Raw genomic sequence first — 468,551 nt, 5'->3', positions numbered from 1 at the left:
AGTAGTACATACATACATATGTAAAATGCGTTCGGACAATACTACTTTGAGCCATCAGTCTAAATGGTGCTTTGTAGATGCATAATTGTATATTACTTTCTGTGATTTTTATAGTATTCCAAGCTGTGCTGAGCTGCTATTTAATTAAAATTGCCACTTGGGATCCAATTTCTTTAGGTTTTGCGTATGGAAATCTGAACCCCAATGTATATATTTTCATTAATATCATGCCTGCGGCACACGGAGCTGTCTTGCAGGTGTTCCTGACCCCGCACCCATCTTCTGCTTGCAAAGCTGGTGTTAGGATGCTGAGCAGGATCGGGGCCCTACCAAGGTCAAGAGATCAAAACAACATTCAATACAATTTGCTTTAGTAGAACCAGCAAAGGTTTTGCCCCAACAGTGTGAGGACACTTTAGTCTTGATTGAACAGCGTTTTTTTTTTTTTCTAACTGTGAATTTTCTGTTCTTAAATTGGTTCCAGTACATATGTTAAGCTATGGGTAAAAATTGTTCTGCCTCTTCAACTCCTTTAGGGTGGAAACAAGATATGTCTTCCTTAAAACTCTTTATTTTTACTTGCTTTTCCATTCTTCTTGTTACCAAGCGTGTACTGGTATTCAAATTTGTCACCTTGTAAAGATGTGGTTCTGCTGAGACCCTCTGGACCCCCGCCAGCAGCAGGACATGGAGGGATTTGAGCCAGGACCCCCGAGCAGCACCCAGCTCCTGGCTCTGATCCCACTCATTCCCACGCTGGACACAACTCGCTCAGCCCTACCTTTCCTCCAGGTAATACTTGATTTCCAAACCCTCTTGTTTCTGGCTGCTCGATCTCTTTCTCCAGTTTATTTTTACCCTATGAGGGGCTGTGCCCAGGGTGGGCGGCCGGTTCCTTCCCTGGGGGCTGTGGGGGGGCCGTTCCGGGCAGGACCCCCGGCTGCTCTGCTCCCGGCGAGCCCTCTGTGACACCCACTGAGGTGACAGGGACGGCTTTTCCAGCGGGGCTGGATGGGGACCACCAGTTTTGTTCTCCCGGGCGATGGCTGCTGGCTCCTCGAGCGCATTGTTCTGCGCTGGCAGGAACAAATTAGGGCCTTGTCTTTGCTCCAGGGAATTTCCTCTCCTCTCTGGATGGGGTACCCAGCTACAGAAAGTGCCCATCTGCTCCCGCAGCAGCGAATCTCGACACCCACACATGGGGCCAGTGTCCTGGGGTGGGGTGGTTTTTTGGGTTGACTTGGGAAGCTTGCCTGTACAAAATGAATGAATAAATAAGTAATTTGCAGCTGTCTGGAGAGCTGGAACACCTCCATGCTTTGGCCAGGGTTTTGAAAGTTGATGGGGAGAAGGGCTGTTGAGCTGTCTCCTCCTTCATCCCTGCTAAAACTCCCCCCGAACTTTGGCAACCTATGGGAATTCGGGAAAAGATGCTGGTGGAGACCTTGGGATGAGCCTGTGCTGGTGACTGCTCTGTGGCCTCCGAGCAGAACGTCTGTACCAGAGGCACCAGGCTCTCCCAGTAAGGATAGAGGGGGGTGCTGTGGCAGTGGGCACCAGATCTGGAGAGGAGAAGCTTTCCCTTCTTTGCATGTGTTTGCTGAGGGAGCCTGGAGGAGAAAAAGGAGGGAATCAAATAGCAAATCTGAGTGTTTGGTGGAGGAGGGAAAGCTGGACCCTGGAGTGAAGGCAGCCTGGAAAATCATGGGGTGTTTGTGAGCCTGAGGGGGCAGAGGGGGATGAGAAGGGCTGGGACAGTGCCCGGAGGATGGGAGGAGGCAGAGAGTGTGGAAAGCAGCTGGGAAGAAGCCTTCTTTGCAGGAAGCCAAGTTGTTATTATTAGTGCTCAGTTTCCTGGACAAAAGATTCTTGTCTATTTAAATACTTCTGCTTCACGGAGTCACAGTTCTCCAGACACAATAGGATTTGCCTTTTCTCCCCGACGTTTTCGTTTTTCCGTTTGTGGCAGGTGGTTTAAGGCTTCTGTGCGCTGTCGAGTAAGTCATTCGCAGGCTGCTGCGTGGACTCGCTTCACCTGGGGACCGGGGAAAGGCAACCCTGGGGACGAGGGGTTTGCTTCTTGTGTCCCACTGCATCTGCCGGGGAGATGCTGCTCCTCCACAGAAATGCAAATGCTGCTGGTAGAGAGAGTGAGATCTGTCAGATTTGAATAAAAAGGGGAAAAGCATAAAAATTCATAAAAAAAATGAAACATCTAGAGATAATCCCTTATCACCCATCTTATTAAACCTCCCTGGGCCATCCCCAGGCTTCCTTAGCCGAAGTGCTGACGATGGCAGGTTTTATGCTCCGGCAGCAAGGTGCAGAATCTCACTAATGCCTAATGATCTCAGCTAATGGCTCATTTGCATTATTCTTTCCATCCAGGGATGCACAAAGAATGCAAGGGGTTTGAAAACAAAAAGGTGGGAGGTGTCCCTGCCCATGGCAGAGGGGTTGGAACTAGATGATCCTTTAAGGTCCCTTCCAACCCAAACCATTCGATGATTGTATGAAATTGCTGCTGTGTGGGTAAGAGATCCAGGATTTGTGAAAGGTGATGTACACACATGTGCTAGAGCCATCCTTTTGGTGAGTTAAATGATGTTCTGGTCCTGCCATCCCCACTTGCTCTTCTCTGCCTGCTTCACCAGTTCAGCCAGATTGTTTTTCACAGAAATTCCAGATCGTTTTCTGTGACAGCAGTTAGAAATACTTTTTCTTTCTGTGTCGAAATGTGAAAATCTTCCCCCAAATCATATCTGACAGCAAGAGTATGAAATTTTCATGTAGAATCCTGATTATTTTTTTTTCCTAGATTCAGGTATCTTGAGTTTAGTATCAGATGTATCCCTCGAATAGAAATGGGACTCTTGTTCCACAAAAGGCAGGGAGACACTGCGCTCTGCTCACTTCCTGATTATAATTGTTGCGTGTTCCAAGCCCTTTGTCCTGAGTGTATGACGAATATAAATATATATTTATACTTAAGTTACCACAAAAGTGCAAATGTACTTAAAGCTGCGTAAGTGCGCTGCGGTGGGACTCATGCCTGTCACGCAGGACAGACAGGATGCACAGCTGCTGAACCACTAAAAGCACGTACCGAACGTCTCGGCATAGACAGTGGGAAGGGTTTCTCTGTTGGGATTCTGGAAAACTGAATAATCATTCACTCATGGCGAATGAATAAATAAAGCCAACCTACAATCAAGCCAGTTAGATTTTATTTTATTTTTTATCATACAGCACCCTAGTTTTGAACGGTAACAGCCATTCTTCCAATGATAGACACTTGGGGATGAGCTGTCAATGTTTTATAGGAGCGAATTTGGTATGGCAATTTTTTTCATGGTAGGTAAAGCCACAGCTGTATATGGCTTTACGCCACATCGATGTTATGTCAGCCCCAACAAGTGTAACTAATACTTTTATTTCATAGCTGTCTGTGGTGGTGTGCCCTGTGCTGGACTCGTGTTTCTGCAGTGGGCTCAGTCCGGTGTCCTCAGCATTGCCTACAGCCCTCGGAGCACGGCGGTGCTGGTCCCCTCGACGCGTGGTTCAGGTCCCAGCAAAGATGGAGCTCCTCTGTCCTTGGGATGAACTGGTCACTCCGCCTCCTGCTCCAGCAGCGGGATGCTTTGCCGGCAGGTAGCGGAGCAGTTTGACTACTGGAGTGTGTGAGCGCTGAGGTTAGCAGGGGAAGGCAATATCTGTTATTGGACCCGATGCCAGCGCTGGTGAAATGGAGGTGGTTTCAGTGGCCAGGCTTTCAGCGGGTCCCTGCGTTCGGTCTGGCTGGAAGCTCACAAGCACTCGTCTTCCCAGCCAAGGGACGCCGCCCCCGGGCCCTTATCTCTCAGGGAAGTGCAATAGTTGGATGGTTTTCTGTGCAGCTTTGTAATTTTTCTAGCGCTTGTCAGGCAGGGCTCTGGCACGCTTCAGTTTTCCTCGTGCCGCAGCTGAGCTCGCCCGGTGGGAGCGATGCAAATGTGCAGACGCTTCAGTGAGCTGTGCCTCTGCCCCCTCGCCCCGGGAGGTGACGGGCTGCCATGACTGCCTGTCCTGGGGCAAGGACAGGTGCCCAGGGACCCCTGCCAGCCCGTGGATAAAAACAAGTGACGCACTCGCTGTAACTGACAGCATTTCCAGCATCAGGAGAAGCAACTGTCTGAGTGATGTGATCCTGATCAGGATGTGATCCTGATCAGGATGGGGTGACTGATGAGGCTTTCTACAGACAACTGAAGGTAGCCTCGCAAGCGCAGGCCCTGGTTCTCATGGGGGACTTCAATCACCCCGATATCTGCTGGGAAGACCACACAGCCAGGCATGCACAGTCCAGGAGGCTCCTCCAGTGCATTGATGACAACTTTTTGACACAGGTGGTACAGGAGCCAACAAGGAGAGGAGCACTTCTAGACCTGGTACTGACAAACACAGAGGGATTGGTGGAGGACATTAAGGTTGGAGGCACCCTAGGTTGTAGTGATCATGAAATGATTGAGTTCAGGATCATGGGTACTATCCACAAAACAACAACAAGAAGTAAAATCACAACCTTGGATTTCAGGAGGGCTAACTTTGACCTCTTCAAGAAACTGCTTGGAGAGATCCCGTGGGCTAGGGCTCTGGAAGGCAAAGGGGCTCAAGAAAGCTGGTTGATATTCAAAGACCACTTCCTCCAAGCTCAGGATCGGTGCATCCCTAAGAGAAAGAAATCGGCCAAGGGACGCAGGAGACCTGCATGGTTGAGCAGGGAGCTTCAGAAAAAGCTCAAGTGGAAGAAGGAAGTTTATAATAAGTGGAAGAAGGGACTGACCCCTTGGGAGGATTACAAGAATGCCACCAGAGCGTGCAGGGATGAAACAAGGAAAGCCAAGGCCGCCTTGGAATTAGACCTGGCTAGGGACATCAAGCACAACAAAAAGAGCTTCTACAAGTATATTGGAAGCAAAAGGAAGACCAGAGAAGTTGTAGGCCCACTGCTGAATGAGGCAGGAGTCATGGTGACGGAGGATGTGGAGAAGGCAGAGTTACTGAATGCCTTCTTTGCTTCGGTCTTTTCTGCTCGGCCCAGCCCTCAGGAGTCCCAGGCATTGAATAAAGTAACAGGGAAAGAAGATGACTTCCCTTGGGTTGAGGAGGAGCGAGTGAGGGACCAATTAGATCATCTAGATATTCACAAGTCCATGGACCCTGATGGGATGCACCCGAGAGTGCTGAGGGAGCTGGCAGAAGTCATTGCTGGGCCGCTCTCCATCATCTTTGAAAAGTCCTGGAGAACAGGCGAGGTGCCTGGGGACTGGAGGAAAGCCAATGTCACTCCAGTCTTCAAGAAAGGCAAGAAGGAGGAGCCGGGGAACTACAGGCCGGTCAGCCTCACCTCCATCCCTGGAAAGATGATGGAACAGCTCGTTCTGGGTGTCATCTCAAGGCACGTGGAGGAAAGGAAAGCTATCAGAAGTACTCAGCATGGATTCACCAAGGGGAAATCATGTCTGACTAATCTGATAGCCTTCTACGATGGCATGACTAGATGGATAGATGAGGGGAGGGCGGTAGATGTGGTCTACCTTGACTTAAGCAAGGTGTTTGACACGGTCTCCCACAGCATCCTCATAGGGAAGCTTAGGAAGTGTGGGTTAGATGAATGGACAGTGGGGTGGATAGAAAACTGGTTGAAAGATAGAGCTCAGAGGGTTGTGATTAGGGGCACAGAGTCTAGTTGGAGACCAGTGACGAGTGGTGTTCCCCAGGGGTCAGTACTGGGTCCAGTCCTCTTCAATATATTCATCAATGACCTGGATGAGGGGATAGAGTGCACCCTCAGCAAGTTTGCTGATGACACCAAGCTGGGTGGGGTGGCTGACACACCGGAAGGCTGTGCCACCATACAGAGAGACCTGGACAGGTTGGAGATCTGGGCAGAGAGAAACCTTATGAAGTTCAACAAGGGCAAGTGTAGGGTGCTGCACCTGGGAAGGAACAACCCCATGCACCAGTACAGGTTGGGTGCTGACCTGCTGGAGAGCAGCTCTGTGGAAAGAGACCTGGGAGTCCTGGTGGACAACAGGATGACCATGAGTCAGCAATGTGCCCTTGTGGCCAAGAAGGCCAATGGCATCCTGGGGTGCATCAAGAAGAGCGTGGCCAGCAGGTCAAGGGAGGTCATCCTCCCCCTCTACTCTGCCTTGGTGAGGCCGCACCTGGAGTACTGTGTCCAGTTCTGGGCTCCCCGGTTCAAGAGGGACAGGGAACTGCTGGAAAGGGTGCAGCAGAGGGCTACAAAGATGATTGGGGGACTGGAACACCTCTCTTATGAGGAAAGGCTGAGGGATTTGGGTCTCTTCAGTCTGGAAAAAAGACAGCTGAGGGGGGATCTTATCAACACTTATAAATACTTAAAGGGTGGGTGTCAGGAGGATGGGGCCAGGCTCTTTTCAGTGGTGCCCGGGGACAGGACAAGAGGCAATGGGCACAAACTTGAACATAGGAAGTTCCGCCTAAACATGAGGAGGAACTTCTTTACTTTGAGGGTGGCAGAGCACTGGAACAGGCTGCCCAGGGAGGTGGTGGAGTCTCCAACTCTGGAGACATTCAAAACCCGCCTGGACATGTTCCTGTGTAACCTGCTCTAGGTGACCCTGCTCTGGCAGGGGGGTTGGACTAGATGATCTCCAGAGGTCCCTTCCAACCCTATGATTCTATGATTCTATGATTCTATGAGTGCAAGCACGTGGTTCTGAGGAAGAGCTGGGACAAGAGGGACCCCGGCTGTAACGTCCCGCCCATCCCCTGATGGGGTGAAGTGGCGTTAGAGAACTTGTGACTTGTAAATACAGCCGTCCCTTGGATGTACCATCCAGAGTATGGATGGGGAAGGGGCTTGGCAGTTTGCACCTGAGCATGCGTTTCATCTAGAAGTGGGGTTTTTACTAGCATGAGATCATTTCAGGTCCCTCACAAGTGTCGGTTTTGTTGCCTGTGTATTGTCAGTTGTTCTTGGTGGTACAAATGAGCACCACAAGCAGCAGTGTCGAGAGGCTCTGGGGAGCCGTGGGCAAGCTGGCATAATGGTATCCCGTGCCATGCTGAAGGCAGCAGGTACTGAGTGCAGGCGAATGCATTCGTGTGGAAGCCCATGTGCAGATCCACAGCGTTAAATCACCGTGGCTCCCTAGGCTGTCCCTGAAAGGTTTTAACTGTTCAGAAATAAGAAATCAAAGTAGCAGGTATTTTCTTACTTATCCACACAGCAGGCTTCGTTAGGGACTTCAATGGGCATTTTCTTACTTATCCATGCTCCAGGCGTCATTAGGGATTTCATTTTGCTTTGCATCTGGCTTTGTACAGAAGTTTCTGCAAAATGTAAAAGCCTCTAATAAAAGTAGCCTTAAGCATCTGCAAAATTTGGTAACAAATGAAAACTCCCCCATGCTCTCCTCTCCTTCCTTTTAACTTCCCTGTGCAATTCTAGGAGCATTTGAGTGTGTGTGTGGGGAGCCTGGGCAGAGGCAGGGCTGTGAGCCGCCCTCCCGCAGCTCCAGAGAATCATAGAATTGCCAAGGTTGGAAGGGACCTTTCAGATCGTCTAATCCAAGATCTAATCTACTCCAGCCTGGGTCATCCTGCCAGGAGTCGCTGGGCAGTCTGGTTTCCCCCTATGTGCCCACGGCAGGAGGACAATTCCTTTCATACCCCTCTTCCCAAATAAGCCTCTGGAGTACCGAGTCTTAAGAAAGGCCAAAATATTTCACTCTAAACTATGCCTCATCTTCCACCTAAACAGGGACATGCTAATAACACCCTGCTGTCTCCTGTGAAGTGCTCAGGGAAACAGGAATAAAAGCACCTGTAAGTGTAAAGTATCATTATTTGGCAGCTGCTGCCGTCCTCCTCCTCTGCCTGCGCCGTGTCAGCCGCTCCTTGGTATAAAGGCTGCAGGCAACATCCAGAGCTTCTCCGAGTGGAAATGAGAAATGCTTTGCTAGAAACGATAGCTCTGGGTGCGTTTTTTTCTGCTTTTGTGATATCCGCGTATGAGCCAAAGCCTGTGATTCGGCAGGAATTTTGCCTGGAGGGCTGCAGGACCCAATGTGGGGATGCTGAGGACGCGTTGCACAAACCCCATGTTTTCTGTTGCTGCACAAAGAGCCGGGAGCTGACGCTCTGGGCTTCCTGGCTGCACCCTGGCTTCGCACAGCATTTGCTCCGGTGTCTCCTTTGCCTTTTCCTTTAGCAGTTTGGCTGCTTGCTGTCCTCCTCGCCCCTGGCCCGGGGAGTGACAGCCGGGGACCTTTGCAGGGACAGAGCTCCCGGGGCCGGCGTGGGGACAGTCACCAGAGGGCAGTTGATGGTGTTTCCCCTTGCTTTTCTCCTAAGCCGTTTGTTGGGCTGTGTGGTTGACAGGCTTCCATGCGCATCAGGCAGACAAGCCAGACATCCTGTTCCTTTAGTTAGTTTTCTTTTCTCTTTTTTCCTTTTTTATTTTTCACTCTGAAATTTAGGATATATCTAAATATTCTTCCAGCTGCCCAGGTCAATCTCCAAACAGACTCCAGAAACCCTCATTTCCCTTCCACTTTATGCTTTTACGCCTGCTGAAGAAGCAGATGCCTGATTTGGGGGCAATTGCCCAACAAGTGAGAATGACTTGGCTTGCTTTTATTTTATTTTTGTTATTTGTAATAAGAAGTGGAGCCAAACCAATATCCGGCTGGACGATGCTCTCCTGCCTGGAGCCCCGGAGAGGTTTGGATGCGCAGCTCGCTGCGTGCTGAGACCCGTTTCAAACATGGGCCAGCTCAAAACTGCAGCTCTGTGTCTCCCCGTCGCAGTTTTGGCCTCTTCTCATGTCTTTGCTCTGCGCGAGGGATGAAGAGTGGCTGCTGCGTGGTGCAGGGACAGAAAAGGATGGGACTAACACTCAGAAGTGCGCTGTTTTCCCTGGTCTGTGACCCAAAACTTCCTGCAGTCTTGCTGGCTGAATACAGTGCCGTTTGCTGGCATAAAATTAGGATATAGAGTTACCTTTCTTTCCTTTTCTTTTTCCTTTCCTTTTCTTTTTCCTTTCCTTTTCTTTTTCCTTTCCTTTTCTTTTTCCTTTCCTTTTCTTTTTCCTTTCCTTTTCTTTTTCCTTTCCTTTTCTTTTTCCTTTCCTTTTCTTTTTCTCTTTCTCTATTTTTTCCTATTATTTTTTCCTATTATTTTTTCCTATTTTTCGCCCTTTCCCCCTTTCCCCCTTCTTTCCCTTTTCCCCTTTCTTTCCCTTTATTTCTCCTTCTTCCCCTTTCCTCTTTTTCCTTTCCTCTTTTTCCTCTTTTTCCTTTCCTCTTTTTTCTCTTTTTCCTTTCCTCTTTTTTCTCTTTTTCCTTTCCTCTCCTCTCCTCTCCTCTCCTTTTTTTTCTGGAAAGGCCATGCTTTTACCTTTCCCCACTTTCCATTTCCTGGGCATACCAAACTAGCTCATGCCAGAGCTTGCCCGTGGCAGTAGGAGCCCAAGGACTAAGGGACTTTGCACTTCAGACCAGCTCTGCCTCTCGCCACACCGCGGGAGCTGGTGGCTGTGGGGACAGTGGTGGCTCCTAGGTGACTGTGGAGTGCGTGTCAGCCCTGGTGATATACTGAACCACCCAAGCAAATCATCTTAAAATAGGCTTCATATGTGATGCAGAAGAACCCAAGCAAAACACACAATCCAGCCAAACCCAAATTTATGCTTGTGGTCACTGAAGCCTGTGAGATCAATTTTTTGTTTACTTAAAACTGATTTCAAAGAGGTTTCGGTTTGTTTGTTGTTTTTTTTTTTTTTTCCTTTTAATTCTCATTCTTGATCCTTGGGTTGGGAGATGGTCATGCCGGTGATGGTGGCTCAGCACCATTCCAGCTGGGGCCGAGCATCCTGCTGTCACCCCTAGGCAGCCAAAGGTCCAGAGGTGGGCAGGGGGGTGGGCAGGGGGGCAGGCACCGTCCCGGGCACTGTGCCTTCGCACCTGGGTAACTGTGGTCGCTGCCCACAGGAGCAGGCCGTGCCCCCCCAGGAGGTGGAAGGAGGGCAGGCAAAACCATGGGGTCCTTCTGGAAAAGCAGTGGTGCTTTGGAGTCGCTGCCCTTCCATGAGGTCACCAGCAAAGGAGCTTCTCATGAGACATAACCAGGGCATAGTTTGGAGCCAGGACTAAGTTTTTGGGGAAAAATAAAGGTCACCGGGGGACCTCTGCCCTGTGGAAGTATTTCAGTGCTGGTGTTTTGTCCGTATCCCCCCCCGTGAGAGGGAGAGGAAACATCTCCAGTTTACAATGTTGGAGTGTCTGTCCCATGGTTATGCTGAATCTCTGGGGTGGGCCATGGTCGGGTTTTGCTTCAAAGTCATGGACTAACGTCCCAGTGCCCACAAAGGCACTTCAGACACAGGCAAAAGCAGCTGGTGGGTAGAAAAATGCCTGTTTCGGGACTAAACTCTGTGTGTAAATGCTCTGTCCCAGAAGACACAGAATTTAGGTCCTGGGGAGGCTGGTGAGCACGGTTACACCCCGCAGAGCGGGACCTGTGGTCACTGCTCTGTTGGCACATCCCAGCAATCACCCCCAGCGATTCTCTTATTTCCATGAAAATGTGTAAAAATAGATCTGAGCATAGTTGTTTGGTTTTTGGGTTTTTTTTGTAATTATTTCTAACTTTTGAAAAGGCTGAAGCTAGCAAGTGTTAAAAGCACCAGTTCTGTTTAAAAAAAGAAAAGGAAATAAAGCCAACAAACAAAAAAAAATATCCCAAACCCCACAAAGCCTCTGCAGAGCTGGCAGAAGCAGGAGCACAATAATAGCAGCGATGGCTGATTTAGTCTTCTGTGTCAGCCCACATATGCTGGGTTTACCCCAGCAGGATGGGAAAGCCTAGAAAGTCGCACACGGACATATTTCAGGACAAACCGTATAGAAAATAAACGCAGGGGATAAATAAAGGGCGGGCAGGAAGCGATGGTTTCCCAGGACAGAAACCAGAGGTGATGGTGGTCGCAGCCCCCCGGCACCCCACCACCGGCAGCGCCACTCGGGACCCGGCCCGGCTGGGGCAGGGAAGTGCCCACCTATTTTATATTTTTCAGGAATCCCTGGCAGCGAGCTGTGTGGCCCCCATTTGAGCTGAGAGTTGCCTGCAGCCCTCGGCATTTCAACTGGCCGGGTCCCCGCGGGGCTGGAGCCAGCAGCTTTGTTGTTGGCCAGAACCCGTCGTCCCTCCGAGCAGTGATGTGGTGAGCGCACGCCGATGCCAAGCCCAGATGGAGTTGTACCCCGGTGCAGATTCCTTCCTCTGGGTCCCGCGCTTTCTTCTTTTCTTCTTCCTTTCGATACTTACTTATTTGCAGATTTGTCAGAGTTAAAGGGTTGCGTCCTGGTGGCGGTTTGTGTTGGCCCTGTAGATAAATGCCAGCTTTGCCTGGGACTGCTGGACGCGTGGAAATGGCACCGGCGAGACAGCGAGCGTTTCTAAACAGGCTTAATTAAATCTGAGTGACGGTCTTGTGCAGGCTGCTGGATCCCTCCTGTCCCTGAAAAGCGCTGCAGGAAAGCTGGGTTTTCTTGTCGCTGAGCTGGCCTCGTTGGAGCAGGGCCGCTTGGGGACCCCACGCCACGGGTGGCATGAGGACGGCAGGGGAACGGTGACAGGGGCAGCAGAAACCCCCGCTGTGTGAGGCGGAGGGAGCACAGGCTGGGGGTTCAGTGCTGGCGGCTTAGGGGAAAAAACATTGAATTTGTGCTTGTGAATGGAAATGGCTTTGGGTGAAAGTCCCGGAGAGGACAGGGGTGGACGGTGCTGCTGCTGTCGTGTTGTTTGTCCGTGCAGAACCTCACTGCCACTGACAAAGTCATTGTGCGCGGCCTAATTGCTTTTGGATGACGTTCAGGCACCAAAGTGGGGCAGAAGCAACTCTCCAGGCTGGCTTTTAACTCTTTTATGGGGCTGTAACTTTTGGGTTGGTTGCGGGGGGGTGAGCTGGGAGAGGTGGGCAGCAGCGGGGCTGGAGCCTGCGGCGGGCAGCACCGGAGCCCTGGGGACACGGGCAGCAGGGACGTTAGCCGTGAGGTGCAACCAGAAAAAGTATTTTACAGATCTAAAAGAAAAACAAGGGTTAAAACCTGCAAAGGCGAAGAGAAAGGTTGGGAGTGATGGGCCGGAGCAGCCCCTGGCTGGGGAACAGGCTGAGCCACGGAGCTGTGCTGACCGCGCTGGCGTCCATAGCATGTGCACTAAATAAATACATTAACATCTAACAGGCATGACGAGGGAAGAAGGTACTTTATAGAAACACAGCCCCAGAGCCTATAGCACTAATTGTCCGGGCAGGCCGGGGGAGCGGATGTGTTTAAGAGCTGCGGGGACCTTTCTCTGCTCTTTGGTGGAGACAGTGTTAATCGGACAGGCTTAGCAGCGTGCGGCGGATGTCAGGGAGGAACAGAAGGGCTGTTAAGCACGAGGAAATTGCTTGCTGTCTAGATGGGCTTAACACAATATAAACTACACGGTACGCACAGAAAGTTAAAGCCTGAAATGGGGAACGAGCGGGAGTTACCCAGCACAGCCGTGCGGACGGGAGCGGAGGGTGAGGTTTTCCTGCCCGGTGTCATTGGAGCCAGCGCTGAAGCACAGCGGCCACGCACCAGCCTCTGCCTTCGGGCAGAAAGGCATCGGCAGTGCTTCAGAGCCTGCGAGATGCTTGAGTTGCCTTTCCCTTCCTGCTACTTTGCCACCATCCCTTTTTTTCACAATAAGATTTCAGAATGGAAGGAACCCATCTAGAAAGGAGCCTGGGAGCAGAGGCGACCCAAGCCGGAGCGCGCAGGCTTTCTGCCGGCTGCCTTCGGGGTTGGCTCTGCCCATCGCGCTCGCTTTGCTCGGATGCATCGGGTGCATCCCTCTCTCCCTCCCTCCCTCCATCTTTACCTGGGCCACGCCGAGCACTGCCGCGGCCAACATCCCCCTGTATACAGGGAATGTTTCCCAGTTCCTGAACTGGGAGGCAGGACTGCAGCGTCTTTGCTCCTTGCTTGGCAGCCCCCAGCCTGGCTCAGCTGGGGGTTGTGAACTGTCCCCGTTCATGCCTTCCTGGCTGTGCCCTTTGTTTGTTTGTTCTCTGTGAAAGTCACCCTACAAAACCTTCCGTTCCTAAATTCCTCTCTTGCTCCTGCTGGATTACACCTGGTGTATGGAGGAACCTGGGTGGGGAAACCCGAGTTTTCCCATCTCCGGAGTGTTGATCCGGGCAGGTGTGATAAGGGCAGGCTCTGCCTGCCTTATGGATGCCCGTCTCAACTCTTGCTTAGAAAGGTTGTTTGGCTAGAAAAAAATATGGTTGTTTTGTATTGGGGAAATCGGAGAAAGCCCGTCCAGACTCTGAGGAAAATTGGTAAAACCGTATTTTAGTTGTAATTCATTACTGCAGTGTCTTGTTTTGGAATTGCACCGTTGGCTACTGTGCATCTCGCCAAAGATGCTGTGATACTGCCCCACAGCCTTCCTGCCGGTTTTCATTTGGTTTAGAAAAGCAATTAAAAGAGGGTAAAAAAAGAAGCAGGGGAGTTACTGACTCTCCTTACAAGAATAAAGGGTTTAGGCCAAACCTACTGCTATGAAACTAAACAGAATTTCAGTTTTTTATTGCAAGTTCTTCCCGTATATTGAATTTCCGTGCTCGGTGACAAGGACGGATCCGCCTGAGTGAGCAGCGATTGGATGCAGATGGCTTTGAGTTGCGATTGGTTTTGTGTTGTAAAGCTGGAACTGGCCTTGAAGGGGAGGGTTTGGACCTGAGCTTGAGGCCTTGTTCTCTAAAGAGCAAAAACCTTGCAGCCTGATTTATCTGAGTTGTTTGCTTTTCATGGCTGTGCCTAAATTTTTTCCTCCTTTTTAATTCCTGGGCTTAAGGTGTGTTTTTAATGCAACAAGCTGGCAATTGGAGTTGTCATTCCAAAGGCTTGACTTGTGTTGACCGGCATTTGCGTGCAGATCTGGACACGGGCTCTTGTCTAACAGGTGCGTTTTTTCCAGATATCTCCCTAATTCGCCCCAGAAACGCTTCCCGGGGCTGCTCTGCCTGCGCGGTGCCGGGGGAGCCCGTAACCCCTCGGACCGGTTGTGGCTCCGTGGGGATGCTGCTGCTCCTGGGCTGCGGCATGGCGTGGTCCCCTGCCCGGGGCGCCCAGGGGAGCCGGTCCCCACAGGGGGAACACAGCCCCCGCACTTAATGCTGCTCCCCCCGTTGTTCTCTCCCCCACTCCCCTGCGTTCCCCAGTTGCAGGTGGCCGCTCGCGTGGGAGCAGGCATGGCGAAGCCCACGGCAACCACCGCGTACAGAGCACGAGCCGTAAACTGAGACTCATTTGGCACCGAGTTCAGTCATAAAGGATAAATGTGCTTTATGGTCGCATTCAGGATGTAGCTGTAATGGCTAAATAAAACCATACCCCAAGTGATGGAAGATGTCAGTGATGGCCCTGGGGAACCGGGTTTTCGTGCAAGCAAATGGTGACTATTGCAAGTCACTGTTCAGAGAACAGGGAAAAGCACTGAATGAATGGCGGGAGAGCGCAGAGAAGGGGGGAGGTGGGTGTGCTGGTGAGGGACGTTCACGGTGAGTTGACATCAGCAGCGAGGAGCCCCTGCATTTGTCAGTAACGGTGTCATTCCCTCTGTGCCGCAGGTGACCGCGCAGGTGCATGGCCCAAGAGAGGAAGAGACGAGCCTCACGGTTGCTCCAGGTCCGGTAAAGCCGGCTGTGCACAGCCACGCTGCAGGATCAGGCCACACTGGTTCCTCGAGGCTGGAGCCTGGGTGCTCAGGAGACGCCAGAGCCCTGAGCAATGAGTGCATGGAGCAGGTAGGACGCAGGGGCTCGTCCCTTCTACCAGGGAACTGGTTTCTCACTAGCTTCGCCTCAAGAGGTATTTATCTCCTTTTTGCAGTGGGGAAACTGAGGCACAAAGGTGGTTGCTGAGACTGGGCACAGTTTTGGTTATGCCAGTAGATCTGAGAAGCATCCCCCCTCTCTGCTGGGGTCTCATGAGCTAAAATTTGTTAATACCTGATAAATCTTGGAGGTGCCCTGGGAAGAAGTGCTTGGGGAGAGCAAGCAATAGGCAGCACACAGAGAAGGTTTCCACCACTGGGTGCTCCCCTGCTCATCCCCACGTGAGTTTGCCACCGAAGTGGGTCTTTTCATGGCCCTTCTGTGTGGGGAGAGGGGATAGCGCAGGATGGTGCTGGGGCTGGGGCTGGGAGCGCGCCCTGGGCTGCTCAGCACCTCAGCAATGCAACCGCTGCTCTTCGTACGCTGGCGTTGCGGCTCCTCCCGCGAGTCGGCTCCTCAGCCCCAGGGGTCCGGGAGAGGGGAAGCGAGGAAGGAGCCTGCTTGCCAGCAGCCTCGGCAGACCCAAGATGTTTTTCTAATAACATCCAGATGGATCCACAGAAGTTGTTAGCATCCCAGAAGGAAAAAAGAAAGAACATCAGCTGCAGGATGAGTGGGGTTTGAATGGTTTAGGAAGGGCAGCCTGGAAAAGAAGCCCGTTGCTGGCTTCCCAGATGCCACGGGAGGATCTGAAATAGCAAATGCTTCCCCTGGAGCCCTGCACAGGCACGGCCGGGAGCAGCACCCTGCCCAGCAGTGCCGTAACAGAGCCTTTCCTTCCAGCATTAGGCCCCTGTTTGCTAATTTGTGTCTAGAAACTTCTTTTAATTGAGGCATGTGTCAGAGGTCAGCTCTTTGGGTACATGTGAGTGCAGGTGCCCACCTGCCCCCTTCCCAGCTCCTGTCCTGCAAAGAGGAAATTCATTTTGGGATAAGAGGGGGAGGCATTCTGCAGGGAAATAAATGGACTGGGGGGGCGGGGAGTGGGTTGAGCTTGTCCCAGACATACCCACTGCCCGGGACCCCCTGCTGTGAGGCTGCACGGGGCAGACGTGAGCCCTGGCAGTGGGGTGGGAGGTGTTTTGGGGGTCACTGTGTGCACCAGGGCTCCCCTGTGCGTTTGGTGGTGACAGCAGACAGTCCCAGGGGAAAAGCCTCGGGGGTGAGGGGGGGTGAAGATGCCCTGTGCCTCGGGTGATAAATGCATCATGGCCCAGCTCCGGAAACAGGGCAGGGGAGGATGTGAGCGACAGAGGATTCATATCCCGGAAACTCCGCAGTGTAACAGCTCGGGAATTCGGCATGATAAATGCATTTGCCTGTACTGTTGCAGACAAGCTGCTTAATGTGGGAAGCAGAGTTTCCTGCAGCACCGAGTTAGTATGGAAGGGAAAACCCTGGGAGCCAGGAATGTCCGGGGAGAATTAAGCAGGTAAACCCATTACCAGTGACCACCTCTTTGTGTGGGGATTACGCTGAGGTTTAAGCTGCAGCTTCCTGATGCTCAGTGTCTCGGGAGGAGCAAGGGCTGCAAGCGGGGGCCTCTCGCTCCCTCCCTCCCTATCCTTGAGGGGCTCGACCCGAGAGCTGGGATTAGCGACTGCCACAAGCCACCCGCACCAGCCAGAACTAATTGCTGCACGTGCTTAGAAACAGCTCAACCTGTGCAAACCATGGCGATGCTTCGAGGCAGAGGTTTGCCAGACCTTCCTCCATTCTTCCTATTGCGACTTTCACCATGGAAACTGCTCCTTTTTAAATAGCTGGTTTGTACTGTCCCAGCGCCCCGACCAGAGGTTTACCCCAACTCCCCCCGTAGCTCAGAGTGCTGCAGACGCTGGTTCTAAAACCAGAGTTGCGGCACACGTGGGAACAGACATGCTGTCCCAAGAGCTTATTTCAGTCAGCACACCATGAAAGGGTTTGGCACAACCCGCGGTCTGTGCTCAAGGAAGGATGAGGATGGTGGGGAGGGAGGTCTGGGGTGCAGCGGCGGGCTGCTGGGGATGGGCTGTGTGGAGGGTGGGGGCACGGACAGTGCTGCTGTGCCCCGGCGCCAGGCAGAGCTGCAGGGATGAGCATCGCCAAGAGCCAGGCTGAGGCGGTGGCTGCGGGGGTTCCCTCAGTCCTTGCTGGAGCCTCAGAGGGGCCGATGCTCCATGGCACGGTGGGGTCCTGCAGCCCTGGTCCTGGTCACCCACTGCTGTGCCATCCTGCAGCACTCGCAGCCTCACCCGCCCTGAGACGTGTGTGTCCTCCGGCAGCCTTTCCAAAATGCCAACCACAGGAAAGCAGTGGAAACCCAAGCTTTCCTTTTGCTTGGATTCCCATCATTTCCCAGAGCTTAATAATAGATTATTTCAGGCTTCCTTGCTTCAGTTGTTTTGGCTTTTCGGGCTGGGGCCGAGCGCTGTCTCATGGGCCAAGCAGCCCTCTGGCTTAGAGGAAGAGGAAGGAGCAGCTACTTTGTGGGATGAGGGTTTTGCCTGTGATCAAACCCTCCCTCCAGGCTTGCCAGGAGCGTAACCCCGCTCTACCCACCCCGCTCCCCAGGGGGGTCCCTCACCAGCGCTGGTCCCATGGGGGACTGCAGCGGGGGGCACCCGGGGTGGGAGCAGCACCCGGTGCCCGGGCTGGCCTCCCCCAAGGGGATGGGGGGCCGGGAGGCAGCGGGGGACCCGTCGCTTCCCGGGGCCCTTTAAGCTCCGTCTGGCTCCATTTGTCAGCCAGATGCCGATCCAGATGTTGGCGCTTCGCTGTCTGCCCGCTGGCAGCGGCACGGCGCGGGGGGGGGGAGGTGCCCCGGCCCCCCCCCCGCCTCTCCCCGGCCCCGCCGCGCCTCCGCACCGCCATCTCCTGGGCATCCCCGGCATGGGGACAGCCCAGCCGGGCGCTTTGGGGAGGGAAAGCGCGATTCCTGTGTGCCCGGCACCGGGCAAGCCGGGACTGGGCGGTTTTTTTATTTTCTTTGTTACTTGGTGAACTCCCCCGCCCCAGGAGCTCGTCCCTGCCTGCCCCTGGAATCTTGGAATTCTAGAATGGTTTGGGTTAGGAGGGATATTTAAAGGCCATCTAGTCCACCCCCTGCCCTGGGCAGGGACACCTCCCACCACACCAGGTTGCTCCAAGCCCCGTCCAACCTGGCCTTGAACCCCTCCAGGGATGGGGCAGCCACAGCTTCTCTGGGCAACCTGGGCCAGGGGCTCTCTGCCCTCACAGCAAACAATTTCTTCCTGATACTTAATCTAAATCTCCCCCCTTCCAGTGTAAAACCGTTCCCCCTCATCCCATGGCTCCCCTCCCTGCTCCAGAGTCCCTCCCCAGCTCTCCTGGAGCCCCTTGAGAGACTGGAAGGGGCTCCAAGGTCTCCCCGGAGCCTTCTCTTCTCCAGGCTGAACCCCCCCAGCTCTCTCAGCCTGTCCTCACAGCAGAGGGGCTCCAGCCCTCCCAGCATCTCCGGGGCCTCCTCTGGCCCCGCTCCAACAGCTCCGTGTCCTTCTGCTGTTGGTGCCCCAGAGCTGGAGGCAGCACTGCAGGGGGGTCTCCCCAGAGCGGAGCAGAGGGGCAGAATCCCCCCCTCGCCCTGCTGCCCACGCTGCTGGGGATGCAGCCCAGGCTGCGGGGGGTTTCTGGGCTGCCAGCACACATTGCCGGCTCATGTGGAGCTTCTCATCCATCAAGTCCTTCTGAGGGCTGCTCTCCATCCCTTCATCCCCCAGACTGTGCTGATACTGGGGGTTGCTTCAACGCAGGTGCTGTGTCCTGCTTGACAATTGAAGGCGAAACAGAAGCAGCCCTGCTGCTCGCCTTCGCGGCGCTTCCTTGGCTGAAGATGCTGAACCGTCCCTGATAACAGGCCGGTCATGCTCTCTCCTAAACCCACTGCTGGGTGCTGTAGCTGTTTCCAGGGTCTGTGCTGGGTTTCATGCTGCAGGCTGGGCACTCTGCAGCCTTTCTGCAGACCCTTGGTCCCCACAGTCTGACGCTGCAGCAGCCCTGGGCTGTGATGAGCTCAATGAGTGCCATGAAGACAGTGCTTTTGTTGCCAAAAAGTCTGGTGCTCACGGGAATAACGTCCCCAAAGACCCGGGGGCCGTGAGGGGCCATGAGCAGGCGGCAGTGGGCAGGACATCTGCCTTGCCTTTAAAGGGAGCTGGTGATGGACTGAAGGACCACTGGTCCATCTGTCCTGCAAAGCAGAGGTGTTACTACCTCGCAGCCCAGCCCGGCTCTGCCGCCCAGCCCTGCCCAGCTTTTACCTTTCTAGGGCATTTTCATGTCACACATGCAGAACATATGGGAGCCATTAGAGCCAGATTTACGTTCTTCCCTAACGAATGGCAGCATGTCACAGAGTTGTTTATTTAATGTGTGATATTTTTAAAAAACAGCTTCAGCTCTCCTAGTGCAATAGTTTGTGTAACTTTTCATGCCCTTCTTCCTGGTGCAGGGTAAACAGTTAGCAGGAACTGGCAGTCGGGTTTTAAATCTCCGCAGAGGACTCCCGAGCTGAACAGAAGGACGGAGTGGGCAAGATTCTGAGCCCTCTGCAGTTTGGTGAGCCCTGGCTGACGGCGCGGTGTCGAGGTTGCAGTCTGTTAAGATCTCTGCAGATTTTAGATCGAGCTGACGAACCCCTGTGCCGCGCAGCCCTTTGTTGCCCTTCCCCTGTCTGAGCCCTTCTGGATTGGGCAGGTGTGGAACAAAAGGGCTGATCAGGGATTCCCTCAACCCAAAAGGTTTGAGAGGTGCGGAGGCAAAAATACGACTTTGGAGAGCCCTGGTGAAGTTGTGTGTGCGGATGCCACAGACCTCAGCACTGGGAGAAGGGGTTTTGTGGGATCACATAGGACCCTACATTCCCTGCACCACCTCTTCCTCCCACTTCTTTAGGATGTGGAAGCCTGCAAGAGCCTGGCAAGATCCGCCAGGAAACAGCACTAGGTCGTAGCTGAAAAAGGCTGAAATCTACCCCATGGGATGCCCTTGGCTGCTGCTGGATTTGAATGCTGTAAATTTAACTGCACATCCCAACACCACCATCCCTTCCCTGCCCCGCTGTGCCTCCCCAGCTCACCCTCTCGAGCAGCAGCGCTTGCTTTTCCTTCCCTCCGACACGCTCCAGAAACCCTCTCGCAGCAGACTTGCTCTCACTACGCTCACTGGGAAAGAGCTTCAAGTCTAATGATTTTATTAAATCTTCTAAGTCCTTTTTTTTTTTCCCCCCTCACCTCTCACCCTAAGGACAAAACTCTCCAAAGCGAGCGTGGTTTCTCTGGGTAATGTCATCCTTGCTTGTTCGTCTGTCTGAAGCAATTACCGTGGCTTCCTTGGGGATTATTTTTCAGACAAAGTGTTGACATTTTTCCCCAGTTGGGCGTCAAGTGTGTACCTGCGGTGGTGATTTCTGAGCGGCAGAAGTCTGACGAGAGGAATGCCCTGCGGTTAATGAGGTGTCGGAACACAGCACGGCTAAATCCGGCATTACGCTTTCCAACTTTCCAGTTTAATTAGAAATCTGGATCTCCTGGTCATGCGTTATTTCATTTTTTGCCTTGAGTGACAGCCCAGCTTTTCAGAGGAAGGCGACTGCAGTGTTTAGGTAAGGTGGTGATGCTGTTGGCTGTCCACATCGCTCTGTCTTGCCCAGCTTTGTGTTTGCCATTGGAACATCGTCTGTAGCCTTTCCCAGGTGCCAGCCCCACCAGAGCAACGGTCCAGGGACAACAGCGGTGGCTGGGTCCTTCTCTCGTTCTTTCTCCTCCTGCAGCTCCTTGGCCTAAATCCAGGGTTTTGGCAGATATTCAGTCCTTACTGGACACTGCCAGGTACTGGTTTAAGTGTCAGACTTCTCAACTCTTATCCACTGAATTAAGCAATTACACGTTCGAAGCAGCACGGAAGGGGTTCAGCCTGCTGAGGGAACCGTGTCCCTGCAGGTGCAGGACATGGGCACAGGTGAGGACGATGATGATGCCCCCATGGGGCAGCCCTTGTCAGCTGAAGGGCTGCAGAGAGTCGTGCGTCTGCTCCTCTCCCACCACTGGCCTGAACCTTCACTGAGAACCGAGAGAGTGTGCTTTACCTCACCGCCCAGGTAATTAAAAGCGTGTGCATGGTTTGTGGTGGCAGCAGAGCTAACGAATCATTACTTGTTCACCTTTTATACTGGGAGTGGGATTGTATACGCTTGGCATGAGTTATGTTACACGTGCTTACATGTGTAAAATAAGGGAACATTGGAAAACAATCACAGGGGTTTGCCAAGTTAGGGATATCACGCTAGCTTACCTGTGATATGGGGATACTGAAAAAAACCCAGTTATCCTACTGCTGTGCTTTATTTTGGCTGGGGGGGGAGGCACCTGTGCGGAGTAGATTTTTTGCAAGCATTATTTTCTTCTTTCTTATAATTAAAATGTTTTAGTTGGTATAGGCAGTAAAAAAGTGCCTTTTTGGCTGTTGAGGGTTCTCAGTGAAAACTGGAAATGGATATTTCTGGTCCTTCAAGCATTCGGTGTGCACATAGTAAATACCTGCAAGACCATTCATCTGCCCCCGCCGTAGGCAGCTATAGGGAGGCTTGGCTCTGCGAAAGACAAGAGAAGCAGGTCACATCCCACTGCCCTCCAGGAGGAGCAGGAATCGCCTTTTGCCTTGATCTCCACGCGGTTCCTCCAGAGGAGAAACAGCATGGAAGGGCAGTGGCAGCAGAGAGGTGGCTGGAGGGTGCCGGGTGCTGGTGGCTGTGGCTGGTGGCCATGGGTGGGCGATGGTCCCTGTGCTGACAGGCTCCACAGCTGCGGTGCTGCCGAAGCTCCGTGCGCTCCTTCCCCGCCGATCCCGCACCGTCTGCCTGGGAGGGATTAACGTGATGCTATCAGCACTGGGGAAAAGATATCAGCGCCAGCAATTGCCAAAGTTCAGGAGTACAGTAATTAGCAGAGCAATTCTAAAGTGGTAATTAGTGGCTAATTACTGCAGCAGAAATACGCAAGGCACGGTGCCTTTTATTCCTCTCTCCTGTGTAGAGATGGCTTGTCTGGGGTTTGCCAGGAGCAGGGAGCGCTTATCCCATGTCCCTGTCCCCAGTAGCAGGAATGGAAAAAGTGGTGAGGGGACCCCGGATGGGATGACCTGGAGACCATGGCAGCCGTGAGGGTGACCTCAGTCTGTTCTCCAAAGCAAAGGCCCTGGGGCTGTGCCAAAACATGTACTTTGGACTCACACCAGCTGCCAGAGGCCGGGCTGTCACTGTCCCTCCGTCCCATGGGGCCAGGCAGGTCCCCCCAGCTCCCCAGGTTCCCCCCCAAGAGCTCAACGCAGTGGCCGGTGGGGGCTGCCGGCTCATTTATCACTTTCAAATCAGGATGGGATAATGGATCAACCTGCGCTGCTGGCTGTGGGGCAGGTGACCATCCTCGGCCACGTTTGCTCAGGAGCAGCGTGCGTCCTGCAGCCACGGCAGCGAGGTGCTGCCCGCCGGGGAAGGGAGCCGGCGGTACCTAAGCGGCAGGGAAAAATAGATTGTGGTATCTAATTAGCAGCTGCCGCAGGCCTTGTCTCCGTGTTCCCAGAAGGTACCGGGTGTGTGCACAGGAGGAGGCTGAGCGCAGCCAGCAGCGCCGGGGCTGTGGAAACAGGAAAGGTGTTGGTGTTCCCTCCCCAGCAAGTTTGGGACGGAAAGGTGAGCTCTGTTGTTGGGCTCTGAAATACCCTCGTGGCTCAGCTCGGAGGGGAAATGGTCACTGCGATGCTGGGGGGAGCAGCTGTAACGCTCCTGCCAAATACCCCTGCAGCGTCCAAGGGTCTATTATTCAAAAATCAAGGTAAAATGAATTAGATTACCCATCTTTTCCAAACTGAACAGGAGTGCTTTTCACCACTGACCCAGAATTATTATTTCAACAATGTAATGTTTAACTACCTTGAGTTACACTATGGACCTGAATGCCTTTTTTTTAACTCTTTACTGCTGAATAAGGAAAGTCAGGCCCAACAGGCGGGACCGTAGGAGGAGAGGCGTTAGGAAAAGTGTTTATGAGTTGTGAGGATCAGTGCCTGTCCCCAGCCCGGCTTGTGGCCCAGGGTAAAGGAGAGGATAAAGTTCACCTCACCCCTCAGCCAGGTGAAGTGCATCAACTCCTGGTTTTCCTTGGTATTTTTTTTCCCATTCACCAGAACTGCAAAATTGGGATTGTTACTGCAGAAACAATAGTGAGTGCACAGGCCGTGGCCATCCCTCCCTGCGGCGGGAGCGGCGTCTCCAGCGTCACACCAGGCTGCGTCACCCACCGCGGCACAGGGTCCCCCAGCTCCCTCTGCGGGCGTCCCCCATCCGGTGTCCCTGCTCGGGTGCTGCCACCGGAGAGACTGGCTCTTGTGTCTCATCACAGATCTCAGCCTTCTGGTGAAGAAGCACCATGCTCCGTTTTCACCTCCCTTCCTCTGAGAAATTTACTTTTTTACTCAAGCGCCCTTTAATTTAAGACCAAATATAACTTGCTGCAATATTTCCTTATCAAACTTTATTGTCCTGCCACCGTACCAGCATATTTCATTTACAGCTCAAAACCTCATCCCAAGCCCGGCAGAAGGACTGAGCCGAGCATGGGTTTTGGCAGTGATGTCAGGGTTGTGCCGTGCCGCAGCTCCGGCTGCGCACAAGTGCAGGATCCTGTGCTTTTCCTTCCTGGGCTGCCGAATCCGTCCCATCAACCGCAGCACCCCTGGCTATGGCTCAGCCACAGCCAGGCCGTGACAAGTCATGCAGGTGCAACGGAGTTGAACCTATTCCTGATTTACTTTTTAATGCGATATCACCAGAAAAGGTTAGTTAAAGGTTTTGGGCTACTGTACACATGAGGAAATTTGCCGTATGGGAAAATGCATTTGCTGCTCAGCACAAAGCGATTAGGGAAGCACTCGCTCAGCAGGGCTTTGCCCTGGGGGTGCCTGGGTTGACCTGTCCCCCCACGCAGCTCCTGCCTGGTCACCGTCTGTGGGTGCCCGGGGTGGACGGGGAAGGACGAGCCGGGGAAGAGTGTGGTGCTCTCGAGATGCTCTCGCCTGGCAGGAGCGGCTCTTGAGCTGCTCAGGGGATCTGCTTTGTGCTGCGAGGGGAGAAACTCAGCTTCACAGAGGGCTTGGGAGCCACCGAGGGGCCCCAGTGCCATTTTTAGAGCCCCATTTAGCCATACACTGGTGGTTCACCCCTGGGAACGGGGTGCGATGCATGGCCACCATCACACAGCTTGTCCCTGCTGTACCATCACACCCTCGACGTGGCTCACTCCCGCTCTGCCCCATCCTCACTGCGACAATGTCAAGGGGCTTACTTCATGAGTTACTTACGAACAGACTGTAGAAGAGACAGATTTACTCAATAAATAAATACAAATAACATATGGCAGGTACTAGCATGAAATATAACCATATTCACGTGGTAAGGGAGGCTAGGAGGTCTAGGGCTCGGAGCTTTTGGCTGATGCTAGTTTAGTTTCATACGCCAAGGATGCCGGCAAGCATTTAATGGACTGATAGTGCAATCTCAAATTGCTTGAAGGGCATATTAGAAGCTACATACTTAGATGGATAAATATGTTAATGCAGAGTATCCAGGGAGGTTTTGCGTTAGAATGGCTGGGGACGGTAGAATTGTGCGTTTCCCTGGTATCCGGGGTGTCCTGGGGGTGCCCTGGGCCCATTTCTGGGTGCCTGCCTGGGGCAGGTTTGTGGGTGTCCCTGGGGGCTGCAGCCTGGTGACGGCAGAGCGCAGGGGGCAGCGGGGGGACTGGAGACCCTGTGAGGGTGTCGGGGCTTTTCCCCTCCTCTGCAAAGCTTCACGTGGAGCCGGGGAGCTCTGCTTGGGCTATCTGTGGTAAAGCCTTTACCTAAAGCTCAGAGATCTAACGTTTGGCTCTGTTATGTTGGCCAAGAAGAGAGCGAGTGAGGGAAAAGAAGGCGGCGGTGAGTGGGTTTCGGGGCTTGGGTTGTCTCTGAGCTCCCCGGATGGGGTTTAGTCGTCCGAGACGGACAATGGGAGGAAGAGGATCGCCTTCTGGCCGTAGTGAGTCCGCGGCCCCAGCTTGCTGCTCCCGTTCTTCTTCAGGCCTACAAACCAGTTCTTATCCGCGTGCTTTTTGGAGATGTACGTGTTGTAATGGTTTTCTTCGATCCTTTCAAGGAACAGGCACTCCTCGCCCAGTAACTGCTGAAAGAGAGCCCGGGGTAACGACAGTGAGACGGGGCGATGCCCCAGGGAGGAGGATGATCCCAGCTCAAGCACTCCCTGGCTAGGATGCTGTCCAGACCCACCTCTGACATCTTCGTGCCCCAGTAAAGTTCATATTTAAGGCGTGGAGGTAAGTAGCCTTTATTTAGCCCCCTGGGCTACTCCTGCAGTAACTTGTCCATGACCTGGGTATTTTATTGGGCAGTAACCGAGCCCGGCCCTGCTCTGACAGCCCGTTCTACTCTGGCACTGAGCTGTGTGGTGGCGGCTGCGGGTTCAAGGCAGGAGCAGGGGGAACAAATCAGCCCCTTGGTGAGGCTAAGCTGCCTGCCACCAGGATTATGTGTCACACACTTTGCTATAAATGGAACTATTCCCAAAGACCCAGCATCTTAAGGGGGCCTACAAGAAAGCTGGTGAGGGACTTTTTAGGATGTCAGGTAATGGTAGGACTAGAGGGAATGGATTAAAACTAGAGATGGGTCGATTCAGACTGGGCGTTAGGAAGAAGTTCTTCACCATGAGGGTGGTGAGACACTGGAACAGGTTGCCCAGAGAGGTGGTGGAAGCCCCGTCCCTGGAATTTTTTAAGGCCAGGCTGGATGGGGCTCTGAGCAACCTGATCTAGTGGGAGGTGTCCCTGCCCATGGCAGGGGAGGTGGAACTAGATGATCTTTAAGGTCCCTTCCAACCCTAACGATTCTACGATTCTGTGATTATTTTCAGTGATGCCATGCCCTGCAGTTCCTGGGCAAAGGTGGGGAAAGCTCCTGCCTTGCACAATCCTGCTCACACCAGGATCTTGTGGATGCTGTCACTGCCTCCAGCAAGGGCTCGGTGCAACCGGGATGAGGAGGAAAATTGTGTGGAAGTCTTTGCTGAGTGGCTGTGGGCCATTGCCTGGGGCTGATCCTGCTGGCAGCCCTGCTCGCAGCCCTGCGCCACACGGCAGAGCTGGGGAGGGGCAGTGGGAGGCAGGCAGGGGTCTGGGCAAGGCAATGCTGGGGCCGGATGAGCTGGGATGGAGGTACCGGGGTCCCCCCGCAGGCCCCCTTGCAGGGCTGGCAGCTGCCGAGGGGATGAAAAGCAGCTGCCACTCCAGATATGAAATACAATCTTTGTCAAGTGTCAGATATCAAATACGATATTTGTCAAGAGACAGGGCAGTAAATGCTGTTATTTGATTATTTATTTATTCCCCCCCAAAATAAAGCCGGATGAAGAGCGGCCGCCCAGCTGCCAAAATAACAGACAGAGGCTAATTGTCGCTTGCGGTTGGCATTACTCAGAGCTATGAGATTTCTGCAAACCTCAGACCCGCTCTGTGTCTGGTCCCACATAAACCTCCTACTTACCGAGCCGTAGAGCAGCCCGTTGGTGTCCATCGCCAGGTACTGCCCAGACTGCGTGCTCTTTATATACACCTCTCCCACGCTTTCCGCGCTTAGCTGGAGTTGGACTGTAAGTAAAAATAAAACAACAATAACAACAAAAAAACCCCAAAGGAAAACAGGAAAAGGGGAGAAACAAACAAACAGATTGTCAGAGATAATGTCGTAGCTGCTAGGAAAGTTAGCAGGGTATTTTTGTTCTGAAGCCTGGCTTATAAAGAGTTTATAGGGAAGAGTACAACGTGTAATAGAAATATCTCCTTGTAGCCTCTCCTTCAAAGAAAGCCCACAGCCATGCTTTAGGAACCAAAGACCATTTTTTCCCCTATTTTACATCAAAGGAAGGGCAGCCTTTTGGTTAGGATGCTGGAATGGGACACAGGAGATTGGGGTTTTAATTCTGGCTCTAATTTACAAATTTCTCATGTGGTTTTGACAAGACACTTAAGGAGTGACACATGAAGAAGTATTTCGAGAGCTAAACCAGCAACGGGCAGACGTCAGATGCCGGCTTTGCAAAACCCTGATCCAAGGCATCCCATCCAGCAGTGTGCTGCGTCTGGCGCTATCTGGTGTGTCGTAGGCGGGTAGTGGAGAAATACAAAGGGCTGATCTTCATCCTAAAAAATACCTCCCAGAGGCAGCCGCGAGCCATGTCTCAGGTTGCCCCAGTTTGCGGTGCTAACGTGAATTGGGTCCTAAACGGAGACCAGAGCCTGGCAGGGGGCGATGGGTGCATGGTGATGCTGTGTTGCTTCATGCAGCCCATCAGACACCAGCTTTCCGTCCACGATGCTGGATCTCAACTAGAGACTCCGGGGCAAAAAAAGCTCCTTATTGGTCTTGTACTGTGGGAGGGGAGCAGGTCGGGTCTAGGCCAGGGTGTCTGGGCCACCTCCCTCCTCTGCTCAGCATCCTGCACCTAGCGCAGCAGATTTAACCTTTCTATTTTTCCAGTTACTTTTTTTTGCCCCTTGGGTTCCTTTTTTTCTTACTTTGGTAATTACAGGAGTCTTGGAAAATGATTAGAACTTGGCTCAAGTTCCTGTTTAACGTATTTATCAGGAAGAGGCAAGGGAAAAGGCTGTTTGATTGGAGAGAAGCTTTGGGCGGACAGCCCTGCGTGCTCAGAGAGGGTCCTGTGCTGCTCCCATGGGTGGGAGGAGAACCGAGGGCTGAGCAATTGGCGGCCCCACGAGCACGTGCAGAGGGCTGCTGTTATATCCAGAGTGTGACCTGCAAAATCCAGCTCTTCCAAATGAGCATTTCCATCTCCTAGTCAGCTTTTTCCCCGAGTTTAGACTATTGAGATTTGTAACAGAAATATTTAGGTTGGTTTGAGCGAACTACGAACAGATGCCTCAGCTCCAGCTCCTTCTTTTTTAATTTGTCCTTACTTGGACGAGGTAAAAGGTAATGTTACCTCTTGGCATGGCAGATACCCCCATCCCAGTGAAATCTTTGCTGTAATGGTTCACATTCTTCGTTTTTTGGCATTTCCTGCTCAGTAAATTAAGCTTAATGAGTAAATTGCATGGGTGCAGGTTTGCAGTGATGTGCGGTCCCCATCCCGTCTTGCACTCGCTGCAGGGCTGCAGCCAGGGAGGTGGCCAAGGAGAAGCCCAGCAAGAGACATGATCTCATTTAGTGGAGGGACCCTGCAGGTGCCGATGGGGACATTAAGGTCTCTGGCTGCAGAGGGAGGGAGAATGGCAAGTGTGGAGGAAGAAGCTCATGCACAAGTTCTTGCATTTTTTGCAGGTCTGTACAGATATTTCCTTCCATGCAGTAATGGGATGAAACAAAGGAAATAAGGCTGTTTGTGGAAACGAGCATAGGCTTCATCCTTGAAGGTCTGCAATGTCCTGGTAAGTTTTCTTTTCCCTTTACAGGGCAAGCTCGGGATGCCCACACACGACAGCAGAGGACACGGTGAGGGAATCCTTACATAGGGCTGGATGATGAGGGTTCAGAGTGAGCAACTTCTGTTCTTCTGAGAGGTCCTCCCTGATGCTGGGGATAGTGCCTGGCAAGGTGATTTAAGATAAAAAATACAAATCCTTTATATTTGTCTGGAAGAAAATGCACGTGGGCACGGGCAGTTTGCAGAGCCCGGCTGTGGGTTCATGCTGGCTCCCGGATGAGCCGCAGGCATTCCCATGCCTTGTCCCTCCCCAGGGTCTGCTCCCCCTGCTGTCACACCTAGGTTTCCTGTAAGGGTCTGGGTGTAAGCAGCTTCCCACGGCGCAGGTCACGGTGCGGGGAGTGGTGCTGAGCATCTCTGGTGTTTCCCCGGCGCGGGGACAGGACCTGCGGGCAGCCGTCGGTGCTCAGAGGCAGGGGACCTCGCCGTCAGGGCTGCTCCGCTGGCACGCAGCCCTGCCAGGAGTTTCCTCTGTAAATATTTGCACGTTCAGATATCCAAGTTTAAAAGATCGTTTACAGGAGGTTCCTTTCTGGCAGAGGTTTCCAAACAGGTGGCCCCAGGCCAGCAGCCGGCGAGGTGCGAGCGTGCCGGGGCGCGGATGCCATGTGCAGGAGTGCTGCCTGCGCTCGCTGCCTGCCTGCCTGCATGGTGTGGCTGTAGGGACCAGCGGCTGGAGGGGAAATACTCGCTCCAGGGTGACAGGCTCACTTTGCCAGGGAAAAAAGGCTGGGCTGTGTGGCAGCATCCGTATCGCGAGATGGTGGGCTCGAGGCTGGGGCGCAGGCGCTGGACACTCCTGTCCTCAGTGGCACCCTGTGTCCCAGGAGATGTCACCTTGCCACCGGCTCTGCAAACCTGTGCTGAGGTCCCCAGGGCACACGGGCATCTCTGCGTCCCCCTTCGGACTCCAGCACCATCTCAGCTCTGGCAAAGTGTGGCAGAGATGCTGGGTGAGCTCGTCCAACCTCTCCAGCTTGTGGGTCCTGGGAGTCCGGTCCTGTCTCCTGCAGGTGCTTTGGGTCGGCTCCTGCTCTGCCTCTCGAGGGGTTTGAAAAGGGTTTAGTGCCCGGTTCATTCCGGGCTGGAGGCTGCCTACCCCGCGCTGTGTTTGTCCGGCCTCGGTGAGCTCATCCTCGCCCGTGCCCCCGCGCTGCCGTGTGCGGCACGAGTGGTGGGGAGACGGCATTTGTAATTAAAACTCTGCTATAAACCGCCTTTCGTTAAAACAACAATAACAAGAAGAAAGGGTAAGTTTGGGGGAGAAAGCCACATGTACGCTTGTGGTTTAAAGAAAATAAAAGTGCTTTTCTTAGAATTTGCAAGGCGGACTTGGCTCCTCCCAGCCTGATTCTAACCAGCCTGGCTGGTCCCAGTTATATTCCAGTAAATGTTGAGGATATGGTGTACCCAGAGGCTTCTGCCGAGAACCGAGAGCTCCGGCATGCGGCCGTGGGGAAGAGCCCGGCCCCGCTGCCCGCAGAGCCGTGGGGAGCTTTTGCTCTCCTCGGGCACCGGTTTAAAAAATCCTCTAAGCGTTTTGGAAGTGCAAGAGCCCTGAAAGCTTAAAACTTCCCAACCAGTTCCTTGGATTTTGTGTCTTTGTCCTTGCACGCCCGTTTTCTCTTTAGTCTGAGTGGTTTGCCAGGGGTTTGCTCTGCACAGCCCCGCTGGTCCCCGCTGCCGGGGAGAGAGCTCCTGCTGCCTTTGGTGACGTGCACAACTACTGAATAGGACAAACATCCACCTTTCCTTACTGCACAGGATAATACTGCTAATTTTTGATATTAAGGTTTGCCCTATGTCAGATAGTCTGCAGCACTTTATAGCAGCATTTACAAAAATGGCACTTTTTGGCGAGCGAGCCCTGCCAGCTTCCTGGGGTAGACTTTGATACCAGTTTTGGAGAACGAACATGCTCCTAGAAAGGCAGTGGGATGGGCAAATGGTAGGACAAGTGTTGGCAGTTCATCCCAGCAGCAGGTCCCCATTGTCCTATGGACTGGAGCCACCAGCATCACCCGTGGCAGGGAACAGGGACAGGCAAGAGGGGACTCTGACCATGGATGGCCTGTTAAATCATACATAAAATGTATTGTAACTGTTTCAGCATACAATAGGCCATACTTGTTTTCAGAAAAAAAAGTGAATGGTAACACGAGTGCATTTCTAAAGCCGTAAGTCACAAAATAACCCCCTCTCACCTGATTCTTGCCTCTGCCGGGCTTTTGCAACCTGCAGGAATTTAATTTGCTGCATAAGGGGAGAGGGAAGTTCCCGAAGGCGAGGGGTCGCTGTATGCAGGGCATACAGATAATATCCTTCTGCAGGCGGAGGAGTCTGGGCCTGACCTGCCGCTCTGGCTGGCGATTTCATGCCCCAGGATGCCCAGTTTGCACAGCCCTGCTGTTGTGCTGACTCCTCCAGCCCAGAGGAAATGCAAAGATACCACAGAATTATGTGCCATGGCTGCATGTGTGGGGGACGTGAGGCTGCTCCTAAGCCTTTTTTCCCAGCTGCCATCTCAGCGCGCAAGCCAGCCACTCTGCAATTAGCGCTTCGGTCCTGCGTCGTCTGCCTGCCTGCGATTACGTTGATGACCGGTTTCATATTTAATACTTCTGCAGGTGTGAAATAGCATATGTACCGTGCCTCCCCGGGCTCTGCCTACTGGCTGCAGTGTGTCTGGTGCCTGTGCTGACTCCTGGAAGGTGTGTGCCCACCGGGAGGGACAGAGCCCCGGTACAGAGCACGTCTTCCCCAGCTCCCCCCTTCCTGGCCGATAAAATTGTAGGAGCGAGAAGAGCACCAAAAAGTCCCATTTGCTTACTGTGCTGGTCGCTTCGGTCCCTGGTCCCATCCACTTTGCCGTCTGGGAGGATGCGTAGGAAGTGGCCCCCGTTGCTGCAGTACAGGAGTTTGGGTTTCTTGTAGTTCCCCGGCGGGAGGTTGAACTTTTCGGTGAGGGCGGTGAAGGTGGTGATTTCCCCTTCGGCCATCTCTCAGCCTCTCCCGGCTGCTGGGCTGCAAGAGACGCGGCAGTGTATGGCAGGGGCAGTGGCACCAAGTGCTTGGCACAGGCTGCTGCCACCAGGCTATTAAAGGGAGGAGAGGGAGCCCGGTGGTCCCTGTCTGTCCCCGGGCTGGCCGCGGGGCAGGGGATTCACACCTTTGCGGCTGATGGCACAGCCCCAACGGTGATGCTCCTCCAGCGTGGGAGGTGGCGGGTGGGGGGGGTCGTCTCCTCACTGGGTGTAGCTGGGCGGCAGGGACTCTGTCCTTTTAATTTTATCGCAGTAAATTCTGTTTTCTTTCTACCTTCTATTGACGTACGTACTAAAATTATACGCTCAAAAAAATAGTTTGAAAAACGCCCAGTGTCTGATCGAAAGCCACAAGAGACAGGAAGGGAGCCCAGGTTAATAACTCTCTCCGCTATTATAACTTTCAAACACGATTATGACTAGGTATTGCAACACGTACTGCATGCCAGATAGCAAATATTACTTCATATCTTGGCACTCTGCATCTCACCTGGCCAAGGCACACACATGCTAAAGATCAGAACAAGCGTTAGGTATCGTGGGAGGTGGACGGGGGGCAGGAGGCTGTCCTGGGGAAGCATTTACCCGTGCGCTGATCGATAGGATACAGAAAAAAGGACTTTTGAGTCTAGATTATACCATGCTTGTGCACCCTTGCATCCCAGTAACAGTGGTTAAAAGGCAAAGCTCTGGGTGATTCAGGAGCGGGGCACGGCGCATTCCCAGCTGCACAGGAGCACCAAGCACCCTCTCCTGAGAGTGCTCCTTCCCGCGGGGCTCCTCTGTCTTCCCCCGCCCCGGGAGACTGGAGAAACGCACAGGGATCGCATCGAAACCCCATTTTGCACAACACCGTGCCGTCACGATCCACGTTTAAGCAGCCACTGTGCCAAAACCCGAAGGCATCATCAGCCCGATAAGAGAAAAATGCTGTGAATGCCGGAGGTGAGAACTGCCGCTGCAGCCGGGGGATCAGGAGGTGCCGGGTGTGGGTGGGGACCAGAGTCCCACACGTATTCCAGGTATGTTCAAATTAATCTGAATGTTTCTAGCCTACAAACTACATTTTAAATCTCCCATGAATATGCTGACTTTCATATACAACGTTCCGCAGCGCTTATAGAGAAGTGGATTTATGAACAGAAAAAGACAGGGCACAGTATAAATCTAGATACGGGAAATTACTTTAAATGTCTTGTGTTCCCATAGCTATATTATGGAAAATATTATATAGTCACTGTTTATATAAATTTATATATTTATAGATGGTAAAAATGTCTCTTTAGCACCGAGTTGTGCTACTGGTAGGTTAGGATGGAGCCAGTTTCACACTGTGTGGGTTTGCCGTGGTACTTAGAGTGACCTGGGAGATATTGACTGCAACTCTTTGCAGTACACACACACATATATGCATATAATATCTAAACACCTGGCTGTAAACTCTTAAGTATTTAAATTTGGAAACGCAGCTGCAAGGAGGGGAAACTACTCCTTCAAGTGGATCCCAAAAGCTTGCAGAAGACAAAAATGGCTGCAAGTTGGACTGCTAAAAGCTGAAACCTTGGCCATAAAGACTTCATCGCTATCGCTGAAAACACAGCCAGCCATTGCAACCAGCTTTGGTGAGCACAGAGACTTCATCCCTTACCCTCAGGCATGTCCCCCTGCGGTTTCTACCAGAACAGAGAGATTTCCTAGGACAGGAAAACAACCGTCAAGTAAAAAAACATTCCCTGCCATCCCAGGCCTCAGTTCCTTCTGGTGGTTGTTGGTTCATAACAGCTTCTCTTTCCTCCTGACTATCAGCCCAGGTTTTGCTGCAGATGGAGGTGTTAAATCCCTAATACAACAGCTGATCACAGAGCCAAAATGCAGGGACAAATTATTTTAAACTTTTCCCCACTGCCATTTCTCCAGAACCATTTGGATCTTGTTTCGTAAGTCACCTTTGCTGGACCAACGCTACCAAGTGTTACTTTATCAGCCCAGCGCTTCCTCAGCTGTACGCTGGTTTGCACTGAAGGCTGTTCTGGTTCTTACCTGGGTTTAAAAATCCGTATTGCACATCTCCCCAAAGCTCGCTTTTGCTCTGGAGCTATTTGCAAAGCCCAAAGTATCAACTTTTTCCCAGGGGGTCTGGCCAAGTTTCACAGCCGCCTGTGCGGATGCCCCTGCTCCTGAATCGCACAGAGCCGGGGCCGTCTCAGCGCCCGTGAGTTCAGGTTTTGTGTGTTTGGAAGTTGTGAAGTTTTGCAGATCCCCCATTCGACACAGACCGGGTTTTTGGGGAGTGGTTTCTGCAGGTGATAGCACAGGTTAGCCCCGCCGTCCTGCGGTGAGGTTGGTGAAGCAACCCACGAGAGCTCAGAAGCTTTATGGCTCCTGGTGCCTTTCCAAAGCAGGTGACGGACTAGCTAAGTAGAGCTTCAAAATCCTTCTTGAACACAGTTCTCAGGCAGGTGAAATTAGGTATTTCTCAGAGTGTCTGGTCCCCAAATTTATTTTTCTGTCAAGAGCTCATACTTGTCATGTGGTAGTTCAGTTTTTAATGCCAACTGTCTGCCAAGCTTTCTCTGAACCGAAGCCTTCAAGTCATTCAACGTGGTCCACAAGGCTTTAGTGCTTTACTGAGCATTAGTCAAGACCAGCGGCATTGCGTAATTTCCTGGAACCAAAGCTTTTCTTGAACCTTTATCTGAGAGCAAAAGGCACTCAGAAGCCTCCTGGGTTGATGATGGATGGAAGGGAGAAACAAATATCCCAAAGCCAAGAGCTCCGATCAGGATCTCGGCAAACTTACGCTGCAGCCAGCACGAGCGAGGAGCGGGCAGGATGCTCCCCGTGCTCACATGAAGGTCTGCGCATTCAAGGGCATCCAGGGATGGCTTTAACAGAGCAGCCCCACTGGCAATGGCTTCTTCATTTCCACATATATCCTTTAAGGTTTTTTTGCTATTTTTAGAATTAATTCAGTGCTCGCCAGCTGCCTTTGATTCCACAAGAGAAGCTGAATGAACACTATTTTCCACTCCCATTGTCTCTCCTTGCTAAATACTATTGCTGTTCTCATACTTTTATGACCGTGGGGTCGGCACTCTACACACCACCACTCATGGCCCTACTATTATACTTTTGGCAGGAACATGTTAGGTTTTTATGGGAATTAAAAAGCATGAGTGAGAGAGAGAACCTGAACCAAAGACAACATAAAGGGCCTTATTTCTTTGGGTAGAAGCCCAACAAAATTATTAAATCGCTCAAAGCAGAACAGAAAGCAGCTCTCTCCAAGATGCTAAGCTGAGAGACACCACGCTCCAGCGGTTACTTGGTGACCCATGGAGAAAGGAAAATATTCCAAGAGGAGGTTGCTGTAAAAGGGGGATGGCTGCTGTTGACACTGCTGGTTGCACTAGGACAGTAAGTTCGAGTCCCGGTTGGAGAGTGTTTGTCCAAGACCAGCTGTGTTCACGGCTTTTTCCTCCTGCCCCTGTGTAACATGCTCATCCTCTTCACTCCTGTAGCTTTCCTGTGCTCTATTGCCTAAGAGAAAACCACCACTGGTTGAGAATGAATGGCATCATCACCGGGAGCTGGACCCAGGGCATCTGCTCCAGGGTGGGCCCAGCTCCATCTTCAGGCATCAGAGCAGAAGGTCCCACCAGCAGCCTGGGGACACTTGGTTCTTCCTCCTGGGCTGTGGAAGGAGATGTCAGAACCCCAAAAGATCAGAAATAGCTTTCTGAAGAAAAAAAAAAAAAGGACTTAAAAAGTGAGTTAAACCTGAATGTTAACTTTAACTAGGTCCTACTGACCTTTGGTGGCTGGAGCACTGCAGGGTGCGTGCTCCTTCCAGCAGCGAGGGGAGATGAGCCCTGCGCGGGACCGGAATAGCTGTGAAATTCTGAGAAGTTTGGGTTTGGTTCCAAACTTTATCACCGACCGCTGCCGTGGCCAAACCAGTGGCTTTGATGTGAAATCCCAAACTCTGCAGGCATCTGAGTCTGAACACTGAGGGCCGGTTACGCTGCCAATAACAAGCAAACTCTGTGTGAGCTCCAAAATAGCAGTGCAAGCTGGGGGCCATGGAAAAGGAGCGATGTCCTTTTCCCTTCCCATTTTAAAATTATTGCAGACTTCACTCAATAGTACACTCAATAGTGTTCTTCCCTTTGCTTGCATTACAAAGGCGGCCTTGATGAGAATTTTGGCAACTTGGGGGATTGCTAATGGCCCAAAAGTTTTTTGCATGTCTGGATTGCCAGGTCACACTCAGACCGGGCTGTTTGTGGCTTCAAGGGTATTCTTGTGGCTCTCTTGTGGCTCCTGTGACACAAATTTAGTGGCCAGCTAAGACTAACCTCCCAGCAGTACAGTGAGTGCCCCACGTTTTCGGTAGCAGCCTCAGCAGAGGAGCCAAGTGGAGAAGAGCCACGCTGGGTCCCATGGGGCTCCCAGCAGAGCTGGGCACCCTCCGGGCATGTCCCTCTGCCTGGAGGACTGTCCCTGCCGTGGTCCCTGCTCCCCAGGGGAACTAATTCCACACCTTCTCTGGCCAGCCCTCTGTACACATGCAGTAGCTGCAGACCACAAGGATGGGAAGTTGTTGCTTCTCACCTGGGAGATGAGCATCTTCCACAACCATCCACAAACCTTCACCCACCAGTTAAACTTGTTAGTAGCTTAATGAGCCATCTCATCAGAGGCTACCTAGACCAAGAGCGGTGAGGAACTGGGGGGAGAAAAAGTCCCTTGCCCTGTTGCTAAAATTTTTCTGCCTGTTTTTCTCTCATGCCCATTTCTCCAACACGTCCTTTCTGCTCCTATTTCTTTTGACTCCTCCTGACTTGCTTGAACAGATCCGTTTTCCTGAGATGGATTGCAGGAATTTTGCATGTTCAGGTTGCACCAGAGGCTGGTGGAGCCCAGCACGGTGTCTGCAGCTGAGCACGCTGGATCGTCAGCACAGCCTCCTCCCAACTCTGACGCCCAGACGGTGCCTCTGTCCCACGGTTTGTCCCTGAGGCTGTTAGGTGATCAGTTAAGGTGAGCCTATATTTTTTCCTCAAGTATAAAATACCTGGCTACTACAAGGAGGAAACCAGAAGTATCTCACCTACCATGGGTTAAAAAAAGGTTGGAGACTGACTCATATACATTAAAATTGTCCTTGGCTTTGTATACAATCCTTTATATAGGACTGGAAAGAAATGCTGTGGATGGCCTCTGTTAAGCACTCCTTCAGAAGAAGTGTGGATGCGTTGATGAAAAGTGCAGTTAATCCCAGTTGTCATCTATCTGATCAGATAAAGATCATCCAGCAAACTCCAAGTGGGCGAGAAGCCAACTAAACCCAGGAGTCCTCTAAGGTTTTGTCAGACTTCAGTTAATGAGACCAGTGTCTCCTGAATCGGGCTCTGGTGAGTTCAGTGGAAACACTGCAGTTGGTTTCACTTTAGAAAGCGTCATTTTCTCCATTAAAGCAGAAATCATGTTTCTTCCAGGGCGTGTGACTCAGCTGTGACCAGTCCGTGTCGCCTCCTGATGGGCTCCTTTCCCATTCCCACCTTTGACTGCAGCCACCTGCAGAGAGCAGGCGCTTCCCAGGCAGTTCAGACACGACGGATGGGAACGGGAAGCACTTACAGCAGGTAGAATATTTTTTAGAAATTCAGGTTCTGGCTTTTCTCCGCCCATTGCCTGTCCTGAGGCATTCCTGAAGCACCCTGTGCTCAGTGCTGGGTGACAGGTTTGGCTTTGGGGCGATCCAAGAACTGCCTGAGCGTGCAAACATCTCGCGGATAAACAGGGATTGTATTCATCATGAGTTTTAGAGATCCTTCGCGTGGGATGGATTTCCTCACCCAGGAAAGGATTAGAGATCAGCGAGAGGTTTCCTTGAGCCCCGGTTGCTCCAGGAGCTACAGCACAGTGGGTCTGGGGTGATCACCAGCACCGCCAACCTGCAAAGGCTGCCCCCTCCCAAGGGCTGGCGGTGCGAGGCACGGCTTGAATTCCTTCGACTATGAATCCTCTAAGAAGCAGTTAATAAATGATTAGGCAAAGCCTAGATATATAATGGATCTTTTTGTGCATATCAGCGGAATGCATTGGCTCATTTCTAGTCAGTGTTTATGGCAAGATGATTTTATCTCTAGTAATATGATTAACTGCTTAATGAAATATTTATCAGTCAGGTTTTACCCTTTGTAAGTGGAATATGCGGTATAAAGTGTGGGCAAAACTCTAGAAATTAATTTAACTAAGGCCTGCTGTCATCATCTCCACCAGAAATCACAGTCATTCCAGTTGGGTCACACTGGATTTGTGTTGGGTAAAACAGACAGGAGTGTAAATGTGAAACTTTTGGCAATTTACTGAGTGGGTATCACTAATGGCAAGAGTGAGCGAGTTCTTTGCGGAAAAAAAAAGGCTGCTGATAAACACCAGGAGCATCACAGTAAAGACAGATTAAGAAAAGGCTGTGTCCTGCCCGGGGGGAAGGGACAGGGGGTGCTCAGTTACGAACTGCAGCAGAGAGTAACCCACCACCATCCCTCGGGGCAGCATTTAAAAATAAATGACTGTACTAGAGAAGGGCATCTGGCTCCTGGTGAGGAGAGAAAATCCTATACTATTCGGAATGCCCTGGGGGAACCCTATGCCACTGGGCCACTGCCAGCCCCTGAGAAACGCATGTTCAGGGGTCAGGTCCCCACGGCTGCCCTCCTCCAGCCCCCCCAGCCCCCTCGCACCTTGGCAGCCCCAGACGGACGCTGTGGCACTGCCCCGGCCCCGGAGAGGAGCCCTGCCCAACCCGAGGTGCCTCTGTACCGCGCCGGAGAGGCATGAGGCCAGTGAGGCTGTATTTAGCCATTTTATGCCATCCCAACGTTGTTTTAGCTCCTGTCTCATCTTTCTGCAGAGCAGAGAGGGCCGCGGGGATGCGTGTGTGTCCTGGGGGCAGAACCGCAGGGGTGAGGACCTCCCCGAGCCTGCCAACAGCCAGATGTCTTGCTTTAAAGTCATGCGTGACTTTGCGTGGCTTTGAGGCTGGGACACCCCAGCTTCTTCTTTAAGCTGGGACATCTACTGCAGCATCTCAGCAAACTGGTGGTATCCGTGGGGAGACAGGAAAACAAGGTGATGATCCGCTTTCTAATTATCTTCCAGCCTCTCCCACCTCCCCACCCACGCCCTTTTGCAATCTGGTGATTAATTTAATTACGGTTCCAGATCCAGGAGCTGATCCAGCCGGAGAGCAGGAGCTTTGCCAGGAGGGTCTTGCCCCATGTGTCCTGTCTGGGTTCAGACCAAGACCATGGACGTGTACGTGAGCAACGCTGGCTGCAGAAGCAAATCCCATTGCCTCATGTGAGGGATTGAAGCGCTAGCTCCTGGAGCAAGCCAGATGCGTGGGAACTGCTGCATGGAAAGAACACACTGGACAAGAAGTTGCAAAAGCTCAGTCTCTCCAGCAAAGGATGGGGTAGAAGATGTGTTACACCCAGAGCATCCAGCACCTCTGGGTGTTGCAGTGGGAGATAATGCAATTGCCTGGTTATTGGGAGGAGCCCGGGGGTGGCTGCTGCTCCCCTGCCCTGTCCCTGGCTCCCTCCTTCCCTCCCCAGGAGAGCTCGGCTTTATTTTAAGACACCGTTCAGGGGTGAGGCCGGTCCAGCGCAGGCGATGCTTTCATTGCAGCACGCTCTGCGCTGGAGCTGCGGCTCTTCCCTGGGGACCGGGGTTGGAGCAAGGACCGTGGGCCCAGGGTTGGGCTGCCAGGGCCGTGGCCGTCACCGCTGTGCCGGTGCTGGCTCGGGTGACAGCCGGGAGCAGCCTGTGACCCAGGGCACCCAGTGCTCACCCCCTCATCCCAGGGGATTTGTGGTGGGCACCTCTAGCTCTGCTGCCCCAGTAGCACTGCAACAGGCATCCTAATTACAAAAGGCAATTAGTGGAGTGACACCGAGGGCTTCCCCTTCCCTCCAGGAGGCAGCATGCACTCCCTGCCTTTTACAAGTGCCCTTTTCCCCCTCGCAGGCTCACGCTGAGACCAACATAAAGCATCATCCCTCCCCCTGTGCTTTGCTGCAGCGCTGCTTCCCGGCACCTTGCTCCTGCGGACCGAGATGCGCAAGCACGGAGCAGCCACTAACATGTGCCACGAGTTACTCAGTCCTCATGGTCTCATCTCTGGCACCCGAGGAGGATGGCTGTGGGCCACCGAGGCTGCTGAGGACTCAGAGATGATGATCCAGGTACAGGTACCTTCTTTTGGGCGTTTTCCACCAGGCAGCGGGTGGTTAAGTGCAGGGCTGTGCTCGCCTCTCCTCCCTGTCTCTGCCTGTGTTTGCGTCCCAGGGGAAAAGCTTCTGGAGGGAGTGGAAATCACAAGGGACACTGTAAAAACAAATTGCTTGTTGCAGGTTGAAATGTTTTGTGGTGACACAGGAAACCCTTCTGGGCAGGGGGCACTTGGCGTGCCCTGGTGTGGTGACGGAGGGGTGAAGTGGCATCTCTCCCCTCGGCTCCTGACCGCAGGCGTGGGGGGGTCCCTGCAGCAGGGACCCCATCCACACCCTGCTCAGGACCCACTTCCCGGCAGGCAGGGAGGTTGGGCGGGGAGGTTAAGCTGGGTGACACTTCGCTTGGCTTGTGAATGTCACCGGCCGCCCGCCCCCACTGTCGTTGCAGGACACTGGGCAAAATGTCAGACCACAAAGCGGGAGCGTCGGGGCTGTCTGAGCTGGGGCTGCAGGTGCGGCTGCGCCCACGGACAGATGGATGGACAGACGGCAGTGCCGGCCGTCGCCGCTCCTGGCCATGAGCAAGCTTCTCATGGCTTTGTTTTCCTGCTCTGGTTATGGGCGCTTTTCTCCAGCTCTCCTCCCTTCTCTCTGTCTCTGGGAGCATTTCAGTGCGGGAGACGCAAACGCCTGGCTGCTTGCAGTGGGGAGCTGCTCTGTTCGCCGGCCAGCTCTGCCCAGTAAAAAGAGCAGCTGACACCAAATGACAGGTTCTAGCCCTGAAATTTTGCTCTATTCAATGCTCTTATGCCAAGGGGCTGATCTGGTTCTCCTGTTGTATCATATTCTGTCTGAGCCCTGGTCCCACCCCAAGCAAAACCTGCTGCTGATGTCCCCATCTCAGGTACGTGCCTGGTCACTGCTACTCTTCCTCCCCCTCTATCAGCCTCGAGCCCTCGCCAATCTCTCAGTGCTCAGACGGGTCCGAAACCTCAGTGTGCTGCTGCTAATAAGGCATGAGGCTTGGATTAGGAGCAAAAAGCAGGAATTTTCACGTGGTGTCGGATGCAACGCTTCCTGCAGCTGGCCCTCTGAAGGGTGGCCAAGCTCCATCAAGCGCTGGCTCAGGCTTCAAAACTGGGATTTGAGTTTGGGTTCAGACTTTATACCACGTCCATCCCCAAAGAAGCAGAGGATGCTGGAATTGAGGGTTTCATCTCCAGGCCAAGTGAAACCCCACATCCATCCTGGTGGTTAACCATCAGTAGACATATCATCACTCAGAAATCAAACTTCCTCCGGCATAGTTTCAGTCTTGGTTGTTCCAAGGAAAATCACTTGGTTTCTGGGTTCACCATAAGCTCAGCAGTGATTTACCAGGCTGAAAACGCGCAGGCAGTTAATTATGTTCATTCTGAAATATTTGTATAGGGACTATATAGCTTGTCTTCTTAAGTTCTAAGAAAAACTGGCTGGAAGAATTCTGTTCTTAATTCTGCTGCTTGATATTGATCTTATTTTATATTTAGCACCTGGTAGCTGATGCCCAACTTTTTGCTCTGAGTTGCCTGAGTAAATAGCTTGGGCTGTGTTTTCCTGCGCACGCTGTTGCTCAATAACTTAACAATGCAACAAAAGCTTGAGATAATAATTGCTATTACCAGGAAAATCCTCCAATAAATAATAATTTTCTTATCTGCATGACTTTAGGGCTGGAGAAAACGCCTTACGGTGTGAAAGTGCAGTGCATGAGAGCATGCAAGGAGAGTTTCAAATGAAAGATCGGAGCAAGGCAAGATTCAAAGCTGAATCTTGTTAAGTGCAGATGAGATGATCAGCAAAAAACCCCAGAATAATTAGCCGTGGACAACTAGCCACTGGAGTAAACTCGTGAGAGAAGCTGTGCATCTCCACCTCTCGCTGTCTGTAGAGCCAGACAGGTCTCTGCTTTGACCCGTGATCTTTAGGCAAAAATGGGGGGTTCTCAGGTGAAGGCAGTGGGTGGCTCTGGAGGCCCATGACCACCAGGCTGTCCCTTTGCCATCCTCCTTTCCAGCCTAGAAAGGAGCATGAATCACACACCAGGACATGCCAGGTCTTGCTAGAAGATACAGCCCTAATTCTGGTCCTCCCTGTCCCAGACAGGGTTGTACGGAGGCACCTGCGTCCCTAAAGAGGTGGGCACCAATTTGGTCCTTGCTGTGCCGTCTGTGAAGAAGGCAGCGCGACCGTGGCTGGGTGTCACGGGCAGGAGCTGCCAAGCCCGTTTCAGACACTGCCGCCAGTTTGTTTCCATAACGGTACCCTCAGAGGCAAGGGGATATTTTTTTGAAGGCTCTTCTACCCTTTCTCATCTCTGTAAACAACAAACCACCATAAAAAGCACGTCGCAGGCGAGAGGTCTGCAATTTTAACTACCTGACGGAACTCAGCTGCTGTCCCGAGCGCTTTGCGGAGCTGTTGGCGGAGGGGACACCCACGCCGTTTATTTCCAGCTCCCCAGTGGGCAGCCTAGAGACACGGGGATGTTTGTCCTGCCCGGAGTTTCCACAGCCGGTTTAGGGGAAAGCCGTGGGGTCAGGCTGGCCCACAGGGATGCAGCCGGGGATCCTAGTGATGACGGGAGGCAGAGAGATGCCCTGGATCATCTAAGTAGAAAAAAACCCCCAACCTAAACCAAAAAACTTTTGGACAAAAAAGGCAGCCTTGTGGCTCCCATGGGATGTGAGCATTGCTGTCCCTGCCGCACCGTGACAGTGCCGGGGCATGGAATAACCGGAGTGCCGGGAGCAGGCTGCAGTGATCTGCTTGCAGGGACTTCACATGCTGATGTTAATGTTTTACATGTTTACAGAGTGTATCCATCCCAGTGCAATTCATAAGAGATTCATCCTAGCTCAGCTGAATTTTAAAAAATTACATAAATGCCCCCCAGAATAGGCAGTGTTCCCCTTTGAAACCTGGCTGGTCTTGGGGCACAAACGTGGTCCAAACCGTGCTGGCACACAATAACATCCCCCCAAACGCCGGATGCTGCCAGCTGCCCGCCCCAGTCGGCAGGAGCCAGTCACCGGGCCCCAAGGCACCTGCTCGCGGAAGCCCTGGGATGCAGCAGCCAGCCCGGAGAGGGGCCAGGGATGCAGCCAGGGGTACACACCATGACGCCGCCATGTGCCAGCTCCATGGGCCGGGGAACAGCGGCTGCCGTCCCTGCCTGCCTGGCCAGGGGTGCCACGGCTGGGACCCCAACGGGTTTTTGTCTTTTTCTTGCTCAGGAGCCACGTGCTCAGCCCCTGTGCTGGGGTGCAGGGTCCCCAAGGAGTAAATGAGCATCCCCCGACCGCCCGCACCATTCCCTGCGCTTTGGGTGGCATCCACAGAGGATCGCACCCGCAGCAGGTTTGGTGTAAGGTACAACCCCCCCCACTGGTAGTTTAGGAGTTAGTTAGGAAACTCTTCCCATCGGTCGGAAGCTTTTTAGAACACCCTGTAGCAAAGGGAGCATTAAGGAAGGGGAAGGGAGGGTGTTTTACTCGATGTTAAATGCCTGTATTTTATGTCCAAGATTTGACTTGCAATTGAAACTCAAGTATAAAGGGAGATGGAAATTCCAGTGGAAAATGTACCCAATTGAGTAGAATTCTTATGTGTAACATAAACATGCCCTGTGAGGATGTGCAGCTGTTAGAGAATTAATGAGTGACCTCTCTGGGGAAAAATATAATCAGAGTGGGTGAAAGGCAGGGCAGTTTTGGGGAGCTGCCAGGCCGCGGCTGTGGGAACGGCCCCGCACAAGGTCTGGGGGAGGTTTGGAAACGTGCGGAGGGGACAGGGTGGTCCTTCTCCTGCTTGGACGGTGCAGGGATGCAGAAGGTCGCTTGTGCCCATGGCCGCGTGTGTGCCACTGTCCCAGGCAGCGTGTGGCAGGGCAGATGTCGTCCGGCACTGAGCTCCAACCACCAGTATCGCTGTCAGGGGGCTGTATGGCGTGCAGAGAGTCCCTGTCAGAAGCAATAGCTTGGATCTGGAGTTCATCTGCTGCTGCACAGGCTGGATTTGTCACGGTAAAGATCTCCCCCTCCTGACCGCCCGGGCAGCACGGGACGAGAGCAAGCGTGTGAGAGAACTCGCTTGGGCTCCTGCTCGTGTTCTCTGTGAGCCAAACCCACATCAGACAGGCTCGGCGTGCAATTCGGGGGCCACCCTGAGCAAGTGAGGGTGACCGTGCCTGGACCCTCGGCTTGCAGGCTGGGCAAGCTGCCTGCCTACAGACTCTGGGCTGGGGATGCTCGGTGGGAGCCAAGCCCAGAACGTTGACTGTGCACCTTGCACGGGCCACCATCGGGGCTGGCCCCACCTCGGGGTGGTCGGTGCCTCTTGCAGGATCCAGGGAAGGGCCCTGATAGGGTAGAGGAGCACTGTCTGGCAGTGCCAGGGGGAGATTTTACCTGGCCCTGCCATCCTGTCCGTGCAGGGTGACAAGTGGAGGAGGCGGAGGAGGTGTGAGGTTGGCGAGGAAGGGCATGAGCAGCACTGGGCACCAGGAGGTTGTCCCCAAGCAGCGCTGGGGATGCCTGAGGACACTTTTGGAGGAGAAGCAGTCCAACCATGGTCTCTGCCAGTGGCTTGCACAGAGCAGCGGCAAGAGCTGCTCTGGGAGTTGCTGCTGGCCAGCTCGGGCCTTCTGCAGAAATAAGGTCCCTGCATGGGCGAGTGCTGGCAGGGCTCGTCTGGAGGTGGGACAGGCGGATTTACTAACTCCAGAGACGTGGGAAGAAAAGATCTGAGGTCACGGCTGACGCCCAGATTTTGGCTTTTGAAGGACAGATCTAAATTAAGGGCCAGAAGCAAGGGCAGACGCTTTGAGCACAAGAAAGTCGTGAGTCATTTATGAACTGTGTGTCTAGACCGTTGTGGGCAAAGGGCAAACCTCTGGGAGGACAACTCGGACAGGACACCACCACTCCAGAAATGAGTCCGAAGGGAACAAAAGGGTTTTGGATGTCACCCTGTGAATCAGTGGCACGGAGCCAGGGCTGGGGCTGGCACCTTGGGCACTGCAGCCAGCCCGGCTCCCGCACCCTGTGAAACGCTTTGTGCGGAAAACCCTTTTCTGCTTCTTTTCTAATCTTTGTCCTGAGTGTTGACTGTCAGGCTCGGATGCCTCAGGGCTGGAAATGCAGCCTACGAGATGTCTCCTTGGTCCATCCCCAGTCAGCCCGCTCGCTCCGTGTGCTCTCCCTGGGTGAGGGAGAGGGTTTGGGATGCAGGAGCAGCATGTAAGGGGGTACACACCCTGGGAAGGGGGCACACATGCAGCGTGAACCCCAGTAAGGGGGCACACACCTGATGGTAAGGGGGTAGACAGGCAGCATGAACCCCAGTAAGGGGGCACACAGGCAGCAGGCACCCCAGCAAGGGGCTCTGCAGCCGCAGGGGGGCTGTGGGAGGTCGCATATGGGAGCAGGGAGGGTTTGGTGGTCCCATACCGAAGCCACGGGCACCAGGGGGAGTGGTGGCAGGGAGCGGTGCTGTGTCCTGCTGCCGGGCAGAGCGTGGCACCTTCTGCACCTGGGCTTGAAGGAGGAAGATGGTAATTGCTCGCTGACCGTAATTACTGCCCTGTGCTTTAAAGCCCGGCACTGGGTGGTGGAGCGGTGACCCGCGGCCACAGGGAGCTCCAGGCTCTCTCACCCAGCGTGATGGATTCCCATCTATGCTCCTCAGGTTTCCAGCTTTCTGGAACAGCTGCCTTTTTCACATCAGTAAGCGACTCTGTGTGCAGTATTTCGGTCACCAGATCACTTTAATCACTGCTTTTCCCCTCTGCTCTCCTCTCATTTTTATCTTTCTTTCTCCGCTGGCACCACTCTGGAGGCTGCACTTTTCTGGGGTGATTTCATTCCTCTTAAAGTGCCTGTGTCTCATCCTGGGAAGGGTCAGACCCGGGGATTTGGGAAAGCACAAAGAGAAGGGGAAAGGGGGCTCTTCTGAATTCACTTTCGAGTTAGGTAAGACCCAGATGAGCGGGGTTTTTTACCTTATTAAAACAAAGGTTAAGCTTTAAGCTGGACCGTGGATGTGCATTAAGATGCTATGCTGGGGTTAACAGACTAATACTTAGCGCTGGCTGTGTATTAGCTATTCTTGAAAGGAATTTATAAATATTAGCCATGGCACTCTTGGAGGGCCTATGTTAGCCTTTTTCTGCCACGTTTAGCAGCTGGGAAAATGAAGCATTTTTGTTATGCTCTTTTCCTTAGTGAGCAAGCTTTAGGAAAGAAAAGAAGGGCTTGTGGTGGCCAGAGTTCTGTTGCCTTCAGCCGCGGGGTACCCAGCAGCCCTGCCTCTGCCGCCGACCCCGGCACCGCCAGCCCCGTCCCTCAGGAGGGCAGTGCCACCACCATGGTGAAGACCCCACGCATACAGCACTTAGAGTTTGTAAAATCTGCAAGTCACTGATGGCTTCTGCAAGGCCTCAGCGTCTGCTTCTGTTCTCCAACAGCATTAAAACAACAGACACTGGTGTTAGAAACAAACAAGGCAAAAAATAGTAACCACTATTACTGAGAAATACTGAGTCAGGCATCCTCTTTAACAAACAGGGAGAGAGGGAGGATTGCTGCATTCATAAAGGCCACACAACACGCCCGGGCAGAGATACCATGACAAAGCAATTGTCTCTCTCTCTCCCGCTGAACTGGTTTTCAACAAATTCTTCTGCAGAGAGATTTCCATTGTGAGCCGTTTGAAAGGCAAACCCAGCCAGGCCTGCAGCCCGGAGGATAATCACTCGCAGTTCTGCAGCGGCAGAAAATGTATACGGGATTTCTAGAAGTGTCCCCCACCAGGAGTCATTGCCCGCCGTGTTCCAGAGGGCGATGCATCCGCACCCGGGGCCAGCCGAGGCAGAGCAAGGGTCAGGGCTGGCTCCACCGGGCACCTCCCCGGAATATTCTCATTTAGGGAATGTTTACTGAAAGGGTTTGTAAGGTACAATGCAAGTGCCAACATGTAGCTCAAAGCCCTGGTGGTGGCCTCTCTCAGCTGCAAGGGCAAATACACCCCAGAATATATTGCTCTCCATGTTCTGGTGGCAGCCGGTTCACATGAAAAAGTTCAGGTTTGGGGCCATCTGGCAGAAAAGCCCTGAGCCCCCGCCCTGCAGCTCTGCTCGTGCCCAGGGTCCTGTCCCTGGCCCTCGCGCTGGCTTTCTGCTGGCACCCGGCTCGGGAAAGGTGGGAAATGCTTCCCTCGGGTCTGCTCCGACTGCAAATTCCTGGTGGCCATGACTTTCCCTGTGGGCTGAGCCTGCGCCCGCGCTGGATTAGAGGGATCGGGGTGATGGTCGGGCTTCGCCTTCTGGGAATTTATCTGTAGCTGGTGATAGGTTTGGTTTGACTTGTTGTTAATGCTCGTCTTTCTCCACTATTCATTGCAAGCTCATATTTCTGGATGCTAATTTAGAGAGAGCTACATCCATCTCATCTAAACACCTGCGATTTTGGGGGTTATGAAATTGAGGATGATCAAAGGGGTGTTGTTTAAGGCACTGGGCGAATGTGCTTGGCATCCCTGAGTCTGGCATTCCTGCGGTTCTGGGGAGGACGGTACTGCTTGAGAAGGCAGACCAAGGCAGCCCCAGCTGTCTTTTCAGAGGTCGCTGTGCAATTACCCCAAACTGGTGTTTAAACAACACAGGGCCAGGCTGACACCCCAACTCTGACAGGAGTTGCCCTGGGACCCCCAAGACTGCCAGGGGACGGGGCACCACCAGCCGCATTCCCTGCGCCTCCCTGCAGCTCTGCCCCGCTCCCACGGCCGCCCGTGATGGATCCCATCCTGAAACAGCACCAGGCTCCGAGAGGCGTCACCTCTCGCTTGATAATCTTTGTTTCCTGCTAAGCAGAAGCCAAAAGCTAACAGGAGTTTCTGTAATATGCGTGTGCTCCCATGTGTGTGTTTCCCTGGCCCTGCACCCTCCAGCCAGCAGCCTCCAGAGACGTGGCTGGAAGCAGCCGTGTCCGGCACCGCTCCACCGGGCCCTGCTCCCGCTGCTCCCAGAGGGGTAAGACGACCGTCCCCTCCCCGGGTACGGGCATGGGGCTCTGCCGTTGCTGGCACCCTGAGCGCAGCAGAGGTTTGCACTGGCTGTGGGTGGCCTTTGCGCCTGAAGGTGACACCAGCATTTGGGAACTGGCAAGCCCAGGGAGCCTGCAAGGGTCAGAGGCTCAAGGAATTTGGACTTAGAAAAGCATATCTGAATTGTGCGCAAGTCCGGTGTGCGCAAGTCCGCTGTTCTGTTAGGGGCAAAAAAACCCCCAAGCTTGGTTTATCTGGTTTATAAGGGGTGCTTGCAGTTAATTTTAAAGCTGTGGGTGGTGGAGAAGGTGCGTCTTCACCCCTCCTCCTCCACCCAAATCACTGTCAGACGTTGGCTGGGAGAGCTGGGAGTCATGGGCAGGGGCTCTGGCGGTCCCACCAGCGAGTGGGTCTGCTGGCTCAAGAGGGGTCTGGTACTCAACCGAGAACACGTCCAGATTGTCACCAGAGCCCAGCCATGGTCTCGGTTGGAGCCCGTGGGACATGGGATTTGGGACATGGGACATTACAGCTGCCCCCCAGCACGTATGTACTACCGGACACCCTCCTCAGGCACATACTGGTTTTCTAAGCCTTTGTGACGCACCTGAAAATGGATGGACTCTGCCCCAGCACCACGAGAGCCGCCCGAACCCAGCAGCCGGGTCTGGGTGGCACAGCGGGATCCCAGCCTGGCCACAGGCAGCCAACGCCGCTCCTCGCCCCAGCGAGACACACAGCGCGCAAACGGCAAACAAACACCAGAAAACTCTCTCTGTCCTGTGTGTAGGAAAACCACCCAGCGCCATCCAGCCCTGCAAGTCTGGCAAACTGAGGCAAATATTTGCAGACCAAAAAAAAAGACCCAAGGGGCAGAGCCAGGAGTGACCAGTGCCACACAAAGTAAGTAAGAAATGACCCCCCGTCCCCATGGATGTGTGGCACCGAGGGGAGGGGGGTGCAGCACGGGGGAGGGCGTTTACTACAGGGGATGCTGAGGGTGTGCGTGGCCGCCCCGGCGCCCTCATGAGTGTCACCTGCAGCAAACCTCATCTTAAGGGTGGCCGTGGGCACCCCGAGAGGGGACACAGCCCCGCAAAGCCAAAGCCTCCCACGGCCAACCCGGGATCCACAGGCAGCAGAATGGCACTGCCTCAGTCACCAGCTAGCCGTTCTTATACCATTAAAATAAAAATCAGCGATTGCCTCCTCATTGAAAAGTTACAACTTTCTTTCTCTAATTAGTACCCTAAAGCGAGGCTTATTTCCTGCTGAAATGTGTGTGCTTGTGGTTCGGGATTGCGATGGCTCTTAAAAACCCTTCTTTGTGCCTCCTCCCCCAGACTGCGGCTCGCGCAAACAAGAGCTGGCTGAGCGACGGGTGGAAGCATTTGCGGTTTGGTTGGGTTCCTGCGCTAATTAAGGGCCACATCCAGCTAGGAGCCACCTAGGAGCTGGTGAAAACTGCACCCAGCTGCAAGGAGGCTCGTTTCTGCAGGAAAAGGGCAGTAGTGCTTCCAAAACAACCCTGGGAATGTTCCTTGCGACAGGTAAACACAGTCCTGGAGGGGAGGAAGAGCCGGGAGCGCAGAGGGGTGGGAAAGCAGCTGTTATTTCTTTAATTTCTGACTTGGCACAAAAGGAGAAAACAAATTTAAGAAGGTGCTTGAAATTCTGGTTTTGGTTTCTTCTACGAGTGCGTCATTGGAAGCACATTGAAATAAGAGGAAAGAGACTGAAATAAACCCACCGCGGCTATTACCCTTATGGGCCTTGTGACTTAGCCCTGACTCCTCATTACAACCGTGCTCTGAGCTGCTCACTGCTACCTAAGCCAAACCAAAGATACCAAATATAAAGACAAATTGCTGCAAGCTCGAATTGCCGTGGCTGGGTGGGTGCAGGTGCTGTGCACGGCCGAGCCCCCGCACACCCCCACGGCTCCCCGGGGCCACACATCCTTATCGCTCCCCTTCCACCTCCCTCCGCATCTTGGCTTGTTCCTGCCATTCAGCCAAGGGGAAAACCCTGACAAAGCAGACATAGGGTGACACAGAGCTCACAGGTCACCGCTGTGCTGGGGGACAGGGGTCCTGGGCGCCATGGGGCTTCAGCTGGAGGAGCAGCAGGCAGGAACTGAGCCACACAGCTGACGGGGAATAAAGTGGAAGGAGCCGTAGCCAGCTGCATGATGAGCTGCCTCAGTTGGGAGGAAGATCAAGGTCTCAGGAGTGGGAGGAAGGCCAAAGTCATTTGGGGAGCTGGGGAGGGAAAGTCTATCCCCCGGGCTGGGGTGGAGCTGGGAAAGAAAGTTTATCCAAAGGGCTTGCAAAGCTCTGGGTCTGGCTGGAGACCTCAGTGGACCCAAACTCTGTCCAGCCCTAATCCAAAGTGCGTGCTCCTGCGCACCCTGAGTGCTCGGAGCGGCCGGAGGAAGCGGGGTTGACCCGGTGTTGCAGGGAGAACAATTGGACATTGTGCTGCCTTATCGCCACCGAGCCCGGTCCTGCCCTTAGGAACCAATTACACTTTAGACCCCTGTTTGTGCAGATCTTCCCGTACGTCTCAGGCGCTCTCCAAGGCGATGGCCGCAGGGCTTGAGAGGTGCCTGGGCTCCCCGTTACCATCGTTGGCAGCCCATCTGCCAGCCAGCGGGGATAGGGGTGATGCTGGGGTGCTCGCGCGCAGCTTCCCCCGGAGCAAACCCGGGAGCAGGGGGGTGGCGAGGTGATGCTCCCGCCAGGATGGCAGCCATCCAGAGGGTGGCTGAGGGGGCTGGTGGGGAGCGCAGGGAGATACTGGTACATCTGAGCGATAGGCAGGGCTGGGGTGGCAGCCCAGGCACCCACGAGACATTCGACATGCCCCCCGCACGGCAACGGCACCCTGGGCTGCGTGGGTCGCAGCCGGTGCTCAGCCTGCGGAGCCCCCGGGCAAGGCGAGGGGTGCGTGCCTGGCACGGGGTGCTGAGCAGCTTGAGGTGCGAACGGCACAGGTGCGGAGCGGGGTGTCACTGGGTGCCCCGCCAGGAAACCAGGCAAGTGGTACAAAATTCATTTAAGCCGCTTTGTTTCCATCTTATCTTGTTCAATCCCTGCTCTTACTCATTTTCTCCTTACCTGTCTCACCAGCATTTCCCAGGCTGGATCCTGACCCCTCCCAGCTGAAACCACCCGTCCCAAATGCTGCTGGGATGTGGGGACACCGGAAGAGCCAGGGGAGACACGGCTCCAGAGCCGAGGAGGAATCGATGCTCCGATGCTCCGACACTCAGCACTTACCCTTTGGGCAGGGAAAGGTGAGAGGGAGCAGAGCTTGGCTACACACAATTGCTTCTAGTAAGATCTGAACTTACAAAATATTATGCAAGTTAAAACATATTTTTCAGTAGGACTTGGCTGTCTGGCTACAGTAGCCCCAAGGACTTATTTTTTTTAAGGAAACATTATTTTTTTTTGCATCAAAAATGAACCATTTTATAATGCTGTGTCACTTCAAGAAAATTCCTATATTTTTTTAGTTGTGGGTTTTTTGGTTTGGGGTTTTTTTTTAGTTTTTTTTTTTAGTTTTTTTTTTTTTAATGGTCCAAATATTGTGTTTTGCAATTTAAAATGCTTTTTAAATTCCGATTCAAATTCTGATCCAGGCTTCTGCCCAAAGCTTTAGGTTAATTTGCAGTAATGTCGAGGTTGCAATTTGAAATGACGCTCCCGTTTTTGGAACCCTCCCTCTCTCCGGGGGGGCGGCGGTCTGGGGGGTTTTGGCTAAGTCAGGTGGGGAGCGGCACCCCTGAAATCCTGACTCTGTCCCTGGAGAAGGGACCTGGTTCCTCCCCCGCTCCTGCGCTCCCCCCCGTCCCCGTCCCCGTCCCCTCGCTGCCGCCCCGCGGGTGTCCGCGCAGAGCCCCCCCGGGCAGCCCGGGGGGGGTCAGACCCACCGCCCCCGCCCCCTGCATCGCGCCCCCCCCCCACCGCATCGCCCCCCGCCGGCACCTACCGCCGGCTCCGCGGTCCTGCCGGTGTCGAGCGAGGGAGGGAAAAGGGAGAAAATAAATTAAAAAAAAAAAAAGAAAGATGCTGCTGCTGAAACGCTGCCTCTGGGCGGCGGGAGGATGCCGGAGGGGTGTGGGGGGAAGGGGGCGGCGATGCCCCGTCGCACCCACCCTCCGGAGCGCCGGTCACCTGCGGGGGGGCTGCGGCGGGCGCTGCCTGCGCCGGCGGGTCGGCCCCGGGGCGGGGGGCTGCCGACGGGCCTCCCACCGCCGGGGACAGGGACAGGCGAACCCCGAGAGTGGAGGAAAAGCTCTTTCTCCCGCTCGCTTTTCCCCTTCCCATCCCTGCTGTCCATGGCATTTCTGGTTATTTCAGACGCCCCCTGCCCCCGGCCCCCATCAGCTCCCGAGGATCGCTGGGGCGGTGGGGACGGGGGTCTCTGCCCTCCCTGTGGGGCAACCGGGGAGAAGGGGCTCCGCCGGGCATGGCTGTGCCAACGCTGGCACCACGCTTGGGCTGGGAAGAGCTTGGCCTTAATGCTGGAGCGCTGTCGGGAGCACCGTCAGCCCGAGAAAATGTGGCTCCAGCTCCCCAAGGACGGGGATGCCTCGATGGAACTTGTGCATGGTGCCGACGCCGGCTCTGCGGCAGGGCTGCGCTCCAGGGCCTCCCTGGGAGCCCGCGGTGGGCTCGTGAGTGCTGGCGGTGGGATCATGGGTGCTGGTGGTGGGCTCGTGGGTGCCGGCAGTGGGCTCATGGGTGCCGGCAGTGGGCTCATGGGGTGCCAAGGGTGGGCTCATGGGGTGCTGGCAGTGAGGTCCTGGGGTGCAGGCTGCACAGCGTGTGGAGGCTGCGCGTTTGCTGGCTGCAGCGCTAAAGAAGCAAGTGCGATGACTTCACAGCTTGGCCTGCCTCCACGCCTGCTTTGATGTGGTGTTTGAGCTGCGTTATCTAAGGCTCGCTCAGAATAGGCTTTTAGCCCGTGTATTTGGCCAGGCAGTCCCCGCTGAAAGTACACTGAGCCCAGATGTTTTGATAAAAACCTTTGATTGCAGTTAGTTGACAGCAGTTAGTGGGGACGGGTCCCCTAATGCATCCAACAGCACAGGTGGACTCTGAGCTTTCCTAGCATGTTGATATTCCTTTTTTTTTTTAGTTTGAACAAGCCTGCACAAGATTCCCTCCTGCCATTTCAGCCACGTGTTGAAAATAGAAAGAAAAAATAAAAATGATGTAGCCAAACATTTCTGTATCTCAGAAAAAGACTGGTCCTGGCTTTGGCTCACGTTTCCTGGATGAAAGGCATTTGGGCTATTAGGATATGAAGAACATTAGGAAATGCAGCTCCGTTGTATCATGCAAGGGAACATCCCCCTTGTTTCAGAGCTGTGGGGTGACCATACCCGCTCCTTGTACCCCCAGCCCTCCCTGCTGCTCGCCTGGCCCTCCTCACCCCACTGTTGTGGCCAGAATCGGCAGCTCTGATGCTGTGCAGGGCCCGTGGCACCACTGATGGCATCCTGCCAAATTTAGCGTTGTGTCCTTTCTGCCCGTCCTGAAGGCAGCCGGCCTGGGACCGAGCCAACAGCGTGGAGCAGACACTCGCCGCTACCGCCGGGTCCTGCGCTGCTCACCAGAAAGATGAGCAGAAAGTCCCTGCCTTGGCCGAAGCCCAGATCCTCATGGTGCCGCGGCTGCCCCCGGGCCCTGCTGCTGTGCTGAGAGCTGTCGGGGATGGGGATGGCTGCCCCCCGGCCAGCTCTGCCTCCTCTTGCCCACCCAGCCTAGCCCTGCCCGGGGGGACCCCGTTGCAGCAGATGCCCGTGTTATTTCCCAGGCTTTTGGCACCTGGCTCCTGCTCCTGCCTGAGAATGTCTGCTGGCCTCCACGGCTATGAGTCCCATAAATAATATATACTTCTTGAGGTTGTTTGGAAGTGGAGTGAATAATTAACCATAGAGCCGCTTTCTGCCCCGAGGAAGCGGTAGGTGCTCCTCTCTGCCTGGCACCCGCTGCCCCAGCGGCTCCTCTCCCCCCGCGCCCCACTCACGCAGCAGAGACGATTTACACAAAACTTTCTCCAAGCCTGGTTTAAAATGAGACCCACGAGATCCCCCAGGTCCCAGGCTTTGCTTTCATCCTTTCCTTGGAGCTGGACTGCAGAAATGGCTCAGCAAGTGCTGCTCAGCCCAGTATGGGCTGGGAACAGCCCGGGAATGGAAAGTCCCCCCCTCCTGTCCCCCTGCCAGCTCCCTGCCTCCAAGCCCGGCGAGAGGAAAAGGAAACCCCAGTTATTCCCCCAGCGACACACACCCAGCCCAGCCTGCAAACTTGGCCAGGAGTTAACCAGGAACGTGCCGCAGACCATTCGGGAAGGGGTTGCAAAGGCCCCAGAGGGCTGATGCCGTGCCCAGGGTGGGGGACACACACCGGGGGATGCTGGCGGAGGCACTCACCTGCCAGGTTGGGGTGCAGGGGACGGGGTGGTGCTGCACCGTGGGGACAGCCAGGAGACGACGCTGCCAACCTGCACCAGGGTGGGCAGGAGCGGCCCGGGATCACCCTACCCCTCGCCCCGCTGCCCTGGGGGGGGGTAACGCACCCACACCCGCACGCCCTCGCACCACTCACGGGCAGCGTCCCTCAGACGGGTGCGGGCATCGGGGCTGTGACAGATCCCGGGCAAAAGTTGGCGTTGGCTGGTGGGCACCGTGGCGCACGGGGTCCGAAGCGGCACCGCGGCTGGCAGCACGGACCGCCGCTCTGCACCCACATGGGACAAGGAAGTATGGATAATCCTTCGCCTTGCTATTTTTTTCCTCTCATGTGATCTTGTTTTTGGACTGCTATTTTGGGGCTGGACTCCAGCCCAGGTGAAAGAGAAGGATTTAATCCAGCCTCCCCCACCATCCGCAGGCCTCCCAGGACCTCTGCCTGCCCGCCTGGAGGATGGGGTTAAACCCTGCTGCCAGCTCCGGTTCCGTGTGTGCTTCCCAGCCCTTTCCCTCTCTGCTGTGAAGCCAATGGACTGCTTCTGTAGCCGGAGCATGATGGAATGAGGCTGCGGTGTGCACCGTGCCTGGCTGCCCCTCTGCCCCGTGCCCCCAGGACTCGGCACAGCTGTGGAGTCAGAACCGTTTGCCCTCTTTCTGCCCATTTCCCCCCCAGAAAACAGCCTGTCAGGAAGTTGACGGGAGATAAATAGATAAATAAATAAATAAATGCTCGCAGTTCGCAGCAGCCTTGGCACAAACTGATGCGAGGCCTGATGCCACAAACCACTCATCGTCCCCCCCGTGCCGCCTGCGAGCGTCCCACCAGTGCTTGAAGGAGGTGGGTGTGCATGGAGACGGCGGAGGCGGGGAGCTGCTGGGGGTGCCCCCCCATCATGTGTGGGAGACCAGGGCCTGCGCTGCAGCGCGCACGTGTCCTGTCCATCCCTGACCCAGGATCTCCTCTGGGGACAGGTCCTTGGGGACAGGTCCTTGGGGACATCCTGGTGCCACCGGCCCCACACGCTCCGCACTGCCAGGGCTGACTGTTTTTCCCCTATTTATGTCTGTCAGCCCTCTGGATGAAAGCTGAGGGTGCCAGTGGGGCACTGGGGAAGGGCAGCTGGGTTCTGATGGCTCAGTGGGTGGCAGGAGATGCCCCTGGGTGGGCAGGAGTGGGGCAGAAAATGAATGCCTGGGATGAGACACTGCGGCTCGCCTGTCCCCATGTGCAGGAGTCTCATGCGGACACATCTGTGCCCTTTCACTCTGGGTGGCGGGAGGAGCAGATGCTGTCACGGCGCATTTAGTTGCCTAAATTGTGTCTTTGGATGAATAAAACTTGTTAAAGGTTCCTGTGCTGAAGGCCAGCAGTGCCTGTGTAACGGGGCTGATCCTGCTGGGGACTCTCCACCCTGGGACAGCTGGGCCAGGGCAGGGACAGGGGAGAGGGGGCTTGTGCTGCTGGGAGGGGGTGCGTGCGCACACACACACACACACCCCACACACCCCCTTTGCCCAGACAAGCCGGGGTCTCAGAGAAACCTAAATTCCCCTCTCCATAGGCAGCCTCCCCAGTTTTGCTATGGAAGCAGCCAGTTTCAGCAGCCGGCTCTGAGCTGCACAGCACCGCGGGCAGGCAGCACGGGGTGGGAGAAGGATGGGACCCGCGGTGTGAAACTGTCGTCAGAGGTAGGTATGACTTGGTTTAGAGAGAAATGGGTTATTCCAGAAGCGTGCTAGATAAGTGAAAATTCATGTCCAAGAATTAGAAACCACTCCCTTTTTGAGTCTATATCACAATATTTAGATAAAGTATAAAACTGTTTTCTTTTTCCTGCTTCACATTTAACCAATTTTATGTGAAATAAGGTGTTGCTCTCTGACACCTATTAAATGCTGCGTTGTCTTTGGGGGGGGGAGGATAGGAACTCTTACTGTATGACCACCACCAGGGTAACAGCTTTTCTTGTGCACTACCTGTAAATCCGAGTGTTTATGCGAACGAGATGTCACCAAAAGCTCCTGAGAAGCCACTTGTCCCCTTTGGACCAATTTCCGTGCCTGGGCTCGAGGAGAAAACAATTACTTTGTAAACGTAGCAGAGATTTTAGTGAAGGAGAGGATGAACGAGGTGCCGGAGCAGAGCAAACCGTGCAGAAGAGGGAGGCGGCGGGGCCGCCAGGGGGCGCCGCGGGGCCGCGTCGCGTGGGGCGCAGCTGGGCGCAGCTGGATGCGGGGGGGGGGCGGCCGGGCACAGCTGGATGCGGGGGCGGCACCGCTGGGGGATGCGGCGCAGCTGGGACACAGCAGGGGGCGGGCAAAGGCGGGGCTGTGGCACAGAAGAGAGGAGCGAGCACTGCTGGGGGAGCACAGCTGGAGCTGGGGCCGGGGCACAGCTGGGGTGGCTGGGGCACAGCTGGAGTGGCTGGGGCACAGCTGGCAGCCGCGGGATATCTGAGGCCCATGCAGGTGATGGTGGTCGCGGCTGCAGCATCCACAGCTGGAGCACATCTGGGTGGCAGCAGAGCTGGCAGCTACAGCCCAGGCGGCAGCATGCACAGCTGTCACGCTGCACATCTGGCGGCACAGCCACCTCTGGAGCCACAGGGCCCTGGTTACCTCCGCTGGCTCCCGAAAGCTGCTCCGGGCTGGGGTTTGCTTCCTCCGGGCCCCGCAGGTGGTGTCGGGCCTCCGCTCTTTCAGTTTGCAGCTGAGGTAATTAGGAAGGAATTGAAGATAGGCAGGAAGACTGTTTCTCATTAAGATCATCTCATTCACCCTGATGCCTGTCAAAACCAGTCAGCCTCCCAGCCAGACACGCAGGAAAGTAATTTTGTTTGTCTGTTCCGTGGTCTTGCACATTGCGCTCTGTCCTGGCTCGTTCGCCAGGAGCCCTTTGGTCTTTTCCAGTCACCGTTTCCCAGGAGGGAGCACCCCCTCCTGAAGAATGACTCCCATCCTTTGTTTCTTAATGGATGACCTTATATATTGAAACGAATGTTGTTTACTTGTGCTCAGCACTAGTTTAGAGTCAAGAGCTGATTCCCAAAGGTCTCTCCTGGATACACTAACCAAATGAGGAGTCTTCTCCTGTAATTACATTTCTGGGGCCACAGACATTTTCTGATTCATTTAATATGTGCCATGTTGCATTTGTTACAAATCAGATACGTAACAGAAGCCCTATTACCTTAAAAGTACTGCTGTTATCAAGTACTGACTTAATTACAGTTTTATCTAAAAATAGATCAAATTAGCTTGACAGAATCCATTTTTCCCACTCCTCTGCTGCCTGGCGTTGTTTCCCCACTTCAGTTCCTGCTCCATCAAGCCCAGCATCAATCCGCTGCCCCATGGGGATGGCCGGACATCGCTGCCGAGAGCCCACCGGCGCAGGCGCTTCTCACTCCTCCCATTCTTCCAAAACTTATCCAGCCTTAACACAAAAAGCCCGGGAGGCTCCTCCAGGCTCAGGTTACCCAGCTCTCCCCGCTTTTGACCCTTCTGACTCTGGGCGCTGCTGACACCCAGGGAATTCCTAGGGGCAGGGAAGCGGCTCATCGCCTGCCCCTTCTTACATCTGCACTTTTCAAAGTTGCTTTTGTTTACAAAACCCACCCAAGGTAAGGCCCATAGCTGATATCTGCTCGTTATCATCACTTTCCTCTTTCCTCTGATTGTTATGTGGTTCTCATGGCTTTCATAGCTGCCCCCCCTCTTCCTTGGAAGCCAAGCCAAGGCAGCTTTCTTCCAGCCTGGGAAACCACTTTGTTGGCCGGAGAGGTGTCCATCACCGGCAGTGGTGACTCTGAAAGAAAGGTGGAAGAGTCCTGTCTACGTACGGCCCCATCAGAGCCTGCGTTGCCAGACCTGTCCCGGGGGTGACCATGCCTCTGCTGGGCATGCTGGGGATGTCACAGTGCTGCAGCTCTGGGGCTGGAGGAAAATACCGCGCCGGGGAAGAACCACCTTCTCCAGACACGTCCCATGCAATTCCCCACCACCCACCAGCATCTCCCACCTGAACCCCTCCTGCCTTGGGAAGGGCCCACCACCCAGCAGCTGCTTCCAGAGCTGCCCGAAGACCTTCCCAGGGGTGCACCATGGGGCTCTGCTCTGTCGGCACCCTGGGCACCCAGCCCGGCCCCACGGGCTGCGCCAGGTGCCAGCCCAGCACCCAGAAGGACTGGGTGGCAAATGCCAGACAATGCAATTTTCTGCACCTGGAAAGCTGATGACCAGTCCCGACACATCCATATTCCACTGACTGGTTTCAATTTCATTTCCCACAGGTTTGACAACGGAAACTGGTTTCTCTCTCCTCATTTCGGCGTAGGCAGGCTGCAGCCTGGGGCCCTGTGGTGCTGGGGGGCTGCGGGTGCTGGGTGCAGGCACTGCCGGGGGCACGGACCCCCAGAGGTCACACAGATATATGGGCTTGAAGCAGCCCGGCTCTCCGTATGGGTGTCAGTGGTTCATCTTCCTGCTTTCGATTTGCTGCCAAAGAAGGTTTTTCCTCCCTCGCTGGATGTGCGGGAGGGGAGGGAGGGCAGCGGGGACCCCGATGCAGCAGCTCCTTCGGGGCACATCATCTCTAGTCATCGTGGCATTTGGATTTTCTGATTTGAACCCTGGGAGCAAAACAAAACTGGGGCTTCAGTGTCCGGGGGCTGCTCCAGGAGATACCTCACTGACCAAAATCTCCAAGAATTCCTGATTTTGTCTTTGTCAGCTCAGCCACTTGTGCAAATAGTGTCAGGCAGGGCTGGCTGCACAAAGCAAGGTCGGTTATAAGCCGTTCTCCTGGAACAGAGGCACTTGGAGCCGGCACAAAGAAATCTCTGTCTCCCCCCTTCGCTGGCATCCTGGCAATTAACCCAGAAAATCGCAGCTTGCCCTTGTCTTGGGTGCTGTGCAGTGCACGGGGGGCGGCCGTCCCGGCCGGGGGGGGCTGGCCGCGCCATGGCCCCCAGCCGCGCAGGAAAATGGAGCGGCCGGTGTCCGACTGGGAAGGATGAAATGAATGGGGAACTCTCCTTCTTCTAGAAGAAGTGAGGAAAACCATTTGGGTTTTGCGATGAGTCATTTTTTAAGAAATGTATGTCCAGAAAACAGTGAAAGTAGGAGTCACCGTGGATCAGAAACGGAGCCCCGGGCAGCGCTCGGCGGAGGAAGCCAGCCCTGCCCTGCCAGGCTCCTGCTGTAAATAACACGGGAAGCATTTGGTGAGCCAGATAGTCTGCAAGCAAAGGCTGTGGCAGTCCGCTGGAGTATGCCATGGTACTATTATTATAAAATACGATAATTACATGCCCAGACTGGGCTGATGTACTTGCACGGGGAAGTAGTCTTGAATAATTAAGAAATATTCTGTATTCCATTTGCCACTGTACTTCCTACAGATCAAATTAGTGAGAGATGAATTCCATTTCAAAGTCATTTTTTAAACCTTTGGGTTTCTTCTGAAGTTTTTTTTGTTTCATTTTTTACTATGTAAAGTCCCAGGAAAACCTGTCTGCAGCTAATAAAGACATAACGAGCAAGAAAACCAATGATACAAAAAGGAAAGGGAAAGAATGTAAGTCATGCTTAAACAGTATTGTAGAAAATACAGTTCGCCGGAGTCCAACCCACTAGGAAACAAATATTTAATTATACAGTAAATAACATATTTTTATTTGAAGAGAGGCCCATTTCAAACCATATCTCACAAGCCAAGTGAATATAAACAGGCGTCCGGCCCGGCTCGCACAGACCCCGCACCCCCCTGCACGGAGGGGAAAGCAAAGAAACCCCAACTGGAGAGGAACGAATAGGGCCAGCCCTGTGAACTGGGAATTGTTACTGGTTTCAGAGGGACAGATTTGCAGGGAAAGGGATGGGCGCGGGCTGAGCAGGCTACGATGTCCCTGGCACCTCCCGGGGCTGCCGCCGTGCCCCGCGTGCCCTTGCAGCAGGTAACCAGATGAGGAGCTCTCAGGTCACTTAATGTTTTTAATAGCAAATGAAATTGCTCCCAATCATCAGTATCTTATCTGTGTGCTCCAAGGGCACGTCCTCTGCAAACACTGCCGCAAAAGTAAACACGGTGCCGCGAAGGGGTTTTCTACAGCAAGGTGAAGCACGAGGAGGTGGATCTGCTTCCTGCTTACTGCCCCGCTGGCGGCGTTCGCTGGGACGCGGGACACACTGTGCCGCGGGTGGACACTCCGTAACCTTGAATGGGCAAAATACATCCCTGGAAAAATAATTGAGATGATGAGGATAATTTTGTCCTCCTGCTCCCACAGCTGCAAGCCTCACGTGCAGCTTCAGTCCCCATGTCCCCAGGAAGCCTGGTGAAGCCACCGAATCTGTGGGGACAGGCAGGTTTTCTGGCTGGGCGATACGTTTAGGTGCTGACACAGTGGAAGCAGGTGAAGAGAGGCGCCAGGATCCGGCCGTGCCTCCTCCGCCAGCATCACTGAGACGCACTGTTAGTCCTTCCTGTCTCCTTGGAGAGCTCTGGGGTACAAGGAAATGTAACACCAGAGCGGTGGGAGTTGGTCCTTTACTGGTCTTTACACTTCCCCACAATCAGTTTAACACAATCTGATATTCGCTGGGGCTATGTCCCACCCCACACTGCTCCTCGGGGGCTGCTCTCCCACACAGCCCTCTTGGTTTGCTGGCAAAACGCATCCACCAGGAGATGGTCTGCGTCCCCCCGGCTGCAGGGTGGCACCCGACTTGCTCCCAATGCCATGCTATGGCCCCCGCGCCTCACCCACCGCAAGCCCCCGGCCACGGGCACCTTGCGTGACACCGAGAAGGAATGCCGAGCTTCGGCCTCTGATCTTCTCGGCTCGAAAGAAGCCGCCTCCCTGGAACAGGACAAAACATCCTTGAATTGAAATCCGCGGTCCCTCTCTGGCTGCTGCCGGCTGGAGGGACAGGGGCTGGCACCCCTCCCCGCGGGGCAGCTCCTTGTCTGCCTTCTCATGTTCATTAAGTTAAAATGCAAATCCGTTTCCTGCTTCTTCTTCTCTTTTCTTGTAAGGCTGCCTGTTCCTCTCCCTTCCAGTTACCCTCGGCTGGCTGACTTGGGCTCTTCGGAGACCCCCAGGTCCCCCATCACACCCAGCCCCTTGGGCACCCCCCGGCTGACCAGGAGGAGTCACCTTCCTGCTCAGCTGCCCTTCCCTGTCTTCTGCTGAGCGAAGGAAAAGGGAATGTCAGCCCCTGAGACTGCAGAGAAGGGTCCAAACGAAGTGCAGAGCTAATGACAGCCAAAGGTGGCATGGGGATGGGGATGCCCGGGGGTCTGCAGCCTTCGCAGGGTTGGGCAGAAGGAGCCGCAGCGGCCAGCTCCTGCCTCCAAACCCCAGCCCCAGGAGCAAACCCCTTTGTCTGGGTTTCCAGGCAAAGTTGGGATATTAGTGGGGATTTCCACAGGATTTTGGAGATACCATTCATTGCTTTTGGAGGTATTTTTATCCAGGAAAGGCAGTGGCCTTGCTGTAATTATGAAAATTAAAACAATTTCCACTGCAGCCAACAGTGGTTGATGTAAAGCTGGCACCAGGGCAGAAGAAGCGTGTGTAAGGGGTGGTCACCGAGTGCCGGGGGAGAGGAAAATCTCCATCCAGTTTCTAGGAGCAGAGACAGAAAAATAGGGAACACCAAGGTCTGGGACCACTGAGCAGAACCGGGAGGAAATTAATATTTACACAGGGAGAGCCAGCGCTTACATCCATCTTACGGGTCGTACCAGGGCTAATACACAGCAGACATCTCTGGAAACCCTCCAAAAAGGAAACTGGAGTTTGGTTTGGGAACTTCTGGTTCTAATTCCTGGAAACACAGCTTCAGCTCAATTTCACAGTGGTTTGTGACTTTTTTCCAGTGGTTATACAAATTTTGGGGAAACATTCCTCTCCTTGGAATTGTCTTATGATAATATAACCCCACTTAAGTGGTTGGAGGTTTTGTATGGCTTTAAACCACCCCAGAAGGCGCCGGCAAGAAGGAGTCCCCATCTGCCTGGCGCGCCCCAGCAGCTCGCAGAGAGGCAGAGGGATCGTTAGGGGCTGTTTATCCACCGCGTGTCTGTACTTTTATTACAGCCTGCCACCATACTTTGACATGTGAAGAAAGCAGCCCCATGGCGTCTGTTGGACCAGGGTTGGAGCTAGCTGCGGCGTGCTCCCTCACAGCTGGAGCCCATCTCTGGTCCGTGTGAGCCACGCAAAGCTGGGAGCAGCACGGGACAGGCAGCAGCATGCAGGATCCAACGCCAAACTGGGAGAAAACTGACAGGTGAAGGCTCTTCTGGCGCTGGCCAAGGGAAAGGCTTGGTTTAAATGCAACATAAGGAAGAAATTTTATACAATGAGGGTGGTGAGCCCCTGGCCCAGGTTGCCCAGAGAAGCTGTGGCTGCCCCATCCCTGGAGGGGTTCAAGGCCAGGTTGGACAGGGCTTGGAGCAACCTGGTGTGGTGGGAGGTGTCCCTGCCCAGGGCAGGGGGTGGCACTGGGTGGCTTTAAAGTCCCTTCTGTGATTCTCTGACTGTGGGCTTCCAAGTGCTCTCCATGAAGGCCTCACCCTCCCTGGGATTCCACTGGGAGAGCTGGCTGGGAGAGGGACCAGCTGCAGGGAGTCAGTGCTGATGGGATACAGGAGGGAGCGGGGTTTAAGTGCTGCTGCTCCAGCTGGCTGTAGCTCTGGGGCTGTGCACCGCACCTGGCCTTAGTGCAGGAGGAAGTGCTGGAGTTCTTGCTGTTGCAGCGCTGGGACTTCTCTCCTGCTCCTGTGCAGCCGAAGGCAGGTAGGGGTGTATGGAATGGGGCAAATAGGTGTTTAGTGCAGGTGGTGGCTAAAAGCCTTCCTGCCCTGGGTTTGGGATCAATGTAGGGGATGTGGCTCTGCTACGAGAGCTCATCTGGGTGAATCCTGTTAGTATGTGCCCTTGCAAAAGCTGCTGCTGTGGGTGGAAAGGTTCTGATGGCTGGGTCTGTGGTGCTGTGCATGAAGAGCAAAGCCCTTCTGTGGGGCTGAGCCCTTGGAACACAAAAGGGAGCTGTGGGTATTGGCTGCTCTTGAAAATAGCACCCTGCTTGTCTGAGGCTGCTCCCCTGCCCTTTGCTGAAACTGAGAGGCCAAATCTTCACAGCCTTAGAAGTTTAGGTTTAAAAGAGACAATTTAAATTCAGCAATCTTAATTCTGAGCTGCTTCTCTCAGCTGTTGATTCACGGCCCGCCACGCGAAGTTCATGACATATTTCCAATGCCCTGGCTCCCATGGTTGGCAAGGAGTTTTCAGCAGCTGGTGGCCTGTGAGCTGGCAGTGGCTCTGCTGTACCCCAGCATCACCAGAGCCCAGCACCCTGCAGGGGCCCTGGCTCTGCTCCTGTCTTCAGCCTCAAGAAGCTGAAGCAGGCTCCTGCAAGGAGAACCTGCCAAGGAACACAGGACGGTGGGTCTCCTCCAAACTAGGCGGGCTTTGGAAGCTTTGCACAAACAGCAGATCCTGGGAATTGCTTTAGGGATTTCATGCGACACTCGTTTCCTTGCCCAGCTACGCAGCCTGCGGTTCTTCTGGCACAACTGGGCTCTTGAGGCTGCAACTCTGGCTGAATCCAGTGCCTGGCCTGGGAGAGGCTGTGATTTTCTCCCTTACCCTGACCAGTTCTAAGGGTGTCACTTACAAAGAGGAGCTAAGGAATGTACAAATTCCTTGGCATGAATCTGTGTGATGGTTTTCAAAGGGGATTCATGGCATGTGTGTGATGGAAAGCAATTCAATTCCAGCCTTTGGCAAGTGCTAGGTACAAAAAAGGTAGGTTACGTCTCCGGGGGCTGATGCTGCTAGTTCATCCCTGTGGTGCACGGCAGTAAGTCTGTCCAGGAAAGGATAGCCTGCTCCAACCTCCCCAGCTCATCGGGGTCCTGTGCGCCCTCTCTCCACCACAAAACCCTCCTTAATGACCTGGGGAAGTGTTTTTCCATGGAGCATTATGAGACCAAAGCTCCCATGTAGAACATGGATAGAGGCTAATGCTTTGTGTTTGCAGAGGAAATGAGTGGCAGCTGCTTGGCTGGGCCTTCGATGAGGTTTCTTATTTCCCCCCAAAAATGAGAGTAAGAATAGACAGACTGTTTGGCCTTTTCTAACAATGAAACTTTGTCATATCTATAATTAACCCTGTTATTTAAATACTTCTTCCATGAACATCTTTGAAGATTTCATAGCCCTTGGTTCACTTATTACTTTTCCATCTCAGCTTCCTGTGCTACAGTGATTCCCAGGGGCATGACTAATTTCACTTTTCCATTTAATTGAGAACTTGTTTCTGACTTTGCCTTTGTGTGTTTAGCCGTAGCTTGGGCAGCCTGCTTGATGCCTTGTCCCTGCCCAAAATGCACCTGTCAGTCCTTTTATTTTCCTCTAGGAAAAGCTTCCCAGGGAATTTAGAGAACATCCATGACCAACGTTTTTCTTTCTTTCAGAAACCTTTTCATCACAGTGATGCAGTCCTGTAGGAATTCCATTGTGACTGTCAGCTTAATCCTTAACTTCAGCCCTCAGCTGCAGGGCCAGTGGTGCTGGAGCCTTGCAAACCTCAGCACCATCCTGCAGTGTGCTGGGTGCTCCCAGCTGCCCTGATGGGGCTGTTGTGGAGGTGCTGGGGGTGCCCGTGGGGCTTGGTGCCACAGCAGGGCTTTCTGCAGACACTGGAAGGGGTTATGGCTGTGCTGGCTGGAGCCCATGGAAACCCGCTGCTCTGAGCCTTCCTTATTCTCAGAGGAGGTTATCTGAGCTGGCTTAGATGCAAGAAAAGTTGTAGGAGAGACTGGGGTGCTCTCAGCCCTCTGAGATCTGTGGGGTTGAATAGGGGACCAGGACAATCGCACTTAGCTCTCATGGTGGATTTTCCTTGTGGTGTGCGGCATGTCTCCTCTCAAGGCGTTCACCCAAAAAATCCCAAGCTTGAAATTCTTCTTACTTACATATCACTTGTCACTTTTGTGTCAGTAAGAACTTCCCTGCAGGGCCTGTAGTAATGTTTCATTTGCTACTTCGGTCAATTGCAGATTTTCTTTTTCCGCTTTCTAAATAACCACTGCTTTGCTCTACAGCATCCCTGTGCTGGTGAGGCCTGGGTGGGAAAGGAGCTCCTGAAGCTCTTGGGCAGCACGGTGAAAAACCAGGGATGAAGGGCAGAGCGAAGATGGACACCCACCCTTCTCTCAGGGGGAGATGTAAACTGGACCATGAGCAAGGAAACAATGATCTTCAGTGCAATTAACCCTGTCGTTGCTTGGAAGGTAATTATATATACAAACACACACATGTAAGCAGTGAAGTTCCTTTATGCGTGTTCTTCCTGCATCATGTTAATGTGCTAAATGCCTCTAGACATGCTAGTTCCCTGACCCATAACTTCTTGCCCTCATCTTTGTGCTTGAACGATTGTCACATCTCCAGAAGTTGTGACCACACAGTCACTGTCTTCATGATTTGTAACGCAGACTAAACCATGCCGCAGATAACAGCTAATAATGCAGCGCTTTGTTCTGGCTCTACATGTATGCACAGTGCCGTTAACATTTACAGTGTGAATGGTGCTCTAAAATGAGATAGAGAAGGGATCATTGTGGCTTGAATCAAACAGGGATTTGTGCTGCTGGGTAACTGAGCCTCTGCAATCTGCCAATTAAGGCATTACTCCTTAAAATAATGTTTCTGGTTTTTAAGTTATTTTATGTCCAACTCCTGGGCATGGCAAAGTGACCACAGAACTGAGCGTGACGATTCTAAAAGCTGTTCTTCTGTGGTACTTCAGCATAAGGATCTCATCGTGCTTTTGATCATCAGTCATCGATACCATCACCAAAGTAAGGGAAGACAAAGGAGACATTGAGTGTAGATGCCTGGCTCCAGCACCATGAGGATCATCATCCTGGAAACAAAAGTCAAAGCATAACATCAGGCTAGGAAAACCCAAAGGGATTCACGAGTATCCCTGTGCTCTGGGGAAGGTCCTGGTTTGGAATCCTGACAGTGGGCTGCTTTTGGGGTCACTAACTTGAATGGGAGAAGGGAGGTTAGCAGTCAGGGCAGGTATAAAACTTAATGAAGTAGTAAAAATTTAAGTAAGCTGCCACTGAAATTGGGGAGGGAGGAGGCAAGCAGCACTCTGGAGAATTGTGCCAAAAATCAACAGTGCTGGGAAGTGTGCCACCTCCCGCAGCAAGCCTTATGCCTTATTTCCAGTGCGAAAGGACTGGCCCAGTTAACAAAACTGAGGGGTCAGGTGAAGGGTCAAGGATATACATAGCTTCTCAGTCTTAGCTAGAGAGTACTGAAAAAGGTTTTCTTTTATTTTTAACAAGAAATTGAGGCAAACCAAACTCCTAAATTGGCTAAAAGCACAGCACCAGCAAACTCCCAAGCCCAAGGAGCGTTCCCGCTCCCATTTTGGACACGCTGTTGTGCTTGGAGCTGCATCTTGGTCTGTCCGCTCTGTTACCTGCGAGGAAGATGAGAGGAGATGGTGCTATTGTCTCCTGGAGACAGCTTCCCCTCAGATGCCATCCATGCCTGTGGGCTTTGTTCCTGTGATTCCCGCTCTCTTCTCGGTGCTCCCAGATCTCTCCACGGCACGCGCCAGGCGAGTGGCTTGGCAAAGACGGAGCTGTAAGTAGCTGGCATGTCCTGGGCACGTATGGACGGGTGTGACTGCTGCGGAGCAAAAGCAGGAGGAGAAGCCAATTAGCTCAAGACAGACGGCAGGCTTGCAGCAACTATAGTTACAGTAATACGCTCTCTGTGGGGGAGAATAACTGATTGCCCAAGGCACAAACAACAGATATAGGGACCTGGAAGGAAATAGATGTGGAGATTGTTTCTGCTGCAAGTAGGACACCACAGACTAATAGCATCGTGCACTGGTATTTCCATTCAAAAAGAAACCACCTTCCAAAAACAATTACCACATCTGTGGTGTCTGTGAAACCCAGGAAGACTCAGTAGCAAAAAAAAAAAAATTATTGGAGGTTAACTAATGTAAGCTGGGAGCTGAAGAGATTTTGTAGATTGGGAGCAGGGACCCCAGTCCTGCTTGCTTTTCATTTCAGGGAGATCTGACCCCCAGGCAGAGGCTCACTTATGTCACTGCTGCTCAGTGTAGAGACCTGGCTCCTGGGTTGTCTCGCCCACCCCTGCAGACCTGCTGGAAGCCGGGAGGAATGACTGCAAGGAGAAAAGAAGTTAGCTGAAGAAGGCAAAAGAGGAATTGAGGGGGTGGAAAATTGTGAGTGATTGCTAGAGGTGCAACTTGGGGAACAAAAGGTACTGTTCTGCTCTAAGATTGATATATATATCTCATGTTATCTATATGTAAAAGTCATGAATGCTCAGTGGAGGGAGCACTCTATCATGTTGAAGGTTTCTCTAAGGCTCTTTGCTGCAATCACATGGAAAAAATCTGTCTGATAAGAACATACCCAGAACATATTTCCAGGCTGACACAGCTGCACTGGAGAAGGGGAAGTTGTTGGTGTCTACTCTGGAATTGTACTCACAACTAACAAAAGGTCCAAGCTCAAGGATGTGATCTCTCAGGAGGCCGTCAGTACAATAGGTCAATACATGCCTTTTGGTTTACAACACAGAATTCATGCAGATTCATTGTAGTAGATTAATGTATTATCAGGATCACTTTTTTTTTTTTGGCCATATACAATGCTTCATCTGTGCCTAGCTCAATAAAAATCCTTCAGAGCAAGAAAGATGTTAGTGTGATATATAGTCACATAATAAAATAGACCTTGAACGTTGCTGCTCGAGGGCAATTCCAAGAAACCTCTCATGTCACTCGTGGTTTCTGACAGTCGAGATGCCCATTGTAGTCTCCTGGGGTTTAAAGAAATGCATTAGCGTGCCCAAGTGTCTGGTGCTTTGAGACCTGAGTTGTGGGTGGTTTTCCATCTTCCCTCCCCCTGTAATGCTGGTTTTTACTTTCACAAGCAGTGGGAGTACTGCTGGGACTGGGGGTCAGCTGTCAGAGGGGAGCCTCCAAAATCACCAATGCAAGGCACTTGCAGGTTAATTAGGCTTAATGTCCCCTGGCAGGTACCTCGGTCCCTGTGCATGGATGCCCATGCTTAGCACGCACCACAGCACTGGTCTTGCCGTGGGCAACTGTCAATCCGAGCCTGCGGAGACGGGGCTGTGAGATGCCATGAGCTGACATGGTGGCTCAGCGCTGATGTGTGGGGACAGGGCTGGTTCCCCACCTCCCGCTCCCGCTGTCACTCTGGCTCCTACTTTACCTGACTGGTCTCACTTAACTGGCAGAAAGCTTCCCCAGTGGAGAAGTGGCTCATTCCTGCCATGTTAGCAATGATTGCTTCACAGAGGTGCAGTAACCCCTGCAGCCACCACAAGGATGGGGGCAGGAAAATGGAGGTGGGGAGATGCTGTGCTCAGACAAATTAGGGAGCTGATCCAGCCAAAAACTAGCTCTAAAAAGAAAAAAGATTGTTAATTTTCACACAAACCTGCTTAATCCATCTGACTGTGACCCACTCAGAGGTAACACTGGTGCGAGGAAAAGCTGGGAAGAGCAGCTGGGGCTGATCTGAGCTGATGCTATTGCAGCTTCCCTCTTCCTCCTGCTTGGCTGTGGCTGGGATGGCCCCCACCCCTGCACCAGCACCGGTGGTTATTCAATCCCAGAGTGCGCTAAACTAGGTAGAAACTGCTCACTTTTTTTTTCCCCCCCCAAGCTGGATTAGTTTTCTGCTGACTTTGCTCCCTGAGCGAGTTAGCTGTGGGATGCAGGTTTGTGACTGAGCAAGGGAAAATGTGTTAATGTGTGGTCAGGGCTGGGCTCACTGGTGGGAGTGTGGGACTGTGGCGGCCGCAGCTTTCATCTGTGGGAAGTATGTGTAAACGCAGCCTTGGAGAGGCACGGAGGAGTGTGGGCTGGAGACCCGTGGGCTAAGCTCTGCACCCATGGGGATCAGCAGGCAGGTTTCTGTTGGTTTAAATGGCAGTATTACTGGACCCCTACACAGCTCCAATTGACTTGGTTCCCTCGGAGGTGAGACAACTGAGTTGCCTAAAAAAATAAATCAAAGCAGGCAGGCAAATACACTGTGATTGCAAAGGGATGCAGCCTATTATCTATGGGCAGGAGGATGTGGAAGTTGGGTTTTTTTGTTTGTTTGCTTGCTTATTTTCCCCTTCGGTGGTATTCTTTTACAGTTTGGATGCGCAATCCTAGCAAAACTGGGCTGGAAGATGTCCATGGCTGTTCCTCCTGCCCTGCTCTGCTCCCACACTCGGGGCTCAAACACAACGAGAGCATCCTGATGAATGCGACATAAGCCAGAAAAAGGGGAGACAAGTCCATGACCTGGTGCATTGATCGCTGCCTGCCCGAGGCCTCAGTTCCAGACCTGTGGTGTGTGTGGTATTTCATGTGTGACAGAGCTTTGTAATGGCTCGATTCTGTCCTCATCAGAAAATGACAGTCTGAGCATCGTTACTTTCTGTGGTTCTGGAAAGGCAGCGAAAGAAATTGCTTCCAGTCCCAAATATACTGATCCTCTAAGGCAGTGTCCTACAAATCTAGTTACAGGTTCTTCTGTATTAGCTGTAAGTGCTGGAACAGTTTTTAAATGTGAACAATGGCGATGTAGAAGGATAAAACCAAAATATGTGCTCCCGTGGCTTTGTACAGTGTAGAATTAAGAAGCATAATCTAAATAATACTAGTGCTTTTATAGGGCTCTATGCATATGGCGTAAATGACAGCTAATTAAACTTTATATCCTGCCTACAAGATAAGCATGTAATTAGCATTACATCCTTTTTTATAATTAGGAGACCTCATGCAAAAAAATGTGGCTCGCAAACCATATTTGAAGGCAGTGACTCAGCCTGAATTAGGCTGTGGTGTGAAGATTGAGAAAATCGTGCTTTAGACCTGCCAGCGAGTAAAAAAAGCAGAGACAAAAGGTTGAGCTGGCATCAGGTTGCTGTGCCTGGACCCATCCGCTCAAAAACATAGGTGGATTAACTTTTTAACATCGGGCCCGGGCTGGATCCCGTTCTGTCAGCCCTACGCGAAGCCCAAGCTTTGTGCAAGACCATCCATCTTCCCCAGTTTGCAAAAAAGCATAAAGCTGGCACCGGCCCCGCATCGTGTTTCATGGCTGACTTGACAGGAATGCTGCCCCGTCGCCGTGCTCGATCCGGAACGCGCTCGCTGTGCGGCACACAGGCTCGTGTTTGCCGAGCGGCAGCCGCCCCACATCCTCCTCGCCAGCCTGAATGGCTGAGCAGGGGAGAAAGGGGGAATTCCAGTCATCCGGGGATTATCCACAAATGTGTCTGTTTGTCACAGTCTGGGGTGAGAGGCCATCGCCAGCTCGTACGTGCGTGTCTCTGCCTGGGGGGTGGCTCGCCCTGGACTTGGTGCCATCGTTTATGGTAAGAATGGATTTTCTCAAATCCATGGGGCCGGTACTAACAGATTCTCCTGTTTTATTGATGATTAGCCACTGTCCACCTTATGGCAGGCAGAGCCAAAACCATGAGGAGGATTGATTGTTTCGTGGGCTGCACTTTGCTCCTGCAAACACCCGGCCGAGGGAAGGAGGTGACGAGGCAGCTGCTGTGCTCGGGCCAAATTCCTGGCGTGTTCCTGAAGGAAATGGGATGCAGGGAGACGTGGACGGGTTTGTGCACGGCTCTACAGCGCTGTCCTGCTGGTCTCCATCTCCAGTGCTGGGCTGGGGACGGGCTGGGGACAGGGACCCGCGGTCCCTCCGTGGTGCCAGGCTGCTGCCCGCTGCTGCTGCTGCCTCATGCCCAGCCGTTTCGAGGGATTAAGGGTTTATTTTCTCAACTCACGCCATTAAACCCGGAGGAATAATCTCCGACACAGATGTTTGATGGGAGGGAAAAAGCTGCAACACGGAGAGGCTCAATCAGCCGGGCACTGCCCAGGCGGTGGATGAGTCCCTCCTGCGGGCCGGGATGCGGGTTTCCACCGGGAAGGTCCACGGGGAGAGACGCGGGGGCCGCCCGGGCGAGGCCCTCGAGTGACCCCTCGAGTCTCCCGGTGAGGCCGGTGCGGGCGGGGCCGAGCGGGGCTTGGCCCGGGGCTCCTTCAGGCCGCACCGGGCGGGCTCCCACTCGGGCGCCGCTGGACCCGCCCCCCGTGCCCCGCCCCCGCGGGCGCGGCGCCTGATTGGCCGAGCGTGCGGCGTGGGCGTGTCCGGGGCGCGGCGGCGGCGCGGCGGGGCGGGCGCGCGCGGGCCCGGGGCGGGCGGCGGCTCCGCCCCCCCCCGCCGCCCTCAGCGCTCCGCCCGCCCGCCCCGCTCCGCCCGGCCCGGCCCGGCCCGGCCCCGCTCCGCTCCGCTCCGCACACACCGCCCGTCCCCGCAGCCGCGGGCCCGCGCCTCGGCTTAAAAACCCCCCACTTTTATTTTTTTTAAATTTTTTTTTTGGCGGGGGTTGGGGGGGGGGGGGTCGGTGCAGCATGGGGCTGCCGGCGCTGGAGTTCAGCGAGTGCTGCCTGGACAGCCCCCAGTTCCGGGAGCGGCTCCGCTCCCACGAGGCCGAGCTGGAGAAGACCAACAAGTTCATCAAGGAGCTCATCAAGGACGGGAAGTCGCTGGTCGCCGCCCTCAAGAGTAAGTGAGGGACCGGGGGGGGCCCGCCGGGCCCCGCCACCTCCGGCCGCCCCCCGGCCCGGCCCGCCGCGGTCCGCCTGCCCGCGGTCCCCTCTGGCCCGTCCTTGCCCTTCTTAGGTGCGTGGCCTCCTGGTCCTGCTCCATCATGGACCACCTGCTCCCACCCGTGTCCCCCAGCCCTTTGTGGTCTGGCTGGTCCATCAAGACGTGCCTGGTCCTGGTCCACCAGGGCGTGCATGGTCCACCAGGATATGCCTGGTCCTGGTCCCTCTGGATGTGCCTGGTCCTGGTCCACCAGGTCCCAGTCTGTGGCCCTCAGGGGTTGGGTGGTTTGGGGACGGTTTGGCAGGGGTGATGGGTTGGTGCCGTGTCCCCCGCAGTTGTCCTCTGTCCTCTCTCTGCTCAGGGTGGGGGATGCCCAGTGCCCCCTTCGTAGGAGCGACAGCTCCATTCCTGCTCTTCCCCCCACGGGGTCTTTTGGGTTCTTTTCTTTTTGTAAGTTTCTTTGGCCCCAACCACAGCTCGCTTCCCCGGCCAGTGGATTTCCCGTACCGAGCACGCCGGCAGTGTGAGCTGCTACCAAGCTCTCCCTGCCCTGCTCCAGTTGGGCACTGCGGAGTGGTGGGACGGGAGAGGGGCATGTCCCACACCTGTGCCGTGGAGCACCCCCGGCATTGCCTGTGATGTGCCGGCCTGGCTCGGGGATGTGGCGGGTTGTTTGGGGAGCTGAGGCTCTGGCCGAGCCACCACCCTGTCCCATCCCAGGGGGCTGATTCCTGCTCCCTGCCCAGCCGACCTCACACCCAGCCCCATGCACGCGGTTCCCCTGTGCCGGAGCAGCAGACTGTAACGTCTGGATTACAGGGACCCCCATTGTACCAATTCTTGGCATTTTGGGTTAGAAAACCCTCAAAACCGACAGCTGTCGGTGTGTGTATGGTTCTGCAGGTCTGAGCTGTCTGTCTGCGGTGCGTTTCCTTGTCTCGCTGAAGGCTGCCTGTGCCTGGCCCTGCCTGGAGCCTTCATTTTATCGCAGAACAAATCCTTCAGCCTCGTTCTTCACTGAAAATATATTTTAGGAATCAGCTGGCAGGTCCCAGGGGTGTTTGTCTCTGGGCTTGCTCAGCGGGCACCTTCAGCGGGTTGCTGGGCAGGTGCTGGCTGAGAAGGCTGTGCCCTCGCCCCGGTCACGCTGTATGGCAGGTATTTTTGGGTGTGCTGAGCCACTGCCTGCTGCTGGTGGGCTCCTCTCCCACCGGCCATGGCCAAGCTGCATGGGCCCTGCACTCCGGGCTGCCTGCGCCTGGGCAGGAAGAATGCTCGCCGGACTCCGGAGATAAGGATGTTTTTATGGCTGAATTGTTTTGTAGCCTCTATTGAATGCGTTCCTGGATTAGACCTTAATTCCTGTGCAGGACTGGGGGTGTGTGTTCTACTGATGCCCAGACTGCGGTCCGTAGGGGCATGAATAATGAGGATTTTGCCGGAGCGTTAATTAACGCTCGAGCACCGGTGCTGTCTGGCCTCGTGGCCATGTTGTGTCCATGTGCGGCCGCGGGCGCGGTGGCACGCTCCCCACCGAGGTGGTCTGCAGGCCCTTTGGGGAAGGTTTGGGGGTGCGTGGGGCAGGGCATTGCCTGGGGGGCTGGGTATGAGTGTCCCCTCCCTGGCTGGGATGCTCGGCTGCTCTGTGCATCCTTCTCCTGCATGTGGCCCCTTCTCCTGCTGTACAAGCAACTTCACTGGCCGTGTGGCCGCTGGCGAACCATGGTGCCTCTGACTTCTCCAGCAGAGACCGGGCACAGGACAGAATCTGGCCCAGCCCTTTCCACCTGCATTACCCTCGGTGCGCAACGGGTCTGAGGTCTGGCTGTGTTGTGTGGGCCATCGCAGACCCTCTGTCTGACCAGGTATGGAGGTGTTCCAGTGGTGCAGAGCTGCTGCACTGCCTCTTGCTGCGTGTTGTTCCCATTTCACTACCACGGGTGTTTGGGATGGCACCGCCATGCACCGGAGCCAGTGCGGGTGCTACCTGGTGGCCATTCCTGGTGATGACCAGGCGCTTGCTTCTCTTACCCGGTATTTCTTTTTCTGCAGTGTCTCCAAGTGGTTCATCTCCTTGTGGCTGGGCAGGATGGTGTTATCTCGCCGCTGACATCGCCTCCACGCGCGTCCCTTGGCCATTGTGGAGGGCGTAGGGATGCGGGGCTGGGCAGGTCCAAGGAGCAGCAAACCCCCAGCTCAGGGCATGCTCTTGGCAGAGCTAGGCGGCCTGAAACCGAAGTTACTTGAAGTCTTGGCAATATCCTCTCTCATTTTCCTTCCTCTTGCATTTTCTGCTGAATGTTTCACATCCTCTTTGTTTTAAGACAGGCGCGAGGGGAACGTAACTCTTTGTGTATCGGTGAGGAGGGAGGTGAAGGGGCAGCTTGGATGGGGTGCAGTTATGCAGTGGGGAGGAAGGTGCAGGAGGGAGGAAGGTGCAGGAGGGAGCAGCACCCCTCCACTGCTCTGGGCAGAAGTGGTCTCCTGTTCCCCACCACCCTGCTTGGCCCTGGCAGCCCTTTGCTGCCGACACCAGTGCAGGAGCAGCGTGCAAGGACGGTGAGGCTGGTGTGAAGGCACGGGAGACAGTCGCTCTCTGGATTTGGTGGAGGGGCTGTTCTGCAGCCACCCTGCTTTTGCCCTCCGTGAAGGAACGGAAAGAAATGGGAATGATTCACAGCACCTTCTTCATTTTGAAAAAGATAAATTTGGAAGGTTGAAAATACTCCTCATTTGCTGAAGGGCTGGTCTTGCTAAATGTCCTCTGATGCTGAGGGCATCTCTAGAGTGTGTGTGTGTATGTGTATATATATATATAAAAAAAATACTGTGGGTTTTTTCCCCCCAGTGAGTATCTGTGCCTATTTCTATTGTCTCCCTTTGCTGCTTGGCTGGTATTAGGAGTGACCTGGTTTTCAGCAAAAACGTGTCCCTCTTTCTCCCTTATACACCATACATAAATTATTCAGAAAGTTTTGCAAATGCAAAGACCTCAAGTGAGACATAAATAATGAACTCGAAGCTTGGGTGCCGTGAAACTTGTTCTCCAGCGAAGGAGCCATGGTGACCATCGGTACCAGGGATACAGAAGCTTTTTGCCCTGTGTCCCCTGTGGAGGGGGCAGGCAGGGACCTGCGTCCCAGCCGGTGCCTGGTCCTGCCTGCAGCGCCGGCATCGCCCCCAGCCTCTCCGTGTCGGTGGAAGGGGATATCAGTTGCCCAGATGGTGATGCAAAGATGCTTTGCAGCTTGCTTCGGAGCACGAGCAGCGCATGGAACGATGGGGGATGTGGGGGTGCGGGTGGCTGGCAGTCATCACCTCCCTCGCGCCGCTGCGGGGGGCTGGGGGAGGCACCCTCCTCCTCTTCCTCCTCATCCCTCTCCTCCTCCCGCAGACCCCAGGTCTCCCTGCGCTGGCAGGGGCTGTGTCCCTGTGGTGCTGGGGCTGCGGAGGGTGCGGGCTGCCACCTCCTTTGGGTGCCAGGGCTGCAGCCCGGTGCTCTGCCACGTTTCTGCTGTTGTTTTGTTTTGCTTCTTCCTCCCAACTCCCAAGCACTAATTTGAAGCCACTGAACTCGTCCACGCCCCGGCTGCTGCTGCGCTCGCACATCACAGGCTGCAATTTGTGTGGCGGGCCCTGGCCAGGGCCGGTGGGGGCTCTGCGAACCCCTTCCCCATGAGGGGTGCAGGAGCTGGACCCCCGCCGTGCTGTGCCGTTCCCTGGCCAGGCTGTGCCATGCCCCATGCTCCTGTGGGAAGGGCAGAGATGCCTGAGCTCCTGAAGGGCACAGTCAGGCTGGTTTGAGGTTTTGTATCTTTTTTGGCTCTTTTTCGTCTCTGTCACCGCAGAGCTGCCTCAGGTGGCAAGGAGGGACCGAAGGGGGATGCAGAGAAGGGGTGATGCTGGGGTGGACCTGGGTCCTGGGGTGGTGGGAGCTCGTCCGACCCACTGGCTTCTCAGGGTGCATGCTCCATCGTGGCCCGCGGGTCTCGCACCGGCTCTGCCTTCTGCCGGCGTGCCCTGTGCCGGCTGCGGCGATGGTTTCCAGGTGCGCAGCTAGTGTGTGTGGCTGTCGAAGGACACGCGGTCGCCCTTTGGTCTGTGCTGGCAGCACGTGATTTTAATGTGCTGCTGCGTGGGACGATCTGCGTTCACCTGCATAGCACTGGGGTGGTGGATGTGGCCTGTGCTGCCACTGTGGAAAGGACCAGGAGGGCTTTTGCTGCAGCTTTGGGGTTTTTCCTGGGACATGTCCTTCTCTGTGGCTCCCGTGCAGCTAAAAGAGCAAAGCGGGGTGGTTGTGTGGCTCCTGCTGGAGCCGTCTGCGTGCCAGGCTCTGCCTGCAGACTGGGCGCTCTGGGATGTGTGCATGCATGGGTTTGGCTCCACATCTCAGCAGCCTCTTGCCGAAACTGAGCTTCTATGAAGCGTGTGTGCCCTCAGCAGTGCCGTACCCGGTGCTGGCACCCACTCTGCAGCTCGCCTGGAAGCGAAAGTGAAACTTTTGTCCAGTGTTTAACCTGAGCAGTTAATTCCCTTTTGATACAAACAAGGCTTAGCCTGGCGATAAGGAAATGTTTCAGACTCCAGACAATCCTTCAGTTGCCTTCAGCCCCAGCTGGCTTTGCTACCATTGCTGCCCATCCCTGCCTGCTCTGTGTGTCCCCCAGTTTGGCATGTCCCCGAGAGAGGCGCCCTGACCCAAGCCAGACCCTGGCTGGAGTGGGCAGAGCTGCCCAGTTCAACGGGCACATAGGTAACATGGTGCCCTACACTGGAAATGTCCTTTTTTGCCTTTCCAGGGTGAAAGCCCTCAGGTGTGTTGGAGGAAAAGCCACGTCTTGGGCTGCTTCATAACCCAGTGCTGTAGGGGGTGACGGGTTCTTGAGCCCCAGTGCCGCAGGCACCCATCAATGCTGGGGAGGAGAAACCTGAAGCCCTCCTTGGATTATTTTCATCCTTTTGCCCTTCTGGTCCCTTAAGGAAGCGGTAACAGGCCAAACCTTCCATCGCCTGTGCACAGAGGAGAAGAGGGATTGAGATGCAGAGGTTTAGGTCTGGCCTTCCCAGGAATGGCCCTTATTTTTGCAGGTGCAGACATTAATGGTTAGGGATGTGCTCCTGGCTAGGAGGCAGCTGTACTTCTGCAGACTTGGGTTTGGGGGAAAAGGAGTGTTACGCTTTCTGGAGGGTGCAAAAATAAAAATAACCCCTCCCTGTTGGGTTGCTGTGGCTGCTTGCATTGAGTTCTGCTCTGGTTGTGCCATCAGACATGGTGTTTGGCTGCCACCATCGAGTGCTCGGTGCCGGCCGCCTCTGAGCCACGCTGGCGTGCGAGGGCTGCCAGGTGAGTCACGCCGTGCCGGTGGCACAGCTCCGCATCCTCCCACTGCTGAGGAAACTGCTGCCCCGTGGCAGGGAGGGTGTCCTGGGGCAGCACCGTGTCCCTGCAGGCAGAACCCCCCGTCCCTTCCTGGGCTGTGGGACCGAGCTGTGCCCAGGGAGCTTGCCCTGTGCCCCCAGGGGTGTGGGGGGGTCTCTGCTGGCGCCAAGCCCAGCAGTGGTGGGGCATGGCCAGGCCCCCCGTGCAGCTGCTGTGGGCTCTCCACCTTGGCTGGGCAAGCAAACCACAGGGCCAATATGGGAGGAAAGCACGTGGTTTTGGGGTTTGGTTGCTAAGATTAGTTGCCTCTGATTTTTCCTGCTTTGTTCTCCCAGCGAAGGTGTAATGTGGCTCCCCTGTGTCAGGGTGTATTTTTCCCCTCTCTTCCTTTTGGAGGGCCATAGGAAACGTTTGGTGTGGGGAATACTTTGTGCTATGGGAGGGGTACGTGTTTACAGCTCAGCCAGTCCTGCACCAGCAGGGCCGAAGGCAAAGAGGACTTCTTCCTCCTTTGCATGACCTGTGTGGCTTGTGCAGTCACATATTTAATAGCTTGTCTGGTATTTTATTCAAACGAGGGGTAGTACAAATGATAGTACTCTGCTTTATTTTCAGCACAACTTGAAAGTTCCTCCTCTTCCTCTCTGGTGGAAATTAGCAACAGGAATGTGTTCCTGCTCGGGAGATGCTCTGTGTTTCTGATGGTGAGCTGTGGAGGGATGGTTGTGGAGCCAGCGCTGGCTCCAGGGAACTGCACGCTTAGCCCGTGTGGCTCAGACTGTAAGAAGGAAAACTTGAGATGTGACAGACACTTGCCCTGCCGACGTGTTGCAGTGGTTCACCCCCCTCTGCTGCCTGTGGCCATGGTCTGTGCAGGAGGCTCTTGATGACATCCCCCGGCAACCATTGCCTATCACCCCAGGGGTCCCCTGGGGCTGCCTGCAGGTCCCCCCAGACACAGCCGTGACCCCTCAGAGCTGGTGTGTTTGGGGACTGATGGGGAGAGCCCAGCTCCTGAGCCGGGCGGTCTCCTCAAGTCCCACACCAGCCACGGAGCTGGTGCCATGGGCAGGCTGTGACCTCACGGCTGCCATCTCCAGTGTGACAGAGAGGGAAGCTGGTGAGCAGAAGGGCTTGGGTGTGCAGGAGAGTGTGCGCTCGTGATTACATCTTTTAAATTATGCCAGCAGAAGGTTCATTAACAGGCCTCAGAGATCTCTTTAATTGGGAGCATGCCACAGAGCACCTCTGGGCGCGTGTCCCGATACGCCGGTGGGGTGATGGTGTGTGGAGAAGCTGCTGGCCCTGCGCATGCTGCTGCCCGGCCATGGCACCAGCACCAACTGGGTGTTCAAACTTGGGTTAAACTCAACCCTTTTGGTTTAGTGGGGGATGAATTGGGGAATAGACAGCAGCTTTGCAAGGCAGGGGCTGGGACTGACTGTGCTGCTGAAGGTGGCGTAGCCTCAAGGTGCACACTGTGTCCAGGGAGAAAAACCTGAGCAGGGGGTGGATGGACCTGGAAAGGGGGATGTGGAGGGCCAGGGTGGGATGTCCTGGTGTTCCTCCAGTGCCAGGAGGTGGGTACCTGCTGGGTCCTGATCGTACTTCCAGCATGGAGCAGATTTGCCTGGTTTGGGTCAAGAGGTCATTTTTCCAAGGCTGCAGATGTGCCAGCACAGCCGCATCTCATGTCTCCATTTGTTCCTGCAGTGGTGTGTGTGGTGTGTGTGGTGTTACCTGCGTGCCCTGGTGGCAACTCACAATGACGTTTAAAATGCGTGCGAGGAAATGCCGTTCCCATGGTTGCTGGTTGCTGCCGGGAGGGTGGGAGGCAGCAGTGCTGGGGCCCTGCCGCGTGTCCCCATGCTTTCTGCAGGTTGGCTCTGGCGGCGATTCCCTGGCTGATCCCAGAGCCTGCAGCTGGGCTGGGCCAGGGCGAGCAGGGTCGGCCCTCGCGGTGCTGCCAGCCCCCTCCACGGCTGACAGAGGGGAACCATTGACCCCTCTGCTCTCACCCTTCCCTGCGGGTGCCCTGAAATCACCCCGTGCTTCTCCCTGACACCCAGGGAGAAATGCCACGGCCAGAGCAGTGCCCAGGTCCACAACCGGGCTCTGCACAGCACAGGGCAGGGATGCTCTGGGGGTTTGCATCCCTCCACCCAAGCCAGGGGCAGCACCGGCGGCAGGGCAAAGCAAACCCTGCCCGTGCTGCGGCGGTTCTGGTTCAGGGCATTTTGGGCAGCCCTTCCACAATGCCCAGCAGTGGGGCAGCTGGAGGACGGACTTTGCCGGGTATCTGTCGCTGTGCTTGGGATTTTTTTGATCTGTCAGTTTGAAGCAGAGCCAAAGGATCCGTGTTCAGATGCGGCGTGATGAGTAGCTGTAGCGTGACGGGGGTGGGCGGGGAGGGGAGGCAAAGCGAGGGGGAGCTTGGTACCGAAACCCGCACAGCTTGTTCGCTCCTTGCCGTGATTCATCCCTCCCCCGGGCACACAAGCGGCTGTCACCAAGTCCGTCCGAGACGAGGCTGTTTTCCCTGTTTTCCTGGCGTGCTCCCATCCGTCGTGGCGAAGGTGCTTCCACCTGCTCCTCTCCATTGCCCCGTTCAAGCTCCTGGTGGCCCTGGGCCTGCGGCTGCACTCTCCTGATGAGGTGTGCTCATTAGGGCATTGCCCTGCCTCTTAATAGCAAGGATGGTCTCAAGTGTGGCTTGGAGGAACTGGGAATTGCGCTTCTCTGCTGCTGCTCCTGCCTGCTGGCGGCAGCCTGGGGGTCATGGCATGTCTGGGATGCTGAATGTGTGCTGGGGAGAGTCGGTGGCCGCGGGATGCTCTGTGGAGCAGGAACCGTGGTGCGGAGGGGGAAGGGGATGTCTCTGCGGTGATGCCAAGCTGGTTTCTAGCTGTAGTTTGTGGGAAGTACACCAGCCTCCGGACCATCTGGCTCCTGCACGTGGAGTGGCGGGCGCAGCCGTGCTGTGTGGGGGCCAGGGCTGCCTGCGCCAGCACGGGGGCGAGGAGCTGGTGAAGGACCCGGGTGCCAGCCCAGCTAGGCGATTCTTTTTTTTATTCCCAAAAGGCAAAAATCATAGAAACATGGAATCCTAGAATGGTTTGGGTTGGAAGGGACCTTAAAGCCCACCCAGTGCCATCCCCCGCACTGGGCAGGGACACCTCCCACCACACCAGGTTGCTCCAAGTCCCGTCCAACCTGGCCTTGAACCCCTCCAGGGATGGGGCAGCCACAGCTTCTCTGGGCAACCTGGGCCAGGGGCTCACCACCCTCACAGCAAAAAATTTCCTCCTGAGATCTCAAGTAAATCTCCCCTCTTTCAGTTTAAAACCATTCCCCCTCCTCCTATGGCTCCCCTCCCTGATCCAGAGTCCCTCCCCAGCTTTCCTGGAGCCCCTTGAGGGACTGGAAGGGGCTCCAAGGTCTCCCCGGAGCCTTCTCTTCTCCAGGCTGAACCCCCCCAGCTCTCTCAGCCTGTCCTCACAGCAGAGGGGCTCCAGCCCTCCCAGCATCTCCGGGGCCTCCTCTGGCCCCGCTCCAACAGCTCCATGTCCTTCTGCTGTTGGTGCCCCAGAGCTGGAGGCAGCACTGCAGGGGGATCTCCCCAGAGCGGAGCAGAGGGGCAGAATCCCCCCCTCGCCCTGCTGCCCACGCTGCTGGGGATGCAGCCCAGGCTGCGGGGGGTTTCTGGGCTGCCAGCGCATGTTGCTGGCTCATGTTGAGCTGCTCATCCACCAACACCCCGAAGTCCTTCTCCTCAGGGCTGCTCTCCAGCCATTCTCCACCCAGCCTGGATTTGCGCTGGGCATTGCCCTGACCCACGTGCAGGGCCTTGCACTTGCCCGTGTTGAATTTCATGAGGTTCGCACAGGCCACCTCTCAAGCCTGCTCCTGGGCTACAGCATAAAAGAATCTATTTTAGAAAGATATGGACTGTTTATCTAGAGACAGGCCATAAGTAGCTCATAAAATAAGAAAAGAAGACTTTTCTTTTTCCCCAGGGTTTGCCCAGCCTCCCGGCAGGTTGCCATGCCATGCCGCCCGTCCTGCCGTACCAGCTCCAGGTCTGGCACCTGCAGCACTGCCTTGCAGGATTGACATTGTGTGTGGTGATGTGATTGTAACCTGCGTTTGGTTGCCATTACCCCGGTGCCCTCAATATGCTGCGTGTGGTGAGCACGTGTGTGCGTGTGTGCGCACCCACCTGCTTTTTTCTTCTCAGCAGCTTCTAATCCTGCATCAGTAGCTCGATGAGGGAGGTGTAAAGGGCTCTCTGCACGGGCCGAGTGACCTGTGAAATAAGCTGGCATGTGCCTTTTTAATAATACAGCCTGGTAAAACGTCCCTTTCCTGTTTTTTTTTTTAGTTTTTCTAGCTGAAACAGCATCTGTCCACAACGATGCCCTCGCCGAGTGCTGGTTGCTTAGCAATGTTTTACAAAAAAACCCCATTGCAGAGCAGAGTGGTTCGGTGGTTCTCCCTTGCTTTTCCCTGCATGGCTGGGGGCAGCAGCAGCTCTGCCTTCGCTTGCAGGGTTTGGGGGAGGCCCTGCCCCAGCTCTGTCCCTGGGGGAGTGGTGGGGTCCCCCGGGAGCCCTGGGCTCCACTCCTTCCACATGGGGAGGCTGGCGCTGCTGTGAGGAGCGGGGCTCTGCTCCGGGGCAGGAGTGAAGGTGGCCTGCAGGGAGCCGGGAAGCATTTCCCGGTATTGAATTCCCAGTCCTTTCAGTGTCGGTGGCTACGAAGGCTGGGAGAAGTGCAGGTTAAAGGCAGCGATGGGCTCTGGGCCATGCATCCCGTTTCTCACCCTGCGTGCCTCCCCAGGCTCTGCTGGAGATTTTAATTTATTATTTTTTTTTCCTGCCAAAGCAGGAAAAATTGACTCACTTGCCGGTGATGTTCCTGTGAGCACGGTGGGATTTTTCCTGTTCTTACAGCCGAGGTGGAGGAGACAAAAGGATTTCCGCAGCCTCCTTGGGAGGAGAAGGAAGCAGGCTGCTGCAAAACTGCTTGTCGAGGGTCTGGGAGATGACCCCGCTTTCCTGCCCCGGCTGCGGGCTCGCTGGCCCCTCGGGATGCCACCCTCACACGGGGGTGGTTGCCAAGCCAAGGAGCGGACAGACAAGGCTTTGCCCCACGCCATCGGCAGCATGCGCCATGGCCTGCCGATGATGTGCTGGAGAGGACTCCTGTCCTGCCCGCGGGGATGGGGTGCAGGTCCCCTCCCTACGTGAGACCCATCATCCCCCAGGGCGCCCCGGTGCTTTGGCGCCTGCCCCTTGAGAAATCAAGCCGGCTCCGTTCCGGGTTGGCTATTAACTAATTAGATGTAATAACAAGCTAATCCAAATGCGTGGCTAGTGCCTAAGGCAATCTGCTCCCGCCTTGGTGTGTGGTGTCTGGCCAGGGGCTCTGCCAATGTCCACCCCCCATGCTGGGACCCCCTGCCTGGAGGGGGTGAGACCCCTGCCCGGCCTTCTGCTCCCCTACTGGTCGTTGCCTCGGTCAGGAGCAAATTTCTTCTGGATTAGCGTCCTCTAAATCGATTAGCTGTCTCGGGTAGGGCACTTTATTCTAATGAAATGTGATTCCAGGCTCCAGTCGATGAGTTATTGTGGCAATGAGGGTAAAGTAATCTGCCACCTTTCTGTGGCTTGTTGCAGGTTTTGGAGAGGAGAGAAAAGGAAGAGACTCAGAGGAGAAATTATAATTATCAGGGCAGCGCATTACACTATCATGGACTTGCCTGCGCTCCCCAGTAAGGGAGCTGGGGGAAGAATGGGGAGCTGTGAGTAAAACATGGTATTTCCATCCTGCCTGGCATGATGGAGAGGCACTTTACTTGTAGGCGTAAGGCTGGATGTGTTCGCACGACCTGCCTGGAGCAGCGGCAGTGGGGCAAATGCATTATGTGAATTCCTTGTTGCCTGGAAGAAATTGGGAATATCTTTCATGGTTTCAGGCTTACAGCTAAGCGAATGCGGAGCAGCGGGACAGCGGCTCTCCGCAGGTGTGCAATCGCTCCGTGCGGCAGTGTGTTCCCAAATGCCTCGCCCTGGCTGGGATACGGGGATTTTCACTGCTGCTTCCTCACAACACTCTTTGCTCTGCAGTCGGCTGCCTTTGGCAATGCCAGCCAGGGCAGTAGTTTTCCATTTCACTACTGCATCCCTGAAGTTTTCCAGGCACTTAAGCCATTGCCCGCGTTTGCTGTTTTGACGCATCCCTCCTCTGTGTTTGAGTGTTGGATATTTACGTTTGATTTTATTCAGAGACCGTGTCTGCTCCCACCTGAGCTCCCTCCCCACAGGCTCTGCCGGCTCAGCCCTCGCTGGCCACTGCAGCGGGGATGGGCTGGGGGGTTCTGCCATGAAACAACACCAGGATGTGAACAAAAATAAACACGGGGAAAAGCGCCAGACATGGTAGTTGGGTGGGGAAGTGGAGAAATCTCGTTTTGTTTTGTTTTGCTGCTAAGCGCACGACACGCTCTGGTTGCTCGTGGCCGGTGAGGGAGAGTGGGGTTGGCACCCCAAGGATGCCGACTTTCCTGGTGCCACAGTGTGAGCTGCTGCCCCTTCCCCAGGTGCGAACCGTGGGCAGTGATACTCTGGGGGGCTGTGGGGGCACTGGGATCTTGCCATGTTGATGCAAAGCACCAGGAAGCCACCCAGGCGGTGTGTGCGGGGGGGGTCCGTGCCGTGCTGGTGGGTGGGAGGGAGGGCAGCCGTGGTGATCCAGCATCCCGATTCCCGACATGGTGACAGTCAGCCTGGAAGCCACCTGCCAGGGTGTCAGTACCCAGCTTTGGATTCATTATCTTCAAAGACCATCCCGGGAGTTTCGTGGTGGCTGTCAGCCGCTGCTGGGAGGGCTCTGCTCTGAGCCCCAGCGCTCCGTGCTGGGAGCAAGGACCCGCTTTAGGATGTGCCTTCCTGCAGCTGCCGACATTTGTCTTCTCAGTGTCTCCAAAACCAGGAAGCCTTTCCGGGGGTCATTTGCATCATTCATGGGTTTTATGTTCTCCTCCCTTGTCCAGACCACAGGTAGAGATGGCTTGCGGTGCTCTACCAACCCAGCACCTGCACGTTGCTCTCACTGCCTGCTCGTCAGTTTCTCGGGTTATTTTCTATCATTTTCCTTCCTCTTCACTTCTGAAAAATCCTGTTTGGTCAAGTAGGGAAAATAGTCCAAACTTTCTGTATAGGGCAGGACAGGACAGACGGGAGCCTCCCCACATCCTCCTTGCCCAGAGGGACGGAGAAGTTGTTGAGCCCATTCGGTTGTTCACATCCCCGGCACCGCAGTGAGGGTCCCTTTGGCAATGGTGAGGACTGCTTCGGTAACTGCTTCGTTAACCCAGCCCTGCTGCTTTGGCCAGGTACTCTCTTGCCAGCAGCACAGGGAAGAGGGGAACGGGCAGAGCTGTTCTGGGTTTCTGAAGCGCCTCAGCCACCGTGTGATAAAGATCTGAGTCACCAAAGTCACTGTTCGGGTTTCGCTGTGATAGGAAGTGATGGGCAAGCGCTAAGAAAAGCTGAACAGGAAGGATGGAGAGAGGTGGTGAGGCCCCTGCTCAGGGCGACTGCGGCAAAGCAGGCTCTGCACTGGGCTAAAATGTCCAGAAACTCAGACAGATCAGGGCTGGATCTGGGTCAGAGAAGTGAGGGCAGAAGGGCGAGGTTGCCCTTCAGCTTAACCATCAGCTTCCTCAAACCAGGAGGCAGCCGCAGGAAATAGAAGAGTGGCTGGAGCAGCGTGAGTCAAAGGAAGGAGCTCCTCTCCTCCCGCGCTGCTGGCGCCCCGCGCCCCGCTGTGGGATGTCACGCCGGGCTGAGCGGTGCCAGCGGGACACCCGGCAGCACGACTGCCAGCTGCCCCCACGGGCTGCCTTCGAGTTGCTTACCAAAACACGCATTTCAGGTGTGGACCATTTCTAGCACGGGTGATGGGAGGAGCAGGCAGGAGCCTGTGAAGCCTCATGCATCCGCGACCAGATGTTTCTGAGAGTCCCACACAGCTCTTATCTCCCTAAAGAAGTTTTTCCTGATTTTGAAGTTTTCTGTGAAGTGGCATATTGGCACCGGGGTGAGCCGGTGCCCAGGGCCGCAGCTGGGGAGGGGGGGCTGAGGGCAGGTTGCTGCCTTCCCTGCGAGGGGTCGCTGGGAGAAGAGGGTCTGCTTTTTCCCCGGCCTCTCCAAAGCAAGCAAGAGCCCCAGCCCACAAGCCAGGTAGGGGCTTTCTTCTTGCCTTCTCTTTATTTATTTAAAGCTGCTCTGTCCTTCCTTGGCACGACCTGCCTGGCGATACACAGGGCAAGTCCAGCACTGCCAGCAAACCCTCCTTTTCCCCGCAGCTGCGCTGCTCCCCTTCGCCTTCAACCGGGGCTGCTGTGGGTGTGGATCGCCTTGTGTCCCTGGGACGCAAAACCTCATCCATTTTCCTGGAAATCCAGACAGCCTTCCAGGAGACCCAGCGGTCCCTCCTGCTTTGTTTCCCATGGATCTTGAGTACCTTTCATCAGGCATCTCAGGAAGCTTTGCAAAAACATCCTGGCCTGGCAAGGCTCCCCGGGGAACTCCAAACTTTATTGATTTGGAGGTGGCAAGATGACGTGGCCAGGCAGGGCGCTGGGCTGGTGGGCAGTGGGGGGATAATTTTAGCCGTGCAACCGGGCAGTCCTTCCACAGGCTGAGTGTGTTTTTCACAAAGCACAGAACTTTTATCTCTTAAAATACCATGGAAATAATTCGTGTCTTTGCCATGTTACCCAAATCTGATCTGCTATTTGAGCCCAGTCAATGGTCCCATTCATCCTACAATGGGTTCTCTGTCCCTCTGGCAAACATTTTGCCGTATGAAGCCACGTTGAGTGTGTGAAGTGAGGCATACGGTGATGCCTTGGCTGGGCAGCAGTGCAGTGTGCTCCCTGGTCGCAGCAAAAGGCTGAGCAGAAGCTGTGGCACCTCCTGGGTCTTCAATCTTGGGGCCATCTCAGACAGATTGTTCTGTTTTTCTTGTGCTTTAGCACATCTGAGCAGTTTTGGGTTTTTCCCTTGAAGCGTGGTTCATAGGGTACATGTATTTGTAAAATTTCCGCAGTGAAATGAAGTTTTGGGATTTTGGGAGGCAGGATTTGGCCTCCCTGTACGTTCCAGTGAGAAGAGGCTTGGTGCTGTGTTTCGGCTGGAGGCCGCGCGTGTGGTAAAGGCACTGAAATGGGGTCTGAGGGTGCTGCAGGGCAACGGAAACGACGCTGTCCCCACATCAGGGCGAGTGCAGGGACTGCGCCCCTTGCACTGGTCCTTGGGGTCACCTCCCACTTGGTGTGGCACCTTCAAACCTCGATCTCCAGCATGTACCGAGCCAGAGCAGCCGTTCCCCGGGCTTTGGTGCACGAACACGATGGCAGAAGCTGCTGCCGGAGGTGGGGTTGTCTCCGCTCATCTGGTTTTATATATTTAGTCAAATGATGAATCAGAGGGGGAACCTGCCAGCAGCTGCAGTCCTGTCCTAAACCACTGATTAACTCCAACCGCCCGGTGGAGAAGTTATTTAATAAACAAGTCATTGCTAATTATGTATGAAAGCAGCTTGGGGATTGTGCTGGGTCCAGAGGACCGCGGTGTCTCGCAGGAGTGGGGCTTTTGCTGGCTTCCGCTGGGAAGCACAAAGAGAGAGGATTTAAACCTCTTGGAACAAATCAAGCATTTAATGATGCTGCCCCAGTGCTTCGTGCTGACCCCAGTGGTGCATGGGCTGGGTCCGTGTGGGGGCTAAAATTTGATGCTGGTGGCTGTGACTGCTTGTTGCTGGGTTCCTGTGTGTGCTGTGGGGCCGTAGTTTGGTCAGAGCATCCCACGCTCAGCGGCGAGGTGAGTGCTCATGTGCATCCATGGGCCAGATCCAGTTGGCCATTCCCAGCTCCAGCCTTAACCATCCGCCCATCCCTGGGCATTCCCAAGCACCGTGGGACGTTGCATGAGCCCATGGCGGCTTTGCTCCGGCGTTGTGCCCGAAGCCCCAGGTCACCAGGTTGTTGCCAGCACCGAGGGCTCGCCGCGGGGTCAGACACCATATTGCCGCTTTCTAAGCACCCTTGGCGGGCCGTAATCCGGCTGTTTTGGCTGCTGATTAGCGTGGCTGTTCCCAGGATTACCCGTCCCGCCTGGCCGCTGCCCGCCGCGGGGTGCTCCGTGCCGGCTGCCGTGTCCCGGGGAGGTGCAGGGCTGTGGAGGTGCCACCGGGGTGGCCGAGCGGGTTGTGCTGGGACCCGCAGTCCCTGCAGCCAGGGGGGGTCTCTGTGGGTGACCCCCCAGATCTGCCTTCTCTGGGCTCCTGCGTCTGGGCTCTTTCACAGGACATCCCTGCTGCGCATCCAGGGCACAGATGCTGTAAGGAGGGCTGGAGGCTTTTTCTTAAAAAATAGGCAGAAGATGGATCATGAAGTAGCTGCAGATCTTTTTTAAGAAGCTTTAAGAAACTTGTCAGACCCAGGAGCGGGGAGCTGGTGGCTTCTGTCCTCGTGGCTGTCAGTGGGAGGGCGGTCACCTCCCCAGCGAGGGGGCTGGGACCCCACCTGGAGTGGTGGGGCTGCGGGGAGGGGACAGGCAGTGCCACCGTTGGCAGCCGGGCAGGGAGGCCCTCGAGGAGGGCTCCTGCCCTGCCGGGGACCCCCCTGTCCCTCTCCGGGGGCTTGCGGGGGATGCGCAGCCTGAGCCTGCTGTTCCCTGCTGTTCCCTGCCGCGGGGGAAGGAAGGGGCAGGAGTCTCGGTTCCTGTTGTCCAATTGAGCATTAAATATAGGCTGTTAAGCAATATTCTTTGCAGGAAGTGTAGAAATACTGTTCTGTGTGAGCGCAGCCTCTGTCAGACACCGAGAGCCCTGGAACTTGCCTTGCAGCATGCAACTGGCCTCATCAGCATCCTTTGCTTTCCCCCTTTCAGCAGCATTAACCCTCCACTCCCAGGCTCGTCAGCAGGTTTGTCTTTAACGTGAGCCGCCCGCAGTGTCCTGCTGCTTCTGCCTCTGCCCCGTAGCACCGCTGAGCCAGCGCTAGTTTTGTTTTTTCCAGCTTAAATAGCAAGCTGGCTGCAAAGTCAGCTTTGGGGAGAGTCCCCACTTTCTGAGGCAGCAGTGTAACTTTTTCCCTGGCCGATCTTATCTTTCAAACACGTACTGCTGGGCCAGGGGACCGCGCTCCCGGCGGGCAGTGGGACTGGGCAGGAGGGGACGTCTGTCTTCTTGGTGTCTCCTTTTGATGTTGTATGGTTCCCCGCTGTGTCCTGTGGATGCGTTTCCCAGCTGTCCGTCCCAGCCAGGAAAAGCACGCAGGTGGAGGAGTTGCGGTATCTTCTCAGCCCCTTAGAAATTTTGATTTAAGGGAAAAGCTCCCTGGCTTTCAGGTTTCAGCGCACGTTACGTCTGTGGTCCCTTTGGGAAGGCCTGAAAATGTTTTCAACACTGAGCGCCAAGAGAGGGGGTGATAGGGGTGTTGCACAGAGGTGAGATGTCCAGCTGAAACATAAAACAGGGGAAAGAACTGGAAGCTGGTGATCAGGAGAGAGCGGCTTGTGCTAGGACTGTGGTGGCAGTGACTTCCCCAAAGTGGCCGAAGCTCTGCATGCTGAGTCACGCGGACACGTTAGATCTGGGGCCTGTGCCCCAGGGAGCAGGGCTGCCCTGTCCCACGGCGACGTGCCCCTGGAGGAGACCTGCACCCGGGGCTGCCCCTCCGCAGCACCAGCTGCTGACCTGGCTGGGACAGGGTCGTCCCTGTTGTGCTCGGTGTGCTGTACGCATTGAGGAGTGTTGTGAAATCACAACCTCTTCCTTCTATAAACGGCCTTTTTTCAATAGTTCCAGATTCCTTTGGAAGGGGACTTTTATGTAAAAAAACAACCACTTCAGTCTCATTGCAGTAACAGCAGCCACTTCCCAGAAAGAAGATTTGACTCTCAATAGCTGAGGAGGAGGAGGAGGGGTGCTGGGGTGATCCCGGAGGACAGGCAGCAGGAGTGTGACATTATCCCTTGGGGCAGGGCGGCCGCGGGATGGAGTAACGTGGGCTTCATCCGGGTTTGGAGGGACCCCGGTGCCTGGAGGTGTGAGGCTGGGCTGGGACCTCAGCCAGCAATTACCTGGCTCCCTGGCTGGTGGAGGGAGGAGGAGAGATGTGGGGTACCAGAGGAGAGGTGGGCTGACCCCTGAGCTGGGCACGAGGGAGGAGGGATGGGCAAAGGGGTTAACTGGGGCTGCTCCAGGTACAGGCACCTGCCTTCTGCCCTGCTGGGAGCCATCTCCCCTCCGCACTGCTCCTGTGGCGGGTGGTGAGGATGCGGCCGATGGTGAGGATCTGGTGGATGGTGAGGATGCCGAGTATGTCTCCGCTCCTGCAAGTGGCTGCCTCTGTGTTGCACGCCAGGGCAGGACGCTGGGTGCCGGCACGGCTCCGTGAGATGCTCTGTCCCCTGCCGTGGCGTGGGGGTTTGAGGCATGGCCAAAACTGAAAATTTCCGAAGGGGCTGTTCACAAATAAAGCAGAGCTATGGCTCAGTTGTTGTTGTGCAGGAACTGCTGAAGCTGCGGCAGGCAGGGAGCAGCCGCAGGCAGTTCCCCTGCCTGCGCCCTTTGCGATGCTCAGCTTTGCCATGCTGACGGACGAGTGATGCCGGACGCTTTGGGGATGATCAGGGCGGGTTGGTGGGCGTCTGTGATCACTGCTCTCCGACCTGCTGCTGGGAAAAACAGGATCAGACCTTGAAGTTCAGCTCCAACTCTGAAACTGTAAGAGGGGAGATTTTGGTTAGAGATTAGGAAGAAATTCTTTGCTGTGAGGGTGGTGAGCCCCTGGCCCAGGTTGCCCAGAGAAGCTGTGGCTGCCCCATCCCTGGAGGGGTTCAAGGCCAGGTTGGACGGGGCTTGGAGCAACCTGGTGTGGTGGGAGGTGTCCCTGCCCAGGGCAGGGGGTGGCACTGGATGGGCTTTAAGGTCCCTTCCAACCCAAACCATTCTTTGATTCTGTAATTGTATGAACTTCCTCCTTGCTAGGACAGGCTCCTGCAGGTACCTCTGTCCTCTGTGTGGTCATGTCTCCTTCCACATCACTTGTTCTGCAGTTTTCTCCCCTGTTGCACCCAATTCAGGTCATAAACCATCTTCCAGGAAGGTAAAGTGCTAGGGAAGGGGAATGCTGCTGGGCTGAGCGGGTCACCCTGTATCACAGTAACGAGCTGATACATCGTTTTTCAAAGGGCATTATATTTTGATTATTGGTTGCTGTAGCTACGCAGCTGGACCTCTGGCATGCAGTGCGTGTGCCTGTTTTCTGTCAAGTGGACTTTTCCGAAGGGATCGTCCTGTCCCCGGCAGCCGGGGGGTGTGAGTGGGGAGCGGTGGGAGGGGAGATGAGGAGGAGGCCTGCGACAGCAGCCCTGCTGCGGGACGGTCAGCTGCAGAGGGGCAAGGAACGAGTCGTGGTTGTGGGGGCTGTGGGGCAGGACAGTCCTGCGTTGGAGGGGAGGGGAGGGCACAGCGGGGCTTCGGATAGCAGCGCAGCTGTCACTTGAGCACAACGTGTGTTGACCGGAGACAGTAATTAAGGCAACTCACCACGTGCTGCGGTGTGCCGGGCAGAGGAGCCCGGGCTGCCTCAGCAGCTACGTGGGCATTCCCTTGCAGGTGGGATGGAGATCTGCTTTGCTCCTGCTCGGCCGGTGCCTCCTCCGTGTGGTTTTGTCTCGGATCCTGGGTGCGGGCAGATATGTGGCTCCACAGCGGCTGTGTCCTGGACCCTCCTGAGGTGGCTGCAGCCCTGGGGTGGCAGGGCCACTGCTTGCCCTCCCAGTGTTTCAGCAGCTTGTGCAGGGCTGTTTGCGCCTCCTAGGATGCCTCTGCCAGACACCGCGCTTTCCTTGCTGCCCCTGGAGATCTTCAGTGCTCTGTGCTGCAGCCACGAGGCGCGATGGGTGCAGGAAAGCTTCATCGGCCGCAGGCTGCACACCTGGGCTGGCCACCGCTGGGCTGGCCACCGCTGCACTGTCCCCGCAGGCACGCGGCAACCTTCTGCCAGCACCTGTGCATCCCTGGATCCATCCCAGCCAGCCCAGGACCACCATCCAGTGGTGCCCAGACCCAGAGCTGGTTGTGTGGCTCAGGCAGAAGGATTTTTCTGGTTTTGTGGTGGTTTTCCCTGATGTTGCGGTTGACTGATGAAGTGAGACGGAGAACTTGGAAGCAAAGCTTTCACAGCCCGGCAGTGACTCATATGCGGGGTCTGGGTGGTTTTACTCGTGCACGAGAGGAAGCAGAAGTTTCTGTTGAGCCTTTGTAGGATTTTGGGTTTGCTCGTCCACAGCCCTGGGAAAGAAGAAGCCTCAGGAGCTGAGCTGGCCCATGGAGGGGCCTTGCCTTCCCCATGCAGTACAGCCGTGAGCTTTGGCTGCTTCCACTGGAGGGGCTTTTCCCCAAAATGTAGATGAGAAGTTCAAGATTTTAGGAAAACGGGATGCTAGGAGTGTGGGTGGGTCTAATGGTGGCACAGGGAGGACGATGGGGCCCCTCCATGCCGCCTCCTTGCTTGTCCCCAGCGGTACGGCGCGGGTGCCCCTCTCTCCTCTTTTGGCCGAGCCTGCTGCTAATTTTAGCATCTGCTTCGCCCCTGCAGCCCGGCCATGCTGTTCAGCAAGCGGCTGCCAGCGATCCTCCTTTATCGCTGTCGCACAGGGAATTATCTCCTTCTCCCCCTGCCTCTCCCTTGCCTATTTATAAGCGCTGTGGGCCATTGCTGATGGATGCCACTGGCTCTGGAGGCTTCTTGGCTTCACTCTGGTTTGTGCATGGTCCATGCCGTGCATAACGTGGGCAGGATATCGGTGAGGCCACGGTGTGCAGCAGGGAGAGCCGGGGAGAGCGTGGCTGATGGTCAGCATGGAGCCGGGGCAGAGGAAATCGCTCCTTAAGTCATTAACGTCATCTGCGTTACTATTCCGGAGGAGGCAGGAGGCCAACCGGCTCTGGGGACTGGGTTAAAGTCCCCCTGCCCTCCGGCTGCCCCAGGGAGGGACGGGGGCTGCTCCGCTGCGGCCAGGGGCATGTGGAGGAGTGCGGGGTGAGCTGCACCCCTTGTGTGAAGGCAGCCGGGACTGAGCTGTGGCCAGGATTAGCCCCAGGGCTCTAAGCAGAGACGCTCTGAGAACGGCTTTAATGCGTGGAGAAAGCTTTAAATTCTCTTATCCTGTAGGGAAAGCAAAACACTTGGATTCTTTTGCGGTTATCTTCTGGCTGTTGGTGTCTGAGAGGAGGAAACGGCCTTTCTGTGCACACGCATGTTTTCCACCTGTGCTTGGAAAGTTAAAAAACCACTGAATTTTTGGACTTCGAGTGAAGAAATGCACAGGGGAATTAGCATTACGTCTTCCTAGCACTGCCTGCAGTCCCTTGCGTTGCTCAAGTACAAGTTCCCGTCCAAGCCAGTGGCCTCGCAGCACCTGGAGCGTGTGTGTCTGCGTTTGCAGGGTTATCGGGCTGGTTTGAAAAGCCAGTCCTGGATCCACTCAGGTCACTGCAAGTAAGATCTTAATAGGATTCAGATCTCGGAGGGAATCTGCAGCTTGGAAAGCAATAAACCTCTGCATTATCACCCGTACAGGGTGCCTTCCTTCAGCAGGACAGGGAGTGCAGAGGTGCCATCTCCTGGGGGGCAGTGCCGCCCTGCGTCACCGTTTGCCACTGCCTTGTGGCACTGGGCTTGAGCTCCTGCATGGTTCTCATGGTGTTTTCAGGTTGCATCTCCTGTAGTGTATTTTGGTGGGTGCTGGCAGGGACCCCACAGAGCCCTGTCCCTGGGGAGGGTGCAGGAGAAGGGCAGGGCTCTCAGGGCTTCCCTGGTGCCGGGGGCCCCGTTGGGTGGGTCCCTCCATGGGGACTTGCCGGCTGGGATTGCGCATCCACCTGCATCATGCTGTTGGTGGGCTTTTTCCTTTTCTGACATCTGCGTTTTCCCCTCTCCCATTCTCTTGGCAGACCTGTCGGCAGCCAAGCGCAAGTTTGCAGACTCCCTCAATGAGTTTAAATTCCGCTGCATCGGCGACGCTGAAACAGATGATGAGATCTGCATAGGTGAGTCCTGCGGCTGGTGCCGTGGGTAGCCCTGAAGGTCCAGACCCCCAGGCTGAGCAGGGCACGGGGGAGAAGCACACACGAGGATGCCAAGAGGCCTGGGATTTTATCCGGGTGCTTTCCTGCTCTCTGGAAATGGCATATTTCTCCTGGTTCAGCATCAGCAAAGCCTTCCCAAGGAAATAAATTGTTGTTTCTTGGCCTAAATCTAGCCCTGACAGAAAGGAAAAGAAGAAGACTGGTCGTATCTGAAACCATCCAGATCATCCGGCCCTTTCCCATTGGAGAGCAGGAATCTGGAGATGTGGTCGTGGCTAAATACACCCCAAGGGGCTGTGATCTGAAGGAGCGGGGCAGCAGCTTTGCTGCGGGAGCCTGGCAGCACTCCCCGATCTGAGCCCGGCTCCACCTTGGAGCTCCTCGTGGTGCAGGGCAGCAGCTTCAGCCCTTCACTCTGTGTCGTCCCACTTCTGCCCCAGCTGAACTTTTAGAGCTTATTGTGCACATCGTCTGGAGCCGGGAGAGCAAATGAGCTTTATCCCTGGTTTAACTTTGCTTATTTATTTGTGCCTGGTCTCTCAGCAAAAATAGCTTTCCCATCCAAGTCCCCTTGCTGGAACACACATGCTGGTGAGCCGCGGTCCAGCGCCGAGCATGGCTGGGGCCTGCGCTGAGCCGTGGGGCTGATCAGCAGCCAGGCGTTGGGTAGGGCAGGGTCGAGATGGAGGTGGGAACGCGGTGCTGGGGATGCTCTGCTACCAGTTGCTTTTGTAGGCAGCTGGAAGCCTTCCTGGGGAGACAGCAAAGATGATAAACGCCTCAAACAAACAACCCCCCAAGCTCCCCAAAACACAAACAAGCAAAAAAAAGCCCGTTCAGTCTCTCTCTAAATTTAAAAAGGACATGAAATGCTGTTAACCCATTTTAAACCCCTGTGGGTGTGTCCTTTCCAGCCAAGTCTCTGCAGGAGTTCGCCACGGTGCTGCGGAACCTGGAGGACGAGCGAATGCGCATGGTATGGCCCTGTCTGCAGGGAGTGGGGTGGGTGGTGGCACCGCTGCTGCCGCCAGCAGCTCTGCCCACGGTGGGTGGTGTGGCACCCATGGCTACAAGCCCCACTGCCTCTTCCCTTGCCCATGGCAGAGCTGCAGGGGAGAGCAGAGGGAGGGGAGGGTGAACTTGGTGGGGGGCACTCATGAGAAGCGTCAGTGATGGTGTTTTGCTGTTGGAAAATGGCCAGTGCTGGTGCTGGTGGGGCTCACTGGGTGAGGAGCAGGTTTGGTACAAGCCCCTCAGCCTGCCCCACGTCCGCAGCCAGCGCAGAGCCGGGGGGTGAAGCGTGCGGGTTTCCGTGGGCTGCAGGAGGATTTCTGCGTGAAAGACTGTTGGGCATCACGGGTGTCTGGGGCTGAGCTGGGCAAAAGGTGATGGGTGATTTGTGCCTGTCTTCGCCCCTAGATCGAGAACGCCAGTGAGGTGCTGATCACGCCGCTGGAGAAGTTTCGCAAGGAGCAGATCGGGGCTGCTAAGGTAAGCTGCTGCTGCTGCGCCCAGCCGCTGTCTCCTCTGGGAGCCTCTGCTCGGGCTCGGGAGCAGAGCCCAGAGCCGCCTGGCAGCGGCTGTGGTGGTGGCCGGGACCTGGAGCGCTGCAGGGATGGGTCCTGCTGGGCATGGGCATGGGAGGAGGTGGTGTGGTGTGCTACTGCGGGATGGACATGGGGGACGATCCAGCTCCTGGCAAAGTGTCTCAGTGTTCTGAGTTCACCCACAATCAAGTAACATTCCAAGGGACAAAAATCACGTGCCAGTTGAAACGAGTTTTTTTGTCTTACTCCAAGCAAGAATTAGCATTATCTGAGAGGATTTCGCCGTTGCCTGAGCCCCCAGCTCTGTGCTCCCCAGCCCAAGTGTGTTGCTGGGCGGCTGTGTGGGAATTCGGACATTGCAAGCCCAGGGAAGCACCGGTGTGGTTGAGGGCGGCTGTGAGACAGCCTGGCCCCCCCTTTCTTTCCTGCCTTTGTTCTGAAATCAAAAGAGAGTCTGTAGCTCTCCTGTTGTTATAACAACCTGCTGCTGCCTGCAAGAAGCTCATGCCAGCCCGGAGGAGCATGTGTGTGCGTGGCAGCGGTGTGCCCGCTCCCTGCTGCCATGGAAGCCGCAGTGGCACCGCGGTGCAGCCCAGCCTGGCCAGGCTGTCCGGGCTCCTGCAGCTCAAAAAAAAAAGTCAAAAAGGGGCCCTTCAGAAAGGAGCTGGTTATTAGTGGGTGTCGGTGGATTTCCTACTGGGGTGTCAGGGTGGCGAGGCTGGGACGAGAGGTGCGAAAGAAGAGTTGACATCCTGCTTTAACACTTCTGCCACAAACAGCCAAATTACTGTGTCATCATCCTGAGTGGTGGCAGGGGATGGGATGTGAAGTCGTGACGATGCGCTGCTTAGCTGGTTAGCAAACACTTTCCTCACTGCATTGTCTCTGGACCTGGATTTTTTGCCAAGCCTTGAGCTCTGGGAATAGAGGTGAGGCTCCCCAAAGTCTTGGATTGTGCAGCCCAAGCCCCTTTCCTGGAGCTGCCCGATGATCACCCGCTTCCAGTTTATGACCCGTGGCCTTGGTCCCGTCTTGTGCTGTGCAGAAGGGGGTTGGCTCCCACCTGGTGCTTGCAGTCCTGCACCGTGCTGTAGGGATGCCGTGCATCCTCACGGCCATTGTGTTCAGCATCACACTTTTGGTTCTGTTTTGTAGGATGCCAAAAAGAAATATGACAAGGAGACGGAGAAGTATTGTGGTGTCCTAGAAAAGCACTTAAACTTGTCTTCGAAGAAGAAAGAGTCCCAGCTTCAGGAGGTGAGAGCAACCTCTGGTTTTCTGTGTCTAGCAGTAACTGTGGTGAGCTTTTTGAATGCGTTAAGCAGTTCATAGCATTGGTTCTTCTGGCTGTAAACTCATTTTTTTTTTCCCTCACTCTGACTGCGAGTAGTGGGTTTTCCCCTCTTCCTGTAATCAAAGGGGACGGAGCTGTTTTGGTGAGTAAATCAGAGATCCCAAAATGGACAGCAATCAAAAAGGAGAGACAGTTTATAATTAAAGAGTGTAACAGAAAGGAACTGGTTCTGCTGCAGGCTGCCCTTGTGCCAGCACAAATCATGGATGTCTTTAGTTCCCTCTCTGAAAGTGGCTGCACTGGCTTTGGGCTTCATGGGAGGAGCGATCAGGCTTAGTGCTTTTAAACTGCTTTAGGGGCCTGTTGCTGACACGGGACATAGTTTGCTGCTGGGCCAAATGCTCTTACTGTATGAGTACACTGAGTTTTCAATCACTTCTTCCACGTTTGGAATTCCTTGCACTGGCCCGGAGCTGGGCTGGTCCTTGCAGGGTGCACGTCCTTGCTTGTGGGCATGATGCTGATGTGTTGCTGAGCTGTTTCTGGGGGAACTGGTGGGCAGAGGTGGTATTTCCTCCACTGGCATAGCTCAGGTGGGGGTACGGTGCCCAGCGGAGCTGGGGACTCAAGAGAGCAGATACGTCTGTGGCACAAATAATCATCTTCCACCAAATTAGGGTTGAAAAAGGGAAGAATCAGGGTTGACATGCCTGCAAGCCAGCTTTGTCCTTGCATAGATGTTCCGAGTTTGTAAATCCCTTACCATGTGGAAGCACCCATACGTCCCAGAAGACAGAGAGTCCCATTCTCATGGCTTTTAAATAACCCTTTAAAGCTCTGTTGTAGTTTGTGTTTGGAATACTATTGTGAGACACAGGAGTGGAAGGATTTCTTTCCAGGGAGGGGAGGAGCCACTCGTGGCTCTTGGGTTGTAGCAGTGACTTTCAGAGGTGTGATCCCATGCCCTGGCCAGAGTACAGCCCTGCGGGGCTACCTGGGAGCCCGGGGCAGCAGGGTGCTGCGATGCGGTGCAGGATGCAGGCAGTGGCTGTGTGCGGGGTGCGGTGTGGGATGCAGTGCGGGATGCAGGTAGTGGCTGCGCGCAGGATGCGGTTGCTGGTGCACGTTGAGCAGCGCTGGCTGCTGGTGCCATCTGCTGGCATCTTCCACCTAAATGTTGACTTCGGCATTCGCTGCGAAGGCAGGAGGAGGCTGGAGCCAGCAGCGCCTGCTCCCAAGTTCAGGTGTAGGGGCCTTTTCCCCTGGGGTACTAGGAAGCATACATTATTTTTGGTGGCTCAGGCTCCATGGAGGAGGGGGTGCCTTTGAAAGAGCAGTCCAGTGTGTAGGTTGTGAAATGTGGATGTGGTCCATGGGAGTGCTTGGCCTGTCTGGCACCTCCCCTGGGGCTGTCCACCGTGGTCCCTGCCCGCCGTGGTCCCTGCCTGCCAAGGGTTCTCTGGGCAGGGGGCTGCAGCCACGGCAGGTGTGTGTGGGAAAGGTATGGGAGCATTTTAGGAAAGTGAACACCACCCGTTTATGAGCAGTCTGAAGCTTCAGTAGATGCCCTGATGGCTTGAGAGACAAGGGTTTGTAGCTGGGAGATTTGGTGCTTTGTATTTCCTAACCTCCTCTTGCTGTCTGCATCTGGAGGGTGATACCAGGCACAAGGGCAACTGCTGCGGTGAGGCGGGGAGAGGAGGAAGCCATGGGAATTTTCTGCTGCTTTGGCTGCTGACCAATTAAATAACACACAGAGTCTAATCTGCCATTTAACTCCCGCCAAAGTTATTTGATTGCGTCATATTTTCTGCTTTTCAGAACTCAGTTTGCTAAATACCTCAGCCTGCGCACCACGGGCACGCAGCACAAATGCTGGTGGCAGGTCATGGGGAAAACAGGCTATTTCACGCCTGTGTCACGCAGAAAATCAGGAGTAAGCCACTGTTCGAATGCAAGTGGGTATTTGCCAACTGGGTTTTGCAGGGCGCGGGAGCAGCCGTGAGTCCAGCCCTGACGGGGTGCACGGCACGGCGTATCCTCCTCCTCCCCGGAGGTCCGGGTCTGCCTGGGCACAGTGCGGGTCACGCTGGCGAGGACTCCCTGCTGGCCTCGGCCGGGACAGAAGAATTTGCCTCCTGTTGAGCAATGGCTTGATGGCGTTTTGTGCTGGGGGTGAGGCTCTTCGACCAGCTGAGTTTAGTGACGCTGAGATCAGAGGGATGATGGGTCACTCAGACCGACATCCCTGTGGGCACCACCGCCATCTGTGATGCCCTGGGTCGCTCTATGCAAAGTGTCACTCGCAAAAGTGGCAGCAACATGTGTTGGGGATGGCAGCCTGGGGATACCCATGTCCCTCACCCCACTTCTAGTGCAGCTGCTCTGTGCGTGATGAAGTTACTGTTACGCACTGGCATTCAGCGCGTATCCCTATTTTTGTTCACTTTAGCTTCAAAGCAGAGGGGAATTGCTGTCTGCTGAGCCACCGAAGTGACACGCTCGCTGGAGGGGGTGGTGGGGTGCGTGCACTGCCCAGTTTGGCCCCAGGATGCTCCAGGCAATCTCCGGCTGTGGTGCTTTCCAGAAAGCAGAGAATTGCCTTTTATTGTCAAGTATGCAGTGACTTCTCGTTTTTCTTGCTTCTAATGCATGCTTTTCTACACAGCTGTCAGGGAGGTGAGAACATGAGTCATTTTTCAGCTGAAGAAAGGGCCTGTTCATGTGAATCAGGTTTATATTTAATCGCTGTGCCATCTGTCCAGCCCTGGACTGGGGTCTGAAGCTGAATTAGTTCTGCACGGACGCGTTCCCATTAGACCCAGATGTCCTCTGGTCACGAGGCCAAGCGCTGCCGGTCAGTAGTAACTTCATATTTCCTCTTTAATCTCCCCGGCGCTTGCAGGCAGACAGCCAGGTGGACCTGGTTCGGCAGCATTTCTACGAAGTCTCCCTGGAGTATGTCTTCAAGGTGCAAGAGGTCCAGGAGAGGAAGATGTTCGAGTTTGTGGAACCTGTAAGTGAGGGCTCAAGCTGCCTCAGCCTGCAAGAAGTGTGGGATTGCATAGAGACGCGGGGACTCGTGGGGAGTGGGGCTGCGGGGTGGGGCATCCCTGCGGAGGGGTGGCTGGGGGGGGTCCAGCCTTACCCCACAGCCCCTCTCTGGGGGAGATCTGGGGGGAGAAAGCACCCATGTGAGCCATTAGCTCGGTGGCCATGTGCACGCTGGAATATTTCATTTTTTATTGTGCAGACATCTCTGTCGTGGTGGGCTGGACTGAGGGGCCTGCTGGTAATTAAAAGAAAAATAGGCTTGATTGGGAAAAAAAAATAGAACTGTAACGTTCCCAAGGGAGGAAGAGTGCAGGAGTGACAGAAATCGGGGAGAGAAAAAAAAAAAAAAAAAAGGTTTCTAAGACCTACCTTTGCTCAGGTGCTAAGTAGTTTAACGCTCCTCTGGGAAGTGCCAAACCTCCGCAGCTCTTTGCAAAGACAATTCCTGCTGAGCCAAGAGTAACTTGGGGTTGGGAGAGGCGCAACTCTGGGAACGGCAGCGTGCTGTCTCCTCTTCCTCCTGGCGCCTTCCCGCACCTCCTGTCTCTTCTCCCAGTGACCCTGGGGCTTCGGGGATGCAGGGAGGAGGGGGGACAGAGGGGACGAGAGGTCCTGGGGCAGGGACTTGCCTTGGCTTTGGGGGAAGGAAGCGCAGACTCGGCTTTGGGGTCAGTTCAGGAGGTTTTGAAAGCGAAATGAGGAACAGAGCATCTTCCCAGGGACTGCCGGCAAGGCCCTCCGCCCCGGGGTGTTGCAGTGGCTCTGAAGGCGGCTGTGGGTCTCTACTGACTGTCCGATTCATTTTACCCCAACACAGCTGCTGGCCTTTCTGCAGGGGCTTTTCACCTTCTACCACCACGGCTACGAGCTTGCAAAGGACTTCAGTGATTTTAAGACAGAGCTGACAATCAGCATCCAGAACGTAAGTGTGCCACGTGCCTGTGCCACTGTGCCATGTGCCCGTCACCGTGACTGGCCTGCAGAGCTAGCTAACAATTTGATATATTTTAATAAAGGTTTTATTCTCCTTTTTTCTGTGTGCCGTTAAGCAAAGGCTTTGACTGTGTTGTCAAAAGTAAATTCTTTTTTGTAAATAGCACGGCATGGTATATACAGCCTACATGGCGGTTCATTCCCAGCTTCCCCAGGAGCCAGCTAGCGGGCAGACCTCGTTGCCTGTTTCAAATCATTTTGCAAGTGTTTTGAAGCGCTGTTTGTTCTGGGAAGTGCAGCACTCTCTGCTGCGCCAGTCTCCGGGTTGTGGAGCGCAGCCCTTCTGCCGGCTGCGGCTGCGCCCAGGGCGCGGTTGGTGCCTGCACGTCAGACGTGTGTTCAGGGCTTTGGCATGTTGGCATTGCAGTTTTGCTTTCCTCTCTTATTATAAAATTACTCTTTTTCTACCAAAGATTCAGACTTGTTTCCTTCTTTTGAAACAACTTTTTCACAAAACTCATAATACAAACAACTTGCGAATTGTCATAACATTTTTCTTTTAGCTTAAACCCAGGCCCAGGAAGAAAACCTGTCCTGTGGCTGACAGGGGGCTCCCCTGCTCCCACTTCCCACGCGGGCTGTGGTGACCCAGCTCTGGGCTCCCATCCCATCCCATCCCCTCTCAGCCTGGTGCCTCCTCGCTGCAGAGGGGGCCACGTTGGGTCCATGCATTGGAGAGGCATTCCTGTTTTAATTCGAAGGCATTCCTGTTTTAATTCTCAGACAAGAAATCGTTTTGAAGGAACGAGGTCAGAGGTCGAATCTTTGATGAAGAAGATGAAGGAGAATCCTCACGAGCACAAAAACATCAGCCCGTACACGATGGAGGGTTATCTCTACGTGCAGGAGAAACGTAGGTGCCGGGGCGGCGGAGCTGCCTGCCAGGGCAATGCGTCTGGGGAAGGTGGTTTATCACGGCGTTGGGCATGAAGGCTAATTCAGCAGGCTACAAAATCCGTGAAAGAGAGGGATTGGCCCAACGGGCGGGATATTAAGGTGGGAATGTGGAAGGCAGGTTCTCCCTGGGAGGGAGAATCCCTGCCAGTGCCTGATAAAAGTCTTTCCCCTGAACAGAAGGGGGGTAATAATGCTTAATCCACCTGCAAATTCCAACAAGAACCGTAGGTACAGAAATCTGTCATGTTAAGTGATTGCTAAACGTGCAGGTTATTAATGGGAGGGCACTGAAACTGTGCTAGTTCAGCGGATAAAAACTGCATTTGCTTTGCAGGTCACTTTGGGACTTCCTGGGTGAAGCATTACTGCACATACCAGAGGGAATCAAAGCGGATAACGATGGTGCCGTTTGACCAGAAATCTGGAGGAAAAGGGGTGAGTGCTGGTTGGCAGCAGGATGGCGTCCCGGGGTCTCTGCCGAGGAGTGCTGCGGAGCTGGCAGCTGCACGCTCTCCCGGTGCTCAGACGGATCCTTTCTTAGCAAGGTGACACAAATGCCAGTGAAGTGGGTCAGATTCATTCCAGGCTGAGCGGATGCCACATGGGGAATTAACTCTGCACCTTGTTTAAAAAAACCAAAAAAAATACAAGAAAACCCCCAAAGCCCACAGATCTGTGGAAACTGTCAGCTGTGCCAAGAGCAGAGCTGGTTTTTCAAGTGGATACAACCCCTTGGACATCGCTCTCGTTTCATGCCCCAGCTCCATATTCCAGGCTGATGTCTGCACACAGCTGTTTGTAAGGACAAGTCTGCAGCAGCTGCCTCTGGGCTGAGACTGGGCCTTTTACCTCTCACTTTTAGTCTGTTCTTTATTTACTTATTTCTGGTTTGTGGAAGGAGAGACCTTTAAAAGCTGAAGTGTGCACAGTTGCATCTTCAGTTCCATGCTGGCTGTCCCTGGCATTGCTGGGCACGCCGTGGGTTGTGTGCCTGCCCCGTGCCCTGCGAGGCTGCGGCTGTTCTGCAGGTGGAGGGGGTGGTCGGGGCCGGGAGTGGAGTGGGGTCATGCCACGCACACCCACCGCACCCCAGCTCTGCGTGCGCCTGCGCCCTGGTCCCCAGGCCCTGCTCCAAGACCTGGAGAAGAGAACCTGGTTGTTATTTTGCTCCATCCTCAATGCCTGTGACTTGGCGTGAAGCTGGTTTGTTTTAGACAGAGCCACAGCAGAGCCTGGAGCTGCCCTCGGCCCCGAGGGGGTGCGGGGGAGCGGCAGGAGCAGTGGATGTGGGGCGTGGGGGGTCAGTGCATGCCATCTGCCCCACTGCTCCCGGGGCAGCGGGAGCCCGACTGTAGCCGGCTTTGCTCCTCTCTACAGCAGGAACAATAGACCCCTCCGGAGTGTTCCCGGCTGGGGTGGTTTGCAGACATTATCCCCTTGCAGGGGAGTGCCGGGGGCAGCTGGACAGGCTGCCGCATGGCTCCCTGCTGGCAAAGGGAGTCGGCTGCGAGGAGGACAACTTTTAAAATTAATTTCCTCTTGCCTCGGAGCATCTTCATTATAATTCAGCATTAAAATATCCCAGCCCTGTAATCATCAGCTGCTGCACTGTGTTTCATGTGGTCTCTTCGCATTTTGTGGCTTCCCTGGCACCCCAGGGTGTGGGCGCTGCCGGCACGACCACGAGCCCTTCTCGTGCAGGGCAGGAGCCCTGCTCCGGCATGCCGTGCCAGCCACCGCGCTGGGGGGCTGCTCACTCAGGGTCTCCTGGCTTGCGGGATCCTGGCATGAAACGCCGCCTAAGCTGGGACAGCTCTGTCGGAGCCGCAGAGTCTGTCAGCGATGACCGGCATGGGCATCAGAACGTGGAGCAGCCTGGGGGCTCATGGCCGCGCTGCCGGGCATTTCGGGGTCTGGCTGGAGCAGGCGCCAAGTGACAGGCGATGTCGGTGCTGCCGGAGGAGACCCAACGCTCCTGGGTCACAAAAGACACTGCGTGGTATCAGCCCCTTGTGAATGCCCCTCGGGCTGCAGCTGGAGCCGGATATTAGTGGGTTTGAAGCCGGGACATTCCCTGAATACCGGACAGGGAGTTAGGTAGCTTGGGAGCAGCTTCGTGCCAGCAGTGGGTGCAGGTAGCTCTGCTGATCCCCATGGAGAAGGCCTGCAGGGACCTCTCTCAGGTCTGTCTTCCCGGGTCTGTTCTGGATCCTGAGATGTGTTTCCTGGAAAAATGGTGATGTCAGGGAACAGGGTGGTCAGCCAAGGTGTCATCAAAAACAGCACGGAGAGCACAGAAAAGTGGCCGTCTCCAGGAACTTGTTCAGAATGCATTTTCTATTGAGTCATCAGTGGATTTTACAAATTGGAGAAGGGGAAATGTCTGTGCTGGCAGGGACTGAGCAGGGAATTCCTCCAGCAGAGGACAGCAGTGCACGCGGATCCTGCCGGATCCTGCTCGGCGTGTGGAAATCCAGTACAACTTGGCTGCAGACGCCTGGATGGGAGCACGGGTTTGTCATTGCTTTGTTATATAATAAACATTTTAAGACATGTTTGCTCCCGTTAAAAGAGTTCTCATGTGCAGAAGGCTGCCAAAAACGCAGCCTGGAGTGAAAATTGACAGCCAGGTCTATGATGCATTGTTCAGCAATGGAAAATAAAGTTGACTTTGCCCAAAAGTTGTGGTTCAACACTCCCTGCCTCTCTGAAGCATGGGTTGTGTGATGCTTAGTGCACAAATTGAATCGTGTGCGTTCAGAAAGGAAGGCTTCTCGTGAAAGATTTTGGGCTAAACACGTTTGCAAGGGTGAAAAGACAAGTCCTCATGTCAGATATATAAAAATACATATTTTTAGCAGGCTGATATTGGCAAATCCCCCCAGCTTTGAACATGTTCGTTGAAAGCGTGGTGGGTGCTGGAGACAAGCACACGGTTGGTTGGTTGTTCTCAGCCTTATCTGCGATTTTGCCTCTTCTTAGGGAGAAGACGAAGCTGTTACCCTCAAATCCTGCACACGGCGGAAAACTGACTCCATCGAGAAGAGATTTTGCTTTGACGTGGAAGCTGTCGATCGGTGAGTGCCAAGGGGTGTCGCAGCCTCGGCGTACCTGCAGGGTGCATGCGGGGGTGTTAAGCTAGCTGTGCGCGGGGAAAGGTGACACTCATCCGTACTTGGCTTTCCTGGGTAGTTCTTGTGCAGTTTCCGTGTTTCTCATCTCCTTTAGTCATACCCTCCATGAATGGAAAGCATTAGTCCATGGAAACGCGTTCTCCCTGGTGCTTCTAGCCAAGTGCTCTCAGTATATTGAGTTAGTGCTTTGGTTTACAAGGTGCCGAGTTTACTCAAGTCTCTGCGACTTTAATGGTGTTTTAGCACTTCTGCAGTCCCTGGCCACGTAAGGTAAATGGTCACAAGTATGGAAAAGATGCTCTGTGGGTGTTTTGGCAGGGATATGATGGCTCTTTCCAGCATTGGGTATGTGTTGGAATAACTTCAGCTTTTGTGCTGGAGAGTGGCTGTTGCTGGTCCGCTATGGATGGGCGGTAATGGCAGTCCGGCTTGCACCTCGGGGCACTTCTCATTCATTGCTTTTTCCTGAAGGAGTAAAATGCTTTCTGATGTCATTTATCACGTAGCAGCTGAACCAGATGTATGTGTGGATTCAATCTATAGCGCCTAGGAATGAAAGCCTGTTATCATATCTAATTAGCATCACGCATGGCTTACATATATAAACAGGAAAACCAGGCTGGGGTTGCTGTTCCAAGCGGGATTAGTCACTGCCTCATATCTTCCTCGCTGCAGGAAGTTTACATGGTTTACAAAAGCTCTCTCCAAAGTCACTGCATGTCTGTGCCCTCCTAGTTGTGTGCCTGTTCATGTTCCAGCTGTCCTCCCCTGTGCTGGCCACTGTGGGAATGCCCAGGAGGTCTCGGAAAACCCGAGTTCATGAAAACCCGCGGTGTTGAATAACGCTGGAATAGCCCACGGTACCTCTCCCTGCCCAGCCTGAGCTTCCGCAGCATTTTGCTGCCAGCCCCAGGCTGGCAGGGGTTGGGGTGATGGAGCTCTGCCTGCCTTGGCTGAGGGATAAGATAACCCCGGGGCTGCAGCCCGCTCTCTCTAGCTGCGCTTTCCTCCAGAAAGCTGCAGTGTTTCTGCTGACATGGGGATTTTTTTTTTTTCCTATGCCCCGAGGATGTATTTTTTTTTAAAATGTGAAAATCAAAATAAAACTGGGAGGAGGAGAAGCCAGCCACCACAATAGTTTTCTTCTGCAGCGTGTTCAGAGGCAGCTGAACCTTCCCTTGATGTTTGGAGCCTGCTAGGCATGGGATCAAGAGCTACTCCAGAAATATGCCTGCTAAATGTAAATAATGGCAGGGGAGCGGCAAAGGCGGGGAAACCCGAGAAATTGCTCATTTCTTGTACGCGTTCCTGCTGCAAGAGTTTGCCTCTGCCTGAGAAGACAGTGAGAGCAGAAAACATGAAATAAAAGGCTGGTTCTCACCCCAATATACAGGCAACTCTGCATATTTTTGGTATCAGGATTTGTCATTAGTTGTCTAAAATAATGGTTATTTCCAAAATAGTTAAGCTAAGAGGAAGAGGAGGCAACAGGTTTTGCATGGCCCAAAGAGAGTGTGCTGTGCCCAGCCTGTCTCCCCCTCCCTGGGTTGGTCGTGCTGAGTGTCGGGAGATATGGGCACCATCAGGGCTTTGGGTGACACTGTCAATGGCCAGTGTTTGCTGGAGATCACCTTCACCTTTCCCGGCACCCCTGATTTGGCCTGTTCTACAAAGCGGTGTGTATCGAGGAATGGTTTCCTTGCCAGCCCGGGATTATCGGGGATTGACAGCACGTGGGTGCCACCCTGCAGCTGTCCTGCCGGAGCCTGGCCCGGCTTCGCCGTGTGGCCCTGGGAACGCAGGTGATCTGGTGATGTTGTGCAGAGGTGCCCAGTCGCAGCCGGAGGTGCTGGGGCTCATCTGGGCACCATCGGGAGGGAGAACCGTGCCGCTGCTCGGGGGGTCAGCCAGGCTGGGGGAATGGGAAGATAATGCTTTCGGAGGCATCGCTTTCCGTTTCGTGCTGGAAGAGAGCAGCTCTGGCGTAAGGACCCGAGCACAGGCAAAAACTTCAGCCCATACTCTCCACCCAAGTCCGCTGACCACAAATGATAGGATATCTTTGACCAAAGGCTAGCTGGAGCGGTGCCTGTGTCTCTTTTCGCAGAACGGAGAAGGCCGACTTGTGTAGTAGGCTTTTTGCCTTGCACTGTTTTTTTTTTTTTCGTTTTTTTTTTTTCTTTTTGTTTTGTGTTTGTTTTTATTGTTTCTACTAATAGAGAAGTTAGAAACTTGATGTCTTCTTCCCATGCAGGAAGTCTGGATATGATTAAGGCAAACATCCCCAAGATGCTTCTCTGTCTCACATATGTACTGTGTTTTGACTTACAGTAATTTTCCCCTTTCTTTTCCGTATGCAACTTCTAAATGAAAGTTAGACTTGTAAGCAACGTCCAGCAAGAGTCAAGTATCTTGTAACTGATAGGTGCATACAGGCACCAGTCATTAAGCCAGCCCAGGACACGGTGACACTGAGAAAACCACGTGCATTTGTGGTGTTCAGAGGTAAGGGTGATAATGGCACTGGAGTGTGCTTCTGCTGAAGGTTGAAACTGCCTTTCAAAAGGTGAGCTTGGATACAGGTGGATTAAGAGAGTGGGAAGATTTTTCCGTACATATCGCTCGCTTCCTACAATTAAATTGGATTGTCCCTTAAAAAAGTATGTGTGGGGAGAGAATATGCTGGGCTACCTGTTTGCTTCCTCGGCAAGGGGCATTGCTGCACTGCTGGGGGTGGCGGCAGATGGCAGTTTGTGCACAGAATCATAGAATCACAGAATGGTTGGGGCTGGAAAGTTTAGGTTGTTAAAGCTCATCCAGTGCCACCCCCTGCCCTGGGCAGGGACGCCTCCCACCAGACCAGGTTGCTCCAAGCCCTGCCCAGCCTGGTCCATCACCTCTGTATCTCTCCAGAGACACATCCCGTGGTGTTCGGTCGGCTGTTCTGGGCTCTCTGCTGCGGGCCCCTCCGGAGCAGCGTCACGCTCGAAGGATCCACAGGCTCTGGGTTGAAACCTGTGACTGTGCAATGTGCCAAGGCCACTGGTATGTCCAGCAGTGCTGGACAGGTGATGCGTTGCTGCCACCCACCATTTGGGTCCAAAACATCCCTTATTGCTGCAGCAGATTACACTTAAATAACCTTGCAAAGGCATCTGCAAGCCAATGTCCCACGTGGGCTCTGCGGCCGGGACAGGTAGCCCGTGCTCATGCCTTTTTGAGTTACCTGCGTGCCTTGGTGCCATGGGGATAGCGTGAGATCTACTTCCTTCCCAGGCTCTCCTGAAGCGTATTCAGTAATTTGTTAAGTTTTCTGTGCACAGACTGGCTTATTTACCAGTTTGGTTTATTATGGCCTGACAAGTTGTGTCCATGTTACTTAACTGGGGTAGGAGGATGAAGCAGCGCCGGTGGGGCTCGGGGACAGGGCTATCCCTCTGTCTCCTGCTGGAGCTGGTGGTATAAAACCTCTAGTAATTATGATTTGCTCATGTGTCAAATCCTGTGCTAACAGCCACACGCATATAAGTACGTATGAGGGAATTTCATTTTCTATTCAAGTATTTTTATCTCCTATCACCATAAAATTCGCGTAGCTCTTCAAGCTCTGTCCATAGCAGCTTGCCGGGTGCTGTAGGATGCGGTAGAACCCCGGGGTTTGGGGGTGACAGGGACACAGGAGCGAGAGGACCACGCTCGAGCTCCCGCATTGCCGTACAGCCTAGAGGTGGCAGCCTCGGCTGGCTCTTCCCCGCTTATGTTCATCAGCACAGAAACGGGCTCGTTGTCAGCGTTGCATTTTGGGAAACTGGTACACACGCGACATGGGGTGCAGGCGTGGAGATTTTTAAATAACACCCGGAGAAGCTGCTGCTTGCTAGGGGGGAAAAAAGTAATGTTTTTTTCTCCTTTAAAGATGATTCAGCACTACTGAGCTGAAAATCTTGAGCCTGATCTGTCGTTACATTTCTTCCTTTTCCTATTGTCTGATAAGGAGATGCCGAAGTTCTTAATGCTGACTGAGAAGCTGTGGTACAGGTGTTCGCGAGAGGTCTAAGAAATCTCAAACACTGCATTTGCAAATAGTTCTGATTTTCTCTCTGGGAAGTTGGGAGTATTTTATTGCTTTGTTACAGCAAACTTAGCCCCAGAATGGTGTTCAAGTGTCTGGCTGAAATACATTGCCAGTGTGATGGATAGTGTGTTTTACTGTCACTGCTCTTTTTTTTTAAACTAAACTTATTTGGAGTCTCTGTGCATTAAATCAGTTTTGTAAACAAGGTAAAGGGGGATGACAGCCTGTGTCTTACAAAATGAGCCTTAGGAGGAGGAGTATCTCATCTGGCTGGTGACAAAGGCTGTGTAATTCAGGATAATGTAGGTCATTGCTCTGGGCCAGAAGCGAAGTGCTTCTCATACCAATTGGCTTTTATGGGAACAGGAGGTATTCAAAATTTGGGGGTTTTGGTCTCTTAGTTGTTCATGAAGGCAGTGAACTCGGCACGTAACGCCATTGCCCTGGGCTGCTGCCCGCGTGCCCCGAGGTGGCTGGCGTGGCGCTGGGTCGGGCTGCGCAATGGTTGGCAGCGGGGTGGGTGAGCCGCGAGGCGCCTGCCCCGGCATTTCCCCGACCAGATGGCATTCAGTCGGCGGGTGGTTGGCGTTGCCCTGGGTACGCGCTTTACAGACCTGTGTATTTCTTTGTGAGTGTCACCTTGCCCATGGTGGGGCACGCTTCCCGCTTCCCAGTGCTGCGCGCCGGTGGCCACCCCACCTCTGCTGGTGTTTCCCAGCGCTCTCGCCCGTGCTCTTTGCACAGCACGTGCAATACAACTTGTACTTGTTCCTCTCCTGGTGTCGCCTTTCCAATGACCTTTTAAACAAAGCAATTATGGGGTTTTCACAGGCGGGCTGGCAACGAGCAGCAGATAAAGCTCGTTCCCCCCTCAGTGGCCACGGAGACCCACACCAGCCCATGCCCTGCAGAACGTGCTGGTGGCGGTTGTACTAAGAGTGCTTTAAGCTTTACATGGACACGTGAGACTTTCTGAGTTCGGGAACAAAGTCTCCCCCTTATTTACATCTTCTCTTATCTTTTTTTTGGGGCCACGTCTGTCTGCTGGTGCCTGGACCAGCGCCCTATGGCTGTGGGTCCTGTCTGGGGTGCCAGCAGCGTGCGGTGACACTGCCCTGCTCAGACTGGGACGACAAACTTCTCCCTGCGCTCAACTCCGCTCAGCCCTCGAGACCCTGTTATTAATCCGCTCTTATGTTTTTTCATTCAGCAGTTTAGATCGTCTCGGTATGATAAGCTGCTACAGGAGTTGAAAGTTCTTATCTGTTTCTATTGCTTTCATTATTTGTTTGTTTTTCTGGAAGAAGGAAAAGCTATTGGACTTTCTCATTTTCTTTGCTTGCTTAGTCATAGCTCCTAAAAACCAGGTTGTTTTTCACAAAAGCTGAGATATTGAGAAAATTCAAATTTCCTGTGTGGTCTCATATGGAAATATCTCTTTAGTTTTTTAGATTGTAGCATATTGAAAATATACTTTCTTGCAAAGTGTTTACCGTGTTCTACCCTGGTCTCACGCGTCCGCATGCACTCAGTTCAGAAATGGATTCCTGCTGGTCACAAAATGTCCCTTTCCTCCCCTTGCATCCCAGAAGAAGGCAAAGGGTTTTGGTGCCTGGAGGTTGAGAGGGATGTTGCAGCCCCTACTAATGAAGCAGCGGGTCCTTTTTCTTGTTTGCCACAACGGTTCGCATTTGTGTATTTAGAGGTCAGATCCAGGAGGGTCCCCATGCTGCTGTCCCCATGCCATGGTCTTGGGGCTGGCTCAGCTGGGCAGAGCCACCAGGGTAAAGGAGGCTTCTCCGGTGTGTGTCCGTGTCACAGCAGGCTTTGGGAGGGGACAGGAGCTGCCCAGCAGCACAACCCAGCTACACTCCAGTATTCAGGATCATTTGTATGCTAGCTGAGGGAGCAAAGATAGGGACGTTTTGTTTATCTTTTGGGAAAGGAAGTCAGGGAAGGGCCTTCCCTCTCTCAGGCTCTCCACTGAATAATTGAGATATCCCTAATCTAATGAGCACACTTCTGGAAACGGTTGATCTTCAAGGAAACCCCATGTCAATGAGGCTGGCTGCAGACAGCGAGTCCAACACAGCGGTGTGTTGATAGTATTAGTAGGATGCTGTTTCAGTGCCAGACATCCTACCTGACTATTAAGCACGTGGTACCCTGTGGGTATCGTCCAAATAAATAATGAATGAGGTGTAATGTATGGGGTGCATTTTAAGCACATCACAACCAGGAAGACGGTTCTGCTCAGGAAAGTGGTGCAATGGATGCCTTGGCAAATGAACGCCGTGGGAGAAAATGCAGAGCTATTTGCAATGTAAATAGGCTTTTAATTCAGTTTCTCAGCCCCTCCCCTCATGCTGTTAAATAAGTTTGACTTTGAAGTGAAGCCCGAAGAGTTGTTATCTGCTCAAAGGCAGAACAAACATTTTCACGTTATCACCTTTTTGCCCTGTGCGTGAGGGAACCTGGCACGCCAGATACCAATATTGTCTCCCGAAGACTGCGGCGCCTCGCTGGGAGTCCAGTGTCAAGTTTAACGCAAATGAACAATTTAAATGTCTTTGTTTTAATGTCTTGGCTAAAGAGACAGGAATCCCAATATTTCTTTTTCCCGTGCCTCCCTAGTTGAGCTAGAGCCCTTCCAGGGTTTTCTGCCTGGGATAGCTGTGCCCTCAGCAGCAGCTTGCTCTAAACTCAGACTTAAGCCCAGGCTGAAAGGGGTGCAGCTGAGACCTGTGGTCACCCAAGGAAGAGCCTTCTCCTGCCGCTGGGATGGGTTTGCTTCCAGCTCATTGCCAGCGCCACTGCCAGCTCCTCAGGCACCAGGGATGACTCTTGAATTGCTTTGTCTCTGCACAACAAGGAGCTTTGTTCAGTGATTTGAAAATATTTGGCGTTGGATGTTGAACATTTTCTTTCTCAAATGGGGTGATGGTTAAGTGGTTTCCTCTTCCCTTCGAAATGAGTAAATTTCCAAACCACTAAGCTGGTGAGTATTGACTGACTCACCAATGGGATTAGCAGAGATCAAACATATTATGTCTGGTTTACTTGGACCTGGGCTTGTTGCAAGCCTGAATGCACGGTTTCTGCTGGTGAAACAGTGCTAAGCTGCCATGTGTGTGCCGAAAGCCAACTGTTGGGTTGGTTGGTTGGTTGGGGAATGGAGTTAGGGACAGGGGTTAATCCTTTGTTCCTTGCCCATATGTACAACAGAAGTGACAGAAGATGGGCCAAACCCACCACTATGGGAGCTCCTGTTCATGTTTTCTTTTCTAACAGAGGATCAGCTCTTATCGAGGACCAAAGACTTCTGCAGAGTGTTGTTACAGCTCACGTTCTCCTGCTGAATCACTGTTGGGAAGTGCAAGTTAGAAATTACCCCTCTTCCCAGGCCTTATCAGTTCTTGAGAATTTAGTACCAAAAAGAGCCTACGTGCTCTGCTGAACGCAATCCCTAGGAATTGCTTCCTCCCTGCCTTGTGCCACGGCAGCCCCGTGCCCCGCGAGCGGTGATCCTGGCTCTCTGCTGCCCTTCTGGAGCCGCTGCGCTTCGCCATGGAGGGGAAGAGCAGTGTCAGAGGTTCTCTGTTGTCTGCTGTTGATGGATGAAACTCCACGAGCATTGCTGCAGAGGGTGCTGATAACCACCCTGAGCACACAGTCGTGCAGCACTCTGGCCATGCCTGTGTGTCCCCCGTTGCCAGGGCTTCTGCCCGCTCTCCTCCTGCAGAAATAGCTGCCATGCTCTACTAATGCATCTGAAAATAGCCTGGGAGGAAGCAGAACAGCTAGACCAAACAAACAGAATAGATGTTGGCCATCTCACCGAGACTGGGGGCTCTGCCTGCGAGGAGGTTTGCTGGGAGCGTGAGCAGGGCAGGATGCAACCCCCGCCTTGGAGGCTGGAGACCAGGACCCGAAGGCTGGTGAGGCGTAGGGCTGGCTAGGCTTCTTGTGTCTGGATCCGCTGGCTGTGAGATGAGCTGAGATGCCGAGGATGGACAGCCTGACAGCTTGCAGCCAGGCGAGATGCAGTAAATCGTCAGCCCGCGGTGTGCCCTGTGGGAGCACAGCGTTGGCTTTCGCCCTCTGCGGCGTGTTCCTCTCTTTTGCAAACACACAACCACACCTGAGGTTGTGCAAATACTCCATGTTAAATCCATCATGACCTTGGTGCTCATGCTTATCAGAGCTAGGTAATTAAGTTTTAACTCATTTTATGGAAAGGGCAGTCCATGAGTAGACTCAGGGTCCACTGAGGAGTGGTGGAGGTGGCATTGGCCCTAGGGCGAGGGCTGGACCAGTGCTGTCCCCTGCCTGCCCGTGCTTTGTTTGCAGGCACTTGGGCCTGTTCTTTTCCCTTCTCATTAAAATAAATAAGCAAAGACAGAGTTATTTTTGGGGGGCTGGATTTACAGTACAGCTCAGGGGCTGTTGTTTGTGGAATGGTGGGGGGTGGCAGGGCCAGGCAGGACCAGCTGGTGCAGGAGGGAGCACCCCGGGACCCCTCGCAGTGCTTCCCCCGCGAGGCTGCTGGCAGGGGCACACGCGGAGCAGGGTCGCATGGCTGCCGTTACTGCATGTAACATCAGGGTATGGACGTGGTCAGGGAAGTGGTGCAGCCACCTGGCATGAACATGTTGGGGATGGAATTCTTCACAGAGCAGAAGGTTTCCCCCCACCAGCCGGTGCTTGGGGCGGTGGCAGGGTGTGGGGGGCTGGGGTGCGTGGATCTCCTGCTTGCTCAGTTACCTTCCTTGCCCTCTTCTGCTGCTGTGGGGATGTGCTTAGCCCAAGTGCAGGTGAGCTGTTTGGCCGAAAGCCAGAGGAATAATTTGGCATCCAGCCGTCTTACACTAAAAACACTGAAAATGTGTGTTGATTGTTGGAGATCTCCTCTGCTCATTTGCTGGTCCTGGTTAGGTCCTGCAAGGACGTCCCTGGAGAGGTCAGGCTGGGCTCAGCCCCATGCTGCTGGGGCTTGGCTAGGAAGAAGGATGTCCTCTGTCTCTCTCATGGGAAATTTATCTTTGTCATCTTTGTTTTCCATCCTGCAGTTTATTTACAGCGTTCCCTTTTTCTCCGCAGGCCCGGCGTTATCACCATGCAGGCGCTTTCAGAAGAGGACCGAAGGCTGTGGATGGAGGCAATGGACGGCCGGGAACCGGTGAGCAGAAATATTAGCAAAAAATATTAGCAAAAAAAGCACTGGAGAAAATTGTGGAGAGCTTTTTGTAGCCTGGGGCAGATTGTTTGCTGCGAAGCAGGCTGTCACGCAGCGCCTGCCAGCCGGTGCAAGAGCTGTATCCGTGGGGCAGCTCGCGTCTTCTGCCAAGAGAATAGTTTAATCCCTTGGTTAAATATTTGAGGTAATACTGTATCTCCTGTGCTTGGATTGCTTGAAGGTGCGGTGGAAAGGAGGAGGGTAGGCTTGGCCAGCACAAACATGCTGCTGTGCTGTGCTGAAAGGAAAACATGGCAAAAAGAGCAGTGGAAGAAAATACGCTGTAGATTTCCAGGGCTGTTTGAGTCCTGCAACTCATCTGGCAGCCGTTTCTGGGTCTTGTAGAAAACTGCAGATTTAGCGTGAGCGGAGGAGTGTGGCCCCTGTTCCCCGTACTCAGCGATAGCCTCTTCACTGCCATGTTTGCTCCTGCCGTGCCAAAGCTACACAGGCTTCCTCACCTCTCGAAGGCGTTATGGAGGTTTTGAGAAAACCTCATAGTTGCTGGTTTTTATTTTTTAACGCGTATGCCACGTTCAAAGAGCTTCAGCTGGTTCTGACTGGGTTCCCTCGGAGGAGCGCTGGTGCGGGTGCTGCGCGTCAGCGGCGCAGTGCTGCCCGGTCTCGGCGTGGCGGCCGCCCAGCAACAAACGGCAAACACAGCACCGCCGAGCAGCCTTTGTACGCAGAGCGAGACCAGACTGTGGGCCTCTGTGCCTCAGCGTGGCCAAAAGCGTAGCAGGATACGAAAAGAAACTTTGCGGATAGCGAGAGCAGCCAGGGCTGTTACGGGACAACCCGTACATTTTTGGAGTAGGAGTCTGTGCTTCTGGGCTTGAGTCAGGCTCTGGCAGGCGGAGGAGAGTCCATGCGGGGAGCAGGGTGTTCCATCCTAGCACAGCCCCACGGCCACAGACTGGTAGCGATTTGAGCAGATCCCCCCCAAAATCCACGGAAAGGTCCTTGTTTGATGGTAAATATGTTCGTTAAAGCCAGGTGAGACGTGGATACAGGCGGGCTGTTCAGTGAATGCTGGAAAGCACACGCTGGGCTTAGTCAAGCAACTTGCTTTTGAAACGTGCAGCGTCTGGAGGTCGGGAAGGCTGTGTGTGCGCAAGGGTGCTGCTCTCTATTTCAGGTAAAGGATTTTGTTGTGGATTACAGCCAGGTCTGAGCCTGGAATCCATTGAGTAATTCAGGCGGGATGGAACCTCGGGAGGTTTCTAGTCCAGCAGATTGCTCGGGGTGTTACCCAGTCGGGTGCTGAGAGCATCCAAGGGAGGAGACTGCCTCCCTGGGCTCCAGCTCTGCTGCTTCACCGTCCTCCTAATACCCAGTCTGAGCCTCTCCTGTTTCAATTTACACCTATTGTCCCTTGTCCTCCCACCAGGCAGAGCTGTGAGGAGCCTGGATCTGTCTTTCTGATGCCTTTCTCGCAGGAAAGATGCTGTCAGGTCCCCGCCAAGCTTTTCCTTCTCTGAGCTGAATAAATGCTGCTCCCTAACAGAGAAGGTGCTGTATAGCTTGGACCTACCGTTGATGGTGATCACAGCTCTCTGCCACATTGTTTTCTTCCCTGCAGCAAAATTGTGCTTCTGGGACAAAAATGCTCACTTGCACCTGAGATGTACCATTTCCAAGAACGGGCATAGTGGGAGGTGCAGGCACAGAGGCGAAAAGGGACTGAATGTGTGTTGTGTGCGCAGGACAGTCTCTGCTCCCTTTTTCTATCATGTGTTGAAAAGGGACCCTTGTCTGGGAGAGCCAGCCTGCTCCTCCGCCTGGGCTCTTGCCGTGGATGGCCCTGCCCTGGGGCCGCTGTAGTGGGAGGACACTGGGGTGTAAGGTGTACCAACCTCTCCAGCTCCAGTGTGCAAGCTCTCTTGTTCCCTCCAAAATTAACCCCTACTTTGGCACCAGGAGGCAGGATAATATTTTCGATTTCTTCAGAAACAAAATGTGCATTCTTGCGCCTAGTCCAAATCACCCCTTGTCCTTCAGGCCGCTCACCTGCTTCCCACTGCCTCACCTCCACTGACAACCCTTGTTGCAAGGATGCGAAACGAGGTCACTTGCAATGGGATCTGCATCAATATGGTCACCCACTTGCATTTTGACCTGCTGATGTTTTTGGGTTTTGGCACAACAAATTAGGATTGGGTTGCAGAAGTGCAGCCAGAGATTTTGCGTGTTTGTGCTATGCGAAAGGTGCTATGAAGTAACAAACGCAGGACTGCCTGGATTATCCTGTTTCAGAATCTGGTTATGTGAACTCCTTCAAAAACACACAGGTCTTCATGCTGCCGCCTGCGTGTTTCTATTCTTCCCTATCATGCCCATCAGTAGCTTGCTCATCCAGCACATCAAGGATTGCTGCTGCGCATTAATGCAATACCTCGTGGCACTTAAATGCTAATGGCGTTTGAACCTGGCCTTCCAGGTGTGGTGTGGGAGCCATGGGAATGAAGCCTGTAGGGAAATGGATCCAAGAGGCAGTTTACCGCCGAAGATGGTGTGTGTTGACAGACAAGGTAGCTCCTTGTCCTCAGTTATCCTCCTTGATCCGTCAAAAGTGGAGTTGTTGATCTGTTCTGTTTGGGTTTTCATCTTGCAACACCAGGGTGTGGGATGTTACCTGCTCCACAGAGATTTCCTTGAGCAAGAGACAAGGATTTAACCTTTGGACTCCTAGAAATGTCCATTCTATGCTTTGACTATATTTCTGTAACCAAAAAAACCCTACTGGAAAGAATGTCTGGTTTTCCTTCGATTTGAATATCAAGTGTGGGAAAGATTGGCATGGTGGGGACGGTGATTCCATGTGCAAATTCAGGCTGTGGAGAGATTAAAGTGGACTGGAGTTCGTTTCTTAATTATAGTTAAAAAAACTAAAACCAAATATTGTATTACATTTTAGTAAGATCTAAACATAGAATGTAGGCTACATTAGCCAAGACATTTGTCACAACTTGAAAAGATTTATTATACATCTTACAGTCAAAGCAGTCTCCAGATAGCTATCATCAGTCTGTTAACTCTTACCACTTGTTACTAATTTGACTAAAAACCCTGCGTTGACTTTGGGTTTTCTTTTATGTTACAGAGGCTGGAAATGGAAGAAAATGCTAACTCCGTAACAGTTAGCAACAAGGGCGGTTGCATTCATTTTTCTTAAGATACTCAGGATAATTTTCCTATGGTTTTTCTCGTCTGGTGATGCAGTTTGCAAGTGTGTATGGTGGAGGCCAGAGTGATTCTGAAACTTCGTTGGAGCCTGAGTGAAGAGTAAAAGCTGTGTTGGCTCACAGCAGCAGCTGTGGCAGGCTGCAGGATTAAGAGAGGCGCAAATTAGGCTGTTTGCTTTGTGGCAAAGAACTGAACAAGATAAGCATTTCAGTAAGGTTGTGGCTTTGCTTGCCAAGTCTGCAGTGAGCGTGCCAGCCAAGAGAGAGATGTCAGTGTCAGCGGTTCCTGCTATTACCTTCCGAGCAGGTTGGTAATCTTAGAAATCATTCTCACATCAGTGAGGGCAGACTGGTGGTGTACTGGGTTGGAAGCGTTTGGGACAAGAAAACCTTTCTCCAGGAAAATGAGCCTCGCAATGTAAGGGTAGGTAGAGGGTTTAGGATATGAAACATGTTAGATCATATCCCTGTTGAGCTGTATAAATCCGCTGTCCGTAATCTTGAGTGGTGATGGAGAAGTTAGTGTTAAATGGCAAATGCAACAGCCTGTGATCCTGTCAGAGGAAATAAGACATGGATGGGATCTGAGCAGTGCTGTTCTGGCACTTGCATCGCGCTGCCCTTTGCTCGATTTGTTTTGTTTTTCTTTTTTGTTCTTCAAAGCAATACAAGTCTATAAAAAATATAGCCAGCATTTGATACTGGAGTTGGTTTTGTTAGTGCACTACGGACTGGGGACAAGCAGTTGGTCCCATGCCCTTGCAGGGGAGGGAAGGAGGACTCTGAAATGGGGACACATCAGCAGTACTTTCTCCTTTCCTTCTGCTCCCCTTACCCTCTCTTCAGTTCTTTAACATAACCTGCAAGCTCACAAAAGGAAGAACAAAGTCCCTTGCATGCTTTGGGAGGCTGAAGGCTAGGCACTGAATGGAAAGGCAGCACCGCAGAAGCTGGTGGGTTTTGTCCTGGCACCTCCCAGGGGTTGGACCTGTTGTACTGGAAGGGCCTTGTTCTTCTTGGCACTCGTGTGACTTTTAGTCTTTGGGTGATTAAGCTCCATCCTCTGGAAAGCAAATAAGGTTTCTGCTCCCATTCTGGAAGACGATTCCAGGACTTGACCGCTCTGCTGTCTAGAAACCTTCCCAGGGTTTTCCCCCCTGGCCCTGAGGTCTAGTCATGTCTGCCCCTCTGTGTGGGGATGCTGGGCTGCATGGCCACCAAGCTGTGTGGAGCTGAGGGCCGTGGGGGACAGTCGGGTGGCAGCTGCGGTGCCTGGGTTTTGTGCCAGGCACTGAGATGCCGTGTTCATGTTCCCAACCAGGGGCTGGGCCTGGCTGGAAATGCGATGCTGTTTGTCAGTGCTGGGAACTTGCGACGTTCAGAAGTGGTTACAGCTGAATTAATGGAAGCCCAGAGGGCAAGATCCACATTTTTGAGATATTATGAAGACACTTAAACTCTCTCAGACCTTCCCTAGGTGCCGAAGGTCTGCAGGCACCAGCAGCCCTTTGCTGAAAGCATTCTTCTGCCTAGATGTGCCACTCCTTTGCTTGGGCAAGGAGCACCTTGTGCCCACTCCTGGCTGCCACTTCAGCAGCACGCTTTATCTGTCTTGTCTGTAATTTATTTTCCTCTGTCTGAGCCCCAACCAAACTCTTTCTTAGCCTTCAGTCAAGGCCTGGCTCATACCTGTAGCTATCGGAGATGGCTTAGAGTTTACGGCAGGTCTGTTGTTTATCAGCCTAATGAAAGTAAGCACCAGGTGAGGTCAGTATGTCTAAGTGCCTATGAACCTGCACAGGCACCCAGAGCCTTTCCTCGGCGGCAGGGGTTGTGATGCTGCCTGGTTTTGCAGGGTGCTGAGGGTTCTTGCTTGCAGCCAGCAGGAGCTCCGGGTGATCAGACGTATCATGGTGGGCGTGAAGGACTCGATTCCCTTTCTGCAGCCGCCTCCAGGCTTCCAGCCATGACTCAGCTCAGCAGAGCCTAACTCCTCCTCGGCTCTGTGGCGGTGTGGGCCACCCTGACCTTCACTGGGGCTGTGGTGGCCACCCCGGTGCCAATTGACAGGCTGGAGTTGTGTCTTGGGTGGTCGGTGCTGCCTCTGCACTGGGCTGGGAGCGGAGGTCGTCCCCCAGCGCCGTGGGCTTGCGGGCAGCACAAAATGGAGCAGGGCGGCGTGGGGGGAGGCCGTATGGCCGGGTCTCCACTAGATGGCAAGCTGAGACCAGCCCGCTCATTGCACTTGTGTGCCAGCGGGGACCAGGGCAGCCCCCCACGTCCCTGGGGGCTCTGTGGGGTGTCGGGGGCTGCCCTGGCCCGGCCGGGGCTGGGGGAGCCCTGTGCCCCCGCAACCGGGCTGCCCCTGCCTGTTGCCCTGCTCCGGGGCTCTTTGTGCTGCACGGCCTGGGGAAAGCTCTCGCTTCCCAGTTTTGTCCCCAAAACCCGGCACAGCCCAAAATTTAGAGCCGCTTCCTTCCCCTGTTTCTCTGTCTTCCTTCTCCTGCTGCCCCAAAACGAGCAACTGATAACCTTGGGGGCAGGCAGTGTTTAATCACGTTAACTGCAGGGAGGTGAGCGCAGTACCTTCAAAACTTAAAGGGTCTCTCGGCTTTTCCCTCTGTCCCTCCCCAGCCATGGGGGTCCTTCCCCCCTCCCTGTCCCTCCATCACCTCCAGGTCTGAGGCTGGGTGTTTCCATGGGGACCACTGCCACCATCTTATATCACTTGGGTTTGGGCCTGGGGTGCCCTGCGGCCCTTCCCGGGGTCCCTGCGGCAGGGGCCATGGTGCCCTGCTGTGGTGGGGCCTGTGCCCTCCTCAGAGCCGGCCCGTGGTGGTGGCTGACTTGGTTTGGTGCGAGGAACAGAAGTGAAATAGCCAGCAGCTGGCAGCATGGCTGCTGGTCAGCAGCTCTCCACCCCACCGCTGGCCTGGCGACTGCAGGGCAGGAGCCTTCCCCATGGCGCTCCCCACTCAAGGTTCTCCAGCGGTTCCTCCCCATGGACTATGCAGTGCCAGGTGCGGTGGCCCTTTGGCACCTCCGGCCATGCTGTGCCATGGCTGAGGGCAGTGGGATGAGGCCCACCAGTGCTTCTGGAGCTCCCGCGGCGGCGGTGCTGGTCCCGGCCCCTCGGCTGCGCTCCCCATCCGACAGCTGCGTGGCGGCGCTGGAGCTCGGCTGGCGTTGCTGCTCTGGAATTGTCGTGTTGTGTTTTTGTAGCAAACCCCAGCGTAACAACAAAGCCCAGCCTTGCATTCCTGTCCAACAGGCAGCACCCTCGCCTCCCGCCTCCTCCTCGGATATTGCTTCTGGGAATTCTTTCTGAAATTGTTTTTCATTTTCCTTGTCTAATTATACAAAATGGTGAGAGATTAATTTCCCAGTGGAAATGATGTCTTTTGAACTCAATCCAGTGCTTTCAACCTCGGCATTCCTGTCATTTTGGCTCATTCAAAAAATAAATTAACTTGAAGGACTTCAGTCCCAATACCCGCGCTGCCACGGGGGGATGTGGTGGGGCACTGACCGCACGCCTTCCCGACCTTCTCGTATCGTGTTGGGGTTCGCTGGAACCCACAGATCTGCCTTATCACTTTAATTCATTTCATCTCCAACTCCTTGGAGGTCACTTTCTTCTATATTGGTTTTGGTACTGCGCTCATTACCTCTGTAGCGAAGTGTTTCCAGCAGATCTTGAAAACCCCTCTTGCTGGTCCTTGTCTCCATCAGATTTGAGCGTAGGGTGCAGTTTTTGCAGCTGCTGCTGCGCCAGTGTCAGGCGGGATGCGGGAACAACCACTACAGCAACTGATAATGCCAGCTGTGCTTTTCCCTGAGGGCGCTGGCTGTGAATCAGTAGTCACTGGGACAGGACATGAACCTGTTGGAGCGGGGCCAGAGGAGGCCCCGGAGATGCTGGGAGGGCTGGAGCCCCTCTGCTGTGAGGACAGGCTGAGAGAGTTGGGGGGGTTCAGCCTGGAGAAGAGAAGGCTCCGGGGAGACCTTGGAGCCCCTTCCAGTCCCTCAAGGGGCTCCAGGAGAGCTGGGGAGGGACTCTGGATCAGGGAGGGGAGCCATGGGACGAGGGGGAACAGTTTGACACTGAAAGAGGGGAGATTTACTTGAGATCTCAGGAGGAAATTGTTTGCTGTGAGGGTGGTGAGCCCCTGGCCCAGGTTGCCCAGAGAAGCTGTGGCTGCCCCATCCCTGGAGGTGTTCAAGGCCAGGTTGGACGGGGCTTGGAGCGACCTGGTGTGGTGGGAGGTGTCCCTGCCCAGTGTGGGAGGTGGGACTGGGTGGCCTTTAAAGGTCCCTTCCAACCCAAACCATTCTATGATTCTAGAAGTGAATTATTAGAGACATTAGAAGAATCTTCACCCAGAACATCTTTGACTACAGATGGTGGTCTTTGGCTGTTTTCTCTTTGCACGGGGAGCTTGTGGGCGAGATGTCAGAGCAATCATCACGTTTGCTCTTCTGGTGCTCTCAGGGGTTTGATGTGTGTCTGTCTCTCCATCTTATTTACTCTCAGCCTTTTCCATGCTGATCTTTTTACCCCCTCGATCCCACAGACATGTGTTTCCATGGGCTTTCCAGAGAAAGATGGTTATTTTTGTATGCTTTATCGTGAAGTTTTTTCATGGCCTTCATCTTGCCTGGGTTTGTTTGCTTATGGCGAATTCGTTCTTTCTGTTCTGTTTTCTGTGACCTGACTCATTCCAGTTGCTGCTTCTCCATCTCTCTGTCTCTCTGTCTTTGCTGAACAGAACATTTTTTCCCCACTCTGACCCCTCTCAATCTCTAAGTTTCTATTGTTTGCTTTTTCTCTTCGCTTCTAATCTGCTCCCCGACCCAGACAACCTAGTGAACTTTCCCTGAACCGAAGCTGCAGTCTCACCCATGCTCTCGCACCGCCTGGGAGCATCTGAACTGCCTCCCAGGGTGGCACCTCTCTCTCAGTGGAGGTATGTCCATCACCCATGGCTGCAGTGATGGCGAGCCGCACTGCTGGCTTGGCAGCAAAACCTGCCCCGGCTTCTCTCTTTTGTGTCCCACAGTTCAAGATTTTTGCCAAAAAAGTTCTTTGTCCTTTTTGGGGACACAGTGGTGGAAGAGTGTCTTCAGAGAATCAGCCTGAGCTTTCAGACTGAATGATAACCTGGGCCAGTGGGAGATGTCCCTGCCCATGGCAGGGGGTTGGATGATTTTTAAGGTCCCTTCCAACTCTAACCATTCTATGATTCCATGATAATTTGTCGCGTTCCATGTTAGTTTTTGTATCACATCACTTAGTGCTGTTCCCTTCTTCTCCCTCTCCTGTTTTGTAACCTATTTTAAGGCTATAATAGCAGTAACTTTACGCTGAGTTTATAAGCTTTTATTTTGTTTCTAAAGCACTTAAGCCAGTGAGGTCCAAAACCTTGACTTCAGGCTTTTATTCCTAGTTCCAGCAAATGCTGGTGCAGTGGTTGATAGCTCACCCAGCCAGAATCGCTGCTGCTTCAGGCTGACGGGTTTTTGTGCTTTGCTTAAGAAGCTGTTTGGGTCACAAAGAGAATAGTACTGAGAGAAGCATTCTAGATCATCTTAGAAAGAGAAAAGAACGCTCTGGACTGCTTTTACACACCTGAAAGTGCTGTCCCACCCACTTTCGGAAAGTTTGTGACTTGTTCTCTTTCTTCTGGCTCTATCGCTGGGGGCATCCAGGAGTGGCTCCTGTCTCTGGTTTTCATCTCCTGTGCACGAATGCCTCGTCATCTCTTTGATGCATTCTTTGCTGTAGCCAGTGTTGCCACGGCACTCTTCATTGTGGTCTGTGCTGCACAAATTGGCTATGGAGGTCGGGCTGTACTTGGAGACTAGGATGGTTGGTGCCATGTCACAAGCTGGGTTTCGCTCTCCCTTTGGGAGAAGATGTTGGTTCTGCTGGGGAAGCGTTGGCAGCTGCCTGTCTCTCCTTGTATTATCTTGCTGCTGATACCCACAGAGGCAAACGCGCAGAGGAGTGAGGGCTGGGATTTGAGCATTGGTCCAGTTACGGATCCACAGGACATCGTACAACACACATTGGTGTGTAATACCCACCGACTCCGCTGCAGCACAGCATGTTTTTCTTTTACTTTGGTTCAGGCCAGGAGGTGAGCGTGGTGGTGAAGGCGGTTTGAGTTTGCAGAGTCCCTGGGGATAGATGGTTAATCAAACTTGAAAATTGCAGCGTGCTGGCGACGAGCGCGGCGTGTGTGCGAACAGGATAGATCAGCCGACATGTGGTAACTTGTCTGTAGGTCTGGGCCCTGACAGGCGGAACAGCTTAAGAAAAGGTTGCAGAGTGGTTGCATCAAGTGATTTCGTTACACTGCTTTGGTGCGAACCCATCTCTCCGCCCTCCGGCTGCATCTGCCCAGCTGTGCTAGCAGTCTCTGTGGGGAGGCACAAAGACCAAAGGGAGTATGTTGGCTTTCCTTTTCTCTCTGCTCCTGTGTCACCTCTGCTTAGCGCTATTTGAGCAAGCAATTCAAGAAACATGTAGAAATTCAGGGAATAGCTCCATGTTAGTAGAACAAACTTCTCTGCCAATTTGAATAGACTATTAGAGTATCTTTTTTCTATTCTAAATTAAAAAGTAAAGTAAATTATTCACTGTACAAATAGTTGCACAAGTAACCTCTTTCTTTATTCCTTCCTTTATTGATCCTTACATTTCATTGTAAGTAGTGATTTACTGTCCCGCTACAGACCCACTACAGTCCCTGACCTAGGCTTTTTCCTTCCCCTAGCTGCAGCATCAGAAGAAAGCCTGCCCTTTGAAACACCAAATATTTTAATCATCTTATTTCTGTACCTCTGGTCTCTCTCCCGTGCCACCCTCGGTTGCTGTTCCTGGCAGACCTCCCTCAGCGCGGTGCCTGCGCGGAGCCGGGAGCCGGGCTGGGCTCTGGCAGGAGCGGGCAGGCTGCCGAGGACGGCGGCTCCTGCACGGGGCTCAGGCAGCAGCAGCATGGACGTGCCCCATGCTGTCTCTCAACCAGGGTTTGTTGGATGCCGCATGGTAGAAATGCTCCTTATGAGTGCCGGGTACATGCTGGGGGTGAGTAGTTTCCCAGGAGGCTGTTAGCATTGTGGAATTTCAGGTCATGTCTGGAAAGGGGTAGATGTCCTGCTGCCGTTTTGGAGAGGGGCACTGAGACCATTTAGGTCTCCATGGGGCTGGCTCCCAGTACCAGGGAGGGAAAGGGGCACTGCGAGCCCTGTGTTGCACCCCAGGACTGCTCCGAGAAACCACCTCTGCAGCTGCCCGGGGCTCGCAGAGGTCTCCTGGGTGCGGAGGGCAGGGCTGGCAAGGGTGGGATCATGGTCACCCCTTTCTGCTGACCTTCCCAGGGCCTGGGGGTCCCCGTGATGGTCTGCGCTGCCGGCACACCTGCCTGACGGCCGACCCAGCCTGTCCCCCATGAGCGGCTGTGCAAACTGGGGATTGAAAGTGGTCTCGCCTCAAAGATGTTACAGCCTTGGCATTAAACCACCAGCCATTGTTCAGAGCAACTGGGCAGTGTAAAACCTCTCTTCACAGAGGAGGAACGCGAGGCATGCCTGTGTTACAGTTATTTTAAAAATATAGATGACACTGTCATTTAAAATTAGGTTGGTTTTGATGTGTTCAGGCTCCTTGTTCGTCAGTAGACGTTGAAAGGAGGAAGGGCGTGTGTGTTTGCGGGAGAGAGGGAGAGCGAGAAGCTGGCCGGACTCCAGCACAGATAGCTGGTGGAGGAGGATGTGCAAGTTGTTGCTCAAGCATCCTAGAAAACTTATGGGAAGCTGTTAAACTAGCAGAAGTTTTCACTTTTAATCAGTCACTTGAGTGGTCTGAACATATGTTCTCTGCTGGACTTGCTTAAAAATTCTGCTTTGTGAAACTTTAAGCGCTTTAGTTATTCCAAAAATGTATTTTTTTAAACCAGTTGACCTTTAGTTACATTATTCTAGAGACTGCTGTATGTCTAACATGCTTTGTTCCCTGTCGCTTCTGCCTACCCCCTTATTTTTTCCCCCCAAGCTGTCTGCTGCTTGATTTCCTTTTAACATTTAGACATGGTGGGTTGATAGCTTGACCCAGGTAATTTTTTCCTTGGTTTGACCCAGGTAATTTTTCCCTGAGGTGACGGCCACGCGGGTTATGTAAGTGCGCTGAGCTAAGCAGCCCAGATGGCTGGCGGGCAGCCCGGCCGGCTTCGGCGGCTCTTGGGAATGCCTGCACTTGTAATAAAACGTGGGCTTGTTTTTAATTAGAACCATCATTTAGTTCAGCTTGGAGAGACAGAAGAGCAAGACCCGAGTAGAGGATTCAAACCCCCAGATGCTTTGCTTTTGATAGAGGGTTTTTTTTTTTATTATTATTATTTTTATTTTTTTTTCCTTTGAATCAGGCTCAGGGATCAGTGTAAGTTCTGAGCTGAAATTTATGTTGGAAGGAAGGAGGGGGAGAGGGGAAGAGGGAAGGGAGGTGGGGGGTGGCTCTGACTGCAATGCATTAGTTCAGTGTTGAACAGTAGGTTGGGAGGGAAGGAAGGAAGGAAGGAAGGAGGGAAGGAAGGAGCTGCCAGGGACCCTGGGCCACCCTCTTCCAAATGAACAGCCCTCGTTTGAATGACATAAACCAGCATTTCACAGCGGGTTTTTGCTGCCCTGCCAAGTCTTTCACTTGGGAAGCAAGGCATATTTTTTCCTCCCCTCCCCCTGCAGGGAGGTTTGCAGGGATGTGGGCTGGGAAAGATCTTGCTCCTATCTGTATCGTTCTGGCTCAGAGAGCAAGGAAGGTTATTTCTAGCCACAACACAGTGTAGCCTAGCTCTGAAAATCCTGCTTGTAGTATGAAAACCTGGCTCTCGGACAAAAATAGAACAGGGTTGATAAGGCAGAGCCAGAAACAAGGGCTGATTTCATCAAGGTTGCCAGGTGTCCTGCTTTTAACAAGGAAATATGCTTTTTTGTGCATGAGCCTTCCTCCTCTGTGCTTTGCTGGCATCCTGCTCCTGGGCTATGTCCCAACATAGCAGCTCTGCAACGGTGTGCCAAGCTTGCTCGGGCGTCAGGTGCAGAGGATCCTGCCTGGTGTGGGATGGATCTGTGCCGATCTCGCTCTTTTCTTTTTCTCTTTCTTCCTTCTTTCCTTCCTTCCTTCCTTTTCCCCCCTTGCCTGTTGGTGCAGGAGCAGGGTATACGGTGTCCTCCCCTCCCTGGGCATGCCCACCCCGCCTCGTGAAGGGACCCGCAGGTGCTCAGAGGCTGTGGACATTCCTGTGCACACTGCGGGAGACGTTTCTCTGCGGGGACAGGGCTGAGGAGCATGCTGGGAACCTACTGCTAAGTGAATAGTCCCTGCCCTTCTGGGGTGTCGTGGTGTGGCACCTCATGACGTACAGCTCTGGGCGTCAGCAGGCAGGCTTTGGGTAGGACAGCAGGGTGGAGAGGTGCTCTGTGTCTCCGAGGCTGGAGCTGGCTCAGGGTGAACTTCCATACACCGTTCCATGCACATCTGGGCAGCTGTGGGGAGAGGGAAGCCTCTACCGCCTCTCCATCCTCAACCGTTCAGTCTCTGTTTCTCTGGTGCTGGACCGAATGTTTGTGTGCCCGCGCTGTGAACCTGATCTGGCTGCAGACTGTCAAGTAACAATAATACTGATATCTGGCTTGCTAGGTTGATTTGCAGCTGGACCAGGCTCCCTGCGCGGCTGTGCAGGTGCTAGCACTGTCTTTGCCAGCAGCGGTGGCAGAGTGTGGCTGTGAGTGTGACGAGGGCAAGACGGTTCCCTTTGGCTGCAGGATGGTGTGAGATAAACCAAAGCCAGCTGTGAAACCACAGCGTCGTGCTGCTGCCCACGGAGCTCAGCGGGGCCACCATGACCTTCCGTGGACACGCAGGCACGAGGATGTGGGGCATTCGGCATGTTTTGTGGCTTTGGTACCTGCTAGTGTCCCTGCCTGCCTAATGAGGGCAAGTGAAATGGCATGGCAGGAGCATCAACGTGACAGCAAGAGCAGCAAAACGGTGTGTAAAGTGTTCCTGGCAAGGGAAACGCTTGCCTGGGGAGTGTAAGTTTTTCAGAGCAACTTCTGGGTCTCCTCTGGGCAAACTGCCATCCGTCTACAGGGCATCGCCTTCTCCTGTCTGTCCTCCTGTGGCAGGGGAAAGCAAAGCTGAGGAGCCGCTTCTCCGGCATCACTCCCAAGGGAAAGGTGCTCGTGGGCTGGGTGACCGGGTGAGGGGAGGCAGGGAGGGCTGTAGGCTGCCCGTCTTTACGAAAGCCAGGGTTGGTAAAAACGTGAAAAAGGTAGAAATGCAGTAACAGCCACATGAAAAGAAAAGTGAGCACTAACGTGCCTGGCCAGAAGAAATGGGTTATCCACAGGTTGTCCCTTCTCAGAAATCCCTGACAGTGCTTGCATCCAGCAATGGCTTGAGGAAGTGAGGAGGTAACTCCTTATAGTCTTCACAGTCAGAGAAAATGGGCCACCCATATCTGCTAAAATTATGCTTCAGAATACTACTTTTTCACTTTCTTTTTCTCTTGAATTGCTGTGGAAATAATGGAGGATTTGGCGGTAAAAAACAGTAGAAACAAAATAATGTCTTTTTATCTTTTAAATGGAATGTGCTCAATAATTCACTGAAGCTCGGCTCTCTTGAAGGCCCTTTGAGTTACCCAAGATCTCCATGCAAAACCTACCTGTCGTCATTTACAGCACAGAGGGGGTTTTTGTGAGCTACCAAAGCTACAAGTGAATTAAATAAGTTAGCCTTCTCTGGCCTCTTCCTAAGAGCACCGTCCAACACCATCCTGAAGGGATTTTTGTCCAGGCATTGCAGGAGAATTTTCATAAACCTTTTCCTTAATGGTTGCTGCTTCTCAGGCTTCCAACTTCTTGTGTAGATTGGAAACAAATTCTCCAGGACTGATCTTGATGCGTTTCAGTTTCTGTTGCGCGCTGAAGGGGACAAGGACTTTAGGATTTGGACTGCGGGGACCAGGTGCATCATTGGTGTGCAAATGAGAAAGAGGTTAAGACAAAAGCCTTGTTCCAAGTGGATCATGCTTGTTTTCACCCCATTTTCCCTTTTCCTTTATAAAAAAAGTTGCAAAACACCCGTGTAAAATGTCTGTGCTCCTCCTGCCCATGTCTTCACAGCCTGTCCTTGGGTGGCTGGCAAGCCAGTTGGACTACCAATTCTGAGGGAATATAATGATTTCTATTTATACTCTTTTGGCTCGTGCATCTTCTGAGCTGAAAGTTGAAAAACTCGTTCATGGTTGTTTTGAGGATTTCTGAATATGAATCACAAGGAAATTGCATAACACTGCAGCATTTCCTCCTATTGCTCAGGGCTTTACAAACACTGCGCTCCTCCAGGGAGACCGAGGAAATCTGGCAGGACTGGCCCATTTGGACAGTAGCTTTAGTCTAAATGGAAAGTCTGGGTTGAAGGGCAGGTCCCAGCACTAGCAGAAGGTGTGTAAGGTGGAATCTTCCATGCCAGGGCGTGGGCTAGGTGATCGAAATGGCGGGTTCCTTCTCAAAGGGTGATCCCTCTGTCTGTGGCTGCAGAAGAGGGCTGCTGGTGTTGGTTAAGGCGTTCTATAAATCTCCCACCTCTGAGAAACGAGACAATTCTTTCCTCTAGCTTTTAGCAATTTGGGCAGAATTTCATGCTGATGTTGGAACCTGGAAGATTTTGGGAACTGTGCTGAATGCTGTGCAACCTCCAAGGGATACAGCTTAGCTTGGGCCACTTTGAATTTTAAATAAAACACTGCTTTGTATATGAAATGTGGTGTGTTCATATAAAGGACGTGTGCACACATGCAATTGCCATATGAAAGCTCAGTTAATTTATTGTGGAGGTTAATAGACGTCACGGACAGCCAGAGTGAACCCTGAAATGAGGAAATCAACATAAAATTACTCAATATCATCTTTTCTTAGTTCCCCTTCCAAACCCCAGCTGCTTCCTTTCCCTTTTCTTTTCCCGCAATCCAGTTTCATCCCAACCAGCCCACATCCCTGTTTGCTCTTTGCATGCTCCTGTGTGCAATTTATTTAGGATCAGGTTGGAAAACTGATGGATTGGATTGGTTGTGGTTTATTTGTGCACAAGCAGAAGATGGCACCAGGCCATGAATGGTGGCTGTAGAAGTATTTCAGGCTACAGATGGTGGCTATTGGAGGATTTTTGGTTATGAAAATCCACAGCTTATGTTTTTATTACCCTCCAACGTAGGTAGTTATATGTAGTAATGACAGAGATGAAGTTTGAGGGGGGAATGGGGTGGGTACGGTGGTCTGCATTCCTTCTTCTGCCCATACTTTGGTCCATGTGGTGTTGGAGACATGAATCGAGAAGCAGGGCGGCTTGGCCTTGTTTCCTGGGCTCTGTCTTCTAGCTAGCACATCCTTCAACATCGCAGGCCTCTCAGCCGTCTCTGTAAAACTGTTGCCTCTGCAACACGTAGTGTATATTCGGTGAAATATTTCACCAGGAAGAATTAACTTGTTCGTTGATAAATTATCTTAAATATTGAGTTAACAATTGAGCTTAGTGTAAGTGTTCTGGGGGAGAAATTTTAGCTTTGCAGGAAAATTTCAAAATAATAATTGCAATTTCTGTTGTGCTCTTATAAAATTTGTGCTTCTGGATTACTTACAGATGAATCTCACAATTTTTCAATAATAGGGTGTAAAGGCATTGTTTTAAGCCTCCAAATCATAGAATCATAGAATCGTTAGGGTGGGAAGGGACCTTAAAGATAATCTAGTTCCAACCACCCTGCCATGGGCAGGGACACCTCCCACTGGATCAGGTTGCTCAGAGCCCCATCCAGCCTGGCCTTAAAAACTTCCAGGGATGGGGCTTCCACCACCTCTCTGGGCAACCTGTTCCAGTGTCTCACCACCCTCATGGTGAAGAACTTCTTCCTAACGTCCAGTCTGAATCGACCCATCTGTAGTTTTAATCCATTCCCTCTAGTCCTACCATTACCTGACATCCTAAAAAGTCCCTCACCAGCTCTCTTGTAGGCCCCCTTAAGATACTGGTAGGCCACTATAAGGTCTCCTCGGAGCCTTCTTTCCTCCAGACTGAACAACCCCAGTTCTCTCAGTCTGTCTGCATAGGAGAGGTGCTCCAGCCCTCTGATCATCCTTGTGGCCCTTCTCTGGACACGTTCCAGCATGTCCATATCTTTTTTGTAGTAGGGGCTCCAGAATTGGATGCAGTATTTGAGGTGGGGTCTCACGAGAGTGGAATAGAGGGGGGGAATCACCTTCCTCGGCCTGCTGGCCACGCTTCTCCTGCTGCAGCCCAGGATGTGGTTGGCTTTCTGGGTTGCTAGTGCACACTGATGGTGATTCTGCAGAAATGAAGCACCAGTAGCTTCCGCTAACACAACTACAATCTGGTTTTGTTCAGGGTATTTGACCATCTCCAGTATGAATTTAGAAAACTAAGCTCAAGGTCTGCAAATTTTGTACTAGGTTAATATACATTTTTTCCATTCATATCACTTCTGAAACTTTCTAGTAAAGATATTTTGGTTCTGAAGATACAATCAGATGGGAATAATTAGTAAGAGTGTGATGTTGGAACGATTGTGGTGCTGCAGGGTAGGGATTTGTCTCCAGGTTAGTCACTAGCCCCAGTTTGTGAGTTTTATACCGAAGCCTGTTCCCACTGGTGGTACGCGGGACACGAGCCCTTCACCTCTCAGCACAGGCTCTCTTTGCTCAAATTTCCTACCCTTTGTCAGTGACTAATACTGAAAAGTGAAAGAAGCTTTTTACTTCATGAGAAGCTTTCTGGGTTTAGGTCTGTTTTCTCCAGAGTGTGTTAACAACAGGAAAACGGTGTGTGTGCATACACAAATACATGTATCTTATGGTGTTTTCTCATCGGCCTCTCTCCTGGGTGATGTGTGTGTCTGCAGGATGGCCTGTCTGTCCCCGTCCTGTTCTCAGCACACCCCCAGCATGCTGTCTGCTAAATGCCATGACCCTGCGAGGTGGAAATGTGCTGCTCTTCCCACTTAGGCTGCCACAAGCACCAGTGCCTGGTGCCTTGGTGCCGCATCTTGTGCCAAGTCGGCACCTGGTGCTCACCCGTGTGGCCATGGCGAGGCAGCCTCCAGCAAACCTTAGTGTGGGAATTGCGCAAGAGAGAGGATTTGGGGAGAGGAAAAGAAATATATCTGCCTCTCTCTTCAAATACAGCACTTGGCAGTTTGGAAGATGTCTGTGAAAGCCATGTGCTCCCAGTCTGGCACCCATCTCTCCTGACACTCCTCCCAGGACAGATGTGGCCCCAGCTGTGGGTCTCCGTGCCGTGCATCCCTGCGCTGGGCACGCCAGCACCCCTGAGCCCCCAGCGATGCCTGACTGTGTGCTGCAGGCAGTGAGCGTGGTCTAGAGCAGAGCACATCACATGGAGATATCACAACTGTTTTCTGGAGCAGGTGCAGAGGAGGCCCCGGAGATGCTGGGAGGGCTGGAGCCCCTCTGCTGTGAGGACAGGCTGAGAGAGCTGGGGGGGTTCAGCCTGGAGAAGAGAAGGCTCCGGGGAGACCTTGGAGCCCCTTCCAGTCCCTCAAGGGGCTCCAGGAGAGCTGGGGAGGGACTCTGGATCAGGGAGGGGAGCCATGGGACGAGGGGGAACAGTTTGACACTGAAAGAGGGGAGATTTAGATGAGATATGAGGAAGAAATTTTTTGCTGTGAGGGTGGTGAGCCCCTGGCTCAGAGAGGTGGTACATGCCCCATCCCTGGCCACATTCAAGGTCAGGCTGGATGGGGTCTGAGCAACCTCATCCAGTTGAATATGTCCCTGCTCATTGCAGGAGGCTTAGACTAGATGACCTTTAAAGATACCTTCCAACCCAAACGATTCTATGATTCTGTGAGATGCTTGCAGCCAAAGGCTTTGCGTGGCTGGCAGGCGGTGGTGGGATGGTTGCCTGTGCTGGATTCAAATGTGGCGAAGGAGGAACAGCTGTGGTCGCCACACTGGCTGCATCCACAGACCGGTGCAGTGGTGGGCAGCGGTGGGCCTGGACTTCTGGGCGGACATGGGAGGTCAGGGGTGGCTGCACAGCATCTGCTGGAAGAGCATCTGTACCGAGAGCTTCAAAGATCTTTGTTGTCTGGATGCAGCTCCAGTGACCCAGGAGCTATGGGGGTTACTCCCCAGCCTTGCTGAGTTTTTCCACATGCCAAGTTTTTCTGCTCTGGACTGGGTGGCAGAGCTTGTTCACCAGAATCAGGCAGGTCAGAGAGCACGCTGTGCATGGGGAGCACCAGGGAGCATACGGCTTCTGTTGCCTCCGTCCCTTGGCAGAAGTGATTGGATTTATAATTTTCTGCCGTGCTGTAAAGCTGAATTGACAGTGTAACAGTGTGGTGGAGTTACAAGGAGGATGGTGTAGGGGAAAAATGCTCCTGTCTGAACAATCTGTATTTTTGTCAGTAATCAATGGAGACTTGGGTATAATGAACAGTAAGAACCTCTTTAAAATTCAGGACCCTTTCGCAGGGAGGAAGGCTGGTCCATCAACTGGCTGACTTGCATATGCGCCTTAATCTTAAAATGCATCCTTGTGCTTTAAGCCCTGCATATTATCAAAGCTATTTTGGAAAGAGCGGAATATTAATATCCGTCAAGCCAAGCTGGGCAGGAGTGACTTGTGCTGTGCCAAGACCCCAAGGGGTCTCTGTGGGATGGGTCAGCCCTGTTTAAGGGCACAATTTTGACAGGGGGGCAGATGATGGCCTGGAGGGTGCTGGGGGAGCTTCGCTCTTGGACCTCTTACACAGCAGAGCTTTCTTCAAACTTGGAAACTTTCTCTTATCCTGAAAAAATCTCTCCCTTCAAAAGGCTTGAGGCGATACAGGAAAAGGATTTCTTTTTAAAAGTAGTGTTTTTCTTGGATAAGGGAATGGTATTATAGAGTTGGGGCTTGGTTATGATGTTGTGGAGTGTTGTTAACGGATTAACACACTGACAATGGATAAAAGGTTTGTCCTTAATAAGATGGATGTAGGATGACAGTATCTCCTTGTTTTATGGTTGCATAGTTGACCTCTGCATGAAATTTCCTTTTCACTGTGTGCATACTTTGTAATTAATGGCATAAGCATATTGTGTTTCCTTGTCTGTCCTTCTCCCTTTTTTTTTTTAAAGAACAGTCTCTGATGATTAACAACCTCTCTATTGTTTCATGTAACCAAACTGGAAGAGTGAATATGCAGGCAGACACATTTTTCCCTGTGGCTGCTGTGCTGTGCACCGTAACTTGAGCTGCATGAGTGGTCCTTCAGGCCTGGGCAGCAGAGGAAGCCACTGGGAGAAGGACAGCAGGTAGGGAATCTGTGCCAGGAAGCATCTTAAGTGCCAGAGCAAGTGGCTGAAACCTGGGTTGACCCAGAAGAATTGGAAAATATTTTGGTGTCCCCAGCACAGGAACTGGTGTGTGCTCAGCAAGGACAGTGGCTGGGCTGGGACCGCAGTTGTGGGTGAAGCAGGGGGCTGACTGGGTGGGCTTCTTGGCTGGTAACCCAGCTCTAAGTGGAAAGCAAAGCTATGAGAGCCGGGTCACCCTTTTATTGTATATAATGTTAACCTACGTGTCTGGGGTGAGCCAAGGTGGAGTGATGGGCTTGAAGTCTGCGTGGGATCCCGAGGAAGGGCCATGTGTCTGTAAGCCTTTGAATCAGAGTTACCTCAAGCTGTGTCCCTGGTCTCTTCGGTGAGTTCTCGGCAGAGGTACTCAAGTTGCAGAGAAAGACTTCAGGGAAGGGTAGGGCTACTAGGTGGCTCCACTGGCGGAGGAGCCCGCTGTTGGTTTCCTTCCCTCTTTGCACTTATTTTATTTTCTTGATATAAACCCTGTTCCTGGAGGAGGACTCACGTGCTGACTACAGCTGGTTTTGCTGCTGAATCATCCCCCAGTTTCCAGATGTGAGATGATGGATTTCTCCTGCAAACAAAAACCTCTACTTTGTTTTGCATTGCATAGCTAGGTGGAGGGGGAGAGGGAAGGTGCTCCTTGGGAAACATTCCAGGAAGGGTGGGAATTAGTGTTGAGGGGTGAGTCTCTGCCCAAACCCTCCGTTTTGAACCACACCATGAGATTTGTGCTTCCCTAAACGCGTCCTGGGTGGCGGAGCTGATGTGCCCCTCCGGATGGTGCCGTGCGGTGGGTGGCATCAAGGGACAGGTCTCCCTCTGTTAAAGATAAGCCTGCAGGAGACAAATGGACAGGTTCATTTCATTCTTTAATGCTGCTTTAATGAAGCTCCCTTGTTTGGCTCAGTGGTCCGACTGTCAGTGCAGCCGGCGTGCGGGCGAGAGCTGCTCACGTCCGCGTTGCCACTGCAGAGGTGTCCATGCAGTTGCCACTTGGTGACTCTCTGCAAGGCTGGCACGGTGGCCTGTAGGTGGGAGAGCATAGAATAGCCTGTGTTTTGATGACCTCCAAGGAAGGCATCTGTTTAAGTGGCATAATCTCAATGTGCTATGTGACACACAGCCTTTTTGTGGGGTTTTTTTGCTATGGGTAGTGGGGGTATTGGGCTGGTGTTGGGGCACCCAGGGTGAGCGCGGTGGTGAGGTCTCCTGTGGTCAGTAGCATGCGTGCCTGGCTGCTGCTGGCACCGGTCCCTTGAGGACATTATACTGTCAGCTTCCTGGCCTCGTGCTTCTGCTGGAGCTCTCAGTGGACATCCTGACAGCAGGGACCACACTGGAAGCACACAGACCCTCGCACTCAGCGGCAGCATCTGAGTCTCTGTCTTCGGTGTTAGTATCATATATTCGGAGCCTGCGGTGGGAAAGGTTGAGAAACGCTTGCCTGCAGATCAGAGCCTCTCCTCCCCCCCACTCCCCTCGGATGTGTCGGCTGTTGCTGCCTTCTGTGTTGCTATCAACATTGCCTTTGGAAACTTTCCTTCCCTGCTTGCTATTTCTGGAAGTAGCATGTGATTAAATCAGCTCCCCGTGCTTCACTGCCCGTGAAAGGGGGCTCCCAGCTTTGTTCCCAGCAGAGGAAGGGTGTGCACAGCCTACACAGCCCTTTTTTCCTGTTTGAATGGATGCTGCCACGCTTGGCTCCAGCTTGTGATGCTGATGGAGCGCCGGTGTGTGTGTTTCTGTTGGGGCTGTGGGTTGACGAAGGATTATTTTAAATGTTTTACTCTATTGAGCTGGAGAAATACAACCTGTCTGAAGGCTGATCTTCTTACAGCTGCGGTTTTCATTATGCTAGGCTTTTAAATCGTCCTCAGACTGTGATTAAACCCTTCTGCCATTGTTTTTCCTCTTTTTACTGTATCCACTGAAACATTACTTTGATCTAAAGTAGCCAAGCTGTAGTTGTGATCGGGACAGGAGGAAAAGCACCGATATTTGAGGACACGAGAGTCTTGGGATGAAGCCCCAGCGTTGGCTCAGAGGGTGGCTTGTCATGGGCAGCGCTGGATGCATTGCCTCATCCTTCTGCACTTCAAGTCCTCTCTAAATTAATGACACGTCTTTTCCTCTCTTACTCTGTGCCTGACTCATTCATTCAGGTTGTACTTGCAAGTGAGGTGCAACTTGCCTGCCTTACACCTACCAGATGTCGCTGTAATGCCCATAAGATATAAAGGGAATTGTCTGCTTTGGTCTAAGTTTACATCCTTCATGTGCGTCTTTGTGAAGAGCCAAGAGGAGAGGAATGCCCACCTTCGTTTTGTTTAAAAGTCCCTTTAGTTTGTGTTTTTACCTAGTCCATCCCATTTGCATTCTCATGTTTTAAGAACTGCCCTAGTTATTTTAATGGAACTCCAAAGCTGTGGCAACCTGTGTTTTGAATGCAGAAGGCTGTGGTGGATTTGGGGAGGTCAAGGCAGGTCCTTCCGACAGCTGTCACCAGTTGGGGTGACACCAGACGTGTCAGCAGCCCCTTACCAGGTGGAGCCAGGGTCTTCATAAGACTTTCTTCTTGTGTTTTCCAGGTCTACAACTCGAACAAGGACAACCAAAGTGAAGGCAGTAAGTATTTCTTTTCAAGGCAGACCCCTGAGAAGGTGGCTGTGCTGTGTGGTGTGCAGACTTTGGTGGGTCAGCAGGAGAGGCTGAGCTGCCGGCAGTGGGGACAGCGGGCTGGGCTGTGCTCCCCTGGGCCAGGGGTGTGGGGTGACAGGGGTCAGCGTGGGGACCACACGGTGGCCCTGGGGAGGAGCTGGGTCTGGCACCTAGCAGGGAACTGGTGCAGAAACTTGGTGGTGGGACCTAGGGCCATGGAGAGCGGTGCTGAGCTGTTGCCTTGGCACTCTGGGCTGCGTCCCCTCCTGCCTGCCCCGCACCCTGCTGTCCCTGGGCCGCAGCAGTGGCACAGGGGGTGCTGGTGTGCTTTGGGACCAGCGGGACCAGCTCCTCTCGCTTATCGCAGCCAACGAGTGCAGGTGGCGTCTTGGACCAGCCAGCTCTCCTTTCTGAGCTGGAGTGTGGAGGATGACTAGGCCTTTCCCACAGGGGAACTGGAGCAAAAATATAAAGAGTAGGGAGGTCCCGCCTGATCAGGATTGTCAACAAGAGCCCCTAAAAAAAAGAAGCTGTTTTTATTGTAGTTCAGGCAATCAAAGACTTGGGTCAAGAAAGCACTTGTTTTTCTTGTTAGAGGAGCGGTTGCACCTGGTCCTGGCTCTTATGTCATGTGTTTGAAAACCCTTAATTGAGCCATTTCCCGGTAGGTTTGATTTGCCGTAATTGCAATACTTAAAACTGTAATCCCTGCCCTCCTTCCCCCAAAGTCATCGGTCACGCAGGAGCCCAGCCTGGGTTAACGGTTAGTAAATAGTTCATTTTTATGCTGCCTCAGACAGGGCATTTTCATCTTGAGTAGAAGCATTTTTCTCATAATAACAGGTATAATTTGCAGATAATGTTCCTTGCACCCATTTTCAGCCCTTGCACAAAACAGTCTCTTCCTCCTCTCCGCTCTCTCTGATGTGGCTTCTCCCTTTCTTGTTGGTCCTCCATGTCGTCAGCTGTGCATCCATCTCATCCCCAAGTATTCCTCTTGGCTTTGGGCAACCCAGATGGTCCTCACAGAGTTAAATGCTGTGCATCGTGCTCTTGAAGGACAGTATGGCTAATGCCGCAGTCCCAATGGATGTGAGGTCTGCGTAGAACATCTTTTCTCCATTTTACAGAGGTGAAAAATTAGTTTTTTGAGGCATGGACAACAGGCGTTGCTCAACTCTGTCTTAGCCTGGCCATGACCTGTCACTGCTCTGTGTTCCCTGCACACAGCCACTGGCTCTGCCAGGACAATACGTGGCGATTTGGCTCAAGAAACATGTTAAAATAACCATTTTCTAAACTTTGTTGAGGCGTTATGCAAAAGCAAAGAAAACATTAGGGATGGGGGTGGAAGGAAAGATTGGTGAAGCAATTGGTGAAGTAATTACTGCTTCTGAAAGAAGTGCTTGTCAAACTGTGACCTTCCCATCTTACGTGCTGTCAGCCAGATATTCTCCTGGGGCTGTGACTTACGCTGGAGTCAGCCTACAAAGTAGCGGCAGCTCTTTTAGAGATGGTAAGAGCTTGAGTCAAGTGTGCCCATGACTTTCCCAGGGTTATTTGTATTGTCTAATCTGGGTTTTCAACTGCCAAGCTTACAACGGACCCCAGGCAGGGGCTCCTAAATGCCTCTTTGGGTTTTCCTTGGGTAAGGGCTGGGTGATTGTGATCCACCTGGGCTCTTTCTGCACCCTGAGCCCTGGCTCCTGCCTGTGGTTAGTTGTGCACAGCCTCACTGAGGGCCCGCATTGGCAGTGGTGTGGCCAGCACCAGGCTGACCTGCAGGCGTCTAAATAGATTCTTTTCCCATGCTTAATGTGAAATGGATGTGCGTGTCGGAGGGGAATGTCTTGCTCCGTGGGGCTGTTGGGGTGATGCTCGGCCGAGAGGGTCTGAGTGGGGCGGCTGCTGCTGCTGCTCCTGCCCATGGCGTGCGGCTGCTGCAGGTACCTTGCGTGGTCAGCCCCTGGACGGATCCCTAGCTGGATGCCCACGCTGGGGCTGCTGGAGGCTGGTAGCTTTGAGGAGAGAGACGGTTTGTCCCCGACCTGGGGGCAGCTCCCGTGTCAGTTCCCAGCCTGGCCCGGGGCTGCCGGTGCAGCTTTGGAAGGTTGGTTGGTTGTAGTGCTGGTAGTGACTGCAGCCCCCGCGTCCGTCCTGCCTCTCTGAAGCAGCTCAGTGGTTGGCAAAGTGTAGCGAGACTTTGATGAAGACAACAAATGCCAAGTTTCTCCCTGCGCGTCTTTACCAGACGAGTGCGAAGCTGGGGTTTAATCAGCTGAGGAGGCTTTGGCAAAGTTTCTTATCTTTTAGTACCTCTTCCATTTTGATGGTCCGTCTTAAAAATGAGAACAATCCTCCTTGTCTGCTCTGTAGACCCTGCTCCCCCCGCGCTGGGGAGTGCGTTGGGACCTTCGGCTGAAGGCTGCTTATGTAGCCGCGCTCCTGAACCGTCTGGTGGCAATTATCTTCACATACGCCTCCGACTGGGGCTGCCGCTGGTATGTTCAGACATCTGACTCTGCTTTAGCCCTCATTAAAACCATGTCTGTAGTGAACTGCTTGCCTCACCAGCTACACTTAAAATTGATTCGGAGACTGGCTGTGTGCCACGCGGCCCTTGATACAGGAGCTTCCTATAAGGACTCGAAATGAGTGCAATGATTGAGTCCGGATGCAATTCCTGACCCTGAAAACCTATATACCTCTGCTTCCTGCCACACTTATGTGAGTCTGAAAGAGACTCGCAGTGCTATAGTGAGTCTGCTTTTTGGCCACTATCTAATTTTGCAGAGCGTTTGGGTTTTACATCCTGCTGTGTGGCCAGATGGCCATCGGCCTACAGGGTGATTTATCTTAATCTTCTTTAGGAGCCGGGAGGAAGCGGTGCTGAGCGGTGGGGGCGAGGGGGTGTCAGTGAACCGCGGGAGCCAGATGAATTTAGATGCACTAGTTTGCAAACCAGGAGGACTTGCCCTGCTCTGTGGAAACAAATCCTCCAGGCCATTTGTGCTTATTGCATGGAAAATTACAGAAGAACTCCTTTCCCTTCCCATCCCCACCATTTCCCTCTCCGTTTTCCATATCCACTTGGTTGCCTATTAGTTCAGGACCCCATCAAAAGCTGTCTTTATTTCCATAAGCTCTTCATAGACCTTGAGTCCCTGGACTGCCCTGTCTGCTGGTGCGCTTGCCTGGGTGGCCTGGCCCTCCCCAGTAGTCTTCATTTCCCAATCTTGGCAGCTCACTGGCAGTTGGAGACTTGAAGTAAGACTTGAAAACTCATTTCTCTCTGGTCTCTGCTGCTTGGTTTCTCCCTTTCTGTGTGGCACTTAGTTTCAGGAGGTCTTTGAGAGAATTCGTACCGGTAATCACCGTGGCACTTCACTGCAGGGCACAGAAACACCTGGCGGGGTTTGCAGAAGAGCTTGCTTTGACCTTGCGCTGCCATGACTGATGCGCACACAGCTGGAGTTACCTGGGGCTGAACAGAGCTGATTCCGTTTTCTTACCCCCTTACCGATGCTCTGATATGCCATATCAGCATAAAGTAAAGGAATTAATGGATTAAATAGAAATAATCTGCTAGGCAAAAATAGACCAGGATGAGACCAGCTCAGTAGCAGTAGAAATATGATGCTGCACGAAGGTCAGATAAGTGTGTGTATGCGCGCAACGGCTGTAATACAAGCGATGTGTATCACCTTGGCTGATATAAAATATTTCTCTGCTAGATTACCATATGAATATGGCATCTCAGTTGTGCACTGAAATGCTGCTCTTGTGTAAAGAGCCTGTGACGTGTATCTTGGCCTGGAACTGTGTTTCACGCCCTTCCCTGGGATATGGGAGCCTCAGGGGAGAGGGAATAGCAGGAGGCAGGGCTGTGGGCTTTGCTCCTGCAGCAGGTTTGAATGCATGCGCGGAGGAAAATACTGCCTCTGATAACAGAAGAATTTGTAAATCCACTCCCTGTTACAGCTGGAGAGGCAGTTTTAAAGATATAGCATGGGGATTAGGGATACCTGTTGGGAAGAGCGGAGACACATGTTGGCCATGCTTTTCTGTGGCAGCCCCGAGAGTTTGCTCTTCCTCGCTGATTCCCCGCTGCCTTCCCTCTCTCCTCTCCTGACCCAGCTGAGGCAGGAGGCAGCTCCACACGGTTTAAATCGTGGGCTGTGTGTCCCATCCCTCCCGCACACACGTTCCTGCCTCTGCCTGGCCGCAGTGGAAACTCTCCTTGAGGTCAGCAGCTGAAGATTCGGGTTTAGTGAGGTTTTTGATAGAGCAGGTTTTTTTCTTTTTTCTTTTTTTTTTTTTTTTTCTTTATCTGTTAATCTTGGTGAACCCTCTCGCTGCACTAGCCCTGCTGTCAGGGCATGGAGCAGAGCAGGAAGGAGGACGGGGCCGTAACAGGCCAGGCTTGGTTTGGCCAAAGCGGCTGGGATCCCAGAGCCTGCGTTTCTTCCGGGCCTGCTCCCACAACCCGGCTCTCCCGGGCCAGCTCGAAAGGCCATTGGTTGCCCTTCCTTTCTCCTTGCTCCTGACCCGCAGCAAAGCTAAGCGGGGTGCGAGCTGCTGAGCCGAAGCTGAGGGCTGTGGGTCACTGTGCTGCTGGGGCTAATGGCGCGAGCGTGAGGGCCAGGACAGTGGTAGGGACAAATCCTACTTTGATCTGCGCTGTCGTTGAACTGAATCATTGGGTGAATGAATGAGACAAAGAGAAGCTGCTTCTGTGAGAGAGGAAATCGAGCTTTTACAGTGCTCATTAAAAGTCAAATCTAAGGATGAATAAAGGCACTTTGGATATTTAATCAGATATTATTTCTGGATATAACTACTGCAAATAAATCCCTGACCTTTCCTGATCCAGAGCTCAAGTGGAAGAGCTTATTCTTCTACTGGGGAGGGTTATGCTTGGTCACTTCCATCCGGAAGGACTGCTTGGTTTGTACCTCTGCGACGCGAGCGCTGCGGAAAGGTGCGGCCCCAAGCTCTTGCTGAGCGGTGGGTGCCGGAGTCTGCAGGGGCAGGGTACGCACTTGTAGGTGTCTTCTGCTCATGTTCAAACACGCGAGGGCCCGGGGGAAAACTGCTGGTTTACGGAATAGGTTGGCACTTAAAAATGCATGGCAGAGCCTGCAATGGTGAACCGTGTTGGCTGGACAGCACTGTGCAGAGGTACCGAAACATCCGCGTTATGGCCAGTACTAAGCCAAGGCGAATAAGACCTGCTGAACTGGGTTTGCCTGCGCAAAAGGGTTTCTACACCCTTTTGGTGTGTTTTCCTGCTTCTCAGGTACCCCATGCCTGTGTTTGTCAGTGATCTGGGGTACGGTAAGCTGCGCCCCACTGATCGATGACGCATTGGTTTTATGCTGCGTCCGTGCTTGGAGTGGTTGGGAGCGGTGCTGGAGAGCCCCCCCCCCCCCCGGCCCCGAGCCTTGCAAAGGGCCCTGGAGCTTCTGGATATTCGCACATCCTATGGCACAAGCATCCTGCAACTTGTGTGCTTATGTTGGCTCAGCACTTCAGTGTGCTTGCCCAGAAAAATATAATAGAGCTGTTTTACTGTTTCACTGTTTCAGGTTCTTGTGCCATTCATCACACAAGAAACACCACCAGCAGAGAACTCAAAACAAGTGATTAGTGAGGGACTGTGCCCTGCAAGCCATAGGCAGCCAGTGAGCTGGGAGCTTATTATGGTCCAGCAGTGAATCTATGTTTAAATAAATGATGTGAACAGGGGGAATGCAAAGGAGTAAAATTGCACGTGCCTTGCTGTGAGGACACTGCTGGCCCTGGGCTGTACTCTCGATAAAATGCAGTTTTGTGGCTTTTGCAATACGGCGTTCCCTCAAGTTTGTGCAGACGTGAAGTCACCTGCTTTTAAGCTAACACTACGCCTTTTCTGCCTTCTGGAGCTCAACATCTTAAACTGTGCAGCCGTGCTGTCAGCAGTCATGCTGTATGAGCCCCTCTGCTGTGAGGACAGGCTGAGAGAGTTGGGGCGTTCAGCCTGGAGAAGAGAAGGCTCCGGGGAGACCTTGGAGCCCCTTCCAGTCCCTCAAGGGGCTCCAGGAAAGCTGGGGAGGGACTCTGGAGCAGGGAGGGGAGCCATGGGACGAGGGGGAATGGTTTTAAACTGAAAGAGGGGAGATTTAGATGAGATCTCAGGAAGAAGTTCTTTGCTGTGAGGGTGGTGAGCCCCTGGCCCAGGTTGCCCAGAGGAGCTGTGGCTGCCCCATCCCTGGAGGGGTTCAAGGCCAGGTTGGACGGGGCTTGGAGTGACCTGGTGTGGTGGGAGGTGTCCCTGCCCAGGGCACTGGGTGGGCTTTAATGTCCCTTCCAACTCTAACCGTTCTATGGTTCTATGATTCTCTGTCAAGCATGGCTGGGAAAATCCCCCACCTTCCATGTGGCAGTGGGGAGTGGGCTCCACCCCAGTCCCTGGTGATGCTCCTCCTGCCTGTGGGGTCTGTGCTGCTGTGGGAGCTGGGATGGCGGCAGGGGCAGATGCATCCCTGGCAGCTCCGGGGCCAGCTGGGGCGAAAGGTTTTTGCTGGAGGTGGCAGGAGGGGAGAGGCGGGCGTCTTCCCAGGGTGCTCATCCCAGCCCTGGGGCTTGGGGGCACTTTGCACCCCCCTCTCTCTGGGGCTTCTGCCATATGAAGGGTTTCCTAAAGCCTTATACAGGGAGAAAGTAATTTTTCTTAACAAATAGCTGTCTGCAGGCAGTGTTTTCCACGCGGTGGTAGAAAGCTGACTAAGGGATAAATTCTTGCAGCAGGTATTTGGATCCACATATTAGTAATTTCTTGAAATTAAATATGAAAGCCTGCAATGGCATGAGTTAATTGAGTTTTACATTCCATTAACACAAATGTTTTAGATCTTGCTCTCAGGCAGAGTCAGCTGCCTTCAGGACATCCTAATTTGCACCAAATAAATATTTCATTTGTGCTAATAAAAGACAGGGCTGTTCTTGAATTGTGCACGTCTGCATAGAGTGAGGGTAAATGGGATGTAACGTATAGGGTTCATGAGACAATATTGTTTAGCCGGGTTTTTGCATCGCCGGGGGGGCCGGAGTGTCTGCCTGAAGCGTGGCGCAGGCAGGGAACAGGCAGGGCACAGGCACTGCTGGGGGCTAGTGCTGGCACTGGCTGGCTCCCTGGGGACAGGTCCCCTCCTGCTGGGCACAGGAGATGCTTTGGGCAGAGGTATGACACAAAATTCATTCCCATCTCCCAGTTCCTGTTGCTCTTCCACCGTGACGTGTTGTCAGCTCTCTCCTTTTTGTGTTACTTTTTTACCTCTACGCTTTCACCTTTCTTTTGATTTCTTTACTCCGTTTTCCTTCACAGTTGCTGCTGACATTTATCTCCTGCTTTTTGCTTCCACTTGTTTCTTTCCCAGTTCTCCTTTTACTGTAACTTTTCAATGCTCTGACCTGTCATATGGCTTGTCCTTGAAAAAACCTACGTCTGCACAAAACCACCTAAAAAGCCCCGAGAAGAAATGCAAGGCACTGGCGGCCCCCGCTGCGCTGCCCCGGCAAAGCCTGGGAGGTCGGTCCTGTACCCCAGACACACAAGTGGTCCCCAGCGAGAGGTGATGGAGATGGCCTGGAGATGAAGGCATCTCTCCAGCTCACAGATGGCTTTGTTAGCTGGGTGGAGAGCTGAAAGGATTTATAGGAATTACCAGGGACTCATCAAACAAGCTGCCTCCTGTGCAGTTGCAAGGTTTTGTTGTGTCAAAAATAAACATGATTCCTGTTTTTTCCAAGCAACCTAGTGTCAGCTTCCCAGACAAAGGTCTCTTCGGGTTGTCTCACCTTGATCCTAAATTAATACTTTGACCAACTGCAGATCTAAATCCCTGACAGAGCCCGGGGCTCTGCCGCTCGGCGGGTGTGGGAGGTGCTGGTTCAGAGGGATGCGGAGGCTGAATGATGGATTAGCGTTCTGCGCTTGCCTGGGTTACACCTGGTACAAGCTACTGTACTTGTGCCTTTCTTCCGTGAACACCTAATTTGTCTCCTTCTCCTTCCTCCCCACCTTGTTTGAGGAGCAGTACAGCATTGCTGTGAATGTCGGCGACGACTGCGGGATGAGTGTTGCGCTCAGTGTGAAGCTGTCCCTCCGCTAGGTGTTTATCACTTCTCTCTTCTCTTCCCTTTCAGCTGCCCAGTTGGATAATATTGGCTTCAGCATTATCAAGAAATGCATCCATGCTGTCGAAACGAGAGGTAGCACAGTTCACCAGATGGTCTTGTTTTGGGGACTGGTCTTGCAGCTGTTTGTAGCGGAGCAATAGCTTACCTGCTCTTTTCATCAACAAAAATGATTCATTAACCCTCGGAGACCCACATCAGAGGAACCCTGTAATATGCTCAGGCAGACGCCTTTGCCGAGACACGCGCTTGCCCTGTGGCCGGGGTTAGCAGGGGCTCAGCAAATCTCAGGGGCAGAGTTGGGGAATAACGCCCTAGATGTGCAAGCTGGGGGAAGGGACCAAAGCTGGGGGCTTCATGTGAACATCCCTTCATGCGGTACCACTGCAAACCACTTCCTCTCCTGTGGGACAACAAACAGATCTGGGTTTCAATCCTTCCCCTAAATCTCTTGCAAAGATTATTTATATACAGACGGGCTGGCTTGTTAGCGCCTGAGCCCCCGCACAGTGAAATACGGGTCTGGTGCTCACATGGTTTCTGAGCGTGCTGGTGCCTGCACGAGGTAAGAAAGAGGCCCCGCAGAAAACTTTGGGCTGAGCAGGGCTCTGAGCTGGCAACATTGCTGCCCGTATTCCTTCACTGGGGTCTTCCTCCTGCCCATAGGGCTATTCAAACGTGATGTTTTCCCCTGTAATACTGGCAGCAGTGCAGAAACTGCTGTCTTGAGCAAAGGAACGCCTGGGAGCTCCTGGGCTTCCGCAGCGTCCCACAGGAAGGGGAATACTCAGAGATTTTCATGCTTGCCACAGCTCTCTGTGATATCCAGGTCATGGTTTAAAAGTCATATGGGAGCAAATGAATTAAAAAAAAAAAAAAAAAAAAAAAAAAGGAAAAAGAAACAAATGGGTAGTGGGTAGTTGAGACCAAACAAGGCCAGTGCAGTTCCTGGGGAGAGTTCGGAGAGCTCCAGCCAGGAGGTGCAACACACCCAACCTAGGGTGCCCTGATGGGAGGGGCTTCTGTCACCACCACAAAGCAGTCCTTTGGCTGCTCTCTGCCCTAGCAAGTCGTTTGGTTCTCATTGCTTCTTGTACGAAGAACACGCAAAAGTCCCAGACCTCAACCTGAAGAACTTGGCACAGTAAAATTTTCTAAAACTGCCCGTTGTGTTGTATGTACGGTGCAGATCCTTCATGGTGCAGCCATGCTCCCTCGCTGGTAGTGGTGTGGGGGAAAGATGTCCTTGGATCTTTTATTACTGAGCTAGTTGGGGGTTAGGACTTCTAATCAATACATGAAAGCCCTGACATCAAAATCAAATTTTACCCTCCTCCGTAATTTTGTATGTACTTGGTGAGAGGGTTTAATTATTTTTGCTATTAGAGAAGCCAAAGAAATGAAAGAAATGTCGGTAGCTCTTTTGACATTCTCCTAATAAGCTCTTTGTTTTTCGTAGGGATCAATGAGCAAGGGCTCTACCGAATCGTTGGAGTAAACTCTAGAGTTCAAAAGCTGTTGAGCGTATTAATGGGTAAGTATCTTGTATTTTGTTAAAGGCAAGTAGATTGTGCTGCTTTGAAGTCTTGCCAGCCGAGAATGGAGGCTCTCGTCGGGGTACCTAATCGTGGTGAATGTGCTCTTAGGGCCACATGCTGTTAGAGGCCGGGAGGTCCCGGGGCACCACTGGCAGGTTGCTAAGGTAGGACTCATGTAGGACATTGCTTTAAAAGGTCTTCTGGTGCAGTCACTGGTGTCCTGCTCACATGCACTACGAATTTTGGCAGCCTTCCCAAATGCAAACTAAAATCTTCAAAGAAATAGCTGAAAGCTTTGGTTTTTAATCTCCTACCTGCCACGTTGTTTCCAGAATACTTCTTAATTATTTTCTCTTGTGTGTTGCATGCTGCCCTCTTCTTACTTTCCCCTTGGACCGTCTTGTGCCTGATTTAACACGGTCTTGCCCAGACCTTTCAAGCATGCGTTTCCCTCGTGCCGGAGGCATCAGGTCCGATGGTTCTGGGTGCTCAGGAGGAGAGAATGTGTGGGGTCACACCACGGCACAGCTGGGTGTTGACGTGGTGGGGCTCCTTTGAGCACTGGCTACCCTGTGCAGCCACCCTGCAGCTGCCCAGCAGCGCTCAGAAGATGGTATGATGGCAAGAGAGAGGCTGTGGTGTTTGCTACAAGTGCCTTTGTGTCCTGAACCAGCATTCCCTAATCAGAGCATGAAAACATGTAGGAGCAAACGGGTCTTGTGATTGTCAGTGAGCTGGTAGTTGTTCCTGGTGCAGGTCTGAGACCACTACGGCTGACTTTTCCTGGAACGGTTCCTTGTCGGTGGTGTTGGGTTCCCATCATCCCATAGCCGTGTAAAGCCCTGTGTTGGGTCATGCTTGTTGGTCTGTGTTGGAGACCCAGGCCAGCTTCTGTGTCAGCTATTGCCCAGGGGTTGTAATTGACCCAAAAAGAAATGTGAGCTGTTCCCCTCTTTGGTCTTTTCATGACCTTCCCGGGCCTTCGCCCCTCCAGCAGAACCTCCCCTGCTCCCTGTGTCCTTCTCTGGGGTCCAGGCTGGTGCTGGGATTGGCTATGGCTGTGTGTGACCAAATGGACTGTTACATGCCTGAAGCTATCAGGTGGCATTTCCATCCCCAGCTGCAGCCCTGCGGCAGTCTGTCTGTCCGGACACGCATGAGATGGACCTTTGAAGAACAATTTTGAGAGAACACACAGTTTGGTTGGAGCAGCAGCAGCTGCCCTCCACCAGCCTCAGCTCATGCTTCTCAGACTTGCCAAAACCACATATGAAATAGGTGTAGTAATGAGGAAACAAATGCGTAACAATTTGTTAGTGCCCTTGTGAACGTGTTTGCAACTCCTTGGGGGAAATGAGTGACATTTGTCATCTTCTTCCTCTTTCCGTTCGCTTAGTATCATTCCTTTGCAACGTGACTTCCTTTTCCTTGCCTTCAGAAAACGCCAGTGCTCCTTTCTCTGTATTTCTCCTTGTAAAGAGTTTTAATCCGTTGTGTTGCACTTTCAACATCTTTCCTTCTCCTCTTCCGATCCCCCCTTTTCCCACCATTAAGATGTTCCCTGAGCAAAGCCCATGGTGGCTGTTACAGGTGTCAGCGTTAACCTATGCAAAATTGACAATCTAGGGGTAATTAGGAAACAGAAGGGTAAGGTTCTAAATCAGAGGCTGACGCAAGGGGACCTCTCTGCACCGGTTTTGCTCTGGCATTTGGAAAGTTCACTGCAGTCACAAGAGCTGGTGACTGACTCTTTCTCTTTTATTAGCAAAAGTTTGGCATAGGTTCTGGGGCATGTGAGTATGTCCTGCTAGCCACCCAAGTACAGCAGATAAGCCAGAGCTGTCTCATGGGACACACAGTTGGCACTATTGCGTTAGAGCATCGGTTAAAGAGCATTGCTGACCACTGATAAAAATAGGCTGGGGATTGGGTGCCCCGGGGCGCAGCAGGTCGGACACGCCGGGTCCTCTGCTCGTGCTTTTCATGCCGGCGTGCATCATCTCACAGGCTGCAGAGCAACAGGTCCTCTTTGCTTCTCGCAAGGGCGGTCTCAGGCTGCGTCAGCTCTGGGTCGAGGCGGCGGGGCCATGACAGATGGCAGAACTTGCTTGGTTTAAGAGCTCTCCGGAGCTGGGAGGGATTCAAAGTTTTGGACACCATCCAGCAGCCATTATCTCCTCAGCGACTGAAGCCACTCAGCTGTCGACCTCGTGTCTCATAATGCAGTGATATATCGCTGGTGGTTTTTCTTTGTCCCGGCATGTCTTCCTTAGTTGTTGGGGGCTGGAAGCCCCATCAGAGGCGAGTACGTGCCAGGGGCTGCTGCTCGGCTGGCTGGGGGGGTGCGGAAAGTGGGACCCGCTTTGGGGACCTCCCATGCTGTCGATCACTAGGACGCTTTGCAAACCTGTGACTCTTTCTCTGAATCACAAGCAATTAAATCATCTTCAACAATCCTAGGCTGTCTGTAAAGCCGGTGTCAAATGGAAACGTGTCCGTTGTCAAATCCCCTTCTGTTCTGGGCTGCCCTCGGCTCACACCTCCTGCCGGCAGCGGCACCGCTCTGCTTGAGCACTCGTGTTCGGATCCAACCCTCCTGAGCGGAGCAGCCAAATTGTGCTTACAACTTCAGGTTTCCCTTATATTTAGAAATGAATGTGGGCAGCGTTGCTGATTCACATACAGTTTAAATGGCAAAAAGATCAAGTTTCCCTGAGCCGTGGCGGGTGTCAGTGACGCTGCTGGGAAGGCCTTTGGCACGAGGTGTCTCCGCATGAGGTTGGCACTGCGCTCGGCCGACCCAGGGCACAGCCTTCCCGTGGGCAGCAGCCAGTCGGGGGCAGCGCATGTCCCGGGCTTGGGCAGAACAGCTTGTTTTTGTCTAAACCCGGGTGAAGTGGGACATCATAGAATGGTTTGGGTTGGACGGGACCTTAAAGATCACCCCCTGCCCTGGGCAGGGACACCTCCCACCACACCAGGTTGCTCCAAGCCCCGTCCAACCTGGCCTTGAACCCCTCCAGGGATGGGGCAGCCACAGCTTCTCTGGGCAACCCGGGCCAGGGGCTCACCACCCTCACAGTCAAGAAATTCTTCCTAATCTCTCATCTAAATCTCCCCTCTTTCAGTGTAAAACCGTTCCCCCTCGTCCTATGGCTCCCCTCCCTGATCCAGAGTCCTTCCCAGATGGGCCTCCTGCAGGGCTGGTGGGAGGCAGGCCATCCATGGCAGAGCAAGCTGCCTTTCCCTAGCCTTCACCATCACCATGCGCCATCAAAATGAGAACAAAACCCAACAAATAAACAAACTTTTATCAGTAGGAGCTCCCATGAAAGGTTTTATTCTGGTAGCTGTATACAGGACAGCAGCTGTACCAGCAGATCCACCACTGAAACCCAGCACTAAGATGAGTGGAGCGTTACAGTGTCTGATCCGCTCTTCTCGCTCCTTCCCAACAGGAGCCACAAGGGCTGGTGAGTGGGGCTTGCTGTGGCCCCTCGCTGCTGGGGGGAAACGTGCCCTCTGGCTGCCTTGGAAATCTCTTGAGCCACCCGAGCCGGGGTGAGAATTACAGCAGGTGATGGGGTGGTTCTCCTTGCCATGTAGAAATGGGTGAGGAATTGAAACCAGCTGTCTTAACGGCAGCAGCAGCTTTCTCCATCCCCAGGAAGCAGGTGGAGAAGTTCCTGAGAAAGGGCATTGGGCAGGGGCTGTGCCTCAGGGAGCATCCTGGCATCGCACGCGAGTGTCTTGCTGAGGTTCCGTCATGGCTGTGGGGTTGGGGGTGTCTGGTCTGTGTGGTGTTGGGGGTGTCTGGTCAGCCTGGGCTTCCCTCCTGCCTGTCCCTGCCCCGTGGCACCCGTCCCATCACCCGGGCTCTGCAGGGACCAAGGCACGGAGATGAACAGGGTCCCCGTCCCCGCCGCTGCTGTTTGCCTCCAGGACAAAAGCAAACCAGCAAAACAAACTCCATTTCTTTGGGAATGGGAGTGGATTCTCCCCCACTCCCAAGTGTCTATGTTGATCCTGCCATAAAAAAGCACGTTCTAATTTCTTGATTTAGACCTGTGGTGCTGCAGCTCCCTTTTCTTTCCTCAGATGTCCCCCGTGTGAGGCGGCAAGTGACAACCCGCTTCGGTCTCGCAGCCCGGGGGAGCGGGAGACGGTGTCCTGTGCAGCATTTGGGACCACGCAGAAGGGGAAGGGGGTGATGCTGCCGTGACTGGCAGTGCTGTGGGTGAGCAAAGTGCTCTCTGCAGCCTCTGCTGGAATGAAAAGCTTGGGGAAGTTCAGTTTCCCCTCCCTTTCCCCTTACCCTTTCACTTTAGCCTTTTCCGTACCTGCTAAGAGACATCAGATAAGCAATTTACAGCAGTAAGCAACTTCAGGGTTAACTGAATTTGGCCCGTGGGTGCTTTTACGACCTGGGTTTTGCATTTACGTCGGTTTGTGTGGAAGCGTGTCCTTGTGCGGAGGCAGAACTTGGTGGTGGCGCTGGCTGCAGCCATCTCTGGCTGGGGAGTCAGATGCTCCATCTGTAACCTGCAAAGTAACTTTTTGCAGACTCATAAATTTGAAGGTCAAGGAGAACTGATTAACTGCTCCCAGCCTTTCCATGAGACCGCCCATAGAATTTCACCTAGTGCTTTGTGAATGAATCATGCCTATGAACTCCTCGATGAGCTTTTGAAAAGACATCCAGTCTTGAGTTGTTTGTTCAACTTCAGCGAAGGCCTTGCTATTAAAAAGGTTTTTTTTTAAAAAAGGGTTATTTTTCTTTTGGTTTGGCTTTTTTTTTTAACTATGCCAAGCTTATCTTTAATCTATTAAAATTGCGTCCTGAAAAGGTAGCGCAATAGGAAGTTGCCGTGGCATTGCCGAGGAGGGATGGTGTTCATTTGTGTGATTGCTGTGACACACACGTGATCTTTGTGTGAATATACATTTCTTAAATGTTTACTTTTTCAAGTACTCCTCTTGATGTTTTTTTTTAATTAAAATAAACCCTTTGCCCTCAGGGAAAGCCTAACTCTTATTCAGTGCATTCTTTTAATTAGTTTTAAAATTACACTATGCTTACCTATCGCTTTAAAATTCAAAAGCGCATTATACATGTCTGTGAGAAGACAAATACCCACTGAGCTGCATCCGCGGGACCAGATGGCGTCGGCAGCTGTATCTGGCGTCAGGCTTGGCCTTGGTGGCGGTGAGCGCCTCTCTGCGCCTGCTCGGCCTCTCCAGGGACGCTTGGCACGGCCCTCTCACTGAAAGGACCCACGGCCGCGTCTCCCGAGGTCCCCACGGAGCCTTCCCAGGGATTTCGCTGGGAGCGGGATCCCCGCTGTGTTTCCAGGTGCTGCTCACCGGGAGCTCGGTGTGGTCAAAGCCTTCAGCCGCGGAGCAGCTGAGAGATGCCAGGAGCGAGTGAGCAAAGTGCATTGGTGAAGCAGCGTCACAGCAGGAGAGGAACAACGTGCTCACGCCTGCAAACGGGGCACTTTCGTGCCCTGCTCATCCCTCCTCCGCAGCCGCCTGTGGCGCGGGGTCCTCGCTTCGTCGCCATCGTTAGTCGTGGTCCTGGGCGCTGTGCGTGAAGTATCCGCAGCTGGGCCACTTAACGCCGAGCTGATGGTGGCTTTTGAGCTCACTGGCTGTAATTGTCAGCAAAGCTTTTTAAAAAAAAAAAAAAAAAAAAAATAAGGAAAGATTCCATCCGCCTTGGTGTCTGCTCAGGGCGGGTGTGCAGATGGCAGTGGTCACCCAGGAGCCCCGCGGTGTGGCCAGCTCGGCTCCGGCCCCGGTGGCGCAGGGTCCCGGCGTGGGTGGAGGTGCCGAAGAAGGGAGCGGTCGCTGCTTCCTGAGGGCTCTTTTATTGTCAAAGCATTAAGGCGTTTTCACAGAAAATCAGTAAAAATAGTGCCTTATTGATCTCACTATGGAACTTCGTGCAAACAAGTCTGGCTTCCTGACCTGGGTCGGTGGTTTGCAGAACGCAGGGAGAAGCAGAAAGCTGCAGATCCCCGCGAGCACGGTTTGCAGGCGGCGGGTTCAGATCCGCCTCGGGAGGGAACAGGCTGCTGGTCCACAGCCTCCTATTTACAGCGTCCAGAACAGCTGCACAGTTTTTTGGATTTCTTTAAAGGAATTTTTAAAAGGAAAGATAGGAGGGGGAAAAAAATGCAGAAAGGAAAGGAAGGCCCTGGAGGAAATGGAGAAAAGTACGCTGCAATAATCAACAATAAAAATAGGGGTGGTTTGGAGGCTCCCTGGCCCCAGACACTCGCACTGCGCAGAGCTGGAAACTGGAGGGTGGGCACCAAGGTTCCCGTGGGACCTGCGAGCTGGTGCCGTGAATCCCTGGGCAGAGGTGGGGTGTGGGGTACGGGCGGGCAGTGCCGGGGTGCCGAACCCCCTCGGTACGAGCACTGAGAGCGTGGCAGGACGCGGGGCCGGCACACGGGCAGTTACTGGTGATGGGACTGGATTTCCTCTGGGCAGGTTGGCATCATGGCTGTGCGGATGTCTGGCTCCCACAGAACGGTGCCAGGGGCTGGAAGCGCAGTGAGATGTAGAGGTGCTGAGCTGGTCCCGGGCCCCTCGCACCGAACCGCGTCCAGGAGAGCTGCTCTCTGCTGATGCCGAGTGCCAGGAAGGGCTGGCTGAGCCTGTGCGTGGCACTGCGCTTGTGGCATCTCACTGCCATCAGACCCACCGCGTGCCCTGTGGTGCTGTTTGACCTTTGCTGGGATGGACACGCTCCAGGGCTGCCCCAGGAGCTATCCTGCTCCCCTCTGCCTGGCTCTGGGAGAGCGTCCTGTGGTTTCAGGATGCTCCTGCCCATGTCCTCCAGGGTCTCGTGTCAAAGGTTGCGTCAGGCCATTACAAAGTGTGACCCAGCGTCGCACCTTTCCTGCAGGTCAGTAACACTCCATGTGGTGGCCCCGAACTGCCTCATGCTGTCAAAAGCAGCCGGGAGACGCAAACGCCTACGTCTCTGCAGAGCCTGGAGCAGCCTGTCCTGCAGCCTGCGGCTGCTGCGGGGACCTGGCTCTGCCTCTCCTCTGGAGGGGACCTCTTCCTTCTGCTGGGGAGCGTACGCGGTTCAGGAAACGGCTCCAAGGCTGCCGGGTGGGAGCGAGCCCAGTGTCGCCGTTGGACAGTAACTGGGGGTTCGGCTGCACTGGAGGCTCAGCGGGGGCGTGGATGGAGCAAATGTCTGCTTGGCATCGGTGGGAAGAGGGTCTCGGTGCCCGGGGCTGTCCCCAGGTGGCACGTTCCTGGAGCTGTCTTCCCACCCCCTCCACAGCGGGTCGAGCGGCTCCAGGGGCTCTTCCCCACCTTGGGCAGGAGAACAAGCCACCTCCTGTCCCCCCACACACCCGGGCAGGGCTCCTGCTGCTGCCACCCCGTCTATCCTGCCGCCTGCCACAGAGGCCGTGCCACTATTGCTGCTGTCTCTCACGTTGGTTTAGGTTGTGGCAACGCCTTGCAGCCTATGTGGGGCTGGGATTTTCTGCTGAGTCCTGGGTCCATGTTATGTTTGTGCCCTGCTCTGTCACCACTGTCGCTGAACACCACCTGTGCCCTGTGTAATGTCATGCTTTGAGTCAAACTGTCAAGCTCATTGCTCGTGATTAATGTTTTTCTTTTCTTGTTTCTCGACCCGTGGAACTGAGCGTGGCCCATCTCGTGTAATGAACTCTGCTTCCCTGCAGAAGCGGCTGTTGGGGACCAGCTTGTGGTTACTGGGCTGGGGAATAGCAAATAAACGGGGATGTGATGGTCTCCCCCACAGCTGAGCTGGTGTGAGCTGCTATTATCTTCACTTTGGTTCACTTTTTTTTCTTTTTTGTCGTTTTCCTTAGATCCCAAAACAGCCACAGAAACAGAAACAGAGATCTGTGCCGAGTGGGAGATAAAGACCATCACCAGTGCACTGAAAACTTACCTGAGGTAAGGCAGAAAAGACTCATCTGTCCTGGGGCTTCAGGTGGATTCGGTGATGCTCTGGGCTGTTACTGCCTGTTACTGCAGATCCGTGACAATAGCACTTCAAAGTAGAAACTGCTCTTGGAAAATTTATTCTGGCTTTTCCCTTGACCCGCCAGCATATTTGAATAGGATCTGGGGAACACCATCAGCTCTCTGTCAGATGCATGTTTTGTGATTTTAAAAGCTTGTTCTTACGTCCCCTGCCTTGATTTAAGTTTTTCCCTAAGCTTTTCCCAGTGGGCTTCCACCTATTGAGCGCGTGGCAGGAGGTGAGCGCGGAGCTCCTCGAAGCGCTGGGGCCGTAGTGCTTTTTCAGAACCAGGTGCCGAGCTTTACTGCGGTGGTGACTTCTGTATGCCAGTCGATGCCGTTATCGTCGGGGATTATCTTCCCAAAGAGCTCGTTTGTTGGCAGCCGTCAGCATCTTATTACCCACAACATGCTTCTACCTGTCGCGACAGCAGCTTCTTGCTTGCTGCTGCTGTTCTGTGCATTGGGTTTTACTTGAGAGAGAGAGTGGGAGAGCACGAGAGAGAGGCTAAATCCAATTAGGGTGATGAGTATAATTAGCTTGGTGGATCTCAGCCTAGAAAATCACAAAACGCTACATAATTTTGCATGATTGGCAACCTTTGCTCCAGAGTTTGAACTGTTTGCAAAGCGATGAAGAATGTCGGCAGCACCGAGATGTCCCATTGAAGGATGTGGAGGTGGGAGGGGAGAATGGGGAATTTAATGGGAATGGTGACTGTGAAAGTTTTATGACTAGGCTTGTTTCTCTTTTTAATTTATTTTTAAACTTATTTGGAAATCGTGGGCTCACTAATGTACCGAAACTCTGTGTTACTAAAGGAATGTTAAAATTAAAAATTAATTTAGTGTGGTGCAGAAAAGGGAGGAAGAATAAATCAAAGGTAATTCAATAGATCTTATTCCTTCTGATGGGGGTAATTAATTTGAATTGTTATTGCTCAATTCTGTGCTTTTAAAAATGGAGCTGAATTTATGGTAAGGGCAAAGCTTTATTTCTGTGGATTGTGTTACTGAGATGTGTTTTGTGCGTGTTACCTTTTTATCTTCCAGAATGCTTCCGGGGCCGCTCATGATGTATCAATTTCAAAGGAGCTTCATCAAAGCAGCAAGTGAGTTTGTTGATGTTTATGGCACCGGTCTGAAAAAGGAACATAATTTGCAAGTAACTGAGCATAACCTCTGCCCTGCTGCTTCCCCACCAACCTCCCTGTTCTTAAGTCCCGGAAAGTAGGATAAGAACTGGGAGACAAGGGGCATGTTGTTGTTTGGGGCTTAACCAGATGAAAAGGAAAGGCAGATGGTGCCGGGGAGCGGAGAGCTGGCTGCGGGCAGGAGCTGCTGCTGCAGCTCTGTCTTATTCTGACCATCACCTGCCAAAAAGAGAGAGGCCGTTGATCAAAAACCACCTCCGGTGTTTTGATGAGATCAGTTGCGGTTCAGACGTCTGTGCCGCTTTCCTTTCACTGCCTTGGGAAGGTGCTTTGTAGCAGGTAACTCTCTGTTGGCATCCGTCCAGCCCGTGCGCACGCGGGTGGGAGCAGGGGCTCGGCAGGGCTTATGTGGTCCGTGGCCACATCGGTGGTGGCCTCCTTGAATGGCTCCCGCTTAGGCTGTCGGGGCACCTGTGCACCCCACCAGCCTGTTGAGGAGCAGACGCCCCGGCCTGGCTGGGCGCTGTGCTGGGCTCATCCTGACGGTGCTTGGGAACACACTGAACTGGAACATGTTGATGTTCCCGCTGCTGGAATCACAGAAACACTGTGGTTACAGCCAGCCCCTTCCCTGGGCACAACTGCCTTTCCGCGCAGCTGGCATCTGCTCTCAGCTCGCTGGTTCAGCCCCTTAGTTTCTTTCTTTTGGAAAGAACTGGTTGGAGTTGGTAGAAAGGAAAAGTGCTGTGGAGAGAATCCGCAGCGTGTCTGGGTGCAGGGTGGAGCAGGTCCCTAGGATGTCTGTCGGTGTTAGTGTTCGGGCCTGAATGAATGCCTCTTTCCAGAGTAACCCCCTGATGCAGAGATAAATCATCTTCTGTTTCCAACGCAGAACTGGAGAATCAGGAGTCCAGGGTGTCAGAGATCCACAGCCTCGTTCATCGGCTCCCGGAGAAAAACAGGCAGATGCTGCACTTGCTCATGAACCACTTGGCAAAGTACGTTTATGACTGATATGTTTTTCTCTCTTTTTTCCACTTCCTCTGAAAGTTAATAGTGGTAGAAAAGTTTCCTTGTGTGTGTGCGCGCGTGCGGTGTTGAGTCATATCTGGTTGGCGAGTAACTGGAAACCCGCGTGTGAGTGAAGCGAGGGCTGGCCGACGGCGCGGGGCGGGAGGGAGGGAGGGTGGGAAGGAGGGAGGGGGCTCTCCCGCTGCCCCCCGTCCCTGCCCTCCCCTGCCTCTGCAGCCGTGCCCTGGCCCCGCGGCGGCAGGGGGAACCCAGACGCTACTGGGAACATGGTGTGGTAATGGGGTTTGGCTATCCAGAAGGCAGAGCGGAGGTTAAGCTCCTCACTGGGTTTCAGAGCAAGCCTAGTATTAAAGGACTAAAAGCTATTTCTTTGTTAAATATCAGACTGCTCTCGGGCGTATTTTCCGCCTTTATGCAACCTGATTAATCAGTACTTGCAGGTCACCTTGAAACTTTTCGAGGGCAAAGGAATTGAATATTTTTTTTTTCTTTCAGCGATAGAGCTGACCTATAATTTCCCATCTTCTTCCTGCTCCTGCAGGTTCCCATGGAAACCTTTGATTAGTGTTTAAAAAAGTGAAAGCATCGTCAGGTGTTTGTGCCAGCCTCAAGGCTGCGGGGTCGTACCTGCCCTCGCTGTTCCCCATGGCACTGCGTGAGCAGGAGGGATGAGGCAGGGCTTGGAAACCTGGGGAATGAGTTAATCGGCATAACTGTTTAGAAGAAGGTCTGGGAGAACCTGAAGTTATCCGTTTAAGAGAAAAAATAACAAATGATACTTGAAATAGGCTTAAAAATTACTCCAGATGCTTTCTTATGACATGGGTTTGTATCTGTTCCATGGACTCCCCGGCAAGGCTGTTAAAAACCAAAGGGCTGGTTTAGATCTCGGTTTCAAAACCTTCTGCATTTACAGGCTCAAGCCAAGGGCCAGGTCGTTCCAGGTACTCCCCTCGGCCAAATATGCATGAGGAATCTCATCACTGCTTAAGTGCTTTTCATTTAAAGGAAAACCCAGTGGTGTTTGAGTGGGAGACATGGAGAGGGGAGGCAGGTAATACAATGGGTTTCATGCTGCTTTAGTAGAGAAGGAACTAAAACAAAACACAAAACAAACAATGAGCGTGGCGGTGCGTGCTATATTAGGAAGAGAAACAGCTCGTAGTGGTTATTTAATGGGAAAAAAATTATCTCAGAGAAAGGCAGGAAGCCGAGGAGCCAGAGCCTGCTCTGCTGAGCTCATTGCCCTGCAGAAGCTGTCCTGGTCCCTGTGCCGCTCCCAGGGGGATGCGGGTGCTGCTCCCAGGGGATGCTGGGCTGCGGGGGTAGAGGAACAGCCAGCCCCAGGCAGGGGCTCTCCCGCATCCCTTCTGTGTCCGTCCTGCAGCCCCGGCTCTCCCGCCTTGTGCTGCAGGGCCACCTGGTGAGGAGGACCTTGTTCCAGGAGCACCAGGAGGGCAGCCTGGTCTGGGACTCGTTGCTGCGGCTCCGGTCAATGAACCACTCAAGGCAGCGGTGCCATAAAGCCGGATTAAAGATGTTGTGGTGGAGATAAAGCGTCACATCTGCAGCAGATGTTTGGAGGGAGGGAGAGTGTGGCAGAAAGGACAAGCCCTGGCTGTTGCGGGGAAAGGGGATGCTCTGGGGTGGGGACCGGTGGGGTTTGGGTGCTGCCCCGTCCCCGGCGAGGGCAGCCGAGAGCAGGGCATCCAGAGACAACACAGGCAAAACTGTGGGGCCCCTTCCCGGCCGTGCCAAGCTGGGCTGCACTTCTCAGAGGGGATTGCCTCATCTGGTTCTGGTGGTTTTTTTTTAATTTTTTTTTTTAAGTAATGTATGAATAATCAAGATTTGCATTTTTATCAGATGAGCTAAAAAAGTATTTCTCACAGTATTACTGTGGAGATCTCTTACACTAAAAGCAGGAGTCAGTCTCTAGCAGTCAAATAGAGCGAGTCTGTCCCATGTTCTCTGACATCTCCTGGGTTTTTGGTTTGTGTATTCTCCGTTGCTTACTGAAAAGGGACACGAGGCTCCTTGCGTGGCATGGGGCTGCTGTTAATAACAGTAATAAAATGCCCCTAATACAGCTGGTACATTAAAAAATGGCAATTATTAGCACAAATTAAATATGAGCCAGAACAAGTGCCCCTGAGGTGGCTGAGTGGTGCCCTTCCTTCTGCACAGCAGAGGAGGGGAAATGTCCTGGGTTTCCCGTGGCGGCTGGGTGCCCCCGGCAACTTGGCATGCGGCGAGAGGGGCTTGAGCCCTTGGGGTCCCACCGGCTCCCGGGAAAGCGCTGCTGCTCCCAGGGCGCATCAAGGAGAGCTGGAGGTGGGGGGAGGACAGATCCTGGGGACAGGCAGAGGCAGGGGGGAGGGAGGGCGGTGTATAAATAGCAAATGAAGTTGATTTCTGCCTCTTGCTATATCTCTAAGCCCATTTGCACTGCCTCCTGTCTCATGTTCAGGTGTCCAGGCAATTATCCACTGTGAAATACAGAGCGTGAGCAATCCCTGTCCGTGCTCCTGCGTCAGGAATGTAATGCTGCAAATGTTCTCCTCTGCTCTGCAGACCCCAGTTCCAGTGAAACTTGCTATTATGATGTTATTCTTTGACCCATGAGTAGGTGAAACCTTTAATTTTCCTTCTTGGGACATGTTCACGCTGTCAGGATTCCTGTGATAAACCCAGCAGTGATTTACTGTTCCTGAAAGAGAGGAGATCTCTTTGTTCTGGTGTTTTTCCAAGGGGATTTCTGCAGAAAAGCCTGAACACCCGCAGTCCGGACTGTCCCAGTAAGCCCCGTGCCTGCATCCACTGGCCCTGCCAACGGGCATGTCTGAGGATGTGGCAACTGAAGTTAGGGAGATTCTGGTCATCTTAAAAACTGCCTGGTTTCTCATGTCTCAGGCCAGAATAGCCCGTGTCTTTCAAAGAACTGCAAGGCAAACTGGCACGTTTCTTCTCCTGTTCCTTGTGCCTCTTTAGTTGCCAGAGTGGCTGTTGCTTAGTCAGTCTCTTACTCCTTGCAGCTTTAATGTTTGCAGGGGATGGCTGGTGAGAGTGCTCCTCATCCCTGGCTTTGAAAATAAGAAATACACTTTTAAAAAAGCTGCATGAAAACCTGCTGCCAGGAGACGTGGCTCGCTCGCAGTGTGAGCGTGCGTGGGACCCGAGCGCGTGGCCGTGACGCTGCCCCTCGCCGCCGCACACTCCCCGCTCTCCCAAACGCCTTTTCCAGCATCATTTTTGAGCGGTTTGTGGCCAGCATGGCACAGGGCTCCTCATGCTGTCTTCAAGGTTTTCTCTTTGTATTCTGGGAATTTTTTTCCCCCGCTGTTTCTAGTTGGGAAAAGAGGAAAACAATACTTCCTCGGTGCTGCGGAGCACCTCGGGTGCAGCAGGCTGTCCCACAGCACGTCACCTAGCAACACACTCCCGCTCGCATGCTTCTGAGCTGTTTTCCTGCAGATATCTCCTTTTGGCCCAGCACCTATCTCCAAGAACGGCTACACTGGAGTTTCAAATGCTTTTTTTATCAATAGAATGTGCCGGCTCTGGTTAAACCATTTTTATTTTTTTTTTTCCTTGCCAAGTAAGTTAAAGCAGTTCAAGGCGCGGCGGAGGCGCGTGGTGCTGCGGGTGTGCTGCCGGCAGCGGAGCTGGTTGCAGAAAATTGCCATTTTTGTTAGTGGAGCTGTGATATCATCTCTGTCTTTTTCTTCCCGTTTAATGTGCTTTAAGTAATACGTGCTTTGGAGGTGCAGAGCCGGAGGATTTTGCTCTGATTATCTTTCAAGAATTTAGGAATTTTTTTTTTTTTATTTTTTTTTGCGCAGGGACATAATTTGACATCTGAGCTTTGCTTTGTTCTTGCAGCGGTGAGATCCAGGCTCTCTGGCGCAGGTGGTGCTGTGGTTGTGCACCCCGTGGTGGGGTTCCTGAGCCTGTCCCCATTCGGCATCGCTTCCCATCCCGCTCGGCATCACTCCCTGTCCCTGCTCAGCATCGCTTCCCATCCTGCTCGGCATCCCTCCGCGTGCCCACCGCTGCCGCTCCACGCAGCCCAGGAGGAGCAGGGCTGTCCCTGACTGCGTGTCCGCTCCTCTCCTGGCAAAAGGTCAAAACAATTAAGGAGGCTGCAGAAGAAATGTGTGTACGTGTATTTAGCAGAATTAATTATCTTTAATCATTCACAGCTGTGGCCTGGCCAGCAGTGACTAGTTCCCTTTGTTTTTGCTGCGGTGGTGTTTTCTAGTTTACGTGTTTTAACCAACATGATAGTGATTGCTATCTCTAGCACAAATTGTTTTCCAGTTATCGGTGCGGATGGTTTCCATGGGCTCTGCAGGGCGGCTGCTATCGGCCTCGGCCCAGAGATCTGGCAAAAGCCACCCTCCGTTAGGGTCCCTGGGCCGGACGGGGCAGGGGCTGCCCGCGGGGCGTTCCGGAGGGCTCTGCTAAACGAGAGAGTGTTGGCAAAGAAGAAGAAGAAGGAAAAAAACCCTCCAGGTCTTCTGCCTAAAAATACAACCCAGCGCTTGTTTTGCTTCGCGTGGAGCAGTGCCGTCCTTGGCAGCCCCGCGTGTGCTCCCCGGGCTGTGCTGCCCGCGCAGAGCCCCTGGGAGCTGGGGTCCCCGCTGTGGCCGGCGCTTGCCTTGGGGTGCTCTGTGCCCGGAGGCTTAGGGAAACCCACCGAGACACCTGGGCAGGGCTCGGGGTGGCTGCTTCCCCAGAAATCTGCTTTTCCTTGGGTTGTTTTCCCCGTTTCCCCCCGAAGGTGCAGCAGGCGAGGAGGCTGACGCCTCTTGGCACAGCAGGTCTGATTTCATCCCCGTGGCAGCTGTTTATGCTGCTGTCTGGTAACTATTCATTTGCTTGATTTATGTATTACTTCCAGTAAGTCATTCTTGTCCAGGACATTCTGGAAATTTCCGCTAGCCTCTGAGGCCTCTGAGATGCACTTCTCTCATATGCTCCTCGCCTGATTTGGCTGCCAAAAGAAAATAGCGAGAGAGCTCTCTGACCTCGCCTGGCTGGGGCAGGCCGTGGTCCTCCCGCACTGTTGCTTCCTTGTTGCTCTTTGGGAATGCCATTTTTTTGCCTGGTGCCTGTTTCTGATCCATTTGGATTGTGGCACCGCTGGGTCTCGGATGAATCCCCAGGAGTTCGAGTGACCCAAAGGATCTGGATGCTCCTGTGGGTGACAAAAGGCACATCACATGAGAGGTGACTCCCCATAGTCACGCTCTGCCTGGCAGGAGCTGGGAGAATCCTGCCCGGGGCTCATCTGTCCCAGGTCTGGCTCATGCCGTGCTTTTTTCCCCCCTCTTTCCTTTTTTTTTTCCTGTCCTCCTTCTGTTTTATTTATCAGCTTTGTGTCTTGGTTTGGAGCATTGAGTCCTGGTACCCGGGGGAGCCGGGATGGGTTCTGCCGGGGGATGCAGCCTGGTGAGCCGCTGTCCCATGCCGAAGCCAGTCCCATGTCGGAGCTGGTGCCACCGGTGCTGCTGGGCATCCCCAGAGCCACTATGCTGAGGCATCCTCAGTCCCACCTAACCCAGTGCACTGCCTTGGGACGGCGGGTTGAGGGGAGAAGCAGAGAGGGGATGCCGTGGGACTGAGCCCAGCACAGCTGCAGCTCCCCGCAGCTCCATCCCACTGCGGTGGCCAGTGAGCACAGGTGCCTCCAGGTCCATGCCCTGCTGGTGCGTGTGGAGGGGTACACCTGTGCCCGTCCTGCTGTGTGCCTGCGTTGCCTGTACGCACCCTGGGCGGGCAGGGCCAACGGTGTGAACCAGCACACAGGGTAAGGGAGAGGGAACGTTTAAGCTGATTGTGCTACAACAAAACAAAACGAGAACATCCTTCGTTTTGAAAATACAATTCTGAGCAACTATTTTAAATCCTGATTGGAGCCATGAAGCTCAGATCAATGAAGATCCCATTTGTTTTAATGCTTTGCCATGATTAGCGAGTATAGCCAGTTGTCTGTCTGTTTTCAGTGGTGCCCAGCGACGGGACAAGAGGTAACAGGCACAAACTTGAGCATAGGAAGTTCCATCTCAACATGAGGAGGAACTTCTTTACTTTGAGGGTGGCAGGGCCCTGGCGAGCCCAGAGAGGTGGGGGAGTCTCCGTCTCTGGAGACATTCCAAACCCGCCTGGACGCGTTCCTGTGCCACCTGCTCTGGGTGACCCTGCTCTGGCAGGGCGTTGGACTGGGTGATCTCCAGAGGTCCCTGCCAGCCCCTGCCAGTCTGTGATTCCTGTTCCTGCCTGGGCACAGCCAGCGGTGGTGGCCATGCAGTGGGGTCCCTGCAGATGCAGAACGGGGTTTGGAGGGAGCAGCCAGGGAGGGCAGGCGGAGGGGAAGGTAACGGCTTCGGCAACACCATGCCAGGGACCCCTCCTCGCTCCCGGCCCCGGGAGACCAGCGCGACACATCCTTCAATCTCTCTCCTCCATCGGGTCAGGCCCTCTACAAATTCTGGGTTTTTTTATCACTGGAGACAGGCAGTGGATGAGAGATTGCTCTGCAGATTAGTTTGAAATCTTAGCATGCCAATGTTGCCTGGCTAATTTAATTACAGCCTTTAACTGGAACCACCTGTAGCTCCGTGGAAAGACAAAGGCCGTGAGGTCCGCGGTCCCCTGGCAAGGCTCTCGGGCTCCCCTGCGCTCACACGCCTTCCCAGTGGGAATGACAGCTGCATGCACTTGCCCTGATGTCTTCCATGTTTTCTCAGCTTTTGCATTGGGCTCCTGAAGGTAATTCTACCTTTGACGTAGTTTGTTGGGGGGGGTGTTCTTTCAAGCCGGGAGCTTTGCAGAGGGGATGGCGCCTGCCCCAGCCTCCCCCCGCAGAAATCCTGCGCAGGTTCAGGTCCCGCGGAGGCAGAGGCAGCGCTTGGATGTGGTCAGTGGGTACTCAGACCTCCGTGGCTATCGCAGGCGGGCTCTTAGATGGTCTTGATCTGTTTGCAAATGTCCTGCATCCATTTCTCTTCTACTACCACAAAATAATCCATTGGATTATTGGTAACGTGCCAGTAGTTCGGTTCCTTCCTCCTCCTCCAGGTTGGAGTGCATTACACCAGACACACAGCGGCAGCGCAGCCAGTGCCGTCCCGAGCTGCGTGTGCAATTAGCAGCTGGAGTGATGATGTGAACACATTCCCTTGTTTTCCTGCTATTTTCTCCACTCAAGACTTGCAGTGAGGGGATCCTCTCTCACCGCCGAAGCCCGTTGGCAGGAGGCAGCCCGTGCTGGAGGAGCAGCTCGGGGGATGCAGCGGGTCCTTACGAATTGTCCGCATGCCAGAGCCGGAGGTGCCAAAGCCTCGTGGGGCAGCAGCACCTTTGGTTTCCCCTGCCCTTGCCTCATCTCTCCCTCGCGTGCTTTGCTGGAGGAGCTGGTGGCGGGCTCAGCAGGTACTTGGTGGGGGCACGGTGTCGATGGGGATATGCACCTCCCCGGGGACGCGGCCCGGGAATGCCGGGCACACTGTGCAGTGCACGAGGCTGGGCACATGCCCTCCCCCTGCGAGCTCTGGCTCCCTCTTACTCTTCTGGTTTTGTTTTTAATACGAGATTCTGCAGAATTTAAAAAAAAGAGACACAAAAACCCCAGTAGGTGTTTGCTCTGGTTTTTGGGCTTGGCTTCCTGTAATGTGTAAATTAGCAAAAGGTTTTGTTCTACTTTTGCAAGTGAACTTTTAACCTCCTTAGCCTGGATTGTCCATAGTTTAGCTGTTTGCATGTTCTGGTAGCTTTTGCCTCCATGCTTCTCCAAACAGTCCCCATATTTTCTGAAAGCTCCCCAGTTTCTAGCTGGAGCAGAATGCACTTCAGAGGCTGCAGCATCTCTTATCAGACTCTTCGCAACTCTTGTATCTTCATCACGCGTAGGAGTCATCTCTCTAGATATGATAACGGTATCTTAAATTAGGTTAAAGCTTGCATCACCAGCACCGGCAAGGCCAATCAGTTAGGAGCACGTCCTGTGGAGTGTGCGGGGTTTGCTGGGGAGTTTCTGTGGTTGAACATCTCCACTGAGCTTATGCCGGACAGCCGGCATCTCCAGGAGAAGCACCAGGACTTTTCTATTACCCAAGCGGGAATTCTTCTGGGCTTGTGTTTGAACTTCATGTTGTTGGATGGAGGTTGTTGATGGCACACAATTATCTGGATTCTTGTTAATTGTTTATCACAGTGAAACTGAAGCTCTGTATAGAAACTGATTGAATCTAGAGTGAGCAAAAGATTTCCAATAAGAGCTGGCATCTCTCCCTGGTTGTGTCTCCTCGGTCCCCGCAGACAGAGTGGGACCTAGACGTTTTAATGAGAGCTTCTCTGGATTGCTCTTTGTGCTGAACAGACCCAGTACTAAACCAAATTCAATTACATAGATTTTAGTCAAATCTTTTTCAACAGAAGAAAGGAGAATAAAAGTCACCAGTGTCAAGATGTCTTTGAGCTGCGGTTTTCTGCGGGATGCTGGGAGTGATCCCCAGCCCAAGCTGGACTTGTCCCTTCTGTCCATCTTCAGCTGACTAAACCACAGGTCTAGTCCTGATCTAGACTTTTTGTGACTCCATTCCAACTTAGGAGGTGATTCTGCCCCTCTGAATCTGGGGAGACCCCCCTGCAGTGCTGCCTCCAGCTCTGGGGCACCAACAGCAGAAGGACACGGAGCTGTTGGAGCGGGGCCAGAGGAGGCCCCGGAGATGCTGGGAGGGCTGGAGCCCCTCTGCTGTGAGGACAGGCTGAGAGAGCTGGGGGGGTTCAGCCTGGAGAAGAGAAGGCTCCGGGGAGACCTTGGAGCCCCTTCCAGTCCCTAAAGGGGCTCCAGGAAAGATGGGGACAAACTTTTTAGCAGGGCCTGTTGTGGTAGGACAAGGGTAGTGGTTTTACACTGAAAGAGGGGAGATTTAGATGAGATCTCAGGAAGAAATTCTTTGCTGTGAGGGCAGAGAGCCCCTGGCCCAGGTTGCCCAGAGAAGCTGTGGCTGCCCCATCCCTGGAGGGGTTCAAGGCCAGGTTGGACGGGGCTTGGAGCAACCTGGTGTGGTGGGAGGTGTCCCTGCCCAGGGCAGGGGGTGGCACTGGGTGGGCTTTAAGGTCCCTTCCAACCCAAACCATTCTGTGATTCCTTGATTTTTAAAAAAATCTTCTGCTATTGCGTGTGAAAGGGGCACCTAGAGGAAAGTGGGGCAGAGGGTCTGAAATGCACCGTTTGTGCTGGGAGGGCCAGGAGGCTCTTGGGAGCTGCTGGTGGAGCAAAACCAAATGCTACCACAGCTTCCATGTAGAAGATCCCTGGTGATGCTGGCACCCTCATAGGGGAAGGAGCTGGTTTGCGTAGGACGTTCTCTGGCTCGGTGGTGATGCCCTGCGTACTAGGGTGAGCTGAGGGAGCCCGTCCTGCTTTCCATGGGCTTTACGTGTGCATGTACGTATGAATGAGTGTGGGGCATGGGACTCTGGAGGTGCGTTTCTTGGCTCCTGCTCCCTTGATTGAAGTCACACCATGGAGACTGGTGGCCGTTTTCTTACTGCAGTATGAGAGCATTGGCGATTGCTGTTTTCAGTGGAAAACCCGCCTGCGCAGCGGGGTTTGCTGGGGAGCGGGGCTGGCAGCATGCACGGGACGGCTGTGGCTGTCACTAATGGGCAAAATAACTATTATTTTTGTAAAGGGGAAAGATGTAATTGAGTGTAGCAGGCTGAAGTTGTAACTGAATGCTGGGCTTGCACACGTACGGCCAAAATTCAGGGAAGAAGCGCAAGGCTGGGGTGTGGGAATTGCATTCGCCTGGTGTTGTCCTTGGTTGCGTGCTGTGACCGTGACGTTTGCTGGCGTGGCATGGGGGTTTGGCCCCTGTAGGAAAGGGGGCAGGTCCTCTGCGGTGCCTGTCGTGCTTTCCCATGCTGGTCTCAGACAGGGCATCACGGCACAGGGAACAGCCTTTGCAGCCCCGGCACCCCCGTTCCAGCTTCACCCCCAGGGGATGTTTGAGGGTGAAGTCCCCTTTGGCTGGCTGTATTTCTGCAGGGGGAAACCACAGTGACATTTTAACATCAACTTGTGGCTTTCACCAGGGCATCAGTGGAAACGCGCGGTGCTGCTGATGCCATGCCGAGGCGTGGGGGACGTGCCACCCCCGTGGTGGTCACACTGGCCACAGCCTGGGGCTGGGGCTTGGCGAGCAGGTTTGGGATCCCCCTGAGATCTCGCACAAAGCTGAGCTTGCCCAAGGCCAGAGGTGATGGCTTTGGAAACCCAGGCGACTTGGTCTGGGGAGCCTGAATCAGAGGAGCGATGCAGCACCATATGTGTTTTCCTTGCAAGTCACAGCACGCAGGGTATTCACGCTGATTAGGCTTACCGATACTGAACTGCACATTTGGCCTCTGCATCTGTTCAGTGCGATATGAGCATGGTTGTTGGTTTGTTTTTTTTTTTTTTTTTTCCCTGGGAGTGAACCCAAGAATCCAGCTGTGGCCAGATTCACCCGGGAGAAAAAGAGAGTCTTGTTGGAGCAAGTCAAAGCGCCCAGAAATGGTGCAGGCGCGTGTCTCGTCCCAGCTGAGCAGGGAAACCTGAGAGCAATGCGACTGCTCGCTGAAAACCCCTTTAATTCTCGACATTGCATCTAAAGGTTTTGTCAACCGCGCTCAGAAAGTTTCTCCTTGTCTTCGCTGGGAGGTTTTGCATTTCCCTGGTGATCTGTCCTCCTTTCGGCTCCGCTGGCCTCCATCTGCATTCCTCAGCGCTTGGCTCTCCCCGCCAAGAGCTGTAGGAGTTGCGATGCTGCGCGTCCCCGCAGCAGCCTGGGCTGCGCATGGCGGTGTTTCGCCCGTGCTCCCGGCCCTGTTCCCGCTGGGGACACGCCGTGTCCAGTCGGCAGCTCCAGGCTCCTTTGGCCCTTGCAGGGCTCCCCTCATCCCCGAGCAGCCCAGAAGAGCACAGGAATACCCCGAGCCCTATTGAACACGGCAGCATCAGTCAGGGTTATGCAGTTTGTGAGGGTATTGCTTCTGCGCCTGCACCCTGACCTGGCAGATGGAGCGGAGCCGGTTGTGCTCCCCGGGTCGCATTCACGGCCACTGGCCACTGCGAATTGCTGTCCCCATCACCTCCTCCCACGCACGTGTGCCTTTTCGGAACCATTACCCAAATGCATGATCGACCAGTTTAGCTACCTGGGACACCGGCTGTTAGTGCTGCAGGTATAATTTGGTTTTTAGTGTGCCACAGCCTTTTTTCATTCTCTTTCTGTGAGGGATGGGTGGCATTTGTGTTTACAAGGGCACTTGATGAAGAATTTCTGTTTCCAGTCTCTTGTTTCTGATATTACAGGAGAGGAGCTTTGGTTTTTAAAAAATCTCCTTTTAGTAACTTGAAATATTTTTGTGATTATTATTTTAAAACCTGAGCTCTTTCTTTCCTGACCCGAGTTTGCTTTTGAGAAGACTCAGCGTTGGGCTTCTCTGGTTGGTGTCCCAGGCACGGCACAGATGCTGGCGCCCTTCAGGCTTCCCAGCACAAGGAGGTGCCCACACACGGCCAGCTTTCCCAAGCTCCCAGCCCTGCGTTGCAGCGCAGCGTTGTACAATGTGCCCACAACCAAGCCCCTGCTGCAGTGCCAGCCGTCGGACGGCGTTCCCGAGGCCCGCAGGGATCCCGCCATGGGATGAGCAATTCCCGGGGAGTCTCAGGGCCACTCTGTCTGGGACATGGCTCCTCTGGCCTCGGGAGAGGGACGAAACCGAGCAGCGGGAGCCCGGCCCTCGCCCGACTCTCCACCTACACGCTCATCAGCTGCAGCCCAATTAAACTCAATAATGTGCAGGGATGACTTGAATGCGCCCAGGAACATTTCCCAGAACTCATTAGATTTCACCCGATAAATACCAGCGACTGTGTGTGCTAGCAGCTGCCTGCTCTCCGGCCGGCAGCGTGCGCCGTCCAAATTCAATGGGTGGAAATGGGGGAGCTGTGGGGCAGGGACAGGGGCTGCGGGGTTTCGCCTGGTGGGAGCCCCACAGCCCGGACGAGCCTCTCTCCGCGCAGGGAGCTTCTCTCTCCGATTCTCTCTGTGAGATGGCAACGGGCTGCTGCTGTGGCCGTGCCGTGGCGTGCCGGCAGGGCTCAGGGCAGCGATTCCCCGTCCCACCTCACTCGCCCCAATGGATGGGACCCATGGACGCCCCTGTCACCCCGTGTGCTGTCTGCAGTCGCCGTGCTTTTTGTCTTCTGTTCATGTCCAGATAATATGTAAGTGTTTTGTTTGTAACATACCACCCAGAGCAGCCTAAATAATTTTGGGGATTGCTAGCCCTCTGCGTGATTGGCTTTTCACATTAAATAGAAGCTCTAATGGTGGTGGCAGACATGAAATATATTTTTACCTGTAGCAATACGAATTAGCTGCATCATTTCCCATCCTATAAGGTCTCGTTAGGCCAGCCAGAACAAGCACTTTGTTTTCAAAGGTTTGTCCCAGGCATGGAAATAGAAACACTCCAGACTTTGCCTTTGTTCCCTTTCAGATGTTTGTTTTCTCAGAGATTTTTCTCTGAATCGGGGGAGATATTTGAGCTAGTAACAGCGCTCTTTGGCTGAGGCTTACAGACGTGTATTTTGGATATAAAACACATACACAAAGTAATTCCAGCCACAGAGAGCAAAAGTCCTGTGGGGAGCAGAGCCCGGTGCCCACACGGCATCCCCTGGTGACGCGGTTGCTGCCCGGTGTGTGGTCCCCAGTGCCCGGCGCGGCTGGGGACACTGGCTCGGAGTGGGGGGATCCACCCAGGTACCAGCACCTACCTGCGGGACCGTGTCTGAGAGTATGAAATAATCCCGCTGATGCCAGTTCACAGCCCAGTTCATACATTTATTGTTCCCCTCAGCTCTCTGCAGTGCCGGCAGCTGCTGCTCAGCCCCCCGCGCTGGGCTGGTGGGAGCTCGGGAGGCGTTACTGGGTGTTACTGGGAGGAGTGGGAGGCGTTACTGGGTGTTACTGGGAGGAGTGGGCAGCTCGCACGTGCTGCACCCCAGCGTCCTCTGCTGCTCCCGCAATACGGGTTTCTTTGTGGGTCGCTGGAGAAGCAAATGAGTTCTTTAATTGGATTTCGATGGAAATAAACAGGAGCTGCTGAGCAGGCTGAAGCAAGTGAAGTCACTGATGGCTGTAGAACAGGAGAGGGCCAGCGCAGCGCTGCCCCAGCCCGCGCACCCCCGGCTCCCCCGCGGCTCTCCTCTGTTACACCACGCTGATCGCAAGCCCGTGCAACAACGAAATATTTACCGTTCCTGTATGCTTTCTCCGCACTGAACCTTGACTACCAATTACTCTGTATTAAATTATGTTTGGTCATGCCGGTGATTATACAGTATCCAGGCAACCCAGGCATAATCTAATTTAACACACAACATGGATTTACTCCGCTCCCCTTCTCCTTTGTTTTTCTGAAAGTGAAGGTAACGTGAGCGGGCGCCCACAGACACCCCCGGGAAACGCGACCTGCCGTTGAGCTGCAGGGACAGCGGTCCCACGGGAGCCGCAGTGCCCGGCCCTGTCTGTCCCCGCGGGTGGCAGGGCTGGGGCTCTGGCTCCTTTGGCCGTTGGCTTGCAGAAGCCAACGCGCCTCTGGGGCTTGCACCAAGTGGGTCGGGTCGCCACGGAATTAAGTCCCTTTGCGGGGCTCGGTGGTGGTGCACAGCAGGTATTCCCCCCCCTCTATCCCATGCTGCCGGCCCCATCTCCCACTGATCCCAGAGACACGTGGGAACCATCATGTGCTGTGAAGAGGAGGAAGAGCCCCGAGTCCAGAAGCCAGGGAGAGCCCGGCATGTTGCGAGCACCAAGCAGGATTTGAGAGGTTGCTCTGCGCCTTTCTCCATCAGTTGTGAGTTCCACCTCCTGCTTGTGCTGGAAGCGACTTCTGCAAAGCGTGGATGGAGAGAGAACTCAAAAAGGACCCATCTAAATTAATATTAGTCCAATTGCTTTCAGAGCGCACCAGGGCCCAGAAAGAAGCAGCGGGTTAAAAGGAAAATGCAGCAAGTACTTGGAAACCTTCTAAAGGGCAGCTCAGGAATGGCACTAACGACGCCTGCCGAAAAGCACCAACATTAAGCACACTTCGGGATGAGAACACCCCATCTTTAGAAACTGTGGCATTATTTTCTAGTATGAAGGATGATGAAGAGGTATAATTTATAGGAAGTTATCATGTGGATAATGGATGTGGAATTTGAAGGATGCGAAAGGTGAATCATGTTTTGTAGCATAGCTTTGGTAACCGAGCGTTGTGAAGCCAGTAGGAAAAGTACCTGGAGTGTGGAGCAGGAGTTCCTGTGCCACCAGACCTGCCCAGCTGCAAAATGGGGCCACGCTTTACAGGTTCACAGCCAACACGGAACAGAGGGGTTCGGTGCCGGCCGTGGCACGGGGGCGAGGGGCAGCGCTCGCGTCTGGGCACGAGGACGTTCCTCGGGCAGAGCCAGGGCTGCGGCTGGTGCTGCAGGACCCTCGCCTGGGTGGGAAGCCATTAATAGTTTGGTCTGAAATAATTAACAGGACCGTGCACAGCTGCCTAGCCGTAATGAGTCGATGACAGTGCAATTTATTAGAGTGATGTATTACATGGTAACGGTAATGAGAAATGGAGGGACCTAATTTTGTAAGACTTAGATCAATTCAGTTGTTTTTTTATAAATGAACATTGTTTTACCAACCACAGAAAATCATTAAAATTATTATTTTATTAGTACTTTTCAAAACTATTTGAATTACAGCTGCATTTTTCAAAATCCAAATAGGAGCACGTGGACGCGTGTCTGAAGTATAGATGTTGTTGCAACGTAAAAAGGTTGTTGGCATTTGTGAATGTCTTGACAGAGAGGTGTGCTGGCGCGGGGGAAGAGGTTTGAGCCCCTGTGGAAGTAGGAGGTTTTTTCCTGTAAGTGAGCAAGTTTTTTTCCTAAGAAAGAATTTTTTTCCTATTGGACTTCTGCCTGTCTCCCCTAAGGAAAGTGTGCTTCGCACCTTCCAGCTCGGTCGGTCGGTCAGGCTGGTGCTGGTGTCGCTGTGTGCTGCGGTGAGGACAGGGAGAGGCTCTGCGCCCCCCCGGGGATGAGGATGGGGATGGGCTGGGTGCAGGCGGTGGGGACAGCGGGGTGGCAGCTCCTCCAGTCGTCGTCTATAACCAGAGCCGTTCTCTGGGGCTGCCCATCGCCCACAGCGCTGCAGTTTACTGACATGGGAGGTTTCTCGGACACTTATGATAAAATATTCAGAGCTTCCTGACAGCGGGAGAAGTTACGGGTAAGAGGGAGGTACCGCAAAGCTCCCAAGGGACTTTTCCAGGACCTCCACACCTTTGAAGTTGTAACCCAAGCCCAGACTTGCTGGAGGTGATGGCTCTGCGTATTATTTGCATTATATGCATTATATGGTGGAGGTGACAGCTCTGCATATTATTATATGCCCCATCCCTGGAGGTGTTCAAGGCCAGGTTGGACGGGGCTTGGAGCAACCTGGTGTGGTGGGAGGTGTCCCTGCCCAGGGCAGGGGGTGGCATTGGGTGGGCTTTAAGGTCCTTTCCAACCCAAACCATTGGTTTTCTGTGGTGTCTCTGGAGAATTCTATGATACTCTCCAGAGACATAACGTGTCCCGGTGTTATGGATCCATAACAAGCATCCAGGCTTCTTGCCTGGGTAGAAATAGGGCTGAAATTGCCGTTGTGGGGAGCTAAGCCAGCAGTCCTGAGCCCCTGAGCACCCCTTGGTGATGAGGTGGTCTGCTGCGTGAGCAGCGCTGTACAGGGGAGAGAAATGAAGAGTTCTTTGCTGGTTTAAGTGAGATTTGGATTAAAAAGGATGGAAAGCATCTTTTTGTTTAAGCCAGGCTTAGGTTACACTGTGCTGAAATAAGCTGAGCATGCACGTAAATGTGCGCTGGGGTGTCTTGGCCCTGAGACAGCAATAAAAGCTCATGGCCATAACTTTTTGGGATGAGTGAGTCTCAGCCTCACTTTGTGCTAGCTTAGTGCATTTGTCCAGGAAAAACAGGAGAGAAAGTAAAGGGAAAAGCCACTTAAAAACCCCTTCAGGCTAAAATAGTGTGATTGCACCGCCTGAAGTCGCCGAGTTTCCTGGTTGAAGAGGTCAGGAGAAAACCACAAGAAAGAGTCGCGGAGACGGGGTGGTGGGGCTTCCACCGCAGGTCCTCGTTGCGTCACCCGCGCACGTGCCGTTGTGTTACTTGTCATTGTGTGACTCCAGCACAGGACTCAGCCGGAGCCCGCAGTACCTGGCGAGGGCGGTCTGTGCCTCAACCAGGCGTTTGCCACAGAGCAGCCAACCCCCGGGTGCCCCGGCACTCGCAGTCGGACACGGCCCTGGGACCTCCGGGCTGCATCCCCCATGTCAGCCTCCCGTTTGGCGCTGAGCCAGGGCAGAGAATGTGACCCAGGAGGGCTCCTGATGCTTTGCACCACTAAGGGTCCAGGGGCTGGACCAGAGCTACTCCAGAGTAACCCCCCCAAACGCACGTTGGTGCCGGGGCCTTGGCACAGGCTGATGCACTTTGCTGAACTGATGTGCTCCCGCTGGGCTGCGATACTTGCCAACATAAAAATAGCTGGAGATGACAGGGAGGAAGGCTGGAGTGTTGGTGGGTCCCCGGGAGAGCCGGTGTCCCTGTGGGGTGGATTCCTCGGTGGGGCGGAGAAGGGATAAAGCCCCACCTTCCCTTTCCAGCCTGTTTTGGTTTGGCTGGATGGGGCTGACCTCTGGTGCAGGCAAGAGCTTAAATGGGCGAGAAGGAATTGGATTTTGGAACATATTAGGTCACTCATTCAGTTGGAGAGCAGCGTGTGTCAGAGGTCCAACAATTTGTTTTTAGAAGGGTTTTAAGCATTAATGATTCAAGATGTTTTCCTGGGAGTGGTTTGCAACATGAGACTCGGTGGCCGGCATAGCGTCGGGGTTTTGTGGGATTAGTCAATTCACTGAGGCTGAAAGGTCTCTAGTAACACAATGGTTAAATTTGTACTTTTCCACATGGCTGAGCCTTCAAGGAGCTCACCAGGAGTGTAAAAAATGTAAACAGCGTTGTAAGCTTTGTGCCAGCCATGAGGCAGGGAGGGGGTTTCCGTGCCGATTAGTTCTATCACCTACTTTTTTTTTTCTTTCTTTTTTTTTTTTTTTTTCTTTTTCTAGAGTTGCAAATAATCACAAGCAGAACCTGATGACTGTTGCTAATCTGGGCGTGGTATTTGGGCCGACGCTGCTTCGACCTCAAGAGGAAACAGTCGCTGCCATTATGGACATCAAATTTCAGAACATTGTGATTGAAATTTTAATAGAAAACCATGAGAAGGTAATGGCTTCACTTGCTTCTTTCAGTGCAATTAATTTATGAAAATGAATTTGTCTCTCTTTACAAACTGCAGCCCCCGCTCCCAGGGCCCTCTCCTCGTTCCCCGTGGCCAGTGGCACTGGTTTTGCTGCAGACGGTGGGTTGTGCTGGGGAGGTCAGCAGCTGGTACCCCCAGGTGTTCCCACCAGCGGTGGCCAGGGTGTAGGATATGGTGCAGAGCTAGTACCTTCCAGATATTTCCACCAGTGACGGTCGGGACTCGGGATATGGCATAGAAGCTTCAAAACTGTCGGTTCTTGGGCTATAGTTGTGTAACCAACACTGCTGGTTACCAGCCTCTCAGTGTGAGTCAGCGTGTTCTGTGTCTCCATTACAGAAATCCCCCTTTTTTTCCCTTTTTCGTTGTTTAATAGGAATTTGTCCTTAGTTTCAAGAGAGGTGAACGCTAAAAGAAACTAGTGCGAGATGCACGCCTAGGCTGGCTTCCTGCTTTTCTGACTAAATCCATGTTTATTCAAGCACTGGCTTTATCCACAACGTTGATCTCCAAAATTATGATGCATTTGTGTTTGCGGGCCGTAAGGATGCTCGTGTCTGTCAGCGGCGCGGTGGTGGCTCGGTGGGGCCACGGCGCTGGCTGTCCCTCCCGGCCAGCCGCGTGGGGTGGCTACATGCAAATAGCAGCACTAAAAAATGCCATTTTCTTCTTAATTCAAGCAGTTCCCTGTTTACGATCTTTTGTTTGTCTAGTTTTGGTTGGAAAGAAATAAGTAATTTGTGAATTCAGGCTGCGAAGAACGAAGTAGCGGGAAGGTTGTCCCTGGCTGGGGCTGCCGGGGCAGGGTGGCATCGCGGCTCCGGTGTGGGGTTTTTCTTGTAGATACCTTGAACATAAAGGGTTTCTTGCAGATTAAGGTGATGGCTGAGCCGCTGGTATGCGCAGTGTGGGCAGCGGTGCCGTGGGGCTGCAGAGGGGCATCAAAAGCACAGCCCATGGGAATGGGGAGACAGAGCCCACAGTTGTATGTTCTTGGAGAAATTGCTTCCATGGCCACCTAAAGGCCATGGTGTTTATTTAGGATAGAGGAGCTATTTTATTCTCCTGCGCATGGACTGTAATGGCAATGATGGCTTAATTACGAGCTGCTGTGCAGAGGGGCGTGCGAGCAGCGGTGATGAACCTGCGGTGGTGGGCGAAGCCCGGCTCCCCCAACCCCGGTCCTGCACGGAGGAACCAGCACAAGTCCTCGTGTCAGCCCTCGTCAGTCACCTCCGCCCGTCTGTCATCGATCCGTTGGGACAGAGGAGCATTTACCGCCTCTCCCTGGCTCTCGGTGGAGATGAGCTCCTTGGCTGTGTCGCCCACGTTGCGAGCAGCACAGTGTCGCTACGAGCGTGTTTTATCTCCCTTCCCCTCGCTCTGCTTTATGGAGCCCTTCCCTCGCGGGCCCTTACAGAAACACATCTTTAGACATTGATTTTTATGTTTTTTTTCTGCCTGAACCGAGCCTCTTGCTGTGCCAGCCGAGCCGTCCATCAGCTGGCATCTGTGAAGGAATCGATGTGAGACTTCTGCAATGATCGCGCCTGGGAGGGCTGCAGGGCCTGTCTGCGCCCACTGGCCAAATTACAGCTCCTGCCCCAGGGGGTCCCTGATGGTTCCCCCTCCTTAGAAGTAATTTATGGCACCGGCAGAAGGGTGAATCTGCAAGTTGGTTGCATATATTTGTCACCAGTTAGTTCTGCGGGTGGGTGTACCTGCGCGGGTGCTGGGGTGCAGCGAGGGCTGGAGGTGCCGGTGCCGAGCTGGGGCTCGCAGGACTTGCAGGGCTCGCGGGGATGGGGACGGCTGTGGCTGCCACTTCCCAGACGGATGTTGCGAGCTAAACGCCCGTGAGCCCCCGTCCCCATTTCTCCAGGGCTCTGGGGAAAAGATCCTGGGAAGGAGGGGGATAGGCGGAGGTACCTTCAGGAGAGGAAAATCTCCTAAATGCAGTTAGTGCCACTTCAGCTCCCGCTTTAGGACTGTTTTCATTTCAGTGTATTTCTTAATTTGAATTGATTTGAGCTCGTTGAAGGCTCCCCGCAGGAGCTGCCGTGGGTGATTAGCAATATGCAAGTTGCCTGCGCTTCTGCTGCTGGTGCTTTATATTGTTTTACACCGGTGACTCACAGACACTGTTTATGATTAAGTACATTCGCAGGGAAAATGTAATTGATTTGAATGGTTCCTGGCAATCAGCAACTGTCTGGTATTACATTGTATTTCCCCCAGGTAAGTGGAACGCCTCTCCCGTCAAAATTACTGTTGTCATTGTGTAACCAAAAAAAAACCAACAAACCAACCGGGCTTGGTGGCTTGGTGATAACATCTCTTGGTCTGAATAAGTGCTGGCAGCGTGTTTACCCCGCCATTTCAGTAGGTTTATCTGATTGCCTGGGCAGTGGGGAGGGTTTCGGGGTGGGTAGTCAGCGTTCCCCGCTTGCCTGCCTGCATTTGCTGTCACCCCACCTGAGACTGGGCTCATCTTTCACCTCAGATTATCCCTGGGAAAAAAAACATTCGTCCTGAAATCGTACGTTTCAGAGGAGGATGCTGCAGGTTACGGTGCGGGTCGCCCGGTGTCTTCACTGGTTACCGCGAGCTCGTGCCGCCTTCGGCGGTGCCGCTGGGTTGTCCTGTGCCCTGTGCGTGTGGCGCTTCCCGTGTGCCATGGGAGCCATGTGAGCTTGGAATCGTAGTCGGCAAAACAGAAACAGAAACAACAGACTTTCTGAAGGTTCCCGGAACGGCTGGTAAATTATGGTTTGCTCTTTGTTGCCAGAGCGTCCGACACAGACCATTAAACCCTGTCTGTAATCCAAAAAGTTAAATCGTTCCTGGAGATGTAACAGGTTTCCAGGTCTTGGATCTGAATTGTTTGTTGTACTCGCAATAGCAGCAATAAACTCTGAGACGGTTTTTAAAGCTTCTCAGACACGTTCTCCTCGAGAAGGTCCCTGCGCATCGAGGTACCGCAGCCCTTGCGTTTGTCTCTGTGATTGCAGCTGCCACCGGGAACTGCTGCACTGTGGTGGTCTCCCACAGGTTGTACCCACACCGGGTCTTCTGGAAATGTGGGATAGCGTTGGAATCAGAGTAGGATCAGGGCCTGGGGAGAAGGGGACGATGGCTCCATTCGCCTGCCAGATATTGCAGTGCAGCAAACAGGAACCCTGAAAGAGCCGAGCAGGAGCAGCGTGCTCTGCCCAACGCTACCCAACCAACCAGCAGAATGTCAAACTGCTGCTTAACAAGATTTATCCGTTAGCAATTCTCGGCCTTTTCTGTGTGTGTTTGTGAATCCAATACATTAAGGGAATGTGTTATAAAATATATCCTGATTATATATAATTAAATGGATAAAATGATTATTCTTCTATGGCTCTGGATGTTGCCGTGACAGGCAAACCAAGAGCGCACCCTGTACAAACGAAAATAAGGATGCTGTGTGGTATGTCTGGTTACTCAAGCGCTTGCTATTTAACACCCTACTTCTGATTTAAAAATTAAATGTTAGCCAAAAGTAATATTGAAATACTATTGCATCTGACAATTGCAGATGCCCATCCATGTTCTTTTCCAAAGCTTAAATTTTTATAGCTCTCTGGAAAAGGCCATTGTTCTGAGGTGTTACAAAATTAAGAGATCGATTTACTGTCTTGATGATGTTCCCTCCAGACAAAAGCTTGACCAGGTGAAATGTTAATGCAGCCAGTAGTGATGACAAATGGGAGACTAGTTTATGCAGGGAATTACACAGACCCCAACACTAACCTCAGCAAATGCTAAAGCCTAATACTGAAGTGAAGGCCCTCAGCACCTTGTCTTCGTTTTATTCTTTTCTTTAATTACCTGAAATGTTTAGTGATGCTGTTGGTAGTTTTAGCCGTGTATAAGACTTAGTACCGCTGGTATTTTGAAAGTCACAGCAGGTTCTTATTCCTCGAGTTCCCTGAGCGAGCCCAGACACAGCTTTGTGCACAGGGATACACCAGGCTGTTGGCCGGAGCAGAGACCTGGGGCTGGACCCCCACGTGCAGTTGTGTCGTGTCCCTCTGCTTGGGCAGGGGACCCAGCCCGCCTGGTTTTCACCTTTCTGGTAATAAAATGGGTGTAATGGGGTAATTAATACCAAGCACAAGGCGATCCTGCAGTGCGTGCCGGGGTGCGGGGAGGGAAGGAGGGCTGTGACGGAGGGGGCACCATCCCCGGCCCCACCAGCACCCCCGGCTGTGCGGAGCGATTCCTCCGACCCCAGGGAGAGGGGGTGCCTTATCCCTCCCCTCGCCCAGAGCAGCATTTGGAGCTGGGCAGACGGCGCTGGGATGGGGCCGCGGTCTCTCTGGAAGAGGTGCAGGGTAAAAGATGTGGCAGCACCTGGATGGGTTTTTTTCAGAGGTGGGAGAGGGATTTAAAAAAGCCTTTTAACTAATGGGAGAGGAGGTGCTGCTGGGTCTTTGCTGTTTTTCAGGCAGGGAGAAGGTGGTATGGAGCAGCAGAATTGCTGCTTGCATCAGGCTGAAGGAGCGAGCGAGCGACATGGTAGGGCTGTAAATGTGATTTATGAATCCTGGCTGCTCCTCTCCCACTCCGGCTATTAAACTGTCTCTCTCTCCCTGTTAATTGGACTCTGTGACTGGGAGAGCTATACAACAGGTTTGCGCAGTGAGGAGCACGTCTCGGCTATTCTTGTTAAATTAAAAAATGAAACAAACCTGAGAAACTTTCCTGTGAAGAGGAGGAGGGGTTTTGTGCAGGCGATGTCTGAGCTGAGGGAGATGGAGTAGGAGGTTTTGGTCCAGCAGTGCTGGTTTCTTTCGCTGCTGAACAGATCTGTGCCGTTTCCCTGTAGACAATAATGGCAAAGCCGCATCTACAGTGAGCTATTTGTCTTACAGGTCTTGGGGTCTCTCCTTAGACCTTCGAAATCGGCGTTGTGCTTTTTTAAATGGAGCTGTTAATTGACTTTTCTCCATTGTGAGCTGCTAAATTTAGCCTGTGTGCTTTGTGCGACTCAGAGGTGGTGGAGAGAGCGGCTTTTAATAGCCCTGCCTCCGCCTCCACATGGCTTCTGCTCCCCCTCTCCACCCGCAGCTCCGTGGAGATGCCATGGCGGCTTGGGATGCTGAGGAGATCAGTGGGTGAAGAGCTCTCCGGGAAGGGCTGCACTGGAACTCCATAACGCATCCGTGGGTTTTGCAGCGTGCCCAGCTCTGCACAGCGTCAGCTGCTCCCATGGTCAGGGACTGGGCATGCTGGTGGGGTGATGGAGGGGCTGTTGTGGTGCTGGGGGGTACTGGTGGGATGCTGGGGAGGGCTGGTGGGGTGATGGAGAGGCTGTTGGGGTGCTGGGGGGTACTGGTGGGATGCTGGGGAGGGCTGGTGGGCTGCAGGGAGTGGGGTGCAGCAGCTGTGCAAGGGGCTGGGGAGGGGCTGGCCCCCAAACTTCCATGGGGAGCCTGGGAAACAGCCGCTTTGGAGGTGGGAACAGCCTTCCCCAGCACCCCAACAGCCCTCACAGCACCCCACCAATCCTTCCAGCACCCCAACAACTGTCCCAGCACCCCAACAGCCCTCCTCAGCACCCCAGCAACCCTTCCCACACCCCAACAACCCTCCCCAGCACCCTGACACCCCTCACAGCACCCCAGCAATCCTCCCAGCATGACAACAACCCTTCCTGCACCTCAATAGTCCTCCCAGCACCCCAACAGCCCTCCTCAGCACCCCAACAACCCTTCCCACACCCCACCAGCCCTCCCCAGCACAGGCGCCGTGCTCAGCCCATCTGGTGGGTCGTGGTTCGAAGGGCTGTTCGTAGCACGCTGCTCGCCACACCGAACCATGGCCCTGCTGCCCACGCTGCGGGGGCCCGGCCCGTCTGCGGGGACCTGCGCTGTGAGCCCCCCGCTCTGCATCCCGTGCCTCCCGCACATCCCCCGGCCTCCGCCAGCGCGGCCCAAGACCGTGCACAGGGGTGCAGGGTGGACCAGCTGCGGTGGGGGTATTTGGGCTGATTGGGCTTTTTAACAGGAATGCAGAGTTGGTTACGGTAAGTTGGAGTGCGCAAGATCTCAGGGGCTGAAGCTTTTCAGTAAAATTGTTTCATAGCGATGTTCCAGCTGCATTTAAAAATGTGGCCTCCTTATAAGCTGAGGCTGATTTTAGTCACTGAGTTCCTAATTTAAGAGCATATATATCTTCTCTTATTAAAGACCCAAAAAAAAAGGAAACGAAAACCTGGAAGTTTATTTTGAAGTGTGCTGTGGGAAATCATTGCATAAAATGCAATTCATAAATCAATACTTTTATCTTGCTTGATTTGTATATTTCATTATATTTCCCAAGTAGAATTTACTATTGAAAAGCAATTTGAAAGCAAGAGCATGTTAAAGCAGCCGTGGTGGTGCTGGGGATGGGGAACGCAGCCCTGGGCAGGCAAGGTGCCCTGGTACCAATTTTGGCCCCCCCGTAGTGAGGATCCTGCCCCAGAGAAGCTGCATTTAGCAGGCAGAGCAGGGGGCTCACGGCAGGGATCCCCGCAGCCGGGACTGGCCCCTGAAGCATGTGCAGCTGTGTTGTGTTTTAGCATGGTGAGCAATGCGCTGCGAACAGCCCTCCGAACCGGGATGGGGGGTGCTAGAGGGGATGGTGGGGTGCTGGCGTAGACTGGTAGACTGTTGGGGTGCAGGGAGCAGGGTGCAGCAGCCATGCAAGGGGCTGGGGAGCTGCTGGTCCCCAAACCCCTGTAGGGAGCCTGGGAAACAGCGGCTCTGGAGGTGGGAACAGGGGTGAAAATGAGCAGTGCTGCATGCAGAGAGCACGGCTTGGGCTGCTGCTCCCTCCGCTCTCCCATAAGCCCGGGAGGAATGTGTGAATGACTTGGTGAGCTCTCTGGGAAGGGCTGCAGTGGGACTCTGTAGTCCCTCCGTGGGTGTCGCGGTGTGCCCGGCTCTGCACATCAGAGCCACGCGCTGCGGGGCCGGGCCGTGGGCGCAGGAGCTGGCGGCAGTGATTCTCCCCCGCTGCCTGCGCCTCCCCCCAACGCGGGCTCGGACGCCAGACCTGAGCCTGGGCAGCGAGTCCCTACAGATAGAAAGGTTGGGGCACGATGCCCTTAGCTGCGAGGTGTTTGATTCATTGAGAACAGTTCGTTAGCTCCTCTCCGAGGGCTTAAGGACTGCCCTTCCTACCTGCCTCTTCCTGCTTTGGGGGAGAGATGTGACATTACAATTTTTGGCTAACGCATCTTGGCTTTTTCGCATTTATTTGTGGAAACGGGCATGGAGGGTTTATGTGTGTGTGTGTGTGTAAGGATTTTGTTGTTATTACACGAAACAAACCAATTAACCGCTGGCAGCCGCTCCCGCGAGCTGGCAGGCAGCACTTGATGGCTTTCTGCAGGGCAAAGCTGTCCGTGAGCAGCGGTGAAGGCTGCAGGCTCCGGAGGGGTCCCCCGGCCCTGCCACTGCAGCAACTGCCTCTGAAATACGGTTTTCCTGTCGGCAACCCCCGGCAGCGCCGGTCGGCTCTCTGGCAGGACAGGTAGAGCAGAGAAAGACACGGAGGGATGGTGTTTAATATACTGTAGCGAAGGGAGACCTTGGGAGAGCTGGTCTTGAGGCAACACTGATGTTGTCTGAGCCTGGGGGTCCAGAAAAGGAAGAGTAAATAACCAAAAATCAGCAACAAACGAAGCTGCTGCTCTTTAGGTTTGTGCAGTTTTAAAATTCCATTGAGAAAAATGCGATTACTCAGTTTGCTGATGGCTGTGGCTGGACATGGCGAAGGCTCTCCCAAGCTGGTGGCCTTTGGTGGGTGTGAGGGCTGGGCTGTGGGGGGGCATACGGGGGGACATGCTGGTTTCCCTTCCCCAGGGGACTCTCACCATCACCTGCTGGGGCACCCCATACCCTTGAAAACTCAGCAGAGTGCCCAAGTATCGAGGTTCTTCACATCTTTCAACACGCATCTTGGGTGAGGAACAGGGAAAAGGAGCGCAGGCAGGGTAGGAATGTGGAATTTAGGAAATTGGACTCAAAATGTTGCCTTGTTGAATGCGTGTCTTCCTCAGACACTGCTCTGTGGAGCGGTGCAGACCAGGCAGGTAGGCAGCTCTTCTGTTCAGAGGGGTGATGCTAAAGCGCAACTTGTTTATTATTTTTAACAGATATTTAACACGGTGCCAGAGACTCCGCCATTGAACTCGCAGCTGCTGTTATCTCGCAAGAAGAGCATGGACTCGAAGCCTCCCTCCTGCAGCGAGAGACCCCTGACGCTCTTTCACACGCCGCAGCCCAACGAGAAGCGTAAGTGTGCTGAGCCACGGCTCCTGACAAAGTTTTTGCCCTAATTGTGACTAACGGATTGTAATTCCCATGCCATTCCCGTGCAGTTTGACTGGTGTCAGTGGAAGAGACGATTTCCCTAACAGGCTTCAGTTTCCCCTGCTGTCACGCTGGTGGGGAGCGTGAAGATTCCCTGGCATCCCAGCCCTGGACCAGGGGCTTGGATCGAGGCTGCCTTAGCACAGTATAAAGTGTTGCTGTGCCCTCCCCACCTGGCGGGCCCCTGCACAGTCCCCTTCTCATGTTCCCGGAGCCCCCTCCTCCCCGTCACCGGCTCCCGCACGCGGGGCACAGCACATGCGGCAAGGGTGGACACCCCCCGGCGTCTCCAAATGGCGACCCTTTTTGGGTGCCCGCAGGCACTTTGCCTTTTACAGGCATGAAAACTCGGCCAGGAGGTCCTGCGTTTTTCTGAGGATTATGTCCCATGACAGTTGGAAAATGTTGAAAGATCATCTTTCCATTTCTGTCACTAATTGATGCGCCAGATATTTAGGTGAGAGGGTCGGTGCCCCATCCCTGCTTATGGAGTGGCAGAAATGTCTCTGCTGGCTGTGTCTTCACGTTACAGCGTAAGCCCAATGCCCAGCTCTGCCCTTCTCCTGGCCACGCGCTCCCAGCCCTTTCCTTGGGCTGTGCCGGGGAATGGCCGCTTGCACAAACTGCCCCAGTTTGCTCAGAAAGCAGCAGAGTGACCTGGTGAGCAGAGCAAGTGACACGGGGGGCGAGGAGCGGGGCGAGGCTGGAGTTATCCCGTCTGCCCAGGACTTAAAGCTGCCGGGTGGATGGAGTGGCTGCCGTGAACTTTGCTGACTCTCAAAACACGTGGGCTTCTCGGCCTCTGATTGAGTTACTGTTAATTACCAGGCACTCTCATTTCGGGGGATGTCATGACGATACACGTGGGTTTAAGGAAGCAGTGGTAGCACCAAAGCGTGCTCTGGAAATAGCGTATTACTCAGCCCTCGGTGGAGCCTCAAATATCAAAAGCTGCTTTTGAAAAATTTCAGCCTAAGTAATTTATTTGGTGCTAACTAAGCAGTTGCTTCTTAGACTCTAGAGTCACCCGGCTGCCAGAGCCTTCGCGTACCATCCTCCCCTTGCCTGGAAAAGGAACTGAGTTCATTTATTTATTCCTGCATTTATTTATTCTCACACAAAGCAATGTTTTCTCAATTTTCCTCCTGACAGCTTGTAGTCTCCTGTGTGGAGCCACAACCATTTTATTTGGTGTTTGCTGTCCCTGCTGCATGCGTCGGTTGAGCAATAATGTGAGGTTTCTTTTCTTACTGTTCTGGGGACGGACCAAGGCTCTAAGTCAGGCTGAAGCGCAAGGGCTTGGGCAACAGCTCAGGCCGAGCTGAGTGCCATGTCTGCATTGTGTCCTGAGCTGTGACACAGAAATGTCTCTGCTGTGACACAGAAGCAGCTGGCACCTTCGGCAGCAGTTCGTTAGAAGCGCTTCTCTCCTTTGCCGGTGGCTGTCCCGGGGGTGAGGCACAGGGAGCCCTGAAGTCAGTGCTCACGTTGGCACTCATGCCTCAAAACAGGTACTGGAAGAGGGAGAGGTGGCTCCCAGGAGCCCCAGCCCAACGGGAAGAGCGAAGGCACGCTGCAAGAGCCAGCTGGCCATGAAACAAAGACATAGAAAGATCTAATAGCTGGAAATCAAAGCTAGACTTGTTCAAAAATGGAAACAGAGTGCACGTTTTGTAAGACTGAGAGCAATTTAACCATAAGAAGAAGTTAAGTGGGACAGTGGATTTTCCGTTACTTGAAATCTGTTTATCGAAGTCAAATACCTTTCAAAAATTTTCACTAAAATTCATCATACAAAGCTGTGCGTAAGTCAAAAATTGTAATGTTCAACAGACAGGATCACGCCAGAGAGCAGATTAGATAATTATAGTGATTATTTCATTGTTAAATATTTGCTGTTTTGTCCACAACTGACCCAGGAACTGAGTGGGTATTTTGGAACAAGTATCGTTAACAGCAAATATACCAGTTTGTTCTTTATCAGTTCTTCATTATAAACAGCGTTTGGGCACTTTGCTCATATTTTGTTGTGCAGAGTGCTGTTGTCATCACTTCTGTGGTCCCCGTGGGTAGCTGCTGTCAAGGTGCCGTAGATGAGGTTCTGAGGCAGAAGCTGCTGCTCTGCTGGTGGTGGCACAGGGTGGCCTTTGCTGGGGGAGAGCCCCCAGAAGCCTTTGCCTTCGGTGAGGCTCCCGCAGCTCTGCCCGACTGACTTTCCATTTGGATTCACAAGCGTTTGGGTGAAAACTCAACCTGGCTTCGGTGTGTTGCTGGTTCTCGAGCTGAGAGAGGGACCGAGACTGGCCAAGCAGTTTGGCAGCGGGAGGGTTTGCTCTTTAGCAAGGGGAGGGCTGCAAAACATGTACGAGTCTGGCCCCTCCTTTCCAGGAAGGTAGTTGTGGTGCTCCTGGAGAGAAGTTGCTGGTTTGGTTTATTAATGGGAGCTCTCATCGTTGGGAGCTGGGCCACGGTGCCAGCAGAGAGGAGATGCAGCCAGGAGCCGGGGCTGTGCTGCAGGGGGGCGGGTGTCAGTGGCTGCCGTGACCCCCCGCACCCGGCTCTGCCGGCGACTCCCGAAGGGGCTCTTCTGCGGGACGGAGAAGAAACAGCCTTTATCTGATGGGCAGTTCTGCTCTCGTAGCTGTACGACCAAATTAAATCTCACAGCGAAGAATCCATCACATAAGCTTTTAAAAACACAAAGCAAAACACAGTATCAGCCTTTTAAAAAGGAGGAAATAAAATAAAGCAAGAGGTTCAGATTCTGCCGTTCATCTCCCTTCCTCTTTAGATGAAACACTTCCAGTTTCTTGGCTGATAGGGACTTTAATGCAATATTGGCTGGCAGCTAGCTCTGAGATTAGGCCGACAACTGACACTGATTTCTTAGGCTTACTGGGCTTATTTTCGGACTTCAGCCTTGGGCAGAAAATGTTTGGAAATAATCAGATCTAGTGTTAGACCACAGTCCATCAGGTCCCCACTCCTCACGGCCTCTGGCATGGCCCTCAGCCCGGTGGGCTCGGTGTGGGCAGGCCCGGGGCTTGGCGACCTTGCCACGCGCGGAGGTGGTCTGCCATGGCGCTACTGAACCTCTACTGGGAGATGAAAAAATAGAGGAGTCATTTGGGTTGGCCTTTTGGGGTTTTTAGGTCCATTGGTAGCTTAATTTCTGCCTTATTTCATCTGCTGGCTCCCACGTCTGCCTGTCAATGATTGTGGAGGTCAGTGCTCTGCTTTTCTTCACTTTTGCCTCTTACCTTCTGCCTGGATAATCTTTTTCATCACAAAGTGCTTACATCCTCTGGGTCTCAGGTGGGCTTTCGCAAGCTCATAGCTTCGTATCAGAGGACCTGCCTCTCTGGGGAAAGCACTCTTCTTTATCAACTGTACTCACCACCCTCACAGGAAAGAATTTCTTCCTAATCTCTCATCTAAATCTTCCCTCTTTCAGTATGAAACCGTTCCCCCTCATCCTATGGCTCCCCTCCCTGCTCCAGAGTCCCTCCCCAGCTCTCCTGGAGCCCCTTTAGGGACTGGAAGGGGCTCCAAGGTCTCCCTGGAGCCTTCTCTTCTCCAGGCTGAACCCCCCCAGCTCTCTCAGCCTGTCCTCCCAGCAGAGGGGCTCCAGCCCTCCCAGCATCTCCGGGGCCTCCTCTGGCCCCGCTCCAACAGCTCCGTGTCCTTCTGCTGTTGGTGCCCCAGAGCCGGAGGCAGCACTGCAGGGGGGTCTCCCCAGAGCGGAGCAGAGGGGGCAGAACATCCCAGGAGCTCCTCTTGCACCCTTCTATCCTCCTTTAAATGTGTGCAGGATGGGGGTGAGTGTTACGTGTTCTCCTTGTAATGCAAGCAGAAGCGTACAATTTAAAGGGATTGAGAATACAGGATTCCCTATTACTGTGTGCTTTTTGGTGGTAATTTGATCATACTAGTGTGCACTGGAAAAATAATTTCTTTGAAAGATTTATCATTAAAGTAGGACTCATTATGTTTTCCAGCAGGTGCCTATCTTTCAGGAAAACACCATCACCGACGTAGCAGTTCTGTGCAATGGGGCTGCTTTCCGTGCCATCAGTGATGATGATTGCTTCTCACAATTACAATTACTGTTTATGCGGAAAAGGCATCTTATGAAAATGAATTAATGTGGTTTTAGGTAATTCGGCATAGAGCTGAGGAGGGAGCTCACGCTGCGGTGTCGGTTTGGGATGCATATTATTTTCACTCCTCGCTGCTGAAGTTACACAAATAAGGGGGGGAATCTCCTAACAGAACATGATCGTGGGAAACGAGAAGTTCTAAGAAGCCTCCAGGTTGTCAGCAGAGCGGTGCCAGTGTTTCCCGGCGTAGGAGGGCCAGCACCGTGGCCGGAACAGGCACCAGGCACTATTGCGGATCGGTAACGCCAACTTTCTGGCCCAGAGCTGTTTCAGTGTGTGATTCAGAAGGACAGAGCTGAAATGGAGCAGAAAAGCCCCGTCCCCTGTCTCCTTATAGACCTGGCCAGGAAAGAGCGATAGAGGTTGATGTCAAGTGCTAGGCTGGCGCATTTTCTTGCTGAGATAAACCTTACCTGGGTGATCTGTCCTTTTCTTGTTCTAAGATGTTGCCTTGCTCTGTCACAACATGCACGCTCCCGGGGCAGCTGCTTTCACTCACAGAGAAATCCGTTCTTCTGTGTAGTTTGCATTTTAATTTTTTTCAGGTTGTGTGGTACTTTGGATGTCTTTGGGAACATAAAATATTAATGCTTTGAGAAAAATGAACGTTTTTGTTAACTAAAGATGGTGTTCATTTAAAACATAGGTGCACCTTAAGAAAAATGAAAAGAGTACCTGGTATTTCTTATAGTTTAATGTAAAATATCTAGAAAACATGACTGTAAACAAACTGCCTGTCTTCTGGGGTCTGGTAAGACGCTGCCCTGTTTGCGTTAGGGCAGGGATTATCAGCAGGAGCGGCGGGTGCCTCAGCAGCAGTACGCTCGTTCCGTTTGTGCGCGACGGCAGCTGTGTGCGATGGCTGATGGTTCTTGGGTTTTGCTGTTTTTTTCAGAGGAGAACAGGAACAGTATCATCAACTCCAGCCTGGAATCCGTCATCTCTTCAAACGTAAACAGCTTCCTCAACTCCAACAGCGCTCCCCAGCCCAGCCTGAACTCGAGTGATCTTGAGCTAGAAGTAATTAAACCCAACAGGCCAAATTCACTGTAAGTACAGTGGTAATTAGTGTTTTATAGGCGCTCCGTCCTTAATCTTTAATCAGGGCTGTTTCTTACTCTGAATCCCAGCAGTTTGTTGAAGAATACAATTTAACATTTGAATTTTTAATGGGTGCCTAGCATGTGCCCTGCATTTTTAACTCTAAGCGGCGGAATTAGTTATTGGGGGTTATATCTGCCGACGAGTTTCAGCTCTGATTATCTTGCACATGTGGAATATTTCTGGAGCAGAACTCCATGTTGCTGCTTGGACTGCTCAGCCCATCTGGTGATAACTCCAGCAAACACAAAGGACTTTTCTTCTGAGTTAAATTCTGTGAGTGTTGTCAGTACAGTTGATCTCCAGCCAAATCTGTGCCATTGCCTCTGCTATTGCTTCCTTCATCTGGAAAGTTCAAGGGAAAAAATAGCGACCTTAGCAATGACTCCCTGGGGAGGGCCGAGTTATTTATGAAGTCCCCTGAACTTGACGCAGCTGAGCCCTCGCGCCGATGGCCGTCTCTGCTGGGGGAATTTCCTTCCTGCCGTAGCTCTGCCGGGCCCGATAGCATTTTCCCACAGAACCTCCCCTCCTCATACATGTGAAGATCCGCTCAGATCTTCACGAGCCATTGCAGTCCTTGCAAGCCGAAGCCCATCTTCCCCCCAGCCTCCTCAGCTCGCCCCTGACCGTCCCCGCGGACCAGCGGGAGGAATTCTGCTCCCGCCACGGCACTTTATGGCTTCGCCGAATGCGGTGACCTTTGCGATTAAAGGAGACCTTCCTTCCCACTGCTGCGGTCCTCCCACAGGCTCCGAACACTTCCAGTTCCCACTCAACCATAGAAACCCCCAGTCCCTTGAGAGCAGACAGTGAGATTTTTGCTTATGGTTATCAGTGGAAAGATTACTAAGGGCTTGAGATGGCTGAGTGCCAGCGTGAGTACTGGTAGAGATGGTGAAACTGGTTGCTGTTGGCTTGGTTGGCAGCAGGGGTTGGGGTGTGGGGGTCTGGGGTGCAGCTGGGGGGATGTGAGCCCCTGCCTGTGGCACGGGCAGGAAGGTAAGTGCAGACGCTGCCGCCCGTGGGAGCGTGCGGACGAACAGGGGACAGGCTCTGGCTGCCATCCATCCGCTCTGCCTCTCTCCTCTCCATCGCTGCCACTAAACCCGCGAGCTGCACGAGCACCAAACCAGCCTGGCCTGGGCTCCGGGAGCGGGGCAGGAGGCTCAGCTCATCCCTCGCCTCCTCCCCACGGAATTTACCTGCCACCAGAATGCGCCTGCAGGGAGTGTTGTGGTGGCAGAACCGAGCATCCGACAGGTAGGACGCCTCTAAACTTGCGCATTATGTATGTTATGTACTGAGGAAAGACGTGTCGACATCTCATGCCCATACTGTCGGTGGAAGCTCTGGAAGTCGGTCACATACCATTCCCCCAACAGGATGTTTAGAGTTTATTTATCCTTCGATGGGAAAAAAATGATGTGACTTACAATACAGCAAGGTTTGTGTGCCTGAGTCTTGCTGTGACCTTACATGAATTGTCTGCGAAATTCGCAGTTTTTCAGATTTCAAGAGTTGCCTTTTCCTAATAATTTCTTTTTTAAAGGAAATTGTAAAGAAGTTCAGCAGAATGAATCAGTTAAAGCCATGTGGGGCCTGGGGGAATGGACCATCTTCTTGTTACCCAGGAATTACTTGAGCAGACCAGCAGTGGAACCATTTGCTTGCCACCAATTAAGGGGCCGTTACAATTTTGCAAAGTGAAATAGTGATTAGCAGGACATCACCGGCAGCTCTTATGGCTCTGACAGTGTTTGTGGCATTTGGTGCTTTTCCTCAAATCCAGGGATTGTGTGATCACTTTTACACATGCAGGAATACACCAGTTGTCAGTCCACGGTGAGCTAAAGATTGAAAAGTCTTAAGGTGAATAATACCACAAGGCAAATATTTTCTTCTCTATAACTTCAAATATTTGAATCAAATATCTGTAATCCAGTCTTTCAATGAGAATTGAAGCGTCTGACTTCATTTTATTCTTTTCAAACAGCACATGTGGGTGTCACTTCAGCCCTCTGTGCCTGCTTACCCAGGAGCACAAGTCTGTGCCCATGGCTTTGGCAGGTCCTCGGCGTTTTGTCCCCGGTGGTCAGCTCTCTGGGGGGGCATCGTTTTTCAGTGGTGAGGATGAGGAGGGCGAGGAAGGCTGCCAGCAGCAGGTCTATCCCCAGCCTTGCCCCGCGGCTGTTTACAGGGTTGGGGCAGGGTGTCTGAATGGTGCCAGTATCCCGGCGGCTTTGCCGTTGCTGCTCTGCGGGACTACCCAAATAATATCTGTATAAAGCTGTGTCTGTTTTTTTAACCAGCTGAGTAATTTGGGCTTTGCAGGAAGCCTTGGGCAGCGACGCAAGCTGCAGTCGAGCCGTAGGAACCGGCTGGGGGGCTGCCGGGCAGGGGGTTCTGCTGCTCCCCTGTAGTTACCGGGCACACAATTAGGGTTACGGCAGCGGGGAAGCTCTCAGGGTGCCTTGCCCTTTGCGATCCTTCAAAACCCTGCCAAATTCACTGCTGGCTCCTGTGAGACACATCTTTGAGCTCTGCTTCAGGACTTTGGGGTTTTTCTTGCGTTCTTCACAATTTTCTCTACTTTTTCTGCTGTGGATGGGGGCCATCCTGTTTGAGGAGGCGTTCGGGAGGGGTTGGATTGCCCTCAGCCTGCCCACGGGCTGATCAGCTGGGAGCCAGCGCTCCCCGAAATTCAAACCCTGCAGGTGAGAAGCTGTAAAATTCCTGGTGTGCAGAGGCCAGGAAAGCCCGCTTTCCTCCTCGAAAGAAAAAGGGATTTCTTTCTGAACAAGAAAAACTCTTTAAGAGAAGCAAGTACAAAAGAATCCTGGATTCGGTGTTTCCTTCCCTTCAAGAAAGGGATCTCTGCTTCCCGAACGGGATGACAGCAAAGGTTAGTAAATTAAAAACTACTCCAGCCCAGAATTTGACCTAGTCCTTATTTTCTTATTTTCTAATCTCACCTAGTCCTTATTTCAGCGGCTAAATGCACCGCTGAAAAAAATGAGCTGGCGGATGTTTCTGTGTGGGGGAAATGCCTTCATTAACGAGGGCCTTTTCCTGCTTTATTCTGGGCTTCGGTGCCTGCAGGTGTTGGTGCGTCTCTTGACCTTGGCCCGCGTGCGCAGGGTGGGCAGGGTGACCCCCGCGTCCCATCCAGGCCCCGCTCGTGGCCAAAGCTGTCCTGAAATGGATGTCCGCCCAGGCAGGGCGAGGGGCAGAGTGGGCACGTGAGGAGCCTTTCAGCATGGCTGTCTCGTGGCATCAGTGGGTTGCCCATTGGTGGCCCTGTGTCACCTTCTCACACATGCCATGAAGTGGGCAGAGCACGACAGCTGTGAGGAGGAAAATGCATTTTTTGTGCCGGTCACAAGATACCAAACTGGGGTCAGTGCACAAGGAGGGCTGCCACGTTGTGCTGCCCCAAAGCGGTGCCTGCCTTGGAGCAGGGACAGCGTGTCCCGGAGACCATCAAACCTTTCTGTTGTGAGTTGACTCCTCCCACAGTCTGCAGCTGGATTCCCTGCTTCCACCTGCATCCCGTAAGCCTTGGCGGACCCCGGGTGGGGTGTCCCCGGTGTGACGCTGGGCACGGTGGCTGCTGACTGCTGGGGAGCTGTGCCACAGCTGCTCACCCTCCGCAGCAGCGCTTGGGAAACTCATTTGGGAAACAAAATGAGTTGGCTCATTTTGATGTTCTTGCTTCTTATGAAGCTGAAAACTGATGCTCTTGTGGAAGTAACTCCAGTTCGTCTCGGTGGGAGACTTGTTGGAGTACAGAGCAAAGACTGCAAGTCTGGGGGATTTCTTGTTTTCTTTTTGCCGCAATGAGCAGCAACGCATTCAAAGGTTGCCTTTAAATGTGCAATGCTAAAAATTGTGACCTCTGCCTGTGAAATCAGAGCTGTTTTGTTGAGCTTTTGTTTACAAAAGCTTCTGGTCTCCCTTCTGAGTGGTCATGGATCCCCCAGGTCTGCTCCTCAGGGAGCTGAGCCCATTTTTGAATCCTCCTGGTGAGTGTGAGCTGCTTCTTCCCCAGCCTCGGGCGCGACGAGCATCACGGCTGTGCTGGGGACAAGGTCTCCCCGCCTCCGTGCCATCACCCCTGTCCCCCTCCCAGGGGCAACGCCATCCTTCCCTCCAGTGTGGTCCTCCTTCGCCAACTGGCAGGGAAATGGTTGTGCCGCGGGGCGAAGGTTCTTCCTTCCCAGCCACCAGTCGGGGTTTTACTATGGGAATGCATTTATTTATTAGGGCTGGTTTTATTTTTATGGAAAAACTGCTCTGGGCGGGAGTTGTACTTGGTGAGTCAGCAGGACTGCTGTCCCATGCCAGGAGCTGTCACGGTGCAGGGGACCAGGGCTGGCTGCCGGGGCCACCAGAGCCCCCGTGGGGGGGTTATGTTTCTAAATAAGTGCTGGGTTTCTTTAGCCTGCCCTTGCAGAGAACGGCTTCCTTCGAAAACACGGCAAAATGAGAACCAGAGAGCACTGTGTTGCTGCAGAATTCAGCTGAAGCGGGGGAAGTTTTCAAACTAAATTGTGCGGTTATGAAAAGATTTCAGGTTGTGGTTTTTTAAAATCCTTTAAAAGAAGCCCCTTGCTCTGGTGGCTCTGCGATGCATACCTGGGAAGCCTCTGGCGTGGGGTGTATCACTGCAGATAACCGACACCTCCATTGGGGTTTGCTCTGTATTTTTTCTTCCCTGCTTTATTCATGAGTCTCATCTGTGTCCCCTGTGTTATTCAGAGCCCTCTGCTGTGCTGGGTGCGTGGGCAGCCGCTCCGAGCGCGTACATCTGGCCGAGGCCAAATCAGAGGTGGGTGCTGCGAATGCAGGCAGAAGTCCTGTTACACAGCCTCATTAGAGTCACCTTCTAGTGCTTAAAATAAGCGTAATACATCAGTCTTAAATTAGCTGTTGGGTATATTACTGGGTGGTTCTGGCTGGCTTCCTACCTGCCACTGGCTGCCGGCTTTTACAGTTGTTTGCGAAGCTCAACAACTGATGTGTTACAGTTTGGAAAATAAACTGACTGGAGGAGGTAGATGGAGCCGCGAGGGTTTCTGTTTCTCCTCTCACAGCAATTTCTTGTTGTGCGGGGCTGTTTTGAAGGTGGGGTAACGAGATGGGCTGCGTTTTTGCATGGCGGCTCCACGGAATTGCCAGCCTGCACTTCTATATGGATGAGCGTGCAAACAAGACTAGAATATGGAAGCTGGTCACGTCTTTGCAGTGATGTTTCCCAGTGGTGGCTCTGAGCACTTACTTTATCCCCCCCCCACCATTTTTAATTCTTTGCTGCCACCGGAGGACTGCTCCGCTACCTCTGCCGAAGGGACAGCTTGACAGGACTTCTGGGATCATGTCACATCGTCTAGATGGTCTTTAAGGTCCCTTCCAACCCAAACCATTCTGTGATTCTATGTGTGATATGTCCTGTAATGCTTCTGCCTTTCCCTCGGGAGGCGGTGGGGCCGGGTACGTGCCCCGCCATCGACAGCCAAAGGGTGAAGCTTCACCAGGGCTTGTTTTGGCATTTGGAGGCAGTCGTGGCAGTCCTTTTAACGTAGGATGGGTTCATGTTCTGTCGGTGTCTGCTCGGTTTTGTGACAGGGTGGAAATTACAGAGCAGCTCCCTTTACAAAATCAAGGCCTTTACTGGTTGCCCCAGGAGTTAGCTTTGTAGGCAAAAACCGAATCAAAAATAAGGATTGCAGGAAAAAAAATCAATTGATGAAGGAATATCATCTGTTACTCTCTCAAAATGAAATATTATCAGGCATTTTGACCCAATTTCTCAAGGAGATACCACCAGCCCAGTGGAGCTCCCCCTGTCCCCCTCTCCCCACCCTTCAGGCCCGTTGGCCATCCCACCCGGCCGGCCAGCCCCAACTGGTGCCGCTTGCTGCTCCTTTGCCCGGGGACTCTGCCTTCAGGGAAATAATAGCTTTGGGAAACTTGGATTTAGTCATCACATCTCTATTTACATTTTACGTTATTTTCTCATTGACCAAGTATGGCTATTTCTTGCCCTCCATGGGCATGGAAAGACATGAAGAGCGGATCTAAGGTCTAGTGGTCATGAAAAAAATAACCCAGTTAATCTAAGGAAGAGAGGCTATTCCCACGTGCTTTTGATTTACAGGACCAGAATAAATCTTCATTAGGCATCCCAGTTAAAACTTGAACAGCGTTTCTCCTTCCCTGCCTGAAAATGAGAGAAATTGCAAGGATCAATATATATTTGCAGAAGAGCCTCCATGAGTGGCTTCTCCCTGGGGCTGTCCCGAGCGGAGGGAGCCCTAGGCTGGGAGGAGGAGAGGGCTGACGGCTCGCTGGGGCCGTGGTGCTGGTGGCCAGGAGCAGGTGGCTGCCCTGAACGCCCTCGCCACCCCAATTCCGTGTCCAGCACCAGGGCAGCATCACCCATGTATCAAACAGGATAGGATAGTATTTTTTTGGAATAAATAATCCCTTAAAACTGCAAACAGCTTTGGCAATTACCAGCTGTGACACACATAAGCAAAAGCAGGCGAGGAGAAGTAAATAGACCTTTAAATGCTGCTGGTTCCTCACAGAATTTAAGTCATTTTTTCCACTCTGAAAAATAACTACGTAAACATGACACAGCCTTATTCAGCAGCTCTGCTCCCTGTACCCACGCAGAATGCAGATCTCTGCAGCAAAAATAAATTGTTTAGGTTTGCTTTTCTTTTTTTTTTTTTTTTTTTTTTAAAAACTTTTGTGGAGTTGGCAGTAGTGGGAGTGATGTGAACTTTACTGTACCCTGCTTCGTTAGTCAAATTACTGTAAGAACAAATCTTTCTTATTTTGGGAGCCGCGTCCCTACGCTGCCAGCAGGAGATTAGCCAGGTGTAAAGGGCAGCAGAAGCTGGTGTTGGTTAGGAATTCAGGGGAGAGTTTCTTGGTTTCTGTATGCCATGTGAAGTTGGCAGCTAGAATAAACTTCTTTTATTTATAGAAAGACCCCCCTGAAGGCGCACAGAGAGCTTGTCAGGGGAGGGAGCTGCAGGCTGTGAAAGCCCAAGAACTCTTTACAGCCGTGCTCAGCTTTTCTGTTGTTGGGCGGCAGAGCAGCGGTCGGATGGTGGCATTTTATTCTCCGCGCAGAGCCCAACAAAAGCCCAGCGAAGAGGCCGCGTGCGCGGGTGCTCCGCGGAGCGCTGCTCCCGTGGGTGATACGGCGGCCGCCTTGGCACCCCAAATCGCGGCCGGTTGAACTCACACAGGGGAAAAAACCTAACCTCAAGAGTGGGTCTGTTTTCCTATAAAATACAGTGCTTTAAAACACGGGTAAAGGTGCAGTCCTGGCGAAACTGAGCTTTCTCGTGGCCGCAGAGTTAACCCGTGGTTGCTATCAGTGATGATGATCACGCCTGTCAGGTGCTCTCACAAAATACTGTCATTTCTGCCTTTTTAGTTGAAGTTCTAGAAATGCTCAGCTGCTTTTTAGTTTCTATTTTTTTTTTTTCCTCCCCAATACTTGAGATATATTATATGGAGTGTCTAGTTGGGTAAATAGCAGCGGAGAGGCCAAGGTGGTTTGTCCAAGGGGCAGCAGCAGCAGCGGCAGCCTTGACTCTGCCCTGGGATTTACATCCTAAAAGTAAATCCCGTCTTTATCACACCGGATTCGGCAGTGAGAGCCGAGGTGGCAGCTGCTCAGAAGTGTTCCATTTCAAGCTAGGAAAATGTCCGGTTGCAGCTGAAGTTACTAATTCCGACAGCGGTGTTAGATGAGCCGTGGGGTGAAGTGGAACCAGCTGGTCTTGCAAGGGAGACGCTCCTGAGTCCCTGCTGGGCTTTTCACACCTTTAAAACGCGAATGAAGATGGTTAATAACGAACTGTTGCACTCGCCAGATAACATCTTGCTGACTTGGCAGAAAGGCTTGCCATCCTTGTCAGCTGAATGCTTCTGCTGGGCGTCGGGAGGAGGAAAATGATGTCACCCCGTGTGATGAATACGGGGTGCGGTGCCAGCGGGCTGCTGGGGTGCTCCTCAGGGCCCAGGGCCAGCGGCAGCACAGGAGGGTGTCGGGGCTGTGGTCCAGCTGCCCCTCTTCATGCGGAGGGACATGGTGGCAGGACTACAGCGCTGGGGACGTGCTGCCAGCACTGAGCAGGATCAGCCCCATCTGCCCTCGGGACAGAGCTCTGTGCTGAGCCACAGCCTGGCACTTTTGTTTCGTCTCGGGCTGTTGCTGCCCTGTTCGGTGTGGCCCAGTCCTCGCAAGGGCTTTGGGAGCTGGCAGGTTATATCTACATCCTCAGTGACATCCATGACAAATGCCTCTTCCCCCTTTTTCTCCCTCTTTCATTGCCTGTTCCCGTCTCCTGCTGGGATTGTACAAATAATTCTGGCTTTAACTGCAAAGCCTCGTTAGTCTCGGGGTCTGAGCTTTGGACTGATCCAGAACCGCCACTCAGCAAACAGCAATACGGGATTTCATTCTCCTGTTTCTGACATACAGGTCAAGTTTTGCACAGTTTGAGGTTCAGCTGGCTTTTTTGGCCAGCACTGTCATGTGCTGAAGGTGGCATCCCCCATCAGAGTTGCCCCATCCCTGGAGGTGTTCAAGGCCAGGTTGGACGGGGCTTGGAGCAACCTGGTGTGGTGGGAGGTGTCCCTGCCCAGGGCAGGGGGTGGCATTGGGTGGGCTTTAAGGTCCCTTCCAACCCAAACCGTTCCATGAGTGTATGATTCTATGTGTCCTCTCCAGACTCTGCATCCCTGGAGATGGATGGATCCCAGGGGATCCCGCATCCCCTGGGCAGGGTACAGAGAGCACGGCAGTGCCAGGGGCTGGAGGAGCCTCTGAGCAGGGACCGGCCGGGGAATTTTTGAGCTTCTGTTTCCCTCTGTGTGCCAGTGTTTCTTGGAGGTCAGGCTTACAGGGCAGAGTATTTCTGAGATAATCCCTTCCCTGTTGTCAAATTATATGAGTTGCAGAACTCATGCTCTTTGTGATTTTGAGCTGTATTTTCCATATAAGTATATTGCCTGTTTCAGAAAGATGAATAAGGTTCAGGAGATAGGAACCCTGCATTGCTTTTGAAAGGAAAAAAATTATCTATAGATTAACATAAGACCATACAGAGACTGTCAGCCAGAGGATCTGCCCTGCACATGGCAGGGGAGCTGGCGAGCTCTTGGCACAGCACTGATAGGGGGCTCAGGGCGGCTGGTGGAGGGTCTGGCCTGCCCCCTGGGACGAGCTGGACGGACCAGGCAGGAGAGAGCTAGGGCTACGAAGGGCTGCAAAGATGGTCAAGAGACTGGAGCATCTCTCTTGTGAGGAAAAGCTGAGACCTGGGGCTGTTCAGCCTGGAGAAGACAAGGCTGAGGGGGGAATCTCATCAATGCTCATCAATATCTAAAGGGCCAGGCTCTCTTCAGTGGTGCCCAGAGACACGACAAGGAGCAATGGGCACAACACAGGAAGTTCCGTCTGAACATAAGGAAAAACTTCTTCACTGTGAGGGTGGCAGAGCCCTGGCACAGGCTGCCCGGAGAGGCTGTGGAGTCTCCATCTCTGGAGATACTCAAACCCGCCTGGACGCGTTCCTGTGCCACCTGCTCTGGGTGACCCTGCTCTGGCAGGGGGCTGGACGAGGTGATCTCCAGAGGTCCCTGCCAACCCCTGCCCGTCTGTGATTCTGTGCTCTCCGCCTCTGCCCAGCTGCTCTCCAGAGCGGGCTGCGGTGTGTCAGAAACGAGCCCTTAACCTGCACGACCTCTGCAGTTCCTCTCCCTTTTGCTCACTTGTCCTTGTTTTGCAGAAGCTTTTGTGGCTCTCTTTTATTTTGCTCGTGTTGTTTATATTCCCGAAGAATAACAGCAATTAGAGGTACAGGAGGAGCAGGAGTGGGTCCCACCCTCATCCTGCCTTCCCGTCAGCCACTTTGGGAATGGCTCTCTGAAATGGCATCTCTGGGACTTCTGTTTAAGAAATTTTCTCATAAATCAAGTACTTCTGTCCCTGGGAAACCTGGATTCTTACCCGCTCTCCCCCCACCCCAGTATTCAACCCCACTTTTAATTTGGAAAAACACCAGGAAAACGTACTAGGGTTTTGTATTGATGTGTGTTGCTATAAAAATGGGGTAATTTGTTCTCAGAGGGGTCCTCTTCCTCCTGGGTGGGAGAGCTGGTGCCCAGGGCGGTGTCCCAGGGATTGGCAGCTGGTGGGGTCGGAGCCACCAGCCTTCTCGGGGAGGGTTCCCACGTTGCATTGGACTCTTAATGCCATCCTAGCTGCGCTTGCCATAGTAAAGACGTTTCTTTTTACTTTAGCTTCATTTTCTGGTTCTCTCGGTTCATACGAAATTGCAAAGAAAGTCTCGTGGCAGGCGCAGGGCGCCTGGACCTTTACATGGTGATAGAAACTGCCTGGGGCACTTGGGGTAGATAAAGCGGGACCGCGAGGAAATAGGAACTTGATTAATTGCAAGGCTTTGGGCAAAACAAAGCTGTTTCTTCTTCCTTCCACCGCATTGTGGCCGGCTGGCGCGGAGCCACTGTGGCTCCGGTGAAAGCCAAGAGCCGGGAGAGGCGTTGTCGGCACCATTGGCTCAGGGCCGGGGTCCCCCCCCGGGACCCTCCTCCGTCACCTCCGGTCCTCACTGCCCTCCCGCGGGGGGGATTACAGCCCTGAGCACCCGGTGTGGACCTGTCGCCCTCGGGTGACATGCGGCAAACCACGGCTGGTGACTGCCGGGGCCGGGGAGAAGCGTCTCCCACCAGCCCGGCCCTGTGCCGCCACGCAAGGCTCAGCCCAGACCCCGAAACGTGGGACTTCTGCCTAATCTGGGCTTTAATCACGAAGGCCAGCCTCAAGGGGCGGATCCTCTGGCTGCCAAACAAAAAATGGCATTTTTTAGGGATTAGGTAAAATCTTGTAGTCATAGCTCCTCCGGAAAAGCCTTATCTAAATTTCTTTTTAAGACGAGCAGACCTGTTCCCACTGGGGGCTCTACCCTCGGCGTTGTGGTCCCAGTGGGGTGGAGTGGCCCCGAGCCGGTGGGAGAGGTGTGCCAGGCGGTCCCCAACCCTGGGCCACCAACCCTAGGGCCCCAGGGAAACTGCTGCTCGAAGCTTTGCCTTCCAAGCGCTGTCGTGATACACAGTTATTTCGTCTTTCCCTCCCTCGATGCCTCCTGGTGCAGCTGGTTGGGTTTTGCATCTTTTCCGTCTCCTGCCAGAGGTGGAGGCGCTGCCGCCACGCTCGTGGAAATGGGACAGGGCCCTGGGACACCCCTGACAGATCTGAACATCATCCCATCCGGAGGGACAGGGCTTCTCGGCCATGAAACTGCCCCTCAGCAGCAGAACGACAACCTGTGGCATTTGATGCGGACTGGGGTGAAGTTCCCCCAAATGCCATGGTTTCCTCTCCTGTTCGGAGTCGCAGGAAAGATTCAAAGGTTACAGGAGCAAGACTGGGGACACCCCAGCAGAAGTGAGGTGTCAGGTTCTGTGCCAGGCAGAAACATGAGCTTTCTGCAGAGACTCATGGTGGCGGCACCGCAGGAGAGGGAGGGGGAAAATGCCAAATTTCTGCAACAAAAAGGCAGATACTCCAGCCGGCAAAGCCAGTTTCCCACCGCGGTTATCTGCTGGGGGACCCAGGGGTGTTTCTCTGCGCCGGGCAAGGCGGGGAGCTGTGGGCAGACGTCTCTGGGCTGCGATGCATTTTGTATTTTAGACATGGGGTTGGCTTCGTGCTCAAGAGGATTAGAGATTATTTGCAGTTTAAACCAGAAACCGCCTATCTCCTAGTTTTCTTGTTTGAGAAAAGATCCTAAAACTCCCAGTCTGTTGCTTGGCTTATTCCAGATGACATAATATTCAAAGTATCTTATGAACTTTTCTTTTTTTTTTTTTTTTTTTTTTTGTACAGACTGTTACAAGGGTGTCTGTATGTTTGTTTTTTCTGAGGCAGTTTTAACTTGTGAGTCGCAGATTGTGCCTGCAGTCAGAAAGCTCCATAAACTTTAGTGATTCAAGGGTCTGGCAAACATCTTTAAACCTGTTTCGTGAGGAGCACAAGCAGCGTACTCGGTAGACTCTGGAGATAAATATACTTGAGGCTCAGTTGCTGACGGCAATACATTTTAAAGCTTGCATATATATATATATACATGTCTATGTATATATTTCATAATTCTTTCCTATGTCGTGCTTAAATAATCCTGGATTTATTTGCGAAGCATCTGTATGCTTCCATGAAGTGTTTTAGGATATGTGAAAAAGACTGATGCCTGTAGGCCATGAGAGCAGCGATCTTGTTTTGGGAGGGCAGAGGGAAATTACAAACTTCCATCCGAGGCGAGATATCGGAGGCTGTTTGGCCAAGAGGAAAAGTCCAACGCTGAAGGGAAGCCAGCTCCTCCTTGCTTTGCGCTCGCAGAAGGAAAAGGTCAAAGCCGGATGGTTTATCTGTTTTTCTGCTGTGTGGGCTTTTCATATCCCCCAGAGTTTGGCATAACAAGTTTTCAGAGCCTCAGCTCTTTCACTCCTTAGTTGGCTCTTGGTCTAGAAACTTTCCACAAATTGAACTTGAAAATTAAGCCAAATATTCTCATAAAATGAGTCTCCAGTTCTGTGGCTAACCCCATGTGAACTAGTAGTCATACGTCAAAATATTTGCTACAGGCTAATCCATTAAAACAAAGGTAATTTGTCAGGCGAAGAGCCCTTTTGCCGAGGGGCTCGGGCGCCTGGCTTCCCTTTCTCAGCAGCAGTGAGTTACGTGGGGCTTGGAATCTGCTGCTTTGGTGTTCCCACGGGAATGCTCCTCTGGGCGCTATCGCCCACAGGGGGTCACAGATGGATGGATGGACGGACAGATGGATGGACGGACGGACAGACAGCCTCTTCAGAGGCTCCGCGTCCCCCCAGCCTGACTCCTGCCATCTACAGCTCTTCCCGGTGGTGCCTCTCGGGAGACTTTGCAGAAGCTGCTGCCTTTGAGCAGCACCGCTCCGTTTGTGTGATGTGCTCCGGGAACATCTAAGGGTGCTTCTCGCAAACTGAATTAAATTAGATCTCCCTCCAAGAGATCTAAACAAGCGCCTTAAACTTCAGCGGCACATACGCTTAAAAGACAGCTTTCTTGAAAGCCGGGGCAAGAAAATACAGACATTGCACTTCCATTGCTTTCTTAATTCATGTAATTAGTGTGGAGATAGCCGCATAGCAGTATTTTCTTCAAAGAAACTGCTTCAGACAAATATTGGCTAATGGAAATTTTACTTTCAAATAAAGGAGTATTTGAAAATACATTAAGGCCATTGTGGGGAAATGGATGCAGGAATCAAAGATGCTACAACAAAGCCTTCCCCGGGGCAGCAGCAGAACAGGCTGTATTTTGTTAGGAGCTGATGTGCAGATCTCAGACTTGCTGGTCAGTCCTTTCTTTTTGGCTTTCTCCTCTCCGTCCTCCCGTCCCCCTTCTTGAGAACGCTTTGATTGTGGCCAAGCGGCAGGTCCGGGTGTATTCTGCTCCGTGGCTGCGCCCGCTCAGCCCCCGCATCCCTGCTGCCAGCCCCCGCTCGCGCTGCATCTCGGTTGCTCTCGGGCAGAAGCTCTCCAGTGTGAGCCTAGCCAAAATTTTTATTGAGATTGCTGAAAGCGCAATGATAATAAATTAGGTCTTTCTGCCACCTATAAATGTCACCACTGTCAAAAAAATTTAAAGAAATGGTCGAATGCATTCTTTGGTTCCTCTTTCTGCAGGCAGATTTAATTCAAAATCAAGGATGCAGCCTAGACTCTGCCTTGTAAAAGCCTTTTGACGAATGTGGGAGTGTTTTCTGAAGGCAGTGCTGGGTTCCAGCCGTACCACACAGGCACTGAAAATGCTGAAAACGTCCCAAAGCTCCGCAGTCGCCCAGCAGCCCCAGCTGCCAGGGCTGTGAGCGAGCCGGCGCGGGCGCGTGAGCGGGGTTCAGATGGGGACCACCTCGGGGGCGGCCGCCCCCTCCTCCCGCACGATCCGATTTCCCAGCAAAACGCTGACAATTTCCCCCGAAAGGGGCAGGAGGAAAACAGGGCTGCTCGCTCACAAAGACATCCTGTCTCCGTCTGAAAGAAGATCCTTGTGCCTAATTAACTTCATAAATTAGCTGGAGCTGTAACGCCGCCACTTTAACCTAAAATGGAGGTAACCCAATCTCCCCGGTCCTTTCTGCCACCGTAAGGGATCCTGCCCGCCGATTAATTTGCCCTTGTCCGCTTTCCGTCCAGCTGCGCGTTGGCCGTGCACAAGCGGCTGTGCAGACACTGTTGACAGGGCTGTGCTAAGCTGGGAAATTATCAGTAGCGTAAGAACCGCCGCCAATTATTAGCCCGCCCCCGTGCGCTGGCATCGCTCCCCCCTGGCCCCGCGCGGCCCCCGCCTGCCGGCACCTGGCCGCGGTGGCAGCCGGCTATGGCGAGGCCAGCCGGGTTGGAAGCCACACGTGGGTCCTGGTTGGCTTTGGCGGGCGGTGGGGAAGGAAACCACGGGGGGAAGGAGCAGTATCGCATCTTTTGTTGATCTCTGCACCGGCATGGGGAAAACCAACACGAGCAAACGGCGTCTGCTGCGGTGGACAGGGCTTTGAGCAACCTGGTCTAGTGGGAGGTTTCCCTGCCCAGGGAAGGGGGGTGGAACTGGATGGGCTTTAAGGTCCCTTCCAGCTCAAACCATTCAATGATTCCATGAAAATCCCCTCTGGCCCCTGTGCCGGGTTGAAGGGGCGGGAGTGGGGAGAGGGGAGGGAGCGCAGGCATGGAGCAGAGCTTTGAACAGATGCCCAAACCTTTCTCCTGGAGACCCTGCTGGGGAACTCCGAGGAGCAGAGAGGATTTCTCCCCTTTTTCAGCACAGCCGGCATGCCTGTCCTTCTGCAGTTGCCGTCTGGCATCGTGGTGGTGTTGGATGTGGGAAAGCTTCAGCAACTTCTGCCTTCCACGTGCATGGACCTTCGCCCTGCCCCCCTGACAGCTCCGCTGGGGTTTGGAGGAGCGGTGCCTTGGTCAGGAAGGGTCTGTGCAGGCACCTTCACCTGAGCTTGAAGGCAAAGAGGTCTCTGCATGACAAAGCCAGGGCTGAGGCTGAGCTGTGCCTTGAGGACCACAGGGGAGCTGGGGCTCTTCCAGCCCATGCTGCTTCTTCAAACAGTGACGCCAACTAATCATCTCTGTCCAGTCTATCTGTAGCTTTTAAGTGTGGCAGATGGGACTTAAAATTATGTGTCTTTCTGTAGCTTTAGTTGTGTTTGATGCAAGAAAAAGTGTTTTTCAGGTCTCTTACAAGAGCTAGGCTCTTCCACGTGTCATGGTGTAATACTAAAATGGTACGAGTGCCTGCAGTCTCCAACCTCAGAGGCTTCCAAGCGCTGGTGGATCCACCTGCCCCAGTCTCAGCCACCCCGGCTTGAGCGGGAGGTTGGGTCAGGGACCTCCCGGGGTCCTCCCTGAACACCGCCGGGCCTCTGGGCACAGTAGCGGGAGCGGGGACGCTTGGGAGAGCACATGGAATGTTACAAATAGCAGTGGAAAAATAAGAAACCAAAAAGAAAAAGTGAATTGAGTGTATTAATCTTCACTGTATTTGATTAATGGGAAGGGAGACAAGGCTCCGTTTGCAGCTTGGTTGCAGGCAGAGGAATTGAGGTTGGGCCAGTAAACCGGGAGGGTTGTCGTGCTCACACCTCCCAGCTGGGCTGCACTGGGAGGGGATGTGCAACTGGAGGAGGAGGATTTTGCTGATGAGAGCTGATGAGGCAAAAATGTTATTACAAAGTTTGGGTTTTTCAAGTGAAAAAAGACGGAAAAAAGAAAGAACAGAACAAAGCCGGGACTTCTTTTGATAAATACGATCAAACTGGATCATTTCAGTATTGTAGTGTTTGGATTTTGGAGTGAAATGTTCTGATCAGCTCTCTATAACTGATGTGTGCAGAATACTTGCAGAACAAAGCCGTACAAGAACAAATACACAAAAGGAAATCAGGCAAATCAAGTAAATGCATAAAATTATTATGCGGTGACTTTACTCACCCGTTATTCTCAAATCACTTTTACAGGCCAAAATAATCCTCATTGTTTTTCCCAATGTGTATGACTTATGTGGGCAGGTGTTAGTTCTTTACTCTGCGTGAAGAATATTTGCACAATACAAAAATAAGAGTTGTAGCTTGTGGTGCTGATGAAGGCTTAAATAAACGCTCTTTGTTTTTTTGTTAGGGTTGAGTCTGGAAATGGCCTTCTATCAAATTATGCGAGGCAGATTACTTAGCCAGAATGAATTTTTTACGGTGTGGAGTAGCTTTTCTGACCATTTCCAGAAATTACTCAAAAAGTAAAAGAAACTTTTCTTCCTCCAGAGAGCTGCCAGTAACAGCTTGTGGGGTGGGTTCCTGCTGCCTGTCCCGTGATGCCTGACCTCCGTGGCTCTTTGCAGAATATTACTTTTGGGGGGGGCTCACGTGAGAGTCTGAGAGTGTGGGGGGCGAAGCGGTCAGCTCCAGGCGTCTCCCTCCGTAGCTGGCAACGCAGGCCCTCCGCTCGTCCCCTCCTTGGCTCCCTGCAGCACAACGTCCCTGCCAGCGAAAGGGGGTTTTGTTTTGGGGAAATAAAGACCGATTCCCCTCATCAGGCTGCTGTGGGGTCCCGGGGCCGGGGTGCTGGGGTGCTGCGGTGCAGGGTGGGGGAGCCCTTCCCCAGGTCCAGGGTGAGGGTGGCTGGCAGCAGGGACACCTTTCCTGCAGCTCCCGCTGCCCCTGGGCACCCTCCGCTGTGTAAGGCAGTTCTGAGCCGCTTTCGGCTGGCAAAGCCCGCTGAGCAGCGAGGCAGGGCCGCCCCGTGCGCAGGATGTGTTTACCTCAAATATTTGATCCTCCCAAACACCCCCCGGCTGATCTGGGGGCTGTGATCCCACAGGGACTGTTAATTGCCTTCATTTTCCAAGAATCCCATACGGTTGCTGGGGTGGCAGATGGGAGAGTTTTCTTTTCTGGGGGACGTAAGATGGCAGTGGATTGAATGCCAGAGAAAAACGAGAGGTTTCTGGAGGACTGTTGAGTTCTCCTTAATTGTGAATGCAATTTGTTGGTGACTAATGCATCCAGACTTGCAGAATTACCTCATGTATTAGAAGCAGTGGCGCGGTGGAAAAGATGTGACTAAGATGCTGGCTCCTGATTTACCAACACTTCCCTCCGAAACTGTTGTTTGGCTTCCTACTGGCACATTACAACTTTTCTATTAATAATTAAGAGATTTAATATGGTTTGAAAGCACTTGCTTCAATATAAAATCTGCCAGCTAGATTTTTAGTCTGCTGAGAGCCTTTTGAGCAGCGAGGAAGGAGGGAGGGGGTTATTACTGGAGCAGAAAATACAGCTGCTGAGCAAAGGGTGGAGTGAGGCAGAACATGTCGCCTCCAGGCTGGGTGCCGTGAAGGACCCAGAGACACGTTAGCGTGGACCCATGGTTGCCTCCGTTCCACTGCCCTGCCCCAGTTTCTTCCTGCCTGTCCCGTTTCCAGTGCCGGTATGACATTTCTGTGTGCCGTACACCGTAGGAGCGGTGACTGATGGCTTGGTAACTTGCTAGTGATACTGCAAATTGTCTGTTATAACTGAGTTGTGCAGCTGCTAATGAAATGCTGTTCTGTGTTAAGACGGCACGATGCTCCCATCGCCTGGATCCCGCCTGATGGGGAAGACCCGTACCCGCCAGTCCGGCCGGCTGCCTTTCCCCAGTGCCTCCAGCGCTTACTCATGCTGAAAACCCATCCATTTCTGACTCTTTGCTTATTCACTCAGCCTTTCTCCAGCATTAACATCCGTCTCTAAGCTTCATGCCAGAAGGCTATACCAAAGCAGCAATGTCATTGCATCCCTTTGAAACATCAAGCATCATCTGTCTGTATTTGGAAATGGAAATGTCTATTAAGTGGGACAAGAAAAACTCCAGCTCTCCTTCCCAAAGTCAGAACTCTTCCCATTCTTTCTTTTATTCAAGTGGAAAAGCTTTTAGATTATTTATGAAATTACTAAAGCAGGGAAATATTTCTACGTATGGGAAATAAGCCAAGCAGCAAAGTGACAGGACAAACCAATGTGCTGGGTATCTTCAACAGTACAGGGAGGGACACGTCCATGTAATCCAAAAGAAGACCCTGTAATCTGTGCTCATGGAGACAGAGGAACTAATAAATGGAGATGTGGGAAAGTCCATGCTGAGGAAGTGGAACTTTTTTGGACCTGTTTGGTCAAGTGGTGTTGACCACGGTGCATTTTGGCTGCTTATTTTCCCAAGCGTGTCATTATTTTCCACCTGAATGGTTATACAGCAAGATAACTCCTGAGAGAATAACACTGGAGAGAGTTTTAGCATCATTTTTCTTGCACTTGAAGTGCCAAACAGAGGAAGAATCCTGCCAGTGTGAAGCCCTGTGAGGTAATGGTCACGCATGGGGTCGTGTGTGGTGCCATCACTAACCTGCAGTGCAGCCAGAGCCTGGGAATCGCTTACTAGAGCCCATCCATCTGCGCCCTGAGCTTTGCTGGGACGGGCAGCGTTGCATGAACTTCATCAGCTTCTCAACCCAAGGCCGCCTCCCATTTCATTCAGCCAACGGAGCCACGTCTGCTGGTGAGCCGCAGTCTTGGCCTGGTGTTCGCAGAGTTTAAGTGCCCTGGCATTAAATGATGCTGTAATATTTTTTTCTGGTTAGCTTTGAGAAGAGCCTTAAGTTCTGCAGCTTTGTTTTATAGGAATGGATCAGGAGATAGAAGGTTGGGTGGTTCTTGATGTATTTTAATGCAGTCAGGTATTGATAATGTCAGAATGGGAATACCGTTATTTAGTCTTGAGGTGATTTCATGAAAGGGCTTTAACTCATCAGGAGACTATGCCCATTCATGGCTGTTAGATGTTGAAACAGCCCCGAGTTCCAGAAAAACAAACAACAAGCTGTAAACATTTTTGAAGTGGAGCTGGTGTCCTCTCAGCCAGAAGAACAAAGCAGCAGAAGTTGTCTGGAAGCCCTGCTGAGAATAACTCTTCAGACCTGTAGATGCCTTGAGGACTCGAGCTGTGTAAAGCGAGTGCCAGAGGCAGCCTGGGCAGGCAGACTGCAGAGGGAGAAGAGCTCGGAAGAGGCAGGTTGTGAGAAGGGACTAGAAAAGAGATTTTTTAGCTACAGCAACTGCAAAGGAGGCCAGAGTCTAGAAACAAGAATTGCTGCTTTTTTCACACGTTCAGGCAGCAAACTAAATCTCAGAATGGGAAAGGCAGCATGTACAGCTGGCGCGGGAGGCAGGGAGGAGGAATTAGCTTCTAAATACATTTCTAAGTGTATTTTTTTGCTGGAAGAGTGGGATTGCCAAAGGGAGTTGAAGGCGCAGGTGCCCCCGCAGCAGGTGGGGCTGGTGGCTGCGACACGACGTCCTCCCGCACCCTGCCCCGTCCAGGGCGGCTGGACCTCCTCGCTGGGCTGTGGGTCACGCTGCCGTCGAGGGGCACAGACCGGCAGGAAAGGCGAAAGCCTCGGGACGTGCTGGGCTACGGACTGGTGGAGTTCCCTCTGCTGCTTCTCTTGGGGAAAAGTCCATACCTGCCCCCGAAGACTCTAATTTTACCCACTTCTGTGTTTCCTGCTTCTGGTATTTTTGGTTCTTAGCATTTTTTTTCTCTGTTTTGTTTCCCACTGTGCACCCAACAGGGAGAGCCCCTCGCAAAGTCCTCCAGAGTAAGAAGAAGGAAAAAAAAAAAAGGTCCAGATGAGATTTGCTTTCTGCAGGCTGAACTGAAAGCAGGCAGCAGCCAACATTTCCCCAAAGCCTCTCACCACCTCTGCTCTTTCCATAAGAAACAGAAAGGAAATTGGATCCTACAAGAAAACCGTTTTCCAAAATGCAGAGACCTCAGAATAGTCCGTTCGCTCGCGTGCACTTTCTCCAGCGAGACAGGACTCGGGTCTCGCAGTCACATAAGCTCAGAAAGGTGATACTCAAGCAGAATCTTTGAAAAGAAATACCTGTATTTCACAGAAGGGAGATGAACCCTTCGTGCGCATCGTACCCCGCAGTCTGTAGGTGCTTGGGAGGGCAGCTCAGGCGGGGTCCTGCAACGTCCGTCTATTCTTCTTGAGGAAACCTGCTGGAAAGACTGGCAGAGCTGGACGGCGAGGCTGCCCAGGGGTGGTTCGGTCATCGCAGGACCACATTCATCTCTTCCGCGACCAACCGGATTGAAACAGGATGGTCTTCATACTTAAAAATCCACATGCTGTCATTAGTTCTCTCCATTGTTTTGGTGGGCACAAAGAGTGTTTTCTTTGCCACCAAGGATCCAAAGACACCGAAATCCGGCTCCAAATGATTGATAGCTTCTTAGGTAGAGGCCGGCCCGGGTGCCGGTTCTTACTGTAATGCTTTTTTATTGCAAGATCGCAGAAATAACTCTGTTCTCTGAGAATCGTATTGATTGCATTAGGCACTGTAATTAGTGTAGCAGACCGTGCAGTTGGTGGAGCGATGACAGAGCCGACTTTACGAGTAGCGAGAGCTGCATTCTTTTAAGATGATTTCATCTCAAAAAGTGCTTTGGGAATTTCTACTCCCGGAGCACTGGGCGGTTGGATATTCCTTCCCTCATGCCGTGAGGAGGACCGGGGTCAGCAGCGGAGGCAGTGGCCATCCTGCAATGCAGACGCGCATCGCTGGCACACCCAGCGAGATGTCCTCTTGCACCGGAGCCCGCTGCCCACAGAGGCGGTGGCAGCTACGGCAGGAAGGCTGGTGGGTGTCGATGGCCACTCTCGGGGGGACAAGCCTAGCCAGGTTTCGGTCACCAGCTCATCGCCCCCTCCAAGGCCCACCTTGACCGTGGGCCAAGCTTCTCTTTGAGAATGGCATGGCTGTGCCATTCGTTTTCTCTCTCCTACCCCAGTGGGGGCCTTTGTGGTCCATTAGATACCGCTGCCTGCTGGATTTCTAACCAGTGAGAAGATGGGCTGGTGGCTAGAGGTATCTAAGCTGCCTTAGGACTCATCCTGCCCTGCAGATGCTTCAGTTGAAAGGAACCTCGCTGGAGCCGGGGGCTGGAGGCCGGGAGGTCTGCTTCCCAAGGCAACGCTCCTGGCCTACAGAAAATCCATGCACGGAGCAGGTAACGTGCATTTGATGCTTTTGGAGATCACCAGGGTGGAGGAGTCTACTTGAATGGTGAGAGGCCGTGGTAAGAAGAAAGGCACATCTGGCAGGTGCTCTGCCTCCCAGGTGATAAACCCATGCATTCATATTCCATTTGCCCTGCAGGCATTTACCGTCTTGGAGGCTCGTTATAGTAGCTTAGCTGTATAGAGCCAGAGAACATTGCATACAGGTGTTATAACCACTGGGCTCTGGCTTCCAAAATACTGGTTCCTCTTGCAATACTAACCATGAAGGAAACGTTCTAGTTCCTGCTGCCCAGAGGAGAGCACTCTCCTTCTCTTCAAACGCATCTAACATGCTCTCTCCATTAGAGGGCAGAAGCATGCTTATGCACAGATAAAATAATACCAAATTACCTGCCCTATGTGCTATATAGCTTGTTGCGTTAAGGGAAGGTCGGCCATTATCATGAATGGCCAGACATCTACACCTGCTAGAAGGAAAGAGAAGCAGCAAGAACCGGTGCTTCAAGGGTTAATTTCTGCGATTTGGGCTAACTTGGTGGTCTTTGTAGCACCTCCTTCTGTTTAAAATTGGAAATAGATTTAATATATGGTAAGTACCAATGCCTAACAGATTTTTTAAAGACTAGAGGTAATACAGGTAATTACTAATTTTTCAAAAGACCAACAATTCTGAGGATAGAAAAATGCAAAAAAAGAGATTGGTTTTAAATAGTGTCAATTTAGGAGAACGTTTTGAGGATTTCTGTTTATAGTCTGCCTCTGAACATTCCCTGTTTTACAGCCCTCCTGTGAAAGTTTTGATGCACTGCTGTATCTCATTTCTATATGCATGTAACCCTCTGACGTAATAAAGGTATTGCCCATAACTGCAAAGGGAAATCATTGGTTTCTGTTGAATCCAGCGACGCAGCTTCTGCGAGGGGTAAAGAAGCCAAGAGTTTGGCCTTAAGCAGATATGGACCTCAGAGGAGTTCAAGCCAACAATTTAACCTTCTTCAGCGTCCTCTAGGTGCCATTGCGGTGGCGATATTTATGACATGGGCACTTTCCCCCTAGAAATTGGACCAAATCCACAGATCTATCCTTTCAGTTTTGAGTTGTAACCATCAGAGAATGCCAGAGAGCGCTGGCTGCCAGCTTCACTCGCAGGCGTGTGGAAGGGCACACAGGAGCTGCCGGCAAGAGCCACTGGCCTCTCGGCCAGTGCTGGCACTGATAGAGGACCCACGTACCCAGAGCCGAGCCTGGTGCGGGCGAGGAAGGCTTCAGGGGGTTGGTGGCACAGGCGCATGAACTGGAGGGACGCTGGTGTGCCAAGAGTGACATTTTAGTCTAGAGCTGCTAAATTCTAACTCAAACTGAAAGGAAGAAAATGACAAGGAAACACAAAATTCAAGATTATTCATAAATATTTCCTGGAGACCCTGTTGGATGTTGGGGGAGGTTCGTTCTTTTTCTTTTAAATGATGGAGGTTGAGGTTTTATATTCAGCTTGAAAGAGAAGAAAAATGTTTGTTATATTCTCTTCTCTGTTAATATAAGAAACATTTCACTCTGGGCAGAAGCTGGGGACTGAAACAGTGATCTTCTGCTGTTGGGATCTATTAGGTACTGAATGCTCATGGGTTAGCCCACTGCCCTTTTTAGAGACACTTCATCGTTTTACTAAAGGTTTAAGAGGCAGCATGGGCTGCCCTGGCAGCTGCCCACGCTTCCTCCCACTGTGTGCGCTGGTACTGCTCATTGTGTTCGTTTGGGAGGGGAGGGGGCTGATTTCATGCTTCTTGGACGTTGAGGTTTTTTTCTGAGTTGGCTACTGGTCCAAGCCATGCTCCTCAGGAGGCTTCTCCTCGAGCGTGAGGGAGGCATATTGCTGCACAGCGCACAGTGATGGGAGGAAATCTGAGTTAAACATATCCAGGAGAGATTTTTATAATCCCGGACAGGTATTTGGAACACATTGTATTTACAGCCTGGAGCTGAGAGGGAGGGCTATGCCTTTCCCTCCACCTCACAGTTACCCTGGTGCTGTCAGAAAGCAGCTCGGCAACTTCATCCCCTTCCCCTCGGAGAAATGCCAGTTCCCTGAGACAGGGGAGAAGAGATGAAGAGGCGGCCTCTGGCATGTCATTAGTCCTGGTGCAGCCCTTTCCCTCCCTCCAACGTCCATTTGTGCTGGTGGGACCCATAAACCCCCGTCACTGCAGGGCTGAGGTCTTCCTGAATGCTCTGGAGCCTCCCTGACCCCATATCCCTTCCCCTCCCACTGCCTCGGGAGCCTCCAGCTCGGGGATGGGGAAGATGGGGATGGGAATGAGGATGGGGGTGGAATGGGGATGGGGACAGCCTCGGGGTTGCCTGTGGGGTTGCACCCTATCCCCACCTCGTCACAGACCCGTGTGATCAGAGGTACCAGCCCTGTCTCAGGGAAAAAACATAAATCATGTTGCTTTTACAAAACCTCTTGGTTTCACAGAGGCATTCTCTGTGGAGAGAGGTTTTTTCTGGCGTTTTATCAGGGATGGAGTTTACAATCTGATAGAGAATACAGATGAGTTGATAAGCATGGAAACAGGAGAAGATGAATCAGACTCAAATTGGTATTTTAGTACAATAATTGCTTTTTGGTGAACCTGAGAGTAACCTAAATTGAACAGTTCTGAAGGAATCAAGCACTTCTCGCTTGACTTCTGCATGTATTTACTAGTTCAGTAACTTGATTCAACTTCAGTTGACAGCCATAGCTTAGAAGCGAGGAATCAAGGGCAGTTTGCATGAGGGGAAAAAGAGTACTTCAGTGCAAAATGTGGAAAACAAATCAATGAAATTTTTATAGTGTTGACTGTATAAGCACAGCCGGAGCCCCGGTTACCTCGATGCGAGGCGTTTGCATGACCTGTGCGGCGCTGAGGTCCCAGCAGAGCCCTCGGGTGCTGCTGACCCTTGCGGGCTGGTGTGGGCGGAGGATGGGATAGAGACGCCAGCCCTGGCTGGCTCCGTCCTGGAGACACAGAGCTCCTCCGGGCTCCCAGCCCCTCCGGTCCATCCTGGAGACACGGAGCTCCTCTGGGCTCCCAGCCCCTCTGGTCCATCCTGGAGACACGGAGCTCCTCTAGGTTCCCAGTGCCTCTGGTCTGTCCTGGAGACACGGAGCTCCTCCGGGCTCCAAGCCCCTCTGGTTAGGAATGTGAATGGGCAGTCACGGCTGGGCACCATGGATCGGGGCCCAGATTCTGACATCGCGACAACTGACAGGCAAAAGGGGGATGGATGGAGGCTGCTCACAGGCATCATTAGTCTCCAGAAATACCATCAACCATCGCTGGCAGCAGTGGGGGAAATAAAACAAGGCAGGTAAGTGGCTGGGCTGCCCGCGGTGAGCAGCGAGACAGCCGTTTTCCTCACACAGGGTGTTGGGCTCAATTGGAAGATCCAGCTCTTGTTGTCCAGAGAAATGCAGATCTGGCCTTGAAACATTTCCCAAGGTCTTGGCACTCCATTTCATAGCTGTGTCTCATGCTCTGAATATTCCCAAGGCACTTGCTATCGTCGGATGTCGTCTGACTGTCTCTTGGTTACTGTTTGTTTCTGTGGTTGCACGTTGATAAGGTATCTGGTTATGTCTTGCAGCCCTCAGAATCCAAGCCCAACGTCACCCCTCTCACCGTCCTGGCCCATGTTCTCCGCGCCATCAAGTCCTATGCCCACCTCCTCTACGTCCAGCGACTCATCCCCCATCAGGTCTGTTGCAGAATTCGCTTTGCTTTTTGTTGCTTTTGCTATTTTCTGTTTAATTTACTCGGTTTCCCCCACTTCACTTTCCTTTTCCCTTTGCATCCCGTGCAAGTCGCCCCACTGCAGCTACCTGCACTCAGCAAGAGCGGAGCTTTCAAAGGTCTCCTGCCCCAGGGCAGACCCTTTGAATCCCCCATTGAGCCCCCCGTCAGGCGCCCGCCGGCGCTGGCAGGTCACACTCGCAGTGCTTGGCGTCGCTGGTGGTTTCTGTGGGTTTGCCCAGCCAGTTCAGCTCCTGCGGTTGGCTTTGCTCCTCCCTGCCACAGGTAAGGCGTGTGCTGCCTTCCCAGCTGCTGCGAGGAATAACAAGCCTTTGTCAAACGCTGTGATACCTCATTTTCTGACCACTTCCTTTTCTTACCTGGAATCTGAGGAGGGTAAAGAACATGGGGCAGCGCAGACATTTGCCTGCTGGGTGCCTGTGTCTCAGGTGCTTGGGCATCGCTGGAGGGAATCGGTCCTGAACGTTACTGACAGGCTATCAGAAGATGTCCAGTGGGATGCTGGAGCAGCAGGTTAGGTGGTGCTAGACACCAGCCCGGTGGGCAGGAGGACACATGTCCCCCTGTGTCCCCTGAGACACTGCAGTAGGAGCGGGCGCTGCCTGGGTGGCTTTTGGCACCGGTGATGCAGTCGTGCCATGAGCACAGCATGGCCAGCATCTGGGACCTGCGGGTACCAGGGGATGCTCAGCCCAGGGCAGCGTCGCCTCTGGTCTGCGGATTATCCATCTCTGGTCTGTAGAGAAATCCTCAGATGGGGTTTCTCTCCCCTGAGCCCACCCTGGCACAGTGGAGCAGGAGGCTGTGGTTGCCCCTGTCGGAGCGTGGCTCCCAGCCCCTCGGCAGGTGCCAGCGCGCAGGGCCGGGGCACCCATCCCTCCTCCGAGGGAGACGTGTCAAACCTGTTTATTCGTTACAGACACAGACCGAGCTCTTCCCCCACACCTACAGCCATACAGATGATGCCTGTACAATGGCTGCCTGCTTGGCAGGGTTATTTATTTGTTTTGCTATGCGTCTGCAAAGGCTGGTAACAGCGTAATACCATCCAGGCAGCCTTCCTCCTCGGGGAGAGAGGCTCATCATCCCTGAAGGTGCGCAAGGGCAGATAGGGGAAGCTCCTGAGTGCTTTGCTGGCCTCGTGCCACGCTCGGAGCCAGAAACCTAACGTGAGCCATCGCTGGGGACCAGAGTTTTCCCTGAAAGCCCTGTGGGGCTCTGGCGGGCGCAGTCGCAGCCCGGAGAGCAGCCAGGGGCAGGCTGGGGCCACGGGGATGCCAGGCTGCAGAGGTCATTTCTGGGGGAGAAAAACAACAACTTGAATAATTCCAAGGTAGTAAACTTGAAAATACCTTTTGTTTTTCATCTGACGGTCTCCCCCATGTACTGTGCGTGAGCGGTGCCCCCCCGGCAGCCAAGGACCCTCTCTGGAGCAGGAGGAGTGTTTGCCCATCCTGTTTTTTCAGTGTTTGGTGGCTGCTCGTGTCGGGCAGCTGGAATTTGGAGAGGAGAGACCTCTGCTTCGGGGCTGTCTGCACAGCAAACCCAAAACCATTCACAGCTTCCCTGATTCGTGGTTTCTGGGTGAAGGTGAACTGCTTTCGCCTGCCGCTTCCCTGGGCTCGCTCGGAGAGAATTCAGAATAAGTTCAAGTCCTCAGAAAGATAAAAGTTGGTGAAAAGGCTGAATGAGCACATGGTGGCACTTTATTCCTAACCCCCGCAGCTCCTCCATCGCTTTGCTTGGCCATACTGTGGCCGAGCAGCCTGCTGCAGTGCTGGATGCTGCCGGCTGGTCCCACTGCCCAGTGCCTGGGCAGGTTGACACCGTCACTGTCCCCATGGCCAGGCGGTGTCCCACCTTCCCACCAGCCTTGCTCGAGCCCAGAGCCAGACAGGACAGGAGGGTGGCCACGGGGGCAGGGGGCAGGGGACAGAGGACAGCTCTGCGTGCCTGCGTGTTGCCGGTGGGTTCCTGAGCTCCTTCATTTCCTCCCTGCGTCTGCTGGCGATTTGCTCCATTTCTGGCTCTCTCTGCTCTAATTCACTCCCCCGCAGCGTGGGCACGCTGACACTTCCCCAGTAAAATCTAATGGCTCTTAAATCTTCTTTATCTTCAGGTACAGTCTCTAAAGAAGTGCAGCAAATTCTTCATGGACCTGCTTGTTTTTCTGTGTTGAAATCCCCTTCCCAAGTGCTAATTCTTCCTTGCAGAACTCTCCTTGTGTTTGCAGCTGCGCTGGGAGCGCTGGCTTCGGCAGCGAGTGGGGCCGGTGGGCAGCGGGTCGCTGCCGGCTCCTGCTGCCTCCGGTCTGTTATGGCCCTTCAGAGACCCACAAAAAATTTCCAGCTCCCCGATGCACTTCTGCCTGGAGATGCCCTTCTTCTGTCCAGCGTCCGGGGCTCGCCCGGGGACGCCTGGCTCGGGCTGCCCCTGCTGGGCACCGGTCCTGGGCTCCAGTCCTGGCGGTGCCGGCTGGGCTCAGACTGGGATTACAGCATGGTGAAAATTGGGGGCTCATCCCCAAGAGCCTTCAGCCTCCTCTGGCGCCTTCCTCTCTCTTCCCCCGAGCAGCATATCCTTGGACCCTTGGCAGAGCGGGAGAGGCCCTTGGACCCCTCTTCAACATGCACCACTTACATGGCCCCCTCTTCGACACAGTGGGGAGGGGACTGCTGTTGTGTATGAGTTGAGTATTTTTTATACCAATAAATGCTTTCTTCTTGCAGCTCACCGCTGCGGAAAGCCCGAGCTTTGTACGCCTGTAAAGCAGAACACGACTCAGAGCTCTCCTTCACGGCTGGCACCGTGTTCGATAATGGTGAGTCCTCGACTCGGGGCAGCGCCGGGAGTGGGAGGAGGTGGGCTCATTTTTCAGTGCAGTATTCAGGCTGCGGTTCCCAGAATGCCGGGAAAGTGGGATTGAGAAAGCTGCACCCGGTTCTGTAGGAGCCCGGCACTGGGCTTTCCTGGAGCTGAGTCCGGAGCAGGGTTAGCTGCAGAGGAAGGACACGGGAGGGCAAGGGACGTACTGGGAGGGTTTGTAACACACTGTCAAATTAGCTTCCTTCTAACAATGGTGGCATTGCCTGTCACTGGCAGCCACCCACCTTCTGCCTGCCAGGGAAGCACTGCAGGACGCGCTGGTACCTGGTAGCTGGGTGGTGGAGAGGCAGGAGACGTCCCCATCACCTCAAATGGACACTTCTGTCACAGCACCTCCTATTTCATGTAACGTACATGTGAGATGCCACAGAGCCAGCATGAGCAGCAATAGGAACACGGCTACAGAGAAGGACACTTGGCTGTTATTTATTTTGGCACTGAGTTTTTGCAAATTACTGGTTTTCTTTCCATGACCCGGGGAATGATCTGGGCTCTCAGTTCATGGGTTTCCTTTCGCTCCTCTGTTTAAGGACTGTCCCGTTTCCACCACTAGGAATCCCATGAAAGAAGAAAGCAGAAATACTTAAAAGACAGGCATTAAATCTGAGGTGTATCTTGCCTTACTTTTTGTATCCATCCTGAAAACAGCTGATCATCCAGCTGTCTTCAGGATCAGTGTGAAAACTGCCTTTTCAAGATCCTGATTTATTTCCTAAGGGAAATAAATCCTAAGGGAGGTGTGTAAAATAAGAGAGATGAAAAGGTGGGATCCCCCTTCTCTCCCCCGGAGATGTCCAATTTGCCACCCCCTGCCCGTCCCCGTGGTGTCTGAGCTGCCAGCCCGGGGTGACGGGTGTTTTGGCCCCAGCACTGGAAGTGGCCGTGCATCCGCAGGGCACGAGGTGATGGCAGACATGAGTGACTGGCTCTCATGTCCGTCTGGATCAGGGCTGGGTTTCGGCGGGCTGGTAGAGGAAGATGCAGCCCCGCACGGAGGGCATGCAGAGGTTCTCCAGGCTACGCTTGGGAGTACGAAGTGCAGGCTCTGATCCGCAGTAGGAAATAAAAGGCAGAAGTCTGGCGAGGCACGGTGTCACCTTTGGGCTGTGCTCTGTCATCTGCGGCCGCGGAGCAGGGACGGTGCCCGGCGCTGCCCCTGCTGCCGGCGCTGTTTGCCGTCCTGGCAGCTGCCCGGCGCTCCAGCTGCTCGCTGAAGTTATTCGAGATCCCGCGGTACACACACGTCCCGGCGCTGCACCGCGGCCGTACATGGCTCACCCGCTGCGGCAGAGCGAGGTGCTGGCGGGACCGCGCAGCCCCTGTGTGCCGGGCTTTTGGGGGCTGCCCCACCGCACCACGTCCCTCCCGGGGATACGGACCCTTATCTAAATGCAAGGGAGAAACCGGTGAGCGGGTGACCCACCCCAGCGTTACCATATACAGAGCCATTCCTCACCCGTCTTCTGGGTAGGAGAGATTAGTTTCCGAGTATCAGCACCAGAAATATTCTATGCAGTTGCCATAATGTTTCACGCAGCTGATGGAAAAGGAGCATGTGCTTTTTTGACTCTGGATACTGAGAGCTGGAATAGGTGGGCTCTGGTTAGTCAGATTTTTGGAGATGACGTTAATGAACATATATTTTCTGTTTCCTGCATCGAGGGAAAGAGACTGTGCCCCGTGGAATTAAGCAGCTCTGGTTTAGATATAATCCCAATGTAAAGAAAAGACTTTTTACAACTTTCCAAGTAGTTCTTGGCTTTTATATGTTAAGTGTTGTCATTTGGGAAACTGCTACCACATGCACTGGTTTTGCCCTGGGATATACATAAGAATATAGCAGAAAGGGGAAGAGAATGAATACATGTGAATTAAAGAAAATACTTTTCCTAAGCAGCTCCATAGATATCTTATAAATAAACATGGGCTCCCCTTTGAGAGGCCGTGGGAATTAGAGCAGCTAGGAGGGGAACAAGTTTGAATTAAATACATTGTGTTTGCTAGATAAAAATCAATGGATTATTCAAGGAAAAAAATATACAGCATGTTCTAATCACTTAGCAGCATAGCCGGGGCTCACGTTAGCTGGGGGAAGCGAGTTAGAAACAGCACTGCTTGGTAAAAATGTTATGATGATGATGAAAGGGTTTAATAAAACCCAGCGAAAGCAAAATGGGTCTTGGAAATAGTTGGAGACAGGTTCTCGTTTGACTTCAGGGCTGTCTGAGGTTGCGTGTGGCAGAGCAGCGTCTCGTCCCACTGGGAAATCAGATGCTGTTGCCCACACCGAGGGGCATCCCCAGCCTACAGAACACCAGGTTTTGAGAGGTCCCGTTAAACTCCAGAGCTTTTAGTTCCTTTTAGTTACATGAAACCTGGGTTTTCCAGCAGATCTTGTGCACTCGACAGTTGCATGCCCTTGTTGTGGCGCTAAATGGGAGGGATGCCCTGGGTCTGTGGAGGCCTGGAATCAGGGACAGTGAGAGTCACGGTCAGGGAAGGGATGATCACGTGTGTTTTTAACAAGCAATCACCCCTGAGATGGAAAACTCCAAATTCTGAAGCAAGGGACCCCCACCTGAGCTGCTGCTGCTGGATACGCAAGTTTTATGCTACATTAGGAAAGTTGTGTTGCATTTCTCCTCTAATTCTGTAATAGCAAATGAGATCCTCTCTGCTCACGTGCCCTGCTCTGTCCGAGAGCACCCGCACAGAAATAAAAGGCTGCCTTTGGGACATACGTGATTTTTTAAGGCAAAAGCAGCAGCTGGAACTCACATGACTTTCCGTTAAGGCACTTTCCCAGCCCATTTGCTGAGACCAGGGGGCTGAAGACTCCAAAGACACAGACACACGCATCCCAATTACAACTTCTTTTCTCTTAATGGCCACCATCCGCTGGCGGGGCACAGTGAAGCCTTTACTCCCACCCGAAGCGGGGTAACCCAGTAGCTTTTCATGCGTTTTTTCCCCTTGGGGGCTTTCCTTGCAGGCTGGAGGTGGCATTTCTCCTCTGAGCAGACTGCCGTAGCCTTTGGGGCTAGAAAAGCCCCGAGACTTGGGCATGGGAGGGTGTAGGCGTGGAAAAAGGAGCTGGAACAAATGAAACCTAAAAACGTGTAAACCTAGGAGCTGGGACACTGTGGCTCTCAAAACTAGTTAGTTTTCTGTGTTGTTTTTTTTTTTTTTCGTTAATAGATTACTACATACAATATTCCTCTGCAGGCATACCCAGTAGTGATGGGCTTTGCCACGCTGGGGAGGACTGGTCTCTCCCAAAGCATGGAGATCTTTGGAAGTTAAGACACTTCTGTCTTTCTGAATCTTTCTCCCCAGTCAGTGTCAGTCGTGAATTTTGCAGAGAGAATGGCCATGCTGCGATCGATGGGGCTGTGGGGAGGGCCGGCACCGTGCCGGCGGGGCAGGGAGTGGGCAAAGGGGGGGACAGCGGGGGCTCCTGTCACTCTCGCGGTCGATGCTGGACACCGTGTAGGCGAGAGTCACAGAAACCCGGGCAGCTCTGCCATGCTGACCCGGCACTGTTCATCCTGGGGCTGCGGGGAATATTCCTCTGCCTGCATTGGCATAACCCTGGTTCCTGTAAAATCAGCAAATCTTCAGTAGTTGATTGAATAAAGAAAGAGCGTAAGTCTTTTGAGGACTGATCAGATTTCTTGTTTCACAGAAATAAGATTGCAGTGTTTGCTTTCCTGCCCGGGAGCGTTCTCTAATTCATTTTCTCCCTCAGCCTGGTGTGAGGCCAGGCTGGCATCTGCAGGGTTACGAGGCGATGGAGTTACCCGCCTTCTCTTGAGCTTCAAAGAGATCTTAGCACAAACGTGGAGGAAGTTTTGAGCCCTTGTTTTTGTCCCAAATGCTTCACTTACATCAGCCCTGCAGCACCAGCTAGTATTTGGAAACGCAGTCCGTGGCTGAGCCTGCAGCTGTGGTCCTTCTGCTTGGTCCTTCTGCTGGTTCCACCATGTGATCTTTGGTAAGGGGGAGGCAGAGGAGTCCCATGGGTGAGCAGACAGAGCGCTTCAGCTTCCCGAGCTCCTTAGCACATTAGTTTCCTTATTTTAAAATAAACACAAATTAAGGGCCGTGCTCTCTCCGAAGAGCAACTTTCAGGTTGTCAGCACACAAAGAGCCGCGTCCTCTACACCATCACCCCCTCCTGTAGTAACCTGCCTTTTCCTTCTCTCCTCAAGTTCACCCATCCCAGGAGCCTGGCTGGCTGGAAGGGACCCTCAACGGGAAGACGGGATTAATCCCCGAGAACTACGTCGAGTTCCTATAACTTTGGGCGTGAGAAGCGCCACTGCTGAGCTTTACATGGTATCCATGGCAGCCGCTGGCAGGAGTCCTGCAGACCATTTTGCGCTTTGCCCCTGTGCGACGCAGGGTGAGGACTTCCCCGTACCCGCTGAGATGAATGTTTGTGTGGATAACTCCGTACATGTCCCCTCCCGCGGTGCGTGCTGGGGCAGCGGTCCTGGGGAGACGGCTCGACTCCTCCAGCCCTGAGCAGAGGCAGGCGATGCCTGAAGCCCACATCCCTGCAGGGAGCCCTCGCAGCCATCAAAGCCCCCCGGCAACGCAGCAGCTCCACACCGCAGCCCCGCTGCTCTGCAGGGGCCGAGCCTGTGGACTGCGGCCCGGCATGGGAGAGGCGCCGAGCCCGGTGTTCCCTGCAGCGGGACCACTGGGAAGAGCATCGGTGGGAGCTGAGGGACCCCAAGGCGTCCTCTGCTCCCGGGCCCTTCCTGGCTTTCCAACCAGCCGGAGCGGAGCCGGGAGCGACCAGCCCCTCTCTGGGTGAGGTGCTCTGGGCTGACACCAACCCACGGGCTGTGTCTGCAGCGGTTCGCGTGAGCAGAGCGTCCCTTTGCAGCGGGGACAGCCCCGGATGGGGTGGCCGTCCCACCGTGCGCAGCAGGGCTCTGCTCTCGCAGGCGAGAGCCAGAGGCTCCCTGGGCTCTGCAGGGTGGGCACGGCGCCGGCAGGGCTCAGCAGGCATCAGCACAGTGGAGGGGAGAATATTTTGGACCAAAGCTCTCAAACTTTTTTTTTTTTTTTTAACAAAAAAAAAAAATTTAGATTTTTTGCAAGGTAAACATCTGTGATCTGTGCAGCCTGCGTTTCCTCCCTGGAGGGCAAGATGCAGCTCCAGATAAACACCGCTTCTGCCGTTTGACTGGTTTGTATCTCCGCTTCCCAACGCACATTGCACAGAGACATCCATGCTTTCCCGAACGCCCGGGACGCTGACGTGCCATTTTGGGGCTGCGTTTGCCACTCTCCACCGATGCTTTTTAGGTGGTCTCCTTGCTTGAAGCCTGGCGTGTAGTCTGTCCGTGCCAAGTCTGTGCAGTACTGGTTGTGCAAGGTAAATTATTTCCATCCTCACGGGACATTTATTGTTGGTGTGGCCAACCTACGGTCTGCAGAAATCGAAGGATGAGCCCTGGGGCTCCACCGCCCCTCTGGTCCTGCCCTGGAGAGGATGCTCCTGCCTGCCTGGACGTGTGGCGAGGGGTTGGCAGAGCGAGTGTGCAAATCCCGCTCCGTTTGGGGTCATTTTTAAGGGGGAGGGTGCGAGAAGGAGCCCTGCAGGACTGCAGAGCTGGGCTGGCCGGCTGGCATGGCGAGAGCTGGAAAAGTTATATTTTGTGATAGAAAATGGTGAAAGAAACCCCAGCCTGGTGGCGGAGAGACTGTCGTGCAGGAGTGACGCCGTCGCACACTGCTAGGGGATGGATGTCCTGTCTTTTTTGTAATAATTTTAAAGACTCCGAGTGACTGAATTGCTGTATGTGTCACTTTTTATTTTTGAAAGAATTAATGTATAAATAGAGTATCTTAAAATATTATGAGGGAAAGATCTATATTTGATATTTTTAGAAGACCTGTAATGAGAGAAGCGAAGGACATTTGAAACCGGTCACAGAAAAGCACTTGCAGACACACTCGTGTCCACAGCCACCCTCCGGGCCTGGGGCTGCCTTCGCCTTCGCTTCCTGGTGTCACTTAGAACTGAGGGAAAACGAAATTCCAGATCGCTTTACGTTTCTTTCACAGTAATTAAACTTCCTGGACTTTTGTCTTGGGGAAAAAAAAAAAAAAAAGAGGAAGAAGTCGATCTTTTTTTTCCTGATTTCTAGGGCGGGTGCGGCAGAGCTCACCTCCGCGGGATGGCTACCTCTCCATAAGTGACACTCCGTTGCCCCTGGGGACGCGCTGGCACATCACAGCTGGTGCTGTTTGGGCAGGGGTGAAGCCTCCAAACCGTGTCTTCTGCTCTGAGGTGTTGGGTGAAGAGGGCCGAGAGGTTTGTAGGGATAAAAGGCAGCGTTTCACGGGCAAGTTGCTGGTTCACGTTCATCCTTGGACTTAATGGTGAACATTTGTGCCATTTGCTCGTTTTCCTGGAGCAGAGGATGGGGCTGGGCAGTGACTGCGGTGCTCCCCGCTGGCGCTGGGACCTCGGGGGGTGCTCAGAGCTGGCTCTGGCACCCACAGTGCTCCGGTGAGACCCCTTTCCAGGGCCACAGGAGAGGGATGGGAAGGACTAATAGAAAGGAGAACAAAAAAAAAATGCTTAATCATAGACTCGTGGAATGGTTTGGGTTGGAAGGGACCTTAAAGCCCACCCAGTGCCACCCCCTGCCCTGGGCAGGGACACCTCCCTCCACACCAGGTTGCTCCAAGCCCCGTCCAACCTGGCCTTGAACCCCTCCAGGGATGGGGCAGCCACAGCTTCTCTGGGCAACCTGGGCCAGGGGCTCACCACCCTCATTGTAAAAAAATATTAATATTTCATCTGTCAGCAGTATTTGCTTGTGTTCAGGACTGTCCCGTCCTGAGCCACTCCTCCACCACGGTCCCTCCTGCCTTCGTGGGACGCTGCCAGAGCCGGTGGCTTTCCGCTTGGATGAGGGTTCCCAGCGCAGCCTCTGTCTCCAACCTGACTCTCAGCCTCTGAAGAGAAAGCGTACTATGGACAAATGAGACTTTCAAACATATTAGAAACACCTTAAAAGGCATATTTTAAGGATATGATATTTAGGGGCCTCTTTAGTAACGCTGCGGGAGCACCGGCACAGGCTGCTCTGCTGCCAGTCCTTATCCCCACAAAACTTCTCAGTGCAGCATGTCCCCGCTTCGGCTCCTCAGATGCTCAAGTTATTCTGAGACAGGAGTAAATTCCTTTTCCTAGGCACTTAGGAGCTTTTGGATATACTACCTAGAGAGTAATTGGGAACAAAAGTCCCACGCAAACGTTATTTACAAGATGTCTTCTGGAGGAAAGGAAAATAAAGCATAAGCAGAAGTTATTGCTCTTACAGGAGAGCTAGTGGATTTTTTTTTTTTAATTAAAACTTTCCAAAAAGAAAAATTTGGCTGAAATGCTTACTGAATGTTCCCATTTTGGGCCAGCTTGAGTACTGGAGTAAACATTGGTTTATTCCGAGAGAAAGTAAAGATAGAAAACATTTTTTTATACCAGCTTGACATGGCATTTGGTGCTTAATATTAAAGTCATCAGTCACAATTATAAAAAAGCAGGGACTATCAGACGTGCCCATAGGTAAAGTCTCTCCTGTATTCCCCGTCCCATCATTTTAGGCATTAAACCAAAACCACCAGACACAGGGCAATAGTATCTGTTGAAACAGACGCCAAAGGAGGCTCAGGGTGCAGTCCTGCCATCCCGTAAGTCAATGGCAGAAGTCCCACGGGTTGCCCACGGCCAGGCCACCGTGCACCAGCCTTGGTCCCCACATCCCCGTGGCCACCAACACGGGTGGCATTTCTGAGGTCCCCATGGGCCCCTGTTCGAGCTGCTGGCCTGTGTGTCTTCACTGATTTGGTGATGTTTTTGTAGCAGGAAGTGAATCGCCTCAGATGGTTTGGGAGCACCTGGGCCGCTGCCAGCGCTCCTGTCACCTCCTGGTGTCCCACTGGGGGCTTGGGCTGGGCTGGGGTGGGTTGGGGTTGGGATTGGGTTGGGGTTGGGATTGGGATTGGGTTTGGGGATGGGGTTGTGGTTGGGTTAGGATTGGGTTGGGTTGGGGTTGGGTTGGCTTGGATGCTGTTTCTCGAGCAGGCTATTACTCAGTAAGAACAACAATTTCAGACTCTGGCCATGAATTTTTCACATTCCCATCTGGCTCCGCAGTCAGACAAAACATCTTCCTGGTAATTGTCTTGTCTCGAGAATACTTCTACCGAGTTCGGTGGCCTGAATAGCAGCCCAGACCATTACAGCTAATTACAGGCGTGCTCCGTAGCCGCTCGCAGTGCCTGGTTATTGCTGTAACGCGGGGGGACGCGGATGCTGTGACCAGCGCTTTAAGCTGCAGACGGGCTCCTGCTGGTCCCTGCTGCTGCTTAACGCAGCCTTAGCCTGAGCGGCCGCCGTGCACTGGATGGACTCAGGTGCTGTGAACGTGTACCGAACCGTCGCCCCTCCTCCGGGCGCTGGCGGGATGGGACCTGTCCCAGGACGGGATCTCCTCCGGGGCACACACGGGTGCGCGGGCAGCGGCGGGTCTGGCTGCACGGGGTACGGCGAGACAAACGCCTGCACTTTGGGGAGCGGAGTGAATCCTGCTCTCCGGTCCTGACACGGGAGTCTGCTTGTATTGATTTCAGGCTCTGCTGCCGCTTTATTTTGTAAACTGCAGTAGAAGCACTGGAATTTTCCCTGGAAGAAGGATATCGCTTATTTTAGTTTCACTTCTGCTGACAGCTTAGAAGAGGATGGCAGTGAGGGACAGGAGGAAGATGCTCGTTAGAGCCTCGTAGCGCTGTCACGTCTGCGGCCCGCAATAACCAGCTGATGGCTCTGTTTAAATACTAAAGAGGATTTATTCTGATTTATCTGAGAGATTTCACAGCACAAATCCAAACAGCTTCAAGTAATATTTGTTTCAGTCCCTCAGTGTTGCCTTTCCTTTCATTCTGGGCACGGTCTACCCCGAGGAGCGCTGGGCTGCAGGTGATGCTCGGGCTCGAGGAGCTGCATCCCCATCGGCTCTTTCTTTCAGATTACTTTTCAGGAGGATTTCGTTTGCTGTGAGAGCTCGTCCGCAGCCGGCCTGCACCCCTCGCAGGGCAGCACCGGGGGGAAGCGGGGAGTTCCCTGGGAGCTGCCCCGGGTAAGGTGGGATTCGGGGGTCACCCTGCGGGACGCTGCCCTGCTCCCGCGGCGCCTGTGGCCACCCTGCTGCCGGGGAGCCACGAGCGTCGGGAAAGCAAAAGAGCAAAACACAAGGTCACAGGAGCTGCAGCAGGTCAGGGCTTGGGGGAAGGGTTTTTTTTTCCACAGGTAGATACACCACTTTACGCGACTGCTGTTTCACAGAGATTTTGACGCCCAGAGGCAGAACCTTGCTTTGTGTGAAGCCCTTCAGGCTGTAAGCATGAGCTGATGGCCCCCCTACAAAACCTGTAAATCAATATTGTCCTTTGCCGTGGGAGAACACAGAGGGTCTTCTGCTTCTCCCCCACATCATGGGAAAAGCTGTCTGGCTTAGAGCTACTGCGGCGTGAGGGGGAGAGAGGAATAAGGAAAAAAAAACCACCCCAAAACCTGATTTTTCTTGTCCCAAAGCACTCTCGGAATAGCTCTTTCCCTCTTTGCAGTTCTGCAGTGACACATCTTTCCTGTAGTGACATCATTTATATTTTTTTCAGCCTTCAAGCGCATAGTCCTGAAAAAGGCAAAATAAAAAAAGTTCCTCAGGGCCCATGAAGCCCTTTTCCAACCCGTCAGGCTCAGCCCTGTCCTGCTGTCACCCGGCGGTGTCCCAGCGCCGTGTCCCACCCAGCCTTTGGGGAAACCAGACCCTGACCCCGCTTCTTATCGCAGTCTTTGCTGCGATCTCCAGAAATGACTGAAATAGCACAAAACTCGTGATTCCAGTGCGCTCTGAAGCAGCGCGCAGTAAATCACGGCCAGCCTGGAATAGCACTTGGTAATAAAATCCAGAGCGCAGAAATACCCTGGTGGCAGGGCCCCCGCCAGCGGCTGCGCACACCGTGCGCCCGCGGGACACGGGACGGGCACCGGCCGAGAGGCAAACCTGTGTTCCTGCTTGAAACACGGAAACGTTATTTCGCTGGAAGCAAGCGCAGGCTGATTACACATAAGCTTTTTTCCCCACTGGCCAGGAAGGCGTTCGCTCAGCGTTTTCACCAGCCGGGCTGGGCAGGAGCAGGGCCCCGTTCCCCCCCAGCCCCGACCCCTGAGCAGGGCACCCGCAGACGGAGGCATCTGCCCCGCGGGACGCGAGTCTCTTCTTTTTCCCTGTTTCTTTTAATCTTTTTTTTTCTGCAGCATTTCAACATTGTCGCTTGCTTTGGAGACAGGGATGGAGGCGTGAGCAAAGAAAGCGATGCCAGTAGGGAAAAAAATAAAAAAGGGGCATGTTCAGGCTGCGTTGGGTGTCAGTGGGTCAGCGAGGGCTGTGCATGACGTGCCCTGACCCCAGGGAGCGGAGGCGGGGAAGGGGAAGGGGAAGGGAAAGGGGAAGGGGAAGGGGAAGGGGAAGGTGCTCCCTGGGGGCAGCGAGGGACTGGGTGTATCATCCCCGCGGGGCCGGCAGAGACAGGAGCATCCTCAGCATCCCTCTAGGTAGATGTTAGAATTTTATAGCTGTTTATATTTAATGGCCAAACGAGCCCAACCTCTAACGTCACCTCTCTCGGGCTGGGGGGCATGCTCTAAAAGAAGCACTGGGGTATTTTTTCATGCTGCAGTGGTGACACCCCATAGACCTGATGGACCAAACACAAGCCTGGTGCCATGCCCTGCACTGGTGGGTGCTCAGCCCCCCCCACATCCCCAGGAGCCCCCAGCCCTGGCAGCGCCCCGGCAGACCCACATCCCTGGGGAGGGGAGCAGGGCCGTGTCTCCCCCATCCCGAGGGACCCGGCGGTGCGGGAGCAGGAGCCAGGAGCCGTCCAGGCCATTCCCGACGGATGATGGCACTTGGCAGGAGGCGCTGGCTGCAGCTGCGCCCTCCCCGTGCTCAGTTTAGAAGCTCATCGCTGCCAGGATGCTGCTTACTTGCTTTTTTCCAGAAACACCATCGTCTCCCCCAGTTTTTAAATCCCGTAGGTGCATGCAAGATGCTTAGCGCTCACAGGGGCTGTGCAAAGCCGGGAGGTGGGCACAACGCGTCCCTCCCCAGCCAGACCCCCAGGACGGGGGGAGCAACAGCTCCACGCCGCAGCGGGACCGCACGTGGCACGGGGTTTAATGGAGCAGGCAGGACAGGCAAAGTAGGTGCGTCCTCGCTGAAGGTGTGAGGAACCGCACGTGTAATTGCTGGATCCATCCCACCCATGGTGACACATGGCGATGGGGACGGTGGATGCTCTGCAGCCAGCTCAGCATGGACCACATGCTCATCCCATCCCTCATTCCCAGTTATTCCTGCGAGCACCAAGCAGTCCCCTGCAGCCATCCTGCACGGGCTGGGACGCATCCCCGGGCTGCTCTCCCCGATGATCCTGGCCAAACCCGGCCGCTTCGCCTAACGCGGGGATGGATCCGTGCCCGGACGGTGTCACCATGGCCACCGGCCCCCGCGGGACCGGGCTACACGGGCGGCTGAGGGCGACAGCCCCAGCATCACCTGCGCTGGCCAGACTTTCACCAGTGTAACGGAGGATTGATTGAAGTGAGACTGGGCTGCAGCTGGGGAAAGTTACCTACGCCAAAAAAAAAAAAAGCAAGCCCAGTGCTGAAGGGACACGTTCTGCTTAGCAAGTGCATGGTATTTTAATTATTCTAACGAACCAGAAACCTCAGAGCAATTATATTTTGTACATTTGGGCTAATTCAAATTTTTAGCTTTTGGGAAATAAAGATTAAAAGCAAGGGTTTTTTTAAGAAATAGCCATTTAAAGTTCTATTCTCTGGGTGAGGAGCTGATTATTTGAAGACAAGCGCGGCAAAGCAGCTTGTAATTTAGCACAACAGTTTGATGGCTCACGAGGTAGCACCTAGCTATTACTTATTATAAATCCTCCCTTCTGTTAATGAAGCTTATTCCTGCTTCTAAACCCCAGACAAAGGGGTCTAGAAAATCGCACCTGTGCTCTAAAACTCACTGACGCACTCAGGAAGGGAAGCGAAGCCCCAGCACGCTGGAAATCTGCCGCGGGGCTCAGGTTCTGGGAGGGGGGGGGGCTGGGAAGATGGCCGGGGCCTGGGAGCCCAGCGGGGTTGAAATAAATCCATTTCCACAGGGGGATTGCCGTGGCCCTGTGGCCCATCTCCCCCGGAGCTGCCGGCTCCACAGCAGCATCGCGTCCCGCCTGCCGCCCCAACCCCACCAAGGCCCAGCCGGTTACCCTCGCCAATTAGCTAATTACATAGCTGCCAACTGATCAGAGCTTTCGTTAACAACCGCCTGTGAGTTGAGGAGAGAGAAGGTGTCGTGGGCAATGGCAAAGGTGCGGCGAATGAGCCCCACAACGGCTGAAATAAATAGAACCGGAGCAAAGGCAGCCCCCGGTGTGAGCAGTGCTGCGGTGGGGGGGACAGTGCCCGGTTTCATAGAATCATAAAATCATAGAATCACAGAATCGTCTCCGTTGGAAGGGACCTTTCGGATCATTGAGTCCAACCATCAACCCAACACTGACAAACCCACCACTACCCCGTGTCCCTCAGCACCACGTCTGCCCGGCTTTCAAATACCTCCAGGGATGGCGACTGACCCCGGCTGTCATTTCTGACCCGTCCTGCTCGGGGGCACGGGGAGGCTCTTCCCGGGTGGGGGGAGGTGGCATGGCCACCCCAGTGCTGGCGTGTCCGGGGGTGGCGGGTGGCAGGGTCACCGCTGCGTCACACCGTGCTCTCGCGTCCCCGCCGTCCCGGGGCTCTCCCGACACCCCGGGTGTCTCGCTACGGCTGCAGCAGGCACAGAAGGTATTAAAATAGAATTAGACGCGAGGTCTCCTGTTAAGCGAAGCAAAACATTAGCTTCGTGCAAAGCTGGCTGGGAGTAGTGGGGTTTAAAAGAAAACTGCTGGAGGCTTACGGGAACACCAGTTGGCATTTCCAGTCGCTGGGACGGCACCGCAGCCTCCCCGGCTGGTCCCTGCTCCCCCGGCAGCCAGCGAGGAGGGTGTTCGTGAGCCGGCGTGGAGAAACGTGGCGGCGGTGGCTGGCTCTGCCGCAGCAGGCGGTGCCCGCGGCCAGTGCGGCAAGCGCGGGGCCAGTGGGGCCAGTGACCTGCCGTGGCCCCGCAGCCCGGCCCGGACCTGCCGCTGCAAGCGCTTGTGGGCTTTGGGTTCAACTCGTATTTCCAGCCGCCGTTGGAGCAGCTCTTGTGCAAACACGCTTATTCTAATGTCGTTTAACTATAGCTCACTCCTGAGGGAGAACCACCGGCCTGGCCCGCAGCCAGGGCTGGGGCGGCTCCGTCACGCCGGGCCCTCCTCGCCCGCCATCCCGGGGTGGTGGCATCCCTGCTGGGGACGGTGGCACCTCTGCCAGGGTCCAATGGCACCTCTGCCAGGGATGGGACACCTCTGCCAGGCTCTGGTGGCACCTCTGCCAGGGATGTGGCACCTCTGCTGGGGATGGGACACCTCTGCTGGGGTCCAGTGGCACCTTTACTCTGTGTCCAGCTCCCGAGAGGGGCTGGCGGGGGGGCCAGGACTCTGCTGCCTCCTGCCCCCGGCCCCGGCTGCCGGAGCTGTACCCCCAGAGCAAGGAGGGAGGGGAAAAACACGCCTGCTTGATGTACAGTGGCCTTTTAATTGCCAGCCTGGTAATTCCATAGATGTGGCCTTTTAGAGCTTATTAACTTTGCCACAGTCATAATCTATAAAAAAATATTTCTGGGATTGGGAAATGCACCTGCTTCTTCTGGCCCGTGCCTACCTTTATTTATTTATTTTATTTAATTTTGGTTTGGGTTGTTTTTTTTATTAAATGAATGTCGCTCGGTGTTGGCCTGGCACCTGAAACGCCTGCTCCTCCGAAAGGCCAGGGGCCCGCCCTCCAGCCACAATCAGCAGAACCAATTAAACCACAAGATCATAATCGCTCCTCTGTTTATTATTTATTTCCCCAGCAACAATGATATATTTAGACCATCAGCTTTGAGCTTTTTCTGACCCATTATGCTCAGCAAATCCCAGCAGCCACGACAGGAGCCAGCGCTGGCCGTGGCGGGGGGGATGCCAAGGGACACCGGTGCCACGAGCCCCCTGGTCCCCGAGGGGGATCCCCGACCCCCGGCAGCCCCTCGCCCAGAGCGGGGCCTGACCCACACCTGGGAAGAAGCATCTCCACAGAAGGGGGAGGGTGTGAAAACTATGTCCATCGGGTTTCTTTTTGTTTCCTGGGTGTTGGGTTGGTTGGATTTTTTAATTTCTTTTGGTAATTGCTCTGGTTTGAGCCTGGGAGGAAGGTACATTTTTGGTGTGCGGTAGGAACAGAACACCTGCAGCTCTTTGCAGCGCGGCTGCAGAAGTGCCACCTGCAAGCCAGGAAGGGAAAAAAAAAAAGAAGAGAGGATGACAGAAATGAGGAATTAAAAAAAATGCTGGTTTTTTATTTAGGATTGCTTCTTTCGGGAGAGTAACTGCGGACACAGTGGGGCTGGTGTCCGGGGCAGGCACCCGCGGGGGGACGGGGGCTCAGCCCTCCCTGCTCCGGTGGCAGAGGCTCCGCGGTGGGTGGCAGTGGTTCGGCCACGGCCGTGATTAAAGAGTGACGGATGGCTCAGTGATCTGGAAAACATGAGTCGACCATTTGTAGGCCAGCATTAATGATACCATCTCTAAGGAGAAACGGCAAAAGCTGGGCTTCTGGCAAGGGAAAAGTATTTGTCAAACTATTTGTGAATATTATTTAGGCAGATAATATTTCTTAATAGCTTATTGGACAAATATTATGGTTTCAGAGCTCCTGATTCCCTTGGCAGCCTGTTTTTCGAAGTTCATTACTCTTTCAGTGACTTTATCCCGGTCCATCGTGCTGGGACGGTCGGTGTCCCAAGTGCCCAGCCTCCTGCGGGCAGCGCCGGGGGGGTGAGGGGGCTGAGCCCTGCTGCTCCCGCGGGACGGGGAAACCCTTCCACCCTACGGCCTCGCGGTGCCGGCAGCCACGAGTTCTGTGGGTAAAGCCCTTGCCTGGCGTTTGCCCCATGTCTCCCTGGGGACACCTGGGGCGTCCTGCACATCGGCAGCGCGGTGCTGCCACCAGTGCCGGGGGCTCCGGGACGGGATGCAGCCAGGAGAAGCCTCTCGGTGGGTGCAGCCATCCAGGGTGTCCCCCGCAGCTCCCCCGGTCCCCAGCCCAGCCGGGTGCCCGTGTCCATGTCTGTGTCCGTGTCCGCGTCTGTGCCTGGCGGGAGGAGCCGGCAGCTCCCGCAGCAGCAGCCGGGACACGGGGGTTTGAAGGACTCAGCACCTTATGCACAGGCTCATTACCTGCGCGGCTGATTCACACGCGTTCCCAAGGGATGTCCCAGGCAGCAGGAGAGCACGGCAGGACCCGAGCCCGGCCAGTGGTGTTTCCACAGGGCCCTCGTGTGACTGCAAAACTTGGACTTCTCTTTGGGCTGGGCTTTTCCCTTCTTTTTTTGCTCCTCTCCTGAAATGAAGCTCATTTGGGAGGTGTTTGACTAATCCCCCATCCCCCCGTTCCCACACCTGCCCTTCGGTTACGCTGCACAAAGCCGACTCCATCCCCCTCCCGGAGACACCCACTGACACCGAACCCCGGCACCCCCCGCTTCGAGCCCCAGCACTGTCAGCTTTCAGTGCCTGCTCACCGCGATCTTCAAATTAACGCCGCAGGTTTCTATTAAGGTAATTAATTAGAAAGGCATGCACAGCAAACTACACAGGGCACTCACCGGGGGCTCGCCGTGGGGGTGTCACGGTGAGGCAACGGCTGCTCCCCTGGGAAGAGAGTCCCGACCTGGGACAGGGTGTGCAGGGCCGGGGACACCCCTGGGGTGTGGGGCCGGGGCAGGAGGGCAGCGGGGACTCACCCGCACCCAAACCCCAAACACCTACAGAGGGTTCTGGTGAGATGTACAGAGTGTCATCTGTATAGACGCTGCATGAAACTCGAAGCTGTTAATATTATTCTTCAGTAATAAGTATTTTACACACAGACTGAGCTCGTGCTGCATAGCGTGACCCGCAGGAGGATGGAGCACAACCACAGCACAGGAGACATCGCTGGTACCTGCCCCTGACCTGTGTGTCTCCCCTCCCCGTGTCCCCTCCGGCCCCAGGCGGTGACCAGGGACCCTTTCCTGCGGCAGGAGCAGCGTGAGCTGCCCATAAATCACCCTCTGCAGAGCGCGGAGGGGGTCCTCGCCGTCGTTTGGCGTGGTTAATGCTCTGCTGGGTTTTACTGCGTTATTCATAACTGCTGGGACTCAATTCATGGTGCCTCAGGCCAGCGTTTGTTTTCCCTTTTTTTTTTTTTTTTTTTTTTAAATTTTCCTTCCTCCTCCCTCTTGCAAACACCTCCAGCACCGATGTTCGAGCACAGGCGGGTGCAGCTGGGGCGCCGGCACCGCTCGTTGCTGCCGGGCGACGTATGGCCGTGGTGGCAGCAGGCTGGGAGGGATGCAGGTCCCCTCGCCTGGCTCCTGCGGCGGCTGCAGCTCCCGGCCATGCCCCCCCTGCTCCACCCCGCGCAACGGGCCGCTCGTCTCAGCGTGTAGCACATCAAGCAGAAAGTATAACCCCTGTCCCAGCGCATTAGCGACGCAATTAGTGGCCCTCTTAGATGCTGCATCAGCAGTTTCCCCTCAATCTTTTCACGTGGTTTGATCTTGAATCAACAGAGCCTATAATTAGAAGGATTCCACCTACTTGTTAGTTTTTAAACTTAAAGTTCTCTGTTGTGACCTCAGAGAATATCCTTAATTACGCTCTGGTGCTGTGCCAAGCCTAAGATGTATTGAATATTTACCCCCATCACTGCTCCTCCAGTTCTGCTTCAGAGCCAGTTTTCCTCAGCTGTTCCACGGGCTCGGGCATTTGAGATCAATGAACTTTTAATCCCCTGTAGAGGGTTTCTCCAATTCCTGCTCCTCCAGTCACACTTTCACAAGTTGAATATTTACATTTTTTTATTTTAAAATGTGCGTGTCCTATATAAACCATTTTCAGGTCCACCAATAGTGGCTGCCCCATCCCTGGAGGTGTTCAAGGCCAGGTTGGACGGGGCTTGGAGCAACCTGGTGTGGTGGGAGGTGTCCCTGCCCGGGGCAGGGGGTGGCACTGGGTGGGCTTTGAGGACCCTTCCAACCCGAACCATTCCATCATTCTGTGATTCTGTGATTTTTGCCTTTTGGGAATCAAAAGAGTTGCGGGGCGGGCGCGGAGCCCAGGCCTGAGCGGACGCCGCAGCGCAGCCATCTCCCTGCCTGTCCGCGGTCCCAGCGGCTGCCCCCGGGGATGGGGCGCCGTGGGGAGCACCCACCCCGGCGTGGGACTGAACGCAGGGAGGGGCGAAGCAGCAGCACCCCCAGGCTGAGCCGCAGCCGGATGTGAGGAGGACAGCGGTGACTCAACCTTGGATTTATGGACTTGGATTGGATGGGATCCCCCACGGAACCTGAGCCTGAGGAGTCCTGGGTCCCCTCCAAGGCCAGTCCCCAGTGGGAGCCTGGCAGGAGCAGCGGCACTGGGAACGCCCTGCAGCGCGGCGGGACAGCCAGCAACTGCAGCCACGGAGGCTCTTTTTCTGTAAAACCCCAGTACTTGCGTCTTACGTAGCGAAACCATCCGTGTGCCTGGAGCAAACAACCTCACGCTGAAGCAGGGAACGGCCAAGGATAAACCAGCACGTTGTGGGCTGTCCCAGAGGCACGCACAAAGTCAAGAGTCCTGGAGCTGGGAAATCTTAAATGACAGGACTGTAAAAATAGCATTTAATGGCAGCTTTTCCAAACCATTCTGAAATTCCTTCATTTTATTGGGAGAGTGTGAACAAAACAAAAATCACAAATTTCAATCTCATGCTGGGTTTCATCCAAATTTCCTGTAAGACGAAGACAGAGCCCAAGCAAGCACTGCAAAATGAGATGGCAGGCGAGAGCAGGGCTGCCCGTCTCCCTGCAGCGCCGTCCTCCCCGCCATGAGCCCCCCAGCAGGGCAGGAGGGCACCCGGCGCCCCCGTCCCTCCGTCCCCACCGGACACGTGCTGCGTGCTGGCGTGGGACGGGCGCACGGGAGGGTGCGGGGGGGGAGACGCAGAGACCCTGCAACGAGAAGGGCTCCGGGTGGGTACCACGTCTTCTACAGCCGCTTTTGATGTAAATCATTTTGGAAACGCACCAGGATAAATGGGATTTTGGGTGGGATGGCAGGAGGTCTGGTAACCAACGCGCTCTGCCATGGAGCGCATCGGAGACCCTGAACTGGGGCTGTGGCCATAAAGCAGTTATTTCATCTCTGTCTCCTTACAGCGTCTCTTCACGATTGTTACACAAATTAATGCAGTTACCATGAATCCTGTTCTTGCCTGGCCTCTGACCCCAGGCCGCAGCCACCTCGCTTGGCAAGTACCAAAGCCAAATTTATGTAAGCCTTTGTTTTAATTGCAAACAATGCGAAGAAATCGTTCCCCGCTGGAAAGCTGGCATTTTATGTTGCTATTAAATGAGATTTCATTATAGCACGAATCTCACACTGCTATCCGATGGGGGTAAAGGCGTGAGCTACGTTAAGGAAAAAAATTTTAGTTTTTTAGGGAAAAAAAAAGCAGTTTTATTTACTGATGAATGTACGTTGCTTTTTAAAAACGGCAACAGTCGCATGGTGGGAGTTTTCTGGCAGCGTTTTTTTGGGGGGGGCTGTGAGACTTTCTGAACAGCAACCGTGGTGTCTCCACCACCCCCACTACCCCCCCCTTGCCCCCCGCCAGAGGTGGTTTTCAGCGGTGCTAATTTAGGAAATGGGTTTTCACAAGTTTGGTTAAAATCTGTTTTTGGCAAGTTACGGCCTCGTTGGGCAGGGTCCCATCCTGCTGCCCGAGGGCGGCTCAACCCCTCAGGCTGGGTTCCCAGCCCCGACCCCCAGCCGCTTCAACCCCCCTCAAACCCAAAAACCCCAGAGCTAACACAGCGTTCGGTGTTTCCCAGCTCCCAAGGGATGTTCAAAGGCAGCGAGGGAGAGCCCAGCATGGGGAGACCCCCCCCGGACTCCCCAGACCCACGCTGTGGCTCCAGCTGGGGACAGGGACCCACTACCGCCATCCCCTTATTGCCACAACACAAGTTCAGGCCACGCCAGGAGCTGAAATTCTGCGGAAATGGGTCGGGAGGCAGACGTTCACGGCAAACGCCGAGATTTACAACGCCAACACCCAGCGCTTTGTGCTGGGTTTCATTTCTCTTCCATCACGGACTTTTTGGCATCCTCGATCCTGGGGAGCGAGCGTTTATCACCATTCTGACAAGCACCAAACGGTTAAGAAACATTACGATAACGAAATAAATTTTAGATCAATTCTTAATATATTTTTTTTTTCCTAAACACACTTTGTGTTGGTTTCCTCAGTTTAAGTGTCCTGACAGCTTTACGCCGACCCATCCGACGTGTGCGCGAGTCAGCGTGCGCAGATGCCCCGACCCCCTTCCGATGTGGTTAGAAAACGGTGGTGCAGATTCCCCTCCGGAAAACGGATGAGGCGAATGCCACGGCAAATCCAGCACGGTTTGGGAAATGTAATGCAATGCAAGTACTGATTTCCAATTAAATTGTTAATCTGAACTTAATTCTCAGAGATTCTCCCACTCTAGAACTTAATTACGGCAGCAATTAGCTTTAGTACAAATAATTTTTGCATACGAGGTGAGTAAATAAAACAACATAAACCAACTGACTCGGCTGTCAGAACCGACCCTCTCCAGGTACACAGCAAAAACTCTACGGAAGCATTTTGGAGCCATTTAATGAAAAAAGCAGAATTTTATTATATGGTTTCTGTCCATTATTCGGCATTGCTGTAAATGGCTCACATTTACTGCAACTTCTGTACAGATGTGTGGCTTTGTATTACCAGAACAGCAAATTTAAATGAAAAAATAAATGTTCAACAATTCCACACAAGCTTTTACAGTCCAACATTTCACTGAGTAGGTGAAAACTACAGACTTGTTACTACAGAATTATTCAGCATGAATAAAAAACTACAACTTTTATTTTTAAACAGGAGTCACTGGTTTAATTTTTTTTATGCTGTTTAAAATTACTGTGATAAAAATAATGATTTTTTTTTAATAATGCCATACACCAGTATGATATAGGATTTGTCCCCAGTATATATCTTTTGTTTAATATACAAAATAGAATAATGACACATCGCTGACTCTATGCTGTTACGCACGTTAGTTTGGAGGTGGGGGTATGTTCATACACGCAGCCTTTCCTCAGAAAATGGGCGCCTCTGGCTCTTCTGGAGGCCCTAATCCTGTCCTGGGAACGCGGTTCCTGCGGTTCCTGCGCCTCAGGGGTGGCTCAGCGCCGGCCGGCCGGGACCCCAGCGCGGGGGGCGAGCCCCCACCCAGCGCAGACAGGCTTTTAAAACCCTCTCTCTAAGGAATGGCCCCGACGTCCTCCCTCGCTCAACTTCCACTGCGGGACACAGGATTTGGCTGACGTTCACCCAGGCACTTCCTCCCCTTTTCTACCTGTTCCAGCGAAAACGGGGAGGTCATTTTTCGGCTCGGCGCCTCTCCCCGGCCCCTCCCTCCCTCCCCGGCCCCCCGGGGCTCCCTCGCGGTGCGGGACCGCGGCGGCTCCCGGGGGGGCCATTCCCGGCGTGCGGCACGCGCGTGTCCTGAGCTGCGGCGCGGCCGTCCCTCGCTCGGATCCATGCACTTTGTGATAAGGCACTGAAGAGACGGAGTCAGAATTCTCCCTGCTTTATCCAGAGTGCAGATACTACCCACTGCTACAAGGACTACGGATACACAGAACATGGACTTCTCACTGCTTACTAAAGCACTACAGAGTTTGAATCGTGAAGTTTAAAACTGAACAGCACGTACAGGACGATTGCTTTCTTCTAACATCACAGTTTCCTTTTTTCCTTAAACCCACGAACTAAAAATTAATACACAGGCCTACAGACAACGGGGGTAGAGAGCCTCTCTTCTCCTACGCTATCGCTCATCTCAAGGGGGTGATAATTTGTTCGTGTTCACTAGCGTTACTTTTCTGCTGGGAAGAAAAAAAGGTTTTGTCTCTTTGTGCGTACGAACACACAAACGCTTGCACACACGCTCACACTCACTCCTTCGCACAAGCTCCAATCGAGGTATCTGGGGACAAAACTTTGAAAACCATTCTCGAAAGAAGGAACATTTTTCCTTTTAACTGAAGAGCCCATCTGAAACCAAACGGCGTGAAACTCCTATCTGTATCTCACACCGGGCGCGTGAATGTTTTCATTGAGTTGGGTTGAAAGTTGTAATTAAAATACTGAACTTTACCTTAACTGTTACAAAATGTACATATTCTTTACAGATCAAAGAGAAGAGAATGATTACTTTTTTTTTATTAAAGATGATATTTTACTCCAAAGTACTGAATATAGTATCTTTTTTTAATAGGTATAACATTCAAAAAGAGATTTAAGAAAGGATGAAAATTTAGCTTCCTATTTTTCACTTGGAAACAAACTTTTGCCGCACAATAGAAATGTACTAGTGTATTGTGAACAACTTATCCTCTATATTTACATATTGCTGGTACCTGTATGTGTATTATTGCCAAATTTTTCAAGCTGTTTTTGCAGTGGTCCGTGAGGCTGTATATGAAATCAACCCCGCATGTCGAGAGCCGTAGGGATCTCGCCGACTTACATTTTTTGCAGCGGAGGTCGGATCGAGCAATGACTGGTGAATGGTAACCGGCCATACAGATAGGAGTATTCCATCCAAGCGCCGACTGGGAGTTTTACACAGTGATTTGATAAACATAAAAGCCACCCTAAACCCATCCACCGAACGCGGGTTTTCCTTTCTACACAGAGTACTTCTTTGGATACTAACCACCGATGCCGTCAGTGCTACCTCCAGACAAACCACAACTTGTACAGGTTACCATTCAGCATATTTGTGACCCCTACAAAAAATATAATTACATGTATCATGATAAAGCAATCTGTCATCTAAAAATCATCCTTATTATACACTATACAAGCTATTTTACAATCATTTAATAAATTGCTTTTAAAGCTGCAGTAGCCCTTCCCTTCTTTTCTCAGATCAGCGAATATACCGATTATACATATTTGAAACTATAACTAAATATAAAAATATATTAGGTTTTGTATTTCATCGGATGATCTTTCTCATTTCTATTACACAAATAATCTGGCCACTTTGAGTAAAAATCAAATTTTAGAGTGGCTTAGTAAATATTTAAATTTTGAGATACAGAAAATTGTTAAGGTGCACGTAGAAAAAGGCTACTACAGCTTCTAAACGTTTTAAAATATAGTTATCAATGGCAACAAGGAGAAATTCACAGGACCTGTGGTAATTTTATGGCACGCTAGTACGTCGGTATGAAGGGATGCAGCCTTACAAAGACAGAAAGTTTGACATACGACTCTAAGACCACGACCTCAGTAGCAGAGCTTTCCTGCTCTCCAGGAAAGGGGCTGAGCCAGTCGGGGAGGGCTGAGATGTGAGAACGGGCCCCGGACCGCCCCGGTCGGAGTCGGGATATCCAGAGTTAGGGCTCTGCTGCCCGCGCGACGGCCGGCATCCCGCTGAAGAAGAGATTTCTAGAATCGATACGAGGAAACAGAACAAAACCAAACCACTGGGCATAATTACATGCCTGCCTCTTGAGTCAATGGTATTTTTCCATATATACTTGTATGACGAGAGATTTAAGTGTATAGAAAATGTGAGTTTCTCCACACAGAAGTAAACTTTTCTTAAGCTATGCATATTTTCCTGAAAATTTCCTGATGGGCAGTCAGGACTGATCTTCTTGGCATCAATGCAGCCCATGACTCTCATAGTTATGGCTGTTGCATTATATGCAAATATCAGGCTTGTTTTTTTCAATATATAAAATAACCTGCTCATTTACATCCAGTGAGGACTGGGTTAATTTTCTATGAATCTGCATATCCAACGCTTTTGCACGTATACCAAAAGTATTTGTTTCAGTCGCATCTACTGAAATTAGATTTGAGAGTGTTCTCCCACCCACCCTGGCCCTTAAAAAATGCCAAATTTTTATGGTCGCTTTGACAGTTGAAAGCTATTAGGTTAGAAAAGCCCAACCCATTTTCACGTGAATATACTCAAGGATTAATGTCTAGAGGTCATTTAGGAAAGCTACGAGCTGCCCCACCTTAAAAAACCAGCTGTACAATAGGCATCTTGAAGTATTACAAAAAAATTATGTAAGAAAAAATGAACAAGCCTAGTTCACGGTATATAAAGTTAAAGGAAATTGCTAAAACCAGACAGTAATAGCTATAAAAGGCACAACTTCCCTTTTCTGATATACACTTGTAAACTTTCTTCAGGTTACATGCATAAACCAAAATGCTACCTTAACTTTAAAAAAAAAAAATCCAAAACACTTTACTAAAAAAAAAAAAAAAAGCCTAGAAAATTGTCTCCAGCCAACTGCAGAAATTAATTAGCAGAATGTTCGTAACACAGCCTCAGATCTTGTCACCGGTGGTTTTGATGCATCCATGGATGTTGCACGAGGGGAGAGATATAATTTCTGACAAATAAGATTTATTTTCCTTTCCTTTCTCCCCAATTATTTACCAAACGTGAGAAATCCGCTGCTTCTATAGCCTAAATCTTGGCCCTCTGTAAACCACATGTAGTGCATAATTACAAAAGAAACACCGCTGCAAGGACAAAATTAACAAGTTCTGTAGGTTTTTTTTCTTTACAAAAAAAAAGCTATCATTTGACGTTTTCTTAAGGCAACCCTTTTGTATTAAGGCAGTCACTTTTGATGAAATAAGAGCTTCTTGATATTTCCATTTGAATATTTTGGTATCTGATTGCTGATGATTTCTGCCAACATTTCTGGGAACTCAATACTCATGGATTTATCCAAAAATGTCTGGAAGCAAAAGCTCAGAAGATTTTCAACCACCTACAAGTGATAAAGCAAAGAATTATTTTCACACGAACACATACAGAAGAACTCTCAACCTGCATCCTTCCCTTCTTCCCAACTTCCTGCGGCGCGGGACAGGCGCCGTTATCCTCCTTTTAATTAGTAAGTCTTGTAACCGGCATTCTAATCCAAAACAAGTCACCAGATCGCACAAGGTCTTTACGGATACTGAAGAGATGATGGACCCATTCCCATTCTAGCACGTAACACACAGAGACACATTTGGATAAGCTTAGTAAGATCTTTCCAGGTGCTTGGGACACTAACAAGAAAAAACGCAAATGTTGAGGTCTCAGCGTTTCCCTGGCCGTACCCAGCTCAAACCCCACTTCAACTGCTCTGTGCTATACGCACAATTCAGAGCACATACCGCAAAGGGAGGCAGCCTCCATTCTGGAGTTCCTTGCAAAATGAGACCACTATTAATACTAAAAATAGCACTGATGCATTACTTTAACACAATTTTAAACAATTCCATAGATTCTTAAATAGTTTGTCATGAATTGCTGGGGGTCCACTGCAAAAGTAGTCTGAAAGCACCACATTCACCTCTTCCATCAGCCTTTCCTTGGGCAGCAGGGGAGCACGACCGCCTCCTTCCCACGGCCCTCCCCAAATATTTATCGCTTTAAATAAAAAACAGTATAGAGGAGATGACTGTCATATCCCCAAACTTATTTATCTGGAACGCCTAGAGCATTGGTTTCAGAACTTACATCATGCATAGAGTCCAACAGTTTAGTCAGTTGATAAAATCGCTGCCAGTTCTGGCTTGAGTTCCCTTCTCTCTTCACTATGGCCTTCCCCAGCTCTTTTATGTACGTCATACGGATTTCTTCAAACAAAGATTGACTCTTCAGGCCTTCCTTAGGAACTGTAACATTGATATGAACCTTTAAGACATTACACATCTGTGAACTGTGTCATTATTTAAGTTTTCTTACATTAGTTACACAAAAATGACCAAAAGAAAAAAGACTTAATAAAATGGCAGCTGAGAGACAACGAAAGAGAGAGGAAACTGAGACAGATGACTCACTGAACAAATAGCACAGGACTGCTGGCAGAAGAAAAAAAATAATAAAAAACCCTAAAGGTAATGCAACAAAAAATAGAGGGAAGGGAACCAGACCATGGAGGCAACAACGCTAAGCCCCGGTAGTGCCTTGATGAAGAACCACCAGGGCTGGAGCTCCTGTGTGTTCTCGGTGTCTGGGGAAACGTGACATTGGAAAGATTCCACAAAAATTCTGAGTGTCAAGGGAAGATCAAGGGGAGGATCACAGGGTGGCTTGGCTCAGAAGGGACCTTGAAAGATCATCTAGTCCCAACCTTCCTGATGTGGATCAAATAACATGTCCAGGCAAGGCAGGAACAGAAGGACAGGACAACAACCTGCCTGCCCAAGCCTGTGAGGACTCCAGGCTCAGCAGCTTCTTGGAATAGGGGTGGGATGTTGAGATGACGCTGGACAAGGAGCCGTGGGTTAGAAATCCAAGGTTTGGGGACCGAAGCCTGTATTCAGTCACTCAAATCCATGTCCAGTCCCTGTGCCTACATTCTCCTACTAGGATGGTCCTTCTAGAGGCCAAAGACTAGTAAATAAATCAGGACAAATCAAGCATTTGGACTCCAGTGGTCCATAAGATGTTTGATTTGAAGCCTTTGATTACCTTGGTGAAGTGAATACAAAGAGCTGAAGAGAAAGAAGTGAGCGAGCTGCGACAAAGCCGAGTGAAAGCAAGAGAGGAGGAAAGAGGCCACTAAAGCTCCTTTCCTTAAAAATCGAACCCTCGCTACGCTGTCAGCATCTGGGAGATGCCAGAGTGAAGGCTCTTATCTGCCTTGGCTACACAGGAGATGACGATGTGTCAACTCTTGCTTCAAGAATTTAAATAGAAAAGGTCTGAGCTATGTCTATGTGTGAGCTACGTGTCTACACCGTGTGGGATTCCTGTTTTACTCCTCTTCTTCTTCCTCTTCTCTTGGAAAACTTACACAAAACCACCATATCCATAAATTAAAACTGTGAAGTCATGGATTAAAAAGCCATACAAATTTCAGTTATTCAATTTTCAGAAGTCCACAATGTACCACACTTACACAATGTATGTACTCGAAAAGAAATGTGAAAATATATTGTCTTTCACTGTAAACACACCAGAGAGGCCTGGTTAAGGCCAGTGCTTGCTGTACCTCACTCGTGAATGGGCTTAATTCTACAAGTGTAGTCTCTTCCTCGTTTCTGCTGTGGAAATTCCTTTAAGGAAATTTCCAATTCCTGTAAGGAAAGTTGGCCTACACCACATTCAAAACACTTCAGGAATTTTTGGGAGAGATTTCAGAAACTGCTTTAAATCTGCAGTTTCGGGGAAGTTTCAAGTTCCTACAAAGCCCACGGCAGTGCGGAGCTGAGAGTTTCCTCTGAAAAGAGCCCTTGTCTCCACCCTGGGCTTGTCAGGGGAGGCGGTGTGGGTCCGTGAGGAGGAGATGGGGGTGGCAGTGCGGCACCCGGCTCTTCTCCTGCCCGGCACCTCTCCTCCTCTGCTCACCCGAGGCTTCCCAGTGCCTACAGTGCTGGCTGACAAGATCCTCCCACCTTCATTCTGGAAATAGCCCAAAGCCACCAATTTCTCATCTGTTCGTAAGAGTTAATGCTATCATTCACCGGAAATATTAAAGATAAGGAACAATTCAACCCTCGGTGTAATGAATTGTTTAAACTTTTAAAAATATTTGCTTTTCATCATGTAAAAGAACTCTGCTGAGAAAGCTCTACTTGCATTGTCGCTCTCAGCAATGCTGTTAGAGCGTCCTGGCAAACCTGTCCCTACGCTAACACAAAACCAACCCGCTGCCAGGCAGAAGCAGCAAAGGCTCCAGGAAAACAACAGTCGCTGCTGAGATGCAGCTCCGAGTCCTGTGGGACTGAGGGTGTCAGGGTGACGGCCATGGGACAGGGTTTCTCTGGGATGGACAGGGACACGGGGACACACACACACACACACGGGCTCTCTACTACTCTACTGCAGCGGAGCCGGGGTACAGTTGAGCCCTGCTGCACACCCACAGGGAAACCACTAGGTACCAACCGGTATGAACAGAGGGTGTAAACAACATTGTCAGAGTTATTTACGTAATGTCTCCTATTAGTCTATTTCTGTATATTCTAAAAGGTCTATTTTGACACTCTACTTCACCCTTCCATGCAGTGCAGACAACAGAATTTTACTAAGCTGGGACTTGTTTTAACTATGGCATATTGAAAGACATAAAAACCATCATGTAGTACATTATATAAATCTATCTTATGATATCTATCATAAATCCACCATATACTTTTTAGATGTAAATGCAAAAAGCTGTATTTATATTTAACAATTTTTATATAACTTCTGGAGGATTTTGTTAACTTTTTTGGGGGGAAACTGCTTCACTGGGTCAGAACTTCCTCACAGGTGCTGCTGTTTCGGGGGATTTTTTTGGTTGGTTGGGTTTTAAGTATTTTATGAGCATGAAGTTATAGCCTGGCCCATTTCTTTGGATCCTGAACTACTCACCCAGGTTGTGATCTATGTATTTTTGAAGAATTTTAAATTGCAATTCTGTGTTAGGCCTCTCTGTTGGAGCTGCAAAGCTTTGAACACAATCCGTAATACCTTACCATGAATGTCTTCTATCTGCTAAAAGCAGAGGTTCCTTCCCTAACCCTGTATAGCCAGGTGCCAAGAGGCACACTTTGACTTTTATTTGCCATCAGACGACTTAACACAATTTTAAACTACACATGCACGCTCATAACAGTGGCAAGTTAAACTCACATTGTTCACATAAGTATTTAACTAATCACCTACTTGTAGAGAGGAGAAGCAACGTTTTCATGCAGAGATACTCTTCATATGAGACTTGAAGCCGTGATAGCTCTCGGGCAACCATAAGCATATGTTTGCATTGTTCATACATACACGGGAGATTCATTCTCTGCCTGAGAAATAAGAGCATAAAAGTTAGTTAAATGTCTAGGTACCTCAAAGTTCTAAATCTAAGTTTTTCCACGCCTCATTCAAGAGCAGTGGGGGTTGTAGAGGCAGATGTTAAGCTGGTACATGATCTATCCCACAACAAAATTATGTTCGCTTTTTCTCCAGTGAAGCCATTCAGGGCAACTGCCTTGGCCACCACACAGGAACACTGGCTGGAGCAGCAGGAGGGGAGCATGACATGGGAAATCCCAGCGCCATAAGGGCAGCCTGTCTTTACCGAGGACTTCACATCAAAGTCACGTTCAGTTGCTGTGGGACAAAGTTCTCAAAGTCTGACAGTCCCGAAGTATTTAATCTGTATAAAGAAAGATGATGGTACTAGAGATGAGATTTCTCTAATTCTTTCAAGACTTTTGAGAAGTCCACCTAAATTTAATACATACTTGCTTACTAGTGATAGCATCAACTTTCCATAAGTTCTATCTTCAAAGTGACGTTATACTTCTCGTATCCTTTTACATTCTTCAAGCAATTAAATTTCATTACCTTTGTACTGTAATAATAAGGTTTCTAACCATAAATGGAGAGATGTATTGACAACCAAAGGAAAATCTTGGAAAGCTCTTACCTGGAATCAGAATGACAAACATTATGTATTTATATATTCTTTTATTTTTTCTATTTTAATGAAACCCTGCATCAAGACAGGAACAACTCCTTTTATTTAGCACCTCGCCTGACGCAACAATCCTCTTTACATGTGCTTTTATAGCTGGAATACTGCAGGATTACAGTTTGGGGTGGGAAGTGAACAAGAGCAGATTAATTCTGAAAAGTGTAAGACAGATTTATGCTTTTCCATGTAAACTTTTGTAGAGAAAAAGGCAAAATAGTATCTTTCAAATGCAGTGACTACACAATCTCTCTACAGTGATGCTAGCAAGTTATTTTGCGTTAATGAAGTATCACCTTTTCTAAGACATCGCCTATTCAATCTTATAATCTAAAGCAAAACAGAGACAAAATTGAATCCCAGTATAAGAGTAAGATTTGCTTATGAAACTACACCAATTCCTCCAAAGCTGCTATCATTTCTCAGTTCTCCCAACCTGAGCCCTTCAAGAGAATTAGATAATGTACCCTCACAAGCATCCTAAGAAACCCCACGTGAAAACAGGGAGAAACACGCTCCCTTTCTCAAGGTGCAAAAACCTAAGAATAACAGGAATTCTGATTGGTTTTAAAAGACTGAAAGAAACACAAGCTATTGACGCTGTATTAAAAGCAAATCAAGTACAAATCTAAACTCCATGATTTCCAAATGCAGGTGGTTGGACAATTCCTTCCCAGTGTAATCCCAGTGTAACTGGACTATGTGCGGCCCTGCCCTATACACAAACGGTCCCTACAGCTCTACGCGTGCACTCACCTCCACCCGCCTACAAACACTGTCACCATGTTCGAGTCCATAATCAAGGAGTAACAGCGAGAATACAAGGAGCACACGATTTAAGCTGCATGAAACAGAAGTAAGTGCAACGTGTTCAGTTGTGGGATGTTTCTCAGGGCACTTGACACAAAGCCACTATTTGGCCGTTTGGCAAATTTTCTCCCAACCCCTCTGGGTTGTATCAAAGGGCATCTCGCCTATTTCAAATTGAGTAATTCAAACACATTCTCTGACAGGGCTCAGCAGTTTTCCTCATGTAAAACTATTACCATTTCTGGGCAGAAGGTTAAAATAAACATTATGAAATGGGTCAGCCTGTCATTATTTCTATCTGCTGTAAATGCAATCATCACCACAAGTCTGAGAATCTATATGAAGACATGCCGATTTTTGGCAATACCAAGGCTATGCAAATTGCAGTTCTCAAAAGGCGAGAGTAAACCCCAGCCCGTCCCACCAGAGGAGCTGGAGTGCAGCCATGAGCTCTGCACTATGCCCTGGAGGGCAGCGGGTCCCAGGTGGAAGCTGATTCACTGGATAGTCCTCAATGTGGGCAAGGGGCTGGGAAGCGGTCCCAGACACCCCACCCCCCCCCAGGTCTCCTGGATGGCGCACAGCAGATGATCCCAATGCAGGGGGGCTGTCCTGGGACAGTACAGTCATGGACCAGAGGCCCAGCCAAGGGCAGGGCTTCGGGGCTCTTCCCTCCCTCTCTAGTTTCACTGGAACCCCTCCCTGCAGAGGGCATTTAGCAACTTTAGGAATTAATTTACCCACACATAAACCAGATGGAATACTTAAAGTAGGTGCTACACTTAGCTAATGAAAATAGATATTATATTTAGTGATGACATCACACACGATTTCTTCTTTGCAGAAGCTATCTGCAGAACCATACTGATGGCACGGAGCCTTCAAGCTCCACTGCGGTGCTCAGCAGGGCAGGTGACAGGGGCAGCCGTAGGGTCCGGCAGCCACCTGCACTGGGCGGAGGGGGCAGAGCCTGCGCCGAGGCCAGGGGAGCAGCCGGGAGCCCCGGGGACATGGGGCACATCACAGTGGTTCGGTGCTGCAGTTGCTGCCATCCACATACACTGGGACCTTCTGACTAACGGCATTTTACCACTTCTGGAGCGATCCTGCTGTAGCGATTGCAAATCTAGTCCAATTTGAATCCCCTTCTTGTTCCATAAGTACCTAGTATCCCTCTGCTTTTGGAAGCGGCTCCCTCAGAAAGGAGAACGCGCGTCGGGCAGTGGCCGGAAGGTTTGGTGCAGCCAAAGCCCATGTACCTACCACACACGGGCCCTACACATGCGTCCTGTGGGGGATGCATGTTGATGGTAAAAGCATGTGATGATTTTCAACACTGCTGTGAGTCACTCAGTTCAGCTAAGACTATAAAAGAATAAAAATCAGTAAACAAGATGCTGGTAGTCTGAAAAACAGATGATACTGACTCCACAGAATTACAAAAGAATGTTCCGAAAAAATTCTGGGAATAAAAGAACTGATGAAGCATTGCTTATAAAAGTGTAATCACTTGTTATTTTCTTTCTATTCAAGTAACACCAATGCAGATATTCTGTACGACATATGATATTAGAAGGACAAATGAGACCAAGGAGTTGACCCCAAACATAAGGAGAGCAAAGAGCTAAGATGATAAGCACGCAAACGGAGTCAAAATCCTAAGACACGGGACTTCCAAGAACTTCTTACTAAAGCTAGGCAGCAATTAAATGGCATTTGCTGCTGGGTGAACACAACTCTGTATTAGTTACTCTTGCTGCAATTTCATATATGCTAAAGCTGACATAGCAGTAGTGCCGGTTCTAACTAAAGCATGTTTTGAATCACGAACTGTATAAACAGTTATACAATACTACAAAATCACAACTTTATACAGTCTCCAAATACGTAATGATGGTCTAAAGCCCAAGATTTACGTATGGTGAACCTTTTTGGACTCAACAAATGCGACAGGAAAGAATTTCTTTTCATACCACATCAACTTTATAATCCACCCTACCCAACCCCATCAGACGTATTAACTTAGGATATCCAAGAGGTGATAAACATTATTCAAATAGACTGGATGATTTCCCCCCCCCCCCCAATAAATAAATGATAGAAGTACAGGCATAAAAATGGAATATTCAATAAATATTCAATTTTTAGAAGACTGGTCAAATGACTAGGCTGACAGCTTAAGACTTAAGAAGCACAGAGTTTAATTCTCTTTCCCACCACAGACTGCATTGATGATACTTGGAAAATTCAATTCGGGAAGAATCTACAATGGGAACCAGCACTACCACAGCTAAAGGTACCTGAGCACCAAGGAAGACAAATCCTCTGATTTCTGGGAAGCTTTTTTGGGCATTCATGGTAAACATTTATAAATGCTAAGGATCTGCTAGCTGGAAATGCAGCATGACCAGCCTCTGAACGAGTTAGACAGGTTCTTTCCGTACAGCCCAGTTAGACGCAGGGGCCCGAGACGTGTCGACATGAGCTACTGGGTCCTGCTGCTCCCTATCAGTTGGCAGTGACTACACAGGAGTAACACTGGGCAGGGGTGCTGCAAGGAGAAATGCATAAAAGACTGATGTTGCTCGGATGCTTGAACCGATACGTGAAACTAAAGAAAGTCTTATTATCCCCATAAAGGATTCAACCTTAAAAAACGTATTCTGCAGTTCTCCACGTAAATCGCCAAGGCTTGGAGAACCTTTCAAAGACAGAGTTTCTCCTTCTGAAGCTGAAGACACCGAATTGCACCAAATATGAGGACAAGTCTCTAAAGCTCAGAAACTGAATAAAGTAAATGGTTTCTAGAAACCCATATAAAACCCAAAGAAAATTAAAATAGAAGTGATTGCAGGGATCTGTAACCGCACAGGTAACTGGGCAGAAGGCAGTGCACGCTCCCCCTACCCCGTTACCACGCGCTGTGCCCAGCGCTCAGCCCCAGACACAAACCATTACTGACGGCTCCGCGGCCGCCCCTCAGTAACTAACCCCGTGTTCCCCTTCCTCAGCGCTTTCCCCGCGCTGCACTGCTGCAGGCTACAGGGAAGGGGGCCACAAAGGAGCTGGTCTCAGACCAACTCCAGTTTATTGCTGTAACGAAGATACAAAGGAATATAATGAAATAATGTTAATTGTAAGATGCCTGTCTGATCCATTTCTTGATTTACATTGTACGTAATAACACCTATACTTTTCTTATGAACCTTCCAAGGGTCAACTGTTTATAAGTAAAATCAATGGAATTTTTTTGGGTCAAAACCAGGCTAAATATATTTTAAAAAATCATACTGAGAATTGAATGTTTGTAGTTCCGTATGTACAGTGAGATGTTTATCACTTATAGCATAGTGGGATACATACCATTTTGTTTGATGCGTAAACTCAAATTACACAACAGAATTGAAAACCCACCCACGTGAATATTTGCCAGTATTTAGTAAGGCTGAAATGATACAGGGCTGCACGGGGGGCTCATGTGAGCCTCGGAAGTTTCTGACAAATCCTCAACGTGTTTATACTTCTATTGAAGATAAACAAGTACATCATCAACTTAAAGGCTGTGGCTTGAAGAGACGCAAGTCCTCCTGGAATTATTGCATTCTAACATGGTATGGGTAAAGACATGTAATTTTGTTCTAGTTCCTCCACTGAACTAATGCTTTGAAACTGCAATTAATAGATACGAAGCCAGAACAAATTCTTAGTTACAAATGAAAAATGTTCACATAAAGTACAGATCTGTAGAAATGTAATTTGCAGATCCCAAAAATTACAAGTTTGAACAACTTATACCTCTTTATCCACATGCAGAAATTTGATACTACTGAAGAGGAAGCCAAAAATTTGATGCAAACAGCTTTGGTTAACCGTAAAAATGACAATTCTAGACAATCAAAATGCAGGTTCTGATTCTGTTACACACAAACACCTACAGGTGATGCTATTTAGTGGAATCAAGCTCTAAAATTCATGAGGAAAAAAATAACTTTTTTTCCTATTATTCCAGAGAATTCACTGTAATATTATGAAATATTACAGTTGTTTTTAGAATTATCAAATGATAAGAGCTGTTTTGATGTTTAGAGGATGCTTTGCCCTCTACCTTGGACCTGTTTCTAGCGTAACTCAAAGACTAAGCAAGAGTTTTTGGGGGTGCGGGCAAGAGGTGGGAAGGAGCTGTTTGGGTCAAAGATCACCAAGATGCGTATCAGAAAGTAGCACCGAATAAACCCCACAATGGGTTTTAGGGGATATTATGTACCACAGTACTATCTTCTGAATGATGTATCGAGCGGAGAGAGCGGACACATCTGATCCTTAAAATCCAAGTGCATTTTTTATTTCATGTTCATGGTGTCTCTCTTGTCCTACCCAACATTCCCCCAGTGGCGCTGCCCTTCTGGCTTCCCTGCTGGGCTGCACTTCATGAGCGTCTTATAACTCACGCAGTGGTTTTATGTATTATTCAGTATTTGTCATGCTGTATTTTATTGATGAATGGTACATAAAAAGTTACAACCAGAGAGAGTTTTATGGGGAACCTGTAGCACTCTGGAGATGAAATTGCAGTTCTCCCAGTCTACATATTTTATTGAAAAGAAATGTCATTTTGATGAACAATTTATGTACCAAAACTGTAACTAGAATGCATTTGAGAATTAATATTTAGTATAATAGGATTACCCTTGCAGTTCTTTTTAAGAGTACCAATACATAATTAGCTGTAAAGCGCTCTGGTTTCGACCCATTGATAAAACAGCAGGAGACCCCTGACTTAAAGCAAATTAGATGTTATTATGCTTATTAGTGACAACATCAATTATTTCAATTCCACCACATGGAGACTATTTTACTCCAGAGACATATTCTAAGAACTAATAAACATAAGTAAACAGATGGGTGCTCACCCATCATCAGCTCCTCACCTTTTTGTGAAATATTATTACTATGAAGAAACAATTACAGTTTATAAAAGCCTGGACAAATATTTACATTAAAAAAAAAAAAGCAGGGAATAAATAAACATGAAAAAGAAGTAGCCTGAAATGTAACTGGCTAATCTCATAGAAAATGTAACAATTAATATATTTTTTCTAAACAGAAAAGATTTGAGAGATCTGATACTGAAGCGCAATAGGAACATAAATACTAAAACTACCACCCCAAAGCATGCCAAAGGGATTAACATTGCCTCCATTCTAAAAACAGGAAAACAGAGACATAACAAAACCGTGTCACTTGCATCACTGTTTAAATTATTGTCAGTGAAACTGTGATGCTAAAGAAATTTTGCGATTGTATGTGTCAAAGGCCCTGTGTAATCGTATTTATTAGCTTTAGTCCCCACAACGCGCCTCGCCATTTCATGAAAAGAGAAATGCCCAGTCCTGAGTGATAGCATCATATTAATTGGCATCTGCAGATGGGTAAACTGGGTTCGGAATGGCTCTGGCCAGCAATCTCAAAGATTTACATCTACAGAATATCTTCAGCAGCTAATTCAGCACACAGACTAAACGCCTCAACAGGCTGTGTAAATACGGCCATCATCTCGGGAACTGCAAGGCAATGATCACTTGAAAAGTTTGTCACAGACTATGCAGATGCTCTTCCACTTGCTCAAAGAGCGGCTTTTGAAAATATGAGCTGAAGGACAGAATCGCTGGAACGGCTGCACGGTACAAGGCAGGAGAGTGTGACAGCCCACGGGGACCGCTTCCCGGCACGGCCCAACCCAGATGGCTCCAGGCGCAGCGTCTGCTCCCCGTGCGGGAGGCAGAGAGGCATAACCCGACCTGGGCTGCTACACCTTGGAAATGGGATATGGAAAGTAATGTAACTATGCAGATTTCTGCACAACATCTTTATCCCCATTGCATCCCAAATTGAACCTTCTGCTCATCATCTCAACAATCCCAATTCCTGCCTTCATTCCTCTACAACACAGAATTACTGCATGAGTTTGAAAAATACAAGGGAAATGACGCACAGTGCAAGAAAAGAGAAGTCCAAACATTCTAGCAAATTCAGTTTTTCTTGAAAATTGCTAACAAAGTTCAACAACAACAAAAAAAATCAGGCAAGTTTTTCCACTTGTAATCTTGTCTTTTTAGCCAGATTTTGATCAGGCTCAGATACAACTGTTTAACTGATCCAGAACTCAGTGAAACTGGTAGTGCCGCATTATCACTTTTATACAATAAACATACAGAACATTATGCAATTTGCCAAACTTTTCTCTCCATCCCAGATACATTTTTAGCTTCAACAGTGTTGGCTCTGATAAAATGATTATAATGAATGGTACAGGAACAGTTACAACATAGAACGTTTTAGTACAAACACCTCCCACAAAACCTTATCAATATAAATACACTTAATATCTAAACCACCTTTCTTCCATTTGACTTACTGAAAAACTAAGAAATTTGCTAAAAGAAAACCAAGTGGCAAATGACAGACTGATTTGTGATCCCTGCAAGACCGTGCTGCCCACTGATGCTGCTCTCCAGTGCAAACCCCAGCCACACTGCGGGGACTCCAGCATCACCGCGAGAAACCTGGGGAACGACTCGCGTCTTACTTACTCGTTAATAATCAGGTCTGGTGCAAAGCACAGGAGATTTCCATTCGATTGTTTGTACGATCTCCATCCTAAAGCAAAAGCCATTAGGAACATCCAGGAGTACTGCAGCAGGGTCATTTGGTCATCCAGGTGTAAATTTCGGAAACCTGGGAAAATAAAAATCGTGGTGTGACAGTATTGGTTGCAAGAAAAAGCAAAACTTTCCCGTAACTTGGAAAAGGACCATGGTTATCATCAGTACGGCTTCTGTATTATCTATGTAGATTACCACTTAAAAGTGTATTTGATAACAATTTCTCTAACCGTGACGACTGTACCTAAAATAACAATAAAATTTCTTGCCCTATTATGATCGCCTGATTCAGTCAAGTATTTTAGATTAACTTCTGGCAGAAGAAAAAAAGAAATTACAACAATAAGAGGCTTTTTATGAGAAAGTTCTTGCTGGATGAATAAAATGCATTTTAAAAGGGATGCAAAATTTCAAAACCATTTTCTAGCTACTAAAGTTACATTCCAATAGTTAGTATTCCATTAAGGAATCCTTTGCCTATTCAAAATTTTGCATATGTAGAAATTAAGTGTTCGTAACAAACAACTGTACACCAAAGTTACAAAATATCTATTGCATTAGTTACCATCATTAACTGCTTTGAATCTTATAAGAATATGTAGCATGAACGGAGCCAATTAAACCATGAGGAAATGTGTAAAATCTGAAAATTAGTCTCTTAAACAGCCTTAAAATGTAGGCAGCTGCTAATTTGCAACAGTAGTTCCTATGAGATCCTGCCTACATTTAGCAAGAAAATATTGTGCCATACTGAATCATTATTAAAGTCTGAATTCAAGTTGATTTTATTTAATTTTACTAAATATCTGACATCTAAAGAGATCATAACAGTGCTCCTTCCTGAGAGGTGCAAATGGGTAGCATTCAGTAGATTAACGGACAACAAAACTTTCCATGTCTAACAACTTCAAAAAAGCGTCTGGCTTTGGAGACAGCAGTAACTACCCGTTACTACTGCAAAAATACAAGCAAAGTGTTTCAAAGCTATTTCAAACTTACTGGGTCAAGTCTTGAAATCTTTGCTCAAACCCTCCTCAGGAAAAGGTTATTTTGAAATCCCAACTAAAGGGTTTGGCAACGCGGGCTGACTGTTACTATGTCTGATGGGGTACAACCAGCAGAAGTACGTACAAATTAAAAACTCATGAAGAACCACCTTAGCAACCAAAAAAAAGAAGATAACAAATGGTCAGAATAGTTCCTATTAATATAATTATTAAAGGGAAGATTGGCATTTTCATCAAGAGCACACGTTCTAACCGGAAGGGTTTGTCTAATTAGGGAAAGCGTTCAGAGAGATTATGAACACAGAACTGTTTTATAAAAATGGTATCTAAATTTGTATTTGTGAATACCAGATGGTCTCCTGAAGACTTGTCCCAGAAGAGGGTGTGCGTGTGTGAACTGTTCCTAAGGTAGAGCTCAGCTAATCCAGTGTATTGCCCTGCTGCGGAAAGCCCTGACACACTTACAGAACCGTTCACATCTCTGCTGGACACATACATTATGAGTTTAGTCTTTCTTCCCTGCTGTTAATTTACCTCCCCTGCCTCAGAAGAGGCACCATTATGACTCATAAATTTCATTATCAGACTTTTTTTTTTTTTTTTGGCAGACCTGTTACGTGATGCTATTCTCGTGCAACATACGCATTATGGAGGTGTTTTTGCTAGGGTTTGTGAGAGCAGGTAGCTAACGGTGCTGACGGGAAGTGAAAGGAAGAAAACCACCAGTCTCCGTTCAGTCAGAAGCAAACAGATCTTCAGCCTCTCCCAAGTCCAGGGCTGAGATTTGACATCGTTGCTTCTGTAGTGCAACTGCTAACCGTGTCTTCAGGTGGGAGCCAAAATAGCAACAAACCTCCCACACTCCCAGGTGATGGGCAGGTTAATCGTGCAGCTCCAGTGCTTGAGAGAAAACGAACATCTTGACTTGCACCCTGGAACTGGACCCTCAAATACCCATTCACAGTCAAGAAAAACCTAAAAATATGGTGAGTGGTAGTAAAAAAAAAAAACAGAACCACCCATGAACACAGACCCAGACGAGCCAGTTCAGCAGCACCAGTCTATAAAAAGTCAAGAGAACCTCATTGCTAAAAATATTGAAGAAATAATTACCTAAGAGGTTCAGCTAGAGCTAATAAAAATAGTTCTCTATAATACTTTTAAAAACAAATCTCTATTTTAATATGAACTTTAACACTCAATGGTCAAAGGGTTCAAGCAAAATGACCTAACTTGTAATCCTAGTAAATAAATTTTTGCATGCGTTTTCTTCTGCTTTTCCACTCCAGTGAGACACGAATTAGCTCAGATACTACTAAAACTTTCTCTGTGACGGCTTTGAAGGATACCAAAGACGAACACAGATTTTAAGTACCATAAAAAGCCTGCCCTTTGCAATTCACGTATTTGAGTATTACCTGGTATCGCCTTAGCCCACTTCACGGCAGCCACCACTTGCCGCCCTCCCAGCATGTTGAGGGTGGAGAGGATCCTCCAGCTGGAGTCGGGCAGGGAGCTGTCGTAGCCCGAGTACAGCACCTCCGGCTCGATCACCTCTAGCAGGGACACCAGCGTCGGGGTCAGCTGTGGCAGTGACGCGGGGACGATGCTCTTGTTGCCAGACGTCTCAGAAACATCGCGCGTTCCCGTTACGTTAGTCTGCTGGATTCCTTTTATCTTCTTCTTTGTTTTTCGAGCTAGGGAAGTGTCGTTAAGTCATAGGTTAGAGAATGGAAAGTGACCACACGGCAGTAAACACGTACCAGAGGAAACACGGCTTTCGCTTTCCTGCAGCTGTAGATCAGGCAGGGAAACTTTTAAAGCATTTTTTCATACAACTGTAAATAATTTCACATTAATTCTAATTAAACTCCCTGTGAAAATAAGTTTATTTTACATTTTAAGGAAAGCCACATTTATGTTAAGGTTTCAGAATGCTAAATAACATCTGCAGGTACGCGACACGGCTACTCCTAAAATACAAGGCCTGACCCTACAATTTCTGTTACATGCAAAATTTCAGTGAAACTTCATGTGAGAGCATGACTCTTTTCTGCAAATATCTGCAGGACCGTGCACTTTCTAAGTTCCTTAAAATATTAAGTATAGAAACCATGCAGAAGAAAGGAAAAAAAGTATTTAATGGGTAAGGAGTTACTCAATCTCCTGAGCCAGGGAAAACATTTTTTTGGAAATGCTGGGCAGGAGGAGACTTTTCTCTTGCCAGCTCTCTTGCATATAAATCACTGCTGCATAATTAAACCATAAAACTCATTCGCCAAATAAATAAAACATCACACAGAGATGTTAACTGTAAACTACAAAAAGTTGGAGGAACAATTTTATTAGCATATTGTCAATAATGGAGTCTCCTCCTTGGCTTTAGGCTCTCCTGGATGCAGTCTGCTACGCTGAATGCTGCGCGCTCAACTGAGACCAAAATAAAACCCGGTTCTTTTCCTGCGTCTCAATTAATTAATTGATTTCTGGTTGGGAACTTCCGAGACAAATCAGTAGCACATAAAAGCATCACGTAATGTGGTTTCACATTCAAAGTTTCTACCGACCTATTCAGAATCTCTCATCATCAGAAACGCGCCACCTCTGCAGCTTAACGACACAGAAAATCCCCCCCAACCCTGGGACAGGGACCCCAGGCACTGACTGCCACCACTCAGAAATCCTCTACGGACCTCGTATAAAGTGCCATTGCCCAAAGACTCATACACTGGCCACGTCTGCCAAGGCTGCCATGGGGGAACAGCCACGGTTATTTCCTTGGAGCAAAGAGCTTCTTGTTTTTCTCAGGTCAATTTTGAAATGGCTGCTCCAAAATCCTTTCAACGTTCTGTCATTTTTTGCCCCATTATCCTTGTTCTCAAAAGCAAACCAACTGCTTTGACTTAAGTTTACACGCACATGCCTTCAGCTTAATGCAGACACCTGGCACAGAGCATTCCCAGCCCAGAAAGTCTCATAAAATTATAATCAAAAGAAATTTATATGATAAGACAAGGTATTGTGCAAGAATTTTTATGAGGCTATGGTACTAGACCTGACTTAGATATATAGTTATAACTCACAAAAAAAAAAAAGAAAAAAAAAAGAGAAGGTTGAGATAATGTATTTCTTTCCGATTTATTTTAAAATATAAAAATACCACAAATTTAAAACAAGCTCTTTAGGGTAAATTACAGAAAATAACCCATACAGATAAATCTGGCATGGAAATAAATAATCCAAGTTTTTCCTGTTAAAACAACTAACCTCTCCCCCAACCCCCTGCAGTCTGGCATCCAGCGAGGCTGTACATCCCCGCCGGCCGGCGCACGCCACACGCAGCCGAGCCCGGCAGCAGCTCCCCGGCCTGGGGTGACGGACCCTTCCCACCAGCACGCTGCAGGGCATCGCTGCGGGGGAGGCGTGCAGAACACGCACCTCCCTTCCAAAACGGGATTTATCACAACTAAACCCACCGCAGTCACAGAGCAGGGCAGTGAATGTTATTAGAAAGAGATCCTTCAAAAAACTGAAATAAATTCAAAATGAAGATGAGAGGAAAAAAACCCATAAACTGCCAACAGTTTAACTATAAAATGCAGTGAAAAAGGGAAAGGCATTATGATATGATTTTTTACAGGCATAAAATGTAACAATAAATCTGTTTTTCAAACACATCAGAAAGAGAAAGGGTGCCAAAGAACAGAATGCCTAGGGTCAATTAATGGTGAAAGCTGAAATGAGAACCCAAAGAAATAAAGGCTATAGCATAAAATATCATCGTTCTACTGTATAAATCTCTGGTACCTGCAGCTTGATAGTTGTGTGTTCTTCCCGTCCCCTAAACCCAGAAAAACCATGCAATAGGAACAAGAAAGTTCCAGAAAAGGGTGCTAAGCAGGGACAAAGGCATGACTGATGCTAAACCAGACTATAGTAAAAAATTATCAAGTAAATGTTTCTCTACAAGGAGACACTTTTGTCTCAGCACGAGAGCAGGTAAGAATTAAAATACTGCATGGTAGATTTTATTTATTTATTTAAAAATAAGTTACTCTTCTAGCCCATACCTCACAGTGACCTTCACTGCAGGTATTATAAACTGAGAGATATTCAAAATGTGGCCGGAGAGATTCAGGGCAGACGCAACCAGCCAGTAAGGCTGAGAGAGGGGCCCTAGACCGACACACTAGGATATTCTGATCTCTTGATATTCATTAACCGATTTGCTTATAATCAGTATTTATGCACGGAGGATACACCTGATGACTTTTCAAAAAGAAATTACTGTCTAAAAAGTATGCAAATTTAATTCTGTTTTAAGCAGGAGTAATTCCTGAACTGTGACTCTAAAACAGCCAAGATAAAAGGAACTCTTTTTCAGTCTCTCCTGCGCTTTAAACTGCCTTCCAGTTTTCTTTTCTATGGGTTCTTCTGTACGACCAATTCACCATCTGTTCAGATCTGTCCAATAAATCCTTGTTCTCATGCTTGTTTTTCACTGCTTCACACTACCTTGGGTTCTTCCATTTCCCGTGGCTGAGTTTCTAGATCTCTTTCCCCCCTCCGTCACAAAAGCTCCCCCTCCCCTTTTCCCAGCAACTTATATAACAATATCCATCCTCCAAAAAGTCACTATTCACTAGGATTCTCTGTGCCAAAATTCAGGCAAACAAACTAGAGTTGGAAGGGCTCCCAACTACATGTGGAAAAGTGGCAAGTATCAGGCGTCATTCAATTTCAATTTTCTCTGGTGCAGAACAGCAACTTGAATGACACCTCCTAGAGCCCGAGTTCACATCAATTGATGCAGGAAAGGAAAGGATTACTATTGCAGTAATATACAGAATAAGGTGCTTCATTCATATAGATAAATACATGAATATGATATATGCATTTTGAAAACAACTATGGAGAGAAAAAATAGAAATGTCTCAAAAAAAAATGTATTCTTTCCCACCTCAAGATGAAAACTGTGTCTTTTTGCATTATTCTAAACTTTCTTTAGTCTTTGCTGTTACCTCTACTTGCCGCTGGCCACACCAGCCCCAGCAGGGCACTGCGTCTCTCCGCCTGGGACACCAAGAGCAGGCAGGGGGATGATCCTGCAATTATCTCTAAACTCTGAAGGTTCAGCCCACAGGGAGCGTCCAAAAGCTCAACCAAAAGCTCAGCTCCTTGGAGACGCTCGTTGTCAACCTCATGTACTGTAAGGATTTATTTTCGAACCCACTATTGTAGATTTTGGCTGTTAAGAGATGCACCCTCACCCCCTGCACACGGATCACAATAACCTCAACAAACCCACCAGCAACCTCCTCTCTTCCCTGCACACCCCCACCGGGAAGCCGGGGATGCCCACATAAGCATGGCACAGGAGGGGGAGATCCCAGACTGCTGGGTGCTTCCCCTTTGCCCCAAAGGAAAGGGCACAAAGAACCACCTGTGGGGCAGAAAACCTGGTGATTTGCTCTCCTGAGAGAGGCTGGAAGCAGAAGGGGAAGAAAGGAGGTGCTAACGCAGACTCCAGTATGTGTACTGTGTCTCTCTCTAACACAATTCACCACTTACATTTTACCAAAGGATATTATTACTGACTGAAATGAAACTCAGTTCATATTTGTATCTGACAAATACATTTTTGACATTTTTATTTTATCTGACAATTGTGATTATACAAGTAGCACCATAACTATGCTAGCAAGTACCATATTAATCTCTACAGCTCAAGGAAAAAATATCAAGCATAAAAGGTAGATGACACTAATAAAAATGTTTTATGCCATTTTACAACTGCTGCTAGATCACTAGTTGATGTGCTCTTCAGTTCCTCTAAGTCATCCAGGACTTAGTAGAGAACAAATACGTGTTGATACACTTAAATTTATTCATTTAACCTATCTTTTCTAGAGAGATTCCGACAGACATTTAAGAGGAATCCAGAGCATGAACAAAAATAATTTCCTTTTCTTCAGTTTAAAGATATAAACTCCACTCCAACTTTAGGTGTGTGGCTCTGGGCTTTCCCTCTCATCTGTGGCTTCAGTGTCAGGTCCCTCTCCTGAGTAAGGATGGGCAGGCCCTTCCCTACAGTTCTAGAGTTCTGCTCTCTCAGATTCAGCAACAAGATATAAGTGCTGACAGGAATAAAAAATAACCCTGTTTTGTGTGTATGACTCACTTCTGCTGAACATACTGCGAGACAGCGCAACTGAGTGCGGATAGGAAAGTATAGGAGAAATTCTAGAGTAAAAGAAAATCTTGCTCGTACACGCCATAAAATGCAGTACTTATTTTTAACATATTAAAGTGCTGCTCACATAATTGCCTTAGCTTCATAAGCAGCGTGACCTTTATTGACTAGGACTCAAAAATAAAAAGGGCATTTGAACATTTGAAGTTACCTTCGAGGTTCATGCCAGCCTGAAGACATTTGCGGTAGCGGCACGCTGGACAGTTTTTCCTCCGAATTTTGTCGATAATGCAATCGTTCCTCCCAGCGCACAGGTAGTTGTGCTGCCCTGTATTCACAATGACAAACAAAATAACTGTAAGCTCTACAATGACAGTAGTACACGAAGTCATTTACTCTTTCCACAATGTTATGAATCTGGGGACTATGTAATATTTTTACTTACTGTACTTATTTCTTGCAAAACTAAGACCAGTACCCATATGATTTCACGTATCTACACACCAAACAGATTTCTCATATCTAGACACTAAAGCCAATACATGTAGGAAGAAACACTGTTTTCTGTTTGTTAACATCAGGCAAATTCTATATTTACAACTATTTTTCTCCTACATTCCTCAAAGCTGTCTTCTATAGCATGTTTCTGATTTCCCTAAATAGTTTCACAAGAGATGTAAATAACATTCATGGACACATTTTGAAAGTATAAATATCAACATTTCTCCAGATACACAGACACAGCCTTTCATCACTCTGAGAGTCATGAAGCTTCCTCTTGTTTAGCTCGGAGTCTGAACTGGACAAACCAAGTGCTCTAACACTTTTATAGATTCACAGATTCAGAGCAAAACTGACCCTAGAAATACGGTAACTTGAGCTAGTAAACTAAAATAACTGTATTCTGAGCTGTTCAGAGCAGAACAACAGAAGAGTAGTATCTATTCTTAATTATTTGAATGCTATAATTGTCTCAAGATAAATGTAAAAAAAGGTACTGCCAAAAGATATATCCTTCTCTCAGATAGGGATCAAAACGCAGATATGTCTTTCGAGGGCAGAAAGCTGCTACCTAGGCTTCTACACTGTATTTCCAAGTCCTGAGAGTACAATAGTGAGAGAAACAAACATGTTTTCCAAATACTGAGTTATTAACAATGGAGCCTAAGAGCCTTCTCACAGAAAGAGAGAAAAAGAGCCTAAGAGCCTTCTCACATGGTTAAGGAATTTGTCTCAAGTCAGCTGTGAAAATTTTGGGTATGCAGAGTCCATGACTCTGTGGCTTCTCCAGGGAAGCGTTTCAAGTTCCTCGATATTCCAAGGAAGCCCTGAAGGTTTTTCTGAATGAACTCCCCACCTTTCTCATTTGAAGAAGAGGGACCCTCACTGACCCCTGTGTCATCGTTGTGCTTAAGATAAGTTAGAAAATAGATCCATGATTCACGATTCTGCTTACCATGAGCATACTAACATGTATCCAACGAATATACATGCACACACGGGAGATACAAGCCATGAACTGACATAACTTCATGTCTCACAGAGATGCTCAGTGAGACCACGGTTTCACACGGTGCACATTTCCCTGAGCTGTTCCATTTTCTTTTCCCTAATGAAGAGCTTCATCTCCATGAAAGTAGTTCGATCTCTTGTATCTACTGCTTACCTATTCTTGCCTTTTTCAGGTGAAAGCTGCACTATTTCTGTGTGTTACATTATATTAAAGCCTTCCTGTCACATGAACATGTTGTGAGAAATGAAGCTGACTCCACCTTCTGCTTCACGTCTGACTGCTGCCCAGAGAAGATGCCGGTTGCACAAAGGAACGTATTTCAAAAACCAGACAAAGAAACTTCACAAACAAGACACTATTAACAACGGGTAGTGAGCAAACGGAGATGTTTCCAAGGGGATTTATGGCAAACAGGAGCATTTTACAGACAGGCTGGACACTTTACCGCCACAGCACCCACAGCACAAGTAGGTGCCTGGGGCTCTGAAGCACCGTGAGACCGAATGAGTCTCTGCTCATTTGAGCACGCCGGTGTATAAAAAGGTTAGAAATTGCAGGGGTTTCGTAGATGGAATTAAAAATGCTGAAGAAGGAGGACAATCTGGAGCAGAGCGGGAGGCAGAGGTGGTGGGGGAATCTGGGGAGGGGAGGTGTGAGGATGTGCAGCGCGGCGAGGAAGCGGGGGAGGAGTGGGGAAGAGCTGGGCTGGCAGCAGGGGGACACGCTGGGAGGTGAACGGGGTTGGTTCTGGGACCAGAGAAACTGAATCATGAGGGCTCTGGGCTTTAAAGTACCATAAAGAAAATAAGAACAAGATGGCTTTGGCCATCCTGGGATTCTGAAGGAAGGACCTTGTCTGCATGAAGAACTGTGTATAAATATACAGCTGCTGTCCCACACCTTCATCCTTCCTCTTCTCCTCTAGTTCTACTCTTTGTTGAAAGAAATACACTTTATATTGATTTTCTAAATATTGGTACTTTCAGTTTCTGTAACTATTTCCGTCACAGTGTATATGTGTTTAGACAAAGGTACAAAAAAGGGTTTCAGGCTGAAGGCTGGGTAACCCATGTGCAGAGCCAGTTTGATCCGTACACTAACAGATGCCTGGCAGCTATTAATAAAAAGGATACTGCAGAAACAAATTCTTTTTACATGTGTTCCTAAAAAGAAAAATGCCTATAAGAGACAAAAGTAAATTATTTGTTTCTTAAAGTGAATACCGAAACTAACAGATCCTGGAAAAATTCCTGAAAACATCTGCAATATCTAATCTGAAGGATTAAGGTTGAGATAATCTGTGGAACAATAAAAATGAAAGCAGAGGTAAACCTTGAGCAATTTATTGCAATTTTTCAGCTACAAGCCTGCTTCCATTTTTACCATTAATACAGTTGATAAGATGCGGCAAGTCGCACCACTGATCAAAAGGAATTACTGCATTGATTTCTTCATGTATCAATACTTTTGTGATTTGTTAAAGCTTGAGGACAAGCAAAAGCATCACTATGACATATATTCAGCTGCTATATAATACTTCTGGGGGACATCCAGTGACCTTATTTTAAGTAAAGATACAGATGATCATTTACTTCAAATAAAGAGCCTGGCCCTAAATGGGAGTGCAACTGCAGACAGGATCGGCTGGGAGTCACGGAGAGCCCGAGCAGCTCCATGCTTTGCACTTGAGCTCATTTTGTCTCGTTATATTCAGAAACAGCTTCAGCTTCCCACAGAACTGACATCTTTCCCTTGTGACTAGCAAAAACTGCAACGTGAACTTGACTTTTCGGATCCCTCCGAGAGGCTCTGCATTTCCACGGAGCTCCCCATTGCATCCAGTAAGCTGGGAACTGGGAAAACATGCTTCTTCCAAAAGACTGAATGGTGGCTTATCTTTGTCCAAACAGCCTTTCCCCTTCTCCAGTGAAACCCAACTTGCAAAAATGTTAGCAAAACAGGACAGTCTAATTCAAAATACCCAGTAACCGCATGAAGAAGGCATGAGGCAGGAAACCCTGTAGGGTTGTAACTAAGAACGACATAATTTCACACTCAAAGCATCGTTCTCCTTTCAGAGACGCTGAGAATGTACTCAGTATATTATCAATATAACTCTTCTGCATCTCTCTCATCCTGCAAGCGAGGAGTCAGACACTGAGCTACAGCCCAGTTCATTACACAATGGCTACTTATGCAGCCCAAAAATCAGAGATTACTTATTCTGCTATACACACTACAGATTCACGTTTAGTTTTTCATCATCTCTATTTTCCAGAATGATTTTCTTCTTGTGATTAGAGAGAAATCTCAATGATCCAAAACCACACACATGTTCCTGTTACCTAGTTACCCCTGCAAGTAACACACATAGGCACGTATGGAATTTAACCAATACTGCTTACAGGAAAACTTGTAAAACTATCATAACCTCGCACACAATAGATTTATCAAGTTTCATGTACAGTTTTACACAGAAAACAGCTAACACTAAACTTAAAAATCACAAACTTTACAAACCTAATGCACACAGACAATGATTTGTATATAAATAAGACAAATAAACAAAAACAACAGTGAAAGACAACAAAAGAAAACAAAAAGCCAAGACAACAATGCATCCTTTTACACTGTGAGTGAATGGGAGCATTTTATAAATGTAAATGGAATCTATGCTTCAGATAATACACCATTATCAATGTTATTTACTATGAAAAGATCAGTGATATAATGGATGGGATTTTCCAGTAGGTTTCTAGCAAAAACAAGGATTACAGTAAGATTAAATAGACTGGGTTTGGATGCGGATGATATGTACATGGATTTTATATTTTTAAACAGCAAATTCATCGGAACACGTCTTACCTTCCACAGCTCTTTTGAAGAACACTTTGCAGCTGCCGCAAGTAAGAACACCATAATGACACCCAGAGGCCTCATCGGAGCAAACAAGACAAAGCTTGGGAGGTGGTCCCGTAGTTGCTGAGGTTGTGGATGGAGAAGAGCTTACATCTGATCTCATTCCAGGGCTAAAAAAAGGCATAAAAATACTAATTAATTAAGATCTCTGGGATACTGGCAAACATAATATTTGGAACTGCAAGAAATAAATAGATTTTATATAGATAGATATATATATAAATAGATTGCCCTTATCCTCAAAGAGGGTGCGGTTCTGCAGACAGGGTTCACTAGGCTCTGAAACAGTTAACCAATGAATTTTGTACAGCTGTATGGATTTTTCACTGCCTACTTGACTAGGTCAAGATTGCTTCCCTGACACATCTCTGAAGCCAAGTTTCTTGCACAATTACCCTAGCCTTTAAAATTGACTCTTAAAACATGTGCTTATTCCATATTGTTTTCATTACTGTCACATTCCCTGCTATAGGAAGGGAATTGTTTTCATTACTGTCACATTCCCTGCACTCGGCAGCGAGTCCTGCAAGAGCTTCCTTTCCAGCATCATCACAGAGTTCTCCACTGGGATACTATTATGCAAGAAGCTGCGCAAATGAAGCCATATATTGACATATATTTACAGTAATAAATGATCATTTCACCCTGGCATTTTAGGAAAAGAATATCTATTCCTAATTTCAGGATCTGACATGGCTTTCCTATGTAAAACCTGGCCTGTATACAGGCCATCTACAAATGAAGGGTTAGCTCTTTAACATAGAGCAAAACCCAATCTATCGTAATCACCTTCGAGCTGCTTCTAATCATACGGGCTGAACCCCCAGCGGTTGTGCCCCAGTTCAGAGGCTGATCTCATTCAGCACGCGTAAACAACACGGCCCAAACCCGACGCACTCCCTGTCCCAGGCTGCCTCGACACCTCCTGCTATAAGGCGCATTTTGTTGAATGTATTTTCACAAAGTTTTAAGCTTTTAAAATGCATTTTCTATACTTGTATGCATGACTTAAAGTGATTCTGAGAAAATTTTGTCCACCAGTTTTCCAGACACTTTCTGGATGATGTTAGAAAATAACACTTTGTTAAAGACTTTGGTGCATTTACTCAGAAACTCCCCAGAACGTCCACGCTCCCTACTGTGGGCTTAACACCGGTGCATGGGCTGGCGTTTGCATGGAAACTCCTTTCCCTCTCCTCAAGAAAGTCTGACCAGATTTGGTCACACAATTTAAAAAAACTCATAATTCTCAAACATTCACAAAAACCTTAAATTCCAGCCCAAACTGCAACACTCCAGCACCCGGGAGGCTTTGCTGTTGAAGAGGTCACCTCCCTAGGCCCCATCCCCAGCCAGCAATGGAGAAACGGTCTGTCCCACAGTTCCAAGGACTTCTGCTGCCGCGTCTGCTCATACTGGGAGGGAGGGAGATAATAAAAGCAGACACAAGGAGCAGGAATCCTACCGCTCAAATGCAGAGGGATAACAATCAAACCTGAATAAACATGTCAACGAAGTCCACACTTCAACAAATATGGAACCAGGCGGGAGAGAAAAATGAAAATTACTTGTGTTAGGGAAAAACATGAGACAATACAGGCAAGCAAAGACCTAAGGTATGTGTAGACCCCTCTAAAAACCAGAGCCTGCGATGAGTGAGGGGAGGAGATACCCCGCGCCTAAGCTAGAGCAGAGGAAAGTAAAACACGGACAAGAACAGAGCAACAGCTCGAACATGCTGGAAGAGCTGTGGGAAGAAGGAGAGAAGAATAAGACCAGAACACAGGTGGTGGGAAGGCTTCAGCAGGAAAGGCTCACAGCGGGAATGAAGCAGAGTGAGTCAACCTTGAGGAAAAAAGGGAGGGAAAAAAAAAACCCACCCAGGAAAGAACGCTTCTTCCCAGAACTTGGAAAAAACCTCAGATTTATCACATCGCTCCTTTGCGTTCAGAAAATATTTGTGAAATACTGCAACATTTCTACTCTGTCACTGCACAAAGAGGCTGACAACCATCATCAGCCAGTCTGTCAACTTAAGTGGCCGTCACTGATAGTTTATGATCCATATGATGGCTTTTCTGTGTTTTCTAATTAATTCGTCTTCTTTTAAAGAGCAGAAAGCTATAGTAAAATATTAAGGTTGCACAATTCAGCACTCGACATCCAAGTAATGGTAGAATGTAATTCAACCCAGTTACATTTATTTGATGTCCTTACAAATACGCGTCGTTAGTTACAGGCTCATCCTAATTTCTCCAAAGCATGTCTGCCTCCCTCAGAGCAGAGTTGCTCTAGGAATGAATCCTGTAACGACGGAAGCTGCCGTTCGCGTGGCCCCATCTCCTCCGATGAAGAAATCGGCTAATCGAGGCTAATGGCTGTGGGTTTGCAGGACAAGAAACCTCATGTTAAGAAAGCTGAGTATTCAAATCTACTTCTGCCTCCTATCACAAAGCTGTGCGTGATGGGATTTGGTTCATACAAACCAGCCTTTTCAGAAACCTGCCGCCTTAACACACAGCTGGAGATCCGGCACGCGCTTTGACGGAAGACACGCCACACCTCAAGTCACCGGGGCTGTGCTTTGCACCCAGCGACACCCAGCTCCTTCCCCGCCACGCGGCTGGAACTGGTGCCCGTGTTCAACACCCATCACGGTTTGGGTGCTCCTGCACTTGCCAGCACATCTCAGCTTCGCTCCGTGCTCAGAGGTGAAGTCTCCGCACCCTTCAGGCTGTGGGGAAGCACAGACCAACCCCACCACTGCCCGAGCGGTTCCCCGAGTCCCCCGCCTGCTCCTGGCTGAGGGGCAGGTCTGCTTCCCACCAGGATTCCAGCAGGGATCCAGAGACGAGAGGGCAACCCCAGCCTTGAGAACCCCTACTTGGTTCTGTGCTCCCTCACAGCGTTCCTCTCTAATTAGACGAATTATTTTAACTGCAAAGCTTTGCTTCCTTACGTACGATACCTCTAGTACTTTCTTCTGTTGCTTAGTTCAGGTTGGTTTTTTTCCTTGTGTAGTTTTTCCTCTTGCCCCCCCCGATCCATTACTTACGGATCCACTTGGAAAAAGAATTAAATTGTTTCTCCACTTTGTAGTGTCATATGCAAAAAAAGAAAAACAAACCCCAAACAAAAACCCAACACTTACCTCAAAACCAAACAACCCCTCCTATTAAAAACAGTAATCATTGGCCAGTCAAAAGCTGCAGTAAGTTGCCTTATTTTCTCTAACATTTTAGGCCCAGTAGCTCCTTTTCGTATACTAAAAGTCTCAGTTTAAACATTGAAATATAGTCTGTGAGCCTATGATTTTAAATAAGGAATAACTTGAGAACTTCAATTCATTAAAATGATTAAACCCAGAAAAAGATCGAAACATCTTTCTATGCAGAGTTTTGAAGACAGCTAATTTAGATACAAAAATTAAACTCTCTACCTTACAAATTTCTGACAAAAGCATTCCTAAGGAAACATTCATCAACTGTCACAGAAACTACGGCAGCGCCAAACATATTCCACTGAAACTTTTCAATCACCTTTAATTTTTAAACAGGGCTCATTTTCTGTACCAGTGCCACAGAAAATGTAATATGAGAAAGAAAACAGATGATATGACTTACAAAACTAAAAATAAATTATTACATTGATTAATAAAGCAGTAGCCAGCAATCTAATCTGGGCTTCTGGCGTATCTTTTCAAGCCTGGCTCTATCAGATAAGGCCAATATTTACTAACTGTGTGGAGAGCTGCCAAGCACTGACAGTCCCCTGCTTGTGTAAAACACCATTTTGCTTGTCTAAAACATGGAGAACAGGAGGGATTACAGTGCATCAGGGCTCCTGCAAGAGCTACACCAAAGCAGCTTGAGCTTCAATATAAGTCTTTTGCCTATAAAGTTCTATACAGCAAAAAAGACAAACAACCACTTCCTAAGGAAGAGGTGAGGGAGGGAAGTTAATACTCCGAGATAATCTAACAATAAAAAAGTTACTGTTCAGTTATTTGCAGAAATGTTTTTAAACTCAACAAAACCCTAATAAACTATGATTCTTATCTAAATAAAAGAAAAAGTCAAGAAGCAGAGATGAGAAAAAAAATCAAATTTTAAGGGTTCCAAATTTGTCAAAACTTCAAATTTCATTTTGGGAGGGCAAGGTGTTATTTGTTTACGGGTACTAAGCTCCATTCCCATGTACTTTCAGAAACTATTTATATATAATCTAATTTTATTCATTTGTATAGATAGATTTATTGTTTCCAGTCAAGGAAACATACGGGGGTACAGTGGAAAGACTTCAAGAAGATGCAGCCACAGTAATGGGCCCTGCAGAAACCAAGTTGTTTAACCTCAGCCATTTCTGTGTTAATCATTTACCAGAGATTTTCAAACCAGGCTCAAGGTTCAAACCTTAATAAAGTCGGGTGTGGTAACCTTTATGGCTGTGTGAAGTTTTCCTTTCTCGGGGTCCCCGTCCACGGTGGGTCACGTTGTCCGCCCACGGAGGCCGGTGGCCAGGGCCCAGGCGAGCCAGTCCCTCCAGTGCCATGCGGTGCCAGCAGGAGCCCAGGAACAGGCAACCAGCAAAGAGCCCCGTGACCCGCCAGAAACTGCCCTGCAGAAGGATGGACTCGATGATCTTAAAGGTTCCTTCCAACCTAGACAATTCGATGATTCCAAGATGTGGCAGATCCTTATTCCCTCCTCTGAAGAAACCTTCCTCCAGCGCAGTTGTTCATTACTGACCGAAACATTTGCTTCTTCCTCTTTCTCTTTCTTCTGCCTTTACCGTGACAACATCCATCCTCCGCCACACAACACAGCATACGCACGCTCCCTCCCGTATGGTGAACTTCCTAACATTCTAACATTATTTAAACCCCTTCCTGTTACTTTACATTATTAAGCAAAAAAATCTCTAGTGAGATAATGAAGAGATGAATACTTTCAACAACTAAAATTATTAGTCCTTTACAGTCTACAACTGACAACTCTTTACCACCAAAGGAAAGCTCAGGACGATCAGCCTCAATCGATTTTGTCCAAGACCATGCCCAGCCCCAGCACTCTTCTGCTGAAGGGTAAGCTTTTTTAAAATGCAAAATAAAGTAGCACCTATAGCAAGTTACACACATGCAATGAGAAGAGAACTCGGTCAATAATTTAAAAGCTAACTGCATTTAAGGAAAACGGCTGCAAGCTACAGAACAGGAGAAGCAGCACCTCGGGAAACCTGGGGGCTGCCAGGCAAAGAAGCTGCTGTCACCTTGGCAATTCCCACCTTTTAAAAGCAATCTACCCTGAAGAAAAGTTCAGGGGAAATGCATAATAATGTTTTTTTCAGCCATACAGACAGCTAAGCTATTCCCTGGTGCTATTATAAATTACAAAAACAGAACACTTGCAACTGGCTCCTAAAAACCTGTAAGAAAATGCTGTTCGTGTCCAAGTGCCAACTCTGAGAGCAGCAATGGATGCAGCGTGGCTCGGGTTGGAAGAAATGGCTCAGAATTTGACTGTATTTATTGAGACTAGTCTTTTGATAAGACTATTCATTTGGCACCTACTTCTAATGTAATGCTTCACACACGCGAGTCGCATTCCCTCACAACACACGGCACACCGTCAGTCCTGCTTCTCCAGCGGAAGCCACGTCAGGACCCAACCGACGTATTCCCAAAAAGCCAGTTACTTCTCTGTGGAAGGAGTATCACCACACTAACAGTAAAGAAACAATTTTCAATGCCATTGCCATCTGGGCCTCATTCTTATCTTCTAGCAATGAGAACAATGTAAACACTCAGCTGCATACACCAACTGATTACATTTTTTGAATTGCTTACTTATTTCTTTATTGACTAGAGAAACCACTAATTATTTTTTATACCCTTTTAGGCAGTAAAGTAGCTTTCGGTTCAAGCAGGAAAAAAATTTTAAAACAAGGCTATTGATGCTATACTTGTCATCACTATATTAAAATAAAAATATATTTGCCAACTGAAAATCATTTCAAAAACGCATTTTGCTGAGGACCTGAAGCACTGGTTAGGATGGTCTCCTCTAACACACTCACTGAAGTTCAAAGAGCATGAAAATTAGTACGAGGTGGTAAGAACCAACGTGGGCAGCCCCCCACCCTGGGTCCATCGGTCCGTGGGGGGCTGGGGCTGTGCAGAACCCCGTTCCCGGCACCGGGTGTCATGCACGGTGGGTCCCCCCCACCACAGGTGTCCTGGGGTGTGGGCTGAGGCTGCTGCCGACTGCGGGAGCGCGCAGCACCCCCCCCCAGCAACCCACCCACCCTCCAAGTAGCTTCATAACAGGCAGGCTCTGTACAAAACTTTTCTTTCCCATTTTGTACTTAAAACAGAACCGAATTGCTTTGGTAAAAGCACTGCTCTTCATTACAAGCATGTCCCCAGTGATGCCATAATAAATTAATAATCTACTTTGGATTGCACTATTTACCAAAGCCTGCGACTAAAAGCACCCAGTATTACTGTTTTACAGCACCTCTGAAAGCCGAGATGATTAACACCATTTCCTTTATCGCACACCCAGATAAATGCTGTATCATGACTTGATACACCAGGAAACCAGATTTTGAACTAACGGCCTGGGTTTGCGCACACGCCTGTAACACAACCAAGATCACACCACCGTGAGGAACGGCTCGCCCAGAATGGCCAAATTTCCTTCAGTGCTGGATAGAGAAACTCACGGCAGAGAAACAGCTTATTTTACAACCAGATCGGCAGGTCCCAGCAGCCTGCTCCTGACATGCCCTCCGCATCAGCATATATTTTGTCGGTAACTTAAAATGGAGCCCTGGGATTCCAATGCACAGAAAAACTTAAAATGAGATATATCTAGAGCAGCAAAGTCTTGTAATTAGCCTCTGTCTGCAGAACTACATCCATTTTACCATCCCTTTAACACAACTAAAGCAGACTGTAGGATTCGTTGTTTTGTGTAATGTCACCTCAAATACCCTAAACGTTTTGGCTTATGTTTCCAACAGCTCAGGTAGATCATAACAAGGACACTGACCAAAGCACCAAGACTTTCAGAACAAAAAAGTGTCTTCAGCTCACACTGAGAAAAGACTTTACATGTATCTGTTATGAAAGATTTTATGTATAAAAATATACTTTTATTGTAAAACAAAATAAATTAGAATTTATAAGTTTCTATTAAGTATTGTTGTACAGAACCAGTCAAACTTTGACACTGCTGAGGTTTTGGTCAGTCCAGCGGTCTTGAAGAACCTGAATTGCCAACCTCAGCTCTGTTCTCCGTAAGCGTATGAAGAAATAGTACGGCATTAGAAAGGCAGTAGTACCTGGAAGCACTGACCGTGCGGGATGTGCCGCCTTTTCCTCCTACAACCCCAGCCCAGGAGCTCTCTGCTGCTGGCAGCAGCACCGGGGGCATCAGGGCAGCCTGGCGTGCTGGAGCGGGGACTGCACAGCACACCCATGCACACACACCCCCACGCACACCCCGGGCCGGGGACACGATCCGCCCCTCGGGAGCAGCAGATGGAGTAATTACAGGTGTTTAGCGGAGCGTCAATGACATGCAGGCCTTGCTCAGAAGAGGCTTCACAGGGAGCCTGTGTCTCTCTCCCGTTAGGCAGAGGCAGCAGGGACTACCATTTGAAACGCTGCTGCTCCATTTCTCATAAATTATACCCAATTAAATAAAAACAAACCGTGAGAGCACAGACCAATACCAACAGCACGTTAACAGAATAAAAACGCACAGGGATCCCCGACACAGCGCCAGGGAAGCAAACCCCCGCGTCGAGCCCTCTCCTCTCTCCTGAAGCCCGTGGGACGTTTGTCCCCATCCCTGCGGAGCAGCGGCTGCTCCCAGCGCCCCGCAGCCCCGGCCCACAGCCGCCCCGGCCCCACTCCGAAATGGCGTCCGCTCCCATTTTAGAACACGCACACACACACACACACACACACACACAAGTGAGTGACACCACTTCTTCCCCCCCCCCCTTTTGGATACTCTCCAGGACATAAAGGTTTCAAGGGCACAGGCAAAGCTTTCTTGGAATGGATAAATGGTAATTGATGTTGCAGCTGCAACCTTCGCTAGAGCTCTTGGGATTTCAAACGTACTACAGCCCTAAAGTATTTATGACCAGAATATGATAATTAAATTATATGTTCTAAACTTTTACATTTATTACGGTGCTCCAGTAAAGCAGCCAAAAAGTCTTACCTTCAAGGGTAGGACTTAATTTCTGTATGAATCAATTTATGCATATTTTTCCAAAGCTCTTTTTTTTTTTTCTTTTAAATCTCATTGCACATCCTTGCTTCCTTAAATAAGGAGGCAGCAAAAAAAAAAAAAAAAGAGTAAGGCAGAAGCTAGTATCTTTATATTTAAATAAAAACTTTATATAAAAATATGGAATCAAATCATCCTGGGCCATCCTAATTCTTTATGCTTTGCTGGACAACAAAATATGCATTTGATCTACATATATTTACAGACAGGTCATGGATCATCGAAAAACTTGACTTTGAAGAGATCAATCTCACAGACACATCCAGCTTTACATGCACACGTACGCACTCCGCGTTCACAAACGAAACTGCAAGGAGGTGTCTCTGCAAAGAGAGACCCTAATTGGAAAGGCTGCAAGACTAATATGCACTCAGTAGAAGAAAGCTCAAAAATCTAACCAGAATTAGACTTCTAATTTTTTTTTCTCATTTTAAGCACAATACATGAAATTCTTCCTTGTCCACTCCATCTCTGAACTCACCAAGCGCCGTTTCTGATGGCAGCAGCTACCTAGGTGTGTTTTACCTGTCTGACACCTTCTTGGAAGCAGTTTCTTAGTTTCCTGACCTTGCAAACTAACCAAGAGCCAACGCGCCCACCAAAAATTTATCATCCTAAGACAGGTCTTCTAACGTTCTAATTCCATTTACTAGCACACCAAATTCAACAGGACAGCAGAGCTCTTGCACAGAGATATTCTGTCGTTACTAGAACAGACGCCCGAGCTTAGATCAGTCACGGCATTAAAGACTATCCTATAGAGTCAGCATACATGGGAAAAGTATCTTACTCCTTATTGCAGCACCCTTATTAATGTGGTACCAGAGGAACTGAACTTAAAGTATGGAACAGGATTTGTTCCATTAATGACCTCGGTGCAGGCTGTGTGCATTGCTCTGTCTTCTGAATGCGAGCGCCGTGTCAATCACAGCACTGCAGCCGCGGCTGCCAGAATGATGCTGCTCGGAAAGAAGGCAAGAGACATCTGGAAAGCTGACTCTGACGGACATGGAAAAATATTAATGGTACTGTAAGAAATGCAGTAAAAGATTAAACTGAACTGCAGCAGTCACAGAACAGATATTTTAAAGGCTGCAGGATAATACTTGCATAGTCAAATTGAGTCATAAAGCTATAAATAAATTTAGACTGGTAATTAGAAAGTTCATTTCTGCTATTTTGAAAAAAAATCAAGACTCTTCTGCTGCCAGTATAACCCTCTAACACTAATCTGGACACTGACCTTTATGAATGCATACTCACAGACTTATTTGACACAGTTTGTGCATAACTATTTTCTGCTTTACCAAACAAAATAACAACTGCAAGAAACAAAAATCAATAAACACAAATAAGAAAGTAGAAACAAAACCTTAACTGTGAGGAGGAGGAAGAATAGGAGGAGGGAAAGATGGAAACAGGGCAAGAGAAGCAGAAAGGAATGTTTCTTCCTTAATTCTTTCTACAGATCTTCAAGGAAGCTCCGTTTAAAAGCGGAACTGATACTAAAAGAAAGTCAAGATGGGAAATTCTTCAGTGCACAAACTCCATTTCCTTCTCGGTCTGTATGGAGCCTTGCACAATGTGTCTTTACCCTTGGCATAGCCTTTCACGGTTTTTTGTCAATGAAAATAATACATTTACATGCAGAGCAGTTTATTATGGAATATTAACCAATGTGTTGCGTTCTGGGCTCTGCTTCAGTGGAAATATACGGAGAAGCGGGATGGGGACATGTGCCAATTTTAGGTTTTGGCCTCGGTCCATTTGATGCGGATCCAGGATGACTTGGTCGACTGTTGAGTCATAGGTTGGTTCAATTGACATTATTTTACATTTGACTAGTTATTGTTCTTTAAACTTTGAACAGGAGTCCAGAAGCTCAAAAAACAGCAGTGACCCAAAAAGAAAGGGGCCAGAGCAGAGTTTAAACAAGGTTCTTAAGCAAGAAAAATACTCTCCTTAAATGACATCTACTTTTAGCAGAGATAGCTAAAAAAACAAACCTACTTTGCAATTTAAAAAAATTCTGTTATATTACCACATATCTGTAACACACAATATTAACTTCCAAATGACTGAAGAAGTTGTGAGATATCCCCCTCCTCCATTACCAGAAAGTTGGGAAGGAGACACAAACCTTTTCCCCTCCAGAACAAGTCAGTGAACGAGTACTGTATTTGTAACAGAGGGAACAGTAAAAGGTTCCTGAAACTCTAGAGAGTCAATGTGCATACTGTTCATTCACTTCAGCCAATGCTCAATCTAATCCTTAAAAAAAAAAAGTAATTTAAACGCCAAAAGTTACTGTTTCAGCACTGCAGGTAGTCTTCTACTTGGGGTGAGAGAAGCCCAGCAATACTATTGGCTTGTTTTAAAATCGTAGCTGTGTTTCACATGGATGTGATCAGAAATTAACTTGTTATACAGATGCACCGCATTTAACAATTTCTAGTGAAGGCTGATTCCTCTTATTTTCAACACGCCTACTTGCCTCATTTTTTCCCATTCCGTTTTACCCCAGTTTCAGCTAGCAGGTATGTTCTCATCAGGTTTTGCTCCCCTGTGAGGGAAATTCAAAATTATATCTGCTTGTTTTCAGAAACTGATCAGCAGCCAAAGAAACAGGCAGGAGGAGCTTGAGCTGTCTCTTTAATAAGAGAACTGCAGTGAGAAGGGAGCCTGGGCTTTGCTACAACTACCTAGCAAGGAGGGAATCACCTTTCCCAACAACTTCCAAGAGCACGAAAAAGAAATAAAAACCAATAAAAACATCATATATGGGTACTTTGCTGGAAGACAAAAATACTTCTCATGATTTTGAGATCTCAGTCGCAGAGGAGGATGATTGCAAGATGTTCTTCTCAGTGCTGGAGGCCAGAGTTGAGGTTCAGTGCCAACTTAGTGTTAAGAATTGTGTAAGGAGCTACCCCTGATGCATGCGGATTGTGTTCCCCATTTAGTCATGAGCAGTAACTTCCCCTGAAAGGGTGAAGATTCTTTTTTACCACATTAGACAGAGAACAGTACTTCTTGCAGGCAACATAAAGAGCAAATTCAAAATTCTTGGTGACTTAAAAATCAGAAAGTTGCTGAAGGACGAAACCCTGTGCTGGCACACTGCTAAATTCCCTGGGGGAAGGGCTGAGACCTCTCACTCTGAACCCTGCCAAAAGGTTTTCTTTCATGTCTTATGTTTAGTTTTTGGTGCATTTTATCCTTCATATCCAGACCCGTGTGTGTACACGTCAGAGCGTAAAACCGAGCAAATCTGTCTAAAAGGTATTCTCCAAAGTCTTACAAACACTTCCAATGCCCTTAATAACACAATTTCACTTCATTTTCACTGGCCTCCGACTCATCTGATGCAAAGCATATACATAAAACCACTCATCCCCACACATGAACAGGAAGAAAAGCATGTATTAAGTTTGTTTACTGACATAAAATCAGCCACCTAAACTTGTGTAATACTTTCAGAAGGACAAGCGACAAGTACTACCATGGACCTGTAAGATGTGCATAACTACTGTATGTAATTTTCGAGGCGTTTTAAAGTCAATGTTACTGAATTATCTAGTAGAGTGCTATAATTACTTTTGTCAACACTGTTAAGCAATTACAGATAAATTTCTGCTATAACATGCACATGCAGTAGCTTATTATCTGCTTTTATTTCCACTTGGCATCCACATCACATACTCAAGACTATCAAGATGTTTCATCACAACCTTGTTTCATGCTCCTGGACTTTACAAGCACTTCTTGTCTTGGTTTATTTTTTCCCTACGATATTTTCAGGTCTTGCCTTCTTTCTCTCTCCTGGCTTTCTCATATTATTTTATCCCCCTTCCTCTGCCCTCTTCCTCTCCCCCTCCCCGTCCGATGAAGGAAGCTCTATTCCTTCCTTGCTGAACCTCACAGGGCTTCCTGGCCACATTGTTCATCTCTGCCGCTTTGTATATTTTCTCTTCCTGAGCAGCGCTGGGAACCCCTCCCAATTTAAACCTCAGCTGTAAACTTCATTAGCGGGCTGTTTACCTCTCTCAGAACTATCACGGAGGTGAGGAGGCCGATAATGCTGGAGTCTGTACACACCTCTCCCCCCACCACCGCTTTTCCCCGAGAGCATCCTCTGTGTCCCCAGGAGTGCTCTGTGCACAGTCATTTCTTTAAACGGTGGGAACTCCAAAAGTCTTCCACAAAAGTATTAAAAAAATTTCCTGGTGGGAAAACATGATTTCCTTTCCTGAATTTCAGTGTTCATTACAAGCAGATGCACCCTTAGAAGGGTCCTGATGGCCATTACAAATCTTTTACAACCCATCGCTATCTATCATTATCTTTCAGTGTCTTACACTGACAATTTGGGCACTCAGATTTGCGAGTAGAACAGGTCATGCTATCTCAAATAGAAACTTTTAACTGATTGTGATTAAGTAAATCTTGAACAATGACCATAGTTAATGCAGTATATATTGCATTCGCATCTGCAACAAGCTTTTAAGCCACTGCTGTTCAGTTTGCAAAGTCTGTTCCAGTAAGATAGTTGTAGCATTCCTTATGGAAAAATGGAAAGCTGTTTAGTACTGAAATCAGGTATAAGGCAGAATTGACTGCATGATGATTTTAGAAGAGGCTAGAGATCATTCCACGCACCATTGGAGGAAAACTGGTGTTTAATCCAACTTTCAAAGACCACGTATTAGCCACCAAGTCCTTACTTCCTTACAAAAGTCTAATTATAAAGGCTGCTGATAAAACAGGTATTTCATCAGTTTCTCGTACTTTTCATGAAACCAAATATAAAAATACAAAAATACTGCATTTTCAGCTGCAGCTAGGAAGGGTTTCAAAGCACAGAAAGTGCTATAAAAAGCTGAAAAGAGCATGCAAGAGAGGAAAATCTGGCAAAGCCAAAGACACAGGATAGGGAGGAAAAAAAAAAAGAAGGTTTATCTGCCAATTCCTTCAAACATTTCTGTTACCTGTCAGGTAACAGTCAATCAATCAATCCTACCTTTTAAAAACATTTACATAAAGCAAAGGAAAAAAAAAATCGATGTCAATCAGACATTACGGAGAAAACCCCACTGTGGTAAAACTTCCATTTACCCAAGTCCCCGCTTCACGATCAGCTTTTTCAGTAGCGGTACCACAGACACAAAACGGCCCAGCGTTCAAACTCCCACGCTGCAGACCCTACAGAAGGACAGACAGTTGTACACACACAGGAACGAGCCTTTTACTCCAAATTATTCACTGTTCTGTTTTAAGAGAGTTGAGCACACCTTCTAAGACAACGTCTGTGGACACACCACCGCATCCTGCCCCAATGGCAGCCCCTGCTCATCACACAGCCCGCACCAATGCCCGCTCCTCAGCATGCCAGAGACGCAGCCAGAGCCTCCGGAAAGCACAAGGAGAGCAGTCCCTACACCAAACACCAAACTCCCTTCCTTATTAGTAGGCTGAAGCTCAGCATGGAAAAGAAACCGAAAGGAAAAACCTGAAGCTCAAGAAACTATGGTGTGGTTTTTGTGTTTTTTTAAACACAGATTGTGTAAAAATGATTTTTTTTTTTCATAATGGTAGTGCCCAAATCGCTAATTGTTTTAAAAGCTGCACCTCTTGCTGCCCCTCAGCATCAGCTGTCTGAATCTGGCTTTGGTTTCTAAGTAAAGTCCATAACCGATACCTAAACATACAAATCAGGTTTAACAGAGGAGAGATGCTGACATTCAGGAAGTATTAATTTTTCAAATAAAAAGCATCTTATGGTGCTTTTCTTGAGGTAAAAAAACACAACATTCTGGTTTTAAATAAGCATTTCTCGTATTGCAGTAACAATGACTGGTACTGTTACTGCATCTTCAGGGGACATTGATCAAATGGTTCAGCAAACTTCAATGCTGTATGAGATTCTCTCTCATATAAAAGCTTTTTTACCCTTGTAAAGACTCTCTCAGATTGATGGAACTTCAAAGAAATTAATTCAGTAACAAAACATCTTTATGAAAAGGGGAAAGTGGTTAGTCTCTGCTTATTTTCAGTAGAGGCTGAGACCGAAGCAGCACATATGCTTCCAAACACGTCAACAAGAGCAGGGTTCCAAAAGCCGAGGGCAGCCGGGCCCAGCCTGCTCCCTCTGGAGCAGCGCACGCTCCCCATCCACATTCTCAACAGCCCCTGAGAACACGGAATTACTGCAGGACTATTTTTAAGGTGAAATAAATAACTGTATGATCAAAGACTCGCATTATTTCCAGTTTGTGCTAAAATTTGTTAAGATATATAGCCTTTGAAGTAAGGACCAAGCCCAATGCTTCTGTTGTATCACTTACATGTTTCATCTGAGAAACATTAAACAAAGGTCAAATTGACAAACAAGAAAGTTTGCTAATAGGAACAAACTGAACATCGATTGCACACTTAACTCTTTGTTTCGGTAAGCTCTTCTGAGAGCCTGTGGTTAAGCCCGTGTTTAAAAAGGGATTCGCCTTGCACAAGTTTACGAGGGTACGTGCAGTGCCGCTGGCGTTACACAACGAGGTGCCGGCTCTGAATCCTGGCTCCGCTGCCCCTGCCCACAAGACAAGGAGCCTTCGCTTGTACGGCTCATCCCCCGGCACACAGGCTGGCTTTAGCTTTCGCCTTGCCTAGGGAAGAATCCCCAATCTAACAGACTCACAGCAACGTAATAACAGGATCTAGCGGAGAGAGACAAACCAGATGTTAAAAATTAAAGTCCTATCTGAATCATGCAAAATGGACATGTTTCAGCGTCTCAGCTGACTGATTTTTAAAATATAGCTAAGAACTAACCCATCCTAAGAAGAAAATTTAAAAAAAAAATAAAATTTAGGCTCAGACTCAAGGTCCAAATTAACTTCACCTAACTAAAAGAGGTACAAATTGTAGAAGCACCGCTACAATGAATGACCTAGTCAATACAGAGAAACACTAAACAGCGAAAAATAATTCAAGCCTGTTTCTCCCCCCCACTGCCTAATGTAGAAAACTGAAGTTTGGATAATTATGGTCTTAAATTTGAGACTTCAGCAACCTAAATTTAGATAAGATTAACCAAGGCCTGAATATAAATTATACTCAAATTGATATGAACTTTTTTCTTAAGTTCCATGTTTTCTTATTTCTGATGCTGAATGCATAATCATTATATCTAGTTTTTTCCTACATGTAATATAGATTTTCCTGTTAACCCCTGTTCTGTAATACAGACTTTCCTGTTAACCCTGATTCTATTGTTCAAGACATAGGTGTTGCCATACTGTCACTTCTCAGTGGCTCCTAAAGCTATGGATCCTGAGGACTCCCTCGGTCCGGAAGATAAACAAAGCAAGCACCGTGACAGAAATATAATAATTGTCTCTAACTGATAACACTAAAATAACAAAACCACCAACTTCCATTATTTATGCTACTTCTCCGTATTTTGGAAGCTGTGGTGTTTCAAAAAGCTTGGAACAGTCACAACTTAAACCACTTTTCCACTGCAACAATCCATAAAAAAAAAAACAAACCAAACAGAGCCAAAGGTCTGTAGTTTTTCGTCTTAGTTGTGGATGGCTTGAGCGAGGCCAAGAATTGGAGATAAGCAGCCCAGCCTTTTCAAGGAGAAAATGATAAGTGTTTCCCTGTATTGCTTATTCTTGCAATTTTAATCAAAAGTCTTGCGGCATCTGGCAGTTTTCCTTTAGCTCCACTTAAGGGCTTACAATTGTGAGAATTTCCCTTTTCTCAGCAAATCTGCACGGAGCTGAAAAGCGTATGCACCTAAGGGTTAAACAGCCAAAGCAGCTCGTCCACTTGGGTATTTCCAGAATCTCCTTATTAAGTCGAGCCGCAAACCATGGTGCTGGTGGTGTTTTTAAGCTTTAAAAGAAAAACTTGAAATCTTTTAAGGACTTTGATGAAGGAGGAAACGCAGTCCATGGCTCACTGCTACCACTGAGTGAGTAATTCCAGCTCCAGACCGACAGAGCACGTCGTTAACGGACTGCAAGTGGTTAACAACCAGACTGGAGGGCATGTACGTGTGGCTGCGTACACGTGCACACACCCTAGACATACGTGCAGGTATTTTCCAAACTCTGTGTATTATGGGAATATAATACGTTCAGACGCCTGAAGCCCTAGAGAGATTACACATTGCAGAGCCTGGCAGAGGACTAATTACAGCCTTAACTGCATCCAGTAATGTGTGTGCTCATCTTCAGCTTTCTTCCCCTGAAACCTCTACAGACATGGAAAAAACCTCATCTTTACCGCTCTCCTACTGCAGCACCAGAAGCTTTCTTACCCAAGATGAGAGTCATTTGAGAGCACTGTAAAGTCAGAAATAACGGAATTTCTTCCTTTCAGACTGACTTTCCTTTCAACATTTGTTTTAATAATGCCACCAAACAAAACCATAGTTTTCTCAATATTACAGGGACTGTCATTTATACAAAGCAGGGCATTGAACAGACCAGAGAGACCACTAAGTGATCTTAACTTGATCGTGGAGATGGGAAATGGACTGGATAATGCTTTAAAGTGCTGAAGTGCTAAAATGGAAAACTAATATTGAAGAAAACCATTCAAAATACTCAAAACCAGTTTTGACTAAGTATTATTGCTTTCAAAAGCAGCCTTTAAATTCAGTCCTGAATTACAATATGAAAAGAAAGTTTTCACATGCAAATTTAAAGGAGAGCTTCCTTACTTCCTTCTTGTATAAAACAAGCATTTTACCTCACGTTTATTTGAGGTATCTGGAAAAGAGGGGGCTCCTATAATCAATCTTTGTTCTTCTAAAAATCTCTGCTATTTTGATTTTCCGAGATACAGAATGTTGGGTCTCTTCCTTAGACTTTCGGAAGCCTTGCATGAAACTCAGAAAACACACCCGTGTGTTAATATCCCAAATTCCACTCCCTCGACCCCATCACTGTGAAGGAGCGCGACCACCTTTGTCACCCCCGGAAAGGCAAAACCAGCCCCGGAGTTGCCAGAAGCGCAATTGCTATTACAAAACAGCAATACTTGGATGAAGATAATCTTATTTTAAACAGATATTCCCCTGTGCAGATCACAGGAGGAGATAAAATTAAGTTGGAAATCAGGTTCTATAGAATAAGCAAGCAAATTAACCACAAGAATACCTGTATTGCTGTTTCAACTGTATTGCCAAGTATTGCCAAGGCATCCTCTGATTTCTTTTTGACCTCAAACTAAAGGTCAAGAAGAGAGATTATATTTAAAACTGCTGTTTAAGAAACAATTACTGTAAAGTTCCCTGCAAAAGCAGATTTACTTTAACATCCAAACAGTTGTAATTCCTTGGTACATGTGACATTGGGTGAAAGGATGCCATCGAAATACCCTGCCCATATGTTCAAACCAGACTGAAGAAGTCATGAGCTGGAACGAATAATCTACACTTTGTGTTGGTGTCTTTGAAAAAATCCTTCTCTGTTCAAAGAAGGGAGCCCCAACCATGAGCCTCAATCCACGTGCTGAATCTTTCCCAGTAAAGTATTTTGTTTTGGAATATGTGAGCATATTTTGAGGGGGGAAGGAAAGGGATGCAAGAAAGGAAGCGAGTTTCCTGGCAGATCTTTAGCATAATTACACAGGCAAAAAGATCAATTACAGGCATTTGTTCAGTCTAATTATTCTCCAGCTTACAGCCTAGACATATTTAACTTAACATTACATAAATTAGATCATTCAAATATTGGAAGAAATCTAGCCACGCAAGTGCAAAAATGCCAGGTTGTTCTGGCCAGACAACTCTTGGTACCCAGAGTGCTTCATTTAACGTTTTGAGTTGTCTCCCGTGGCCTCGTAGTTCAACGTACACAGAAAATACTGTTGTGAAAGGTGATTTCCCAAGCTGAGTAAGCTCTGTTTCAGGTACATGGAAAGCAAGGCATCGAGGCCCTGAGGAGCAGCGCATGGGCGGCTGAGTGCCCACTCAGCCACATCCTCAGCATCTTCCAACACAGGGGCCATCCCAGAGCCTGGGTGGGCTCGAATACCTCCCTCTGGGGCAAGACCTTCCACAAACAACGAATGTCTCAACTAGGGAAAGGAAATTAGTGTAAAACTGCTCCACAACTCAAAAAAAACCCAAAAAACAGGAGATGCATTTCAAGACTAGCCCATTCTCAACCCACCATTTGCAAGAAGCATTTCTTGAAGGCTTTATGCAAAGGTCAAAAGCTTCCTTCCAAAATGCGTAAGACCCAATAGCTGAGTAGCTCTACTGTCTTTCCCTAATTTTAATATTTAGACCAGGAAAGTTATTTAATTGGAGGAAAAAAAAGTTTTATTTTTTGTATTTCAGAAGAAAGGAAATGACCAAGTGAAAAGGCATTCCTCTGAGCCTGAGTGCAAGTCCCAAGCTGCAGGAGAGCTGGAGGCCAGCTGGCACCCGGCCCATTTACAGTAAGTTGTTTACTTGTTGTCTGACCACTGATAACTGGAGAGCGTGGATCCACGAATCCAAAAAAGAACTAAGTTTTCTGTTGAGAGAGGAAGGAAGAACAAAACAGACAATGATAAAAATATTCACCACTGATGGCTACTACAGTAATTTCTCAATTGGTACGGCTTTTTTTTTTTAAAGAAAAGATAATTAAAAAAATTAATGTAAAATTAAAATCTTTATGTATCAAAGAAGGCAAAACCATTTAGATACAGGCAGAAACTGTGTTATTAAAGAGAGGCAATGCTGCTATGTACATGTCCCCCATTTACAACTCCAGTTTTCAGGGCTCTGTGCTCCTCGAGCAAATACAAGTACAAAGCACTTACCAAACTGAAGAAGATACGCGCGTCATGGACATTTAATTCCTTCTAAGGGCTCTCAGCTATTTAAGACTAAGTTTAACCTTGTGATTCAACAGAAAATGACCTGCTGACGGGTGCTTATAAATATTCCACATGCAGAAAGGCAGGTGGAGCTGACTGTAGGTGTAATGCTTTCAGGGCAGTTCCATGAAGAGGAGCTCTGGGAACCGCAGAGCCGTTGCTCAGTGCTGCTCCACACTGTCCTGCCGATGGGAGCCGCGAGAAGGGCCCCTCTCCCTCCCAAACCGGGGCAGCAGCTTCAGGCTTTCCCTAGCGGCTCCTTCTCCTCCTTCTGCAGTACAGCAGGCACAGCTCTGGGGTCTGCGCTGCTCGCTGACCCCGTGGGCACTGGGGTAGCGCCTGCCGCTGCAAGTCAGTAATACTACTAACACATAGATATTCTGTTAATAAGCCTAAAAGCCACCACAGATGTAAAGAGAGAGTGAGAAGACGTTTGATCCTTATTCTGTTACTGATTCAGAGAGCAGCAGGTGCTGCTGGGCTGCACTCGCATCTGTGCTGGGTGTCACTCAGCCCGCACCGGTCCTGGCCCACAGCCACAGCCGGGTACCACCTCGTGGTGCCGAGGGGATGAGGGGCTGACAGGTGATCTCAACCTGCATCTCCTCTTGAGTTACAAAAATCATAGTCCGTTTACAAAAAAGACTTAATTCTAAACCATCTTTCATAACAAGACACTATAATCTTGTCCCACACCCTGGGACTGACCAACGGCGTTCAACCTCATGACTCAAAATGTCTGTCTGACATTTGCATGTCTACATTGAGACAAAACCAGCATGTTACTTTAAATAATATTAAGTATCAAATATCACCCTTCTATATGTATCTTCTAATGTAATTAAATATAAGTTTCTTTCTAAAAATGTTAAAATATGCTTGCATATAGTTTCAGTAATTGCCAGCCGGTGATATAAGGGAAACAAGTATCACTGGGATAGGAAGAAAATTAGTTTTCATTGGCCAAAGTGCTTTATCAAGTGAATTCCAACACGCCTATCATGTCAACTGCAAACCTAGCAATGGCTTATCAAATGCAATAGCACAATCAAGACTGATTTGCTTGCAGAAAGCTAAAATAATAACAAAGATAACAGACAGCAGATAACAAAGAAGGTGTCAACACAAGGTGACATGGTCAAGCTGGATGCCTCAATATGCTCCAGCTCAGAAGAACTGAGGAAGTACAAGGAGCAGAAAAGCTTTGCTTCTAGCTCTCGAGAGGAGCAAAACGCAGAGGACACTGTCCCTGTACTGCGCTGGCGGCACAGCAGCCCCAGCAGTGGTGATCCATCAGTGATGCGTGGAGACGCGGGGCAGGGACAGACCTGAGGGACTCGCACAGCGGATGGCCGTTTGGTTACTTGTTATTTGCATTTATGCATAAATAAGAGACAGAGGAAGTTGAATACGCAAAAATTACATTGTCTGAATGCTCAATATAGCCCTAGCCTTCTGAATTAACGATCACCATCATTTTTAAAAACTTATGGTTGGTCTTCTACACTGAGGATTCCCTGCACCCCTCTGAGGACTCACCTGCCCGTGTGCCTGGCAGAGCACAAATCACCTACAACTCATGTTTTGGCTCCATCTCCCCCCACTTACCAACCTATCTCCTTCTGCCCTTTCTCTGGCCCTCTTTCTCCATTTCACTTTGCCACTCTCCTCCCCATCCTTCCTTGATTTATTTGCAATTTTGAAGACAAAATGAAGTATGGAATTTAACACATGGGGTGGGGGAAATATGTGAATATACCAATATTAACAGTGAGAAAACAAAACTTGTGCAGGAAGACATCACTAATATTTAACACTATCATTGATGCATTCTCTTTGCTGAGACTTTCCCCCTCCATTTTGCCTGTTTGTCTTGTTGACATTTGCGGACAATTTCTTAAGCACTGGAGACAAAAACATCTGACAAAAGTGTCTGGCAGTAAATGAAAAACTTATCCCCCCCTCAAGACAAGGCGGTACGAAGGGAGGAGGGCAGCACTGGGGACACCAGCACCAAGGCTCATAGAGCCAGCAGCCACTCGCTTTATCCTTCTTGGCAATACAAACCTTCCTTTACCTCTGGGACTGCTGCTGCGCACTGAGCTAAGGACTTCACAAAACCATCCGTGCCAATCCGGAACACATTCCCGTGCCCCAGCTGCCAGCCCCGAGCTCCGCACTGCATAGGGGTAATATTCCCTAGACACAGAACCTTACATTTTCTACATGAAGACCCCCCCTTCGGCTCCCCCGAGCGCTCCCTCATTACAGAGAGCTTCCGAGCGCGGCACCCAACCACCCCAAAGAGCTCCCTTGTCAGCTCACCCACAGCCCTCCTGCACGCTCCCTGCCCGCGTCTGCTCTCGGCACTGTGCAGGGAACCAGGCAGGTGACAACCCCTCCTGAAACGCAACCGCTGAGTCCCCCCCTCAGTTGCCCAGTCTCGAACCAGCTCTCCAGCCCACAAAAAAAATGCTCTTCCAGTTCTATGACAACTTGGGGTTCTTTATTGTTTCTTTCTTTTCAAATGGCCTCTGGCAAGGAAGCATGTCAAAGACTTGAAAGAAAAAAAAAAATAATTCAAATATATTCAGGTCAATTGGATTTCCCCTGTCCACAGGCTTACTGGCAACCTCATGGAAACCCAGGACATCAGATGAGGCGGTGGTTTCCTTCCAGGAGCAAGGACAGCTCTTTCCCAAGAGACCCACGTGCTCTGCGACCTTACAGCTTTACAGCCCCCTGCCTCGCCAAGGGCAGGAGTTGGACTCACCAGCCCACAATGCTCCAGGTCCCGGGGAGCCACATTTTTAACAGGAGGCACCCCGGCAGGTTTGTCAGAGAGGCCATCTCTACTGGCTGGCAGATCCTTTGGGACTCCCGGGCCAAAGCTGCCCAGGCCCAGTGGCTCATTGACACCGCACTGACTGGCCCGGACCCATGACCCTCCACCACGCTCCCCGCCCAGCCCCTGCCTGGGAGCTGCAGAGCTGCCACCCAGGCTGGGCACCTTTCACAGGGCACTTTGCAAACTCCGTGTTTTAATCCCTCTCAATTTCCTATTTACAGTTGCCCTTACATCTTTTATGGGATTTTTGTTCATCACTTTTGGGCAAGCTATGATAAAATGGTGATTTTTACTTTATTATTTTTTTTAAATGAAATTGAGTTACTTAGAGCTATCAGTGTACCACAAAGCGGTACGTTTCCGGTAGTCAGTCTCGTTAGCCAGTCTCCAAGCTGTTGAGGGGTTTCTCAGTGTTGTTTCTTTAGATTTTGGCTTTTGGCAAGTTTAGTTTTTTAAGCCAACTGCCCATTTACATGCAATTCCCTCTTTTACAGTTGTCTGCTGTCTGGACGTGGCTTGCTCTCTCCACCAACGGTGCCAACGCGGCAGTCTCATGCTGGCTATGGCAAAGCAGCTCTCCCACCAGGACCCTCTTTAGCCAGCTCACGGCACCACCTGAAACCAAACCCAGAAGCTCCGACATGCTGCATGGGGATTTCAGTACCTCTCAAACAAGCTGCACCAAATGAGACCACGCCAGCTCCAGCGAGGAGAGTTCGAGGCAGCTGGTGCCGAAATACTGGGGTAAGAGAGATCTGTCTGTACCACAAACGGAAACTTGCCAGAAGTACAAAGCAATCGACATGTCTGTGGAAGGTTGCTAAATTCCTAACCCCATAAATATCCTGACGCAGTTTAGCATTTAGTTATGGAGTTTGTTACGATATGATGGTGAACCAGCATTGCTAAACCAGTACTGAGATTTTAAGCACAACCTGGAAAAAAATCTACCTTACAATTAGCACCTCACCGTGGGGCATCGTTTAGCGAGTTACGTGTGTTTAGAAGAGATACTCCAAAGTCACGAGTAGTCTTACGTGGCACCCAGCCACCTCTGGCATCTTTGAGGGTTTTTAAAACTCTACAGATCTTTTGATTACACAACCAAATCAACTCTGAGGGTCTCATCCCATCCCGCAGACAAACATCATCCTGCAACAGTGGCTTCTAGCAGTGGGGACACACACCGTGATGCTCAGAACACGTTTTCGAAGTCATTATTTCATCTTCCAATGCACAGACAAGGAGTTATGCCATCTTCACAAAAGCAGAACCATTACAAATTGCTTCGAGTAGCAAAAACACGAGTGAGCAAAAAACTTCGCTGAATTTATTTCCCTTTTTTAATACAGAACCTAGAAAGAGACTCCCTGATCCCAAAACTCCCCAAACCTCAAATTTGTTCTTAAACAAAGAATGGGCCAAAAGAATATACATTTCCTTCAAGACACCAGGATTAAAAATTTGGGAAATAAACACCTCTGATTGTTGAAAGAGAATGTTTTGGATGCTTTTGATAAAACTTGGAATTGCAGTTTTGCTGTCTATTTCCATGAAGCTTTAGGGCTTCCCTCGTTAGGTAGGTGTTCTGTTTCATTTTTAAATTAGGATGGCAGTCTTGAAATGCTGCACACAGGAAGACAGACCTGGTTGCACTTATAAATGCTTGGAAAGATTCAAAGAGCTAAAAGCTGCATTTCCTTTAAAGCTCTTCCTCGGTTTCTAGGCTGGGGTCAGCCAGGAATAGAAACACCAGTCACTTCCTCCCTCCCCGGTGGCATGTGTGCGCCTGCACCATGGCTGGGGCTGGAACCACCTCGCTCACAAAACCACGGGGACTATTAGCGATACTGCAACCTCCTGATTGTTATTTAATAAACTAATCACATGTTCCAAGCTTTAACACATTGAAGATTCTTCTCTACAGATTCTTTTAAAGTGATAAAATAGGTCCAAGCTCATTTGTCAAACCAGTTGCTCTGGTTGGAAAGTAGCTGTCAAATATCTAGTGTGACTAAGAATGTAATCTTGCAGGCATCCTAATATTAACTGCTCGCTTAAATAAGTAAATAGAAAGAATGCTCTGCCACTCAAAATAAAAGACTCTGGGCATTTTGAGTTTTTACAACATTTACATTTTATATGAGGAGTTTTAGCACTAAATTTCATCTTTATTAAATCATGCACATAACTTGCAAATAACCCGGCACTTCATTTGAACAGACTTGTCTCCTCTAACTATGGAAAGCTAATTCATTACAAAACTTGTTAGATTGGTTTTGTTATAAATAAGGGTGTCAGAATAGCTGCTTTATCAGTTTAGAAAATGGCAGATGTGGGGGGCTTAGGAGAAATACGTGTTCAGGAAAGGCAGACTTCATAAAAGCGATACGAAAATGAAACCAGGGGACTTTACAACAGAGCAGGACTCAGATTTTAAGAAAGATAAACTTCCCTCTGAAATCGATGTGGCCAAGTGACCTTTACGAGGCCTGTGCTGGGCTGTGACAAAGTGGAACAGGTTAAAGAAAATGCTTTTTCCAAAACACAGATTAAAGCAGTAGCTTTTTTGTCTATAGGCAACGCCAAGGGAGACTGTATTTGGGATACAGGAGCTCTTCTATACTTTGTGCTACTTCAAATAACAGAGAGAGCGCATGCAATGTTCATTTTCCTTTTAAACCTTAAGCTTATCAGTATCCTTTGGTCAACGCCAGTAACACAAAAAGCACTACAGGGCTCCCCTTTCCTCCAAAAGGGATTACATCATTTATAAAATTAATGGGCAAAGAAAGACATACTATCATTCTTTACAAATTCAATTTTAATCTATGTTTGGAAATCTGAGTAAGGTAGCGAAAACAAACTTGCTTAATTTATTTTCAAGTAAGTACAACTTACGACCTTTCACTTTTTCTTTCCTTATGTTTCATTCCATTTTAAACCACTCTTCATAGCAAGTATCTCTTCATTACAATAATTTAGCATATTCATAAAACCTAATTCTACTGAGCCAAATGAAAACACAATAATTTCTTTTACTGAAATTAAAGAATTAAGAAGAAGTGGTGTAACCCTTCAGCCTCTCCTAGAATTTCCCCTGGAATCTACCAGAGATGATCACTGAAAGAAATAAACGAAAACAGCATACTAAAAATAATTCACTAGCATCTCTTCGGAGTTTCCTTATCAAGATCTTAAAACATTTTAAAAGTCAAAGTTTGATAACAGAGCAGTTTTTTGCGTTCATGAGACAACTGTTACACAGAGGTGAATCTGTTTCTAATGGCACTTACGGCAAAAAAACCTAATTTCTTTAGGCTGTTTTAAACAACCCCCCAGCTTTCAGATGTAACTCACAACAGTCTTTAACTCAATTTCTTACCATTGAAACTTCTCTACCTTCTGCTTTTCGAGCACCCCCCCTCACCCCAGCCCCTTCCTGCACAAAGGCTGGCGTCCCCTGTCCCCGAGGCAGGGCTGCGCATCACCCATCCGCAGGGCTACCACCGCTGGCCTCTCCACACCCGCCAAAGGCGAGACAAGCATAAAAGGCCCTAAAACCTTTAAAAAGAAAGTACTAACAGCATAATACGTCTGCTTTTCCCACTTTTAGTTTCTCTTTGAATACAGGAGGTACAGCCCCACAGCCCCATATATTGCATAATTCTCTCCGTAGCTGATTTTTCAACCGGTGTTACAGCAGGAGAGCACGTCTACCCCAGAAACTTGGGAATCTGCAGGTGGTTCAGGCTTGCAGCTTGATTTGAGCTGTATTAAATGCAAGCACCTCGCTGGGGAGCGGTGGCCATTAACACGCACTCGCACCAGTCTCACCAGCAAGCGTCAACCTCTGCACAGCTGCTCCACACGGCTGCAACACTAAGGTCTGCGGTAGTTTTAGGAGCCTACAAAGAAGTAAGGCACCCACAGACAGCTACTGCTTGGTGCAAGTTCTGTGTCACCACTTGTCAACACAAAAAGCGTCAGCAGGGTTTGGGAGTTGCATTTCTGACAAAGGTACAACGAACAAACGGGCTGGGTTTGAGGACCCACAAAGGTCCTTCCAGTCCCATCATTTGTGTCACTGCAAGCACTTAGAAACAGACAATGTGTTACCCCCCCGCCCTCCTCTAGTTCTTAGCTTACGAATCGGGTGTTCGCAGTCCTGGTTTCCACCCACCACTGCCATGGGCACCCTGCCCAATAGTGAGGGCTCCCGTGCCTGCGTCCCCCACAGCCCGCGCCGACTGAGTTTGTCCAGCTCACCCCTCAATGTCATCTTCATTTTAAGTGAAGTTTTTCCCACTGATTAAGGACCAATTTATAAGGCATTCGGGCATTCTGAAAGAATCTGAATCGGTCCTTTCATATGCAGTCTGCTATTATTTCAATAAACATTTATTATCTTACTGAACTTAAACTGTGAAGTGAAACTCCATACTCCTTCACTTATCTCCAGCATCCAAAAGCTTTTCTGAACACCAAGTTCAGGATCTCTAATTTTTAAAGCCTTTTTAAATGCCTGTTCTCAGATAAGACTGTTTTTCTTAAGTATTTTATATTGGTTTATATTCTGATCTACTCCATGTTTTAGGAGAACCAAGATGCAGAGTTCTTTAAAAAAAAAAATCTAATTATATCTACATCACCCTCATACTGGGACAATGCAATTAATTTTGGAGCATTTCATACATAACACAAGATAAATGGAAATTCAACAGGCAAAACAAACCATCAAAGGACCTGGCAGCAAAAGTAACCCACAAAAAAAAAAATATGAGAGAGAAAAGAATAGCTAGGTAATATGCAAACTGAAACCAGGACATGAAACTATAAAGTCTGCAAGTAAGTAGGTTTTTTTAAGTTAACATGCATGGGCTGCATTCTTGCATAACAAATCCACATGTGTGCACGCGACATGCACGTTTTCAGTACTGATTTATTAAAAACCTTTAGCTGATGGCTTCAGTAAGCTATTGCTTCAGAAAGGTAACAGAGGAATCTTAGAAAGAAACAAAATTAAGCAAGAGGAAAAAAAAATAACATGGCTACACAGCGATACATAATGTGCCTATGGAGTAGACGTGTTGATTTAAAATATATTGTTACCGGTTTACATCATCTGATCAAATGCAGAGTTAGAGAAAACTTACATTTTATTTATGATAGCACATTGTAACTGTATTTGTACACACCTCATTTTTAAGTGATAGGAGAGATCACACAGTCCCTTCTTGACAATGCATCGATTTGACAGTCAACCTCCTTCAAAGCCGCACCATGCGTCCCCATCTCTTCAAAGCGTCAGTGAATGAATTAAAAGCAGTTAAAACCCACTCAGGAGAGCGGAACAGCAGCAGGCTCCGTGCAGACTGCAGGAGCCCAGTGCACACCAGTTTACCATGGCCTGACTCCTGCTTTCACAGCGACGCTCCACCATGAAGCAATTGCCATTTGCAGGGGCTGACGTGTCCCGGCAGCGCTGCCTTGGCACTCGGAGCCGTACCAAAGCTGTACCAGACCCTGTTACTCCATTATGATGTACGATCACACACACCCCAGACGAGCAGGTTCTCCAAGCAATGACAACAGAAATAAACCGCATCAGCTGCTCTCTTCTGTCACAGACCCCGGCTCTCGGCTCAGGAGGGACGGGCACGCAGCAGAGCAGCCCTTCTGCAGCCTGGCAACAGAAGTCACAAAGAACCCCAGAACTTCAGACTTGTGCCCTCAGAAGCAGCTTCAGGTGGCATGGGAAAGCATTGTTTAGAGACACACCACATGTGGTTTGGAGACCCCACAGATGCGCTGAAGCCAATAGCAAGGCCAGACACCCACATACCCCTGGGAGCAGTGTCCCTTCTGAACCGCCAGCTGGGAAGGAACAGAGTGAACGAAGCCCTCTCCCGTCACACACAATTCACACAGTTGGAAAGGAGCCGTGTAACGGCCAGAGGATTCTCACCTAAGACCCAAAACTCATTTTCTAAAAATTTCACAAAACTTCCAACCACAGGCATCCTGTGTTTACACCCCTCTCATCCCAGAGGGATGCAGCCAAGCTACTGCCTACCTGCAAACAAAGAGGTTGCCCACCTTCAAACCCCTCTTTGCAGGGACGGCTGCCAGAAGAAGCAGGTATTCCAATAGTCAGAGGCGGGAACTCACACAAAAAAAAAAACCCCAACACACCGCAGCCCACCCTCCAAGTTTCTCACACACGATAAGATCGAAGTCCCTGATGCAGCCAGAAGCCCGCCGGAACAGATCTGTTAGATAAGGACAAATGCAGGACTTTTCCCAGTCTTCTTGAAAGGCTGATAACCAAAGTGTAAGATCTCAGATCAACGAGGGGGTGGGGAAATCAAGTCACAAAGCTATGAAATCATTTCCATTATTTGCTTATTTGAGTAAACTACATAGTTCAGATATTAAATTATTTGCTTTTACCTGACAGTACAGTGAGTTTCCTAATTTTCACAGGTAGTATTTTGAGGCAAACTACTCATTTCTGACCTGATTTCTTTTTTAAAAGAAAACTAGCACCCTGAGCAGTATTTACTTACTTAAAACTTATTGTTATACAAATGAAAGCAACCAGAAACATGAAATATCTGCATAAAGCAACAGAAGAGTAAGTTGTGCCCTGCTGCTCAGAAGTTTCATATTAAATCTCATGTGACCATGATGCATAAATAGGATCATGATCTCCAACTGTTTTCTGACACACAGTAACTGTACAAACCTATTACGAATAGCATGAAGAATGTATTACTGTAAAATCTAATATGGAACTCAGTTTCTTAACTAAATTACAGTAGCACTGAACTGAATTCAAGAAAGACATTACTGTCACTATTTTGGAAATCCTTGCCTAACTGCAGTTTTGCCTTCGCAATCTCAGGATAGTTGAGATCTTTGATCAAAAAGTGGACGTTTTTCTAGTTTTCTAGGAAGACTTAACATGGACTGAGAGCTCCGTAGGTACACACGGAGTATGGAGCTTTAATTATAACTAATTGTCGTAGAATCATAGAATGGTTTGGTTGGAAGGGACCCTAAAGCTCACCCAGTGCCACCCCCTGCCCTGGGCAGGGACACCTCCCACCACACCAGGTTGCTCCAAGCCCCGTCCAACCTGGCCTTGAACCCCTCCAGGGATGGGGCAGCCACAGCTTCTCTGGGCAACCTGGGCCAGGGGCTCACCACCCTCACAGCAAACATTTTCTGCCTGAGATCTCATCTAAATCTCCCCTGTTTCAGTGTAAAACCACTACCCTTGTCCTACCACAACAGGCCCTGCTAAAAAGTTTGTCCCCATCTTTCCCGGAGCCCCTTGAGGGACTGGAAGGGGCTCCAAGGTCTCCCCGGAGCCTTCTCTTCTCCAGGCTGAACCCCCCCAGCTCTCTCAGCCTGTCCTCACAGCAGAGGGGCTCCAGCCCTCCCAGCATCTCCGGGGCCTCCTCTGGCCCCGCTCCAACAGCTCCACGTCCTTCCTGTGCTGAGGACTCCAAAGCTGGACGCAGTACTGCAGGTGGGGTGTCATGAGAGCGGAGCAGAGGGGTAGAATCACCTCCCTCAACCTGGTGGCCATGCTTCTTTTGATTGATACAGACTATGTTAAGAATGCAGCTGGCTGGCACAGAAATACACTCTACAAGAAGATGTCAAGATGGCTTCTGAAGAGCACGATTTCCTCCAGAAATGCACACAATTGTAGTGATTATTGATTTAAGGAACCATTATTACAAAACTCTACATGATATCCTGGATAAGTAACACCGTGTCCTGGAATCCAGGGTTAAGTCTCCTGTAAGAGCAGCAGGAAAAGCTGCCATCGCCTGCATTACAGAACCAGCAACACCCCGGGTGCCAGCCAGCACTACCCCTCGCTGAATGGGAGCTGGCAAGGCTGCGCCCACATCTCACCCCGTTGCCGAAACACACCTCCGGGACACACCAACCGGTCATGGGATAAATCCAGCAGCACAGCCCACAAAAGTAGAAGCGACATGCTTTTGCCACAGCACATATAGTTATATTTCCAGCAATACAATACATAGCTCACATGCAGGAAGACATTGTTTCAGGCAGGAAAATAATTCTGGCAAAAACGTCACAGCGGAGATTAGTGTCAGCTGAGTCAGGTAAGGACGTAGGAGGCATGTGCACAATATTACACCTTCTTTGTAGTGAAGATGAGGTAAGAAGAAAAACCTCCAAGAGAGACAAAGTAATTGCACTAAATTATTTTCCCCAACCCAACACACTACTTCTGGAAGCACAATTACTCACCCCTCCAGTAACTACCATAATTCAAGGTGCTGGACTTGCTGTGCACAGGGGAGAGCCTGCACCTTCCTGCGCTCCTGCGGGAAGGCAGCCAGAGTTGCACACCCACAGTCTTTCGGTTTCCTTTTAATTAAGCCTGCAATACTTAAGTGCTCCAACACACGGCTGGAGTACTGTCTGTGCAGGTCACCCTCCTGTGGGTCTCTTTGCAGGTGACCAGCAAAGCCGTAGTCACAATTCCTCTACCCTCACATACGGACAAATTCAACTGTAATTTTTTCATTTAATTTTTTTCCTACAGATATTTGAAACTAGCTGATGTAAAGTCAGTGCCAAGACAATGAGCTGAAATAATTTCTTTTTTTCGTGTGTCATCTGTTCCAGCTGTGTTGGTTCACTCCTGTCCCATGGGGATGAGGCTATCCACTGACAGTATCTGCCTAGTATTTCCAGAACCCAACACTGAGAACAGGATTAACTCCTGCTCTACAAGTGTTTTGGGTATTTAAGCAATGGCTGTATTATAAATGGGTATCACACTATAGTGAATCAGTCAGAAAACCGCTGTGATGAGAACACAAATAATCTGTACATGCAACAATGCAATACATTAATACTGCAGTAAATAAGATTAAAATTTGTGTCTACTGCCAGACTCTGGGAGACAAAGACTATAAAACCAAAGAGAGCTTAACGCAACAAGCTCCCTGGGTCTGTGGCACAGTGTACTTACTGTATAGTTAAATATTTTTTCCCAGAAACTACCTTATTGCGCGCACACACTTGTTTCTGTGTTTCTAAGAACAGTTAGAAGTTGATCATTTTATGACTGCGATTTAGAGTTTATTTCTGTATGCCAGAGGCTACAAGCTTTCAGTTATTTTAGTAACACAAAACCAACACAATTGTAACTACAGCTCTAGAAGGATTTTCCCATTGCGTATAACATGGATTGAAAATAGGATTTTATTGGTATGTTGTTTATCTCAAGAACAATGGCACTGAACCCGTTTGCTGAATGCACACGTTATGTATACCAGCACAGCAGTGGTAGGCTATCAGCTCAGGCAGTCTTCATCTATGCCAGAAAATGAATGGAGATTTAATTGTGTCTTGCAATATTCCACAAGCAAGGGTTTTGTGAGGAGAAAAGTTACTACCAAGAAACATATGTTCATTTTCTCCCAGGCACATTTCTGAGTGCTGAGTACTTGCTCTCTTGTAAGGCTTGTGGAGAAGACACTGATCACGACATCCACTGGTGGGAGAATGGATGTTCCCCAGGCCAGCAGTAAAGAGCTTTAACAAAATGTCCAAAGAAAAAGGCTCCAAATCACATTTTGCACTAAAGTGGCAACACTGGATCCCTCATTTGCACTCCCAAAGAGACCCAGAAGCCACAGACTACTAAACGAATTTAAAAAATAGATCTATTAGCTTCTTTTTATGACCAGCTTACAATACGAGGATAATGACTTAGAAGTTTGCTTTCTTGATTGGCTAAAAGTTTTGCAACCAATGTATTAGAGGAGTCAAAGCAGTCAGTCCAGCATCTGTTCCACTGAACTAGATCTGACTGGTGAGGCAGTGAGAAGCTGCAAAGGTGTCCTAACTTGAGCCCAAAGACGCACTGGTAGGAGCATCCCCTTTGCCATCACCCTCGGGACTAACTGCAGAGTTTTGGTTGCTAGAAAAACAGTATCTGCCTTGGAAACTCAACTGGGATCAGCACATGCACTGGTGAACAGTAGGGACAGAGATACTGCATCTAGCGTGGAAATAAGAGAAACAACATACCGAATTTCTCCAAGTGTAACAAATGCAACCAGTGGGTTTTTCACTACTTGAAGTTAGGCAGCATTTAAAAAGAAAAAGAATTGAAAAAAATGGAGGAAGTCCCCAAAGGCCCACCTGCTAGGTGGTGGCTCTAAAAGGGGACCTAGGAAGAGAGGAGAACTCTCTTAACCTTTTAAAAACGTAGAAATAATTCCAGTTTGCAGTTACATGTACACATAGAACAGTTACTGCTTGTTCGTTTCCAGAATGAGCAGTAATAGTCAAAGTAAGAAGGAACACTTACACAGTGACAGCAAATTTTCTTGGAGATGCAAAAGTCATCTTTAACACAGGAAATGTATTATTTAGAAGTTGTGTGATACATGTATTTTGCATTCAGAGAAGATTCCTTGAGTAGAGCTGGTTCAACTATAGTTTTGCGTTCACTGCCAGGAGAGTACAATGGGGTTCAACCATTGTTTAAGATGGATTAAAAAAAAAAAAGTAATAGGCAACAAAAATCAACTTATGTTTTATAAGCTAGAACTAGGTTTAAAATAGAGATCATTGTAGGGGGAAATAAATTAGCAGAAATTAACAATCTGGGTTGGACTTGCAAAAATCTACTCAGCTCTCAGCTAGCTGAGTGGATCAGCTAAAAGTGGATTACACCTTACATGGCCTATCATTTACCGAGCTACCTTTTCACAGTGCCTTACGGCACATGTTGCAGGACATTCCTGATTCATCCCTTCCTGCCAAAACAATTAGATTTTTTGTCGTGCACTTCCAAGACTCAAAATCCAAGTACAGTATTACATTAAGCTGACAAATCACAACACAGACTACTGAAACCTGGAACACTCCAAATAACAAGTCTGGTTTTTATATCAAAATAGAATTATTAAGAGAGACATTTTTCCGTATGTACCATACATTATATACTGCTGAGTCAGACAACATTTAAAGTACTACCTCCAACCTGCCAAGCCAACGGCCTTGGCCAGAAGCCAAGCTGAAACAATGCAGTAAGACAAACGGACAACTGACCTTTACCATTTCTAGCAAACGATCACTCCCGCCCCCCCTTCCCCATCCGTTCCTTCTAGTAAAACATCCGAATGCAAGAAGAATCCCGGTGGAAGCGTGACGGCAGAAAGGGAACTTCTCCTGGAAGTAAGGTTCTGGACTGCAACTGACCAGCAAAACTTCTTCCCCCTTCCAGATTCTCATCTTTCATGGCTTCACTCAGCTCTTGCCCTTTCTTCGACTTCCTTAATGATCCTTATCCCCCACAAGCTTAAGTACTAGGAATGATTTCAAATGTAATAAGAGAAGCCGTAACACTGCCAATGGGGCCCAGTTTTTGTAAATTCTGGCTGTAGGCTAAGAGAAAAAGCAGACAGAAACCCCTGCGTCGCTGCGCTGTTTCTCCTCGTCCTTCACTCCCCCCACAACAAGCCACATCTCCAGGAAGTCAAAGGAATAAAAAAAGTCAGGCAATGGATTTTAATGTATATACCACGCAAGAGTCCTATGAGTGTGCGTTGCTAAAATCATTTCCTTGAAATTTAACAATTTTCATTGGCGCTTGTGTAATAAATCAGAAATAATATCTCATCAGAGACAGACACCATCAAACCCTCTAATTCTTCAGTGAAGCAATTACCAAATGCTTCCAGCCTGTTTTATTCCTCTTCCAGATACTGTCCCACTTCTACTATTTAAAAAAAAAAGAAAGTCTAAAGCAAATTTTCTCAGTTAGCCTACTTTTTCCCCGCCTGTTATTCTCTCCATCTTCCCCTTCGGCAGCTTGCTGGCTCCGGCAGGAGCCCTCACCAAAGTAGCCCCAGAACAACACTGTCTTGCCGGCTCTGGAGTTCTGCTGCCGCTCCAGAAGATTTGGAGGATTCACTGACGAAACACGGAGCTGCAGCTCCAAGTTCTGCACATCAGCGCGAGCACCGGCAGGCTCTTCCTCAACCCCAAGATCCAGACAGCAATTTATTGGCGATTGGCAATTCATTCACATCGAACACATTGATGAAGTTCCTATTCTGCTTGTTAACTTCAGAATACCTCCTGCCGTTCACAGGGAAATTGATTAGTTTTCTCAGTCCTGATTATCACTTGTCTCATTAAAGACAGCATGCTGTGCTATCCTTAGAAGCAAAATCACTCAAAAATTGCATTACATCAATTCAAGACTGCGTGTCTATAAAGAGACGTTACATGCTTTCCATTATAACAGTCAGCTTAAATACTACCTGAACACCAGGACAGAGCTGCAGCTTTTCTTCCCATATGTCTCATATATAATTAATATGTTATGAATAGTCAAATAATTCTACCAACACCAAGAAATATTTCCTATTGGAAACTGAATTTTAGCAATTCTGAATTCTCAAAATCCCAGCCTTCACCTCACACAATCAGTACCTAAAATAAAAAAAATAATAATAATAAAAAAAAAAAGACCACAGGAACCTGGCAAGATAGTCCTTCCTTTATTTCTACAACAAATGCCAATTTTGTTAAGTCTTCTGTAAGATAAACAAACAAACCCACAATACATCACCTTAAACTAACCCAGTTTAGACCAAATATTTCTGGCAAGGTTCAGGAAGAAAGAGAATTCCTGCTTCAAACCCAGGGTTCATTAGTAGCTCAAACATTTTAAAAGGGAGATGGAGTTGCCTCTATTTTATAGGGGGAGGGTGGGAAGCAAACCAAAACAATGTTGGTTTTAAAATTGGACTTGGTAGTTTTAGGGTGTAAAGATCCTTGGGAAGTAAGAACAGCTTCCATAAAGGCTAGAAATAATTAATTTTTATGCAAAACTCAACTAGGAGCCACCCCAAAATTCTTTACACATTGCTTAAATTAATAAAAAAAAAATCCATAATCTTAAGGCAAAAGGTGGCAATAAAATGTAAGACAACCTCACAGGAAGCAAGGAGGTAAACGCTGGCAGCACAAGGCTGCTAACGCTGCCCAGCGGTGGGGCAGGCTCGTGCCGATGCTGCGGAGGACGCTCTGCCGGGGGCTTCTGCAGCTCCTCTGCCCCTTGCCACCCGCTCTGCTCCCACACCCCCCAGCACGCTCCTCACACCGCTTCAGAGAGCGACGACAGTGTCTAGCACTGCTCTCCTTTTCACTCGAGGGTCACATGTATTCTGTACACATTAGTAGCTTGAGTGGGTTTTCATCACATTTTTGGAAACATAGTATATAGTATGTAAAATTGGTGTTATTAAATTCCCCAAAAGCCAGGCAAACATCTACGTGTAAACCATTCACCTATAAATGCACTTAGTTCTATCCAAATAGTTCTGTAAATAGAAACAATGCATTAACTTTACAGAAGTATTCTCAAAAGTGATGTTTCCATGATCTACGAGGAATCTGCTTACTTAAACAGTCACTGAAATTCACCTCCCAAACCCAGATATGGGTTTTATAACAATTGCCATCAACGATATAGCAAGAGCAAAATAAAAAAAAAAGAAATCAACAAAACAAAACACCACCAAAAAATCCCCATGAAACAAACTGAAAACAACACAGAAGTAGGACTTCCACGCGAAAGGTAAGCACACAGGATTTCTACTTTCTCAAAATAAATGATAAGGCACATTCAATATTCATCTATCAAAGTGCAATTTATCCACAAATCTAATTTTCCTTTCTGGGTTCCTTACATTACCCATTGCTTTAAACACTTCAAAGGAAAAAAAATAACAAAACAAAACCAATAATACATCTTCAGTATAAGAATCAAAAACTACGAAAGAAATTTAGAATGAAAGCAAGTTAAAAGCTATCTTCCTGAAACAAAGAAGAAATCCTCACACACCTCATTCCAACCGTGGGAAAATGGAGCAAATAATGCGTGGAGAGAGCCCCACCCCGGCGGGGCTCTGGGGAGCAATTGTCAGTGGGGCAATAAAAAAAGAAAGTTAAAACAGATACTTCATTAAGAGCCTACGATTACTGGTTTTACGTATGTGGACTTCAAGAGCCATCTTCTAACTGAGACTCCGCAGAAACACAGCAAAAACCTCTTCCTCCGTCGAGACCAAACACCGAGCTGGTGCAAGCGTACATTGAAGAAAGACTGGCTAAGAACACATCCACCCAGGTGCTCCTACCCAAATCAGAACCCATCCCTGGCTGTGGGGGACAGACACAGCCAGCCACCGAGAAAGCTGCCACCACTGCGCTGACTCTTGAAGGGCAGAGGAAAAGTGTTTACTTGAGTATCTGCACTATTGAATTACTTGTAGAAAACATTGCTACAAAGTGACTCAGAATACATACCAACCAGCTCCCCTAAAACACCCTGCTCTCAAAAAACCACCTATACTGAAGCCCTCCTCCAGTTCTATTTAAGAGTTAAATTCTAGGTATGTTTAAATCTTACTGCAAATATTCTTATCTCTTTAAATGCAGTTATTAAACAAACTGCTGAGTATTTCCTACTCAGAATCTTCTTGTCCATGTAAGGTAAATGCAATACCAAGCAAAGCTAAAACTCCAGTTCAGCTTCAATGTAATTCTAGAAATTTACCCAGCAACCAAGTTATTTTTGGGCATAACATTTAAGTAACACTAGGAAGAAAAAAAAAAAAACCCACCACAGAGCGATTGATCCTCTAACCCCTGAGAATGAAGTAGCTTTTGTATACGCTTAAATACTTCCTTTCCAGACTGCCTTGTGTATAGATCCTTCTACCACGTACTCAATTCTCCCTCTAGGTTGTGTCTTAGAAGTTTTTTAAAATTATTATTTACTTATTTTTTTAAAGCATACTGGCTCCCCTCCTCTATTCTTCCCTTTAATACCAATAGATGAGTACCTGGCTAAAGCTACTACCGTACTACAGCACAAACACACAGCCGTGATGTCTGACCAGACAGCCACACGTAACAAACGACAAAGGGATGACTGACTTTGAAAGGTAAAAAAAACCCCAAAAAACCACAAACCAGCATGCATGCAGTTGTGCAACACATACTCGCAATATTTTAATAAAGAGCAACAAAAACTAATTACCTTGAATAGCCATTAGAGAAAGCAGGTCTGCCAGAAAGGTTGAGCGTTCCCAAAGGAGCTAACGTCTCATCCCCTGATCCCTGGCACCTATTCCAATTTTCTGAACCGGCAGGAAGAGATGGAATGATATTAAAAATTGGTTTCTGATCCTGCTGCTGAGAGAGCGATGCAGTATTTAAATCATAGTGATACATTTGTCCCCCAGAGGTACTGACACCATGGATAGATATGGCAGAAACTTTAGTACCCAGCAGATTAGACCCAGAGAAGTTTGCCTGACAGTAAATTGGGCCCATGTTTTCCTGCTTTATGCCAGGAGTACAGAGTTCAATGAAGTCTTCCTTTTCTGTTTTCACTTGAGGCATCGGCATTTTGGAACTGGGTAAAAGGTCACCACGGTCATTAATTTTAGGCTTAGTGTCAGATAAAATAGGAGGCTTGCAGTCTTCACCGAGATTTCCTTCCAGGAGAAATGCATCATCTGCAGAGATAGGGGAGAGCAAGCCACCATCATCTAGCAATGGGTCAAGCCTCCACGGGCTCCCATTGGGCTCTTTGCCAGGCGATACCGGCGGCAATTCTAAATCCTGGAGAATATCCAGGGTGCTTTGGTCTTCAGAGAATAATTTCAAGTTGCCACCATTTGAGCCAACCTGGCTTTGGACTGCAGTCCCTGACTCTAAAGGGATGTTGTGGCCAGCCATGGCTGGGAAATCCGGCTCAAGTGGATTCACCTCAGAAGATACTGCTCCCTTTGTGTCCTCGGCCAGGCTTGAGGACTTGTTCAAGCTCGCAATACTTTCTTCCAGGAGCCTGAAGTCCGTTTCTCCAGAAGAGATGCCGATTTGGCCCTGCTGCGAAAATCCAAGGTCGTTTCCCATCACTTTTGTGTCTGTTTCACCCATGTACAGTCCCATCGAGAGCGATACAGCCTTGGAAAGGTCTGGCTGAGGCACATTGTTTACTAATCCTTTTGAAAAGTCAGCCAGAGCAGGTTGCTGTTTGGAATCTGACTGAGAAGACGCAGGGAGAGGAGATGTAGACACAGGGGCTTGTACAGTAGCTCCACCCCTGAAGGGTGGATGAAAGTCCATCACAATCCCTCCTTTGGTACTGATGAGCGCATTTTTCCTTGTTTCGTCTTGATCTGACGAGTTAAGCAATTCTTTGGAATCCATTACTTTAACATTAGCTATAAAAAGATCAGAAGCATTCAAAGTTAGCACAGCAAGGATATTTTAATAATAGCTTAAAAAAAAAAAAAAGTCTAAATCATTAGCCTAGCAAACCTGGTTTAGCTACTCTGAGAATGAAAGCCCAGCAAGTCAAGCTACAAACTGACATGTGCCACATCTTTCTCAAACCTACTGGTTTTGGTACTTGGGGGGTTTTGTTTGTTTGTTTGTTTATTTCTGACTGGTAACAAGGAAGAATATTTTTTACAGCTTTGCTAAACCTGGATGAAGCGGTAAGTCTGCCTGCGTGCAACTCGGAATCAGGCTACAGCATGAGATGTCTTTCTGAACAACTCTCTGGCTCTGTTACTCATCCTGACAAGTAAGGAAGCATAAGAATTGTTAAAGTATCCAATTTACAAATTCTGGAGGGTAATTTTCCCTGCTATTTAACTACATCTTGAGCAGGGCAGGGTAGAAGGCATTCACCACCCTTCCCAAGTCAGTTCCGTCTCCCTGCATCGCCCACAACAGGTACCGAAACCTCCCAAGCCAGCTCCCAAACACGGTGCCCACCAGCCAGCCAAAGCCTAAGGGGTTTGTTATTGTTCAGGAACTACACAACCCCTCCCTCACAAAACATAAAGTTTGCTATCTTCACATAGCTTCAGCTTAAAATACAACTCATGAATCTTGAAATAAACGCAATTCTTTAAATAAATATCAAATTTATAAATAAAAGCTAACTAAAAATAAAGCAGAATTTTTAGTAGCTTCCAACACTTCAACAGCTCACGGCTATTCTCCAAACACATGTAACACTGAAAACAAATCTCCTAAATTTCATCTGTTTGTATTTACTACATTTATTTTCAGCACAGAGCATAAATATTTGCAGAATAACTGTAAATTCTTAGGGAAACTTTCTATACTGTTTGCCTATGGCCTAACACAACAGCAAGTAGCCGACAGCGCTCAGCTCGCACCCCCCAGCCCCAAAGGAGAGGCAATGCCCAAGTTAAAGCCTGACCACCGAATTATCCATTAAGCAGAGCGACCCCAGAGTGCTCACAACAAGTTTACGGTCGTCTTAATCAGAAACCCGCCAGCTCTGTCGCCCATTTTCTCCAGGCTGACGACGATGAACGCTGCTGCTGCTGCTGCTTTCTCTATGCCAAAGTTAAGGCTGCGATCAACAAAAAGTCCCCACGTGTGAAAATTTTAAGGTGGCCCCAGCCAGCTCCGGCCTGGGCAAAGGCGTCCCGAGCAGGAGAACCTCAACGCCAAAACCCTTCTTGGTCCTTCGATGCCACTTTGCACAGCCCCTCGTGGTCCCAAGCCGAGGGTCCCTGGCCGTGCTGGCCCAGCTCTCCCGGCTGTGGCTGGTTGCCACGCTGCCGTGGCCGCCTGCCAGCGGGGACCAGGGCACGCGGCGCAGGGCGGGGGGCAGCCCCCCGAAACCTCACCCACCGCTCCCGGCGTGGGATACTGCTCGGCCGCTTAAGGTGGATGCCACAGCGATGACTGGAAAAAAATTATACCTATCTACCTCCAGTTTTGCCTTTTTTTTTTTCTTTTTTTTTTTTTCTCACATGAAGGGGAGGAAAAAAATGTAGTTATTCCATTTGACAATTTCCCCAACGTCAAAAAAAAAAAAAAATATCAGCGAACCATCCAGCGTAGGAAACGTGTCAAAAATCAGATGCAAGAGCCTGCCCAAAGGAGGAAAAAGCTGCGAATACTTAAAACTGCCAGATTACAACAAATTCTCCCGTGCAAAGTATAGTTTTCAAGAAATGTGTCGAGACCTGTTGAGCTGTCTCCCTGGCACACCCACTTCTGCAAAATAAGACCAGCCCATGGCTGCAAGGCTGCGCTCCGGGCTCGGTCCCCCCTCCTCGCCCCCCCCTCAGGCCGAGCAGCCCCCAAGCCCCAGAGCGACGCGGCGGCCAGCCGCGGGGCGGACGAAGGACGGGGGCTGGCAGGCTGCCGGCCCAAGGGGGGTGGTGTCCCCCGCCGCCCCCCCGGGCACCCACCTCGGGGGAGGCCGCGCAACTCCGGGCTCCGCCGCCGGCACCGTCCCACCCCGGGATCCTTCCGGGGGCGGCGCGGCGCGGCCCGGCCTCCCCCCCCCGGCTCGGGGCATTCCTGTGGGGACGACGACGCCCCCCCACCCGCCTCCCGGGAACTTCCCCGGCCCGGGCGCTGTCCCCCGCCCGTCCCGCGGGACCCCCGCCGCCCTTACCTCGTCCAGGGGAGGGCGCTGGGGCTCCTTCAGCCGCCAACTGCCATCGCGCCCCGCGGCGGGGGGCGGCAGCCGGCTGGAAGGAGCGAGGGAGCGGGCGGGAGGAAGTCGACAGCCGCCCCTCCGGGGGCCGCGGCGGCCAGCACTGCTTTCCCCGGTCCCGGTCCTCCTCCTCCTGCCGCCGGTCCGAAACCCTGATCTAGTGCCCGCCCCGCCCGCCGTCCACCACCACGGCGGCGCCCCCTCCGTTAATTAGCGCTAATTGCCTCCGCGGACTTCGCTCCCCCCCCTCCTCCTCCTCCTGCTGCCGCCTTCCCCTCCGCCCCGTCCCTCCGCTGGGCAGCGCCGCTCTCGGCGGCGCTCTGCCCCCGCCACAAAATGGAGGACGGCGGCGGCCTCCTCCCCCTCCCCCTCCCTCCCCCCGCCTCCCCGACGTGGAGGGGGAGTGGAGACAGCACCGACCGGGGCGGCAGCACCGACGCGCCCGCTCCCGCCGCCCCGTCGCTCGACTCGGCACCGCACGGCTCGGCACCGCACGGCTCGGCACAGCCCAGCCCGCCGCCCCTCGCTCGGCAACGCCGGGCAGCGCCCGCCGGGCCCAAGCGAGGGGGAACGGTGCAACCTGTTGGCTGAGGCGGGCAACTGCAGCCGGCGCGGCGGGGCCTGTCAGGCGGCGCTCGACCCCTCACCGACGGCCCCGGCTCCCCGCCGCCGCGGAGGGGCAGCGCGGCGCTGAGGGGCCGCCGGCGGGCGCCAGCCCGGAGTGACCGCGCCGAGGAAGACGCCGGGCCGCCCCGCTTCTTTCCCCTTTCACTTCCTCAACTTGCTACCGAGGGGGGAGCAGCTACCCCGGGGCGGCAGCTCGCATCAGGGCGGCCAGGCCCCCCGACCCCCGCCGCCTCCGCCGTGCTCCAGCGGCCGCCCCGCCGCGCTCGACCCCGTCCCGCCGCCCGCCGTCCACCGTGATGGCCGCGCAGCGCCTCGGCCAGGCGAGGTTTGAGGAGAGGCAAAAAGTCATGGGGAGGCACCTTGGAGCCCGCCGAACAGCCCTAGAGACGGGAATCCGCTGGAATGGACGATGTGGGGGCAAGTCCCTGCAAAGAGGCAAAAAGGATCTCCTCAGAATAGCTGAGGGAATGAGAAGAAACACCGAGGGGTCAGGGAGAGGGACACACGTTTGTCCCCTGGTGAGCACTGGAAGTATAGATGTTTTCATTGAGAAATACGAGTAAACTTCACAAATCACAGCACAGAAGCATTTCCCTGAGAAGTTAACAGATTTTGTCATTTTTTAAATAAAAATGGCAAGCGGGTCGTGTGCTGGTCTGATTTAGACTGCAGGGGCATGGAAGAAGGAAGCGCCGGCGGCGGGACGTGCCTGGCGGCTCAGTCTGGTCCAGGCCTGCTGCCCCCCCCCCACTCCTGCCAACACCTTTCTGGGCAAGAAAAGGTCAGAAATGGTCAGTACGGAAGCAGACCTGAAGTTAAAAATATCAATGAAGTAGACCATAAACCAGCAAAGTAGAAAACTCTGCTGCCTGGGAGAAGTGGAGGAAGAGCCGGGGGGAAGAGGTTGCCCTTTCCGCATAGAACAAGTGTTTGGGTTTGTCTTTCCCTGGAACTGACAGAAATTCAGGTGATGGGGGATGAGAAACGGCGCTCGTCCGGTAGTGAAGCTATCCCTCGTTCTGATCTGGGACAACTAAATGAGCTGGGAGGTAATGAGCAGATAACGTGTGCCCTGGGACTGTGTTGACAAGGAGTTAGTATCTAGAAATGGTTATTATGGCATCCAATAAATCACATAATACAGGCTACATCCATGAAATATGTATTTGTCATTCCAGCTGTCTAAATGCAGATTTGGGGATTCTTCTATAAGGAAGGCAAAGAAAAGGCCAAGTAAAAGCACAGATTTTCAAGCACAATTGATCTGCCCTTTTTTTTTTTTTTTAAGTAGTAAGTTTTTTACACACCACATTAACTTTTTGGAAGATATTGGTTTACATTTAAAAATGCAAAATAAATGCATGTGGTGTTAGCTTAATATTAACTTATGTTTCACAAATGGTAAAAAATGATTGTAAAAATTCTAGATATTCCTCTGCAATCTCCCTTAATTTAGTGCATTTTTGAAAGATGTATTTAAAATAGCACTCAGAACTGTCTCCTGGTGCTTTTTGAATGAAGCAACAAATTCCCAGCTAACAGGAAACACTTCTTCCCATACAAGGGGAATAGAATAGCAGAAGTCGGACTATTCACAAATACGATGAAATCTTTGTTACCAGGTACAGGAATGTTGCCGAGGCCCTGGGTATGAAAGGCAGGCAAGAATGTCTCTCGAAGCATGAAGCCCTTCAGGGTCTATACCTGGAAAATTTACTTCAGTTTATTGCTCTGTGAATATTCTACCCGAGGGACTGCCTTGCATTTGGGGACCCCTCCTGCCGCTGAAACTCGGTAAACTCAAGCGTGGGGTGCGCGTGGGAGACACCAGCCTGCGGAGCAGAGCTGCGACGCCGCTGCGCGGTGGCTTCACTTGGCTGTGGCTAGTTGGAACGGGTATAACAAAGCTGTTTATTTCTAAGACATTTAGATGAGAACATCTGTTTATAAACACACGCTCGGATGCTTAATTACAGCTGGTTCTGCACGGTAATGGGTAGGACATTCCTTCTCTAATGAATAATTCCATATCTTAATGTCATCTTTTATCCGTGATCTTAGGTTATCCGTACAGAATTTGTTCCCCAGCACCAGCCAGGGACACCGTACAGCAGTGCAAAGCAGCAAGCAGGGGACACTGAGGCAGGCCGGAGTGCAGGATGTGCAGGAGCAGGGTCTGCCCAGGGCAAAGGATTCTCGTTCTTACTCTCCTGAAGGATGTTTTTCACTTGTTGCTAAGCGCAGCAGCATTCACTGCAAGATTGTTGTTGGTAAAACTCACAATTTGTCGGTAAACTGCACAGCACCCCTCATGTTCAGATACAAAGTTAGATTTGTTCTTCGTCTTCAGGTTGCTACAATACAGACGAGTTCTGTCTCTTAGATTGGTTCCCTGTTAAATGTATTGAATTGAGTAGGTGAAAAACCTCAGGTATTTTCTAGTATGTAAAACAGTATATAAAGCTGGGAAAAGAGTATTACTGTTTCTCCCTTCTTTTAGCTGCAAGTGGTACTGAAGCAAGCGCAAAGCCCGCAGGATGAGGCACGGCAGTGACAGAGGAGTAGTTCTGCAGTCTTTCTAGCCTCCTGCGAGTTACCCTATGTGACTGCACAACCCCAACACACCGTCTCCCTTTGTTCTCCCTCAAACAGAAATGTTCCCTAGGGCACTCCTACATTGGAAAAATAAACGTAATGTAAAAACTTGGTAAGCGTGCATGTTTTGGCTAACATTTTACAATAGTAACGTGCTACCCTGTACGTAACTTAAAATGTGTTATACGATGATGGCCAGAGTTAAATAAAGCCCATCTTTGCTAGTTTATAAAAAGGTATGAAATAAGTTAGGCTTTAAAAGGCTTGTGATTTTTGTTCCTGTTCAAGTAAATGCCTAGAAGATGATGAAGGTGACGGGCTGAAAGTCTGTGGCTTGCGTTTTGCTGATGATTATTTTTATCCCTTCCCTAAAAATCTATGAATTTCTTAAACAACTGGCGTTGACAACTCTTCTTGGAACATAATCAGCCTTCAAAATATTTTCATTACTGAGCATGAGTGTTATATTCCTTGAATTCAACCTGTTTTATTTTATATTCATATTTAAAATACAAAAATTCTTATGATCAGAAGAATATGAAGGTGGTGTTGGGTTCTAGAAGGGAATGCACTGTTGTGACAAACTGTGTCATCAAAATTCTCTGTTAATAAATTTCCCAGCCCTGGTATGAAGATCTCTTGCCCCTGCTCAGAAGCACACCTCGTGCCTGCCCAGTGTGCAGTGGCAGCAGCACAGCTGCGCTCTCGCACCGCAGGGACCTCACTAGTCCCCGGAAGAAAAAATACTAAGAAAATTCTTACTGCAACCTCGGAATATGTGGTTCCTCTTATCCTGTGTCTGTCCAGCACAGGATTTCTCCATTCTGCTGAAAGTGTCAACATAGGTAATGAATTTTGTTTGGGGCAACAGTTTTTATGGCTTTGACTCCTGTTTGATAAGAATCTTAAGAAGATCATGTCTTCCACAAAATGTCAACACTGTTAGATCATTTTCTGCTAACCTGAGCAGAACGGTAATTTAGTAAAATTTGTATATCCTTTCTTAAAATTTAGAGGTGGAGGTTTAGGGTTTGGTGGGTTTTTGTTTTGGGTTCTTTTTTTTTTTTTTTCCAAAAATTCCACTAGTTGTCTTCTTCTAAATACACCAGTTATGCCCTATAGCAATCATCATAAAAATACCGTGGCTGTTTTACAGATGAATAGTTAATTAACTAAAGACTTCAGGAGTTTTTTGTCCATCTCAAAATGTCTACAAATGGCACACATATTAGTATTCTGTGTAAAGAACAACATATATTTGGACAATAGAGTGAAGAATTATTTCCACTAGGAAATTTGAATTTGAGGAAGAAGTAATAAATATGCTGAAAAAACAGGATCAAGAGAAGGACTGGAACAGTTTCAGCTGTGGCATTGTACTGACCATGAAAATTCTGGCTGCAGATCAATGCCTGATTTTGAAAGGGAATTTCGGCAAGTGAGACTGCAGGTCTGGTGAGTGTCCAGCTTACGCGGTGCTTCTGCAGAGCCGCAGGAAGAGCAGAGCAGAATGGACTGTCATGTAAGACATTTAGATAACATATAAATGACTGCACGTTCCTATGCCACAATGTAATAGTATTGCAAAGATAATGACCCTCAACCTTAACAAACACTAAATATAGACATTAAAATATACATCTAAGTGGAGACCATTATTGAATCGTTATAATATAATTATGACTCTCATAGAGGAGACCAGGCAATTTGGAAACCGAGACCCGACTTCAGCTGTGTGTGCGGCGTTGCAGCCCCAGTGTCAGCAAGCACCATGTGAAGCACCGAAGGGAGCTCTCGTGGCTGCCAGATGCAGACAGAAATCTGTCTGTCTGTCTGGGGCTGGCGAGGATGGCGCAGAGCACCCAAAGATAAGCAGATGATGCTACACAGGACTTCGAAGCGAGCACGCATATTGTAATCCACAGGGAGCATCTAGGTATATAAATGCTCTGGAGCCACACTGGGAAAAAAATTGACCCCCTCTAGACTCAAGGAAACAAATAACTGTGAAGTGATCATACACAACTCCGCTTACAATGTGGGGAAATTTCTTTGGTTACAAACTGCTGACAGGCCCGGTAAGAATAGAACTGACACATGGGTCCCGCTTGGCAACCAGATATAGGCCACTGTGGATCTGTACTAAATCATTTTTAGTGCTAGAAGCAGGCTAGGAAAAAAAATGATTGAAGTTTTTCCAGATGAAGTGATGTGCTCATGAAATAGAATAGCAACAACTTTCTCTGTAACCTTCAAGAAATGAGTGTATGAAATGGTGCTAGCAATTAACGGAGAGCAGGTTCAAGTGGTCGGATCTACGTTACTTTGGTAGGACAGAGAAGGTTGCAAGCTAAGGGATTGATTTACTAGTATTTCACTCAAGGTACTGAAATGGACACAAATGATGTCTTTGATCTCTGAAGCAATTAATAAAGATAAGCTAAAGGGAGAAAACAGATGCCAGAGAACAAGAGCTACTTATTAAAGACAATGGGGAATGGAAAGAATTTAGTCAAACCAAGGACATGGTCACAATCCGTGAGCAAAACTCATGTCAATGAAATAAAATCTTACTAAATAAATATTTGCAGAGATATCAGGAATTGGAAGATGATTGTTCAGAATTATATAGAACAAAGAATTTGCACTTTTGGAATAAATACTATATGAAATCCAAAAATAACAAACCATGAAGTCCTTAAGCCTACTTGGAAGTACTTCCAAGACTAAGGGTTGCGTTGTCTTTTCCTGTGAAATGCTAATTCTGTAGCTGTGCATCAAAGACAGCTCATGTAAAGCTACAATTTTACAGGAAGAACTCTTTCTCCCTTTGCAGTCTGTTCTCTCTCTACAAAAAGGCAGTGACATGCCCAGTGTCTAATGCTCTTCACAAACACAAATCTTTTAAGATCTTGGTTGTCTTGTAAGGACGTCAGTTTTGTTTCCTGTCAGCTTGTAAGTAATTCTGTTCAATTCTTGAATATACATCAAAGTCATTCAGGCAGTGACTGCAGCCTGTCAATAGTTTTCCAGCTAAGCCAGAATGGAAAATCCATGTTCCCCAGCTGCTGATTCCCCAGGCGCAGGAGCACGCTTCCGTGCCATGAGCAGCACCCTCATGGCTGCAAATGTATTTGTTGGAGGGGACTCCTGGGTCCAAACTCAATCTACGAATGCTTTTGCTATTAACTTTAGTAGGTCATAGACTGATGCACAGAGGGTCTGTGCCATGCCCTCCTGCATCCTCTTTCGGTTAATAACTCTGTATTTTTTCTACTTCCTTTGTGGTTTTTCCTGTCGATATTTCCTGCACTAGTCCTTCTTCTGCCCTGCTCTGCTGATACATTTTATACTTGATTTCCCATCAGGTCCTTCACTTCTACTTCAACCACTGGTTTAGTTCTTCCACTGTGCCATTCTCCTTCTAGATCCTTCCTTGTTACGTGTATTGATCTGCTTCATCATGAATCCCTGTATCTCTTCCCGTCCTCTCCTGGAGCATCCATCCTTCACGTGGCACTGAGAGAACAGAATACATCTTCTTCCCTCTCCCAGAGCTGGAGTCAGACACATCCTTCCCCAGAGCACCGCCATCTTCTACCTTCTCTGCCTTTAACGGAGATGTCTTGGGGCACCGGGCTCTGCTAGCTTCTCAAGGCATGCACGAGCTTGCATGAGCTGTGGTTGGGTTGAGGCTAGCAAACGTGTTAATCTGCTAATTAGGAAGAGTGAAAGACTGCATGGGCATTGCTAATTGCAATGTAATGGTACTAAGCACTCAATGCGGAGAAGTGGAGAACTGCAGCCAGGGCAGAAGTTGTCTGCTGGCCCTACTCAGGCTCATGACTGAATAGAGAAAAATCTTGAAAGAGTACAGAGGGAAACTGTGTGTGTAACAATACAATGCAACTGAACTCATCGCAAACGCCTGAATAAAACACGTCTCCAAGCTTTGTCATAAACTGCAGAAAACTGAAGCCTGTATCCAATTGATAAAGGCCCACATAGGGTTAAATCTCCTTCTGGCATGCTGTGATATCAACTCCTTCCAGTTCCATCAGCAGCGAGTTTGGCCCTCAGTGTTTATTGAAGCCATAAGAACAACTGTGAGCGCTGAATCCGCCCGGCTCTGGGTCTACATTGACAAAACATGGAGGGCTGCTTTCTTCTGCAGCTGTTCCGTGTAAAAGAGATCACAGCTGCAACTGGAAATTAATCTGAGGAGGTTACGGTCCTATTGAGCCTTTCTGAATGCCAGGACAGAGGTCTGTAACAAAGGGCTGAAATTCTACAGTGCTGTGACAAACAGACAATGGAAATGCCCTGTTCAGAAATGGGGGGAGAATTAATTGGGTTAATTGAGGAGGAGGAGGAGCACTTTGAGACAGACATTGGGGTGAAGTCATATGTAAGTACACACAAATAACTTTGTTGTTTTTAAGTTTTGCAGAAACATCTGGCAACAACATGCAAGGAAGAGGAAACTTTTGTTTTATGCATCAAGACCTCTCTATGAAGAAAAGAAAACTTTAGCTAATTACAGGATGCCTGCAAGAAATGAACCACCTTTGATTTCACCAGTATTTTTTCCTGCAACACAATGCCTAATAAAAATCAGTAGCCAGTGACACACGGATCTGCTGGGGCCTGGGCTATGAGGTACAAGCGATGCATCTCCGCCGCCAGCCAGGAGGCTGGGCAGCAGCCGCCTGCTGCTCCGTGGGGCAGGGAGCAGGGTCTGTTCACCCCCGACGTGCTCGTCACCCCCCATGGCAAAACTCCCGGCCGGAGCAGCAGGGAGCGTGGGGCCGGGAGCTTTGCCCTGCGACTGCTGGAGGCAGGGGATGGGCAACAGCGGGCTCTGCACCTCTCAAAATCCCCGTGGGAGCTCCCCGAGCTGCTGCGGGGTCTTCTTGGCCCCGTTGTCCTTTGGCAGAGGTAGAAACGACCCGGGCAGGTAACTCTTGGCACGGGATGAAGGCCTGCCCTGGCCAAGCAGCTTCTGTGAGAGGTCCACGAATTGCCATGTGTTAAGAGCTAGTCAAGTGGGAATGATGAAAAACAGGATTTGATATTCCTTTGTTTGCTCTGGAATGGTTTGATGGAATGGTGCAGCAAAGGGGTAAATTACCCCACCATTCCAAGGCAGCCCCCACGTGCTGGGAACTGGAGCGAATGGAGGTGCGTGCCACCGCGTCATTCCGGCATGGCAGGTACGGGGCAGGGGTACAGAACACAGTAGGCTTGTACTTATTTTGTTTTAAAGCAAGACGTACCTTCCCGTGTTAGGGATTTCAAGTCACGTTCTATAAACATAGGCCTTGTCAGCAATAAAACAGAATTATATGCAACTGGGTTCGCTAATGAAAAGGAATTCAGGATTTGACACTGTGCAAGTTTTAAGCTCAGACTCATGAGTAAAATATATAAGTAAAGGTATAAGCAAAAGAGAAATGTTGCCACTAAAAACGTGTTTTATGAAATGTCATATGGGTTTTAAAACATCTGTCTTTACTGTGAGAGGTATGACACCTCTTTAAATTGAAAACATAATTCCAAACTCTGCCGCTTTTAGTACCGCAGATGGGTCCTAATTTAGAGTCCGAGCCGAGCCCAGGAGCCAAAGGGAAGAGTTCTGTGAATTGCAATGGGTGCTATGTACGAAGAAAAGATTTTTAAATCTTCTCTTAAATATCACACACCTGAAATGGAAGAATTCATAGGGAGTTAAGTAAGGAGATGGGACATGAAAATTAAAATGCTTTTTCTTGAAACAAGAAGAGAACACAGTATAAATGAATTTGATGAAAGGTCTTGATCTTTTAAGTTCTTATGGAAAAAGTGTTGGCAGACAATTGGCCTGATGCTTTGTGTTCCATCTTACTTAGTCCCTGGGTTTTATTGCTGAAGTATTTACATGACTATACTTTTAAAGGACTTCAGTTTTAAACAGGCTTCTTCTGTGATTTTAGTTGGGAGATCAGAAAAAAACCCTGAAGACTTAAAAAGGTATTTCCTTGGTGAGATTATACCTGGCAGTCTGACGTACGGAAATTGGTGCTGAAATTGCAGTGCCAAAAAGGACAAATAAAAAGAAAATCTTATTGTCTCATATTTAGCAGTAAGACAAGTTTAAAGAAACCTAAACATTATGGTAACGCAAAGCCCTTTAAAGCAGGTGTTTGTTTTGCCACCAGAGAGTTTCTGCATTGCTGGGAGCACTGAGACCCAGGCTTGTAAGAGGATCCTAAACACTTCAGCGTAATAAACAGACAACTCCATCAGAAATCATAGAATCATAGGGTTGGCAGGGACCTCTGGAGATCATCTAGTCCAACTCCCTGCCAGAGCAGGGTCACCCAGAGCAGGTGGCACAGGAACGCGTCCAGGTGGGGTTTGGAATGTCTCCAGAGATGGAGACTCCACCACCTCTCTGGGCAGCCTGTGCCACTGCTCTGCCACCCTCAAAGTAAAGAAGTTCCTCCTCATGTTTAGGTGGAACTTCCTATGCTCAAGTTTGTGCCCGTTACCTCTTGTCCTGTCACTGGGCACCACTGAAAAGAGCCTGGCCCCATCCTCCTGACACCCACCCTTTCAGTATTTATAAGTATTGATAAGATCCCCCCTCAGTCGTCTTTTTTCCAAACTGAAGAGACCCAAATCCCTCAGCCTTTCTTCACAAGGGAGGTGTTCCAGTCCCCTCAGCATCTTGGTAGCCCTTTGCTGCACCCTCTCCAGCAGTTCCCTGTCCTTCTAGTTTCACTTGTAATATTTTCGAGCGTAGTGCTTCTCCTAGCTTTTGTTCAGAAATAGCCTGAAACCAGCCACCTTCAGCTCATCTTTTTCTCCTCCAAAGGTGTGACGGTGGTGCGGCGGGGGATGTAACGCCAACACCGTGAGCTGCAGCCTGTGCTTATGCTGGGCTGCACATCTGCGCTCGGCTCCGCCTGGGCACCTGCCTCCCTCTCCAAGTGTTATCGGAGGATGCGGGACAGTGGCACCCCTGCGGGCAGGCTCTTGCCCGTGCAGGGGTTACGTCAGGCAGTATGTCACCAACTTCACCTGCGGCAGTCGAAAGGAGCCTCATCCTTATTTCCAACACCAGGGATCATGAAATCCCACAGGAATGTAGTGGCTAAACTGGATCAGATCCAGCTGAGGCTGAGAGCCCATCCCTGAGAGCTGCCCATGGCAGCAGCGTGATGCTGCTGGGCGGGTGGTGGCACTTGTGGTGGCCATAGGGAGCCATCCTCAGCCAGGGTCTGCCCCCTCCCGCCAAGTTAAACTCTCCTTTTCATCCACGCAGGCACCCAAGCGGCTGTGCTGGCACCAGGGGAAAGTCGGGAGAGGGACGAGCAGACAAAACTAAGAGGCAGCTGGGCCATTTCTTCATGGTGGCAAAGCCGAGGGCGTCAGACACCATCGGTCCCAGGGGCACATCGATGTGGCCTCAGCGCTTCTGGAGTCACAGTCTGCGAAGCTGGGGGCAGGGATTTTTCTTTCTTCAATTTCTCTTTCTAAAATTTTTTATACTTAGCTTTCTGCTACATCTTGCAGCATTAAGTTCCACAGTTTAATTACACACTGGGTGAAAAAAAAAAAGCTTCCTTTTGTTTGCTTATGCTGCAAATGCCAATGCTGCTAACTCTCGCTTGTGCATTGGAAAGAGCAGAGAACTCTTCCCCATCCTCCTGAGAGATCTGTCTTGAGGGTCTCTGATCTTACACACCTCCCACTGCCACCCCTTTTCTCCTCCGAGGCTTCCCTTCCTTTCAGACTCGCAGAAGCTCTTCTTTTGCTTTAATTATAATTCTTGATGTTTTCTACAACTTTTTTTAGTTCCAGCATTTACTTGCTGAGAAGGGTGACCAGAAATACATACAATACACAAGACGCAGTAACACAATGGTCTTCTCTGTTTTGTTCTCTTCCTTCCCTCATAATTCCTAACATTCCAGTTGATTTTTCTGACAGCCAGCAGTGAGTTTATGGTTCCATAGAACTGTATCTCCAGTATCTCTTTCCTTGGTGGTAATACCTAATTTACAGCTTGTCATAGCACATATACTTTGTGCATTTTGCTTTTCCTTGTGTGCATTATAATTTACTGGAAGTAAATTCAGGCCGGCATTTTAACACCTGGTCACTCAGTATGGCGAGATGCTTCTGCGGCTCTTACTGTAAAGAGTTTGTTTTTGTTGCTTTGAATGATTTATTTTCAGGAGCCAAATTTGTCACCTCCTGCCACCTCCTCCCCTTTTCCAAGTCATTTATGAATACTGGAATGGCCCAGTCCCTGTACAGATCCTTGGGGGACTCCACCAATAATCTCTTTTTGCTGTGAAATGATCTGTTTCTTCCTACCTTTTGCTTCCATATTTTAACCACTTTTTGACCCTTTAAAGAATCTTCTCACTTTCCCTGGATAGCTCAACTCATCTAACATGAATGTTGTCTTGAAGCAGCAAGAAACAGAAAGTAGAGGAATGAATCTGACCTTTTATTTGAAAACCAGCAAGGACGGCGGCTGGGCCCAGTTCTGCTGTGCGGGGTGTCAGCGTGAAGCTGGAGTAACGTCGAGGAAATCACCAGGTTCATGCTGAGATGAGCAAGAGCCTGACTTACCCCTGCAGAGAAATGACAGCAATTCTCAGATCCCAGCTGATTAGGATGAATCCAATGTTTTGCCCAAGCACAGACTCACTTGCAGGATTTAAACTTCCGAATTTGCAAACTTTTACGCGAGAGTACGTTAGTGAGGTTAATTGGGTTATAAAAACTGACAAAGCTGTAGACTTGGACTCTCCTGGATCAGCGCAAAACTTCCTAAACAAAAGCTTGTCCTGTGAAACAAGTTCTCTCTGTTCTTCCAGGTGTGGTGTGAGATTGGCACCCGTTAATTGGCAGGTAAGAGGCAGACGTGCCCGCGCTGCCACACAGGAGAGGGCGCGTGATGGCGCAAGTCCTGCTTCATCTCTTGGGAGCTGCTACATCTCTTGGGAGCTGGAGCCCACTGCGTGCTTTGAATGGTTAGATATTGAGCCTAACTACACCATTTGTCTACAAGAGATGATCTGATGCCAACCAGACATTAACATCACTTGTTTTTTGTGGTTAATTAGTTAGCAGTCCTGCAACGTCACCTGCACCCATGGGCACAGTCTCTTCAAAGTATTCCGAGGGCTCGCAGCGTGCATCTGGCTCGTCTGGGACAGCCAAGGGAAATGTCAACTGCCGTATGGTTCTGATCAAGGCCATTTGGGATGTGACAAATTTCTGGAGTGCAAAGTAAAACAAACCAGAGAATAACAACAGCGAAAAAAACCAAAACCAAACAAAACAGAAAATCAAAATGGATGCAACGGAGCATGTTTCCAAACGAGAACTCCCAGGGGACTGCAGCACAGTGGGATCAAAGCATGGCACATCTATCCGACTGTTTTCTTACACCTGAACACCCTCGGCCCCTGCAGCACGCTATTATTACCCACAGCGGGTGCCCGTGGGTGCGCAGGAGCAGCCCCAGCTCTGCCTGAGCCCCGCAGGGTCCCGTGCCATGGGGCGAGTGGGCAGCTCCCCTCCGCGGGGGAGCAGGGCTGGGGCCCTTCTCCATCCCCAGTCACTGCGCACCAGTCGGGGTCACACGGATAAAGTGCTACGGAGATGTGGAAAAGGGAAAGAGAAAATGAGCAGTTGACGAGGATGATATCAAGTGAAGGCACCTGACTGAGAAACACTAAATCCCTTCTCTCCCAAAGCATTCCTTTTGGTAACATGGGAAAGGCGTGGGGAGAGCGGAGGCTGAGCGTGGCCACTCGCTGCGAGGGGGTGCCACTGCCCGGGACCCCCGAGGCCATCCCCAGGGGCACCCATGGGGCAACCACAGCCGGTACCTCTGCCCTGGTGGAAAAACGAATCTACAACCAACGCAATCCAGGAAGGGACACAGTGAGAAAATTACCCACGATCTTCTCACTGTGGATTTACACCTCACATTCACACCCCGGAATCACCGTGTTGGTCACAACTCTTTGTTGTAGAATTTAAAAATGGGAGGAACACATTGCACGATTGGTGTTTGATGCCTCAGCTCTCCCTTCTATAAACTTGCATTGCTTCACCAGACTAACGTAAGATTTATAACGGTTTGTAACCGTGAAGCTCTTTGTGATCCAGAGAATGCAGAGACTAGAGAAATATTTATTAATAAAACAATAAATAATCATTTTAGAATAACTTTCAGTCACCCTCAAAGAGGAAGGAAAGAGCAGATTATGAACTGTAAGTTATACACAGACTTCTATAGAAACTACAGGACTCATCAGAGGTTAATATATCACCCCAAAAGGCTCTTTTGTGCTTATACAAAAGGTCAGTAGTTGACTTCTTCCATTACTGCCGAACAAGGCACAAGGCTCAAAACAATTTCAAAAGGAAAAAAAAAGGCATTACAGTATAGTCTCCTTGCCAAAACACTGTTACGCCTGTAGCCCTCTAAGAGCTGAGATAATGAGACAAGAAAATTAGAGGCCGGATGACAGCAAATGCCATCATCGCCCCGATCAGGCTGACTCAGAGCTGGGGGGGCTGGGGGCTCCCTGCCTGCACTGCCCCTGCCGCAACCGCCACTGGCTCCTCCGGGACAGCCCTTCGGGAAACGCCAAATCAACGAATACGGGAGTTTTCAGTGGCTTTATTTCTGTATTTCTACAAAGTGACACTGTATCTGTGAGCATCTATCCCTCTCGTCACCCAGAGTGAAAATGAAACCCGACAGGTGATTTTTGTCCCCCCCTCCCAAGCCGGCAGCTCACGGAGCCCCGCTGTGCCCCCTGCCTCGGTGTCCAGGGACCTGCTCTCGGAGCGGGACCTCTCGGGGATGCGGGGCTTCAGGAGGAGGCATCTCCCCGCAGGGACCAGTGACTATTTTTGTTGAGAGACCTTTCTAAATAACTGACAAAGAAAACAGGAAACCACAGCGCTGCGGAGCCCGGCGCGTTCCCATGCGCTGCTCTCCCCCGAGCCTGTCGTGCTGCGCGGGCGGCGCGAGGCAACGGCCACCAACGGGGATGCTCGCGCGGAGGCGAAGTAAACGTATTAAATCCCCGTATCTTCTTACCTGTACTGCCAGCGGCCGAGTGGGATGTTCCCTCAAAATTCATGACACTGGTACAGGGGCAGTGCTCCAGAGGTACCATCGCAGGTAACAATCCCGATAAGTCATAAAGAAACGGCCTCGTTGGAGCTGAACGGGCAGGAAGAGCCGGAGCAGACGCACGGCAAATTGCCTGGGCAAGGGACAGAAACGATGGGCTGCAGGAACCGGAAAAGCAATTTGCTGTCAGCGTCTCCACAGCGCATCGTACACCCTTGGCATTTCACAAACGGTTAATAATAACTGGTCAGGAGAACAGTAACACAAATCAATGTACAAATTCAATTAGGAAGAGAAAATAAAAATATGATGTGAATTACTGAGCTAACCCGATTCATTTTAGCCTTGAGTTCAGAATTTGTTTGGTTTAGATGAGAAGTTCTAATCAGATTTAAAGGAGGCTTCAAAAAAATAATAACAGATGTGAATGAAATAGATAATGATTTTCATTCCTGATTATGTGACCAAGGTTATAGATAGGGGGAGGAAGTTTAATGAAAATAATTTGGCTAGTGTGCTTATAGCTTTTCTGATAAAGATTAACACTTTACAGTTTTCTCTAATTTAGCGAGGTGAAGAGTGATCAATCCCCAATTGATCTGAACACAGATATAAAAATTGACGGCCTGAATTTCCTACTGCTTTCCGCAAAATTTAATCAGTATCCGAATGATGTGATTTGGTCCTGTTGAAGGACAAAACACTTTCTCTAGAGGGAAGCAATATCAGGGTTATCCGTCAATATGAGAGGATGCTAAATCTTCAGACCCCTACATGAAGACCTGCATGTGGCTTAGATGGCCAGTAAAGCAACTCACGACATGTAAAAGGCAAAAGAAATGCAGAAAATATGGGCCAGACCCTTAACCAGGGTTAATCCTTGCATTTTCCTGACACGGAGCTGCATGCGTGGAGCATATGGAGTTTTCAGCTCAGAGGCTGAGGGAGCGCACGCACGCAAGGCATCAGGACCTGCTCTCCGCAACCAAAACTTTCTTGCTGAAAATACCTGTTATTATTCCAGAAAGGAAAAAGAAACGGTATATAAAGCCATGTACAGCAGAGTGCACGAAGCCCTGAGGGGATCTGGGAACTGTCACTTCGGAATGGAGGCCCAGAGAGAACAGAATTTCTGAAACTATTTCATTCTGCATGTGGAAGAAGAGAATTTGTGGATTGTTGCATTTTACTAATGAGCGCAGCTCGTAGAGGGACCAGTGGGGCTCAGTGGTGAGACACCATCACATATTTCCTGGCATTCCTCCCCAGTCCAAAAGAACAAAAAAGTGATGTTAAAAAAAAATCTTCATCAGCCCCTGAAATGGCTGAGGAATCACTATGGAGGTGACTGGTGAAATGCAGAGGACGATAGCATCATTTCTGAACATCTCCGGAGTCCCTAGCGAGCAGCATCAGATTATTGTGGTTTAAATAATTAACTCGGAACAGGACTGCTACTCCTTATCCGCTCTTGGAAAAGCCTCTCATGATACACTTGGACACACACGGGTAAAAGCCTTGGAGCCCTCATGGCTCCGACGACTTCAGTCGTGCAGGTGGGACAACAAACCCGACCCCTGCATTCTCACACTAATTCCTATTATTTTACCAACTGCATTTTTCAGATGCTTTATAATTTTTTGAATGCTCAAGACTACCGGAGAAATTCCGGTAAATAATTCAAATCATCTCTCTAGAACATGACCAAGTTAATAGACTGAGGGGTAAGTGATTTTAACCTTCTCTTCCCCTCCCATTTCACATTTACTTAGTTGTGTTTAGGATCTTTAAGCATCGGAGGGAAGAGAATACAGAGACAAATATGTTGTTTGTTTTCCCAGTGCCAGATGGATGGATTCAATTTTCAGATTCCTTAAACTGCCAACACTGAAAAGTCATAAAAAAAAAAAGGGCTTTTTTTTTTTTAAAGATCTGTCATAGTTTCTATAAAATGCATAGGAATTTTTTGGCATTTATAACAGAACTGATGTCACATGTGCATTCTATCGTTTGCATTTGATGATGTTGTATTAGTGAGACGTTTAAGTAAGGTTAATGGTTAATAGAAGATGAATATAGTGCTTCTTTTTTACTACCCCTTTCATCTTAACCACAGGGACAACTCTATCCAGGACCTTTAGATCTTTTACAGAAGCCCCTTTACATTCACTTTACTGATATCCTGGAGGCACGGGGGACACAAGCCCCGACACCGATGTCACTGGGCAGCACCCTTCAGGACACACGTGTTCCATGGCAGCCTCTCCAGCGAACGCGCTCCCAGCCTGTTCCCCAGTAACGATGCTGCGATCAGAGTGATTCCCGGGGCTTGGGGAGGGCCAGGGGCACTGCGTCCCCCCTGGGGCACGTTGACCTTCACGGGCGCTGCCGTGCCCTTGCCTGCAGTGTCCCGGGGGGGATCCCCCCTGCTGTCCCCATCCCACATGGAGCCACGTGGGGCAGCCCCAGCAGCCGCGTCCCCATCCCTGCCTGCGGTCCCCAGGACAGGCTGGGGCTGGCAGAGCCGCCACGGGCACCACTCAGAGGGCAGAAACCAAGCTGGAACACGTTTAACGGCGAAGAGAATAACTTTTATTATGTATCTGACCAAAGCAAGGCTGCTTTACAAATGAAACACCTCGTGCTCATGCCAGGCTGCCGCTTACCTTCACCGAGGTGGTTCGACGGGTGCAGCTGGAACAGGGGTCGCAGCGACGCACATCACACACTGCTCCTAGAAAGAGGTAATTTTTTCCCCTCAGCACTGAACACATTTCCCAGCTGTGCACCCAGGCGAGAGGCAAGCTGGAGCAGACGCTGGGGAAGCATGCAGAAAAGAGAGGTCATGACTGTGAAGCTCTTTGCTTCCCATCTTTAAATTTGCAGTAATTCAGATTAAGATTTTTAAACAAAACTTCCAGCCACTGAGAACTGGATGAAGTTCCTCCGCTTCCCTGACAACTTTCCACCTTAGACAGGGAGAAACTCGGTCTTCTTTATTTTCAAAGTTAACTTCAGGTGGTATTTTTCTTATGGTGCCAGTGTCACAAACCCCAGGCTTCCCGGTAGGTACATAGAGGGGTAAAGCCACGGGCGTGAGAGTCCCTGGGCAGGATGGTGCCGGGGCAGCGCCGCCCCCGACCAGCCAGCGCCGGGGGAAAGATCAACCTTGCTTCGATAAAAGGACTGGTTCAGTTTAAGGGCTGACTGTCGATAGGAATGAATGTTTATAAGAATGCTAAAAATAGCTCGCAGTATAATATATGTGCTGAAGGGATAATTTACCAAGGATACAGCGAACAACTAGGGCTATGCAATTTATTGACTACAGAGCCGCTTGTGATCATGCACAACGGTCACCAAACGACCAAGGCAGAGCAATTAATTTCTTTATTGGGGGTGTGTATGTATGCGCGTGTATCACACACACACAATAGCAACTTATCTATATGTAAAAACGTCTCATTTTAAGTTCATTTATTTTCAGTGGCAGAGACTTCTGCAGAGGCATTTTAGTGTCTGCTGTGGCAAGCTTCCTTCAAAATTAAAAATATTGGCCCATCTCGCTCAGAAGTAGTCTATGTCTCACTTCTAGGCGTTGGGTCTCATTGCACCTTTGGTTTCAAGACAGAGGGCCATCAATCTAACAATCCGACGGTAAATCCATGTACCGCTGCAAGGGCTACACATTTCATTGTGAATAATGTAGATCCAATCACTTGGAAGGAACAGCGCGAGTTCTGGAGCAAGTCTGATGCATTTAAAGTGGGGGTTGATGCATTGAATCTGCTCCTGCTCTGGAAGGCCTGGGAAGCGCTTGTGAGCCTCGCGTTGCTACATCCGAGAGTAGAATCCTTGCAAAATGCATGAGCCGAGTCCCTCAGCCTCCGCAGAGTTACTCTGAGGAGACGTTGGTACCCAGAACAGCAGCGCTACGGACTGCTAATGAAGGTTTGCCTTGTTTCTTGCTATTTGTTAGGAAATAGAGATAGCCAGGTACAAGCTGGACCCATTACCTAAACATCAAGAAGTCACACCAGAGAAAAAATGATTACCAATAACAAAAGATGTAAACCCCCAGTTTTCAACCCAGTTTTCAAGAACCAGACCACTTTAGTCTTTGCAAACTGACGGTGAAAACTTTTCTCGTTCTTTCTCTTGCTGTTAAGTCACAACATCAGTTTTCCATTCTGCCCTTAATCTTAACTCACACGGACTTAAACAAAAAGGGTTTTTATGCACTGGGTAATTTTTTTGCAAAAGAGTATTTGAGAAAATCTAAGGAGATAGAACAAACCCTATCAGCTTCCTCTGGCACACATCTCTCTCTTTTTTTTTGTTTGCTTAAAGGAAATAGACTCATTCTGCTTAGAGACCTTGCATTCCTCCTGGGTGTACATGCCACAGAAAGGTAATTAATATGTAATCACAGACTAATTAAACAATGTTTTGCATTTATGAATCATGCCTGAACTCCCAGGTCAATGGACATCTTTACCCACTAGTGCTGTCACATTTTCTGTGTTGCTGTCATAGTCATACCCTTTAGATGCTGTATTTTATTATATTTTTAAAGTACTCTGCCATGCGTTTCCGACAGTTAGGCAATAGTGCTTATTGATCTATGCAACCCTTCCAACAGAAGAAAAGAGGGAGCAAAGACAGGATGCACCGTCCTTGGTTGGTGCCTGGTGACCCTGCAGCCCGAGCGCATCTGAAACGCCTTCAGAGACTCGCCCAACAAGCAGAACCCCTTATTAAGTACTGAACCAGATGAAGATACACGGTAACCTGCCTCAACCTATTCCCCTCTTTCTTAAGCATAATTTTCTTCTTCCTAATCGCAAACACTTGGGGTAAATTTTCTTCTCCTCTGCCTAGAGGGTGTAAAGCCAGACGTCCAAATAAAGCACGAAGCTGGAAAGCACAGGGCCTTGCAGCCTGCAAAAAATGGAACTTCCCTCTCTGCCTGCCTCCACCACATACATCACAAGCTTTTATGAAATAGTGTCCATGGGGGGTTTTGCTTGGGGCTTTTTTGGTTTATTTTGGGTTTTTTTTGGGTTTTTTTTGTTTTGCTTGTTTGTTTGTTTCTTTGTTTGTTTTTAGTTTTGGGGTTTTTTTTTTCTTTTTAGTTTTTTGGGGGTTTTTCTCTCTTTTTTTTTTTTTTTCCCCCCAAGGCGGCTCTTGCCGCAGCAGAGCAGTAGGTGAAACCCTTCCCACCCTGCCTAGGGTGCCAGCAGCGAACCTGGGCTGCACAAACCCACCCGTCAGGGCCCTGGTCTGTGTCCCGGGGGTCCCGTGCCCCCCTGCACACACCCGCAGAGGCTCCATTCAGCTGCTGAAAGCCCTCAGGCAGCAGAAAAATACTGCATGGAAGACTTACTTCAAAATGTGAATGCTTTATTCACAAATATGCTTTGTAACCCGTAGTGCATTTTAAAGAGAAGTTCTCACTAACAGTCGACTAAAGTCTTGTGTGAATCACTAAACTATCACAACAATCTGGAATAATTGGCAGTTTTCCACTCGAAAAACCTATTTTACTTTGCTTGTGTCTGCTGGGTCTGAAAAGAGCTGTTTTTGTACAACATCCAGAATTCCAGGAAAACCTGCCGTTCCCATTACACAGCCATTTCTCCGTTTCCAGAAACAATCTGCCACTAACGCGATAAGAAACTTTCTAATAATTCTGCTGGGCTGTCACTTTTGCCTTCTCACTGGGTGATGCCTGGGACAGCGGTGACATTCGCCCTTCCCTTTATAACGAAGCTACTTAATGAGGTTAAATGCCTCCTGTTAACCTTGCAGACCTCCGCCAGTTCCCCTCCGAGTCGCCCGCATCCTTTGGCTCCCCGTCGGGGCTGGGAGAGTGCTCTGCAATCCCACGCAGGGGAGGGGGAAAGCTCCAGCCCCGGGTACAAACCTGGCCCTGCCACTGTCGGGGTTCCCAGTCCTGACCTCCCCCAGACCCTGTCTCCCATCTTCCCAGCCCCCAGCGGGAGCCCTGCCCTCGCGCCAGGGTGGCACTCACCAAAACTCACGGCATCACTCAGAAAAGGGGAAAAAAGGCTTAAAAAGATCAAATATAGTTGTGAAGAATGGAATAGAGACGAGGGCAAAAGCGTTGCCACCTTCTATGAAGATGTCCATTGCCACGTTCTACGAAGACGTCCCTGCCCAGGGCAGGGACGTTGGAACTAGACAATCTTTAAGATCCTTCCAACCCCAACCATTCTGTGTGATTCTGTGATCATAAACCATGGAGCTAATTACAGAGGGATTAATAATCTTAATGTGTGTGGTTTAAAATTGCAGTTCATAAGAAGCAACAAGATAGGAAACAATTTCCATGGGACTGCTGGCCGGGGTACCTCGGCCGGTGCAGGTGACCAGCCCCATGGCCCCCCCGCCATCCCGACTGTCCCCTGTTCCCGCTGTCCCTGCCTGGCCATTTGCCTTGCGTCCCCCTGGGCACCCATCCGTCCCCTGAGATGCCGGGCACCGAACCCCGCCCTGGTCACCCCCACCCAGTGCTCGCGCTCACAGCGGCTCCTTCCAGGCACAAAAACCTTTCTCTCTCCAGCACAAGGCGGATTTTTGCAAACCAGCCCGTCCATGTAAACACAAAATATGTTGAAAGTGTAAATACTTGACTTGCTACGGTTTTCCCTGGGGCAGAGGGTTTTGCACGCAGTTCTCTGTACTGGGCAGCCCAGCAAACCTCAGCAACCAACCGGTTCTTCACCTATGGCCTAGTTTGGTCCATGGAAATTAGATCCTAACAAGTAACTTTCCACCATCGGGATAAATTGCTGCCCCGTGGAAGTCAAGAGGAGTTTTAGCACTTGATATTTTCAAAGCAAGCTTATATATTATTTCAAAACATTCTGTACCAGGTATTGTGCTAAATTCTCTATTAAGTGGGATTATTTGGGTCTTGCCTAGATAAAGCCTCCTGCCTTAAAAAAAGGTAAGAAAGCATTTTACCTTCTCTTATCTTGCTTTTTCCATTTGCTATTTAACCCACTTCATACTAGACAGAACATCACTAATTAAGACAAAGTTGAGGTTCAGTCAGCAATGTGTCTGACAAGGCTGTGCTAATTATGCTGCTTTATCTAAAAAGGCACACACACAGGTCGCCACGGGGCCAGCTCCGCGGCTCCGGAGTTTGGGCAGAATTCAGCGGTTCTGTGATGCCTGGCCGTTCCTGCTCCGCGGGGAGGAGGAGGGCAGTTGGAGCCCCACGGGAGACCCTGCTCTGAGGATGGAGGGGGGGAGCGGGGAGAGGAGCTGAGCGGGCCCGGGGAGACCTCAGCTTGGTTTTATCCGGGTAAAGCGCTCGGGAGGGGTGTGACACGACAAGGGGATCACAGGGCAGCCTCCAGGGTTCGGATGGGAACATGATCTAGATTTTCAGATTCCAGACTTTTTCCTCTGTCTAGAGAAAACACGCACTCCAGAGTGTGTGGGTTTGCAGGATCGGGCCCTTTTCAACATGGATGAGGTCAAGCAAAGGAAGCAGAACTGAAACTCCTCTTCCCCCAGCGCGATTTCCAGGGCAGCATTTCTCTGCAGAAGCTGGTAGGACGCGATGCCCGGTGCCATATCCCCCCAAAGCCAACCGGGAACCGGGCTGATATAACCCAATGGATGCCTCTGGCTGGAAATCACGGCACAGGGGCGTCTGCTGGCCCTTCAGCAGCAGTGTAAGGACTTCACAGGGCAAGTGATGCTGCAGATCCAGGTGCAGAGTGCATCAGCAACACCCAAGGGACGCACGAGCCACAGCCACCACGCGTCTGGAACAGAAGCCGCCCCAGGCCTGGGGTCAGGCGTGCCCAGCAGTGCCACCTCCTGCCGGGCAGTGATTCCCAGCACCCGGGGCACTCCCTGCGCGGTGAAAAGAGCTAACGAAGGGAAAGCATGTAGAGGTCACGGGGAAAGAACAGTTGGACTCCAGTCATTTCATTTATGGGAATTTAAATAGTCGCTGAATGACATTGTGGGCTGGGAAGTTAATTGCCCAAGTGACCTTTTCGAAAATGTCTAAACTACTTGGGGAGGGAGCAAGTGGAAGGGCGGATTAAGCAGCGCACACACACATACGTACGTTGGTACCCCCAGGTGACAGGCAGCGGCAGCAGATGACGATGCACCCACCCAGAGGGACCCAGCCGGGTCAGGGGACACGATCCCCCACCCCACCCTCGGCACGCCTGGCCCCTCTACTGGCATTCCTTAATCCCCCCCAAAAATCAGGTGAAAAACATCCCCTGGGAGCCGTTTGTCGGAAGGAGCCGTATTTCCACGCGAAATTTTAGTGTTTTGGAAAATCCTTCAAAAGTATTTTCTTGTCCCGTTTTACTTATCAAAACTTTCTTCACTTTACCAATTACAGACTGAAAATCTACCAACATGTTTCCAATAAGCCAGGTCATGTTTTTTGTCCTTGTGGAGGCGGGTCTCAGACTACTCTGTCACTAAGATAAGGCCTAAATCATTTTACTTTCAATAATACTGTCACCAGTTCTGCCCTGAGACTTCATTAACTAAGAGTTACACATCAGCAAAGTTACAGTGAAAAAAGAAAGCACGGCGACAGAATTGGAAATTAAGTTTCATTTACAGTTTGCGCTAAAAATTTAACGTTTTCTGTAACTGGAACATTTTGAATGAAATAAACCTCCGACATTTTCTGTAAAAAAATGAGGATACTTCCAAGTAGATGCAAGCGAGAGCTCAAAGAGTTAAGTCAGATTTTAAAGTAGGACTGCGAGGGCTCAGAGGGAGAGTGTAAATTGCTGGCAAAACAATTCACTGCTGTTCAAGTAGAATTATATAAGCCGATTTATGTGTATGTAATCAGATAATAGTGCCAAATGTAAGGTGCTCTCAGGCTATTTGTATATACAATGTGGATTTTTTTCCCCCCCCTGCGAAGAGAAGTAGGATAATACAAAAGGCCTGTTGGTGCTAATGCTGATGTTTGCTCTGCGAAGCCACGCGGGAAGCTTTTGGGGGTTTGGTTGCTTTGTACAGTAATTGAACAATTCTAAATAATTTGTACAGTAATTGAACATTTCTAAATCTGCAAGGCAAAGGAAGCAAAACTGGATTTATTTGAATTTAACAGTTAGTCTAATGCATTTTGTTTTGGTTTGGTTTGTTTTTTTTTTAAACCAAAAAAGCTTTGACCGTGTATTGGGAAAGAAGGGTTAGTATTGCCTTCAGCAGCAGTAACTTATGAATCAGACTTACACGGTTTACACTTATTACACTTACACTTATTTGCTATGATTACATAAAAAAATGCATATTTGCCATGGCAACCTCTTCATTTCATGTCAGGATACCAATTCAAATATAAAGGGCTTCTCTTGCAAAGCCCCTCTAAGGTCACTGCTGCACTGAAACCTTTCAGGGACAGAAGGTACGCAATTCCCTGAGAGAGGGACTTTGGATGTATTTTAAAAGCAATGTGGGCTCTCGCTGAAGAAGTAATACACTAAAATTCTTCCTTTGGTAGAATATTATTTTTTTTTCCCAAACACGTAGGAGAATATTTGTAAAAGCTCCTGCCTGGCTAAAATACATATTTTAAAAAAAAAAAGGAAAACTGTGTATATATGTATGTGTACATACATTTATGCACCAAATACATATTTGTATGTATTCCAAGGGTTTAGAGAGATATTAATTAGCGCTGGGAAAAAGCAAAAAAGAACAGGCCATTTAAATTAGTACCTTAATTAGTACCTTAACAACTTTAATTTATGGTGGGAATGTTTGATAGAATCTAGATGTTTGATCTAGGTGTCAGATTTGCTTTTTCTTTAAGGAGCTACCATAATTGAAATTCACCTTTGCCAAACCAGGATGTTGTCAGCAAATCACCCGCGACTGGGGAGCCTGAACCTGGCTCCATGCACAACTCCTACTTCTGCAAAGATCTCTTCCAAGAAATGAAGTTATGATGAATCACGGTAATATTCAATGGGCAACAGCCCAACATGATAAGTGAGAGAAGACTTTGCAACTGAAATAGCTCTTCTACAGGGCATATTTAATTGTTATACAATTAGGTAGCTTTAGAATATGGATAGCAAGAGGGACAAAGTGAATTTTCCCTAACCTAGAGAAGCGGAGCTTGCTGAGAGTGGGACTGCGGTGGCCAGGAACAGGTTCAGTGAAGGGCTGGGCGAGTTGGGAGATGACAGGTCTACCCATGGCTATGAAACTGCTTCAGAGGCCACGTCTGACTCTGGCGGTCTACAGACAGGAGTGGACGGAGGATTGGCGTGGGGTCCTGCCGTGTTTGTGCTGCCCCTCATGCTCAAAGCCTTGGCTGGGCCTTGGTTCGGACAACCCAGGTGCGGGTCCATGTAACGTGTAACGCAAAGGGAGCGGGGCATGGAGCACCAGTGTGCAGGATGTATCCCAGGGCCGTGCAGAGCAGCTTTGGGAGTGCAGAAAACCACAACAGTCCCAGCCAAAGCTGCCTGTGCTGGTAGGAAGGCCGAGCAGTGCATTGGTCTGCATGACTCATGTGTGACCACTGATACAAAGGAGATGACTCCTCTCATGCAACCACCACATTTCTGAGCACTGCTGAACTTTGCTGCCTGAGAAGAGCTTTTTTTTTTTTTTGTGAAATGTCCTTTCTGGAAGGTGCGGGAGTGGAGCTGGGTGGAGGCACGCTGGGGCACCGTGGGTGCAGACCCACTGCAATCACCACCAGAGTTTGCCCGTTAACAAGCCTGGAATGACAGTACCCGACAGTGGTGCTGGCTGAAACAGGAGTAGGGGTTGCACTGCACTCTCTGGGTCAAGGCTGGGGTGGGCATGGCATTTTCAAATGGAAAAGGTCTGTGTCAGAAACAAAAAGGCATTTTCTGTGGCTGCTCCAGGGAACAGCATGGCTCCCTCGCCACAGCGTGGTAGGCAGAGCTGTGAGGTGCTGCTGTGTCCTGGCCAAACCTCTCGCAGTCAAACAGCTTCTCCCCTGGGACACGAAGCTGGTGAAGGGCCTGGAGAAAAAATCTTATGAGGAGCAATTGAAGGAGCTGGGACTGTTTAGTTTGAGGAAGAGGAGGCTGAGGGGGGACCTCATCACTCTCTACAACTACTTGAAAGGACATTGTAGAGAGGTTGGTGCTGGTCTCTTCCCACAGGTAATTAGCGATAGAACAAGAGGGAACGGGTTCAAGCTGCAACAGGGTAGGTTTAGACTGGACATTAGGAAAAAATTCTTCCCAGAAAGAGTGGTCAGACACTGGAATAGGCTGCCCAGGGAGGTAGTGGAGTCACCATCCCTGCATGTGTTTAAGAGTCGTTTAGATGTGGTGTTGGGGGATATGGTGTAGGGGAGAACTTTGTAGAGTGGGGCTGATGGTTGGACTCGATGATCCCAAGGGTCTTTTCCAACCTGAATGATTCTATGATCCTATGATTGAGGCACCGCGGCCTTTGGTGTGGCACCGGTTCAGCTCCGGGTCGTTCCCGGGATGCTGCCTCTTGGCACCGGCACCGAGAGCCTCTGTCGCTGTGCTCCTCAGAAGGCCTGGCCACCAGAAGAGTACATACTAAGTCCATATACACTGCAATGTAGTGTCCACCGGGTCGTTAAATATTTTAAATAGAGAGATATAGAAACACTGAAATGGTAAGCACACTGCTGTTGCTTAGTTTTACTGGCCACCAGGCTGTTCAGGGAGGTTGCTGTGTGTCCATTGGGAAGGCAGCATCTTCTCACAGAAGGACTATGAGCTGGTTATCACACTCGCCGCTACACGACGGTTCCTTGCGTACGCTCCCCTCGCCGGGCAGTGCTGGGGGAAGGCAGCCGCGCAGCCCATCTGTGTTTTCCTTACGTGCCCAGTCTGTTTTGACAATCTGTTCTCCTTAGGTAAAAGCCAGCCCACAGCCGGCCCCAACGGCTCCTCGGCGACGTCCCGGCCAGCGCAGACGGCAGGCAGGGGGCAGAGGAGACCCCCGTCCTAGTGCGGAGGTCCATCCAGGGGACACGGGGGCTCCTGACAGCCCCCGCCACGGGAAACAGAGACATTCCACCAGCAATTACTAACTCCTGCAAATTCTCTGACCACGGTTAATGTCACGAATGAGTGAGCTAATTATCTGCCTGAGAGACTGTAGGAGCAATCCTAACAGCTTGGCATCCCGAATTTTCTCAATCCCAGATTTTACAGTTTAGAATAAAACACAGGCTGGACACCAGCTCCATCTCCCTCACTGCCCAGTGTCTAGCATGGGAGTTTTCCAGTTCTTACCCTGGTTTTTGTTACTGCCCCGGCCCATTTGCTATGGGAAGGAAACACAATGAAGTCTGAGGCAGCAAACGTCCGAGGAACAAGCCTGGCTTTGTGTCATTTGCTTTGTCTTTGCAGTAAATTGCATTCTAACTTCCCCAAGCCAAAAACCAAGAGAAAACAACCTACGACACTCACAAAATTTTGCAAAAGTTAAACCGCTTTGTAGATCAAGCGTGAACAAATGCGCATTGAAAGGCGAAGCAAGTTAAAAGAAAGACGGTTTTTCTCAACAAGATTATGCATTTAATAAGAGCCTTCTAAAGAAACGGCTCTTTTCATCTTTAAAAAAGGAGTCAGCGTGTCAGAGTGACAATCCTCTGCTGCCGAGAGGCAGCTCTGCACAAAATGGGAGCGCGCTCAGTGCACGCCAGCATCGCACGCAGGAGGAGGGGAGGCAGGTGCACGCTGGAGGATGCTTTAGATCTGAAAACAATATTACTGGGTAATGAAGAGAGTAAACATAATTATGACAGGTCTCGGTGCTTAAGAAGTTGTTTCAGGGATGGAAATGTCAACACCCGAGAGCATCGCAAAAGCAGTATCTATGCTGTGAGACGTTCCACAGCCTCCAGGTGCTCCAGGGACGGGGCTTTCCCAAGCCAAACTCCCATCTGATAAACTTCAACAAGCACCTTGCCTGGTTGTTGACTTGGGCATTAAAGCTGTATTTGGGATTTCAGATGACATGTAACCCGAAACAAAGGAAAATTAACTTCTTACCCACGTATGAGATCAATCAACAGTCATTTGCCCTCGGAAGAGAGCGGGCTTGAGCGCAAGGCAGAGGCAGTGCCCCCGCTCCCGGGGGATGCACGGCAAGGGATTACTGTTCTCAGGATGGAGGCTGGAGAGCACACTCCATAAACATTTGCTTTGGCAAGTACACGGACCACTGAAAAAACCAAAAAAAAATCAGAAATGCCTCCATAAGGGTTGAGCTGAGAAGATTTTTGACAGTTGCCAGCCTGCTGTGTTTGAGGTGTCACCTGAAGGTGCCCCAGAGCACACGGAGAGCAGCCCTTGGCACCTTCCCTTCCCCCTTGGCGCCGCCGCAGCTGCCCCAGCGCTCGCTGCCCGTCCCGGGGGTCGGCCAGGCAGCGATGGTGGCCCGGAACAGTTTCTCGCAAGCTCCTGGAGACCTTGGTCTGTTCTTTAAAGCGTTGCATGTTTCCTTTCATCCCCCTGGTCTCCTTCAGCTGTTAAAGCTGAATATATTTTGTATTTCCGGGGTTTTTTTTGCACTTACAGATTAGCTAGCAATTATGGAATTGCACTTATAGGAACCAAGAAACTGGCCCAGAACATGTCTTTAGTATTTTTTTAGAGGGACTCTGGGATAAAACATCTTTTAAATCTAGAGTATCTACAATTTGGTCTTCAGAAAACAAACCCGATTGTTTTTAAATAACATCTGTCACTGGCCTTAGAATAACATTAATTCTAGTATATTGAAAAAAAATATTTGAAAATGAAACCTGACTCCATGTTGCAAACTCACTCCTCTGTTCAGAGCCACTTTGATGTTTTTTAAAAAAAATAAATAAATCAATGACAGAGCACACTCACTGATCCTGACTTTGTTCCCTGAGCCCACGCAATTATGGAGTTTCATTTTCCCAGCACAGAACAGAAACCAAAGGGCCAAGACAGGGAGCGGCTGGGGCCATGGCTGCGGGGGGCCAGGCTCCTGCTCACCCCCCAGCCCTGAGATGGCACTAGGCGCCGGCAAGGGACCAGCTCCCCCCGTTCTCCCGGGTGGGTGTACCACAAGGACCATGCTCTTGGCATGTACTGGTGACTCTCAAACGAGCGATGGTCAGAGAAATAGCTCTCCTCACCACCGCTTATTGTAGAAATAACTTTGAGAACATTTTGTGCATCAGCCCCAGAACAGACAAATACAAACTACATGGGTTTGATCTTTCGTGGTTTTTTTTTTTTTTTTTCTTTTGCTTCTCTCTGAAGTTTCTGAGAATAGAGGCAACTAACTGCAAACAGGCTGGTTTGTTCTTGCACTGGTCCTTCTAAGGCATCGTGTGCCTTCTGGGCAGAGGAGCAACTGCTGATGCCGTCCCCACCGAGAGGGCAGTGCTGGTGCCCTCAGGACAGGTACCTCCAGGGCAGGTACAGCCACCATCAGTGTTTGTGCCATTCAAAGTGCAGCACTCGGGGCATGGGAGCGGAGGGGTGGGACTCAGTTCTCCTGCAGGGAACTGCAAAATGGCAGAATTCCCCGGGGATGAGCTCCGGGTGCCTCAGCAGTTGGCACAGTTACAGAAGGAGAACGTGGGAGAAGATGCAGACACTGGCTCGTGCATGTCACCAGCACCTCTTCAGCCTGTCCGTTGAGTCCCAGGCATAGCTCAGGCCATGAGCCAAGCCTGGGCTCCTCATCAGTCAGGATCATCTCTCTCTGCCTCTGAATATTTGTTTATACAAGCGTAATGGCTCCAGGAGACACAGAGATGCTTTAACTCGAATGGCCAGAAGCCCAGTTATAGGAGCACTTGTTTACTCTGAGGCATGTGTTACGGGCTTCAGCATTTACCAGACGCTGTTTTCCTCCGCATCCGCTATGGCGAGGAGCAGTTTATACGGTGGCAGCAGAACCGTAGAAGCCCATGGCCCAGCTCAGCACCCAGCCACCCCCAGGTCCTTGGTGCCGGTACTGCTCGGTACAACGCGGCTTTGCAAAGGGTGACGCAAGTTTTTTCCTGGACTTGGTGGTCCTTCCCCCCAGGTCTATCAGATAAACCCACCCATGAGTCCGTCCTATTCCAAAAAAAGATCGCTGGATGTGGTATCCCTGTGGTATGACACCACTGCAGTGCCAGAGGGCGCAGGTGCCCCCCTCCGCTCACGCCCCAACGCACCCCCCAGCGCCGAGCTGTTGGGACAGGTCCTGGTTCTGCCGGGGGCGATGGGGACAACACCAGGCAATACGTTGTTGACCACTGAAATCGCATTTTAACAATTTCTTTCTGGAATAATTTCTCTCTGGCACATTAGGAAGTCACCAAATGGAACTGTGCTAGAGAGAAATAATTGCCTTCCCATCAAAATGAATGCAGATGTATGATTAAGAAGACATGGTATTTATATAATATTCTCGTATCATATAAATAGAATTGCTGTGTAGAGACAGAGCCTGTGAATCACTCATTTGGTTTATGAGACTGAATAAGCTTTGGCTCTATCAGCATTATCAGCACTGAAGAAACAAGACTGACACTGGGAGAAGCTATTTACCACAGACCCATTTACCGGAATTATTCTTTTCAAGTTAGACGTAAACCAAAATACATTATTTCAAATTATGTCCAAAAATAAATACTTCTGGGTTAAACATAACAGATGCTTCCAAACACTGACGTTCTGAGCAATGCCTTACATTCCTTAGGAAGGCTTTACCTGTGCTGGAAGTCAGCGGGACTCCGAATTAGGTGGAATTAGGCATCGAAACAAAAATATTATTTCTGAAGCATCCTGCCACTGTTTTTCAGACGAGCCCATCCCTGGAGCGATGCTATGGATGCTCTCAGGATCCCCGTGCGATACCAGCCCTGCAGCAGGCGCAGCTCACGCTGCCTACAGCTGCAAGAAGCAGGACCCCAAAAAAGGCAAAAATAAAGATAAAGAAAAGCTGTACAACACTGGCCTAGAGATGTATTTGTTTTTTGGCTTTATAAATAACCACACTAAGATTCGAGTGCAAACAACCCTCCCATAGAATTACCTTCCATAAATTCCCAGAGGTAAAAACCCACAGGAGGGTCAGAAGTCTGAAATGCATTTTATTTACTTTATTCAGCATAAAGGCATTAGCTGCAAAGAGGGGAAGACTCACGCTCAGCAACCAGCCTGTCGCCTCCAGCTGCCCAGCGCTGAGAGACGCCAATGCCCAAAATATTTCCCTGGGAGCCAGTTTCCACTGGATCTGGGAATTTGCTTTCTGTACCTACAGCCGAGGGTCACACTGACAGGACCAGCAGAAGGAATCCGAGCGGACTATACATGAAAATAAAACCCGACAGAAGGCACATTCTATAAATGCAGCTTAATGAGGGTCTCCCAAACTAAACCCAGCCAAGGGAAAACCGCCACTCGCTCAGGGAAGGGGGGGGTCCTCTCTCGCACCCAGACGGCCCCCTCGCCCTCTGTTTCCCACTGTGGTTTTGGGGGAAAGCTGTGAAGAAATTCCCTTAGGTTTCAGGTCCGGCTCTGACCAGCACCCTCCCTCCCACCCCAGATGCAGACGGTTGGACTCAATGACCTGAAAAGTCCCTTCCAACCTCGACAATTCTGCGATTCTGTGAACCTCCTCCTGCAGTCACCGCGTTTCTCCGCCACAACAGCCTTCTGCCAAGCAGGAAGCGACCCAAGCCCTAAAAACCAAATCTGGATGCGGGTGTTTGCTCACAGTCGCCAATTAACAACCCACCTGTTGAGGCCGGTGGCCTCGCGTCGCCCGCAGTTCATGGCGTCACCTCCTGCTGCAGCATCCTCTGCCTTCGGCACGAGGCCTTGGGCGTTGGCGCTGCCCTCCCCTCTCTGCACAGCTGCAACCCAACCAGAGGTTACTCAACCGTCCCACGTTAGTTGTGATACTGCGACAAGCAAACTGGTAGCTTGTGAAAAAGATCAAGTGCACTAAAAGCTTTAAAGGGGAAAACTTTCATCATAACAGGAAACCCAACTGCAAACTGAACCAGGAATTGCTCTAATTTACGCTCACTTGGGTGATTTTTTTTTTTTTTGTTTTTTTTTGTTTCCATTTCGACCACTTTTCTATTTTGGCTACAAAGTTTGAAAAACCTGCACAAGTACCACGGGCAGCCCTGGCTGGTGGCTCAGAGCATGCACGGGGAGGGATGCAACGTATCCCGGTTATAGCTAATGACCGCGGAGGGCTGCCCTGCAGCCAGAGCGATACGTATTCCCCGGCTGCTTTCGTGCTGGCAGGAAAATACGTTTCACTCAATTAACATTGACCTGAGTTGTTCGGCCGCTGACCCCGCTCCTGCTGCGCCGTCAGGAGCCCAGGGAGGGTCGGGATCCCGGACCCCTCGCGGGGCACACGCAGGTACCTGCTTGTTTCGGCTCCGAGCAGGCAAAGACCTTGGCATACTTTTAAATCCCAGGATATTCTTTGATGATTTCCTTAATTAGGGCTTGGAATTTTTTTGAATTTCCGGCTACCTGGGATAGCTATTCATTAAAAAAAATAAAATCTTTAAGTCTGCAGTGACTTACAGTACGATTTTATTGACTTCATATTTTTGTATATATTACCTGACTCCAATGAGGCTGCGGAGGGAATTACAAGTCAGGCCAGAAGTTATTTCCAGCTAAGACGAGCATAAGAACTTTTAAAAATATATAACTCAATACTAAATGCATCATTTAAGAACTGCAATAATTAGCTGAGAGGGGAAAAGCTGCAGAACAATAGCTGGGAAACGAATGCCACAGCCCATATTGTTGGAAGGGCCTAAAGAAACCAATGCTTGTATTCTACAGGAGTACCCGTTAGTATTTTAAGGAACATGGAGAAATATTTAAGCAAACGTTCACATATGGATGGACTTAAATACGATTAAGTGTATCTCTGCAGTCACTGAAGATTAATGGACGGTATTTAAACAGCTTTACAGAAGTTCCCTCCCAGGGTCGAGTCGCTGCTGGGTGCCTGCAGCTTGGACGGCACCGTCTCCTCCAGCCCCGCTGCCAGGAGGGGTTTCTCCCCGCGATGGAAATCACCCTCCCCTCCTGCATGGCAGGCGTTGGTACCAGCCCAGCCCCTCAGCCTGTCGGCTTTTTCACAGCAAGTAACAAGCACGTCTTAAAAATCAGCTTGAAATCCATTTCGGCGATAAGCACAAAAAAATTAATCTGTTCTATTCCACCAAAAAAAAAACCACCCTAATTATACTGGGAATAAAGTTACAAAAAGGGGAAACACCACCAGGCATTGCCAATGGCTACCTGAAACTTCAGCTCCTTCCTAGGCATCTGCTTCAGAGCTCGAGGGCGGATGGGCCAGGAGGGGCGAGGAAGGTGCCGGTGGCCCTCGCCTCGTCAGGGCCTCACTGCGGGAAGAAACAGGTCATCACGGCCACCGAGCCGGGGGCCTGACTCCCCCGGCAGCGTGCGATGGGCGAGATGCCGCAAGAGCCCGGGCTGCTGCTGCGCCCGCCGCCCCCCGGGAAGAGCGGGGTACAGCAACGGAGCTGCTCCCACAGACCGCGGGGAGAGGCGGAGATGCGCTTCTCAGCTGGCGGGATCTTTGTGACGCCAAGCGCTTCTTCAGAAGCTATCAGGAAACCATATGAATCATGCAATGAAGCAGTCATCCTATTAAAAAAACGTGAAATTACTCTACAGTGCAAAAATGACAATTAATAATGAGGGGGTTTTTATTTGTTTGGGGTTTTTGGTGTGCAGTTGGGTTGGTTTTTTTTCAAGTAATTGTGGCCTTTCTCTGAACTACTATTGACAATTAGCACAGACAGGAGTGCTCCATCCACACAAGCCCTTTCCAATGGAAAAGCTCAGCCTGGGGAGCAGCGAGGGGTTTGGGCACCCTGGCCATCACAGGCTGCTTTTTACCACCACGTCTCTTCCTGGCACGGGCGCACATTTGCTGTTTCTTTTCCCGAGTACCAGCAACAGCCAAGCAAAGCTCAGACCCGTCTCCATTCCCACCCCTGTCCCTCACCATGTTCTGGTCGGGGCTCCCAGGGGCCCTTTAACAAGGATTTTGCTTGTTCCTAAATTGAGTGTTTCTGTTGCCTTACAATGAAGAAATATCAGTTCCCTGGAGGAGCTGCATGCTAGAATTTGGGAGGACAGCTTTGTAATACAGACTTTCAGAGAAGCAGAACACGGTCTCTGAGCACAGAGGGCTCTGCAGCATCCAAATGCCAATTCTCCGTTTGGAGGAGTTTTAACTGAAGGGGAACTTTTTCTTCACTCGGGAGAACTTTTCTACTCTATTAGCGGATGGGTTATTGCTTTTGTACAAACAAAACCGGAAATTCAGTTTTTCATGCATCGGTTGGAAGTACTTACTCATTGCAAAAAGGGTTTTCTCGTAAAAGAAAAAGCAGAATTTTGTTTTTAAGCATTAAAAAAAATTGATAAAGAGTTATTGACTGGATTTATTTCTAATGCTTATAACTGGCCAAGAGGGGATAAACATTTTATTGTCCTAAATCTTTCACATCTGGCATGCCATTTCCTATTTTTCTCAGATGAGGCTGGAACCAGGCAGCAGAGGCGCATACCCCACACATCACAGGGACGAGGAGTGAGCGCATGAGCTCAGCCTCCCGGCAGCGCGGTTGTGCAATTCCGAGCCGCGCCAGCCTGGCCCGTCCTCCACCGCCAGCGCTCCCTCCACCCAGGCAGCTGAAGAGGAGGTGGATTTGCTTCCAGGGGAAGGGCCCGGCAGGACCAGGGTCTGCGTCTTGGGTGCCATCCTGCGGGAGGGTTCTGCCTCCCCCAACCCACCAAGGGGCTGCTGAAGCATTCCTCATTCAGCGCTGTAAAAGGGGTTTTACCAATTTGCAAAAATTACAGCCCAACTCAAGCGGTTTGCAAAGCCCTGCTGACACTCCTTTGCTTGTTCCTAAGACCTGGGGGTTTTCTGGACGATCCCCCCCCTCTCTCGGCACTACGCAGTAAAGAGCACCCGGCCTGTCCTCCTACGAGATCTGCTGCTTGCATTTCTTCTGCCCGTGGTTATCCACTCGGAGGAGTTACCCACGTAGTAGGAATGAACTTTACACAGTTGAGGAGACACCTCTCCTTTGAGATTATCTTACTTCTACCTTCCAACAGTGAAATGAGTCAACTCCTCTTTCTTTTAGGATTTTTACATCTCTAAATGCACATATATAAAAATATGTTATCTATTAAGAATATTATATAAAAATATACATACTACCAAACATAGTTGCATTTGTGACTGATCCCGCCAGGTTTAAGAAGAGCAGGGACAAGGGAATCATTCCCAGGTGCCGGAGAGAACAGGGAGGGTGGGCTCTGCCCTGGGGGCAGGAGGCCGTGTCGGGGTGGCCTCCCCACGGACCCTCTCCCTGCGAGCGTGTGCAGGCAGCGCGGCTCTGTAGCAGCCGGCAGCCTCGCTGCCTCCTTTACCCACCCTTCAGACCAAAACCCAGCACGCTCATCCCTATTGCTCTTCCACCCATCGCTCCCGGGAGCGAGCTGATTCCTCCTGGCAATTAAGTAGATACCCTGGTTTACAGCGCACAAGCTGTTCCAGCAAATAATTAATAGAGAGTAGAGTACAGCATTTCAGGTGCCTGAGTATTCCCGCAGATGAGGAGCTACACTGACTTGCAGGCAAACCCAGGCACTGACAAAAGGGGTTTCCTCCCAGCACTGCCCCTTTACCCTCGGCACCACAAGGAAGTCGAGCGCGAGTGTGCAGTCCTGCCTGAGGATTTCACAGTGAAATGATTTTCTGTTGGAATAAACTGAGCTTTCAAAAAAAAAAAAAAGTAAATATCTCGCAAAGAGCGGAGGTTCCCCAACACAGCTGCTGAGGCACATGTGTGTGTGTCTACAAGCCCTGGGCAGGAGCACGCTGGGTGCAGAGCGGGGTCCCTGCCACCCTCCGTGTTTCCCAGGTCACAGCCCCCACCTGGCATCGGGGAGCTCAGGGCTCAAGACCCTCTTTGGCATCATTGCTTGACTTCACGCCAAGCTGCGCTCAGCCTGGGAACAGCACTTCACAGCCACTTCTCCGTGTTTCCGAGGGACGGGGGGCAGGGACTTCACCCTGGCCCCAGGACAGACAGCCCTGCTCACCTCCAGCAGGACACGGCACCCCCGTGCTGGGGAGATGTGGCACAGACCTGTGATGCTCTTATTTGGGATGTGCACGCGCATCCACAACTCACTTTTTTTTAAAAGCACTCTGTTGTGTTCAACGCACATTGAAAAACAAATTTCAAAGTCTTAAAATTATCCAGAAAATGACATTCTTGTGGTCTAGCCAGCCCAAGTCGATTCCAGCAAATACAGTATTTTGATAACATGGTCAGGGTTTAGCATGGTTGGATGAGTAATAAATTGGCCAAGAAATGAAACTGATTTTAAAAATCACCCTTTCAGAAGAGACACCCTTTGAAGAAACTCCTTATGTCCTTCTCAGACTTGAAGAAATGACTTGAATTTCTCATCACTTTCATAACTTCAGACAAGCAGAGAGAAAACCAGCCTTTTATGAAGACAGAGATGATTACCTTGGTGGAATTACATGTCAAAAAGCACATTCATTAACCTCCTCATGGGACGGGGGAGCAGAGGCTTTGTAACACCTCACCCAGGCTCCCCTGTCCTCCTCTGTGCAGCGAAAAGTTAACTGAAGGTAATTGGAAAAAAGTTTAGTTGACAGAAGCAGCCCGTGCTTTGCTCAGCACAGCTGTCAACGTTTCAACCTAGAAATTGGTCGCAGATAGCAGCTCTAATCACTGGTAAGCAAGGGGACCCAGTAAGAAAGAAAAATTAAAACGGCAAGAAAGGAAAATTAATATTGGGTGAGGAAGTGAACAGAAGGAAGATCCAGGGTAAAAGTTCTCAGATACAGTAGTGGAAAATACATCTTTAAGCAGTAAAAGAGGGTTACCAAGCCACATTTATGTATTATCTGTCACACGGGGAGTGATCTCCTTCCTGCAAGTGATTATCTGCCTCGAATTTGGAAGGGGAAATCCCTTCCCTTTCCCCCGAAGCGTGTGCTAACAGACAAGGTGCTCAGCGGGAGCTGGCAGGCGCCGCAGAGACAGGCGCTTGCCCCAAAGGCAAACTCCAAAAAATTAACGTAGGGAAAACCCCACAAGGAGGTTTGGAAGGCCAGATCAGTGGGAATAACTCCATGTAGCACCCTGGAAACAACCTGCTCCAGAAACTGGAGTCAAATCCGCTTCCAGATAAGTTATAAAAAGCTGTGAAATCTAATTGCTTTATGGCCCACAAAAATCAGCGACGCTCGGTTCCCGCTTCCTCACATTTGACCGCACATGGTTTGGATTGGAGGCGGCGCAGCGCTGGAGGAGAGCGGGATTAAGAAGAGAGGCCTTAGAGCTGAAGGTAGCGAGTGTGGCGTTGGTGACACGCTCCAGACCCCCCGTGCCCGATCCCGCATCCCTGCGGAGGGATGGATCCATCCGCGCAGCAGCTCCAGCGGCTCATCTCCGAGCGTAGCTGAAGCTTTCTGGAAGGTGTACAGTGTCCAGGCTCCCGGCTGCCAAAGGGTGAGGTCATTTTGGAAGGAATTTTATTTTTTCAGGAAATATTTCTGGAAATATTTACATGTCAAGATTACATGTTTAAATTCCTTGACAAAGCAAGCTCTGAGCCACATGCAAAATTTCTAAAGAGCTCGCAAGTATTTCTTCAGCTTGTCCTACACACAAAAGGCTTTTACTGTATCACCATTCTGGTGGTGGTAAATCACACCATATTGTAATCCTAAGTGACTTATTCTAATTAAAACTTACTTATTTACGCTAAAAAACTAACATCCCTTAAAAAGCAGCAGATCCTTTCTCTAAAGCGAGGAAACGAGCCCTGTGCTGAAGACTCCAGTTCTCAGCTGGGCAGGAGGCTGCAGTTTCTTTTCCCTGCAAATGCCAGGGAAGGGAGTTGCTTCGGACACTCGGGCTTAGAGCAACGAAGCATCTACAAGGAGAGCACAGAAGCGGCCATGGGGATGTGTTTCTAAATGCCGGGGTGCAAACACCTCCTTGGGCAGCTGGGAAAGGGAACTACAAGATGTCATGGCATAGGCTGCATGCTTGGCCAGGTCACCTATGAGCAATCTGATGTAGTTAAAAACGTCCCTGCTTACTGCAGGGGGTTTGGACTAGATGGCCTTTAGAGGTCCCGTCCAACCCAACACATTCCATGATTCTATGTCTGCAGTCAGACCTTCCCAACCAGCGCAGAGGCGTAAGCTCAGTGCAGCATCTCCACAGGAGAGGGCACCCAGACCTGCCAGGGTCAGCACGTCCCAGCCCAGGAGCCCTGGGAAGCCCCCCCTGTCCAAGCCACAGCCAATATTTAGTGAATAACAAGCTCTCCCAGGTATTTTAGATTTTGACTTGCTGACAGAACCTAGGCAGTAGTATGGGGGATAAAATCCTATCCTCTCTAAGTATATATTTTTAATAAAGTAGTTTGCAACTCTGCAAGACTATTACCCAGAACAGGCACTTGAAGGAAACACTCCTGCTCTGGAATCAACTCCTCCAAGGTGCTTTCTGTCCATGAGAGTAGCTTAGTATTTCACTTGATCACTATAGGAGAGAGGAAAAAGTTGAGCAAAGGTAGGAAATAGCTTCTGCATGAGAAGTTACTTGATAGACTATGACTTCGAGCTGCAAGAGAGATTGCTGGGCAGGGGACAGGGAATATGACAGAAGCCTGTAAAACTAGAAGTGGGAAAGGGGAGGATAATAGGGAACAAGTTCATCACGGTGTCTCACAGCCCAAGAGCCAAAGGCATGGGATGAAGTCATCACGCAGCAGTTCCCATGTGAACGAGAGGACGCACCGCTGCTCGCCACACCGGCCGTGGAAGGCTGCCACGGACGATACCACAAGTTCACATTTGCTCAAAGGCTCTCTCGCAGTTTTTAGAAGAGGAAAAGAAAAGTCCACCTAAGCCTGGAACCACCACCCTGGTTTAGGAGGGCCCAAAGCAGCACACGAGGGAAATGCCAGCTCCCATCCGCCCTGCTCTTCCCAGGCACCCACTGCTGGCAGCGTCCTACACGCACAGCCCCTTATTTGTGCTAAATTATTAAATTGTTTTAAGCCGGAAAATGAAGATAGCATGAACTGACAGCAGTATGCGTTGGCTCTAGTTTTCCAACATGCTGTGGTGTCTACTCTACTCTTCCTCAATTATTGCCAAATTTGTGATGTGGATGCGAAATTCCCAGAAGTACAGAGGAACTGTGGAACAGCACAGTCTTTTAACAGATTCAGCAGTGTTATTCCTGGAGTCATGTATAATATTTCTAAAGTTATATCCAGATCTAAGTCTCTATACTCTGCCTGAAGGGAAAAAAATTAGGCTAATTAAATACCGGAACAGAAGATGACTGCACAGTAAGAGTGAGATTATTCAGAGAGCTTAAGGCAACACCACTTCATCTGGTTAATCACAAATCACAGTCGTTGGCATGAGAAAGACACAAACAATTCTTCAGGCTTGAAAGCTTTGGACTCAACCTCTATTCACGGCTCAGCTTCACCAAGCACAAACTCACCTTGAGCAGACTCAAACATATGTACAGAGTATTTATGGACCCCCTTTTTTTTAAAACAACAACAAAAAAACCCCCCAAATAACAAAACCAAACCACAACAAACACACCGCCAAAACAACTCCCGTGTTTTATAACCCTAGGATGGTTTTGCTTTGCCCAAGTAGTGGTAGTGAGGGATCAAAAACATTCCCACCTGAGGAGCTCCAGTTCAGTGAAGATTTTTCCGTTTGAGCTGCTGACTTGGAGACTGCAATAAGCATCACGCGTTTCCTCTCCCCAAGTCAAAATCATCTCTGAACACTTTTGTTCGCCTGCCGTGAGCCTGGGACTTGCTCAGGACGTACAGATACCGGCAGCCATTTCCAAGGCATACAACCACCAGCCGACAAGAACACCAATAACAGCTCTGCTTTGTGTTACGCTTGCCCCAAGCAATGGCATTTACACAGAAGTTATGTGAAGGTGATTACGTCATGCACAAATACGCCTTTTTTCTTTTTAGTGCCTCTTACCTGCTAGCTGGGTACTATTCCAGGCCTTTGGCATTCCACTGGGAGACATGCAGCTATCAGCACAGCATATTGGCTGGCACTAATAATGGCTTTATTTCCCTCATATCTTGCAACTCTGAAAAAGACATTTGGAAAACATACTAGAAGGGCATTTGCTCGTAGGAAATAGCTTTTGTGTGTTTGACAATGAAAACCCAAGTTTGTTCTCACCACTCTCAAAAGCACGCAGCTGAGAGAGGTTGTGACTAAGCAGTCTCAGGTTTACCAAAAGAAAGAGACGTTTAAACAAGACTCTCAGCAGAAAAAAGACTTCACACAGCCTCATGCAAAGTCATCACTCTTGTGTCAGCAGCCACTCAACCAGCATCTTACACCAGTTCTGGCAGCACACGGCAGGAGGAGGGGGGCAGAGGGTCCTGTCCACTGGCCAGCAGCGCTCCCCCTGCAGCTTCCCCTCATTTAATCAAGCACTGGTGGAGTTGTGAGGCTTTGGAATATGACTTCCCCACCCAGCCCAGCATAGCAACCTTGTTGTTCACCCTGTACAGTCCCTGTCTGGATCCTTCAGAACTAGGGATGCCCTTCTTAAATTGTCTTACAGAAGACTTAAATAATTTTACACAGGGGGTGGTTCCAGACCTGAGTTTTTTTACTATTAAGTACACAAATATCTTACCTTGTTTTCCCAATCAGTTGTTTCCTCTAGTTCTCCAAGCCCCTGCCTTTGAGCCCTTCCTCTATTTGAATTCTTCCCAGAGCTCTTTTCCTCAGCCTCCTCCCTTGCCCTCTGCAGAGAATCACTACCACCCTCTGAGCCACATCACACCCACAGTCCTTTTCCGCCCGAGCCTAATGCTTCATTTCCACCAGCTGACCTTCCCAGGCCTACGATTACTCCTTGATTACCTTCACTTCTGCCCTAACAGCTGTGTTTCCCTTCCTCAGGACAGTTGACTTGCAGTGCTCACAGAGCGCAATTAGCACCTGCCCCTGAGGTGGAGCAGCTATGTATACTTACACTGGGGAATTTTTTCTCTTATAGGCAAAACATGTATTTATAATCAGAATTTACTTTTAATATCAATTGAAACACTGAAAAGTAAAAGAAAGGAACTCTGCATGAAGAAACAGAGCACTGGTTTCCTTTGACACAGCCTGCCCTGATTTGACTGTAGGATGCCCACATGTATCACATAGGGTTCCTCACACCTCCCTGAAAACTTATTCTGTCGCTCGGATGCTCATCAGCATTATTTATGACATACATATGAAGATAAATGCAACAATATATTCTTGAAAGACTATAATTCTGGTGAGATTGGGGAGATGCTAAAATACAGGAGCCCTGGGATTAACAGCCTGGACTAATATCGCAATTGTCATCACATTAAGAGGATCTCAGGAGACTGGAATGTTGATATAACTATGGTGTGAAATCAAAATCTTGTCATTTATAAAGGAAAAAAAAATGTTCCTGGCATGCAGACAGCTAGTTATGCATGAGTGTAGCACATACAAACCACAAGGTTAGAAAAGCCCCAAGAGATGCTATAATTCTGCAAATATAACTATTCAGTATATTCAAATGAAAAAAATTTGTCTTTACCACACTCCTCAATCAGTTATTTACATAATTTTAGGGGCCTGTTATGCTATCCATTTTTCCTTTGATATTCCTTATTTCTTATCATCATGCATTTGTGGTAATTGAGCGGCATGAAAGACCTTCATAAAAGCTAAAAAACATTGTCTACTTGACTGTGAGGGACAGTAAACAGCAGCCGTTTGCTACCACAAACAGCTTCGTTATAATTATCCTTTAACGAAGAGTTGAATTGTGAACATTTTCATTTCTCTTAAAAGAAAGCCATGGAGTTCTGCCTGCACAATCAATTCCTCAGACAGTCCGCTAAGCAACATTAGCAAAGCTACTTTGCCCAAAAACTCATTTTAACACCATTTCACCAGCTCATAATTTCTAAAGAAAAGAACCAACCAGGGAAACAGGCTGCTCGTTATTTCCCGGTGATTTTGAGTGCCGGCAGCTGCCCGTGGGCTTATCGAGCTCCTGAAAACGTGGTCCAAAGTGGCTGTGCTGCATCGTGACGAGCTGCGATACCCTGCCCAGGGGAGTGTGACCCCAGCCCAGCGGGTTGGCTTCAGATCCGATGTTCTCTTTGCCCTTCTCTCTGCCTACAAGTTGCCTGTACACAGTGACTGCATGAACTCACATCAACTACGCCTCTACAGTAGGCACTTTGGGGGCTTAAAGTTAGTTTTCCTGCCACATCCAGTCCAATCTAAAGGGAAAATGCGCTTCTTTGTCTGGGATCTTGCTCCAGGGCTGTCTCCTGTAAACGCGCGTTGACTCAGGAGGAGGAGTGAGGGTGTCATTTAGAAACGCCCGCCTCAGTGGTCCCTTGCTCCGGCTCTTCTGAGCTGTCACTTTACTCAGCAAGTAAAACACCAAAACCGACCTTCTATTGAGCCAGAAAATATTTGGTCTCTGACTAGATGAGATCACGATTTGCGATAACAGTTGCATTCTTTCTAGTCCCATCCCCACCCAAAATCTGGATTGTAGCCACCAGCGTACAGAGGGCTCGCTGCCCCTGCAAGCCCCAGCCCATCCTGGGGGGCTGCCACCCCCCGCACTGCCCGAGCCACCTCCGGCCTGCAGGCAACGGGGGAGAAATGCCAACGCTGGCATAGCCCGGGACCCGGACAGAGGGGGAACAGACCCTTGGCAGATCCACGCTGGGGACCTGTATTTTGTGATTAAGCCTGGGGGTGAGTGATTGCAACTTCACCACCCCCGTTTTCTCTTGTTTCATGAAGATCAGGACACAAAACTGAGCTAGAAGGTGGTTTTTCGCTTTAGCTAACTAGGTTTCTGTTGCCCATAGAAGGCAGAAGGCTAACTGTCTTTTAAATGTCATTACAAGGGAGGTGGGAAAAATGCAGTGACTTGGATACTCCTGAAAATGCCCCTTCTGAATAACTGCCTGAAAATATGAGTAATTTGAATAGAGATGCTAAACGGCACCTGTGTGCTTTACATTTTTCCAGTCTTAATTATAATACAGACATGAAATCTGGTAACTTACCTTAGAAAATGTGCATCTATAATGAATAGAGCTAACAAGTAAATGAAGAAAGTAAGTGCTCATTCCTTCATGACTTGAAGGTAAAATAAGCGAATAGGTATTTTACCTGCTAATATTTAATGCAACCTAAAGCCTAATTATTCTGGTCGCTAACACCCTGAGTGAAATTTGTATTATATCAGCTGTTTTATTTGTATTGTCTCACCTTGGAAAGGAAAACTGATTTTGGAACTCTCTGATTTTTCCATAAGGAAGGCCCAGTGGAGCTGGGAAATGCCAAGGTCTATGGATGGAATAAAGTACTCCAGCTATTCTAGCGCGCTCTCTTAGAAACACATCGTTGTAAGTGGAAATGCAAATACCGTATGCTCTTATTGAGGTTGTAATTAATGTATTTGGGAAAGGAACCAATGTAAATGATTTTTTATAACAGTGAGCCTTTATATAAAGCTGGACTATTTAAAAGCATGCCCACTATGCAAAGGCAGAGGGGGAAGTGTCAGGCCATATTTATGAACAGTCAAGGTTGAGTTGATTTTCATAAAACTCTTCAGTAATGGTTTCTAATTCGGACGCTCAGATTAAGGGCTCAGGAGCTTAGGTCTTCTCAATGGCTAATAAAGCATCTTTCACATTCACATGTGAGTTATGCTCTGCCCCCTCGGGGGTGGGAGACCTTACCCATGCCCAGGCCCAAAGATGCTGGACAGCTTGGTAAAAGCTTTAAAAGTTTAGTGGAGAGAGTGTTATGAATAGCATATATATATATATATGTATCTCCCCTTCCAGACCCTAAAGGGGCTCCAGGAAAGCTGGGGAGGGACTGTGGAGCAGGGAGGGGAGCCATAGGATGAGGAGGAACAGTTTTACACTGAAAGGGGGGAGATTTAGCGCGTGTGTGCGGGGGTGGCTCCATGCCGGGTACCAGCACAGGGAAGGTGGGGACGGGTGGGAGATGTGCGGCTGGAGGCACCCGCTGTCCTGGTGTCAGTGTGTGCGGTGAGACATATATCTGTCCCCGTCCCCGGCGCAGCCGCTGCCCTGCGTCCCCCTCGCTCTGGCACCTGAGCCCCGCACAGCGGGGGGACACCGAGACTGGCAGCGTCGGCTTGGGAGAGGCCACCCCAAAACGGAAATCAAAGGAGCAGGTGGTGCTTGGTGGTACTCTTCATGTTGAACTATGTAATTAATATTAATAGAGTCATAATTTGATTAAATGTGTTTTTTGTAAGAAGGATTAAGTGTACCCTTATTCCATTGGCTCGTTGCAACACAGAGAGGTTTAAAATTCTTGCCTTTGCAGGCAAAGGAGGGTTCGCGTCCCTCTGTCCCTGCAGCAGGAGACGGCAAAGGCTGAGGAGAGGCTGAGCCGGGGGAAGCTCCTCCTGTCCGTCACCTACACGGGAGCACGCAGCCATGGCTCTCCAAAACCCTGGCATGCACTTCCCAGGAGAGGAGAAATCAGTATTAAAAATTTCATGCATCAGAAGGAGATGATTAATTATCTTCCGACTAATTAATAAAATGAGATAATTTTCCACCTACTGATCCGGAGTCCAGCAAGATCAGCAAAAAGACTGGTATTGACTTTGGAGGATTTTGCACCAGTGTCATTTTATGGTTCACTTCAGCAGAATGATACATTTATATTGGGAAAGGGAGGTTATAGGATTTGCTAGGAACAAGATCATTTTTCAGAAAGAAGGATGTTTACCTACATTTTCTCCGCTGCTAAGGCAACTGAAAGAGAGCATTGTTGTTTTGTTTTTAATTAAAGTTTTTAGCATTCATCTCAGCCACCGTATTGACTTTTTAATATATGAATAAATATTAAAAAGCACATATATTTTATACTCCCTGCTCTGCATTTATTCACTGCAACTTACAGGATTCTTTCCAGCGAACTGAGTTATACATTTTCAGCAGCATCCTGCCACATCTTAAAAAAAAAAAAAAAAAAAAAAAGTAGGGCAGAAAAACCACCACATTAACCCACTGTGTCCTGAAATGAGTGTGTGCTCCGTTCAGAACAGACCTCATCATTAATAGGTTTCGTACCTATTTATAGCGAGGAGGCTACGGCATTTCTGAAACATCCTGTAAACACGAATCCTCTGCACGCTCCCATAATGTAGCCAAGTATCATTTTCCTACTTTCAAAACACGGGGCCTGATTCCAGACATAAATATCCGCGCTCAGATACCACAGTGATGGGCTCCAAGTCAAAACCGCCTTCGCCATGTCAGTGCCTCCGCGCAGAGCTCAGGGATCCCGAGTGCCCTGGGCTGGGGGGCTTCAGAGAAAAAAGAGGGTTTGGCCAGAAAACGCCACTTGGTCAAACCCAAAGCAGTCTGCAGAGACGTGCCGGGTTTGAGACGCTTTCCACAAGCTGGTCAGGCATTTGCCCGCTCTCCTGCCCGGCGCCCTGAGCTGCCCCGGGCGTGGCGTCCAACCCACCCTCCCAAAGCCTCTTTGGGTGTTGAGGGGCACCAAGGCACCCAGAGCCCCGTCTAGCCTGAACATCTTCAAAGCTGACCCCTTATGCCTTTGAATGATTAGATACACATGAATAAACAGTGCAACAGTTTCAATTTCCTAAGAAATGGGTTTTCTCTGCAAACAGCCCACTCAGAGCTGGGCAAGGGCTAGAAGACACAGCTCGGGCTCGGTGGAGGTTGCCGAGAGCGGGTGAGGTGGGCATGTCTCCTCCCACCTTGCTGCGTACGTGGATGGATTTGCTGCGTTCGTGCCTCGCAGAGCCGGGGCCGCGCAGCTCGGTTTCAAAGGTGTGGAGGGGACAGATACGGCACAAAGAAAGCGACTGCTGTTAATAAGGTGATAAGCTGCCAAATGCAACGCTGGATGGGCTTCGTGCTGAAAGGTTAATTAAACCAGCAAAGCTTACCTGCGTTGTGCGCAACAGAATTGCTACGGCTCTTTTCCCTTTAAATATTTTGCATACTAAATTAAACCTTATTCCCCCCCCTGCGCACACACAAATAAATAAATAAACGTAGTGAATCAAGCCAACCATAATTCCAATTAGTCCCAGCTGTTATTTCACCATCCTTTCAGGCCCTGTCTGCAGCGCTCAGAAATAGGTTGCACATGGCCTCATGCAAGGCGACATGAAATAGTTGCTTCAATCTGAATGAAGAGTAACTAATTTTGTTCATGTATTATTCAGAATGACAGGGACATTACTGTAATAATTCCTGACTTCTTCAATATTCTCAAGAATGGTGGAGAAAAAAATGCATTTGCAGCCACACGAAGTGGTGTGAACTGTGTCTCCGGGCTGAACCTCCGCCTGCTTCCCTGTTTATTTTTAACAGCATTTCCAAATCACACTGCTTTTCACAGCTAAGATTCATTTTGACTGGAAGAGTAATGAGAGCTCTTCTTGAGCCAATGCGACCTGTTCCTGATTTAGCAAAAATAGATGATGTCACTGGAAATAAATGACTCTTCAGTATTTCTTCTTTCACTGTTTTTCTCCTAGAGGAAGAAAGAAGGACTTTGGTAAGTCAGTTAGCAGTAAAATTAGTAAATGACTCCAAGGAAACCTGTTTGGAGAGGAGACCTTTAGATGCTGATAAGCAAATTTATTTGTTAGCTATTTATGGCCGTGCAGACTGTAGCCTAACTTAAAAAAAAAATGCATTATGATTTAATGAACTGGCAAAGAGTTTAAAAAAAAGATGTTGTAAATTGTCATTACTTGATAAAGAGGAGAAAGAATAAAAGCAGGGATAAAAATAAAATGAAAATCAAAAGAGGGACAAGACATGAAAGATTACAGTGGGTGGGCTTAGACACACGTCTGTATGTCAGCTTTTTAATGGAAAGAAAAATGATAAAAATCTTAAATAAGTTTCTTTATATAAGCTTCAAAAGTTGAACTAATTTGAAATCTTTCAGTGATTGATCAAATGCTGTTTTTTTTTTCCTTCTCCCCCCCTCCCCTTGTATAAATTAACAGGGATGAGGAGCAAAGAATGAAAAGTAAGAAATACTAAAATTACAGGTTTGATTACAAAAGGTCATGTGAAAAGAAGTATCTGCAAACGGTCTGTTTGTGATGAGAAATTCTAACTTAAATGGACGCGTGCCCGTGTACACACACATGCGCACGCAACATCGCAGCGCTCGGCTGCAGGCATGCAATTGCTTTTTCCTGACTTGATTTCGGTTGTCACGGGATTGGGTCTGAACCAGGTGCGGCAGCGCAAAAGGATCCAGTATTGAAGCCATTGTGTCTGACGCTCCGAGAGACCCAATGAAGGGGAAACCAGCAAGTGCATGGAAGGATGCTCACGGTTTCCAGTCATGTGGTACGCACCGGTTAGGGAAAAGTAGAGCTGAAAAAATACTTTGCTACTTGGTCATGAATGTTGACATGAAAAACCAAAGGCATTTCAGGCCCGTCTGGGTTCCCTGGCCATTGGTTCCCAGCTCAAGAAGTTGAGCATGTGCAGATAGAGCACACGGAGCTGATGACAAAGAGCCCGACAGACCGAGTCTCCAGCTAATCGATTTGAACATTTACCAATTAGTTGGTACACAGGGACCCTGAAAGCCGTCAGCACGTGGCGGGCTGTCTGGTCAAAACTAACCAACAGAAAAGAGATAAACAGCTGAGCAAAACCAGAAAGATAAAGCCCGTTCCCTAAATATCAGTGTTATGCAAAAGTTTATAAGGCATCAGAAATCAGCTGAAAAACAACACATGTTTTTTTTAAGAAGCGCAGATAGGCAGATGCGTGTCAGCGCTGCACACATGTAGTGTCAGGTGCTGGTTTCCAGCAGTTCTCAGTGACTAATTACAGCCTCTGCAATTACCACAGTACTGCTATGATTCTTTAAAACAACAACATTTTGTTCACAGAATGCCGAAAACTTAATTGACTTATCACATTGCTTTCAATAGCGAAACAATAAGGAGACGGAGAGTGACCCACTTTTTTCCCCTAAGCAGTCAGATGGTCCTTCAACAGAGAAAGGTCAAGAAACTCTGCTACCAGAAAACCCGTGGCTCCTAAAATCTCACTCCCATGGGCAGAGCTTGCTCACACCAGGTCAGTATTAGCTCAGCACTAAAAGTTCACCAAAAGTTCTCTATGGAAAATGTGCAAGCTGCAGGACGGCTAGCTCTGCAGGATTAGACGGTGTCTTACGGACGGACCACCCAGCTGTGAAAACTTTCGGCATTTTCTTTTCTGATGCATTTCCCAGTCACAAGTATTTTACTGCAATTTAAGGCCTGAAGTAATATGTTAAAACAACATACTGTATTAAAACCAAAAGAAATTTACGTATCATATGAGTCTTGGAAACACAGCTAAGAAAAACACCACCGTGAAATTCGTGATAAAGTCGCACAAGTTGGCCATCCTGAGGGTAAATGTGGATAACTATCAAGTTAGAAAACAGAGATGCACCTTGCTGACAGACCGTTTCCAAGCTGGACGCTTTGTCACTGTTTTCACCCCGTTCCCAGTACAAAGTGCTCCTCTCGATGCTGCCTTCTATCGCAGGGCGGATCCAGTTTCTGCAAATACTGAGATTTCTTTTTCCTTGTCTTACAGGATACCAGAGGAAATGAAACCATGTTGTCAAGTAACCTTCTTCTGCTTACGCAATTTCTATCCCCTTTAATTTTCAGCAGTAACCGGTGATTTTAAGGGTTTGTGTGTTGGAGTACTTAGTGCCGGGTCTCGCAGACCACTCTGCGACGCAGGAGCGTTGGCCCTAACGTATTCTGGGGTCCTGCGAGCACTGGCTGAGCTGGGGGTCCCCAGACGGCCTGAGCTCACTCACCACCCACCACCCACCACCCTGCTCCTGCCCCAGTGCTCGGCATCAGCAGAGTGTGGGAGCCACCCCAGCCCCACCTCACCCCACGTGCCCGCTCTCGCCCAAGCCCTGGCGCCCGTCCCACCAGTTCCTGCCCCCCAGCAGGTCCCCAGGATCCCCCCGGCACTCCCCCAGCACCCGCTGCTGGCCTGGGGCGCCCGCCCAGCCCCGTGCTGCCTCTGGTCGCCCCAGGTGCTGGCGGGGGGCTGGCCATGGCTCCCCGGCACCCCCAGGACCAGCTGCTGCTGGAACCTGAGCACAGCGCGGGTGGGAGCACAGCTCCAACGGCGTTTTCCTGCAGCCTGTGCCTCCTGGAGCCAGTCCATACTGCCTGTAATTTGGGATCACTGCTCGGTCCCAAATCTAACCCTTACGTAAGCCAGTATATACCAGTTGGCTCCGGCCTCAAAGGCGAGCTCGTGTCGGGTAAGGGCTCAGCTATGCAGGACGGTCTCAAACCCCCCCAGTACAACAGGCAGCTCCGCCGAGCGCACGCTGAGCCCCGGCCAGACGCTCTTCACAAATGTATATGCAATTATCCTCCTCTTCCCTGGCCTGGCGTGAACCTCCGGAGCGTCTGCGGGGACAGGAGCCTCCCAGCACAGGTGGGGTGGGGGGCCCCCGCTGCCCTGCCTGGCCACGGGGCTGCCCTTCGCCCACCCCACGGCATCCGCTCGCGCTGGTACTGCATGGAGCGGGTAGGGGCGGCAAAAGCAATGAGGGGTTTTTTTCCCCCAAAAAAGTACTAAAGAACTTTCTTTTCTCGCGATCACCCCCAAAGGGCTGTGTAAAGCCTCTCCGGGCTCGTTACCTTGCTCAGATGCACATCCCCGTACGGCTCCGCACCCTCGCCCCATCCGTGACAGCCCCTTCAGCCTTGCGTGGGCTTTAGGAATAGTAAGTTACTGTTTTGATCGGGGTACTATCGCTGCTCATCTCCTCTCCTTTCCTCTCGCAGCTGCTGAGAACATTCTCACACATTTGTCAGGTAAGGCTTTATTCCTTTAAAAAATAAATCAGAAAAAGCATCTGGATTATTTTTTTTAAAACCAACTCAAACTCCTCCAGCTGTTGTGTGACCTCATGCTTTATTAATTTCTGTAGACTCGTATTTACCATTGAGATCAACCCTACAAGTGTATAATTTCCTGATTTCTTTCCAGCTACTTTATTAAAGATTGGGGTTAGAGATTCGCTCCCCTCGAGTCCCTCGATAACCCTCCTTCTCTCGCAGGAGTTGTTAAAGAGCAGATGATGCATCACAGGTTCCTTTATAGCAACAATTATTGTTCTGCTTCGGAAGCAACCGTGGCTTATATACTGCAGTTTTTCTGAAATTGTTTTTCTTCTTTCCCTTATTGCTAAGGAAGATATTGGCACCAAAATGTGATTTGAGAGCTCGTGTTCTCTTATTTTCTCCCCTACCTGAAGCCAGTGCAGATGCTACGTTTGCGATGCCACCGCTGACATCTGTGTAACCGAATCCAGCCTTATAAACAGGAAGCAGAAGTGACAGCAGCAATTTCAATAGGTGCTTTTCTTCTGCTGAAACCATTATTTCAGACAGGATATATAAATCACACCGACTCTGAAGTGCCCAGTTCCAAGTCCAGGGCCACGCTCAGCTCCATGGATGTGCCCCAGCCCTTTGCCTCACTGACAGCCCGGCTGCTTCCCCGAGGCATTTGGAGCTGGCAGTTCCCTGGTTTGTGGGGGGGGGAACAGGGAGGATGATTGTCATTACAGAAGACCGTCAGATGATTTTTGTGTCTGTCAGCGAGGGCCCTCTGTTTCTGCAGAAGTGGCTCTTCCTAAACACCCCCAGTGCGGGTATGGGTTCGGTACCCAAAGCCCAAACTGGTTTTCCTGCCCCAGACGTGTCACTGCTCTGGTAGTGCCACCAGCCTCCCGGGCTGGGCCACTAGCCCGGCCATCCCTCAGGGAGCCTCGTTCATTCCCTGCTCACTCAGGTTAATTGAGGCACCGATCTCCCACCTTTGACCTCGTAGCTGGTATTTCCCGCTGCGGGTGTCAGACAGAGCTCGTGTCAGACCTCAGCACTCCACAGCCCGGGACAAACGAGTCTCTGCACCCGCATGCTGGTCCTGTGCTGTAGCCATCGTCTCCCTCGGAGGCAGGGCCACTGCCCTCATCACCATGGCAAGCTGGCAGCTAAGAAATGCAGAAATGGACAGGAATAGAGAAAAAAAAAATGTGTGTGAAATATATAAAGTCTGAATCGGGGTGAGAAATCTTACTGTTTGTAATATGTGGGATTTACAGACCACTTACGATCAAGCGTCTTATCTCAATTTGTGATTCCCCATCTTTTCTGCACTAGTGGCAGGAGACCACTCAGTAGCCCAGGGCAGATCTAAAAATGGCAGTTTAATGACATGGTACGTTAGTTGTGTAATTTATATTTATCAAATTTTTCTTTATATAAATACAATTTGTATTCACATGGGTCCTCAAATAACCGCACAAATGGTACTACACTAGAAATGATCACATTTCCTTGCTTCTGGCTTGCAGAGCAGGGAGAGGAAAGGCTGCCCCAGCCAGGAGAGCCGCACCAGAGCCAAGCAGGAGAAGTCGGCGGAGCTTCAGCAGAACGGGGCTGGGGGGGCGGGCAGAGTGAGGGGAGGGTGGTAGCAGTGAAACGGGAAGTTGGGAAATGATTTTTTTTTGCATTGCATTTCGACACCTGGAGCTTTGAAGGGATTTTTTTTTTTTTATGGGTTTTTTTTTGGTTCTATTTTCCCAGTGCCTCACTAAAAGTTTAAGGAAGAGGACATCTCCCTCCTCCTCCGGAAAGGCAGGGACCCAGCCTGCATCTCCGGCTGGGAACTGCAGAGCCCGAGATGGGCGCAGGGGCTGTGGGAAAGCATCCCATATCCCAGGCAGTCGATGGGAGGAACGGGTCTGTCCGGGCTCGCCGCCGGCTCAGCTCCCAGAAGCAGCATCCATGTGGGCTGGCACCCGGACAGGGACGTTCTCTGGGACCCCACTTGGCCCCACCACAGAGAGGGAGGTAACGGGCAGCATTTGTTGGAGCTTTATTGGAAACATAGAGATTGCGTTTAACATATCAATGGGCATAAAGTAAACGGGTGATTTATAAATATTTGCATCCTATAATTGTCTTTAGGAAAGATCAGCTGGGTTAAACCGCACTGGGGCCATTTTTCTGTGAGGAACAGCAGAATAGTTAACAAGTTTCATTTCCACCACTCAAGCAGCTAATGGGCAATCTCTGAGGCTGGTCACATTCTGCTTCAAAATGGCACTTCACGAGGGAGCACCTCTAATCGCACATGTTCTCTCAACACTTTCTGTGGGAAATGACTTTCCAGCCGATCCAAAGGTTGCTGGGATGACTCTCACTGCTATGAGACGGTACTCCCGAGCGACGGGAGGCAGAGCGTAGGGCTCTTCCCGGCGAAGAGACAGCAAACAGCTGGGAATTAATGGGGACTCAGCTGCTAATCTGCAAACTCTTTCTGGGAACGGTGAAAGCAGCTGAACGGCTCTGGGTCAGACCTTTTAAGGTCTTAACGGCTTTCAATACCATAATACATGATAAAACTACATCTTGACTTGTGTTTAAGGGTTAATTCTGAGTTTAACGGATCAGTTCCAAACAGTGACTGAGGCCAGTCTAAGGTAGGAACCAGTGAAAGTGGCACCACGTTACATTGCATTTCTCCTGGCTGTGAAGATATGAGCCGATGAGACTTTCTTGAAGACATTAAAGATAATGACTTATGGACATGATCAAATATTTAAATCTTCTTCTGTAGCTCTCCTCTTTCTGCTAGGAGGTACTTTTTCAACATTTCAACTACATTGTAGAGAGCTGCAAATGGAGAAGAGAAGCAAAAGTCTGGGGAAAAGGTGAGGACGATGTAACCCTGTAGGTGACATTAACCTTATGAACCATTTTTGCATTTAGATGGCCATGTCAGAGGAACACGAACCCAACCCCAAACTCCTGGCCTTGGGAGAGCGTGGGTGCAAACGCTGGGGTGTGGGCTCAATATGGAATCATGGAATCACAGAATGGTTTAGTTCGGAAGTGATCTTAAAGATCATCTAGTTCCAATCCCCCTGCCATGGGCAAGGGAAAAAAAACGGTTCAAAAACCCGAGTTTCTCCAGTTCCGAGTGGTAGATCTTGCAGTGCTCACTCTGTATGACCCGCAGGCGCATCACCAGGTAAGAAAGTCGGAAGGACTGGAACGGATGGAAGGAAAAGCTGTCATGGTAAAAGAGCTTTCCTATATTTATAGACAGGAATAACTATAACCAGCGCTTCTGGGAAGAGGCTGTAACTGACACAGTATTTGCTAACCTGATAATAAAATAAGAGCAAAAACTCCTCAGTCAGAGAATGAACAAAATTTGTTTCTTTTCAATAAGCAATAGGAAAAAAATGATGCTAATTGCCCTCACCCCTCCTGCAAGCTGAGGATCACCATTTTTAGCACCTTCCTGTATTATGGGCATATTTCATTGATCCAGAACTTCACAGCTGAGGGATAAAGCCTGGTGCCAGCGAAGCCAGCTGTCATTCGGCCTCGTCCCCAGCCCAGCCAGGACGCCAGGACTCCACGCTCACACTCTGTTCCAACTCTGCACATCTTTGGCTCGGGCAGAGAAGTCTGCTGTTGGTACGACTGTGGAAACACAATGTGGGGTAGGGGATGAAATACCAAGGGAAGATTGGAGGATTTTAATAATGCCTATTTTTATATCTAGTAGATGCCAACCATCTGAGCTAATAGAATATAATTGGAAGACTAGATTTAGTCATTTTCTTTATTATTAGGTCTTGATGTACTTCTCTCAACTCCAAAATACTCATTACATGTAATTAGAAAGAAGATTAGAGTGCCGTTAAGATGCAGAATAATGATGCAGCTCAACAAGGGCCAGTGGAAAAAACAACCCACTTAGGAAAATGTCTCAAAAGTGCTGAGCAGAAGAGGGCATTTTAAAAAAATGATAAAGATGAGAGCTGGTGCTAAATAATAAAGATGAGGCTTTGAAGTGGGAAAGAGTTGATATGCAGAATCAAAGCATTTGATGACTATACCTCCCTCTAAAATGAATCCCTTGTGTTTATTTAGATGGCTGAAGTAACGTTAGTAAGATAATTCCCTAAGAACCACCCTCTGTGTCTTTTTCATAAACTCCCACCCCAAATAGCATAATTAATTTCACAGTTGTATAGAAGAATAATAAGAAAAAATCCATCCTTTGGGAGGTAGGTGGTAATTTCTATCTGATAGAAATTGTGATTAGACACAGCATATAAAACTTTCTGATAATTCACTCACCAGAAATTGCCATATTATACCTATCAGAGGGCTGCTGATATGAAACTTAACAAGCTGATATTTCACTCTGATTTCCTTGAGCACGGTCCAATTTATTAAATCAAAATTCTAGATTAGCTTTAATATGAAATAAGATTTTTAAATTTCAGAGTAAGGTATGTCAGAAGGCACAAAAGAGATAATGGGACAGCTAACAGAAATTAAGTCGTATGCAGTGCTGAAAGACAGGTTAAGAAGAAAAAGAAGAAAATTTCTGAAATTTGTGTTGAACTAGGGGATAAAAGAGAGGAGGAGGGAGCAAGCCTGGGTCTGTAACACCATACGAAGCAGCACACCACGAGACACTGCCCGTATGGGAACCTACTGCTGGTTCTACCACCAGCTCCCCATACGACATCAGGTGAATTATTTCAGGACAGACTGGCTTTTCCAATAGATAGGTATTAAATACCAAGAGAGCTGTCAGAATGTGGCCGTGGTTTCCCTCCCGCGGCACCCCAGCTGATGCCTGGCCGTACGCGCTGCCCCACCATCCCACCGCAGCCTCCCCAGTGGCCAGCCCCGATGGCCGGCTGCTCCCAGTGCGCTCCTCGTGGGCTCCACATAGGCCTTGCGTTCATTCTGTTGTTGCTTCTTTTTGGTTTCTTTGTTAGTTCGGGTAATTTTGCGAGGCCACTGGCTTTGCGCGCTCCATCACTGCCCCTCGGTAGAGCTGGAGCGAGGGTGGAAGGAGGAGACAGGGTGGCTGGAGCTGTGTGTGCCGTGCAGAGGTGCTGGGGAGGGATCTCCCATGGGTGGGAGCAGGGTTCCCCTCTCAGACTGGTGCTGTGGGTGCTGGGGTGGCACCCCCAGGGGCAGGATGGTGCCTGACTCCCCCCCGGGGGGCTTTCATTTTCAGAGGTGGGGATGGGAAGGCAGCAAGTAGCGCAGAGCCGTCTCAAACCACCCCCTAAAAATAAAGGGAACGTGTAAATGACTGCTAAGCCGTGTGGGGAGCCGGGGACTTGGGCGAGAGCAGGGAGATGAGGCTTCCTCAGGACACCTCCCTTCCAAAACCTTCCTGCACCAGCTCTGCCAGCGCAAGGGGGGAGCAACGACAGCCCAGCCGAGCTTCTTCCAGCCTCGCCGTTCTCCGCGCAGCGGAGCAACGAACGGGAAGAGTGTGGGGCAGAGGGAATCCTCTCTCCTAGCAGAGACACAGCCTAACACCAAGGGACCATAAATGTCCTTTTCTTTCCTTCCTCAAATTTGCGGAACAGCCGTCGCCATCTGGTCCCTGCCTGCAGCTGGCAAGGCACAGCACACCCGGGGCTCGCAGCGGCTGCGTGGGGCGAAGCAGGCTGTGATGCTATTGATGCCGATCACCGCATCAGGGCTGGGAATGGACCAAAAGGCAGGCAATCAACCCCAAAATGTCACCGGTGGGGCAGCCATTCCTTCAGTGGCTCAGGCCAGCGGTGCTGCCGCTCCCTGGGCCGCGCCAAGCAGCTGGCCATCGCGGCCACCACGCTGCCCGCACCGAGCACCGCGCCGCGGTGGGGACCACCGAGTGCGGGTGGTTACTGCTGCAGCCCAATCAATCTCCTCTGCTTGTTTATAAGTATCTGTGACTCACAGTCGTTTTTCCTGCTCCTTAATTGCCAGTTTCCTGAGAAACCATTGCAGCCAGCCAATCGGCTGCAGAATTATGACTTAGTGACTAGATACAATTGGGAAAAATAAATACAGCATTATTGGTAAATTGAACAGCACTTTTCTAAGTACATCACGTATTTATAAACAACACATACATCTGCAGAAACTGAGAACTCCTTTGCCTTGCTAAAGGAGGTCTCTGAAGGTCTTATTCTGAGAAGCAGCACCCACTCCCCTCTGCCAAACTACCTGTCTGTGTGATGGAGGATGCGTGCGGTGGGTACGTCAGTGGCCTGTGCTGGGGGACCGTGCGCTCCTCACAAGGCTTGGCAGCGTGCACGGCACCGGCAGCTCACCTGCACTGGCACCAGCAGCCGAGTTACCCCGGAGAAGCCTGGATCAGGGAGGTGATCTGGCCGATGATCAGCTCTCCTGCCCAGGGTTAGTGTCCAGCTGGAGACGTTGCCTGCGCTGGCTCAACACCTAGTTGCACGGAAGGGAGAGGACTGGGGAGGAAAAAAGGGACAGGGTTAGAGAAAAATGGGATGAGGTTAGAGATAAAGGGGATGGGGTTAGAGATAAAGGGGATGGGGTTAGAGATAAAGAGGATGGGGTTCTCTAAAAATGGGACAGGGTTAGAGATAAAGGGGACTGGGCTAGAGCAGTGCCTGGCACAGCAGGAGGGATGCTGGGAGCTGTGGCTTCACCCCAGTCACTGAATCACTGTATTTTGATCTCCACATCTATAAAATGGGACCAATAATGCAGGGATCTGCCAGAACTGGGCACCCGGGCACTACATGCTTTTGGCCTGGGTTTTGCGCTTAACGACAGATCACAGAGGAGGGCAATGAGGCACCGAGTGTACTACGGCTCGCTGGAAGAAAACCCTGGCAGCCACCTTGTGGGGCAGAACCTGCGGCTCAGGCAGATGCCGTAGCCAAGAACAGGCAGAACCTCCCGCCTCGCCCCGGCTTGCTCCCCCCGCTCCCCTGCCCCGCTCCCCGCTGCACGGGGGCCAGGCCCGGGTGGGAGCAGAGGTACGCACCCGGGCACACAGGCAGGGAAGGGGAGCTGGTTCTGGCGAGCCGTCCCACCAGCTCCTCTGCCTCATCTGGCCCTATGTTTCTTAATCCCAATTTGAATCCTGTATCTCCTAAACTGTGCCGGCTTCCTAAGAGCCCTTATGGATTGCTACAGTAATTTTAATAAACAAATTGAAATCCTTGGAGTAACCAAAATACAGTATTATTATTATGACTTTTATTATTCAGCATTGTTATAAAAGTGATGCACAAGATCTAAATAAGAGAAGATGACAATCTCTGCCTTCAGTATTAGTCACTGCTCAATTACAGCTTCATTCAAAGCCATTAATTGGTAGAAAGAAATAAGCCTGTGAAGTCACTCTAGCACAGCATGTTATTTCCTTTATTCTTTTAATACGTGATTATGTTTGGGAAGCTTGAAAGTTTTTTTAGCAATCATTTGGTAAAGCCACTCTAATAGTTGTTAAAAGGCTAGGAAACACAATGCCGGTTAATTTTGGGTGAGATCATAGGGAGCTAGGGGAAAGGATATAAAAAATATAATGGCGTAAAAGAAAATGATAAGTTGGAGGAGTGCAGCACCTAAACAGCTGCATGATCCGCTCCATGATTCAGCCAGGCAGGCAAGGTAATTGGAGAGTTGCGTACCGCGAAGTTTTCTCCAAAGAGTACTAGCAGGCAATGTACCCGCGTCCTCGCTCCCCGCAGCTGGATGTCGGAACTGCCTGTCTGCAGACCTCAAACGGCGAGTACCTTTGGTACTTCGCTTATTGAACATTGTGATAGTGGGCAGCATGAATCCTCTGCTCCTTCTTCCGGCACCTGAATCAGACCCACATGAAACCCTCTCATCCCCTTCCTGGTGCCGGCTCAGTGGGGAAACTGAGGCAGGAGGGCAAGGGACTGGCCACCCCGGGGAACGCCAGACAGCCCCGCGAGTCTCGTGCTCACAGAACTAATGCTGACACTGACGGGCTGAAGGTGAGGAGCTGGGGCACCAGCTCTTCTGCCCTGGAAATCCCTCTCTGTTTGGAGGATAACTTTTACCAGCTGTCTAAAATTCACATATCTGCTCCAAAAGCTCTGAAAACCTGGGTGTTTCAGCTGGGTGTGGAGCAGACTTAAAGTCCTGGACTTGCAATAATTTCAACAAAGGGTCTTCAAAATAAGGAGTTCAGTTCCTTTCTTCCCCCAAAGCAAATACATCATTTCTCTGCAGGATGACACTTAATCTTTGTCTTTGCCCCCAGACCCCGAGCTCAAACTGTGGTTCTGATCAAGATCAAAATAATTTCAGCTGGCCAACACTCACCATTTGACATTCCACCTGTTTGAAGCAAAATTGGAAATGGTATTTATGATGAAGATTAGCTCATGGCCATTAAGTGGTCTGGGCTGAAGATGGATATTTGCTGTCAAAGCGGCGGTGGTGATTTATCTCGGCTGACTGTTTCCCCGGCTATATGAAGTTACTGCCACAGACTCTTCTGGCAGAAGAAATCCGTTAATATTCCTGAGCTGCATTTTTGCAAAGCTGAAGAACTGACCCCAAAACGCTGTTGTAAAGACAAGAGGGGAGATCTTGCATTTTCCTTTCCTCAGACTGAGTTGTCGGAATTACTCAGTCCTGGACCAGTATCAAACAGCTGGGGGGAAAAATAAGAAGGAAATGAATTGTTTCTACAGTCTTCATCGGTCAAAGAATATGGGTTTAAAAATAAACATGACAGTTGCAGAAAATTCAAAACAGGTACTAAGCTATATATTTTTTTTTAAAATTGCCCTGCAGGTGATTGCACGAGAGTGCAGCAGACCATCCGTGTGGGACCAGCCCACACGGTCAGCCCCTTCCAGCATCTTCTCTCTGCTGCCAGCAGCAGGGAGCGGGTGCTCTGACAGCAGCACTGAGCTTTTTCCCCAGCACACTCCTGTCCTCTGGCACTCAGGAGCAGAAGGGCTTGGGCAGCAGAAGCTGTTACCTCTTTCTTAATCTTTCAGAGTCACCATGTTTAGCATGTGCTTGGTGGAACAAGGAATAATAAACCTCTTCGCTGCCCAGTCTTTCCCTCTGCACGCTGTAAGTCCGTCCTTCTCCAGGCAGGGAGACATAAACAGGCACGACTAACCAGCATGGAAAGCGGAGCTGATGCGGAGACGGGGCAGGGAGAAGGACACGTCCTGCTACAGACCCTCCACCAGTGCTGGGGACGAGGGAGACGAGAACCACCACCGAGACGAACGGTCCTGTTCACACCTCTCTGTGGTGCTGTTTCAAGCAATATTTGCCTTTCTTTCAGATGAAATCACTCTATTGGAATGGATGGATTTCTTCACGCATCTCTTAAAAACCGTTTCTGTTTGAGTGTCTGATTCCCCACATACCAGACCACTGACAGTGCTATTGCAGATTCCCACGGGAGAAGGACATCACGGGAATAGGTTATTGATCACATCATTTAGATCATTTGCGCAAGAGATTTCCAAAAGACAGACCGTTCCCTTATTTCCCACAGCTGTATTTTTGAAAACCTACCACATTTTTCTTTTTGAATAAACCAGACCTCAGGAGGGTTTTGCCATCTTTACATTTACTCCAGCATAGAAACCTTTTTTCTTCTATGGAGAAAAAATAGCGAAGCAGCTCAGTGAAGCGCTGAGCAGACAGACGAATATACAAGTTCAAACCTTTCAAACAGAAAATAAATCAAGATGACAACAGTCCCAAAACATCAGAAAACCTCAAACTTATGAAAACCAGAATATCATAAGTTAAGACATTTCTAGCTCAAATCTCTGGAAACTATGAAATGTGTTTCATATCGCATAGAGGCGGGAAGCAGCAGCCCGTCTCGAGCGCCTGCTGGCTGCCGCCAGCCCTGATCCCGGACGAGCAGGGAGAAGCCGTGGGTGGTGGTCAGGGAACTTGCTCTGCCTGTGGTCAAACCTTGCAGAAAAGCCAGGGAATCTATGCCTCCAGCTCCACTGCTCCAAAGGCCAACACTCACCTCTGAGAAAGCGGAGGGGACAGTGTGGCGTTCCTGGGATAACGCCTGGACCCGCCATTCTTTCCATAACCTGGAAGTATCGTGCTCTGCAGGCGACACGTGCGTGCTGAGCCCCGGTCAGGATGCCTGCGGGTTCTGCCGTACCAGCCAGGGAGGTAGCTGTGGCAGTTACGTACAAAGCCGGACCTGGCAGCCTGGCTAGAGGCTGTGTGCGTTGTATCACCACGGCACACCATCTGACATGATCCCGCATCAGCCGTCGGTCCCCTTCCAGCAGCCCACCTTTGCTCCAGGGCTGTGTCCTGCCCAGCAGAGCACCCCTGCCCAGAAAGGGCTTCCCACCCAGCCGCCCTCGGCTTCGCTGCGGCTCTCAGGTTTTGGTGTAAAACTCCTTACGGAGCTTACCCTGTACCTAAACTCACACCTCTATTCCTGGAAAATTTTGTTGAAGAGGATATTAAAAGTGTCTCTTCCAATTCTGTTCAGGGAATCTCCAACCAGTATGTCAATAAGGCCACATAATAATAATCAGATGCTTCAGCTTGGCCTAGATAAATCAGCTATGGGAGAGCAGCCAGTCTGCTTTCATTCATGAAAGTTAGATGCCAACTGGTAATGAAGAATGATGATAAAAATCAAATCTCTTCAGTTTTATCTAAATGTTAAAATTAGGAACCAAACCAAAATGCATGTTCTTGGGCAAAGTCTTGTTGACTCGGTTTGGATTTGGTTACAGAGGGTGGAATAAAATGCATGCAGATATTTCCTTAACGTAAAATTGTATTCAGTAATGTCAAGGAAGAAACTCCTGCAGTCACGTTTTCCTAACACATCTCCCACGTCCCGAGCGCCACAAACCTCGGCAAGACCGAGTCCAAGGGCCATCTGTACCCCTACGCTCGACTCGCACAAGGGTTGACTTGTCCTTTTGAGTCCTAATGCTCAAGATTACAGATGTTCTGCAATGAGATGGAGCCAAAGACTCAGTACGAAGCAGTTTGATGTTTACAGCGAAATTGCGGTTTCTGAAACTTTAGTTGCAGAGCTGACTATATGTGATATAAATAGTTTTTTATTTGCTTCTGATTACTCCAGGTTACACACAAACTGGAGGAATGTTCATCTTCAGTGAGAGTCATCCTTCATGGGTCGTCATTTCTTACGCAGGGTATTTCCTATCACACATGTAACCTTTGTTAGCATCTAGACACGAGCAGTTAAAGGCTCAGTAAGCAACAAAGCCTTGCCGAAGAACTGAGGGGAAACAGAGAAGAATGTGCTCTGGAAACAATATTCTGAAAGATCTTGAAATTCCATTAAAGCAATCTAGTCTTTTTCGTGGATGCCTAAGCCTGTAGCCACATAACAATTATAATGACATATACTGCAATCAGTTGTTCAGTATAAGTACACCAGAATTTGTGTTAATCTCATTATTTGATTGCCTTCTCTATTTAGACTTAGATTAAATATAAACAAGCAAATGGAAAAGAATCATTGTGAAATTCTAACCTTAATATGAGCTCACAATCAGTCACAAAACTAATTGGAGCAGTTCAGGTGCACCAGCCACTTTGAACCGTGTTTTACATTTTCTATAGATGGGGAGAGTAAAGGGTTCTATTCAGCGTCAATGTTTAATGACCATAGTAATTTCCATAACTGTGCCTCTGCTCCATTATTGCACTAACTGCTCCCCATTGCTCAATAGCATTTCCTTAGGCCTTTAAAGGGGTAGTCTATTTAAATTAACTTTAAAAACCTATTTCTTTTCACGCTTCTCACATGATTTTGTACCAACTTGGCTTGTGCAGATGAAATATGAAGTAATTTAACATTAGCCTCAAAGGATGGACAATAGCTGTCATTGCTGACGCCATGGGAGAGCATTATGGGCTTTGCTTATGGCAGAGGGTTGCAAATCCTGCATGTGGTAGGGGTCTGCTCAAACCTGAGACTAATCATTCCACAAAGTTCAGCTAATTGCGTTGATTGGCTCTGCATTGACAAGCCAGTTAGCAGTGAATTGTTTGTATCTCTCTCCTGAAGCATCCTTTGGATTTTGGAGACACTAATATGTACCCCGAGCCATATGAAGCTTTTTTCATTTGACTTTTACCCAGACTTGATCCCACTGCTCCATCGATAGGCAACAGAGAGAAATTTTAGCGTAGAAGATTTTTAATTGCCATAAAGATTCTGGTGGTGCCTCAGTTTGATTATTTTAGCAAACATAATTATTTAGTAGATGTACATTAATATTCTTTATTACTCTTTAACTGAAGCCCGAAGGATGCAATCCTACTCTTCTGTTACTTTTGCATAGGGCAGCCTCCAAGGTTTGATCCTCGCGTACAAACACTGACATGAAGCGCATGCAGAATCTGGCTCTGCATCTATATTATAGCTTGCAACAAAAACTGTCTTTTGGCGTTTTGAGGACTGGAGAGAGCAGCAGTTTTAAATAATCACCCATCACACAGGAAAACATTCAGCTGTAAATCTGAAGTAGAAACCGTAAGGCATGAAGCTGCACAAACTTCTTGGCTGAAATCCACCATTAGGATTGTCAGAGTAAATATTAAAAAGAGTTTTGTATTCAGCTAAAATATCTGTTTACAGATTTCTTTTGCTGAAGCCGCATATTGTACAATGAAATGAGATCTCCTAAAACATTTTTGTTCTAATAACTTTATAAACTCTGCTATATATTTTATGGAATTTGAATGTATGAGTAGTTGGCCCAGAACTACTTCTGCAGGAGATTATTGGGAGAAAACATTACCATATGTCAGTAGAATGGCAACATCCCATAGATACTCAAGAGGATCTCGGGCTCAACCCAGCTCTTGTGTTTATAATGTGGCAATATTTCCATACTTCATATATGGGTACCTCTGCTTATATAAACAATGTTATGGCAATGATTCTCAAAGACACTTGCAGGATCCAATGAAAACAAAAGTCGATTTCTTCTTACATATTTCCCCCAAAGCCTATGTCTGCCAGCGCGGCTCTGCTGGTGGGAGAGCACGGGCCACCAGCCCTATGCCCACCCGGCTATAGGGGAAAAAGTCTGTAATGTAGACCTGGCCCAAATGTATCCTGCATGTTTGCCTGGGTGGTCTATCCCTAGGACAGAGTTATTTCTGCAGGGCTAGTCTTCCTGCAGTTCACGAGTTTTCTGGGATGACCATAATTTTGAACCCTTTGGCCATCACCAAGCTCATGCAAGGGCTTTACGAAAACTCTTTGGCATTTGGTGTTCATTGACAGGGTTCTCAGAAGAAAGTTACTTTCCTCCTCCGAACGCCTCTGTGTTCTCTTTCACCGCGTGGCTCAAGGCCGCCCCTGCCCTGCCGCGTGGGGTCAGCGGCAGAGCCCACGGCGGGTTGGGGTCTCTGCCCTCCCATCACCCACAGGTGCTGCTCTCGGTGCCTGGGAAGCCGCGGGCAGGGCCCTGCTCACCCCAAGGTGAACGTCAGCTACAAACTGCCTGATCCAAAATGTTGGGAAGGAGGTGCCAGCACAGTACGCATGGAGTACAATTTTCCCTTGCACCGAGTACACATTTCTCTTGCTCAGCAGTTTTTATGATACTTTTTGAACAAACCCAAGTCATGCAGCTGCATATCATTCCAAATGAATTTACTATTATAGTGTCTCGCATTGTGTAAGTGCAAAAAATGATAACAAGAAGCTTAATCAAACCTTTGTCTCCTAAAGGAATAAATGAGGTATTTTTTCCAGCTGCTCCGGAGCACACCTCAGCACAAGAGTGGCCATTTGTGTTTGAGCACACAACATACGGACAGCTGTCTTCTGGTTTGCTTTCAATATCAAAAAAAGACAGTTGTAATGACTAAAGATTAATAGTTACACAAGCATCACCTCAGGAAAGGACTTTAAGAAAGGCTTTGTCATGGAAGCACTGTAATTGCACAGCTCATGCTATGCTACATGAGAACTGCGCTAAGCATTTATTTGAGAATCAAACATATATTTAAGAACACTGAACACAGTCTGGATGAACAGAACAACCTTTCCTATAAAACAATAATTGTACAATGTCAAAAATGACAAGTAGTAACTTGTTAATATGGTTTTCAGCAAAGATATGAAAAATGTATGTGCTAACAAAACAGGTATGGGAAAGCAGCGCGAGCTGAAGGAGGATCTGGTGAAAGATGGGGAACCGGGAGATCGATTGCTCTTCCTTGGACACTGGGGTGACTTCAGAGAAAGATGGACCTCACAAAATACCCTTTGCCAGGTAACAGCTGAGAACTTTGGGACAATTAGCTTGATGCCACCATTTCTAATCCGGCTGGCAAGAGCAAAGCTGGGCCGCGGTGGAGAAGAGCTGCCAGAACTCCTCGTAGCCAGAGCTTTGCCCAAAGGGGCCAGTTCAGACTCTTGAGGAACCAAGACCTAAAGGTGGCCAGAAACATCACTGGGGATTCGCAAACAGTTCTTACTCCCAACAAATGCTGGTGCAAATTCTGAGGAGCTGCTTTATTTCTTAAGAAAAATTAACAGTTTCCCACTCTGATAATAAAGCACTTCACTTAGATTTTAATGGTTTCCACTGGACGCATTTGATATGCCCAATTAATATCACTAATTAGTATCTGATCCTTTTTAATCAAGTAAAATTAGGGTCTGGAAGATGTTTACGTTATTTATTTGACCTTTCTGTGTAAATTCCAGCAGTTCCCTAAGGACAGAACAGTGATGGCGGCCGCAGCAACTGCTCCGTTGTGTTTCCTTGGACAAACACCTTTTGTGCGCGGGCAGTGAATGGGAATGAAAAGCCACATTATCGTCACCCTAAAGTCCTGTCTAGAGGCCAGACCAGAATAATCCAGGCAATTCTTGCTAAAAGCTTGCCTTTTAGTGTTTTTGCATGAAGTGATTTCACTTCTGCACTGTGGCGAGCTCTGGTCCAGTACATTAATTTGCATTTCTAGAAATAATTGTCTCCGAGACAGGAGCCAAACGGAAGTCAGATTTCGTGCTTTCTGTGCAGATTATCCCTATGTAAGAGACAGCCTTTTCTCCTACTTAACATTTATTACTAGGCCAAAATTCTTCACTTAAAGATCAGGCCAACCATGTAAACCCTTCCATGGCTTTTCAACAAAGCAACAACTACTAATGTATATTATCTAATTTATGCTTCAAGCAGCGATCTGTTCCAACCTCACCACCACCACTTTGGTACAACTGTAGGGAAGCAAAAGTAAAAGCCATGTAACTAAAATGAGCCAGAATTTACTCTCCTTTTCCACCTCGGGGGAAGGTCAGGTCCCCAGTTCTAGGTGTTCTGGGTCTTTTATCAATGTTTATAAAGCAGCGTATGGTGCTTGTCTAGTTTTGATGTAAATTGTTCATATAAATTGTAGCTTTTTAGGGAGGAAGAAATTACAAAACTCAGACCATTAAATTATTGTTCCTCTGAAATTTCAGAATTGTTTCTTGGCAAGAAAGAATTTTTCTGCCTTGCATTACTTGTCAGTGTCAGAAATCCCAAAGAATGGTATCCAGCCACTGTAAACAAGGGTTGATAAATGGACATAACTCTTACATACTATCTTATGGCCTGGCAATCCTCCTGACCTAACACTGAAAATATTTGGAACACGAGAGGTGAACTACTTCAGAAGTAGGGTTTATGAAACTGCTATGATCAAAGCATTCGAGTTCTCACCCCACAGCGCACTGAAAAATGCTAATTAATAGGGCTTGTGGAGTACCTGGCATTTACTAACGCTAACGAGGATCACCTATAATTCAGAGATTAGCAAGGTAAGATGCTGAGTTGCTAAGGGAGGTGAGATGGAGTTGCTCTCTGCAGCACCCTTTAAAATGGATCAGTCACCTCCCATCGCAGTGCGTGATGTGCCCACTGCCGTAGGAGAGCAGCAGCCTGCTATCGCGTTTTTTTAAATGCACAAGTGATTTCATCCCCAAAGGAATAATCACATTGATTTCCCATAATACTGTAATTTGCTCTGCTACCATGAGCAAAAGAAAAGCCATGTTCTTACATCACGAAGCGCAAATCCATGAGGGGGAAGTCATTTTGTTGGGTGCAAGCTTTGGGTGTCCCCAACTTTTGGCAACCCATCGCCAGTTGGAAAATCGTATCCAAAGCAGCCATTGGGAGAGGAAGGTGCTGCCTTAGGGAGCCGACTGCCCCGGCTCACTCCTGTGGGAAGGGAAAAAACTCAGGGAAAGCTGCGTGGAGGGAAGGCCGACACAGGAGAGGGCAAACTGCTGCGGGGCCGGGACTGGGGGAGCAGGGAGCCACGCAACCGAAAGGGCAACGGCAGGTGAACAGTTCAGCGTGGATAGTCATGTTGGTTTTAAAAAACCTGATGCGTGTTTCCTGTGACTCTGAGGTAATGAATCGTTCCTCTGGCCTGAAGGGTTTCATCTTCCAGCTCCTGTGTTGTGGGTAACCATAGAGAATGCACAGCTCGCGACTTCCCACTGGTAGCTCTTTCTACTAACAGATGTGCTGGCGTTACGGCACAGGCGTTAGATGCCTGTCACACCAACGGGCTGTTAAACACCAGACAGAGAAATGGCAGTTGCCTTTATTTTTGGAGCTTCTATTCAATCAGATGGATTTAGAGTAAATTAGAAATCTGGAAAAATATGCCCCTGTGTGTGGGAGACATGGAGAGAGAAAGAAAAGGAGTCAGAGGAAAAAAGAAGCCTACTCCCCTTTCTCTGTGAGAATTTAAAACCCTGGTTGTTCTATTTATTTTTCTCCAGGTCCATCCAGTGGGTTCACTGCCCAGGCTACAAACCGTGCTCAGTGACATTGCTCCCATACGCCCCCAAATTTCAGGTTTGTCCCAACACATCCAGTTTTTGAGGACACAGGATGGTGCTGACCTTTCTAGCAGCCCTTTGGTTTGGAAAGAAAGATATCAGAAAGAGGAATATATTTTATCAATGCTTTCCACTCTTCTTCACCAGTGTAGCAAGATTTAGAAATTCAGAGTTTATTCAACAACTCCTCATTTCACTCCCCAAGCGATGGTGGTGTTCTCTCCTGTGACTCCTCGTCAGAGTTCGATTTCAAATAGACGGTGTCGCTTTCTAAGGGATGATAAAACATTCCTTGGTGTGTTTTTCCATCCTATAGCTGGTGATGCCAGCAAGAAAAAAATATTTGCTATCAAAACTCTCAAACAATAAGTGTCTCGTTGTTCCATGACCTTTCCTTGCATCCACATTTGAAGACACCTCGCTCTGGTGTGAAGTACAGTAGAAGGAGCAAAGCCAAAGCAAACAAGCCCACAGAGAGCCTGTGGGCTGCATGCGTGATCCAGGGCATGTGCCTTGGAAGGTGGAAGACAGAAATGGGTCTGAAAAGGTCCTTTAACGGGCTGTCAGGTAGCAGAAGTTACAGACAAGGCTGTTCTTTTTGGTATTTAGCATGGGAGCTGGACCAGAGAAAGACTCGCCAAAGGTGTTTTGATAGTGTGGGTCACCGTGGGCCACCCCTGCCCTGGTGACTCTCTGCACCCTCACAGGACCACCAGCTGAGACACACCTTGAGATGTCCTGCAACCATCAGCATCACTTTGTGGGACTGAAGATACTGAGTCACGGATGAGTCTGCATCCATAACAACTAACGCAAGAGCTTCTGCAAACACCTTGTGCTTTTCAACCAGTTTTTGAAATAGCTGTCATTAACCAAAAAAACCTCAACTAACCAACCAGGAACTGCTGACTAAGCACGACAGTGTGTGAAACTGCACTATATATGAACAAATGGTTTAATTTGTACTAGACGAAACAGCATTAGCCTGTGCCTCAGCCGTCCATCTCCTCATTAGAGCTACTCCATCAGGACCCAGCATGTAACAGAGCCGATATTTTCACGCTGCTCCGGTGGCATGACCCTGTGTTCTTTACCTTGTTTCAACTTGTTATTTACCTTGGACCCAAATCCAGATCTTGCCTGCTACTGCTTTCACCTAAGCAGTGTTAATCTCATCTGGAGTTCCCCGCTCTCAGCCTCAACCCACAATCACAGCCGGGCACCGAGGCGCGCGGAGCCTCCCCGCTGGTGAGGATGAAGAATCTCTTTCCTCCTGCGCCGCAGGAAAGGGCTGTTCCCCGCAGCCACCAATGGCCCCCGCACACGCTGCAGCAACCGGCAACGCGCGCAGAGCCCAGCCTGCACCTCACCAGTGGCCACTGCTGTACCTTTTTTTTTTTTTTTTAATTATTTTTTAAGCAAATTTGCAAACACATCAGGACTTCAGGACAATTCTTTTTAAGCTGCATGTTGCTGAACTTGGAGCCCTCCAGCAAGGTTTGCATTTTCTGATCCGAGAGACGCCCCTCCAATTATTCGCAGTATCGAAGACTTCTATAGTTTGCAAGCAGCCCGGCTTCCCTAGTGCATGTGTAGGGAGGGAGCAAGTCTGCGGACAGGCCTGAGAATCCCCAGGCTGCGCACTGCAGCCCATCTGAACTCACTGCTCACTGTCGGTCACTTTTCCATCACAAGGAACTCACAATATATGCCTCTGCTTTATGTGTTTTCAATTAACCACAGTCAGATCTTCCATCGGTTATTTCCGTTGGCAGCCCCCGTGACTGTCCCAGATTTCTCCCTGCACACTTCAGTACTGGCACAGATAACAACTCATTTTTCACTTGAGCAAAGAGTCTAAATACACTTTACATGGTGCAAAGACCACAGTTTATCCTCAACTACGCATAAAAATAAAAGAATGACCAGGGAAAATGACGAACAGGCAGTAGCGTTTTAATCTGGCTTCAAAGCAGACGCAAGAACCATCCAAAAACTGCTTCCTTTTTAACATTCCTTTTTACCCAAGAAAAGAGAAGGTGCTTTACCTAGCAGGTGCTGCATGCTATTTTCCTCACGGTAGCACAGAAGCGGATCTTTGGTTAGGTGTCTTTCGATCACCCAAATGAAGACATTAAACAAGTTAAGGATTTCTGTTCCTTGGAGCTGTCACCAAGAGCAATGTAATGGCTCTGGAAATAAGAAACAAGTGAATTGCTCCATTTCTTGCAGGAGATTAAATATACGCTATCCAAAAATAGCTAATGTACATAGTTTTCTCTGGAAAATGGAGACAACTTCCAAAATCAAAGGTGTCAGCCAGGGATAGAATTGATGCTGCAGAGGCAGCACAGCCAGTCAATGGAGCTGTGAGCAATTTTCATAGCAAAACCCTGGCAAAACATCTCCAATTTTGGATATGAGCACAAACCCAAACCTTGCTCAGGCTCATGAAGTTTTCGGCCAAGCTAAGCCATAGAAGAGTGAATTTCAGTGGGATTCTGCCTAGCTGCGGAGCTCAGTCCCAAGTAGGTGGGGAAGAAGCAGCTCAGCGCTTTTCCAAGGCTGCCCTCGGGTCTCCTGCGAGCACCCCGTCCCTGGGAGCGGTGGCCACGTCTCTGTGCGGAGCAGGAAAGACAAGCCTTTACGTGGGGCTTATGGACAGAATGATGCACGCTTGCTAAGCATGGCAGAAATTGGCAGATAGCTCTGGCATATAGAAAATGTAGTTGTTCATGAGATATATTTGCAGCTGGAGGGGAGAGTAATGACTTTCAGACAGGTTGATGATTAAAAGTTTCCATTTTGCAGGTGGGTCTTCAGCTGGCAAAGAGGAGCCATGGCTGTCTCGAGGAGGTGGCAGTGGCTCACGGACACTGCAGGTAGGGATTGACTGTGGGCAAGACCCCCAGCAAGGTGGTCCCAGCAACGGACCCTCCGTCCTCACGAGCAGGAAGATGGACTCAAGACCTCCGGAGGTCCCTCCCAACCAAAATTATTCCATGATTCTGTAAGGTTTCATTCCTTCCCTCCGCACTAATAAGATGTATATGAGGACAGAAAAGTGCACATTAATACTTTCCTTGTTCCTATTGCCCATTTCTCACCTAAAGCTACGGTTTTTAGTGATCACACAATCATTTCCACAGCTGCTAGCTGAGATGTCACACACACAGAGCATAATGAATTCCAGGGGGGAAATATACAGCAATGAAATACCAGGACCGAGAAATACATTAAAAGTATGAATCAGTAGAAGTGGTTTCAATCAATCTTACATCTGGTTTCATCATTTCTTTCACCATATCTGACTGCCTTTAGCTATTCTGCGATGCCAAAGTCCTAGCACATCCATCTCACGAGAGGCAAGGCACTGACACGTCGTCAGCTTCTCCGTCATTCCTTGCTCTTTTCCTTGGGAGAATTTTACCTTGAGAAATGGGGGAAAGGAGACTCAAATTTCAGGGTGAAGTCTACGAAAAAATAGGGAGGGATGAAGTAATTTTTAACATGTTTAAGTTTTTTGCAGCTGGAAAGATAAGGAGGAGCTGAAGCTAAATTCTGAAAGACAGTTAATGCATGGCTGCAGCGTTTTATAGAGCAATCCCCGCTATGCTTTCCCACCGCCAGAAGCAGAATGCTACCTTAGTGACCCAACCACAGGCCCCTTCTACTTGTATTTCCAGTTTGAAGGCAAACAGTTCGTTGTAAGAAACAGCCGTATCTTTCCCGTGTCTTTAAAAGATGTTTAAAGCGAGCAAGCCATCGGGAGGAGGGACTGGGCAACGTGCCTGATGCCTTCAAACCTCAGCTCTTTGTGCACCTCCAACGCCTGTGCAAGGTTGCAGATGTTCACAGAGCAGGCGGTGAAGGGCGAGTCACTTGTGCACAATTCATGAGAAATAATGGGAGATGCCGATCCTTTAACTTTCTCAGAGGCTGGACCCTCAAAGGCTCTGGAGCTGGGTGGGTGGAACTCTTGAGTGTGTAGCTCTGGTTGATTTGGCCAGAAATATTGTATAAAAGATCTGAATTAGAAATGGAGAGAGCTGCTGCTTCATCATCAACTCGGGTTCTTCTCTACATAGATGCCCCACGCTTAACGTATGTTGTGAAGTGAATGGAGAAAATTAGGGTCTGAACGTAGCTGATTAACTGCAGGACTTCATGGAGATTGAGCATTTTTGAAAGTCTGATCTTGTGAGTACCAAGCATATTTGGCACTGGTCCTCCTGCTCCCTGTGGCAAACTAGGGATGAAAATTATGTACTGGACGTAGCCATTCACTCAAAAAATTGAGAAAATGATTTTGAGCATAAGCTGTTACTAACTGTTCAGGTGTTTTGCAGACTTTCAGGACCGTGAGATAGCTCTGAGGTGGGAAATGAGCTTTGCTGCTCTCATGTGATCTTGGCTGTGAGTTCATGAGTGTCAAAGAGTGATCTACCTTGGATTCAGTGAACTTATATAAGGGTGGATTTGAATGTTTTTAAAGTTACATGGTTATAACCTTTACGCACCCTTCCCTCCTTTTTGGCCTGGCCTAGGTCAATGGATTTCATTTTCTGAAAAGTATCCTCGCCTGGAAAAGCTGCCGCAAAATAAAAATCAGGGTGGTTTTATTTGGCCAAAGCTCATCAGGCAAGTTTTTCACATCCTAAAGCCAAAATCAGTTGTGTGGTTTGCATAAATACTCTATTTTAATTCCAACCTGCAAAGTCACGGGGATTTGGAAAGTAACTCAAGCTTTGGCCCATCTCTATCAGGAAATATTAACTGGTGTGTATCTCTTATTAGTATTGCAGATTTCACTGGTTATTGTCTCAGGCTTGCAAAGCCTCTATTGAGCAGGACTACCCTGTGCCACCAAAAGGCCACCTCCTGGCCAGCCAAATGCTCAGCAAGAGCATAACCCTTTTCCACAGCCACGTTGTCTCCTTTAAACAAATCACGCCCAAAGTTTCCCACTTCCACACATCCACCGACCCCAACTTTGGCTTTTCACCAGGTACGGCTTCTGTTCCTCAAATCTGGAATCCATCCATCACCACCAGCTTTACCGTCATAGAAGAGATGCTGCTAATGACCAAGTCTGTGCCAGATGGGCAACTCTCCAGAAGAGCTGCCCGGTGTGTTGGACATCTCTGTGTCCGGTTTCTGCAGCAGATGGTGTTTGGGTAGTGTCAGGCCACGGACAAAGCTTGCGATGGAGGCTACAAACACTCATCCCTGCTATCAGGGTAAACCTATTTTTCTCTGAACAGTAATATTTGAACTTGAACAAGCTGAAAAAAAAATGTCTGAAAGGATGATAAATATGTTTAAGAGAAGGCACACAATATTTGTTCTGATTTGAGGTTATTTGGTTATTCCGAATAGTCAGAATGCCTGTGCGAATGAATTTTAGGTGTGAAAGGCAGTTGCTTTCAGATTGCTGTCTCTCTTCTGTCCATCACTGCAGTAGGAGAAACAGGAAGCAATCTGTACTTTTTACAACATCTTCTTTTGGATGCATCTTATATGCATTCTAATACACAAGGTTAAAACACTGATTTTGAACGTATAAAGTTGCATATACCTATATATATGTTCATTGAGTTTGGAGAAGCAAATGTAAAGAATGACTAATGTTATTGCTTTTTAAAATTAGAAAATGAGCAAATTATAAATTTCATCAAGGTTTTAAAGGTCAAAGACGCCATCAGCATTCTGCATCGGTTTTGCTGTTAGTCAGTTCACTCATGTATTTAATAAAACAGCCCTCAAGACAACGTTTCAAGGTAGTGCATGCTCTTCGCCTGCACAATGAGTCATTTTCTGAATGCTCAGCTCTTCCTTTAAGTTCAGTTGAACAATATTTGCTTAAAACGCTTTCTGTTCTAATTCTTATTTGTGGAAATAAAAGGCTTGGCTCATCCTTGCTCTGAAAGGTGGCTGCAGCTCTGCTCCTTTCAGTACAATTCCTAGGTTTTGGCATCGGTGGAGAAAGAGCAACTCAAGGTAGCTGTTTGCAATACAACAAACCTATTAAGCAACAAGAAGAGAAGGAAAAATATTTAAAAATTTAGGAAGGTGGAGCAACGTCCTCAAGAGGTTTAGGTCTTGACATGTGACATAAATTACAAAGTGTGCTCAACTATTTGCACGTTCAGTTGAAATTTAGTAAAAAATTCCCTTAGAAAGAGGGAAAGGAACATTTGGTAATACTGGACCATCTAAATTCAACTTTTTTTTTTAGAATTTCTTGGAAATCATGCAAAACAAGAAAGAAGAAATCATCCAGTCTGTTCTCTTGCTCCAAGTCAAGATCAATTATAGTTAAATCATTCCTGATAATAGCTGCCAAACTTATTCTTAAAGACTTCCCATGATGGAGTTTCCTTAAGCTCTCCTGGCAGCCTAAAGCAGTGCCTCACTATTTTAATCATTAGCTAGGTTTTCCTGATGTCTAGCCTAAATTGCCCTCGCTGAAATGGGATGTTTCATCAGATCTGCTTTCTTGAATAGAGCGCTTGATTGTATTAAAAGGGATCTGCATTTACAAATTAAACATTTCATTTGTAAGAAACAGTTCCATTAGGAAAAAAGTTCACAGATGCTCAATGCAAAATCCAAAGGAATGGCATGGCTGATGCCAGTGTTCATCTAAGAAATGAGAGCCCAGTGAGTCAAATTGTTGTTTTGCTTGCAATTAACACATGAAAGAAATATATTCACATTCAAATTCTGGAATATCCTGTAGCTTATTAGGTTACCGTTTGGATGGATGAGCTTATAACCTGGGGCCAAAAAAGGGGTCTGGGATAGGAGAGCAAAATAAGTTGAAATTATTTCTCCGAACTCAGGGTGTGCAAATTAAGCAAGATCAGCCCTTTATCTGGGAGAAAAAAAACCTGACACACTTTTGCACCTGAGCTTCCCAACTTGTTCCAGAAGCACAACTTATGGCTCAGAACAAAGACTAAATCTCTGCTCCTGCCTGACCCAGCAATGGGCATCTTTCCCGGAGGAGCAACGCCCCAGCCCTCTGGGCACAGGTCCCCTGCCTGGCCGGGAGGACCCGCTTTGGCCAGCTGTCGGGGTACGCGCATGCGTCCCACCCCGTGTGTGCGACGTACGGCATCTGAGATGGAAAGGGGACAGTCTGGCTTTGGCCAGGCTGTGTCACAGGAGAAGATGGATATTTCCTGCAAGAGTTCATCACACGTTTCAAAATAAACTGAATTCACGGTTGGAGGTCGTTGCATTTCCCTGCAATGAACACGTGGCTGGTTTGCAGGTAGCGAGCACTGGCAGCTGCCTGACAGGTACGGTACCTCTGTCTGAGGCTCTTTTCTCAGCAGCCCCCTCTGAGTGAGGACCAGCAGGTCCACCTGCTCTGGGCTCTTCCCTGAGGCCACCAGCCGAGCTACAAATCTGTGTCATCAATAATAATATTCAATAACAAGCGCACGCAACCCTGCCCACCATTTCCACCAGCGCTTTGAGTGAACCCCATTTGCAGCTCTCCAGGAGGGACCGTCCTGCCTGCGGTGCTCCCCAGCAAAGAGCCTTCCTTCCAGCAGGGTTGGGGATGGCACCAACCACAAACCTGCTGATTTTGGAGGATGGCAAGGGGATGAGTGTGGTATCAAGAACATTAACAGGTTAAGGCATGTTTATAATGAGGATAGCTTTTGGATTAAAAGCATCAAAAATAAATGAGGAAATCAAACAGTACTTGATATAGCAAGCAGATGGAGGGAGGTCATCCTCCCCCTCTGCTCTGCCTTGGTGAGGCCGCACCTGGAGCACTGTGTCCAGTTCTGGGCTCCCCGGTTCAAGAAGGACAGGGAACTGCTGGAGAGGGTGCAGCAAAGGGCTACCAAGATGCTGAGGGGACTGGAACACCGCTCTTATGAAGAAAGGCTGAGGGATTTGGGTCTCTTCAGTCTGGAAAAAAGACAGCTGAGGGGGGATCTTATCCACACTTATAAATACTTAAAGGGTGGGTGTCAGGAGGATGGGGCCAGGCTCTTTTCAGTGGTGCCCAGCGACAGGACAAGAGGTAACGGGCACAAACTTGAGCATAGGAAGTTCCACCTAAACATGAGGAGGAACTTCTTTACTTTGAGGGTGGCTGGGCACTGGAACAGGCTGGCCAGAGAGGTGGTGGAGTCTCCGTCTCTGGAGACATTCCAAACCCGCCTGGACGCGTTCCTGTGCCACCTGCTCTGGGTGACCCTGCTCTGGCAGGGGGTTGGACTAGATGATCTCCAGAGGTCCCTTCCAACGCCTGTCATTCCGTGGATCTGTGATATTTGCTCATGGGAATGTGTATGGCTTCGCACATGAGGTGTCCTGGTGAGGACGAGAGCCTGGATGTGGCTGCAGAGAGACTCGGCGCGCGGGGCTGCATGGCACAGGCGGCACAGCCAGGAAACTTCTGGCATGGCACGGCAGCAATCGCCCCCAGATCTCCACTGAAGCCAGCACTGCTGCCTGCAGATGGCTTTGCTGCTATTGTTTCGGTTTGATCTACCCACCTCTGTCCTAAAATGAGTCTACGGTAGCATGCCAGGGTGCAAGCAAGCGCAGACAGATGGTGCAGCGTGCAACAAGTGGTACGAAGTGCTGTAAACCAGAGACCAGTTTCCCCACAGTCAGTGGAACTGGGCCAGCCCATAGCCAAAGCAAACGAGATCAGAATCGGGACCACATTACCTACTTACCACCTACAATGATTAGGCAGTGCAGAGTTAGTTGAAGGGGTTTGGCTTTGTTTTTTTGATATAGTGATTTAGTCCAATTCTTCATACAGTTGAAGTAAACCAGATAAATACTATTGTATCAAGGATTTCAACAAATGATAGATCTAATGATTTAAATACCATTTAGTGATTCTCCGCCTGCCCCCTCCTTGTTTAGTGCTTTACAAGAGACAATAGCTCTCAGAATCCTTGAAATTAATAGAAGCTGCCTTTGTACTTTAAAACTAGTCTAGGAGAAGAAAATTACAAGAACATTTTCAGGTTAATGAGTATGAATTACAAAATTCAAGATGAACATGACACTAATCGCTAAATCAATGCAACGCAGAGCACAGTTTCACCCTGAAAGTCTCTTCTTCTAGTTATTGTGACACAGTGCAAGATTAGCAACAAAAGAAATATTTGTCAAATAAATTACATTTGTAAAAAAGAACAAGGATTTCATCAAATCATGTAACAATTATTATGTTACTAGTCCAAATGATAAACACTTGGGGCAAATTATGACAGATTTGGAGATAGCTTGGGAAGTATCTTGCCTCATTCGAATAGAGACTGCCTGTGTCTCTGTGCTGTGTTTATGGCAGATCACCTGCTGTGGAGCCGGTGCAGAAGGAACCGTGCAGAAACTGGCCTCAAGGATAAGAAGCATCCAAAGCAGCCGGTGACACGCTAGCCAGGGTGGCCCTGGGCATGCGGACATAACTGCTTTGCCAATGGCAGGATGTGGTAGAGACGCCACTAACGAGCTGAAGACGACCTGTTCTGGAGATGGGCGAGTGAACCCTGCAGTGCCACAGCCACATTCACGGTGATACGCTTGCCACCAGAGAGAGCTGGAAGAGCGGTGCCCGCGCTGAGGTTTATGGGGATGCCAACCACAGATGGAGTAGCATTTGCCCAGGTCTCCATTTAAAGTTACTCTTTGGCCACCGCCAACTCTTTGACAAATAAATTATATATTTTTTCCCATTGCTGAAAAAGCCACTGCAGCATCGCTACCTATGGGTACTGGGGTGGGCCAGGGTGGAGGCGGGTGCAGGTGCCAGCATCTCTTGGCACAGTGGCTGGACCACTGAGCACCACCGTACATCACCTCCTGCTTCAAAACAGCCCAGGGTGCCTCAGACCCCGCATCTCCGCAGGGCTTTCAGGTAATGGTGGGGTTAATGCACAGCAAAGCCTGTGCGCCTCCAGAGCTCCTCACAGCAGCAAGGGAGAGCTGCCAGGGACGACCGCTTGCCCTGTAGAGCACCAGGTCCTCCCAGCCCCAGATGTTAGGCTGTGTATTCTTGAGTGCCATCTACTGGCACTGTCTCCTATACTAGTTTATATTTATACGTGCACACCCCCACCTTCCCCCGTCCGCAGGGTGATGAGAAGGCACCACAACAGCACAGCTTTCAAAAAGGTCCAAGTGCAGGAAAGAGCAAGTGGCCAAAAGCCCCCGGCTGTGACGCTGCCCCAGCGCCGGGTCGCCACGCACCCCTGGTTCCCACCGCGGGATGGGGAGCACTGGCCCAAGGCACTGGTCTGGGATGGGCTGTTCCTCAGGAGCTGCCTTCTTCCGTACAGACGAGACCAGGAGGAAACAGGAGCTACAGCTGTCTCTGTAGACAGCTTAAAAAGAGAACACTGCAGTCTCTAGTGGTCTAGCTCTTATTTTTACAGATGCTTTAATAGCAGCAATATATTTAAGAATTTGACAGGTAAACCCCATCATCGCTACTCAGGAGTATTACCATTTTGTCAAGGAACCAAGCAGCAACACTGGACTCTGAGCAGCCAGTTGCCGTTGCCTACAAAGTCACATCTCTGAGGGCCAGGGATCCTCCTGTCCTCTGCTTGAAAAAGCTACCCATCGCCTGTCAAAGCCAGGAGCTGTGATGTGGTGAATCCAGAAGGAAGGCAGAGCCAGTGTGCAATCCAGCTAAAACCCCAGGAAAAGGCAGATTAAGGCATTAAGTACCAACTCTCCTTGGGATGCAACAAGCTCTACCCAGTCACCTTCTAGCTGGACGGGTTTCACTACACAATGTCCATGCAGCTCTTCTTCCTTTTCTAACAGCCCCAAACACTGCCAAGGGTTGCTTCATTTTTGCCTCTTCCCAGGTGGGATGGAGAACCAGGAGGAGCCCCGTCCTCGCCGCCAGCCTGCTCTTCCCAGGAAGGAGAAGGTGGAGATTGCTCCGAGATATTCAATAGGACTCTGAGCGCACCACAGAAATGCCTTTGTTTGCCCTAATTCAGTCCCAGTTTCAACAGCAGAAACGCTCCTCAAGAGTGGACGGTACGGTTTGGTGGCAGAGCCCCTCGGAGCTCCTGCCAGGAGGCATCACCTCCTCTTCCGTCCCCTTTACTGCACCTCAGCACAGTGCTGTGCCTGGAGGAACACTTCTCTGCCCACCGGTACGTGCTTGCTGCAGCGTTCAGCCAGTCGGAAAGTCTCCTCAAAGCAAGAGGCGCCAATTTTAAATATAAAACGAAACATACTGTCTTCTTAGGGCAAAAACTCAAAGCAAAAATGAGTCCCGTGTCGTCCTTCAAATAGAGGGTCAGAGTTTGTAAGTTGGGAAAAGGGAATAACAATCTTTTTACTGAGGGCCACCTTCTGCCATGTTCAAACCCAAGGCAGTCAGCAAAAGCACCGAAGCTCATCGCTCCTTTCCAGAGGGTAGAAACAAAAACCCAAACCCAACCAACCTAGAGTGGCCCAGAATCCCTAGAGCTGTTACAGAGTTTGGTTATTGCTTCTTAAAAGCTGAACACAGCAGCTAAAAGCAAATGGGAAATTGTCCTAGGAGACAGGACCACAACATAACTTCTTCTAGCTGCTAAGCAGATAGTTGACATTTCCAAGTACTCTGTATTTTGAAAATACCATTGAATAAGTGGTATTTTCCGTGAGTATTTTTTGCATCCTCTCCTCTACCCAGCAAACGTTTCTCTCATGCACTTTTACTACTAGAGAAGCATCTAGGACTGGAGAAAACTCAGCTTTGTACTTTCAAATGCAAATATTAACACAAGCAGTCTGGCTTATATTTCTTCTTTTGGCAACATGAGTTTTTTTCACCTACAAGCAGAGCTGTTACAGTCAGAACAGCAAATATTAAATAACCGTGGAAAAATACTCAGAGTGAATTCAGTGAAATAGAAACAAGGAAAAATGATTGTCCCAATATTATAGGAGGAGGAAAGTAGAGTAAATTGGTAAAATTAGAACAACAGAGCTCAAGTTTCATAGGTTAGAGGCTAGAAGATACTTTCCAAATTGTCAAATTCCTATGGGTCCAGTGCAGTAGGTTGGAGCAGTGGGTTTCTGTCTCCCATTGAGAACATTCTGGTCTTGTTTTTAGTCTTTTCAGCCCCTTTTTAATCTGATTCTAATGTGTTTTTGAAGCCAAACCGGTCAACTTATCTACAAAAAGCCTTTTGTTGTTCTTTTCAGTTTCTAATGACACACACAGAGTAGGAAACAAAATAATGTTCCAAGGATGAGCTGAAAGGTGTTCTTTTGGAAATGCATTCTGATTATCTTCTTTTCTCAGAAACCAACCAGTTTCCAGGTGGCACATGAGGAAGCTCCATCCCGTAAGAGATAAGAGACTTGGTTAAAGAGTTGCTCATGGCGGGGGTGGGTGTGGGGTGCCTCTCTGCCAGCACAAGAGCTTGGTACTGCCTGCGCAAGGCTACGAACGCTCACACAACGGCAGCTTCAAGACACACTGTGCGTCAGCCTGGGGTGAGAGCAATGACCTCGCACACAGAGAATTTGCCCAAGAACTAGTACTATGTACGCAATTCCCTCTATTGCTAACCGTACGGGTGTCGGGTCCCACGTGGCCCCGTGCTGAGGGAGACCTGGCCTGCGCGGCGCAGCCTGTCTGGCTCTGGGCTAGGAAGGAAAGCTGGGTCTTTTCCTAGAAAGGGAATTGGTCCAATGGCACGCTGCAAGTTTTGTAAAGGAACGATTAAAAACCCGTTTTACCTCATTTGCTTTTGCCAGCGTCAGCTTCCAGCTATCGGTGGGTCTTGTGCTTTCGTTCCTAAAGAGCGTCTTCAGGAGCATGCCAGACTTTGCATTATTTTTCTTATTCATTCCTGACATTGCTTCTAGACTTTTAAACATTGTTTTAAACTTGAGGACACCAGAAGCCAGAAAGGCGCTGGTGCAACACCAAAGCCCTTGCTGGTGGAAGGCCACAGGGCAGGAGGTTTGGCCGAGTCCCCACAACCACCCCCAGCCAAGGTCCCCAGTCCCAAGCAGGGAATGATGATATTTATCACCCCACACAGACTCAGGGACTGGAAGGGGCTCCAAGGTCTCCCTGGCGCCTTCTGTTGTCCAGGCTGAACACCCCCAACTCTCTCAGCCTGTCCTCACAGCAGAGGGGCTCCAGCCTTGTTGGGTAGATGAAACCGTTTCCATCATTTCCCTGGCTGAGAGTCCAAACTTTCTGAGAAACATATTAACACAGAAAATCCCGTAGCCAAGCGCCAGTTTGGGACATCTCACTAGGACAGGGAAACCAGGATCGGTTGATGACAGTTGGTGGCTGCGGAATGAGCACCCTGTGCCCAGCGGAGACCTGGGTGAGGTCTCCACACTGGAGGAGAGGAGCCCCGGGCACGGGCTGAGCAGCACCAGACACACAGACAAGGGACACACCGACCCCACTCCTCTTCCGCGTGGTTTGACCCCGTGTTTTCTCAGCCTTTATAGGTACAAAGGAACCTGAGTTAGAAGCAAAGCAGAGCCATGCCCCAGCCCTGGGCTCCTACCCCACAGCCACGCCGGGGCCAGGTTGCTGAGAGGAACTCGGGGTGGCTCCTACCCAGCATTTAATTCAATGCCGCCCTCCTGCTCATGTGTGTTGGTCAGAATGCCCTGTTTGATGTTGTCTTTGATGACATTTTATGATGAAAAATTATTTTCAGAAGGCAGCATAGTTTAAAATAATAATTCAAATTTTGTTCTGAAGTGGTACATTTCAATATCTACAGCATTCTTACATGACTGTGAAAAAGCTGCTAAAAGTTGAGACCCCCTGTTGGTTACTTATGAACTTTGAATTTCCCTGATCACAGCTGAAGTTTAATATACTCAACATGCAGATTGAAATGAAGTGCTGTTGAGAGCAGCGTTTAGCTTACAAAATCCGATTTTAATTCTGACTTTTGCAGCCATAATAATTTTAACTCCGGGCTCACCTTCAGCTCTCTTCTCAGGACTCGGCCAGAACAGAAATATTCCTCTTCCCTTCCCAGCAGGAGCGCAACCCCCCGACGCCCAGACACAGCCGCCGCGCCTGGCGCGCAGCCACGGGGCCGGACACTGATGGAGGGTCACTCAGTGGTCACCTGTCCATCAGCTGCTTGTAATGAAGCTTGAAAGCTTGTCCCTCACTTAAAAGAAATACCGCGCTTTGCTTTTAATAGAATTCAACTTAGTTCAGAAGAGAGAAAAGCCGGGAACAAACACATTCATAAAACCGTAAGCCAGCAACTAAAAATTCAGATGTTTTTTTCCCTGCCTACCTATTTATGATCAAATAAAGAGCCTGGAGTTTTAAGAGGTAATTTGAAGAGCTGGGTTCATGGTCATATAAGAAGGAACATGCCTTTCTATTGATTTGCCACCGTTACTCATCATCTTTTTACTGTTATCAACAAGACAGGAATAGAATGAACAGACAGCTAAACAATACGGAAAAGTTCTGCAGCTGCTTAAAGCCAATAAAATAACTGAAGTATTGACGAGGTTATCAAAATGTCAGATGTGCCAGCTCAGCTGGCATTCTTCGCCGCCGTTTTACTAAAATCTCGTTACAAAGTAGAACAGGAGAGCGGAGAGTTTAACAATCGGTTCCTTTTCTGACCGAATTGTTTAAGAATATCTTTTTTAAGGAATTGTTTTTCAATTTGCACCTGTGCATAAATGAAATGCCTGCAGGTTACCGGCCTCACTGTTTTTTGCATGTGTGCGTGTGGGGGCCGCGTCTGCCGCAGATGCACCCAGGCTCTGCCAATGCCCCAGCGCTCCGGCGGGGAACAGCAGCTCGAGGCGGAGTATTTTATTTCCGGGCTAAGTTTAAGATGTCTGTTGCTGCTGGGCACGAACACGCTCCTAAGATGAAGACAGGCGCGATGTGAGATGGGCGGGAGCGAAGCCCGCTGCAGGGGCTGCTGGCACCGGGAGGCAGAGTTTCATGGCATCGCTTTTGTTGCGACACGAGTTCCTCCCGTGGCTGCTTTCACCCCTCAGCCAAAAAGATGAGGAAAGCCAAAATGCACCACGTTTAGCCACAGAAAGCTGACTTTGACTCTCCTCCCCTTGTTCACTAACCTTATCTAAATAAGTGAAAAAACCCCAACCAACTAAGCCTACAAAAAAGCTGAGTTTCAAATGAAGATGCCAACGACAACAAAACACATTACACCTCTGCTGCCTGCTGTGAAAGTCCTAAAATTTGTAGTTCCCAGCACAGGTCTGTCTGCCGCGATCTGTGGCAATAAATGTGGCATTGCCTTGGCAACATTTTTTATACTTTGATTAAGGAGCAACTGATGCAATATTTCAGGAGACGGGGGAAAAAAGGTTTGATACTGAGAAAAACATTCTGGCTGTTCTGTATTGTCCTTGAGGACTTTACTGTGTGCCGTCACTAACTGCTTAGCAACAGATTGATAGTGGCTGGCGAATCAATCTTTTCAGAGCAGAAAGCACAGTATACAATGCTGCATGTTCCAATTCAAGAGATGCTATTGGGAAGCTATATAAGCATCAATTATGGTTTTTTAGATGTAGTTAATTATAGCAGGGAGAACTCTGATCACAAATCAGCTTTCCTTGCTCCCCCTTCTGCCTTTTAAAAATCACAAGGGAATTACTGTAGATTAGCGAATTGGAAATCGCAAAAATGTGATTATCCAAAATTAAAATGAGTTGACAAGCACTGTTTCTGAATGGATTTGTGACGGAAGAATTAAGGAAAATAAAACTGGCATCTTTTAAAAAGTTTTAAATTAAATTGTAGTTATTTTGCTGTTTGGTTTGGTTTTGGTTTGTTGTTTTGTTAAAGTATAAAATACTGTTCTTTAAACAGGGTGCTATTCCCAAAATGTACACAGACATCAAAACAGAAAAAAAAGTGGACAATTCAAGTAATATGAAATGGAGATAAATTAAGGAGAATAAAGCCCTCAAAAGAATATGTGCCCATCAGGAGTTAGACACCAGGAAGGGGCTGCGCAGGCACCACCACCTTTGGCTTATGAAGGGATGAGGATTTGAAGCAGACGTGAACTCCACCCAAAGAAAATCATGTGCATCCACCCAGTTGGACTCCTTCCGTTTTTCCCCTCACTTCAGGTGGTTCTGCGACGGCAACGAGCACGCGCAGGTCCCACACTGCTGCTATCGCCGGGGGATGAGAGCAACACACTGAGACCCCGGTCCTGCTCGGCACTGCCAGCATCCTCCCCCGACCCCGCACCAGCGTCCTCCTCTGGATCCGCACCAGCATCCTCCCTGGCCCTGATGGCACTGCTGGGCACCCGTGCCAGGGGACGTGGCGCTGCGGTAACCTCAGCCAGGCTCTCCTTCCCAAACCTTCCCACTCCCTCCGCCACCCAGGACCCAGCAGCCCTGGCCAGCCCCAGAGGCATCCAACCGCCAAGAACCCTGGGGGGCAAACCCCTTGGCTCTCTCCTGGCACACCCCTCGGGCAGCACCAGGATTTTTGCCCCCAACGGTGCAAAACGCAGGTTCCCCAGCCCACGGCTGGATTTGATTGAGCCAAAACCAGAGCGAGGGGTGCGGATGGAGCCTTCCCCACGCTCGTCCTCCCTGGTGAGCTGCTGGCCAGTCCCTCCCGCAAGGTCCGCTGCTGACAGTCCTTCCCACTGCTCGCCGGTGCCTTGGCTCGCCTGGGAAACACAGTGGGAACATTTCCATCAACTCAGCAAACACCTTCCAGCCCTGCTGGCCACGAGCGCCGCGCTGGCAGCGGCGGCTGAGCGATGCCGGGATGCGGCAGGAGGGAAGTGCTCACGCATTTTGACACAGATGTGTCTGAGCAATTCCTTGATCTACATCAACATTTACCTCAAAATGTAAATATTCCAAATCATAGAAGAGTAGCACATAAATGAAGTGGGTCCATGTACTAAGGTACACCTGATGAGCTCCTTTCTACCTGTTCAGAGCAGGCAGATCCCTATTTGGGTGCTTCACACCGGCTCATGCCATGGCACACCTGTTTTCCACTGATGAGCTGCTACAGGAGGGGAAAGGCTCATTCTTCCTTCCTCTGGGAAACCGCAGCACTGCAAACACCACCACAGTGGCTCAGAGGCATACTTCTGCCTTCAGGAGTGTACTTGCACCTGCAGCATGCAAGTGCGATCAAAATGTTAAAAAAAATAGGCTGAGCAGGAGAGGCAGGAGAGCGGGGCCAGGGCACGCCGTGGTGCCGGCGCAGGATGCTCTGTGTGGTGACCGCTGCCACCCAACAGCATCCGCAGCTCCACCAGAGAGAGACCGCGACACGCTCAGCGCCTTCCAGAGCTCTCTAAAGAACGAGCATTTACCTCCCGGAGAACAGGGTAGTGGCGATACCTAGCTGAAAGGCTGCAATTCCAAAGTCTATGTGCCCAATCCCCCCCAGAGCAGAGCCCCTGGACCTTTTACGGGCCTTGGAAAATTCTATCTAAGAGCGAGACACAAGGCACACCAATCTCTTCAAGGTGCTGGTGCGCAGAGCGATGCAGCTCTTCATAGAATCATAGAATCTTCATGGTTGGAAAGGACCTTTGAGATCATCAAGTCCAACCATACACACACAAAAAAAAACCCCAACAAAACAAAAACCAACCAAAAAACCCCACAAACAAACAACCTACAATCTCTGCCACTAGAGCATGCCCTGAAGTGCCAAATCTAGATGTTTCTTAAATACCTCTAGGGATGGTGACTCAGCCACCGCCCTGGGCGGGCTGTTCCAGTGCCTGGCCAAGGCACTGGTCATGGGGCTTCCAGAATGAGATTTTGCTACAGGTGAACCCTACAGCACCCATTTCCTATTTCCTTTCCAGAAGGCACTACACCTGCAACACGAGCTCTCTTTATACCAGACACATTTATCATTTAGCACATAATATACGTCTCCTCATATTGCTTCGGTGGCTTTGCTAGAAGTCTGGCACACAATTTAAAATCTGCACGAGGACCGGTTCATATTCTCTTCTACCGATGAGGACAGCTTTTCACTGAGTGAATTTTATTATTTTTTAATAAAGAAATCTTAAAATATAATTTTAATGGTAGCCTGAGCATCGAAACGCTATTATTACTGCTGCAACTGCAGGGCAGACATGCCAGGAGTCAGAGAGAGCTCCACGGTGCTGCTGCGGAATATTCTCCCCAAGCCAGATCTTGCCTTGCAAATCTCCACCCCACCTCCATAAACCCACCAGCAGCTCAAAATAAAACATGGCTGCATTTTTGTGCAGAGAAAGGAATACAGTTGGTCTCCAAACTCATTTCTGACTGCTTGTCTAAATGTCTTGCAGTTGCAAAAGTATTCGGGAAATCAGGCCACCTAATGGGATTTCTCCTCTCTCTGGCTTTTGATCGAGTGAAAAGGATGGAAGTGGCATTTTGACACCTTGAAGTCTGAGCCAGTACCAAAAGAATTCAACAACGTGAGAACTGACAAATACACCCCCGTGACTTCTTAATTCCTGGAGGTTTTATTGGTTGGTTCAAATTCTGGCTGATTAATAGTTTGTCTGAAATAACAAAATAATTACAAATTACAGTGCATTAACATAAGAGAATCTCATTTGTGCACATGGATTCAAAGGGAATTTAATTTCTCTTGTGGAGTTTCTCTTGTGGAGTTTCAAACCTTGAAATCGAGAGGAAAAAGCTTCCCTTTCCTGACTGCATCTTACCAAGCACCTTTTCATATCTCTGCAGCTTTCTAGAATCCCTCAACTATGTCCCTTTAAATTCTGCGCTAATTGAATTTAAAATTAGTACCCAGTGGGGACTAAGTAGAAGCCAAGTAATTTAATGGTCAGACAATTAACAGCTCTGCATTAACTAGAGCTTCTGAACAACAAATGTTTGAGAGGAGCCGGCAGACTGTCACGCTGGGCGTGATTTTCCTTTCCTTACGAAGAAGTGAGAATCACAGTTCAGTGCTATTAGTGAAAAATGCCAGTTTCGCTGCCATGGAATGATTAAATGTTGATTTTTATTTATTTTTTTTCCCCAGACAGAAGCAGCTTTGTGGGCTTCCTCAGTTGGATTTTCTCTTAGAAGTTCCTTGCTCAGTTTTCATGTCTGATAACCGTATCTGTGCCATTTTGAAGTATTTTCGTTGCAGACCAGGCAAAACATTATACCTTCTGTAGCCAGCAAATGTTTGGTCATATCACAGCATTAATTCAGCTCAGCTTTTGAAATGGAGTTTCCATCTACGCTGAACATTTTGGAGCCATGGAAATGTCAGCATTTTTAAAAACAGAAGACATCCCACATGGATGCAAATATAACAGCATAGCTGCACCTCCTGTGGGTATGCAAAACCACTTCTAAAACATGAAATAAACTCTTCTGGAGAGGTTATTCCTAATAGCTGCTGCTACAACACAGGCTCACTGACATCTCTCAGGGTCTGTGACTTTTTATACGCTTCATTAATTTAGCTACAGCGGTGGAAATGTGTCATGGGCTTCAAGTTGAGAAGGGATCTCCACAGAGGACACAACAATTCGTTCAACTTTTTCCAAAAATGTTTCCCCATTTTTGGCGTGACTTCACCACATTGTCTTTTAGAAAAACACCCTCTTATACTTGCATTTAGATACATTATAACAAAATACTATTTCCTAGAATAAGTTACAACTCTATTTGCCACTGGTTAGACACGGTCTGTTACCCCAGAATATGCCCAGTGGGTCCAGCCTGGCTGGGAAATAACCAACCCAGCGATGCCCTGGGAGCCACCATCGATTACACCCTGCCAGACCCATTGTTAAGTCTTCACTTTTCAAATGCTCCCAAGTATTTTAATTTTTCTTTCATGACAAGTTTCATCTATTTGGAAGTAATGAAGTTAAGACGTGTGCTCAAGAGCCTGTAGGGTGAAAGTCTTACAGCTTAGAGAGTTATCTGGGTTACACAGCCCCCTCCCTACCTGCTCCACAGGAACATCAGATTCGCTTCCCCTCCTCCCAAAGTATCAAAAACATCCTAAAAATTTCCTAAGCAAAGATCCAGCAATAAATTCGGCAAGCCTCTAATGCTGTCTTCTCTGATAGAGTGGACTGCACCACCTTCATAACTCTTCAGTTGTGAAACACACAGAGACAGCAAAAATAGAAAACGCTGAGAGTCCTTCCATGAAATACTTTTTAAAAAAAAAAAAAAAAAAAAAGTCTTATTCAATGCATTATGGCTTAACCAGGAATGAAGGCACATTTAGTATATTAGGTCTGTTTTCCCACCACTGATGCCGCTGTCTGTACTGGTGTGTGATGGTTTGGCCCTTACGATGGGTGTTGAGCACAGCGTTTTTCCCTAACCGGGAGGGAAGGCACAGTCATAGTGGAGCCTGGCCTGCTGGAGAGCCTTCTGAGTTTGGAAGGATTGTATAAATAGAGGTGGTAAATGCCTAATAACACTGTCAAAGAGAGCAGCTGAAGGACCCTTCCGCTTAATCCCCCCACGAGCTGCCCCGCTTCTGCCCCCGGCCCCGGCTCCCAGCTGCCCGCACAGCGGGCTGGGGCCGGCTCGCCCAGGCTGCACCCTCCACCCCCCAACACAAACCTCGTTTTACTCATACGGTTTTCTACATTGGTTAAGAACGGGTTACCCGCACAGATTCTTGGAAACGCAGCTTTTTTCTTCTTTTTTTTTTTTCCCCGCCAAAGAAAACCTTGCTCCCATGCAGCGTTGTGGTGCTTCTGACACAAGCGCCTTCTTGCTCCTGAAACAAACCCATCCTCACACTGCTCAAGTCAGTGCTTCTGAAAACGAGCACCCAGCACGGTTTCTGTGTTTATTCTCTTCTCTCTTTCTCAAAGTTACAATATGCCACATGTAATACACTTAAAATTTAAAATGAACTTCTGCCATCAAATATTCTATACAAAGCACAAAAGCGTTTCTTAGCTGCCTTGTAGGTCTGCTGCTAATTGGAAAGAGACAGTGTTATTAGGAATCCCCCTACTGTCTTGCCTACAAATAAACACCATCAAACACAAGCCCAAAATATTGTTTCTCTATGGAACGTGTATAAAAATGGAGGATCTTAAATTTAGTAAGGGGAATTCTGTGCTGACTTCGTATTATGAGAGCAGTAAAATTACCAGGATTCGCTGGCGATGATCCAGCGACAGCTTTGGAGGGCTTCGAGCCGGGCTGGGCTGACTGGCCTCTCCCAGTCCCTTCCAGTCTGTATTTCCGTGTTGCAGTGACCGTACCTCCGGAGCGCTGGGAGCAGGGCTGGCACCGAGGCACCGACAGCCGCGCTCTGCAGAGAGGAGCTCTGCGTCCGGGCTGGCAGGGCAGCTGCAGCCAGCGTGGCAGGGCTGGGAAATGGGTATTTGCCTTAAGTAAAAATGGTGGGGCTTCAGGAAATGATAAGAAATGGATTATTGTTGTATAAACACTTCATAGGTCAGCTTTTGTCTTACGACAGAGCCCTCGCTATTCTCTGCGCTCTGTTCCATTGACTCCTTTCTTCAGGCTCCTGATGGTAGGAGATGCGTTTCTCATGATTTTTATTCTACTGGCAGCAAGTGCCATTTATAACTCAGACAGACTGTTTCCATTTTTACTTAGACCAAACTCCATTGGTTTCTGCAGAGAAATCCCTGAACTACTTATGCAAGAGGAAAACTGAACATCTCCAACTTGATATATGTCAACTTCCATAACCCGAGGATTTGAGCCCCGTTTTCCTTCTCTTTTCTACCCCGCGTTTAAGGATGTGAGTTAAAGTCTTGGGTTTTGCTGAGATATTTATTCACTTTTGCCAATGTTCCATCTTTTTTGATGGTTTAAAATGCACATCTGAAGAAAAAGAAAAGGCAAATGGAACGAGCTTAGTGTGAATGTAGGAGGTGATAAATGGGCATATAATCAATTTTGCAGAAGGAAGAAAACTGATGTAATGCAATGCTAATACAGAACCATGTAACGCAGCTTCCTCACTTACACCGTGCAAAAGCCAGTCTCCCCGTCATTCCACCTAACGCGCCTCTCACCCCGCTGTCTCGGCGTGCAGCGGAGCATCCCCAGCCAGCGGGAGCAAAGGCGACGTTTGGGTGGAGAGCAGCGCGTCCGGGCCTGGCCTCAATTTGTGGCTTCCTCCTGCATTCCCGCTGCGGGGAGTGCCAGAATCGCGGAGCATCAGCAGCGTGGGTAACGCTACTGACATCTGCATTTCATTCTCGCTGAATCCTGCACAGCGACTCTCTAACTCCTAAACTTGCCTTTGAAGCCACAGCCTCATAATTTTGTAAGAGAAGCAGCAAAAAATAGTTTCACTCACCTGAAAATTAATAAGGATTCAGCATCACGTGCTAAAGCTTGGTTTAGCCGGTGTGTTCCCAACATCTGATAAGCAGCTCCTGATGTACACCCTCTGAAAAAACAGGTAAAGTGAGGAGAAAATAATGACAGCGTCCTCCTCAATATGTCAGCACTTTACCTTGAATTTTAACAGCAAAGAAAATAGTGAGCAGTAAGTATCATCTCAACGCACTTGCACAGTTCAATGTGTAGAAAAATCTCTGTCCTGCCACCAGAATGGATAAAAAGCGACTGTAGGGGTGCGGAGCTGGCGGATGGCGTGTGGGGCTGCGCTGGCTGCTGCTCCTGGAAAACGCCAGGAGCATGCCCGGAGCCCCGCAGGATACCCTGATTTCTGGGGGAGCCCTGCTGCAGCCCCAGCCCCTCGTTCAGGGCCCTGGAGGGGACGCGCTGGGCTGGCCCTGCCCCCGCGGCAGGGTGCTGGGGGCTGCTCTCAATCCATATTTTGGCCCAGCCTGTTCCCAGGCGAGGATGCAGCCAGGGACAGGCAGCAGCGGCAGAAGGGCCGCTCACGAGGGCAGCGATGGGCTCCTCTGAACAACAGAGAAAGAAGGAACTTGGGGGAATGAGCCTGGGGGCTTTCCCCAGGCCTTCGTAATTGTTTAATGTCTTTAAAAAGCTGAGTGAATGACCCAGGAAATCTTACGTTCGGAGGAAGTCATTGCAAGTACCAGTTATCCATGAACCGGATTTGCTGAATGCATTTTTTTTATTCCAGGACTTTGGATCTCCTTGTTCAGGGATGCACAGGTTAACTGATTCTTGTAAAACTCTTATATCTGTATTTCAGTTTATAGGTTAAGAAATAATAATTTTGCATCACATTATTTGTTTGTGTAGCCGCTGGTCCAGACAAAACCACGGAGATGCTGGGAGGGCTGGAGCCCCTCTGCTGTGAGGACAGGCTGAGAGAGCTGGGGGGGTTCAGCCTGGGGAAGAGAAGGCTCCGGGGAGACCTTGGAGCCCCTTCCAGTCCCTCAAGGGGCTCCAGGAAAGATGGGGAGGGACTCTGGAGCAGGGAGGGGAGCCATGGGAGGAGGGGGAATGGTTTTACACTGAAAGAGGGGAGATTTAGATGAGATATAAGAAGATCGAAGGTTTTGTTCTTAAGTCTAGCCAGGCCTTGGTTTAGATCTAAGCTTTCAAACTGGAAGGAAGACTTTGCGTTTGAATGCTGGTGTTTTTAATGGTTTTTAATCAACACAGCACCTCCTCACCTGCTAAATGCAGAATCAGCCCAGCAAGCTGACTGTGCACAAACTTTTAAACAAAACCTATTCTTTCTCCCCAAACCTCTTGCTCTCTTACAGAGAAGAGCGATGGAAGTGCAGTTCCCTGTGGGTCTCACAGATCAATGGCAGCAGCTTTCATTATCAGAATGACTACGTGTCTTGGATAGAAATAAGGTGGTAGTGCATGAAAAATAAGTGAAAATATTTTATTTAAGAGACATTTTTAGGTGAATTAATTTCCTTTTGCACGGTATTAATTTTTGAATCTTTCTGCTGCTGCTCTTCTTCCACTTCTCTTTACAACAGTTATTTATAGCTTCAGTTTATGGTTAAAATCCCTATGCAAAATTTTAAATAAATATTAATGCATCATTAAATATCAATTAATAAATGCTTTCCACGTATCATTGCTATTAACTCCCATTTGAAGTTAGCTCTTAGCATATCTGCATGTAGCAGATTTTGGCATTCCAGCAACACTGATTCACATACGGAACCGTCTGTTTGTGCTGCTCCGTTTGCAGTTGGACTGGGCATAAGACATTCTGTAGAGTCAAAAAAAAGAGCCCGAGGATGGGCAGGCTCACTCAACATTTCAGTCCAGAATATTCCTCAAAGAAACACCCTGTATCGATAGCCTTATGTCAGAGCAGACGGAAAAAGTTTTCCTTTAAATTACTTCACAGTGAAACATTTAGAATTTCCCATGCCTTGTCGAACCGTTAGCTACAGAGAAAATACAGCATTTTCAGCCCAAGTCCATGAATTTTCCCCTAACTGAAAGAGAAACTAACTCTTGCAGGCAAAGCTGTGACACTTCCAGCTCGCCAGGAGAGGTAATTTTAGCCCTGGGTGGCTCCGAGGACATGGCTCTGCTGACCCCGGCACCGCGGGCCGGTGCCTGGGCACAGATTTACCGGCACGCTCTCGGTGCTGCTGTAACAGAAAACTTCTTTGATTGCTGATTCGCCACAAAAACCGTTTCAAGAATTTTATTCTTAGAAACCATGCTCCCTAGGTTGATGTTAAAATATCTGCCCTGTTTGCATGCTGCCTTGCAGCTGACAATCTATCAAGGGCAACCAAGAAAATTCTGTATAAACTACAACAAGCCTTATGCCAATGATGATTGCTGTCTTTACTAATACAGGCAAAATAATATTGCCATTCATTCTGAGAAACACATACTTTCCACTTCTTTTTAAGAGATGTGCCTTGGAGAAGTTTTTTCTGTTATGCTGTGTTTTTTTTTTTTTTATTTGAGCTGTCAGCGCAAAAAGATGCATTTGCGGGCATCGCTTTATTTGTACTCCAGGGGTACAATGCGGTCTCATGAAAACGTGCAGAATTTTTTTTTTTCCCCAATTTTGGGATAATTTTTGTCACAAGACTGGGGGGTCTTCAGGCTGAATTCTGCACTAGTATAATAATTGTATGAACAGTCACATTTCTTAGTGTTGACTCCTACAGGGTTTTTACTATTTTATTCACTTAACTTTCCTTCTGCTCTCCACATAATGGAGAAAATAAAGGATGTCCTTTAAGATAAATTATGGATGGTCACCTTTCCTGTTCCAAACACAGAATTTCCTGAGCAGCCAGTGACTGATGCTTTAGTTACAGTGTTGAGGACTGTTGGATGGACGCTACTGCAGGAATTTCTCTGGGCATACGGCAGTGACTACCAGGGTGTGCTTCCTCTCGTAACACCTAGTACTTACGCAACTGCTTTCACTGCTGACCTAATTAATTGCCTCCAGTTAAAAGGGAACCCAAAGGCTGTAGTTGCCACTTTTAGTTAATTGACCTTCTAGGAATATTAAACGTGGAGCTGGTTGTCTTTACCTGCTCTGGAGCTCTTCTCACATGCTGTAGCTGGTATTTCCAAATCTTGGATCTTAAAAGAATTAACTCATGGGGAATAATTCCAGCATGAGGATTGATAGACGTCAATTATTTTTAAATGAGAGGAACCTGTATTTGTTTTTTTTTTTAATTACCCCTAGTCTTCAATATCTTATAATTTTCTTTTGTGAGAAACTGGGGTGAGCTTCCATGCACGCAGCTTTTGCAAACCGTATTTCCTAAAGGGATGTTTTCAGCCCTGACCAGGGAAACCCGTTCCTGCAGTGACCCAAAGGAAATTAAGTATGATATGAAAACAGTGGAGCCTTGTCGAGCTTTCCCTGGTGTGTGGTTACTGAGGCCAAAGCACACTTCGGCCCCAGCAGCAGCTCAGGTAACTCTAACGTTTATTTCCAGTGCATATAATTTAGCATCTGTGAATTGGAAAAATGCAGAGGGGCACGTGATGAAACCCAAATGAAAACAGCACTTCTCACTGAATCAGAGTGGTGCAACAAAAAAGCTTCTGACACGTAAGAAAGAATGAAGTTGTAGGTGTTGGAAAAAAGCAGTAGTAACTGTATGTTCTGCACAGGAAAATACCCCGTGCACATATGTGTTTGGTAACAGGGCGAAGCGTTGCACACCAACTCTCTTCACAAGACTGAGTGGCAGCTGAGATATTGAGTGTTGGCTGCCTTGGTACCTTTTATCCCCCCGCCTCCAGCCACACACAGCCCAGCTGGGTTTAAGTAACATCCTCTGGAAAGAAAGTGCGCAACAGAGGTTGCTCTGGCATCGTCCTGTCCTTTGGAGATGGAAAATGATGTCCTCGCCACTGGAGAGGGCTGACGAAGGGAAAGAAGGAAAATCTGGCTGCAGCAAACGTCCCTTCTGATCAGAGAGGGGAGCAACCGACCCCCAAAGCACCGGACAGAATATACATTATGGAAAAGAAATGGTAAAAAGTAAAATCCAGCAGTGCTTTGTGTATCTGGTGTCACTCTTCATCTGAAGCAAGAGATTATTTTCTGATAAGGCTACTTCAGATAAAGGAATGAGACCCAGCAGTGTATTTTGAAAGTTTAGGATAATTGGAAATGATTTAAGGGGATCGCAATTTACCCTGCAGTGGTTAAGAGTGTATTTAGAGTACACTTTCCAGGTTAAAAAGCACGCAAGTATTTTTATAATCTGAGCAAGAAATGGACACGTTAAGGTTAACTAAAGTTGGAATGACTTCATTTGCTTTTAAATACTTTAAAGGTAAGCTTTTTTTTTTTTTAATTTTTTTTTTGTGTGTGTGTATGGTTGGACTTGATGATCTCAAAGGTCCTTTCCAACCATGGAGATTCTATGATTCTGTGACTCTATGGATATCGGAGCGTGCCTCGTTGAAGAGAGGGCCCTGGGCAGCCTGGCTGGGGGCAGAGGAGCAAGACGAGCCCGAGAAGAGCCGCGAAGCTCCTGTCAGCTGGGCTGGAAGGGCTCTAATGAATAGTGTTTAGATATTTTACAGATGCAGTCACTTAACCATGAGGGATAAATGTTTGCTCGAGATCTCACAGAAAAGTCAACAGATTAGGGCAAAAATTCAGGGCTTCCTAATTGCATTGTCGTCAGTCTCCCAGATCAAAGAAATCCCAACCTCATCTTCACGCAAGCGCTTGTGGCCAAAAGCCAGCGCCTGATGTTAATAACTAATAAGCTAATCTCAATTAACCCCCTGAATGTTTCACAATCGCGTTGCATTTCTTTCAGGGGTCAGGAAGCGGGGACCCAGCACCCTGTTTGGCTCTGACAGTCTGCGGGAGGACACCTACGCTTTACTGTTCTCCGAATTCTCACCACTGCTGTGTAACAGGTTCTAGTGTTAAAAGTTAAATTTGAGTTAAATACTTTATTTGACCTCAAACTTTTAATATATTTTCATTTCAGCTGTTGAATGATACCTAAATCTGAATAAACTCGAGATAAAACTTTTTTAAACATTTCTTTCGTATTCAAAAAAAACCCACCAAAAGCTAAAACCCTCTCTAAAACTAATACGAGTCTCACTTTCTGAAATTTTTATCCTGCTTTTTAAAAGAAAACAGTTGTCCTTTAGTCAGCCTGGATGCCTCATTTAAAAACAAACAAACAAACAGACAACGTAAATTTTAGGAGAAATTGTTATTGCTCAACCTGTCGCAAATTCTATACAGGTAATTTTGAATATGCAACTATCTTAAATAATTGTATTAAGAGCCACTTTTCATAAGTTTGAGGTATGCACAGCATACATGGCGGCAATGCAGAATATAAACCAGAACATCTGGGAGACAGGGATGAACTGGCTGGTCTACGACATATGAATAAACGTCTGGTGGTTATGAAAGCTATTCTTTCCCTGTTCCTGGAGCCTTAGCCCAGGTTCTGTGCCGTCCATAACACTTTAAACTGGAAATCAATATATTTTAAGTAACCTGAAGGTATTTTAGTGCCAAACCACGTAAGAGAGAGAAGCTGGCAGCTAGTATTTTTGAAGGACTTGGCATCCAAGCTGGTTATCGTGGCATTTTTGCTGATCAGTAAACACAGTGTAATTTGTGACATAGAGATGATTTGCAATTAAAAACTTATTAACAAAGTGCAATGATAACAAGAGGCATAAAATGCCAAGATGTGGAATTGCTTAATTATGTGAAATAGTTCTACCAAACCCAGGGCTCCGCGGAACATTTTTTCCTCTCTCTAATGAACAATCAGTTCTCGCCGAATTCTAATTAGCCTCAATAATGTTGATCCCACTCAAGTATTAGTGGCAGAAAATGCAAACTGAATGTTTCCATTAAACAACTGCCTTCAGGTACAACTGTGCTGTGCAAGTTGTACAGCAAGCGGCGGAACATTTGCGTCCCAGGCAATCCTGGAAAATGACTGAGTTATCTTCGGAGGACAGGAGGGCGCCTGTGATCCACGCAGTGATCTATTGTCACGTCTAGCGTGTTGCCCAATCTATACCTTTCAAACAGATTAAGCCTGCGAGCTTATCCAGACCTGTTTCAAAGCCTATTTGATCTTGAAATAGGACTGAAGAATCTAACAAGAAGAGGCTTGTAGCAGATTTTCTTGTTTAATCAACATTGGAAATACAAGAATTGGAAACTCAAGAACAGACCCCCTTCAGCACCTTCCTTTTGCCAAGATTACAAAGTACTGAAGCACATGAAAATGAGATGACAACAGTTCTAATCTGCCAAGCCTGAGCTGCTCCCCATCCCCAGCAAGGAACAACCAAATCAAAATACGACTCTTGAGAAAGTTCTGGCAATTTTCGCGTTACAGATGCCAGATCCCTCACCCTTCTCTCTGGGTCATGTTTCGTCTTCGCTCGGAGAGACGAGCGCTAGCCTCGTTACTTCTGCAATTCCCTTTGCTTTAGCATTCGCCGTAGCAGCAGCATCACGCCCAGCCACCCCCCGCCACACTTCCCACCCTCCGTCCCCACCCCGGCGCCAGGGACGCTGCGCTCCCAGGGCTCTCCAGGCTCTTGGGGATGCTCTCGCAGCGTCACACGCCGGTGACCACAGCACGGGCAGTGCCAGTGGCTCCAGAGCTGTGGAAGGATGCGTTTCACACTGACGCACGTAGGCCAGCCTGGGCAAAATCATCTGCGGCTAAGGAATTTCCTTCCTCTAAAGCCCTTGTTATATTTGAGACTCCCTAAATTCTCTTCAGGCCTTTCTTAGAAAGCAAAAGCCTCCCCCCGCAACTCTCCCGGCGTCTTCCCTGTGTCTCCCCATGAGGAAAGAAAATGTAATGTATTAAATAGGAGTGGAGATCTAAAATGTAGGTTACAAGCATTAAGAGAAGCAAGAAATAATTCATATGCTCCAATGTAGTTCCAGCACTGTTTTATTCCTGAGAGCAGGAGGGAATTAATATTTCAATATATCTATCTGCAAAATACGTAAGTGATTGGGTCATTAGTGGTGTCCACGGTAATGAGGATCGAGATTTTAGTGATCTCCTAGTGTTGAATACCCTCAGTGTTCCAAGAAAGTTTTAATTTTGCAAAAAAAAATTTGTTATGGCAACCATCTCAAATGGTGCAGAAGACAGCAGACGAAGCCCCTACACAGGAAAACATTTGCGGAAAGGGACCTTCCCACATTATTGGGCTGGTCGTCAGAGACACTAAATTTCAAACTGAAACAAAATCAGATCCCATCCCTTTAACAAAATCCTTTCAGTCTCCAGTAACAGCATGAGTCGCTCCCTCATACTTCAAGCACTTGAACTGGAACAAAGCGCTCTCTCTTGATCTACTTTCTCCCACTCCTCCTTGCCAGCCTCTGCTTTTTTTAGTGTACTGAGGCATTAACCCCATGCAGATTTGCTGCTTTAAATGTCCCAGCAGTGAGGAGAAATGAAACACATGCTAAAAGAGGAAGAAAATCCAATTTAAGCAAAAGTCTATAAGAGGACTGGGTTTCTTTGTATTAAAAAAAAAAGGGGGGGAGGGTGGGGGGGAGGAAAAACCCCCTCTCCCTATAATAACTTGCTATGGGTCACACCACATTAACGGAGCGGTGAGTGCTGGAAGTCCCCACAATATGTTAAGCCTTTCCACGGAGATGGAAAATAGCTGTTTGTGTTTAATGTCACAGTCGGACATGCTCGCCGCAGAATACAGGCTTTGTTCTCCCCCATGCCGAACTGCCTCCCTCCAACTCTGAAATATTTTACCATAGAATATTTTTAGTTATGTAACCATACTAATGAGATCTAAATTAAAATAATTCTTCTCAAGGCCGTTTCTGGTGTTCAAGCAGAAGCACAAGATGAAGTCATGCCATTTCAAAGCCATGTTATGGTTCAGAACAGTTACTGGAAAAGTGCTCCGGGGGCATTTTTTCCTGTCTCTGAGGCTGTAGGAGACATGAGCCCTTGCAGCGGTGCCATTAGCATCGCACCGCCAATTCTGCACGAGGGCTGTAAGGATCTTGCTTCAGGGTCTTTACCCGAGCGAAAGAGCAAAGCAATGGCCAGCTCTCCCCAGATTTTTTACTGCAGCGACTGGTCGTGATCTCAGCTTCCTTCCACGTCGAGGATGATGTAGTTAGATGGGTCAGCGCTCATTTCTCTCCATATCATTCATGAAGGCTTTCAGACTTCAGACATAAACCCCTTCCTATTGCTTTGGCATTTCAACCCCATGTGTGATTTTCTTCCTTTCTGGGTTTTGTCCAAAACTCATAAATTAACGTGCGTTAGCACCTAATCTCTGTACATCTTCTACAGCCTATTCACACTCTTGATTACCTCATCTCATCCAACCTACAGCTCATCTCCCTTTCCAAAATGTCTTACCTTATTTACCTTCCATGAGGCAAACACTTTCTCAATTTTTCTTCTCTTTTGAGGCTCAAGAACTCTGTGCCATTCTCAATTTTACTTTTGACAGTAACACAATATGGGAAATAGAAGAGCTCGCTGTTTTTAGCAGACCTCAAATTTCTCTCATACCTGGAACCATGGTATTAGCTCAGTCCTTTCCCCACACGTGTATATATATACACCTGTGTGTGAGTGCAAGTGAAAACATGGTGATTTCTGAAGTCTTCAGCAGTATACATTTGTGTAATAAAACGCGCTGACACAATAGTGATAAATCAAATGCCCAATTGACATACTCACACACCTTCACGGCTTTGCTGCTCCCGTCCCCAGGACACCGTGGGCGCTGGTGGGCGCGTTACCCAGACGCTCCGGCGTCAGACTGTCCCCGAGGAGCGAAGGGCACCCAGGCTCTGCCCAGCAGATGAGGGGTTTGTGTCCAGCTCCTTCCCCAGAGCACTTCACTGAGCATCCTCCAGGCATCAGTTTTACCGAGGCCACTGGAAAACGTGTGTTGAAGTTCACAGGCCGTGCAGCTGCTTCAGAGAAAACATCAATTCAGTAAAGAGCACAGCAAAATACATATCCTTTGATTTCATGTTTTAAAATACAAAGTTTATACAACTATAAATATATATTCTTCAGCAAACTATCTACATATGCATGACACCTTTTCTGGAATATTGAAAGGGAAAAGCAAACAGGAAGCTCAACAGAAACAAACTCAAGCGAAAAAGAAGGTGAAATGGCAAAGAGGAGCACGAGTGAAACTTTCCTCCTGGCAAGTTTATATGTATCTCCCGAGGGATTTAAAAGTCAGTTTGACTCCTGTGAACTCATACATCAGTAGGGAAACAAATAGCCTTGTAGCCCGCTTGCCCAGCAAAAATTTGTTGAGCCAGTTACTCAGAAAGTCAGCAGCTTCTCATTTTTCATATTTAAAAAAAGCATGCAAACGACGACTTCTGTTCAAATCAATTATGCAGACCTATTGACTTGCAGAGTTGATACACGTCCTACAGCAGCAATTTATGACACAGAAAACCAGTGCAACTCTCTGTTGCTGATATGGGCTCTGGATGAAAACTACCAAGTTTTACGAGACAGTCCTGAACACTTGTTTGAATACAGGCTGTAAAGTGCCTCCACTGCTGCAGGTGACGCCCTGTCCTTGCTCTCAGTAAGTTCTGCTATTAGCACAGTTCCCTTTGGAAAAGCATATAGAGTGGAAACTTTTTTCAGTAGCCCTATTAATGCAAAGGCTGTGACTCTCCCTCGGCATCCCGAAGGCAGAGACGGTGGCCAGGGCAGGGCAGGGGCATTGCCACCATGGGAGCAAAGGGCTGGCCCCGGCCAGGACCCACACTGGGGTGTCCTCCCCAGATGCATCAGGTTCTTTCAATAATCTCTGGTTTCATTTTAGCAAAGCATACCATTTCTCAGGCTTGACAATGCTTTTTCCTTTTTAATTTGTTTCAGTTTTATTTTGAGGTCTCCCCTCCAAAGCCCCCAGCAGAGCTCAGCAGGAGAACGTTACAGAGGAAAACTGCTACGAGAGCGGAGGCAGAGCAACATCACGATTCGCAGTCGCCTTTCCCCTGCCGCTGACGTATGCTATATGACAAAGTATAACAACTTGCTTCACTGCTGATTTTCTTTCTGTGCTACTTTTCCTCCTCCTTGTTTTTAAAGGATCGAGGTGGACCCCTCACTAATGCAAGCAAACAAAGGACTGACCAATGCAAGCGGCATTTTTCTCCTGGGCAGTCTGTTTTCATTGAGCACTTGTGTGATACAAAAATAAACCAATAACGAGACCGAAAATCAATGACAGCAAAGCTATTAAAGACACGAGGTCATGAAGAGGGCAGAAGTTCAGTTTAAAAAGTATGTGGTGCTGCAGTAAGAGCCTGCCAGTCTGGCTAGAGCGGCGAGTCACGTCCTTCCAGGCTGAAGTCCTTGGAAGTTATGGGCATTTGCTTGAAAAGATTTTAAGAGGCCAAATTTTCAGGTGGCAGATGAAAACCAGACACGAAGGCTTCCCCAGGCTGGGCACCAGGATATTCCCACACGGTTCCCTCTGCCAGGTGAATCCCAGTGTCCCTGCAGACAGGCGCTGAGCGGTCACGATGGCTTCTCCCTGGAAAGCTTTTATTTCTCCCCTTCACCTCAAAACTGGGACACTCGATGTGACAGCGGGGCGGGCAGCCTGGCTGAGGTCCTACCTGAGGACCATCACCCCCTGAGCCACAAGGAGAACACAAGGAGGTCTGCCAGAGAGCAGCTTGGAACCAGAGGGTTAACTGTAGGCCACGGGACAATCATTAATGGTATCACAGATGTTTGTGATTTCAACAAATTACATTTATACTACGTCATAGAATCACGGAATTGTCTCCGTTGGAAGGGACCTTTCAGATCATCAACCCAACACTGACAAAACCCTCACTACCCCATGTCCCTCAGCACCACGTCTGCCCGGCTTTTAAATACCTCCAGGGATGGTGATTCCACCACTTCCGTGGGCAGCCTGTTCCAATGCTTGACAACCCTTTCAGGGAAGAAATCTTTCCTAATATCCATCCTAAACCTCCCCTGGTGCACCTTGAGGCCGTTTCCTCTTGTCCCGTTGCCTGTTCCTTGGGAGAAGAGGCCGACCCCCCTGGATACACCCTCCTTTCAGGGAGTTGTAGAGAGCGAGAAGGTCTCCCCTCGGCCTCCTTTTCTCCAGGCTGAACACCCCCAGCTCCCTCAGACGCTCCTCACAAGACTTGTGCCCCAGACCCCTCACCAGCTCCGTGTCCCTTCGCAGCCGGGCAGAGAGCTGACGGGAAGCTCTGCACCATCCCCACCAGCGCTGTCTCTGCAGTGCACCGCGGCCGTGCTTTCGGATCAGGCGCTGCTCGGAGCTGTGACACAACCCCCGTGTCCGCTGGAGATGGCTGCTCCCGGCACCCCCATCCCACCAGCAGCGCCGGGCGCCAGCCTCTTCTGCCATGCCACAGGCACCTCAGTGGGGGCTCCGGGGCACGTTTCCTACTCACTACGGCACGTGGGAAAAGTAAGGTGAAGACATTCATGTATGTGTTCTTTCCCCAAGGAATCGTGACATAATTGCTTACAAGCATTCGTTTATCCAGTGAGTGAAGTAATTAACTACCAAACGAATCATATTAGGCAATGCACGGTCAATTACCCGCCAGTTTAGAAGAAAAGTAGTTATGTACTGCAGTAAGCTAATTAAAATTTTTGCTATTTTTCTTCTCAGATACTTAGATCAGAGTTAACAGCGTAATTAACTAATTAAAATCAGAACCAAATGAAATCAAAGTCTGAAATATCTAAAATAAAAACTGCTTCTCTGGTAAAATCAGGTGAGTAACCCAGCCAAATATTGCTTTGGAAATGGTTTACGTTACCTCCGAACGAAAGCACATCCTACGGTGAGGGTTTTCTGGCGCAGTCACGTGGCACCGGTAAAAGTTAAGAAAATTCACAGGAAACCTGGGCACGCGGGCTGACGCGGCTCAGAGCAGCGAGCGCATCTCCCTTGTGTGCTTTGAGTTACGTATTTCATGCTAAAGATGATGAAACACAGAGCGTACAAAATCCCTAGCACTCAGCAATGACGTTTTATCCGCCCCGGTGGTATCTCAGCAGCCCCTTTTTAAGGCTAAGCTCTCCCCAAGCGCCGAGCAGGTCTCCCTGCAGCACGTGCGATGCCTCACACCTCCCGAGCGCCGAGAGCAGCTTTGTTTTCACGGGGTTTGAAGCGAGAAGCGAGGAGAACTTGACAGCAGGCTGCTAATGCAGGGCTTGCCAAAAGGTCATATTCAGTGTGATACCACCCATTTCGCAGACACTTGTCGTCTTTAGCATCGCCCACAGAGAAAATCCTAAATTTAAATGCTAAGTAGTACTTACAAGGGTGTTATAAATTCAGACTCCCACTCTGACACAGTTTAAGGCAGGCTAATGCTGAGTTTCCTATCATTTAAAGCTAAAACTTTGCCTGGTTTCTCCTGCTCATATATCGCTTTTCTCCCTGAGCGCGTGAGAGTGGCTTTGCTGCACGGAAAACGGGCGATTTTCTACCACGGGTATCACGCGAAAATATTTGCAGTTTGATAGCTGTCTCTGCTTTCATATGCACATCAGCTGAAGGGGAATCATTAAAGAATAAATTGATCGTTAAGCCAGGTTGCACATGGGAACTGAAGAACCTCCGATAGCTGGGTGAGGCTCTCAGCAAGGCCCCGAGATGGTAATGGGGATTTTGCGCTGGGTTTTTAGCGTGTTTGGTGGGATAGAGCCGGGCTCGGCGACTCCAGGCCCCGCTCGGGTACCAGCACTAAGTCCCTGTCCCGGTGACCACGGGGAGAACCCCGCAGAGATGATTTAATCGGGCTCAGCCCTGCGGCAGCCGGCTCCCTCCTGCCCCTCCACCTTTGCTCTCATGCTCGGAGCATTGGGTTGTTTTTTTTTCCCACTTGTTCAGGCAAAGCCGACCAATTTGCAAAGTTCCCGTAGAGATGCCGCGAGAGATTTGCCAAGGTGAGAAATGCAGCGAGCGGCCCCCGGCAGACGCGCGGGTCCCGTCCCCCGGCCGCCCCGGGGTCTCGCTACCGGTGGTTTCTGAGCCGGCTGCCCCTGGACCCCTTCCAGCAACGAGCTCATCTCCTCATACTAATGACCTGCGCCTTATTAGTAAACCGCGCCGCGTCGCTGGGGGATGAAGGCTGCCTAACGCAGGCAACGTCACCTCCCACTGACAAAGGCGCTGCTCACACCAGATATGGTTACTCCGGTTATAATTCCTAAAGGCATCTAAATATTTTTAAAGTGTATTTTTTAACGAGAAAAAACGCTAGTGCTTACATACACTCTGACTGTAGGGACACACAGCGCTTAGCACTGCTGTCTGTGTTTTCTCATACAGTTCTTCGAATATTTCCTTTCCAACCTGCACAAACCAGTCGGTTAATGGGAAAGCATACTGAAAATCACAACCGACTGGGAAATTCCCAGCAAAGTGCATTCACACCCTCGCCATAATCTCACACATCCCCTTGGCAAACAGACAGGTATTTTTCAGCACATCTTTCATGCATCTGTTTACTTTAATTAGTGACTACGTGTATTCCTGGCCCTATCCGAAAGTAGGAATTAAAATGTAATCCCTAAATAAAGAGGAGTCAGTTATTCCGAGACTGGAGGCTTCTCCGCCCCTCAGACCACTCTGCCCCGGGGTTTATCGGATCCTGCCGTGCACAGACAGGGAAACGTTTCCCTGTTGGGAAACGCCGTGCGGAGCTGCGACCCAGCACCATTCCCTGCGCTCCCAGAGCCGGGTCCGGCCGTGGATGGCTTCTCCTGGCCCTTCCCCTACTTGGCTGCTTTTCCTGGAGCCGCGCTGCATCCGCTGCCCGCCGCTCTGATCTCCAACAGGAATTCCCAGATTTGCAATAGGTACAAAATGGCTCTCTGCTCCCCCCAGCCCTGAAGAACTGCTCACTTTGTGGGACAGAGTAAATACTTTAAAGCGGATTTTGTTCCGCAGTCCGTGGGTCAACATGCTGGGTGGCTGCAGAAGTACAATCACCCATTTGTTTCATTTTAGCAACTGCTAAAATAAAATTTAACCACTAAAACTTTGAAATGACCTGAACCAATCTTCTAGAAATTTTATAATCCCTTTATCTGATGAAGCATTTTGACCTCTGAGCATTGGATGGATTAGTGCCTTGACTGCATTTGCAATAATTAGTCCTCAAAGGCTCACAGAAAGCAAAAAAATCTCAAAATGGCAAGTTTAGTCTAAACTTTTTTTTTGTCTAGTAAAAGAAGCCCCTACCTTTTTTTCTGAGGTTAACAATCAATTATCCCAGATTTTCTTTTCAATTCACTTTGCATTACGTGTTACAGCCTGCTCTGCCGCTTCCCAGAGAGTTTGAAATGCAAAAATAATACGGACGTTGTTTTAAGTTTTTCCTTAAAAATTATGAAAAAAAAATAATCACACGTATTCATGGTTTTTTTCTTTTCACTTACAGCAAGGAGCCAACATCTTTTATTTCCTGGTAAACATCACTGAATATTACTGGATTTAAAATCATCTTTTCCTAATAGAGGGAGCTTGTTTTCGTCAGCAGCTGGTGAGACGTCATTAGCACGACACCTGTTCAAGGCTTTTGCTAATTTTTTACCAACTTCGAACAATGAAAACTTTATTGATTTAGATACCTGTACCGTAGGAAATACAAAGCATTTATGCCACCCTGCGAGCCAGATCGCATTAGGAGAAAAATCCAGTAATATCTTTAGATACTGAGAAACTGAAGTCTGCAAGTTAAAAATGGGGTTAATTTATATTCCCCTTTTTAAAAAGGCCAAAAGGCTACATATCGCTAAGGGAAAGACTACATCCTGAAGGGAATGACTACTGCCCGAAGGGAGGGAGTACCTCCCGGCTGCCCGCGGCAGGCACCACCTGCAGCTCCCTTCAAGGAGAAGTCATGGAAGATGGTGAGCACCAAGCTGCGTAAGATAATGTTGATTATCCAGGTGATCCTGTTGGTTTATTCCTCCATCATTCCCTTCTTGCGAGTGTGAAAAGTGAATCTGCATTAGGCTCATATTTAACCAAAAACAATTTCCGTAACTTTCGGTCAGCCAAAAGGGACATTCCAGGTGCAGAAGCCTAACGCGTCTCCTGCTCACAGGGTGGTTTGCCAACAGCTCTGCCTGGCTGCGGTGCGGTGGTACGAGCAGATTCAGCCGCCTGTCTCAGACTTGCACAGATCCCTCGCGGATCTCTGCAAAGAAATGGTTATTGCAGCACTTCAAATATTATGGATTTTATTCCAGGCTCTGTGAAGGATTTGCAGAGTGACTTCGGGCAGGGCGTTTCACTGCGCTGAGCCCCAGCTGCTCCCAGCAAAAACGTGATCCCTACATTTATAAGTCACTTTGCCACCTCCTAAGAAAAAAAACATTCAAATTCAGGCATTATCAATTCTAAACCACAGTGCACAATAACTTTGGAGGCAGTCCTCCTGCCCAATGAAGGTACTGACACACAGACTCAACTTCTTCCCTTCTGTTTTGCTTCCCATTATCTCGTTATTCGCCAGTAACCAGCTGGAAGCTACAATTTCCATTCTAAATTGCAAGGATGAGCCGAGGCTCACTAGACCATTTCTGTCCGCAAGCCATAACAGTAAGAGAGAGGTTTGTAATCTCTGTCTCCACTACCCAGCTCCAGGAGTTGGAGAAATGCAGCAAAGGCAAATACGCGAGGTCATTTGGCCAAGCCACATACGTTACAAACAACATAAAGCAAAAATTTTGACATAGTTCAAATTTCTGTAGTTGTGCTGGTCGTGTTCTAAGCCACAGAACAAGCTCTGGCTAGTACTCTTAATTAATTCTTATTTACATCATCTTACTGCATTTATAACATCTTTAGACCAGACCTTGGAGGAAACGCTCTTTATTTGCTATTGTTGTGTTCATGATGCCCAGACACATTCTAAGACTGCAGCCACCTTCACAAATTAATACATTGCTCCTACAACCGTAAGGCTTCCTCATGGGGAATAACAAGAGTTGATCTACAGAGAGATCTGATTGATTAGGGCTTGATTTCTTTATTACAGTGTTTGGAGAACTAAATATACATCTCCAACAAAATGAAGGTGCACAAAGCCCCAGACTGAGATGAAAGCTCACAAAGGAGCCTTTATGTTATTTTGGCATCAGGCTCATCTTGTGCGTACCTGTTTTGTGTTAAAAGCACCTTTTTATTCCAATTTGATACAGCACGCCAACATCTGGCCTTGCTCAGATGCCTGGTCATTCTCAAAGCAATTTTTCACAGAAGCAGAAATATTTGTTTTGCAGCTACCGAATGAAGCAGGCAAATTTCTGTGGTCACCAAAGAAGTCTGCCTATGGATTGTGGATCTCGTAATCTAAATTGCACTGCAGTATACCACTGCCTGAAAAGGGGAGAAATTTAAGTTAAATCAGAGTTCTTCCCCATTCCTTTTGTGGGGGCCTGAAGTTTCCTTAAACAAACCGTGCAAAATTATTCACTGAACTTTTTCAAATGCCAGAGCCAGCAAAGGAGAGGACCTTGCAGGCTATGCTGTTTGAAATTAGTAAAGTACTCGTCGAAGTTATCCAGCCAGGAAGCTGTGGGCAACGCAAGCACGTGGGGATTTTGGAGGGCAGTTTCTTCCCGCCGGGGGCTGCTCTCCCAGCACACCCAGCATGCGAGGAGTCACCCAGCTGGGACACTGAAGCGTTTTCTATTCTCAGTCGTATGGTTTTCAGCTCATAAAGTAGGACTAGTATCAATCCTGTCTGACATACCTGATTACCCCTGAAGACAGGTCATCTATCATCCTACAAAATCCTGAAAAATCCCAAGATACCATAAATTCAGTCCTCCCAGGACCCCTCTCTGGTCCCCGCTCTCTTCCTGGGGAGAGATACCTCTGTTTCTAGCTGGGAAGTTTGTCCTCACCTGGGCTGGGTCTGCCATCCTCTCTCCTGGGAAGCTCAACAGATAAACCCCTCTGCTCTTCATCCATCTTTCTTGAGGATGCTCCTGGAGAAGACCTGCTGACACCCGCCTGCCGCCTGCCCTCCCAAGCAAATCCAGCCAGAAAGCATGTGTCCTGAAGGTGGGGTGGACATCTTCAACGGGGCCAGCCTCGCTGCATTGTCTAGATTCAGGGCTTTATATCACAACCCCAGCACAGGTTGCTGAGAGCTCTAGCGGCTGTAGGACATGAAAAAGGTGAACACTGATCTTCTGGCAGGAGTCAGTGGTGCAGATGGCTTTTCAAATTTCCCACTGGGGGGGCAAAAAGCTTGGATAAACTTTTAATATAGCAGTATCTTTAATTTGTATTGCAATATCCATATCAAAAATACTTGGACTGAACATTTACAAATAAAAGGCATCTAGCGTAGACACTCCTTAAGGAGCATAAGAGCAGAGAAAATTTTTCCTTCAGTGGTGACTGACTCACTAGTGTTTTGCAGGTAAATCTCAGATCATAAAATGAAAGTGCGAGCTTTATTGTAAAACCTCTCTGCACATGGTAGTTATTATATTTCAGGTTTTCCATGTCGTTCAGTGCCGAGGAGGACAAGAAATCTTGTTGCTGTTCTCTAAAAACCCAAAGTCCCAAAATTCATTATTGGAGGCAACAACTCTCCTTTGAGCACTGTGCGCCATCATTCCTTTCTCCAGATCCCACCTGGATTTAGTTAACGAAAGTAAAACTTTTAGGAAATATCTTCTAAAATCAAAGAAACTGTTGAAGATGATATTTAATTTTATTGCAAGTAGTGTCCTCTATTTGTTAAATTGAAAAGTATTTTCACCTGGTACTTTGGAAATGAAGTCATGACCTTTAATAACTCCATTTAGTCTAAATGAATAAATAGAGCTAGAAGTGAATTGAAAGTCTTTCCAAGTGCTAACCAGAGTATATTCTATATATCTTGCAGTCATTAATAGCTGATGAATTCAGCTAATAATGTCAGAGGACATTGTCAAGGTTGATGGACCCAAAACTTGTCCTTGTTTTGACAGAGCTTCTGTAGAAGAGGGCTCTCTTAGGGAAAGCAATTACCCCAGAGAGCGAGACTGGTTAATGGTGGACTTCTTCAAGAAGGTTTGGATGGATGGGCAGCAGTAGATGGATATAATAGGATTTTTCTTTTTTTTTTTTTTCTTTTAAAAGAACAAATTGTGATTCACCCTAATTTTCAGTTCTGGTTATTTGCCAGTATTCAGTGACAACGAGTATTAGCACAGCCCTTTATGACTCCCCATGGTGTCATGAACAGCAGAGTAGAGAAAACTCCTCCAAAATTTTGTCATGATTTGTTCTCTCGTCTTCACTTTCGTAACCTTCTTTCACCCAGGCCTTTTTGAACCCCTTTTCAAGAACTATGGACAAGTTTCCCTTCCCAGAAACACAATCCTACATAAAAAGGAAGTTCAAGGAATTATAAAACATAGTGTGTTGATGGAGTGCCTTTCTGACTTGCAGCAGAGTACGGTTTTGGTGTTTCTGAGAGCACTGGGGGTGACTGAAGGGAGCACTCTGTGGACAACGGCAGTGCCACCGGGGTGCAGCCTCCTTCAGGAGCGAAGGCTGCACCTTGTGTGGAAAGGGGGGCAGAAGGGAGCAGGCACCACTGCAGGGAAAGGGGAGAGAAAGGAGATTCAGCGAGAACCAAGCACAAGCCTGTTGCAATGCTACGGGGGTGAGTTCCACAGTGGGGAAATTTCTGCTCCAGACACGGGGCGGCACCAGCACCCATCCACACGGACAAATATTGGGTGCGCAGTTTAAATTTGAGCTAATTGCATCATTTCATTTGAGATGCCACCTTCTCTAAAGCAGTTTGGCAGCCGGATGACCACCTGGTAAGGGGCCCCGTCGAGGAGCTTGGCAGTGCCGTGCAAAGGGCTGGGCACACGCGTGTGTACATCTGCCTTCAGCTCTCCTCAATGTTCATTAGATTAATTACTGCCTGGAACCGCCTCAGTATCTCCACAAGGATTAAAGCGGTGCCCCCGCAGCTGACTGCTGGCACACAGCTGCCGTAGGGCTGAAGCTCACGGTGGCACCATTGGGTTCTCACGCGCGGCGGGCACCCCTGTTCCTCCGCTGAGCGCTTAAATGCGTCGCCACTGGTGGCGTTTGGAAAACATTCAATACCATTTGAAAATAAATAAATGGGCAGGCCCTGAGGAAACCATCACTCAAGAGGAACAAAGACTAACTACAAAGATTAAGCTGACAAGTTTAAAAGGATGCACTGACAACTCAGATAAGGTGAAGTGCAAAACCCCGATGTTAGTAACACCAACTCACCTGACTATATCGCCAAGACAGCGCCTGCTAATCCAACTTTCTATATTTAGCACAGTGACCTGACTTCAACCAGATATTCACATCTCATTAAACCCAACGGGATTTAAGCGCTTACCCAAGTGCTTCACTGACTGTGGGTGGCCCGTTCATATTTTTTGATGTAACTAGATACTAATTGCATTGCTGAATCGGGGACTATGATTAGAATATGGACTTTAAAAATAATCTACATTAATCTAGAGGACCTTTTTACAGAAAAAAAAAATATCATTTTGCCAAATTTTTAATCTAAAGCCACTTTATTTGTCAGGGAAATAAGAACTGCAACTATAAATCACTCGGCATTGGTATGGAAAAACAAAAGATACTGGACATGTTTGTATGTTTTTCATATTACTCGGTGCAAGATAAGGTCCTACTTTATTAGGAGTAATCTCTACCTTGATCTTCCCAATGAAATAAAAAGTCTGGGTAAAGTCAGGAGAAACAAAAAGTATTTGTAGGGTTATTGAAGAATACTAAAGATGGAAAAAAATGGAGCACAAAGAATACAGACTGTCAGCAAGAAAACTGTGTTGGTGTTTGTTGCCTTCTGATTCCCAACAGAGTGCAGCAAAGAAAAGCAGATGTGACAAAAATATTGAAGTACTTTGATTCCATTACAGAGTTGTAAATATCTATTATGGTCAGAGGAAATAAATCTCTAAAAGGGTGTCACTTTGCTCCTTTTTCTGTTTTCCTTTTCCTACTTTCGGGTGTAAAAATGAAGTGTAACACCCACAAGCACAAAAAACCCGTAGGAGTGCTCGCTGGGGCAGCGCCTGTGCTCCAGCATCCCTTCAGTGCCACGGGGAAGTGGGGCACGAAACCTCCCTGGGGCCGCCCTGCTGCTTCCTCCGAACCACGGCGCACCTGCACAGGATCTCCAAAAAAAGCTTATTTAGTATGGGAATCAGCTTTCCTATTTCCTTACCAGAACAGACTTTCTCTCTTAAAAAAAAAATAGAGTAAAATGTGCAAGTCGGCAGCTTTCTGGACTTGCTTCTGGGGTCCACAAGTTTGGATTTTTTTTAATGACATGATAATGTCATCTAGAGGGTGGTCATGCAAGGGAAAAAGCTATGCACATGGAAATACACAGGAATTTTGTCCTTATAATGTGAAGATTTTTCTCATGTTTTGCCCTACGAAAGGACTCTGTTTATGGAGATTTAAAGTTTTGTGGCACGTGCTAAACTGTGAATATGTTATAAATTGAACTTTTATACATCAGCAACCATTAAAGGTATTGTTTTGAACTGGCAACTGTTAAATGCCATTCTACGACGTGCGCTCTAATCAGTTAAATTACAGGGGCCAGATTCTCATCTCGATTGCAGTATCGGCTCAAAGTAAATCCATTATTATAGTGGGGAATTACTTTAGACCTACATAAGCACAGCTGAGATTAAAACCTGGCCCCTGGTTTTCAAGTTCTAATGAAGTTCAATTGCACAGAGTACTTGAAAGATTTTTTTTTTTTTTTTAAGTCTGTAGTGTGTACAATCAGGAACATTGGTCATTTAAAAGATAAAAAAGCTAAATACAAAACCTGAACATATGTAGATGTTTAGGCCACCGGGAATAAAATTCTCCAATTAAAATACTAATAAATGCAGAATATCCCCTCCCTTAATTAATTGGTTGAATAAACAGTGAGACTAGGTGAAATACTTCCATGATTATTTAACACAGAGAAAAATCAAGAAGGTTGACTGAATAACAATTTGTCAATTAACACACAATGAAGAACATTTGAGTTTTAATTAATCCTTATTGGCACTGCAGTAACTTCCACAGAGAATCTATTCCGACTCATTTTGTGGGCAGGCCTTTCAAGTTTAGGCAATTTCAACATTTGGTGCCCAATATAAATCTACTTATTAAAACTGATAGAAATACACGGGATTAAAATCAGACACAAAGGGCAAGTACACTCTGGGAGTTAATTTCTCCCCACAGAGCGTCGCTGCTGTTGACAGAACACGGCACTGTTTATTTCCTTGCTTCGGTTTTCTATTATTGTTGCTGTTATTTTGGGGGTTAAATCCTTTCTTGCAAACGGTCAGGAATGGACAATCTGGCCCGGGCTGAGCTGGGGGGTTGGACTGGTAGCAGCGCTGGGGTGAGGGTGCTGGGATGGGGGGGTCGGGGATGGGCAGGAGGGGGCTGCGCAGACCTCCGGCACCTCGGCGTTTGTGGCGGACGTGCTGCGGCCTCCGCGCAACGCTGGCACCATCCCTGCGCACCCCACCGCCGCCGCTTCTCCTCCAGGTGGCTGCCGGCGGGAGCAGCTCTCGCAAGGCAGCCTTATGAAATTTAATACCCTTAACTAATAGGTTGCCCCAGAAGTTTATTTAAAAGTCATATAAATTTAATAGAGTTCACTATTTTATCAAAGGTATATAATTTTCTATTGCGTTCTTCAGCATCGCCCAGAACACCTATGGCTTTGTGGCTGTCACCCGTACAACCTTTTTTGAGTTAGGAGCTACTCGGCAGGGGACCATGAAAGGCAACTAAAGATAGCAAAACTATTTTCAGTGGGCCTAAATTCACAACAAAGAGCTCCATGCTTCCACCAGAAAAAAAAAATGAAAACGACTGATCTAAACCCAGGGTTTTCTACTGAGCTCTGTAAAACCCATTCTGCTCGCTAACATCCAAAATCTATCAAACACCCCATCACGAGGGTGCAAGCCTGCCGTCAAACGAGCGAGAAAAGAATAATTTTTATTCTGTTTTCTGTTGACGTAAACACAGGTAGTCTAATGGAACAAATATTTAGACACGTTTCATGACAACACTCATTTTACAGGTAGGACTAGATAATAAATATTTTAAAAGACCTTTCAAATGAGATATAATAACTCAACAACTAAATCTTGTTTTTATGAAAAGCACCTGCAGCAGTTTTGCTGTTGTGCTGCATTTCAATCCTCATACCAATTTTCGAGTTGTATGTTATGAAGGTTAACAAAATACCTTCTTGTCCTTCAGTGATATAGCTGACTTTTTTTTTTTTAAGTTCTGATTTTTCATAACCTTAATTTCTTTTTCTTGCAATACAAAAGTATTTATGTCTGGACTTACAGCTATCTCACAGAAATTCTTTTTATATTGTAGATTGGGTGAACAAAGGGAAACTCAGGAAAGCCTGCGATACATCGCACTGCTGATCCGATCTAGAGACAGGATCGCGGTGGTGCTGGACAGGGATGGGCAAGTCTGGAGACTGGAGATCTCTTTATCTCCTTCAAACCCAGCAAGGTGGGTGCTGTCCCCCTCTTGACACATAGCCAATTTCTGTGTTTTTCTTGGCTCTGATCTTACGTTATTACCATATGTTCGCTTAGGGCTAAGACGTGCTCAAAACAAGTCAATAACAAATGAAATTCAATACCATACTAATTTCATAAACAAAAGTAGGAATGGCCAACAGAAGAGCAACAAAAGTCTTCAGAAAAGCCACAGAGAACACATATTCCCCAAACCAAAGCAAGCTTGGAAAAGAGCCCATTTGGAAATGAAAAGCTCTTGTTTGTTTAGCTCTAGATGCTGCATCCCACTTACCCTGTTTCAGACCCCACGTGGAGAGAAGCTGTTGGGTTTAGCCAGGGGTCTGCTCCCCTCTCACAGTGAGCAGAAACATCCCCCTGAACCATCTGCCCGTGGCAGCACCCAGCGCCTGTACCGGGGTGTGCAGGGGGGGCAGAGCTGCCTGGGCTGGCATTTAGTGCGCGCTTGTTGGGTTCCTGGAGGTTCCGTAACATGGGCCATTCACAGGAGCTTGGCATGAGGTGGAAGGGGAAGACTTAACATCCATTTCTGTTTTTTTCCAGGACAATGCAAAACCTCATAGGTAGCTCTGACCCGGCCTCTTGGTTCGATTCTACTTTAGACACGCGAGAGCAAGGCAAGGGGAAATACAAAGATCCAACGGGAGGAGTCGTCTCTAGTTCCCTGTGAAGTCCCTGAGACTTCCCAAGCTGCGCTTGTCAAATGAATTTCTTTGTGCCCTGTCTATGCACAGCCGATAGCCTTGTCTACAGCAAACACAGCAATGCGTGTGCCTTCGCAGCCGCCCGGGAAGGCACCCTGTGCCCAAGGGCAAGAGATGGGCGAGGAGAAGGCCAGCCAGAGCAGACAGATGGGCCAGCAGCACCCAACAAGGGCCCGTGGTGAAGCCTCTGGGCAAAGCCTCGCGTCATGATCCAGGGCCCCCTCTCCTCACCTTTGGGATATATCGCTTCAGTTACGAGGAAATTAATGCATGTTTTCACGCTGGTCAGAGGAATCACCCACTGCAATCGTCCTTTCGGACCCAGAACAACCTTCAGCCTGGCAAAAGCGCTGGCCACACCATGGCCGTGCCGAGGGCCACGCCGGCTCCCGTCCCGGCAGCAAACCTCGCTCCTGCCTCTCACAGGGAGCCCAAGGCAGGATGGGGGAAGTGGGAGCCATCAAACCAGGTGGATTTCAGTTCACTTGTTCCATGCGAGGCCTCCTATTTGCACAGCTGCAGCTCTTTGCTAAATACAAGCACTTTCTGAGGGGCTCAGCATTTTCACCTCACCCTTTTTTACAGGAAACCTAATGCCCAAATGGGAAAGCTGAAAATATATCCGCAGTGGGGAGTGGAAATATATGAACCAAATCACCCCTTCGCAAAAAGGGGCTTTTATACAAGAAATGCCACAGCAGATTTTTTTTTTTTTTTCCTCTTCAGGGGCATGTTTGCATTTCAGATGAAAAAGCCCGTCTCGTAATCAAATAGGAACCAGAAGAACATGGCTTCCTCGAAGGCGTGCTTGTCTAGACAGCCCATCAGCCGCCCAACCACAGGCTGGGCTCGGTGGCAGCAGCAAAGCCGTGAAAACATCCCCTTGCGCAGCCCGTCACCGAGCCTTCCCCGCGGTGCAGCCCCGGCGCTCGGCGGGTGCCGTGCGGGGACGGGGAGCGGCAGCGACCCAGCGGCGGGGGGAACTCCCCCCTGCCACCGCCTCTTCAGGCAGCTCCTTCCGAAACCTAATCACAGCCCTGACCAAACTCCTTCAAACGGCCGTCAATTACGGTTGGCAGCGGCACCACAAAATCCTTCCTAAAAAAGCCTGAACTTAGTCATTATGCGTCATTAAGAGCCCTGCGATACTAAAGTGAGAGCTGTGTGGAAGCGTTTGCAAGCGGCAAAACACTTGAAATCCATCCTCGACTGTAATTTGGTAAAGATCTAGCACGAGGATATTTGTTGGCTTTTCTGGGAACGTAACTGCTTTAGGAAGGACGGCTTGAAAAGCTGCCGCGCTCGAAGCGTGCTGTGCCTCCGTCGCCGCGCAAACACCGGCTTGGTCTCCCCGGTTTGCACACCCGCCTGCAGCGGGGAACGCTGGCACCGCTCCCCGGCTGGCGCGCTGGCCACGGCGCAAGGGGGATTAGCTTTATAGGCATATGCTACTTAACTGATTCTTTAAGAGTGCTCTCACAGCCATGCTACTCTCCGTCTAGCTTTTTTTTGCTTATACATATGCAAAACATACCGAGTGATTTATCCCACACCCTTCCCTGCTTTCTTGTCCTACCAAGTTCTGCGCAGGTTTTTTAGCAAGCGAGAGCAGCAGCCTGTGTTGAATTACTGAGCCCGTAAGAGCCTGTTGAACTCAATTTTTTCAAATCAGTCCAAAAAACATACATGCTGTTGAAGCGGGAGCATTTTTTCACCCCCCCCTGTTGCCTTAATCCTGTTGGATGGTTTCATTTCAAAGCTTTATTTTGCTTATCTTTCATTTCCAACCCCTATACCCGGGCACCCCCTTCCCCATTCTTCATCTGGAGTGCAGCGATTTCTTCATTATTAATTTCTTTCAGTAACGTGACTCTCTGGAAGAGCTGAACCCGTGCAGAGCTGCTTCAATAGTTTAACATGCAACTTGGAGAACGTTAAGCAATACCTGTGCTAACGTCTTGTCAAATTTGGTCTCTTGTAAAATATCGTTGTGCATCCCACAAACATTCAATAACAGAAATATGAGGTCAGGCGCATACAGTTTAGGGGCCCTGAAAAGGGAAATAAAAATCACAAAACTATCTCAAAAAAAAAAAAAATCATCTTAAACTTTAGCGGGCAGGGGAGTTCTAAGCAAATAAAGAGATCTCGGGGAATCTCTGTCACATGTCCTGCACAGGTTTCACAGAACTGGCTGCGGAGTAAATGACTTTGTTTCCTACAAGCAGAGTATTAAGGCGAAGCGTAAGGAATGAGAAGGACACACCGGCACTGGAAAGCAACCTGCCAAAAACCTCAGGTGTTGTTCCCAGTGTCCCACTCGGGCTTGGGCTGAGGTTTGGCCTGGAGGAACCTGAAGCGATGGGAGGGTCTCGGGCCACGGACAACGAAGAGCTGGCTGATAGCAGTGACTGGCTGGCGCAGGCTTGGCACAGGATCTGCGCAGGTTGGTCCGCCGGGACTCTGAAAATCCCATTTCCCTGTTAACGGCACCTGGAAGTGGGGGAGTTGCAACACGGAATAACCCTTTTCAACACCCACACTCCTCCCAAAGAGAAACAACGCTCCTGTATTCGCAGCCAGGGATTCGTGTCACGTTATGTCATAGCTACAAGGATTTTTCCAGACTCAGTCAGGTTTGAATGATTTATGACTGGGTGAATTTAGGAGCAGTTTCAGTGTGCAGAAGTCTCCCTTTTGCAGAGAGACTGCAGACACAGTCTACAGAGAAAGCAAGAAATTCAGACCCTGGGAGACTGGAGCTGCAAGAGAAGGAGATTAAATTCCCTTTGTACTGAGTCATGTCCATAAGGAGGGAGGGATGCTCCAGAAGTTTCAGAAATACTAAAAGAACCTGGGTCCAGGCCCAGGGGGAACCTGTCATTGCTTGCCAACTGGGTCACATAGGTCAGAAAGGATTTATCTCCATCTTTAAACCTTCATGATAACATGAAACAGCTTGTGAGGAGGATTTCTGTTTTATTTAAGTGTGTCCTCCAGCTGCTCCTTAGCAGCAGAGCTGCATTCCTATGAATCCTGCCTGTAAATGATGCAGCTCTTTGCGTGACCAGAAATTGTAAAGAAATCCATGTAAGGGCGGACAGGCAGTATTGAATGCACAAAATCACTAACGTATTTTACATCCTGTTTTAAGGCAGAAAAGAGCCTGAGTCTGGTAGAACTTTGTTGGCCCATCCAAAAGGCTGATCTCAGGGGAGGATGCAGGGATGGGGCTCAGTCCCGGGCACCCCACAGGTACCTCTCCTCTTTGGACTTCCTAACGCTGCTGTTTCAAGATGCGGTTCACACACTGTTCCCTTTTGTGTAAAAAGAGCTGTTTCCACATTAACTCTATGAAACCTGTTGCTTTGGTGACCGGTCATCAAGCACAAGCTCGGAGGTGAAGCATCAGGGGACCAACGGCGTGTTATCCACAGAAATTAACGTGATCGGCTCTAACCAGGAGATGTGCACAGACGGCTGTATTACGGTAGTAGCTTAGGTGCAAGATGACAAAATATCTCCAGAAGAAGCAGGTAAAGGGATCTTGTGTTCCACCAGAAAGCTCCAGTTTGAGGAAGTATCTATGGCTTCACTCAAAGATTTGTGAGAGTGTAAAGTCTGTAGGCTTCCACGGACAAAAGTGTTTACGACAGCTGCGTAAATCATAGAAATAACTGGAGATACTACAATACTGAATCTGAGAAATGAAATGTTTGACCTAGGTTTGAATGCCAGCCATCGTATTTGACAACTACGGTGAGCCTATTTATTTCTTCAGCTTTCCCAGCATCCACGGCAGTGCGCTCTACTGTTTGTGTGTGGAAAAAAGCGGCATTTTTTTGTAGACTATCAAGCTGTTAGGCAGCAGATTAAATTATCAACCTCTAGTTTTGGCAATACATCAGACACATGAATATTCGTTCCTTATCCTTTTCCTCCCTATGGTTCACAATCCCAAGCTGGGGGCACGGCACACACACAGCTGTCTATGTCTGCATAGACATAAGCCCTCCCTGGTGAGGCACAAAGAGAAGACCTTTAGAAGAGGGATTGCCGTATCCATTAGTTATGTTTAATATTTCTGCACTGTCAAGAAACCACGAGGAAAGAAATTGCAACTAATTTCTGTCAACCATCACTACTGCTGCGCCCTTTTACAACATATCATTCAATCTCAAACCTCATTTTCTTAAACCTCTTGTTCTCATTCTGCTGGTACCTACGCTATCATTCTCATCAACATGTGTGACTCCTTTCTGTGGTTTACAAGCCCCAAATTAGTCAGCTTTCTCAGCTTCCCTTACCAGCATCTTGCCCCTTAACACAGCAGTAACAGCATCCCACTCACTGTAGATAACTGCTGCAAATATCCACAGAAACAAAACCCAGGAGCAAAGCCCTTTTGGTAAATGGAATTGAATGATTCGTGTGTCTTAAAGCTAAAAAATCTAAAGGAAAATAAATTAAACGCCTACCTAGAAATTAGAAGGTTTTAGGCCCTAGCAACAACAAAGCATACAACACGTGTTTTGATTTTAAGGACCCGTTGGGCTCCATCTCCCAGCCGCAGTGCTGCTGGACGCGGACCGAGGCTGCCCCCCCAGCCCCAGGAGGAGCCACGAGCCCCGGGCTGCAGGGACTCACGGGGACACAATCCCATCTGCTCCCCTCTGGGCAGTTTGCAGCACTTGTCTCAAATCCCGTCCCTCCCCCAAGCCGAGTTCAAAGGAGCCTGAATTTTATAGCCAGAAGAGACACCAACATTTTGTGAAATACCGAGGAACGTCAGCAAAATTCCTGGCAGTGCCGCAGAGTCACGTTTCTCTCCACCTGGGACACCTGGTGCACCTTCAGGCTAAATGTTGGGCACAGGAGGTAGAGCGTGAGGAAAGGCTTGAGAAGACTCATCTGCGGATCTTAACCCCTACAGCCACTATTCATCTGAAAGATTTGCATTGATTTTCCTACAGCGTAGGAAGAGCCACTGCAGGTCACACCAGCTCTCTCTGCTCTCCCTGTGGTGCCCAGCGCCTTCCGCAGAGACCCAGGGAAGGGTGGCAGGGCTGGGACAACCCGTCCACAGCCCCGGTCACCTGGATGGACACAGGGACTCTGTCACCTGTCTCTAAAACCCCTTGGGTTTTCTTCCACCAGGTTACACAGATCCCTCCTGAATCCATGTCAGCCTTCAGCCTCCGTGACACCCTCTGGGAAGAGGCTCTACAGCTGCAGAGCACGCTCTGAAACCACTATGGTTTGTCCAAAAGTGCTAGTTTTATTTGCTAACTCTTAGTTCTACAGCACACACTTGTTTCCTATGAATCACCTCCATGAAACAGATGATGTTATAGACCACTCTTATTCCCCATCCGTCATCGCTCTTCAAGGCTGAAAAGCCTTAACCTATTCAGATGTTCCTTTAAAAAAGTAAATAAAAATTACACAACTTTTGTCCGCAATAACTCCCTCCATACCTTTTTTACTTCCAGATTCTCTTATTTAATACAGGAGTATCCAAGATACATCAATGGCATAACCACGTATTCCATGCTCTTTTCCTTCCCTTTCCTAATTTTCCTAATCCTCTGCATGGTTTGTGAGCACCTCTGAGCACTGAGTTGACGTTTTTGTAAAACTATCTCCTGCAGCCCTGAGATCAGGTCCTTCAGTGGAACCAGTCAGCCTAAATCCCATCCGTGTATTTCTACAAGTCAGACTGGATTTCTTTCCCCTTTTACATTAATTTTCCACTTATTTACACTAAATTTCACCTGCCCTTTCATCACCTAGTCATTTGGCATTAGGAGGACCTTCTGCATTTATTCACAGTCAGCTTTTACCCTCGCTGACCTGGTTAACTCAGTAATGTCAACAAACTTCATCATCATCTCCAGCTCAGGCACGTCTTGCACTGCGCATCCCCTACCCGGCTGTTTAGAAAACAGCAGCGTTGTCAGGGTTAAAGCGTGTTGCTCCATTGCTGCAGCACAATTACATCAGCAGCAGGAAAATGCAGACTCTGCAGATTGCTACCTCTTCTCCCAATGTCATTTCATTAATTAGACCTTACGTCACCACAGTGAAAATAGTTTTGCGACCAAGCAAATGCACTGCTTTAAAAATAATTACATAAATTACATCAATTTTATCCCTTATTGCGTTTCTTACACCTCTCGTGATTTTAACTTCACGGTAAGACATACCTCTTAAACTTTACTGCGCTGGTTTGGCAATACTCGGAATCAAATATTGATCTCTCATCATGTTCTACGTCTTTTTTATGGTACACTTGAAGGATAGCAGCACCTCTGTGGAGGAGGTGCTGCTCTCCGTCCATTGCCCTGGTGGAGCTCCGGGCAGGGGCTCCCTGTCTCCTGGCTGCTCGCGGGGAAGGGAAGCGACGGATGGTGCTGCCCCACCAGCATGCCCCGTGTGCCGTCATTCCTCCAAGAGAGCATCACCAACAGGCTCTTCCCTTTCCGTTATCCCTACAATCTAAAGACTATCAATGGCAGCCAGTTGGGTTGTGTTTTTTTTTAACTGATTGGATTATAAACCAAAAATGAATTTACATATATTATATTAAGCCAAAAGGGAAAAATTAAAAGTAGACCTTGAATAAAACAGGATGTCTCCTAGTAGGTTAACAAAGATGATTCATTAAGGGGTGATTGAAGAATATGGAAACATCTTTCAGCTAAATATTTAATTCCAGCTGAGACTTTAATGAAGCTCCTAAAAAACATCTCCTAAGGCTTCACAAGTTGCTAAAGAGAATTGCATAGGTAAAAAGCACAGCACTGAAAATAATTGGTTTTAAAATGTCAATAATAAATATTTTCGTTCTTAGCCTTTTCTTTTTTGTAAAGACAAGTTTATGGTGTTTGTAGGACTACTGTACTGTGTTCGGAAAAATCAAAGAAAGAGGTGAATAATGAAAAGACAGCACTTTCAATACATAACAAAACCAAAAAGCAGCCTATTTATGTCATTATCAATCTCATGTCAACTCTTATAACCCAGCAAAATTCCAATTTCTGCCATTCTGCATAACTTCCAACTGTTCTGAATGAACAGAACATGTTTTTACATTAGGACTGGATTAGTTTTTGCTGGTTGGCAAACCGATTCCCATGAATTACCATGCTTCAGTTTTAAACATAAACCTGCAATTTTGTAGATGCCACAAAAACGCTGCACAAATCGATGAATAATAACAATAGTACTTAATATTTTCTTAGCTCTTTACAAAAGCACGCAGCCTGAAGCTCCATTACACTGTCCTGTTGCACACCCCTCTCCAAAAGGCTTCATTTTCACTCCTTCAAGATTCCCTAAGAACGTGAAGATTCTGAAATGAGTATCAGTTCCTAATCTTTAAAGCAATTTTCAAACACTAATATTTTATTGTAAATACTGAGTAATCTCCCAAAGCAACGAGAAGAGCTGGAGTGAACAAAACCCAGTCTCGGCCAGGCTTTGGGAGAGGGAGGGCTGTGTCGCACGTGGGCAGGCTCCTGGGGAACTGGGAGCTCCACTGTAACCCTGATACGTTCTCAGAAGAGGATTTGAACCAGCACACACCCAGAGGCAGACGAGCAGAAGCAATTCCCTTGGTGGGAGCACACAGCGGGGCTAGGGCAGAGCCGGGGGATGCCTGTGGGCACTGGCCATGACTTTCTCAAGGTTGAGGCATCCTCTATGGGATTTGCATATTCAGCACGCTTCTTACTGCACGATAAACCCAACTTGCCATGAGTTGACAACAACTTTTAATCTGGCAAGTCGGTGCTGGCCAGCCAGCAGCCTTTTCTCCAAAAACCAGGAATACATCTCGAAGGCAATGCAACTCTGGCAGCTTCCTTGTCCCCTTCGGGTAACTGCTTCTGAGAACTTCGATCAGTTGCCTGGCAGATGCAATCTTTTTCACCACTTCTGGTTTTGTGTGTACGGCTATTTTATACTGCATTGCTCACGATTCAAATGATAGTTTTCATGATTCAAATACCTAGTTTCTTTACAAATATGTTACTTCTTGTCTCTTAGAGGTAAGACCCTGCTCCCCACTCTTTTGCTGTGCCCAACAGTCTCATGACAAATGGGATGGTTTTGTGTCAAACATCCTCCTGCTGCAGCAGGAGGTTCGTGGTCACGCTGCCACCTCCAGAACATCTCCCACCCGCGATCTCCAAGAGCGCGATTAAGTTGTAACCATGCATACAACAAGAAATAGGAGGGAAGCATTTATGCGATAGAAGTGTAGTCAAAAAGTACTTGGAAGTAATTGCTTAAAATTAGATGAGGAAAGCTAATGCGGTGCAACAGCTACCGAGACTCTCCCAACCCCAACGGGTTTCCCAGCAGAGGTTGCATTGAGGGGATCTGCTCAAGCTGAGCGATGCTGTGCGAAGACCAGCCAAAATTCCCTCTTCCCAAGTCACGTGCCACATAGACACAGTACGACAGGCACAAAGGGAGCTCGGCTGCAAGCGGGAGACAAGAACAGCACGGGGTGTCTCTGGTGCGGATATATATACTCACCTGAATGGAAATGCTTTTGGTCTGGCCCTTTTCACTTTTAAATTGCTTATACAAAATTATCTATTACAAACAAGGCAATGCAAAAAACAAACTTTAGGACATATGGGTCTGAGAAATCACCTCATCCTGAATTCACAGACAGAAGAACAAACCCCCCCTTATAAAAGAACTGCAAAAAAAATTAATCTGGCCTGGTGAAAACTGGAAGACAAATCAGCATGAGCAATTCTGAAAGCATCATCAAGCACAAAGATATTCCCTGGTCAGAGAACTTCTCATCCCGCCTTTCAGACATAGGAAAACCAGACCTTCCCAACGGCAAGGCATGTTCTGTTTTTCAGAGAATACACATCGTTTCATGGCTATTTTTTGCAGAAAAGTCTGAATTCTCCATAGGTTTTAGATGTGAACATGCAGAATTACTTCCCCAGAATTGAGTCATTAGCTTTTATAGATCCAGTAGCAACACTTTAAAATAATGACCAAGCCATTATTCATTCCCATGACATTTATTTTAATAACATTAATCATAATGAACTCATTTGGTATTAATGTAGGTGTCATAAGGCCTTCTATAGAATTCCTAGGGCATTAATTAGCTGGGCCATTATTTTTATTATTTTTCTAAAAGTTAATCTAAACGCACCCGAAAGGTGCTGGACTGGCAGAACCCGGTGAAGAGGTCTCTGTTTACCCAGGGAACAAATACAAATCACTTCCCAAAGCGGAGCTGCATTTTGGGTGGATTTTGATGGGATACGGGGTCAGGAATCATTTCCCGCCCCAGTGCCCAGCCGCGCAGCAGGGCCCCCGGCATCGCGCTCCATCCCCGCAGCAGAGCAAGGCGTCCGGCCTCCGGCTGCTGCCTCCCTCGGCCCCTGCGGACCCGAGCCCCGCATTGCTTCTGGCATTCAGGTGCTACTCTGATTGTAACAACTACCGTATAAGTGTATATATACGCCTAACCTTTCTTTCCCATCCTGGGATATCTTGCCAAGGATCTGAGGAGCGGTGCCAAACCCTGTTTCTTTGCAGGAAGCTGTAAAATGAACCTCTTCTTTCTTTGGGCTGCTTTTTAATCAAGCGTGTTCTGCGGAATCAAAGCTGTGAGATGTTATCTAAAGAGTATACCCATGCTCGGAATATTCATTCTCTTAAAAAGATAAGCAACGCAGCTGATCCGGACTCTTCAGTCTCTAATCCAAACACTGCCTCGGCCATAAATATTTGTGTTTCAAAGCTCCTCTCAGTGCCAGGAGCTAGCAGGGAGGAAAAAAACATACTGGACTATTAAACTGAAGACTAGAAATTCTGAGAGAGAAACCTTCTCTTCAGGTAAATCGGTTTTGCTTTTAAGGGAAAAGCAATCACAATTTGACAGGCTTCTCTAAATATCAGGGCGTAACCATCTAACGACGGAAAGCTCAATCAGCATTCACAACTCAGAAACCCAACACGAGGACCCGGGTAGAAGGGATAAATTAGGCTAAAAACCACAAAAAGATCCCCCCTGGTACTGCTGAAGTCTCTTCAGCCTAATTTTAATTCGTCAGTCGCGTGCCCCTCAGACGACAGCTCCTTTGAGGTGTAGCACAGCAATGAAATAATACAAATTCTGGCTCCTTTTTCTGCTTTATGGCACATTTCAAGAGATAGTTTATAACCACCCACATCTTTGAAATTCTTGGATTGTCATAATCTTGGAGAAAATTCTTGAAACATCCAGCAGTAATGCATTAAAAGACTGTTTTTCAACTAGAAAAAAAGCTAGATGTGAAGAGAAGGCAGACTGTAGATTTTTTTGTGATGAGAATCTCAATTTTGGCAGTTACCAAAACCACTGACATGGTGGCAGGAACAAGTTGAACACTTACTAGGGCTTTTGCAGTTGTGGAATTAGTGTTGCACAGACAGGACCTGCTTTTATGGCAGACAGCGTATTATTTTAGACAGTTTACAATCAGAATATTTTCAGTTTTATATTCCAAGCCGCTGCAGAAAGAACTTTCCAGTAATAATACAGTGAATAAAATGCCTACATAATCCTGGAATGAGTCAACCTGAACACAGCAGATAACAATACAGGAACCCAAACTGCGCAGTAGTTAGACCGCAATCCGTTTTCCACCTGTCCCTGCACAGGCACAAGAAGAGAGAGGTGCTCGACAGTTAGACTTCGCTGATGTCTATCACCAGAGTGGGAGCAGCTCTGTACCCAAATACCCGTGTGAGCTACGGTTCAGCGATTTTCCTGCCAGATGAGACCGGCCCCGGTCCCCGGCAGCGAGTGGAAAGGCTGTGACCGGTGGGTAATGCTCCAGCACAACCCACCTTCAAGGGACAGACTCCCCCAGGAAGGAGGCCCGTGGAGAAACCGCACCAGGCAGGACTCAACAGGCTCCATTTCTGGAAATGGTGTAGGGTTGCGGGGGGAAGAAGAGTGGGGGAAAAAAGCTGTGCTCAGTCTGCAGCTCATTAACGATCTGAAGCATCTTTTCAGCTGGGGTTATGACACCGAGTGTGACAAATTTACACCTGCTCTTTCATGCCTCAGTCTGCTCACTGCCGCCGAAGGGCTCGATCGAGCAAAATTCACCAGGCAGAGCACAGAACTGGGTCTGCAGAAGGAAGAACCGCTATTGTCTTTTCACATCGCAGCCGTAAAATGCTCTTTGCAGGCAGGTGTGAGCTTTGCTTTGGGTGACGGTCACACCGGGAGGTCGGTTCAGCACAGAAATTGGCCACGATGTGGTCCAGCCCCTCGAGCCCCGCTCACTGCAGCACCGCAAGCCCTGGGCCCCGAGACGAGGGCAGGGACGTGGCTCGGCAACCCCCACTCCTGTCACCAGGGCAGGAGCACGAAACGAAAGCGTCAGACCCAACAGCACTATGCCGTCGGGGAGGGGGATGCTGGGGCAGGCTGCCTCCCTGACGCTCCCAGCCCGCCCGTCCCGGGATGCTCACGGGTGTGTGCGATGTCAGACTGACTCCACTCGGGCGTTTACAAGGTTTTCTCCAAGTAGACTAAGAAAATGATCTCGCCTAACACCACTCTGCCTTTTCTCCAGCTTTTCTCCCACCTATGGAGCACGTCACCTCATTAAACTGCCCCAAGGCTCAGCACCGGAGTTCCTGTAATTGCTACAGGCTAGGATGTGTTTCCTTTCCCCTCTCCTGTGCACCTTCTATTAAACTATGGCTGTTATCACAAATTTGTTAGCAGACATTGTATACACAATCTCACGTTTCAGGTATTTCAGTTTGCATAAGCGTTACTTTACACTTACCACTGTATATTTTATTTAACAGTGATAATGTTTGCCCAGACAAAGAGGACACAAAGGAATAAAGAAAACCTGCAACTTTTTGTTGAAAAAGAAAGAACCCAGTAATTATTTTTTTTTCTAATAGATAAAAAGAATTTATGTGAAGTTTGGGGTATTTCATTATTTCACTTAAGGTCGGTTGTTCATTCGTTAGTACTGTTAACTACAAAGACAAGAAAAACAGCTTCATGGGCAGTGCCAGGCAGGACACCTTCTTTGCTTTGGTTCGCAAATGCTCAAGAAATAATGAGAAGAACTTAAGCATCAGAATCTCAAAACTGATAATTTTCTCAAGGTATGAGAGAGGCATATTTAACAGATGTCCAGGTCTGAACTTTACAATACTGGACTCTGATATATCCTGACACTTGCTTATGAAAAAAAGATAAAAAGATTATTGAGCCTTAAAAAAGTCTTCCAAAAATGAAAAGACAATTTGAAAGGAAGTACTGAAACATTTCATTCAAAAAAATGTTGAAATGGGATGTTTGACGTTACCCAAATTTATCATCTCCTTAGTACCTTCACCCTCTTAGAAATTAAGTTTTCAGTGGTGACGGCGTGATTACATGAAGCATTTTCATTTCAACTGCTCTGCACTTTGACAGAGCCGTTCATCAGTTGTTCCAGTTAGCTCCACACGTAGCACAAAGGGAGGTTTTGAAATTTTTTGATGCGTTGTCCTCTAGGACAGCTACTACTAAATCAATTTCTAGCTTTTGGGGAAGGGTTCTGGACACCTGTGGAGTCCACGAGGATGTGTTTCCACATGCCTGATGACAAAAGAAGCTTCATAAACACGTTTGTTAATTTCTATTTGTTAGGATAAAATGTTTGAGGATATTTTATTAGAGAAGCTTCAGAAATAAAACCATCATTAAAGAAATCATATGCTAAGGAACTGATGTAAACAAAAAACTTCATTGTTGTATATTAAGCAATGAAAGTTTCTGATTTACATCAGTTTCTTCACATCAATTATTTATCCTTTCATCAGTACTTGCTGCCCTGGGGACACTACCTATTCCTCTATCACAGGCAGCCAGAAAAACCTTTATATGTTTTTTGGACACTTCTTCATTAACCAGGCTTAGAAGAGAAAATATTATTGTCAGAGTAGTTATTCAGGCATCCTCAAAAAGTTTTTTGATAGGGGAGATGAAATTACAAGAGCAAGCAAGTTTTAAAATATGCTCTCACATTTTGGCAGTGGCATTTGAAATCAATATTTTCCATTACCTCTATAAACGGTGACGGAATGTAAGGTAACGTTTCAGCACTAATATCTTACAGCCTGATCTATACTGAATATCTACTTTTTGAGGCCTGATTGCATTGATTCCTCATTCAACATACAAATGAGGCTATGAGTTCATTAAAAAAGGGAAAAACAATTGCGCGGTAGTTTATACTTGTCACTCAGGAGACCGAGTCAGATTTCAGCAAACTTACGGGTGAACAATAATTGGGAGCATGTGCCCGCTTGTCTTCAGAAGCTGCATAAATCTTCCTATAAAACCTGTTCCAGGTTTTCTCTAACCTCGCTGCCTGAAACACTGCAATAGCGTCTCTTGGCTGCGGTAAAAACCACGAGACACCCCCGCCAGACCCAACACACGCACCAATCCTCCACGAGAAGTTTCCCTGACTGTCTCTCTCACAGCCACGTTCAATGAAAAGGCAGCAATACCGTAACGCTCCTCCCAGGGATTTGTGGAGACAGAGGAGGGAGGAATATTTTCAATAAAAGCATAAAGCACAGAGGAGGAGCATGCCAGTCCTCCTCTTCTGCCGGAGCGACAAATGTTTTTCTTGTACAATTGAAACTGAGCCTCAGAGGTTGAAGACTGGGAACCTGGAATTCATTTTCTATTTTAGGGCCATCCACGGCACCACTCTGGTGTTGTACAAACATCCAGAGAAATCTCACAGCAGGGAAGAACAATCGATGTGGGACTAAATTCATATTATAACTGTCACCCAGCGTATATCCAAAGGAAAGAAAAGCCTCCTACTGACAACAAGTCATAATTTGCAGTTGTGGTTCGTGATTTGCTCATTAAGATTCCTGGTTATGTACCTGGTAACAGAGACGCGTGGCTCAGACGGCCTCTCCCAGAGCGTTTCATGGCCGGCTCTTACAAACCGCCAGGCTCAGAGAACCAATCTCATTAGCAGAGATGGATTTCACTCTCGGGCAACGCGGCGCAGGAATCGGGCGGTTTCCCATCAGTACTGCTTGATACAGCCACAAGGAAAGTAAATCCTGCGACTTTTAAGGTACATTGCACACTGGTTTTAAGCATCGTAACAGGAACCTGTTAAACTGTCAACTTTGGATGAAAAAAGCACCTATTTTTCACTCTTGGAATGAAGAGATGAAATACCAGAGGGAGGGAGGGATGAATGGGTGTCTGAACCGAGATTTCAGGAAAGACAGTTTCGTTTCCAGGGCCCAGGCTTTGACCTCTGATTTGAAGCTGACGTGTGTCAGCCCTGTTAGAGGCTTAGGCTGGTCGAATACTTAATGGGGTTTAGATCTTCTGAAAACTCTAACCCCAATGCGCCCATCAAAAAAATATCCCTCAAAAAACACCCTCAAAAAATATCAGGTAGGAAGAATCTACCTCATTATGGAGCTATCCTCATTTGGATTAATAAATCAGAAGGGAACACCCATAAATCATTACCAATTTTGTACCTTTCCTTGCAGTAGGAACAACTATACCAATTTTTAAAATTACAGCAACCTGGAAGAAGAACTTGAGACGAACCACGAGTACATAACGAACACAGCCGTGCCATTTCCAAGGCTCTGCATGAAAGTGAGAGAGATGCATTAAGCACCTTTATGTCTCACATCACAGGAGTTTCAGTATACTCTGGATAGAAGACTCCCGATACCTTTAAAAACTATGTCCTTGGAAAGGTAACGACTATGTCAGGCAATGAAGTTAAAATAAGAAATGTGAACGTAATAAAACACTATCCATGAGTCGCAGCAGGTGTTCAACCCTTTCACCTGCTGACATGCTGAAATGTCTTTTTTTCCAGAAGATAAGCTGTGAGAGATGACTATTCTGGAAATTACATTTTAGCTCCAATGAATCACATTTTCCAGCTTGAAATCACTCACGGCAAAAGTACTATGTGCCCGAGGACTCTTCATTTCCAGAAATAATGCTTGGAGTGGCTGGGAGAAAAAAAATGAGGCTCCAGTGGCTCTAGGGATGCACAGATGCTATTTAGTTGTATCTCAAAGTCTCCCGAAAAGACCACGATCATCCTTGTATTTTTTATTTTTCCAGAGACTCTAGCAAAGGGAATTTGTGTGCCCCTTTACAACGTTACCCCACAGACCATTACAGATATCTCCTAACCAGCCATGAACTATCCAAAATCGTCTGAGAAGCAATACCACGCACCTATCCTCCCTTTCTCGCCATGCTTTATTCAGAAATAACTCCATTTATTTTCTTCCCGTGCCCACAGCAGTCACCCCACGCATGCCCAGCTCCCTCCAGGGCCTGCCCTGTGCTGGTTCAGGTCCCCAGCGGTCACTGCCCGCCCTCGCACTGTGGCATCCCTGGCCGTGCATCCTCCCACAGCTCCCACCCCCTAGCCCCCCCGATCGCAGCTCCACCGCCGCCTCCCTTCACACCCCAAACCCCCTCATTCGCCTTCTGATGCTCTGCCCAGCCCAGGCTTATAAATACACGGGTGTAACGGCGGCGCCGCCGTCTCTCCAGGGACACCACTACAGAAACAGCAAAGAGTAACACAGATAAACTACCTCGTCTTGGAGGCTTTCACGTAATTTACCCTAAAACTTCCTTTCTATACATTGCTTTCTGTTTCCGTTGTCTTCTGCGTGTTCTACTGATGACGGTAATTACGGTTTTAAATGTGAGATGAAAGGGACTCAGCTAGTTGCAGAAAATTATAGCGCTTTATGTATTCATGTAATTGAATGTTTTCCTTTTCTTGGATATTTACATGAGCTATTAATTTTATTTTCTTTTAGGTATGGAAGTTGGGCTTCAAAATAATCATTTGACTTGTTTATTTGCAAGAGATCCTCTGATTTAATTATTTATAAGAATTATGAATTGAGAATGATGAATAAACATGCGTGACAATTAATAGATTCTTTGTTGAATTCTCATATGGAACCAGATGGTCTACTGATGCATGTAAATAGATCATTTATTTCATTTGCAAATCTGAATATTGAATAAGAAATTAGATATTTGCAGTTAAAGACCTTACCAAACGTTAAAGCTAATTCAGAACAGAATCGGGGAATGGATTATACTCTGTCATATGGAAATAAATCCAGGGGCCTCTTCAGAACGATCGGCATAGTTTAGCACATGAGCTCATCACAAATGCTCAATATGCATGGAAGAAAAATATTTGTCAATCTGAACCTTTTAATCATCACTTTTTACATCAGAAGTTATTTGTTTTGTCCCACTAGTCGGCGAGCTGCTGACAAGTACGCAGACTTCACTGGCGGTTATTAACCTCCAGTTTTTACACGGCTGCTTCAGACAGAAACTGTTTCCAAGTTGATCATGCTGCGAGGAGTTTGAGTCGGATGGAAAAAACAAGACAAACTGAACAGCACCGAAGGTACGTTTGTTCTGTGACATGCCAGCATCACTGCTTTTCGAGCCATATTTTTTAAGAAAAATAAAACAACATGTAAATGAAACCTTGAGGCTCGGCAAATGATGCTGCCGTGACATGTTTGCAAATAACCACAGCAACAACAGTCACTCAGATACCAGTCGCTGTGGTGTAACGGCTGAAGAGTACACACGTGCCTCGAAGTCATTGATAAACAAACTCATGGAGCCACTGTAAAACTGATTTTCACTGCGCACTTTAACAGTAGAAAAAGTAAATAGGACTGTGACCTTTCCGCAGATCAGTAGAGTACCGGCACTCTAATTAATTGACTCTCTATATTATTCAGAATTCGTTATCACTGTGACCCCAGAAAGGTAATTTACATACATGAGTAGAAAGAGCCAATTCTCATCTTGCTAAAACTGGTATAAATCAGATAGTGGTGCGCGTCTGCCAAGGCCAAGCAGTGTAACTGAGAGGAGAAGCAGGTCCCACGTCTGCAGTCGGAGCTCCCAGGGCTTGGGGCCACAGAGGCCACTAGCCACACGCTGTCCCTCCGGCCAGGACCCCTGCCATGCTCCGGAGGTGGCTTTGTTGGCTGGGAGCCGGGGAGCCGAGAGAGGGGACTGCTCCCACCACAGGACACCCTCCACCAGCTGAGCAGATTGATGTTTCTTAAATGGGAAGGAGGAAATGACTCCTCTGACTAAAGCTTTTTTGAAGCCCATCTCAAGTTTAATATTTAAAAAGATGAGCGTTAGGCACATTAACACCTCTCAGCTTTACCATGGAATAAAAGCTGACAGTGCATTTGTAGCATAGCAACATGTCTGCAGGCACACGCGACTTGCCATGGGCACAGATCAAACCCTCACCTCCGCTCGCACCGGCTCTTTCTAGGGAATAGAAGGGAAAAACACCACTGGTGGGTAAACCTAAGTTGGCTCTTCAGTCCAGGGGGTTAATCTGGCTTTCCTGTGGTATTGCCAACATAAAGTAATCTTATTTTCTAGGCTTTCTAAGTATAAGAGTTTGGTACCTGGCACCTTGTAAAGAGCCAGTGACTCTTGGGTGTGATTTCCTAGAGCACGACTCTGTTCACCATGGCCTGCCCTTCCACAAAGACCAGTTTTCTTTGTTTTCTTTCCTCTGGTGTCTTATGATGAGTGTTACTTCTGACAGCAGAACAAAATCCAGTTAGTAGCCAGTTGTAGCCCCCCCCTTTTACCCGACCAGACCACCACCCAGCAAACCTGTACCTCCGCCCTCGTTGCTGTAGCAGAGTAACCGGGAGAGGACGCCAAACCAGCACCCGTGGTAAAGCCTGAGCTCCTCTCAAGTGCAAACACATATTATTGTAAGTATTACATCTTCAGTTAAAGCCATTGTCATTCTTTTATACTCTATCACTAACTATAAATTAGATTTTATGACACTTAATGGCCATAGCAGCTGTGTAGATCCAGTATCATCTCTTTAGGTCATAACAGCCTGTAAGGCAGGGTTAATTCTTCCTCCATTTCAACGAAGAACTTCAATACAGGAAAATAAAGAAACTAATTAGTGTAGGCCTTCATTTAGAAGGTTTGTGCTGAATGGTGAGCGGCTGCTGCAGGGCAGGAGAACAATCCCTAGGGACAGGGAGAGCCCAGCCCGCCCTGGGGGACCCTCTGTCCCGCCCCGGGCACCCAGCAGAGCTCTGCTGCCGGGGCACTGCTGGGGCTCAAGGGCAAAAAATGCAGCCAGGGGATGACTTTGTGAGTGTTTTGAATACAATTACAGCAGTAGTATTACGTACACGCAAACAAATAGCTTGGCTCTTCCTTCGGAGACAATCAGAGGTGGAACCCACCTGTTAGAAAAAGCCATTTGTATTGGAAAAATCTTAAGAGATCCTCTGTCTTCTGACTTACAGCTGCCAGTGCAAGTAGAGCCGGGTTCTTTTAGAAGACAGAATTGTCTGGGGGTCCCTCTACACTGTCCCTTCCACCACTGCACAGGTAGTTTTTGAGTTACTCGTTTAGGAACTTACGTGTTTACTTTGCCATGAAGGCATTTATTCTCATGCAAATTTCTTATAAAATGTGGAAAATCAGACAAACACTGAGCCCAAGCGGACAATTAAACTGCTTGATATTCCCCTTTTCCAGAGAGAAATTAAAAATGGCACAAGGAAGTTGAAAAATCAAGTCCCCTTGATTAAGGTCTATCCTCTGCTGCAAACATACAGCTCCTGAAGTTCATTTTCAGCAAACTTTAGCTCTTCAACATGCCGAGCTTCGTTTGCTCTGCAGTCCCAACTTGCCTCCCTGTGAGACGCAATAACATTTACCTGCTTCAAAGAAAATTATGATGTTTAATTAAGGACTGTTAAGCCACTTGAGACGCTTGGTGGCAAAGTTTATTCTTTGTTATCAGAATAATCAGCCCTTAATGAGTAGAAGTGCAAATTACTGCAAATAAATTCACACTCGCAAGTCCATCTAGCTTTTCTTTGAGGTGATTATTTCATATTAGGTCTGAGTGAGCCCCTTCCACCTGTTGAGCTCACCTACAGCCACCGCTCCCCCAGGGCATACACACATCCCCCTCCACCCAAAGAAGAGCAACCAGCCGTTGTAATGACTTGATATTTAGTGCATGTTCCCATGTTTACCAACGTATCATCTTATCAGACCTGGGAAGCTTCAAGTGTCCTCAAATGCTTAAAGTGACTCAACAAGAACAGCTCAAATTAAGATGGAACTGGCCAGAACTGAAGAGGACAAACACAACCATTCACTTTGTGGCAGAACTAGATGGCCGCAGCACACAACCAGGGTGCCCTGGATTCAGGATCAGAGATGATTTTACCTTCCACAACCACAGAAGCCTGCCCGAGCAGGTTGTGCTCTGTCTGCATTCAAACTGAACTCCCCCTGGCCGCTTAGGGACGGGATGGCAGAGACGGGGCTGTACCCACTGATAAGCCAAGATACAGACCTGAAACACGCCTGTCCATTAGCTGCTTCAACTCCTGCTGCCAGCGGCTCCCCCACCAGTTACACAGCCTGCTGAACTCTTAGAGATAAGAGTTCTTATCTCTACCAGTACAAATACTGATCTAGTCAGCCAGATTCAGGAGTCGTCCCATCTAGTGTCTAGACATCCCTTGGCTAGTGGAGCCACCGCCTCGATTACACAGACTGCCCTGCCAAAGCCAGATGGGGGCAGGTATCACACAGGAGATGAGATTAAGGCTTATGTTTTAATTCTAGCAACGCTTATAAGACCTCAATAAAGACCAAGCTCCCGTGTCGGGTCATGCCTAAGCATCTACTGAAAGAAACAAAGAGTTTGCGAGAGATGAGCCAAGCGCAGGGGGCAAAGCGCAGGATTGGAGGGAATTGCCCGGGGTCACGGGGCAGCTGCTGAGCCAGAGTGGAAAATAACATCTCCACAATACGTTCTCATGTTTTACAAGCTGGACCTCAATGCCCCACACAGTTCCTTGTCACTTGTTTGGTGGTGGGCCAATACAACTGAATCATATCCTCCCTCTGTTTTGTCTCTATTTTCATTGTTTTCCTATGTCCTAACACTTTACAGATCACCACTACTGCCATGTAGTCATGCCCATCTTCCCCTCAGCACACACACATCACAGAGTATTCTACACACGTTATTACAGCATGAGCACAAGCTTTATCACGAAGAATAAACATAGATGCTTGACATTCCTCACTAACGTGAAAGAAAATATTTCCAGATCTGCACGTGCTGTTGCCAATTTAGACACGGCAGAGGCAGTTTGCAGTATTTTAGGTGCATTTGGTGTTCCTGGGGATTCACAAGCAGCACCACTGCTAAGGCAGACAGGGCACAGACGCTTTGTTCCAATTCTGCGCTGCCGTACAGCAGTTTTGTATCGACTACAACATGATTTTCCTTAGCAGTTACTGGGATGAAGCTATTGGAAAGGTAAGGACTTAAAGAAAAAAATAATAATTTAAAAAAAAAAGTAAATCAAAGAGTTAAAGAATCTTTAGTTACATAAATTACACAGCTTTTCACTATAGAAGGAACATAATCTTATCTCCACTAATGGCCAGGCTTGGGAGCACCAGAAGTCCAGCTGGGATGATCGGAGCCAGCAGCACCAATGGAAATCAGCTCCTATTCAAGTGCTGAACACACAGGTTTAAAATGCCAGTGTTATTGTTTATTTTGACAGCTCCTCAATTTTGTTTTTAAAATTCTAGGAAAGTCTCAGCACACATATAGAAGCACCTGTTCCTGAGCCAAGAGCTGAGAAAATCTGTCCTTTGTAGGATGGTCTAGACAGGAAGAATTTGATACCTGGTATACAAGCAGTTACTGCAAATGGATGTCCTGCAGATTAAATTATTCCCCCTTTTCCCCCTCTCCCCATAAATTAAACCCCACACTGCTATTGCAGGAGAAAACCCCATTCTCACTTACCCATGTTACGGGTTGTTTTTAGCTGTGCAACGTAAATTAAAAATAGTATAAAAATAGTAGCGGACAATGGTTGCAACTGAAACCTTAACATTAAGGACGGTTTGGGGTGCAGTCACACATAGCGGTTACTCACAGGAACACTCACAGGTCCTGAGCAACAAGCCGTAGTTCACGCAAACCTTTCCCTCGTCCGCACTTTGTAACTTTTGTTTTCATGAAGATCTCACAGAAAAGAGTAAAACCCTTTGCTTGTATCCCTGGATGAATCTTATGACAGTAACTGCGTCTGTGGAACCAAACGTATCTGGAACTGCAGGCTTAAGCTCTGCATGATGGCAGGCACATAAATCGACAGGTTTTGAAATACTCTTCAAATGCGACGGTAAGTGCCCACTGCAGCAAGGCTGCATCAGGAAATCCTTAAAATGGAGGCTGTGTTTAGTAACTTTTATTTCCCCCAGCAAATATCCTGAAGTCTTCCTGCATTTGATCAGCAGTAGGTGTTTTTACAGCAGCATTCCTGGGCAACGTCTCATCTGCTCCTGCTGAACATATTAAACGTTCCCACGATTCATTAGGAACACGCTATTAGTTTTCTGATTGAAGATTTCACTTACTGACCACATTTTTCCATTACCAAATCAGCATCCTTCATTACTGCACCCCAGAGCCTTATCTGGCACTGACCGCAGGAAAAACAAAGGCTGTGCATCCCCGGGTGACCTGCTGGGTCAAACACGCTTCGCCAAAGAGGACAGGTCAGCCCGGCAGAAAGGAGCGGCACTTTTATCCTGCTCCGCATGTGCCCGGACACAGCTTTACCCAGAGCACCGCTGACCTTCCATCACCAGCCCTGTCCCCGCTCGCCCATCACCGGCGGCTGAGTTCTCCAGGAGGGGCTGTGGGCCAGGCTCTGCACAGGGCTCAGATGGCCTCAGCGTCACGCGGACAATGAAAACAGCTGAACATCAAGCAATAACACCAGACACCAATATAACCCCCCCAAACCACCCATTTACTATTTAATTAAAACCATCACCTCTGCGGCAGACCTGCCTGCGCTCCCAGCAACCGCTCCGCGCGCCGCTGCGGCAGCCAACAGGCAGCGGCCCATCGCAACGGCTAGGGCAGCAAACCCAGCACTTCCTAATTAGCTGTGTTCATAAAATTGATTAACTGTAGGCAGATAGGCAATCAAGAGGAATTTATGGAAGGCTGTTTTACAGTCAGCGCGTGTGACATTGAAGTCGCTCAAACGTTGGAACATGAGGCCGGCCCTTCGCAGCGCTGGGCTCTGTGGGACGACCGCCCGCCCCTCTCCCCGCAAGACCCTCTGCAGCCTCCCCGGCAGCTGACCGCTCACCTTTTCACCAACACACTCTTTAGAGAGGTCTCTTTGATTCTTTTGTAATTTTAAAGCTAATTAATCCAGCAATAGGAAAAGCTCAGCGAGTTGGGTTTTTTTGTCATTTTTGTTTGTTTGTTTTTAATTTCTAACTTTACTTTTCTTCTTGCTGTCTGAAGAACTTCAATTCCCTTTAAAATACAAATACGTTCCAGCTAGACCTCAGGACTTATGTTTGTTATTGTAAAAACCCTGTAATGACTCCTGGCTTTCTTATTCCAGGGCCCTCTTGCCAAACTAGGACTTGCTCCGTGCAGCAGCCGAAGTTGGCAGCCACGGCTTTCAGAGAAACCTCAAAACTTCGCAGAGGATTAACGAAGGTGACATTGAGATTCAACAGCATCTCAGCACCATCTGTTCCCCGATAAAACCTCCCAGAGGCGAAATGGCACAACCCAGCTTTGTCTCGCCCCAGATGCTGCCGAGTCCTGCCCCCCCGCTTCCCCCCCACCTGGGAGCACGGCAGGGACCTCGGACCTGACATGGGGTTTGTCACCTCTGCTGGGAAAGGGGCACCTCACCCAGGTTGCTGGGTCATCCTCAGGCATGTTTGCAGCCTCAGAAGCACCTAGCATCTTCCTTGGTGTTTCCAGGCAGTGTTTAAATCAGACAAGTGGGGTTTTGCCATTCAAACACCCCAGAAATAGCCGTGCAGACCCCGGTTTTACATCAGCACCTTTGGGTCCGTGCTGTGACAAATACCGCCTTTGTCTCAAGACACATCCCAGAATTATTATTTGTAGCTGTTCTTGGGGAAAATGCTCAGATGTAACCATTCTCTCACAATTTAACAATAAGCCTGGTTCGTTTGGCTCTGCCCTTGCGGCCGGCCCTCAGCCGCAGCTCTGCCCCCCCAGAGCGGTTCCTTCTCCAGCAGCTTCCCCCTCTTCCCAATCCCCATGCCTCATACCGACGTGGAGGGTGACTGTAACCTCTTTAAAAGGAGATAAAGCAAACCGTGCCCCTCCATCGCCAGAGGTATCTGGTTGAGGCCGGGTCCTCGGGGAACCGGCTGCGTGTGCCCTGGACCGCGGGTCCCTGCGCAGCATCGTGTCCCCCAGGAGACCCGGCTGGGCCAGCCCCGCACCCCCACAGTCACCCCCTTCTCCCACCACAGCCAGCTGGGCTGCCTCTGTTTGTTTTTTTTCTTTTTCCCCCCTATTGTTTTGCCTTTTTTTTTTTTCTTTCCAGAAGTTAAAGGATACATAGTAAACAGCTTGCAAGTAGCCGCACTGTGGGCTGGAGAAAAGCAGTGGAGTTAACAGAATTTGAATGATTAGCTGAGCTCAGGAGATCCAGCTACCTCCTAAGTGACTATGAATATTCAGGTAAATATGTTTAGCTGAAATATTGAGTCATCAGCAGACACTACATGCACAAAATGTACTCCTGTCTATTTTCCATTAATTTAAAACACAGTACTGGCCAGCGCTCTTGACAGCTCGCCATGACACATCTGTGTGTTTCTCAGGTACATTATCTTTCAGGTAGGTTTGCTTTCTTCTGGCATGTTACAGAATACATAAGATAACAGCCCTGTGTACAGCAGCTAAAACTATATCGATAAAACTCAAAAGCTGGGGTTGGAGCAGGAGGGGAGAGGAAGAAAACAGCTAGATATCAGGTTTTTCCTTAAAGAGAAAAGACTTATTTACCGTAAGAGAGTGCTCCTTAAGTGAGGAGCTTCAAGGATTTCCAGACAGCACGGATGGAAGCCTGACCCAAGGCATCCACCCTTCCCTCCCTTGTACAGGCAGCGTCTGCAAGCAGAGAAATGGCTGATGAGGAGCGGGATGAAGGGGGAGCATTGCCTTGCACCTTGTGCAGTGACAGGAGCAGCGGGCACCGTGCAGAATAAAATTTGAACAGAAGTAGGCAATGCTTGAGGATTAGGAAATGGAGATAAAACCATGCAGAAAAGGAATGTCTGCTGGAGGCAGGGGGGAAGCAGAACAGTGTTTTCAAGGTAATATTTTTCATTAATTGCTGAGGAATGGGGAGAGCTGAACTGGCTTGGATGAAGTTCTACACATCAGCAATGGAATAAAAACAATACATTTCTGGGATCCTAGAAAAAGGGAGAACAGGTGAAATTAGAGGAGGAGCTAAGCAAGGAAGAAGTCTGAAACAATGGTCATAGCTATTACAAGCATGATGGAAAGGAACTAGAAAGGATCACAGTAGAAAAGCTGAATCCCCCGTTCAGCCCGTTGAGAGCCAGTTGGCAGCTCAGCACTCGGAACGGTACAAGGACCTTTCGAGATACACTCCGTGAACTGGCAGGATCTGCCTTGTGTTTCTCACTAAACTGTTGGAAATGGGCTCTGCATTCATTGTTCCAAGACAGCATTTTTTACACATCGTTGTCCTAACAACTTGTTAGGAGTCGTACATTGTCTAATCCCTCTGACAAATCTGGCCCCATAAGCTGATGCAACAAATTGGAGACCAACGCACAGCCTGGAGAGATGATGACTAAGGGTCAACTACCAGCGCTCCGCTGAACTTTGGAAACCTACAGCAGGTGAGAGGCGAGTGCTGCACTGATTTTCTTTTATTTGTTTTAAAATACATCATTAGTGGAGACCAGGGCCAGGAGCAGCTCCTGCAGAAGCCCCGGCTGCTGGTCCCTCACCGCATGGCTGCCAAGCGGGAGGCGGAGTGGGTCACGCTGCTGCAGAGACCTGTGCCATCCCATGTATCATCTCGACTGACCTCTCCTGACAGACAGCATGATGTCAGCTCATGGAGGTGGCAACATGTGGAGAAAAATATCATTCTGGTAACTCCAGTGTTTGGGCCTCCGGATCCCCCGCTGGTCCCTGCCGTTCTGGTTCAGAGCAGATGCTCAAGCTGCAGTTTTACAGCCCGCTCTGAACAGAGGCCAATATAACTCTCCGTCACTCTGGGACAGCACTAGGAAGTCAGACAAGTAAAGCAGGAGGTAACGATGTGACTCAGATCTCAAAGGGAAAGTGCTTAATCCATTTCACTTAGAAGCCACATTCTCCTCTCAGAGTCTGGAAAGAGCTTGGAGGTTGATGCTCAGCGGGGCTCTGGCAGTCGGCATCGCCACCTCTGCCCCTTGCAGCACACCCAGGGCTGGCTGAGGGAAGGGGCGTTTTCTTTTTTTTTTTTTTTTTTAGAGTCTGTCTATTCTTCTAGAAGAGTCTACAGCTACCTCATCTCTCCTAGCTCTGTGTTCAATTTGGAAGCCATGCATTCGGAGCTGGAGAAATCCCTGTTCCTGAAGGACACAGCGTTTGCCAACGTCAACAAGTGGTTTGTGTTTGTTTCAGTAAACTCTGCCATCTCATATTTTTAATGTGCTCATGGACTAGGACCAAAGCTTTCCTTACTAGCTGGTGTAGACTTCAGACTGCCTGTGATCTATTTCTATAGGTTGGCTGTGTTAACTTTTCCTCCCAAATCTCTTGTTTCTGTTGCATGGAATTTCTACTTTTGTTCAGCTGTTGCTGTGCAATTCCAGTTCTTTTTGAGGCTACATATGGCCTTTGGTCAGTCTGTGCTCAGCTCCTTATGAGAAAACCTCACCTACCATACAAAGCCTATATTGTTCTGGAAGAACATCTCAGGCACTACATAACCCAAACTATCTGCTGCCGCTTCTCCAAGGGCACGTTAAAAACACATGCTCTGCATTTTCAGAGAGTAACTCATCAGAAAGTTACCACTATCAGAAACAAACCTATTTACCCGATATCACCCAGAACTTACTGTCTTACACGCAGCAGAAGGTGTGCCCTGGTTTGGGGAAGGAGTGAGATGGGGAGAGGAAAGGCTACGCATTTCACTAACAGGTCTGGACTAGAAGGTGCACAATGGGGTTTCTTTAAAGCCTCCTTTGGCATCTTAAGAGAACATTATCTTGAAATTTGACCTCTCATCCCCAAGACATTTTTTTTTAATCTTACCAATAGAACTCAACTCACATAGAAGCCCAATTCACTGTTATTAATCCATGTCTTTACATCTCCCCTCATTTTAACAAGTGGAGGCCAGTGTCTATTTAGTGCAGATTTAATATACAATACATGCATCTCAAAAGTTTTCTGATACGCAGTTATTCCATACTCTTTCTTACTTGAAGTACAAGTGATGTGAATACACTTAAAACAAAATTGGCATCCCCTTGCCAATTTAAAGAAGTCTTCTGAAGATGAACACTAAAGGACCTCACCCTGCCACAGGGTAAGTGGTATCTCAAGCCGGTGAGCGTGTGGGCTAGATAAAGCAAGGAACCACAACAGAGATGTCTGCCTCCTGATGTGCTTCTCAGAACTACAAAGAAAACAAACACAGACATGCTAAGCAGCTACTGCTGCATCACAGCTCACCCCACGAGAGAACGAAACCCCAGACAAATCCATACAAGCCATTCGACCCAGGAGGAGACAGCTGCTTCGGCGTGTCTCCTCCCCTCGTTCAAAGCAGCTGCGCTATGCAACGGTTCAAGCACTTTGTACAGCTGATGCCTGGGAGACGCTGACCTCTAAGGACTTGTGCTCAGAGCAGAGTTGCAGGTACCCAGCAGCAGGGAGCGGACGGTAAGTAATGATGAAATGAGAGCAAGACACAGAGTCCTGCCCCTGTAACTGCAGGGGAAGGGGCCAGCACTCGAGTGGGACAGCTCGTAGGGACACGCTCTGCTCTCACAGCCTCCAGCAGCCACTTAGTCCCCAGGGAAACCACAGAGGCAGTGGGGAAAGGGAAGCTAAACTACAGGCAGTGATGAGCACTAACAGTCCTCAAGAGCAAGTAAGCTACTATTACTAAATGATAATTAACAAAAGGCAGAGTAGAAGCCTCAGAAAAGTAAGGCTTCAGCATTTTCCAACACTCAGGCACTTCTCCATCCTCTCCAGACACCAGGCATCTCTTCTCCCAGCTCAGCATCTGGAGGACAACCATCTCCTGAACATCCACAGCAACTGAGGCTCTCCACAGCTTCTTGTCTGAACTTGCCGCACTTGGACAGCAGTCCCATATCATCCTCCCCAAGAGGTCAGCCTCAGAAGTCCCACAGCCACTGCAATTTCAAATCACTTAGCAGCCTAACAGTTTAAGGAGGAAGCTACCACTAAGGCTCGAAGTGAAGTTTTGGCAATAAACAAAAAATTTAAAAGACCCACACCACCTTTAAATGAAGATTGAGCCTGCATAGAGCATCTCCCTGGGGAATTGGTTAGCAGGTGGTTAACAGCCCTGGAAGACTAGTTTGAAAGTGAAAGGTACCCGTTAGTGCAGGTAGCTAATGAACCAAGAGAAGCGCCGGGCAGCGAGGCTGGTGACAGCCCAACGCACTGAGCACTGCACAGCCGGCTGGGAAAATAAATGTTTGATGAAACAAAGAATCCCTAGATAAGCAAAGCTGTTTTACTGAATAGCAGTGAAAAAATACATTGTTACAGAGCAGAGTGTATTGATAATTAACCTCTGGCACTTCATCATAATTGTATTCAGCAGAACTTACGATTTGTTTGTTATCAGCTTTAAAACAATCTTTGCTAATAACAACTCAGGCTTGTTTTGCTATCGCTTTGTTTGACTTGCTCCTTTAAATTTGTATTCTGCCATTTCTAAGCACTTCCCTGCTCTTCCGAGCCAGCACTAGCCCTGTGCAGGCTGCAGTGCCATCACCAGCTGCGTCGCTCATCGGCAAGAGCTGGGAAATGCTACAAACCATCTCCAGATCAAGTTTGGTACCCAGACACAGCTACTGCTGTGAAGATTTCCATCTTTTATAGATATTTCCATCACTCTAAGGTCCGTGATAGCCTTAATCACTTGGAATGGTGACAGTAAATGGAGCTGAACACAGGCAAGCACTGATGAGCCGGGTGAAGCACAACAGCAGCACCATCCTCCTTCCCCCCGATGCTGCAGTGGTTGTCCTTGTGCTCCAGGCGGTGCCGAGCTCCTGCACAGGATTTTCGACCTGAGGGCCATCCCTGCAAGGCTCGCTGCAGCTCACCCCAAGGGCTGGCAGCACAAACCCAGCAACACAACACTGCCTGGAGGGGAAAGGCTGGAGCTGGAAGGGCTTTTGTTGATGGCAACTCTGCTGCTTGGATTGGGTTAGTCAAGTTGTGAAGTCAAACCACACCTTGAGAGACAAGTTACACATGTGCAAAGACAACTGTTGTAGGCTCATTGAACATTATCGTGCCTTTCACCTTAGTAACCCCGCAGTATAATGTCCTGCTTACAAGGGCAGCTCTGATGCTCCTCTATCCCAAAGCTGTCTGACTTCAGCCTGTCTGGAAAAGCCTAAACCCTCACCAAAGAATCCATCCCTTGGGGCCTATAGAGCTGGCAGAAGTTTGCAGCAACACAGAAAAGCTTGTTTCAGAGAAAGACCACCTTACCCCCCCCCAACTGGAACCAGATGCTCAGGACCTTAAAAAAGCAAGATCTGTGCAAGCGAGAGCTGCCTCCTTCCTGGCCAAGGCGTCCCGGACCCGTGACGCTCTGCTCAGCACCAGCACTTCTACCACAGCCCCAACACCACAGACCTTCTGGGCCAACAGTCAGTGAAAGTTAAACACCCAGACGATGGTTTCAATTACTGCTAAAGAGCAACTTCATTTGCATACTGGCAGCTCTTTACAGATTAACTACATTCATCCTGATGAATGGATATTTTCATCCCCGATATTATGAAAGGGAGCGAGAAAACAGAGTTCCGTAATTTCCTTAAAAATAATCCAGCCCTTTCTCATTATCTGTGTGCTGGGGGTGCAGAATACCTGCATTATTGCCTGCAGAGAAACAGCTGTATTATCTCTAATCTTCGAGGAAGCTGTGTTGTAGCACTCGGTGAACATTCTCTTTACAGTCCACAAGCTCTTCTCACTTCACTTAACACATGGATCTTATTTAGCCAGGCTTAGTGGTATGAGGAGTAAAGGAGAACTGGGAATAAAAAGTGGTGAGGGGGAAGTTAGGAGAACAATGAAGTAACAAGTTTCCAAAATTTTACATTTGTTTGCAAATTTCTAGCAATTTCAGATCTGCAGGGTACAAAAATAAATGCTTAGGAATACCAGCCTGCAGAAGCGTGACAATTAAGAAAAATGGTTAAAAAAAGCAAACTTGCAACAGAAAAGAAGGGCAAATCCAACAACTAAGCACATGCAAATTTCCATTAACTTAAGAAAAATCAGGATTTTTCCCAAAAGTTAGTAGAGATTTAGCCAATAAAATGGCCAAGGAAAACAAGGTATAGTTAGGAATGCCCGTAGTCTTCCAAGCACTGGTCCAAGTACAGCGTATGGATAACACTGGACTTACTTGAATCCACTCCCACTTGGCAGGAAGCTAATCTTTTTTCCTCCCACAGCTGTCTATATGGATGTTCTATCTTTTTTTTTTTTTTTAATATGTCTAACATGTAATTTAATGCCTATTAAGTGTTCTCAATCAGATATCATTTCTTTCATGTTGGGGGGCGGGGGGGGGGGGAAGAGGTATATCAAACACAGAGTTTGCACACACCACAGAAAGAGCATAGAGATAACAATGAGAAGATATTAACAGAAATCCAGTTCCCAAGGAGCACTCCTGCGGAGCCACCTCTATCCAACCAGTGGGATGTGGCAGAAGCTGGTGATAAAGCTGGTGGAAGGACACCCGTACCAGTGGCGGGCAGCGAAGGGCTGCAGGTCCTGGAGCGCTCAGCGGGCATTCTCCAGGTCCAGAAATCCCACAGCACCTACAAAGCATTATAGTAACCAAATATCTGAAAAGATTTTGTAAAGGACAAGCCATTGGTTATATAGCATCACTGTGGAGAAAAAGCTGGTCCACTTTTTTTCTGATGGGTAAGCCAAGAGGGAAACTCACTGAAATGTCTCATTACAAACATTTTAAATGCCTCTCTTCAATTTCAGCCTTTTCCTTTTAACGTTCTTCCCCCGTATGAGTTAACTACTGTTTCAAACAAACTGTTACTTGCAGCTTAACAGGTCATTTTGAAAAAGATCCTCTTGTAAGAGCTTAAAATTAGAAGACTTGGAAGAAACATACCCTTTTTATGAATAGTTTTGTTTTAGAAATGAGTGTTTTCCAATGGAAAAGAGTTCTTCAAAATTTTCCAGAGACTGCCATACACAAAGTAAATGTCGTGATTACTTTGGTGATTAGAAACATAATGACTCCTATCATACTTTCCCTCAAATTCTGGTAACTGCACGCTGCTTTTCCGTATTCTCCCAATAGCTTTAAGTCCTGACAGCATCATTCTTCCCTGCCTGTCCCAAACAGCTGAGCGTATCTGTAAGATATCCAAACTTCCTTCCCAGACTGCGGGAGGCGGAAACCCCCTCTCATGTAGGAAATAAGCCTCGCTGAGTCCATCCAGATCAGACATAAATAAATAAGGCCAACATTATTTTGAAATGAACATAAGAAACAGTGAGATTGTGGTGCTCATTGCCTAAGGAGGCTGTAGCGGATCAAGGGCACCTCTCCCTGCCCAGGCAACGGCGATTCCTTTTGGTTCAGGTTTAATACTTTTATGTTTAATACCTTTATTTACACAACATTCTCAGCAAAAGCATCTAGCAAGAGGCTAAAATTTGAGGACACCTACAAAGTTAAAGGAAACAAATCTTACTGAAGAGATGTGAATATATTTAGATGAATACACCAAACTTTATAGAAACACACCCCACACATACCCTACATAAAACACGACTGATAACAAAGGGTGCCGCGCTCCTTCTCCCACCCTACCCACGTTATTGGTGTCAATGACAGTAACACAATATTAGAACAGCAACTAGTTGAAACACCTGGATATGCAGCTTTTTGAGCCTACTGCACCCCATGTTTCAATAGTTTTGGCTCTGCATCCAAGTATTCTGTCTCTTCAGTACTACGCAGAGTCTTCCCTGGCAGTTCTAATAGCACATTTGTGTGCTAAATAATGACACCTCATCCATCAGGCTGCTGGCTTTCAAAGTAGTCCTAAAGGTAACATTATGTTTTTACTAAATGTTCGGTTTAAATCCAACTGGTTTTCTACATTTCAGCAGTGTGTTACCGTCCAGCAAGGGCACTCGAGGAGAGAGGGGTCACCGTGTGGAGACACAAGTCTTGCTCCAGAGAGCAAACACTCTTAATAGAAAAGACTGATGGAGTAAATAGGGCAAGAGTTCAAGCAGCCTCTTGGTTCAGCATAAAATGCAAACATTGGAATGCAGCATTAAGCATCACACTGGTTTAGATGTGTGGCTCTCTGCCATTTCTTTGGATGTTTATGTAGCTGCACAGCACCACAAAGTAGAGACCACTACATTCTTGACCTCTTTTAGGTGCACCAAGTGCCTGTATCTTATGTTGCTTCCTCTTAAAATGAGCTCTAGACAATTCTATAAACTAAGGGCTGGCATTTATTATTGGAATTTTTTTAACAGAGTAAAGCTATCAGAGAAAAACAGTCTTACAGTTGAAAGACAAGGTTGGAGACCTTGAAAAGTAGGTTGCTTTACAAATCACGCCATACATTTTATCTGTCATCCAGTAAAGATGGCAAGATCCTCTGGACACAGACGCCTCACGCAAGAATGAAGCTGCAAATGCCTGTATTGCCACAGACAGCTGCAAAAGCTTTGACATATCAGGTGGAAAATGTTGAAGTGTTACTTTAGGATAACCCAAACTGACAACGTTTAGAGCATGAGACAGAGGATAATTCCCTGGGTTTTAAGCTGGGGAATCAGGGCGGTCACTCCCCAGGCTGCCCCCAGTAACCAGCGCTGGGAGCACAGGGGAGTCTGGCGGCATCAGGCTGGATTCTCTCAGGACACTCAGAGTCCCCGGAGGGTTTGGGCTTCCCATTTAACAGCAGCCCCAACAGACCAGGGTCTTCTGCTCATACCCCTCCCAGAGCCCTTCCCTCAGGCTCCAGCAACCCGGGCTGGGGCGTCTATACCCACACCTAGGCCCAGACCCCCTTTTCATGATGGATAAAGGGCAGGAGTTGCAGGTCATTAGGAAAGAAAGTACTCTGGATTCAACGCCTCCTGCTCTAACCCAGCCCTTGCCAACAGGGCTGAGCCCGTCTCCCCATGCCCACCCCCCTTCACCGCTGCAGCCCCCCCTGCCCCGGCACACCAAGCTGCTGGGGCAGAGCCAGAGAGCTGCCCCCGTGCAGCCACCAGCTCTTAGGGGCCCTTTCATCCCAAAACAGCAATAGAAAAAGAGAAAACAAGGGATGAAGACAAACAGAGCAATGGTATAACTGTAGAGACATCATCAACAGGAGATTTCAGAGCCTCATGCAGAAATCACCAGTTTTGCTGTATTACCCCAGAACGCCGCATCCCACTGTAACGAGGGAAACGGCTGAGACGACCAGCAGCCATTTGCTGCAGTCTCGGAAGGACGATCGAACAGACGCAGCAACAGTGATGGCTCAAAGGCTCGTTAACAGAACACGAATCAAAGCCCAAACCCAGGAGGGGCTCCTCAGTTGTCAGGGGACAAGACATACAAGGAGAAACCTCAGAGAGGGTGGAAAAAGCCCGACTTCTGCAAGCACAGCACCGCTCTTGGGCCATCGCTTCCCCAAGTCAAAGCGCTTCCCATCAGGAGCAGCCTCTCTCCTCCATATTTGCAATTTTTCATGCTGTTGCAATATAAACAGTAATGACTATGGGTAAATGTTAGCTTTCAATGACAACCACTGTACATATAGATTCCGTACAGTTTACTTTTCGTGTTTTGGTTAAAAGGTCAGAGTAGTGCTCAAATATTTGGAAGAGGCATGAAATTTATAGCACCTAAGAAATTACAGCACATAGTAAACACACATGCACCCTATTTATATGTCTATACATATAAAGAGAAACAGCACAGCCTTGGCAGTTAATTTGTTCCTGCAGAAGGCAGGGTACAAGAAGTGAACTCGTGTGCGCGGCCTCACCCCTCCCTGCTCCTTGGAAGTGCCTTCGTTCTATGGCACACATTAAGCTAATGCCTATTTCTATTTACATTATATTTAATTAAATGCCACTTTTCATACGCACATACTATTTAGCTGACACTCACAGCTCTCCCTCTGAATCGAGGAAAATTTCCTTTCCGTGGCCCCTTCTCCAGATGTTTGTCTCAGCAGCGATGCGGGATCAGCCCAGCTGCAGGAGGAGCAGGCGGGTGCCTGAGAGCATCCCCTCCTGTCACGGGGAGGTGCCTCTTCCACCCACCTCGCGAGGTGCTGGGGGGGTAAAGGCAGCAGAGGGACAGTGGTGTGTGTCCCCCTTCCCTGGGGCCAGCTCCCACCACACCAGAGGGGTGCAGGAGGCAGCTCCCTGCACCCCTAAACCCCATCATCTCCTGAGCTCTGCTCCCGGTGGGGCCGCCTGACCCCCCTTTTCATCTGCATACTGTACTACCAGCAAGAAAGGCACAAGTTTTCCCGACTTCCACATCGGCAGCTTCCCAGGCCACAGCTGCGGAGGGGACACCCCAATATCAAGACGACTTGGCTGCCCCTCACCACTCCCTGAGGCTACGGGGACATTTAACCCCAGCATTACCCACCCCAGCGGCACACAGCCCTCCCTCCTTTGTGCGCTGAATCCCCAAGAAAGGGCAGGCATGAAACCAGGAGAAATCCCTCCAGGGAGCCCCAGGCACCTGCTGCCATCCCAGGGAGGTGCTGCCTCCAGCCACGAGGTACCCACCAAACAGGGAGCTACAGGCAAGACAGGCAAAGCACATTGAATTGTCTGCTCCGGGCACAGCGAAACATGGGGGGCTTTACCCCCACATGCGGGAGAGAGCAGGACGGGGCTGAGCCGCATCCTGCTGCTGCTCTCAGCCCTTGGGCACAGCACCAACCCCAGGATCTCCACGTGGGACACTGCAATCTGCCAGGACGAGGATGGAACCCCCATTCCCCAATGGCAACCACTGTGACCGAACACCCCTCCCACAGCCCAGCCCCCCCCGCAAGGGCTCCGCCGCTCGCCCAGGCCACGCAGCAGAAGGGACGCCCGCCTTCACTAGCAACTCCATGGAAGTTTAATTATGATTAATAAAAGGATTGCAGCTGCAGCTTGGATTTTGACATAATAAAACTCATTTCTCCAGTTGTTCCAAGAATGACTTAAGTCCACCGTTCTTTGCAATTCAAACGCTAATTCCCAAGCAGCACCCAGCGGTGGGAACAGGGAGCTCTCCTGCTGATAAAGCAGGGCCTGAAGATTTTGCAGTGTAAACCAGCTATGTTTAATGAGTCCACCAAAGCAGGAATGTGTTTATTACTGTTCTTAAGAGGAAACAATATACTCGGTTTCAAGAATTGCCTTTCCCTACACAGAACTAGCAGAAAAAGCAAAAGAGTAAAAGCTCCTGACCTGGGGTACCAGGGACGGGGGAAGGCAGCCAGTTCTGGACAAACACAGCACACACAGAGTGGTGCAACTGGGTGAAGATTACCTATAAAGTCACTTGTTCATAATGCCATACGATTATCTGGATTAGCCGAATTATTGCTACTATTTGCCTATACAAAAGCCAGCCCAGGAGCTGTATCCTCCACAGTATTTGAGGATAAAACCATAAAGCAGCTATTGCTGCTGCCCTAGTTGCTACCACAAAGTACAACTGGCAGGTTTCTGCTCAGAAAGATTTTTTAAGTTATCCCAAAGATAAAACTCCAATTTCAAAACTCCTCAAATGGAGTTTTATGACTATATATTCAAATTCTGAGCAGGAAGCCCCAGTAGATGTAGTATCTATCCTTTATCTTCCAACATGGCAGCTGCCACCATGGCTGAGCTGCTTCAGACAGAGACACATCAGAGCTCCCACTTGGCAGCCTCTACAAACATTTTTGCGGTACCTGACTCCTTACAGGCTGTGAGTTACATAGAGAAGGAAAACTTGAAAATAAACTTCAGAGTTCTTTGCATAGAAAGCATTGCAAAATCCCCTCATAACTGAAATAAAATGTGGCCCTTTTGATGTACATCGTCTCTTTTTCCCTTGGTTTATTTTTAGAATTTTAGTTGCCATAACAACATAAAGCATTTTACTATATAGTATATACTGCAATGAGTTTGTTCTTCCTTTTAGCGCACAGCGGAGCCCTGACCGCTATGGTGCCCAAAGGGGAGGACACCCCCCCTGCTCCAGGGCACTCGCAGGGTGCCCCAGGCCCAGCCGGGACCAGCTCCGTGCTGCTCGGGGCCAGCAAGACCCAACTCAAGGGCTAGGATAGCGGCTACAAAACCTGGGACCACACAGCACTAGCACATGGAGAAAATGGTGTCCAGAGAAGCAGACGCTGCAGCCCAGCGGTATAAGCCCAGCTACTTTCTGGGTTGCAACAACCACTACACAGCCCCCAGGAGCCCCCCCCTCACAGCTCAGCTCCCCAGGCAGCCCTTGCCCCCCGAGAGAAGCCCTTACCTGCACCCAGCACCTTCTCTGCAAGTGGAGGGACCCTGAGGAGAGGGACAAGCCCCCAGGCTGGCTGCACTGATAAGCAGGGCTGTGGGGATGGGGCACACCTGCGTGGATGGGGCACACCTGCGTGGATGGGGCACACCTGCAGTCCTTCTGCCCCTTTTCAGCCAACACCCAGAAGAAAGCAGGATGCTCCCTGCTGCCCAGGGCAGCGCATGGGGTTGCTGGAGGTCTCCTGCAGGAGATCACGGGCTGAGCTGCAGCTGGATGGGCCTAAAACAAGCAGTGCCAGGTCCTGCCTCGGCTTCCAGGGCCTCATCCTCCCCATTTGCCTGCTCTGGTTGCACGTGACCTTTTGAATATATATTTTTGCTAGTAAATAGTGTTGTTGCTGTAGCCACAACGACCTAAGACTATGAGCAAGGGAGGAGGAGATGCAAGAGTGCCTCTTGTGCTGATGCTGATTGTGTGCAGCTGGGGACCCTGGGGCTTGTTAAAACTTGTCCTGCTGGCTAGAGAGCTCAGGAGGGGGAGCACGTAGGAGAGGAGGGACTGAGCTTTAACCTGGTCACTGTGGGCTTTGCTCCTCATCCAGTAGGTGCAGGAGGACTTTGATGAGGGCTGCTGCTGCTGCAGACTCTGGCAGCCCCGGGGCCCTCTGCAGCAGGCAGAGCCTCCTCAGGATTAGTCACATATATAAACTGTTTGTTGTTTCAAAACATGTTTTATCTGAAATGCATTTCTTCTGCTTAAACAGTACTTTGCTTCCCAAGAGCTGCCTGGTCACCAGGTAACTGGAAGAAGGGAGCTTCGGATGCTGAACCCAATTCAGCGAGCTGAATGATTGCTAAATACAGCTTTTAAATGTTTTCAAACACTTGCTTTCTTCTGTATACCTTTTTTTGCAACAAAAATGACAGTATTATTTTCAAACAAAATAAAGCAGAGGCAGCTCCTGGGTACTCCTGCTGTTCCAAATCCCCGTGGAAAAGCTCAGCCGTGCAGCCCCCGCAGCAAACCAGGCTCCCCATCCCTGTCCCGTGGGGTCGGACGCATTCAACCACACTGCACGGCTGAAGAACGCACGTTCCATGCTCAAGCAACTGAGGGACTTTAATAAAAACCCGTGAAAAGAGTTTTAAGTACAGAAAATACTGATCATCTCCAAAATTATTTGCTCTGCTTGGAAGCTAATGCTCTGCTTTAAGTCTGTTTTTATATGTCTCTTGGACTTGAATTATGGCATGTTAATTATGGCCAGAGGCAATGGAGAAGTGTTATTCCTTCACAAAGAAGATGGAGAAATTCAGTTAAAAATAGATTATAGAACTGTGCTGTCAGGCACAGGCATTTTCCTGCCTCCGCTGGATTTCTGTTTTCCATAGACCAAGGAGGAATTTGCTCACAGAACATATGGAATTTTTCTATTACTCAGCATAATTAAGTGGAACTGGTTAAATGAGCGCAGCAACCGTGGAGGTCACTAGAACAGCCATTAAATTTTCCCTGCTAAACGAAGTGGCAGTTGGCCAAAATATCACTATTTTCTTCCGCACCCCGCCTCCCCTTTTTTTTTTTTAGCATTGTTACACAGAATTTTTAGCTTCAGTTGGGAAGGGCACGGAGGAGCTGTGTGCACGTCACACCCGAAACACTCCAGCGTTCCCAGGACGAGACAAAATTTGTTGCAAGATCTGAAATCAGCCCTAGAGCACCGGACCCAAGTGATCTGTTGAGTCCTTGGAGGAGCTGGTGCCACCTGGAAGACACCATTGAGCTTTATCGACAGGAACAAGAAACGCCTACCGCCTCCTTTGGAAGAGGAATGGACTTCTTAAAAAAATTAAGCCATAAAGCAAATGGAAACTTTTGATAATTCACAGATCAAAAGTGAGGATTTCTTTCCTTATGCTCCAACATATTAGCAAATATTTTTAAAATAGCATCACTACTTCAAATATCTATTATCCGGGCCACACTGTCATCCAACAGTGCTGAAGGGGATGCTCTGCCTTGTTGCCCCACCCCCACCTTCTTGTCCCCTCCTGCAGTGTTCCTGTGGCCCTGCTACCAGCTAAGATCAGGGAACCGATTCAGCTGAAGATTAACCTAATCAGGTTAAAAAGCAGTTCCTTGGTCCGGCTCCCCCAGCCCCGCACACCGGCTTTGGCGCCCCCAGCCAGCGTCGGCACCTCCCCGGAGAAGGTATCCACAGCCTCGGGAGCCGACCCGGTGATCTAGCACACATTAGAGCAGCTGAGAAAAGTTGGTATACACAGATTGCCATCTAGTGGCATATGAAACGGGGGTTCGTAACTTCGCTCACCCGAGTTTTGTTGACAGTGGATGCTGACTGACTCTAAATATCGCTGGGAGGCTGCTCTGAGCTCGTCTTGCCCTTCCTCCCGTGGCCTGGAACAGTCCCTGCCACTGCGATCAACAGGCTTGGAGCTCGAATTATACTTGCTCTGCTTTCTTCCTTTATTAATCCTGTGTTTTAAATTTTCAGGATATTTGGGCTGGAAAGTAAGGCCAAAGAGTGACTTTAGGAAGAAGGTTCATTATTGGTGCACTTGTCCTGGGTGAAATACAGGTTCGAGGTCAGGGATGCTCTGACCTTGCTCACACCTTCCACCAGGAGGTTTAGGGAAACCCCAGTGGCGGTGTCAAAACCCTCACGCATGTGGCCAGCGAGTCTGAATTTGTAAGACGTGGCATTTTCAGGCAGCCAGCCTGAGTTCAGCAGTGGCACTGGGTCGGTGCGTTGCTGCCTGGCGTTAGCTGCCTGCGGAGCACGAGGCTCCTGCTCACCCTCCACTGCCCCGTCTCGCTGGAGGTGCCACATTGCACAGGAGATCCCCTCCCGCGAGGAAACGTGGAGGTGTGCTGTGTGAGCCAGCCTTGCTAAGCAGCGATCGGCATACCTCCTCCTGCCTGGGGAAGGATTCATCTCGCACCTTACAGAGGTCTCGCGTGTGCCTCTGAGTCACCCTGGCTTGCCTTTACGGTCAAAGGGTGTGACTCATCCGGCTTATTATGGTAGTCGACTTTGAGATAAGAAAAGTGCCCTATAGAGCCTGTTTATTTCCATTGCCTGTAAAGCCTCAAACGATTTACTCATATATCTACATCTGTAATGACAGATATCTGTCCGATCAAGCGAGTCCCACAGTAGATGAGTTGAAATAAAGGCTGAAAACAGTGAGAAGTGTTGACAACTACAGCAATATAAATACAGCAGTTAAAAAAAGTTTACTAGTTCAGAGAACTATGCAGATAAGTTGCTGATAATGGTATAGAGTAATGAGCAAGAGGCAAAGATACACTTTTGTTCTGGTTTTGTTTTCTCAGCAGAACTGGAGACCTAGACCGTGGCTCTGCCATGCCTGTTCAGTGTCCTCCAGGCAACCCATTCCCCTTCTCCATGTCTCAATTTCTCCGTCTGGGATATAGAAATTATAATAATTAACCAAAGTCCTTGTAAACTGGACTCACTAAGACTGGTAAAAGGGAAAAAGGCATTTCATAGTAGGAGAGAACAGGAGCAGAAGTACAATCCATGATGCCTTGTTGGCTTTTAAGCTTCATCAACTGTTGCACTCATGGGTTACTCTTGTGCTTGAAGATCAACACTCTTGCCGAGATGCAGATTTGCAGATTTGCCACCTTGCTTAGCTACAGGCTGTAAATAAAAGAAACTTGACTTGATGATAACAGAAAAAAGCTGCAAGGGCCTGAGTGGGGTGAAGACACCAGCTTTTTGCATTGCAGGACCTGGATCTGAGCCTGCCATGAGTGTGCTGCCAAGGTACCTGCATGGAGCCGTGAGCCGTGTTCACCTTGGTGGGCGAGGGGCTGGAGCCGGGCACACGGGATGGGCTGGGGATCACCGGCAGCGCAAGGGTCTGGACTGGGTGAGCGGGATGGGCTGGGGAATCACCAGCAGCACGAGGGCTGGGAACAGGCTCTGGGACCAAGCCATGGGGTGGGGATGGCGGCTGAAAAAAACTCTGCAGTGAGAAATCTTGGCAGCGGCGCGAGGGGACTGAGATCCTACACAAGCACGGGCCAAGGCTGTTTATACTGCCAGAGTTTCTTGGAAGAAACTCACAGCGTTTCTGCATCTCACAAGCCCATCTCTACCCAGCGCACTCCATATGGCGCGTTCATACACCAGTCCTCCAACTCCTTTTGGTGGTTGGTGTACTAATCAAAGGTTACATGAAAAAGAAAACAGGACCATGGCAACCAGACTAACATAGCCGGGTGGTATCTAAACATCAAGGCCATATACATTAGAGTGAAGTGAGTTGTTTGGGGGATTACACTTCAGGTTTCCATGGAAAAAACTCTCGTAGAACATACGTCCAGCCGAATTACTGTGTAAACTGAAGAGAGGTTTCAGAGCTTCAGCTTGATGTTTTTAATGAATATTATCTAGCTGCTGCCAGCACTTTACAATTTCAAAATTTAGCTTAGCTGTATTTTCTCCAGGGTCTAGAATTCTGCTGGTATTTGCTTTGAAAATAATGAAGGAACAAGAAATGGCCTCTGCAGTTATTCAATCATCTGCTTAGCAATCCTGAGTGAGAACAAGCAAACAAATGTGCTGGAGGTAGAAGCAGGGAGAGCTGAATGCGAGCGCTTCAGCGCAACTCACAGCACAAAAACATTCGTACCTCCTCAAAAATGCTGCACACACAAAGAACACGCCAACTCGTTTATACAGACAAAATAATCTGAAATAAATGGGAGCAAAAATCCCTACAAACCAGTGAAGCCAATTAATTACAGTTTGTGGCAGAAAGATGAGAACTGTTGTTGCGTTTCTCCCATGTATATCCAAGATGCTTTCCAGTGCTGCGGTTGAAGGGGAATTCATTGTAATTTAAGGCAGACACCTTCCCTGTCGAGGGCTGCGTTGCCTCCGCTCAGCAGCGCGCTGGGACGGCATTGCCGTGGTTAAACGAAGCCTGGATTGTGCACAAAAGGAAGAGCCCGGCGTTGGCAAGGAAAGGGGCCACATGATTTCAAAGATGTTTTTTCCCTGCCTCCAGTATTTGAAGTCCATCGGGAGCCCCAGTATATCAAACTCGGTTGAGTTTTAACTGGTGAGATTCTCCAGGTCAGTAAAATCAGTTTTCTCACCTAGAGCTGGACTCCAGGGTAAGGATAAGGTATTGTGCGGCAAAATTACTGTACTATTGGAAAACAACATTTTTCATATCAACTCAACACATATTTCTGGCTGTGAGTTGCAGGTACTGTACAGTATTACTGGGGTGTATTTAATGATAAAATAAGAAAGTCTTCCTTGCTTTTAAAAACAGGTTCTGAAATAACCTAATTTGAATATTTTCACGCTACTCAAAACAGGATAATTTTTAATAGATTATGAACACTTATCACATTCATACATAATTCATGATGGAGAGAAATTATTTTAATAACATTTATTACTTGAGAATATGAAAGAAGGAATATTTGGTATGATTACTTAACGCTTACAAAAGTTAGGCTGATAGCGGTTTTAATTCCGCTTCTGTGATTCAATTGGAAGTAATTATTTTCATCGCTCCCGGCCAGTTCTTCCTCCTCCTCCCTCCTCCTCAGCAGCCACAGCCCTGGCTGCAGCTCCTGCTGACGGGCGTTTGGGGAGGCAGTGACGCCGTTGCCTTCTCCCTGCCCGGGACGGGTCACCCCCCACCCCGAGAGGAAGGCAGCTGGGTAAGGGCTCAGGTGAAAGGAGAAAGTATTGGTAAGGGTGCTCACAGGCAGCGGGTGAGACCAAAAGAGCCAGCACCGCATCTGCAGGAGTGGGGATGTGTTGAGAACTGGCAGATGTTGCTACAGCTGCTTGTCCAACAGAACTGAAAGGGTACGCGCAGCTGGGGGGAAAAAAAGAATAAATCTGTTTTGCTCGGGGGAGCGATGGGAGAGGGACGCAAGGAGGGGTGAACGCCCCACGGCAGCGTCCCCCTGGGCAGCGCACACCCCCACACTCCCCGCACAGGAGCCGGCCGGGCTGGGAAGGCCCACCACGGCATCCCAGCTTGGGCTGGAAACGCGGGCTGTGAGCAGCCAAAGCTCATAATAAAGGGTGTTATTTGAGCACAAGTCACACACGCACCCCAAGTCAAATTTCGTTGATAATCGATAATTTGCTCTTCATCTCTTCTCAATTTTGTCCTTCTGCTTTTTACCTGTAATCCACAATAGATGATCTGTTCACAACCCCGCTTTGATTTAATGGCAAATTAACATTCTGTTCTTCTACCTGTCTGGTTTGGTTTTGTTTTTTCCCCCTGATAGTGCAGCTTTGCTGGGAGAGCTGACGATGGACTGTTTCGTAGCTGCCAGCTCCACGTGCCGGGAATTTGCTGCGCGAGCACTGAGCCGTGTGTGAGCGCACCCGGCTGCTTTCAGACTGAGTATCTCGCTGTAAAACTCTTCTGCTGGGCTCAAAGAGAAATGACAACTGGCTAAACGTGCCAGATCTAGGTTTGAATCTAAAAATATGTCACTGTTGCAGCTCTGTCTGTAGGAAAATTTCCTTGTAATTTATGGGAAAACTCCTTCAATTCCTCTGTGAAGCCAGGAGACAACTCAGCTCTTTTTTTGTCATCCATGTCCTCAATCCCAAACAAAAGGAACCTACAAAGAAAAAAAAAATTAGTTGTTTCACCATTTACGTGAACAGAAACGGTGTTGCTGTTCTTTTTGTCCCATATTCCCTAGTTAAACTGATGTTTGGTGGTTGTTTTTTTTTTTTACCAGGTAAAATTTTTGGATATCTTGTAAAACTATCTGAAAGATACCGAATACAGAAAGTACAAAGAAGAACCAAGGGATGTTTTTTGTTGGTTTGTTTTTGGTTTTTTTTGACCATTTATCCTCAGCGTCCCGTCTACAGATGCAGGCAGCCACTGGCAGGCAGGAGGCAGAAACCTGCCTCAGACCCTGTTATACTCGGATGGAGAGAGAAACACTTGCTGTCTCTTAACAGGAGGTTTGCTCTCAGCTTTGTGAGAGCCACGCAGTTCCCCCGGGCTTGCTACGGGCTCTGCTGCATCCCCTGCGCTGCTCAGCCACCAGCCCTGGCCCCACCGGTGGCCAGATGCAGCCGGGAGCATCCCCGGGCCACATGCCAGGGCACCATCCTGCGGCTGCATCCCACGGCACTTTCCCCAGGCCGCATCCCAGGACCACTCTGCACACCACGCCTGGGGTCACGCTCCAGCCCAGCATCGTGCAGGCCTTGGTACCATGACGGGGAGGGGAGCGCAGGGCTTTCAGGGTAGGATTTACTACGTATCGCCATCTCCACCGTGTATGCTGTGATGATTTATTTATGCAGGGAAACACCAAGAAAATACTCCCACCTGAGCAGCGCTCCTGACTCTTACATTTAAACAACTTCATACTCAGGGAATGTGTTTTTCCTCTCTCTCTTCCTCTCTTTTTCATGATCATTTGTTAAATATATTATGGCCTGCTATTTACCTCACTCAGAAGCTCTGAGGCCTTTTGTGGCTTTATTCCCTCCTGGCACTCTCTAAATAAATCACCCTGTATTTGCAACAAATCTTATGAGAAGTGAAAGGAGTAACACGCGGAAGATGCAATCCCATTCCACCCGTGCCTACGTTGGGGTGATCTCCGTCCCCCACCCGCGCCCCAGAGGCTGAGCCCCTCCACGGGATAAACCGGCACTACCTGACGTGGAGACGGCAGCATCGTCTTCCAATTTAAGCTCTACATTCACTCCAGGTCTGAAAAAAGAACAAGAATAGATTTGAGGCAGAATTAGGCCTTTTGCGCTCAACTAAGGCGCAGGCAGAACAGTAAGATCTTCATACTTACCACACGAGTTAAGATTGCCGCAAATTTATTCCGAATTAACTGTGGTGCGAAGGAGTGAAGAATTAATCCAATGATGTGGGCTTGGATCAATCAATCATTTATAATTGTGATCTTCTTGTCTTTTGTCAATATGCATATTTAAAATTTATTTCTGATGCTTTATTCAGACATGACAGTGAAATCGCCAGAGATTAAGGAGTGAAATGAGAGGCCTGTTCAATTAGAAAAACCCAACCCCCCCTCCCTGCAAACCTTGATATTTAGAGCAGATGATGTCATTTAAACATTAAATAAATGAACGGAAATAAACTACCCCATGGCATCAGAACTGTTATCTTGATTGTGTAAACATGTGAATAAATAAAAGCATTCAGTCCAAAAGATACTGAAATTAAGTTAACATGAAACATCTGCATCTCTCGAAGCTGTTACTGACATAAAACTGTGAATTCTCAACGTCCAGCTCAAACCTACTATTACATGGTAGTTAAGCACATCTAGTTTAGATAAAAAGATTTACATTATAAGAGTTCCAGGGGAGTATAAAATAGACAGAGAAAACATTAAAGCCAGTTGCAGCTAATCAAGCAGATGTTCTTGCTGCCGCTGAAACCCGTACGCCGGGCATTCTTTTTCCACCGAAGATTATATTCACCAATCCCTTTTCACTCTTTAGCTTTTAAGAACAATACAATTGCTGTGGCTTTTATTCAAATAAATGTAATGAGATGATTCCATTGTTTTACTGAAGTGCACATTATTGATGGGAGAAGCGCTGGATTGCCGACTTGCACAAGCGGATTCCGCCCGCAGTACGGGGCTTTACCTCCCACCGCTGCTAAAAATGACTTTGCTCTGGTTTGTTTCTGCTCCTTCGCTCTGCCTCCAAAGCACCCCATACCCGCCACAGACCGTTGCCGCTTGGAATTAGCAAGCCCATTTTATACCTAATTAACTGAACTCAGGCCAGTTAATTCCCACATTCGTTTAACGCAAGGCTGGCTGCTAAAGTCAGCGACCTGATTTGCAAAGGATGGAGCGAATATTCCTCCAAACAAACAAGAATTCAACGGGAAACAAGGACCCTCTTCTCACATGTTGCGCAATCCAAAAGCACTCAAACCCACCGTCTCGCACGCATTTAAAGACTGAAGTAGACCCAAAAAATTCAGTGGCGAAATTGTATGTCTGAAAGGCATTGAGAAGGTTAAAATACCGAGCGCTATTTTTATAATGCTCTTGTCTGATTATCTCAGCTTCTTCTGTAAATAACATCTCAATGGTTGACGACAGTAAATGAGGCCATCAAAGAAAATTTGATGCATGTTCTTCTAGTAAAGGTGATAAAAAATAAGCAGCCTATGCTGAGGTAAGAAGAAGATAAATAGGTGATCAATAAACGAAGCTGCAAATAAGACTAACAAAAGTTTTTATGCATATATTAGAAGAAAATCAAAAGCAAAGTACATGACCATTACTTAACTGGGAAGAAAAGCAAGTGCTGCATGATGGTAAGGAGGTTAAATGCCCTTTTCATGTGAGCCCCCACCAAAACACCAGCTGTGACCAAACACTAAAACCCTTACAAGTTTAAGACAATTTCTGTAAATTGTGTGTCCACGGAGGCTTATTAAATGATACTGGGGATTCTCAGGGCACTGGGTACGGCGATTGCTCAGCCACCCGCAATCAGCTTGAGAACGTGTGCAGCAAGTGCAGGGATGGGGCCACAAACCCTGTGGTTACAGAGGGACAAATAAAGCAGTTTTTAAGAGGAGGACCTGAGGAACAAATATTAATGCCTCTTAGGAGGCTAGAAAATAATTAAAAGAATCATTCTGTAAATACTTAGAAGAAAATGAGATGAGAAGAAATAGCCAATGTGGGATAGTAATGGAGAAAGCAGGTAAGGCAAACCTAGTCACCTTCTTCCACAGGTAATTGGTCTTATTAAAGATGGGGAAGCAGCAGACGCAATACCCCGATTTACAAGAAACACAGTTCAGAAAAAGTTACTAAAAAGGTTGAAAGGTGACGGCAAAATCATGACTGCATCACTATTAAATGCAGGTGATACACCCCACCCTCAGTCTGCACTATTCACTATTTTAGTCAACGTGGGGGATGAAATGTAAAGATGATAAAAAAGTGGAAGGCATTGCAATCACTTTGGAGATGGGATTAGAGTTCAAATTGATCTACATAAATTGGAGAAATGATCTGAATTGTTAAGATGGAATTCAGCACAATGCTTTTTAAAAGAAGAAATGTCAATGCCTGTAAACAAGATGGGTAACCATGGGCTCGGTAGCATTTCTGTAGAAGAGGATTTGGGGATTGCAGGGATAGTCAAACAGGTGGTTTTTTCCAAGAATAAGAATAATGACGGGAAATTAGAATGAGTTCACCATTATGTAAGAGGCTGCTGCCAAAAGGAAGAGAATAAGCTGTCTTTCATGTCTATTGTGGATAGAATAGCAATAATAAAGTGCATTAAAGGGAGGAAGAAATAGGAAGAAATAGGCCTGACATCATGGACCATTTTCTAATCATAAAGTTAGCAAAGCACTGACAAGGTATTCAAGGGAGATTGTGTCATTTCCCTCCAGCTGGGGTTCTAAAGGACAGGTCAGACCTATCTGTCAGAATTGAGTTAATCTTGCTTTTACAGCAGGTGATGGACTTCTCCGGCTGCCATCCAGACCGACCTGCTGCAGCCCAGAGCAGAGGAGGACGTGGGAAGAGGCAGCTTCATGGAGGGCTCTGGAGGGGCACCCTCGGAGGTGGCCGAGGGAACAAAACATGGGTGTTAATCCAGCGGGCGGCGTTAGAAGGCTGGTGTGCCATCGGAGGGTTCTGCCTTCAGCCCCACGTGCTGGGTCCCAGCTGCTCTCCCACGGTGAGGGAGCGGGGCTGCACCCTTGGCTGCATGTGCCCAGCCCAGCCCCATGACGGGGGACCCGGAGGAAGGGGCTTCCCCTGGGGAACCAAACCAAGTGCTCACAGGAGGAGGATGAGACGGAACATCCATATGATTTTGAGAGATCAGTTTTGGGGCCTCACTTCAGAAAATCTCCATCCGATTCCCTGAGTGTGGCCACCAGACTGATCTTCCGCTGAGTGTGATGAGATGGTGACGAGCCAGCCAGAGGTCCGTGGTTTTACAGTGTATCTGCTGCACAGAGAACGCCATTCGACTTTCCTGGAACAGACTATTCCAACAGATAAAAACACTCTTTGTATCCTCAAGGGGAATGTTAAAATTTCTCAAATCCCACATAAAATGATTAAAGGTAATTCTGTACCTTGCAGGCTCAGGGCTTTTAAAATAAACCAAACGGGTATTTGGCAGAATTTGGCTAAATGAATCTGCAAGAAAGCAGAGTGGCAAGTAATGTGACATCTGCTGTTGGCACTAGATAAGTGCAGACACTGCCTTCTTTAGATCTCCTAACCTTGTCTGAACCAGCAATTTTTAATTCGGACAAAACACTGGAATGAGAAAATCATCCTGAATTTAAATGTTTCCATCTGTGATTCAATAAAGCAGCCACGCTACCAGCACAGCCTTGCCAAGATGCTAGATTATCTTTTCCTATTGAAAATTAACATTTAAACTAGCCGCTAGAATGACCAGAAGATTGCCTCGTATTAATAAAGTGAAGATTAAATAAATAAAGAAAAAGGCACTGAACTCATTAAAATCCCCCATAACCTGTCGTGAGTCTGTAGTGTTTGTCTTGATGATAGGAGGACAATACATATGAGCTTCAGCTTTCTTGGGTAACTGAACACGAACAGGTTAATACAATAAGTTTTTCAGATGGACTTTCATTTCTGCAGATTGTATCCTGTCCTAAAACAAAAGTCCTCTATGAACATACTTTTCAGACTCTGTACATTTCTGAGGTAAGGAGCTGGCATCTATCTATCGATACGGAAATTCTTTTCCCTGTGGATGCAGTGGGTCCGAGCGCAGGCTTGAGAAGCATCACTCGGGTCAGACGTTGACTGGAGTAGAGGTGCTAGCCACGTGTCCCAGCCTGTCAGGTTTATTTGTAAATGAGGATATTTGTCCAGATTTGCCTGACATGGTTATTGGCCAAATATTCATCTTGTTGATTCAGCTAAGTCTCCTGTTGAGCTAAGTGGGACTTTTGCCTGAAAAAGAACTGAGAAGCTGGCACCCATCGGAGTGGGATAAATCACGCCCCAAGTAAGAACGTCTGGATTTTACCCTGAGGCCCAACTGGCCTCGAGTTTAGATTCATAAAAACTGCTGGAGATAAGCCTTCGCTGGCGCTTGCTGCCAATGGGCCTGGAAAGGCTCTGCCAAAAAGTTGCGGGACCAGCGCGCAGCGGGACCATTGCACGGCGCAGCTCTAGTGCCCTCCGCTGAGAGGCTCACCCGCGACCAGCTGTGCCGCAGGGAACCCTGGGCAGGTCTCGGAGGTGACACATCCTCCTGTCGTGTGTTTAGCCACACGACATGCAAACCACCCGCTCCCAAAAGGGAAAACACCCCCTGTGCCGTGGGAGCAGCCCAAGGCGTTGTGCGGGGGAACGGGCAGTCGGGAGAGAGGGAATTTTCCCGGCTCCTCTTTAGCAGTTAAACCGTTATTCTCCAGACTTGGGAACATGCCGGTAGGTAAAGGCTGCCTCTGGCAGGGTCTGTTCAAAGCCTGATGGTAACCTCACATCACTGCAGTGCCCGCGCAGAAGACACAGACGGGCTCACAGGAATCGGGGTCGTCTTCCCAAGGGAAGCGGAGAACGCTCCCTACTTTTGGCTTCAGGTCTTGCACAAAAGCGGATGCAAATTCCGTGACTGAAAAGCGAGTAGGTCTGACAGATGAGTAGGTAAGGCAGGTATCCAAGAAGATTAGATTTTCCTATGCTAGCAGCAGAAAAGCAAGAATGTTGGGAAAAAAACGAATACAAATATATATGGTAAGAGCACTGCAATTCCAAGAATGATGTGGTGGAGCTTAGTGTGTAAAGAAACAGAGCAACGCCCTCCTTCCCAAAGACACCTAATTACAGCACAATTTCTGAGGGGGGCCTATTCCAGGACTAGTGTCTAATTTTAGACAGTCTCTCACTTCACCACTCCTGATAAGGACCAGAGAATCCGTGCCTTTCTAAGGTCAGTACTTCCTGCAACAAAGCAAAGAAATAATAGGAGAAAAGAAAAATGCCCTTAGGAGCACCATGCTTGCAATCCTTCCCAAAGCATGGACTGCTGTCTGGCCCACGGCCTGCTGGCTTCCATTAGGAAAGCACAAAGCTGGCAAACACAATCCACAGACTTTCCAATTACAAAACCTCCTCCCACTTTCCAACTGTGTCCCAGAGAGGCGGACTGAGAATTCCCCCCTGGAGAAATACCCCGTTATGTTTTGCTGGCATAAAGATGGTCAAATGCAGCAGGACTTACACAAATTAAATACATCTCCTTACTCCATTCCTCAGCTACGGAACAGCACAGCAGAACGTCCCCATCCCCCTGGACGCTCCAGGATGACCACAATAAATAATCTAAATAAGTCTTGAGGTATTAGGGCTTGCAACTCCTGAACAACAAGAAGTACTTTGGAAACTCTTCTAATCCCATAGATTGTGTAAATAAGTTCTTTCAGTTCTGAGAGGGATGCTATTTAATTAAAAGGTATAGCAAAGGAAGGACATGTCAGCTCGCACGGACAAAAGGCACAGTGCAACAACACTGCGTGACCCACACCAGGGAAGAGCTTGCCTGTCTGTATCACCCAGCAGTTGGAAAGACAGTGAATTACCCAGAGAAAAATAATTTTATGTGCTTTTGGACTGCATACAGAAAACAAAGAGGCTTCCTGGTAATGCGGGGGGGGGGAAACAAACCAGCTGATCAGAAATCTTACAGAAATGCTACAAAGAATGAGATGTAGCAAAGGTTTCCCATAGGCAGGAGCTCCCAGCGCACCCAGCCTGCCCGCTAATTTGACAGGCCGCCGTGACTGAAACGAATCCCTTCCCCACCGCAGGAACAGACCCAGCCCGACGGCAGGAGCGGTTTGAGCACCGGAGAGGTGATTGCTGTTGATGCTGTGGGAGACAAGCAGGGGGAGCAGGAGGAGGAGGAGGGACAGGCTCCCTGGTGCTGAGCTGCGCCCGCAGCATCGCGGTCCCATGGATGCGTGGCGTCCATCGCGGGTGTTGTAGACATGGGACGCGGTGCAGGCCCACCCAGTGGAGAAGCGGGAAACAGCAAGCCCCAGTTACTCCATTCCTTCATTTTTTGCTAATGATGCAGTGTGTAACATTAACGGCAGACGCTCCAGAGTGTCTCGGTGAGGACAGAAGGAGAGGTTGCGCAGAGAAGCCACAGGCACAGCGAAAAGGTGATCTCTCTCTCTCGCAAAGCCTGCTTCTGCGGTGTAACGTCAGTGATGCCATACCCCAAAGCACTGGCTGTTCTTTTGGCTAACGTGGCTCCAAAAAACATTAACAAACTTTGAAACAATGGTATTGATAGGAACTAAAGCAGCGTTAGTGTGTTAGCAAGTGACTCCCTCCCACCGAGCTCTCTCGGGCTGGGACCCAGCCCAGCCTTCTCACCACGAAGCCTGTGCCCCGCTGCAGCCACTGGTCCCTTGAGGAGCAAGAGTCCCAGTTCCTCTGTGCATGGACTATCCAGTGCAAACGTCCTGGTGCTGACACCTGGAGAAAAGCCTAAGGCTATTCCGGCTTCTCATTACAGACCCAAACGAACAGCCTGTACCATAACCCCATCTGGAGCGCCCAACTCCATGGAGATAAGGAAATTCTGGAGAGAAGGCAGCGCCCAGCAGGAGCTGTCGGTGCTGCCCATCACATCTGGGATGCTCCTCTCCAGCCGCGTGGATGCAGGAACATCCGGCTCCACACAAAATCCCAAACCAGCCCCTGCTCTCTGTGGCTTCCCAAGGTACCCATCCACCACTGAACACGTCCCAGCCCTCAAGAACAGACGCCAACACCGGCGCACAGATGAAAGGTGTAAGAGCACAGAAAAAACATGCTTTTTAGTAAAGGACATGCCCTGTAATTTGTTGATACTTACAGAAGTGGTGCCTACAGAAACAAACTGAACTGCAGTCGGCAGCTGCCTCGCAGCAAAATAAGTGACCTGAAAAACAAAGTCACTGTCAAAACACTGACAAACCGGGACAAGAAATGGACAAACTGGGAACAATGACTTTTAACTTTTGTGGAATAGGAAGTAATTTGAAGATTGGGTGTGGTAACAAAAGTGGCTTTAAAAAAGCAACATCAGCATTCATATTTGAATGCTTTAAGCTGAGGAACACGAAAACTTCAAGAGACGATGCAGGGCGGAAGCAAGTAATGTCAGTATTTAATCTGAAAACTAGATGAGAATACTGATGTTAACAGACTGTGGGAGACAGTTCACATTTAGAGAGTCAAAAGAAAAAAGCCCTACTAAATATGAAAGGCAAATGTGGGAATAGAGAATTACAGCATACAGTCTTGTCATGCTATGCTATGGCAAGATTAAATGGTCTGAAACGTAACTAAAATTGAAGCAAGATCTAGGACAAAACATCGTTACAGAAAATCAATGGGATTGATTTTGGAAAGGCAATAAACAGAGTCAATGGAATCACATTAATTAAAGTACCAGAAATTTGGGACATTTAAGACGACCAGTCTAGACATAACATTGTGTTTTTATAAAGTCCTCTGTGAATTAAAGTGTTTGACCTTCTACTCCCATCTGCTTCTCTCCTGCCCCCAAGAGACCAGTCAGAAATTCACTGCTAAATTCTCCACAATGTGAGCTGAAGATCACAAAACGCTGCCAAAACTCAAACCTCACTGCTTGAGTGGAAGGTGTAATATCCTCTACTGCCAGAGCAAGGACTTTGTGAACGTATATCTCAAAATAAATACCTTTTCATATGGTCTTTCCAAGCTCAGCAGCTGTATCGCCAGTGCCATACCGGGACAAGCTGATTTCAATGTTTTTCCTGTGCACTTAGTCTGCTCATGCTGTGGCGAGAGAAGAGGTTATTGACAGCAGTTTAACAGAGAAGCGATCACCCTTGAAGCTGGCCGCAGAACCAGCCCAAGCTTTAAGAAATGAACCACATTCATATAGGCAAGGTAAGCTTAATTAGCCCGCTTCACAAAAATACAATATTTGAGTATTAGAACCTGATGTGCTCAAGCAAGTATGGGAGCTTTTATACTTACTAGAACAATTCTGTATTTAATTAGGCCTCATTAGTAAAGGTAATCACTGTAATTCATTTGCACAAATAGAGGACATCGTGCTCCATCAGCAGGTAATGTTCTTCATTAAAAAGAGTAAGAACTTTGTGCGCCAGGGCAGATGTGGTCTAGTAATCCAAAGAAATCAGAGCTACAGAGTATAACATTTTGCTAAATAAAATCAACTCACCACTTTTATTTAGCATGATAATTTGTAATAACATAGCAAAGTAGAAAATTATCTGGGCTCTTGAATTTGCTTCTGGAAAGAAACTGAAGTCTGAGTTTAAAAATTCATTGTTAAAGCCAGTTACAGTACACAACGCAAGTCAGAACGGTTTTGTGCAGCAGTGTTTGGTTCTTTACGGTTTTACACTCACGTGACACATCGCCCAACGCCCAGTGACAGAAGCAAAAGCTGGCTCTGGCCAAGAAAGAAGGACCTTGTCAGTAACTTCTAGTGGCACTAGGAAGATATTTTTAGGAGAACATGCAAGACTAAGGGAAGAGCATACAAAAACGTGTGCTGAGCCTTTGAAACTATTTAATTCCCATATTGCCAAGGCGAAACCTTTCCTCTGAAGATGCACTCGCACCCTGAGTCTCAGCAGAAGGTGGGAACATACCACGGCTGAGCAGAGATTCAGCTCCTGCAGTCTACAAATAGATCATTCCACGCACACGACCATCAGACTAACACCTGTGGGACACTCAACTACATTAAATCCCTTGGATTACATTGCTGAAGAAATGGGAGTTACAATATAGCGCTTTGCTACAGCTTTTTCATTTCCAAGGTGGGGGCAGAGAATTACTATCTACATAAGTAACCTCCCCCCCACCCCCCCGGATGAATTAAAATGTCTGTATCCTTTTCTA

The 468,551-nt window shown here is 49.4% G+C and overlaps 3 protein-coding genes and 3 long non-coding RNA genes across 18 annotated transcripts; 2 read left to right on the top strand and 4 right to left on the bottom strand.

Moving 5' to 3' along the window:
• Nucleotides 1–24,270: 24,270 nt before the first annotated feature.
• FGF1 (fibroblast growth factor 1) lies at nt 24,271–54,649 on the bottom strand. Of its 7 annotated transcripts, XM_074603780.1 has the most exons (5): nt 35,314–36,711; nt 33,542–35,195; nt 31,288–31,481; nt 26,498–26,601; nt 24,271–25,121 (listed from the first exon to the last, which is right to left on the bottom strand). In XM_074603780.1, exons 3-5 carry the CDS (start codon nt 31,454–31,456, stop codon nt 24,927–24,929), a joined length of 468 nt encoding a protein of 155 aa, XP_074459881.1. In that variant the 5' UTR covers nt 31,457–31,481; nt 33,542–35,195; nt 35,314–36,711; the 3' UTR covers nt 24,271–24,926. The 7 variants fall into 7 exon arrangements, with proteins under 7 accessions (XP_074459881.1, XP_074459883.1, XP_074459880.1 ...); XM_074603782.1 differs by lacking the exons at nt 33,542–35,195; nt 35,314–36,711 and adding an exon at nt 54,453–54,649; XM_074603779.1 differs by lacking the exons at nt 33,542–35,195; nt 35,314–36,711 and adding an exon at nt 54,278–54,645.
• On the top strand, nt 38,444–39,869 carry LOC141749739 (uncharacterized). The gene is made up of 3 exons (XR_012589471.1): nt 38,444–38,641; nt 38,735–38,827; nt 39,542–39,869. It is a non-coding gene; the product is annotated as an uncharacterized LOC141749739 (long non-coding RNA).
• Nucleotides 54,650–71,706: 17,057 nt separating the features above from the next.
• On the top strand, nt 71,707–220,923 carry ARHGAP26 (Rho GTPase activating protein 26). 5 transcript variants are annotated; one of them, XM_074604572.1, is made up of 23 exons: nt 71,728–72,008; nt 93,474–93,569; nt 94,523–94,584; nt 95,028–95,099; nt 96,311–96,412; nt 99,355–99,465; nt 100,321–100,425; nt 101,220–101,349; nt 101,728–101,828; nt 104,376–104,470; nt 113,703–113,781; nt 136,061–136,097; nt 144,318–144,383; nt 145,768–145,842; nt 153,712–153,799; nt 154,922–154,980; nt 155,915–156,020; nt 173,299–173,458; nt 181,672–181,810; nt 186,944–187,097; nt 212,000–212,110; nt 214,896–214,987; nt 219,264–220,923. In XM_074604572.1, the coding sequence occupies exons 1-23, from the start codon at nt 71,855–71,857 to the stop codon at nt 219,350–219,352; spliced, it is 2,283 nt and encodes a 760-aa protein (XP_074460673.1). In that variant the 5' UTR covers nt 71,728–71,854; the 3' UTR covers nt 219,353–220,923. The 5 variants fall into 5 exon arrangements, 3 of the variants coding, with proteins under 3 accessions (XP_074460675.1, XP_074460673.1, XP_074460674.1); XR_012589553.1 differs by lacking the exons at nt 212,000–212,110; nt 214,896–214,987; nt 219,264–220,923 and adding exons at nt 204,860–205,836; nt 206,909–209,239; XR_012589554.1 differs by lacking the exons at nt 212,000–212,110; nt 214,896–214,987; nt 219,264–220,923 and adding exons at nt 204,860–205,641; nt 206,909–206,942.
• A 15,677-nt stretch (nt 220,924–236,600) lies between these two features.
• On the bottom strand, nt 236,601–303,958 carry NR3C1 (nuclear receptor subfamily 3 group C member 1). 3 transcript variants are annotated; one of them, XM_074603557.1, is made up of 9 exons: nt 303,572–303,958; nt 300,152–301,343; nt 262,936–263,099; nt 258,769–258,885; nt 253,783–254,061; nt 251,286–251,430; nt 243,084–243,214; nt 239,946–240,103; nt 236,601–239,205 (listed from the first exon to the last, which is right to left on the bottom strand). In XM_074603557.1, exons 2-9 carry the CDS (start codon nt 301,327–301,329, stop codon nt 239,053–239,055), a joined length of 2,325 nt encoding a protein of 774 aa, XP_074459658.1. In that variant the 5' UTR covers nt 301,330–301,343; nt 303,572–303,958; the 3' UTR covers nt 236,601–239,052. The 3 variants fall into 3 exon arrangements, with proteins under 3 accessions (XP_074459658.1, XP_074459656.1, XP_074459657.1); XM_074603555.1 differs by lacking the exon at nt 303,572–303,958 and adding an exon at nt 303,363–303,413; XM_074603556.1 differs by lacking the exon at nt 303,572–303,958 and adding an exon at nt 302,399–303,150.
• Nucleotides 303,959–336,080: 32,122 nt separating this feature from the next.
• LOC141749692 (uncharacterized) lies at nt 336,081–343,942 on the bottom strand. The gene is made up of 3 exons (XR_012589456.1): nt 343,819–343,942; nt 343,143–343,257; nt 336,081–336,679 (listed from the first exon to the last, which is right to left on the bottom strand). It is a non-coding gene; the product is annotated as an uncharacterized LOC141749692 (long non-coding RNA).
• A 9,237-nt stretch (nt 343,943–353,179) lies between these two features.
• LOC141749871 (uncharacterized) lies at nt 353,180–404,562 on the bottom strand. The gene is made up of 7 exons (XR_012589488.1): nt 404,220–404,562; nt 401,105–401,339; nt 392,301–392,393; nt 361,444–361,777; nt 359,439–359,588; nt 354,399–354,480; nt 353,180–354,278 (listed from the first exon to the last, which is right to left on the bottom strand). It is a non-coding gene; the product is annotated as an uncharacterized LOC141749871 (long non-coding RNA).
• Nucleotides 404,563–468,551: the final 63,989 nt, after the last annotated feature.

The sequence above is a fragment of the Larus michahellis genome, chromosome 11 (genome assembly GCF_964199755.1).
Source record: "Larus michahellis chromosome 11, bLarMic1.1, whole genome shotgun sequence".
In the NCBI taxonomy this organism is placed as follows: Eukaryota; Metazoa; Chordata; class Aves; order Charadriiformes; family Laridae; genus Larus; species Larus michahellis.
This window is presented reverse-complemented; position numbering and strand designations above follow the sequence as displayed.

Bases quoted from the DNA above. Each gene is read 5' to 3' on its own strand.
- FGF1 (XM_074603782.1), bottom strand. From the start codon at position 31,456: ATGGCCGAAGGGGAAATCACCACCTTCACCGCCCTCACCGAAAAGTTC. The intron at 26,602-31,287 runs GTAAGCAAATGG...TTTTACTTACAG, and splicing joins GGACCGAAGCGACCAGCACA to TCCAACTCCAGCTAAGCGCG. The intron at 25,122-26,497 runs GTAAGTAGGAGG...GCTCTCTTTCAG, and splicing joins ACGGGCTGCTCTACGGCTCG to CAGTTACTGGGCGAGGAGTG.
- ARHGAP26 (XM_074604572.1), top strand. From the start codon at position 71,855: ATGGGGCTGCCGGCGCTGGAGTTCAGCGAGTGCTGCCTGGACAGCCCC. The intron at 156,021-173,298 runs GTACGTTTATGA...TTCTTTTTCTAG, and splicing joins CTCATGAACCACTTGGCAAA to AGTTGCAAATAATCACAAGC. The intron at 214,988-219,263 runs GTGAGTCCTCGA...TCTCTCCTCAAG, and splicing joins TGGCACCGTGTTCGATAATG to TTCACCCATCCCAGGAGCCT.
- NR3C1 (XM_074603557.1), bottom strand. From the start codon at position 301,329: ATGGATTCCAAAGAATTGCTTAACTCGTCAGATCAAGACGAAACAAGG. The intron at 263,100-300,151 runs GTAATTAGTTTT...GCCTTTTTTTAG, and splicing joins TTCTCTAATGGCTATTCAAG to CCCTGGAATGAGATCAGATG. The intron at 251,431-253,782 runs GTAATACTCAAA...TTATTTTCCCAG, and splicing joins GTGGGCTAAGGCGATACCAG to GTTTCCGAAATTTACACCTG.